The 576,716-nt window shown below is 31.1% G+C and overlaps 10 protein-coding genes and 3 long non-coding RNA genes across 14 annotated transcripts; 7 read left to right on the plus strand and 6 right to left on the minus strand.

Annotated features, from left to right (window-relative positions):
- The first annotated feature begins 4,740 nt into the window (after positions 1-4,740).
- Positions 4,741-5,632, plus strand: LOC123271910. The gene is made up of 4 exons (XM_044738458.1): positions 4,741-4,871; positions 4,944-5,113; positions 5,174-5,375; positions 5,491-5,632. Exons 1-4 carry the CDS (start codon positions 4,772-4,774, stop codon positions 5,592-5,594), a joined length of 576 nt encoding a protein of 191 aa, XP_044594393.1. The 5' UTR covers positions 4,741-4,771; the 3' UTR covers positions 5,595-5,632.
- Positions 5,633-20,721: 15,089 nt separating this feature from the next.
- On the minus strand, positions 20,722-21,677 carry LOC123272246. Its single transcript, XM_044738944.1, has 2 exons — positions 20,793-21,677; positions 20,722-20,730 (listed from the first exon to the last, which is right to left on the minus strand). Exons 1-2 carry the CDS (start codon positions 21,675-21,677, stop codon positions 20,722-20,724), a joined length of 894 nt encoding a protein of 297 aa, XP_044594879.1.
- A 98,827-nt stretch (positions 21,678-120,504) lies between these two features.
- On the plus strand, positions 120,505-455,138 carry LOC123271839 (alpha-2C adrenergic receptor-like). Its single transcript, XM_044738329.1, has 3 exons — positions 120,505-123,512; positions 452,387-452,764; positions 454,442-455,138. Exons 1-3 carry the CDS (start codon positions 122,442-122,444, stop codon positions 455,105-455,107), a joined length of 2,115 nt encoding a protein of 704 aa, XP_044594264.1. The 5' UTR covers positions 120,505-122,441; the 3' UTR covers positions 455,108-455,138.
- Positions 130,340-132,219, minus strand: LOC123271915. Its single transcript, XM_044738465.1, has 5 exons — positions 131,904-132,219; positions 131,188-131,469; positions 130,737-130,996; positions 130,515-130,692; positions 130,340-130,454 (listed from the first exon to the last, which is right to left on the minus strand). Exons 2-4 carry the CDS (start codon positions 131,360-131,362, stop codon positions 130,624-130,626), a joined length of 504 nt encoding a protein of 167 aa, XP_044594400.1. The 5' UTR covers positions 131,363-131,469; positions 131,904-132,219; the 3' UTR covers positions 130,340-130,454; positions 130,515-130,623.
- On the minus strand, positions 225,908-227,931 carry LOC123271906 (dorsal-ventral patterning protein tolloid-like). Its single transcript, XM_044738455.1, has 3 exons — positions 227,730-227,931; positions 226,326-226,544; positions 225,908-226,256 (listed from the first exon to the last, which is right to left on the minus strand). Exons 1-3 carry the CDS (start codon positions 227,881-227,883, stop codon positions 226,030-226,032), a joined length of 600 nt encoding a protein of 199 aa, XP_044594390.1. The 5' UTR covers positions 227,884-227,931; the 3' UTR covers positions 225,908-226,029.
- On the minus strand, positions 231,450-232,868 carry LOC123271890 (dorsal-ventral patterning protein tolloid-like). Of its 2 annotated transcripts, none has more exons than XM_044738432.1 (3): positions 232,646-232,868; positions 232,123-232,345; positions 231,450-232,050 (listed from the first exon to the last, which is right to left on the minus strand). In XM_044738432.1, exons 1-3 carry the CDS (start codon positions 232,797-232,799, stop codon positions 231,636-231,638), a joined length of 792 nt encoding a protein of 263 aa, XP_044594367.1. In that variant the 5' UTR covers positions 232,800-232,868; the 3' UTR covers positions 231,450-231,635. The 2 variants fall into 2 exon arrangements, with proteins under 2 accessions (XP_044594367.1, XP_044594366.1); XM_044738431.1 differs by having other exon boundaries at positions 231,450-232,047; positions 232,120-232,345.
- LOC123271950 lies at positions 250,669-261,539 on the minus strand. The gene is made up of 3 exons (XR_006510982.1): positions 261,529-261,539; positions 253,305-253,311; positions 250,669-250,843 (listed from the first exon to the last, which is right to left on the minus strand). It is a non-coding gene; the product is annotated as an uncharacterized LOC123271950 (long non-coding RNA).
- On the plus strand, positions 281,891-282,760 carry LOC123271934. Its single transcript, XR_006510966.1, has 2 exons — positions 281,891-282,174; positions 282,253-282,760. It is a non-coding gene; the product is annotated as an uncharacterized LOC123271934 (long non-coding RNA).
- Positions 455,139-501,070: 45,932 nt separating the features above from the next.
- On the plus strand, positions 501,071-501,387 carry LOC123272062. Its single transcript, XR_006511011.1, has 2 exons — positions 501,071-501,193; positions 501,255-501,387. It is a non-coding gene; the product is annotated as an uncharacterized LOC123272062 (long non-coding RNA).
- Positions 501,388-516,736: 15,349 nt separating this feature from the next.
- LOC123272248 lies at positions 516,737-518,085 on the plus strand. The gene is made up of 2 exons (XM_044738945.1): positions 516,737-516,782; positions 517,196-518,085. The coding sequence occupies exons 1-2, from the start codon at positions 516,737-516,739 to the stop codon at positions 518,083-518,085; spliced, it is 936 nt and encodes a 311-aa protein (XP_044594880.1).
- An 18,516-nt stretch (positions 518,086-536,601) lies between these two features.
- LOC123272249 lies at positions 536,602-537,261 on the plus strand. The gene is made up of 3 exons (XM_044738947.1): positions 536,602-536,782; positions 536,894-536,965; positions 537,050-537,261. Exons 1-3 carry the CDS (start codon positions 536,602-536,604, stop codon positions 537,259-537,261), a joined length of 465 nt encoding a protein of 154 aa, XP_044594882.1.
- Positions 537,262-538,009: 748 nt separating this feature from the next.
- On the plus strand, positions 538,010-539,965 carry LOC123272250. Its single transcript, XM_044738948.1, has one exon. The coding sequence runs from the start codon at positions 538,010-538,012 to the stop codon at positions 539,963-539,965; it is 1,956 nt and encodes a 651-aa protein (XP_044594883.1).
- A 33,119-nt stretch (positions 539,966-573,084) lies between these two features.
- On the minus strand, positions 573,085-574,422 carry LOC123272251 (putative ankyrin repeat protein RF_0381). Its single transcript, XM_044738949.1, has one exon. It carries the CDS (start codon positions 574,420-574,422, stop codon positions 573,085-573,087), a length of 1,338 nt encoding a protein of 445 aa, XP_044594884.1.
- Positions 574,423-576,716: the final 2,294 nt, after the last annotated feature.

The following is a 576,716-nucleotide window of genomic DNA, read 5'->3' on the forward strand; positions in this document are numbered from 1 at the left end:
GGATTGATCACTCATTGATCACTGACTGATCAATCATTGATCACGGATTGATCAACAACTCATCGTTAATTGATCAATAATTGATCAGTCAGTAATCAACCATAGATCAATGAGAGACCACTCAAAGATCAATAACTGATCACTCTGAGGAGAATAATCTGATAGTGATCAATCAGAGATCAGTTAGAGATCACCCAGTGATCAATCAGCGACAACCTATAGATCATTCGGAAATCGCATAAAAATCGTCCGATGTTTAAATGAAAATCACACAGTGGCCATTTAATTATCAATAAAGGATCGGACCTTTATGAAGTAATCATTACTGAATATATAACTATAAATATCATAAATAAATACAAGTAATAGCTGTAATAAAAAATATTATCAAGAATACTTTAAATAAATTTTATTTTCAGTATCAAGAAATTTTTATTTTTTTTGCTACAATTTAATAACGAGGTTTAAATTAAATTGAATCTTAGTTAAGGAACGTAGTATATACAGCGTTATAAAAACATTAATTTATTGCATGTCGTCACTTCCTTCTGGTACAGTTATGTACAAATTGTTTTGGTTTCGAAAATCTTCTACAACATAACAAGGACATTCAATATTGTTAATCGGAACTGCTATTATATTTTTTAGTTTTCTACATAGAAATATATTATCTAATACTATATTTGGAACCACAGAGTGAAATGGATTGTATGTAAATAAAGTTTTAAAACTGCAAAAAAATTGTGACCTGTTAAAACATTGGTCGCAGAATTTTTGACAGTCACATTCACATAATCCCACAAATATTTGTATTTGTCCTATTTTATAATTTCTTTCGTTGAGGCGATATTTTACAAAACTCGAGTTTGTTCTTGGATAATTCTTTATTACTTTTTCGGTCCTGATTTGATTTTGTTTTCGTTTTTGAGCCAAATAATCTTCCGAATCATACAATACTCCTGATTTGAAAAGTTTATTAAATATTATAAATTTCTTTGTGTTGGCCAATACATTGCCATTCTCAAATGCAGTGAAGTAACAAGCTGATATGTACAGTTTGATTTCGTAGGTTCCAGCAATATATTTTTTTTCAGCAATCAAGGTAAGTTTACGTCTATTTTTACTTGCTAATTCTAACTTATTACAAAATGCATTGATTTTTGTGCCAGGTCTCAACGTATTCAATTTAGTATCCGATAAATTAAAATATAACGTTACTGCTGAGCAAATCTGCAACTGCGCATATCTTGTTCCGTGAGCTAAATATTTCAAAATACCATTCAAATTTTCAAAGGGGTAACATGATGACATTGTGAGAGGTCCGAGTTTTTTGACTACGTCCACGAGATGAATCAATTGGTGTAAATTACAGCTCATATGGCGAGTACCATATAAATCTTCAAATTTTCCAATGAATTCGGTCAAAGCCCTCGAGCAAATTTCCAGAGATTCTGGAGATATACTTTTTGCATGCAAAGTTGCAATACTATAAACTAAAAGAACCATATGATTAAAATATATTGGATCCATAATGTCGTGCAGAACGGGTAAGCAATAACAAAGAAGAAAAATACGAAATTCAGAAGCTTTCCAGTATTTCAAATTGGACAAAGATTGAGGCAGTCTTGGAACTGTAGATGGTGGAAAAATCAAACGTATTCTCTTGTCTACTAGTTGAATTTGAGAGTGTAGAGAAGCTTTGTGAGTTGACCATTGTTGATCGAACATTATGGTTAATAATTTTTTTATAACACCTAAGTCAACACAGTGCATTGTATCAATCGCTGTCGTCTCAATAAAATTATAACAAATTTTCGAAAGAACTGTTGGACCTTTTACACCTTTTTCAGGAATTAAAGTTTTTACAGTTTTTTCAGCTAACTTGATTGTGTCGATTGTGGTCCGCAACTTTACTTGAAAATTTGAACGATAAACTTGAACTTTATTTTTTTTTTGACTTGCAATTTCACACTTTTGACAACCATATGTACCCATATGTGGTGACATGTTCAAAAATGTTGACTTTGCTGGCAAATCACATGTACCGCATAAAATTATTCCTCGAACAGTTATTGGTTCATTTCGTCCAGCTACATTGATGTTAACTCCTTTATGTAATAGTTCAAGTTCCTTACGGAAAGCACCCATAAACATATTACTATCAGGTTTATTTATTCCACTCCATAAACCACATAATATAATATTTTCTTTTTTTATCCTTTCGTTATAAGGTAGTTCATTTATCCTTAAAAAAAAAGGCCAGACGCTAAATTTAGAATTTTTATAAACTTGAACTCCATCTGTATTCCACATGAAAGATATATTTGCTTGTTGAGATAGAAGACCCTCATTTTCAAAAAGACTCTGATATATTTCTCCGTCGTAAATATCTTCATAATGATTAACACTTGATTTTTGCCGATTGAAACGATAATTTAATTGATCATAAAAACCAACTCGAGAAAACATCGTTTTCAGTTGATTTAAAATAGGAATTTGGATAAAATAATCATTTTCAGTTTGACTAGCACAAATTTCACAAGTAGATTTTTCTGAAATTAATGTAATGAAACAGTTCGAACAGTAGTAGTGACGGATAAATGGTGTTGCTATATTTTCGAAGTGTTCTTTAAATTTATATGCTGACGTAATGCAAATGTTAGGTTCTTTGCAATGCACACTTAACCACACGAGAAGATCACTTACAACGGCCATAGGTAACTTATGACGCATTCCTAATAACAAAGTTGACAATAAACTTTCGTTTAATGATATTGGAGCTTCTGGATAGAGAGGAAGATCACCCATATCGATATCATTATGAGAAAAATTGTTCTCCTCAACGTACGAAGGTTCTAAATGTGAATCACGGAAGGATATTTCGTGACTCTTATCATTATGCTGAACACCTTCACCATTACTTGAATTATTACAATGCTCATCATCAAAATAATTGGTGTTATTGTGATTTTCATCGTCACCGTAGCTATCATGATAATGAATATCTCCGGAATTATCATGATGGAATTGAAGGTCATCTTTACTATCATTTCTCTCGCCATCATCGCCATAACTGAGGTCGATACAAGAATTACAATCGTCTAAATTTCTATTAAATGAAAAATCATCACTGTGACAGGTGTTTTGATAATTAATATGTTTGATTTGACTGTTCAATGTAAAATGTTGATGACTACTATTCAAATTTCCAGTATTCTTAGTTAAAAAACTAGACTCATCAATTAACTTCGAACTATATTCGATGCAGCTATTATCTTCACCTAGAAATGAATCATATGATGGAATTAAATTTTTAATTTTTTGATTGACTTAACTTATTTCTTAAGACAAGTATGCGCAAGGAACATTTAAATTCTACACAATTTCTAAAAACGTAAAAAATAAATTAAGTCAACCTAACAAACTTCTTTAATGTGAATAAAATGAAATTTTTTTTTCAAGCAAAATACTCCATATTGAACAAAATTTTTCCGTTATTAAATAGTCATTGAAGAATAATAATTACGTGCAGTGATTAATGATTAAAAATAATTAATAGTAATTACCAATAATTATATTATTACTAAATGAAATTTGTAATTCATTGTTTACTGGTAGTTTCTTCGTTACTGAATTTTCTAGGATATTACTAAAGTCATGTTCAGAAGTTACATTATTGTTGCTGGCGTCAGATAAACAACTATTATCAAATGCGGCAGGAATTTGTGTCTGACATATTTTTCTGATTTTATATTGATAACTTTTTGAGTACTCATTAATATTTTTGACTCTTTTAGACATATTTTATTGTTTACTTTCTATTTGACTCAGATCAGCGCTTTCTTTTATTTATTATAACTTACAAGTTATTTTTATTGATAAACAAACACGCTACTATATTCACACTATTGAATTTTATTTCATTGACAGATTGTAAATCTATAAATGATTTAAATTTATTCAAATATAATCAAATAATAACGAGATATCCCAAGAATGTCAGCTGAAATGTTTGCATTAATTTGGTGGATACACTCAAAAAAATCCAGTGTGATTCCTTACAATAAAATTAAATTTTCTGCAAAAAAAGAAGCTTCGGTTCTACAGAGAAAGAAATTTCACTCCGTTAAAATTTTGAGGACAAGTGGTATGTTTTTACTCCAAAATTATTAACCAAAAAATTTTTCTTTCCAAAAACCAAAAAATTTCAATAGTTTTCACAAAACATATTTTAATCAAAAAGTCTTAACCTCAATTTAAATATTTTATTTATTTTTTTGATATTATTAATTAACTAATTGAACTATTACTAATTAACTAATTCAGTTATTTTGATTACTAATTAATTAATTTAATTATTGCTAATTAATTGATTTCTAATTATAGAAGACAACGCTTGGCTTGAGTCGTTAGAAGTAGATGGTGATGGAAACGTTTGTGTTGCGGAAGATAATAAACACAAGAAAAACCTGAGGGCTCGCAAACGAGAATCCAGTAAGGAAGGTAAAGAGCTATCCAGTGAAATAAAAAAGAGAAAACTCAAACGAGATTTGAAGCTAGCAAAGGAGCCATCTATTTTTGAGGAAATAGACAAACCTCCAGCAGGCAAAACAAGAGATGCGACTTCCTGCGAAGAAGAAAGTAAGATCACTGATTCATCATCAGAAGGTGAGACTTCTAACTCAGATGTCACTTCAGTCTCTGAAGATGACCAAAAAAAATGACAAAACCAAGGAAGTCTCACAAATTTGATTTTAATGATCCGCGTTTTATGGGAAATAATTCTCGTAAAAGTGAGTCATTTGAGAGTAATAGTTCACAGAGGAGTTCCCAATGTCTTAACTGTCCTTTGTGTAACTTAAAAAATGATGGTAAATATATAATATCTATTCATTAAAAATTTATTTGTTCTATTTAAATAATTATTATTATTTAAATTTTAGAATCTCAACATGACATTGAATTCTTGCAAGGCGTCGTCGGATTCCTCAAAGGTCACGGTTGTTCTTCATCTTCATCCTCTAAAACGTTTGTTGAAACGAACGATTCTCCGGCATCTTGTCCTTCAGCGAGTGGTTCTAAGATGCCATGGAACTTATCGGGGCCTCGAAAGGTAACAAATGATAGATTTTGGGTGACAAATAATCTAAAGGCATAATTTTTTAATAAATAGGTTGAATTGCATCCAATGAGTGATGTCTACATTGAATCATGCGAGTTAGAGTACCTCAAAACCAAATACACTTATGACTCGAAAGAAATGTCGAGACAGATTTTCAAGAAAGTTATTGGGACAGACAATCTACTAAAAATGAGCCGCACGGGTGGAAACGGGTGGACACGGTTGCCAAATGATGTATTAACTGCTGTTTACGGTAGAGTTAATTTGCGTTACAGATCAGTTTTCACAATAATTAAATGCTCTTTTCGAAAAACTATTTCCAGATAATAAAATAATACATGCAATAATTTAAATAATATATGTTTCAGGTTTTATTTCAAAGAATGCTCGGCCAAAACTGTCAGCAGCTGAATTTGAACGGTGTGTCACCCTCATGTTTACTTCCCTGAGACCTGGACAGCAAAAAAAGTAAAATCAAATAAGAAGAAAGTACTGATTAAGCGGCTGGCTGAATTTTTTTTTTATCTTTCTATTCCTCTTCTTTAGAAAAAAATATTAAAATTTTTCGTGTTTTACTGTGATCACTGTATGTACCTTATAATTTTGTTAATGGTTATGTTCTCAAAATAAAAGATTCATTTATATTAAGAATTTTTTTATCAAAGCAGTCGCTACGTGATTCCTGGATGACTACTAGATTATCACTGATTGACCACTAGATGATTGCTGATTGATCTCAGAGTGATCTCTGGATCATCTTTAAGGAATCATCAGGCAATTTTTATCCCATCACTGGACAATCTTTATGATATCGCCGAGTGATCTATAGATTGTCGCTGATTGATCACCGGGTGATCTCTAACTGATCTCTGATTGATCACTATCAGATTATTCTCCTCAGAGTGATCAGTTATTGATCTTTGAGTGATCTCTCATTGATATATGGTTGATTACTGACTGATCAATTAACGATGAGTTGTTGATCAATCCGTGATCGATGATTGATCAGTCAATGATCAATGAGTGATCAATCCATTTTTGTACGGGTTACACGAGACTATATACGCACGAAAGTTTTTAGCAAACTGGACTACAGTTTATGCACACAATAGTTTTTGCATACTGGACTATACTCGCGCACTTCACAACACTGAACTTCACTATATTTTATATATAACACTGAATACTTTTTAATCACGAGAAATGTTTCACTGGAGACGTGTACTTCGTTTTGTGAAGTACACTCTCGGCGAGCTGCTTATATAGGCAGAAAATACTGCGCAGTTACCCCCACTCCTCTACCTCAAAACCGGTTTGATGACGTCATCTACTACGCAGTTAGAAGATTCTAGAATGGTATGAGTCATCTGATTCGTGGAAATTTCCCCCACCCTTTTCACAAAATAGGTCTAAACCTGTTTGATGACGTCATCTACTACGCAGTTAGAAATATAACAAAGAAAACTGCGCAGTTACGTGACCTTGAACAGGCTCAGACCTGTCTGATGATGTCATCTACTACGCAGCTAGAAGTAATGCAAACTATTACCAGATGGTGCTGCGTAAAATCCTTCTCACAGGTAGCTGTCATAACTTCATTTTGAATATATAAAACATGGATATATCATACTACAAATGCATAATCCTGAACTATTGATCTGTTATGGCCGAGCCGAAGGCGGGTTAATAGTTGAGGATGCTTTTTTCTAACCTCAAAATAGCAGATTCAAATTCAAAATGGCAGAAAAATTGTGGATAGTAAGATTTAAAAAATGGCAGGAAAATGGCGGATAGTAAGATTCAAAATGGCGGATTCAAATTCAAAATATCGGCCATCAGATGGCGAATAGCAGCCACCAGATGGCGGATAGCAGCCACCAGATGGCCAATTTCAGATAGCAAATTCAGAATTCAAAATGGCGGATAGCAGCCACCAGATGGCAGATTCAAAATGGCGCTTAGTAAGATTCAAAAATGGCGGGAAAATGGCGGATAGTAAGATTCAAAAAATAGCAGGAAAATGGCGGATACTAAGATTCAAAATGGCGGCAGAATTCACCACCAGCACCACCTACAACCTCCACCATATCCACGTCGGTAAAACAGGGCACGCATATCTACGAATGGTAACTTAGCATGGACACGAACCCACAAATCTGTTTTACCGACTGGGCTTGCATCCCCCTGACACACTACTTACATACATATATAAACTTTTGAACCATATGCATTTTCTGAATCCGCTTGAAGAGCTGAGTCGAAATATAGCAGAATTTTTTAAAAGTTCCGTCATGAGGACCAATGCAACAGTTAGATTTTTATGAAATCTACTGAACATTCTTAACACAGACCGTACTTGCGCAAATACCCAATATTTTTTACTCTGAAAAAGTAAATCAGGGATGTGGACAATTAACAGGATCTTAAAAATATCATATCAGTGTGAAAAATACCTATTTTTTTCCTCTCTGTGTATAAGTCAGCAATATAATTTTTTCTGAAATTCAATAAGCGTTGCGAGGTATTTTTAACTTCCCGCTAAGAACATCGAAGATTTTCGAAAAATCGGGAAGTTATTGTTTTGACCCCGTTTTGCAAAAATCGAGATTTCAACAGATCTCGACGTTTTAAAGCCCTAAGAAGCTTCCCTGACTATTTTTACGATGATGTCCGTACGTGTGTGTGTGTGTGTGTGTGTGTGTGTGTGTGTGTGTGTGTGTGTGTGTGTGTGTGTGTGTGTGTGTGTGTAAGTGTGTGTGTAAACCTCTTATAACTTCTGAACGGACCAGTAGATTTCGAGAAATTGCAAAAAAAGTGAAAAAAAAAGTTGTTTTTTTTTCATTTTTTTTAAGTATCTCCGAATTGGCTGAACCGATCAACCTCAAAAACTAATCAGCTCTTAACCTTGAAAACCCGCATCGATCGCCACCAAAAGAGTCAGAATCGATTGATGCGTTCGTGAGATATCGTTGTCGAAAAAAATCGAAAAAAAAGTTTTTTTGTAGTAACTCCGAAATTTTTTATCAGATCAATTTTTTTATCTAGAATTATTTATAGAGCTCAAAAAACTACATCGATTACCGCTAACCGCGTGCAAATCGGTTAATTCATTCAAAAACTATAGCAGATTGAAAATTTAAAAAATCGTGTTTTATTGAACTTTGACAAGATTTTTGAGCTCGAAGAGCTCAAAAGCATAGGAAAGCTATCTCTTTGAGCTCGGAGAGCTTAAAATAACACATAAACTGTATTTTTGAGCTCGAAGAGCTCAAAAACATCATAAATGCAATTTTAAGCGCTTAGGTACGAAATGAGCGGGAAGTTGCAGGGATGGCCTTCAGGGTCAACCGTTTTCCTAATTTTTTTTTTGATTTTCTAAGGTTTTTGTAATTCGTTTGAAATCCGCAAAGCGCTTCACAAAATTCGTAAAATTTTGAATGGGAAACTTTTTTTCCTTACCCTTAAGTTATATTTCCTTGATTTTGTTCGTGCACTGAAAAAAAAGTTTTCTGCTCTGCATGATACAATAGTGCTACTGTCACGATCCACACGTTGTTATCTAGGGGATAATGAAGTTAGGAAAACCTTATACTAACGGTAGCAATGGTATCGTAAATGGCACCCGAATAGATCGTGACGGTCGCTATCGAAACTGCTACTCTTAACTGTACAGATTGTACTCGTAACGAAACATCCTTGTTATTTGTTACTACATACTATACAGTAGATGGTACCGAGCAGAAAATTTTTTTTCAGTGTGGATTTTTTGAATTGATTTGAACTAAATACCTCAAAGCAAGATTAAAATACTGAAGATAATATTTTGTTTCAACTAGGTATTTTTATCTTAGTGAAGTGTTAAAATTAAATTCAAACTGAAAATCTTTCATATAAAGTCATGTAAAACAACATCATACGTAATAAAGCAAGATTATGATATGATGAGGAAGACGTGCCGTTTGTCATACGAAAGTACAATGATGAGTATTCAAGAGCACCAACCTACAATACCATTGAAGCAGCAGTAGGTGACAGTAAATCAAGGACGTGCTGTAGAATAACACGATGCTTCTGCGGTTTCTCTATGGCGACATAACAAGTAAACGTGATACCCAACATCCAGTCGAGGTAGACAGAAGTACTGTACACACATTTCACCCACAATCCAGTCAGACACAGGCTGTCCAAGCTCTATGCACAAATATCGATAGAAACAAAGCCCTAGCTCTTGTTCTAGCGATATACGCTACAATTTTGGCTGTATGCAGTACACATGCATACGTGCAAATAGATGGACGAGATGAATGATGATGAAGGGGAGGGAGTGGCTTTAAGTCGACTCACCCTGTGATAACACTCTCACGTTCCCAGTCCAGAATCTCCGATACTAGATCCAGCTTCAGCTCGAGAGCAAGAGGACTAACTTGTGATTGATTTACAGCTAACTGCACAGGTGAGAATAGTTGTGGCTCCATGTATGCTGGACAAGATATCAGCGAGGGAATGGGACAGGAATGATTGTACAATGGATCCAGTTTCGTCCAATTATTGTTAATCTCGATCGCATAAACAAAAGTCCTAGAACATGAGGATGGAGAATTATTTATGCAGCAGAATTAGCAGCATCGGGACTGAACCATTCGCAAATTGGGGTTGAGAGCCCTTGTTTGGATTGTGCTGAGCTAGATCCAGGAGGATGCATGGGAGCACGTAAGACACGAGATTGTTCTGGGATGAAAGGATCAGATAAAGAGGCATGGATTGAGAACACCGGAGGAAATGCGAGTGTAAGTGTAAATATATATATATGGATGGGAATCCGGGGTTACTATTTCGGTTATGGCAACCCCTTTCTCTTTCGGGCGATCCTGCTTCGCTGGTTCTCTTCATCCATCGGCAAGTTAGTTTATACAATGTTAATTACAACGTGCCACTGGCTCAGGAATTATGTGGTTTGCTCAGGAATTCCACTGGATGCATAGTTCAACTGGCCAAAGTTCCTACCACCCACCGTTGATGCTGTGTTATGTATTTAATCTCCAAACTATGGGATGGAAATCTTCTAGGGGCCTGATATTTTTGAATTTTTTTTCGGAATTTATATTCGGTGTTTCACAAAATGAGAAATTTATTGTGATGCACAGAGAATTTTATGGTATACATTTTTGTTTTCTCTCAGTACAAAGTGATTGATTTAATTGGTAAAATTGTTGAGTAACATTGCTTTCTTTTTTATATTCTCAAATTTCATTTTATCATTTTTATTTTTGAATTTTTTTAATTAATTTCAAACGAAAATTTTTTTCAAGAAATTTTTTTGTGCAGTTTAATTTCCGTTTTTTTATGCGAAGTAATAAGATATAACTTTCATTAGAAACGTGAGTTGGAAGTGAGTTAAGTATAATAACGAAAAATAATTTAAGAAGTGTAGTTAAGCATTTCCGGGAACATAAAATCCATCAGGGTGTAATCTGCATATCAAAATATAAATACTTTAGAACTGATGAAGGAGAAATGCACCAGTATAAGATGAAGTATGAGTAGAGTTGAGTAAATATAGATAGACATATTGTCATATTAATGCGTCATGAAAATATATATGTATATACTCGCGAAATATTATTCTACATCTCTCAAGAAAAGCATTATGATCCTAAAGGGACATGACAATTCTCAACGGATGTGTATGTGTCGGTATACATTATGGGTTGTGTTCGTAAACGACAAGCTCATTTTATTCTCTCGTGGATTTCTCAATCTACGACTTGTCCTCCATCCTTTGTGGGCTATTTCACATTCGATTATTGTGTAGTGAACGAATAATAAAATATAAATTTATTTTCTTTAATGCTCTTGATTCTGCATTCAAAAAAAAAAACTATTTCTTGAAATTTAACTAAAAATTCTAATTGTAATACAATAATTAAAAAAGTTTGGTCAGAACAAGCTTCAAATATGTACTTAAAAATCTTACTAAAAACCTTTTTACTTCTTTTAACACTTCAATAATAATATGTCTAGCGTCAATAGTTAAAAAAATAATTATTTATTGTACACTACAAGAATAAATTAAAATATTTATTTTAATAATAAGTTAATTACAAATTAATGACAAGAAATTAATTTGACAATTCAATTCAAAAGTTCGTTCAAATTTTTCCGTGAATAGTATTTGTTATAATACAAGTTAAACGTCCTCTCGTGCTTTAAGTGATAGAATCATGAAAAGAACCAACTGTTAACTGTATTACTAGTAGTCAGCAGGTTACGCAACAATTGAGTATTGTACTAGTTTTCTTCAAGGTGTATTTAGAAAGAAAAAAATAATATACATGGCTGCTCATGGGACAAAAAATTCTCCAACTGAAAACTTAATTGAATTAATTACAACTAAATGAAACGTATTAAGACGTGATTTGCACAACCATTATACGGAAAAGACCAAAGAAGAGAATGAAAAAAAATTAAGAGAAAAAAAATTTTTTTTGAAAATTCTAATGTTTCTAATAGGCAAAGAATTTGACGAATCTTCACCATATAGGAAAGAGGTGGTGCAATTGTACCAAAAAATTTTATTTTCTCCATTAGTTTTGTTATTTTCATGATATTAAACTAAAAACCGGTGAGAAAGTTAGTTTATGTTATTTGTTATGTAACCGACTTAGTTGATGAATGAAAAATTAATATTAACTAATTAAAAAATCAATATATTCAACTAAAGTCAGGGCCCAAGATGGCGGCGCGCATGGGTTGCAATTATAACACAGTGCAGGGACAATTGTAACACGAAACGAAATAGATATTTTTCATCAAATTGCTTTTATTATACAGTCTTAATACATATTATTATACTTTATTAACTCTTAAAGTCAAGTATTTAAACTTACAGTATATCATATATTTGGATCTTTAATATAAATTATTAAACATTTATAGTTTACTAACAAACTACGCTATCCCAAAGTAGATTTGTGGCGCATCCAGTTTGCGCAGATCCCATACACGACTCTACAATTGCTACTCATTCAAGTGTCCCGGGAAAAAATGATCAGACCTGACCATGACCTGTTCATGTATGATCAGGCCTGAAATTAGATCTGATCATGCCTGTTCATGTATGATCAGGCCTGAAATTAGAGATGATGATGCCTGTCCATGCCTGTTCATGCCTGAAGCGTCAAATACGCTCAGGCCTGATCTGGCCTGTCCATTAGGGTGGGCCGGAAATCCGCTTTTTTATAATTTCGTTTAGTAATAGCAAAAATATTGTTTATTAAGTTATAAAAAAATTTTGTGTGAACGGAAAAAATTTTTGGTCACCATCTCAGGCTCGCCGATTGCAGTCAAAGATAAAAATGCTCAAAAAATTTTTTCATCAACTCATTTTGATTGGAAATTTTATTTTCTACAAAAAAGTTCCTTACACAAAATTACGTAGCACCCATAGATTCAGAGATAATCCCAATTTTAGTAGATTAATGTTCAATTGATTCAACCGATATTATTAAAGATAACATTTCATCATTATTACTTGTACTAACCTTGAATATAAATAGTTTGAATGGTCATATTGCTCAGTTTTTGAATTTAGTAAATAGCACAAAGCCACATATTATAGTTCTTGTAGAAACTTGGCTAAAACCATCGTTGGATAATAGTATTTTTTCACTTGAAGATTATATTGCAGTACGAAGAGATCGCATATTAAAGCATGCTGATACTGATCGCTATGTCCAAGGAGGTAGTGTTGCTTGTCTTGTTCTCAAATCTCTCAAAGTAAAAATATTGCACATTTCCTCTTCGGATCACATAAATCAGCCGGAATTTTCGATACGATGTTACTCTACCTATAGGTTCTTATTTACTATTATCTTATGTTTATAGACGTCCAAAAGGGCTTATTCTCAACGAATTTTTTGATACTTACTCCAAGTTTTCACCTAATTACAACAACAGTATTATTGCAGGAGATTTGAATTGTAATTTATTAGAAAATAGCTACACTGTGACCATTTAAAAGACTTTATAAATGAATCGTCATTGTTTTGTGTGCTTTATGGTGCTACATTTCATAAGAATAACAGCAATTCTTGGCTTGATGTGATTTTATTAGATAGTGAGAGTAAATTAGTTTCTTTTGCTAAATCTGACACACCGTTCATTGATGGTCATGACTATCTATTGTGCAATTATTTACTAAGTAGTCCTAAAAGGAACCCTAAGGTAATTACATATAGAGACTTGAGAAATTATGATCATGGAGCTTTGTCAACTACACTATTTGCCTCTTTAAATATTAGTCATGATGAAATACAAAGTAGAAATCCAAATGAATTGCTAGATATTTTTAAAAGAAATGTTTTAAATTCGTTAGATTTGTATGCACCGTTATTGACAAAAAAGGTTACACCGGCACACAAAAAAAAAAAAGTTGTCTGTACTTGGGACGCGCCACATATATTCCCATGTAATTTGACCCGCTGAACCCGAATTTGAGGTCCGTTTGGCCCCTACACCCTAGGATTTTGAGAAAACTGTAAAAAACCGAAAAAAAACGGGAAAATTGGGGGTTTTGGTGATTGAAAAATTTTTTTAGATTCTAACTATGCATGATTTTCATGTATTTCGATCTGCTTTTATACTTATCTGAAGTGTACTCAGACCAGCAGCCATTAAAAGTCTAAGTAAATCCCGAAAACCCATGAAAATTGCGAAAAACAAAAATTCCCAATATTGTGATAAAAAAATGTATTGAGCTAAATATATGATGATTTTCATGTAGGTTTATCGACGACATATAAATCTCCAACTTTTATAACTCAGACGTCTCGAAAACATCAAACAAATGTGCAAAACCCCGAAAATTGGAAAAAATCAAATGTAATATAATAAAAATCGAGTTATTATTCAAAATAAATAAAAAAATCATATCATTCGATCTGTGGTGCATAAAAAGTATTTCGTCTTAAGACTTAAAAAATTAATTTTTCGGAAAATATCATCAAAACCCTTTGGATTTGAATTTTAATTCGTTCTCCGCTTATATCTCACCCTTTTATCTTCAAACGTCCTGCATAAAGGGTTTCTCTTTCGTTTCCTCTCTTCTTCGGGTAAATCTCTCTTCAGAGTCCAACAATGATCTACCATCATATTGACATCCACTCATGTTTTGATGGAATGTTTCTTCTCTTTCTTCACTGAAATTACCAAGATTTTCAGGAAAGTGTGAAAGATGAGATTGTAAATAGTGCAATTTTGTATTCACATTCCCTAAAAAATTTCGAGATACTTCCTTAAAACTTCCCCAAGCTGCTCTCTCAATCTTGTGCATCTCATACTCAAGATTAGCATCCGGAATTGAGTCCGAATTTGGGGTACATAAAAATTCCTTCTTTCAATTTATTGTCACTTATAGCTGGAAATTTTTCGTCCAAGTACTTAACACAGTTGCCATTTTTATCGAGAGCTTTGACAAAATGCTTCATAAGGTCAAGCTTGATATAAAGTGGTGGCAGCAAGTACTTGTAAGGATTAATGAGAGATTCTCGCATAACGTTGTGAGAACCATGATTCAAATTCTTTCTTGTTGGCCGTTCTTTTCTACTGTAGGGAATTTTCCGATCGTGACTATCCTACAAACATACAAGAAGGGATATATTGTGAACCAGATTGTTGGCTTAACTAGTGTAGCAATTTTCAGATCACCACAAACTTTTCAATGATTTTTGGTCAAATGAGCTACTGGAGTCGGTGCTTTGAGACTTCGCTTAGACAAAGCAATGAAAAACTTTCACTCCTCGTCCTGAAAGTGTTCGGCTTTAACTCATCAATCAAACTTCTTACATCTGAACAGTCCACTAATGAATTTTCGCCGTTTTAAAAATGTTATCAGATTTTTTTTCCCTATCACGATAAAAATAAGCTGTTGTATTTTTAGTTAATAAATTTTTTTTTCTTTAAGCTGATGTTTCAGGGTTTTCACTTCTAGGAACTTTTTGGGCTCAGAATCGATTTCTTGCTTAAATGCTTGTGCCTGTAACCAGGGCACCTCCACGTGGTGACGGCGGGCAACAGGACCGTCTGGCATAGTCCCTGGGTTAACGGCTTGAATGCCGTCATGGCAGGCACAAGTAATAAGTGTTTTACAATGCAGGGACCCGGAATCCCAGTATCGGCGTCTGGTCAGAGTGAGAAAGCAGGCTCGCAGGCGTCGTCATCAAGTGACTGCAGCTCTTCATTAGTGGGTGACTTGGCTTCTGAAGCGTTTAATATGACAAGAAGTGTCTCTCACATATGTAACAAAAACTCCAATTGCTTCTGTTACATATGTGGAGAATTTGAAGTAACGAAAAGTCGTAGATCTTTTTCAAACAAATTGAAAAATGTCTACGAAACCTGCTTCGGTATCTAGATTACGAACTGGGAAGCAACTTGGGTACCACATTCACTTTGCAATCGGTGTCACACGATGCTTACTCGTTGGGAGCAGACGAAAAGTAAACAGTGCTTGAAATTTTCAAAACCTGTGATTTGGTCTGCACCAACGAGTGACAATAACTGCTATTTTTGCACGACGGAAGTTTCAGGTTTTTCTTCGACAACCAAACATAAAATTCAATATGCCAACGTAACATCAGTTGTGCCAGCAGAAAAAGTTTTGAATGTCGAAGAACCTGCAGCTCCTGAACCAGTGAATGAACATGAAGAGATGGAAGTTGAAGATAACTTTGAAGAAATCGATCCTGAACCCGAAGAGATCCATTCTGAGGATGAAGAATACATCCCGAGTGGTGTTCCTAGAAGTAAAGACCCTGAAGTCTTCGATCAACTTGAATTGAATGACCTTGTACGAGACTTAGGACTATCTAAGGTAAAAGCTGAACATTTAGCCTCAGCTTTAAGGAAAAATTTATTAGCTAAAAATACAACAGCTTATTTTTATCGTGATAGGGAAAAAGAGTTCCGGAAGTATTTTTACAAAAGACAGCGAAAATTCATTTGTGTACTGTTCAGATGTAAAAGGACTGATCGATGAGTTGAAGCCAAACACTTACAAAGACGAAGAATGGAGGCTTTTATTGACTCCTCTAGGCGAAGTCTTAAAGCTGTGCTTCTTCATAATGGAAACTTATTGGCACCGATTCCAGTAGCTCATTCGACTAAACTAAAGGAGACTTATGACAATTTACAGGTTGTATTAGATAAAATAAACTATTCAGAACATCAATGGAAGGTTTGTGGTGATCTGAAAATTGCAACAATATTGCTAGGCCAACAATCAGGGTTCACAAAGTACCCCTGCTTCTTATGTTTGTGGGATAGCCGAGACCGAAAGAATCATTACATTCAAAAAGAATGGCCAACAAGAACAAATTTGAATCCTGGTTCTCACAATGTTACGCGACAATCTCTAATTGATCCTTCCAAGTACTTGCTGCCCCCACTTCATATCAAGCTTGGCCTTATGAAGCAATTTGTCAAAGCTCTGGATAAAGATGGAAACTGTTTTAAGTACTTGGGCGAAAAATTTCCAGCTATAAGTGACGCTAAATTAAAAGAAGGAATTTTTGATGGACCCCAAATTCGGACTCTATTCCAGGATGCTAATCTTGAATATGAGATGAACGAGATTGAGAGAGCAGCTTGGGGAAGTTTTAAGGAAGTATCACAGCAATTTTAGGGAATACGAAAAGTGATAACTACGCAACTTTAGTTGACGAGTTGTTATACAACTATAATACTTTAGGTTGCTTAATGAATACAAAATTGCACTATTTACATTCTCATCTTTCACACTTTCCTGAAAATCTTGGTGATTTTAGTGAAGGGCAGTGGGAGAGATTCCATCAAGACATTAGTGTGATGGAAAAACGATATCAAGGAACGTGGGATGTAAATATGATGGCAGATCATTGTTGGACTCTGAAGAGAGATTTACCCGAAGAAGAGAGGAAACGAAAGAGAAACCCTTTATGCAGGACGTTTGAAGATAAAAGGGTGAGATATAAGCGGAGAACGAATTAAAATTCAAATCCAAAGGGTTTTGATGATATTTTCCGAAAAACTAATTTTTTTCAAGTCTAAAGACGAAATACTTTTTTTTTATACACCACAGATCGAATGATATGATTTCTTTTATTTATTTTGAATAATAACTCGATTTTTATCATATCACATTTGATTTTTTTTTTTCCAATTTTCGGGGTTTTGCACATTTGTTTGATGTTTTCGAGACGTCTGAGTTATAAAAGTTGGAGATTTATATGTCGTCGATAAACATACATGAAAAATCATCATATATTTAGCTCAATACATTTTTTTTATCACAATATTGGGAATTTTTTGTTTTTTTTTCGCAATTTTCATGGGTTTTTGTGGATATACTTAGACTTTTATTGGCTGCTGGTCTGAGTACACTTCAGATAAGTATAAAGCAGATCGAAATACATGAAAATCATGCATAGTTAGAATCTAAAAAAATTTTTCAATCACCAAAACCCCCAATTTTCCCGTTTTTTTTCGGTTTTTTACAGTTTTCTCAAAATCCTAGGGTGTAGGGGCCAAACGGACCTCAAATTCGGGTTCAGCGGGTCAAATTACATGGGAATATATGTGGCGCGTCCCAAGTACAGACAACTTTTTTTTTTTTGTGTGCCGGTGTTATCAGACAGAGTAGTCCTTGGTTCAGTCGAGATTTAAAACTGAAATGTAAAAAACGTGATAGACTTTATAAGCTTGCAAAGAGATATCATGATTATGATATGCTTATTCATTATCGATTGGTGAGGAAAGAAGTGAAAAATGAATTGAATCTTGCCCGTGAGTATTACCTAAAAAATGTCTTGTCAAATAAATCACTAGGATCATCTGTTTGGAGCAAATTGAAACATTTTGGATTAATAAAGTCACAACCGTCATCGCCATTAAATTTCTTTGATTCGCTTGAGCTTAATACTTATTATGCCAATATAGTCAGGAAGCATCCATCTTGCAGCAATGAGTTCTTAATTACTTTACCCTTGGAGTTTACCTCTGGAGTAAATTACTCATTTAACTGGTCCAAAATCGATATTGTTGATGTTACGAAAGCATTACAACTAACTCTAACGAAGTCCAAAGGAAAGAGTCTTGATGCATTGGATTTGAGGTGGTTGAGGGATCATATTCCGCAAATTTCACTTTTTCTAACTGCTTTGTTCAATAGATCTCTTGACACATCTACTTTTCCTGACATGTGGAAGTTAGTATCCATAATACCTTTAAATAAAGTCTCACTCCCAAGATCTCCGTCTGATACCCGACCAGTGGTAAATTTGTCACATCTTACTAAAGTATTTGAAAGGATTATAGCCAATCAAAGAACAGCATACTTGGAGGAAAATGAACTTCTGGATCATTTCCAATCTGGATTTCGTAAACATCATAGCACGCAATTAGCATTATTAAGACTTACTGATGAATCATCAGTGATGATATTAGGCAAGCAATGGATTCAAATAAATTGACTTTATTAGTCTTATTTGATTTGAGCAACGCATTCGACTATGTTGATCACAAGACCGTATTGGCTGCTCTTTTTGAACTTGGATTCTCAATGGAAACGATCACTTGGTTTTACTCATATTTATCTGGTCGATCTCAGTCTATACTAAATGAGTTTAGGATTCCAGTTCAAATTCTTACAACATCATCTGGAGTTCCTCAAGGATCTGTGCTGGGACCAATTCTTTTCTTGATTGTCATGAATTCAGTAGTGAAGTGACTAATGTATTGTAAGCATGGGTTGTTTGCCGATGATAAGTATATATATCGGCATTTTTTCATTTATCAGATGCATGAGGCCGTAAGGCAAGTGAATATTGATGCTCAATCAATTGCAAACTGGGCAAGAGCCCACGGATTGGAGATCAATTTGATGAAAACAAAGGCTATGATACTGGGGTCAAACAGCAAATTGAAACAATTGTTGGAAAATGATATTCCGCCAGTCATAATAGATGGTGTTGTTATACCTTATGTTGACTCTGCAAAAAGCTTAGGAGTTCAACTAAGTAGAAATCTGTCTTGGAATGCTCATGTCTCAGAAACTGTTCGTAAAATAAATTCAGCCTTACACTCTCTTAAAGTGCGAAAAAATATTCTTTCAACTGAGCTTAGAAAATTGCTAGTCTCGGCAACGATTCTACCGCTTGTTGACTATTGCTTTGTTGTTCTTGTTGATGCGTCAGCTGAAAATGATTTGAAATTGCAACGCACCATAAATAGCTCGTTGCGATTTATTTTCAATCTTAGACGACATAGAATATTTTTTTTTATTTTATTTTATTTCAATAAACAAACCCAACAGCCTAGGCCATTAACAGGGTTAATAATACAATTGTTAGTACATAAGAAAAATAAATTTTTGATGTATAACAAGATGACTTATAGCTAGCATAGTGATTTCATTCATTTCCACTCATAAAAATTGCTGAGTAATTATTGCTTATTACTTATTAATTATTACCTATTAAAAATTACTTATTAACTATTAATTCATAATTGCACATCTTTAACGCCACTTAGTTGCTAGTTTGCCAAGTAACGCAGTTACATAGCCATTAGGACAATTCAACATATCAAGTGCAGGTTCCCATTGATAAAAGCGATTCACTGTATTAGAGATGCGATATATTGGCGCTGCCTGTGATAAGTTAGATTTAGCAATAGGTATGTACATTGGAGTTTGATTTCTCATACCTAAGACTGGTATCTTAAATTTAAACAGTGTTAGCAATTGAGGACAATCCACCAAGTTGTTAAATAATTTAGTTGCAAAGGAGAATTCCGCACAGATGCGTCTTTCATCGAGAGTAAGATATTCGCATTCTTTGCATAGCGTGAGATCTGCAATTCCCTCGAGCCGGATAAAGTCCAGTTTTTTCCAAATTAAAAATTTTAAAACCTTCTTTGAACTCTTTCAATCTTAGTGGACTGTCCTGATTGAGTAGGAGACCATACTAGCGAAGCATACTCAAGTTTTGGTCTAACAAATGTATTATATAACAATTTAATGGCATTAAGATTATTAAAGTTTTTTGAAACTCGAGTAATGAACCCTAGCGTTTTCCAGGCTTCAGACATAATATTATTAATGTGCGTTGCAAAAGTAAGTTTACTGTCAAATGTTACCCCAAGTATTTTGACTGTAGTACTCTTATCTAAAATTTTTCCAGATATGTTGTAGTCAAAGTTGATAATATTTTTCCTCCGAGTGAGTGTTAATACGCAACATTTGTCAGCATTGAGTTGCAGCCCATTGTCCTTACACCATTGCACCATACATTCAATGTTACGTTGTAAAAATATGCAATCATTTAAATTATGTATTCTCATATACAGCTTAGAGTCATCAGCAAATAAATCAAAGAAACAGGAAGTATGCTGTGCTAGATTATTGATAAAGACAAGAAATAAGAGAGGACCAAGGTTGGATCCTTGAGGAACTCCCGAAGTAGAAATATAGGGTTTAGACCTATATCCCATATAATATACAATATTTTCCCCTGCTGACTAGGTATGAAGTTAATAAGCACATGAAGTGAGTAGTTAATCCTAGTTCACGCAGTCTATTAAGCAATATTCTGATGTCAACCTTATCAAATGCTTTAGCAAAATCTGCACAAAATACGTCAAGTTGTTCCCCAGCAGTAAGAGTTTCATTAGCAAGCTGAGTGAAATATACTAAATTAGTTACTGTTGAGCGTTTGGGCATAAAGCCATGCTGAAGTGGAGAGACAATGGGCTGAAACTCACTGAAGACTGTTTCATAGATATACATCTCCAGTACTTTGGAGAACGAGCAAAGTATTGCTATGGGTCTGGACAGAGTAACATCTGTCAAGTTTCCAGTCTTAGGTATGGGGCATACTTTGGACTGTTTCCAGATATCAGGAAAAGTTCCATGAATAATTGAAGATTGTATAATAATTGTTAGTGGAATACTGAATGCTTCAGCGCATTCGCGCACAATACAACAAGGAATACCATCTGTACCAGCAGACCATTTGTTTGGCAATTTTTTACAATACCTGATTATATCCAAACTGCCTGGAATTGCGAGATTACCAATAAGATCTGGTATACTATTATTAGAAAAAGTAATGTCAGACGAAACAAATACGCTACTGAAGAACTCAGCAAAGCCATCAGCTATCACTTGAGGGTCAGACTCGAGTTTATTGTTAACTTTAATTTCTCGCGATGGTTTTGTATTACTTGATAACGACTTAGTGTAATTCCAGAAGCAGTTAGGATCCGAGATTATATTGGTCTCAGCTTTTGCAATATAATTAGCTCGAGCTTGTTTGATACGCATTTTGAGCGACTTTCTAAGCTCTTTAAAGCGTTGCTCGTGATAAGCAGATTTATCACGCTTGGCCCGTTGACGATGATATTCCTTGTTTTTTAGATCAAAAATTATATCCGCTGTAAACCACTTAGGAAATGTCGCAGATTGAGGTATATGTGTTTTAGGTATTACCTCATTAAATATTTGATCAAGCTTATTGTACATTGCAGAACAGAGATAGTTGGGATCATAACTGTTAGAAAGATCAGACCAATCAGCTTGGCAGAGCGCATTTATTAGAATATAACACCGTATCGCAAAAAACTGGGCTGGTTATCTGTCAAATATAGAAGAATGTATTTTTTGAGCTGTCTGTTCTATAAGTTACTGGATGCTAATAAGCCAAGTTATCTGAGAGACGTATTTGTTGAACTAACAGACGTCAGGCGCTCAGATAGACTTGCAGCAGGGAAACACACCTCTTTTGAACTTCCTCGGTTTGTAACTATTTACATGGAGCGCTCATTCATAGTAACTGTGTTACGACTATGGGAAGAACTACCCAGTGATATTGTAAATTCCAGTAGTCTAGAGGTATTTAAAAACAAAGTGTTTGACTATCTACTAAATTTGGATCAGTGATAACGGTCTCTTGCATAGATATTTTTATAAACCTATTTAAGAATTGGAGTTTTATTTTTTGATAAAATAATTCACTGCAAAAGAATTCTGAAAATAATGTTAGAACTATAATAAAGTAAAATAGATTGGTTGAATCAAGATGTACATTTATCAATGTTTAAATTGATGTAAAATTTGTATATTATTGTTATACTTTATTGTTACTAATTATGTACTTACAATTTATGAAATTTATATAATTGTATTTAAAATTTATATAATTTGTATTTAAAGTTTGCCATTTGGCTTGTGCCTTGGCATTAAATAAAAATTTATCTAATCTAATCTAATCTCTCTCTCTCTCTAAACTCTGTTGCTCATCGGCTAATATACTGCAGACATGGTTTATTCGCTGATGATAAATACATATTCTTTCACTTCTTTTTATATCAGTTGAACGAAGCCGTCTGGCGAGTTAATATCGATGCACAATCAGTTGTGAGCTGGGCTAGAGAGCATGGGTTGGAGATAAACACATCTAAGACCAAAGCTATGATCCTGGGTTCAAACACCAAATTGAAACAACTTGAGGGCATGATTCTACCACCGGTAGTAGTAAATGGTATCACAATACCTTATGTCAACTCTATTAAGTGCTTGTGTATCCATTTAAGTAGAAACTTATCCTGGAATTATCATGTTAGTCAAATAGTTAGTAAAGTGAATTCAGCTCTACATTGTCTCAAAGTTCGGAAAAACATCTTCTCAACTCCAATTAGAAAATTATTAGTATCAGCAACCATCTTGCCGCTTATTGATTATTGTACTGTTGTATTGATAGACTCAACATCTGACAATAATTTAAAACTTCAACGTGCAATAAATTGCTCAATAAGATTTATCATCAATCTCAAGAAAGATGAACATATTACACCTTATCGACGAGAGCTGGGATGGCTATCTGAGAAGTATCGTCGAATGTACTATATGAGTTGTTATTTTTATGTTACTTCAAGTTGAAAAACCCAAGTACTTAAGAGAACTATTCACAGAAGACACTGATATTAGACGATCTAATAGGTTAGCAGCTAAAAAACATTCTTTTTTCAAATTACCTCAATTTTTTACTACCTATATGGAGCATTCGTTTCTGGTCACTGTGATTCGCCTGTGGGAGGAACTACCTGTTGAAATTGTGAACTCGAGCAGCAGTGAAATATTTAAGAATAAAATTTTCGATTATTCGTTAAATTTAGACAATTGATAAATTTAAATAAATTATTAAAGAACCTATAGGTTAAGTAAAAGTTATTATGTAGAGATGTTAGTTGAATCAGTCTCGAATTTTGTTTAAAATCTGCTTAGTTGCAATATTAATTTAGAATATAGAATTTAAATTTAATTATGTATTATGCACTTACATGTACAGATATTAGAACTTAAGTTGTAAATATTTTTTGTATCTAAAATTGCCATTTGGCCTGTGCCTTGGCATTAATAAATTATCAATCAATCAATCAATCAATCTCTCTCTCTCTACACGACTACTAAAATACGCTATAGATGAGTCAAATTACTTTTTAATCCGACAAACGTCCGCTAGGTCGAGTAAAAATCGGAAAAAAAAATCTTAGTGACAGTCGAATCTTGTAATCGACTTTAAAATATACGTACATTAAATAAACAGTAGTTAAACATTTTTGACTGTTTTTCTTTTAAATCCAACTTCCGCTGTTGATATGACAAAAAATTTTGTTCAATACTCGTTTCGCTCGGCCGGATAACTAACTCTGTCTTGATAGTAATGCGCCCATAGCCTCAAACTCGTGACGTCACTTCAAGCCGTCAGAATCTCTACCTTTACGCTTATGTATCAAAAATAACTATTTCAGTGTACCTACACTTTTTGTATAGTGTACCTATACTAAGTGACTAGGTTTATGATCCAAACACTAATCACAATCGCTCAATCACTCTTAAAGCCCGCCGTACTTAGTAGTTTTATGACAACAAACAATTTGCTACCTAGTTATCTGGTATCAATCTCAAATGAAGCAGCATGAGAATGAGAAAGACAAAGAGGATAGTTAAAGTATCGTAGACTGTTGAATGCAGAATGCGGAGATCTTTCAGCAGGAGGGTATCGAAAGTACGGAGATAAAACATTAAATGTTCCTATCTTGCTTTCTCTTTTCATCGCTCTCACTCTCGCTTGCAGCCTGCCAGAATCAGATGGCGCTTGCGGATGTGTGTGACTAAGTGTATCGAATATGGCACTCTCTGGTAACGACATAATTTACAACCTACCTTGTAACGATCTTCCATCATAATGGAATAGCTAACAATATTATAGATTATATATACTCAACATTTTCTGGGTACCATAGTTTTACATCCAACCAATCAATTAATCTATTTCTAGTTTTAGTCTCGATTTATTCAACTTCATCATCATTTTGCTCAGTTTCAATTTTTATTTTAAGGAATAAAATTCACGCAGAGTATCAATATTATTAATAAATCATTACTATACTGAGTAAAAGAAAAATTATTGTTGAGCAAAGGATTTCTTGGCTAAAGAATTTGTTGAAAGAATCCATTTATATTTATTAATTTTTTGACAGAAGAATATCAATATCTGCCGTTTTTATCATAGCTTAACTCAAATTGTTGAATTAAGAAAAAATTACTTCCACCAATAGTAGAATTTCAAGAAAAATTTTTACTTCGGCCAACACAACTTCAGTCTTTGTCCAGGCACCCGAAAATTTTCTTGAACCAAGAATTTTGTTCTCCAGTCAAGAAATTTTTCTTTCTGTGTGAGTTTTTAGATTAAAATACATTTTGATGTTGCTGAAACAAGATTCATACTTCGAATTTTTTCTTCTCAGTATAATAAAAAATTTTAATTGAAAATAATTTTTATTATTAGTATGTAAGAATTCAATTTTTGAAAAATATCCAACTTTTGAGGATTCACATTTGCAAAAGAATTTATATTATAAAAACAATTAAACTTTTTCATAATTAAATTTTTATCCATACAATAAAATTTTAAAAAATAACTTGCATTTCAAAAAAATTTTTATTTAAAAAAAAATATTTTTTGTGTTAGTATAAGGGGGATTCCAAATTAAATCGGACAGTTTTAAGGAATTTGTTTTTGATTTTTTAAATTTTTTAACATTTTTCAGTCAAGTTTTATTTTTTTATTTTTAAATTTTTTATTTAATTTATAAAAAAATTGTATTTTCACGTCAGTAAAGTGGATGAATAAAAAAAAAAAAAACAATTTCTTTAAGCTTGAGCATAAGATGAATGATGTATCAGTCAACCGGTAAAGATCATCTATACGAGATAGGATATTTCCTCACCAGCACTCCTGCTTGGACCAGCGGTAACGTGAACGACTGAGGACCCAAAGGACGCAAGTTCGAGCCCAACTCACGACAAGGATCTTTTCAATCAATAATTTCGTTTCAATTCAAATTAAATATACTAATGAGTTCTAATATAATATGAGTATCTGATCCCAAATTATTTTTAATCTTTTCGAAAATCATAATATTTTTTCTTTCAAAATTTGGATTGGGTTTTGATGGGGATTTCCCCATTGGGACCGAAGAGGGATTGCCCAATGAGGCCCGCATAGGACTTCGCGTGACATCCCTATGTGGAGTCCCTATTAGGCAGCCCAATGAGGACCCAATAGGTCTTACATTAAAATTTCTAGTCGGGTATATGCTTTAGATTGTTCAGATTCTCGCTCTTTTTATGACGCACGGTAAAAGATTTTGTGTAATATTATCAATAATCTTATGTAAAAATAACCATGGATGACTTCAATAGATAAACTTCTGCCATAAACGAATCACTAGCTACTGTATAATGAATAAACAAATATTATCTTTAGCTTAAAATTTGAATCTTTTTTATAATCATTACAAAAACTCATCATATAAAATTAACTATCTCAAGAAAAGCATATAAAAGCTTGAAAAGGCACAAATTCAGATCAATGATACTAAATTTAACTTGAAAACCCGTTCCTATCATATAAATATACCGAGAACAAAATTTTCTTTATTCTCTTAATTACATCGATATAGATTATTATTATTGTGACACGAACCGAGCCCTCGTAATTAACATACCAAGGGAGGGCTAGCGCGTAAATAGAGGTCAAATCAATGCCGATAATACCAATAGTGACGTCAAGGAACTATCTGTTCACTACGTAATTATTTGAAGATGAAAAAATCCGAGACAATAAACAATGAGACCAGGGTAATAAAAACCATAAATACCTCAGTTAACATAAAGAAATCCTCTTTCTGTTTATATTACAACGAGAAAGATAAAAAAAGAAAAAAAAACTGTTCACGAAGATTCACTTGGTTGTTTTGTAATTTTAGCAGTCTAAGAGGGAAAGAAGTGTCGGTTTTTTTCCGAGATAAAAGCTCCTTACCAAAGGGTTTTATCGATTTTCATATGCTGGAAGGTGTAGTACATAAAATAAAGTATTTTTTCAGATATTGAAGATTTTTGTGTACTTTATTTTAGAAAGGGATTTATAGCGGTTGCTTTAGGGTCAACATTATTATGATTTTTATTATTATTGTTACGGCTGTTATCATTATTATATTTCATGACGGGATTTATATGTATTTTTCCTGGAATAAATAAATCGTATTTCTTTAAATTTATTCATTGAAAATTTTTTATTTATTGTTAGTCTCATTATTTTCAGGCTTTTTGGAAATTTTTTATTTCTGTCGTTGAAACAATAACACAGTAAAAAAATTTTGTAATGAAAATGTTTGTGATGAATATTTAACACTTTTTTGTATTAATTTTCATCAATCAACATAAGAAAGTGTTAAATATTTAGTACAAATTTTTTTGACGCAATGACACAAAATTTTTTACTGGGAAAATTGAAAAACTTTTTTATTAATTTCAGAAGAAATTTTTAATTAATATTGATGAAAGTAATGCAAGAAATACTGTAGCAGTCAGCAGGATGGTGAAGTGTGAAAAAATTACTTGGTTTTATTCAATTATCGATTTTTATTTATTTCCGTAAGCTGTTTAGTGACTTGAAAATTACATTTTTGCTAGTAAGCGCATTACATTGAATTAAATGTATGCCATGTTTTTACATTCAGCATGTTTTTGAAGACTTAATGGATTTTTTATTCTTACCAGCGTTGGGTAAATTTGTGCCAAATGTACAATCATAGCGACATACCTATTTTTGGAGGTGCTCTGTTCAACCGTTTTTTATTCATAAAAAAATATTTAAAAAATAAATTAAGATATTTTTTGTGTTATTCAAGAGTGCATTTTTTAAGCTGAATAAATTTTATATTAATATTTATAATAGTTTTTTTGTAAAAAAATCATTAATATGGACTTCTTTTGAACACTGAAACTAGAATGACTCCTCAATGTATTTTTAAATACATTAATAGTTAAAAAAAATTTTAATAAGAAATTCTTCAGAAAATTAATAATGGATAAAATTTAATTAATTCATGTTTCGATAAACTGATAGTTGATAGAATTCAATTAGTGTATTTTTCAAAAAATTAATAATTAAAAAAATGTAATATTATATTTTAATAAAAATCAATAATCGAATAAATGTGATTAATGAATTATAGATAGAATAAATAATAAAATTAAAAATAGAAGGTCAATAAAAATTTTTTTTTTTTTGCAACTTTGCTTTTAAAAAAGTAAATTTATAAAAAGAGTACTAGAAATCTATTTTTTCTAGTTTTCATCCCCTGCAAGAATACGGATTTTCTTTTCAAATTAAATTATGATTTTGTCAATATAAAAATTTAGCATTTTATTTTGATGTCATCTATTCTGCCGACATTTTAAATAAAAAAAAATGAATTTTAAAGTGCATAAATAATTTTGACGCTGAGTAGTGCCATCGGATCTTGATTGAAACTTTTTTACATATTTATAGATTTATTAGAACGAAGGACAAAGCGACCCTTATAAAAATGTCAATAAAGTGATATATTCGTTGACGGTATATCTGAATAAATGAAACTATTTTGAATATTTAAATCGTCTTACGGTATCGGTGATGGCGAACTATTTTTTAATATTCTCAATAAATAAAAAATAAATAAAAAATAAATAAAAACTTACACTTTCCAAGTTTTCTATTAAAGTAAATTTTTTCTTTCCTTATAGTGTGTAAATATTTAAGATCCAAAGTTTTAAATTTTGCACTCTAAGCTGGGAGTTTATTATGAATATAAGACATAGGAAATATATATTGAGATTAAAATAATGCAGCTAAGAAAGTTTTAGTCTTCATTTTCAAGTTTGAATATTGTCTTAAGACGATGCCATGATAATAGTGAACCAAGTTCTGATATATTAATGCAAGCTAGAAAATCCTTGTAAATACGACACACTCGTGCGCTGCGGCCACATTATATCTCAACTTTCAGATGAATTATACGTTGTATGTTATACATTTTACATTCTATATAAAAACAGAACATGCAGAACAATGTACCAGATAGAATTATGCTTTTTTACAACGCACGTGCGTTAAAACCAACCTGAAAAATTATCTGCACTGAAAAAAAAGTTTTTTTCCATCTAGATTTTTAAAAAACTCGGTTTCTTCCTCAGCAAAATACTAAAATAAAAATATGGCCGACTTAACCTCATTTGACACAGATGCATATATGATATGTTTATGATACGGTGGACCTTTTTCATTATAATTAATAAATTAATAATTATTAATTTATCAATTATAATTCAATTAAAAAAATTAAAGTAATTGCAATTAAATTGAAAAAAATTAAATTAATGATAATAATTAAATTAAAAAAAATTTAATTAATTATAATAATTCAATTTAAGAAAATTAAATTAATTATTAGTTAAATTATTGCAAAATTGAATTTTTAATTATTTTTAACGGCTTGATTTCAATTTTTATTTAAACGTAATGATAAACATCATTTTGCACTTTTTGTGATTACCAAAAAAAATTTTTTTTTTGCTAAGAAAAAATTTTGATAACATCTGACTATGCAAGTCTGATCAGATCTAATGATATATAGACCTATATATTGTTAGATCTGATCATATATAGACTTATATATGATTAGTGATTACATATGAGTTATAACAGCCAGATATGATCATATCTAATTATTTTTTTTTTTTTTTTTTTCAGGTCTAAGTATAAATTTTAATAACCAAAATCAGGATATAGTAGACCAATTTAATTTATGTTTTTCTTTTTATTTTTATTTCAAATTACAACGTTTCGTCAGCATAATTCTGACTTCATCAGGTAACCTATGTGTCAAAAATAATAGAAATTAATGAAAACAGTTAAACTGAATTATTAAGACATTATCAAATATAAATCAAAATAATACCTTGAAATATTTTATAAAAACACATAGTCACATGGTACCAAATATTACGTTCAACATTTAAAGAATACAAACACAAGTCATTGTCAACAAACATTTTAAAATTGTCAGAGGATTTTTTAATGACTTACGTGTGACATATGGAGTACAAACATGGAGTTTGGTTAAGAGGTTGGCTGGTCTATCAAGGAAATTGGCGGCGGCGAAAAATAGGAAAATCTTCCTTTTGGAATGCAAGAATAAGAACGTGTACCCAAAACATATTTCATGTAATTTGACATCGGTGTATGAGTTATTGTTGCTAGACGGCCATCCGTTTAAGTATTTGGTTGAAAGAATTGTCAACAATTTTAAAAATTCTGTTCTGGATGTTGAGATAAAAGTTTCTCATTGGAAACTAACTAGGTTGTTGCAAGATAAGAAAGGGATTGAAGAAGAGTTAAAATCGTTGCTGGCTACACAAGTTTATTGTTGGTGCTTACAAGTTAATAAAATTAGATATGAAAAAATTTTTAAGAAAATAAAACTAAAGAATTTAAAGAAAATTGCAGACCTTATCAAAAAAAGCACAGTGATAGTTCAAGATCAAGAGGAACAGATAGGAGAAAGTAAATTTGTGTATAATTTTTTAAACGAGGAAATTCCTGAGTATGTTGAAGATATTTTGAGGCTATCTCCAAAAGTTGGGATTGAGGTAGAGGTTAAAAAGATCCCTATACCTACTCTAATAAAAGATTTAGAGTTTGGTATTTCCAGAATTAAAGATCAATCGCTGGAGGTGAGAGAATTGGAGAGCTTTAAAAATAATATCAGACTGAGTGCTATTAATTCGATCACGAATTTTTATAATTCGTGTAGACGGTCAAACAGCAGAGAAGATAAAATCATGAAGATGAAGTTGAGATGTACAAAGGAATTTCTGGATAATAGGAATGATATTGTAGTTATGCGTGCTGATAAAGGTGGTGCTACGGTCTTGATGAAACGGGATGAGTATGACTTGGCGATGCAAGAATTGTTGAATGATCTATTGGTTTATTTACGAACTAATAAGGACCCAACGAAGAAATATCAAGATAAAGTTAATGAAATAATAAGAGTCCTTTTGGAGGAGTCGGTGATTGGTGACCTGGAGGCTAAATATTTGAAAGCACACAACACGTTGCCTCCTAGGTTATATGGTCTCAGAAAGATTCACAAACCGGGATGCAAACTTCGTCCTGTAGTGAGCTGTATTAAGTCACCATGTTACAAATTAGCTAAATTTCTCCATGGATTGTTAACACCGCTTATTGATACGTTTGAGTTTAACATTAAAAACTCTACAGATATGGTGAATTTTATTAATAATACTCGGTTGCCACGGGGCTATATCTTGGTTTCACTTGATGTGGTCTCCTTATTCACCAATATTCCGAAGGCACTGGTCTTAGACATTATTAATGAGGAATGGGAGACTATAAAAGAATTAGTAAAAGTCTCAAAAAGCACGTTATGTTCATTGATAGGTGTTTGCTTTGAGACGAGTTATTTTACTTTCAATAAGGTTATCTATCTTCAGTTGGATGGTTCAAGCATGGGGAATCCTACAAGTCCTGTCTTGGCCAATCTTGTCATGGATTATATACTGAGGAAAATTGTTGATAGTCTTCCGTTTCATGTTCCTTTTCTAAGACTTTATGTAGATGACACATTGCTTGCTGTGCCAGTGGATGAAGTGGATAGTTTATTGGATCGTTTCAACAGTTTTCATGAGAAGATCCAGTTCACGATGGAGAGAGAAAAGGATGGGGAGCTGGCGTTCCTGGACACAATTGTTGTTAGAATGGCTGATGGAGAGTTAAGGACTAAGTGGTTCCAAAAACCGACTAGTTCGGGGAGGTTGCTGAACTTTAATTCTCACCATCCACTTGCTCATAAAACAAGTGTTGCACTAGGTTTGATATATCGTGCTACAACGTTGAGTCACGTTGTGTATCGCCAAGAAAATCTTAGTAAAGTGCGAGTTATTCTGAAGAAAAATAATTATCCCAATGGGTTCATAAATTGTTGTATTAATAAGTTTAATAATAAGCATATGAACGACAGAAGGGATAATTTGGTAGCTGAAAAAGAGGAGAATCGTTTTAGGTTCCCTTATATCAAGGGCTTGTCACAAAATATCACGAGATGCTTCAGAGTAACTGATTGGAAACCAGCGTTTTATAACATAAAGAAGATTGGAGACTTATATACAAGATTAAAGGATAAAGTAATAACCGAGGACAGGTCTGAGGTTATTTACAAGATTAATTGCAGCTGTGGTTTGTGTTACATCGGTCAGACTAAGCAATATCTGAAGAAAAGGGTTTACCAACATCGGTATAGCTGTGAGGACAAGAACAGGGATAAAGATAATAAAACAGCATTAGCGGCTCATCATTTTCATTTAAATCATAATTTTGATTTTGAGAATGTTAAAATTATTGATTCGGAGCCAAATTGGTTGAAGAGGAATATCAGCGAAATGGTTCAAATTTGCTTACATGACTCGGTGAATTGCAAGACGGACACAGATAATTTAAACTGCTTGTATTTCGGTCTTATTGAAAAATTCAAATGTAACCGGGAACAATCGCGCCACCCAGTGGAGTAAAGTCATACTACTGGCGTTTCGGGCTGGTATAGTTTGTATATAGTATGTTAGTAGTAGTAAGCAACTGACATTAGCAGCATACATGGTTTGGAGGTTATTATTAGTAACTTTGTACTTATTAAGAAATAATGTTTAAAATATTTATGCTGTAAACGGAGAAAGAAATTATTATTATTATTGACAATTTTAAAATGTTTGTTGACAATGACTTGTGTTTGTATTCTTTAAATGTTGAACGTAATATTTGGTACCATGTGACTATGTGTTTTTATAAAATATTTCAAGGTATTATTTTGATTTATATTTGATAATGTCTTAATAATTCAGTTTAACTGTTTTCATTAATTTCTATTATTTTTGACACATAGGTTACCTGATGAAGTCAGAATTATGCTGACGAAACGTTGTAATTTGAAATAAAAATAAAAAGAAAAACATATCTAATTATATATAGGGGAAGGGGGGGGGGCAAAGTGGGCCCCTTAAGGAAAAAATGGTCATATCCGTACTTTTTTTTACTCTTTGCACTACTTTTTAGCCCCTTGTTTGTAATTCAACATTGATAAGCTGTGTCCATTAAAATAAAAAAATCTAAAATGTGGGGCAAAGTGGGCCCCCTCCAAAAATCTTGTTATAAACATTTTTTTTCGCACATTTTGAAAGCTTCGAGTTGGGATTTTTTTTAGACGAACAAAACTTTCGCGCATGAGCAATGAGGTACCTTTTTCGACTAATTTTTTCTTGATCCTATCACGAAACTTTGTTCGCAATATCCTACAAAAAATTCTCTGAAAATTTGAGCCCTCCAATATCACTATGAAGAGCTTGATCAAGATGTGAAAAGATTTCTCATTAAATATACTCGTAAAACTCGAGCTGTTTCTTTAAATTTTCACAGCTCAGCAGCATTTCATAGCATTATTACAATCAAAGATGGATTATTTTACTTAGGATTGAATACTCTACAAAACTGCCCATCGTGACATAATCGTAACTCACACTGGCGGACTACCAAATCCAATTTTTTCATAAAATTTACGTTTTTCTGTCCTTTTCTCGTCACTGAGAAAAGCTACAAAAAACATTTGAGTGATTAACTTGTAGTAAATTTGATTTTCTACAAAAAAGATCCCGAGCACTAAATTGCTAACATCAATATTTCAGAAGATATTAACGGCTTAAATTTTTATCTACGATCACTTCCAAAAAAAACTGTTGTTCTTTCATTATATATCATTACATCTTTAACAAATTACTTCTTTTAAAAAATTAGGAGAATTACAGAAAATATGGGATATTTAATTTGTCAAATAAATCACTTTTGAACTCGACCCTTTATGATTTGGCTGAAAAATTTTTGTCCTTTTCTACACTACCAAAAAATGTTTTTAGGATTTTTAAAAATTTTTTTATCTAACTCAAGAAAGAATGAATTTAAAAATAATCGGCTTTTTTATTCTCAAATAGCCATAACTTTTTTAAAAATTGATCTTCCTATTGACTTATTTCTTTTCTTTTAGTCTTTGTTCCTCATTACCTCTTACGAAAAAGCAAGTGGTAAAATTTGACGAACTGTTTTTTTCATTTCTTTTTCTTACTTTTTAGAATCAATGACAATTTTTTTCAACAAAAACCACTTTTAATTATAATCAAAAGTATAAATGATTTATTATTCACCTTTTTTATAAAAAATTTTAGGGGGCCCACTTTGCCCCCAAAATTTTGAGTTCTTCTAAATTTTAGGGGGGCCCACTTTGCCCCTCCTTCCTCTACTCATAAATAATCAGATCTGATCATCTATAGACTTATATATTATTATATATAATTATATATGCGGTTATAACAGCCAGGTATGATCAGATCTAATTATGTATAGGCTTATATATAATTATATATAATCCCATGTATAATTATCTATAATTTCACATAGATCATATATAATCATATAAAATTAGACAAAAACTTTTTTATCGGATTGACAGTAAAAAACAAACCGGCATTTTCGACCAGGAATCGAATCTAGAACTCTTAATTGGTAGCTAGAGACTCTCGTTTCGCTATCCAAGGTAAACTAGGGGAGAAAGGGGTCAATTGAACCATGGGGCGATTGAACCACTCGACTTAAAAAATCTAAAAAATTGAAAAAGCGCTTCATGCTCTTAGAATTAGATTCTAATATGTTATCTAATCCATTGTTAAACTCGGATATGATCAAAATTTGAAATCATTGCGATTAATAAATTTTGAAAAATTGAGATTTTTTTATTTTTAGGCATGTAAACTTTTTTTTCGGCTGGTGACAAATTGTTTAATAATATATCAATTTTTTAATTAATTGATAAAGTTTGAATTGTAGTAGTTGTATATACTTATACTTTATAGTCCTCAACTTTGTTTATAGTGATATAATAGTTTATTTGTTTATTATTTACTATTAATTGTTTTAAAATTATATGAGGTCAATTGAACAAGGAGTCCCGGGGACGATTGGACCATACGGAGAAGCATGAGACATGCACACGCACCTTGACTGTACGTGAAAAATACTTAAGGAAATAACCTAACAATTTGATGAACTAAATTTATAATGAAAATTATTTTTAAATTGATTTTTAATTTATTTAATATAACATCTGTGCATTAAAATTGTTCAAAGACATTCCGCCTCTTAAACGAACCATCGTGAATGGAAAAAAATTAAAATTTAAGAAACCACCCCATAGGCACCGAGATTCAGCCCCATAAAGCCGCAAGTCCGATATTTTTCAGAAATATAAATTGAATTTCTCTTTGTCCGCTCAAAGAAAACTATAGAAACATATTCTACACGGAGAAAAAAATTTTGCCATAGGAACTCTATAGTAGTTAGTTAGTTGTAAAAAGTTCCAGTAGGTTAACGTTTTCTTATGGTAACAATACCGTTTGGCTCCTGCAACTCTACATCGTTGAGCTCTGAGAGCTAAACGTTATTTACCTCTCACAACTCTACAGGATCGTTCTGAGACTATAACAAATTTTTGGCAGTCTGATTAATGATTTTTTTTACGATTCAGCATTGATAATTTAATAAATAAATGCGACAGAACGAATTTATATTGCCAACAATAATTGTATATGACAAATAAGAATAGTATTATAATAGAAATAAAATAATAGAACTTATATTAAAAATAAAAATTATTTGTAAAATAAAAATATGGTCGTCACAAAATTATCTTATTTTCTTGATTATATTTATAAATATTGGACATAAAATCACTACCGTATATGCACAAGAAAAGATAAATAAACGGAAACAAATTTTATTTTGTGTTAAATGGGGTCTTTTGAATGTATTCCGATAACTTATTACTTATCACAATATATTCAACTAATAAATTTAATTAACAGTCACTGCAAATGATCCTTGAAAAACCACAAATACAAAACTGTTCTAACGAAATTCAATTTGACAAAAAAAAAAAACTATTTCCTTAAATAAATAAACTGGAAATTTAATTGTCCTCATATATTTTTAATAATATGGATGAGTAACAAAATAATTCTGTTTGTTATTTTAGAAGGTTATGAAATATGTCAGCGCACTCCACTACTGCGCAACGTAGGGCACTCCCAACTATACCGTTTGGCTCTGAGAACAATCCCGTAGAGCTCTGAGAGCTCAACAACACTGAGTTATCAGAACTAAATAACATTATATTACTGTAACTCTACAGTTAGGTTACCAGAACGAAATTTTTTTTTCCGTGTATCGTAAAATTTGTTACTTCTATTGGAAAGATACAGAGGCAGTACTGGAAATTTTAAAAATGATTACAGTAATATTTTTACATCTTATTTTTTATTCCCTTACTATTTACGAAAGTAATATTATCTTTTTTTTCTAATCGAATTTAATACTATAATTTTGTGATAAAATTACGATATTAAATTGTACGAAATCTTTTCTAAATAGTAAATTTTCGTATAAAATATTTGAAAGTAGCTAGTAATAAAATTATAGTCCAGAATTACAATAGTTGTATTGTAAATTTTCTTATAATTTTTTTACTGTGCACGAACTTACAGCAAAACTAAGCTTTAATTTTTTTTCATGGACAAAATACATTAAATTTTATTATTTTTTCTGTGACTGATGACAAAATAAATGCAGCCACATGATGGCTCTTATTATGGAGAATACGTCATCTTATAATCAGCGCCATCTCAGCAAGTCTTTAGGAACTTTTTAGTCACAACTTAATTTTGACATTAATGTTTTATCTCATTTTTAATTTTTGAGTCATATATATTAATATTGATGGTTGATTGAAGTTAGCTTAGTATTGAAATAACTCGAAAACATGGACCCTGATTCCTTATTGGTTGAGAATTAGAGCGCGCGTATGCACGGAATTTGAATTCCTAGTGTTATTGAAATTAAGGCAGTGACTCGTAGGAAATTTAAGAAAAATTTTGAGTTTAACCAGTAAGCCTGCTCCGCTACCCCGTGTCGAAGAACAAGAGCTCGTAAACATTACTCAAAAGCACTTTAAAGCGAGTTTCTTCAGTGTATGTTAAATAGCTTCCCACGACTATAAAAAAAAGTTGTGTCGTAAAAACGAGCGCAATATATTGAGCAAAATAATAAATTACAAAGAATAAAACGAATTATCTAAATGTTGGTTATTTCCAGTTTCAATTAAACCAATTTTGAGTTTACAAATGAAAAGACATTAACGTCAACAAGCATAAATAAATGAAGGGAAATGTACAAAGGAAATGAACTTTTGGAGAAGGATACGTAAAAACTAAGAAAGGATAATGGCTGTAATTAATATCAACTTGACAAAGTTTACAGTTTACTTTTAAAGGGACCCATATTTGTAGAGTATATATGTATAGACTGTGTCAAAAAAATCGACTACTTCAAAGTAAAAAAGTTCGGAAAACGGTTGACCCTAAAGGCCACTCTTGCAACTTCCCGCTAATTCCATACCTAAGCGCTCACGCTCAACATTTCAACTATTTTGTTTTTGAATTTTCAAACCGCAATAATTTTTGAATGAATCAACCGATTTTATCACGACTTGCATTATTCAACGCAGTTTTTTTAGAACTGGTCAGACTAAAAATTTCATAGAAATTCTGAAAAAAATATTTTTTTCAATTTTTGTCGACAATGATATCTCACGAACGAATCAACCGATTGTATGGAGATTCACAGCATTCTACGTAGCCTTTTGAGCACAAAAAGATTATTCATTACTTACCAAACAATCTGACGTGAAATTTTAAAATTATATTGAAGAAACACTTTTTTTTAATTTTTAAAAGTTAAATATCTCTTGAACCATTCAACCGATTTCGACGTTCTTGACGGTGATCGACGTGATTTTTTAAGCTCTAAAAATTATTTTCTAAAATCAAAAACAATCCAGGGAGAAATGTCGAAGCTATGTAAGAAAAACACTTTTTCCCAAATTTTTCGTTCACGATATCTCACGAACAAATCAACCGATTCTGATCGCGTTAACGGCGATCGATGCAATTTTTTAAGCTCAGGAACTGATTAGTTTTTGGAATCGATTAATATAGCAGATTAACAGTTATTTCTAGAAAACATTTTTTGAAAATTTTACTTTCGAGATTACTCAAAATCTACTAGTCTGAATTGCCTCAAATAGTATAAAATATCTAGGGGAAAAGAAACTATTTCGATTGCTGCCAATCCCGTTCAAATCGGTCAAGCCGTTCAAAAGTTATGAGAGGTTTACATGCATACATACGCACCCACCCACACACATACAAACATACAAACACCATCGTAAAAATAGCCAGGGAAGCTTTCTATGACCTCAAAACGTGGAGATCTGATGAGCTCGATTTTCGAAAACTGGGGTGAAACCAATAACTCCCCGATTTATTGAAAATCATTGATTTTCATAGCGGAAAGTTAAAAAAATTTTTTTTTTAACTTTTTAAAAATATTTTTGGTGAAGACGAATGAAAAATAATATGAAAGTTAGTGTTCTTACTATGAACGTTAAGTGGTACCGTACTACGAATTTTAATTTCCTGGCTGATGTAATCGGGAAAATTTTTTTTCTCACTTTGGAATTTTGTAACTCATTAACGGCTTGTTATACTGGTTACAAAAGTATATTTTATCAGGAAATTAAAAGTTCTACAAGAAAAGTATTTAATAATGTTTTGATAAATTTACACCTTTAAAACTCATTTCAGGTCAGAGTTTCACTTAAGAATTTTGTAATTTATTAAATTTTTTGGTGAATGTATCAGACTTATTACAAAATTTTGCTGTAAAGTGTTTTAATAAGTTTCTATTAAACATTATTTATTCGAAAACAATTTCAATCATTTTATTGATTTTTCATCTATTCATAATCTAAAAATATAGTTATTTTCATATAACTGATTTTTAACTTCCCGCTAAGAAAATCGGGAAGTTATTGGTTTTACCCCGTTTTTCGAAAATTGAGTTTTCATCAGATTTCGACGTTTTGAGGTCCTAGGAAGCTTCCCTAAATGTTTTCGCGATGATTTCCGTGTCCGTGTCCGTGTCCGTGTGTGTGTGTGTGTGTGTGTGTGTGTGTGTGTGTGTGTGTGTGTGTGTGTGTGTGTGTGTGTATGTAACCCTTTTATAACTTTTGAACGGCTTGACCGATTTCATCGCGGTTGTTGCCATTCGGAAGGGTTTGACCAAACTTAGATTTTGAATACACTTTTGAATTACACATTTTGAATACGCTTAAGTACAAAATGAGCGGGAAGTTGCAAGAATGGCCTTTAGGGTCAACCATCGTCCTAATTTTTTTTTTTTTTAATTCATTTACTTAATATCGCACAAATCACTTGGTCTTCGGTGATAGGAAAAATTACAGTTTACAATATCATATTATTACCCATTACATAATTAGATAGTTAATTTCAGAGATAGAATGATATCAGCGAATCTTTTTAAATTAAGTATTTTTTTCCGTTGAGAAGCTGCCTCATATCCTTGGGGTTACGATGCGTTTCTTTGTAGAATTAACCCTGAGCAGATTGTGAGGTGTTTGACTGTGACAATGTCATTGCATCCTGGACAAATAGCAGGGTTAGATTTGTTCATTAGATGACTGTGGAAGACTTGAATGAACCCAATTCTTAGTCTTGTGCATATACATTGTTCGCATCTTTGAGCGAACTGCGGGGAGGTTTCACATAGGTTACTTCTAAGTTTATGAAGGTGAGTTCGTTTTTCTGAGATCCATAGGCGGTTCCATTGAGCATTGATGTGTCTTTTAATTTTTTTTTTTTGTAATCTGTCATAGATATAGATAGATTGGTTGTCAATTCGATCTATCATTGCTAGTCTCACTTGTTCATCAGCCTGTCCATTTCTTGAGATTCCGACGTGGGCTGGGACGTATGCTATTACGATCTTACCTTGTTTCTATAACTTTGATAGTTTCCGTTGGCAGTCCTGTACCTTCTTCACGTCACTGTAGGGATTCATCAAGACTTGGATCGAGGACAACGAGTCAGTGTAAATTATTGCTTCTTCAAATTTGTTGATCGTGATAGCGTCTAAACTTTTCGAAATTGCTGTTATTTCGCATGATAACGCCGAAAATTCTGGTGGAAATTTGTACTTTAGAATTATTTCATAAGGAAAAACAGAACATTCACCGAAATTATTGCAAGCAGCTCCGTTAGTGAAGATCTTAGTGTGTAATGGATATTTACTAATCATTTCGGAGAATAGTAGCCTATAATCCGAACAAAAACAGTTTCACTGTAAAAAAATCGCGCCAAGTCCACGTTCATAAGACTATTAAGAAAAAAAAAATTTTTTTTTCTTTACAAAAAGATACAAAATTAAAAAATTAAAAAATCTAAGTAACCGATATGATTGTTTATGATTTTTGAAAATTAAAAAAAATCTTATTGTAAATTTAAAAATTAAATAAAAATTTTAGAACGTATTTAGTGTGCGTGGTTGCAAAATATTTTACTTTTAATGAAATTCGTAAAATCTATTTATTAGGACTTTAAAAAAATTGAAATGCACAATGACGCACACCAAGTACGTTCTAAATTTTTTTTTTTAATTTTTAAATTTACAATAAGATTATTTTTAATTTCCGAAAATCATAAACAATCATATCGGTTACTTAGATTTTTTAATTTTTTTATTTTGTATCTTTTTGTAAAGAAAAAAAAATTTTTTTTTTTCTAATAGTCTTATGAACGTGGACTTGACGCGATTTTTTTACAGTGAAACTGTTTTTGTTCGGATTTTAGTATTTTTTGTAATTATAATGAAAATTCACAATTGGTACCAACTTAAATCTCGCGTTGGCAGCATTTTTTACTGCAAACTATCCCCTTGAAGCTACAGCTTATGTAGATATAATTCCAGTGCACCCTGACGGCCGTAAATGTAAGCTGTGAATTACTTTTTTTAACTGTAGTTGCGTATCTATAGGAGGATTACTACACATTTTTATTTTATCTAGTCTGTGGCGCTGACCTTTCTCCATCAAAAAAAAGTCTGGATCGAAATTTCTGAGCGAGCTATAGTATGTGATGATAAAATTTAATAATTTCAAGTAAATAAATTGTTATAAGTGAATATAATTAATTAATACGGTGAAATAAATTATGAATCACTGTTATGATAAACGAATTGGGTAAAAAAAGTACCGTAGAATTAAATAAAATTTCGCAACCTCAAAAAACCGTTTTGCTTACAGTAAACATAGTCGGTAGTCTGGCGCTCCGTTTACAACGGATTTGAACGGAACTTGGCGCCAGATTCTACTGAATCTGTGGATTTGTAGCAGGAGTGGAGCTTTTGTCACTGTTTTCTGTCTTAATCGATAAATCAAATTTATTTCTTCTTGAAGTCCATGGGGTGCGAGCACGGAATAAAATAATCTGTGGAAATGACAGATATGGGAATGTTAAATTGACATGGCCAGATTTTGTTAGATTTGCAAAGAAAAACTGTCAAATTTACATAAATAATATGTGAAAATAACATAACCATAAGATGTCAGATTTACAGATAAAAACTGTCAAATTTACAGTAATAATATGTAAAAAGTTAATTAGGGGAGCCTGGGGCACGACGGTCCCCTTAACGGTTTTTGAAGGTTCAAGACGGTTTTTGCGGCTTTTAACTATCAAATTCGTTTATTTTCCGTCTGTTTCGAATAAATCAGTCGAAATTTTGCAAAAAATCAAACAAAAATTTTTTTTTGTGGGGTACGACGGTCTTCTCCCCAAAAAATCATATGAAAACAAATTTTATTTTTTTTTAAGCCAATGTCATCAAAATCTAGATATTCTCCTCCCAGAAAACATCGTCGAGGGAAAACCACGATTCTTAAGTATCGCCCGAAGTCTTGAGTATCGCCCGAAGTCTTGAGTATCGCTGAGAACAAAGAAAAAAATCAAAATGAAGCAAAAAAAAGACCTCAGTTAAAAAAAAAAAAATTAGATTAAAACAAAAAAATTTGAAAAAATGCTTACATCTTTAAAAATGTCAATAGTTCACAAGATTCAAAGTTATTTCTTAATTATTGATATTTTTAAAGATGCACTGAGAAAAAAAAAATTTTTGTCCAGAAAAAAATTTCTTGGCTCAAAAATCGTTTAAGGTAGTACCTCCACGAAAAGCATATATCAAGAAATTTATGGAATTTTTTTTATCGAAAGATAAATATATTAATAATTCACCACCAAAATTTCAGATCAATTCACCGTACCGTTTTTAATTTACAAAATTGCATCTTTTATACGTAGAGGTATAGAGAGATGGTAAAGTTAGTATGAAATCTTCCGTACCACTCAAGTGATGCAAATAGATTTCATACTAACTTTACCATCTCTCTATACCCCTACGTGTCAAAGATGCAATTTTGAAAATTAATTATTCAAAAACGGTGCAGTGAATTGATCTGAAATTTTGGTGTTGAATTATTAATATATTTATCTTTCGATAAAAAAAATTCCATAAGTTTCTTGAAATATGCTTTTCGTGGAAGTACTACCTTGAGATGAATTTTAGTTTTTTGACAAAAAAATATCAATATTTATCATAATAAAATTTTTGCATTAATTTCGATAGATTTACAAACAAATAGGTTCACTTGAATTAAACAATAAATACTTCGATTAATTCGATCAATACTTGAGACAAGAAAATATATTCTTGAAAATTATCAAGAATATATATTCCTGTGACAAGAAAATTTTCTCAAGAGTAGTACTTTTTTTGTCAGTGTGTAAGCTCGTCCCGATGTTACGCTCATTAAGAGCTTCCACTTGAGTACCCACATGCATTTTTGATATATTTTTCATATATACATATATATAATATATATAAATATACAAAATATATGAAAAATTGATGTGGGTACTCAAATGAAACGTCTTGATGAGTGTAACATCGGTATAAGTTTATATCTTTAAAACTGTCAATAGTTCATAAGATACAAGGTAATTTCTTAATTATGTATCTAGGGATAGAGCATTTTTGAATGCAGCCTACACAGAATAAAAAAAGTTCTTGAATCAAGTATATATTTTTGAAGAGCTCAATATTCTTGGCTTGAGTAGAAAAATTCTTGATTTAAGAAAATTTTTCTTGATTTAAGGAAACTTTACTTAATTCAAGAATTTTTCGTCTTGATTCAAGACAATTACCCTCTTCAAAATTATATTCTTGGTTCAAGAATTTTTCTCTTGAATCAAGTTAATTTTTTTTTCTGTGTAAGTACTTATCATCATAAATTGACTATTGGTGAGAATGATATTAAATCATGAAAAGGCCCAACTCCAGGTCAAGACTTTTCCAACCATACCAAATTTAATCATAAAAACCCATTTTATCATATAAATACACTGGCCACAGAATTTTGCTTATTCTCTTAACAGTATAGATAAATCTAATATTCATTATTATAGTTATATGTATCTTAATGCTTTTTACTTTCTATGGTTTGCAGATCTGAACAATTATTTTATGTGACCTAATTTTTTCAGTTAAAACTTTAATTTTTAAAATATTTTTTTGTTTATTGTTTACATTTCACGAAATGTGAAAATCTTACTCATAAATAACAAGTTCAATTTTTGTTTTAACATAAATTTAACTTTTTTTTGTGAAAAGTGAATTTCACATTTTTTTAATGACATTATTACATTGAAAAACTGTAAAATTAACAGTTTTAGATTGACAGTTTTCACAATGTGAAAATAACATTTTTAACTTTGTAAAATTGACATTTTTGGGTTGACAGCGGTAAATCTGTAAATTTGACAGTTTTTTCTGTAATTTTGACAGAGTCTTTTTTTCCGTGAGGATTCAGGAAAAAAGCTTGGCAGATGATAGAATCAAGTTTTGAGTTTCTCATATAGTCGTTGACCAGCGTGATGTGTGACTTATTATTTTCTTGGTTAGAGGAGTTTGGAAGAACGTTGATGTTGGATGGTTTGAAGTTAAGACTTAGTTGTATTCTTCGTAGACTTAGGGGTGTTTCGTTAGCTTCAGCAAGAATAGCGGATTTTGGACTTGAACGAAAAGCTCCGATGGCCAATTGAAGGGTGAAGGATTGAATTGGATTGCGTTTCTTATTTTGGCTACTGGAAGCAGAGTTGTATGGTGTAGCACCATAGTCAATTGTTGATCTAATAAAAGCTTTTTAGATATTATAACTGAATTTATTCTATTTTATAAACGATTATTATGCTGCACAACTCATGATGCGAAGCACTCACAGAGTGCTTTTCGATCAAAAAATTTTTTCGCTTTATTTCGGTAACTATTTTAATTATTATACCCTTGATAGTTCACGGAATCAAAATATTTTGCATACTCTTGTCAAGATAATTTAATATTTTTTAAAAATTGATTTAGTGCAATAGAAACGGAACAAAACATCAAAATAGTTAAAAAAATTTTCCCATCTGTCAAGTATAAAACCCGTAAGCACTGTAACTTACGGAAAAATAGATTAATTGAGTAAAATTTTTGTTTTTTAATCCTTTGAAGGAATTGTAGGTCCCCTATCGCAAATAGCTATATAACTCAGTGTTGTTTAATTGCAATTAATAACATAAAAAAACCAAAATACTGTAAATCTATTTATATTCTGTACATTTATTCCGCTAGGGGCGCCTGTGCATAATCGTCCTATTTCATTTTTTATTTTATTGTTATTTCATAATTAAATGAGCATTACGAGTCGTGAACTTTTGAATTTTCCAAACTTTTTTGCTTTTTTTAATAATTTATGCCTGCCCGTCCTCCCTCGCTTCGCTCATGCCGTAAATGTTGGATCAGGTATCAATTTTTTTCAATGCAATTTTTTCTGTACTCTTAACCGGATATAAATAATCATATACCCTCTGTGCTTCGTCTCGAGCATCATATGACGCGAAGGGCAGGAATTTCAAACTTTATGCCCTTATAGTGTAACATACTATCATTACTCTCCGTATTTTTCAGCTATGATTTTTCTTTCTATTTTTCCCCTTCTGATTTAAAAAATTTTTCCTTTTATTTTCAAGAGTGTCTTTTATTGACAGAAAAAAAAAGTGAAGATTTTTCCACAGTATCTTAATTTGTCACAGGCTTTTGATTTACGATCATCGGAATTAAATTCTCTCGGTCGGTTTCACTCTCTCTCTCTTTCTCTCTCTATCTGAGTATCAAAGAAAGAACAGGGCGTTTTTTATTGTTAGGTAAATTAGTACATAAAAAGGTTTTATTTATCACGACGGTTGATGTCAGTGGTGCTCTAGTACTCTGCTGCTGCTGTTGTAGTTGTTGTTATTGTTGTTGTTAGTGTTGTTGTTAGTGTTATTGTTGAGCATCCACCAAAAAACAAAGAGGAAGAAAAATGAGTGGTATTATTTGTGTGCAAAGCAATAAATAAAGTACCACAAGTTTGAAATAGAATTGTATGAAGCATCACTAAATAGTTAAGTCTCTTGTTGATTGAGGTAGAATTGACACAACTGAGAGATGCATACAATAAATAATAATAATAACGATAATAATGATCATAACAATGGACACAGGACTCTACTGTAAAGTAGAGACGACGCGGAATATAACTGCAGACACTAGACGATCAACGAGAATGATAGAATGACAAATGAAACAATCACGAGTAACAATAGTAACGACAAGTGCCAGTAGTTATTTATTACATCACACTGAAGTTACCAAGTGCGATTGCGTGCGATAATAAATTTAATAGACAAATTGAATAATAATACTTCGCTAATTTTTTTATGTTATTGAAATTCTTGGCCTTTTTTTAATTATACGTTGCTTAATCATGATCACTGATCAGATTCCCCTTTGACACATATTTTTATTTAAATATATACATGTATCTTATATTGCGAAAAAAGTATGTTAAGAATATATGAATAATACTTAAAACTAAACGGAAAGAAATTTTTTAAGGGGCCATTCTGATCCTGGCTTTTGTGAATTTTTAAACAACTATAACTTTTGAATGCGTCATTCAATTTCCATTTTCAAAAATGCACTCGACGCAGTTTTTTAATTACAAAAAACGTATATATGGTTTTATTATGATTTTTTCGCATGCTCTAAAGTTATTTTAAAAAAACATAAAAATTCAAATTTTTTTTTGTTTTTTTTTTTTAAATTTCCTCGGAATCCCGAGTCGAAATTTTGATCGTATTTTGAACCTCCTAAGGTACGATCAACTTCGGATCATGGAGTTCAAAGTACGATAAATTTCCATGTTAAATTTGATCGTATTTTGAACTCCACAGTGGTACAAATTTCCGTTTTTACCACTCTGGAGTCCAAAGTACGATCAGACAGAAATAAAAATTCGGTCCGATTTTGAACGCCTTGATCGTATTTTATAATGATAATAATAATAATAATACCAGGACTGGGCCATAGTTAATTTTTAAGTCTGGCTCATGCCATTTGATTAAAAATTTATAAAAAAAAGAATTTTTCAATGCCATTTTTTTAGTTTGATTTTGATGTAGAGGTAACGCAATGTTATACCATTTGACTCCTAATTTAGACCTAACTATTGCTAATTATAGAAATGAAGTGAAAATCGCATTTCGTTCTAACCGAGATTCGAACCCAAGCCGCGCGATTGCCAGACCGATAACTAACCCCTACGCCGTACGACCGATGAGGTGATGCACATCTCATCATTCTCATGAACTAAATCTGTAAGGTGACGGTTTATCATTTATATAATTTATGTTACTTGATATTGTGTTTAGATGAAAATTAACCATTTTTTACAAATGTTTATTAGTTAAAAAAATGCAAGAACTAAGTTCTTATCTTATATTACCTTAGACTTTGTACATTGTTCTGTATATTTTTAATAACTTATTTTAGATTTTAATGTTTAAAATTAGAGTATTAAGAATTCAACTGTAACTTATTACATTTTAATTGTTTTAAGACCAAATCAATTTTAACGATATGCAATTGTTTTGGTTAAATAATAAATTAAATATACACTCATTAATCCATTTACCTGACAGTGAAAAATTTAGGACTTTTGTGGGTTCATACGTGCTATGAATTCGAAGATCTGAATAATTGTAAGATCAAACGAGCCGGCCGAAGGCCGGCGAAGTTTGATCAAAATTATATGTAATGTCTCGTTCGAAGATGATAATATTGTAGTCATGCTTGTCATGCTTAAAGTCACAACGTTTAACGCATAAGAATTTTAAAAGTGGCGCTCTCCCGCCATACTGGCCGCTCGCCAGGCCCTCTACCCTCATATTGTTTTGTGATGTGTCAGGAATTATCACTGCACCAAGATGATAGCGGGCTTATTCTAATTATTTGGGTTAGAAAGTGGTGGGAATCTATCATCTTCGAACGAGACATTACATATAATTTTGATCAAACTTCGCCGGCCTTCGGCCGGCTCGTTTGATCTTACAATTATATTATATGTCTCGTTCTCGATGATAATATTGTAGATCTTTAGAGCTCTGTGAAAATTCCTGTTCCGGATAATCAACTGCTCTTTTTTTTTTTTTTTTTTTTTTTTTAAACAAACATTTATTAAATGAAATTATAAATGAAGTAAGTAAAATATAAGTAAGAAAATTATTAATAAAACAAAAGCTTGCTTAGATTTTTTCCAAAATTGCCCGTGCAAATTGACTATTAGGAGCCTGAATGGGCTTATTATAAAATTTAAAAAAGGTCTGAGAATTTGGTGTCCAACCAGCGCATCGTCGTATTGTCGAAATGTCCACACCCCATTTGTGGGCAGTTGAGACCGCTGCATACCGCGTGCTATATGCACTAAATTGATTTGTATCTACTCCTGCCTTTCCCAGGAGTGACTTTATCCAGTGGCCGATGGTTTGTGATGAGGCTTCTTAATTCTTAATTCTTACTTCTTAATTCTTTAGTAATATCAATATAATCTAAAACTGCTGATGCCACACAAAGCCCTGGTCTATCTCTGTAGAATGGCAATACAAGTTCCGGATATACAGATCCAGGTTTTGTCGTTGTTGTTAGCTCCGTAATTTTTATTTTTATCTCAGTTTTTGTTCTTTCTATATTCTCTATTCTCACCAATGCTAGAGTTTGAAGTCTTTGAGCTGTAGTTAATGCCAACAAGGTAGCTACCTTTTCAGCAGCTTCTTTCAATTTAAATTGACTAAGAGGATTCATTTTTTCTATATATTTCAGCACCGGGACCACGTCCCATGTTGAATTATATTTTGGTTTGGATGGTCTTTGTTTAAATACACTTTTTAAGAAACGTGATATCAGGCCATCATTGTTAATATCGTAAGCTGATATTAAAGATATCGTAGATCTAGCAGTGTTGAGAGTAGTATAGCTTGCTCCTTCCTTAAACAGGTTGTTCAGGAATTGAATGATATCAGTAGTTTTTGAATTATATAAGTCGATATTATTAAGACACACAAACGACCACCATCGTTTTAGATTAGACTCGTATTGCTTCAAGGTGGACTTTGTGATTGAATTTATCATCATATCTGCAGCTTCATCCGAAAGTCCTTTCTTTGTGTATGCCTCCCTGACAACTTCCCTGCCGCCAGGGAAAGGTAGGATGACAGTGGATGGCTGATGTTTCTGAAAGGAGAAAATAGTAGGTTGGATCGTGGTTTAAATAGAATAGGTGGTTCTATGAGGAGAGATGTAAACAGAGGGTACCATGGCTGTGTCGGCCAAACTGGTACTACTAAGACACCAACTGCTTGGTCATTAATTATTTTTCTAAGGACACGTAAAATAATCAGGAACGGAGGAAAGGCATAGAAGTATTGACTTGTCCAAGATGTAGTAAAGGCATCAACTAGCTTCGCTTCTGGGTCAGGAAATCTCGAGAAAAAAATTTTACATTTTTTGTTTAATCTAGAAGCAAATAGATCGACTGAGAACGGGCCGAACCTCTCGTCAATTTGTTCGAACGCAGTTCGAGCGAGCTCCCATTCGGAGTCAACATTGTCATAACGCGAAGCTCTATCTGCTTCAACATTTTTTGCTGATGGTATGTATGATGCTTTCAACCATAGGTGTCTTTTTTCACACCACTCCCAGATTTTTCTGGGAGTTCACTAAGATGCGGATATTGAACACCTCCTGCTCTATTTATGTACGCTATAGCCGTCGTGTTGTCTAAGCGTAACAAAAATTCCTGATTTGACAGTTTTGAGGCGAAACATTTTATTGCAAAGAAAGCCGCCAATAACTCAAGATAATTTATGTGATTTTTTCTTTCTTCTTTGTTCCAAAACCCGAAAGCCTCTTTGCCATCACAGTAACAACCCCATCCGGATAAGGATGAGTCCGAAAAAATTTCAAGTGTATACTTATGAGTCCTGATTGGGCACGAACCAATAATAGCATTAATTCTCCACCAAGCCAGGTCTTCCATCATCGAATCAGTTATTAGTATTTTTCTCTCATAATTAGCGCCGTTAAATTTTAAAGCTAGAAATTTTTGTCTTTCCAGGCGTTTACAATGAATAAAACCGTAAGCTACGGCGGGACAAGCAGATGTCAGCACCCCCAATAGTTCAGCAAATTTTCGTATTTTGTACATCTTACCTAATTTAAACTCTTCTAACAATTTAACTATCTGAGATTTCTTTTTATTTGGTAACTTTAAGGAGAAGTTAATTGTGTCAATAATGAAGCCTAAATACTTGCATTGCTGCTTTGCAATTAATGAACTTTTTTCATAATTAATAACTAAACCAAAGTATTCTAAAATTATAACTGCTTCTCTCATATTATTTTCACAGCTCTTTTTATATTTTTCAATAAAAAGAAAATCGTCTAAGTATAATACAAGTATCATTCCTTTTAATCTTAAAATATTTATTATAGGCTTCATAACCTTTGTAAACGTATACGGGCTAGTGCAAAGCCCAAATGGTAGGCATAAAAACTGAAAAGTTTTTCCTTTGAATTTAAACCTTAAATATTTTTGATGCTCTACGAAAATAGATATAAGAAAATAAGCATCCTTAAGATCTATTGATCCTAAGAAATCATTGGGAGATAGTAAGCCTAGTGCAGACCTGATGTCCTCTAATTTAAAGTGTGGAGCCTCGATAAATTTATTTAATTCTTTTAAATTAAGAATAAATCTATTTGAGCCATCTGGCTTTGGTACCAGAAAGTACGATGAGATGAACTGCCCTTCACAGTCCTCACATTCTTCGATAGCACCCTTTCTTAGCAACTTTTCAATCTCAAAATCTAATAACCTTTCCTCCTCTAGTGCCCAAATTTTTTCTTCTGGAATAAACATCTGAGTTGGTGTCTCAATAAATGGTATTTGATAACCACTTATGTAACTTAATATGTGTCTATCATTGGAAATCTCTTTCCATCTCTCCACATAGAAAGATAAGCGACCAGCTGTTTTATTTACCTGTACTATTTCCTCGACGATGAGTGGCTCGTCGACCGCGTTGCTGTCTTCGATGACGTACGCTGCGTCTTGTTCGACTTCGGCTTGAATTTCATGAAGCGTCTCTGTTGTTGACCCACCGGACGGTAAGCCGCCGGTGGGTACTTGGAGTTTCCCGAACTCTGAAATTTTTGAGACGGTTTCAGAGGAGTTTTCTCCTTAATATCGGCGCAGGCTTTCTCAATTTCCTTGGCATCCTTGACGCTTTCTTTTAACTTGTCTCCATAGAGCCATTCATTGGAGATCATAGAATCCACCACTGGCTTGATATTTTTATTCAGCTGAGGAGTAATAAAAGATTTTCGGGCTTCTGTCTGTTGAAAAAATACATCAGTTAAAATCTGGCCTGCATGACTGATGTACGTGGTAAATAGATCCTCATCCAGGCCTTCTTTTGGAGGATCTAGTAGCAAAGACACTGCTGCCCCCAACGCCGAAATTGCCGTACCAACACAATTCTGTGTTTCTAAAAAATGTTGATCCCTCTTCTTAGCAATTTCTGATAAGAGAGGTACAATCTCAAGATTTATCTTGGGAGCTTCTGTATAAAATTCCCCTTTTCTATTGTACGATTGGAGAATTTCTTTTTTATTTTTTTCAGGCAGCCCTTTCTTTTTCCACTCCAGCCAGGTTTCTTTTAGTTCTGGGTGATGCTTTACATCTTTAAATGTGGAATCTTTTGCATCAAAACCCAAAATTTTTAAAATATCATCCCTTGATGATTCTGCCTCGGTGGTAGGATCTATTTCTCCGTTAGCCTCGTCTGACAGCGTCACTGTTTCCACTGGACTGTCTGTCTTGTCTATCTTCTCCTGATTATCAAGATCTAAAATAGGAGAAATTTTTTACTGAACACATTTATAATAATGTAGCAGCACTTATTGTGCAACTTGTATTAGCGTTCTTATTGAACTTATTACAAGTTACTACAGATAGACATATGTGTCGGGTGTCGTATGGACTGGTCAATGTCATATGGACATTGCCTCTCACCTTTCGTGTGGAAAGATGGGAATTGATAGAGTAGTAATTAATACAAACGAAAAAATTTCTTATGGAACTTACCATTATCTTTAGCTAAAGAATTCTCTTGTTGAGAATTTTTCGAAGCTATTTGTTCTTTCTGAATGTTGACGAGGTCCGTGACTACCTTTGTTAGGTTAATCACGCGGTTTTCCAACTCATCTATTTTTTCATCTCTATGACGCTTGCGTCGTTCTCGGGATCTGGATCGGGATTTTGAGCGTTTTTTCCCTTTGCGATCTGACATTTTTTATGTCTTAATTATTTTTTATTTAATTATTTAATTGAGCGAAATGCGAAAAACGTTTTAACTCGTAAACACAACGAAACAATATGAGGGTAGAGGGCCTGGCGAGCGGCCAGTATGGCGGGAGAGCGCCACTTTTAAAATTCTTATGCGTTAAACGTTGTGACTTTAAGCATGACAAGCATGACTACAATATTATCATCGAGAACGAGACATATAATATAATCAAATATTAACACTGTTGCATGGTACCTGACATATTGATAGGCAGCTAGCAAGATCTCAAAGCCAATTCATAATAATGACAAAATTTATTCAACTATCAGCAAATGAAAATGTACGTAATTTTTGTCAGGACAAAAAAGTACACACAAAAATTTTGAATCAAACTTCTGATAATTGTTACAGTGTTGCCAATTACAAGTGTCTTGAAAATTTTGATATTCCATTAATAATTATGCTTGAAATTCAATGAAGTGAGTTATTAATTGATAGTATTACTATAAGACTATACTTGAGGCTTATGAAAAAGAATAAGCTATATGTCTCTGAAATGTATAAAGATAACTTGCAAACACAATCTTCAGTGTTGCAATATCTAAAAAATAACCATCTCCAATTTGGACTGATTTATTGTTTTATGCAATGATCATGCTGTATTTATTTACAAAACATTCGTAATTGTAAAATTAATCATCACTTTACTATTATTCGTGGAGTAGTTGCAAATAACGTATTTGTTGCTAATGGTGATAATTTTTTAAATGATAGAAGATCATTCTTATGTAAGTGCGATAAAATTGAAAACATTGAAGGTGTCGCGGTAGAATCATTAGCAGCACCTTGCTTCTATATAATAAGTAATATAGTTTAATAAGTAATTAAATTTAATTTAATAAGTAATAAGTTTAAAATAAACTAAAAACATGCTTTTTATAGAAAACCAAACTAAAAAAGAGAAAATGAATTTGGATAAATGTAAATTAACAATAGTGTAAATAAGAAAAATATGTACTTTATTGTAAAAAAAAGCGTAGGGTGCATGGTGTCAATAGTTATAAATGTTTTATTGACAGATATAAGTAGAAGGATTATTATTTCGACACTGATAGAAGGATTTATTTGTATTAAAAAATATTTGTTAATAGTTAACAAATCATTTATTAGAGACCATTTTTTAGTATTAAACAAATATTTCTTAGTATTTAAAATCATTCGTTTGTATTTAATAAATCTGATATTCATTTATTAAATATTAATAAATCTTTTTAAATACTAAAAAATATTTGTTAAGGACTAAAAAGTGGTCTCTAATAAATGATTTGTTAAATATTAACAAATATTTTTAACTATAAACAAATCCTTCTATCAGTGGACAATAGCTTAAAAAGCACCCCACGCTTTTTTTAAAATAAAATACATTTTTTTCTTATTTACACTATTATTAATTTATATTTATTAAAATTTTTTACATTATTCTTAATTCAAATTTATTTTCTATTTTTTAGTTTGGTTTTCTATAAAAAGCGTTTTTTTTTAGTTTTTTAAACTATTATTTAGTTTCTACTTTTTAGTTTGGTTTATTTATTTTAAACTACTATTAATTCCGTGATTACTATTAGTAACTATAATTATGACTATTGCCTTGACTATTGTGCCAAGCCGAGTGCTCGAATCAAAATGGTACGCATACGCAAGACCACGCGCTTGCCCTATCTCTCTTGCTCTCACGCGAAGGATGCGTGAAAAAATCATTCAATCTTGACGATCTTAATTAGGATAATGGAATAATCTCATCAAATTAATGTATTGTCATCGGTCCTCGATAAGTCTACGAAGTTTAAATGAAATCTGACCGTTTGAAGTGGGTCAAAATCAAGTTCACAGGAGTCGGTTACAAACAAACATACAAATGAAGCTTATAAAAAGCGTGTAAAAATTCAGACACAAATCTATGAAGCAGTACCGATAAATAACACGGAACGAGAATAATAGAAGTATCCATGAAGTTTTATCACGATTTTTGCCAAAAATCTAATTACATTTTATGTATTAAATATTACATCAGAAATATATTTAAAACTTATTTTTTTTTAATTAAAAATATGTATGAATTTATTATAATTACATCTTTATTTGAAGAATATATATTGTGAAAAAATTGTTTATAAGGAATAAATAATTATTTTTAATAGTATTTTCTAGTACACTGATAGAAGGATTTGTTTATAGTTAAAAATATTTGTTAATATTTAACAAATCATTTATTAGAGACCACTTTTTAGTCCTTAACAAATATTTTTTAGTATTTAAAAAGATTTATTAATATTTAATAAATGAATATCAGATTTATTAAATACAAACGAATGATTTTAAATACTAAGAAATATTTGTTTAATACTAAAAAATGGTCTCTAATAAATGATTTGTTAACTATTAACAAATATTTTTTAATACAAATAAATCCTTCTATCAGTGTAGGTTTTTTACATTTTTTAAAACTGATGTATTTTATAATGTAAATATATTTTTGATGTATGTGTTTAAAATTTCTTAATTTCAACACATATTATAATATTATCTTTATATATTTATAGGATTTTGAAAAAAAAAAAAAATAAATTGAACTATTTCTCGAAAAATTTAATTTAACACAAATTATATTGCGCTTGAGGAATTATAAAAACATAATAAATGTATAAATAAATAGAATAAATCCATGAAAGTTACAGGTTAATATGGACAAAAATTATTTTTGTGATTAGTTTAATTTGTTCAATAATTATTTATAATTAATAAAATTTTATTTATTACTTTTATCGGACTTGAAGGTTTAAAGTCGGATCTCTCGATGAACGGTCGGACCGAGGAGTTCAAAATCCGATTTCTCGGTAAACAGTACCTCCAAGACGTTCAAAATCGGAACTAGTCGGACCATGGAGCTCAAAGTAAGATCAATTTCGGATCAGGAAGTTCAATATACGAACTAGTCGGACCATGGAGCTCAAAGTACGATCAATTTCGGATCAGGAGGTTCAATATCCGATCGAAATTTCGACTCGGGATGGCTCGATGGATTAAATTAATTCTCAAATCTAATCAGATCTAAGCTTTGATAGAAAGGGTATCTTTTTGAGCTTGGAGAGCTCAAAACAACACATAGATTGTATTTTTGAGCTCGAAGAGCTCAAAAACTTCGTAGGTGCAATTTTAAGCGCCCAGGTATTAACGGAATTAGCGGGAAGTTGCAGGAATGGCCTTTAGGGTCAACCGTTTTCCTAATTTTTTTTTCTTGGAAATTATATTGAAAATTGTGATTCCTTTGGACCATAAAGAATTTAATGACAGCATAAAAATTAATCCCTTTAGTTCGCTGATAAGATATCAAAAAACGACAGAAGAATTTTATTTATGCTAGCGTAAAAAGTGAATCCTTATCTCAAATGCAAATACTCATATGATAATCTATTTTTTTTTTTCTACAAAATGTAGATACATTTTTTATTTCAAGTGTTACATTCGTTGACTTAAATGACCGAAGATATAAACAACATCGGAGATTGAATTTCCGAAATCTAGATGAGAGAAACTTCATTTTACTAAAAACTACAATCTTTACGATATAAATTATAAGAAATCCATAGAAAAGAGGCAGCCGACCAGAAATAGGGCACTATAAAAATGCACTTCTGATCTTGATGGAGCTAAATCCACAATTCTCTTTCTTGGTGAAAAATGGGACTTTTTAAATTTTAGAACTTTTCATATTTTGCGAAAATGTGATGGTTTGTCCAAATCGAAATACTTTTTCTCTTATAAATTTGAAATACATGTGACCCACATGTAAATTTGCGTTCAATTTTGTCAGAAACAGAAAAAAATTACAAATCTATACTTATAGAAAACCTATCGCATTGTTTGACCCTTAATAGTGAAAACAAAACATTAACTATAATATAAAATTGATCATCTAAAATTATTATTTGTTGTTACTTGAGTAAGTTAATTAATTTATCAATTGATTGAAAATTAAAAATCTGAATTACGGTACAAATACTCCGGCTCTGCTCAGCAAAAAATTGTATGAAAATTATTCCAATACAATTATCGTAATGTTAGAGTATACTTGTATTACTGGATAACTTTCAAGTTTTTTTTACGACAATTTACTGTTTAGAAAAGATTTTTTACAATTTACTATCGTAATTTTATCAAAGCAATGTTGTATTAAAATACGACATTACTATCGTAAATGGTAAGAAAATAAAAACTAAGATGTAAAAATGTTAATATTCTTGGTAAAGTTCACTAACAACACGATGACCGTCTCTTTTTTCTCATGCAAAAAATTCTCAGCAATAATTTCTTGTAAAATATTTTCTTAAAGGCTTTATTTCTCATTGTCAAAATTTATTCGGTATTATTTTCTTATACAAAAATTTATTTAAATATTTATAGTTTATGTGTTGGCCTATTTTTAGATAAACACACACAAAAACCATGATAAAAGGGCCATGTTAAGATTGAAGATATATAAGATTTTTCGTAAACGATGATTAATTTTCGTCAAATTAATTTATGTTGTGATAACTTTTGTTTTGAGAAATAATTGTACTTTAGAAATTGTTATATAAGAAATTTTTGCTGAGAAATTTTGACGTGGGTAATTTTTGCAGATTAATAAAGGCGGAGAGCCGATTGAACGTGACTGATAGTTTACTCAATTTGAAAATTTCTTTTATCTTTTTAAATGTAGATTAAAAAAAGTTTGGAAAATCCAAATGAGCATGCCTTAAGCGCTCATGTCATACACAAATTATTTAGATTGAATGTTTAGATTACGATTTGTTAATTTTTTCATAAAGACTTCTATACTTTTTTTATTTTTTTTTTTTTAATTTTCCCGCGAGTGGTGTTATCTCCTCTGTAGGTCGAGCTAAAAAAAATCTTAACAGATGATAAAACAGTTAGCAATTATACCATCATGTATGCATAGTTTCTGCTTGTTTATAGTTATTTCAATCCTATTTTATGAAAAATGATATATATGGCTGCCAAAATCGTAGAAAAAATCACCGAACTGACAATCGAAAAAAATTAACTGTATTGAAACGGAATTATTTCGACACGCAATTTTCACAAGGGTTTTGGCAAACTTCCTAAGGAATAAAACAAAAAAAAATTAAATCGTGAAAATGATTTTTGACAAAGTTGTGGTGTTATCAAGCCCAGTGCTCTTGTGAATACCACGCTCTTATTCACTCAATTCGTCAGAAAAACGAGTTTTTCCGAAGAAATCTTATTTAATCGATAAGAAAATTTTTTTTACGTGTTCTGTAGTTATTATTATTTATCTCAATATGCTTTTTATACATAATTTTTTTCGTTTAATTTATGAAAATCACGTTTGAATCGAAATCACGATTTTTAGGCGAGAGTAGAGCATACCTGCGCGCTTCGCGCTTAAGGCATACAATAATTTCAGAGAAGCTACATACAATAGTTAAAAAATTGAAGCTAAATAATTATTTTAAGTATATAAGAAAATAAAAATTTCTGTCTAATTTTGAATCCGAGTGATAAATAACAACTAAATTGGATATATCTCAAACTCTCGCAAGTTTTAATTCGTACAGACAGGATACGCAATCATGAAGAAAAAAAATGTATTAAACGCTACAATAAATAACTATTGAAAGATGAATCATCCGAAATTGAATTAAACGGAAAAGTAAGAGTGGATGCAGTGAATAAAGAATATAATGAAAAGATTTACGAGGGAACAGTATAGATGAGAGTAATCGTTCGAATCTATGACGAAGGTTCACGCTAATGGATATTTTGAAACTCACTTCATGTTAGTGCACAACTACTACTACTCCCATCCAAGTTGATGGTAATTACTCGTTTGTTACTCGAATAATTACACCTACATACGTATTTGTAGAATATTATTAATTTGACTGTGATAAATTACTGATTTCTCTTTCATTTCTAATAAAGTAATACGTTTAATCCATGAAAATAGTAGAATACTAATCACTTACTTACCGCTAATAGTTTAATGTTTTCATAATGAATTTGTAATTGCAATACTATATTTACATGTAGAGTGTGGCTAAATTTTCAGTTCTGTGAAAAAATTTTTTGATATGACCATATCATACCATATCATACCATATGTGGGAATTAGGGTGTGCCAAAAAAATCGACTAATTTTTTTTTCAAAAAGTTCTTGAAATTTCGTTAGAAGATACCACAATAAAAATTCAGTTAAAATTTGAGCCCTTAATATCAATATTTAGAGTTCGCGAACTGAATTTTTCATCTAATTGACACGAAAAAAAAGTTCTAGAAAGTTTAGATTTTTATTTCTCTTGATTGAACCAACTTCATCGAACAAACAATCAATATTCTTACAGGAAATTGAACGCTGAATAAAAAAGATCTCTTATCATTTTTTGATAAATTCAATCCTCCGAAAGTTATTCAAGGTTAAAGGTAAGCTTATTGCAAATTTGTGGATTATTTCACTTTTAAGGTAAATATATTACACCAGCACCCAAAAAATAAAAATGTTATTTGTACTTTTGACCAGACCCACCTACCGACATGTTTTTTGACCCGCTGAATCCAAATTTGGAGTCCGTTTGGCCTAGTCACCGTCTAGATTCGAGTAAAATCTAAATATAAATGTTAATTATCCCGTCTTATTACGAATGGGAATTACTTCTTGTAATAGTATACTCTTCAGTAGGAGGTGCCCTGGTTGCAGGCACGAGCGATCGTAAGGAATTTTTAATGGACCCAAGATTCGAACTCTATTTCAGGATGCAAATTTTATAGGAAAAATGAACGAGACAGAGAGAATAGCTTGGGTTAGTTCCAAAAATGTGTCTCAAAATTTTTTAGGAAATAAAAAATGCGAAAACTACAGGATGTTAGTAGAAGAATTGGTGACAAATTACAAAAATTTAAATCGCTTAATGAACCTCAAACTACACTTTATGGATTCTCACGTCGACCACTGACAAATTTTCGCTGGATGCTAATAAGAGAAGTACCAGAAGAATACAAAAAACGTAAAAGGAACACACTGCGTAGGTCATTTGAAGATAAAATTTTTCGATACAAATGAACGACTGTCTGAAATTCGAAAATATGGTTTTGTGCTTTTTCCTTACATGCTATTTTCTAGAGATTTTAAAACTTTGTCAATTTTTCAATTCTAAGATTAATAAATCCACAGATTCGGTAGAATCTGGCGCCAAGTTCCGTTCAAATCCGTTGTAAACGGAGCGCCAGACTACCGACTATGTTTACTGTAAGCAGAACGGTTTTTTGAGGCTGCGAAATTTTATTTAATTCTACGGTACTTTTTTTTACCCAATTTGTTTATCATAACAGTAATTCATAATTGATTTCACCGTATTAATTAATTATATTCACTTATAACAATTGATTTACTTTAAATTATTAAATTTTATCATCACATACTATAGCTCGCTCACAAATTTCGATCCTGACTTTTTTTTGATGGAGAAAGGTCAGCGCCACAGACTAGATAAAATAAAAATGTGTAGTAATCCTCCTATAGATACGCAACTACAGTTAAAAAAAGTAATTCACAGCTTACATTTACGGCCGCCAGGGTGCACTGGAATTACATCTATATAAACTGTAGCTTCAAGGGGATAGTTTGCAGTAAAAAATGCAGCCAACGCGAGATTTAAGTTGATACCGATTGTAAATTTTCATTATAATTACAAAAAATACTAAAATCCGAACAAAAACAGTTTCACTGTAAAAAAATCGCGCCAAGTCCACGTTCATAAGACTATTAGGAAAAAAAAATTTTTTTTTTTCTTTACAAAAAGATACAAAATAAAAAAATTAAAAAATCCAAGTAACCGATATGATTGTTTATGATTTTCGGAAATTAAAAAAAATTTTATTGTAAATTTAAAAATTAAAAAAAAAATTTTAGAACGTACTTGGTGTGCGTCATTGTGTATTTCAATTTTTTTAAAGTCCTAGTAAATATATTTTACGAATTTCATTAAAAGTAAAATATTTTGCAACCACGCACACTAAATGATTTAACAAAATGATTTAACAGAATTTTCTTATTTTAGAAAAAATTTCGACTCCAGTTATCTAATTTCTCTCAACCACCAGAAAATTACATATAAAAATACAAATAATTCAAACTTTATGATTATTGAATAATAAGCATAAACATAGAAAAACTTTTATTGATTATATCAATGTTATTGTGATTAATGATCATAAATGAATATTCGCATGGATAACAGAAAATGGTAAACCAATCTGGTAAGATACAACAAATATAAAATATTAAATTCAAGAGAGTAAAAAATGATTTAAGTTTTAAGAATTAACGCTTCAAATTTATCTCTCTTGTATATAGAGAGGATTCAAAGATCATGCGCTTCCTGTCAGAGTTTTTCAACACTGAATTATCACAAAAATACATATGGACATATATGGTTAAATATGGCTAAACATGAGCATATTAGAGCATATCAGAACACATCAAGCTACATCAAGTCTGACATGACTTGATATGCGCATGTATAAAGTCATGTATATGGCTAATTTTCAGATAAAACTATCCATCGAACTATAAGAACACATAAAAAATTATATATTTGCACATATGACCGTATTAGGTCTGATATGAGCATATTGAGTCACAACAGAACATATCGAGTCATATCAAATGAAATACATCTATATTGATAAAAAAAAAATATTGAACCAAAAATAAAATTATGAAGAAAAAGATTCTCTTGAGTCAAGAGAAAAAATTGTTGATTCAAGAATTTATTTTCTTGACTCAAAAAAATCATTTTTTTTTTAAATGGTATTCTTAGCTCAAGGTTCTCTTGATTCAAGTTAACTTTATTATCAGTATATATATGGCCTGACATGCTCATATATGACTTGTTATGGCCAATTTTCGTAACAGGCCATGTATGAACATAATAGGGCCTATCAAAAATTTAAATAAATACATCCTACTACATCTGACGATATAGACATACTAGGTTAATTAGAAAATTTTTTATCAAATACATGAAAAAGTTTATACTCGAATAATAATTTAAAAATAGTTTGGAAAGCACTTCATTGAAAAAGTTAAAAGTTCTATCGACTCAATATTATTCTATATCGCTTTTTTTCCTCCTCCCTACTTACTTTGACGTCTCGGTCACCCCCTCAATGCCCTCACACTTATGAATACATACATGTAGATTGTACACAAATATTCATAGGGAAGTAAAAATAACAGTGACAACACATTGTAACTTTAACTAGTACTCTGCTATGATAACCGTGTCGGGAATGACAACGTTGTTACTACTTTTAAATGCTATTACCAGCGGTACTGGTTATGCCGTCGGTACATAACAACCAAATGTACAACTTTAACAATGCGACGATATGAGTTTTCCTACTACACTGACTAGTCACTTCCCACTAAATACATACTGGATAAAGTTTTGCGAAAACAAGACGTATATTAATGTCTGAAGAGATACTTTTCACCAACTATGTGTCCTACTTGTGGATGTACTATTCATACGCGCCGGCAATTGCTTCTGATTAGCAGGGTGGATAAGTTTATGATTTGTTTATGAATAACTTTCGTTTTATTTCTTTATTGTGTCAATTAGCTTCAAATATTCTGCAAAAATCACTTCTGAATTGATCATTCGAGATTTTTGGATCCCAGTGGAATCTGGCTGGTTAATTTGCTAGCTTTTAGAGTGTATAACATTCTTTTTTTAATTTTAGATCAACACGAGCGGTCGATTATGTTCAATCAATTGAAATTAAAACAAAAAAGTGAACTTGATTTTTATATCACTTGCTAACTTTTTTATTGTCGGTTTAGAAATCGGATTTTTGATTAATCTCTTCAAAAGGCTATCTTATCCTACACTGAAAAAAAAGTATTTTTCTACTCAGAATATTATTTTGATAATCAAAAAACTTGGTATTGTGTTACTTAGAAAATGTGATATTTTGATGATCACAATAAGTTTACTGACTATCACAAAACCTAGATATACTGATTATCACTAAACTTTAATTTACTATAGTCATAACCTATATAACCTCACTTTACTGGCATAAATCAATTTACTTATAAAACTAACAAAACAAAAATTAAAATTAAAAGTGTAACAATAAATTTTTTTCAATCTAACATCAAGAATAATAGCTGAATTTTATTTACATCAATGCGTAAATCAAATGAACTGACTAACAGAGTTAAAACGTCAACGGTAGTGACAACGCATATACTATAGTATTACTGCGCGGAGTATAGGTCTTGAATTGACTTATATTTTGATAATCACGATACGTAGTATTTTCATTATCAAAATAACTGATATTTTGTTAATCACAATACTTTTTTTTCAGTGCATATTTACGAAAAAAAAAAAAAAAAAATATGTTATGCATTCTCACACTGAGAAAACAGTTTGTTCTATTTAAATTCGTTTCATTTAAAATAACTTAAATATACGTATTTAATATTAACAAATTCGTTTTATTTAAATAGGGATTACTTTAAACCAAATACTATTTTTTTTTGTTTTATTTGATTGAGTTCGCTGAATTATTCTATTCAAATAAGATTTGTTAATAGTTAACGAATTTCGTTTGAAATATATTATACGACGTTTGAGTTGCTACTGTCGCTATTTGAGTTATTGTAATTTTAATACCTTTGTATGTGGCTGTTATAATAGAGTAATTTTATATACATGCATACATTATTGATGAATTTCATCATGGAAAAAAATTAACAAAATCCAATTAGCACCCAATAATTTTAGTTTATTAAAAATTATCCTATCAAAGATTATATAAAACTTATATATAAACTGAGATTATATAAACTTATCCTCATTACTTTTATAACCTTAAGAATATGTCAAGTATTATTTAGTATACTCACATTAAAAAGCATGATTTCTTTACTGATATTGAAGTAGAATATTTGTTTATAGTTAACAAATCTGATTTGACTGAAATATATGAATTTAAAGTATAAAAAAAAGATTTGTTAACTATAAACAAATCATTATTTCATTCAAATAAATGCACTGAATAAACTATTTCTTTGCCTTAAAAAAATTCATCTATTTGTGTCAAATAAAGATTAGTTGGTGCACCTTCTACATTTTCATCCGAAAAAAAGAAATTTATGAAAAACATGATAATTTTAGCACGCCAAAAAATTTTTAATTTATATGCTTTTTTTATCATCGACCTGTCTAAAATGATGAAAATTTAAAGTTACTACCATCAAAAATGTTGACTTATTCACAATATCTTTTTATACAAACCTTCTCTGGACGTTTAAAGACTCTTGATCGAAATTTTGAAAAATCCTGATTTTTTTTATACGCCCTTTTGGCTTTAGACCGACAATTGTCTAAAGCCAAAAGAGCGTATATCTTAAGATACGCCCTTTTGGGGTTAGTACGTCAAAAATTTTTTTTCTGCAGATCATTACATTTCGAGCGATTCTAGAAAGAATGGCAAAAAAAATTTGTTTTTACGACCTTTTGGCAAGGAACCCTATCTAACTGCTGAAATACGCCCTTTTGGCATTTAGCACGCGAAATATTTTGTAGAGTGAATTTGTTTCGCCTGCAATTTGCAATGTCATGTGATATAAAGATTGCTTATAAATAAAAATCATCTTTATAAATTACTTGCATTAATTATATTCTATCACAGCTTATAATTATCTTTTATACACGTATAAAAATGATTTTGTTGAAATAACAAAAGACGGGATAACTGAAAAATATGTTCTAGTAACAAATGAGTTTAATTATAGTAACAAATCCATTAATCGCATTAATAAAATGTTTCAAGTTGTACTGACAAACCAATCTGTTAAATGACCAAATCAATTTGTTAACAATATTGTCCTAACGAAATAATTTTATTGCAATAACAAAACTAATTTGTTGCTAAAATATTTTCCAAATCAGATATCACTGATTATAGCATATTTTTAAATTATGAATTCTTATAAAATTTAATGTAACATTTAATGTAAATTTATTTGTTATTTTAATAGAATAATTTTGCTGTTTCAACAAAAAAGTTTGTTATACCAACTAAATTATTTTGGCGAATCTACTTAAAGATTTTGCTATAGTAACCAAATTGTTTTGTTGTTATAACAAATCAATAACTTGCTATAACCTAAATTTTGTTATTTTAACATATAATTTGTTATCCCTATGTTAACAAATGCATTTGTTACTAGAACATATCTTAGGTTATTTTAACAAAATTTTTTTCTGCGTGTATTTTTAAATATTAAGAACGTTAATTTATTTAATGAATTTAATTATTATCATGTATTCCAGCTATAGTGTAATAAAAAGTGTCAAAAGAAAATTGCTATTTTTGCTTTTTATTTTAAATAAATATTTGTTAACAGTTAACAAATATTCATTAACAATTAATAAATATTTATTAACTGTTAATAAATATTTATTAAATCCTATGATGTTCAAAAATCATTTATTAACAGTTAATAAAGCTTATTAAATATAAACAAATCCTTTTATCAGTGTATTTGATGAAAAATATTTAAAAATTTTGTAATAAACTAGTTTAATGTAACAATTAATTTCAAAGTAGTTAAACATTATTTAATAAAAGGAGAAAAATGAACAACTTGACGTAATCAATTAAAATAAACATTGTTTTTAACTTATTTTTATTTCTAATTATTATACAGCACAGATATATTACAAAACAAATAGCCTAGAAAAAATATCACATAAATTTAGGTTAGTTTACTTATTTTCATGATTTTTTTATTATATTTATTATTCGATGTATTTGATTTAATGATAGTACTTACAATTTCAATAAAATCAAAACAAAATATTATATTTTGTACGTTTATTTATTGCCTTATATTTATGCTTGTTATATTTATACTCGATACACTGGTAAACACACGTTTATTTTCTTTTTACTAATTTATGAATTTTTATGTCGGTATAGTAGTTGTACCCATAAAATATTGGCCGTAATTCGATAGAGTTATTGATTGTCGCGCCAAGTAATATCGCAGGAAAAACTAGTAGCATTGCGACATCTGCGATGCACTATGGGGCTGGCGGCAATGCTGTCACGTCAAGCTTACTATGCGCCTATGTAATAGACGCAAAGATTTTAGTACCATACTGTATAGTAGATAATCCTATACTCATAGGACTTATAGCAATGCTGTACAATGACATAGGGATATCCGCAATGTATTTCTTTTCGTGCATTTTAAGCTCATCGAGCTATTTGATAGTTATTTCTCGACAGGAGTAAAACTTTATTTATTGAACAAATTCTTGTTGTGATTTAAACAGGACTTTTTTTCCGTGAGATGTGGCCGTATATGAAAATTTTGTGTAGTGGAATTTTTTTTTCCGGTAAAAAAATTAGTTCTAAGACGAGAGATTTTTATATGAAGACAATTGGTTCTCTGGACAATAATTTTCTTTGATCATCAATATTCCTATCGGATGAAAGTATTTCTTTTTGCTTGCGGTGCATTTTTGATGTCTTTTTTATCATTTTCTTACTTTTTTAAACTCACTTATATTTATTTATTTTTTTTTTTTTCAACTGAACATTAAACTCCACTTACTTTCATGGTTTCTGTATAAACTTCCTCTTTGTATATACTTATGAATTTTCTTTATTAAAATTCTTAATTCAAGTATCAAGAGACTAAGAATTGTAAATATCGTTATTATTAGAAGATAAATTTTTCCTTCACTGTGAGAAAAGTTGTGAAAAAATGAGACAAAAATTAAAGTAAATATTTTTATAAAAAAGAAAAAAAATAATAAATCTTTAGACAAATTTACGTAACATAATTAAGAATAACCAACTATACCATGATACGTGGATACTTCTTTATCGCGTGACTGAAACTAAGGCAAAAATAAAGCCGATAATTTATTGAAAATAATTTCCCAATGAAAACAAAGTTTAATAGGTTACACACTATCGTCATTCAATTACCACTAAACAAACTTTATGACAAAGTTCGCCCATCAATATTCGAATATTTCAAAACCGTTGAACAGTATGCGAGCAGCGTCCCGACGTACAACCCATTCCGCTGAAAAAAATAACATAAAAAAAATATGACGGAGGTCGTCGAAGAAGGATCGAAGGGATAGTGTTGTGGGATGAGAAAATTTCCATACAACTGTCAATTGGGGTGTTGCCAGACAAGTATAACGCACATTGAAATTGATATGAAGCTCACGAGAAAACTTGTTGGGAGATGAAAAAAAATCTAACGTTTTATTCAACGTACTTTCGTTGTAGTTACACATATACATCTATCACTATTATATTCTCATATCAACACACAGACATCGAACTTTTCATTGATAGCTGAGTAATTAAAAAAAGTTTTTAAATTCCAACCAAATGATCATGGCCCAAGCTAAAGGTTTAGTAATAGCCGCTCCATATAGATTGTTGATATTAATTTAAGAAATAAAATGACGTAAAATGAATTGGTTGAGTTTTTTAATATTTGTTCCATTATTGAGACGTAATTGTTGTACTGTTTTCTTTTTATAATTTATAAAATTTATTTTGCAAAGTAAATGTTATTTGTATTACCACAATATCGTAAAATTAAAATTAGTACAGAAATAGTAATTTACGTCATTGGGCTGCAAGGGGCGATTTTCCCGACAATATCGATGTTGCGACATGAGTCTAAGGTTTGTGGTGCAAATTTACGAAAACAGGTGTAAATTTGACGGATGGTAAGTTACACTCGTTTTCGTAAATTTCTGTTACAAACTTTAAAATGAACATCCTAAAATCGATATTGTCGGAATCGCCACACTGATAGAAGGATTTCTTAGTATTTAAAAAGATTTCTTTGTATTTAAGAAATCATTTCTTAAACATCATTTCTTAGTATTTAAAAAATATTTCTTAAATACAAAGAAATATTTCTTATATATTAAGAAATATAACTACTAAGAAATATTTCTTAAATACAAAGAAATATTTCTTAAATACAAAGAAATATTTCTTAAATACTAAGAAATATTTTTTAAATGCTAAGAAATGATGTTTAAGAAATGATTTCTTAAATACAAAGAAATCTTCTTAAATGCTAAGAAATCCTTCTATCAGTGCACTGAGTGACGAAATGACGTACAATAGTTTCTGTCATTATTGTTCAGAAAGTTCAATTTGATATGTATACAAACCTTTTTAATTATATGTTTACATTTCAATCAAGTTTCCGTACGTTATTATTATATGTAAACTGCAAATTGGTGTTGATATTCGACTAAAATTCGGTCTCCTTCGCAACGAACTGCAGGTAGTAAGAAAATTAGCGCTTAATAATAATTAAAATTGATAAATTACTTAAAATATTATATAACTTTTAATAAACGGCTTTACCGATCAATTCAAAAAACTATTCAGCTCTTAGCATCAAAAAACTACGTCGATCGCCGCCAGCCTGGTCGAAATCAGTTGATTCATTCGTGAGTTATCGTTGTCGAAAAAAAAACCGAAAAAAATGTTTTTTTAGAATTACATCGAAATTCCTACTTTGATCGATTAAAACTTGAAAATTCTTTATGAGGCCTGAAAAACTCCGTCGAATGCCACCAACCGCGTGAAAATCGGTTTATTTATCCAAAAGTTATTGCGGTTTAAAAATTTAAGAAATAGTGTTTTATTAAACTTTCACCCGATTTTTGAGTTCGGAGAGCTCAAAATGACACGAAAATTATATTTTTGGGCTCGAAGAGCTCAAAAACGTAGTAAGTGCAATTTTGAGCGCTTAAGAAGGGTTTACTTTTTTTCTCTCTCTCGCCCTCTATTGGACAAACTAAAGTATCTCTTTTATACTTATACAACTTATGGAATCTTAAAACGCATTTTATTCATAAATAAATGAAAATTTTCTAAAAAAGCGTTTCGCTCTTCGATAGATAATTTGATTATCTATCGAAGAGCGAAGCATTTTTTTCAAAATTTTATCTTTTTCATGAGCAAAACTTCAATGATTAAATTTAAAAATAAAATAATCAATTCACGAAGGACTTCTATTTACGTACTCCTGCAAAGTTTCATGATTTTTCATTCGGTCAAAAAGCGTCCCAGCATCAAGTTCAAAATTTAAATATTCAACTGTCCCACCTATCCTACATGTTCTTAAATAAAAAAATTAAATTCAGTATACATCCGGAAGTACTAGCTTGCTCTTGATTCAGATTCCGTAATGAAATTCAAATTCAATTTTAAAAAATCACTGCTCATAGGAAAAAATATCCAAATTAAAATGAGAGAAATTATTCATAATTCACAGTTAATACTTCACCAAAAGACATGTGTTAATTATATTAGAAACAGTCTAGTTTGATAAATTTTGAAATAAATACATACAGTTACCAAAAAAGTTTTCGAAAAGTTGCTTTGAAACTAACTTCGTTCAAATTTTCTTTTATGCGAGTATTTAAAGCTCAATAACTTTTTATTCGTTAATATTACGAAGAAACTACCTTCGTACTTTTTTGTAGAGAATTAAATTTCCTTCAAGAATAATTGATAAAAAATTCAAAAAAAAATTTTTTTCGTAGTTTTACCGGATAAAAACGTAAAATAAATTTTTTTACGTGTTATTTAAATAGAAAAATAGAAATTCATTGAGCTTTGTGGGGGATTGAGATATCAAGCTGCGCTTTGAAGGGAATTTTTTTTATACCTTAGAGAAGCTTTTAAGATGATAGGCAAAAATTTTTTTTTTTTGGACCACTCTAATATATATATAGTTTCTGCTTGTTTATATTTATTTCAATTCTGTTTTATGAAAAATAATATATATGGCTGCCGAAATCGCAGAAAAAGTCACCGAACTGACAGTCGAAAAAAATTAACTGTATCGAAACGGAATTATTTTGACACGCAATTTTCACAAGGATTTTGACAAACTTCCTAAGGAATAAAACAAAAAAAAATTAAATCGTGAAAGTGATTTTTGACAAAATTGTGGTGTTATCAAGCCCAGTGCTCCCATGAATACCACGCTCTTATTCATTTGATTCATCAAAAAAACGAGTTTTTTCTGAGAAATCTTATTTAATCGATAAGAAATTTTTTTTAACGTGTTCTGTAGTTATTATTATTTATTTCAATATGCTTTTTATCCATAATTTTTTTCGTTTAAATTATGAAAACTACGTTTTAATCGAAATCATGAATTTAAGGCAAGAGTAGAACATATCTGCGTGCTTCGCGCTTAAGGCATGCAATAGGTAAATTTTTCTTCGTAACCTTTATTTGTATTTCCTTGATTCTGTTCGCGAATTGTAGGTAGTAATTTTAACTGAATATTTCGAAATAAGAATCAAATTTTAAAGAGGATATTTTTCTCTAATCAATAATTTATTTGTTTTTTTCAGTGTCAAAAAATTCTATTTGAATTCATGTATCGGAGTATGACTAGAGTCTAGTCCGAAGATTGTGAAAATTTGGAGGCATTATGTACACCGTGGTATAGTTCTAGATGATGAAATTCAGTACAATGACGTCTTATTCGTCGGACTATTAATTCGCACTGTTCGTCGAACACGATTATTTATAGTCCGTAGAGACGAAAGTAGATTGTACCATCAAGTATACATGTATATGTATATAGAAAGAAAAGTTTTGAAGAAGATGGCAACTAGAATCCAGCAGCAAGACGTGAATGAGAGAAAAAGAGACAGAAATCGCGCAGAAATGGAGTAACGGACTAAAGCTCAGATGATAGGATAGCTTGAGGAGGGAAAAGTGCATCGGCGAAATCCTCGAGACTTGAGCTTTCCGATTTAGCGGTACACACCGCCGATCGATTGATAGAATATAGCGTTTTCTATTCTAAGCTCAAATCAGCGGCTGCGAGCCGGAGAGCTTGAAAGCGATTTGGATGCCACCGTGCCAGGCGTGAGGGTAAGCAAAGGAGTTTACCCTTATCGTACTAATATATATATATATATATATATATATATATATATATATATATATATATATATATATATATATATATATATATATATATATATATATATATTGCAATAGGACTGAATGAATCGGGTGTGCAGTAACTGACGGGTTGAATCCTCCCGAGATGACTATCGGCAATCTCGATTAACTGCAACTGCGATAAACGAAATCTCGCTTTGCTTCCTCACTCCCTTTCACTTCTATTCGTTTGCCGTTTGCTTACGTTGGTATTTCATTTTAAGTCCTCTGTCACTTTTACATTTATTCATACCCGCAAAAAAATTTTCTGTTATGGTCATCCTGCATGGAAATATATATATATATATATATATATATATATATATATATATATATATGTGAAGAATATATGCGGCATCTATGTGGCATATGCAGTATGTACGTTTGCAAAAAATATGCGGCATATATAACTTATAAGGGGGGGATAGAACTTGCCATATATTTGTGCAAAAAAATATATGTCAACATATGTGTTCGGATAGGAATAAAAAAATTAATTTTTATTTTATAGAAATACATATGACAATTAACATGACGTATTAAACAATAATTGACTTAGTAGATAATAAAATTGAATATTAATATGTCACGATGAAAAACAAATTATTTTTCGTTCCAAAATACTCTCTAAAACTAAATTAGTGAAAAATCATTAATTAATTAATAGTTAGTTTCAAAATTTTTAAAACATACTACTAGTAATCTTTATTATTTATACAAAATTGGAGGTTTGTGTCCCTATATTTCACTTCGCAGCTAAAACTACGCATCGCAGACGAATAGTGTTTATAAGTGGCAATAGGTACAAGGTTCCCATCGTGCACTATGGTGGTTGCAAGTCGATAATTATAAGGGTGTAAAAGATACAGGGGTTCAAAGATGTTAACTTTTAAAATGTGAGACTATCATTGGTCTGAAATAGTCTGGATTGTTCTAGAAATTTCTGGAATGATCTAGAAAGCTTTAATATGTATATAAATGTTCTGATTGATCAAAATTGTTCTAGAAAATTCTAGAATGATCCAGAAATTTCTAGAAAGATCTGGAAAGTTCTAAAATACACGTTCAGATTCTGATCAAATGAGAATGTTCTAGAAGATTCTAAAATGATCTAGGAAGTTCTAAAATCTAGGTTTAGATTCTGATCGCATGAGAAAGTTCTAGAAATTTCTAGAATAACCTGAGAAGTTTTAAAATGATATAGGAAGTTCTAAAATCTACGTTTAGATTCTGATCAAATGAGAATGTTCTAGAAGTTTCTAAAATAATTTAGGAAGTTATAAAATCTAAGTTCAGATATTGATTGCATAAGAAAGTTCTAGAAAATTCTAGAATTATCTAAGAAGGTCTAAAATGATTTGGGAAGTTCTAAAATCTACGTTTAGATTCTGATCAAATGAGAATGTTCTAGAAAATTATAGAATTATCTAAGAAGGTCTAAAATGATTTGGGAAGTTCTAAAATCTACGTTTAGATTCTGATCAAATGAGAATGTTCTAGAAAATTATAAATTGATCTGGGAAGTTCTAAAATTTACGTTTAGATTCTGATTTAATGAGAGTGATTTAGAAAATTCTAGAATGATCTAAAATAACTCCGAGTAAAGTAGAAAGCTTCAAAGTGTATTCTTATCGGTCGAAAATATGCTGGATTGTTTTCGTAACTTTTAAAACATCCCGAAAAATTTTCTAATATCAACAAATAACTGCACTATTAAAAATGACCCAGCGAAGCGGGTGCTCTTGGCTAGTTAGTTATAAACTTTTTGAGTAAGTGAAAATAATAATGTTTGAAAGAGTAGTTTTCTTACTAATTAAGAAGTGAAATTTAAAAAATTATAATTTGATTTTTTCACTAATTTTGAGGCAAACTTAGATCTCTTGACTTCTTAAATTAGTAAAAAATAACTATTTTAAAAGTAAATCCCACACTAGAAGAGAAATTAACTTTATTCAAGAGAAAAAATTATTGAATCAAGGAAATTTACTAAATACAAGAAAAATTTCTCCGTCCGAGAATTTTTTTACTTAAATCAAGATGATGAAGATCTTCGAAATGATTTTTTTGGTTCGAGAATTTTTTTCTTGAATCATGTTAACTTTTTTTTTGCATATTGCAATATCGACGAAGTCAAAATAGTGCCCCTTTGTAGCCTCAACGGAAAAAAAGGCGCTGCAACATGATTTTTATGGTGCAGCAACAGAACATCCTGTTTAAGGACATCCTGTGGGAGCAACATAATAAAAAAATTGATTTTTTTTTAAGTTAAAATTTTAACTAAACCCTCTTGCAAAGAGATCATGCTCCATCTGTCAGAGATTTTCAGCACTAAATTTGGTTGAAAATTAATGTATTGACATTTTTTACCCCATCAGGCTATATCACTACATTTCAAAAATTATATATGGATATATCAGGCCGTCTCAGAAAAAATTTTTAACAGGTACATAACTTACACTAAGAGAAAAAATTATTTTTGATTTAAGTTATTTTTTCTCTCAGCAATTTTCTAGTTAAAAAAAAAGTTTTCTAAATTTGAGAAAAAACAGTTTTGGATGAAAATTTGCAAGTTGTCTATTTTAAAGTGTTTTTGTTTCCAATCAAAAAAATTTTTTTTTCATCTAGAAAGTTAGTGTGAGAAAAACTTTGATTTTTTCAGCTAGACTTAAAATTGGTGAGCACAAAAGGTGAGCATCAAGCACAAAACAAGAATTAAAATTATCGATAATTTTCTACACATTAATTTTCTATTACAGCAATGCTAATTTTTTTTAATAGAAATTTTTTTTCCTCAGTATATATTTATAAATTAATGTGAACGTGTATTGATTATGATGTAAAGTATGTCACTATATTCTCATGAACGAGGTGAAAATTGATCTTAGATGCTCAATGTTCTGAATAAAGTGCGACTTGACTTGTAAAGAGATCAACATTCCGGTTCGTTACTTGGATTTTTCGTATCGTAATGGATGAAGTGTATAAATTAAAGAGGAACAACCAAACGTGCAGCTCAGTTAGGTTGTGCATGAGTACTTTTCTATCGCGTGCTTCATCAGAGACGTCCGTGCTTATTTCCTCTCCCGTTCATTCAATCTCTATTTTTAAAAGGAAAAGAAAAAAAATACGACAATAACGGAATTAGAGTCAGTCAATGTGCTACTAATTTCTTTCGCCCGCAAAATTTATCTAATTTAACAGATTCAAAGATCAAATAAATGATCTGATACAACTAGTCGCTACTCATACACTGTCGGGTGCAATTTAATCCCAACAACCTCAGTACGTTCGATGCGACAACTAATGGAAAGTTTCAGCCACTATGACTATAATAATTGAATCGCAACTCTCGAAATTTCCTCTCTCCTTCGTCTTTAACCGATTGCTTCGTCAATCTCAAGTTTAATCGACCGGATGTCAGCATAAACTATCCTTAAGCCCTCTACTGTAATTAACATATAATTATAATAATTATTGTAGGTTTACAATATTAGATTGATCGTTGCTTCGATGTAACTAAGTGAACTGGGATTGGATAAGAAAAATTATTTGAGCAGTCTAATGATACAATTTTAGTTTCGATTTACATTTTTTATGACAACTGAAGTAATGAAAAAATAATTACAGTCTTAGTTTAGATTGAATTTTATCGAAAAGTTTTTGTTTTATAAATAATTTCAATTAACGTATATAATTCCTGAAAAAATAGAAAGTTATACTACTCTGAGAAAAAAAAATCTTTCGAAAAAAATGGGGATTATTGTGACGAGAAATTAATTTGTTAAAAATTTCCAACAATGATATGTCTTAGCTAAAAAAATCAATTTTTTCTCGCATATTCTATAAACTCACATTAAGATGATCCTCTCCACATTCCTTTCTCAATCCTTTCCTACCAATATCCTGTTACGTGAATGTGGAACGCTTCACGTAATAATTACCGTAACTCCTATTCTTTCCCGCTACACAGCATTATTTATATTTGTAAAAATGTGGAACGCTTCACGATTTTGCATGTCATCCTTTTAGTATAGACAATTACTAAACGGTAATTATTACCGTAGAGAATGGATACTAAACTAAAAGTTAAGTTCTTGTTAAAAAATGGTTTTTGTTTTTTTGATTTCGAAAAAAAAAATTTTAAACAATGTTTAGTTAATGTTTTTTACTCAAAACATTTTTCACTTAGGCCATTTCTAATATTATTTTACCATTTTATTCTTATATAAGTAAAAATAATAAAAATTACTTTGTATTGTAGACGCATTTAATTAATACTTCCGCGAGAGTCGATAAGTAGCGAGGTCGTTCGATGTTATGACGCAGATTTTACTTTTTGTATTTGAGTATTTTAGTTAATTATTTGAAAATTAATAGAAACAATTGTTGTTATTAGTGCAGCGATTATTATTTAATTTTTGTAATTTTATATTATTATTACCGAAGGTATGATTAAATTGTAAAAGAAATTAAAAGACTGGCAAAATTATTCTAAGTCCCGAGGACAATTTAGTATGGAAAATCAACGAATGGATATATAATGAAAGAAATTGCGATTAAAATAATAAAGAATTGTGAATTTGACGAAACGAATAGATAGAGAATGAAGGAAATTACGATTAAAATAATAAAGAATTAAGTTTCGAAAATAAAAACTTAGAATTTGGCGAGACGAATGGATAGAGAATGAAGGAAATTACGATTAAAATAATAAATATTTATTTTTGAATGCTAGTTCGCGGACACCGGACAGGTGTCTAAAACGACCCTTCCGGTTCGTTACAAAAGAGTTGGGGGAAAAATGATAAACGCCAAAATTTGGCTCGATAAAGCAAGCAATTCTTTCTCGGGAGAATTACTCGGTCGAATACTCTTCACCAAGTAATTCCAGAGGATGATACTCTACCTGGAGTCTGACCAAGGCCCAGGTAAGTATCGTGAACCGACCGGATGAAAGTGCTGACTTGACCAAGTGGGGGAAATTTGGCCACCGCGTAGCCGGAAAGGGTTGCTTTCCAAGCACCCAAACGGGATTAGGGGTAAGTAGGGCCGGAAAGGGTTGCTTTCCAAGCACCCGAACGGGATTAGGGGTAAGTAGGGCCGCGACTGAGGGTGTATCCATCGGTAGGATTACCACTTTGTAAAGATAGTAGACAGAGTTTAGCCACCAGGTGGCACAGAAAACGGGAAAAGAAACGATGTGTGCGGGTTATGTGTAAATGTTTATACAAAGTTTGTACATATTATCACTTAAGCTTTTGATATTTGTTGTTCTAATGTATTGTTTATATTGTTTAATTTGCTTATATTGTTTATATCGTTTATTAATCTGATCAGGCCAATAAAGAGGTTTCCTTTTTTGATTTATTTAAAAATGAAGGGTTTTGTATATATTTTGTTATTGATAATGTAATCCCCGTTTATGACCCTGGACTCCGGCGAGCAAATTTCGAGTCGGGGACAAATTAGATATTTATACTTTTTGAAAACGTGGACGTTACAATGTTTTCACCTGCAAAGCAGCCCGCATGAAAAAGCTATATATCCTTCATCATATACAAACAATTATATTTTACATATATAAAAATATATGTGATTATATAAGGACCCATATGCAAAATTTTGCCGTTTCATATATACAATAATGATATATGTAGTATTATGTATTGATGTTATACTCATAACATATATTTCAATTATATTTTCAGCTATATATGATTGAATATATCGTACATATTATAATCAACACTATATTATAAATAGTATAAGAACAATGTATTTTTCAGTATAATTTAAAATATTCTTTAAATTATATGTTCAATATAATTTTAATATTGGCATTAGTACCAAAATTACAATAGAATGCTGAGGCCAAATAATTCTCTGAAAAAAAGTTATAAAAAAAAAGAAAATATTTCGTGATGTGTTACTAATTTACTGAAATTCAGATTTGCTTCGACCGTAAACTCGATTGATCAAGTTGCTCTTGAAACTTAAGATATACGACAAACTATTAATTTTTTTTTTTTTTTTTTATTAATCTTTCCGTTTTGACCTATTTCGACATATCATAAATATCTGGGATTATGTATGGTATTTTATAATGAAATAATATATATTGCCATATAATTGAAATTTTATAAATGAAAGTATACAGTAATAATCTATCTCAACATATATTTTACGAAAAATATATTTATCTATTATATAGTTTTCTATATAAGTAATTTTTTTATAATAATAGTATATTCTTTAACATACACGGGAAAAAATTTCTGGGAAAATTTACGATACAACTATTGTAAAGCTGGACTATACTTTTATTACTATTAATTGTCAAATATTTTAGAAGAAAAAATACTATTTATTCATGAAAAATTACGATATTACTATTGTAAAAAGTAAGAGATGAAAATTTCCAGTGCTGCCTCTGTATCTTTCCAATAGAACTATAGCAAATTTTACAATAGTTGAATTGGAATGTCTCTCAATTAGTGTGAGTGATGGCCGTGACAGCGCTAGACTCCGAGTTTATGTAAATGTTAAATGGTACGGGTCTTAGTTTACCTCGGATAGCGTAGAGGGAGAGTCTCTGGCTGCCACCACAGTGTTCTGGGTTCGATTCCCAGATAACACGAAAATGTCGGTTTCTTTTTTCGATTACTGTACAGGTACCAATTAGTCCAACCTTCTATCTCTCTCCCTCCCTAATATTTCTTTTAAAAAAACCAACTGTGAATTTTTACAATAGTTAAATTGTAAAGTTCACAAACACATATTGTATAATTTGCTCTATAGTATCCGACCTTTTAAGACTCTTGCTAGTCTTATTTGTTGGATAAAATTTACAATAGTAGATCGTAAAAATTACTAAATGAGAAGTATAGTCCACCGTTACTATTTTATTTAGTAAAAATTACAATAGTAAAATAGTAAAAACTCCTTCAATTTTCTTTCCGTGTATAATAAGTAATATACGGCACTAATATATTTGAACTTATATTGAATCAAATATATCTTCATTATATTAACAAAACATTTATTATTTCATATATATAATTTTGCCGCTATATATGATCACATATTCCCCATATAACTTTCCATGTATGTTCAGCCATATATAGTTTTTTCATGCGAGAGTATATCAAGTTAGTAAGTACCGTGCTAAATTCTAATTCACAGCTTATTTTCTTTTGATATATTTTAAATATTTCATAATATAGTAGCTATTTATAAGTAATGCATAAAAATTTTTGATATCAAATCAAGTTATTTCTTAATTTATTTTCTTTTTTCGTACGTGTCAGTAATTGGCTGTGGAAGTTTCTGTTTTAAATTCATGTTAGATGAAAAAATGTTCTTAAATGTTCTACGGTTCAATTTTCATTCTTATGGTAGTTTCATTGTTTACACTCAGATATATTTCAGCAGAATGTAAAATTTGTTGTTTAATTTTTTGTTTAAAAATGTATTATATGTATTATATACCTTTAACCATTTGAATGTTTGATGATTGCGGTAAAATTTTTAGAATAAAAGTACTTTCTGATGCTTAGGATTATTTTATCATCATCATCGAGATAAAGGAGGATTTTTTTAATGAAGTCATAAAAAGAAATCCTACAAAAAACAGTTTCACTGTAAACCGTCGCGCCGAGTACACGTTCAACTATTGTTACAAACTATAATGATTTGATTTTTACAAAAAACTATTAAATCAAAAAAAAAAAAAAACCAAGTACAATAGTATATTACACACCTAGGGAAGTAAAGTAAGAAATGTCTCAGATCACATGTAATTGTTGGCCGAGGCGAAGCCGAGGTCAACAAACATGTGATCTGAGGCTTTCTTATTTACTTCCCGAGGAGTGTATACTATTTTTTTGTCCGACGAAGGCGGAAAGCGGCAACTTAGTTTAGCGCAGCGGGACGAAAGTTGCCACTTTCCGCCCGGAGGGCAAAAAAAAATTTTTTAGATTAAAAAAGCGCCAAAGACAGTAAATATTAAGGAAAAAAATTTAATGTACTTGGTGTGCATTATAATTCACACTACTAATATCAATTTGAAAAACTGTGGGTAATTAAAGTATTCGAATGATGCACACCAAGTACATTAAATTTTTTTCCTTAATATTTACTGTCTTTGGCGCTTTTTTAATCTAAAAAATTTTTTGTACTTGGTTTTTTTTTTTGCTTTAATAGTTTTTTGTAAAAATAAAATCATTATAGTTTGTAACAATAGCTGAACGTGTACTCGGCGCGACGGTTTACAGTAAAACTGTTTTTTGTAGGATATCTCTCTTTTTTGTCAAGAATATATTAAGTGACATAATCACATATTTTATCAAAATTTTTAAATTCCAAATATGTACCCCTTAAATAATTCAGATAATTTTTTATTCATGAATTTTTGTAATAATTTAGTAACAAACGAAATTATTACAATACTTTTACTTTGAATGACTAGCGTGACTGACCAATGTGATATCTTTGTATTGTTTTTGAATTTTTTAATAGCTTCTATTGATAATATAATTTGTATCGTAAGGTAAAGTACCCAGTACTTGAACACTCATAAAAATAGGACTAGTACTTGAACAGACTTTTAGAATTGTTGAAATACAAAATCCGTATATTTATCATAAATAATATGCGCATGTTATAATTATTCAATGATGCAATAATTCATTTCTGTAAGTTTTTTCAATTATATATCAGAACAATTATATTTTAGTTAGCCGATAGATGCTATTTTTTTTCATGAAAAAGGTATACCTTAACCGTATACTAAACCGTAAACCGAACAATCAGTAAAAAAAACCGGTATATCATCATTTTAAGTAAAAAACATTGTACCACCTAATGAATAGTCTTTTCTAAAAAATACGTATTTTTTGCAAAGACATAAGCTATGATTTTTATATTAAATTTTAGCGTCTAACTATACCTCCAGATTTTCAAAGTGGTACCCAAAACTTGAACAAGCTGGGGCCGTATAATTTTAACAGCACTCTCATCTCTAATAGGTTTATAAACGAGTGATCAGCATTATGGTTTTTATTAATTACTGCAAATTTAATGAGTTTTATAGCTAAAAATTTGTGTAGTTGAAAATTATTGAACGTCTTGAATTGAGTTTTTTTTATTTATAATTGAAAATTTGCTTTGTCATTCATAAAAATGTAATTAAAAAATTAAATACAAATATTTCTCATTTTTAAATGAACATATTATATATTGATAGTATTATTTTGAATATTAAACAAAACAAAATATGTTACAATTCTTTTGATATTTCCATATATATTTTATTAGCTAAACTACTGGGTCCTTTACCTTACATATAAACTATCACTACAGTTAAGATTTTTAAAATACAGTGGTAATGGTTTTGCGGCTCTACCTACTGTCGTATGTCGAAATTCTAAACTAAATACCAACTACCTATGAGCGCTAAGTTTAGTATATTTAGTATACTAACTACTGATGGTAGAATAACAGGTTAATAAGTAGTGCCAACTTCGAAATAACAATATTCGCCCTAAATTTGTAAAATCTCTCGTAGAATCGAAAACAGGCGCAAGCAAAAATTTTCAAACTTGAGATATATTAAATAATTGTTAAAACCCAATAATTTTTTGTAATATATGCATAATTCGTTAAAAGAAACTTATTAACAATGGTCTAAAGTGTTATTCTCTTAGCAATAATAGAAAAATATAGAGCTAAATATATGAGGAGGTTATGTTGACATATGATTAGAGAATAGAGACACAGTGTCTCTCGCCATATGTTGGACAAGTACTCGGCGCGAGACACTGTCGTGTCTCCGGATCAAAATATTCGAAGTTCGAAATAAAATGATATTTCGAGATAAAACTCATCATACATATTAATAATAAAATTTTTACGAATCTAAGATTTTTAAATTTTAATTTATATGGTAATCTTTCGAAAAATACTTTAATTGAATAGTCAATCGACAATAATAAGAATTGACTCATTGGACCATTTTTGAAACTTAACTGTTGAGTAAACTCTAAATCTTTTAATTAAAGTTAATTAACATCAGATATAATTAACGAAAATCAATTATAATTAGTTCAACATTCAACAGTTGAATATTCGGTCAATTGTTGCGCACCAAAATAAATCTGACTATACTACAAAAAAAAAAATAAAAAAACAATAAACCTCACTATAAATTCATCTCGAGTACTTATGACGTCACACATTGCCCTCTCAAGTTTATCCTACATTTAGTTTGTTACATATATATCTCCCAGTGCAATTTTATCCTCTCTTCCTACCTCTGCCTTTCCACCGATCGTTCGTCGATCTCTCCTGCTCTTATTCAGAAAAAGAATCCTCCGTCTTATAGTGTAGGTCGATATAACCACCCCACGTCACCACGAGGGTGCGCAAGCGTTTCTCCCAGCCTCCGTCTCTCTCTGTTTTTTGTATAAATATACACCCTATACTTCTTCACTTAACCCTAACTTTTTTTCTGAATTCTTATTTTTTTATGTCTTTTATGCAAAATACTGTCGAAATTTAATCATTTGCAAGCTACGGTGCATTCTTATAATATTTTTTTTTAAATCTAGTTCTATTTTATTACTATTGAATATTAATGAATATTCATGAAACGTGTGTCCTATGACTAGTGACAATGACAAAGATTGTGTGACTGATGACAGTAATTTATAAAGCTGTAATATTAATATTAATTAAAACATTACTTAGGATTGGTAGACTGGGACGACGAAAGAACATAACCTCTCGAAATGAAGCACATCACAATATATAAACGATTGTACTGAGCACATGCATTTTCACACATTACGCGTGCGTCCACAGACTCTGTAACTAAAATTCTCCCTCTATCACTGTGGACGAGAGGGATGTATGACGTCACAAGGGCGGGGTTCTTGTTAGTATTACCCTGTTCTATGGCCTATATATTTTATTATATATATATATATATATATATATATATATATATATATATATATATATATATATATATATATATATATATATATATATATATGTATATTTTACAGACGTGTGTGTAGTTTGAATTCACACATATTGAAATAATTTATGTGTATATACTGAATAAGTTATATATACTCGTAGTTGGCTTTACCGTCCCATGTTCTATAGCGCGACGAGCAACACGTGGAAGTCGACGTTTCACCAGATTTTTTTTTAGTACTCGTGAAAAATTGTATATTTTTTAATTGAATATTTAAGTTTTTTTTCCTTGCGTTATTATTACCTTCCCGCTATTATTATTAACTTCTCGCTAAGAAAATCGGTAAGTTATTGTTTTTACTCCGTTTTTCGAAATCCGAGTTTTCATCAGATCTCGACGTTTTGAGGTCCTAGGAAGCTTCCCTGACTATTCCCGCGATGGTGTCTGTATGTGTGTGTGTGTGTGTGTGTGTGTGTGTGTGTGTGTGTGTGTGTGTGTGTGTGTGTGTGTGTGTGTGTGTGTGTGTGTGTGTGTGTGTGTGTGTGTGTGTGTGTGTGTGTGTGTGTCGAGTAAAAACAGAATTCCGCCGCAACACCGCTACACGGTTTTTTCAGCGCCGCTCCACTGCTGCACTACAGCCGTGACAATTTTGATTATTTTATAAGTGCCGCATCACCGCGGCACCACCGCCATGACAAGTAAAGAATTTATCTATTCGCCGCACTACCGCTGCACCAGCGCTGTGACAAGTAAAGAAATTTCTATTCGCCGCACCACCGCCACACCACAGCTGTGACACGCCCGAGTAAAAATAAAATTATTATTTTTTACGAAAAAATACTAAATTTCGTTCGACCGCCGCACCACCGCTGCATCACCGCCGCACCATACCGCTGTTTGGTGGTATATACATTGAAATAAAATATTTGTTGATCATTCAAATAGCTAAACTAAATTTTTTTAGTTAACTATAGTTTGCAGCACAGTTGGCAATGTTCGAGACTTCCATGCAGACGATCCAGGTTCGAATCCCATCACAGTTCAATTTTTAAAATTCTTCCAGAGTATATATGAGAGAATATTTAGGATTAATTTTATGAATAAAATATTTTTAAGTCTTCATTAAAATTTTGAAACAGGATCGAAAGTTTTACAGACGTGCTAATTTCTATTTAAAAATCAATTTCAAATTTGGATTGATCTCAAAACTAATTCATATTTGTGTCAAAATATGAATTTCAATCTTAAATTCATTTTGAATCAGAATTTTTTTTGCACGGGTATGGCGGCGCCCATAGCTCGCATCAGCTGAACGTGTAGCATTTATATTCTAATGCAATATAAGACGTTGTTTACTCCCAAAAATAAAAAACAAAAGTATCAAAAATGATCCTTCATGTACTGAACTTTCATCATTTCAAGAGGTAGTATTTGAAAAAATTTGAAGTATTGAAAGTTCAATGGCTTAAATACTTTTTAATCCTTCTGTTCAATCAAAGCTTATTTTCGTTACTACGAAATACTACACGGAAAAAAGAAAACAGGAATAATTGCAGTATAAAATATAAAATCGGTCCCGTCGTAATCAAAACTAGAAAAATTACAGTTTGAAATAACATTTTTTTAAATTCAATTTTTGAATTTAATTTTCAGAGCTTTCAATGTAAATATTACACTACAATGTAATTCTTATAAAATCTGTAATAATTACAATCTGAAACGGTAATTTTTCCAGTTTTCATCACGAAGCGCTAAGTTGCATTATGTACTGTAATTATTCGAGTTTTCTTTTTTCCTTGGAGTTATATTTATATACTGCGAGACTCATGTCGAAAATAAAGTTATTAATAGAATAATTGAATTGAAGGTGGATGTCGATATAATTAATAGTTCAAAAAATTATATCAAACAATAATTTCTTAAATTATTAGTGAAAAATCACAATTAATTTTTAATCAAACCACCGTTAGTTCTATTACTTGGACTAATATAACCCGCCTACCAAAAACTGGCAGGAATTAAAAGTTCTTATTCTTAATAAAATTATCATTCGGTAAATGTTTTATAGATCAAATTAAAGATGCAATTTTATCAGCCTTAAGATAAATTTTCAAGAAATAAGCTATCTTATTTCAATTAAATGTTCTTTAGAATTCTAAATTTTATTTAAATAAAAAGACAGAAAATGCAATTTTCACTATCTTCAAAAAAATTCAAATGGCTAACTTAGCTTATCTTTGAACTTATTTGGAGTAATCGTCTGAGAAACATGCATACAAAATTTCAGTAAGATCCGTTAATAACTATAAGCACAATCGCGGCAACATGCTCTGGACTGTCCCTTCATTTACCAATTATCAAGTTATGATTAAAAACGCGATTTTAATACTCTAAATTGATTAATTTTCCGAAAATTTTTTGTTGAATGTAAACAATCCAAAAAAAGTTTCACTTGCATCCTGGTTGCATAAAACCACACAATATTTTTACTATTGTTATTATTATTATTATTCGATTTTAAAAGTTTTTCATTTTAATGTTATGCAAGACGTCATTATTGTTGTGGCAAATACAAATGTCATGTACATTGGATGAAGTTTTCATCAAATTATGGAAAATGTTATCGTTTTCATTACAGAAAAAGGGCCGTGCTTTCAAGATCTGGGAGCTTGAATATAAATGAGAACGTAATTGTGATATTTATACATAACTGTACCGTACTATACTGTACTGTACTATACTAAACTATACTGAATTTATATTTTTAGTATCTGGTATTTGAATAATGAATTCTTAACAAGGGGATTTGATTTTAAAAAGTTTATTTTCTTGTCAACTTACGACAGGGAGAACAGATCATCTTGTTATGAAAATTGTAACCAGGGAAAAATGTATTTATTCTTTTTTATTCCAACTGATAAACATTCATAACTATTATAGTATGCAAAACGAAATCACTTTTTTAGTAGGAAAACCGCTAGCAGCAGAGATGATTACGAAAAACTACTTTTATTATTTATTATGAATTGTAAAAATTTTATACAACAAAAATGGAACAGACGGAAAAGTTTTTAAAAATTTATGAAAAGTTACTGGGGAATCTGCAGCCTTTGAGAGTTATTGCAAGTTGACATATTTTATAACAATGAAAAAATTTTATAACATCGGACTACGGAAGTTCCATATTCCTCGCTACCGGCAAAAATATACTAAAAGGTGAAAAAACCTTTATTAACGGGAAATGAAAAATTATCTTCGATAAATAATAAGAAAAAATAAATAAATAGTAGTAAAAAACTTAAAATTGTGTCGTTTTAAGAACTTGAGTTCTAATAATTTAAAAAATAAACTCAGAATAAAAATACTTCCATTATGAATTTATATTCTTGACACAAGAACGTACACGGAGAGAAATTTATAGGAATCTTTCCAAAAATTATGAGAATGGTTCCTGTAATAAAATGATCATTATAGGCATCAATCCTATACTCATTATGGGAACCATACCCATAGTTTATTGGAAACGTTCCTATACAATAACGAAATAGCTTTAAGATATTGTGGGAATAGTTCCTATACTATTTAAGGAATGGTTCCTATAATATTATAGGAATGGTTCCTATAATATTATGGGAATGACGCACATAATAATAGAAAAAACTTTATTTTCTTAATAATAAAGCAATCACTTCAAAAATATAAAGTAATTATTATATATTTTTTTGCTAATAAATTTTTTTTGTAAATAAAAATTGATTTTTCACTAGAATGAAAAAATTTCTTTTTCATAATTTTTATTCACGTGTGTACTTAATCTTAAATTGTTTATTCCAGCTCAGTTATTATTGTGTTAAATAATATTGAAAAATATTGTAGCAATTCTAAAGTTTCTCTAATAAAATGGATATTTTCTCACTATACAATTAGAGGAGCAAAATAGATATGGTAATTCATTGTTTATTTTTACAATTTCATTTTATTTTTAAAGCAAATTATTTATTTACAATACATACGTTGAGCCGCGAAAATATGTGAAAATTTGGAGTTTCAAAATTATTGGAAATTTTATTTTGTTTAAGAAATTTTTTTTTTCTAGCAGAAATTTTTTTTTTAATTAATTTTATTTTAATTTACAAGCATGTATACCATTAAAGATTAAAAAAATATCAACTGCTACAACTGATTAATTTAATAATAATAATAATAATAATAATAATAATAATAATAACAATAAATATTATTACTGATAACTTTTTTATCAATTTATATATTATAAAAAAAGAATCATTTAATCAAAAAAAAAAATAAATTCAGTTAAAAATAATTAATTAAATACCACAGTTGTGTGAAAAAAAATTACTCCAATATTATTATTGCATCATTCCTATAATATTATGGGAACCATTCCTATATATTGTGGGAATCATGCCGATATTACAGTTATAATTATAAGTATCGTTCCTATAATTATTGGAACCATTCCCATAATTATAGTAACATTTCCCAAAAATTATGGATACAATTCCCATAATTTAAGTAATCGCTCCTAAAATGGTATAGGAAAATATTTCATTAAAATTATAGGACTGATTTTCACATTTTTGTCTCCGTGTATTTTTTTGAAAATTTTTCAGATTATACTGTTTTGTAAAGAATTCTTATTCAACTGAAGAATTGGTCGAATTAACTAAAATAATTATTATTTAATTAAAGTTAACCTATTCGTTTGGTTACTTATAATAACAGCTAGAGATATTCTTCTGTCAAATAATTAATATATTAATTTGTTTATTTTAACAAATTCTTGAGTCAAGAAAATTTTGTCTGGACAGAATCATCTACTTTGCAAATTTTTTACAGTATACAAGTGCAATATAAATCCAATTTATTTCTACAATTTGAAATTTTAAAAATTGACCCTGAAAAGTGTACCTCTCACGATACGCATAAAAATAACTTGAATTTCATAAAAGTCAATTAATACTAAACTTTCGTTTACGGCGCGTAACAGTCTGTATACGTATCAAGAAAAGGGAGAGAGAAGGATAATCCATGAGAGATTTAACGGTTGGACTGTGCATAATTGAAGATATAATTGCAAGTTGAAAGGAAAATTTGCGTGTTAAGTCGAGGGATGTTTGTGCCCGTATGAAAAAACAATATATCGGAAAAATATATCGAAAATTATATTTCTCTGTTATTATTTTATAACATTCTGTATATGATATTTTATAACGAAACATATACATATTTTCGCCGATTTAATATACTTTTATATATTTTTTGCCAGATATTATTTCCATATATTCTTTTGTATTACTGTATATTCAATAGTATACTTCACAAGATAGAAGTAAATAAATTGATATCATATAATCCTTCGATGTATTATGTCAAATAAATTGAGATATATCATTTCTGAATATATATAAATATATAGTAAGAATATATGGTAATTTATATTGCAATAATATATCGCAATAATATATTGCAAAAAATATAATAAAAAAAATAATTCAAAATTACATATAATATATCGCGTGTCTAATGCTAAAACGATTCGCATATAAATTTTTGTCTCTGCTGACGAAAAAAGACATATTTATATGCCTTTTTGGTATTACACGGAGAGAAAAATATGGGAATATTTCCCATAATTTGATGAAATTTTATCCCATATTATAATAGGCAGATTTTCAATAATTATGGGAATATTACCCATGACTTCTGGGAAAAGTTCCCATAATTATGGGAAGCGTTCCTATAATTATGGGAATGGTACCCATATTTATGGTCACTACAGTATTGGAATGATTCCCATAATTATAGGAACAGTTCCCATAATTATAGGAATAGTTCCCATAATATTATGGGACACATTCCCACAGTAATGTAGGAAACATTCCTATAATTATGGGAACTATTTCTATAATATATGGGATCTATTCCCATAATCATATGGGAATTATTCCAATAATCATATAGAAGCAGTTCCTATAATCATATGGGAACAGTTTCTATAATTATGGGAATGATTCCCATAATCATATGGGAACAGTTTCTATAATTATGGGAATGATTCCCATAATTATAGAAACTATTGCCATGATGTATGGGAACTATTACCATAATGTATTAGGAACTATTACAATATCGTATGGGAATCGTTCCGATAATGAATATGGTAATAGTTACTATAATTGAGATTTTCATCATATCACTTCCTATACATTATGGGAACCATTCCCATTATGTATTGGAAATTTTCTTATAAATTTCTCTCCGTATAGAGATGGAATATGAAAGTATGATTGTTAATAGCTGTATAAAAAATGGAGTACATTTCTTAAAAAATATCAGAAACGAAAAAATTCCTCGGGAATGAAATAATAATTTATTGATTAATTTTTTTTTTAACAACATTGAATTCGAGAAGTAAAGTTCTCCTAATAAAAATATTTTTGTTAATTTTTATTTTAAGTTCTTTTTATTTTTTTAAATTTTTGTTTTTTTTTTTATTTTTAATGAACGCGCTAAAAAAAAAAATAAACGCCAAAACACGTTTTTCCCCTCAGTCAGTTGGCTTCTTGTTGATCCTGAAACAGAAAAATAATTTTTTATTAGAATTCGTACTTTAATTAAAGGAATTATGAGATAAAAGAAAAAAGAAATCTTATTTAGAAAAAAATCTGGACAGTGGTTCATCCTGCAGGCAATCCTTGAAACTTTCCACTACTTCCGAGTATTTTGAGCGCAAAGCTCTAGAAATCATATGGAGAAAAATATTTTCAAGTGTGTTCATACCAATACACACACACACACACACACACACACACACACACACACACACACACACACACACACACACACACACACACACACACACACACACACACACACACACACACCTATGAAATTGTAGGGACGGCAACAGAAATATGCTCTGGTAGTTTCAAAGCTCGCAAGGCGTGTATTCTTCTCACAAATTGGGAAGATCTCTTGGATGCCTTGGAGCACAGGTTTGAAGCAGAGCTGAAAAATTTGGCAATAGTTTGATGACTGCCTTGAAAGAACGCTGATTGCAGAAACCACGGAAAGCCCACAAGAACATGACATAACAGCTGGCGTGTCACAGGGCTTAACCATGGGCCCTGATTTATGAACCGCGAATTTCGACGAGTTGCTGGAAATTCCGCTGTCAAAACAAGTAGAGCTCAAGGACTTTGCTGATGATGTCACGGCCACAATAGAAGTGAACAGTAGAGAAGATGCAGAACTACTGATTCGAGAAACCATTGACATCGTGGAGACTCGGCTGGAAAAGCATCATCTGAGACTGGCCAAACACAAAACCAAAATGGTTGTCCTGACGCGTCAGAAATGGTTTCCACAACTCCTCACCGTGGACATTGATGGAATAACACCTAAATAACACCTAAAGAACACCTAAATACAGCATGCACTATAGTCAGCAAAACAGTGTCCAGCTTATTAAGGATCATGATTCCTGATTCATGACCAACACCGTAAGCCCACGAACGAAGAAAAGAAGAGTTATTTTGTAAGTAGTTAACTCCATTCTGCTCTAGATGGCCGCTATTCTACAACAAATAACCTATCGGCTTTTTTTTAACGAGTTACGTAACGTGGTAAGCATCACACCACTGGATTATTTGAATGAAAGGGTAGGAAACCCACATAGGAAATGATAATTCGCACAATGGAATTTTATCAGCAAAATTCAATTCAGGAGTAGTCAAGAACTTTGAGGTTGACCTTCAAGATCTTAAGGACGTTTAGTGAAAAATCACTTTTGTTACAATATCTTTTAATTTTTGAATACACATACTTTTAAGTCTGTCTAATCTCACCGTAGTTAGAGTAAGCATTTTATTGAATAACAAGCGTACTTTTCTTAAGATTGTTTTAAAAAACTGAGAATATTTAAATAACGACATCACTAGTATTTTTTAAAAAAAAAAAAAAACATAAACGAGCTGTATTAATTTTTCTATTAATAGTGTTTAAAGTTAGTGACTTTTGATGATTCACGTGAGTGGAAGTAATTGAGCAATAGTCGGCAAAGAACGGCAGCACTAGTGAGTGAGAAAGAAATCAATAGCCATTGACTATTGGTGTCCTTTTCTCGTCATCAAACGTCCTTAAATATCAACATAATATTTTACCTCAATCTCAACAGCAATCTGGGCTTTCCTCCGCATCTCGGTCATCATGTTGTTGATGGACATCCCAAACAAAGTTTGTTTAAAGTCTGCGGGGAACTTCTGTTTTACAGCCTCTATAAAATGTATGATTAAAAATTACGATTATGAATCATTTACCAATACGTCAAGCTCAAAGGATACAGATTCTGATTAAGCAAAACGATAAGAAAATAATTTTAGATGTTAAACACTCAAACGGGATAGTATTTCAATAGATTTCAATATAATTGAAAATGACTTAAGATGATTTAAAATCTAATATTTTAATATTTTTTTTTAATATTTTCTAATCATTTTGCTTCATCAGATGTCATAATCGGTAATTGCTGACACAAATGAGCAAGAACTGTGCTGATTGCACGACTCATAGAGCAAAGCATTAGACCTCTCTACGATTGAAAAATTTTACTTGCTTCTTACGCAGTATTTTTTCATCTCAATTTAAAGTCGCCCGAAACATCAAAAATTAAATTAAAAACGAAATTTGTTCAACTATTCATATAAACCGAATGCTTAAAATAGGTTTGTTTCTTTTCACTGATATCAATTATCGAATTTCCTAACTGCTAATTACCGCTAAACGCCAAAGCTCCGACTATAATCTTTTGAAAATTGCACGACTCATAATGCGTAGCATTAGAAAACCCTGTTTAAAAATATTGATTGAAAAGAATTGAAAATGATGAAATTCGAATTCTTTTCAATAATTTCAATTCTTTTCATTGTATATATAGATATACAGTTTGCATGGAGTGACCGCTTCTCAATTATTTTCAATCACTATTTTTAACCAGGGAATGTTCAAGGATGTATAATGTTATAAAAGTTATAAATGAACGTCATGAGGCGTGCACTTTTGGATTTTTTAATTTTTTTTCCCAACCTTTAATTGCAGCCATGATATTTCGGTTCAAACCCAGGCGTTGAGGCGCATTTTTATTTATTTTGCTGGCCCCTCCTTGGAAGTTACTTCGCAGCAAAACTTCTTCAGGAAACAATGACTTTACCAGCGATTTACCCATACTATGGAACGTGTCCCTACTATTCGCCGTATCCCACTGGTTGCGAGAAACAAACACATTTGATCCAGCATGGCCGATTTCAACCTGAAAAAATAGTCAGGATAGCTTCATAGGACCTCACTATGTAGAGATTTAGTGTAAACTCGATTTTCGGAAATCAGGATAGAATTAATGATTTCTCAATTTTAGAAAATTTTCAATTTTCTTAGAGGGAATTTAAAAAAAAAGTTCGAAAAGCGGTTGACCCTGCAAGTTATCCCCACAACTTCCCGCTTATCTACTCTTGAAACGCGCTAAAGTAAGCTTAGAAGTATATTATAGAGCTTTGCGAGCTCAAAAAATCGACATCGATGATTTTTGAGCTCGAAGAGCTCAAAAATTATTTTAGACTTTTCACAACAGCGATATTTGACGAAAAAAATTGACCGATTTTAATTTCTACAACGTTATTTGACGTAGTTTTTTGAGTACTCAAAATAGTGTCCGAGGTAATAAATTGATTGGTCATAAAACTTCAAAGTTATGTTAAAAAAACCTTTTTTTGGCAAATTTTTAAAAAGCCATAACTTTTTAGCGCGTCGTTTCATGACGATATTCAAGGCGGCAATCGGCGCAGTTTTTTGAGTTCTAAAAATAATATTCTGAGTGTAAAATCGATTAATCAAAAAGTCTCTAAGTTATTCTAAAAAAACACTTTTATCCAAATTTTTTGACAACGATATTTCACGAACAAATTGACCGATTTTGTATTTCGAAACGGCAATTAGCAGAGCTAATTAGTTTTTGGAATCAATCGGTACAACCGTTCAAAAGTTATTCCAAAAATCGATTTTTCAAAATTTTTATTTTTGAGATTTCACAAAATCTATCGGTTCAAATCCTATGGAAAATCTAAGCCTAGTGACGACCTTTCGAATGCCGCAAGTCCCGTTTCGATCGGTCAAGCCATTCAAATGCTATGAGAGGTCTTCGTAAGACCTTAAAACGTGGAGATCTGGTGATAACTCGATTTTCGAGAATCGGGGTGAAACCAACATCTTTATGAGTTTTTTTTTAATTTTCAATATTTAGAGGTAAATTATAAATTTTTTTTTAACTCCCCGCTATAAAAATTGAAAATGTTCAATGCTTTGAATTTTTATTTTCAGTCCGATTTTTTTTTTTTTTTGAAATTGCATCAGTCTTCCCGTTTTAAAGTATCAGAAGTTATTTCTGTGGATAACACTCACTTGCGCATTGGGATCCTGCGGAGGATTTTGAATCCCAACTTGGCGTTGAAGGATTTCAGTTTGAGATGCTTTAATGTTTCGTACTTCAGCAACCAAGAGATCTAACGTTCGCTTAATAGCTTGATTATCTGAAATAAATTTAATAAAAATTACTCAATCAAATTCAAGAATACATAAAGTAATTTGAAGTTTTCAGTGTAGCTTAGAAATTGAATGGTTATCTTGAGACTTTTTGGAAAATTAATGTAAGATATTTTCAAATTTTCTTCAGGAGAAGTAACTTTAGGGTCCGGTAAAAATTAAAAATTTGAATTTTGACAAAGATCTGACACGTAATGTTAATTTCAAGTGAAAATTTTGAAAAAACTAGTGAAATTATTTTTTAATTGTCCGAAAGAGTAATTAATTTGAAGTCCAACTTTGCTAGAAAATATTTTTTGGTGCTTCCCTCATCACGTGATCAGTGTCGTTAATAGTTTTCCGCTCACAGCGTTGTCATTTTTAAGAATAAACCTCTTCTGTCACATATGTATGATCTAAGAACACTGTATCATCAAAAAGCATTGCAGCTATGTAATAATAAACAGTTTTAGAGCCAATTTAAGTAAAAATTTTTAGATCTTAAGCCTAAAGCACTCAAAAATAGCAAAAAGTCTCAAAGGCAACCCGCATAATCAACTGATTTCCAGATTTTTGGAGGTTAAACATGAAATAATTATTTATATTCTAAAAGAAGACATACCACGATGTATCTGCTGATTTAAAATTTGATCCTGATTGACACCTACAATTTCTTCCTCAACCACTGCAACTTCCAAGTCTGGATTCTCTTCCTCAATTCTTGGAACTTCCAAGTCTGGATTTTCTTCCTCAACCCTTGGAACTTCCAAGCCTGCATTCCCAGCGCCGTTTTCATTTTCTTCGATGACAGTATCTTTCGTCTTCTCATTCTTCTTCTTCTTCTTCTTCTTCTTTCCAGATGAATCCTACAAATTTAACCAATTATTTTTTCAATTCTTTAAAAATGGAGGTTAAATATTATAATATAGGAAACTATAAGAAACAACAAAATAATTTCAAAGCAAAACTAAATTTATCTATTAGAGCAATCGACTAATTTTTTGGGTCAATTAAGGTATTACCCTCGCCAGAGGCGTTTTCTTAGGAATTTTTTAAAAATTTGACATAATAATATTCATATAATTCTGCATCGATTGGCGCAAATTGAAATTTTTTGACTATCTAGTTTCAGAGATATTTAATTCAAAGTTTGAATTTTTGGAGGAGGTTATGCACTATGATATACCGGATACCGAAAATTTTACTCGTATATTACATTATTACTAAGAAACTTTTCCTAAGATTTTCATAAAAAACTAAACTACTATTAAAAAACAACTATTATTTGTTTTTTTTAAACTTCCATTGATGGTTACTATCTAGATTTTGAAATATTATTAAAAAATAAGGACATTATTCAAAAATTACCATGAGTAAAAGTGAGTAAGGAATAGCAAGTGAGAAAGACAACAGTAGCCTAAACTATACCAAAATTTACTCTTACTATAGGTCACGAGGATAATACCTTAAAGGACTAATAAACAAATAAATCATTGAAAGTTACTGGAATCTCGGACTGCACACCATCGGAATCAATAAGGGCATCGCCCAAAGTCCTCTTCACCGGATTTTTCAAATTGTTCCGAATCGTTTCGAGGGTACGTTCGGGTCGTAACGGTGAGATAATACCTTCCAAGATCGCCAACTCTCTTTCCAAAGAATTTAGGCTCCCTGTCAAACGTTAAAAACATTATTATCGTATTTTAAAAAATCTCGTGCACTGAATGGAAGAAACTTACCCAACAGTGATAATAAACGCGTTAATTGTGTATAAAATATGAAAATTTACTTACGAGAAACCATGACTACACGAGCGTCGAAACACTTCCAGCCTTTCTTCGGCTTCTTATTTTTCGAACTCTCACGCCATTCGATCACATATGACACGTCCTCATCCACCGATTCAAACGTAGATGGGTCGAAATCAAAGATCCAATCGACTGGGACACCTGCCGTGTACGTGAGATCATACTCACCTCCTATCCATTGTACTAGCGCAAGCAATGGTATTTTGGGTGCAGACATACCAATTAGGATGAAAAAATTATTTTGTAAAGGATAAATTTAGAGGATGGAGTGTAAATATAAAATATTTCTAAGCAGATCAATGACAGCTTGAAAATTTAAATATTTATTGACATCGAGCGTCACTTTATTTTTAACAAACTGACGTTAGCTCTAGATTCTAAAAATTAAATTAATCAAACATTCTCAACACAAGAAAACAATGACTCGATCAATTCAATAAAAAAATGAAAAAAATAAAAAGAAAACATCCCCGAGGACCGTACAAGCAGTACAATTTATTCAACAGCACCAGAAAGATCCCTACAAGAACGAAGTATGACTGGCGAAGAAGGCATCTAGCAAAGCAGTAGGTTTAAATAATTAAGAATATGTGTCAACCGTTAGGGCGGACTGAATTTTTCTTTTAATGAATCAATCGGAACATAAATTTACTATTTTAAAATATACTTCTTTACAGCCTCAAACAAATCTCTCAAGGAGAATCGAGCTCTACAGCATGCGAAAAGGATGTTACCATAAGTGATTTAATGACCTGCGATGACGTCATGAGTTCCATTCCTGATTGCGAATTACCAGCAGAGAATACAGCTGTCAAAGTGAGGATTCAAAAACTAATAATTTAAAACATCCATTCCGTGATACTGGTAAAATTAGCAAAAGATCCCAGCGAGATCAATCGAAGATCTCTAAAAAATCATTGGATAATCCCAGTCAAATCAACCTATCATCTTCCAGGTTTCAATAGCTAAACTTCCTGGGATCAATAGCTAATCTTGCTGGAATCAACACCTAATTTTACTGAGACCAATGGTTGATCACCATGAAATGATTGGATGATCATTTCTGGATGGTTAGCTGATCTTCCTGTGATCACTGGGTAATAGTTTAACAATCATCCCTTGCGGATTAATGGGTGGTCTTCTTACCCAGATGATTTTTATTTAATCTGTGTTATTTTTTGTTTTAATTTACTAAGTTTAATAGAGTTTCCGCCGACTATTCATATTATAGCCTGTGTTTTTTTCAATTTAAGGATTCTGAGCAATCGGATTGCAGTATCTTCGACATCAATCAGATTGAGATCGTCCTTCCTAACCCTGACGTCTCAAATATCACTGTTCCACTTACTCAGCGTTCTACGTCCACGAGTGGAAAAGAGATCCCACGAAGTCAACTCATTAAAAATTTGTTAGTTATGGCTATAAAATGGCGACGCAACACTACTTATACTGTTGCTCAAGATATTTTGAACTTGCTTAATATTTCATGTGTTTCTGGTTCACCGCGATCATCCAAATATTATTGGAAACTCCTCATCGATCAGTACTCACAAAATATCTCGACACACTTCATTTGTGAACAATGTCACGAGTATCTTGGCACGGATAATAACATTCTCGTCAGGTGTCGCTACTGTCATTCAAAAATCGACCGCAAGTCCAACAACGGTTCATTTCTTTATCTGTCCTTGACTGACCAACTTCGAGAAGTTTTTGAAATGACTGATGCCCATCACTTGTACTCCAAAAGTCGTCAAAAACGATCCCCATACGCTGTTGAAGACCTGTTTGATGGCAAAGCTTACAAGAAAGTTATGGTTAGTGATGACCTTATTTCCATCAACTTTAACGTCGACGGTGCGCCAATTTTCGAAAGCTCCAATACTTCCGCATACCCTGTGTTGTCCACGATTAACGAGCTGAGTCCATGCGAACGACGGAATCATGTTTTAATGTGTAGTGTTTGGTTTGGCACCGGAAAACCTAAGAACATGAACTCTTACCTAACTCCATTCGTGCATGAAGCAAAGAAGCTGTACGAAGAGGGATTCACATACACTTACAACGGTCAAATTCACAAAAAACGAGTAGTTACATTGATGGGCATATGTGATTCAGTCGCCAGGCCACTCGTGCAATGTACTACTCAGTTTAATGGTAAATATGGCTGTGGATTGTGCTTGCATCCTGGAGAATCCATTGAGAAGGGTCGAGGATTCGCTAGAGTTTACCCTGCTATTGACGGCGATTTTTTTGGTGATGGCTTGCGAACGCATCAGGAAACACTTGTTCACGCTCAGGCGACAAAAAAGAAAGAAAGAAAAGGGATCAAGAAGGAATCTATCTTGTGTGACATACCAATGTATGATATAATTACAAATATAGACGTTGACTGGATGCACTGCGTTGCACTGGGCGTGTGTCGCCAGTTTGCAAATCTTTGGTTTGATTCTACGAATTCGGGCGAGGCATTCTATTTCGGAAACGTACTTGACGAAGTAGATTCCTGGATTCTCTCCCTTTCTCCAACAAGCGACTTTTCCAGAATTCCTAAAGGTTTAAAAGAACGGGGACACATGAAAGCTCATGAGTGGGTGATCTTCCTGCTTGCTTACAGCCTTCCGGTTCTAAATATCTTCTTTCCTGCTAAATATGTGAAGCATTGGGCTTTATTGGTCGACGGGATCGCAATTCTGACTAAGAAGTCGATCATGAAGTCCGAAATCGTGTATGCTGACAAATGCTTGAAAGAATTCCTGGTGGGGGTTGAGTCGTTGTATGGCAAAAAGTATGTGAGCTTCAATGTTCATCTTCTGGCACATTTAGGAAGGAGTGTAGAGAATTGGGGACCGCTGTTCACGCACAGTGCGTTCATTTACGAGGATTTCAATCAAAGTATTGAAAATTCTGTTAAAAGTCCGAATGGAGTGTCCATTCAAATCTGCGACTCGTTTAGACTCAAATGTGTCATAGACAGATTGAAGATTCTATTCCGAAATGAGTTAACCAATGACCAGAGCCAGTTCCTTGAAAAACTGATAAACAAGAAAACAAAACCGACTTCCAATTTGGAGCTAGGGAATTGCAAAGTGTTGGGGAAAGCTACAATTTTGAACAAACTGGGTGAAAACGACAGTCTTGTGCTTAGAAAGTTGGGCGTTTACACTGATGACAGCACAACAATTTACAGCTGGAAACGATGCATCATGAACAATGAAATTATAACCAGCGAAAAGTACAATCAGGAAAAAAAACGAAAAAACTACACAGTTATTTTAAAAAACGGTCAGATTATTGAAATAACAAAATTCATCGGAATAAAACACCATGACAAGACGAACGCTTACTTACTTGGACGACATTATGCACTGAAGAAACAACCAATCATGAAAGACCGAAGACTAGACCACCTGATTGTATTGAATGACAGGGTGAACCAACTGACTGCGGTACACACTGAAATGGTAGCGCAAAGGGTTATGATCATGGGCGTTATGGAAGGGCAATACGTTGCATACATACATTTTTGCAGTTCAGAAATGTTACAATAATGGCAACTGGATATGTGTCGGTGTAAATAATTGTATATAGTTAAGAAATAAACGTTAATGAAATGTCACAAAACAATAATAGACCATGAAATTTGAAATTCTAACCTAACATTCTTCCAACAGCTGCTGATCAGATCCAGTGTTCTCTTCCCGGTCTCTCGTCTACCAGCTAACCCTCGAAATCCCTTTAAATTTAAGATCCTAACCTAACATTCGTCCAACAACTGCTGATCAGATCCAGTGTTCGCTTCCCGGTCTCTCGTCTACCAGCTAACCCTTGAAATTCCTTTAAATTTAAGATCCTAACCTAACATACGTCCAACAACTGCTGATCAGATCCAGTGTTCTCTTTCCGGTCTCTCGTCTACCAGCTAACCCTTGAAATCCCTCTAAATTTAAGATCCTAACCTAACATACGTCCAACAACTGCTGATCAGATCCAGTGTTCCCTCTCCGGTCTCTCGTCTACCAGCTAACCCTTGAAATTCCTTTAAATTTAAGATCCTAACCTAACATACGTCCAACAACTGCTGATCAGATCCAGTGTTCCCTTTCCGGTCTCTCGTCTACCAGCTAACCCTTGAAATTCCTTTTAAATTTAAGATCCTAACCTAACATACGTCCAACAACTGCTGATCAGATCCAGTGTTCCCTTTCTGGTCTATCGTCTACCAGCTAACCGTTGAAATCCCTCTAAATTTAAGATTCTAAATAACAGTAACATGGGGAAACCACAGAAAACCCATGTTAGTACAGTCAGAGCTGGGTTAAGCCTACAGTGATCGATAGGAATCTCTTCTTTATCGACCACTGGAGCATTAGCTCCCTCTCCTAGTGTGCAGAGATCCCTTGCACTAGCCAACATCGACTAAGCGGTCAGCCATCCAAGTACTGAGCACGCTTAATGCTGCTTAACATGTATAATCGCCCGAGTCAGACGTGTGCTGCACGGCTATCTCTGCCACTTTATATATGTTACATATATTTTCGCATATATTTTTCACATATGTATTGTTCCATGCGGGAAACCCAGGGATATTCTAGGGAAATTCTTGTTCAATAGACTCGAGTAAGTCTTGTTGAATGATTTCTTCGGAAAACTTTCCGATTTCTGCTGCAGTTTTGGATACTGAATCTTAATTACTTGTCCTGTTCAAGAATTGCCTGCTTCTTTGCAAAGAGCTGGTTCAAGTATTTTCCGCAAGTGTCTGCTACAATATCAATATTACTAGGGTAATATAGATGTGGTCAGTCGACATAGAACTCCGACATCCAATTGTACAAAAAAAACCTCTTTGATAACAAAGACAGCTTTAATTCAAATTCTAGTTTCGAGTAGTCGATTTTTGGTTCTGTTTCCGCCATCGAGAAATTTTTAAAATTCATTTACCAATGACTTGCGCGACAAATTCTCGTGTATGCTTGTCTATTTATTACTCTTTAAAAGTCACGTGACTTTTGTAAACACACAAAACTGAAATATATTTTTTTATACACAAAAAATATAATGTATCATATATTGTTGACAATATATATTCTATTATACATGGCGATATTATAAAAAAATATATTGCTAAAAATGTATGCTTTAATGTAGATTAATTATTATATTAACGTATAATTGCGTAATATACGTTTACTGTATATGTTGTATATGCATTGTAATCATATACTTACCTATATTCTTCACGTATATTATTTTATATCTTTTATCATATAATTTAATTTGTATAAAGATGATATACTTTAATTATATCGAAAAAATACATCAAATCATATAGTTAATTTCGCCGAATATATTACACCTTATTTACAATATATTTTGCGATATATTTTTAACATATATTTTATTTTCATACGGGTGTACCATAAATTATACATAGTTCGTCGTTTATGTACATCGACACGTGTATATAGTGCATATATGACGCTCCATACATGTATCTAGGGATAATGAATGTATAGTTGGTAACTACACCCCCTGAGGCTGATATGGGTCGTATCGAGTATGAGGCATATGCATCAAGAGAGAACGTGGCAAAAATGTAATACTGTGTTATGTAAATATAAGTTGATGAATATGTTGGCAAAAAGTACCCTGAGTGCTGAGAGATATAACAGCCTTTTTTCATATTTACTTTTACTCCCACTAACATATTTATTGTTGTCTACATGCGTATGAATACTAAAATATTTAATGCATCGAGAAGAATACTTTATATACCACGCACATAGTTACACATATTTCATATTCTGCATTCTGTATTTTGTTTTATTTTCATTTAATATTTACTTCTGTTTATCTTTTTTCCATATGGGATGAGATCCGAGTGACGTACACAGATGAAAGTTTTATTACATTTTCCGACTGTTGTTTAGTTATTTTATCTTTGGATGACGACAGTCTGTTGTTTATTTAATATATCTGTGAGAAAAAATTATTGTTCCGTGTTTATCGATATGCGGGTGAGATATATTCCCATTTTTATTTTATTTTACACTGCACTTAGTATTTTTATTTTCAAATAATTTTATTTTATTTACATAATATATAATACAAATTTCAAAAAGACGAGGCTGGGGTGCGTTAATTTATAACTCGAGGCTCTATTACCGGACGATGAATAATTTTGTGTGATAAATATTTATTTATGCTAATAAAGTGCACTAAGTATAAAAGAATAAATTTAAGTGAGAGAAATGAATAAATTGTGATAAATAACGCATTTTTCATTTTTTACTTACGGTTGATACGATGCACGACAGGAGATATTGGGTTGTAATTAACATAAGTCACACCTACTTTTTGAAATTTTTTAATTACTTCTTTATGACACTTGCTTGGTGTTCTAAAATTTTATTGAATTTAACTCTTCACACTTTTACTATGGAAATTTATCTCATGGAAAAATTCGTAATGAAATTTCAATTTAAATAATTTTCCTCCATTCTCAGAATCTATTAATTGCATGCCTTAAGCGCGAAGCGCGCAGGTATGCTCTACTCTCGCCTAAAAATCGTGATTTCGATTAAAACGTAATTTTTATAATTTAAACGAAAAAAATTATGGATAAAAAGCATATTGAAATAAATAATAGTAACTACAGAACACGTTAAAAAAATTTTCTTATCGATTAAATAAGATTTCTCAGAAAAAACTCGTTTTTCTGATGAATTAAATGAATAAGAGCGTGGTATTCATGGGAGCACTGGACTTGATGATACCACAACTTTGTCAAAAATCACTTTCACGATTTAATTTTTTTTTGTTTTATTCCTGAGGAAGTTTGTCAAAACCCTTGTGAAAATTGCGTGTTAAAATAATTCCGTTTCGATACAGTTAATTTTTTTCGATTGTCAGTTTGGTGACTTTATCTGCGATTTCGGCAGCCATATATATTATTTTTCATAAACAGGATTAAAATAACTATAAACAAGCAGAAACTATACATACATGATGGTATAATTACTAACTGTTTTATCATCTGTTAAAATTTTTCTTTAGCTCGACCTACAGAGGGGATAATACTACTCGCGGGAAAATTCAAATTAAAAACGAATAATTTTTATGATCTAAATAATTTATGTATGACATGAGCGCTTAAGGCATGCTCATTTGGATTTTCTAAACTTTTTTATCTATTTCACAAATCACAAATATCATATATTTATACTGTTAACTGATAAATTGCAAATTATGTAGGAAATTGTTGATAAGTTATGACTAATATTTGATCGTACATTTCTTTAAACTGAAAAAAATGTAATGTTTTTATGTTAAAAAGTTGACATAAAATAATAGACTGAGGCATATTTTCATCCGTCATCGTTTTGAGCCCCAGTGATCTAAATATTTCACCCTGGCAATTTCAGCATCATTCTCCCCTTCATGAGAAGATAAAAAGCTCCAAATCTATATGAGCGTTTTTTATCATGTGCAATAATATACAAAAATCAGGAATGGCCAAATAACGTTTAAAAGGTTCTCCACCTTTTAAACGTTATATATATATATATATATATATATATATATATATATATATATATATATATATATATATATATATATATATATACAGTGTCCCAGAAGTAACGGACGCCATTGTAGCATCTGATAAACAAAATAATTCTGAGACGAGAAGTCCTTAGTCATTTTTTAATTAGACGCATAGATAATTAATTATTAATTAAAATAACGTCCTTCTATGCGTTACCCGAGTCGAAATTTTAAAACCCCAGTTCAACCTAGTAGAGCCTGATTCCTCTGATGTAGACATATGCCGCTCTAATTTAAGAACCTTTTTCAACCTAACTCGTCTTATATCAGGGTGAGGAATAGTGAGTTGGGGTTTAGTTTAAATTTTAAGATTCTGTTTCAACCTAACTCGTCTTGCATCAGGGTGAGGAGTATTGAGTTGGGGTTTAGTTCAAATTTTAAAACTCTGTTTAAACCTTATTCGTCTAAATTCAGGTCGTAGAAGAGTGAGCTAGGGTTTAATGATAATTTTATCGCGTAGGCTTCCTAGGGTGAAACAGAGATTAAAACTTTATACATTTTTCAAAATAAATAAGAGTAATAAAAATTATTATCATTATTTTGAAAACTTATTACAGTAAAACGTGCGAAAAAATCACAACAAAACCATTTATAAATTTTTCATGCTTAATAAACTACGTTGAATGCTTTTTTAAAAATTAAAATCGAACGACGCGTTCAAAAATTATATTTGTTTAAAAATTCACAAAATTTTTTTTCTCAGTATTTTTTCGACACAACATTTAAATTTCTTAACCAAACGATGTTTGCCCGGACATCCACTTTTTTCACTTTAAAAACTGTGTTGAAAACCATTTGAAAAATTAAAATCGATCGTCGCGTCCAAAAGTTACAGCTGGTTGAAAATTTACAAAAATTTTTTTTTGATATTTTTCGAAAATAATTACCGGGCTTCTTTAACCTTTCAACATAAACCCGTATATACAGATTGTTTTTTCATTACTACTCTAAAAACTACTTTGAATACCGTTTTAAAAATCAAAATCGAACGATATGTTACAAAATTATACCTTATAAAAATTTCAAAAATAATTTCTTCCAGAATTTTTTCGAAATAATTTTCAGATATTTTAACTATTTAACTATTCATGTGTATATAATTTTCATGCTTTAAATAAAAAAGTATGGTTTTTGCAAGAATAATTTAATAATATACGAAATATCAAGTTTTTCTACTTAAAAATTTGACCTAATTGCTAAAAAGAATAGTTTGCCAAATTAAAAATTTAAAGAATGAACAAATAGCACAGTTTTTCACATTTTGAACTCGAAGAGCTCAAAAATATAATTTTTGTGTCGCAGCTTTTGAAGCCCCATAAAGGATCTTTAAGTTTAAATTGATTAAACGAAAAATTTCGAAGTAATTCCGAAAAAACATTTTTTTCGGTTTTCTTTCGACAACGATAACTCACGAACGAATTAACCGATTTTGACCGGGTTGGCGGCGATCGACGTGGTTTTTTAATGTTAAGAGCTGAATAGTTTTTAAAATCGATCGGTGAAGCCGTTTCAAAGTTATTAAGAAATAAAACACATTTGAAAAAATTTTTTTTGTAGTTTTTTTTTAAATTTCTCAAGATCTACCGGTTCGAATCGGTCCCAATTATATTCAAAATCTAAGTTTGGTCAAGCCCTTTTGAATGACGCCAATCGCGATACATACATCCACACACATACATACTTACATGCATACTTACATACATACATTATAAGAAAGTCCTTCTTTACAAGCATGGAATGTGTGTTTTCCATACATGCTTGTAAATTTACGATTCTAGTAAAAAAAAATTTTCTGTTATTTATAATTATAAAAATAATAATTATAATTATAATTATAATAAAAATTATTATTACAATAATAATAATAATAATAATAATAATAGTAATAAGAAGAAGAATGATAAGAAGAAACTAATAAACAAAAAAGACCATTCGGCAGCCGAAATGGAAGTAGATTTCATCATGAATAGAAAAAAATATAACGAAGATTGTATACAGAACTAGGGCTTTTAACTTATATGCAATCGACAAAAATATATATCGACGGACAAATACTAAAACCAGTGCAATAGCAAATTTCATAATTGGCATAGGGGAATGGGGCATAATTTTGAGACTACGCATATGACATGGTACTCACATTAAAGCTTATTTAAAGAGCTTTCTGATGCAATTTACAGAATTGCAATAAATTATCCCATTCAAAAGTTATTCGAGTTCGAAAGTGAAGAAATATGAATTTTTATGATTTTCAAAATTTTGAAATCCTGGTATTTCTAAATTACTTGACCGATTAAGCTCATCTTCGAACTTGACTTTGGTATTTATCTGTAGAATAAGTATGTTGAGTTTGGTAGAGATCCGTTGTAAATTGGCGACGCTATCGTCCTGAAAAGCCGCGTTATATCCCATATATATATAAATATATATATATATATATATATATATATATATATATATATATATATATATATATATATATATATATATATATAAATACATACATATATAAACTTTTGAACCATATGCATTTTCTGAATTCGCTTGACGAGCTGAGTCGAAATATAGCAAAATTTTTCAAAAGTTCCGTCATGAGGACCAATGCAATAGTTAGATTTCTATGAAATCTACTAAAAACTGAGAGAATGGATAAAAATAGATAATTAGTTAAAAATCGTGTTATAAATTTAAGTGTTGCAACAATATTACTTATAAAACTTATATAAATAACTAGCTTGCTAGGTTAATTTTCTTTTAGCTTGCACTGTATTAAGTATTACTATATTACTATCTTATATATTAAGAGATTGTTGATAATAAAATATATTTTTGTTAATATGTACTCGTTCTATGCACAGCTGCTATACGCACCTCTATAGAATTTTTTTGTAACGGGATTAATAAATAAAATAAATAAATAAAAATTTTTAATTAATAATTAATTATCTATGCGGTTAATTGAAAAATGGCTAAGGACTTTTCGTCTCAGAATTATTTTTTTCATCAGATGCTACAATGGCGTCCGTGACTTTTGGGACATCCTGTATATATATATACATATATGTAAAAGAAAAATTTGGGTGCACATATTGAAGATTTTCGATGAAAGGTAAATATGTGTTAAAATCAATGATACACGGCAGCTTTTGAATACTATATACACGGAAAGAAAAATAAAGGAACTATTCCCATAATTTTATGGGAACTGTTCCCATAATTATAGGAAATTTTCCCAGAATGATGGGAAAATTTCCCATAATGATGGGAAAATTTCCCATAATGATGGGAATGGTTCCCATAATGGTATAGGAATGGTTTCTATAATTATAGGAATAATTCCTATACAATTATAGGAACCATTCCCATAATATTATGGGAAATATTTCCATGATGATATAGTAATGGTTCCTTATCATTATGGGAACTATTCCCATAATGGTATAGAAAGGATTCCTAGAATATTATAGGAATAATTCCTATACTATTATGGGAATCATTCTCAAAATAAAATAAAAATAAAATCTTCGTGCGGAGTGAGTTCGAAATAATTCCTATAATATATATACACGGAAAAAGAAAAATTGGGGCAACCACATGATTTTCATGTTGTAGGCAATAATAGTTTAAACAATAATAATAATAATAATAATAATAATAATAATAATCATAATAATAACAATCTATATTATTAAGAAAATAAGGAAAATTTTGTGGCCAGTGTATTTATGTGATAAAATGGGTTTTTGCTTGGAGTTGTGCCTTTTCAAGGTTTCATATCATTCTCAACAATAGTCAATTTATTATAATAAGAATTTAGGCTGTATTCGAAAATACTCTGTGCCTAGATACATAATGAAGAAATGACCTTGTATCTGGTAAACTATTGACATTTTTGAGGATATAAGCTCATCCCGATGTTACACTCAAGAGCTTCCATTTGAGTACCCACATGCATTTTTGATATATTTTTCGTATATACATATATAAATATATAAAATATGTGAAAAATTGATGTGGGTACTCGAATGAAAGGTCTCAATGAGTGTAACATCAATATGAGCTTATATTTTTAAAAATGTCAATAGTTCACAAGATACAAGGTCATTTCTCGATTATATGTTTAGAGATAGAGCATTTTCGAATGCAACCTAAATATCTATTATAAATTGACTATCATCATAAATTGACTATCGACGAGAATGATATGAAACCTTGAGAAGGCATAAATTCATGTCAAGTCCTTTGCAATGACACTAAATTTCACTAAACAATCGATTTCATCATGTGACTATCCAGGAGACAAAATTGTTCTTATTCTCTTAATAATATAAATTGTTATGATGATTATTATTTAATCATTATTGTTGTTTTAACTATTATTGCCTGCCTCATGAAAATCATGTTGCTGTCATATGAAAGTCATGTATCTTCCACAGGAATATATCATGCGGCAGCCCCAATTTTTTTTTCCATGTAGGATTTAAACCTATATGTTGTGGGAACCATTCCTATACTATTATGGGAATGGTTCCCATAAATTATGGAAACCATTCCTATAATAGTATAGGAATGATTCCTATAGCATTATGGGAACTATTCCCATAATATTATAGGAATAGTTCCCATAATGATATAGAAATAGTTTCTATAATAGTATAGGAATTATTCCTATAGCATAATGGGAACCATTCCCATAATGGTATAGGAACAGTTCCCATAATTTTCTTTCCGTGTACTGTTCTAGCTTTCAGTGACGCGATATTACATTTTATTTCTGGTTACGGATTTAAAAAAGATGGATTTAGAAGATCCACAGATTCGGTAGAATCTGGCGCCAAGTTCCGTTCAAATCCGTTGTAAACGGAGTGCCAGACTACCGACTGTGTTTACTGTAAGCAGAACGGTATTTTGAGGTTGCAAAATTTTATTTAATTCTACGGTACTTCTTGTTCCTTAATTTTATATTATAACAGTAATTCATGCTTTATTTTAATGATATTAATTAATTATATTCAATTATAACAATTAATCTACTTGAAATTATTAAATTTTATCAGCATAAACTATAGCAAGCTCAAAAATTTCAATCCTGACTTTTTTTCGATGTAAAAAGTGACATGCCATAGACTAAATAATTCGAGAATACATGGTAATCTTCCAATAGATGGGAAACTACAGTTAAAAAAATACATTTCACAGCTTGCATCTACATCCGCCAGGGTGCGCTGGAATTGTTTTTACATAAACTGTAGCTTCAAGGGGATAGTTTGCTATAAAAAATGCAGCCAACGCGAGATTTAAGTTGGTACCAATTGTAAATTTTTATTATAATTACAAAAAATTCTAAAATCCGAACAAAAACAGTTTCACTGTAAAAAACTCACGCCAAGTCCACGTTCATAGGACTATTAAGAAAAAAAAAAATTCTTTTTTCTTTACAAAAAGATATAAAATTAAAAAATTAAAAAATCCAAGTAACCGATATGATTGTATTTGATTTTCGGAAATTAAAAAAAATTTATTGTAAATTTGAAAATAAAAAAAAAAATTTTGGAACGTACTTGGTGTGCGTCATTGTGTATTTCAACTTTTTGAAAGTCCTGGTAAATAGATTTTACGAATTTCATTAAAAATAAAATATTTTGCAACCACGCACACGAAATACGTACCAAATTTTTTTTTTTTAATTTTCATATTTACAATAAAATTTTTTTTAATTTCCGAAAATCAAATACAATCATATCGGTTACTTGGATTTTTTAATTTTTTAATTTTATATCTTTTTGTAAAGAAAAAAGAAATTTTTTTTTTCTTAATAGTCCTATGAACGTGGACTTGGCGTGATTTTTTTACAGTGAAACTGTTTTTGTTCAGATTATTGTAACTATGAATTAAAAAGTAACAAAAAAATGATTGTATGTTTTTGTGTATTATAGAGCAAAGTATAAATTGGCGGGTAAGCTATCGATTTAGAGCAACCACTGAGATGCAAAGAGACGTTTAGAGTTTTAAATGGCTATAAATAGTGATGCGATCAGTTTTCGTAAGTTAGTGGTTAAGAGTGTAGATACAGTGCCGGAAATTGGTAAACCATTTTGACACTTTAAGTTTAATGTCTACGGCATCTGTTTAATGGCTGCTGAAACCGTTTTAACCGAGTGATATATCGGATATGTACACGGTTAATTAATTTACTGTTTTGATTTTAGTTTTGGTGTTTCGATAGAATTATTTATAACTTGATAATTGGATTCGGTTGTTTATAACTCAATACGAGTGTTCATGTTTGCAATCATCTGGGGTGCTTAGTTTTTGGAGCGGAGTTTGCTGACAGATTTGTTTTCTGGGGTATAATTAGTTTTGTTAATTAGATTTTTTTTATATCAACTTTCTGTTGAAAGTTACAGGATAGGTGTTTCGAAATTATTGTCAGGTTCGTTTGTAAGTGACTTGATCATATTATAATAAACGAGATTTGATGTACATTTTCAATAATTTAATAATTTTTTTTTTTTGTCAGAAAGAAGAAAATTTGCTCTTCATCGAAAATGTTAATGAAAAGACAAGTGATTTCAATGATTCTGCTGACATCTACTGAATTTTTCTTGTACGAACGTCCCGTATGCATTGCGGCAAAATTTAGACCTTGCTTGTACATGGAATCCGAACAAAAACAGTTTCACTGTAAAAAAATCGCGCCAAGTCCACGTTCATAAAACTATTAAGAAAAAAAATTTTTATTTCTTTACAAAAAGATATAAAATAAAAAATTAAAAAATCCAAGTAACCGATATGGTTGTATATGATTTTCGGACATTAATAGTATATTGTGCCACAAGGGACGAAAGTACTACATTCTGTACCGCGTGTGTGATTGCCACCCGAGCCGAAGGCGAGGGTGGCAAACACGCGGGTGAGGATGTAGTACTTTCGTCCCGTGTCACACATACTATTTTTTCTCCTGCCAAGCCGAAAGTTCGCGAATCTTTTAATGCAATAGCATCGTAGGTAATCATGGAAGGGGTCCAGGGGCGAAGCCCTGGCGGTTAGGGGCGGAGCCCCCAGTCAAGAAAAATACAATTTAAAATTATTATTTAAGTAAAGATATTAAATAAAATAATTAGTGTTATGAAAATAACAGAATAATTTTTATTATAACTTTAAATAATCATTTTGATAAATATTAATAGTAATTATAAGCATTCATTTAATAATAATTATGGATAATCTTAATGATAATATTAGATGATAATTTTAATATAAGAATAATTTTAGTGACTTAATTTAAAATTATCATAACTAATAATTTAAAATTATTATTTAAGTAAAGATATTAAAAAAATTAGATTTAGATTTAGATTTATTGGTTTATGCCAAGGCAAATTGCCAAATGACAAAGTTAAATTACAAGTTTAATTGATACAGTAATTTATTTAATCTAACTTAAGTTAAGTGTTTGGTATAAAAATTTATAGAGTAATTATTTATTGAATAATTTTGAGTTTGAGTTAACTGAATGTACAATAGGTAAGTGTGATAGAGTAAACACATATGAATAGATTATGATATCGATCAACAATGAGTGATTTACAATAATGGTTAGTTCAGATTTAAAAATTTACAGTAGCTTACAATTTCACAGATTAATACCAAGTAATCCTAATATTATAAATATTATAAACACTTTGTACAGAATATATTCAGAGACATGAAACTAAGATTTAAGAAATACATCAATGAATTCAAAGGTAAAGCTCATACATCTATATTAAATAAGTAGTCGTACAGTTTATTTTTAAAAATTTCAATACTGCTTGCATATACAATTTCCGATGGTAACTCTTCCCATAGTCGAATTGATGAAACTACAAATGAATATTCAAAACAGGATGTTAAAAATTTCGGCATTGTGAATTTCACATTATTTTTCTTTGCTGCTAAACGATCGGCACGCCTTACTCCAGTAATATCAGTAAACAATTCTCGTAAGTAACAGGGTTTATTTGTATCTAGCAATTTATAGAAGAAACAAGAGAGATAGTAGATTCGACGACTTTTAATTGATAGCCAACCTAGGTTTCGTCTATATGGTGAAATATGTTCGTCGCGTTTTAAATTATAAATAAAACGAATTGCAGAATTCATAGCAGTTTGCAACTTACGATTATTATCATACGTAGCATCAGTTAATACTATAGAGCAATAGTCTATTAAAGGTAAAATAGTTGCAGAAACTAACAACCTCTTTATATCAGTACTATAAATATTTTTGCGTAACTTTAAGCTATACAAATTAATTTTGTGTTATAACTTCAAATATTCATATTGATAAATATTAATAGTAATTATAAGTATTAATTTCATAATAATTATGGATAATCTTAATAATAATATTAGATGATAATTTTAATATAAGAATAATTCTAGTGACTTGGTGATTTAACATATTTTATGTAAATCAACCTTATTTTGGTACAATATGATAATTTTTGAAATTTTCAAACTATAACATTATCACTAAATTATCACTAAACATTATCATAAATCACATTATCACTAAATTACATTATTTTTATTATAATTATAGTATATTGCACTAATGACGCAACATGAAGTGCTGACGGAAAAAGTATGTGTTAAAGAGAAGAACGTACAATGCGTGAGAGCCGATGTAGGCACTATTGCGCGTGCGCGTTCATTTATTCCGAGGATAGAAACTGCTGCTTTATTCCGGCTGCAAGCGGAAGGTATTTGAACTTTCGGCTTAGGCAGGAGAAAAAAAAAATTTTGTTGTAAATTTAAAAATTAAAAGAAACAATTTTGGAACGTATTTAGTGTGCGTGGTTACGAAATATTTCACTTTTTATGAAATTCCTAAAATCTATCTACTAGGACTTTTAAAAAAAATTGAAGTACACAATGACGCACACCAAGTACGTTCCAAAATTGTTTCTTTTAATTTTTAAATTTACAACAAAATTTAATGTCCAAAAATCATATACAACCATATCGGTTACTTGGATTTTTTAATTTTTTATTTTATATCTTTTTGTAAAGAAATAAAAATTTTTTTTCTTAATAGTTTTATGAACGTGGACTTGGCGCGATTTTTTTACAGTGAAACTGTTTTTGTTCGGTTTTCAGTATTTTTTGTAATTATAATAAAAATTTGCAATTGGTACCAACTTAAATCTCAAGTTGGCTGCATTTCTTATAGCAAACTATCCCCTTGAAGCTACAGTTTATGTACAAATAATTGCAGCGCACTCTGGCGGGTGTAGATGCAAGCTGTGAAATTTATTTTTTTAACTGTAGTTTCCCATCTATTGGACTATTACCATGCATTCTCGAATTACTTAGTCTGTGGCATGTCACTTTTTACATCGAAAAAAAGTCAGGATTGAAATTTTTGAGCTTGCTATAGTTTGTGCTGATAAAATTTAATAATTTCAAGTAAATTAATTGTTATAATTGAATATAATTAATTGATATCAGTAAAATAAAGTATGAATTACTGTTATAATATAAAATTTAGGAACAAGATGTACCGTAGAATTAAATAAAATTTTGCAACCTCGAAATACCGTTCTGCTTACAGTAAACACACTTGGTAGTCTGGCGCTCCGTTTACAACGTATTTGAACGGAACTTGGCGCCAGATTCTACCGAATCTGTGGATTTTTTAAAATCTTATCCCTAATTTTTGAAAAAGAAATTCCTGCGAGGTAAATAAAGCCTTAAGGAACTGAAACAAAATTTATTTTAAATGATTAATTCATAATTTTGATAATTAATTAAATATATATTAGAGCACTTATTTTTCAAATTCTACTTAATTGAACGTAACTGAAAGTTCTAAAATTTATTAAATTATTCTTTTATTTGAATGCACTAAAAATAATGAATTGTTCCTATCAGTATACAAAATATTATCGAGTGTGATCTGAGACTTTTCTTACTTTACTGCTCTAAGTATGTAATATACTATTTTTCAGTGTGGAAAAATATTTTTGTGAAAAATATATTTTGACATATATTGATTTTTATGCTAAATATATGTTATCTATATGCTTTTCATATGTATTTTTCCATACGGGGTTAGTAAATATTAGTCTAATTTCAAACATTTTGATAAATATAAAAATTAATCAGATATGAATAGTTTTGATAAAGTTCGAACTTAATTTACAACTTTAATAAAAATTAAAATAAGTCTCAAGATACATTTTAGAGAATTTAGTTGTATCACTTTTTGAAATTATTTAAGCATTCAAAAAATTTTGATTCCCAAATATTCTAAATCTTTCTTCTCAAACGTACAAATTTTTTCATCAAGAAACGTATAACCGAACCACAACAAAGCTGAAATGAAGCACTCAATCTTCTCTATTATCTCAACTGATCGATCGTCAGTTCAAATATTTGCTTTAGAAAGTTTAATAAAAATCATACTTCTCAGTGAACTTGATGATTGAAAAGCAAATTGTTTTTTTTTCTTCGTTCATCTGTACTGAAAAATTTAATTTACCACTGCCCTTTACAAGCTTTAGCAAAAATAAAAATATGCGTTAAACTTTCTATGAAGAATAAAGAGAGAACTCAATCTAGTTTTTAAATAATTTAACTTCGAACGAATTTCGATGTAGCAAAAAAAAAGTAAAACACTTTTTTTTTTGTTTTGCACTGAATTCACTTTAGCATAGACTTTGAAATTGGAACAATTTTCTATACTCGTTTCCTCTGGCTACATAGTTTATACATGTACATGTACAATGTACCCATATGAGTAGAAATGTATAACTGGAGTGGAAATACGTGTGAACGATTCTGATTCTGGATAGTAAGTTGAGACATTACGATGAGTTTTCACAATGGGCTAGCCTGCTATCTCGACAGACGTGAGACAGCTCAAAGTTAAGAATTTTCTTAACTAGTTCCTACAACCACTGGACTTGTTCTTGTTACGCTTGCGCTTTTCTCAAGTAAAACATATGTACACTTGCATTCACATAGTAGGTACATGCATCCGTTCTTACATATATATCTTGAATGACTAGACCCGGTGTTTGCATTAACTTCATTTGTGTCACATACCAAGTTTAACTATTTCTATGTACTCACCTGTATATTTACATATTGTCATACCTTCAAAATTGAATTAAATGGTCATTGTTTTCCGTAATAAGTTTTTGAAATTTTGACAGTTGTTCAAGTCTATAAATTTGGTAGAATTTCACTTAGAGCTCCTTCGTGAAATAATTTTCAACATTGTCATCTAAGACTAGAATTTCATCATTCTCACTTGTCAACTTTGTTCATATTTAAGTTCATATTTTTCACAATTTTGTCATTAATAATTATTATTGTTGTTTTATAGTTGATGTTTATAAAATTACATGTACTTATTCTATGGGCGAATGCTTTCATTAATTTTGAAGACAATTAAGTAAAATCGTTAAGTTAGTTAGCGAGTAGCAGTATTTGAAAATTTTGTTGATTTAAAAAAAAAATTAAAAGATAATTATATCGAAAATATTTTTTAGCCATAAAAGATTGCTTAAATTTAATAAATTTGTTTTTAAATTTCACATATTGCAAAAAATCTGGACTACTTTGTAAATCTGGAGTTTTTTTCAGTGAAGTGATTTTGGAGTCAGTTTGGATTTTCATCTAAAAAAACATTCGAGAACAGAATTTTCATAGTAGAATAAATTTTTATTCAGCTGAAATAAGTTTTATGTGAGAAGTTACTAACAAACACTTCAAAGAATTGTATCTCAAGTTTAAATTCGTAAATATTATCTATATTTTTTCGAAAATTTGACTTTTTTAGGACATTGAACCAAATTCTTATAAAATTTTTTTTTTCTTTGCTAATGAATCCTATGTAGAAAATAAAAATAGTAAAAAATAGTTAAAAAATTAACATTATTACGTTTAATTAAACAAATTTAACTACCCTAATTTTATTAATCGATTACTTGTAGAAATAAAGAAAAAACATTAATAGAATTTTCTTTTTAAATTGTAATATATGTATTTTATCAAACTAAGAAAAAAGGTTATAGTATTTTTTTTTGAGGTCTTCGAGCTCAGAAATATAATTTTTGTGTTATTTTGAGTGCTCCGACCCTAGTAGAAATGAAATCGAGTTTTTAGCTAGTAACTGGCCAGTTCGACTAGACTTGCCAGTTACTAGTTAGAATCGAATGAAAACTTGATTATTTCTACTAGGGGAGCTCAAAGCGATAGCTGTTCTATGCTTTCGAGCTCAAAAGTCTGATAGAAGTTTCATAGAATACTAGTTTTTTGAATTTTTAAATTGAAATAACTTTTGGATGAATGAACCGATTCTCTCGCGGTTTACGGAATGCAACGCAATTTTTTGAGATCTGAAGAATCTTAAAGCGCGAACTGGTTAGACTACAAATTTCATAGAAATTCTGAAAAAATCATTTTTTTCGACAGCGATATCTCACGAACGAATCAATCTGACCAAACTGGCTACGATTGACGTAGTTTTTTATGTTAAGGGCTAATTAGTTTTAGGAATCGGTCGGCAGAGCAATTTAACAGTTATTCTAAAAAAATCACATTCAAAAAAAATTTTTAACTTCCCGCTAAGAAAATTGAAAATTTTCAAAAATCGGGAAGTTATTGGTTTCACCTCGTTTTTCGAAAATCAAGTTTTCAACGGATGTTGACGTTTTGAGGTCCTAGGAAGCCTCCCCGAATGTTTCCGCGGTGTGTGTGTGTGTGTGTGTGTGTGTACGGCCGTATGTAAACCTCTCATAACTTTTGAACGGCTTGACCGATTTCATTGCGGTTGGCACCATTTGAAAGGGCTTGACTAAACTTAGATTTTGACCATAATTTGGACCAATTCAAACCAGTAGATTTTGAGAAATCTCAAAAAAACAGCAAAAAAAATTTTTTTCAAATGTGGTTTCTTTATAATAACTTTTAAATGGCTTAAACGATCGATTTCAAAAACTAATCAGCTCCTAACATAAAAAAAAACACGTCGATTGCCGCCAGCCCGGTCGAAATCGTTTAATTCAGTCGTGAGTTATCGTTAACGAAAAAAATCGTTTTTTTGGTATTACTTTAAAATTCCTTGTTCGATCAATTTAAACTTAAAAATCCTTTATGAGGCTTTAAAAACTCCGTTAAATGCCACCAACCACGTAAAAATCGGTTCATTCATTCAAAAGTTATTGCAGTTTAAAAAATCGAAAAATAGTGTTTTATTCAACTTCTAGCAGATTTTTGAGCTCGGAGAGCTCAAAAACGTAATAAATGCAGTTTTGTGCGCTCAAATATGAAATGAGCGGGAAGTTGCAGGGATGGCCTTTAGGGTCAACCGTTTTCCTATTTTTTTTTTAGTTTTTTTTAGATTTCTCGGAATCTACTGTTCCACATCCGTTCAAAATCACCAGAAATGTAAGTTTGATGGAACTATTTAAAACGCCACTAGTTTGGTTCCAATCGGTCAACCCCCTAAAAAGTTATAAGCAATTTACATGCAGCCACTTACACACACACACACACACACACATACACACACACACACACGGGGAGGGGGGGAAGCTTCCTAAGACCTCAAAATGTTAACATCTGTTGGAAACTCGATTTTCGAAAAACGGGGTAAAATCAATAACTTCTATTAACAGTATAAACTTACTGAAACTTTGATTACTTCATTAATTAATTAATTAATTAATCGTAACAGCCATGAATATTGTAATTATCAATGTAATTTAAAATATACTTAACCGGGCAAGAGACTCGAGTTGAGATGAAAAAGCGTTAAAAAGAGGTCTACCCTCGAATGTTCTAAAGAGCCAATGATGAGAATAAAAAACACAAGAGCAAGGATAGGAGGGGCACGAAGTAAGTGAGGTTTGCCGAGCTGACAATGTTCGATCAAGAGAAATTACTTGAGAATATAAGCTTCAACACAACTAAGCCGTTCACTTAAACAGAGTACTGAGGGTGACTACTGAGGGTATATACAGCTAACATCTATAAAACAAAAAAAAAAATGGAGAAAGAAACAATCTTTGTATAGATAAAACGATCTTATACTGTAACAGTGGCAAACTTCCAAGAGTCATCCAAAATCTACCCTTATTCCTTTCCAAGGATCAGACGCCGAAGAACGCTGTATTTATACACAGTGGATCCACTTCCGCAACACCCGGAGGCCACAATAATGTCGCATAAACTCGTAAGACCATCATTTGCTATAATCTTACGATCCTCTCCATGAATTTTTAATAACTCACCTTATATTCGTCTTTACTTCCTTTTTATTGTTATTATTATTACAATCAGTCAAGGATAAATATTAATATAGAGTATATTCATGTTAATTCTCATCCGTAGACAAAAAAAAAGTTTGTATATGAGAATATATAAAAATGATATAATGTTATTTTATTTTAAGTTTTAAAGGCGGATGGATATTTTCGCAACGATTAATAGATGGCAAAAGGAAGCGCGTTTTTCTTAAAGACTAAATGATCGAACGAGTGATTATACCCGAAAAATTATTCACAGTGGTCAAATTTAAATTAGAGGAGGAAGGGGTCAATTGAACCAAAAAAAGTTTAGCAATTTTTTATTATTCGAATTAAAACTAAATGATAATTTTTTTTTCTTGAAATGGTAGTTTTTTAAGTCTACTATCATTATCAATACACAAATTAGTCAATAAATAACCTGAATTTTTTAAAATTATTAATTTATCCAAACGCGTCGAATGGTTCAATTGACCCCCGTTCAGGGGCAATTGAACCACTGCTTGGAATCAATTGAACCAATAATATTTAAAACTTAAACGCTAACTTTTAATAAATAATATATTAATTGCTACTTGCTAATATTAATATTGCATATTTTTAATGCACAGATATTATATTAAATAAATTATAAATCAATTTAAAAATAATTTTCAGTATAAATTGAGTTCATCAAATTGTTAGATCAAAATTTTGATCATATCCGAGTTTAACATATTATAATCTAATACTAAGAGCATGAAGCATTTTTTCAATTTTTTCGATTTTTTAAGTCGAGTGGTTCAATTGACCCCCTTCGCCCCTGATAACTCTTATTTACAATCAACTTCGAGTTGATTAAAATAGTATGAATTTTGTTTGATAAAATCATGCTTTGTTTGAAATTTTAACACTAATTGGAAACATATAAGTTATATCACGTCAAATTGACCAATAGTTAGAATGAAGTCCTTTTAATTCAGACCGAATCTGTTAAAATTTTTTTTTCTCATTCAATAAATAAAAGATTTCTTAAAGAAAAAACAAATTTTAAATATATTTTCAAAAGTTATATTTAAAATTTTACTATTTTTCAACTTTATTTTTAAATATCTCGAAAGCTAGAATAAGTATATAAATAAACTTTTATTAATTTTAAAAAGGATACGTGGGACTATACGAAAAAAATTATTTGAATTTTTGATCAACTGTGAATGTTTTTGAAACATATTGGTGGAAAATTGAATTAAAATTTAATAATTGTTATTATTATATTATTTATAAGAACTTAAGAATTGAACATAATGTAATCTTCTTTATAATTCAAATTGTTTATAACAATTTTTTTTCAACCAATGTTTTCTTGTTTTAAAATCCTTTTGTATATTGTAACAAAAAAAAACTTTAATTATCTGAAATTGTAACAGCAATCCTTTTTTTATTTAAACTTTCTATTCTACTTCAATACATAACTAGATGTAACATGCGCGTGCAAGCGCGCGTCTGAATGTTAACATGAATATATAATATATATTTTCATGCTTATGATAAATTTGACCAATCACATTACGAATAAATTGACCACATATATTTCATCTCAATGTTACGTTAGGATTAAAATTTTTTAATATTTTAATCCCATAATATAAAATATAAGCTAAAGAAATTCTCACGATTTTTTATAATAACAAATCTACTTGAAATTAAGTTTTTAATAAATGAACATAATCTATATTATAATATATTAAGAGAATGAGCGAAATTTTGTGGCCAGTTTATTTATATGATAAAATGGGTTTTTATGGTTAAATTTGGCATCGTTGGAAAGGTCTTGACCTGAAATTGTGCCTTGTCAATGTTCTACATGCTTTTCTAAAATAGTTTATTTTTTATGATATAAGTTTTCGAAGTAGTTATGAATAGATTCAAATTTAGCGATAAACAAAATTTGTTTATTTATTTATTTTGTTTTGTATACGTGAATGTGGTTATATGCCAAAAATTAATTTATATAATTAAGAGACTAAGAAAAATTTAGTAACAGGTATATCTTTATCGTTAATTGGGTTTGATATTTTTTAACGATAGTTATTTATGATTTAAATAATTGAGAGAGAACGGAAAATTTTATGACGAGCATATTATTTTTAAAGAAATTTTTATAGTTTAATTTGGTATCATCAGAAAGGTCGAGACAAAAATTAGTGCCTTTTCACGGTTTTACATATTTTTCGTTGATAGTAAATTTGTTATGTTAAATTTTTGGAGGAGTTTTTAATAGTTTTTAAGTTCTATATTTATAAATTTGTTCAAATTTATAAATTTGTTCGGTCACATTTTTCCATTGAATTATTCGTAATTGATCCTGTGATAGCACTATTATTTTTAAAATTTATTTAAAAAGTACCCAAACAATGTTCAGTATGATAATAAATATAGAAAAGTCACTAAGCAAAAGTTTTCTTATTTATAATTCGGAAATCTCGACAGTCGCACGGTGACTGCAGGTTGTCAGTTCTAGTTATTAATATATATTCATTTTTTTATGTTGTGCGATTTTAAAAATTGAAATCCTTTTTGTTTTACAAACGAAAATTTTTTCAATTCTAATTATACTAAGAATAAACATTTCTTGATATTTTCTTTGGAAAATTTTCGTTAGAACAATTGATTTGAAAACAAGTTATTTAACTATCTAAGTTGTAAAATATTTGGCACGCTCAGACTATTTAAAATATTTAAACTCGAATTATTTCTAATATCGCGACGAGAGACAAAAGATGAGCGTCCTCGTAACTACATATTAGTGTGTGTATGTGCAAGTATTGTATAGAAGCTGACGACATCACTGTATCGGCATGACCTAGAGTAAAGCACAGTCTAGAGCCTAAAGGTAATGCCTCGATACTTGAACAACCCTTTAGTCTATTCTCTCTGCTCTAGTCGATGTACTCGGTGCTTCGTACTTGGTACTCGGTACTGACTATCTACTTCCATACTTACTCTCTACTCTCTACTCTTTTGACTCTCTACTCCTGACGCTAGCTGGAGTCCATTCTCCATCCGACACTACATAGCCGTAGACCACTCGAGGTATGCAATGGGACACCAATATTTCAGATCTACGTTTTATAGAAGCATCACGTTCGCAGTTCTGATTACTACGGTGTTCAGGATTTTTATTATTATTTTTTCTGTGATTCAGTGCTTTGGAAATTGAATTCAAATTACGTGAATTCGAAACCTTTGTTTTTTTGATTTCAAAATGTAATAAGAGATAAATTGGAAAATTAAATATTTAGATAAACTATAAAAAGTGTACCATTTAAGTTATTATTTTTATTTAATTCAACGTAGTAATGTTTATAATTCAATATTTTTTACTTTTTACCTTAAAATTTGTCAACATAACTTGAAAAAAATAATATCTATGAAAATTTGATTTAGTAGTCTATGAAAGTCGAATTAAAAAAAAAAAATACAATTAATATTTACAGATCTGAACTTGATATAAATTGTATGAAGCATTTGTTAATAATTCAGGCTATGTTTAGCGAAATAAAAATTATTTTAGTCTAAAATTCTGTACTTGGATTATTTTTAGATTAGAATCCATATTTACTCAGTAAGGTAAAAGCCCCAATAGATGATCACGTACCAGTATATGATCACTCCATGTATTTGTATATCTATATTCACAAATATAGGTATACAAATACATGGAGTGATCATATACTGGTACATGATCATCTATTGGGGCTTTTACCTTAGTTATGTAGCTGAAAAAAACTTCAGTTTTACTCTGTATTTTAATGTATAAATAAAAACGAAATAAAAAATTAGAAAAAAAAAATAACAATAACAATTAAAGAGAAATTTTGAAACTGAAACACGTAAATTTTATGATTTTTCGTCTAAAACACTACATGGAGAGAAAAATATGGAAATCATTCCTATAATTTTAATGAAATCTTTTCCCATACCATTTTAGGAACGATTACTTACACAGTAAAAAAATTTTCGTCATTGTGTAGAGTGTTAAAATTTGTATGTTGAATATTACACTCTAGTGTATAGCATTTAACACTCTCATGTGTTGATTTAATGATTCAACACACTAGAATGTTAAATTCTATACACTAGAGTGTGATATTCGGCACACAAATTTTTAACACTCTTCACAATGACGAAAAATTTTTTACTGTGTAAATTATGGGAATTGTATCTATAATTTTTGGGAAATGTTACTATAATTATGGGAATGGTTCCTATAATTATAGGAACGATACCTATAATTATAACTGTAATATCGGCATCATTTCCATAATATTATAGGAACCATTCCTATAATATTATAGTGATGATATCTAATAATATTGAGATATTTATCATCACAACTCAAGTTATTTGTGACTTCGATGACCACCTTGAAGCATTTGAAATTATTAGCAAGTTCGATAATTTTACTTGCTTCTCAATAACATCATTTGAAATATGTAAAATAAGTAATATTGTTCATATAAATAATAAAAGTTACATACCCAAAAGGTAGATTTAATAAATATTCAACGTATGTATTGTAAATAAATAATTTTTTTTTTAAATAAAATGAAATTGTAAAAATAATCAATGAATTTCTATATCTACTTTGTTCCTTTAATTGTATAGTGAGAAAATATCCCTTTTATTAGAGAAACTTTAGAATTGCTACAATATTTTTCAATATTATCTAACACAATAATAACTGAGTTGGAATAAACAATTTAAGATTGAGTATGCACGTGAATAAAAATTATGAAAAAGAAATTTTTTCTTTCTAGTGAAAGATCAATTTTTATTTACAAAAAAAAATTTTATTAGCAAAAAAATATATATTAATTACTTTATGAACATAAACATTTTTCTATTATTATGTACGTCATTCCCATAATATTATAAGAATTATTCCTATAATATTATAGGAACCATTCCTATAATATTATAGGAACTATTCCTTTAATAATATAGGGACCATTCCTATAATATTATAGAAACCATTCCCATAATATATTGAAGCTATTCCATTATTGTATAGGAATGTTTCCAATAAACTATGGGTATGTTTCCCATAATGAGCATAGGATTGATATCTATAATGATCATTTTATTATAGGAACCATTTCCATAATTTTTGGAAAGGTTCCTATAAATTTCTCTCCGTGTAGATGACCATGAAACTAATAAGTAACTAAAGATTTTTTTAGTTTAAAAATATTCATATCTCTATCCTCAAAACTGCGTCATTTATCAACTATCAATCATTACTCTACGGAAATTCTATTTTAAATTAACTCCACCCTTTTTTCCAACCATTTTCATATATAATTACCATTCCCTAGTAAAAAATCCCCTTTGTAAAATTTCCCGAAAGCCATCAGCAACAAATCCCCAACACGACTAACAAAACCGAAAAAACTCTCACTCATCAGAGCAATTATTTTCTCATTACCATAATACCCTGGTACCCCAGTTAAAACTCGTTAAATCAAACCTTTTGCAGAGGTGCCCGAAAGTCGACTGTCCTCAGCACACACGCACTTTTCTCCCTTTTTGTCCAGCATCTCCATCCCTTTGCACTATATTCCATCCCCATTCTGAATTTTCCTCATCCCCATTCCTGTCTACGTTGAGCTTGCGCGATGAAAACTCTAGTTGGTTGTCGGCGCTCCTGCCTCGGTTGTTGGTCGCTCGCACGCCGAGGACTCGCGCGAACCTCGACGCCTCTAGTCAGCCAAAGCTCTTCAGTAAGACTTGTGCTTTTATTACTTCCGATCCTCGATTTATCAGTTAAGTCTTTAGGCGGTTCTCTTTGAATATTTTCAGTCAACAAGACCAAGCTCTGTTGATTAACTAAAAAACAGTGTAAAATTTATTTTTTTCGTTTTCTTTTTCGGACGCTGATCACTCAGTTAAGTGCGAGAATTTAAAAAATAATTAGCTGATTTAAATTAAAAGTCCCCAAATGTTAACATTAACCCAATATTGAACAGCAGACAGTGAATTAGAAGTGAATTTAATTTTGATAAACTCTAAGTGAGACGATGCGAGTTGAGTGCACCCTTGACACGCGACTGAACGCACGCAAGTGATCAAAATTAACCCTTCTATAACCATCAATCGATTCCCAATAAGCAAAGTGCATCGATAACACCCGACAAAGTTGTCGTTGACAATTATAAAAAATAAAGAGGACAGTACGTTCTCTCGTCGTCGTCGTGCGATGCTCGAAACTGAAGTACTGACTCGTATCAGACGTGAGTCCCGCCGTTTCAAGAGGTAGCACCACGAAAAATCACTAGCTCATCAGCTGCTTCTATTGTCGCTACTTCGAGACTTACGACCCCGTCGACGGCGACGACGACGAACCACTAAAATTACAGGAACATATGTATATCTATATCTAGTCACTTATATTCGGCCATCGATAGTCAAAAAGTTTGTCCAGTGATCGACAATCGTTCGTCAACTAACAGTCGTGTAAATACAGTGTACAGTTTAGATCATTCACAGTAATTTAATCTAATTGTATTAGTTGTCCAAAAGTGACCCATCCCTTGATATTTTTTAAGGTGTTTTCGTAGTTAGGAGTAGTTATAGGGTTCACGAGAGCAGGCTTAGGAGTTCCTCCTTCGTGGAGTCTGATTTTAATGTTACATATTGATAGTTAATCTTTAGGGTAATTTGTTAATGTAATCTTAAGATAGGGTTAAACCTAAAACAGGTCGGAGCAGTACGGGTGAAATAGCCTTCTTAAGCCATTGATAATAACGTTATCATCGGTAATTAGCACGGCACTCAATTAATAATAAAATTTATTTATAATTAAAAAAAAAAAATTACCGAAAAAAAAATAAAAAATTGATTACGTAAAAGTTAAAAGGAAGATATTATAAGTGTACGCTGATTAAATTGAGGGATTAAGACATTTTTATTGTCAATATATTGAATAAAGTCTCAGTCCTCTTTGCAAATCCTCAAAGCCCGTCTTTATTTCGATCGAGGTAAGACCACGCTTGGGGACCAAATTAATCGCACGCTATTTATTATATTTTGGCTTAATAGCTCAAGCTAACTAAATTGTAATCCATAAGATTAAATTAACATTAATTAACGTAATCATTACCATTAAGTGTAAATACTGAAGTAATAATCAATTATATCAGAGTATATAAATATATCTGGCCGTGAGACGCACAAGAATAAGATGAGCAATAAATGATAGCTTAAGAAGCGAGACCGTCCAACGTGAACACTTTTATTTTGTGCTAATAAATAATAACAGGATAATAAATTTGGGCGATGAGGCTTTCTTGAATCGGGCATGTTGGCCCTGGCCTCCCTGAGATGCTACCAGAGGTACCAACCAACACAACCACCAAAACCAGTCATAATAAATCAGAGGAATTCCGGAAGAACAGAGCTGGGTTGGATCATCACACTGATGTTTCTGCTACTGCCAACAGCTTGTCCAGCGCCTCAGCAATCTTCCAGTTCGGCTCCTCCTTATTCGCCAAAGGGGGGCTCAGCTTCCGAGGAAGGAACAACAAGTGGGTCTCTGATAAGGTGGACGCGATAGCAAAAGCTTGGGTCGAAGGTGCAAGTCATGCCGGGCTACGAGGGCGCGGTGATTAACGTCATCAGCGGAGTTAGTCTGGCGTCGACGAGCATCTTCGAGAACATGAATTACAATAACAATTCGTATGGTTACAACATAGAGTCGACAACCTCCAGCAACGGCAGTTCATCAACAATTGACTACTCGAGCAGTTCGACAGCTAGCTTGACCAGCGACAGGGTCACACTTCCAGTTGGAGACAATGATCAGGTTCGAGGGCAAATTGGTGGTCCAATCAAGCAGACTGATTTGAGCAGTTGTGAAAAGTGCTCATCGAAATTGAAAGATACGAGACTTAAAGAGGAGGAAGAGGACGAGGGCTACGCTTCTGGAGACGAGTCGGTGGACGAGTCGGTTGATCGTGATGCTGATGAAGAGAGGATAACTGATTTTGAAGGGGAGTTTCGGGACACTGGTTTGCTGTTCAGCTCCGAGGAAGATTTCATAACGATGGACGAGCTTAATGGTAGTTACTTCAATAACAGTTACGGGAAATTCGACGGGATTTTGTTGGGTAGTTATAACAATACCGGTAATGCCAGTGATAACAACGAAACTTATGTTGAAGGTCTGTACCCCTCGGGCTACAGCCTGATACAAATAATATTTGCATCGATTGCTGCGACGATACTCATGATTATTGTCGTCGTCGGCAACATGCTCGTGATAATAGCGATAGCTACCGAAAAGGCGCTTAAGAACATCCAGAATTGGTTCATCGCCAGTCTGGCGGTAGCTGACTTTTTTCTCGGGCTTCTGATCATGCCCTTTTCCCTCGCCAACGAAATCATGGGCTACTGGATTTTCGGGTACTGGTGGTGTGATATTTACTCCGCGATGGACGTACTGCTTTGCACCGCGAGTATCATGAACTTGTGTTTGATAAGCTTAGATAGATATTGGAGCATTACGCAGGCTGTGGAGTACCTCAAGAAGCGGACACCTGCTCGAGCCGCTCTCATGATCACACTTGTTTGGCTCATGTCCGCGCTTATTTGCATCCCGCCGCTTTTGGGGTGGAAAAGACCCACACCCGAGGAGGAGTATCCCAAGTGCAAGGTCAGTTTTTTTGAGATTTTATTATTATTATTATTATTATTATTATTATTATTATTATTATTATTTATCGATAATGGTTGAGGTTCATCTCGAAATTTTCTTACATACTTCTTAAAATAAAATTTTTTGGAGAGATTAATTTTATTCAGAAATTTTTCGTGGTTACTTTTTCAAAGTTAGAAAGAGAGCCGATTAGTTGAAAAGGATTGAAATAAATTGTTGTCAAAAAATTAACATATGAGACACGCATTTATTGATCGTATCTATTGGATACATTTTTAAGTGTTCAAAATGTTTACAGAAAAAATTCTAGCAGAATAAATTCGGTTTGTAGTAAAAATTTTATTTGTTAAGCGCTTTGAGTGAAAAATTGAAACAATTACGATTCAAAAATAAAATTTTTCAAACTCTATATAATTTATTTTTAAATTCGAAAATCTATGTTAAATATTGTATTTCATGGAAATTATAATTCGAATTATAATGTTATAGTTAAAAAATTTTCTTGAAGTGTGTGGAAATTCTATTGTTAAACTGTAATTTTTTCAATTTCAATCTCAGGATACTTTAGTACTAAAATTTCTATTATAAATTGAAAAAATTTAACTTTTTAACTTCCCGCTAAGAAAATCGAAGATTTTCAAAAATCGGGAAGTTATTGTTTTCACCCCATTTTGCAAAAATCGAGTTTTCATCAGATCTCGACGTTTTAAGGTCATAGGAAGCTTCCCTGACTACCCCCGCGATGTTATCACTATGTCTGTGTGTGTGTGTGTGTGTGTGTGTGTGTGTGTGTGTGTGTGTGTGTGTGTGTGTGTGTGTGTGTGTGTGTGTGTGTGACTCGCTTATAACTTTTGAACGACCAAACCAATCGGAATCGACTAAACGGCGTTCTACAGTGTTCCCTCAAACTTAGATTTCCTGAGAATTTGAACCGATTTGGACCGATAGATTTTAAGAAATTTTGAAAAATCTCAAAAAAAATAAGAAAAAAATTTTTTTTGAAAGTGGTTTTTTTGGAATAACTTTCAAACGGCTTTATCGAGCAACTTTAAAAACTAATCCGCCCTTAAGCTTGAAAAACTACGTCGATCGCCACCAAGCTGGTCGAAATCGGTTGATTCGTTCGAGAGATATCGTGAACGAAAGAAAACCGAAAAAAGTGTTTTTTCGGGATTACCCCGAAATTTTTGGTTCGATCAATTAAAACCTGAAAATAACTTATGAGGATGATAAAACTGCGTCGAATGCCGCCAACCGCGTGAAAATTGGTTGATTCATTCAAAAAATATTGCGGTTTGAAAATTCCAAAAATAGTGTTCCATGAAACTTCTATCAGACTTTTGAGCTGGGAGAGCTCAATTGCATAGAAATATTATTTCTTTGAACTCAGCGAGCTCAAAATATCACATAAATTATATTTTGAGCTCGAAAATCTCAAAAATGTCATAAGTACAATTTTAAGCGCCCATCAGGAATGGAATTAGCGGGAAGTTGCAGGGATGGCCTTTAGGGTGAACCGTTTTTCTAATTTTTTTTTTCCTGTATTGGATAAAACTGAAAAAAACTCTAAATTATCCTTGAAATATCTTTTCGAGAAAAATGATTCATTTCAAGAAATTTAAATTTCATAATAGTCACATTCACGATCTTTTACTGAATATTCGATGTCTAAGTATCAATTTTTAATTATTAAATGATAAATATCATGATTTAATGATTATTCATGACATTGTGACGCATTTGATTAGGAAAGAAAAAAAAATCATCAAATTCCATAAAAATTGTTTACTTACAAAAATGAAGAGATGAAAATATGTGAGATGACCGTCATTTTTTTCTCCTATCAACTCTCAAGAATCTGGCATTGGCTATCTCCGGAATTTTCCATTTGGTTTAAGAAAAAAATAAATTTTGATGTACATCGAGCATAAAATGTTTACATTTATCGCAAATGTAGCATAAACAGAATTATTCGACTCAGCGAACAATAAATTAATTTGAAAATTTCTTTTCAATAACGAAACAACTCTTCCTTTTCTCTCAAGTAGGGTAACTCGATCAATAGTTGGGCACTCTAGATGTGATGGACAAATATTATACTAACAGTAAAGTTCCGAACGATGGAGTCGAAATTTTAATGTGTAAAAATATTTTAACTAAAAAAAAAATTCTGTTCGGTTATTGAAGAAATAATTAATTTTTTATGTTCTTCTTCTGTCGTTTATTTTACTAAGAGATTGAGGGAAATGATAATCAAAAGACGGAAACTTTGAATACCACACAAAAGTAAATAACAAGAATACAATTTCTTGATTAAAAGAAAACCCAATTTAATCTTAATAATAAGTCGTTTAATTTATTCATTAACTCTTGCACTGAAAGCTTAAGATTTTTAAAAATCTCATCCGTATTTCGAAATCTATTTAAATATCTCAACAATGTCTTGTTTACATTTTTATTTAGATCTGAATACTTTTGTCGATTTGCAGCGGAGAATAATTATTTTTCTTGCTATCGGTAACTGATATGATACGGAAAAAATAATATAATTTGTTCGCTTATTCTCAGGTGCTCGCTTTCTATCAATTTGTTAAAAAGAGAGTACTCATTGAGAATTGAAAAAAAAAAAAAGGAACTTTCAAGGTTTTTTTCGCGAGTAACTTTTTAATTGAAAAGGCCAAACGTATTTCCATGCAGAGGCCGTTAAAGCTAATGAAATAAGTTTAATTTCTTGTTTTATCATTTCATGAGAATTTTTATTCTGATTTTATGAGGGTTATAAGTGACTTAAGTGATTTTCGAGGTATGTCGTCAGAATACCATTTATGGTTTTAACGAATCGGATACTAAGTTTCAGTGCTAAATGTCTAAAAATTGTATTTCTAAGTGCGTTAAAAATTCTATTTAACCCAATATATCATTAATAATAATAATTATTATTATGATTCATTGTAAATAAATATCAATAATGCTTTTTAGACGTTCACACGTGATCGTAGATATAAAATAGTTTGTTTATAAATATAGTAGGTAGATAGTTCCGCGACAGCTGATAGATGGCGAAAAGTAGCCCAAAGTTTTCGCTCGCCAAGTATTAAATCTAGCAATTATAGCCCAGAAAACAGTTGTAGTGATCAACGTTAATGAATCTTCAGTTAACTGAAGTATTTCAATATTTGTAAATTAAAATTATTGTCCTAGTTCAAAAATTTCATTTCTTTTGGGAAAAATAGAAAAGTACATTTATGAGCATCTTTCCTTATTAAACATATTATTAACATGTGTACATTGATGCAATTATACTTTTTCAAATTATTTCGGGTTTGCGTATCGATTTATTATTTATGATATGTATATGTTCGATACATATTTTCGTTTCCGTTAAATTTTTTGATAAACTCTTAGTGATTGTAAATTTGGTACAAGTGAATTAATTAGTATTTCACTTCTTATTCTAAGCTTTCATTTTCTAACCACGTTGTCCACTCGTTCTGCAATTTTATCTTCTAACACCAAATTTTTAACTTCCCGCTAAAAATCTCAGATTTTCAAAAATCGGGAAGTTATTGTTTTCACCCCGTTTTGCAAAAATCGAGTTTTCATCAGATCTCGACGTTTGAAGGTCACAGGAAGCTTCCCTGACTATCCCCGCGAGGTTGTCACTATGTCTGTATGTGTGTGTGTGTGTGTGTGTGTGTGTGTGTGTGTGTGTGTGTGTGTGTGTGTGTGTGTGTGTGTGTGTGTGTGTGTAAGTATGTGAATCACTTATAACTTTTGAACGGTTGAACCGATTTCATCGCGGTTGGTGCCATTCGAAAGGGCTTCGCCAAACTTAGATTTCCTGAGAATTTGAACCGATTCGGACCGATAGATTTTGAGAAATTTTGAAAAATCTCAAAAAAAATTAGAAAAAAATCATTTTCGAAAGTGGTTTTTTTGGAATATCTTTTAAACGGCTCGATCGATCAATTTCAAAAACTAATCAGCTCTTAACGTCAAAAAATCACGCCGATCGGCGCTAATCCGGTCAAAATCGGTTGATTCGTTCGAGAGATAGCGTGAACGAATTAAAACCGAAAAAAACCGAAAAAACTGTTTTTTTCACATAACTTCGTCATTTCTTCTCGGATCGTTTTTGATGATATATAATAATTTCAGAGGTTAAAAAACCGCGTCGATTGCCGCCGAAAACGTGGAAATCGGTTGATTAGTTCGAGAGATATCCTCGACGAAATATTTGGAAATAAGGATTTTTTCAACATAACTTCGACATTTTTTGGAATAACTTTCAAACAGCTCTACCGATCGATTCTAAAAACTAATCAGCTCTTAACATCATAAAACCACGTCGATTGCCACCAAGCTGGTCAAAATCGGTTGATTCGTTCGAGAGATATCGTGAACGAAAGAAAACCGAAAAAAGTGTTTTTTCAGAGTTACTCCGAAATTTCTAGTTTGACCAATTGAAACTTAGAAATTATTAATAAGGCTTAAAAAACTACGTAGAATGCCGCCAACCGCGTAAAAATCGGTTCATTCATTCAAAAGTTATTGCGGTATGAACATTCAAAAAATAGTGTTCCATGAAACTTCTATCAGACTTTTGAGCTCAAAGAGCTCAAAAGCATAGAAAAGGTATCTTTTTGAGCTCGGAGAGCTTAAAACAACACACAGATTGTACTTTTGAGCTCGAAGAGCTCAAAAAAGCGGCCAGGTATTAACGGAATTAGCGGGAAGTTGCAGGGATGGCCTTTAGGGTCAACCGTTTTCCTAATTTTTTTCAATACAAAATATAATTTGAATTAGAATCTTTATCTGATGAATCTTACTGTCCAATTGTGAGTCGTTTTGTGCAGAATTTTGTCTTCTGGATGATTGATTGAAATATCAAAAGTATTTTTGAGAGAAAATACTTTTCTGATTTGATTCATCTCTGATATTTATACTTTCGTTAATTTTTATGATGCTTCCCATACAGGAAAATACGACGGGGCCAGATATGGGCCACGCTTAGCGCAATGCTGTCGATCTCTGGCCCATGCTTGTAAGCCCGCCTTGGCCCAGCTTTGGTAAAAGTCTGGGATGATAACAGGGTGCCAGGTTTGGTTGTTACCATTGGCCCAGGCATCATTGCCAAGGCTGGCCCATGCGTGGTGGCCAGATCTGAGCCACGCTTGCTAACCAAGACTGTCCCAAGCTTGTAAGCCCATCTTTGCCCAGGCTAGGTAATCAAAACTGGGCCATGTTTGGTTGTCACTATTGGCCCACGCATTACTGCCACGACTGGCCCAAGCTTAAATTCTAATTCTGGCCCATATTTGACTACCGAGGATTAACCCATGTAATAATAATAATAATAATAATAATAATAATTATTATTATTATTATTATTATTATTATTATTATATTTAATATATTGAATAAACAGTCATACGGGTATAAATTTGTTTATTTTTTATAATCCATATAATTAATGAACATCATATTTATTTTACTTAACATTTATATTCTTATATTATAATTCTAAGGTAATATTATCAAATATTAGAATTTTTTTTAATTATTACAACTTTCATCTGTGCTTAATGATAAACAACACAATTTATATATATTCAACTTATTTGCACAAATATATAAGTAATTATTTTTAATTATTTGAATTATTTAAGTTTCAGTGCAATACGTGTCACAAGCTCTTTTGAGATCAATCTTATAAAACTAAAATATTTTTTATATATTTATTATCATAATTTAGGAATTATTAATATTAAATTTTACTTAACATTTATATTCTTATATTATAATTCTAAGGTAATATTATCAAAAAGTTTGGAAAATCCAAAAGTGCACGACTCATAATGCTCATTTAACTATGAAATATAAAAAAAAAAAAAAAAAAAAAAAAAACTTAAGTCGTTCAAAATCACTTGCCGAAAAAACAGCTATAGTAGGAAGGTACTGCTCAAGCGCCCCTGGTGGAATAAAATGTACATAATATCTATAGATATAGATATATCACCATCCATGTTATTTTTACATGGATATATAGATATACAGTCTTGTAGTTTTCGTTTTCTATTAATTGTAATTAAACGACACTGAATTAATTAACCATTCGCATTCAGTGACCTACAATCGTCGATTAGAATTTAAAAAAAAAAAAATTAACTCAAATAATTGATTTTTTCACAAGTTACAGTGTTTCCGGGGTTTCATACATGACGGACAGGAAAATTTTTTGACCTATTTTGATGTTTTTTTCCGTTTCTATTGCAGTAAATCAATTTTTAGAAAGTATGGAATTAATCTCCATTAAATTATCTCGACAATAGTATGCAAAATATCTTGATTCCGTGAACTAACAAGGCTATAATACTAAAAATAGTTGCTAAAATGAGGCGAAAAAAATTTTTCGATCGTAAAGCACTCTCTGATGCTTCGCATCATGAGTCGTGCAATATTAGAATTTTTTTTTAATTATTACAACTTTCATCTGCGCTTAATGATAAACAATACAATTTATATATATTCAACTTATTTGCACAAATATATAAATAATTATTTGAATTATTTAAGTTTCAGTGCAATACGTGTCACAAGAATATTTGTTATCATTATTTAGGAATCGTTTATATTAAACTTTACTTAACATTGGTATTCTTATATTATAATTCTACGGTAATATTATTCATTAATAGAAGTTTTTCTAACTATTAAAACTTTCATCTGCGCTTAATAATAAGCAAAAAAATAATATTTTATATTTTTTGAATATATATATATATATTAGAAATCATAATTACTCTGTCACTTGATTATTTTTGTTTTCACGGTGAGCTTGGCCGCCTTCTCTGTCTTTGGCACCTGATAAAAACCGACTCACCCAACTGATTATCTCCAGTTTTCCTTGGTAAGCATGGTATTTAGCCCGGAGAAATTCTGGAACAATAAACAAAGTTATAAAATCAAGATTTAATATTAAATCAATCATCAACTCACCTTCCATGATTTTGAAAGACTCTGTGTCTTTAAAACTTTTTTTGCCAACACCCTTGATTCTTTTACCGCACCCGCTGTACAGTAGCAGAACATTTTTTTTTATCAGCTTTCACATTATTTGATTGACATCGTTCTCACAATCAGTGGACCCAGCCGTTATCATTTGAAAGACATAAATCTGGAAATAATTAAACAAACAATATTTAAAATGTTTTTAACTACCAGAGAATTTTTCTTCTGCTTATCCTTTGTTAAAGATTCTTCGAAAGCTAAGAATTTTTCGAGAGAATCAAATGGCAAAGTGTTGCCCAGGTCTTGCCAGGCTTTTTGTTTCGCAGGTGGTTCAGCCGAGTATTGAATGGTTTTCAATAGTTGTTTGAATTTATCTGTCATAGATAGCTCAAGACTTTGTCTCATTTTTTTAAATTCTTTCTGAACCACACCTTCCAGAAAATTCGCTACACCATTGAAATCCACAATGTCTGTAAATTGTACAAAAAGGTTGCCATGATAAAAATATTTCAAGTTTTAAAAATTATAACGATAAGTGTAATAATAATGATAGTAATAATATGATAAGAATAATTATTATTTTATGTAATATAAATGCATAATAATAATAATTTTATTAAAATATCTACCGATAGCTAATCAATAAAACAATTTCAAATACCTTGTCGATTCGTTGGCAGCGATTCTGATATTGTCTTGTCTTTTCGAGAAAATGACTCAGTATTATTAGTGGTAGCATCCTCCGCGAATGATTCTTCTATAATATCCTCAATGGATCGATCACGCATCAGTGGCATTGGATTAGCTAAAGCCTTAGCGACCCTTGAAGATTTCATGATCACTATCTGATCATCTCAACTTGCTTGTGACTCACTTTCAGAACTATCAACATTTCTTTTTTTGAAAGACTTTTTTAATCTTCGGTTGCCTTGATCGTAATCTTCTGAAATAACATTAAAAACAATATAACGCATATTGCAAATAATTAAATATAAAAATAACTAAAAAAATGTATAATACCAAAGTTAGCTGACAATTTCAATTTTTTGATTTTTTTTTAAATAATTAAATTAGAAAAAAAATATTTTTAAAAAATTGCACTTACAGTTTTTAAAGTTTCTTACAAGTGAAAATTTTTTGTTTATTTTTTTGTGATAATTTCTTCAATAAAAAAAAATTCTAAAAATTTTTAAATGTTGGCTAACTTAATTTTCATGAAAAATGTCATGGATTAAAAAAAAATGAAATTATAACAATGTCATAAATAACAAAAATAATTAAAACTTTAAAAATGTTTTTGATAAGTATGAAAAAATTAATTAGAAAGCAATGAACAAGATCATTCAAAGAAAGTAATTGATGCATCGTTTTACTTACTTTCTTTAGTGATAATCTCGATTGGATATGTATTCCATGTGTCATCAGGATCAGCTTGAATCTCAACTAATTCCCTCAACTTGTATTCTAGGTTTTTAAGCGGCCAAAAACATAACGTTTCGTCAGAGGTTAACCAAGAAATCGGAACTAATTCTACCACTTTTTTACCGTCAAGTATTTCGTCGAATTCGACTACTGCGTAGAGTTTTGGCGTATCGGACATTTTTATTAATTCACAAAAATTAGTGCTTTATAATCCACACACATTAATTGTAAAAAGGCTGAAATGCACTGTCTGCTCCCGAACTCAAGAGGAGACTGACTACAGTCGACGCTCTCTGTATTGGACCTCTCTGTATTTGACCGCTCTCTATATTTGACCACATTCTTCCTCTGTATTTGACGATTTTACACAGCTCTTACTTATGGACAAGGACGAGTCAAATACAGAGAATGGTCCTGTACGGGCGAGTCAAATACAAAGAGCGTTGACTGTAACTATAACTGTCTAAACATAAGAAAGTCCAACAAGTCACCGATCGATATTGGATTCCACTGTAAAGTGACACCCCTTTCCCGCGTACATGAATGTTGCATGAAACGGACCAATAACTAACAACTCTTTTCATTGTTTTCTCACGTACGCACTTATACATACATATTTATATCAACGTATGTATATCTAAATATCTATACTTATGTTTCTCAGATTTATAGTTCAGTGGAAAAGACACAAGTATAAAAATAAAGTTTAAAGAAATTTAAAGAAAACAAAATTATTGTTTATATTCAATAAATTATTAATCACAAATAAAGTTATGATATCAGAATTTCAAATCCGAACAAAAACAGTTTTACTGTAAAAAAGTCGCGCCAAGTCCACGTTCATAAGACTATTAGGAAAAAAAAATTTTTTTTTTCTTTACAAAAAGATACAAAATAAAAAAATAAAAAAATCCGAGTAACCGATATGATTGTTTATGATTTTCGGAAATTAAAAAAAATTTTATTGTAAATTTAAAAATTAAAAAAAAAATTTTAGAACGTATTTAGTGTGCGCGGTTACAAAATATTTTACTTTTAATGAAATTCGTAAAATCTATTTACTAGGACTTTAAAAAAATTGAAATACACAATGACGCACACCAAGTACGTTCTAAAATTTTTTTTTTAATTTTTAAATTTACAATAAAATTTTTTTTAATTTCCGAAAATCATAAACAATCATATCGGTTACTCGGATTTTTTTATTTTTTTATTTTGTATCTTTTTGTAGTGAACAAGAATCTTTTTTTTCCTAATAGTCTTATGAACGTGGACTTGGCGCGACTTTTTTACAGTGAAACTGTTTTTGTTCGGATTTTAGTATTTTTTGTAATTATAATGAAAATTTACAATTGATAACAACTTAAATCTCGTGTTGACTGCATTTTTTACTGCAAACTATCCGCTTGAAGCTACAGTTTATGTAGATGTAATTCTAGTGCACCCTGGCGGCCATAGATGCAAGCTGTGAATCACTTTTTTTTACTGTAGTTGCGTGTCTATAGGAAGGATTACTACACATTTTTATTTTATCTAGTCTGTGGCGCTGATATTCCCCATCGAAAAAAAGTCAGGATCGAAATTTCTGGGCTTACTATAGTTTGTGCTGATAAAATTTAATAATTTTAAGTGAATTAAGTGGTATAATTGATTATAATTAATTAATATCAGTAAAATAAAGTATAAATTAATTTTATAATATATCATTTTGGAAAAAGGAGAACCATATAATTAAATAAAATTTTGCAACCTCGAAATACCGTTCTGCTTACAGTAAACACAGTCGGTAGTCTGGCGCTCCGTTTACAACGGATTTGAACGGAACTTGGCGCCAGATTCTACCGAATCTGTGGATAATTTACAGCACTTTAGTTTAAAATTTAGAATTTAAATAAAATGTTAGAACACTTAAGAAAGTTTATTTTTTCTAACATAATTTTTTTCAAAATTTTTGAATATAAAGTTTATTTCTGTACACACATTTAAACATGTAGTAGAGTCACTGCAATTTTTGACTGATTAACATTAAAAAGAACACATTTACACTTCACATGAGCAAGTTTTACGACAACTTTTTGTTTTTTCCATGAAACAATTTCCATCATGCCTACGTCAATAGACGAAGTAGGAAAATCGAACACTTCTTTCTTACTATTTTCTACCGTACCATAGATATATAAACAGTCTATATTTTCTTCAGCCTGCGGATTACTTTGTACATTTAACAAACTGTCAATCACAAATATTTTATTGTTGCGCAATTGAACAACATTATTCGGATGATCACAATGTAGAGTAAAACCACGTAAATTAACTGTTTTAACTTTGAAGTATTGTTTTTTATTATAAGTAACTGATTCAATAAAACTTTCGTAGGTGCACTTACACAACGCACTTTTTTTTTTAATTTTCATGTCATCAGAATTCTCCAATTCCTCCAACCGATTCGCTATTTGGGTGAGAGGTTTGTACGGCGACTTTACTAAATGTTTGAATAAAGCAATATAGTTTTCGCCCCAAAATGCTGATATTTCGCTCAATGGAACTTCAAAGTAACGAACATCATCTGGAATATGTATTAAATTATGCATGTTAAGAACTTGAGAATCTTCTCCATATTCCGACGGTAGTAATTCAAAAAAAGTTCTGAGCTGATATTGAGCATAGTCAACAAATTTAACTGCGTTTAATTCGTCGTTTAAAATTCTACATGCGACAAATAATAATAAAAAATGACGATATTTATTTTCCGAGAGTACATCTTTCAAAGCTAAAGGTCCAATGTATAATAAAAAAAATCGAAACTGAGTGGCTTTCCACTTTGAAACTTGGTCCGTATCATACAATTTTCTATCAAACTCCTGGGGAATATCTGTTGATATAGAATTCATTATTTTTTTCAAAATTTTAGTCTTAGATTTTTTCAACCGAGCACTATGTTTTTTCACCACTAGTAATTTTTCCAAAATCATTTTTCTACGCCAAGATACAATAAATGCATCGAATCTAATACCACATCACGCACTAGATCAAACTTTTTCAATTTTAATAATCTAGACTTTTCATCGTTTACATGATGATCTGGCTGTTTTCTATTCTTAAACGACTTCCTTGTTCGTAACTCACAATTCATACCCGGATACACACGCTTGTGATTTTTAGTGATACCTTTTACCGTAAATCTTTCAAAAGCGTAAAATCCCCCTGGAGTTTTTACACTTTTTATGAAAGCCCTCGTGGGTGAATCAGCAACGATACAAAAAATTTCAAATGAATATTTAACTTCATTAAGAACGAGTCCATTTAAAATATAATCATTAGCTTTGTCAACAAGGTCACGCAAGTACTCGTTTGCTGAATGAGGTTTAGAGTCACCACAGTATACAGTCAACGCTCTCTGTATTTGACTCGCCCGTACAGGACCATTCTCTGTATTTGACTCGTCCTTGTCCATAAGAGCTGTGTAAAATCGTCAAATACAGAGGAAGAATGTGGTCAAATACAGAGAGCGGTCAAATACAGAGAGGTCCAATACAGAGAGCGTTGACTGTAACGCAATTGTTGCTGGCTTGCTGTCGTAATCACGATGATCAACTTTTAAGACAATAGGCCATACTTGAATTGATGAATTATTAAAGAGCGACACTCCATCAATATGTATCTGAACTGATATATGTTTTTCTGTATAAATATCAGGAGATATAGTTTTCTGGAGGGCTTTTTTTATCCCAATATATATGTATGTTCCAAATGTTTCCCGATTGCTCGTTAATGTTTTCATGGGCCGACAATGCTTGGTTCCGAGTAGTTGATGAGCAGTTTTGGGTAAATCATCATGACCTTCTTCTCGCAATACAGTTAACAGTTGAGTAATTACATTTAATTTTAAACTATTTACATTATCTAAAGTCCAAAAACGAAGTTTTTCACCGAGTGTCTTTTGAGTTGCAGATTCTTCAATATTTTGCTGTAGTAAATTAGATATGTTGTCATCTAAAACTTGCTCATCTTCAAAAGTATCCTCAATACAAACATTGCTGATCCTATTATCACTGATTCCATCCAAATCTTGTTCAATAACACAATTAAATTCACTATTTACTTCTAAACGTAATTGTTCTGGAGCACTAGTGTTTTAACTTTCACACGTGTAAACAGTTAGGTTAGGTTTACATGATTCACTAGGCTCACTTTTATCAAATGAAACTTTTTCATTTTTGTGTAACGCACGCCACTTTTTTACACGGGAATAGGAACTAGACATTTTTAGACTCGCCGTTTAAAAAAATAATAAAAAAAAAACTTTAAATTTTTCCATAAATTTTATTGCAATGGTTGAGTAGGAGTCTTCTCCAGTGCAGCCACGTCGTAAGTAAAAAAGTTCCCCTCGCCTAGGCGAAATCGGTAAAATAGCATGGCTCTCTCCGCTTCTTTGTAAATTCTCGGAAGAAAAAAAAAAGAATTTTATATAATTATGTTTAATTTTATTTATATATTTTTTTCATTTATTTAAGGTAGTTGAATAATAAATGAATTTTTAGCGACCACAATTTTATATTATACAATAATATTAATGAATATAAAACTTTAAATTTTAAAATATGAAAAAAAAAAATATTCAAATTATGTAGCAACGATTATCTATCACAACATTTATTATTGCTTGTTCTTAATTGGGTTTTTAAATAAAAATCGCAGTTACTAAATATTAAATTACTCGTTTCATTTTTTTACTCAACAATTAACATAAAAAAAATTTTTTTGAAATTGTGAATTGGTAGAAAATGAAAAAAATGACTAGTAAATTTTTTTTTTTTCATTAATACTATTAATAAATTATGTTTATATAAGGAGTAAACTTTTTTTTATAAAAAATTTAAATGTTTCATTTTTGAATATTTGAATTTCATTGAAATCTTTCACACGGCATCTAAGAGCTTGGGCGAGCGGGTAGTGAGTGGACTGGCCCTCACGAGGTCCGCGATTCGAGTACTAGACGAACGTGAGTTTTTTTTTTCAGCCGATGTGCATAATAATTTACATATAATTTTATTTTTTATTTAATTATATAAAATTTTTTTTTCCTGGCAAATCTAATCAACACAAATTACCTGGATGTAAGAAAATATTATAAAATGACTTTTCATAAAAAATGAGTTATTCAGTCTAAGCCCGTGTTAGGTTTACCACTCAACGGCCAAGGCTAGGTCATTCAGTCTTGGTCCATGTTAGGGTTACCATTCAATGACCATGGTTAGGTTACGTAAACTTGGCCCAAGTTAGGGTGACTCTAGGCTTGGCCAAGGCTAGGTTATCCAGTCTTGGCCCAAGTTAGGGTGACTCTAGGCTTGGCCAAGGCTAGGTTATCCAGTCTTGGTCCATGTTAGGGTTACCATCCAACGGCCGAGGTTAGGTCACGCAAACTTGGCCCAAGTTAGGGTGACTCTAGGCTTGGCCAAAGCTAGGTTATTCAGTCTTGGCCCAAGCCTGGGTAATCATTGGAATGGCCAAGACTAATTACCCAGTCATGGCCCGGGCATAGGACAGTATAGGTTTGCCAAGATGGGCTTCCCAATAATGTCCCAGGCATGGCCTCGTCGTTCAACTCTGGGGCTTCCTGTATGGGTTATTTTGATTTGCGTTGACATTATATTAACGACTTGCTTGATTTGAGTTTAAAGAAAATATATTAAGTATTGATGTATTTTTATCCAGTTCACTTATTACTAGAGATATACGCTGATCACCTGACGAGTAATTTTACAGACTTTTTACCGTCACAGATAGAGATGTGCATTTACCGGTATTTTGATTTTATGTGATTAGACCGTCATAAATACCGTTTTGTGACGGTAAGTGACGTCACAAATTTTTTTTCAACACCTTTGTCGTGCAAATGACGGTCACAAGCCCGGTCACAATTGTTACCGTCAAATACAACTACGTAGGCGTCCCGTGACGGTTTTTTTTACAAGAATTACTTAATTATTTGGGAAGTATTTCACTGAAAGATAAGAAGTTTGATAAAAAATATAATGTCAAGTTAGAATGAGTATAATTTGTTGAAGGATAAATAACGAAATTTAAATAATTTTATTAATAATTGTTTTATTGTTTATAACTTTGCTTGAAATTAACAAAGAATAATATTTTTTTCTATGGATATTTTTATTATCATATCATCTTAGTTGTCAGGTTTAATAAAAAAATAATTTTAATTATTCGTTTACTTATAATATTTAAATAAATATTCATTTAATTTCATAAAACTCTAATCTCTATAGTTGAATTCACATAGCCGCGTGCATAAATTTTGAGTTGACAAGGACAAAATAAACTCTACATAACCGCTAAAATACATTATTATTTACAATTGAAGCTATTCCACTAGATGGCGATAGTTTGTGACCGTCTCGACATAACACTATCTGTCACAAAACCGTTCTGTGACTCACAAGTTTACATGCCTAAAAATAAAAAAATCTCAATTTTTCAAAATTTATTAACCGCAATGATTTCAAATTTTGATTATATCCGAGTTTAACATATTAGAATCTAATTCTAAGAGCATTAAGCATTTTTTCAATTTTTTCGATTTTTTAAGTCGAGTGGTTTAATTGACCTCCTCCCCTACTTATTGTAAGAAATGTTAAATAATTATTCTGTAGTTTTTGTGCAAATTTGGCATGTTATTGAAAGAATATATGAGTTAAATAGTGAATAGAATTTTGTTTGAAATAGATTACTGATTAATGTTGCGAATTTATTTTTTGTTACAGTGATTAAAAAAATAGGATGTATTTGCTCCTTAATCAATTATTAATTGACTTTTAAAACTTTTTTATATCCTTCAGTCATTCCTCTCTAGATTAGAATATGAAATATTTTTTTTTTCAAGTTTGTCGAACTTCTGTTTATTTGGTTTGAAGAATCCATTCAATACATTTACTTGTGTAAGGCATAATTTAGTTTTATTGATAATACCCTTTCAATGCTGTGCTCAACACATTTTCTTTTTTTTTTTCTAATCGATTTGGTTTAAATTTAATCAAATTTCGGTAAAAAGCAACATTAATTATGTTCATCTTATTTCTCATTGAAGTTTGTATTTTGTTAGATAGTATGTCAAACACCATAAACTTTCCTTCTTGCTAGAGTCCGTGACTTCAATTGAAAAAGCTTTCATTATAATCGAAACTTGTAGCAATTTTTTTAGTTATAAAGCTCATAGATAACTGTTCTTGAAAAATTCTACGATCGAAAAAATCAAAATCTTGTCTTATAAAGTTTGATGTCTATTCAATGAAAATTTTAACTTAAGTTTGAATAGATAGAATTATATTCATTTTATTGTTTCCTAAATTAAATTAGTACTTAGTTTAGAATAAATTCCAAAACAATAAAGCAAGGAAAGATTATTTTCTTTTCATGAATTTGTTCATAGGATACAAGAAGCTAAGAATATAAGACAAAGGGAAAATTACGTGCTAACAGTACAGAGGTTCAGCAAATACTAAAATACTATACAAAAGTACAAATTAGTCATTAAGCATTAGCCCAGTGACGCATGCTCAAAGAGACAGCGTGAAAGGTTGCTTGACTATAAGTCCCAATAGATTCGACTGAGAATGAAATTTTTTATTTATCAATGATACCTTTTTTTTCCAAATCAATCACTAAATTAAAACTTAAAAATCGTCCAAATAAAAACTTTATTCGAATGCTTTACATGCCAATAAAAAATATCTTTTATTCATAAAAATTCTTTTTACGTTCCTTGAATGGATAATTATTTCCATTATTTAATAATAAATCACTACGGGTACTTATTAAATATTAATTTTCATTCTACTGAGAAAATAAAACCACTGTCAATAATTAATTAAAAACAAGAAAGTTTTTTCTTTTTGAATAATATTTCGTTTTATCTCGGACACTCACTAACATTTATATATTTTGCCTTAGAATTACATATATATCTATATAAATATATATACTATATAGATATGTACACGGAAAGAAAATTGAAGTTTTTACTATTTTACTATTGTAATTTTTACTAAATAAAATAGTAACGGTGGACTGTACTTCTCATTTAGTAATTTTTACGATCTACTATTGTAAATTTTATCCAACAAATAAGACTAGCAAGAGTCTTAAAAAGTCGAATACTATAGAGCAAATTATACAATATGTGTTTGTGAACTTTACAATTCAACTATTGTAAAAATTCACAGTTGGTTTTTTTAAAATAAATATTAGGGAGGGAGAGAGATAGAAAGTTGGACTAATTAGTACCTGTACAATAATCGAAAAAATAAACCGACCTTTTCGTGCTATTTGGGAATCGAACCCAGAACTTTGTGTTGGCAGCCAGAGACTCTCCCTCTACACTATCCGAAGTAAACTAAGATCCATATCCTTTAACATTTACATAAACTCGGAGTCTAGCGCTGTGCACGGCCATCACTCACACTAATTGAGAAACATTCCAATTCAACTATTGTAAAATTTGCTATAGTTTTATTGGAAAGATACAGAGGCAGCACTGGAAATTTTCATCTCCTACTTTTTACAATAGTAATATCGTATTTTTTCATGAATAAATAGTATTTTTTCTTCTAAAATATTTGACAATTAATAGTAATAAAAGTATAGTCCAGCTTTACAATAGTTGTATCGTAAATTTTCCCATAAATTTTTTCCCGTGTATGAAAGCAGAGAAGAGAAAAATAGAAACCAAGCTGTCGGTAGCAGCAAGGTATATAATTTTTTACTTTATTGGATTCTCTTGCACTAGTACGTTAAAAAACGTCTATAAACACATTTATGCAAACACATTTATATATTTACATGTATATAACAAATATACATACATAGTTGACCCATTTTAAAAAAGCATACGCCGAGTGAACCAAATACGTATCACCTTGCGTGATAAATTTAACTTCTCTTTTAGCTTTTCTTTTAATTTTTCCTTTTAATTTATTTTTCATATTCTATCTCTCTACGCTCATACATATCCACATGTATATGTATGTGTATATAAATGGTATTGATAAAAAATAACATTTCGGTCATCGCAGTGATATGAAGTAGCAGGTGGAAACGGGAACGAAAAATAATAATTCTGCTATAGATCAAAGTCTTCGGGGCTGTCAACGCTGCTCATTTCAGTTGTCAACGGTGCCAATCCGTTCGAAAAAAATATCCACGTCCAAGTTTATGAGTACCCGAATCGCGACTGTCATACGCTATGTGGGTTCGTTAAAAACCACCCAGCGTGCACAAAAAAGACATTTCTGAGTTTTCAATATAAAAACATTGCATAGTATTTTTTAATCTGAATAAAAATTTTCGTAAAAATTGTTCGTAGTATTGACGTTTTGTAAATATTAATTTAATTAGATTTATAATTTAATAACTTCAGAAAAATTTTATTAATCCAATTGACGTCACAGCATACTTTCTGTTTAATGTTTATACGTGTTTTTTTTTCTTTCTTTTTTTTATTTTTTTTTTTTTATAAATACAATCAAGTAATAAAAAATCTACTAAAATTAAATAGAAGCACTTTTAGTACAAAAGAACAACAAAAAAAATAAAATTTTTATCGATAAAAATTTTTAACTTCCCGCTAAGAAAATCGAAGATTTTCAAAATTCAGGAAGTTATTGGTTTCATCTCGTTTTGCGAAAATTGAGTTTTCATCAGATCTCGACGTTTTAAGGTCACAGGAAGCTTCCCTGACTATTCCCGCGATGGTGTCCGTGCGGCTGTATGTGTGTGTGTGTGTGTGTTTGTGTGTGTGTGTTTGTGTGTGTGTGTGTGTGTGTGTGTGTGTGTGTGTGTGTGTGTGTGTGTGTGTGTATGTGTGTATGTAGGTAAACTTCTTATAACTTTTGAACAGCTTGACCGATCGGATCGAAATAGGCAGCGATCCGAAGAGTATCATTGCCATTAAATTTCGTGAAAATTTGAATCAATTCGGTTGGCTAGATTTTGAGAAATCTCAAAAATAAAATTTTTAAAAAATCGTATTTTTGGAATAACTTCTAAACGGTTGCACCGATCAATTGTAAAAACTATTCCGCTCTTAAATTTGAAAAACCACGTCGATTGCCACCAGTCTCATCAAAATCGGTTGATTCGTTCGAGAGTTATCGAAAACGAAAAATTTCAAAAAAAGTTTTTTTTTTTAGTTACTTTGAAATTCCTTGTTCGATCGATTTAAACTTAATAATACGTTATGAGGTTTCAAAAACTGCGTCGAATGCCACCGACCGCGTGAAAATCGCTTCATTCATTCAAAAGTTATTGCGGTTTGAAAATTCAAAAAATAGTGTTTTATCAAACTTCTATCAGACTTTTAAGCTCGAAGAGCTCAAAAGCATAAAGAAGCTATCTCTTTGAGCTTGGAGAACTCAAAATAACGCAGAAATTGTACTATTGAACTCGAAGAGCTCAAAAACAAAATAAGTGAAATGTTAAGCGTTTAGGTATGGAGTTAGCGGGAAGTTGCAGGGATGGCCTTTAGGGTCAACCGTTTTCCTAATTTTTTTACTTTTGAATCTACGATTTCAGAATTTTAATGATTTTGTGTTAGCTGTACACTGAAAAAAAAAAAAAGAAAAAAAAAACATTGTTCGGCCACAACCGAGACGGAAGGTAGATTTTTCAAAAATAGATTATCTTCATTTATTTCTTAATTACTTTTAAAGTAAAAGAATACTGAGCTAAAATTTTCAAAATAATTCTGCGTATCAACCGTATGAAGGGATTGAAAACTACACTTAGTTGATTCGTTGAATTTTTCGAGAATTATTATGTTGTGCCCGTCACCTTTCAGAAAAATTAATGTTATGACTCATTAAAACATTTTTTTTTTTTTTTTCATAAAGAAACATCAATAATAAAAAATTTTATTTTATTTTCTATAAAAAAGTAGATTTTTTTTTTATTAACAAGGTGTCCAGCTGTTGAATATGAAAACTTAAATTTAAAAGAGGTCATAACTAGGATTAGCGTTATCATAATATTCTAGCCGCGCACCCATCGTATTTTATTATTATAATTATAATAATATCTCATCACACGTTGATTAGATAATTATTTTGAGTGACGCCATTAATACTAACAGTGACACTAATATCGTTAATATCATATAATGTGCACTAAATTGAAATAGACGTTTGGTTGTGACTTATGGCTCAAAGGTATCACTTTTCAATGTAATACCCAACATTTATATTTTCTGAACCATAAGAAGTAACTTTATTGCATTAAACTTTTTTATTTAAAATAATTTCAGTTAAAATTCCATCACTATTCGTACCTTTTTCGATACTATCAAGGTACTATCGTGCAGTTCCAGCTTAACTGTGGAAATTCTCGGGAATTGGAACGAATTACTTGCCACTTTTTTCGCTTTTATATATTTACCCCTCGCACAATTTCTTTCTTTCTCTTTTTCTCTCTCTCTCTCTCTCTTTCTCTCTTTTGCTCTTTCTCTTTCGTTTCTCATTCTGTACCTCTCTTCCGTTCGCTGGTAACGCAAGTATATTGCAAGCGATAGCAGACTTCACATTCAACCGTTCTCTGCATCTTTCTGTCTCATCCACTCTGATGTCTTCCATTTCATTGGCAATATTTTTTATTTTTTTCCAAGTTGCTCGAGTGCGCTTTTTAGCTCTACTAAAATCCCACCTCATGTTCAAGATTATTGATTTCACGCGGTTCACCCACGAATTTATTTGGATTCCTGTGCAACTAGTAAATGTCTTTCGGTTATTTGTCGACAAACGTTGAAAATACTGACTGAAAATGTAATATAAAATCGATTAAAAATTTAAAATACACGAAGAAAACTAAACTATAATAAATAATAATGAATTTATAATAAATACTATTCACTAAATAATAAATAACATTTCAAGTAGTAAAAAAAGCTATGCGAATTTCTAAAACGTTAAAGTATACTTATATATAATAATTAATATTTTAACTTCAATGTTTATCATTTTGCACGTTTAAGATTATAGTATGATATGTAACAATTATCATCAAGAAAGATTACTAAATTTATATAGTAAGAGTTTGAAATTTAATGTTGCCAAAGTTAATATTCGCTAAGTGAAATATAAGATTTTAACCGCAAAGATAACAACCAAACTATGATTGCTGACTTAGTACTTTTTATTGTTTGAAGCTATAATTCTCAACAAGTGACAGTTTAATTCGTATAATATAAAATTGATGATTGAACTGAAGTTAGTTTAGTATCAAAAATCTCGAAAGAATGGTTACTGATTCCTTATTGGTTAGGATTAAAGCGCGCGCGTATGCGCGCAATTTGAATTCCTAGTATTTACTATGGTAAATATACTTTTTAACACTATGTTTTGTAGTATTTAATGTTATGTTGAGTAAATTTTACAATTTAAAAACTTTTGTTTAGAAAAAAAAATATAGATTTACTCTACAATAAGAACTTTGATGAAAAAACAAGCATCTGTATTGATTCTTTTTTTTAAATTAAATTGAACAAACTTCCTATCTATATGACTAATCCATGATCATAAATACAACCAATAGCTGCCAAGTGCAAAGTTACGATTAAATTTAAATAATACACAATAATGCTAACTTCGTTAATAGACCGATAATTACTTTTTAATTAAACTCTTATCTACTTCTCAATTGATACAATAAATCAAGTTTAACATAAGAATAATGAATGCAAATAAATCATAATATAATCATTAATATGGCTTTAGAAATTTTTCAAAGCTGCCTTTAGAATGCTAGACAAAAACAGTTGATTCAAGTGAAATTATAGATGTAATAGTGTAAATTGTAGCTTGCTTTACAAACTAAGACGTGAATTTTATGGAATCGGGATACGACGTTAGCTGGAGCTTATTTAAAGATAAACTTGTAAAAGTAACTTTTTTTTCTTTATTTTTGAAAATTTTGAAAGCTGTATAATAATTTGGAAAATTATTAGATGTAAATTACAATAATAAAAGGATTTTTTAATTTTGATAATAAAAAGCTTTAATAATGAGAGGCTTTATTATTTTCAATGAGTGTTTTTAAACATTAAATAATTTAATAAATAATTATTGTAATACTTTTAAATATTAATAAATATGTATTCAGATCCATGAATAAAAATTGATTCTTAAAGTTCTAATTTGATAATTTTTATTACCCTTCAACTTCAATAGATTATCATAGTTTTCCACAAAAAAATAGAAAAAATAAAATGAACAAAATATCAATGGTTGACAAAAATAGAAAATTACAAATTTTTTTTAGCGGTGAAAGTCACAAGTGTCGTACAGTAGCACTCAAAAATATTTTGACAAATATACTTAATGGATTAATTAAAACTAAATATGAAACACAATAATCATTTATTTATTAACTTCCCGCTAAAAAAATCTAAGATTTTCAAAAATCGGGAAGTTATTGGTTTTAACCCGTTTTGCAAAAATCGAGTTTTCATTAGATCTTGACGTTTGAAGGTCACAGGAAGCTTTCCTGACTATTTTTACGATGATGTCCGTACGTCTGTGTGTGTGTGTGTGTGTGTGTGTGTGTGTGTGTGTGTGTGTGTGTGTTTGGCCAAGGGCTTGGCCAAAATTAGATTTCCTGTGAATTTGAACTTATTCGGACCGATAGATTTTGAAAAATTTTGAGAAATCTCAAAAAAACTGAGAAAAAAATCTTTTTTTAATTTGGTTTTTTTGCGATAACTTTTAAACGGGTTTATCGATCAACTCCAAAAAATAATTAGCTCTTAACCTCGAAAAACCACGTCGATCGCCATCGGTCCGGTTAAAATCGGTGAATTTGTTCGAGAGATATCGTGAACGAAAGAAAACTGAAAAAGTGTTTTTTCGGAATCACTTCAAAATTCCTTGTTCAATAAATTTAAACTTTAAGATTCTTTGTAAAACTTAAAAAACTGCATCGAATGCCGCCAACCGCGTGAAAATCGGTTCATTCATTCAAAAGTTATTGCGGTTTGAAATATCAAAAAATAGTGTTTTATGAAACTTCTGTCAGACTTGTGAACTCGAAGAGTTCAAAAGCATAGAAAAGCTATCTCTTTGAGCTCTTTGAGCTCAAAACAATACAAATCGTATTTTTGAGCTCGAAGAGCTCAAAAACGGTATAAGTGCAATTCTAAGCGTCAACCGTTTTTCTAATTTTTTTTTTAACAGCTTTTGAATAATCTACAGAATAGTGTCAAAGTGGTCCTTGTTCGTAACAAAAGAAAGTTTAATTTTTAAAATATTAGGAAAATGGTGGCACCAAATTATTTTGACATTGTTGAAAAAAAACTAACGCATAATGTTGTCAAAATACTTTTGAGCGCTACTGTATCTTTTTTTAGAAAAAAAAAAAAAAATTTCGAAATTTTGATATCACTAGTTTTTCCGAAATAGCTCAATAAATATTATTATTACAAAAAACTTTATGAATTCAAAATTGTAGATCACAAAATTTTTGACAAATAGTTTCCTAAAAAATTTTTCTCCCGTCTAATTGTTTAAATGATAATGTGCGTTAAGTTCGCATTGTAAAATTTTTATCAACACTGAAAAGTCTAGGGTTATTTTTTGAAATATACAATTCATTAAAAATCATTTTCATCGCAAAAATAAACGCATTTACTCAAAAAATAATTAATTTACTGTCCACTTATGTATATAACAATTATGTTTAACCTACGAATAATTATTTTCAAATAAATTAATTTACTCTAATAGTAAATAAATTTTTTCACTGAAGTTATTTAAGAATTTAATAAATTTTCACTTTTATCAGTGAAAAAAATAATCTCAATATATCTGTCCTATAGAGATGATTTCCATCTGTACATAGGACTGGTATAGTAATTTATATCCGTGAAGACAAGATTATTAGCATAAAAATTTGAACAATTGAAACTTAAAAACTAATTAACTCAATTTATTCTGTATTTTGTTTTAACCATTTAGTTATTTGCAACTTAATAGATTTATTAGAACCGTCTACCCCCATGGAAATAATATATATTTTGGATATATTAAAAATATATGTCATTTTATATTTTGAATACAAATAAAATATATTTATTATATACGTGAAATATATAAAAATATATTTCACGTATATTTCAAATATATTCTAAATACAGTACTTTTGGCCGTTTTTTGTATATAAAAAATATATTTCTGATATAAGAAAAATATACGCAAAATATATATTTTTTTTTATGATAAATATAAATGTCGAATATATAAAAAATATACTCAGAATGTATTTTAAATATGAGCAGCTTTATATAATGAAAATATTTTCCAGACTATATTTTTTATATATTTTAAATATACGTGAAATATACTTAAAGTCTATAGAACAAAATTGACAGCCGGAGATTTTGGATTTTGTTAACTTGAAAACATTTGCAAGTGCATGGTTACAATGTTTGTTCCGGAAAACTTTAAACTAGGCCAGTTTCTTGTACAGTTCAAAATCTCGGACTGTCAATTTTGTCCTATAGACTTCAAGTATATTTTACGTATATTTCAATTATATTTAAAATATATAAAAAATATAGTCTGGAAAATATTTTCACTATATAAAGCTGCTCATATTTAAAATACATTCTGAGTATATTTTTTATATATTCGACATTTATATTTATCATACAAAAAAAATATATTTTGCGTATATTTTTCTTATATCAGAAATATATTTTTTATATACAAAAAACGGCCAAAAGTACTGTATTTAGAATATATTTGAAATATACGTGAAATATATTTTTATATATTTCACGTATATAATAAATATATTTTATTTGTATTCAAAATATAAAATGACATATATTTTTAATATATCAAAAATATATATTATTTCCATGGGGGTAACATCTTTAAATTGTTTGGTAACCTATTGTAAAATTTCACAGCAACATAGCTAGCACTCTTGCACGAAATAGTTTTGTTCCTCTTTGGCATTGTAATAGACTTGTTCCTTGTATTTACAACTATATCTTTATATCTAAGTTTACATTCATTATAGTATGTCATAATCGAATTTATAATAAAAGATTGCCTTATATTTAATACATCCTCACTGTTTATTTTTTTATCTAGTTTATTTTGAATTGTAATTAGTGAGTTTAACGTATTACTATACGCTCCACCCCAGGCAGTAATTCTATAATTAATTACACTTTCAATCAAGGCCTGGTAAATGATTTTCAGAGTTCTTTTATTCATTATTAAACTAAGCTTATAGAAAACAAAAATAAAGTATTTAGTTTTCTTTATCAACTCTTTAATATGACAATCCCACTTTATACAGTTGTCTATAACTATTCCTAAGTATTTACAATTTGTTACCCTTTTTAGTTTTTTATTTTCTATGTAAATTTCTGTCTCATTTGGTACACTATCTTTGTAGCATCCAAAAGTTATGTATATGGTTTTTTCAATATTTAGAGAAAGCTGATTAACACATAGCCATTTGTTCAGTATTTTCAACCACTTTATAGTTTTAGTTTGAACCTCATTCCAATTTTTACCTGAGCACAAAACTGCAGTATCATCAGCATAGGAAACAATAGAGTTGTCCGGGAGTAGACCAAAGACATCATTTATGTACACTATAAAAAGTAAAGGACCCAAAATCGTCACTTGTGGTACCCCCCACTGTCACTTTCATATTTTTACTCTTCTCATTATTAACTTTGACACACTGTGCTCTATTTTTTAGATAATTCTTTAATAACTCCAGGACCACTCCTCTTATTCCATATCTGGTAATATAACTGGATGTTATTATTATTAATTATGACGAAGCTTTAACCAACACAGCATGAAGCAAGCAAAAGGCTTTCAAAAATAAATACCAATTGATATGAGAATATCAATAAATACGAGGATAAAAATAGATTTAGGTGGTTGGTATTTTTTTAACAAGCTTTTATATTTTTCTTTCACCGTCGTAAAATTTTACTTTTTTACTATGACAATAAAAGTGACGTAAAAAACAAAATTCGATATTTGAGTGTAAAGTTAAATTAAATTTATAAATCGCGATTTTGAGTGTTATATTCGATTCGGCTTATTTGTTGTCAAGCAAACTTGATACAGTACAAAGTACTTCGTACAGTATATAAGATACAATATCAAATTTTTTTCCTGCTCTGATATAATGGTGTGATATTAGCATTTTAAGAAGAAGACGTTGGAGAAGCATGAACATGAGGATGAAAAATAAAAGAAGATGATGTCGTTCCAAAGTAAAATAAGATGATGGAAAAGAAAAATAGATAGGTTGAAAAATTTTCCATTCCAACGATGTCTCGTATCTCCTGACAGAACGCAACCTCATTCACATAGTTGACACTTCGTAGACGTGTCCTCGAACGATTTCCAATTCACTGAGCATCATTTATTGACGCTCACCGTTGATATTCCCTGATAAGCTATCAACTATTTTTATTTATCCATATTTATATTTTGTTATTACATAGTAAAAAATTTTTCGTCATTGCGTCAAAAAATTCTGTGTTAAATATTTAACACTTTTCACAAATTTTTTACTATGTAATTTTAATAATATAAACTTTCAATATTTTTAATATAAGTAATATAAAATTGTTCTGATCGATTATTATCATTAATGTAAATAAGTAGATTAATTATTCGTGTTTGGATTAAGTTTATTTATAATAGCAGTACAATTAATATTAAGTAAGTAACCGACAATTTGACGTGCACGTGGCAATAGCAAGTAAGGCCCTTGATGGACTGTACTATATATACTAGACGACGGGTAGAGTGTAAGCATGCGCACAATTCACACTTACGACAGCGTAGGCATTGCTAAATATCCAACACCCCCTCTCAATGTCTACGTGAAGTGTATCAGCCCCAATGTCTCGCAATTACGAGAATGTTTGATGGCCTTCAGTGACTTCGTGAAGACGTCGGCCAACATCTTGTCGCTAGGTACATGCTCCAATCGCAGGGTACCGTCTAATATCTTTTCCCTGATGAAGTGATGGCGAATGTCTACAGTCAACGCTCTCTGTATTGGACCTCTCTGTATTTGACCGCTCTCTGTATTTGACCACATTCTTCCTCCGTATTTGACGATTTTACACAGCTCTTATGGACAAGGACGAATCAAATACAGAGAATGGTCCTGTACGGGCGAGTCAAATACAGAGAGCGTTGACTGTATATGTTTCGTCCTTGAGTGATGAGTTGGGTTCTCTGCTATCGCTATAGCGCTCTTACTATCACTGAAAATTGTGCCATTCGTCGCTCCGTGGGCTCCCAGTTCCTCCAGGAATCTGTTTAGAAATATGGACTCCTTGGCTGCTTCAGTCAGCGCCATGTATTCCGCTTCAGCCGTCGACAAAGCGACAGTTTTTTGCTTTCTGGCCTGCCAGCTAATTGCAGCTTTGCCCAATAAAAATACATATCCTGTGTAGGATCGTCGATCTGTGGTGCTACCAGCCCAGTTGGAATCTGCGTAGCCTTCCAATTTATCTATTGGTCGTCGAAAGTGTAAGGAATATTCTGGAGTTCCTTTTAGGTATCTCAATACCTTCTTCGCCGCTCCCCAATGATGATCGCTTGGCTTATCATTGAACTGAGCCAACACACACACAGTGTGCGCGATGTCCGGTCTTGTGCCGACCGCTAGGTACATCAATGACCCAACCAGTTCTCGATAAGGATATTTCTTGGTCAATTTTCCTGGGGTTGTGTTTCCTTCTAGTTTCGCTTCTGGGCTTGCTGGTGTGTCTGTAGCGTTACAGCTGTCCATCTGAAATTTGCATAATATTTCGTGGATATATCTTTTCTGACACAGCTTTATACCATCCTTTTGGTCTATCTCGATGCCTAGACAATGTCTGGCTTCGCCGAGATCAGTTAGTTTTAACTCTTTATTTAATTTATTCTTCACGACGTTTAATAAGTCGTCGTTGTTAGTTATTGCTAGCATGTCATCGACGTAAACGGCGATTATGACTATGCTTCCTTGATGAATCATCTTGAAAACGCATGGGTCCGACGTTAGTGGTTGGAATCCCATTTTATTCAATATACCTTGCAGCTAGTTATACCACCTATGGAAATAATATATATTTTGGATATATTAAAAATATATGTCATTTTATATTTTGAATACAAATAAAATATATTTATTATATACGTGAAATATATAAAAATATATTTCACGTATATTTCAAACATATTCTAATTACAGTACTTTTGGCCGTTTTTTGTATATGAAAAATATATTTCTGATATAAGAAAAATATACGCAAAATATATTTTTTTTGTATGATAAATATAAATGTCGAATATATAAAAAATATACTCAGAATGTATTTTAAGTATAAGCAGCTTTATATAATAAAAATATTTTCCAGACTATATTTTTTATATATTTTAAATATAATTAAAATATACTTAGTAATACACTTTTTAACTTAACACAAAATTAATCTCACAGCTTCCAGAACGTTCTGGGCCCATAACCTATTGTAAATAAGTAGATTAATTATTCGTGTTTGGATTAAGTCTATTTATAATAGCAGTACAATTAATATTAAGTAATTAACTGACAATTCGACATGCACGTGGCAATAGCAAGTAAGGCCCTTGATGGATTGTACTACATATACTATATGTACTATATATACTAGACGACGGGTAGAGTGCAAGCATGCGCACAATGCACACTTACGACAGCGTAGGCATTGCTAAATATCCAACAATCATGCTAAAAAAAAAAAATTAACTATTTAATTTGTACAGACTATTCTTGCTCCAAGAGAATTATTTTACAGAAAAATCGTGAAAAAAAAATTCAATACTCTCTTAAAATGAATCAGTGGAATTTCACTGTTTCACAGCTATAAGTATACCAAGTGGTATACTTATAACTGTGAAATAGTAAATATACCACTAATTTCCAGTGATTTTCACTGTTTCAGATTTAGAGAGTATGTTCTAATATACTCATGTTTAAAAAAAATTTTGTTAATCCAATTATGCATGCCTAAAGCGCTCATATTAAACATGATTTGATTGAAGTAAAGCTTAAAAACATGCAACAATTCTTTACTAACATTCTTAACACTACCTTTGACTCTTCAATAATTTTATATTAAATTTATATAGACGAAAAATAATTATCGATTGTGCATTATTAGAATTAGTGCCTCATTGTGTACTTAAAATTTTTTTAATTCCTAGTAAATAGATTTTACAAATTTCATAAAAATTAAAATATTTTGCAAATTTAAATCTTTTTTACATGGATTTTTGAATTTTTTTATTTGATATCTTTTTGTAAAAAAAAAAATTAGGAAAACGGTTGACCTTGAAGGCCATCCCTGCAACTTTTCGCTAATTCCATACCTGGACAGTTAAAAATGCACTTATGACGTTTTTGAGCTCTTTGAGCTCAAAATACAATTTATGTGTTATTTTGAGCTCGCTGAGCTCAAAGGGATAGCTTTACTACGCATTTGAGCTCTTCGAGCTCAAAAGTCTGATGAAAGTTTCATAGAACACTATTTTTGGAATTTTCAAACCACAATAACTTTTGAATGAATCAACCGATTTTCACGCGGTTTGCAACATTTGACGCAGTTTTATTAGCCCTATGAAGAATTCTCAAGTTCGAATTGATCAAACAAGAAAGTTTGGAGTAATTCTGAAAAAACACTTTTCGGTTTTTTTTCGTTCACGATATCTCTCGAATGAATCAACCGATTTTGACCGGCTTGGTGGCGATCGACGTGGTTTTTTGTTGTTCAAAGCTAATCAGTTGTTGGAATCAATAAGTGGAGCCATTTAAAAGTTATCCAAAAAAAACCACATTTGAAAAAATTTTTTTTCTTAGTTTTTTTAGGATTCCTCAAAATCTACTTGTCTGAATCGGTTCAAATTATATCCAAAATTTAAGTTTGGCCAAGCCCTTTCAAATGACGCCAACAGCGATAAAGTCGGATAAGCCGTTCAAAAGTTATCCGTTCATAAGCGGTTCACACACACACACACACACACACACACACACACACACACACACACACACACACACACACACACATACATACATACAGACAGACATAGTGATGACCTCGCGGGAGTAGTCAGGGAAGCTTTCTGTAACCTTCAAATGTCGAGATCTGAAAACTTGATTTTTGCAAAATGGAGTAAAACCAATAATTTTCCGATTTTTGAAAATCTTCGATTTTTTTAGCGGGAAGTTAAAAAAATTTTTGAATTCTTAATAGTTATGTGAACTTGAACTTAACGCGATTGTTTACAGTGAAACTGTTTTTGTTTGGATTTTTCAACCCAAAAGACCCCAAGTATCACTCCCAACAGTTAAAGCCGGCGACCACAGCAGTTAAAACCGACTCTGAATAAAAATAAATTAATAAAATAGAAAATCAGAAAATTATAAGTTAGTTTTTTATTCATATATATCCACCATGGTCAAATATGGAAATTGGTAATTTTTTATTTCTATTAGTATAAGAACTTGTATCTCGACACAAGTATAGAATTGTGAAGTCGATATTTTCCTTGCCCTAAATAGTTTTTTTAAGTACAAGGCACTGTATCACTTTTTACGCTCGAATAATATTTAACTACTTTCAGAACAGAAGTTAAAAAAAAAGTAGTTTGAGTAAACGCTTAATCCAACGTTTAACTTGTAATTAATAAAACTAACTTTAAAACGTTTTCTTTACTTAAAAAAGTGACCAAATATTTTTCTTAGATTTTATTTAATTAGCAACACCGCTCAGTTTGTTAAATGATAAATAGTTATTAAACTAATATAATACATAACTATACCAACTTATAAAGTCACTTACAAAGGTTCGAATAAGTTCGATAATCTTTTTACTCTGTAAAAAATCCACAGCAGTTTATTTAGTAAATTAAATAACAAATCAACTTTCATCGATAAAATTCTAAACTTTCCAGCACAATAAAATACCATCGTTGCTCTTTAATTTCGTTTCACTTCTTACTCAACTGTTCCAATTCTACTGCTTTGCACAGAATGCTTACTTCAAAGTACTCTGAATATTTACTTGATTAAATTAAACTTTTCGGGTAGTTACTTCTACAGACTATTATACTAAACACCAATCGATAAAAAATTGCTCGATTCAATTTAAAAAAGCACAAATAAACTTCTTAGATGAATATGAAAGCGAATGATTCGTAATAATTTCAATTCATGAAAGCTATTTAAAGATAAAATCCGATAATTCATTTGTTTCATTTTTTCAAACATTCCAAGCCACCTAATAAATTAAATAAATCATTAGAAGTAAACAAGTAATAGTTTGAATTAAGGGTGTAATCTAGTAGGTCAGTATCGAAAATTCAATTTTTTTTTTTTTTTACATTTTTTGAATGTATATGTATCCGAAAATTTCCGAAAATGTATTAACTGTTTCAAACGAAGACTTGCAAATTAAATTTTGGTAAGATTTTTTATTTAAAGAAATTTACAAAGCCTTTTTGTAAAAACTACGTTTTTACGGATGGCCAACACGATTTTTTCGTAATCTGTTGGCCAATCCTTTTGAAATCTTAATCACATATTCTACCCATAAATACTCACAAAATTGACTACAATTATGTTGAAATATTGATATTTACTATTTTTAACTTCCCGCTAAGAAAATTGAAAATTTTCAAAAATCGGGAAGTCATTGGTTTCACCCCGTTTTTCTAAAATCGAGTTTTCAACGGATGTTGACGTTTTAAGGTCCTAGGAAGCCTCTCCGAATTTTTCCGCGATAATGTCCGTACGTCTGTATGTATGTATGTATGTATGTATGTGTGTGTGTGTGTGTGTGTGTGTGTGTGTGTGTGTGTGTGTGTGTGTGTGTGTGTGTGTGTGTGTGTGTATTGTGCGGAAGGCGCTAGTTACTCGAAGGGCACTCAGTCGATATACTGGTCCAGCCTTTCTCCATGATTCTTGCGTCTTTAGTGCGTCGGCCCAAATGGATATTCCGTAAGTGAGCACCGATGTGACTACTGATGACAATAATAACCTCCTGCTCTGCTTTGGGCCTCTGACGTTCGGCATCAGTCGTGCGAGACTAGCCCTCACTACTGACGCTTTGGCACTGACATGTTCCACTTGCTGCTTGAAGTTGAGTCGGGCATCAAGCATCACTCTCGAATATCGGATATAAGGTTGTGATATGATTTCTTGTTCGCCGACTTTCAGCTTAATGGTCTCTACCACTTTTCTGCTGGTAATAAGCACTGCCTCAGTCTTGTGTTGCGCCAGTTGCAGGTTCACTGCGTCCATCCACCGGTTAACGCGCTCAAAAGTAAGATCGAACATATGGTTTATCTCGTCCAGGTGTTTGGCAACGATCACTACGGCTACGTCATCTGCATATGCTACGAGTTTGACGTTTCTTGGCAGAGTTAGTCTTAATAGACCGACATACATAATATTCCACAGGAGCGGGCCTAGAACTGAACTTTGTGGTACACCTCCAGTAATATCATACTCCCTCGGACCGTTCTTCGTGTCATACTTCAGGACCCTGTTTTCAAAGTAGCTTGCTACGATCTTAAGAAGATATTCTGGTACATTCTTCTCTTGGAGGGCCTGCATGATGCATTCCCAATTGGCGGAGTTGAAGGCGTTTCTGATGTCTAGAGTCGCCACCAGGCAATACTTCTTCATTCTACCCTTCCATCTGGTTCCTGCGATTGCTTCCTTGGCCGTATCAACAACCAGTTTGATTGCGTCCAGGGTTGATCGTCCTTTCCGAAATCCATACTGATTGTCTGCCAGGAGTGGGTCGACTACTGCTTCAATTCTCTGATGAATTATGCGTTCAAATATCTTACCCGCTGTATCTAGCATGCAAAGTGGGCGGTAAGATGACGGTTCATCCGGTGGCTTTTTCCCTTTAGGAAGCAGCACTAACCGTTGCTGTTGTGTGTGTGTGTGTGTGTGTGTGTGTACGGCCGTATGTAAACCTCTCATAACTTTTGAACGGCTTGACCGATTTCATTGCAGTTGGCACCATTTGAAAGGGCTTGACTAAACTTAGATTTTGACCATAATTTGGATCGATTCGAACTAGTAGATTTTGTGAAATCTCAAAAAAACTGCAAAAAAAAATTTTTTCAAATGTGGTTTTTTTGGAATAACTTTTAAACAGCTGGACCGATCAATTCCAAAAACTAATCAGCTCTTAACATAAAAAAAACACGTCGATTGCCACCAGCCCGGTCGAAATCGGTTAATTCGTTCGTGAGTTATTGTTAACGAAAAAAATCGAAAAAATCGTTTTTTTGGAATTACTTTGAAATTCCTTGTTCGATCAATTTAAACTTTAAAGTTCTTTATGGAGCTTTAAAAACTGCGTTACATTCCACCAACCACGTAAAAATCGGTTCATTCATTCAAAAGTTATTGCGGTTTAAAAATTCGAAAAACAATGTTTTATTCAACGTCTAGAAGATTTTTGAGCTCGGAGAGCTCAAAATGATACGAAAATTATATTTTTGAGCTCGAAGAGCTTAAAAACGTAATAAATGTAGGTTTGTGCGCTTAAGTATGAAATGAGCGGGAAGTTGCAGGGATGGTCTTTAGAGTCAACCGTTTTCCTAATTTTTTTTTTTTTTTCGAATGACAAAGAAAAAATTAGAAAAACGGTTGACCCTGAAGGCCATCCGTGCTACTTCGCGCCAACTCTATACCTAAACGCTTGAAATTGCACTTATGACGTTTTTGAGCTCTTCGAGCTCGTCAATACTGTGTGTGTTATTTTGAGCTCTCTGAGCTCAAAAAATAGCTTTTGTATGTTTTTGAGCTCTTCGAGCTCAAAAATTTGATAGAAGTTTGATAAAACACTATTTTTTGAATTTTCAAATCGCAATAACTTTTGAATGAATGAACCGATTTTCACGCGGTTGGCGGCATTCGATGCAGTTTTTTAAGTTTCACAAAGAATTTTAAAGTTTAAATTTATTGAACAAGGAATTTTGAAGTGATTCCGAAAAAACACTTTTTCGGTTTTCTTTCGTTCACGATATCTCTCGAACAAATTCACCGATTTTGACCGGACCGGTGGCGATCGACGTGGTTTTTCGAGGTTAAGAGCTAATTATTTTTTGGAGTTGATCGATAAACCCGTTTAAAAGTTATCGCAAAAAAACCAAATTAAAAAAAGATTTTTTTCTCAGTTTTTTTGAGATTTCTCAAAATTTTTCAAAATCTATCGGTCCGAAGCTCACAAGAAATTCCCAAAAATTCTCTTTTTTTAACCGAAGAACTAGACTACAGCCTTAAAGATGATGATACGAACTTTGAAATAAATTGTTAGATTTAAGCTATCTTTTACAACTGACAAATTTTTTCGATAAGATTTAAATTAAACTCTTTTAGATATCAAAAAAAAATTTCAAGCGCTCACTATTCGCAAGTCATCTTAAAAGTTGATCAGAGAATATCAAGTGTATTAGTCTTTAATCGGAAAAAGAACTTTTTGCTCGAATGGAATTTCACAAAAAACCAGCAAACTTTCTTTACAATTCGACAAAAAGAAAAAAAGTGTCAAGCTCGGTGAAAAAAGTTTTTAAAAATGAAAATTCCGGAGGTGGATTACTTGGCTTCCCGTTTCTCATGTCCGGTTAATTCATGGCCTTCCTCGTCTCATACTTTCTTTCTCGAGTTTATTTTTCTCCTCTTTCTCTCATACTTTTTATATTCCAGTTACAGTTCCAGTTTCAAGGCACCGTTTACTTCTTTTTCGCCCTTTAGCTACAGTGAACTTTAAACGGCGTGTGGCTGTGAGCCCACTACCCTTTTCTGACCGGTCATTTATACATCAAAAGGCACATAGACGCTAAGCTTCGGAAATAAACCACCTTATTTAGTTTACCGAAGTAACTAACAAAGCTAATTACTTTTATGTAGTCTTTTACGTGCATGTACGGTTACCTTGAACTAAATGCTCAGCCATAGTTATTTAATATTCAGTGAATTTCACAAGCTTATGATTTTATGTTTTACCTATACCTGATTATAATTCAGGTACAGATATTTTATAGATGATCGTGAACGAAAAATAATTTACTGTTAAATTCATAACAAAAATTACTAGACTGTGTTATATAATCTAGGGTGTTGCCTTATCAATTGTTAGTAACGGTGATACTTTTTGGAGGTTATGTGAGTAAAATTTGCTGGAGTGTTCTGTAAGACACAAAATAAAATTTAAATGTAGCTTACCGCATACATAGAATGTAATTATTACTGGGCATATTATGAACAATGAAATATTATTATAATTACTAATTTTATAGGCTTTTATGATTAAGAAAAAAAAATTTAATTTAATAAGATTCAATGTTTAATTTATTTTTTAAGGTTATTTTACTTAACAATATTTATAGCTAATTGTGACAAAAAATTACGAATATCATTACGAAACATTTTTTCAAATAGTATTCAACTATAGTTGCATAAGATTTTCTAGACTCATAATTATATAAATTTTTGATAGAATCAATTGTAATTCAGCAATAACTGATCACGAAAATATGCAACGCCGTCTTAAAGACATTGGATAATATCATTGATTTGATTCACAGATTCGGTAGAATCTGGCGCCAAGTTCCGTTCAAATCCGTTGTAAACGGAGCGCCAGACTACCGACTATGTTTACTGTAAGCAGAACGGTTTTTTGAGGCTGCGAAATTTTATTTAATTCTACGGTACTTTTTTTACCCAATTTGTTTATCATAACAGTAATTCATAATTTATTTCACCGTATTAATTAATTATATTCACTTATAACAATTTATTTACTTGAAATTATTAAATTTTATCAGCACATACTATAGCTCGCTCACAAATTTCGATCCTGACTTTTTTTTTATGGAGGAAGGTCAGCGCCACAGACTAGATAAAATAAAAATGTGTAGTAATCCTCCTATAGATAAGCAACTACAGTTAAGAAAAGTAATTCACAGCTTACATTTACAGCCGCCAGGGTGCACTGGAATCACATCTACATAAACTGTAGCTTCAAGGGGATAGTTTGCAGTAAAAAATGCAGTCAGCACGAGATTTAAGTTGGTACCAATTGTAAATTTTCATTATAATTACAAAAAATACTAAAATCCGAACAAAAACAGTTTCACTGTAAAAAAAAGTCGCACCAAGTCCACGTTCATAAGACTATTAGGAAAAAAAAATTTTTTTTTTCTTTACAAAAAGATACAAAATAAAAAAATTAAACAATCCAAGTTACCGATATGATTGTTTATGATTTTCGGAAATTAAAAAAAATTTTATTGTAAATTTAAAAATTTAAAAAAAATTTTAGAACGTACTTGGTGTGCGTCATTGTGTATTTCAATTTTTTTAAAGTACTAGTAAATAGATTTTACGAATTTCATTAAAAGTAAAATATTTTGCAACCACGCACACTAAATACGTTCTAAATTTTTATTTTTAATTTTTAAATTTACAATAAAATTTTTTTTAATTTCCGAAAATCATAAACAATCATACCGGTTACTTGGATTTTTTAATTTTTTTATTTTGTATCTTTTTGTAAAGAAAAAAAAAAATTTTTTTTTCCTAATAATCTTATGAACGTGGACTTGGCGCGACTTTTTTACAGTGAAACTGTTTTTGTTCGGATTAGTTTTTACTGGAGTTTCCGGTAAGTTTTGTCGTAATTTTAGGGAAAACGTTTGATTTTACTGTAATTTTTAATGGGAAAATAATAAAATATAATTATTCATTTAATTAATTTTTTACTTTTTTCTAATGATATAAAACACTAAAAATTAATTGTTATTTTTTATTTATTTTTTTACATTTTATTTGTGAATAATTATTAACAGATAATTAGATGGTGATATGTTCCACGATTACTAAAATTTTCACGGTAATTATTAAAGAAAATTTCTTTCCTTGTGAACGGATAACAATATTATTAAAACTTCCGAGAAATTTATCGCAAATAGTCTTCACTTCAGATAACAATTATGTCCCTTAGTATTGAAGGAAGAGCAAATTGTAAATGTAGCAGATTTAGTGACAATGACAACGATAGCTTGATTATAAATTAAATTCTGCTGGTGAAGATTGGGATCGTTAAGATCCTGGATGAACCTTGTCTTTTTCCTTCGTGCTCGGAATATGTTACGCTGAAACAACGGGAAAGTTTGTGCTGCAAAGTCTTCCCAAACGACATTTGGATACAAAACGTATCGAGTTTACGGTTTTCGACACAAAGTCCTTCGAATTAACCGTTTTAACGACTTTGTTGTGAAAATAGCACCATTGGGTTTTATTATAACCGTTTGTGTTTTAATTTCACACGATTTTTGCGTGATAATCCTCTAGCCTGGAAATTAAAGTTCAAGTTGCGCACTAGATATGAGATACTTTAAAGTCAGTTCATCCCTGATTAGAAAAACAAATTCAAAGGAATTTACAATCTTCATTTTTCATAGAAGAAGGAATTGAAAAGTATTTAAAAAATTCATAAATATTAAAAAGAATTTGAATTTCGTTGTTTTCAATACTTTTTGATTCATTTTTTTAATCACGGATATTTTAACGATTTTCTATTTTTCTATGATTAATTTTTAAAGTGACTTTAATTGATGAATATATTAATAAAAAAAAATAAATAAAGGTGGACGAATATGTCGAATCCACAAGGGTAATTTGCAATCTTTCGTATTAATGTGTAATTTATAGAGTTTTTAATCTTTGTTGTTAATTAACTACGTTTTAATCATAATATCTAGAGATAAAACACTTATCAATAAATTAAAAAAAAATTTTAATCAAAGTGACTTTCTGAAATTATTATTGGCTGTCAATAAAACTAGTCAATTGATTCATCAAAAAAATAAATCAAAAATATGTATTATTATACAAACATTCAAGCTCAGTCTGTATCTACAATTTTAAAAAATTTTGTTAATAATTTCTAAAAAATGAAATTCTCACAGGTAAATAAAGTTTTGAGAAATTGAATTAAAAATTAAAACTCAATCAAAGATTTAAGTGAAAAATAAGAAATAGTAATTTTTTAAATTCTAGTAAATTGAACGTAGCTAGTTAAAAATTTGAAAAATTTTTCTTATATTTTGAAAAAAATCAGTACTTATTTATTATTGTCTGTTAGTATATGTATAAATTGTAGAAAATGACTGTAGAATAAAATAAGCATTGAATGAATTGAAAAAACACGTGTATAACTATGAACAAGTTGAATTACGTAAATAATTAAAATTACATGAGAATTTTAGTGTAATAGAATTAATTAAAAACGGATATAAATGGACTTTTAATTTGGAGATAAATTAAATAGATGTCTGATAATCAACGATTTTGTAATTAATAACGTTCGAGTTTGATAAATCGAGCTACATTATATAGATTGTAAAATTATTAGCAGTTAATTATTTATTGAATGAAAGAACTTTGCTTGATTAAAAAAATAATTGAATGTATTTTATTATAAATTCTGTTATTTTTTAAAAATAAAAGTAATTATTAAAAATATCTAATCAATATTTATTTAATCTATAAATAATATTAGATTAATTAATTAATGATAAAAGGTAAAAATTATTAAGATCCATCATAAAATTAAAAGTTTCCGTAATCGCGTAATATTCCATTAAAATAACTTCGTAAGAATTAAAACAAGCAAATGTTGATCTGAATAAAACTATAATTTTTCTTGTCCGCGAACATTCACAGAAGTCACTTTAAAGGAGTTTCTGCTCTAGAAACTTTTCTCTTAACTATTCCAACTTCTTAGCTCTAGCTTCTGATTCCATTTCGGTGTCTTTGTTACACTCATTTTCATTACTTATTACATTAACTTATTCAGGATCTTTCAGCTCAATGCTTTTCCTTTTTTTTTTTTTTTTATATTTACTCTCTTTACTCGCAAAATTAAGAGGATGATTCACTGTGCTGATACTGAGGTGGAAAAAGAAAAATTTATTGAGACACTGGTACAAGTACAAAGCGCTAAATCCAGGCATGGTGGCAAATACGTTTGACCTAATATCTTTTCAAGTCGGATGTTGCCTTTGACCTTTTCTAAATTTATCAAAGAATAATATTGTTCTTCAAGAACTTACCTACACTTTGCTCCACTCTGCACAGCTGGATTAAGCGGATCAATATAGTTACATTTTATAAATTATTATTTTGCTCTACACAGAAAAAAAAATATTTTTATTAAGAAAATTTTCTTGATACAAGAATTCATGTTCTTGAAAATTTTCAAGAATATATATTCTTAGCTCAAGAACTTGTTAAATTGATTAAAATAGTTTTCACGTAATTTAAATAAAGCTATTCTCTTGTTTATCTATTATTCAAAGATGAATATCGATGTTCTTCTCTTCAGAAATTAATAATTAATAATACTAGAATATTTGATCGTCATCGAATTTCTTGAACCAAGAAATTGTAAATTGAGTAAAAGTATTTTTTTTTTTTTTTTTTCAGTGTACGTAATATATACTTTTAAGATCTTAATATATTTAATTCTTCTGCCATGTGTATGCTAGTGAACCCGGGTCAAAAAATTTAAACTGATTTCGAGCAAAATGATCTAAATTGAACTTATTGATCTGTAATTCAACTTTTAAAAACATTTTCTTCCGTATTTGACCTACCAGTCAAATTATTTTTGATCTGTTTTAAGTCTTAACAATCTGACTCTGCATTTGAAAGGTTTTGTTTGTGTTGATGATCAATCATCGGGATGCAAAGTTTATTCAATTGAAATAAAATAGCCTGTTATTCCATTAACATTTTCTGTATAGAGTAAAATAATATACTTTAACAAAAAAAGTATTTTAAAAATAAAATATATTCCAGCCATTAAAAATTTATAAATCCTTGAATACTTTTGTCCGAATGATTTAAATTTAAATTGCTATTGTTATGATTATCATAAAACTTTAATGTGTTTAGTTTATCTTGTTTTTTGCTGTCCTTAAAAAAACTTTTCCATCGTCTTTTCTCGACTAGTGTCCCGGTAGCTGAACTGCCATTAATAATATTGAAAACATTTCTCGTTTTGTAGCGACGACCCTGGAGGCGTCGGAAAATCCCGAGTGAACGCTAGCACGAATATGCTATATAACATTCATTCTATTCTTGTTTACGAGCTGAGTGTGTAGAGAGTAAGAGTTTACTTTCACATTGTGAATTTATGTATCTAAATTTCCATATACCTAGATATGGATATATAAATACATACACATATATATGTAACATTATATTCTGCGCTTGCTGTACATAATAATGGGCTAGAAGACGAAGAAAAACGCAGCATGAGTCTCTTCTCTCTACGGTACAGAAAGATTTTCTATTCGTACGTATTTGCTGCCTACAAGCACAGGTAAAAGGTCGCTTATAAATTTTATTACGCACAGTTGAGCATGTTCATGTGTTTTGTATGTGATTAAAACTGGGTAGAATACATATTTATTTTATATACTCTTCAATAAAAGCATTTATACATTATACCTGCTGCTGCAATCCGTGCATTGTCTTTAATCGCAGTTGGGAATAAAAAAATTTTATCAATGTGACTAATAAATAAAGTGACTAAAATACACAGTAAAAATTTTTGCGTCATAGCGTCAAAAAACTTAGTGTTAAATATTTAACATAAACATTTTTAACACAAAATTCTTTGACGCAATGACGGAAAATTTTTTACTGTGTAGACTATTCCCGGGAAAAAATGTTTAGATCTGCTCTGATCAAATTTGATCTGAGCAGATCAGATTTGATCTAAATTTAGATCTAAGTAGATATGGACAGATCTAATTTGATCTGCTTAGATAAAACCAAATCAAGTTTGATCAAAATGAAATTGAAAATAAGATATGAATAGATCTGTTCTGATCAAACTAGATCCACTCTGATCAAATTAGATCAATCCAGATCAAGTTTGATCGAAATGAAATTAAAATGTATATATTAATAGATCTGTTCTGATCAAATTAGATCCGGTCAGATCAAATTAGACCAATCCAGATCAAGTTTGATCAAAATTAAATTAAAAATTAGATATAAATAGATCTGACTTGATCTATGCAGATCTAATTTAATCTGATTATTACGCGGGAAAAAACGTATAGATATGATCAAATCAAGTTAGATTAAATCAGACCTAGCTTGATGAATATATATAATCATAAAGGTGATATGGATAGATCTAATTAGATCTGCTCTGATCAGAGCAGATCTACTTAGGTACGACTTCTTATACTTTATGTTCTAATAAACAGCTCTTACAAATTCATTAACTTTGATCACGTTTTTTTTTATTTAATACAAATTATAACCGAATGTTATTGTTTCAATAGAAACTTTGAGTATTCTTCTTTACAATCACGTGCATGAAACCTGGCGTTAAGTAATTTATTTATTTGTAATTAATCATCAAAATTGTTGAAGATCAAGAATTTTCAATTTTCAAAAATTTATAACTCAGCAACTATCAACTTACGACAAATTTTATAAGAGTAATTTTCATCTTAAAATTGCCTAAAATATTGAAAAAAAAATATCCGATCTCAAAAAAAAATTATTTCTCAAATAATTGTTTAAACAAATGGCTATGAACGCCAGATGGCCCGGGATTTCGCAAAAATGACTGCGATATTCGGTTTCAGCAGGTCAAAATACATAAAGTAATCATATTTTGTACACCGACCTCAAAATTTTACGAAAAGATAATACAGCGCCTACAATATTATCTGAAGAGTAACTCAGTCAGGTACTTCTAGTAGCTGAATGGTATGCTCTGGGACTGACATGCATGAGGACCCAGGTTCGAATCCCCAACATCGCAAATTGTTTTTCAACGATAATTCGACTTTAAATCACGGAAAATTGATATAAAATACATAATTTCTAAATTGCAAGTAGAAATAAAATAAATTTTACTATTATTTTTATTTTATAAACTTTATTATAAATTGATTCTGTTTCAGTCGAACCAGATATGAACAGATCAGATTTGATCTAATCAGATCAAATTTGATCTGGACAGATCTGGTAAAAATGCAGATCTGCTCAGATCTGATGAATTTGATCTAATTTGATCAGAGCAGATCTAAACTTTTTTTCCCGGGTTGTCATGAGGTACTTGAGTAGGTCATTTTTAGTCTAGAAGAATGAAATTACATGGAAATTACCAAAAGTTCGATAAGTTATCTCATTGAAAAGTTATCCGTAAAAGAAACTGCCAATATATAAATTTTTACGATTTTTAAACTTTTGAAACCCTGTCATTTCTGAACTACTTAAACGATTAAGCTCATCCATGAAGTTGACTTATCTGTAGAATAAGTATGTTCGGTTTGGAAAAGATCTATTATGAATTGAAGACGCTATTATCATCTGAGAAGTCGCATTCTATCATGTATGTATATTCATATTTATATAAACTTTTGAATCATACATATTTTCTGAACCAGCTTGATAAGCTAAATCCGAAAAAAGCAAAATTTTTCAAAATTTCTGTCATGAAAACAAATGCAATAGTTAGATTTCTATGAAACCTATTAAAAATTGTCTTGATTAAAAAATCTTTCATCAAAAGTATGAAATCATTATGAGATACAATCAAATTCATTATCGAAAAACACAATTCTTTAAAACTTAAAAAAATTTCGGTGTTTTTTAAGAATTATATGTTCATAATCTAATAAGCATTTTCATTTAAAATACCGAAAAAAAATTAAATCAAGTCCTCATATTATATCAAAATTATTCAAATTAACGCTAATATATACAACTCCTTAAACTGCACAAACTTTAAACTTTAAAATGCATAAACTTCATCCATTAAAATTTTATTTTCGTTTTGACATGCATTCTTTCACTATTAAACCGTATATAATTAATTAAAAATTTTACAGATAGAAAATTATTAGAATCTGAGGATTGATTCACCGAGTTTTATTATTTTTATTCTTGAGTAAATTTATTGAATAGATTCGAAGTTAAAACTTCAAAGCAGAAGTAACATTTTTAAGAGAATATTTTTCTCGAATCAAGTAGTTCCTTTCCAATGCATAACATCAAATTCTTTGATACATTTGTCAATTCTATTCCAATGAATAAAATCTGAAAACCACCGAATTTGAGCGTAAGAATGACAAACTGCAATAAGATCTGAACAACTTCGATAACTCTGAAATTATCGGGATCACATCTACAGAAAACATAGCACCACATGAGTTTCACACTTTTTCTGCGAGAAATAGTGTAGTCAGGATTCAAAGTTAGCGAACGAAAAAGTTTGAAACTTCACTGTGCTTGATAAATATCAGTGGGCGTGTTTGGCCAAGTACCTAAATCCTCAGTCTCTTTAGTGCTAAAGTTTAGCATTGACATCGGTAATAAGAAGTGCTACAATAGTAGATGGATTTACAAAAAAATTGAGGTTATTTATCATCAAAGTGGTTGAAAACAATACCCAAGATATGTCTCATTATTACACGGTAAGAAAATTAAAAGAATTTTGCACGCCTCATAAGCGAAGTGGATGAGGTAGTGCTCTACTCTTTGACGATTCAACTATCGTAAAAATGAATAGTTGATTTTTTTAAAAGAAATTTCAGGGAATAGAAGGAGAAAAATAGGAGGTTAAACACAATGGCAACTTCGTAGTAACTGAAAAACCAAATCGGCATTTTCGACCAGGAATCGAACCCAGAACTTTTAGTTGGTAATCAGAGACTCTTCCGCTACGCTATCCGAAGTAAACTATTACAGGTGTTCTTCAGCATTTACAAAAGCTCGGAGTGTAGTACTGTGCACGGCCAACACTCACTTTAATGGAAAAATATTCCAATTATACTATCGTAAAATTTCTTACTATTATTGCGAAGATACAGACGCAGCACTGGAGATTTAAAAAATGAATACAAGAATAATAATATTTTTACATCTTATTTTTTATTCTCTTACTATTTACAGTAGTAATATAGTATTTTTTCTAATCGAATTTAATTCAATAGTCTTTTGATAAAATTAAGATTGTTATTTATGGTAATATTTGAAAGTTATCAGTTATAAAAGTATAGTCCAGCATTGGATTTTTTTTTACTGTGTAGGAAAATTTATTATTAGAAAAGTGAACATTCAACTTTAACTCTAATTATCCAGATGAAAGCAAACCTCTTGATTAAAAACCCAATATTGTTCTACGTTAGTCGATTAACACTACTCCATACAAGAATTTTGTTAATTAAAAAAAAAAAAAAAAAAAAAAAAAAAAAAAAAATTTCACTATAAGCAATTTTATACCCGCTCACATGCGATAATATCACGGTTTATTTTAACTTGATACCTTCTACGGCATAATTCTGTGTGAATTTAACATCAAAAGTATTTTAAAGTATCACGGAATCGCATTAGTTGGGTGTGTGTTTTGAGTGCGTTCTACTCATCCATTCTCAAAGTCTTCTCGATCATGATATGCGCGTCAGCTTATGAAAAGCCGAAATAAACACACAGCTCTATTTATATGCATTAAAATGATGTTGACTCACGTGGAGAATATCTTGTTTAATTTACACCAAACTCTGTTGAAATAACAGAGGATTGAGAAAGCTGCTCTTTTGACACCAGTCTCGGAGTTGATTCTGCGAAAAATCCATTTAATTATCCCTATTGTTTTGTGTTTACTATTACATGGATATTTAATCTTCTCGTTTTCACTTCACGTCTTCTCAACAGTAAATCTAATGCTAGATAAATACCAAACAGAGATTAGTTACTATAAAAACATTTCCAGTTTGTCACTAGAAAAAGAAATATATTAAAAAAGTTTAGAAAATCCAAACGTGCACGCCTCATAACGCTCATTTATTCTTTAAGAAAAAAATAAATTGTACACGGAAAAAAAAATTTCGTTCTGGTAACCTAACTGTAGAGTTACCACAACTATACACAGTTTACTATTCGTTGTAGAGTTACAGTAACATAATGTTATTTAGTTCTGATAACTCAATGTTGTTGAGCTCTCAGAGCTCTACAGGATTGTTCTCAGAGCCAAACGGTATAGTTGGGAGCACCCTACGTTGCGCAGTAGTGGAGTGCGCTGACATATTTCATAACCTTCTAAAATGACAAACAGAATTATTTTGTTACTCATCCATATTATTAAAAATATATGAGGACAATTAAGTTTCCAGTTTATTTATTTAAGGAAATAGGTTTTTTTTTTGTGAAATTAAATTTCGTTAGAACAGTTTTGTATTAATGGCTTTTCAAGGTTCATTTGCAGTGACTGTTAATTTAATTTATTAGTTGAATATATTGTGATAAGTAATAAGTTGTCGGAATATATTAAAAAGACCCCATTTAACACAAAATAAAATTTGTTTTCGTTTATTTATCTTTTCTTGTGCATATAGAGTAGTGATTTTATGTCCAATATTTATTGATAAAATTAAAAAAATAAGATAATTTTGTGACAACCATATTTTTATTTTACAAATAATTTTTATTTGTAATGTAAGTTCTATTATTATTTTATTTCTATTATAATACTATTCTTATTTGTCATATACAATTATTGTTGGCAATATAAATTCGTTCTGCCGCATTTATTTATTAAATTATCAATGCTAAATCGTAAAAAAAATTACTAAGCAGACTGCCAAAAATTTGTTATAGTCTCAGAACGATCCTGTAGAGTTGTGAGAGGTAAATAACGTTTAGCTCTCAGAGCTCAATGATGTAGAGTTGCAGGAGCCAAACGGTATTGTTACTATAAGAATACGTTAACCTACTGGAACTTTTTACAACTAACTAACTACTATAGAGTTCCTATAGCAAAATTTTTTTCTCCGTGTATAATTAATTACAAAAAAAAAATTAAGTAATTCCTTCTAGAGGATCTTCTCATTTCAAGTATTCCGAAAATCTTAAAAAAATACTTAAAAGTTATGAAATAATTACTAAAATGCACTATTTTGGAGTTTCCGATTATTTATATGATGTTCTAAAACTGTCCTTTAAAAATGGTGTTAAAGTAACACGGATCGAAAATTTACATCGAGAAAATTTCACACCATTATTTCTCACTAAAGTGTAAAGTGTAAAGTGCTCCGGGTCCATTTTTACATCGAAATTTTTTACAGTGTATTTATTTTAATTAAAAATTTTTATCTACTTAATATTTTATTATTTTAAACTTTCTAAATTAAATATTAACTTTTTTTGATTATTTATTTTTAATTATTAAACATAAAAAGTTTAATTATAAAAATTGTGTTAGTTAAAATATTATCAACACTGGAAAATTTATAACACCGATTTAACACCGAAAAAAATATTTACACCGCAAACAGTGTTACTGCTACACCGATTTCGGTATTGAATTTAACACCGGAATTTTTAACACCGTACACCGCATGGACTCACATCGGTTTTTTTTTACAGTGTACAAAATGAGTTCAGATATTTGAACGTCCAGGTAAAATTTTTTTCAAAACGTTTTTTTTTTTCAAAGTAGCAACATGAAATGATTTTTAGAAATGGATTGATTAGAGCTTTTTCTCGATGTACAGTGCCGACGGAAAATTTCCGGACAACCTTCTTGTTTACTTTTTAATTTAAATATAATACGTAAACAAATTAACTTGATCTATAAAGAAAATGCTATTTTATTTTACAAAGTGTGTACAATCGTGTCATTGACTTTCTTCTTGATTTATTTTACTTTTGATAATCGTTTTAATAAATTTTTATCTTGTCCGGAAACTTCCTGTCGGTAGTGTAAGTTCACTCGTATTATCGTACAAGAACAATATGGTTGCGATAGAGGCATTTGAATACAACAAAACTGCTTGACCTTGACGTATCAGGAGTAAAACATTACCTCAACCACTTCGCACTATGAGGCGTGCAATACTGAAAAATAATTATTTATACTTACTGTAATTTTCACAGTAATTTTTTTTCGTACTTAACATATGTAAAATGATAAGATGTAAGGTGTTTCTTAAATTAAAAATCTATTTTATTACCTAAGATATTAAAATCCGTAAGCTAAGGTCATAAAAAACGCATTTTCAAGTGTCTAAGTATTCTTTTTACGGCCAACTTCTGAAATATTAACTTATCGGTCAGTAATATTTGAGCGAAAATGTATCTTTACACTTTTTTGAGACTTCTAGTAAAGCCGTCATAAAAATTAAAAGTTGATGCCGTCAAAAAAAGAAGTCATAAAAGTCCATATTTTTATATTTTTATACTTCATACTTCAACTATACGTTTACATTGCATAAAAAAAAGTTAAAAAAAAAAAAGCGGAGGTATTATCCAGTGATTTATGTTTCAAGACCATGTGGTTTAACCTTCTAGACATTGGGTAACGCGAGACATCTTTGTAAGCCGCTGACATGTAGACATGTATAGGAGTCTAACGGTGCCAGTGAAGCTTGAGAAAAGCGATGACGCTATAATCCTCCGGAGTAAAAGCATAGACGCAAGTATTTCGGTTGAGTGGTTAAGGTGTATGTTGTGAAAATGGAGGTGTAAGTTAAAATGCACTGTAAGGTAGTCAATGTGTGCATGAATGTCTGTGTGAGAGAGAAAAGAAAGCAAGTCAAGTGTAAGTTGAGACGTCGTTCCTGTCACACGTCTTAGACTTCTTATTCACCCTCTATTACTTCAATTGTATTATATACACGGTTTAGAGTTACACGCTCAGATTTTCTTCGGTATCATAGAACAGAATAGAGGATGTAGGATGACTACATCGCAGTAACGGAGATCAATGTTCGTGACGTCGGAAATATAGTACATTATGGAGGATCTGGTGCTCATATTTCGCAATATTCCTTCAGGGCATTTATAATTGGATAATTTTATATAAACCCAAATGGATAAAAAAAAATTTTTTTTCATGAAAATATATGGTTGCTTGCTTGTGTAAAAAATGTTTGTATGTGTATAAAGTATGTGACACAGAAGAAAACACCCGGAGGACAGTCTTGTGAAAATATTATTCACAGAGGAATACAGTTATTATTTTTATGATTATTTTGTTTCCTTTTGAGACGGCGAAAAAATATTAAAATTCCGCATGAAATTAAATAATAGCACAAAGCGACTGCTTTTAATATAATTTTTTGTAATTGTGAATATTTGCTGAACTCTTGAAGGTAAAAAGATGCGCTTTGTTACTTTATTTTTTAATTCTATGAGAGTTGAAAATATTTTTGAAATAATTAGATGAATGGAGAACATTTTAGAAAGTGGTGTTTTTTTTTTTGGAGAAAGTAAGCAAGCTGGGGTTGATAAATTAGATTTTTTGTGGGATAAATTACGAGAGAGTGATTAAATATCCGTAAGAGTTTGCATGGTTGCAAGACTTGCAGGAAGATTTTTTGTGAGGTTTGTTTATGGTCTTGGGTAAGTTAATTACTTCGAGCAAGGGGTTTAATTTTTAATTTAATTGAAGAGTTTTTTGGTAGAATTCCTGAGAACTAAAGGCTATCTGGCTATTTCCAGGAGAATAAAACGTTTTTAGACAAATGGCAAGGAAATACTGATGTTGTTAGAAAACATTCATTTCGTTCATTTTAAAAAAGTGGTCAACCATTTGTTCTTCGACGTTATAATTACTCAATATTATTAGTTGTCTAAAATGTCAAGAAATTTTAACTGATTAATTATTTATTGTGTACGATTAAGAACGGATTACTCAAGAATCTTACACAGTAAAAAATTTTTCATCAAATTTAACACAAAAATTTGTGTTGATTACTTTTTTTACACATTCTGTGTTAAATCAACACTATTGTGTTGAATCAACATACTAAAATGTTAAATTCTACACAAACATTTTTACACTTTACACAATGACGAAAATTTTTTTACTGTGTATATGTATTTTTGATGATATAGGATTTGATGGCGAGGTTAGGAAAAACTATGAAATTAACCGCTGATTGATGAAACATTGGAAAAAAATTTTCTGAAAAATTTTGTTTAGAATATTCATCAGAGGGCGCATGATCACTGAATCCTGTCTCTAGATGAGAGTTAAGCTTGTGATATCAAGTGATGGAATGAAATTCATTTTTCTACTATTTTAAAGAACTGATTTGACATTGCCCGAGGAAAAAAAATTATATATAATTTTATATAATTATATATAAATCATTATATATAATTATGTATGAGTTTGGCCATATAAAATTATATAAAATTATATATAATTATATAAAATTATATATAATGATATAAAATTATATAAAAAAAATTTAATATTTTTTTTTAATTATATAAAATTTTTTTTTTAATTTTTAAATAAAAAATAAGTAGGAATTGGGCCTCATGAAATATTTGCGATCAAATATCTGATGAAAAATTCTGAGTGTCGCCGGGATTTGAACTCGAGTCCCTCTAGTTGCCAGTCCTACGCGCTACCACTGATCCGCATTACACGATACTGCTGCGGGATATTATTTATTTTATTTGAATTGAAACACAAGATAGGCTAGGTTTTTATTAAAATTCCATAAAATTCTTCAATATTTCATGGAGCTTCACAGAAGTAGTAGTTTTAATTTTTGATTGTTGATTTTATTTGTTATTTATAGTTAACCTTTATTTTTTATTGTAATTATCCACTGGTGAAAAAAATTATATATAATTTTATATGATTATATATAAATAATCCTATGTAAGGAGTGAGCTGTTAAAATTTCAAGGCGATCCGAAATATTTTCCCAAGAGTTAAATCATTTCTTTATAAAACTAGGCTGAAATTTGAATTATTTATAATTTTTGTGCTATTGGTCAGACGTGGATGCTTTAAAATAGATGAAAGTCTTTGACTTTTGCCGTTAGTCAAAACTTGCAAATAAATAGCTATAATTTCTGATTGGTCAAACGGGAAACTTTACTCACTTACTATTGTTCAAGCCTAAGAATGTCGACATATATCACTATATATCAAATCGATATGTATCACATAAGAAAATCAATAAACTATGTATTACATTAATGTATAAAGCTTAGATTAGGAAGCATGTGGATGGGCTCTGTTGAAAATTTCTAATTTAAAAAAAAAACATTACTGTTTTTTTTAAGCTCTGCAATTCATTTCTGCACCTCGAAAATCTAAAATCAATTAGCTCGGAAAAAGAATTTACTCAATTAGCATTTTTTCTACACAGTAAAAAAATTTTCGTAAAATTTAACATAAAATTTTGTGTAGATGATTTTTTTACACAAAATTTATGTTAATTCTACACATACTGTTTGTATTGATGAAATCAACATAATTCTGTGTTAAAAGTAACACAAAAATATGTTAAAACTTTCATTGGCTGATTCTCGGATTTCTACACACTTAAATGTTATCCATAACACAAATAAAGTGTTGATTGTAACTTTTTCTTTGTGTTACTCAGATCAGCTGTCAAATATGTGAGTTTTACTAATAATTTAAATATATATATATTTTGTGATTAAAAAATACATGAGCAATTGAAAATAATAAATTAAAGGAAAAATGCACATGTAGAAAATTAAAAAAACTGTAAGTTTATTTTCTAATAATTTATTAATTTCAATTATTTATTTTTTTGTCTAATTCAAAAAAATAAATGAAAATTAAGTTAGCCGACATCTGAAAAGTTTTACAATTTTTTTTAATGAAAAAATTATTACAAAAAAATTAAAAAAAAAAATTTCACTTGTAGAAAATTTGAAGAATTATTCGTGTAATTTTTTTTAAGTATTTTTTAACTTGTAAATAATTTGTCAAAAAAAAATCAACATGTCTGCTAGATTCATAATCATAAAATTTATAATTTTTCTTATTTTATTTATTTCCTCATAATTTAAAATTTATTCTGTCTTCTAGATTTACACTAGAAAGGACATTAACCTTGTAATGAATTTTAAGGTTACAATTCTATTATCGGATGTTTTAATATAAATTACCCTTTATTTACTTAGTTTTTAATTGCTATTCACTACAATTGTATATTTATTAGCTGCATTTAAGTATTTTACGTAATGACACAAATCGAAATCCACCAAATTAAAATGACGTTGAGGCTATCACATTTACATGTCTATCTTGTGTGGCATACGTGACTATATATGAAGAATTCTTTAACATAAATTTTGTGTTGGTTGGCCAGTAACATTAAAAAAGTGTAGTTTTACTTTGAATTAACACTTGAGTGTGATCCATAAAAAATGGATGGATTGATCAATACAAACCGTTTGTGTAGAATTAACATAAATTTTATGTAAAAAAAACATCTACACAAAATTTTATGTTAAATTTTACGAAAATTTTTTTACTGTGTATTGCCTATAATTAATTAATAAATAGTGATCGTCATTCAGTTTGTTCTGGAATTTTATAATATTTTGTTGAACTATCTAGAAACAACCTCCCGAGTCCAATTGAAGGTAATGCTATTTAATCAAGTAAACCCACGTAAAATTGACTATCTTTTTTGGGCTATTCGACTGATTTTTTACGTTAACTAGTATTCGGAAAATTTGACAAAGAAGGGTTGCTTTTTATTTTAGTATGTATATAACAGCAGGTCGAATTATTAGGAACTACTTTGTCTAATTTTATACTGTAATTATTCCTATTTACTTTTTTCTGTGTATAAATAATGTACTTTTATTGTAACTAAATTTATTCTATTCGATTGTCAATTGTTTAAGATACATTTTTTAATTCTATTGGTTATGTTTATCTATACTAGGCAGATTTCTTCATTTATGAGACCTGCAATTTCTTTAACTGAAACTTTTAACGCTCATTACAAATTTTTTTTTTTTCATATCAATAATTATTTATTTTTGTAAAAAAGACACGGGCATGTTATAATGATTGCACATTGAAAGTTACAATGAATATTAGCTAGAATAATTACATGGGTGAAAGGTACGTGCCAATTCGATAGAATTTTGAATCTGTGCAAGTCAAAACAATACTCTGATTAAATTTCAAGTCTAGATCTAAAAACGCAATTCCATAAAGCGCCCAGTAGAGCGGGCGAGTAACATCTAGTATTTTACAGGGGAACCTGGGGCACGAAGGCCCCCCTGGGGCACGGCCCCCTCAAAAATTAGGTAAAAATTTTTTTTTTCAACTTTCGTCAAGTTATGACCTCTATGATGTTTTTATGATATTTCGGGCCAATATGTGATATGTGGGGCATAATGAACCACTCGAAAAAAAAAAAATTGTAACGAAAAAATTATTTTTTTTTTCGAATTGTGATAAATTTAGAGAATTTATTATTTTAGGCCTTTTCAGGTCAATTATATTTATTTTGGGTAAAATAAATCAAAAAGAATTTAATAGACCTAAAAAGTTTAACAAAAAGTTGAATTATATAGCTTATAAAAAATTGAAAACACAGTTTTTTGAAATTAAAACAGTAATAATTATATTATTAATTATTGATCATGGTATTTTCTGCACCAGGCAGAAACCCAATCTCAAATTTTTTTTTGAATTCCTCCAAAGATGTCTTACCCTACGCAATTCATATTTCTAATTTTGACTTGATAAAAATAAAGAAAAAAAAGGTCTGGTTCAAGATATTACGTATTTCAAAAGCTCAATCTGAAAACTCAATATGTGATTTCAATCAATGTAAACTAATGTACAATTCATTGCTAAATAACATCTCTGTATTTTTTCTTGTACATTAGTTTAAAACCTCTAAGTGCAATAAGAGAAATTAATTATATTATTAATTATTATCTATTTAAAACTAATTAACAGCTTAACAATAAAATTTATAATTATTTTTTAAAACGTTAAAAAAAATTATATTTTGAATAAAACATGAAATATAAATGTTCGATAATTAGGAAATCACATCGAGATAATTTATCAGAATAAATTCATCAGAATAATTTCCGCCAGTACCTTCGCAAGAATCATGAGACCATTTATTACAATTTTTACCTGGATTCTGAGTAAAGTCCATTGCAACAAAGACAATGGCAATAATCATTTTTATATTTTAAGCATTTTTTTTTTTCAAATTTTTTGGTTTTGATTTTATTTATTTTTTTTTTATTTTATTTAACTGAGGTCTTTTTTTTTTCTTCATTTTGATTTTTTTTTCTTTGAGTTCTCAGCGATAACCAAGACTCGTGAGAATCGTGGTTTTCCCTCGACGAGGTTTTCTGAGCGGAGAATCTCTAGATTTTGATGGTAAAGGCTTCAGTGGAAAAAAAAATTTTTTTTATATGATTTTTTGGGGAGGGGGCCGTTGTGCCCCAGAAAAAAAATTTTTTTTTTTCGATTCTTTGCAAAATTTTGACTGATTCATTCGAAATAGACGGAAAATAAACGAATTTGATGGTTAAAAGCGACAAAAAGAAAAAATTGGCTTAAGGCGGCCGTCGTGCCCCAGGCTCCCCTATTACGAATTTTAGAACCAAAGTCGAATAATTCATTTTTTGCAATATTTTTCCGAGTTCTCAAATCCACATTGAAAAATAATATTTTTCCAATCAGTATACAAAATATTATCGAGCGATTTTTCTTATAGTCAAAATACGTATTGTGATTATCAAAATACCAGTAAAATTCTCAAAGTAATACTGAGTTCAATTTGAGATCTATACTTTGCGCATTAATACTATAGTAAATTCCGAGTTTTCTCACGTATGTTGTGGTGTTTATATTGATATTCAGTGTATTTATTTATAATATAGAGTCAGAAGATAAATTTAAACAATTATTCAAAGTATTTATAATTCTTGATATTACTTGGAAATTAACACTTATTATTACACTTATAATTTTAATTTTCATTTATTTTGATATTTATTAAAAAATTAAATTATGTTAGTAAAGTGAGGTTATAATCATTTCATTTAGCATTTAGTATTTTGACTATAGTGAATTGAAGTATTGGTGTAATCAGTATACCTATATTTTTGAATAGTATACGGATAGTGCTGAGCAAAATGCCTCGTATTGTTAGTAAAGCAATGCCAAGTTTTTTTCTCAGCATAAGAAATATTCTGAGTGAAAAAATACTTTTTTTCTGATGCACAAAATAAATTTAAAAATTCTTCAAAAATAGATCATTGATAGCTTGAATTGATGCTTATCTTGTAAACTTTAAGAGGAACCTATCAGGTTCAAGTAATTATTTACGGTTGATAAGTTATTTCGACATAATGGACTGACTTATGACTTTTCCAAAGGTCAAAAAAAATTTTAAACACCCACTACTTCCAACTGACCGATTCCGCTCTTCTTCTACTCGAAGAAAGCTTACGTCTCTCTCATAAGTACCTAAAATTTAATTAAAATCATGTAAGATAAGGAGACACAATTATTTTAAAATACAAAAAAGCTCAATCTAATTTTTTCCCTCGGTATCAACCGTATGCTAATTGAAAAAAATCCACTTTATTTCCGGAGAAATCCCTCGTGGTCCATATTTCATAGTACATAACTCATAGCTCATAGTAAATAAGGTATAAAAATAAATAACGGCAGCTAAAAATAAGGCAAGATAAATAGGAAGATAGATAAAATGCATGGGGGTTACTTTGTCGTTGTCATCCAGCATCCACCACCCACTACACTATCCAGCATTAGTGTAAACGTGACTGTACGTAGAGGGTAGTGAGTAGTCTTAAGTAGTAGTGACTAGTAACTAGTAGAAGCTCTAAAGGCTGGTAAAACCGCTCGAATTTGTATGCCAACTGGATCTCCAGTTGGCTCACGGGTATTCACACAACTACAGTCTACAGTCTATATTGCGAGACTACGGAGATGTTGTCGAGATCGATGGGATGGAATGAACTGACTAGGTAGCTGGATGACTAGAAGTACTTCTGGAATACTGCGCTGAATATGGGTGACATCCGACGACTACTGTGATGATGACTACATCCACCGGTTTACTTGTGTACCGAGAATAACTCATATCATCATTGCTTATGAGTGGATATGCTGGTTTTTACCAACAAAAAACTAGTGACCTATTATTTTTTTCAACGTGTCTACATTTATGTGCCCATGTGTTAGTATCACTTTTTATTATACTGCATTCATGTCACGATATTTATGTCCGTATTTTACATCCATGCATTTTTATACTCAGGCTTAATATGAACTGGTACGATTTTCTTGTTTTATTTTTTGGATTCCCTATTTATTTTGGACCATCAGCCTCAACCATTTAGTGCATCTGAGCAAAGCTGAATTGAAAGCCTTTTGTTTTCTAAATTTTAATAAAGCTCTAAAAACCGTGCCTTCGTCAGATTTTAAAATTTTTATATACCAACTATTATCTGAGATGGATTTACTGTTGAGTAAATAAACCGTATCTTTACCATAGATAAACTATTTATTTTACGCAATTAAATCGCTCAAATATATTATATATTTACCAGAAATAAATATTTATTTGGCCATATCCAAATATCTTATATCTTTTGGCACAAATAAATCTTATTTCAATCAAATATTTCTTTTTTAACTTCCTGCTAAAGATATCGAAGATTTTCGAAAATCGGGAAGTTATTGGTTTTACCCCGTTTTTTGAAAATCGAGTTTTCATCAGATCTTGACGTTTTGAGGTCCTAGGAAGCTTCCCTGAATGTTTTTGCAATGATGTGCATATGTGTGTGTGTGTGTGTGTGTGTGTGTGTGTGTGTGTGTGTGTGTGTGTGTGTGTGTGTGTGTGTGTGTGTGTGTGTGTGTGTGTGTGTGTGTGTGTGTGTGTGTGTGTGTGTGTGTGTGTGTGTGTGTGTGTGTGTGTGTGTGTGTGTGTGTGTGTGTGTGTGTGTGTGTGTGTGTGTGTGTGTGTGTATTAGGGTGGGCCAAAAAAAACTTTTAACTTTTTTTTCTTTAGCTACCGCGAAAATATCGTCCAAGATGACGGAAAAAAAATTCTGGTAGAGTTTGAGCTCTTAATATCAATATCTAGAGGTGTCACATGGTGATTTTTGATTTCCCATTTAAATAACACGGGTTTTTTTTTTTTTTTTTTTTTTTATTTTAATGTATCTCAACGAGTTATTGTGTGGTAAAAATGAATAAATATTTGTGTAGGAAATTGAACGGCCTACAAAAAAGGTCTGATATAATTTTTCGCTAACTCAACTTGATTAAAAGTTATTCGCAGTTAAAGTTCAACTTAAAATAATATACGATGACTTTCACAATTTTCTATACTTTTTAACAATAAAATGGCTTAAAATCATAAAACACTATATTTTTCGTGATTTTTCTCGTTTTTTACTTCCCAAATTTATTGAGAAAAACTTATGTTATATGATAACCTACTCCCAATACGGATTGCGGGGGTGGGTGTTAACAATGAAAATTTTAAATTTACTAGCTATAGTTCCTACAGACTTAATTTGGTAGTAGTCTTTTATGGTCATGTAGAGATCATCTCAATACGGATTTCAATAAATTCTGCTTCCTTTTCTGTGCACAGAAATTAAATTTGATAGAACCTCAAGAGAAACAGGAAATTCCAGAAATGGCCTCCAGGGTCGACCGATTTGAATATTTTTTTTTTTCTTAATAATTAGATATTAACTAAAAACAAATTTCGCGATAGTTGATTTCATATGCTGACTGTGTCAGAGAGATGTGTAGACTAGAAAAAATGTTGTTGTTTATAAACTAGGACTTTTTGAGACATGAAATTTAGGATAAGTCTATTGGGTTTCAATGAAATTTTCTTAAAATTTTCTTACAAAAATCGTCTCTCTGGCAGCTGGGGAAAAGTCATTGTAAGGTTTTTAAAACTTAGTATTAATGATAGTTATTCAGTTAACGGACTAAGAATTTTACATACATGCATGGAAATAACATGTTATTGTTGCTGATCACACCCGCATGAAAAAACTATATATGGCTGAACATGTATGGAAAGTTATATGGAAAATATGTGGTCATATACACAGTAAAAAATTTTGCGTCATTGCGTCAAAAAATTTTGTGTTAAAAATTTTTGTGTTAAATATTTAACACTTTTATGTGTAAATTTAACATTTATTGTGTTAAATTAACACAAAAAAGTGTTAAATATTTAACATAAAAATTTTTAACACAAAATTTTTTGACGCATTGACGCAAAATTTTTTACTGTGTATAGCGGCAAAATTATATATATGAAATAATAAATGTTTTGTTAATATAATGAAGATATATTTGATTCAATATAAGTTCAAATATATTAGTTCCATATATTACTTAGTATATGTTATAAAATATACTATTATTATATAAAAATTACTTATATAGAAAACTATATAATAGATAAATATATTTTTTGTAAAATATATGTTGAGATAGATTATTACTGTATACTTTCATTTATAAAATTTCAATTATATGGCAATATTTATTATTTTATTATAAAATACCATACATAATACCAGATATTTATGATATGTCGAAATAGGTCAAAACGGAAAGATTAAAAAAAAAAAAAAAATTAATAGTTTGTCGTATATCTTAAGTTTCAACAGAAAAATTCTTCGCATTTGAAGCTAGTTAGATTTCAACTTCACTTACGAGACTTGCAATGACTTCAACTAAAACTTTCAATGCTTCATTTGGAATCTGTGCAAATCAAAACAATACTCCAATTAAATTTCAAGTCTAGATCTAAAAATGCAATTCTACAAAGCGCTCAGCAAAGCAAGCGGGTAACAGCGAATTAATAAATAACAGTGTAACAGGGAAAATCGAACTTCCCGGGGTCATTATCGACCCTATAATTGATGCACGGTAGGTAAAGGCTTTCCCTTACCTTTCGATTTTTGACAAGAGTTTCGACTTGTCACCGGGCGTGCAAATCACAGGTCCCCACTACTGTCCCCGAGAATGGAAGCGGGGCGGAACAATAGGAAAGTTCGAGAGCCTGAGTTCGGGGTTATAAAAGAGCCGACAGGAGAGTCATCGAGGCTTTTCCCCTTCTGGAAGCCAGTGGCCTTTTGCCTTCCCATACAGGAAGCCCCAGAGTTGAACGACAGGGCCATGTCTGGGACATTATTGGGAAGCCCATCTTGGCAAACCTATATTGCCCCATGCCCGGGCCATTACTGGACAATCAGCCTTGGCCACTCCAATGATTACCCAGGCGTGGGCCAAGACTGAATAACCTAGCCTTGGCCAAGCCTAGAGTCACCCTAACTTGGGCCAAGTTTGTATAACCTAACTCCGGCCGTTGGATGGTAACCCTAACAAGGGCCAAGACTGGATAACCTAGCCTTGGCCAAGCCTAGAGTCACCCTAACTTGGGCCATGCTTGTGTAACCTAACCTCGGCTGTTGAATGGCAACCCTAACATGGGCCAAGACTGAATGACCAAACCTTGGCCGTTGAATGGTAACCCTAACTTGGGCCAAGATTGTATAACCTAACTTCGGCCGTTGGATAGTAACCCCAACATGGGCCAAGATTGTATAACCTAACCTCGGTCGTTGCATGGTAACCCTAACATGGGCCAAGGCTGAATAAGCTAACCTTGGCCAAGCCTAGAGTCACCCTAACTTGGGCCATGTTTGTGTAACCTAATCTTGGCTGTTGAATGGTAACTCTAACATGGGCCTAGACTGAATAACCCAGTTTTGGCCAAACCTAGAGTCACCTTAACTTGGGTTTTGAAGTCTCTATATTAATGTGATATCATGATATGGTAACCTAGACTTCGGCCAGGACTGGGAAATCTAGCCTTGGCCAACCCAATGATTACCCGAGCTTGGACTAGCAAATGCTAAAATTGAAAATTTATTGAGAAAAATTAAAATATAATAATTTACAGTTGAAATTTTAATATTGATAATTTTAAACATTAAAATTTACAATAGAATAGTAACACCGGCACACAAAAAAAAAAAAGTTGTCTGTACTTGGGACGCGCCACATATATTCCCATGTAATTTGACCCGCTGAACCCGAATTTGAGGTCCGTTTGGCCCCTACACCCTAGGATTTTGAGAAAACTGTAAAAAACCGAAAAAAAACGGGAAAATTGGGGGTTTTGGTGATTGAAAAATTTTTTTAGATTCTAACTATGCATGATTTTCATGTATTTCGATCTGCTTTATACTTATCTGAAGTGTACTCAGACCAGCAGCCATTAAAAGTCTAAGTAAATCCCGAAAAACCCATGAAAATTGCGAAAAAAAACAAAAAATTCCCAATATTGTGATAAAAAAAAATGTATTGAGCTAAATATATGATGATTTTCATGTAGGTTTATCGACGACATATAAATCTCCAACTTTTATAACTCAGACGTCTCGAAAACATCAAACAAATGTGCAAAAAACCCCGAAAATTGGAAAAAAATCAAATGTAATATAATAAAAATCGAGTTATTATTCAAAATAAATAAAAAAAAATCATATCATTCGATCTGTGGTGCATAAAAAAAAAGTATTTCGTCCTAAGACTTAAAAAAAATTAATTTTTTCGGAAAATATCATCAAAACCCTTTGGATTTGAATTTTAATTCGTTCTCCGCTTATATCTCACCCTTTTATCTTCAAACGTCCTGCATAAAGGGTTTCTCTTTCGTTTCCTCTCTTCTTCGGGTAAATCTCTCTTCAGAGTCCAACAATGATCTGCCATCATATTTACATCCCACGTTCCTTGATATCGTTTTTCCATCACACTAATGTCTTGATGGAATCTCTCACCTTGCTCTTCACTAAAATCACCAAGATTTTCAGGAAAGTGTGAAAGATGAGAATGTAAATAGTGCAATTTTGTATTCATTAAGCAACCTAAAGTATTATAGTTGTATAACAACTCGTCAACTAAAGTTGCGTAGTTATCACTTTTCGTATTCCCTAAAAATTGCTGTGATACTTCCTTAAAACTTCCCCAAGCTGCTCTCTCAATCTCGTTCATCTCATATTCAAGATTAGCATCCTGGAATAGAGTCCGAATTTGGGGTCCATCAAAAATTCCTTCTTTTAATTTAGCGTCACTTATAGCTGGAAATTTTTCGCCCAAGTACTTAAAACAGTTTCCATCTTTATCCAGAGCTTTGACAAATTGCTTCATAAGGCCAAGCTTGATATGAAGTGGGGGCAGCAAGTACTTGGAAGGATCAATTAGAGATTGTCGCGTAACATTGTGAGAACCAGGATTCAAATTTGTTCTTGTTGGCCATTCTTTTTGAATGTAATGATTCTTTCGGTCTCGGCTATCCCACAAACATAAGAAGCAGGGGTACTTTGTGAACCCTGATTGTTGGCCTAGCAATATTGTTGCAATTTTCAGATCACCACAAACCTTCCATTGATGTTCTGAATAGTTTATTTTATCTAATACAACCTGTAAATTGTCATAAGTCTCCTTTAGTTTAGTCGAATGAGCTACTGGAATCGGTGCCAATAAGTTTCCATTATGAAGAAGCACAGCTTTAAGACTTCGCCTAGAGGAGTCAATAAAAAGCCTCCATTCTTCGTCTTTGTAAGTGTTTGGCTTCAACTCATCGATCAGTCCTTTTACATCTGAACAGTACACAAATGAATTTTCGCTGTCTTTTGTAAAATACTTCCGGAACTCTTTTTCCCTATCACGATAAAAATAAGCTGTTGTATTTTTAGCTAATAAATTTTTTTCCTTAAAGCTGAGGCTAAATGTTCAGCTTTTACCTTAGATAGTCCTAAGTCTCGTACAAGGTCATTCAATTCAAGTTGATCGAAGACTTCAGGGTCTTTACTTCTAGGAACACCACTCGGGATGTATTCTTCATCCTCAGAATGGATCTCTTCGGGTTCAGGATCGATTTCTTCAAAGTTATCTTCAACTTCCATCTCTTCATGTTCATTCACTGGTTCAGGAGCTGCAGGTTCTTCGACATTCAAAACTTTTTCTGCTGGCACAACTGATGTTACGTTGGCATATTGAATTTTATGTTTGGTTGTCGAAGAAAAACCTGAAACTTCCGTCGTGCAAAAATAGCAGTTTTTGACTCGTTGGTGCAGACCAAATCACAGGTTTTGAAAATTTCAAGCACTGTTTACTTTTCGTCTGCTCCCAACGAGTAAGCATCGTGTGACACCGATTGCAAAGTGAATGTGGTACCCAAGTTGCTTCCCAGTTCGTAATCTGGATACCGAAGCAGGTTTCGTAGACATTTTTCAATTTGTTTGAAAAAGATCTACGACTTTTCGTTACTTCAAATTCTCCACATATGTAACAGAAGCAATTGGAGTTTTTGTTACATATGTGAGAGACACTTCTTGTCATATTAAACGCTTCAGAAGCCAAGTCACCCACTAATGAAGAGCTGCAGTCACTTGATGACGACGCCTGCGAGCCTGCTTTCTCACTCTGACCAGACGCCGATACTGGGATTCCGGGTCCCTGCATCGTAAAACACTTATTACTTGTGCCTGCCATGACGGCATTCAAGCCGTTAACCCAGGGACTATGCCAGACGGTCCTGTTGCCCGCCGTCACCACGTGGAGGTGCCCTGGTTACAGGCACAAGCATTTAAGCAAGAAATCGATTCTGAGACCCAAAAGTTCCTAGAAGCGAAAACCCTGAAACATCAGCTTAAAGAAAAAAAAATTTATTAACTAAAAATACAACAGCTTATTTTTATCGTGATAGGGAAAAAAAAAATCTGATAACATTTTTAAAACGGCGAAAATTCATTAGTGGACTGTTCAGATGTAAGAAGTTTGATTGATGAGTTAAAGCCGAACACTTTCAGGACGAGGAGTGAAAGTTTTTCATTGCTTTGTCTAAGCGAAGTCTCAAAGCACCGACTCCAGTAGCTCATTTGACCAAAAATCATTGAAAAGTTTGTGGTGATCTGAAAATTGCTACACTAGTTAAGCCAACAATCTGGTTCACAATATATCCCTTCTTGTATGTTTGTAGGATAGTCACGATCGGAAAATTCCCTACAGTAGAAAAGAACGGCCAACAAGAAAGAATTTGAATCATGGTTCTCACAACGTTATGCGAGAATCTCTCATTAATCCTTACAAGTACTTGCTGCCACCACTTTATATCAAGCTTGACCTTATGAAGCATTTTGTCAAAGCTCTCGATAAAAATGGCAACTGTGTTAAGTACTTGGACGAAAAATTTCCAGCTATAAGTGACAATAAATTGAAAGAAGGAATTTTTATGTACCCCAAATTCGGACTCAATTCCAGGATGCTAATCTTGAGTATGAGATGCACAAGATTGAGAGAGCAGCTTGGGGAAGTTTTAAGGAAGTATCTCGAAATTTTTAGGGAATGTGAATACAAAATTGCACTATTTACAATCTCATCTTTCACACTTTCCTGAAAATCTTGGTAATTTCAGTGAAGAAAGAGAAGAAACATTCCATCAAAACATGAGTGGATGTCAATATGATGGTAGATCATTGTTGGACTCTGAAGAGAGATTTACCCGAAGAAGAGAGGAAACGAAAGAGAAACCCTTTATGCAGGACGTTTGAAGATAAAAGGGTGAGATATAAGCGGAGAACGAATTAAAATTCAAATCCAAAGGGTTTTGATGATATTTTCCGAAAAATTAATTTTTTAAGTCTTAAGACGAAATACTTTTTTTATGCACCACAGATCGAATGATATGATTTTTTTTATTTATTTTGAATAATAACTCGATTTTTATTATATTACATTTGATTTTTTTCCAATTTTCGGGGTTGTTTGCACATTTGTTTGATGTTTTCGAGACGTCTGAGTTATAAAAGTTGGAGATTTATATGTCGTCGATAAACCTACATGAAAATCATCATATATTTAGCTCAATACATTTTTTTTTATCACAATATTGGGAATTTTTTGTTTTTTTTCGCAATTTTCATGGGTTTTTCGGGATTTACTTAGACTTTTAATGGCTGCTGGTCTGAGTACACTTCAGATAAGTATAAAGCAGATCGAAATACATGAAAATCATGCATAGTTAGAATCTAAAAAAATTTTTCAATCACCAAAACCCCCAATTTTCCCGTTTTTTTTCGGTTTTTTACAGTTTTCTCAAAATCCTAGGGTGTAGGGGCCAAACGGACCTCAAATTCGGGTTCAGCGGGTCAAATTACATGGGAATATATGTGGCGCGTCCCAAGTACAGACAACTTTTTTTTTTTTGTGTGCCGGTGTAATAAATATGGACACTGTTATGCATTCATGTGTTAAGTGCTATGGAAATCCTATGTACTTAACACACTATTGCATAACAGAGTCCATATATAGAACGATGTACCAAGTCTAAAGTAATATAAGAACTTGACTTTTGCATTTTTTTTTAATTAATAAACATTTGTAAAGAATAGTTAATTTTCATCAAAACACAATTATTAAATAACATAAATAATGTAAATAATAAATCTTCACAATCTGTCACCATATAGATTAAGCTTATAAGAATGATGAGATGTTCGTTAACTTATCGGTCGTACGGCGTAGGGGTGGTTATCGGTCTAGTAAGCGCGCGGCTTAGGTTCGAATCTCGGTTAGGGCAAATGCGAATTTCACTTTATTTCTATAATTAGCGAAAGTTAGGTCTAAATTAAGAGTTAAATTGTCTAAACTTGCGTGAGCTCTATGTCAAAATTGAAATAAGTCAATGTAATTAAAAATTTCCTTTTTTATCATTTCAACTAACAACTACTCGATTTAGCCAAAATAATTTAACCGTTTCGTAGAATTTTACTATTTTATTCCAGATAATTCAATTTACTCAATATTGGGTTTTTAATACTAATTCGGTTTAACATTAAACAATTAAATTCTAAATATATTTCATAATCTAATTCTTTTAGTAAATTCTTTTAGTCAGGCGGAATTTCGGTAATTTTGGAGAATTCGAAGTTTGAGATTCAGTTTTATTGGTAATTAAGATGTATGAATAATTTGAGAATTTTGGGAAATTAAGTTAACGTCCGGTAGATGATTTTATATAGAATTTAGTAAGATTATATGGTATTCCGTCAGGTAGACGAGGTTGTTTTATGTGAAATTAGTTTGGTAGTGAAAATAAACTTTTGTTAATTATTGTCAAGTTGGCGTAGTTAATAATGAGTTCATTTAGTATAGATGCGTAATGGTCTATGATTAAAAAGAGTTAGATGATATTTAGTTTGTAAGATTTTGGCGAGTGCCTGCGTAGGTGAGAGGTTCTCACGTTAAGTTAGTTTTAAGAAAGATATGGTTAGTAAAATTTTTTAATTTTAATTGTTTATACTGAGTAAATAATTTAATTGTTATTGTTAATAATTGTTCTCAGCATTGATTTACAGCCTTCTCCCAGACTTCTCACGACCCGATCTTTCCCTTCTCATGCTACCCCGGTTTCTGGGACACCGTGTATAAAATCCCAGTGGCGCCCTTTTCAAAAGAGGAAAGGGGTGACCAATTGGACCGGGCTAACCACCCGCGTTACAATAGATATAATCGCATCAAAAATCTTTACAGTACTTCCGACTACATTGAAATCAGTTTTCAACGCTTTTATTCGAATTGTGTGCTATATGACATAAGTTTTTCTCAATAATTTTGGGAAGTAAAAATGAGAAAAATCACGAAAAATATGTTGTTTTATGATTCTAAGCCATTTTATTGTTAAAAAGTATAGAAAATTGTGAAAGTCATCGTATATTATTTTAAGTTGAACTTTAACTGCGAATAACTTTTAATCGAGTTGAGTTAGCGAAAAATTATATCAGACCTTTTTTGTAGGCCGTTCAATTTCCTACACAAATATTTATTCATTTTTACCACACAATAACTCGTTGAGATACATCAAAATTAAAAAAAAAAAAAAACCCGTGTTATTTAAATGGGAAATCAAAAATCACCATGTGACACCTCTAGATATTGATATTAAGAGCTCAAACTCTACCAGAATTTTTTTTCCGTCATCTTGGACGATATTTTCGCGGTAGACAAAGAAAAAAAAATTAAAAGTTTTTTTTCACCGGCCTAAATTTAATTTACCACAATTTCTTAAATTCAACTACTGTAATTCTAAAGCGTCTCAACAAGATTTACAACCATAGAACATTATAGAATGATCTTCACGAATTTAATTACGCATTTTCATTTCTTATTCAAATTTTGTCCTGAAAATTCTTAACTAAAATTAATTTATTATAGCCAGCAGGCCTATAATAAATTACTAATAAATTTTCTACCAATATATTAATAATTAATCAATTAAATGTAATTTTCAATATAAAAGTTCAACGACAAAACTAACTAATTGACCTTGACAATAAATAACTAAGGTACGAACTCGCTAATATAAAAATGGCCGGTCGAGAAATTAATTTTAATTATTTCAGCTTCTTAATTAAATTAATAATCTAATCTGGCCTAAAATAATCGAAAATACCTGGAGACTCAATTATTGTTTTATCCAACGACGACTGATACTCCAGTCCAACTTGGCGGGCTCAGCTGCTTGGCGTCTTGTTGTCTCGAACCAGGGTGCGATCAGGGTTGTCCAATTCCAAAAATGCCCCGATAACTTTCTCTACAGTTGCTCTTTATTCTCGACGTCCAAATTTGCACTCTATTGACTTAAACTGATCTCAACAATGTCACTGATTCACAAAGGCAAAAGGCCACTGGCTTCCAGAAAGGAAAAAAGCCTCGATGTTTTTCTTGCTGGCTCTTTTATAACCCTCGAACTCCCGGCTCTCGCACTTTCCTATTGTTACGCCCCGCTTCATTTTTCGGGGACAGTAGTGGGGACTTTTGATTCGTACGCTCGGTGACAAGTCGAAACTCTTGTCAAAAATCGAAAGGTAAGGGAAAGCCCTTACCTACCGTGCGTCAATTATGGGGTTGATAATGACCCCGGGAAGTTCGATTTTCCCTGTTACAAACAATCATTAGTATTATCAAAAATAATAATCTGATATAAGGTAAAAGCCCCAGTATATGATCATGTACCAGTATATGATCACTTCATGTATTTGTACATCTATATTCGCAAATATAAATTTGACATAAATTTTTTTGAATCTAGTTAAAAACATCAATTTTTAATTTTCAAATATTATTAACAGTTTTTGAAAATTTAATTTAAATAATTTGTTTAAATATAATCATGAACAATTAGTTATAGACCAGCGTTCTAACTGCTAGCTCTGACGTCACGCGAAAAGAGAGATATATGTGACACAAGCCTACGCTTGGGCCTCTCTATCGTTTGTTTGATCGTGCCTCTCTATCGTTTGTTGCGCACTCTCGCTTGCACGCACAGGCTCAGGCGGAACGTTACATTTTTTCGTGAGCGCTGTTGGTATTCATCAATTTATAAGACGTTATCACGTCAAAAAAAAGAATTATGTTATTTACTATTCGAATTTCCTTGACACGATAAGTAAGCAGTTCGACGACAGCCACTAGGTGGCGATGGGTAGCGCACAGTTTTTGCTTGCAAAGTGTATAGAAGTTGTGTTTTTACGCTCAAAACTTTGTAATATAATATTTTTTTAGTGTTTTAAACTCAAATATAACAGAAAGTTTCACGTTAAGAAAACATCAACTTGAATTAAAAAAAAAAAAAACTCTTAAATTAAGAAATTTTTGTTGATTTTAGTAAATTTTACTTAATTTAAAAATTTTTTCCTTGATTCAAGACAATGAAACTTTTCAAAATAATCTTACAAAGCTTTTTTTTGATACTTATGACAATAACTTAAAATTTTAGCTTATTGTAATTAAGTATTAAAATAAAAATTGTATCCTTAACATAAATGTAACGCCAATTTAAGAATATCTATTGTAGCGTAGAAAATTCGAACAAAAAAAAAACATATTTAAGTTTCAATTTAAATTTAAATTTCCAAAGATTGAGCCTTGTAGAAATAATTTTTCTCCTTTATTAAATAATTATAAACCTCTACTTATAGCCAGAGGTATTATATAAAACCCGAAATAATTTTCCTCGCACAATAATTAAATTAAATTCAATAATAACTTAGGAAGAAACTTTTAGTTGGTAAGGAGTTTAATTTATTACCCGGCGAAGTGAATTTTCTGTTTATATCCGTAACAGTCTTTAATTATCTAAACTTTGATATTACCAATTATATATATATATATATATATATATATATATATATATATATATATATATATATATATATATATATATATATATATATATATATATATATATATATATTATGATTTATGATTGATTATCATTAAATTTATAGCAGATTCAAATTAGTTCTGTCGCGTGATAATTTTCCTCCTGAAATTTTAGTATATATCAATAACAGTCGCTACTGTATAACACAACAGGCTCACGTTCAAAATAATGAAAGTGATATCATTCAAAGTAATTGTATTTAGGTATAATAAATATTGTTATCTACAAAATTGATATACTTTTGAATTTAAAAACGGATCTATGGAATTCAGCTCCAGCTATTGTCCATATATATACAAAATAAAAGATATCAATATGTGAATAAAATATTCAAAGTGAAAATATAAACTGACATTAATATTCAAAAATGCCGCGATAAATTACAACAGCAGATAACGTATCAATGGAATAAATAAATAAAAATAGGGTGCTTTTATTCGTGAAATCTCACCCAGGAACATTTTAAATCACATCAGTAGCAGTTAATATTTATCAGGTCTCGGAAACAAAATTAATATGGTTTTTTATGGGCGGGTTTTCCTTCGAAGAAATAGAACCTAACCCAACGAACTTTTCATAGAATATAAATTCCAGGCCATTTGTAACGTTCGATGCGAATAGCCTTGAACCGACGATGAAAAACGAAAGACGAAAACGAGTAATACAAGGATAGAAGGAAAAGTGGAGAAATAAGAAGCAGAAATAAGAAGAAAATGGGTGTGAGAGAGAAAAATAGGAGACGGTTACTCAGTAAAGCTTGAGAGTGCCACGCCATGCCATATAGTACCCATTCATTTTCTTTATTCGGTTGAATCATGAGAAATCTGGCGGCAAGTTGTCCCCGACAGCGCCTTCGTCGATAAACCGTTATCGCTGGAACGATAGGGAGGATCTTCTGTCCTTTTTTTCTTTCTATTTCTTGCTGGTTCATCCTGCTCGTTTTGTTTGCTAGCATCGACAAATACGCGACGTTCAGGGAATGACAACTAAAGCAAGACAAAGAAGAGATGACGAGTAGTTTTATTTTTATTTTTGCTAAAGAATGACGGAAAAAATGAATTGCGACGGAGAGCTAACGGAATTCGTGACGTTATAACCCAGAGAGTCTGTGACCTGGTATGTCGGGCAATCTTTCGGGTCTCGACCCGGCACTTCCGTTTCGCGCTTCTTCTTCCTTTTCCACTTACTACTTTCTAACATTCCTAAGGGTATATATTAACGCGCATATAGATGTGCGCTCAGGATTACCGTAGGGATCACTTACACAAAAGCTTGAATTATACTTGACTGTTTTATTTATAGCAGCCATTTTAATACCAATTGAATATTCGTGTATCACTGGAATACGTCCAATTTGACTTATTGGGGGAACAAACTCATAATATAAAAAAAAACATCCTTTCAGTATACAAAGTATTATCGAGCGAGTTTTTTTATAGTCAAAATACGTATTGTGATAATCAAAATACCAGTATACAGTAACGCTCAAAAGTATTTTGACAAATATATTTAATGGTTTAATCTTCTATACTAATAAATAGAGAGCCAGTTTTTAACTGCCCGCTAAGAAAATTGAAGATTTTCAAAAATCGGGAAGTTATTGTTTTCACCCCGTTTTGCAAAAATCGAGTTTTCATCAGATCTCGACGTTTGAAGGTCACAGGAAGCTTCCCTGACTATCCCCGTGAGGTTGTCACGGTGTCTGTATGTGTGTGTGTGTGTGTGTGTGTGTGTGTGTGTGTGTGTGTGTGAGTGTGTGTGTGAAAGTATGTGAACCGCTTATAACTTTTGAATGGCTTGACCGATTTCATCGCGGTTGGTGCCATTCGAAAGAGCTTGATTAAACTTAGATTTTGAATACCATTTGGACCGATTCAGATCAATAGATTTTCAGAAATCTTCAAAAAACTGAAAAAAACAATTTTTTCAAATGTGGTTTTTTTGGAATAACTTTTAAACGGCTTTATGGTTCAATTCCAAAAACTAATCAGCTCTTAACCTCAAAAAACCACGTCGATCGCCATCAGTCCGGTCAAAATCGGTTGATTCGTTCGAGAGATATCGTGAACGAAAGAAAACCGAAAAAAGTGTTTTTTCGAAATAACTCCAAAATTCCTAGCGCGATCAATTCAAAATTTGAGATTCTTTGTGAGGCTTGAAAAACTGCGTCGAATGCTGCCAACTGCGTGAAAATCAGTTTATTTATTCAAAAGTTATTGCGGTTTAAAAATTCAAAAAATAGTGTCTTATCAAATCTTTATCAGACTTTTGAGCTCGAAGAGCTCAAAAGCATAGGAAAGCAATCTCTTTCAGCTCGGAGAGCTCAAAACAACCCATAAATTGTATTTTTAAGCTCGAAGAGCTCAAAAACATCATTGGTGCAATTTTAAGCGCCTAAGTATGGAATTAGCGGGAAGTTGCAGGGATGGCCTTCAGGGTCAACCGTTTTCCTAATTTTTTTGTCCGGTTATACTGCAAAAACTACTGAACCGATCGAAATAATACTTATACCATAAAAGGCAACGTGTTTCAGAGAAGGTTTAAGTACATGATATGTTGGTGATTACTTATCCGAAACCTATATTTTTTTGACTTAGAAATAATGAATTTTTATTGTAACTTAATTTATTCTATTTGATTGTCATTTGTTTAAAATAAATTTTTAATTCTATTGGTTATGTTTTTGAACTAAGCACATTCCTTTATTTATGAGACCTGCAGTTTCTTTAACTGAAACTTTCAATGCTCATTACAAATTTTTTTTTTTTATATTAATTATAATTTATTTTTGTAAGAAAGACATGGAAATGTTATAATGACTGCACATTGAAAGTTACAATGAATAATTGGCTACCCGGGGAAAAAGGTTTAGATCTGACCAGATATAATTATATCTGGTCAGATCTATTTATATCTGATCAGATATGGGATTGGAGACATAATCAGATCTAGTCATATCTGATCAGATCTAAACAGATATAACTCCATGTGGGTTGAAAAATACATCAGACTTAGAAAGATTTTATTATATCTGGCCAGATATAACTATATGTGTTAACTATTAATAAACACTTAAAATATATTTTAATAAATATACTTTCCTCCCAAATAAATATTTATTAGATGTTAAAAAATATTTATTAGAATTTAATAAATTAAATAATTGTCTTCGAATAAATTAATTTGTTAATAGTTAATAAATCTTTTTATCAGCGTATATTAATAATTAATAATTTGCAAATTTGATAAAAAACTTTGTTCATTACGCATCGACCATGGACACGATTCACATTACTTGTAGTTATTATAAACTCTACTCTTCAAGTAAGCCTCGTAGGTAAACAGGTAAGGAATTAGTCTTTCAAGCGTCAGGTCCCCGTATATATATATATATATATATATATATATATTAGAGTGAGCCAAAAAAACTAGCATATCGAATTTATGGGTTAAAATGAACCTATATATCGAAAAAAAAATTTCCCTGCAAGGCTGCGGAAGCCTGGATGGCTCACCGTCAACTTACGAAAAAGTGGCGCTTCTTTCGCCCACAAGTAACTAGTGCACGAGTCCACTAGAATTAAATCGTTATTATACGAATTTGGCGACACCTTATGAATTATATTGGCGACTGCTAGAATAAATTGTTAACCGAACATTCGGTAATCAATTTTTTTTTACTTCTTCCCTCCCCGAGATCACGTAGATTTAATACTTTTGCTTTTCGCTGATTATTCGAATTTTTGAATCTCTTCGTCGCCGACCCGCCGCCCGACGACGATCAACAACGACTTCGAATCATGGAACGGTAAGTTCCTGGCGCCCAACTACCTTCGAAACCCAGGTAAGCCAATTTAGGTGGTGCTCTCCGGCCCTGTCGACACCAGTGCCGGCGAAATCCCATTATAATATATATATATATATATATATATATATATATATATATATATATATATATATATATATATATATATATATGTATAAAAGTTTTCGACCGATCTTGATGAAACTTGGTACACGTGTTCTTCAGGTAATTACCTTGAACGAGTTCGAAGATGAGCAAAATCGGTCAATTAGTTTAGAAATGGCGGCTATTTAAAATTTTCAAAATAGTGAAAATCACGTTTTCGGTTACTTTATTGATGTATAACTTTTGATTGAAAAGAGATAGCTAATTTTTGGAAAATTCATAGGATAGCTCATAAAATTGCCTTTAGTTTAACGTATATAACATTGACTTTTTCTCCATTATTAGTCATTTTATTAAAGTTAAGAGGTCTATTGAACCATTTTCAGGCAATGTGTAATACATCTAACTTATGAATGTTATTCTATCAAAAATTGCCAACAGATCCTAATGAAATTTGGTACACAATTTCCTTAGACAATTAGCTCGCATGAGTCCTAGGATAGACGAAATCAATAAATTAGGTTCGAAGTAGTAGCATTTCAAAATTGACAAAATAGTGAAAATCACGTTTTTTGCGGCTTCATTGATGAATAACTTTCGATTGAGATAAGATAGCTAATTTTCGAAAAATTCATGTGAAAGCTCATAACATTTTCGTTGATTTGATGTACATAACATATATCAAATGAAATCTACTTTCCATTTCGGGTGAGGCCGAATGGCACTTTTTTTTATGGAAATAATTCTATATAATTAATAATTATATAGGGCCATTTTTCGTATATAATTATGTATGAGTATATATAATTATATATAATCTTTTTTACCCGGGAAATTTTAAGGTCTGACCAGATCTGATTATATCTGGCCAGATCTCGTCAGATAGAGACAATTTAAAGATCTGGCCAGATCTTCCTTAGCAGATCTGGCCAGATCTGTTTATATATGGCCAGATCTAATCCGTTTTTCCCGAGTAGAATAATTACCATCCATGGATGGAATGTACATACCAATTCGATAGAATTTGGAATCTGTGCAATTCAAAACAATACTCTAATTAAATTTCAAGTCTAGATCTAAAAATGCAATTCTATAAAGCGCCCAGCAGAGCGGGCAAATAACAGCTAGTTAAAAATAAATATGAAACACAATAATCATTTATTTATTTTTTTTAACAGCTTTTGAATAATCTACAGAATAGTGTCAAAATGGTCCTTGTTCGTGACAAAAGAAAGTTTAATTTTTAAAATATTAGGAAAATGGTGGCTCCAAAGTATTTTGACATTGTTGAAAAAAACTAACGCATAATATTGTCAAAATACTTTTGAGCGCTACTATAGTTCTCGGAGCAATACCGAGTTTAGTTTGAGATGTATACTTTAAAAAGTAATACCATAGTAATTCCGTATTTGCCCGCGTATGTTGTATCGTTTATGTTAATTTTGTATTGTATTTATAACATTTAGTCAGAAAATAAATTTAACAAATTATTACAAGTAATTATAATTTCTGATGGAACTTGAAAATTCACATTTATTATTGCACTAATAATTTCAATTTTTATTCATTCAAATATTTATTAAAAATTAAAATTATGTCAGTAAAGTGAGGTTATAATCATTCCATTTTGTATTCGGTATTAGTAAACCCGGAGATACAGTAGTGTCTCGCGCCAAGTACACGTCCAACATATGTGGCGTGAGACAAGTGTCTCTATCCTCTTATCATAGGTCATTGAAGTATTGTGATAATCAGTATACGTATACTTCTGAGCAATACACGTATAGTGCTGAGCAAAATATCACGTATTGCTGATAGAGCAACACCAAGTTTTTTTTTCATCACGAGAAATATTGTGAGTGGAAAATAACTTTTGTTTTTTAGTGTAAGAAGTTACATTTTTTTTGGTGCTGAAAAAAAATTTTATATAATTTAATTTTATTGATAATTATGAAAAATTTTTACTAACTAATGAAATAAAAATATTAAATATAGGGTAAAAGACCCCATTAGTGGCGGATACCCCATTACTGACACTTTCTTTGATATTGGTACTTATTCAAATAATTAAATCATTAATTTCAATAATGAATATATTATTTCTAATTTTTAAGACCTTTAGATCAAAATAATTTTTAATTTTTATTCCAAGTAGAACATTTTTTCATTGAAAGAAAAAGTGCTACTAATGGGGTCTTTTACCTTATGTGATAAAGTTTCAAATAAAGATACCTAAAAATCCTTGTATCCAAAATTTATAAATATTGAAATTTAATTCATTCTCGTCTAATATCAGTGCTTCTGTTATTTTAAGTCTGACGTAAAAGTCAGTCTTTAAAATACATGTGTCTACTTTTTGTACAACATAAATGGATTTGCTTTTTCTTTTCGGTCAACATGACGAAAGTTGGCTGGTTATATTTTAAAATTAACTCAAACTTGGAGACTAAGTTTACATTGAATAAGAAACTTTGTACATCTGAATTTATAAATTATTATCTTGGGAGTTTACGGTAATTGTGAATTATTAAGTTATTGTTGAGTTCTGTTTTTCTTTTGGTACTTGTTATGGAAAATATCTTGAGTTGAATTTTTAAATTTTGCTGTTGTCTCACTTGTTGTGAACAAGATACATTACTTTTTACCCGTGAAAAAATTTTTTAAAGTCGCCATGTCGGAAATATTTATCACTACCTTTGATCTAAAAATTATATATGAGCATTAAGGTGTGCCAAAATGTAACTTCCTTGATGGACCTCTTAAAATTGGAATTTTGAGTTTCGCTTTTAACAGGAGTTGTGTTTGGGCATTTCCTGACATATTTTGAGCGTTAAGGATTTATTTGATTTTTATAGAATTTTTTAACAGGAGTATTGTTCGGCGAAGTTTTGAAATTTTGAAATTCTAGCAAAAATGGCCAAACAAAACTCCTGTTAAAAAATTCTATAAAATTCAAATAAATCCTTAACGCTCAAAATATGTCAGGAAATGCCCAAACACAACTCCTGTTAAAAGCGGAACTCAAAATTCCAATTCCACGAGGTCCATCAAGGAAGTTACATTTTGGCACACCCTAATGAGCATGTCTGTTAAAAATTTGGGAAATCCAATTTCGCAATAAGAGACCTACAATTCCTTCAAAAAATTAGAGAAAAAAAATTTTGACTCATTTAATAGATTTTTTCGCAAGGTACAGTGTTTATAGGTTCCATACTTGACAGACAGAGAAATTTTATAAACTATTTTGATGTTTTTTTCCATTTCTATAGAAATATTGAATCATTTTTTTTCATTCAATGTGTATAATTTTACGCTAAAATAATATAAAATGGGTATCAAATATTCAAGAGAAAAATTTTCTCAAGGTGAAAATAAATAAATAAATAAAGTATCTAAAAATCTTGATCAAATACAAAAATTTATTGTAACAAGTATTTACGATAATTTGAATTAAGAAAAAACTTCCACCAAGAATAAAATTTCAAGAAAAATTTTTACTTCGGCCAACACAACTTCGGTCTTCCTTCAGGCATCCGAAAATTTTTTTGAGCCAAGAATTTTGTTGTCCAGTCAAGAAATTTTTCTTTCTGTGTATTGCACTAAATCAATTTTTGAAAAGTATAGAATTGATTTCCAATAAATTATCTTTACAATAACATGCAAAATATCATGATTCCCTGAACTAACAAGTGTATGATAGTAAAAATAGTTACCGAAATCAAGTGGAAAAAATTTTTCAAACTTATAGTACACTCTCTGATGCTTCGCATCATTAGTCGTACAATTTTCACGGCTAAACGTTTCTAATCAGAAGTTATATTACCTCTCATAATAGTAATGGGGCGTAGAAGTCAAAATTAAGTAAAAAATGAGCATGTTTTCGAAAACTTTCCTGTTCCAATATTTCACCATCGGTCGATCAGAGTGGTCGGGATAAAATTGGATAGAAGGATTAACCAAGATTTAAGTCTGATTCAATTTAAAAACTCAGGAAAAAGAATTGTAATGGTTATTGTGCTGGACAGTAATAGTTATCAAGTACAGTTGGGTCAGTGGGAGGATCTTCAGGATATCTTCGGCTTCCGTTAGTGTTTAATATTACTTTAGTCATCCCTAAGGACGTTTCCTTACTTACTCAACTACAATAAACATTTCTTGTTAGGTTGAGAACTAGAAAAGAAATGAATTCAAGATATCACAACACTAATATTTTGTAAACTTTAATTTGAGTGCTTTCATTGATATTTCTTTAATTTGATTAATGACGTATATTGATTATTAAATAATAGTACGTCTTATTAATAATTGTCAGCTGAAATGAGTTATTGCAATTTCACAATTCATCGACATCAAAAGAAAAAAATTACCGGGACTAATAAAATAACTCTTCACAGTTAAGAATTAAATAAAAGCAAAATTCACAATAGCTCAGAATATCTATAGAATTAATACTTTATATTTTCTCTGGTAACAATGAATTAAAAAATATCACCCAAGAAAGTACGATGCATTGACAAGAAAAATATTATTTTTAATTGACATTTCATTATTCCAATTATACGGTGCACTTGAAATAATAAGAGAAGACTAAATAAAATAACAACTTCTCTATTTTACTCTCCAGTAAGCAACTCAATTTCCCGCACGGGAAAATACAATAAATGAACAGTTATTAAAATTAATATTTTCGTAGCAATCTGTCGACGAAAACGAAAACCGTAAGAAAATAAGTAATCATTAACACTCATTATTTGCTCACATTCGCAACGCAGTTATAATAACAAACCTTTGTTCGTCTTGTTACGTGTTACTTTTTTTTTTTTTAATTTTATTCTGGCCTGTTTCTTCTCTCTAGAGCTTACGATGTTGTTAGTAAAATACGCAAATTAATCATACATTTTTTCTAACAATCAGTACAACAACAGATGGGTACATACAATACCACTAGTTTAAGTGTAAAGGGAAATAGAAAATACGAGTGTTTGAACTATTTTTTTTATTTTATATTATCTATCGGGTTTCGTTATTTATTTGTTTTGATTTTATTTTATTTTTTCCGAATAAATAAAATGTACCAAAAAAAAAAAACATTTCTTTGACATGTCGATTGCTATTCTGTCCACGTATACAGAAGCCAATACAAGTCACACAACTCGAATCTCGATGTTTCCTCGTGTTTTCTTTTTATTTTAGGTTTTTCGTGACAGAAAATAAAAAAAGTTTGGAAAATCCAAAAGTGCACGCCTCATGACGCTCATTCATTTTTTAAGAAAAAAATTAATTGTGTAATTGATTAAAAAAAAAAAATTATAATTAAGTAGTTTTTTACAGAGTATTTTATATTTTTTTTTTAAATATCGGCGCCCTTTTTTCTTGTCATATGCGCACGCAGTCTAAAAAAATCTAGCTTGCTCAAGTGGCGCCATAGTTTCCACGTGACAAATTAGAAAAGTTCGTTTGGCTTTGTACGGTTGTATCGCGTAGTGATAGTGAATTTTAATAAAAATTCAATTTAAAAAAAAATACGTAAACTAGACCACTGATATGAAATACGGACCCAGTTAATCGAATTCTTAAACTAATAAAAAAGGTCCGGTCTTGAAATATCAATTTGTTCGGGAGTAATCGTTGGTAAATCCTAAATGGGGTGACATCCGGACGTCCACGTAAAATTTTTTTCAAAACGTTTTTTTTTCCAAAATAGCAACATGAAATGATTTTAGAAAGTAAAAGATGGTTTAATTTAAGTGTTTTTTCGGTGTACATCTACTTATATCATTGTATAAGTGTAATATGATTGGGATAGAGGCATTTAAAGATCACAAAATTGTTTGACCTTGACTAGTCGAGTATAAAGCACAACCTCACGCGCTTCGCGCTATGAGGCGTGCAAAATAGTTAAAAAAATTCTCCTTAAAATGCTCAAATTTTTTATTAGGGAATGTAGATTTTAATAGCAGGAATTGGCTCGACGAATTTATTATTATTATTATTAGTAATATCACAATCACTATTAATGAAATTGCTAATATTAATATCATGAGTGTCAATTCCATGATCATTATCATTATCAATATCAATGTCATTACCAATATCAACATTGTTACAAGTATTACATTCATGTATGTGAATATCTTTATCAATATCAGTATTATTATCATTTATCATAAATATTAATATCAATATTAGTTAAGATATTATTATCATCATTTTAAATGTTAGTATCATTATTACTGAATCATTATTATTATTTATACCAATATCACGAATAATCAATGTTATTATCAATATCGTGTGCGCTGTATAGTGCGGACGTGTTTTTGCATTGGTGCATTTGGTGTGTTATTTGTGAATGATATTGTGGTTTACTGATAAAGACAATTTATTTAAACTATATTTTCGAATACTGGCTTCTTTTTGAAATGATAATCGCTTGTATTTCTTACTGAATGGATTTTGTATTTAAAGAAAACAGTTGCAATTTCTGATTTAGGTTAGTTTTATTTTGGCTAACCTATTAGAAAATTTAAGTGTGCTGCCATCTTGCATTTGGTATATATATTGTGCTGCCATCTCACAATTCTTGTGACAATGTCTATGTCGTGTGGATTGTGCCTAAAGGTCATCAGTGACGCCGCATCAGCTGTCCAAACAACTGCTTATTGTAAACACTACTTTCATAACACATGTGTGAAGGTGCGATGTTGTTTACCATTTAAGGCACATGCGGCCGCTAAGGTTAAGGATTGCTGTCCGGCTTGTGTCACTGATGTGTCACCGATATTAAAGGAAATTTCTGAGAAATTAAACAAAATAGATGGAGTAGATAAGAACGTGGCTAAGTTCGGAAAAAAGTTGGACAAGTTTGATGAAACTATGAAGTCAGTCAATGACAAATATAAGCTCCGGCTCGAGGTCCGTAAAAAGTAACCGACAATTCATCCTAAAAACATTTGGATTTCGAATACTTTAGTAAATGTCAGGTATGCAGACGATGAACCACCTGTTAAGTTGAGACCTACAGTGGGAATAGGCCCACTGCAGGATTTAATTCAATAACAAATCACTGCTCTCTCACCATCTTCAATGTCCATCGTCTCATCGCAGAGTCCTTCAACTCGATTAGTAATTTAAAAGTTTGTCATGTAAACGCACAATCGCTCAGAAATGAGTGTCATTTTGAAATTTTTAAAGAATATTTTAGAGATAATAATTATGACATAATTGCTGTTTCGGAAACGTGGTTGAATCGGTTAATACCTGATAACATGGTGTCTCTCCCACATTACACTATTTATCGCCATGATCGCCATCTTCGTAGTGGAGGTGGGGTAGCTTTTTATGAACGAAATAATATTAAAGCTAAATATGTTGCATCTTCAGCAAACCCAGAAGACAAACATCCGGAGTACTTATTCGTTGAAATATTAAGTTCATCAAAGCAAAAGATACTAGTTGGTGTGGTCTATAAACCACCCAACATAGGACATTTAGATGATTTAGAGGAGGAGATGGAAAACATAATGGTGCCATTTAATAACATTATTATTGTTGGAGATTTAAATTCAGACTTAAGTAAAAAGAATTTTTATGGTGATCAACTGCGGAAGTTTAGTGATTGTTTAGACTTGCATATTGTTGAGTATGCTCCTACTCATCACTTACAAAACTCGGATTCTTGGATTGATGTTTGCATTGTGGATGATCTGTCCAAGATGTTGGCGTCAGAACAATCTTCAGAGCCATTTATTTCTGATCATGACTTAATTTCTGTAACTTATAATTATAAAGTTGAATTATAACAGCTGAACAGCTTTACATTCAGAAATTGGAATGCTATTGATGATGATAAGCTGCGAGAATTGTGTGAAGATATTGATTATGAAGCTCTGAAGGAGCTGGGCTCAGTTGATGAAATGAACACTTGTGTACATGCACACCTTGAACGTATTACAAATGCTATTGCGCCTGAAAAATTGGTTGTTCCGCGTCGACCACCGGCTCCATGGTTCACTGATGATATTAGAAGTCTCCAATGTCGGAGAAATAAGCTTTATCGCATCTACAGAAGGACGGATTATGCTTATAAAGAGTACTCTAACGTCAGACAATTGGTTAAAAAACGTATTACTGAAGCAAAGAAAAAATACTTTGACAATCAATTAATTAATGCAAAAAACTCGAGGGAACTTTGGAATGATCTAAGAAGATTAGGCAGCGATGAATTCACTTTCACAGAATTCAACACAGTAACAGTTAGAAAATCAATCATAAGATTGACGTCAAATTCATGTGGCTCGGATGGCTTTTCTATCAAGTCATATAAATGTATGCTGCCTTTTTTTCAGCAAGCAATTACAGACCTCTTCAACGTGTCATAAACTACAGGACTCTTTCCGGAGAATTGGAAGCTATCACATGTGATTCCTATTCCAAAAAAGGCTTATCCAGTAAATTGTGAAGATTATAGGCCTATATCGCTGTTGCCAAACTTGTCAAAAGCCTTGGAACGGTGTGCTCATGACCAAATTGTTAAATATATCAATGACAATAATTACTTCGATGAATATCAGACAGCATTTCGTGGAGGTTTGGGTACGCAGACTGCCATTGTAAAGTTCTGTGACGATATAAGACAAGCGGTGAATGAGTCAAAGGTTTTAATTGCGATCTCGTTTGACCTTAGCAAGGCCTTTGATTCTGTTAATCACAAAAGATTATTATGTAAATTGTGATCTATGAACATGTTGAATTCAGCCGTTGATTGGATTGGATCTTATTTAGCAAACAGAAAGCAGTCCGTACGCTCTAGCGAAGGTAACTCGTCGTGGGAAGAAATTGTAAGTGGTGTACCTCAGGGAAGTGTGCTTGGTCCGTTATTATTCTCACTATACATCACAGATTTAGCTAAACGTTTAGATTGCCAATACTTATTCTATGCTGATGACTTACTGATATACCTTTCTTGCCATCTTTCTCAAATCAGTGTTTGTGTGAATAAGCTTAACGGTGAAATAATAAAAATCACAGATTGGTGCAGAACTAATCATCTAAAAATGAATCTTTTGAAGACGAAAGCAATTATTTGTGGAAGTAGAGCAAAAATTAGTAGTGATGAGTGCAGACTAGCCGACGCAATCTTTGTGGAGGGGTGTGCTATTCCTTATAGTAGCACTGTAAAATACCTTGGGGTGACTATAGATAGTACTCTCACATGGGAGAATCAAGTAACAAATTTGTGCAATTCCTCTCTTTGATTATTGTTGTGCAGCTTATACGAATATGTCAAACAAATTATTATTAAAGATGCAGCGTAAATTGAATTCATGTGTTAGATTTATTTATAAAGTACCAAAATATGAACATGCTACTCCATATTTCAAAAAGTTAGGTTGGCTAAAGCTTGCAACGAGAAGAGACTATTTCATTGCTTGTCTGTTTTATAAGGAAATTTGACTAAATTATCGGCAGCTATTCGGCTCAAAACTAGACTTTTTGCCTGTAGCACTGCGTAGAGGTGATGTCCGACAAGACTATCTTCGTATACCGCAGGCTAATTGTGCCATGTATGATAATTCATTCTTAATTAACAATTAACAATTGCAATCTTTATTTTGGATCTTATTTAAATATTTTTTTTTGTAGAATTATTATGACTTTAAATTAAGTTATTTATTTGTATTAAATAATCTATTTAGATTTTATGACATTTGAAATCAAATCTAATTGTAAACCTTTAATTAGTTAAGTAATCTTGTAACCTATGTAAACCAATGTAATTTAAATATTGATGGCTTTGAGGGAGCTTAGGTTCCAGAGCCAAATAAATTTTTTATCTATCTATCTATCTATCGCTACTAAGTATTAATCGTATGAATTTCAACATTATCATCGATATCAATATGAATATGAATATCATCATCAATATCAATACACTACTAAAACAATTAACTTGATTCAAAAGAAATAATCTTAGACTAAAAAAATTAATTTTAAGATTTTAATTATGTTGAATTGAGCGGAAAAATTCTCCAATCGAGTCAAATTCATTTAAGCCACAAAAATTTATTAGTTTGTCCAAAATCAGAGTTATTTTTAACTTTCCACATTTGAATCAATTCGGCTCGGTAGATTTTGAGAAATCTCAAAAATGAAATTAAAAAAAAAATTAGGAAAACGGTTGACCCTCAAGGCCATCCCTGCAACTTCCCGCTAACTCCATACCTAAACGCTCAACATTTCACTTATTTTTTTTTGAGCTCTTCGAGCTCAATAGTACGATTTCTGCGTTATTTTAAGTTCTCCGAGCTCAAAGAGATAGCTTCTTTATGCTTTTGAGCTCTTCGAGCTCAAAAGTCTGATAGAAGTTTGATGAAACACTATTTTTTGAATTTTCAAACCGCAATAACTTGTGAATGAATGAAGCGATTTTCACGCGGTTTTTGATGAAACACTTTTTTTTTTATATTTCGTTTTTGATAACTTTCGAACGAATCAACTGATTTTGACGGGACTGGTGGCAATCGACGTGATTTTTCAAACTTAAGAGCAGAATAGTTTTTGGAATTGATCGGTGCAATCGTTTAGAAGTTATTCCAAAAAAACGATTTTTTGAAAATTTTATTTTTGAGATTTCTCAAAATCTAGCAAACCGAATTGATTAAAATTTTAACGAAATTTAATGGCAATGATACTTTTTTGATCGCCGCCTATTTTGACCCGATCGGTCAAGCCGTTAAAAAGTTATAAGAAATTTACACACACACACACACACATACAGCCGCACGGACACCATCGCGGGAATAGTCAGGGAAGCTTCGAGATCTGATGAAAACTTAATTTTAGCGGGAAGTTAAAAATGTTTTTTTGAGATAACTTTTAAACTAATGTATCGATCAATTGCAAAATCGGTTCATTCGCTCAAAAAAAAATCGTTTTCGGAAAATTTGGAAAAAGGGTTTTTTTTATAGCTTCAAAATTTTGTGTTAAATCGTTTGGTAAGTCACAAATAATTTCTTTGTGCTTGAAAAACTGCATCGAATGCTGCAAGTTCCATCAAAAATGATTTATTCGAATGGAAGATATCGCAATATAAAAGTTTCAAAAACGTGTGCATTTACAACCACTATATTTTCGAGCTCGAAAATGTATACAAGTTGGATTTTTGAGCTCGAAGAGCTCAAAACTTTAAAATAAACAAATTAGCGTTTTGAACTCGTCAATAGCGGGAAGTTGTAGGGATGGCCTTTAGGGTTAACCGTTTTCCAGACTTTTTTTTCATCAGTCCATCAATATCAATATCATGAACGTCAATATTATTACCAATATCATCATCATTGTTATTATTTCATAAAGGTATGAAGATGATATGAGAGTTATTCATCTATATTTATTAATGAAAAAGTATTGATTTTTTATAAGGGTGACAGCAAAATACGAGGTAATGACGAGAACCAACCGGTGGCCTTGACGGTATGAGGAATGATATTACTTTGAAGCTATATATATATGTACATATAGCATGAACACATACATGACGCTATACTTGTAGAGCGGTAAGAAAATATGTTCTGCGTTGAAATTGTATCCATATAGTGCAAGGAAATATGGAAGTTCCGATTGAACGGTAAGGAAAATTGAAACGAACCTGCGGAACGGAAAATGTTACTGGCCACTCGGATGTGGCCAGCTAAGCGAAATCCGATAATCGCGTTTGAGAACGTAGATTGGATGATCTCGTGCCGCGCTCGGAAGAACGAGATTTACTCGTTCGTGTCCCCTCCGTTGAGTTTTTCATCCGTTTTAATACCACCCTCTCTCCTTCACTCTTTTGTTTCTTTTAGTTTTAATTTTGTGGATTGTTTTTTCACTTTCTGCATACGCTTACGTGACATTTAAACTTACGCAACTAAATAATATTCACGGCTTTTCCTATTTTAGAAGTTTATTGACCGTACATGAATAAAAGAGATCAAGAGCTGACGATTTATTTTTCTACAAAAATTATTGAGTTAGCACTGAAATTTTGACATAATATATCAATTATTATAAATCAAAGTTAAAATGATTTATTTGAAGTTTGAAGGGTTTGAAAGGTTACCTTTAAAAAACGACAAATCCTTTTCAAGTGACATATTAACTTGATTGGCTTAAGCCCCAAAAAAAAATTGCTCAACGAAATTTTAACACAAGTTCATATTTTTAACTTCCCGCTAAGAAAATCGAAGATTTTCAAAAATCGGGAAGTTATTGTTTTCACCTCGTTTTACGAAAATCGAGTTTTCATCGAATCTTGACGTTTCGAGGTCCTAGGAAGCTTCCCTGGCTATTCCTGCGATGGTGTCTGTATGTGTGTGTGTGTGTGTGTCTGTATGTGTGTGTGTGTCTGTATGTGTGTGTGTGTGTGTGTGTGTGTGTGTGTGTGTGTGTGTGTGTGTGTGTGTCTGTGTTTGTGTGTGTATGTGTGTGTGTTTTTTTTTTTTTTTTTTTTTTTTTTAACTTAGGGGGGGGAATCCCTTTTACGGATTCCAGGCATAGCTGTTCAGCCTGGATATGTGGCGACTCGACGCAGCGTTATACTACAACTCGACGCTAACGCCCCTACCCACTATACCCTAAACCCCTTTTCTTCTTTCCTCTAATCCCTCATGGAAACCGCCGTCAGGCATTACTTCGTGAGGGGAGGATCTAGCTACTGCTATTTCTTCTGGTGGCTAAGGTGTTATTTTTCCTTCCTTCTAGTTTCTGTCATTAGCCCTTTTTCTTTCAATGGAACGCAGCTCCTTAAGCACTTCCGTGGTAAACGTGCTTGTGGCGTTCCAGGCAGCTTCGGATGACAGCATTTCTTTTACTATTGACTCTGGTGTGATTTTCTTGTTCAGGATCTTCTCTAACTCATCACGCTGTGGGTTAAAACGAAGGCACTCAAAGAAAACGTGCTCCGCATTTTCAGCAACTCTTGGGCAAGACCGACACTCTGGGGAATTATCGTGCTTAAAGCGATGAAGGTACTCCCGGAAACAGCCGTGTCCTGACAACATCTAGGTCAGATAGTAGTTGGCCTCACCGTGATTCCGGTTAAGCCAAACGTCAATCCTTGGTATAAGCCGATGAGTCCATTTTCCCTTCTCCGCAGCATCCCATAGTTGTTGCCATCTTGCTATACTATGTTGTCGCTCTTCAGTTCTCAGTTCTTCAGCGCTCAGTGTAGATGACCTCTTTCGGTGGTATAGGTTCCGTCTTTCCTCAGCTAGAACTCTAAGAGCCAGAGTTCCAGAAATGACGCACACTGCCTCCTCGGATATTATGCAGAAGGCGCTTGCAACTCTCAGTGCACTTAATCGGTAGACTGGTCCGGCTTTCCTCCATGATTCTTGGGTCTCCAGCACGTCTGCCCAAACGGATATTCCATATGTGAGCACTGGTGTGACTACTGACGACAGCAATAGTCTCCTGCTCTGCTTCGGGCCTCCAACATTCGGCATCAGTCTTGATAGACTAGTTACCACCGCTGATGCTTTAGCACTTACGTGTTCGACCTGTTGCTTAAAGTCCAGTCGGGCATCCAGCGTCACCCCCAGATATCGGATGAATGGTTGCGATGCGATCTCCTGCTCGCCGACATTCAGCTTGATGTTTTCTACGATCTTTCTGCTGTTGATGAGCACAGCTTCAGTTTTGTGCTTGGCTAACTCCAACTTCATCATCTCCATCCATAGGTTAATCCGGCTAAATGTGATATCGAAAGCCAGATTGATCTCTTCCAAGTGTTTCGCGACAATCACTACCGCTACATCATCGGCATATGCAACAAGTTTTACCTCTGATGGTAATGCAACTCTCAGGAGACCATCATACATGATGTTCCACAGCAAAGGACCCAAAACCGAGCCCTGTGGCACTTCTCCGGTTATTTCGTACTCCTTTGGACCGTTTTTCGTATCATATTTGAGGACTCTGTCTGTGAAGTAGTTTGCTATCATTCTGCGCAGGTATCCTGGCACTTCTTTATCTTCGAGAGCTCGCATGATGCAGTCCCAGTTAGCGGAATTGAAGGCATTTTTGATGTCCAAGACAGCCACTAAACAATACTTCTTTCTGCCACGTTCCCATCTCTTTCCAGCGATTGCCTCCTTAGCTGTATCGACCACCAAGTTGATCGCATCCAGCGTTGATCGTCCTTTCCGGAAACCATACTGGCCTTCTGCTAGGAGTGGATCTACGGCTGCTTCTATTTGTTGGTGCATTATACGCTCTAATATCTTACCCGCTGTATCCAGCATGCAGAGTGGTCGGTAGGATGATGGCTCGTCCGGTGGCTTCTTCCCTTTAGGGAGAAGTGCAAGTCTTTGCTGTTTCCATCTTCTAGGAAAAATCCGTTCTTTGAGGCACGAATCGTAGGTATCTATGAATAGATTTGGCGCTGCTTTAATAGCTGTTTTTAATGCAATATTCGGGATTCCATCCAATCCCGGCGCCTTATTATTCCCTACTCGGTTACACGCCTCCATCATTTCCTCTTCTGTGACAGGTGGAATGTCTTCTCGATTTACTGGCAATGAAGAATAGCCGAACTTACTTTGTCGAGGAAACAGCGTAGAAACTATTTTTTCCAGGAGCTGTGGACACATAGGTGATGGCATTGGCTGGCGCTTCAGGTGGGTCATGACCACCCTATACGGTCTGCCCCATGGGTCCTTTTCTACCTCATCGACGAGTTCCTTCCAACAGCGTCTTTTGCTATCTTTGATGGCCTTGTTCAGTTCTCGACGGGCCTTTTTGTATTCTGCGACCAGTTCCGCAGAGTTAGGTCGTCGGTGGCCACGCTGTGATAATCTTCTCTTTTTGTGACAAGCTGTGCGAAGGGCGTTAATCTGATCATTCCACCAGTGCACCGATGGTCTTTTATTGATGCCACGCTTACAGGGCATGCAGGTGTCGCACGCCTAGGCAATTCTCGTCATTAAGTCCTTCGTCTCTCTACGGCATTTCCTGTGATGATGGTCGAGTCACTGTCTAAGGCTACTAACAAAGCTTCCGAGTCAAAGTCTTTCACTTTCCATCCAGCTGCATTAATTTGTCTAGTTGCTCTTTGAGGGTTCCGGCCAGCCGATATTTCCCAAAGTATTGCACTGTGGTCGCTGGCGGTGTAGGTGTTTAAGACTCCCCAAGAATATTTTCCTTTCAATAAGCTGCTGCTGACGAATGTGAGGTCTATTATCGAACTAGCCTCTGCTTTGGTATATGTTGGTGTCTCACCGATGTTGAGAAGGACCACGTCCAGTGAGGCCATTGCTTCACGTAGTGCCTTGCCTCGCGCATTAGTCTGCTTGCTGCCCTAGTCTACCGCCCAGGAATTGAAGTCCCCTGCTATAGCTACTGGGTAGTATTGCTTTGCGTCTTCGGTCAGTCGATCCAGGAAGTCAGTAAAGTCGGCAATGGAAAGGCTAGGTGGTGCATAGCAACTATAAAAACGGATGTCGTTAATCGACGCTGCTACAAAGCCGATGCTATCCATCTATTCCATCTGGGGAGTTTCGGTCCTTCCTCTTGTTAGACTTGTTGGAAGTATGACCTTCGTCTTTAGCATCAGATTCACCGTCACCATCGCCTCCGGTGTCCATTGATTCTTCGATCTCCACAGTAAGTTGACTGCTCTTCTCCGGCGTAAGACGAGGAGTGAGTCGTCGAGGTGACTGCCATTCTTCGTCCAGTTTTTTAAACCTTCGAAGGGCGTTAACTACCCCGGTTGCCTTGGCCTTTACCTCTGTATGGATATTGACCTTTGATTGGACAAACTCATGCAGTTCGCTGGTCAGCTTTTCGAGGCGTTCCAGCGCTTGCGTCCGCTTCATCTCAGCGCTTGCTGTAATCGCTGCTTCTTGGGCGTGAGGCCCACTAATACTTCTGTCCTTTTCTTGTTTTTTCGTCTCTTCCATGATTTTGAGTGATACTCCAAAGCAAAAGGTCGTCTCCGAACGCGATGCCTCCGGAAGTGGAGGGGTGGTCACTCTTACAGCTACCTCCATTGCTATAAGAGCTTTCGGTCATTGAAGCGGGAAATCTCAACCGTTTCGATCCTGCACCTGCTTTCTTTATCGGCTTCCTCTTGTTCCCGTGGGTGCGGCACGTATATGCCGGGAGTTACCACGTACACCGCGCAATAAGGATCATTTCGCACATCTCTTCCGAGCAGCGTCACGGTATCCGCTTGCGTACGTGACCCTAGGTCAGATGATGTGACCAACCCTTCCTGCCGAAAGGGGAGTTTTCGTTTTTTACCGCGAGAGCTATTTTATTTCGCTCTTACCCTCTGCCCCGAAGAACAGCGAGCTTTCTCCGACCCACAAGGATACACGGACGGTGGCTGTTACTCTTCAGCTCCGATGCCTGATTTGGTCTGCGAGGGCTATTTTATTTCGCCCCAATCTGCCGATCTTACGACCGGTTAGGAACCCCCCATCCGCCACCTGGGGACGCGCCCGGTGGGAGTTTGGCTTCTTCCGACGGGTGTGTGTGTGTGTGTGTGTGTGTGTGTGTGTGTGTGTGTGTGTGTGTGTGTGTGTGTGTGTGGATGTGTGTAAACCTGTCATAACTTTTGAACGGCTTGACCGATTTGATCGCGGTTAGTGCCATTCGAAAGAGTTTCACTAAACTTAGATTTTGAATATACTTTAGAACGATTCAGACCGGTAGATTTCGAGAAATCCCAAAAAAAACTACAAAAAAAAATTTTTTCAAATGTGGTTTTTTTGGAATAATTTTTAAACGGCTCTACTGATTAATTCCAAAATAAGTGTTTCTTCGGAATTACTCTAAAATTTTACGTTGTATCAATTTAAACTTGAAGATTCTTCATGATGCTTAAAAAACTGCGTCAAATAACATCAACCGCGTGAAAATCCTAATTTTTCCCTAGTTTTCCTAATTTTTTTTTCATTAGCTTGAAAAATTTCTGTGGAAAAATTTCTTGATCTGGTTACATATGGTTAAGTCTGACTACACATGCACGCAAAAAAAGTACTTTAAAAATTGCTATTATCTTGAGACATTAACGAATTTCTTATCTTATTATAATTCTTTTAATAATTATTCTCATACATCACAAGATGAAAAAAAAATTAGAAAAATGGTTGACCCTGAATGCCATCACTGCAACTTCCCGCCAATTCTATACCTAAACACTTGAAATTGCATTTATGACGTTTTTGAGCTCTTCGAGCTCATAAATACAATTTGTGTGTTATTTTGAGCTCTCTGAGCTCAAAAAAATAGCTTTCGTATGATTTGAGTTCTTCGAGCTCAAAAGTTTGATAGAAGTTTGATAAAACACTATTTTTTGAATTTTCAAATCGCAATGACTTTTGAATGAACGAACCGATTTTCACGCGGTTGGTGGCATTCGACGCAGTTTTTAAGCTTCATAAAGAATCTCTAAGTTTAAATTGATAAAACGAAAAATTTTGGAGTAATTCCGAAAAAATACTTTTTTCAGTTTTCTTTCGTCAACGATAACTCACGAACGAATCAACTGATTTTGACCGGACTGGCAGCGATCGACGTGGTTTTTTGATGTTAAGAGCTGATTAGTTTTTGAAATTGATCGGTGAAGCCGTTTAAAAGTTATTTCAAAAAAACCATATTTGAAAAATTTTTTTTTTGTAGTTTTTTTGCGATTTCTTAAAATCTACCGGTCCGAATCGTTCCAAAGTATATTAAAAATCTAAGTTCAGTCAAGCCCTTTTGAATGGCACCAACCGCAATTAAATCGGTGAAGCCGTTCAAAGGTTATGAGAGGTTTACATCCACACACACACACACACACACACACACACACACGCACACCCATACATACAGACATACAGACACCATCTCGGGAATAGTCAGGGAAGCTTTCTAGGACCTCGAAACGTCGAGATTCGATGAAACCTAGATTTTCGTAAAACGGGGTGAAAACAATAACTTCCCGATTTTTGAAAATCTTCGATTTTCTTAGCGGGAAGTTAAAAGTATAGAAAAATATTAACTTAAAAAAACTCACACGAAAAAGTGTTTAATTTACACATAAAAGTGTTAAATATTCAACACAAAATTGTTTGACGCAATGACGCAAAATCTTTCACTTTGTAGTACAGTAAACTAGTAAAAAATAATAGATGTGAAAAATTGACAAAATTAATAAATATTTTTACTTTTTTAACTCTAACAAAGGTTAATACAATTATAACTCCAATTAAATCTTGTGCATTTAGTTAAATATTATAATTTATTTTATTTATTGGGTAATTACTTTTCAAGCATCGTTGACAGCAATATTATTTGTATTACAAAGAGTTATACATGAAATAAGCATTAATAGTCATCAGTTATAAACTTAGTGCTTTGGTATGTATATAGCAATAATATCATTAAAAAAAAAAAAAAAAAAAAAAAGTATATACATTTACATTTAAAACCGATAATAACTATTATTATTATTATTAAAAATGTACTTTATTGACATTTTTAATTTCTTTTTACAATTAGTTATTATTTTATACATAGATTTTAAAGTGAAATAGCCTTAAAAAATAAATTAAATTGAAAGAAAATTAATTTAAAATTGAATCTTATTAAAGTAAAATTTAGTTTTTCCAAAAATTAAAACCTATAAAATTTATAATAATAATATTCTATTGATAATATGTTCAATATTAATTCTATTCCATGAGTGCGATAGACTGGATTAATTTTCATTTTTTTATTTTACAAGAGAGTCTAGTATATTTGACTCACATAAGCATTAAAAAGTATCGCCGTTACTTATAATTGGTAAAAGTTAATGCTTTCAATGATAATACACTTCGGTACTTCTCATAAATTCAACAGTAAACTTTAAAAAAATTTTTCTTTCTTTTAACATAAACATATTAGATCTGATCAGAAAATGTTTTTTCAAGGATGATTAGCAATAAAATAATGCTCTGTGCAAAAACGTTCTTATCCAACTAAGCAAACAAAAATATACGTTTTTCTAAGAGAGAAAAACAGAAGAAAGCAAACAAATACGTGTTATGACAAGGAAAATTAATACGTGTTATTGAAATAAATGTAGCATGGAGTAAAAAGTGGTCATTACGATGTTATCACGTGTGATGAATGGCGTAATGATTAGATTGAATGAATGGAAAAAATAAATAACAAAAAAGACACGCAATATAGTACAGTGACACATGAATAAATGAAGTTTTAGTATCCGTACAGATATGCTGTTAGAAACGAACGACGTATGGCATAGATTGATGTATCTTATACTTATACTCGTACTTGTGCTCGAATTTCACTATTTATATGTGTACAGTAGTGGTACACACTGCGTTTTCGAGTTTCTAACTTCCGCTTGTACAAGTATATAGCACTACATCGCCGCCGCTATTTTCCACGAGCTACGGCTTACGAGTAGAGGATGTCTGTCATTCTATCGCTACTTTCAGTGATGTATTATACTACCCGAGAAAGTCGTTTACCAAACAACTGCTCCTTTCCATGTATAATATAAAATATAATACTACTAATATCTTACTATTTTTCATGCGTTTAATATACTATATTACTGCTGCTGCTATTATTATTATTACTATTTATAACGCTAGCAATTTGTCGTTTAATTATTACGTTTTACATTTTTCATCTAATAGTATTTGCTTTATAAATAACTTTCTCGTCCATAATTCTACTCTTATTAATTTTAATCTATCAGAAGTTTTCGATCTCGTTGCGTTAAATCGTGTCTAAAATTTAAAGTTCTCATATAAATTATGTAAAAAAATTTTGTTGCGAAAAAAATTATTATTGAATAAGTTTCAGAATTTCCAGGAAAACATTATCTGATTTAACCATATGAGACCTGATCTGGTGATTTGTGACCATATAAGGCTACATTTATTACTAAACACATTATTTTTTCTTTTTGTATATTTATTGATATTAAAAAAAAAAAAAAATTATTCTATAATAGTTAATAAAACTAAAAATGAATGTCAAACAAACTCCCGAGGAAATTAAATACAATGATTTTCATTTTAAAATCTATCTCCTTAACCCTAATGGTCACACTTCTTAAAAATAACGTAGTGGTCATACTGGGTCTAGTTGACCTCATGCACGGAAAAAATTGTTGCTACTTGTGTTCTTTTCAATATTTTCACTCGAGCCGTACATGAGAGTAATTCTTAACACTTCCGTTGAATAACTCAATCGTTTTTTAATTTTTTTTTAATTGTTTAATTATAAAACAAAATGTGAGAAAGTCAAATTTCGAAAAATTTGACTTTTTTTACTAAAAACTTCTTTTTTTAAGATAAATGAAAATGACCTCCGGGCTTCTACTCCGGATATCGCATACTTTGAAAAAAAAAAAAGTGGTGTCATGTCGAGCTTTTCAAAAAGTATATTGATGTGTATATTGAAGTGTATTGATTTGTGCAATTGAAATCGTGAATCTCCATGAATCTCAAAAAATCTTCAAATAATAATAGATGGTACCACAGATACCATTTTGAATGATATCTTCGAAGCAAGAGCAACTCAAAAATTGCCTGGGGTCATCTAGACACATAATGACCACTACGGGTTAAATTTAATTCTCTTGTAAGAAGACAACTCAGAGATATACCCTTTGTTGAAGATTTTCAATACTAATTTTCGTTAAAAATTTATGTATGGACATATTAACCATAAAAGACGTAATATGAATCTTTCGAGTTATATCAGAACATATCAAGCCATGTCAGGCTAAATGTGTCCATGGATGTATAATTTGAACGCTTATTTTAATATCGTCGGTGGAATGTTTGTAAAATGAATACTATTCGCGGAATAATTTAAAATAAACTTCCAGACTTGAATATAGTTAAGTAACCCTAGTAGAAATAATCGAGTTTTCACTCGATATAAACCAGTAACTGGCCAGTGATATCGAGTAAAAACTCGAAATCGCGCCACCTACAACTAAGTCATAAACATTGGTCACACCGACACTGTATCTTTAGTAGTGTGTGTGTCTGTTTATTTTTTTCTGTTAACCTGTACGCGCCGTTGATTTAAAAAATATTGAAAAACAGTGTGAATTACAAGCTGTCGGAGTAATTTTGAGTAACTCAAAAGACTGGGAAGGCAGTAGAAAACCTAAATAAATATTTGTTTAATTTTCTCCAATTAAAAACAATTACTTTATTGTTAGATTTATTGTGATTATTCTATTAGTCTAATGATGTTATTTATTTTATAATATAAATAAATATAAATGAAACGTTTATATCATATCGTTTATTTAACATTATTTTTATTTTATTTGACAATTTTTTATAACCCTTGATAACCTCAATATTCAAAATTGACAGTTTCACTGAAGTTTCCATGTTTTGCTCGATCTCTAGTAAAACTGGCCAGTTACTGGTTTAAGTCTAGTCAAACTGGCTAGTTACTGGCTAAAAACTCGATATCATTTCTACTAGGGAACTTATATGGAGAGTACTTTTTTATTATAAGTTATATGACTACTTCAATTCTAGACACTGAATTTCAATTTTTTATTAATTATACTTTTACAATTTTTTTTGTATTGCATTGTAATGTAACATCTAATTATTATTTTTTTTTTAATAACTGAATTATCTGGAGTAAATTAGAAAAATAATGATAATATTAAGCTGGTTTCTCCGCGAAAGTCCAGACAAAAAGTTTTGGCTGACTATATCTATGTTATACGTATTGACGAAGCTAAGGTTGTAGGTCAAGTTTTTTTAACGTTATTGCACTCTTCGACTACTGTAATATTCTCTATAAATATACGCACACTACGGTTTCATTGACTTGCGGTTGTTTCTTGTGCCCCCTCCTGTAAAAATAATCCTTTAAGTATGAAATTTATTTTAATTAATCATTGAAACTACGTAGAAATTAATACAAATTTTTCATTTAATTGTTAAAAATATCTTATTCTTCAATATACTAGTTTTTTATCAAAACGGAAAAACTTCTTCGATGAAAAATAATTGAAAAAATTATCATTTTCCTACGCTTTTCCTATCCCTGGTTAAAAACATTGATTGAAAAGAATTGAAAAGCGGTCACTCCATGCAAACTGTATATCTATATATACAAACAAAAGAATTGAAATGATTGAAAAGCATTCAAATTTCATCATTTTCAATTCTTTTCAATCAATATTTTTAAACAGGGATGCTACATGCACAAAAAATGTCATTTTCAATTACAATTATTTTATGATAGGTGAAGTAAATAATCTTTAAATTTTAACAGCATATGTATTATGCATTCGATAACTTATATTCCAAGTTTCGAAAATTTCTTAAAATATTGCTTTCATAACCGTACTACCGTAACAGTTATAACGGGGTTTTGCCTGACCCGGGGATTTACCAAGCCAGGCTCACCGTTTATATTGGAAGTTTTTGGCTTACTAAAAAAAAGAATTATTATTAAAAAAAGGGCGCCAGGAGAATGATCTCCAATTAATTACTACTGCGACTTCGGCTAGCTCTCACCTCTTCTTCAGGGTGGCGAGCCATGCTGAAATACTCGTCGTTAAAAAATAGGACAGTAAACTAAACGAAAATTCTTAAAATTACTCGAAATAAATTCAGAAGAATTTAACAGAAATAAATAACAATTTATTTAACAAAATATACGTTGGAGGTCGATATTAACTTTCAACAAAATTATTAAAACGTCGTAACTTAACGTTTCTCTTAATTTTAAACCAAATTTAAAACGTCGTCACCTCAATTTTATTTCTCACACTCGCATTCATACATCGGCAATCACACTATGTAGTAACAGCATTACAAAAAAAATAATCGTAAAGCGTTGAATCCTCGCGTATTATTTTGTTAATCAAAATATTTTACAAAATTACAACGTGGACTCAAAACGCTGGATTCAACACTGAACAAGAACGTCGGCTTACCAAGCAATTGAGCGTCGTCCTCATCGTAGCAGCTCGGAAAAGCTTCATGCGGTCGACTCGATAAATAAATTATTTAAAAAAAAATAAATACTTCAATACAATTTATCAATTAATTTCAAGTGAACAAAATCGCGAAAATACTTCGAAATTAACTTTAGGTTGCGGAGCGCGCAAAAGCGCGCCCGAATCCGTCAACAGTCTAGCCTCGAATCCTCTTCCTCATAGAGAAGTACCCGCTTCTTCCTTCGTTGAAGTTGGTGGCGCTAGTCTTCATTTCCATTGGAATTGATCCCCGTCGATAGTTGATCTAGGTCCGTATAACAGTCAACGGACCTCCACGACAGTCTTTAGTCACCTCTGCTCCTGCAGTACTGACTAAGCAACTGTCATCGATGGTGATCGTCGTATTGGAACGTGCGGCAATGCAGCGTCGATTGTCCTCAGACCTCTCGGGTGCTTACGCCGCTCGGTACCTCGCTCGCTTCGGTACTCGCTTATTATCATCGTAGCTCTATCCTTGTCGCTCCAATGCATAGCCTCGTACTCGCTCTGACTCCCTCTGTCTTCGTTACTCGCCCAGCGTTACGTATTTATACAAAATAATTCATAAAAATTAGTAAAATTTTCATTCATTCACACATAACATTCACGACGTTGGATTCGAGCCTGGAAGGCTATAATACCCCAAGTATTGGGCGTCGAATAAAAATTCATTTGAATAATGAGCAAACTTATTGAAAATTCACTGGTCGTCAACCGTGAAGCTCCGTCATAGATACCGAAAATAATAAAACCCATAAAACATAAAGGGCTAAAAATAATCCTCACTGATCGGCTTTTCTCCAGTTTAACTTCAGCAAGTTAAAGTGAAGTACATTAAGCACTGAGAAGGGATATCTACTATCTACAATCCAGCTTGTGTGCAAGTAAGGATTTAGCAAGAACTTTAAAGGTCGGAGACTTTTTGGTTGTTATTATTAGTATATATAGAGCATAGTAGTAAAGAAACACGAAAGCGAGTGAGGCTAAAGATCGTTCGTGCGTGCAAACACCTCGACCATGTTGGCCTGCCAGATACAGCGGCTAAAGGATGAAAGTCATAGAAGCAGACAAGGAGCTGAAAGAGAGTATAATGAGTAAGGGAATAAGAAAGAGGGGAATAGCAAGGAAGTACTAATACCAGAAGTACCCGGAGAAGTTTTTGTAGTAGTGGTAGTTGTTTTTGTGTAAGTAGTTGCGGTGTAGCTCAGGGCAGACATGAAAGTAAAGGTGGTTGCTGATGTTGACGGCGTCTACTCTTTGGCCCAGATTCGCCGTGTCTCTCATTTTATACGCCAGCACCCCTTAATGTCTAAGGTCTAAGGTCTCCACGAGCTTATTCGGTTAACTAATATCTAAAATATGTACGTGTGGTAGAGGAGGAGTATATTTGTGTTGCGCACATAGATGTAGGTATATGCATGCATGTGAAAGGAAAGTCGCGTGATTCCTCTATTTTCCTCGCTGACTAAACAACCAACCGACCAGACAAAAGTGAACTATGAACCACTTGTCTTGGTTTAATACTCGTATAAATGATATAAGCATTGTTCGCATTTGGTTTGTTTTAGTTACTTAGAATGATGTCTTATTTTTGGAAGATTTCATAATCTAACTGAGGAATTTATCTTCAGGACGTAACGCTTGGATAGTTTTGATATTTTTGACTCAATCTATTGAGTTAGGTCAGGAATTATGTTAAATTCAAAGATTATTCATGTACTCATTATAAAATTTTTGGATATGGACTGACATGGTTTGATGTGTCCATTAAAATGTACTAAAAAATCGACGTTGTCACAAAATAACCACAGACAAAACAACCTCGACAAAATAACCGAACGACAAAATGACCGCGGGCTAAATAACCAGATTACAAAATAACCTCAATTTTATCAAAAACACTTTTGAATACAATCATTATTATTCTGAATTAAATAGTTTTTAATGTTGAAAAAATTAATTAAAAACGAACCTATTTTTGAGAAATGTATTAAGATAAAAAAAATTTTGGCGTTAAAATGATCCCTAGTGTACTCCGAGGGTTAAAATTGTCAACTAGTGATGCTGATGATGATAATAATGATGATGATGATAATGATTATGTCTGGATATTCTTTCAATCGAATATTTTGTAGGAGATTTTTATTTGCAGGATTTTTTGTATAAGGATTAGAACACGCGGAATTTTTTGATATTCAAAAGAAAAACGCATCTTGTTAAAATTTACTCAAGAACATTTAGTTGAATTATAACGTATACGTATTATTATATATATATATATATATATATATATATATATATATATATATATATATATATATATACTATGAAAACTTGAGCAAGTTAATTTCACTTGTTTCTCAATAATTCAAAGGTGGCTGTTTGTGCCAGTACAACAACAACGTATAACTACAAGTCCAAAAACGCTGAAGTTTTGTATGGAAATAAAATAATAGTTGTATATAGATATAGATATATATATATATATATATATATATATATATATATATATATATATATATATATATATGTAACTTTAATGCGAGTTGTAAAGTTTTAATGAAGTTTCTATTCACCTAAAAATTATAATTAATAATATACAAAAGTAGAAAATGACTCATTGTCTTTAAATTTTGTCACTTGATTTGTTTTAGTGCTTCCATTTCAGCCATTATCATTAATTTGTTCTATTATTCGAAATTCAATTTTCAAAATTGTAACAAAATTTAAGTGATTACCATTACTTACGAATGAATACAAACGAGAAATTGTTCATTCAAAAAAAGTAATAGAGTGTTCGAAACAATTTTATCCAAAAGACAATGCCTAAGTTTCGTTGTACAGTTAAATTTTAATTTCTTTTTTCTCTTAAGTACAGTTTTGATCATTATTGGAAGTCGAATATTTGTTGCGCTAGAAAAGGAACAATTTAAAGAAAAAAAAACTCGATTCTTGCTTGACTTCAGATGATTGAGTTTTCAAAGAGCTTGGAGACTGAAAAGTTTAAGGCTAGTCCTCAGGGTCGACCATTTTACCAACTTCTTTTCGATAAATGTAAATCTATCTAAATGAATTTTTTTTTTAACTCAAATTAGTCTATGAAAAGTTGACTTTTTTTCATTGAAGATGTTGAATGTTAAATCTCTTGAAAGTTTGGCGGAAAGAAAGCCATACTATCGTTACTAATTAGAAAAGAAAATTTGCATTTCTATGGTGACTTTAGTGATAATAATATTAGTGATCATAATAACTGACTATACGCCCGGGTCGAAAAATTTAAACTAATTTTGAGCAAAATGATCTGCATTTGAACTTATTTATCTGTATTTGAACTTTTAAAATCATTTTTGAAATTATTTATTCGAATTTATTCAAATTATTTTTGATCCATTTTAAGTCTAAATAACATATAAGTAAAATGATTGAGTATCTATGAATATTTTATGCTGTTTCTATCTAATTAGATTAAGAAGTTTGATCTGTTTTTAGTCTAGTTAATCTGTACTTACTGTTACTGTATCTGTGCTTACTCGAACTGACTAAGATGGTGACTTAAAATTTTTTCGACTCTTAAATATCTTATTGAAAATTATTATAAGTCGCATTTATGTGGTATCCCCTGTGGATGGATAAATAGGGACAAGGTTCTTATTTCTAGAAGTGATAACTAGTCGAATCTAAAATGATTGTAAGTTTATTTAAAACAATGTCTTACAAGAAAAATGGCACGTCTTTGTCAAATGCTCGTATAGAACTAATTTTCAGACTCAGGTCAACTGACCCTCAGCACTCATCCTCTTTTCCCACTCCTCGTACTTACTCTGACATCTCTCAAAAATCATACCTACGTACCTTCGTACATACTCTCGTTCTCACTCTTTCTCTCTTGCACTCATACACTCCAGACATCGTATCTTACAGCTAGACTTAAATACTACCTGATGGCCTACGCTTTTGGTGCATACTCTTTTTATTTTCGATATTACATTTATTTGAAAAAATAAATTAATTCATAATATATTTATGCGCTCTCTTCTTTTATAAATTGATCGCTGACCATAACCTGATATCTATCATATTTATTTGTCATGGCTCAGCATTCATGAATAATAAAAGTTTTGTATCTGCGAATATTAGTTGCAGTGATAATTAATAAATTTGCATTAACATTTATATGTTAATAAGAGACTAAGAAAAATTTGATAATGAGTATATCTTTATCGTAAGCTGGGTTTGCTATTCCTTCAGCGATAGTTATTTATGATTTGAATAATTGAGAGAATAAGGAAAATTTTGTGACGAATATATTTTGAAAGAAATTTCTATAGTTAAATTTTATATCATCAAAAAATTATCGACAAGAATATGTTTTTTTACGAGTTTATATATTTTTCAGTGATAGACAATTTCTTATGTTAAGTATTTGGAGCAATTTTGAATTTTTTTTAGTTCTATAAATTTGTTTCGTCACATTTTCCATTTAATTATTTATAATTTATCCTGTCATACCATTATTATTTATAAAATTTATTTCAAAAGTACCCAAACTATCTATAGTGTGATCAGAAATATAAAAAAAATGTAGTGTACAGTAAATAATTATCTTTTTCTATTGACGTTTGACAAGAAATTATTGAAAAATTGAAATTATTATTAATATTATAACTGAAAACTTGTTGAATATATTTAAACAACTTGTATATATTTCGATCGATTTCTGTATAACATGAATGTTTGAGGCATGCAAATTTATATCTACCAATTTTTTTTTGTTTTAAACTGCTGAAGAACAATGAATGATCGAACGTGCCCGCCTAAGGCAGACGAAGTTCGATCGGAATTATATGACGGAGTTTTAAAAGAATCCTTATATATTTATACATGAATGTATTTATAAGAAAAGATGAGAAAATGTCAACAATAGTATGAAAAATTGTTTCGTTATTCTTGAATTTGTTTGCCTCATTTTTTTATTCATTTCACTCCACCCTTTCATGCCTTAACCTATCATTATACTTTACCGTCTTTTAATACTTGTTTTATTTTATACTGTTCTCGTTATATCATTCTTTATTTAAGTTTCTGCTACAACTTTTACCGTCAGTATTAGTGTTGCTTTTACTATTTATGTGTAGAAATTCTTAGGAAAGCAGTCTACATAAAAATAAAATACGAAGTAGGCCAGATTTAGATTCTATTGTATTTTTCAAGACACTACTGTGCTAAGATATATATAGAGAAGGATAAAATAAAAAAATAAAAATTGAAGTGAAGAAATAGAAAAATAAGACAGTAGTAAAAAAAAGCGATGAGTTGATTTGACTGAAAAATAAAACAAATATATCTACAATGGAGCATGTAGATAAAAATGATAAGAATATAGTAGTTTTCACCACGTCTAATAGACTCTCGCCTTCTATTCCGGGATGTTGTGCATTTGACGTAAAGTTGAGTCGAGTGGTTTGTTATATATACATGTATAAAAGGAGATAGTGAAGTGTTCGATAAAGTTAGTCTTTTATCACTTAAATTTTTTTTTTCACGTAAATGTTGAGTAACTTTTCGTTTATATTTAATGACAAAAGTGACATGATATCAATGAGTATTAAATATAATTATAACTTTTCATACATAACATATAAAGCTAAAAATGCAGCTTGACTTTTCAAGGAGTAATTTTTTTTTTTTTTGTAAAGAACAATTCAATTTATTTTTAGAAATTTTATTTTATCTTTTGTGGAAAGATATGTGTGCTCCTGTACTGTCGGAATTGATCAGCCGATTTCAATGCTCGACGTCTTTTCTTCGAAATGCGAAGATACAAAGTTGCTTTCAGGGGTGGAATCTGTATTATTGAATTCACACAAGATTAAATGTTACAACACGAAGCTCATATGGATTCCAAGTGTGCGTCTAGTAACTATCACACGAAGCAATAAAGCAAAAGAGTGGGGTGCCAAGAATTCTGATCAGTAAGTAGTCTGTATTTTCGGAAAAAAATGGTTGCTTCGTTGATTAATCATTAATATTGTCAATGGTTGATTTACTGTATTTTATAGTGGTGAGATGCTTTATTATTTTGACAATATGTTTCGCAGACAAAATTATTTTCGTATGGCGAAAAATAACTTTGTAGCTGGGCGGGAAGGAAAGGAATATCGTTATTTTGGAGCAAGTTGCTTTAATTTATTGCCGAAGGTATGATAAACAATATTAATAAAACGAAGAAACTTTATAAGAAATTTTTCTTTATTAAATAATTTAGTACTTACTTAGTTCATTTAGAAGAAAAGTACTGAAATGTACATAGTAAACTTCGATTGACATAAATAATAATAAAATAAAGCGAATGTGAAAAAAATATCAAACAGCTGAAATAGGACGATAATGCGCACTCATCCCCTGTGGGATAAATGTACACAATATATATACATATATAGTCTAATGATTTTTTTTTTAATTTTATTAATTGAAAATAAACGACTCAGAATCGAAATTCTTGGCACCCCACTCTCCTGCTTTATTGCTTCGTGTGATAGTTACCAGACGCACACTTGGAATCCACATGAGCTTCGTGTTGTAACATTTAATCTTGTGTGAATTCAATAGTACAGATTTCCCCTCTGAAAGCAACTTTGTTTCTTCGCATTTCGAAGAAAGAACATCGGACATTGAAATTTGCTGATCAATTCCGACAGCACAGGAGTACACGTATCTTCCCACAAAAGATAAAATAAAATTTCTAAAAATGAGTTACCTAGCCATTTGAATCCAGTGACCTACAATTCTTCCAAAGGATTAAAAAATTTCGAGAAAACTGCTTTTTTTGAAATGTCGAGAGTAGAACACAACCTCAACGCTTCGGTTATGAGGCGTGCAAAAAAATTTGACTCAATCAATGTATTTTTTTTTCTGCCCTCCAGGCGGAAAGTGGCAACTTTCGGCCCGCTGCGCTAAACGAAATTGCCGCTTTCCGCCTCTGTCGGACAGAAAAATAGTATACAAACCTATGGCAGGAAAATAATAAATATCTCAGATCACATATATGTCGACCTCGGCTTCGCCTCGGGCAACATATATGTGTTCTGAGACATTTCTCATTTTTTTGCCACAGGTGTGTAATATACTATTAACAAGCTACAGTGTTTTCAAGATTTCATATACGACGGATAGGAAAATTTTTTAACTATAATTCTTCTAATCAGTTCTTGCCTTTCAGTAATTTTCATACTAGTATAAATCTAATTTAAATGGATGGAAATATTTCATCTTCGCTAACACTTTGGGACAAATCGTCCTCGGACGATTTATTTTTTAACTATTTTGATGTTTTCTTCCGTTTCTATTTCGCTTTCTAATTTTTTGAAAAGTATGGAATTAATCTTCATTTAATTATTTTTCTTTATACCTCGGTCAAAAGTACGCATCTTTTGCACCTATTTCGAGGCAGAAAGTTAAAGATTCATGCATTGATTAAGCTACACATTCGCCTTCTATAACAGCGGGAGCAAATGCTTTCGCTACCGCGGCTGACATTAGTCATTTGTTACTAACTATGTTTTGTTTACGCTGATCATTTACGATTGATGGTACAATACAACTTGGTTATATTTCTTTCTTTCTTCTACTTACATGAAATATTTCATATATAGATAGAGATATTAATAAAAATATAACTGTCGTAAGAGTGAGTAGATCATCCGATGTAACTTATAACCAGGTTGTACTGTACTAAGATTCAGTTTGACAGTGACGTGTGTAAAATGGATCAACTTTATTTAATTAATGAATTATTTAGAAAAATGTACGCAGTAACAACAATTTAATTTGATTTTTATTAATTATTGTTAATTTTCAGATAATATGCTCGTTTTTTCTATTTTTAACCGAGAATAATCTTCATTATGTTTGTTGAATTCAAGAAATTTCAGTTTTATTTAATCTAACAATTAAAAAAAAAAATGTTTTTTAATTATTTTTCATTTAATTTTACATTAATTTTTTTTTATTTGATGCCTGCCCCCCCCCCCCTCTCCCCGACCAGCAGCACTCGCTTCGCTCGTGCCGCAAATGTCGGGCCGGGGCAGGCATCAATTTTTTTTCGATACAGTACATGAAATATTTTACGTACTTTCGACCGGCTATAAAGAAAAATAGTATACACTACACGGGCAGAAGTTTGAGAGCTCTGAACTGCGTGCCGTGATGCCCTCGGCTACGCCTCGGGCATCATGGCGCGCAGTACAGAAATCTGAAACTTTCTGCCCTAATAGTGTAATATACTATTGAAAATAGTATGCAAAATATCTTATTTTCGTGAACTAGTAATGCTATAATAATAAAAATAGTTGCCGAAGTGAGGCAAACTAAATTTTTCAATCGTAAAGCACTCTCTGATGCTTCACATGATTATGTCGTACAAAATTTATTTTACATTTTTGTATTTTATGTTTCAGGTGAGTGTCGAAATCACTGGATTTACTCATACGCAAACAAAAATGAACAAATCCGCTATTTGTGAGTCAAAACAAGAGATTTTATTTAATTTATGCTAATTGATTTAATAGTTTAATAAACTGAAATTTATCATAAGTTTTTGAATGAAAAATTTTAAGAAACAATTTGGAGAACCGAAATTTCAATAATATGGTTTGCGTAAGGTCGCAATAGCAGAGAACCCATTATCTTGAATTTGCTTATTGCTTTGAAATTCAACATATAAGACATGTGATTTAGATCAAATCTCTCCTGGCCCGGTATTATTGCAATATCTCCCAATGAGCGGTGAATAATAACTGTCACCATTTCGCAACTCGACGTAATCATTCTCACAGTTTTCAGATGCTTCAAGTTGAAAATAATCAAATTTTAAAGTAATTCGTTTGTAAAAAGGCGCAACTAGATATCAAAGGCACCGTTTGTTAGCTGTATACTGATTTGAAAGCCTGGAGATTCTAAATAATACTCTTTTCCATCTTGCATTTCTATGTCACCTCCACAATGTTTCCTGAAGCATCCGTTGAAGCCAAAGTGTTTACTGTTGAAAGTATTTGTGTGGTACGTAATGAGCAATTGGTTTGTTCGAGAACCTACTTCCTCCCAACCGCCTTGTCCACAGAGATTCGCTGCAAAGATAAATTTTGTATATAAATAAACAAAAAAACTTTGAGAGCATAATTTCAAAAATTTCTAACCATATAAAGAATCCATTTTAGATTCATCGTTAACTCGCAAATAATTAGTCCGACAGCCTTCGCTTTCAGGAATGCTCAAATTTAAAATATAGAAAACAACTTCATCACTAGTTGCCTTCACAATTCTCCATTCACAATGTTTTGTTGAACTGGATGAAGTATTTACATCATTGGTTACATTGAATGTTCCATGATCACCCTCAAGTAATTTTCTACAATCTTAAATAACATGCAAATTAAAATTATGTAGTTATTAAACAGTACTCATCTAATTTAAATTATTTTTTGTATTAATTATAACCATACGACAACGAATAGGATAGTTATTTTCAATAGGCTTCGCCACAATGACAAAACGGTTGTATCTCAAAAAAATTAGTAAAGCGATTGGTCCTACGAGCCAAATTTGCAACTTCCCGCCAATTTTAAATACAAAGCGCTCCAAATTTAACAGTTACGACGTTTTGAGCTCTTCGAGTCTATTTTATATTTAATAAAAAACTTTTTTCAAAATATTTAAGCTACAACAATTTTCGAACTAATCATTCGCTTTGAGAACGCTTGACAGGATTTCGCGTGGTTGACAGAGCTTCACCAAAACATCCAGAAAAAAATCCGTTCTAATAATTAATTGAAAAGCCGTGTTGTGTTGATTTTTAAAGTTGGATGTCTCTCGAAAAAATGAATCGATTTTGATGCGGCTTGCAGCAACCTACGTAGTTTTTTGAGTTTAACGGAAACAATTATCAGAAAAAAATTGACGACAAAAATTTTTTCAGTTATTTAAAAAAAAAAACACTTTTTTCGGATTGCTTTCGACAACGATCTCTCGAACGAATCAACCGATTCTGATACGGTTTACGGCAGTCAACGTCATTTCTTAAGTAACAAAGATAATTAGATCATAGGATTGATCAAAACAGAAGTTTTGAAGTAATTCCAAAAAATTCATTTTTTGAAAATTAAAAAAACTTGAATTTTTGAGTTTTTCTTAGAATCTACCGTGCCAATTCGGATATCATGACCAGTCGAAAAATTTTTTTTAGCGGGAAGTTACAAATTAAATTCATTTCGATTTTTTTCTTCAAATTACTGATGTTTCTAAAGTTTCAAACCACACAGTTGATAGTAAATATCTTGTGTAAGCTATTTCGATTTTTTTTTTTTTTCGTTTTTATTGCATTGATTAATTTTTTTTTGATAAAAAGTTTGATGTAAATTTTGATCAACCTTTTGTATAATCAGAAACCATTGAATTTCCATTTCAATGAAGCAATTAGTTAAGATAAAGAGTTAAAGTTTTACTAAAAATAAACGTATGCAATTTTATAAGTCCTTTTTATTCTAACCATTTTTTACCTTCGAGTAAAACTAAGTATTTAAATAATATAGATTTGAACTTACCAGAACAATTGTAGAGCCGATTCACACCACTAATATCAATTTCACTTAATTGTTCTCTTCTGCCAATTTCTTCGATTTCAATATCTTCAGTTTTTAAAGGAGTTATGGTTTGTTTATATCGGTCACATGCAAATTCATTCGTGCGATAATGCATTATCGAATTGAAAGCATATGTCTGATTAAGCGTAATCGCATCTTCAGGTGATAACCCGAGTCGAAATTTAGAGCCTATATAGAACCCTTTAGTCCGAAATAGATCCGACTGAGAGCCCTGTAGTCCCATAGCTCCGATTTTGAACCCACAGGTCCAAACATTCACCGAGAGGTCCGATTTTGAACCCTCAAGTCCGTCAATATTAGCCTCTTCATAAATTTTTATTAACTACAATTAAATTATTCATGATATAAAAAATTAAAAATTAAAAATTAAAAATTAAAAATTAAAAACTAAAAATAACAAATTAAAAATAAAAAATTTCTTGACTGGAGAACAAAATTCTTGGCTCAAGAAAATTTTCGGGTGCCTGAAGGAAGGCCGAAGTTGTATTGGCCAAAGTAAAAATTATTCTTGAAATTCTATTTTTGGTGGAAGTCATTTTTTCTTAATTCAAATTATCATAAATACTTGTTACAATAAATTTTTGTATTTGATCAAGATTTTTAGATACTTTAGGAAAGCAGCGCCACTTATTTCAGCTGAGAGATACCCATTTTATATTATTTTAGCGTGCAATTATACATATTGAATGAAAAAAAATGATTCAATATTATTTGATCTTCCCATTTGACATATTAATCAATAAAAATGTTAATGAAAATTTACTTCTATCGAGATATTTAATTTTTTGGAGTAAGAGTCTCGGCCGTTCCTTTGGTGAATCAGACTTGAACCAAGACTCATCATGGCTCATCTAGCTCTGGATATTTAATGGTGTGCTAGGCTTGGGTCAAGACTGGATAACTTAGCCTTGGCCATTCAATGGAAAATCTAAAGTTAATTAATCATTAAGTAAGAGAAGGGGAGGGGCAAATGGATCTATTAAGACAAAAATGTTGAAATCCTTAATGTTTTTCTCTGGTTTTACGTTTTTTAGTCCTTTGCCAAGTATTTGACATTAATTTGTTCTGTTTATTGAAAATAAAAAATTAAAAATGTGGGGCAAAATGGGCCACCTTCAGAAAATGTTTATCATATAAATTTTTCAACTTGTCTTACTTTTTTTGGCCTTTTACTGAGTTTATGGTATTAATTTTGTTGTGTCTATCGAAATTAAAAATTGAGAAAAGTGAGAAATGTCAAAAAAAAATTACAACAAAAATTTTTTCAAATGCGGTTCGTTTGGAATAACTTTTAAACGGATTTACCGATCGATTCTAAACACTAATCAGCTCTTAACATCAAAAAACCATGTTGATCGCAGCCAGCCCGCTCAAAGTCAGTTGATTCGTTAGTTAGTTATCGTTGTCAAAAGAAAACCAAAAAAAGTATTTTTTCGGAATTACTTCGAAATTCCTATTTCGATCAATTTAAACTGAAAGATTCTTTGTGATTCTTCAGAAACTGCGTCGAATGCCGCCAACCGTGTAGAAATCGGTTCATTAATTCAAAAGTTATTACAGTTTAAAAATTCAAAAAATAGTGTTTTATCAAACTTCTATCAGATTTTTGAGCTCGGAGAATTCAAAATGACACGAAAATTATATTTATTAAAAATTGATTTTTCTATTAATTATTTAATTAAAATTTCCACCAATAATTAAAAACTTAAATTTATTAACTGAAAAAATTTTTCTTCTTGATCTGAAGAGAAAAATTCTTAAACTAAGAAATTTATATTGGTTTAAGTGAATTTTATTTGATTCAAGAATTTTTCGTCTTGATTCAATACAATGAATTTCTTTAAAGTTGTAAAAATTTATTGTTTAACGAATATTTGTTAGCAAATGCTAAAATTAAAAATTTATTATTCAACCAAAACAATTACATATCGTCAAAATTGATATGGTCTTTAAAAAAATTAAAATTAATTAATTTACAGTTAAATTTTTAATATTGATAATTTTAAATATTAAAATTTATAATAAAATATTGAAAATCCATAGAATAATGTACAAAGTCTAAGGTAATATAAGGACTTGACTTTTGCATTTTTTTTAATTAATAACCATGTGTAAAAAATAGTTAATTTTCATCAAAACACGATATTAAATAACATAAATTATATAAATAATAAACCGTCACACTTCATCATTATATAGATTTAGCTTATGAGAATGATGAGATGTATAGTAGCTCATCGGTCGTATAGTGTAAGGGTTAGGTATCGGTCTAGCAAGCGCGCGGCTCAGGTTCGAATCTCGGATAGGACGGATGTGATTTTCACTTTATTTCTATGATTAGCGAAAGTTAGGTTTAAATAAGAGTCAAACAGTCTGAAATTGCATTAGCTCTACATCTAAAATTAAATTAAAAAAAATGACGCTTAAAAAATTAATTTTTTTATTATTTCTTATCAAAAAGCATGAGGCAGACTTGAAAATTGACTAGGGCACGGTCCTGGTAACCAGGCATGGGCCAGTCGTGGCAACTAAGGGAATTAAAATTAATTAATAAAAAAATAACAATAAAAGAGGACTCAGGGGTTCAAAATCAGATTTAATTTTTATTTTCATCAGGTCCGATTTTGAACCCTAAAGCGCCGAAAACGGAAATTTGTAGCGCTTGTGGGACCAAAACCGGACCTACTTAAACATGGAAACAGGCTCTAGTTTGAGCCCCCAAGTCCGAAATAGATCCGACTTTAGAAGGTTTTAAATGGGCTCTAAATTTCGACTCGGGAATTTTTTGAAAGTAAGTCTAGTATCTATGAAAAATTAACATTACCAATTTTTTATGGTCAAAAGTTTGAAAGAATAAAAACCATACTGTTTTCCTTCTATACATTGTCCATATTGACTCTAACATACTCATCGCGATCTGGACGTTGGTGTTCATGATGCAATTCAATTATGTGTCCCAATTCGTGCAGAATAGTTCTTTTAGTTAAACAGTTTTCGCCCAAGTACACATGATTTCTACCAGCATGTCTTCTGTCGGTGCCACGGGTGTAACACCTTTCGTTATCAAACCAACAAAATAATAGCAATCATTAAAAGTATAAATTATTGTAATTAACTAAAACATTCTACTTACTCAGCATCTGATTTCAAGAAGTATACATAGTCTGGATGAATCCTAAAATTTTGTCTGTCCATGAACCTAACACAAGTCGATCTTTCCCATTCTCGCATCGCCTGTTTTATAAGTCTACGTTCAGAACCGTCGAATGAACCAGTATCTATGATATAAGGAATACGACCCTCAGGCCACAAATAGTACCATTCTTTAACGCCGAGAGATCTTTTTGAACGACTTATGCTTAATGCATTAAAAAAATATTGAATTGATATTTAATCGTAGTTAATAGCATAAAGTTGTTTTTTTTTCAGATAAAGGTGTCTAATGAAGACATTTAAACAAAAAACGTTTGACCTTTAAATCTAGGCTTGATTTTTTATCGGTATTTTTTAAATTATCTAGAACATTTTTTCTCAGGCCTTCAAGCCCCAAATTGTATTAATATTTAATTTTAAACGAACCCATGAAAAATTATATTGAATATTTTCTCCAAATGTATAGTCAATATAATTTTTTCATTATAAAAATTGAATACCATGCCTAGATGTTATTTTTAACTTATACTGATTGATTTGGAAGTTTAATGGACTAAAATTGATAAAACGTTTGTGAATGAAGGTTTTGAAGGGATCGTTTGGAGAGCTTAAATTTCAATCATATAATTTGCGTAAAGTTGCAATTGCAGAGAATCCATTATCTTGAGTTTGGTTATTGCTACGAAATTTGACTTATAAAGTATTTCTTCTATACCAAATCTCTTCTAGGCTGGTATTAATGCAATATTTCCCAATAAGCGGTGAATAATAATAATTGCCTTTTCGAATCTCGATGTAATCATTCTTACAGTTTTCAGATGCCTCAAGTTGAAAATAATCAAATTTTAAAATAATTTTTCTATTAGGTGATGCGTTCGGATACCAAACGCAATATTTGTTAGCTGTATACTGATACGGAAAGCCTGGAAATTCTAAATAATATTCCTTTTCCTCATCTACGATATCTATATCACCTCTGCAAACTTTTCTAAAGTTTCCAGTGAAACCAAAGTATTTACTGTTCAAAGTGTTCGTGTGGTACGTAATGAGCAATTGGCTAGCTTCAGAAGCTACCTCTTCCAAACCGCCTTCTCCACATACATCCACTGCAAAGATAAATTTTGTATATAATTAAAAAAGAAAAAAAATTCATAGCATAATTTACAAAAATTTCTAGTCTATTATATTCCACCCAGGTGTTATAAAGTCATCTTTGACTCGCAAATAATTAGTCCGACAGCCCACAGTATCAGGAACACTCCAAGATGAAATATGGAAAATAACTCGTTCACCAGGCGCCCCCACCATTCTCCATTCACAGTGTTTTGTTATACTTGTAGAAGAATTTAGATCCTTGACTACATTAAATACTCCACTATCACTCTCAATCAACTGTCTACATTCTGAAATCATAGAACAATCAAAATTATTTTATTTCTTAACATGACCCATATAATTTCAATAATTTACAGTCGATTTTATTTATTAAATGTAATTAAATGACGATAAATTATAAAAAAATTGGCAACAAGCATCGTCTTAAAGACAAAAACAATTCTTTATGCTAAAAACAGACTGGCTTAATTGATGAATATTTTTATCAAGTTTTTATGTTTTTAAAGCTTTAGGTCATACAATTAATGGTAAACATTTCTTCTTCAACTCTTCCGGCAGTATTTTTAATATCTTTTATCGACACTTACCAGAACAATTGTAGAGCCGATTTGCACCATTGATGTCGATAGCACTCAATTGTTCGTATCTGCCAATTTTGGTGATTTCAATATCTTCGGTTTTCAAAGGAGTTATGGTGTTCTTAGATCGGTCACGTGCAAACTTATTCGTCGAATAAAGCATTATTGAATTAAAATCATATTTTTCACTGAGTAATGGAATTTTCACACATCATTTTCTTGAAAGTATCTTTAGTCTCTATAAAAAATCCACATTACCAATTTTTTAATTAAAAATGATGAAAAAATGAAAACCTCATCTTTGCCAGTCTTGATGTTTTCCGTATTGATCTTTACATACTCATCGCGATCTGGACGTTGGTGTTCATGATATAAACCGATTATGTGACCAATTTGTGCAGAATAATTCTTTTAGTCAGGCCATTTTCACTTAAGCATATATAGTTCCTCCCAACTTGTCTCCTATCGACACTATTAGTGTAACATCTTTGAACAAATCAACAAAATAATAGCAGTTATTCAAAGTAAAAATTGTTGTTAGTAAGTCGGAAATGCTACTAACTCAGCATATAATTTCTTGATGAATATATAGTCTCGATGAACCCTAAAATTTTCTCTGTCCATGAATTTAATGCAAGTTGATTTTTTTCCATACTCGCATCGCCTGTTTTATAAGTCTACCTACGTTCAGGATTTTCAAATGAACTACTATCTATGATGTAAGGAATACGACCCTCGGACCACAAATAATGCCATTCTTGAACGCCTAGAGATCTTTTTGGACAACTTATGTTTAATCCAGATACAGATTCATCATGTAAATTCAGAATAATTGATATCGAAAATGTTGTATTAAAAAAAAAAAAAAAACTATTGTTCACTTATAAGAAAATTTTATTGCTACCAGTAAAGCTATTTTTCTATGTTATTGTAATCCGATTTGCTATTAACATAATACAGTATCATTTAGATAAAAGAAGCGTTAGAGTTTCGTAAGAATGTGAGTCCATTAAAAAAAATATTAAATTGACAATCAGTAGTAGTTAATAGCTTACAATTATTTTTTTTTAAAGCCTTCACTTTTTGCACATTTAATCCAGTACAAAGCGGCAATACAATTTTTTTCTCTTGTGTACTTTTTCTACAGTTTCATTTTACTGCTATTTTTCTAGAACTCACTCACATACTTGAATCCATTTATTAAGTCTTTTACATTTCGTGTCTGCATTCAACGCAATTAACTTGAATGACAAAATAACCATGACCACCATTATTTGTTAATGTAAAAGTTGTCTTATAATGTTTATTCACGTGTTCTAACTAAATAAATTAGATGCATAATTATTATTGTTATTAAATGACGGCGAGTAAATTTTATAAAACGCAGAATATTCAATAAAAGTTTTTATTTGTCATAATGATATTTGTGATGTTGATTAAATTTAAATAATTAAATATCTCGGGTAACGTTGAACTTTTAAAACTGAAAACTGTTGAACTTATCCTCGTCCTCGGTACTCTCGGAAACCAATTTTCTCGCTTTCCTTTCATCATGTATTTTTTCTCGCTCAGTCCCTTTCAGTCATTACGCGGTTAAAGCTCCATTTGATCTTTCTCGAAGTAATTGTTTCAATTCATTTTATTATGCAATTTAAAATATGTGCTTTGATATAATTGTATTATTTATTAAGAAATTATTGATTATAGCTGCTATCGAAAATTGAAATAAAGATTCGATCGTTATTGACTATAATCTTATCATGATAACTATTATTATCAATATCGTAACCGCCATGATTATTAATATCGCAATCATCATAATAATCATAATTGTGGTCATAGCCATAATCATGATTGTGCACAATCATCAATACTATCATTATCATAATTCCTATGATAATTAATATCATGATGTCTATGATAACTGAGATCATCAATATCATCGTGAAAATGGTCATAATCGTCAATTTCGTGCTCATCTCTATGATAATTATCGTAGTCGTGATCACAAATATTAACAATCATCACTATAATTATTACCATAATTAAAATAAACATGTTCCTGATAAAGATTATTACTTTTATCATGATTACTATCATCAATATTATTGTGATTGTGGTCATGATCATTGATATCATCATTACCATAATCACCACAATCACTGATTATAATGACTATTGTTATAATCATCAATATCGTAACTATTTTTATGATGATTATCGAGGTCGATGATTGTTAATACTACTGTAATTATGGTTATGCTTAAAAATATCGCCATAATCATAATCACCATGATCATCAATATCATCATTACTTTAGTCATAATCATCATCATGATCATGATCACTTATGTGATAATTGAGGTGGTCACGATCAACAATATCATTATCACCATCAATCATCACTAAAATCATCAATATCATCTTAATTATAACTAGCAACCTGTAGTCACCATGCGACTGCTGAAGTTTGCGGATTATGAATAAAAAAATTTTGGCTGAATGACTTTTTGATATTTCTAATCACACATATTTTACGGAACAAATTTGTAGAACCAACAAAATATTAAAAACTACTTCAACAACTTAGCGTAAAAAATTGATTATTGTCACTGAAAAATACATAAATTCGTGAAAGGACACTAATTCTCGTCAAGACTTTTCTGATGATACCATATTTAACTAGTATAGTTCACCTATACAAAATTCCTTTTAAAATAATATTATGCTCGTCACAAAATTTTCCTTACTCTCTCAATTATTTAAATCATAAATAACTATCGCTGAAGAAACATCAAACCCATTTTATGATAAAGATATCGCGTTACAGATGCCATAAGGGCGTATAAAAATTATACGCCCTTATGGCACCCGAGAACCATGAGGGCGTATAATGAAAATTCTATTATTTTTTCAAAGTCCAAACAAAATTTTTAGTTTAAAAATAGTATATTACACACCTGTGGCAAGAAAATGAGAAATGTCTCAGAACACATATATGTTGCCCGAGGCGAAGCCGAGGTCGACATATATGTGATTTGAGATATTTATTATTTTCCTGCCATAGGTTTGTATACTATTTTTCTGTCCGACAGAGGCGGAAAGCGGCAATTTCGTTTAGCGCAGCGGGCCGAAAGTTGCCACTTTCCGCCTGGAGGGCAGAAAAAATTTTTTTTTTGCATTTCTACACGTCTTATTAAAAAATACGTCGGTTCCCGAAAAAATAGTATATTACACACCTGTGGCAAGAAAATGAGAAATGTCTCAGAACACATATATGTTGCCCGAGGCGAAGCCGAGGTCGACATATATGTGATCTGAGATATTTATTATTTTCCTGCCATAGGTTTGTATGCTATTTTTCTGTCCGACAGAGGCGGAAAGCGGTAATTTCGTTTAGCGCAGCGGGCCGAAAGTTGCCACTTTCCGCCTGGAGGGCAGAAATAGTATATTACACTACAAGGGCAGAAAGTTGAGATTCCTGCACTGCGCGACATGATGCCCGAGGCGAAGCCGAGGGCATCATGTCACGCAGTGCAGGGCTCTCAAATTGCTGCCCATGTAGTGTATACTATTTTTCTTGCTACCCGGTCGAAAGTACGAAAAAAATTACATTGAAAAAAAATGATGCCTGCCCCCGACATTTGCGGCACGAGCGAAGCGAGTGCTGCTGGTCGGGGGGGCAGGCATCAAATCCATCTATAAATAAAGGACAATATATTTTTACCATAATTACAAAACTCATTTTGTAACACTCTAAGTTATTAATTTTATTATAGTTGATTTTGTAAAAGTCTTTTTTTTTTTTAATAATAATTAATTTTAAATACACACATGTATTATAATTAAAATGAAACTTATATAATAGAAACTTATATAATTATAAATTTTTCTCAGTAGTTTTACTATCAGAAACATAAAAATTATTAATTATATTGCCGTGAAATACACAGTTTTCATATTTCACATTTGGATTTTTGCTAGTAATTGAGCTTGTAGATGTAGATCCCGATACCAGGTCATTTGTATTAATATTTGAAGATATAATTTTTGATGTCAGATTATTTGTCTCACTATTAGTAGACGTTGATTTTTTTTTATGTGTAGTACTATTAGCAGATGTCGATGCTGTTGCTTGCTTTTTTGATACACGACTTGTTTCTTGGCCTGTTAATTTTTTAAGTGGCGGTTCACTTTCGTTTTCACAAGAAAAAACCGAGATAGGCGGTTTTTTCAAAAAATGAACAGGTTGTGCTGTTTCAGGGTTAATAGTTATAATTATTTCTTTGTTGTTTCCTGTTGTAAACAAAGGCAGGGGTGATTTTGGTTCGTCTAATACAAATGACCTTTCAATTGCTGTTATAGTGTCGTCGTCCAAGTCAAAGTCGTCAGAAAAATTATCACAATTGACATTAACTTGCGTAGATTCTTTACTTTGATCGGTGTTTATTGGTGTAGTTGCCCCAGTTCCACTTGTCGACGGTAGAGGATTCGATTCATCACCAGCTTTAGCCGCAAGAGTAATATTGTCAAATATTTTTTGCCGGTTAGTCAATGAGTTTTCAATATACGCTGTAAATATACATTAAATTTAAATTAGGAAATATATTGATTATTTTTTTTAATAAATAAAAAAATTACCTTCTGCTATACCAGCCGACTTCCAACCTCCCAATTGCTTAAGCATTGTAGTATTTGCTCCAGAGTTCGATAATAACGTAGCCGAAGTTCGGCGTAAACAGTGTCCAGTGTAACGGTGTGAATTAGTCAATTCCAAGTATTCAGCAATAGTTTTAGGGATTTGGCCAATTTTATTTCGGCCTACGACTTGTCGGTAACATTTGCCCTTATGATATTGAATAAAAAATCTTTCTGTTTTAAAATCAGAAGGCTTTGATGCGATATATTTTTTTACTCTTTCATAAAAAAGATTTCCAATAACAAATTTACGAGGCAGACCGTTTTTGGAATCATTTATAGAAACCAAGTATTTCCCGCCAAGGTCTTCGACGTCCGCAACTTGAAGTTCTTTAAGTTCATCACACCTGGTAGCCCCACAAATACCGAAAATTAACACAACCTAAAAATATTAAAATAAAAATGTAAATAAATTAATTAATTAAATAGTTTAAATATTAATTAAATAGTAAAAAAATTACAAACACATACCTTATGAACTAAATAATCGTAATCCGGTGAATTATTCAAAAATTTCATAACCTCATCCCATGTTAGGACGGCAGATTTTTTGGGCTTATAACCTTTGGCATTATTTTTAATTAAACCTATTAATTTATGAAATTTTTGAATATCAATGTTGTCTTTAGCTCTTAAGGTTGATTTTAGCATAGAAAAGACACTCCACAGAGTAGATGGACTTAATTTTTCACTTAATCTCTTGAAATATACAATAAGATTACTCTCCTCAGAATTTGATAAAGAATTGATATTGTCTTGTTTCCAGTTTTGGTAAGTATTGTAAACAAGCAAATATCTTTCAGCGGACTTTTTAGGTAAGGTGTCAGTTTCTACTATTAATTGTGCCTCATTTTCAAAGTTTTTACTGACTTCTTCTTCATCTGTCGATTCATCAGATGAAGACATTTTTTTATTTGTGTCACTCTTCAGTCTCTAAATAATATTCACTGATCAACATTAGCATTAAGTAAATCGTAAAAAAATTTTAAGGTTATATGAGCCCGAGTTAAAAGAAGGTTTACTGAAGTAAGCGTCAGTACACCACACTGGTAAGCGTGTGTCTGGCCGCACTGGTAAGCGTGTGTTGCGCAGGTTGTATAGGCGATGTCTCACGTATTGAGTATCAGTGCATATGACTAAGTTTTTACTCCCGCTTGCCTAGAGGGCGCTGGTATAGATTTACCAATGCATGAATGTGACACTTTCTGCCGTGCAATCGGATCAGGATCACGTACTTTCGACCGAGGGAGTAAGAAAAAATTTTTTTATACGCCCTTATGGCATCCGAGGTGGCTCCCAGGAACCATAAGGGCGTATAAATTTTTTTTTTTTGCATTTCTGCACATTTCGGATAAATATATCTATATTCGGATGATAATAGAAACTACGTTGATTCTCGAAAAAAAATTTTTTATACGCCCTTATGGCTTTTCACCGGGGTCTTTTGCTGGTATACGTCCTTATGGCATCTGGAACGCGATATATTCGTTACGAAGTTTTTCTTAGCCTCTAAATTATATGAATTAATTTTTTACCTATAACTACATTGACATGTGAAAAACAAAATAAATAAACGAATTACGTTTATCGTGAAATTTGAATCTATTTAGAATTACTTCGAAATTTTATCATAATAAAATTACTTACGCTGAAAAGCATATGAAACATTTAAAAGGCACTAATTCGGGTCAAGACCTTCTCAATGATACTAAATTTAATTGAAAAACTCATTTCATCATATGCATACGCCGCAGACAAAATTTTTTTTATTCCCTTAATAATATAGATTATTGGCAAAGTTATTTTTGACTGAGTTTTCCTCACGAAATTTATCTCCCTACGATTTATAATGGACAGATTTCTTCGATTATAAATGTCCTCTAGTTTCGATTAAGATGTCAACAAATCATCAGCATTGTATAATATAATTAAAAAACTAGTTCAAGAAGTCATAAGGTCAATGGTACCTACAACTTGTTTGACTTTAATCCATCTGACTAAAAAATTTACTAATTTAACAAAATTGTACGTGCATAGTGTACATCGCAAATTATACTGGAAGCTCTCAGATCATTAAACTCTAATCTTTAGTTCTTCATATATGTTTTTCCTCCGAGGATTTTCTCGGAAATATAGGCCATTGTTACACTGAGTGTAGGTTATTGATTTACTTTTTTACTGAAGACCGCACCGCCTAGAGGCCAATAACAGAGTCGGTAAAACAACGAAACGATATGACCCCAGTAATCCTCATTAATTATAAATCAGGAAAAAACATAGCATAAAAGAAATGACACTAATGACCAGTCAGATTAAGATAAGAAGAAATTTGTAGAGGTCACGTTATTGAAATTTATTGCCGCAGAATATGACAATTATATTAGACAAACTTTTTTTTTTCTCGTTTTAGTTTTATTGTCTTGTCTAGCAGGTAAGTTTCTTAAATTAAATTAATTCTAAATGCCTCGAAGCACGAGTAAAATTGAAAATAGAATATTTTTAACTTATCGCAATGAAAATCCATGATTTAAAAAAAAAATCGGGAAGTTATTGGTTTTACCCCGGTTTTCGAAAATGTATGTAAATTCCCTGTAACTTTTGAATGGTTTAGTCGATCGAAACGTGGTTGGTGGCGTTCGAAAGAACAACGTTGGTACTAGATTGTTTGTGAGTATAAATCAATTCAGTTCGGTTGATGGCGAGAAATCTCAAAAATATAATTTTCAAAAAAAAAAAAGGTTTTTTGGGAATAACTTCGAAATTTCTGTCTGGATCTTTCATGACATAAAAGAATAATCTCTTTGTGTTCAGAAAATTACGTCGATTACAATCCGAATTAAAACCGGTCAAATCGTTCGAAAGATATTTAATTTTAACTAATTCGAAACAAGTGTTTTTTTGACATTAAAAATTTTAAGTTAAACTGTTTGGTTAGGAATAAATAATTTTTTGTGCTTGAAAAACTGTGTGTGTGTGGGGGGGGGAGGTGTGTATGTAAACCTCTCATAACTTTTGAACGGTTTAACCGATTTGATCGCGGTTGGCACCATTCAAAGGGGTTCGACTAAACTTAGATTTTAAATACAAGTTGGACTGATTCAGACTGATAGATTTTGAGAAATCTTAAAAAAACTGCGAAAAAAAATTTTTTCAAATGTGGTTTTTTTTTTTAATAACTTTCAAACGGCTTGACCAATCAATTCCAAAAACTTATCAGCTCTTAACATCGAAAAACCACATCGATCGCCACCAAGCCGGTCAAAATCAGTTGATTCGTTCGTGAGTTATCGTTGACGAAAGAAATCGAAAAAAAGTGTTTTTTTCACATAACTCCAAAATTTCTAGTTTGATCAATTTGTGTTTAAAAATGTATCATAGAATTTGAAAAACTGCGTCGAATGATGCTAACCACGTGAAAATCGGTTCATTCATTCAAAAGTTATTGTGGTTTGAAAATTCAAAAAATAGTGTTTTATTAAACTTTCATCAGACTTTTGAGCTCGGAGAGCTCAAAACTACACGAAAATTATATTTTTGAGCTTGAAGAGCTCAAAAACGTAATGAGTGCAATTTTGAGCACTTAATTTTTTTTTTATATTACGTAAATTCTCTTTCAGTGCATCAATTAAAAATTTTTTTTACAACTACATAATCGAAGCCTAAAATTCAGTCCATTCGCAAAGTCTATTAATTTTTAATACTAATTGCAATAACATTAAAAATAGCAATTGGAATGACAGTAAAGGTTATTGAGTCCTTACTAATTTTATTTCTGGATAAATTTAATACAATTTTTTTTACGCAAAATCAAGTAAGACCGCATTTATATTAGACTTATAGTGTTTGTGACTTGATGGAAATAACGTCGTAATATTTTAAAATAAACGACAAGATTGAACACGGAAACGAACAAGAAAAAAATATAACTTAACTTTTTACAAAGAATTATGGTTATACAATCCCCTTGGGGTTTTTAGATAGATGATCAAAAAACGACTTTTTCGGTGTTATTCACTCGAGACATAAAAACTGTCGCTTTTAGTTATTTTTACACTGTTTTCACTTCTATTTAATGACTTTACATTATTTTTATTCCCTTTTTATTTTATCACTTTTATTACTCTATGTCTCATTTAAAACTTACTTTTATTTTCACATCGCTGAATAAATACTCAACAATTTTATATATTTTCATAATTGATGCAGATGTAATTTACCTCGAGACTTGTTACTTTCATATTTTAAGTTACATAGTTGAAAATTGCTTGTGAGCTAAATGTACTTATTTCTTATCAAATACTTTTTAAGCCCGCACGGTAGAACACAAAATTAAAGAAATAATTTATTATAAAGTATCAAATCTTTTGAGACATCAAGCACATTTTTTTTTTCGATCCTCGTAAGAAAGTTTTTTAATATGTCCAGTACAAAAATAGATTGATCAATTATTTATCAATAATTGATCATTAAGTGATCAATAATTGATCATGAAGTGATCAATGATTGATCTCGAGCTGATCAATCATTAATAACTAACTGATCAATTATGAGTCTACCATAGATCAACGAGAGATCATTCAGAGATCGCTAATTGATCACTCTATGGAGACAATACGGAAAAATGTTAGAAAATTATTTTTGCGACCTCTATTGATAAATTTTCGGTCGTAACATATTGATGGCTTGATGATTGGTCATCAAGCTCTCTAGCTAATCACAAATTAAATTCTACTATGATTAATCATTAAAACACCATCTAGAAATAGAATTAAAATTAAAATTACAAAATTGCCTGACTTTGACGTGCAAGAAATAAAGCACTATCTCAACCGCTTTGGGTTGGAAGACAAGCAACAAAATTAGCACGTGATCGGTTAGAAATGATCTAATGATTTTGTGATTTTGTAAGAAATTATCCAATGATCATTTAGAGATTAATTTTTTATCGCTGAAAGATCATACGGTGATTAATCATTGACCATTACGCGATAAATTAATAATCATTAAGTGAATAATTAGCAATCACTCAATGATCAATTAATGATGTCTGAGTGATCAGTTAATGACCATTGAGTGATCAATTTTTTATCACGATCTGATCGATCATTGATCACTGACAGGTATCCTATTAATCACAGAAATCAACGATTGATCACTTCGAGATCACTCAACGATCAATTTATGAACACTGAATGATCAATTGATGAATACTGAATGATCAATGAATCATCACTGAGCGATCAGTTAAAGATCACTGATCAAATTAATCACGAAGTGAACTCTAACTAATTAATGTCTGATCTCTTTGATTAATAGGTAACTTGTCGGTGATATTCAATGTTCAATCAACTTACGATCAATAATAGATCCCTCAGTAATAAAGAATAGACCATTCGGTAATCTTCAATTGATAACTCAGTGATCATTCATTGATCATTTAAGATTCATCAATTGATCATTCAGTGTTAATAAATTGATTGTTGAGTGATCTCGAAGTGATCAATCGTTGATTTCTGTGATTAATAGCATACCTGTCAGTGATCAATAATCGATCAGCTCGTGATAAAAAATTGATCACTCAATGATCATTAACTGATCACTCAGACATCATTAATTGATCATTGAGTGATTGCTAATTGTTCACTTAATGATTATTAATTTATCGCGTAATGGTCAATGATTATTCTCCGTATGATCTCTCAGCGATAAAAAATTAATCCCTAAATGATCATTGGATAATTTCTTACAAAATCACAAAATCATTGGATCATTTCTACACAGTAAAAAATTTTGTGTAAAATCAACACAATCCTAGTGTTAAAATCCGTCAACACAATTTTAGTGTTAATTTTCAACACAAAAAATAGTATTTATTAGTGTATTTTCAACAAAAAAAACTTATTATTTGAGTTTGAATATAAAGATTAGGGAATTATTTAAAAATAAATAAATTTTTCATGGTTATTAAGAAAATTAGTTTATTTCATTTATTTAAATTTGAGTCAAGTACCAATAGTCTTCAACTCAAATATATGATTTACTCATCTTAAACTTACTTAATGCTTAATTTATTTTTTATAAATTAATAACAATAATTAGTAATCATCACAAAATTTTCGGCATCCAATTCGTGTAATTCCCAGCTTTTAATGTATGGTGAATCTGAAACATTGATGACAAATGTCTGACATGTTTGTTCAGTAGCGTAACCAAAACATAAACATAATATTTCCTTGTGAACTATCAGTCATCTTTATAAAAAATAAAACTAGTGTCAGAAAATATAAAATAAAAATACAAAAGAAAAACATAAAATCAATAAATTTTTTGATATTTTTTTTTATGAATTTGTTAAATTAACAGAGAAATTGTTCAAAGTCTGTCATTTTTAATAACTATTATAAATTTTATCGTTAAATAATATTTTATTTAGTAAATTTATTATAGGAAAGTGAGGTTAGTTGAGCATTTTATATGATTATAAATACAGTAAACTTTTACTTACTTTAATGAATATCAAATTTACTTTTTTTTATTGAAAACAACCTGGTACTTTTATCAAATATATTTAAATAAACTATTTTTCACAATATTTAACACTTTAATTTATACGCACGCGTGGTTAAATAGCTGTCCGGTAATACAATGCGTTTGGTGCGTAAACTGAAGAAAGAACGCGCTAACAACACAAACTTAGTGTTAATATTTCCCGCTTAGCACTAATTTTGTGTCATTTTATCTAGTAACACACAAAAAGTGTTGATATCATGAAAAAAACACTATTTTAATGTTAAAATTCAGGTAACACAAAAAAAGTGTCAAATTAACACACAAAAATCAACACAAAATTTTTCAACACAGACCGTTTTTGACGCAAATACACAATATTTTTTACTGTGTAACCGATCACGTGCTAATTTTGTTGCTTGTCTTCCAACCCAAAGCGGTTGAGATAGTGCTTTATTTCTTGCACGTCAAAGTCAGGCAATTTTGTAATTTTAATTTTTATTCTATTTCTAGATGGTGATTTAATGATTAATCATAGTAGAATTTAATTTGTGATAAGCTAGAGAGCTTGATGGCCAATCATCAAGCCATCAATATGCTACGACCGAAAATTTATCAATAGAGGTCGCATAAATAATTTTCTAACATTTTTCCGTATTGTCTCCATTAGGGTGTCCGTTATTTACCAAGTTGGCTATTTCCACTTAGGTATCGTCAAAATTATTTCTGTTTGACCTAAAATCAATTCTAGAAACAAAAAAAAATTTTTACGATGCCGCTTAACTTTGCCTAAATAACGATACTTTTCCCATTTAATTAACATGGGATTTTTGCACTTTTTAGCAACTAATTTTTATTTCACTCATTATACTTTTTAACTTACCAACAATGCTCGATTCTGCTTCTGTTATGATCTCTTTAGATGGAGAAATTTCCATATCGGCCCAAAAAATTCATCACAAAACCTTTTGTAAGGTCAAAATTTATTTTTATCGATTTTTCTCGTTATTTTGCTTAAACTACTTACTAATTAATTTTTATTTTGTATTTCATTTAAAGTTTCTTATTTTTTTCTTCCAAAAAAATAATTTTAATTAATAAATTATCTGAAGTCACACAGTGATTCTATGAAGGAATTAAGTACGGATTACACCGTGATTCTGTGAAGGAATTAAGTACGGTAATACGGTTATTACCAACACAAATTTAATAAAACAACTAGATATATTGTCGTATACGGTCGTTAAAGTAAATAAAAACGATAAATTAATTTTTAACTCACTGTCTATTCTCGTTGTTGTGGTTCTTTTAACGACAATATTTCATTTTTGGATAGTAAACGGAACAATCCTTAATTTATGTTATAATATTAAATTTTTAATTGTAAGGTTGAAGTGATTAGTGCAATGAATTGAAAGTGGAAAAATTGATCGGTATCCAACTAAAAATATCTTTCTAACCGCGAGAGCTCCAATCTATTGAAAATCAAGAACTTTCATCATGAGTTTAGAAAAAAATTTACGAAAACCGATGTTTTTATTGGAAAACCTTACGGATGATATAAATAGTAATAAATTAGCTACTGATGAACAAGCTTTAAGGTTACTATTTTATTATACTAAAAACGTGAAAATAACAGTGTGCGATGGATGTAAAATAACTATTGAAAAAGTTAAAAATTTTTGGATATTTGCTCGTATTTTTATTTTAGATGACAAACGATGTATTTAAAAATTGTAAAAATTGCACGATGAATACAGAAATCTGCATAAAAATGCAGGTGTGTCCTCAAACCAACAAAAAGAGCAAGAGTTTTCAATTAAATTATAAAGTTTATTTGACATAGCTCACGGCAGAGTTTTTGAAATGGTCAGCAATGATATAAAAACTTTTTAATCGATCAACGATCAGAAAGATAATTCCATCTGAATTTTTCGGACAATCAACGAGGAAATGTAATTGATTTATCTGGTAATATCAATAAAATATTAGTCAATTAATAAATGAAACGTTCATAAAATACTTGAAAATATTTTTTCATGTGACTTAAAATTCAATATATATTGTATTTCAAAGAAACAAGATCATGATCGCCCTACTGAAGTATCAACTTCTGATAATCCACTTGTTGTAAATGATAATCGGTCCATCGAAGTGTTAACCTCTAAAACATTAAAGCAGCATCTTGTTATATAGAACACCAGTTGAACGATTCTGAATTATCAAGAGAAAATTCAGGTATTAGACTTGAACTCAATCATTACGTTGAATTATCTATTAAGTGCATTTATTTAACAATAAAACATAATTGATTTTCTTTCAGAAAACTATTTGCCATTGCGTTTGACAAGCGCGGGTGGATCAATGTCTAGTGGCGAAGCATTAACTTTTCTTGATGATGATTATATAAAAGGATAAGAGATTGCTATCAAGATTAAAGTTGTTAATGATGTAGCGGAGAGAGAGAGAGCTGTACAATTGGCTCAAGAATGTATAAATATGGTAGCTAAAGATGAGAATCAAAAACAATATCTTCTCCAGGTGATAAAAAAGTATAAGAATGAATTTTCAAATGCTACTAAGGAATGCCTGACAACAAAAATAAAAGTTCAATAATTAACATATGTATTAAAATAAAATCAATAATGATTTGAATGTTAAAATTTATATTTATAACCTGTATGATTATTGACAGTTTCAAATAAAAGATCTTACACAAAATTCAAAATAAAAATTAATTAGTAAGTAGTTTAAGTAAAATAACCAGAAAAGTCTATAAAAATAAATTTTGGCCTTTTCAAAGGTTATGATATAAATTTTTGGCGCCAATTTAAAAATTTCTCCATCTAAAGGGATCATAATAGAAACAGAATCGAGTATTGTTGGTAAGTTAGGGAGTATAATGAGCGAAATAAAAATTATTTGCTGAAAAGTGCAATAATCCCATGTTAATTAAATGGAAAAAGTATCGTTATTTAGGCAGGATTAAACGGCATCGTAAAAATTTTTTTTTGTTTCTAAAATTTTTTTTAGGTCAAGCAGAAATAATTTTGACGGTACCCAAGTGGAAATAGCCAACTTGGTAAATAACGGACACCCTAGTCTCCATAGAGTGATTAATTAGCGATCTCTGAATGATCTCTCGTTGATCTATGGTAGACTCATAATTGATCAGTTAGTGATCAATTGTTGATCACTTAGTGATCAATTGTTGATCACTTAGTGATCAATTATTGATCAATAATTGATCAATCCATTTTTGTACGGAATATCAGGTTATATATTAGAATAAAGAATTATTCATCATTATTTTCCAATTTTCAATTTTTCTATAAATTTGTACGTCAATAAATATATTAAATTAAACGAAAAATTGACTGACTAGTTAATTACATTAGAAATCAAAGTCAGATAAGCTCCTCAGGAAAGTAAAAAAATTATTTTTATTGTATAACTTAAAATTCCAAACTAAACTCTTTTCTAATAAGAAAATTCAACAATCATGTGCCACCTGTCGGACTTTTTCAACACTAACTTTGGTCCTAAAATTATATGTAGACACATCGAACCATATTAGAAAATTTTTTCACGAGTCTTGAAATAACTTCAAAGCAAGAATATCTTTTACAGAACGATATTTCTTAGATTTCTTTCAAATCCACCTTAAAATTTTCTATTAAAGCTGTGATGAATCGACTTTATCCTCACTATTCCGTATCAAACAGCTCCCGTAACTAAAATCTAGACAGTAAATATTTAGACGTTTATTTATCATTATTTTATGTATAACAATCTAAATTTCAAGTAAAAATATTGAAGAATTTTGGAGCTTCAGATAAGAGTCAAATCAATGTATAGTGTAAGACCTACTTAAAAAATGATAACAACAATCATTATAATAATAATAATAGTAATAAACCAAAAATGTAGTAAGAAACCGATGAAATAGGAATAGTCGAGTTTTACTTGGTAGATTCCAGACTGACACGTTATTGGGAAACGGACAGAAAAATCGATGCCCGCACGCCGTTAGACTCAGCCACACCCGTGAAATGAAAATAAAAGAAAAAAAAAGGTATGACGAAGGAGAAACCGAAGAAACGAAACGCCGATTTTTCAGTAGTCTTTTTCATCTTGTCTAAAAATTCCGTTTTCCTTTGTTTGTTTTTTCCTTTCACACTTCTTCCTCATACTCACCTTCTTCCACCCACTCTATCACTTTCTCGGCTTCTTTACCTGAATTTAAACCGTTGAAAAAAATTCCCATCCCCGTAAAGTCACTTGGATGTGAAAATTCCACCAGACTAAACTTGACTTTATATTCTCTATCACATCAACAGTGATTACTGCATTGGAACAAATTTTATCCATCACCATTTCACCTAACTTCAATATAAATTTATCGCTTTTTTTGTTTTCTTTACCTCCGTACGCGCCAAAAAAAATAAAGATCAAATAATTGACTTAAAAAAAGACGATAAAAAAAAAAAAAACTGTGATAAATTATTATTCGTGATTATATTGAACTGAAAAGTTTTTTATCAAAGCGCTTCATGTCATATCAGGAATTTCCGCACTTTTGACTTTTACACACACTCTCACATATAGCAACTTTTTTGTCTGAAAGCTTAGATGAAAGAGCATATAAATACATATCCCGATTATGTACATAGTGCCAAATAGAGTTGTGGTGTTATAAAGTCGTGTAATGATATACAGCCGACGTATGACTGTAATGCTGCTTTTAGAGTGTTTCATCTTTTGTTCAAATGTTATATTCACCGTATGTACGCGCATACAACCAAAATTGTACGAAATTCACGATTACGATTTTTCTAAAAGCTTCCAAGTTATTCACCTAAAACTTAGGAGTGCATTCATACTTTTTGTATGCTTTCAAAAATTTAGCTATTCAAAAAAAAACCGCTCGTTTGGCATCGAGTGTTTCACGTTCTCTCCCTCTCTCTCTCTTTTTTTTTCTTTGCAGGGTGATAAATGTAAAAAGTTTGATAAATTCAAATATGGATGTGTTGAGCACTTATTTTATGATTGGAATAGGTAAATAGATAAAAATATATGATTAAATTTTTTTACTGCAAAGCTTATATCATTTTAAATTTCTAAGTTTCTCTGTAAATTATTACAAAAAAAAATTAACTTTATTTATATAAAATATTCGAGTGTGTTTAATTAAAGACTGTCATTAAAAATTAAATCTAGACTGGCTGCATAAATCTGCTCACGCAAAGAATTTCCCTCTAAAAATTGCCGGTAAATTCACTGTAATCATGGTATATAATACGGCCTTTAATTTATTACTATTATTGCAATAAAAATTCCGAAAAAATTCATTTATTTTACGGCAAACTAGATAAAATTTATGGAAAATCTCAAAAAATTTACGGTAAGATTATGATAAAATTTATTTAAAAAAAAAAAAAAAAAAAAAAAAATTATCTCACTTACAGACAAACGATGAGTTCGTGCCATTCATCCTACGAAAAACATGAATTTGACGGTAATTTTTAAAGAAAATTTATTATCGTGTAGGCTCTGTCTATATATTTAATTTTTTTGTGAAATTTTGTGATACCTTAATATTTATTTCATGACTCACTAATCAATTCTGCTAGATTTTCAATTATTGTTGGTCTATCTGTCTGTATGTCTTTCTACAACTCAAGAACAGCTAATCGATCCCAATGGAAATGACTATGTACAAAGAACATGTAATTGCGCGAATCATAGGCTATATATGATATTGGTAAATCTCATAGCAATCATAGAAATAATTTTTAAATGATCATTTTTGTCATAAGTTGGCAAACAAAGAAAAATAAATCGCTCTTGTAGCAATTCTGTATAGCTATAGTAGCTACCTCTACTTAAGTTAACCATCTATCAGACTGTTACTGTAGTAATCTAGGAAGAAAAATCCGGTATTGCTCTAAGGGCTATCTTCTAAAATTTTAGTAAATGTTTGCTTTATTTATCATCAATTCACTGATATCTACTGGAAAAAATTTTATCCAAATTAAAAATTATTTCATAGGTGCATTATTACATAGCATTCGGTGAAAAAATAGTTAATGAAAATTCGTTTAGAAAAATGATTATATTAAAGTGTAATTCTATCGAAACTAAAAATGAATGATTTAAAAAAATTTTTTTTCTAAAGACGAATTGATTTTTTAATTAATGCAGATTTATTCAATTATCATGCAGTTATGAATTAATTTTTTAAAAATAAATTAGTATTAAATCAGGAGACAGCTGATTTGTGAAAGTTGTTTAACGAATTAAAACTTGGTTAAAAAAAAAAAAATTGTTATGGGAAATTTTTTTTTAAGTTTCAAACGTGTTTCTTTTAAGTCTTATTGTTGTAATAATTAAGTTATTTATTACTTTTAAATAAATTAGGCTGGCAATGGCCTGGTCGGCTCGGTGCTCGCTTTTCGAAAGAGTGGGACCCGGGTTCGATCCCAGCACGTACCAATATTTTTCAGAGATTATAATTCAAAATATGTGCGTTACGTTACGTTACCAGCCTCTGGAAGTGGCAGAGATAGCCGGGCGGCACACATCTGACTTGGGCGATCACACATTTAAGCAACAACTTGAATGGGTGACCACTTTAGTCAGCGTTGGCTAGCGCGAGGGATCTCTGCACACTAGAAGAGGGGCCTAATGCTCCAATGGTCGATAAAGAAGAGTTTCTTATCAATCACTGTAGACTTAGCCCAGCTCCGACTGTACTATCATGGGTTTTCTCTGTGGTTTTCCCATAATTCTGTTCCAACAGCCTGAGAAGGTGAGGTTCAGGGTGAATATGGTACAGAAAGCACAAGTTGGTCCACAGCCGCAAAAAGTAGAAATGAAGTGTCGGGTGGGACTTGCTGAGGTCCAATATGAGAAATAGAAAAAGCGTAGAGCTAGGAGAAAAAGAGGAATCAGTCTTGTAAAAACCGAGAGGTGTACAAGTAAAGCATAATAATAATAATACTTTTAAATAAATTTTCGGACTTCTGCTACAATTATACTTATTGATAGTAACTAAAATAAATTAACATAATTATTTCAATTCTAATTGATAATTATCACTATTTATTATTAAACTTTTGTTATATTTATTAATTGAACTTATTTGTTCATTTAGTAATGAAAACCTAATTAATTCGAAATTATTCAATTAATAAATCAAATTTTTTATAGGTATGTCATCAATAACTCTTAAATCAATGTCTTAATTTATTATGATTTAATTATTCAATATTTATTGCTATTATTCTTGATTTATTTAATGTATATGTAAATTTGGTATTTTATTTTTTTTTTTTTTGGTTTCTGTGAACAGGTGTAATTCTATGGAATGTATATCCAGAAGTGAGAAAATAAAATTAATTAATCAACGATCCATGAATAGTGTGATATATGTATATTCTGTGTGGTGAGAGATCGTTGTGAGAAGATCATTGTAAAATGTTATTAAATAGTAATTATAACTAGCTAACATATTCCTACCAGAGTCATGTTGTATTATACATATTATAAATAATAAGATAGCAATCTACGAGTAGCTATCTAATATATGGCTCCAGTAGCAATACTTTTTTTCCGTGCAGTATCAAAAGAAACGGAAATGCAGTATGAAAAATGTTTAAACTTCAGCGTGTACGTACACTTTTAATATGGAATATTAAAACCGGAAAAGCCAAGTTTGATTAGGTATCTTGCGAGTGACGTCCTTTTTCAGTGAAATATTTAAAGTCACTCAGACTTATTTTTTTTTTTTTTGGCAGGGGGTATAAATTTGATGCCACTGGTACCGAATGTTAATTTAAAACTTTATCCGTAATATTAATAATCATAATTATAATTTTCTATTAACATCCACGGACTAAGCTATATACTTACTCCGATAATTATGATTATAATTATTAACTTCTAGTATTCAACAGTACTATTAATAGATTACGAATCAACATATCATTTCAATAGTCTTCGAAGTACTTTCCTCTTTAATTCCATTTCGTAATTGATTACACCACAAGTATCCTCTATAAGTTATCGATTAACCACCGGTATGTGATTGTACGAACATATTATACATACATATAATACTGTGCAGTTGAAGTAATGAGTTTCTCTTTTAAACCATAGGCGATTGCAATTACAAACATACACATTTGATGTTTAATGTTATATTAATAACACAACATATATATGAACTAATAAAATAATTAACTTATTGGTATCTGGATTAACGTTTGTTACATTAATTCGATTTCAATATATTTGTTTGCTCTCACTACAATTATCATTACTCATTGAGGATTACTGATTACTCATTACTCATTTCTCTGTACTGTAGTATTTGGAATGAATTCATGGCTAATCGAGAGTTATTAGATTTCGCTGCACAGCGGTTACTCTAGAGCAATGATCGATTTGTATAAATGATACTTGTCATTTGTCACATTCCTATTTCAAATCAAGATAATAATCGTTTTTAATCGACTTGTTTTCGTATTTGGCCATATCAGGTTATATGTGATGATAAAAAAATTATTTTCCAATTTTTATCTAAAATCATGTACGTCAACAAACTTCGTATTGGATCGAAATTGGATTACTGGATTATTGAACTAAATACAAACGTCAAATGAGCTCCTTAGAAGAGTCAAAAAATGCTTTTTATTTAATAACGTTTCAAAATTAACTCTCTTCTAAAGAGAAAATTCAATTATCATGCGCCATCTATCGGAAAATTTCGAAACAACCTTAGTTAAAAAATTATATTTAGACATGTATGATCATATTAGACTCGATATGGACATATTAAGTTATGTTCAGACAAATATATCCTGATATGGCCAATTTTTGTTAATCGGAAAACATGGTTCTGTAACAGTACAACCGCGGATATTTCAACCGCGACATTTCAACCGACGACTTTTCAACCGAAGAACAATTCAACCGCAAGACAATTCTACCGATGACAGTTTAACTGCAGTTTTCCTGATGAATTAATCTCAAAACCCATGATAAAAGGGCACAATAATCATTTTTTTATTTTTAAAATAATGCGAAAAAAACTTTATAATTGTGATTATTAGTATTATTATCAGGGCCTGGAAGTTGGGGCAAAACAATTAAAAATAAAAAAAGAGCGAAATTCACACGACAATGCCTAGCAATAAAACAATAGCGAACAAATTCACACGCATAATTCATGTCATAGCCTAGAAATTAAATGTCAAAATAAAATAAGTTTGGCAGCAAAAACACGTGTGTTTATGTTGAAGAACTCTGAAATTAGCTGTAAAATGAAATATAAATAAATTTATTACTTGGTGCGTTTGCAGACAAAAAGTAAGACAAAAAATAATACAAAAAATAAGACATGAAATAAGACAAAAAGTAAGACAACAAGTAAGACAAAGAATAAAACAGAAAATAAGACAAAAAATCTGGAAATCGGTTGACCGCGCAGGCCAACCCTAGAATTTCCCGCTAAGTTTGGATTTCAAGCGCCTTAGAATGAGTTTTTTGGTTAATATTTGAGCTTTTTAAGCTTAAAGCACCGTTTTTCATATATTGAGCTCTTTGAGCTATAAATATTATAATATATATTTATACTATAAATATTTTGTTTTATACATACATTTTTTGTGCTTGAAAAACTGCTTCGAATGCATTTTCGAAAATTAAAATAGAACAACGCATTCAAAAGTTTTAGTTGTTTAAAAATTCACAAAATTATTTTTCGGTATTTTTAAAAAATATCTGAGATTCCTCAGCCAATCAATATAAACCTATAGATTTTCTTTTTGTGCTTTAAAAACTGCGTCGAATACTTTTTAAAAAATGAAAATCGAACGACGCATTCAAAAGTTATAGTTTAATAAATATATTTTGAGCTCAAAGAGCTCAATATATGAAAAACGGTTAAGCTTAAAAAGCTCAAATATTAACCAAAAAACTCATTCTAAGGCGCTTGAAATCCAAACTTAGCGGGAGATTTTAGGGTTGGCCTGCGCGGTCAACTGATTTCCAGATTTTTTGTCTTATTTTCTGTTTTATTCTTTGTCTTACTTGTTGTCTTACTTTTTGTCTTATTTCATGTCTTATTTTTTGTATTATTTTTTGTCTTACTTTTTGTCTGCAAACGCACCAAGTAATAAATTTATTTATATTTCATTTTACAGCTAATTTCAGAGTTCTTCAACATAAACACACGTGTTTTTGCTGCCAAACTTATTTTGTTTTGACATTTAATTTCTAGGCTATGACATGAATTATGCGTGTGAATTTGCTCGCTATTGTTTTATTGCTAGGCATTGTCGTGTGAATTTCGCTCTTTTTTTATTTTTAATTGTTTTGCCCCAACTTCCAGGCCCTGATTATTATTATTACATATCTTGAAATACAACAAAAACTACATTTCTGACCGTTTTTTATATATTGAAAAACGAAATAACGAATATACAGTAATGTTAGATGACGATTAATTTAAATAATATCATGATAAATTATAACGACAAAACAGACGCAATATCATGAAGATACTTCAACTTATTTGTAGATTTATAGTCAGAAACGATATTATGAAGCCGATATTCAATATCAGCGTAGACCTTTTTACCTTTGGCTGCAATACTTAATCCAGTGTTCAATTGTATTAACAGAGTTTCTGTAATTGTTTGTTTATTTTTAATGATAGTGATGTATTTTGACATTGATGCATGATTAACTCGGACTTTGCTGTTGAACGAATTATGCTAGCCTTCCAGTGCATTATTTGTCCTCATTAAGCCACCAAGCACAGCTTCATAACAATTCCATAAATTAATTGAAAAAAATGGCTTTGAACGACGCTTTCCACTTCGTGAAGGCACGCCAATCCAAGTCCTTTCAAAATAACTCACCAATGGTTCCAGAACAACTTCGTTTTCCTCATAATATGGACTTCAAACTAAATCTTCAAAAGCTCCGAAAACATCTTGTGTAGGCACAAATGCAGTAGCCATTAGCATCTTCACATTCAATGCGAACCTCACATCTTTATTATAAGATTTTTGTAGTCCTAAAGACTGCAGTTGTCTCCAAACACATTGAGAAAAGTGGAAAAGATATCCAGCTATTTCTACATCATGAAAGCATAATCGGAAAGCATTTAAAAAAACTGGTTCAAAATCTACCATCATACGATTCAAATTATTAACCGGCAAATGATTTTTTAACACATGTAGAACATTTGAATATGTGTTCTCATTCTTATTGGGCATCAATACATATACCAACGGAAGTAATTTGCCTTTCACAAGACCATGTATCGTATACAATTGCTTAACCCTTCGTCACTCGCGCCATGAGCAGATCGCCGCCTAACAACTACTCAACCTATAGAGACTCACTATAGTGCGAGCGAGAAACTAAAAAAGACGCGAGTGACGAAGGGTTAAATATAGATGGAACAGATGAAAATGTTCCATCTCCAGCCCATTCCTGACATTCACCCAGTGTAGTTAGGTTTTTCGCAGTTACAATAATTATAAATCGAGATCGGTTGCCTCCACTATCATGCAACAATATTTGATCACCTTTAGCAGTCATAGTTAGTTCATCAGGAATAATCAAATCTTTGCGTGATTGTAATGTAGGAATCGTAACCTCGTTAACTTTACGTGCTCGCTGAACATCTCGTGTAAGTGAAGACATTTGTGGTAACCGCGCAACAATAGGTGATGACACTGATGCAAGAGTAGACCCAACGACTGCACTAGGATTTTCATCACATTTGACAGCACGTTTTTTAATTTTACTTATAACAATTTTAGCACCAACATTTGAAGCATCAGCTGCATGATTGTGAGTTGTTAGAATACCGATGACATTTCCTAAAATTTGAAAATAACATCACGTTAATAAAATAAAATAACAATAGAAATATAAATAAATATCAAAATTTAACATTACCTGTAGTTTTCTGACTGTCTGTATGGATTATTCCAGGACAGTGTAAATTGGAATGATATGAAACACAACGCCATGTGAAACTATCTTTATTTATACTTTTCATGTTATATAAATAACCATCTTCATACAATTCTTTTTTATTTTTTGTCAATTTAATAAACTTCAACGGCATCATAAATTCACTGAATCGAAAATTATACTCTAACAATATATTATTATTTATTTTTAATAAATTCACTCTTCAAAATATAAATATTTAAGGTTAGGACAGTATGCTCTAGCTAATGCGAAAATACCAAAATCTCACTTATATAAATATTTGGCTTCTCCAAAAAGTTTACCACTTTATCGACCTCAAGCAGCTCGATATCAATAAAGACGAATACGCGGGATTTTCAAACATTTTCTTGTCCATCGTTCATAATAACAACAATGTTATCATGTTATTTAGACCAACACAAACGCGGGTAATTGTGTTGCGTCCTTTTATCATGGTTTTTGTGTGTGTTTATTCGACATTAGACCAACACAAACGCGGATAATCATGTTGCGCCCTTTTAAAATGGTTTTTGTGTGTGTTTACTCAGTAATAGGCCATTACAAACGCGCATAATCGTGTTGCGCCCTTTTAACATGGTTTTTTGTGTGTGTTTATTCAAAATTAGACCAACACAAATGCGGGTAATCGTGTCGCGCCCTTTTAACATGGTTTTTGTGTGTGTGTTTATTCGACATTAGACCAACACAAATGCGGGTAATCGTATTGCGCCCTTTTAACATGGTTTTTTGTGTGTGTTTATTCGACATTAGACCAACACAAATGCGGATAATCATGTTGCGCCCTTTTAACATGGTTTTTGTGTGTGTTTACTCAGTAATAGGCTATTACAAACGCGGGTAATCGTGTTGCGCCTTTTTAACATGGTTTTTGTGTGTGTTTATTCGACATTAGACCAACACAGAAGCTTGTTACCATGTTAGGCCCTTTTATCATGGATTTTGTGATTAATTTATCAGAAAAACTGCAGTTAAACTGTCATCGGTTGAATTGTCTTGCGGTTGAATTGTCCTTCGGTTGAATTGTCTTGCGGTTGAATTGACCTTCGGTTGAAAAGTCTTCGGTTGAAATGTCGCGGTTGAACTGTCGCGGTTGAAATGTCGTCGGTTGACTAGTCGCGGCACCGGAAAAAAATAGCCCTAGAAAAAATTGAGCGGAAAAATAGACTTGGAAAAAATAGTTCCGGTAAAAAATGTTAATAAACAGCACGGTAAAAAGCTTATGTGTTGGATTATTTTTGAATAAAAACACACAAAATCCATGGTAAAAGGGTGCATCACGCAACCAGTTTATGTGTTGGTCTATTTCTAGATAAACACTCATAACATGTATGATAAAAGGGCACTGCACGGTGAGACTATTTTTTTCTGGTTTATTTCTTCTGGGTCTATTTTTTCTGGTCTTTTTTTCTGGGATTCATTTTTTTTGAGGATTTACAACAGAATTTTCTAAAATGTATTTTAAAGTTTCATCTAAGCTTTTATTAACGTTATAATCTAATCTAATCATTTTTCCACAGCTTTTAAAATTTTTATCTTTGAATAACGACCGGATAATACATTGTAGCTCAATTCCATAAAATTTTTGTCACAGCTTATGAAACAAGCTACTGTTAACACTATTATACATCAATAATTTCATTTTAGGGTCTATAATTTTCATCCAGCACTCTAAAGGCAGCTTCAAAAATTTCCCAAGATCTAATAAATTTTTATATTATCATTTATTTCTATCCGTTATCTTTATGTAAAACTTCATTCAATATTACAGTTTAATAGTAGATAAAAATCAAATTCAAAAACAATTACCAGTTGATTAACGATGTAAGTTTTATCGTGTATTACTTATTAATTATACAAACTTATTACTCTGCACTCGAAAATTTCTGGTTGTATTTATGATCAGTCACATGATCATCTTTTCTATAAAAAAGTTTTTAAAATTGAACGGATTTTTTATTTATAAGAAGAAATTTTACCGTAAAAAAAAATTAACCACTTTGTTAATTCTAATTTAATTCATAAATACCATAAGAATGTGCTGTATGCAGTCAGCGCTAATGCATGAACGTTGAAAAAATTTCTGACACTTAATTTATGTCAACTGTAATATTTTCTTTTGTGTTCATCGAAAAGTGCATAAAATGAAAAAATAAGTTAAATTTAATTGCCTTTAAAAAAAAAAGTAAACACAATAGATATTTTCGATACATATGTGCGAAGTGGGGGTAAGCGTACTCAGTCTTATTGTAAACCTGTCGTTTCTTTTGGCGAGTGTCTCAATTATGCCCTGTGAATGCCTCAGTTGGGACATATGTATCGAACAATATTTTTTGTAACGACTGCTTTTAAGGTTCAACAGAGAGAAATTATTATTTACAAAGAAATATTGTAATTAGCTGAACAATATCAGTTATCAAAAAATTATAAATAATAAACGCAGTTATGGTTAGTAGTTGCACAGAGTTGAACATATCCGAACAAAAACAGTTTCACTGTAAAAAAGTCGCGCCAAGTCCACGTTCATAAGACTATTAGGAAAAAAAAATTTTTTTTTTCTTTACAAAAAGATGCAAAATAAAACAATTAAAAAATCCGAGTAACCGATATGATTGTTTATGATTTTCGGAAATTAAAAAAAATTTTATTGTAAATTTAAAAATTAAAAAAAAAATTTTAGAACGTATTTAGTGTGCGCGGTTACAAAATATTTTACTTTTAATGAAATTCGTAAAATCTATTTACTAGGACTTTAAAAAAATTGAAATACACAATGACGCACACCAAGTACGTTCTAAAATTTTTTTTTTAATTTTTAAATTTACAATAAAATTTTTTTTAATTTCCGAAAATCATAAACAATCATATCGGTTACTCGGATTTTTTAATTTTTTTATTTTGTATCTTTTTGTAAAGAAAAAAAAAATTTTTTTTCCTAATAGTCTTATGAACGTGGACTTGGCGCGACTTTTTTACAGTGAAACTGTTTTTGTTCGGATTTTAGTATTTTTTGTAATTATAATGAAAATTTACAATTGATAACAACTTAAATCTCGTGTTGACTGCATTTTTTACTGCAAACTATCCCCTTGAAGCTACAGTTTATGTAGATGTAATTCTAGTGCACCCTGGCGGCCATAGATGCAAGCTATGAATCACTTTTTACTGTAGTTGCGTGTCTATAGGAAGGATTACTACACATTTTTATTTTATCTAGTCTGTGGCGCTGATATTCCCCATCGAAAAAAAGTCAGGATCGAAATTTCTGGGCTTACTATAGTTTGTGCTGATAAAATTTAATAATTTTAAGTGAATTAAGTGGTATAATTGATTATAATTAATTAATATCAGTAAAATAAAGTATAAATTAATTTTATAATATATCATTTTGGAAAAAGGAGAACCATATAATTAAATAAAATTTTGCAACCTCGAAATACCGTTCTGCTTACAGTAAACACAGTCGGTAGTCTGGCGCTCCGTTTACAACGGATTTGAACGGAACTTGGCGCCAGATTCTACCGAATCTGTGGATGATCGACAAGCTGCTATTCATATGTGGTTATTTGGTATGCGCAGGCGCTAGAATTAGTCTCAGTATGCTTGATAGTTTGATTTGTAGTGGTAGTGGCGGACATATACATTCTATGAATCTTATACATTTATTGTAGGTAATTTTCATTCCCGCACGGTCTAGCAGTTGGAAAGTTTGACTCCGCCTACTTTCCCGCACACTACTATAGTGTATGTAACCATCACGAGAATACGCAACCTTGCGTTGGCTGAGCAAGGCTCGAATGTTGAACTTTGGAAGCAGGAGTTACAAAAAAAATTTTACATAAAGAATTTCATTAACTTTGGATTTATGTGAATATATTAAAATTATCTGTACAGAAATTTTGAAGCAAGTTCTACTGAAGATATTTTTAAAGTTAAACTTTTTTTCAACTTTGGCACTAAAAAAAGCAATAAAAAAAGTAGTTGAAACATTAATCCTCTCGTAGTATCGAAAAAATTTACAAGAAACGAATGTACTTGAAACTCACTTTACATGACTTACTTTTTATGTTATTTTATTCATTATCTTTTTATATTTTTTTTTTTCGCAGCCGCTAAATATTTTATAGCATGGTGACGGAAGTGCACCATGGAGATGCTTGGAGAGATTATTTTCTTACTCTTCAAGACTTTATTACGAGTTATATATAATAAGTTCCTTACGATCTCCAAGTGCCGAGTCATAACTCTAAGTTTTTCCTTTGTCTCATAAAAATAATAATAAACTATATATCAGAGCGAAGTTTTTAAAAGACCGGATTAAAATATAAAATAACTAAGAATAAATAATAAATAAGGAAAAAAATTAAGAGTAAGTAACAATACCCTTAAGAATAAATTTAATATTCGCAGCAGAAATTTTCATGAAAGTACCTTTAACTATTCTGAAGTATTATTATTTTTTCTTTCTTTTTTTCTTCTGATTCAAAGCTAAGATGGTGCTTTTCTCCGTCACTACTTGGAAAATCTCGGACTTTTCAACAACCGCAAGACATTTCCATGAAAATCTGACACGTACCGGGATTTAAGACAAAATAAATATTTGCTTGTCTGGTTATTTTCAAATTGAAATTTTCTTTACTATTTTCCTTCGCAACTTTGTTTGCTTCTTAAGTAATCCTCTATAATTACGGGCATTTATTTTTTCATGTTCATTTTATTTTTATTAGCCATTAAGTGGTGAATTGCGGAAGTAGAGTGATAAATTATCGTAAAAAAATTAAAAAACGTATTTTTTATCCACTTAAAATCTTGAGTTGCTAAATATGAGAATAAAAAAAATTCGAATTGTTTAAAAAGTGATAAAACATCTTAGATGAGTTCAACAAGTGACCGCTAGTTTGCACACGATCACGCTTTTAGTTCCCCGTCGGACCGATAATTATCGTTTTCCTATACTCATATGATCTATTCACGAGTGAAATATTCAAAAGTTTTTGCTTACAAAGAATTATTTTGTAATTATCAACTTCATAAATACGTGAATAAAAATGAATAGAATAGAAAATCTATATTTGAAAAATATAATAGTAGACTATCATTGCTGTTAAATTTACAGTTTTACTTCTGCTCAGGCATGATTGTCAAATTTACATTTCTGGATATGGAATACTTACATTCTGAAAACTGTCAACATGATGATGTCAATTTTGTATTAGGAAAAAAGAAAATTTTACTATGCACAAAAATTGAATTTAGCATGTGTAAAAATGTTAAATTTACATGGAAAAATAGTTATTTTCGATACGTATATGCAAAGATAGGTATTGTGGTAAGCTTCAAGTGACGTCACGGGGCTGAGATTATAGGCATATTCTCAACAGAACCGAGTCCGTTGTTATCGTTCGAGCGAAGCGAGACCAGATATTACGTACGAGGTTTTGTTGAGAATGTATCCATAACCTCAGACGAGTGTCATCACTTCAAGTTTATTACCAAAAAACTTACCTTTGCGGATTTGTATCGAACAAAATTTTTTGTAATATCAACGGCGAAACTCAGATTTGAGAGAACGCAAACAAAATTTATTAAAGTTTAAAGCAGTTTTTTTAAGCGGATATAAAAATCTTGTTTACAAGAATCGACTTGCTGACAATATTTTTAACTTCCCGCTAAGAAAATCGAAAATTTTCGAAAATCGGGAAGTTATTGGTTTTACCCTGTTTTTCGAAAATCGAGTTTTCATCAGATCTCGATGTTTTGAGGTCCTAGGAAGCTTCAGACCTAATTCATCAAAAAATATTGATTTTGTAAAGTTTAATGTGGCTCAAAGTACATTAATCTTAATATTATGGTTTCTAAAGCACTATTTTAATTTCGGTACAAGAATCTTTTTTTTTTTTTTTCTAATTAAATACTCTAATATTACTGTTATTACTTATCGACAGATTAAAGAATATTTCATTCTTATTGATTTTACATTTCACAATACTCTTGAATTTCCTCATATCTGTTGATTTCCTTCAACAATGAACTTCTATTCTAAACTTGTTATTCATGATCTTCAATATTCACGGTCTGAAAATAAATGAGCTACAATTGATGCTAAATCAAAACACTTAATATCAATTATCTCGCTCTTTTCTTCACTAAAAACAAACATTGAGTTTCTAATTAATTATTCAACTCCAGTAAAATAAAAAAAAAGTAAACCCTAAAGCAACAACAAATTTCCTAACTATAAATAGATGGAGCGTCACTTTTAGACCATTACCCTATGTTAACGCCGGGAAAGTTTCCATGTTGACATAGGAACAGTTGTTATAGACAGAGGTAACTTGATTTAATGCATCCGCCGATCAAAATAGAGACGCTCAAAGAATAATGATTTTATGGACACACGTTAAATCCCTGGCCTCATTTGCAATCAAACCAAAACTAAATACAAAGGAAAAGAACTGTTGAACTCTCTCCGGTGAATATTCTCCGGGAGCCAACATAACTAAGTAAAGTATTAAATTCCGAAATTACGGTCTAATACGCAAATGACGTAAGCAGAGCCCACAAACCCGTGCAATATACCGAACAAAGACGCAACAATCTCAGCAGAATGATCCTTTATCCTTTATAGCCTGTGGCGTTACCCAAGAAAGTGTTTACAAGAGCCGTGCATCTGAGATATCTTCGAAACATTGCACCCTTCAGGTACACAGTACCATGAATCCTCGTCCACACCTCCGTAGCTGTAGCTGGTTACCCACACCCAAACCCATTACTATCACAATCACCATCACTACCAACCGCTCACCATTATCTATTCACTGTTCCTTACCTCTAATACGAGTTATACCCCTTACACATTCTATGCACTGTGACAGAACATGGTCACCAAGCAGGATCGGGTTTCGATACGGACCACAAAACTCTCAACTGCAAATGGGATATTAATGTCCAAACGATCTTTGTGCCAGGACTGAGCGAGAACCATCGCCAAGGAACACAACCTTGCTCACCAGGGTGTGTCAAATGCCTGGTATTTACGATCTTACCTTACATTTTACTACCACCCACTGATACTCTCTCTTCTGAGACCACCATTCTATGGAGCATCTACCTATGTTCGATGTATATTATATACATGTAATACATAGTAGGTATACATTGCAGAGTATTCAATAAGCCTTTCATCCATTCCCATTGAAAAAATTAGGAAAACAGTTGACCCTAAAAGCCATCCCTGCAACTTCCCGCTCATTTCATACTTAAGCACACAAAACTGCATTTATTACGTTTTTGAGCTCTTTGAGCTCAAAAATATAATTTTCGTATCATTTTGAGCTCTCCGAGTTCAAAAATCTGCTAGAAGTTGAATAAAACACTATTTTTCGAATTTTTAAACCGCAATAACTTTTAAATGAATGAACCGATTTTACGTGGTTGGTGGCATTCAACGCAGTTTTTGAAGCCTCATAATAAAGTTTTAATTTTAAATTGATCGAACAAGGAATTTCAAAGTAATTCCTGAAAAGCGATTTTTTTGATTTTTAACTTACCGCTAAGAAAATTTAAAATTTTGAAAAGTTGGGAAGTTATTGGTTTTACCCCGTTTTTCGAAAATCGAGTTCTCAGCAGATCTCGACGTTTTGAGGTCCTAGGAAGCTTCCTGAATGTTTTCGCAATGATATCAGTATGTCTGTGTGTGTGTGTGTGTGTGTGTGTGTGTGTGTGTGTGTGTGTGTGTGTGTGTGTGTGTGTGTGTGTGTGTGGCCGTATGTAAACCTCTCATAGCTTTTGAACGGCTTGACCGATTTCATCGCGGTTGGTGCCATTCAAAAGGGCTTGACCAAACTTAGATTTTGGATATACTTGGAACCGATTCGAATTAGTAGATTTTGAGAAATCTCAAAAAAACTACAAAAAAAAATTTCAAATGTGGTTTTTTTGGAATAAGTTTCAAATGGTTTTACCGACCAATTTTAAAAACTAATCAGCTCTTAACATAAAAAAATCACGTCCATCGCCGCCAGCCCGGTCAAAATCGGTTAATTCGTTCGTGAGTTATCGTTGTCGAAAGAAAACCCAAAAAAGTGTTTTTTTGGAATTACTTCGAAATTCTTCGTTTGATCGATTTAGACTTAAAGATCCGTTATGAGGTTTCAAAAACTGCGTCGAATGCCACGAACGGCGTAAAAATCGGTTCATTTATTCAAAAGTTATTGCGGTTTGAAAATTCAAAAAATAGTGTTTTATCAAACTTCTATCAGACTTTTGAGCTCGAAGAGCTCAAAATCATAAATAAGCTATCTCTTTGAGCTTGGAGAGCTCAAAATAACAGAGAAATTGTACTTTTGAGCTCGAAGAGCTCAAAAACAAAATAAGTGAAATGTTGAGCATTTAGATATGAATTTAGTGGGAAGTTGTACGGATGGCCTTTAGGGTCAATCGTTTTCCTAATTTTTAACTTCCCGCTAAGAAAATCGAAGATTTTCAAAAATCGGGAAGTTATTGTTTTCACCCCGTTTTGCAAAAATCGAGTTTTCATCAGATCTCGACGTTTTAAGGTCATAGGAAGCTTCCCTGACTACCCCCGCGATGATGTCACTATGTCTGTATGTGTGTGTATGTGTGCGTGTGTTTTTTTTTTTTTTTTTTTTTTTTTTTTTTTCAGAGGGGGGAATCCTTTTTGCGGATTCCAGGCTGTTTCGCCTGGATATGTGAAGACTCGACGCAGCGTCATACTAAAACTCGAAGCTAACGCCCCTACTCACTAAACCCTAAACCCCTTTTCTTCTTTCCTCTAATCCCTCATGGGAACCGCCGTCAGGCATTACTTCGTGAGGGGAAAAACTAGCTACTGCTCTTCCTTCTAGTGTCTAAGGTGTCAACTACCTTCCTTCTATCTTCTGATATTTGCTCTTCTTCTTTCGGTGGAACGCAAGTCTTTGAGGACTTCTATTGCAAACGTGTTGGTAGCGTTCCAGGCAGCGTCTGATGACAACATTGCTTCCACTAGTGAATCTGGTTGCATTCTCTGGTTCAGGATCCTCTCCAACTCTTTACGCTGTGGATCGAAACGAGGATATACAAAGAAGACGTGCTCCGCATCTTCAGCAACTCCTGGGCAGGACGGGCACTCCGAAGAGTCATCGTGCTTAAAGCGGTGTAGATACTCTCGAAAACACCCGTGTCCCGACAACATCTGCGTAAGATAGTAATTGACGTCGCCGTGATTCCGGTTAAGCCAAATGTCGATTCGAGGTATGAGGCGGTGCGTCCACCTACCCTTCTCTGCAGCATCCCATTGTAGTTGCCATCGGCCTATGCTGTTCTGCCGTTCTTCAATTCTAAGTTCTTCAGGGCTCAGTGCAGTTGATCTTTTTCGTTGGTAAAGGGCTCGTCTTTCCTCTGCTAGAACTCTAAGAGGTAGGGTTCTGGCAATGACGCACACTGCTTCTTCTGATATAGTGCGGAAGGCACTAGCTACTCGTAGGGCACTCAGTCAATATACTGGTCCAGCTTTTCTCCATGATTTCTGGGTTTCCAGTGCATCAGCCCAAATGGATAGTACGTAAGTGAGCACTGATGTGACTACTGATGACAATAGTAGCCTCCTGCTCTGCATTGGGCCTCCGATGTTAGGCATCAGCCGTGCGAGACTAGCCCTCACTACTGACGCTTTGGCACTGACGTGTTCCACCTGCTGCTTGAAGTTGAGTCGGGCATCCAGCATCCCTCCCAGATAACGGATAAATGGTTGTGATGTGATTTCTTGTTCTCCGACTCTCAACTTGATAGTTTCTACCGTTTTTCTACTGGTGATGAGCACTGCCTCGGTTTTATGCTTGGCTAGTTGCAAGTTCACCATGTCCATCCACAAATTGACTCGTCTGAATGTAATATCAAATGCCATTTCTATCTCTTCGAGGTACTTTCCGACGATCACGACAGCTACGTCATCCGCATATGCTACAAGTTTGATTCCCGTAGGCAATGCTATTCTCAGGAGGCCATCATACATGATGTTCCATAGCAGAGGACCTAAAACTGATCCCTGTGGCACTCCTCTGGTGATTTCGTACTCTTCCGTACCGTTCTTCGTGTCATATTTTAGAACCCTATTCGTGAAATAGCTCGCTACCATTCTGCGAAGGTATCCTGGTACGTTTTTTTCTTCTAGAGCCCGCATAACGCAGTCCCAGTTAGCGGAGTTGAAGGCATTCTTGATGTCCAAAGCAGCCACCAAGCAGTATTTCTTCTTTCCACCCTTCCATCTCGTTCCGGCGATTGCATCCTTGGCTGTATCAACAACCAATTTGATCGCATCCAGAGTTGACCGTCCTTTTCAGAAACCAAACTGGTTCTCTGCCAGGAGTGGATCGACTACAGCCTCTATTCTCTGATGAATTATGCGCTCGAATATTTTGCCGGCCGTGTCTAACATGCAGAGTGGTCGGTAGGATGACGGTTCTTCCGGCGGCTTTTTCCTCTTCGGAAGTAGCACTAGCCGTTGCTGTTTCCACTTCTGGGGAAAAGTCCCTTCCTTCAGGCATGTATCGTAAACGTCCAGGAATAATGCCGTCGCTGCCCTAAGGATTGATTTCAGGGCAATATTAGGGATTCCGTCCAATCCCGGCGCCTTATTATTCCCTACTCGATTGCCTGCCTCTATCAACTCGTCCAACGTGATAGTTGGGATGTCTTCAAGGTTGAGCTGCTCCAACTTATAGGTGAATACCGGCTGTTGGGGAAACAGCGCAGTAACAGTCTTCTCTAGGAGCTGTGGACACGTAGGTGATGGCATTGGCTGGCATTTCAGGTGGGTCATAACCACCTTATACGGTCTGCCCCATGGATCTTTCTCTACTTCTGCGACCAGTTCCTTCCAGCAGCGTCTTTTGCTTTCTTTAATGGCTCTGTTTAGTTCTCGACGGGCCTTTTTATACTCTGCCAACAGCTCTGCGGAGTTAGGTCGTCTGTAGCCACGCTGAGACTTTCTTCTTTTTTTAAGACACTCTGAACGTAGAATGCTAATGTGATCGTTCCACCAGTGCACCGAAGGTCTTGAATTCATGCCACGTTTCCGAGGCATACTGGCGTCGCAAGCCTGGGTGACTCTTTTCATTAGGTCCTTGGTCTTATTTTCAGCAGTTTCTACGATGATCGGATCGCACTCTAGGGCTACTACTAAAGTAGTGAGGTCAAGAGATTTAACTGTCCACCCAACCGCGCTGGCGTTCCTGGTGACTCTTGTTAGATTCTGGCCAATTGATATTTCCCATAGTATCGCACTATGGTCACTGGCTGTGTAGATGTTCAATACTTTCCAAGAAAAACCCCTTCGAGCTAAGTAACTGCTGACAAATGTAAGGTCGACAATTGAGTTTGCCTCTCCCTTAGTATACGTTGGCGTGTCACCGGTGTTAAGAAGGATCACGTCCAGTGTGGCCTTTGCCTCGAGAAGTGCTTTTCCACGTGTATTAGTGAACTTGCTGCCCCCGTCTGCTGCCCAGGAATTGAAGTCACCAGCTATTGCCACGGGAAAGTGTTTTCTTGCGTCCTCAGTTAGTCGATCAAGGAAGTCTTCAAACTGTTCATCAGAGAGACTAGGTGGTGCATAGCAACTGTAGAAGCGGAGGCCATCTACCCATGCTGTTACGAAGCCGGCTTCTTTATTGTTGACTGTTCTCTGAAAAGGACATTTACTGCAGGACCAGATAACGGCTTTGTTAGTGCTGTCGGATTCCCAGGGTTGGTTCTCAGGTGTCTATAAGGCTCACTTATAAGTGCTACTTCTGCCTTTAATTCGCACACAGTTTGCATGAACAGGTCATGCGCAGCCTCACAATGATTGAGGTTGACCTGCAATATCTTCATGTTCTTGGCTTCGTTATCTTCTGGAGCGCTTCTTGGAAGACGGGCATCTGTTCGTGCCTGCATGGTGAGCCGCCTTTTCTACGACGTGCTGTTCAACACAGTGCACATTTAGCTTGATTTTTACAATCAGCAATTTTGTGTCCTTCTTTTTCGCACCTTATGCAGTGCTTAGACCGGTTGACTTCGCTTTTGCACTGAGATCCGAAGTGCCCAAAGTGCCAGCATTTGAAGCATTGTATGGGTCTCTTCGTTGCTCTCATTCGGCAATTGACCCAGCCGATCCTTATTTTGCAGTTTCCCTCCAAAAACTTTTGTGCTGCAGCTGCTGGTATATGTGTGTGTGTGTGTGTGTGTGTGTGTGTGTGTGTGTGTGTGTGTGTGTGTGTGTGTGACTATGTGACTCGCTTATAACTTTTAAACGACTAAACCGATCGGAATCTACTAAACGGCGTTCTAAAGAGTTCCCTCAAACTTAGCTTTCCTGTAAATTTGAACCGATTTGGACCGATAAATTTTGAGAAATTTTTAAAAATCTCAAAAAAAATAAGAATAAATTTTTTTTTAAGTGGTTTTTTTGGAATAACTTTTAAACGGCTCTATCGATTAACTTTGAAAACTGATCCGCCCTTAAGCTTGAAGAACCACTTCGATCGCCACCAAGCTGGTTGAAATCGGTTGATTCGTTCGAGAGATATCGTGAACGAAAGAAAACCGCAAAAAGTGTTTTTTCGGGATTACTTCGAAATTTTTAGTTCGATCAATTAAATCCTGAAAATTACTTATAAAAATGACAAAACTGCGTCGATTGCTGCCAACTGCGTGAAAATTGGTTGATCCATTCACAAGTTATTGCGGTTTGAAAATTCCAAAAATAGTGCGCTATGAAACTTCTATCAGACTTTGGAGCTGGGAGAGCTCGAATGCATAGAAATATTATTTCTTTGAACTCAGCGAGCTCAAAATATCACATTAATTATATTTTGAGCTCAAAAATCTCAAAAATGTCATAAGTACAATTTTAAGCGCCCAGGAATGGAATTAGCGGGAAGTTTCAGGGATGACCTTTAGGGTGAACCGTTTTTCTAATTTTTTTCGTTAACGATAACTCATGAACCGATTTCGACCGAGCTGGCGGCAATCGACGTGTTTTTTTTTATGTTGAGAGCTGGTTAGTTTTTGGAATCGATCGGTTTAGCCATTTGAAAGTTATTCTTAAAAAACTACATTTAAAAATATTTTTTTTTGCAGTTTGTTTGAGCTTTCTCAAAATCTACTGGTTCGAACCAATCCAAATTATGGTCAAAATCTAAGTTTAGTCAAGTTCTTTCGAATGGTGCCAACCGCGATGAAATCGGTCAAGCCGTTTAAAAGTTATGAGAGGTTGATATACGGCCGTACACACACACACACACACACACACACACACACACACACACACACACACACACACACACACACACACACACACACACACACACACAATAGCTTCCCGATTTTTGAAAATTTTCAATTTTCTTAGGGCCATCCCTGCAACTTCCCGCTCATTTTGTACTTAAGCGCTCAAAGTTACACATTACGTTTTTGAGCTCTTCGAGCTCAATAATATGATTTTCGTGTCATTTTGAGCTCTTCTAGCTCAAAACTCTAACAGCAGTTTAATAAAACACAATTTTTTGAATTTTCAAACGGAAATAACTTTTGAATGAATGAACCGATTTCCACGCAATTGGCGGCATTCGATGTAGTTTTTGAAGCCCCATAAAGAATTTTCAAGTTTAAATTGATCGAGCCAGGAATTTCGAAGTAATTTCGAAAAAACACTTTTTTCGGTTTTTTTCGACAACGATAACTCGAAAACGAATCAACCGATTTTGCCGGGTCTTGCAGTGATCGACGTGGTTTTTTGATCTTAAGAGCTGATTAGATTTTGGAATCCAGATCGGTAAAGCCATTTAAAAGGAATTCCAAAAAAATCACATTTCAAAAAAATTTTTTTTGTAGTTTCTTTTAGATTTCTAAAAATCTACTCGTTCAAATCGGTCCGAATGGTATTTAAAATGTAAGTTTATTGAAGCCCTTTCGAATGGCACCAACCGCGATAAAATCGGTCGAGCCGTTCAAAAGTTATGAGAGGTTTACATATGGCCACACACACACACACACACACACACACACACACACACACACACACACATACGGACATCATCGCTAAAACATTCAGGGAAGCTTCCTAGGATGTCAAAACGTCAAGATCTGATGAGAACTCGATTTTCGAAAAACGGGGTAAAACCAATAACTTCCCGATTTTCGAAAATTTTTAATTTTCTTAGTGGGAAGTTAAAAATTTTATAATTTGGCATGATGTGTTCATATATATGATCTGATATAGTCTGTAATGTCCATTGATTTATTCAGATATACCCAAATCATGATGTACATGACTTGATATGTTTTAAGGGGTTACATGGGTTTCATGGTTTCAAAAAATTGATTATTTTTGTCTTATTAAATTCTATAACATCTCTAGAATGTTGTCCTGAAGTTTCAAATCGATCGGAATAATAGTTTCGGAGATACAGTTTTAAAAATTTGCGCGCTTAAGACGCTGTTGCATTGTCACTCAAAACTTTAAACGGATTTTTCTCAAATTTGTAATTTTTTCGTAAAAACCTCTGCCAAAAATTTAATTTTCATTTTTTTTTCTTTTGTTCAAGACCTAGTTTAAAGTTTTAACTGAAGCACATATTTTTTTTTTCACTTCTGATGATCCTGCTAGGAGTTCTGCTGATCACGCGAACGCATCTTTTTTCCGAGCAAGGATTAGCAGAGTTTTTAATATTTTTTTTTTCAATTTCAGTAATCCCTCATTGAACATGTATCTTTAAGACAGTAAAAAATTTGAATAAAATATTTTATTTTTTCTATTAAAAAAAAATTGCCGAAAATAGGCCATTTTTTCCCGGAGGAAACCCATGTAACCCCTCAATACGACTTGATATGGCCAAATATGGTCTAACATGGTCATATGTACTCATATATAATTCTTCTACCAACTTTAGTGTTTAAAATTTCCGGCAGAGGACACACGATCAAAAAATATTGTCACTATAACAGAGTTAATTTTGAGGAGTTATAAGTTATAAAATCAAAATAATTTTTTGACACCCCTAAGGAGTCTCTAAAGTTGGTTTTTAGTTTGATCAAATACTAAACTAATTTTCGTTTAATAAAACATCTTAATTTACGTACACATTCTTAGAAAAAATCAAAAAAAGTTTGGAAAACCCAAAAGTGCACGCCTCACACGTTCTATAGAAAAATACAGAAAAATATAATTTTTCTATTTTTTATCCACAAATTCGGTAGAATCTGGCGCCAAGTTCCGTTCAAATCTGCTGTAAACGGAGCGCCAGACTACCGACTGTGTTTACTGTAAGCAGAACGGTATTTTGAGGTTGCAAAATTTTATTTAATTCTACGGTACTTTTTTTCCTAAATTGTATATTATAACAGTAATTCATACTTTATTTGGCTGTTATTAATTAATTATATTCACTTATAACAATTAATCTACTTGAAATTATTAAATTTAATCAGCACAAACTATAGCAACGCAATAATGTCGATCCTGACTTTTTTTTCGATGGGCAAAGTGATCTGCCACAGACTAAATAATTCGAGAATGCATAGTAATCCTTCATTAGATGGGAAACTACAGTTAAAAATAGATATTTCACAGCTTGCATCTACACCCGCCAGGGTGCGCTGGAATTATTTTTACATAAACTGTAGTTTCAAGGGGATAGTTTGCTACTATGGAGGGTAAAGGTACCTCTCTCTACCCTCCATATTTGCTATAAAAAATGCAACCAACGCGAGATTTGATTAAGTTGGTACCAATTGTAAATTTTTATTATAATTACAAAAAATACTAAAATCCGAACAAAAACAGTTTCACTGTAAAAAAAATCGCGCCAAGTCCACGTTCATAAGACTAGTAAGAAAAAAAAATTTGTTTTTTTCTTTACAAAAATATATAAAATAAAAAAATTAAAAAATCCAAGTAACCGATATGATTGTTTATGATTTTCGGAAATTAAAAAAAATTTTGTTATAAATTTAAAAATTAAGAAAAAAATTTTGGAACGTACTTGGTGTGCGTCATTGTGTATTTCAAGGTTTTTAAATTTTGCAACCGCGCACACTAAATACGTTCCAAACTTTTTTTTTAATTTTTAAATTTGTAACAAAATTTTTTTTAATTTCCGAAAATCATAAACAATCATATCGGTTACTTGGATTTTTTAATTTTATTATTTTATATATTTTTGTAAAGAAAAAAACAAATTTTTTTTTCTTACTAGTCTTATGAACGTGGACTTGGCGCGATTTTTTTTACAGTGAAACTGTTTTTGTTCGGATTCTACTTTCTACAGTTATATTGACGGTCAATATCGAATATGATTCTCTACGTAATTACTATTGCTACCGTGGTGCTGCTTAAAAAATTATCAAGATAGAAAAAAAAATAATATGAAACTTCATAAACTTTCATCAATATCATTTAAACGATAGCGAGTTTGATAACGTCTTGCAATAGGGATCGTCATAAGGGTTGATGGAAACTTATGAAGAAAGATTTATTTCATTTCATGGCGTATATTTTTCTAAAACGTGACGACAAGAAACGCGAGGACTAACTGACAGCCGTACTAATAATTTCTCAACTACAGTATTTGTTAATATACTAAACAAAAATAAATAAAAAAAAATACGCTGACGTTATAATTGAATATTTCTAGTTTTCAAGACATAATTTTTTTTTATTGATTTAGTGACTAAATTGGGACATATCAACGATTTTATGTTGCAAAATCGTCCCATAACGGCATGTCGAGAGTACAGCACTTCCACACGCTCACGCGTGAGGCGTACAACAGAGCAATGAATAAAAAATAATTTTCTCATTTTTCCATATAGCCTGATATGGCCATACATCGTGACTTTATTGAAACAAAGGTGTTTTTTCAAAAATATGACATTTAAAAGAATAAAAGAACATGCAGTATATTAATTCAATATTTTTTTCAAACTTATGATGGTAAAATTTGATAAACTTAACATGCAAAGGTATTTATATTGATTCATCAACAAATAAAAATAGAAATTTAGATGAAAAAAAAATTTTTTTTTGTTAGTGTACATGCATTTATCGAAATTTGATGATTGTATGAGAGTCAAATTTTGTGTTGTTTGTGATATTAAAATCGAACTTTTTTTCAAGTACCAACAAAGTTGAAAATTGGGAACAAAATTTTTTACATTTACATTTTTATTTTTCAATAAATTATTCTGTCAACAACGTAACACAATATTATCATTGTATCATTTAATTTTATGGTTACCAAAATTTTGAGTGGTATATAATTAAATCCCTACAATATATAAGTATCAAAAAAGAAAATGAAAAGAAATGATAAATTTATTGGGTGATTTTGTTGCGGGATCTCTTTTCATTGGGTAATGATCATCGATTGAGTGTAGCTCGATTTACCAATTTCCAAGTAGATAATATATCATGTTTAACAAGAAGAACAGGAGAGAGAATTCCAAACGTTAACATGTCCCATGGGTGCTTATATACATTTTCTCTCGCGACTAACTTACTCCCCTTATACTTTATGCATACTACGAATGAGTATATCCGAACAAAAACAGTTTCACTGTAAGAAAATCGCGCCAAGTCCACGTTCGTAAGACTATTAGGAAAAAAAAAATTTTTTTTTCTTTACAAAAAAATACAAAATTAAAAAATTAAAAAATCCAAGTAACCGATATGATTGTTTATGATTTTCGGAAATTAAAAAAAATCTTATTGTAAATTTAAAAATTAAAAAAAAAATTTTAGAACGTATTTAGTGTGCGTGGTTGCAAAATATTCGGCTTCGCCTCGGCCGACAATTACATGTGATCTGAGACATTTCTTACTTTACTTCCCTAGGTGTGTAATATATTATTACTTTTAATGAAATTCGTAAAATCTATTTACTAGGACTTTAAAAAAATTGAAATACACAATGACGCACACCAAGTACGTTCTAAATTTTTTTTTTTAATTTTTAAATTTACAATAAGATTTTTTTTAATTTCCGAAAATCATAAACAATCATATCGGTTACTTGGATTTTTTAATTTTTTAATTTTGTATTTTTTTGTAAAGAAAAAAAAATTTTTTTTTTCCTAATAGTCTTACGAACGTGGACTTGGCGCGATTTTCTTACAGTGAAACTGTTTTTGTTCGGATTTTAGTATTTTTTGTAATTATAATGAAAATTTACAATTGGTACCAACTTAAATCTCGCGTTGGCAGAATTTTTTACTGCAAACTATCCCCTTGAAGCTACAGTTTATGTAGATATAATTCCAGTGCACCCTGGCGGCCGTAAATGTAAGCTGTGAATTACTTTTTTTAACTGTAGTTGCTTATCTATAGGAGGATTACTACACATTTTTATTTTATCTAGTCTGTGGCGCTGACCTTTCTCCATCAAAAAAAAGTCAGGATCGAAATTTGTGAGCGAGCTATAGTATGTGCTGATAAAATTTAATAATTTCAAGTAAATAAATTGTTATAAGTGAATATAATTAATTAATACGGTGAAATAAATTATGAATTACTGTTATGATAAACAAATTGGGTAAAAAAAGTACCGTAGAATTAAATAAAATTTCGCAACCTCAAAAAACCGTTCTGCTTACAGTAAACACAGTCGGTGGTCTGGCGCTCCGTTTACAACGGATTTGAACGGAACTTGGCGCCAGATTCTACCGAATCTGTGGATAAGTGTATGTGTAGAACGAGCGAGAGAGTAGAATACATACCCATATAAATCCACATCCATTGTGTTCTCTTGTATAACTGTATATTCCATAGTCTTCATTTATTACACCTATTTTGGAGGACTAGACTATGGACAAAAAAATTTTTTGGACCCGGTATAATGTAAATGAGTTGGTGTAAAAATTATCCGAACAAAAACAGTTTCACTGTAAAAAAGTCGCGCCAAGTCCACGTTCATAAGACTATTAGGAAAAAAAAAATTTTTTTTTCTTTACGAAAACATACAAAATAAAAAAATTAAAAAATCCAAGTAACCGATATAATTGTTTATGATTTTCGGAAATTAAAAAAAATTTTATTGTAAGGTAAAAGCCCCAATAGATGATCATGTACCAGTATATGATCACTCCATGTATTTGTATACCTATATTTGTGAATATAGATATACAAATACATGGAGTGATCATATACTGGTACGTGATCATCTATTGGGGCTTTTACCTTAAATTTAAAAATAAAAAAAACAATTTTAGAACGTATTTAGTGTGCGTGGTTGCAAAATATTTTACTTTTGATGAAATTCGTAAAATCTATTTACTCGGACTTTAAAAAAATTGAAATACACAATGACGCACACCAAGTACGTTCTAAAATTTTTTTTTTTTATTTTTAAATTTACAATAAAATTTTTTTTAATTTCCGAAAATCATAAACAATCATATCGGTTACTTGGATTTTTTAATTTTTTTATTTTGTATGTTTTTGTAAAGAAAAAAAAAAAATTTTTTTTCCTAATAGTCTTATGAACGTGGACTTGGCGCGACTTTTTTACAGTGAAACTGTTTTTGTTCGGATTTTAGTATTTTTTGTAATTATAATGAAAATTTACAATTGATAACAACTTAAATCTCGTGTTGACTGCATTTTTTACTGCAAACTATCCCCTTGAAGCTACAGTTTATGTAGATGTAATTCCAGTGCACCCTGGCGGCCGTAAATGTAAGCTGTGAATTACTTTTTTTAAGTGTAGTTGCTTATCTATAGGAGGATTACTACACATTTTTATTTTATCTAGTCTGTGGCGCTGACCTTTCTCCATCAAAAAAAAGTCAGGATCAAAATTTGTGAGCGAGCTAAAGTATGTGCTGATAAAATTTAATAATTTCAAGTAAATAAATTGTTATAAGTGAATATAATTAATTAATACGGTGAAATAAATTATGAATTACTGTTATGATAAACAAATTGGGTAAAAAAAGTACCGTAGAATTAAATAAAATTTCGCCGCCTCAAAAAACCGTTCTGCTTACAGTAAACATAGTCGGTAGTCTGGCGCTCCGTTTACAACGGATTTGAACGGAACTTGGCGCCAGATTCTACCGAATCTGTGAATTGTGTGAAAATTACACCAAATACTGTGTTAAATTTAGGATATGTGAATTTAATATTTCTATAGTATACCGTCAACCGTGTACATGTTTGTATAATTTACGATACTCTTGCGTTCAGAAATTAAATATTGACCCTACACATTGAAAAATTTATCGTTATCTCCAACTGTCAAATCGTGTGGCTACTACCATTTGTATATGTTATCATGTACTTTACTCTTCTGAGATTTCTAAGAAGAAATAATCAAAACACGCGAAATTATTAAAAAAAAAATATATATATATATGGGTTATTCTATGTCAAATTGACAAATAGTTGGAATCGACCCCTTTCGATTTGGACAAATTTTGGTCAGAAGTTTTCTTTTATCATGTAACGAAGTTCTGCCAAAGGAAAAAAAATAAAAAAATTTTTTTCAAAATATATACAAATTCAAAATTTCGCAATTTTTCCAGTTTTCCAATTTTGTTTTTGTAGTATCTCGAACACTATTATATATACAAGAATAACCTTTTATTTATTTGAAAGGGGAAATATGGGCTATTAGAAAAAAAATATTTTGGAAAAAAATTTTGAAAAATGCCAAATTTTGAAAATCGTTAAAAATGAAGTTCGCAGTTAAAATTTTGGCTCAATTTTTTTTATTAAATACCTTGTACTGATCTTAAAAGATTCTGAAATTTTTAGAAGGGTGTTTTTCTTTTTTTCAAAAATATGAATTTTTGAATTTCCAAAAAAAATTTTTTTTCGTTTTTTGCTACTTTTAATGAAGGTAAAGTTATGCAGATACATATAATTGTAATTTTGATCATTAAAAAATTAAATGCGTGATGTGGAAATATTAAATAATAAATTAATTTCAACTTTTTTATTACTTTTGAACATTATCTTAAAGTCGTGAGCTGAGTCGAAATATAGCAAAATTTTTCAAAAGTTCCGTCACGAGGACCAATGCAATAGTTAAATTTCTATGAAATCTACTAAAAATGAATGATGATAATCGTTACCATAAACTTTTCAGCGTGTATAATATTGAATTACTTACAGTAATAAATATTATATATGTTTAGATATAATCGAGATTAATAATCATAAAAATATTAAAATATTCAACAAACTATTTAATATACAAATAATAATAATATAGTAATTATGAACTCAGGATAAAAATGAAGTAATTCAATATATTCAATGATCAATTGTAGCTCATTAAACAAAAATATATCGAATAACACGCAATGATGTAAAAAAAAAAGTAGATTACACCTCGTTAAAATTACAAGGATGAAAAATTTACACACTGAGAACATTTTACACCGTTATTTCACACTACACGGCCGTGTAAAGTGCTCCGAGTCTACTTTTACAACGAAATTTTTTACAGTAAGGAGGTAGTCATACAATTTGCTTTTTTCTTTTATTGGCTCTGTAATGGCTGATAAGGCTGGATAAACTCTCGATTAAATTCAATGAAAGTGCAGAATGAAGGGCAAAAATGAATATTTTTTTTTTTTTTCAGTCCAAGGGAATTATTGGAGCTTTAATTGTTTGTAGACTGAATTTTTTAAAATTTATGTCGGCCTTGAGTGCACTGATTAAAATGAATTCATTAGCTTAAAACGAAGACTGAAGTGAAGAAACAGTGATCTAAATAAATAAACATTGGAAATGAAAATTTTTTATCAGTTATTTGATTGAACTATGTATAAATTATAATAATAACAATAATAATGGAAGTAAAGATAAAAAGAAAAGCGGAAACGAAAATTGACGTCTCTATATATTCATCCCCAGATAAATTTAGCCTGTTAATGAGACTACGTTATGCGCGCCAATCGAAACTCGGTCAAACGTTTCTCATTTAGTATCTCATTAATCGATTCAATGTTTCGCAGACTCAGTTTATTGACTTTTCCCGTTAATTTCGCAAATTGAAATTTGTATCCAGTTTACAGAGCAACACGCCAGTGCTTTACTTGCGTTTAAAGTAACTGTTTCACTATTCGCGGGATAAATTACTGATTACTAATGATAATGGTAAAGATGCGGGCGCATAGAATGAAATAGAATAAAAGGAAAATATTCTCTATTACTGATAAGAAAAAAAGAACAAAAAATTAAAAAAAAAAAAACATTCTGTCTTAACAACTCTTATTCGAATGATTAAACAAATATAGTAGCGTAATTTATTGAATTTCAAATTTTTCGCGCCTTTAATGCTCAGATTATAAAAACGAAGCGCATGCACTAACACTATTAATCATCTAATTACTAATAATCTGTGAACAATTTTTTGATATGATTATAAAAGGCCTGATCTGATCTTGTCACATATCGCTGTATCAGGCTATACATGAAAATTATAATATAACTTTAGAGTACTTCATTTGAAGTTACTTTTTTTTTCTCGCCGATGCTGTGGAATATAGTTCTGAATATAATAAAAATTTTTTTCAAAGTTTGAGCCCTTAATTTTTATTTTAAGTGCTTCCTCTTTTACATTAAATTTTTTTATTTAAGACATGTATTTCAAGCTACGGTATTATTTCTTCAAGTCATGTTTTCGACTTATTTCGTAGATTTTTAGATATTGAGAAAATGACTCGTTTTACAAATAAACTGCAAATAGAAAATTTGTAGCGAATTTAATTTTTTATACCATTGAATGTATTAGCGGCGATTGACGTGGTTTTTTAAGGTTAAGTGCTGATTAGTTTTTGGAGTTGATCGATAGAGCCGTTTAAAAATTATTTAAAATAAACCACTTTGAAAAAAAATTTTTCACAGTTTTTTTGAGATTTCTCGAAAACTATCTCTTTCGAATTATACCAATCGCGATGAAATCGGTCAAACCGTTCAAAAGCTATAGGAGGTTTACATACTTACATACATACATACATACATACATACATACATACATACATACATACATACATACATACATACATACATACATACATACATACATACATACATACATACATACATACATACATACATACATACATACATACATACATACATACATACATACATACATACATACATACATACAAACATACATACATACATACATACATAGTGACACGCTCGCGGGGATAGTCAGGGAATCTTCCCTTGACCTTCAAACGTCGAGATCTGATGAAAACTCGATTTTTGCAAAACGGGGTGAAACCAATAACTTCCCGATTTTTGAAAATCTTCGATTTTCTTAGCGGGAAGTTAAAAATGATTCCAATTTTCTTTTGTATTGATATTTTGAGGTCTATCAAGCTAGCATGGACTCATCCATCATGCATTGACTAATTCAAGCAACAAAACTAATTTGTAGTACTAAATTCGTTGCTAATTAGTTACTATTTCAAGAATTTAGTTACTTATTTAGATTCTTATTTAGTTGCTTATGTAGTTGCTCATTTAGATTCTGAGCAATTGTTATTTTTCATGAGCCATCGTCGGACAATTTATTTGTATTAACATTTTATAATGTTTTATAAAAAAAAATTGACTTGAAATATATGATTTTTGAATGGAAAAAATTTCGTGTAAAAGAGAAAGTACTTACAATTAATATTATGAACCCTAATTTTGAGGAAAAAATTTTTTCATGTCTAAAACAATATTTGACAGCATCAGTGAGAAAAAAAATTAGGAAAACGGTTGACCCTGAAGGCCATCCCTGCAACTTCCCGCTACTTTCGTAATTAAGCGTTCAAAATTGCACTTATAACGTTTTTAAGCTCTTCGAGCTCAAAAATATAATCTTCATGTAGTTCTGAGCTCTCCGAGCTCAAAAATCTAATAGAAGTTTAATAAAACACTTTTTTTGAATTTTCAAACCGCAATAACTTTTGAATGAATGAACAGATTTTCACGCCGTTGGCGGAATTCAACGCAGTTTTTCAAATCCTATGATATATTTTCAAACACGAATTGATTAGACCGGAAATTTCGGTGTAATTCGAAAAAAACTCGGTTTTTCGATTTCTTTCGTTAACAATCTCACGAACGAATCAACCGATTTTGACCGGCTTGGTGGCGATCAACGTGGTTTTTCGATGTTAAGAGCTGATTAGTTTTTAGAATTGATCGGTCGAGCCGTTTGAAAGTTATTAAAAAAAAACCACATTTAAAAAAAAAAATTTTTCACAGTTTTTTTGAGATTTCTCAAAATCTATCGGTCCGAATCGGTCCAACTTTTATTCAAAATTTAAGTTTAATCAAACATTTTCGAATGGTGCACACACACACACACACACACACACACACACACACACACACACACACACACACACACACACACACACACACACACATACAGATGCACGGACATCATCGCGAAAACATTCAGGGAAGCTTCCTATGACCTTAAAACGTCGAGATCTGATGAAAACTCGATTTTCGAAAAATGGGGTAAAAGCAATAACTTCCCGATTTTTGAAAATTTTCAATTTTCTTAGCGGGAAGTTAAAAAACATTTATTTCAAATGATGCACCTGAACAGGCATATTAAAAAATTTTTTAATGATCTTTTATATGAAAATTTTGTTCACGAACTAAACATTCAGTGAAATTCTGAATCCTTTTGACGGTTGTGTTCTCGACAAACGCTTAAATTGTCAAACTCTGAAACTTGTTTTCACATCTACTAAAGAATCAGGTACCATTGAATCGTCAACTTAAATGGACCATGAGTATGGTAATTAAAAATAGCAGCTCCGAAGAGTTAATAAAACAAGTAACTGAGAGGATTACTGCTTGAAAGATGTGACATTGACGATCCAAACATGGCATTTAGTAATTATCCGATAGTTTAAGCCCGAGAGTTGACTAGCAGTGTTGGTACGGCAGACACTAGTTAATAACGGTTGAATTAAGATAGTGGGCGAGTAGTTTGTCAAGTACTTGTGAGTGATAATACTCGTGGAAGTGTACTAAGAATAGCAACTATAGACTGTAGGAATAGTACGCCCATACATAATAAGTGGGATAAGACCGCGTCAAGAGAGATAAGTTTCTCACATATATAACACTAATGGAAATACATATAATCGTGGTATAAAGTGTCGTCAAGTGAGAATGAGAGATATCATGACGTTTTTTCGGTGGTACCGTCAAGGTGTCGGGTTGTCTGCTTTTCCTGGCATATATTATATATTATACACAATGTACATTGTACAATATACTAAAATGTTGATGCGACGAGGTAATAGTGATAGTACCAGTAATAATGGGCTGATGCGAAGCTTGTACTGCTGGTGATGGTGACGGGGTAGAAATAGGGTGATACTGGTTCTAATAGAGATAGAGGTAGAAGTAGGAGTGCCAGTGGTAGCACTCGGTGGATTATCGGTCGTTCCAAGAATGCCAGATATTAAAATACCGCAGACTTGAAGCCTTATGTACTTACCAACCACGTACGACAATCAACCCATTTTTCTTTCATGTATACCATCGTTTTATCATCATTTTTTTAAATTTAATATCCATTTTTTATTCACCTAAATGAATTCAATCAATCAGTTGATTACAAAAGTGTGTCAATATTATCCTTATTTTTCTGGAAAAAATTAAAATTTTGACGGTGATATTTTTCTCTTTTTTTTTTTTTTTTTTTTTTTATTTAGAGTCGGTTTTAACTGCTGTGGTCATATCACCGTGTATGTGGTTATGTTAGACGGCGCCGTTGAAAAATGTAGTTAGCGATTTTAGCTAACTAAAGTATTCCTACCAGAGCCATATGGTATTGCTACTGTAGGAAGACGTTTTGCTGTCGTAGCGCTCTACGAGTAGCTCTCTAGTAGATGGCCCCAGTAGCAATATTTTTTTTCCGTGCAGAAATGTCCCGATACCGTCAATTTGAATACAGACATATCAGAACATATAAAAATGATACATAGACATATCACGCGCTTACATTTTTTTTACGGTACATTGTTGATTTAATGTTTGAATTCTTTTATAATTTTAGTATGTGGTCAATTATTAGAAAATGACACCGGAACATTGGAAACAACTATTTATGTGAATACTTCAACAACTACTACAAAACATTGTGAATGGAGCATTGTAGCATCGCGTGGTGAACAAATTGTCCTTGAGATAACAACATTGAATATCCTTGAAAGTAAGGACTGTACGATTGATTATTTAGATATCAGAGACGAATATAAAACTGGATACAATTCCTTAGGTTTGGAATCATTGAAAACCTACTATAAAGAGTAATAATATTTATTCCGTCATTAATAATTAAAATTCATTCTCGCAGGTCGTTTTTGTGGAAAAAAAAGCATTACGTAAACAGTGGGTTCTAGTGATAGTCGAATCCTTGTCACCTATCACGCTAATAATGCTAATGAAGAATATTTTGGTTTTAAAGCAAAATACCATACACATTTTGAAGGTGATATTGAAATAAACAATAAGGACCAAGAATATTTCTTAGAATCACCAGGTTTTCCAAACGAGTATCCACCTAACAAATATAGAGTATGGTATCTAGTTGCCCCTCTTAACAGCAGAATAATTTTAAAATTTACTTATTTTGATCTTGAAACATCTGAGAATTGTAATAATGATTACGTTGAAATTCGAAATGGTGATGCTTATTATTCGCCATTAATTGGAAAATATTGCAATAATACTAGCCCAGAAGTGATTTGGTCTAAAGGATATGCCTTATATGTTAAATTTGTTAGCAATGACAAAGTTCAAGGAGGTGGATTTTCGGGAATCATAACTTTGCGTTAAAACAAAACTCTTCAGTAAAACTTCCAGTCCATTTAATCTTTTTGCTTACTGTACTTTTATAATTTCAGCATTGAAGCTCTTTACAAGTAAAAACTCCAATATTATAACAAGTTTATTAATAGTACGGTGCTGCGACGACTCAATCGAAGACATTTGAACCGAATCTATGTAAAAAATAGAAAAAAAAATCTGGAAAACGGTTGACCCTGAAGGCCATCCCTGCAACTTCCCGCCAATTCTATACCTAAACGCTTGAAATTGCACTTATGACGTTTTTGAGCTCTTCGAGCTCATAAATACAATTTGTGTATTACTTTGAGCTCTCCAAGCTCAAAAAATAGCTTTTGTATGCTTTTGAGCTCGTCGAGCTCAAAAGCTTGATAGAAGTTTGATAAAACACTATTTTTTAAATTTTCAAATCGCAATAACTTTTGAATGAATGAACCGATTTTCACGCGGTCGGTGGCATCCCGTATGAAAATAAAATATATTTTTAAAATATATTTAGACATATATTTTAATGTCATATCTTATAAGAGGCCAAAATCAGTATAATTTTTTTTATATGTTATGTCATATAATTAAGTATATGATTTTAATTGTAACTAAAAATATATTATGTCTTATATAGTAAAATATACGTAAATTATGCAATAATATATGTTAATTATACGTTGTTTGATATATAAGATGATTATAAGTTTTTTCTTTCTAACTGAAAATATATAATAAGAAATATTTATTTTAATCCATAGAATTCTTTATATTTTAATTATAAAATAAGAAATATACTTTTAGATATACTGTAGTTATACATTGAAAAATATATTTTCGACCATGTATTTGAAAATATATTTTTTTATAGACAATAAATTTTTTCTGTGTTAAAAAAAAGAAGCACGTATTTAACTGTTATTTACCAGTATAATTAGTCAGAAAATTTATTTGGCTGATGAATGTTAAATGGATTTTGGACAATAACTGGTAAACCAAGCCTTGGTCTGTGAATATTCTATAGGTCTCGATTCACAGCTATCAAATTGAAATGTGCTTAGTAATATTGCGTGAATCATAAATTAAGACTAATAATCTGAGACAGTATTGGATGGATTCTGATCCAGGCTCTCAAGTTCCTTTCTTCCGACCAATGTAGATTACACGTATAAACATTTTTTTATGATCAACCATAACAATTATCCTATAAATAATATGAATAACAATAATTGCTTTAGTTTTTATTTTTTAGAACATTTTATAAACAATATTTATTTGATTAAGAACATTTATACAGAAGATATACAAAAAATAGATCCACAATTCTTTTTAACATTATCATGTCAACAATTCTGAGTCACAACTATGTAAATAAGCAACGGAACAATTAAATTTAGGCATTTCCAGAATAATAACTTTTTTTTCTACCAATTCAGTATTCACAGCCATAAGTGTGCTATGTTTTTCATCTAATACGATTAAGTGGTCTAGTTGTCTATTACTTATCAGTGGTTTATGATTCGACGAGTAGTAATAACCTATCAGGTAAGTACTTTGATAATTATTTATTTCTAATCCAATGAAACTTTGAAGTTCAAAAATAAGACCATTCTTTAACATTACCACATAATTGACCCTTTTAATTTCACGAGCATAATTTAGACTCGTTACTACTTCTTTGTTTATAATACACCTCTCAAATGAAACAATTTTTGTGGCTTGATCGACACTAACTCGCGAGCGCAGCAACGCAGAGCGTTGATGAGCAGGTATTTTTTTCAGAATTATCAGTTGACTCAGGATCCCACAATTAGATACTTTAGATTTAGCTTTTGGTTTCGTTTTTTTATTTAACATAGTATCCAAGTATTCTTTTTTTTTGTAGTTTAAATCATCTTGGCATAAAATTGATAATCTGTCAATCACGCACTTCAATCTAAACGAATCACATATTTGAATTTCAACGCCATTAGGACTATTGACTGAAGCTTGTATTGTTTGGTTGAAATCTTCGTAAATGAAGGCACTATGCGTATATAGAGGACCCCAGTTTTCAACGCTAATGGATAGATGAGCTAGAAGATGGACATTGAAGCTAACGTATTTTTTACCATACAATGATTCAACACCAATGATAAACTGACGTAAGCACTGATCCGCATATTTTAATCCCGATTTCATGATCGAAGGTTTCACTAAAATACTGATGCCGTCAACTAATAAGGCCCAGTGATCAACATATTGGTTAGGGAAACACATCTTCATGACTGGTAAGCTGTAAGCCAGAATAAATACTATCCACTCATGCGCTTTCATATGAACTCGATCAGATAATGGCCGAGGAGTTCTTGAAATTTCTGACGTAGAAGTAAATAATGTCATATACTGATCGAACAGTTTTAGTTTATCACCAAAATAAAATTTTTCTTCGGAATTTATTGAATCGAACCATAAACCAGCAAATTGGCGACCAACTCCCAGACCAACACAGTGCATCCAGTCGTCATCGATGTTCTTAATGACGTTATAGTCTGATATTTCGCATAAGACAGACGTACCTTTGATTCCTTTCTTATCTTCTTTAGTTACAGCCTCTGCATGCAGCAATGTTTGCTCAATCGTCCTTACACCATCTCCGAAAGGATTGTTGTTGACTATTGGGTAGACCCTTACATATCCTCTGCCTTTTTGCACTGACTCCCCAGGATGTAAACATGAGCCGCATCCAAATTGACCGTTGAATTGCGTCGTACATCGCACCAATGGACGAGCTACAGAATCACAAATACCCATTAGAGTAACCACAGTTTTTCTATATGATTGACCTTTATATGTGTAGATAAACCCATCCTTCAACAAGTCCTTAGCTTCGTTTACAAATGGCTTTAAATAACTATTCATGTTCTTCGGCTTTCCTACTCCAAACCAAACACTGGACAGTAAAATGTATTTACGCCTATCGTACGGATTTAATTCATAAACTGTGCAAAGCACAGGATAAACAGATGCACTGATAGAAGGATTTATTTGTATTAAAAAAATATTTGTTAATAGTTAACAAATCATTTATTAGAGACCATTTTTTAGTATCAAACAAATATTTCTTAGTATTTAAAATGATTTGTTTGTATTTAATAAATCAGATATTCATTTATTAAATATTAATAAATCTTTTTAAATACTAAGAAATATTTGTTAAGGACTAAAAAGTGGTCTCTAATAAATGATTTGTTAAATATTAACAAATATTTTTAACTATAAACAAATCCTTCTATCAGTGTGTATTTGAACTTTCATAGATTGGGGCTCCATCAACACTAAAATTTATCGAGATCATAGTACCATTAAGTTTGTATCTCTTATACATTTTTCCATCATAAATATCTTCAATTGCATACTAGTTTATTTTTTCACGATGTACTGAGTAGAGGTTATGAACATCGGTAGTTTCAAATAATTCTCGGAGTTGATCGGTCAGAGGTAAATGAAGAAAAGAACCCTTATTTTTCTTGCGATCAATTTTTGTTTGACAATGGCTACAGCAGTCAGGACAATCACTCTCAGAACCCAGATAATTATCACAACAATCACAAATGTAATGAGTTGATACATTTTGCGAATATCGGTCTAATATATTTTCCAATAGTATTTTGAGCTGCTTGAATTATTAGTATCAGATGAAATATTAACCAACTTCAAAATATCTTGACTTACAATTAGAGTCGTTTTACGGCGCCACTTAATTGCCATTACTAACAAATTATTAATGAGATGCTTCTTAGGTATCTCTTTAGTATTATCAGGTTTTTTCTGATTAGTGATTGTATCTGCAGGTTGGTTATCTTCATTAACAGGATTATCTACCATAATATTAATGTCAGACATATCACATTCTAGTTCTCGATCATTCTTAAATAGAATAGAAACAATTTATTTTAACAAATCAAGATTTATTAGATAAAATTTCATTTCTTACTTCGATATTCTGGCTTTCATTTTCCTTACCTAAAGCTGAATGTTCTTGAATATTTGTATCGACGGGCGTTCTGAAGTTTTTAATCACGTTATCATTGTCAGTAGCTAAGCATCTGTTTGTTTTTTCTGAACAAATTCGCTTACTAATCCTGTAATTTTTGTTATATTAATTAAGTATGAAATTTGTATAGAAAAATTAAAATTTAAACAACTTAATAACTTTATTAAATAGTCATCAAATACTGATCAGTTCTCGATTATCAACAAAATATCTACGGGTCACTTAATCATTCTGATAACAGAATCATTCATAAAAAAAACTTGAAATCATTTTCTTTGACTCCAAAACATTTGAAACATTTTTCAGTGCTTTAATACTTTCTTACCCTTATATTCTACTTAATTTAATTGAGTATAAATAGGAAGAAAAATTCTTCGTTAGGAATAAAATTTTTATCTGCGTCCATGAGAGCATCAAATAACTTATCAAATGCATAAATTACTTTCAGACGACCGATCATTGAAACAGATATTGCTAAACTTGTCCGAAGACATAAAATTGGTTAAAAGAGTCCAACTTAACATGTTGAAAGCTCAAGAAGCCAATCCAGCTAGACAAACCAATCAACAAGTAAGAAAAATAGAGTATCTGCTCCAAGTATCACAATAAGAAATTAAATTTTCAACTTCCCTAAAATTCAACATTTTTAAAAATTTAAAATATTTGCAAGCTTTTTGATATTCAGTTCTTTTTCTCTTAAAAGGTTGAAATTGGTCACCAAGGGTCAAACGTGTTTGTCACTCAGCAGCAATGGGATACAGCAAACTCTAGAGATAGTTACTGGTCGATGAGTGTTTCACTAATTCATGCACTATTTGACACAGAAGTTTTGCTGGAAAGTAACCTAAGAGGTGGTCTCAGCAAAATAGATAAAAATACTCCTAAAAGACCTGCGTTGAACCCCCACATCGTAACGGCTATTACTGGTAAACCGTGATTGAGTTTGTGCCCGGAAAGCTCAAAATTTCTCTGATAAGTTTATTTTTGAGCTTGAAAGTAAAAAAAGGATTAAGGACTAGCTTCCAAGTTCAATGGGTAGTCCAATTTTTTTTATTTAATATCTAATTGCAGAAGCTGTACGAGCGAAATTTTCTGATCAGGAAATGGTTTATATTATTACTATTGTTTTCATTTATATTTCTCTTTGTATTTAAATTTTATGTTTACAAAATAAAATAATACAGATTAATTATAATTATCAATTTCACAGGATTCAGCTGGAAATGAGTAAACGAGGAAACGTACAATTATTGCTCTGCTGTCAAAAAGTTTTGGTCTAATTTGCATATTGTTGATGATTATATAGTACATTAAGATACGAGTGGCTGAAATGAGCGATTATGACACGCCGTGAATGATCGCTCATTTAAGCCACGAGTATTTTACACTATTTTGTAGCACCAGTGTCCTAAATTCGTCTTCAGTTTTATTCAAATTTAAATATAAAAATTAATTAAGGAAAAGCAAAAATAGTATATCATGCATAGCAGGACCGCAAGCATTCCAAATAAATAAAATTTAGAATGCTAAAATAAATAATTGCTTAAAAATAGTCTAATAGTATAATTTAATTGTAGTAATCGACAACGTCGCACGAGTTGCACATACTATTTTTTATTACAAATGCGAATATTTATCTTTCTTCTGATTGAACTTCAATGGTGAAATGGCAGTTTTGGAATACCATACATTGAGACTCTTCAAATTTTTTCACGCACAAACCTAAGTCTTGATCATAAAATACTGTAGAACAGATAAATGAATGAGGAGTTTCAAAATCGTCGAATTGAAAAGTTGAATTTTTCTTTCTTGCAACAGTATTTTCTTGCAAAGTAGATTTAAATTTTTTTGATGGCGTAATGTATCAACTTTAACTTCATTTGATGCTGATGAACAAGGTTGGTCAAAGTTTGATGAAACATTATCTTTGGGTTTGGACATTGAGACTGCTGTTTTAATTAATTTTTCATTTAATACTGATAAAACATTTGAAATTTTTGTAAATTTTTTTTTCGTCGAAACATCTGAATCGGTTGATTTATTCAAAACGGTAATGTTTGTAATTACAGAAGATGGTTTAGTAGATGGAGGAGTGGATCCAACAGTATTTGTTTTTTTATTCAAAACAATTCCATTTGTGATCATAGAATGAGTACGTTTTTTGTTGTTAACGGAATTGGCAATATAACCTTCAACTACTGTTGATGACTTCCAACCACCATATCTCTTCATCACTGTCATATCACCTCCAGCATCAGCTAACAATGTGGCAGATGTTCGACGGAAACTATGTCCTGTGTATTTCTTTGCATTTTCTAATTTTAAAAATTCAGCAATAGTTCTAGGCATTGAACCAAACTTGTTAATTCCTATGGGCTGATAAATACAGCGACCATTTTGGTAATTAAAAAAAAATCTGTTTTACAGGTTTGGGGCCTAGCATCCATATATTCTTTTGCGTAGTCGTAATATATACCATTAATGGTAAATGATCTTGGCTGATTATTTTTTGTTATCAGAACTTTAATAAATAGAGTGTTCTCATCAATTTTTTTGACATCTTCCAGTTTCATGTTCATGAATTCACTTCTTCTTAAAGCACCAGAAATTCCAAATATTAAACAAATCTGCAACAGTAAGAATAAAATAAACAAATGTTTAGACTATACAGACATTTTCATACTAAACATATCAATAAATATTTAATTACCTTTGTAGTAAGATATTTATTATCAAGGGCTTCATTTAGAAATTTTTCGATATTTTCTTTTATAAGAACTTCAGATTTTTTAGCAACGTATTTACACATTTGTTTCTTCAAAAAAAACGTTACTTTTTTGTAATTACCAATATCAACATCATCAAATGCTTTGATAGTAGTTTTCAACATCTAATGAAAAGCCCATAAACTGGGAAGGGCATATTTTTCAGAAAGATTATCGAAGTAGACTACAATTACTTTAGCAAAAGAATTTGATTTAACATTTTCTTTACGCCATGCTTTAAAAGCATTATAAGTTACCACATACATTCGTCTAGATTTTGTTGGCATTGATTGTAAAGATATATTCTTCGCCTTTTCTTTTATCTCGTCAGGAACAAAATCATTATAATCATCGTCTAAATCATTGTAATCACTGTCCATATTTATTACGGAATAAGATTGTTGTTAAATTAAATAATGTTCAGAAAATATTTCACACCAGAATAATGTTTACGACTGAGCGAAATCGTTAATAAAAAACATTTGAGAATCATTAATAGAGGTTTTAGCATACTTCAGACTCAATCATAACCGACAAAAAGATGTAATTTTAATCATTAATTATTTATTATTTTGTATTTTTTTATTTATTATTTTGTATTTTCGTTTTTTTTTTTTGCGGTGAAAGTCAAATTTTTAGAGCAGAAATGTATGAATTGATCGTAAATATGAGCCCGTAGCCTAAAAAATTCCTCTCTACTCGTTTCATAATTGTTTATTTAAGTCAACAGTTGAGCGAGTCCTAAATACGAATTTGGGACACGCAGTGCTATAAAATAATATAATAACACTGATAATGTATAACTTAATTCATGAATTAAAAACGAAATTCAATAATAAATTTAACTATTTAGAACAAATTTTGGAAAAAAAATTATCTTGTGAAGAAAAAATTTCTCAAATATTTGCCAAAGAATTGCACAGATTATAAGATTTGATTTATAAATGTCCAAATTTTAAGTAACTGCTTAGGAACAACAGTTTCCAAGTTAATTAGAATTTTGCAACCGGATGAAATTTTAGTTGAAGAAAACAATGGTCAGAATTAATTTGTGACATATTTACTGACAACCTACCCGAAAACATTACACGAAAGACTGATCAATATCGTAATTGCACGACTCATGATGCGAAGCATCAGAGAGTGCTTTACGATCGAAAAATTTCTTTCGCCTCATTTTAGCAACTACTTTTAGTATTATAGCCTTGTTGGTTCAGGGAATCAAGATATTTTGCATACTATTGTCGAGATAATTTAATGGAGATTAATTCCATACTTTCTAAAAATTAATTTACTGCAATAGAAACGGAAAAAAACATCAAAATAGGTCAAAAAATTTTCCTGTCCGTCATGTATGAAACCCCGGAAACACTGTGACTTGTGAAAAAATCAATTATTTGAATAAAATTTTTTTTTTTTTAATTCTAATCGACGATTGTAGGTCACTGAATGCGAATGGTTAATTAATTCAGTGTCGTTTAATTACAATTAATAAAAAACGAAAACTACAAGACTGTATATCTATATATATCCATGTAAAATTAACATGGATGGTGATATATCTATATCTATAGATATTATGTACATTTTATTCCACCAGGGGCGCTTGTGCAGTACCTTCCTACTACAGCTGTTTTTTCGGCAATTAATTTTTCTGCCCTCCGGCCGGAAAGTGGCAACTTTCTGGCCGCTGCGCTAAACAAAGTTGCCACATTCCGGCTACGTCGAGCAGAAAAATAGTATACACACCTTGGCCAGTAAATAAGAAAGCCTCAGATCACATGTTTGTCAACCTCGGCTTCGCCTCGGCCAACAATTACATGTGATCTGAGACTTTTCTTATTTTACTGGCCTAGGTATGTAATATACTATTGAACGACTTAAGTTTTTTTTTTTTTTTTTTATATTTCCTAATTAAATGAGCATTATGAGTCGTGCACTTTTGGATTTTCTAAACTTTTATTAAATTTACATCATAATTAAGCTATGATGTAGACAATAATTCTAAAACGACTGCAACAGTAAAACTGTTTCATTTAACAAACTCTAAAAGGAGTAATATTGAGGCTACTACCACTTCTGAGTAGTGAAAATTGAAGATTATTAAAAGAGCTTTACGATGCATTTTACTGAATTTCAATATCTTGTCTAGTTCGGTAATTATACCACGTTGAAGTAGTAAAAACATCAATTTTTACGATTTTCAAAATTTCAAAATCCTGTAATTTCTAAATTACTCGCCCGATTAAGCTCATCTTCGAACTTAACCTTAGTATTTATCGATAGATAAAGCATGCTGAGTTTGAGAAGAATCGGTCATAAATTGAAAATGCTATCGTGCTGACAAGCCGCGTTATATCGTATAAATACATACATATATAAACTTTTGAACTATATATATTTTCTGATTCAGCTCGACAAACTAAGTCAGAAAATGGCTAAATTTTTTAAAAGTTGCGCCATGAGGACGGCTGCAATAGTTAGATTTTTATAAAATCTACTAAAAGGATATTATTTAATAGCAATAAATTGGTTACATTAGTTTACATTGAATAAATAAAATTACATGTTGAGTTTTCAGATTGAGCTTTTAAAATACGTAATATCTTGAACCGGACCTTTTTTTTTCTATATTTTTATCAAGTCAAAATTAGAAATATGAATTGCGTAGAGTAAGACATCCTTGGAGGAATTCAAATAAAACTTCGAGATCGGGTTTCTGCCTGGTGCAGAAGATATCGCGATCAATAATTAATAATGTAGTTATTACTGTTTTAATTTCAAAAAACTGTGTTTTCAATTTTTTATAAGCAATATAATTCAACTTTTTATTAAATTTTTTCAGTTCAATTAAATTTTTTCTTATTCATTTTGTCCAAGATAAATACCATTGACCTGAAAAAGCCTAAAAAAATAAATTCTTCAAATTTATCACAATTCGAAAAAAAAAAAAATAATTTTTTCGTTACAATTTTTTTTTCGAATGATCCATTATGCCCCACATATCGCATATTGGCCAAAAATATCATAAAAACATTATAAAGGTCATAACTTGACAAAAATTGAAAAAAAAAATTTTACCAAATTTTCGAGGGGGGCCGTTGTGCTCCAGAGGAGCCTTCGTGCCCCAGGTTCCCCTATAACTTCAATTAAATATTCTCAGTTTTTCAAAAAAATCCTAAGAAAAGTATGGTTGTTATTCAATAAAATGTTCACTCTAACTACGGTCAGGATAGGGAATACATGTTAAATGTATGATTTTTAATTGCTAATATTTCGAAAATTAGCACCGCAAAGACTATTAAAAAAATTTTATTCGTATAGAGGACTCTTAAAAGTACGCGTATTCAAAAATTGAAAAATATTGTAAGAGATGTGGTTTTGGGCAATACCTCTTTAATGTATTATTTATTAAAAGCTCGGGTTTGAGTTTTAAATAATATTGGTTCAATTGATCCCGAACAGTGGTTTTATTAATTAATCATTTTATTAATTAATCATTTCTAAAAATTCACATTGTTTAATGACTAATTTATGCATTGATAATGATAGTAGACATAATAAACTACCATTCCAAGAAAATAGTATATCACATACCTAGGCCAGTAAAATAAGAAGTCTTAGATCACATGTAATTGTTAGCCGAGGTTGACAAACATGTGGTCTAAGGCTTTACTTTTTACTGGCCAAGGTATGTGTACTATTTTTCTGCTCGACGTAGCCGGAATGTGGCAACTTCGCTTAGCGCAGTGGCCAGAAAGTTGCCACTTTCCGGCCGGAGGGCAGAAAAAAAATTATTATTTAGTTTTAATTCAAATAATAAAAAATTGCTAAACTTTTTTTAATTCAATTGACCCCCTCCTTCCCTAATTAAGAAATTGTGAAATTTGTATGAATTGAAGTTTAATTTTTTTCACTATTTTTTTTTTTGTGATCATAAGACTGCATTGATTCTATTTTAAGGAATGCTTTGTGAGTTTATTGTATTTTTACAAAAAAATAGCAATCTGTTGATAAAAATTGGATCGAAAGTGTACTGCATTGTTCTGTCAAAAATGATAGAATAGAAGTAATAGGAAAGAAAGATGTAGAAGTGGAAAAGATTATGTGAGAATAAGGTATAAGTATAACAATCTAGAATAAAATAGTGTCTCGTCGATCTTGTCGCAGTCGTAGAATTGAGCCAGATAAAAGTATAAGGTGAGATCGATGGGTGATCTAGATGTAGCGGTGAAAGAAGAGTTGAGTGTGAAGTAAAAAGAAAAAGAAATAAAATAATGTCGAAAGGGAAACGAGAAAACGGTAAAAATCAGCGCCGGGTATCAAATAAAAAAAGAAAAAATCGTTCGCGGAACATTATAGCGTTTGATCAACGAGTTGGTGAGCTTGTTGAATTTTTTATCAGTAAAGTTATAAAAATAGATGGGGCTGTAATTTAATTTTACTGACCGTGAAAATAACGTTTCGATTTACTGATTGAAGTTTCAGAATAATTATTTTCTGATGTGGAAGTTAATTTTTTATTGCATCTTGGTTTATTTATTTATTTGATTATTTTTTATGGATTTTATTTGGTCTTTTGTAAAAAGATGTTTATTTTCCTGTACTGTTGGCATTGATTAACGGATTTGAAGGTCTTTTCTTCGAAATGCGAAAGAACAAAGTATTTTTAAGGAGGGAATCTGTATTATTGGATTTACACAAGATTAAATGTAACATCACGAAGCTCATGTAGACTCCAAGTGTGCGTCTAGTAACTATCACACGAAACAATAACGCAGGAGAGTGGAGTACCAAGAATTTCCATCACTAGATAGTCAGTGTTTTCGGGAAAAAAGTAGTTACTTCTTTGATTGATAATTAAAATTAATTATTGATTTATTGCACGATTCATGATGCGAAGCATCAGAGAGTGCTTTACGATCGGAAAATTTTTTTCGCCTCATTTCGGCAACTATTTTTATTATTATACACTTGTTAGTTCACAGAATCAAAACATTTTTCATACTATTGTCAAGATAATTTAATGAAGATTAATGCCATACTTTTCAAAAATTAATTTAGTGTAATAGAAACGGGAAAAACATCAAAATAGTTTACAAAATTTTCCTGTCCGTCATGTATGAAACCCTGAAAGCATTATAACTTGCGAAAAAATTCATTGGTTGAGTTAAAATTTTTTTTTTTAATTCTTGGAAAGAATTGTAGGTCACCGAATATAAATGGCTTGGTAACTTATATTCGTTTATTTGCAATTTCTAAAATTAAAAAAAAGCCAAAGTACTGTTTATCTATATATATTGAGTAAATTTATCTCACTAGAGACGCGTGCGCATTATCATCCTATTTCAGTTGATTGATATTTTTTCATATTTGCTTTATTTTATTATTATTTCATAATTAAATAAGCATTATGAGTCGATCGTGTACTTTTAGATTTTCTAAATTTTTGTAATTTATAGTGGCGAGATTTTTTTAAACTTTGTAGTTGGGTGGGGAGGGAAAAGGGTCATTACTTTGAAACAAGTTTCTTTAATATATTCTCGAAGGAAATGTATGATGAAGAATATTAATAAAACGAAGGAACTTCATCAGAAATTCTTTTTTACTAAATAATGTAGGGCTTACTTGGTTTGTTTGGAAGAAAAGTACTGGAATATATAAATTAATTTTTAATGGACATTAAAGTAACAAAATGAATTTTATTTTTTTGTGTTTTATGTTTCAGGTGAGTGTCACAAACACTGGATTTACTCATATGGAAACAGAAAGTAACAAATCAACTATTTGCGAGTCGAATTTAAAGAGTATTTTTAAATTACAGTAATTAAGTAAAACAACAAAATCATCTGAATTAGAATGACTAAATTTAAATGATTTCGTAAATACACTCTCCAAATATACTAAATTTCCTCGAGTTACAGTAGTGCTTAAAAGTATTTTGACAAATATATTTAATAGTTTAATTAAAAATAAATATGAAACACAATAATCATTTATTTATTTTTTAAAAGCTTTTGAATAATCTACAGAATAGTGTCAAAATGGTCCTTGTTCGTGACAAAAAAAAGTTTAATTTTTAAAATATTAGGAAAATGGTGGCTCGAAACGCATAATGTTGTCAAACTACTTTTGAGCGCTACTGTACTTACAGAGAACAGTTAGCCCTCAATTTATTCTATAATACTACATGCAAACAGCCTGAATTTACAATGACCAAAGAATAACAGTGCCAATTCTGCAGGAAGTTGGCTGTAAATAGTAAAATTTATTAACTTCAATTGAAAACGAGCCATATGTACGACAATTGTATGAGTGCATAACGAGAAAGTTTGTGTTAGTACAGCTTATTCCTGTTATGGAGTTCTTATATATAATCCGGATCGCTTTAAGAGATAGAATTTTGGTTAATAATAAAGAAGGTAGAGAGATCAAAAGGATAAAAGGATTCACAGAAAGACTTCTAAATATTTTATTTTTCAATTATCTTGAGTAAGATCATTAAGATTTCTCTATTAATTAATATTTAATAAAAAGCTATTATAATCTTAATTGATTTTTTTAACATTGCTGGAATTATCTCGATATTAATTATCGATATTGTACCTATTTTAATATTTAATTGTAATGAATTATAAATTTTAGTATTGAGTTTTTAAAATACATTTATAAAGTACTAATGGTATCATAAAATTTATTAATTAGAAGAGGAAGGATCAAAACGGAATTTTTGCAGATTTTTTTTTTAAATTGTTCAGAATATCTTTTTCTTCAATAAACTACTTTTTTGTTAGAATTGTGAAATTCTCTCAATAAAAAAAATTGTCATATTCTCACGCTTCTCCTATGTTACATTTACAAGAAATGTCACTGTCAATTGCAATTATCTCATGCTATGTGAGGTAAATCGTTTTCAAATTTAAAATCACATGTATTATGCGTTTAATGTCTTAAATTAAAAGTTTCGAGGATTTCATACTCAAATTTTTCACTTTTATGATAATAATTATTGCACGCAACATTTTTCCGGAAAATGAAAATACTATTTTCTAATAATTACATTTATGAGATAATAATGAATCCGAACAAAAATAGTTTCACTGTAAAAAAATTGCGCCAAGTCCACGTTCATAAGACTATTAAGAAAAAAAATTTTTATTTCTTTACAAAAAGATATAAAATAAAAAATTAAAAAATCCAAGTAACCGATATGGTTGTATATGATTTTTGGACATTAAAAAAAATTTTGTTGTAAATTTAAAAATTAAAAGAAACAATTTTGGAACTTATTTAGTGTGCGTGGTTACGAAATATTTCACTTTTTATGAAATTCCTAAAATCTATCTACTAGGACTTTTAAAAAAAATTGAAGTACACAATATGACGCACACCAAGTACGTTCCAAAATTGTTTCTTTTAATTTTTAAATTTACAACAAAATTTTTTTTAATGTCCAAAAATCATATACAACCATATCGGTTACTTGGATTTTTTAATTTTTTATTTTATATCTTTTTGTAAAGAAATAAAAATTTTTTTTCTTAATAGTCTTATGAACGTGGACTTGGCGCGATTTTTTTACAGTGAAACTGTTTTTGTTCGGATTTCAGTATTTTTTGTAATTATAACAAAAATTGACAATTTTAATTTAATACATTTCCGGTGGCAAACTATCCCCTTTAAGCTATAGTTCATGTAAAAGTTATTCTTGCGCCGCCTGGTGTGTGTAATTGCAAGCTGTCAAATATCTTTTTTTCACTGTAGTTTCCCATCTATTATAAGATTAGCATGCATAAGAAAAAAGTTCAAATCTAAAAATCTGGGTCGCTATAGTTTGTGCTGATTATTTTAAATAATTTTAAATAGAAATTATAAAGATAATTGATAATAATCAAGTAATACGCGTAATAAAAAGCATGAACTACTATTATAAAATATCATATAAAAAAAAAAAATCAAAATAAATTTGAAAAAAAATTTGTAACCTCAAAAAAACGTTCTGCTTACGGTATATACACACTCAGTAGTCTGTCTTGAGAACGGAACTTGGCGCCAGACTCTATCGAGTCTGTTGATTAGATCACATAAAATTACAATTTAAAGGCTTTCAAAAATAATACTCGATTTGTATAATTTATTATTTACACGTTCATTAATGACCTCATGAATTACTAATAAACTTGTCTGAAGCATATCGCGTGTTAGTTAAGTGATAAATCGTTAAAAATAATGAGAATAAAATTTCTTAAATGATAATTATGTTTTTACCATTCATCACTACAAAAATGTATCTGAATTAATCTTGTCATTTCATTATTTTATTTACTTCCATATATACTTTCCATAGAGGTACATCATTATATTACCTGTTCATAAAAACCAGAAAAAAGAAAAAATCTAAGTTTCATATACATTGATCAAATCAAGAATTTATAATTAGTAATGTAACGCACATAATTACAAGTAGCATAATAAAAATTATCATACAGAAATCTTAAAAACATAGAAAAGACCAAAAGGTATCTAACATTCTATATTTCTAATCCAATTACCGATTTTTTTTGAAACCTTCTTTGAAACATTCAGTGTTTTTAATTCATTAGGTAGTTTATTTATAATGTTTAATTTCCTCATAGTAACCATTTTTTATATTACTAGTTTTTCTCATTTTAGGTAAAATTAACTGCCTATAATAAGTAATAAGAGCTTTTCAGAATACAACACACCGAAAAAAATTTCTGAAAAAATTTACGATACAACTATTGTAAAGCTGGACTATACTTTCATTACTATTAATTGTCAAATATTTTAGAAAAAAATTTACTATTTATTCACGAAATTTTGTAACGTTGCGGAAGACTGGAAGGCCTCACCCCGAATGTTTTCCGAAGTTTCCTCCGGTGGAGTAGCTCGTCGGACCCAGAGTTCGATTGGAGGATCACAGAACTACAGATAACTTCAACTTAATTACACTAAAGTCATGTTTACTAATATTATAGGAGTCAAATTTACTCATTAAATCAATAATAAGAATATACAAAACGAAGCTTATTTTATTAATAACTAATGAATCATTGTTAAATAAAAAAAAAGGTTATCAACTTTTAATCTTGTTACTTAGATACAACCTTACAATTTTCCGATTAAAAATATTACAACAATAATAGTAAAATAACAATGAATATATAAATACAAGCTTTATACACGTGTTTATTTGAGAGACGAGCCGCGACCTCTATACTACTTGGGACTTCGCGACGTCCCCTGTATCTACAGAGTGAGACTCTGTAGCCAAAAGAGTGACGGGATGCGTGTGACACACCTACAATCTCTTCGCACCCACCTGAGTACCCCGATTAGACAAACTAATCCAGGAAGTACCCCGCCTAGGTTCTAAGTAAAATACGCGACTATCGAGATATGGTCAGAGGATACTTGGACCACCATCTGTTGCTACAACACGTCAACTCGTGAGAGTTACCTCAAGGAGCGTAATCCCGCTCTTCTGGGTAACCTCGTCTACTAGGGTGTGTATTCGATCGTAGAGAATACCCACGATTAAAAATATACACGGGCCGTGCGACAGACAAAAGGAACGAGAGAAATTTGGAGTACAATACCTGTATCCTCGAGCATCTGCACTCTAAACTATTCTGCGAGACACACTTCACTTCACAGCTAAGGTAAGAATGACCAAAACGAAAGAAAAAATCGCAGTTAAGTACTTAAAATGCCATTCTACTATGGGGCAGTGCGAGCTAAATTGCGACACATAGCGGCGGTCGGCGAACTAGACCCCTACTCTCTCGGGCGGCAGTGCGCGCATATCGGTATCCCCACTTTTCTCGTCTCCGTTTTCTCTCCTTCGTTCATCGCGCTCGTCTCTCGGGTCGCTCGCGCTGGCTCGTTTCTATTATTTTTTTCTCTCTTATTTTTATTTTATTTAAACAAATATTTTTATAATAATAAACTAATTGCGTGCTTGCCGCAATTTTACAACTTGCTATCGTAATTTCACCAAATAATCATTGTATTAAATTCGATTAGAAAACATACGATATTACTTTTGTAAAAAGTAAGAGATTAAAATTTCCAGTGCTGCCTCTGTATCTTTCCAATAGAAGTATAACAAATTTTACAATAGTTAAATTGGAATATTTTTCAATTAGTGTGAGTGATCGCCGTGCACAACGCTAGACTCCGAGTTTATGTAAATGCTTAAGGAAATCAATAGAAGTTTACCTCGGATAACGTAGAAGGAGAGTCTCTGGCTACCAACTAAAAGTTCTGGGTTTGATTCTTGGATAGGACGAAAATTCCAAATTCTTTTTTCGATTACTACAAAGGTACCAATTAGTCCAACCTTCTATCTCTCTCCCTTCCTATAATTTCGTTTAAAAAAACCGACTGTCAGTTTTTACAATAGTTGAATTGTGAAATTCACTAACACATCTTGTATAATTTGCTCTATATTAGAGGAAGGGGGGGGGAGGCAAAGTGGGCCCCCCTAAAATTTAAAAAGCCCCAAAATTTTGGGGGCAAAGTGGGCCCCCTGAAATTTTTTATAAAAAAGGTGAATAATAAATCATTTATACTTTTGATTATGATTAAAAGTGGTTTTTGTCAAAAAAATTGTCATTGATTCTAAAAAGTAGGAAAAAGAAATAAAAAGAACGGTTCATCAAATTTTGCCATATTGCTTTTTCGTAAAGGGTAATGAGAAACAAAGACTAAAAGAAAAGAAATAAGTTAATAGGTTCATTCGCAGTGAAGCTACACGCTTCTTCATATTAAAAAATAACAGATTATTGATGGAACGATTTTATTAAATTTTTTTTAAGTCTATAGTTTCGCTGAAAGTTGAAAATTTTGAAAGTTGAAAACCTTTAAAAATTTTTTAGTATTTTTTTTTTTGGAAAATACATTTGAAAACGAAAATTTTCTATATGATACGTTTCCGGATAATCAATTTTTAAAAAAGTGATGGCTATTTGAGAATAAAAAAGCCGATTATTTTTAAATTCATTCTTTCTTGGGTTGAGTAAAAAAATTTTTAAAAATCCTAAAAACATCTTTTGGTAAATAAAATACCCCGTTTTTTCTGTAATTCTCCTAATTATTTAAAAGAAGTAATTTGTTAAAAACGTAATGATATATAATGAAAGAATAACAGTTTTTTTTTTAAATGATCGTCGATAAAAATTTAAAACTACGAAAATTTAAGACGTAAATATCTCCTGAAATATTGATGTTAGCAATTTAGTGCTCGGGATCTTTTTTGTAGAAAATCAAATTTACTATAAGTTAGTCATGCAAATGTTTTTCGTAACTCTTCTCAGTGACGTGAAAAGGACAGAAAAACATAAATTTTATGAAAAAATTGGATTTGTTGGTCCATACTCCCTTGCCAGTGTGAGTTACTATTACGCCACGATGGGTAGTTTTGTGGAGCATTCAATTCTAAGTAAAATAACCCATCTTTGATTGAAATAATGCTATGAAATGTTGCTGAGCTGTGAAAATTTAAGGAAACAACTTGAGTTTTACTCGTATATTTAATGGGAAATATTTTCAAACCTTGATCAAGCTCTTCATTGTAATATCGGAAGGCTCAAATTTTCAGAGAATTATTTTAGGATGTTTCGAACAAATTTTTGAGATAGATCAAGAAAAAATTAGTCGAAAAGGGCATCTTATTGCTCATGCGCGAAAGTTTTATTCGTCTGAAAAAAATCATAACTCAAATCTTTCAAAATGTGCGAAAAAAATGTTTATGACAAGATTTTTGGAGGGGGCCCACTTTGCCCCACATTCTAGATTTTTTTATTTTAATGGAGACAGCTTATCAATGTTGAATTACAAACAAGAGGCTAAAAAGTAGTACAAAGAGTAAAAAAAAAGTACGGATATGACCATTTTTTTCTTAAGGGGCCGACTTTGCCCCCCCCCCCTTCCTCTATTTGACTTTTTAAGTCTCTTGCTAGTCTTGTTTGTTGGATAAAATTTAAGATAGTAGATCGTAAAAACTAGTAAATAAGAAGTATAGTCCACCGTTTACCATTTTATTTAACAAAAATTATGATAGTAAAATAGTGAAAATTTCTTTAATTTTATTTCCTTGTAGTTTACAATCATTGTAATAATGTAAAAGAGCATTTACCGTGAAAATTTCTTTCATTTTTAAAGGTATCAATGACTCATTGCTTATTTTAGTTTTACTGGTTTATTGATTTTAAAAGATATCCAAACTATGTATATTGTGATTAAAACTATCGAAAAACTAACAAGCGAAAGTTCTCTTATTAATAATTCGCCATTCTTGGTAGTCACATAGTGACTACAGATTGCTTATTAACGGTATCAATTTCGATCTAAAAAATTTATTTTTAGAACATTCAGCAAAAGTAATGAATCCCAATCATTTTTCAAGACTTTGCTGCAAGGCCATTGACTTTAGTATTAGATTTCTTCGAGTTGGAATTGTTAAAAAGTAATCTTCATACAAAAATCAAGAACCTCACAAAAATTTGTCTTTATATTAAAACCTTTTGCAAATGACCTAGTAAAATTTACAAAGAGAATATTTGTCGGTAGAACTGTAATCATAATTTTAAAAATAATTCTAATGTAATTAAAGCTCAGAAAGGGTATTATGAAGAATAAAACGGGTTGTGAACGTTGATGCGAAGTATGCCAGTTGAAATAGAGGAGAAAACTTCAAAAATAAACGATGAATTTAGATAGAAATGTAGGAAAGTGGGGAGATATTTCCATTGGTTCATGCATACCTAAGCTGGCACTTTCGTACTCCGTTAGTAATCCAGTGAAACGTTGGTAGGTTTTCGCATTCATACAATGGAATTTCGTTTCTATCCGAAACGGCATTTGAATTTTGTGAAACCTTATGCAAGAACACTAGTTAAATTCAATCCATCGGCTCGGTCTCTGTATTCGTCAAACAATATAGTTTGTAGTAATTCCCAAGTAGTAATTGGAAAGCGAAATGACGTGAGATAATCGACATAATCCACACAAACTATTGCTCGTGCGTAAGCTCATAACATGTTTCGAATGCCATTAGTCGTATTCTCTTTGCCCATCGAATGCATCCGCGTTCGCCGGTCCAAATAATTCATTCCCATGTGCGTTCGATTTATATCTCTGTTCCCCACTGACAAAAATAAAGTATATTTATTTACATAATTTAGATTTATGGAATTAAATTTCTGTTTGCTTAGCATCTTCATATTTTTATCGGACATTTAAATATGTTCACATATAAAAAACACAGTTTCATGGTGGTAAAAAATAATAAATTTTATTTTCTGTACATGGTTAAAGGAGATAAAAAGCTCTTTAATAAACTGCAGAAGTTACGATGTTGGATATAAAGTTTTAAATTTTCAGAGAATGCGGATTTATAGTCGCACGATGTTGTACTTGGTAATTTGTTTCGAAAAGTCATTAATTAGGTCAATCAGGTTATGTAAGTTAACAATTGTAATAATCCATAGCTATAATTTAAATGAAAGTTTGCTCAAAAGTTTAGCGATGAAAAACATCTCAACATCCTAAACAACAACTTAGAAGAATCAAAAATTGAACAGAAAGTTAGCATATTAAATTTTAATAAATTAACATTTAATGTTTTTAGTTCAAATGATGAAATAACTTATAAAAAAAAGTTAGGAAAACGGTTGACCCTAAAGGCCATCCCTGCAACTTCCCGCTAATTCCGTTAATACCTGGCCACTTTTTTGAGCTCTTCGAGCTCAATAATACAATCTGTGTGTTGTTTTGAGCTCTCCGAGCTTGAAAAGATATCTTTTCTATGCTTTTGAGCTCTTTGAGCTCAAAAGTCTGATAGAAGTTTTATAGAACACTATTTTTTGAATATTTAAACCGCAATAACTTTTGAATGAATGAACCGATTTTTACGCGGTTGGCGGCATTCTACGCAGTTTTTTAAGCCTCATAAAGAAGTTCTAAGTTTCAATTGGTTAAATTAGAAATTTCGAAGTAACTCCAAAAAAACACTTTTTTCGGTTTTCTTTCGTTCACGATATCTTTCGAACGAATCAACCGATTTTGACCGGATTGGCGGCGATCGACGTGGTTTTTCAAGGTTGAGAGCTGATTAGTTTTTGGAATCGATCAGTAGAGCTGTTTAAAAGTTATCCCAAAAAACCACTTCTGAAAAAATATTTTTTTCTATTTTTTTTGTGATTTTTCCAAATTTCTCAAAATCTATCGGTCTGAATCGGTTCAAATCAACAGGAAATCTAAGTTTGGCGAATCCCTTTTGAATGGCACCAACCGCGATGAAATCGGTTCAACTGTTCAAAAGTTATAAGAGGTTTACATACTTACACATACACACACACACACACACACACACACACACACACACACACACAGGAGGCTTGTAACCGTGTAGGGAATAATAAAGCGCCGGGATTGGACGGAATCCCTAATTTAGCCTTGAAAACCATCATAAAGGCAGCTCCAACATTATTCCTAGACGCTTATAATGCATGCCTCAAGGAGGGGACTTTTCCTCGTAAGTGGAAACAGCAACGATTGGTACTGTTACCTAAAGGGAAGAAACCACCAGAAGAACCGTCATCTTACCGACCACTTTGCATGCTAGATACGGCGGGTAAGATACTTGAGCGCATAATTCATCAACAAATAGATGCAGTAGTCGACCCACTCCTGGCAGTCAACCAGTATGGATTCCGGAAAGGCCGATCAACCCTGGACGCGATCAATCTGGTTGTTAGCACGGCTAAAGAAGCGATCGCAGGAACCAGATGGAAGGGTGGCACAAAGAAGTATTGCCTAGTGGCGGCATTAGACATTAAAAACGCCTTCAATTCCGCCAACTGGAACTGCATCATGCAAGCTCTTCGAGAAAAAAACGTTCCAGAATACCTGTGTAGAATAGTGGCCAGCTATTTCACCGATAGAGTTCTTAAATACGACACGAAGAATGGTCTAAAAGAGTACGATATTACCGGAGGTGTACCCCAGGGCTCTGTACTTGGTCCACTGCTGTGGAATATCATGTACGATGGCCTATTGAGATTGAAATTGCCAAGAAGTGTAAAACTCGTAGCATATGCAGACGACGTAGCCGTAGTAATCGTCGCTAAACACCTTGACGAAATTAACAACATGTTCGACATCACCTTCGAGCAAGTCCATCGGTGGATGAATACGGTAAACCTGCATCTGGCTACACACAAAACTGGCTACACACAAAACTGAGGCAGTGCTTATATCCAGCAGAAAAGTGTTAGAGACCATCAAGCTGAAAGTCGGCGAACAAGAAATCACATCACAACCTTACATCCGATATTTGGGAGTGATACTTGATGCCCGTCTCAACTTTAAACAGCAAGTGGAACACGTCAGTGCCAAAGCGTCAGTAGTGAGGGCTAGTCTCGCACGACTGATGCCGAACATCGGAGGGCCAAAGCAGAGCAGGAGACTACTACTATCATCAGTTGTCACATCGGTGCTCACATATGGAATATCCATTTGGGCAGACGCGCTGAAGTTGCAAAAATCATGAAGAAAAGCTGGACCAGTATATCGACTGAGCGCTGTAAGACTAGCCAGTGCATTCCGCACGATATCAGAAGTAGCAGTGTGTGTCATTTCCGGAACTCTGCCGCTTAGAGTTCTAGCTGAGGAAAGACGGAACCTTTACCAACGAAAGAGGTCAACCACACTAAGTGCCGAGGAACTCAGAGCTGAAGAACGGCAGAACAGCATCGCACGATGGCAATCGCAGTGGGACGCCGCGACAATAGGAAGATGGACACACCGTCTCATACCAAAAATTGACGTTTGGATAAACCGGAGTCATGGCGAGGTCAATTACTATCTGACGCAGATGTTGTCAGGACATGGATGTTTTCGGACGTATCTTCACCGCTTCAAGCATGATGATTCACCGGAGTGCCCGTCCTGCCCAGGAATCAATGAAGATGCGGAGCACGTTTTCTTTGAGTGCCCACGATTTTACCCACAGCGCGATGAGCTGGAGATGATCCTGAAGAAGAAAATCCAACCAGAGACAATAGTAGAAGCAATGCTGTCATCAGAGGCTGCCTGGAACGCCGCTAACACGTTTGCAATAGAAGTCCTGATAGACTTGCGTTCCATCGAAAGAAAAAGAGCAAATGACAACAACTAGAAGAAAGGTAAAATAATACCTAGTTACCAGAAGGAAGAGCAGTCGCTATATCCTCCCCCCACGAAGTAATGCCTAACGGCGGTTTCCATGAGGGATTAGAGGAAAGAGGAAAGGGGTTTAGGGTTTAGTGGGTAGGGGCGTTAGCGTCGAGTTATAGTATGACGCTGCGTCGAGTCACCACATATCCAGGCCAAACAGCTACGCCTAGAATCCGTAAAAAGGATTCCCCCCCCCCCTAAGGGAAAAAAAAACACACACACACACACACACACACACACACACACACACACACACACACACACACACACATAGTGACACCCTCGCGGGAATAGTCAGGAAAGCTTCTTAGGACCTCAAAACATCGAGACCCTAGTAGAAATAATCGAGTTTTCACTGGACATAAACCAGTAACTGGCCAGTGATATCGAGTAAAAACTTGAAATCGCGCCACCTACAACTAAGTCATAAACATTAGTTACACCGACAGTGTATCTTTACTAGTGTGTGTATGTTTGTTTATTTTTTTTGTTAACCTGTACGCATCATTATTGTAATTATTATTATTAAAAAACAGTATAAATCAATCAAAATTAGTGTTTATTAACGTGTAAATAATTTCCAGTATATATTTCAAAATGGATGCAGTGAAAAAAAATGACACAATATATAAATTGCGACTGTGGGCATTAAAAACAAATCTCCAATTCAAAATAATTATTTTCTTATTCTATTGTTAGATTTATTATAGTCTATCAGTCTAATGATGTTATCTATTTTATAATGTACACATAAATGAAACTTTTTTATATCATATCGTTTATTAAACATTATTTTGAATTTATTTGACAATTTTAATAACGCCTAATAACCTCAGAATTCGAAACTGACAGTTTCACTAAAGCCGCCATAATGTTTTGTTAGATCTCTAGTAAAACTGGCCAGTTACTAGACAGAAACTGGATATTACACTGGCCAGTTACTGGTTTAAGTCTAGTAAAACTGGCCAGTTACTGGCTAAAAACTTGATTTCATTTCTACTAGGGGATCTGATAAGAACTCGATTTTCGAAAAACGGGGTAAAACCAATAACTTCTCGATTTTTGAAAATTTTCAATTTTCTTAGCGGGAAGTTAAAAAATTATTTTCATAAAAATTACTGATCAGAGTGAAACGGGGTACCACCGCTCTCTTGGTCGCCCCTAAAATTAATTTAGGGTGCCACTGGATTTTTCGCACAGTATCGAGAAACTGGACCAGAACATGGAGTGAAGACTCAGGGTCGTGAGAGATCATTAGGAAGGATACAGAAATTATTAAAAGAAATTCATTTTTACAATTTATTTTATTTAACCAACCCTGATTACAAAAGAAAAACCCCCTACAAAATATCCAATAAACTTAATCCCGACGATACCCTCTTATGGAGCGTCTATATCGCGGTTTCTATCATAGTTTCTATTCCCGACAGTACCTTCATATGGAGCGTCTATACTGCGGTTTCTAGCTTACTACCGTTGTACCCCAAATCCGGCGTCTATACAACGGCTTCTAAGTGCGCCCAGGAAGCAAAGGAGGATACCATGAATCCCTAGGCTACACTGCAATAATATTTTTCCACACACACCCACAATATTTAATTTTCCAACTTACGCTTATTGCACCCCCACCTGGGCGTCTATGAAAAGGACTCTAAGTGTGCCCAGGAAACAGAGGAGGATACCATGAATCCCTAGGCAACACTACAATATTTAATACTACCCACCCACACTATTATTTAAATTTCCAAACACACTAAATATTTCCCCGGATTTTACAGATTTAAATTTATAAATGTATTTCCCAATTTTACAAAAATTAATTTCCCAAAATTAAATATCCCTAATCCGAATTCCAAATTAAAATCATTAACTAATTTATTGCCGTGGTCTTAATAATACAACAATAAATATTTAATTACAAGAGGTCTTCGTATCTTGAAGTATAATATTAAAATCTATTGACAGAGGTCTTAATAATCTGCCAACAACGTATTGTTACTTCCGAGATTTTACAAAATTATTTTGTTAAATTAATTTACTTTATTCTATCTAATTTATTTTCTCAGAATTTATTAAGTATTTACTAAATTAATTCAATTTATTTAATTTATTTTATCAGAATTTATTAAGTATTTTATTAGATCGTTTATAATTTTAGTCCGAATTATTTTCCCAGAATTTATGAATTATTTATTTAATTAAGAACTTAATTTTTATTAACTAAGAATTCGTCAATTGATTTTGTTCGATTTATTTTGACTAAACTATTTTACTTGTCCTTGAATGACCGAGTTTTATTTTACCTAAATTATTTCATTTTACTTTCTATTGTATTTGGTTGAAAAACTTAGCATTTATTTTATTTTAACAGAGGATTATATTCTGCCTAGCAACACAGTAAGATTTTAGTCTCGACCTTGAGTGTCCTCTACTCAGCGTTTTAGCGCGGGACAAGATGGTTGACGCTCTCGCTCGGCCTTGCGTCTCTGTCGCAAGTTTTTGGTGTAATTTTTTTTTCTCTGACGAATTTTTACAAGTTTCATTTTCTACTTTCAATTAAATAATTTACATTAACAATTTTAGTGATTTTGACTGATTCTAATTTTATTACAAACAATTTTATTTTAAACAATTAAATTTTTATTATAAATAATTTTGCTGACTTTAAATTAATTTTACTTCAAATGATTTTACTAAAACTTCTCTAAAACGTTTTACTGATTTTACTTTATGCAATTAATTAGATAAATTCACTTAAACTCAATTACCAAAGACAATTTGTTTTACATGGCACCGAGGTCATGAATTGACCAACCGAAAATATTCCTAGTAAAGTCAATCCAAACTCTGCCTACGTAGTAAATTAATGAACCGAAATAATTCCTGGTTTCATTAATTAAATATTTAGTAGTTTATTTCTAACTCGTTCTTGAATTCCATTCTTAATTTTATTCTGATCTTTTCTCGATTGTTCTTAAATTTATTCCGAATATTATTTTAAATAAATTCCTACGATACAGCTATTACTACGATACAGTATAGTGATGATCACGATCCCCGCATAACTATACTTTAGATGTGCATATGCCCAGTCTAGTGGATCGTGATTATCACGATCCACATGTAATCGGATATCGAGTATCTATATTGCTACACAGAAAGAAAGATTTCTTGACTGGAGAGCAAAATTCTTGGCTTAAGTAAATTTTCGGTCGCCCAAAGGAAGACCGAAGTTGTCTTGGCCGAAGTAAAAATTTTTCTTGAAATTCTTTTATTTGATCAAGATTTTTAGATATTTTAGGGAAGCAGCGCCACCTACTTCAGCTGAGAAAAAAATTTTCTCATCTTGAGAAAATTTTTCTCTTGAATATTTGATACCCACTTTAGATTATTTTAGCGCACAATTATATATATTAAATGAAAATAAAATGATTCAATATTATTTGATCTTCCCATTTGACATGTTAGTCAATAGAAATATTAATGAAAATTTACTATCAAGATATTTAATTTTTTAGAGCAAGAGAAAAATTTTCTCAAGACAAGAAAATTTACTTCTGTCAAGAACTTAATTTTTTGGAGCAAGAGAGAAATTTTCTCAAAAAAAGAAAATTTTCTTGACTTAAATAAATTGTCTTGGATCAAGAAACGTACTTCTTGAAGCAAGGGAATTGATTTGTTGGAATAAGTGAAATTTCTTGTGTCAAAAAAAAAATTTTTTTTCGCCCAAGTAAATAATTATGAAGAAAAATATTTTTTTGGCTCAAGTGAACCTTTCTTTCTGTGTATGGTTTATAGATGATTAGTTGTCTTTAATTAAATATTAATTATATTTTATTGCAGATTATTAGATAGATAGATAGATTTATTTTTACTTGTATCACATAAAGATAAAAATGTTTTACAAGACATTTTTACATATATATTCCTCCTCACTCTACTATACATATAAAGGTATTAGTTACATTTTTCGTTTATAACTTACGTAGAATTTCTTTCTAATTCTCTATTTTTACTCATACCTTCTCTATTTATACTCATACCTTCAATCCATAGCCTTTTTTTTTTTTAATTTTTATTTATTTTCCATTCGTACATACTCATTCATTCTTTCTATTTCTTCCTTGGCTTTATATTGTATTCCTATGGCCATAATTTATAGCCATACTCAAGCCATAATTTATAGCTAAATTTGTCATTAAAGACAAATTTGGGAACTGGGGAAATAAAGGATAAAGGGGGGAGGAGGGACCTTACTCAGTAGGAATTTTTCGGTAACCGAAAAAATAATTCAGACAGCCCAGACCGGGACTCGAACCCAGATCATTTGGTTACGCGCCAAAGGCTCTACCAGTTAAGCTATCCGAGACATTGTCCGTAACTACAATACATTAACTACAATAGGCATTATATTCCTATTCTACCCTTTTCCCTCATTTTTAATTTTTTCCTTTTTCCCTATCGCTTTTTCTCTTTCACTTTTCTTTAAGATACTTTCTATTTCTCTTAACACCTTGTATGTTCTTGCTTTTATTCTTCCCTTCATTATTCTCACTATTTCCTTCCGTATCTTATCTTCATCCTCAGTACCCTCCCACCACTTCTTTATTCCCTCTTTACTTTCCCTAGTGAGTTTATCCTTTATTTTTTCACAATTAAAAACATGCGTCAGCGTCTCTTCCTTTGCCTTGCATTCTCTACATCTCCAATCATTTTCCCTTTTTAACTTCCCGCTAAAAATCTCAGATTTTCAAAAATCGGGAAGTTATTGTTTTTACCCCGTTTGGCAAAAATCGAGTTTTCATCAGATCTCGACGTTTGAAGGTCACAGGAAGCTTCCCTGACTACCCCCGCGATGTTGTCACTATGTCTGTATGTATGTATGTGTGTGTGTGTGTGTGTGTGTGTGTGACTATGTGACTCGCTTATAACTTTTGAACGGTTGAACCGATTTCATCGCGGTTGGTGCCATTCGAAAGGGCTACGCTGAACTTAGATTTCCTGAGAATTTGAACCGATTCGGACCGATAGATTTTAAGAAATCTTGAAAAATCTTAAAAAAAATAAGAAAAAAATCATTTTTGAAAGTAGTTTTTTTGGAATATCTTTTAAACGGCTCTATCGATCAACTTCAAAAACTAATCCGCCCTTAAGCTTGAAAAACCACGCCGATCGGCGTCAACCCGATCAAAATCGGTTGATTCGTTCGAGAGATAGCGTGAACGAAAGAAAACCGAAAAACCGAAAAAGTGTTTTTTCACATAACTTCGTTATTTCTTCTCGGATCACGTTGGATGACATAGCAGAATTTATAGGGTTTAAAAAACCGCGGCGATTGCCGCCAAAAACGTAGAAATCGGTTAATTAGTTCAAAAGATATCGTCAATAAAAGATTTGAAAACAAGTGTTTTTTTAAAATCACTGCGACATTTTTAACTTCCCACTAACAAAATCGAAGATTTTCAAAAATTAGGAAGTTATTGTTTTCACCCTGTTTTTTTTTTTCTTTACTCACGTCTTAACGATAATAATTTTTTGAATGAGCTTGGATAGCTCAAAATGACACGAAAATTATATTTATGAGCTCGAAAAGCGCAAAAAGTAATAAGTGCAATTTTAAGCGCTTAAGTATGGAATTAGCGGGAAGTTGCCGGGATGGCCGTTAGGGTCAATCGTTTTCCAAATTTTTTTTTCCAACTTTTACTAAGTTTCCGCACCTTACTCTTGCCCATACTTCTTTATCTGCACTTCTAACTTTCTTGTTCTTCCAATATATTTCTTCATCACTTTCTTCCATTAGTTCCGCATAAATTTCACTAAACTTCAATGCTCTTATCCTTGTCTCTTCTCTCTCTGTCTTCTGCTTCTTTAAATATTCTATTCCTGTCCTTATTTATCTCTCTATCTCTTCTATATCTTCTCTATTATATATTTTTTCTATTACTTTTTCACATTTCATCATCTTTGCGCTTTCTTCTATTTTCTTTCCCCATTTTGTCGGTTTTTTATTCATTATTCCTCTCATCTCTTCCCTTAGACAGATTTTTGGCCATCTTGTGCCCTCCATTCCCGCTATTTCTATTATATATCTCCATAGCCTTTCTCTTAATATTACTTCTATTATTCCGCTTCCCGTTTCTCTTCTCACTATGCATCCTGGCGTGTTTTTTGCCACTCCTAATGCCATTCTATTTATTTTGTTTTGTAGTAGTTTGCAGATTATTATTTTTTTGGTATATTATTGTTATTAACATAAATACAAATTTGTTTTGTAGCTTGATCAGTTAAAAATTTTTGTGTAGATTATGACAGTCAAGAATTGGGTTAGGTTTAAAAATGTTTAAATAATGACTTACAGCAGTATTGTTGGAATTTATCTTATATGACTTTTTTTTTATTTTTACAAATATTATTATTATTATTAGCCTAGAAATTTGTAATATCGAAATATTCATTTAAAAGAGGCAAATATTTTTATCATAAGAAAAAAATTTTTTAATGGAATTTCTACTCCTTTATTACTGTACGTATTTCATACAATAACATATTTTTGTATAAAACAGTATAGGATCAAATCATTTATGCTAAAAAAGACTTTTATGAAAACAAAAATTTTATTTATTTAATACAATATATAATGTACATTATTTTTCCTTATCAACGCAGTAGAATTATATACAATAACCACGCATACAGCATTAACACAGTTAACATAGGAAGATTTATTTCTTTACTAGCCTTCAAAAATCGACACAAGTTTTTCAAGATTTCACTCGACTAATTTATCAACAACCCAATCATCTATATCGCTATTATTATCAATTCACTAATTTATGTAATGATCACTATTTCATCACCAAAATTGTAAACAAATCCACTCGTAAGTTTCAGACTTAGTTATGCGTGGTGGCGCTGAAGGAGTCGTGGATCGTGATAATCACGATCCGTTTCGCCGTAGTAAGGAAACGTTTCTTTATAATCACAATACATTTTGACATATTCACATACCACGGCAAGGGAATATAAGAATCCGAAGTATTGAGTATATCAGGCTATAATATTGTGAAAATGACAATACTATTATGAGCTAATCACAAAACTACACTGTAAAAAATTTGCGGAGTGAACGCGGAGTGAATGAAGAGTGAATGATTTTTAATTGATTCACTCCCAGCGGGAGTGATATTTACTCCGAGAAGGAGTTAATTTTTATTAATAATAAAATTCACTCCGCATTCAGTCCCAAAATAAATAAATTTAGAAATAAATAAATTTTTGTAAAGAAAATATTTTTATAAACTCTTTTTATATTCAATTATTAAAAATTTAATTTATTATTTTTAATAATATTTCATTTTAATTATTATTATAATGTTTTTATTTATTTTTTTTTTATAAAGTAATTATAATTAAAAATTGTCAAAAAAAATATGTAGATATATGTAGATATATATATATACTTGCGGACCCGACAGTAGTTGCCATGTACATACGTCTTAAATTTAGAAATTTTAGGAATGAGCTTGTATAGTTAAAAACATCATTAGTTAACAATATGCAATGGGCATTCTTCAATAATTAACATTTTAGTAAATATAAGCCCATTCTGATTTTATACTCATCAAGAGCTTTCATTTGAGTACCCACATGCATTTTTGATATATTTTATATATTTATATATTTCACAAATACCATATATATAAAATATATAAAAAATGTTATGTGGGTACTCAAATGAAAGAACTCGATGAGTGTAACATCGGGAAGAGCTTATATCTTTAAAAACTTCAATAATTAAGAAATGACATTGTATCTTGTCAACTAATGATATTTTTAAAGATATAAGCTCATCCCGATGTTATACTCATCAAGACCTTTCATTTAAGTACCCACATCAATTTTTCATATATTTTATATATTTATATATATTAAGATATATGTATATATGAAAAATATATCAAAAATGCATGTGGGTACTCAAATAAAAGCTCTTGATGAGTGTAACATCGGAATGAGCTTATATCGTTAAAAACATCATTAGTTAACAAAATACATTATCATTAGTTAATTATTAATATTTTCATAAATATAAGTCCATTATGATTTTATACTCATCGAGACCTTTCATTTGAGTACCCACATGAATTTTTTCATATATCTTATGTATATGATATTTATAAAATATATGAAAAGTGCATGTGGGTAGTCAAGGTGAACAACAATTTATAAATAAAAAATCTATTAAATAAACATTTTCCCGTGGACTGAATTGTGAATCTAAACCATTTTAGAATCCACTGGAAGACACACAAAAAATTCCATTATAATCGATCCAGCCGTTTAGGAGGAGTTCAGTGACAAACACACGCACAGAAGAAACATATATATAAAGATTAATTTTGAGATTTTTTTTGTAGAACGAAAATTCTTCCTTATTTTATTTATTTTAAAAACTCCGAACACGGATGTTTTTCGGAGTGAAATTCGAAATCACTCCGAAATCACTCCGCAAATAAAAACTCCGGATTCACTCCCTACGCGGAGTAATTAATTACTTCACTCCGGAACTCCGAGTGATGGGAGTGAAATTCACTCCGGATTTTTTACAGTGTACGTTCACGATCCACTGGATCGCTAGAACAGCAATACTTTTTCTCCGTGTAGATCTGTAAAGATAAGCTGTAATTTGAAGGATGAGGCTAGAGGTTGTAAATTATGCTGTAAACATATGTGGTTGGATAAGCTATTGTAAGGAGTAAGCAGTAAAATTTGAGAATGCATGAAAATGGTTACATTGGTTGTTGCGAAGTATAGTTGTACCAACTGTCATTTTTCTTAAAATTCATTTTAAATAATTATGAACAACGATTGTCTAAAAAAAAAAAAAAAAAAAGAAAAGAGTGTCGAGTATTTCCGATACTACATTCATCAATTATTAACTTGTTTGTATGACAGAAGTTTCATCATACTATGAATAAACTTGTTAATACATTGGAGTTTTTGCTTTTAAGTGCTTTAATGTTCAACTTCTGAAAGTATAGTAAACAAAAACATTAAATAAACTGTAAGTCTTACTGAAGAGTTATATTTTAAAACAAAGATATGATTGCAAAAAATCCAACCTTTAAGTTTGGCCATTGCTAAAAAATTTAACATATAACGCGTATTAGAAACAACTATTGTATAAAAAAATTCATATGTCAATCCGAAAAGTGAAAAAAATAATATTAAAGTATTTTTTAGTCTTCATGTCATAATATGTGTTTAGTGATGGCCAAAAAACTAATTTTTCCTGAGTATTGTGGAGCCAGAAGGAAAAACATATTTATATTTACTCAAGAGTCGATAAGATATTGGAACTTCATACAGCAAACATAGAAGTAAATAGAGTTCTGGGAATCGTCTGATTAGAATTCAAATTCACATTGGAAGCGGCTATGTCCGATTGAAATGCCTAGCTAGTCGTCTCGATAATCCGTATATATTGGAAGGTGGCATAGCCCTGGAAACTAACCGCACCTACTACCGATAACCAGAAAGCACTGAGTACAGATAAAGCTGGAGCCTAGAATTACTCATAGTTTGAATGAAAAATGAGTGAACTGAATGTTGCATACAGACGCAGGCGCATACACACTCACACAGACAGTGCCCGTAAGGGACGACTTGACAATTCAAAGGTATGCATGGCAACTTTGTGGACTATGTGTATTAAACCCGTCACATTTGGCTCATCTGTATGTCTGTTGGTGTAGCTCAGTATGCCGCGTCATAGTACCGCCAAAGTTAACACACTGAAGAGTCAAATGTAGAGGCTGTACACAGTGAACAGTGAACAGTGTGCAGCTCAACTCATACACAAGGGTAGCTTGAGCTGTTGTTGGATTACAATGGAGAAAGAGGGGGTTTTGAAATACGGCACACACCCCATCCCGTTCCCGATCCCGATTCGACTCGACTTGATTGCACGAACAAAGAGCAACTACGTCGAATTCCCTAATCGATAATCCTGGTATTTGATGCCCGATAACAATCGACTTGGATGAGGAAATTAACCAAGATTCGCTAATTAAATTTCTCGTCTGATCATATCTATAATCCATATTGAAAATCCGGTTTTAAATTATACCAATAGTCGTTTTCATCCACTGTACATTATCTGTTATCATGCAAATTCACTCATATCATTATTTTTATTATAATTATTATTGTTATTATTCATATTATTAGGACAATTCATTTAATTCCATTCCAATCAGATCCAAATATTAGAAATCATTAATGTGCTTAGAATGGGTATAATTGGAAAAATTAAGACTTTATACAGAAAATGTTACAGTAGCTTCAATGATGCTTGTATTTTACTTTCAATATATTTTTATATGATAGTGATTTTTACAATTGAATAAGGTTTTCCATATAGATGCAACATTTTGCTATCGACGGTATGAACCAACTTGCAGTCACAATGTGATTGCTGAAAATTATGGATAGTGAATAGAAGAACTTAATAACTTTTCGATATTTTTAATTATACAATACAAAACAATTCATGTTCGATACTTTTACATTTTAAAATTTATGACCTTACATTATAAAAATGCCTATAAAAGTAGTAAATTAAAAAATTTAAAATATAAACTGTACTGAAAGTCTGGTCCTGAATTACGATGCTTTTATTATAATTTTTTCTATACAATTTTATATTGTAATTAAAAATATCGAAAATCATGAAGTTCTTTTACTCATTATTTATAAATGACTATATTCAAAGTCCATTAGGCCTGAATTATTATGTTAAAGTTGTAATTCTTTCTACAGTTTTTTTTCCGTATTATTTTTGTACTTTTGAAATAAATTTTAAAAATACTATTGCTATAATAGGATCAATTATCAATTATTGAATGGGCAAATATGACGGACACAAACTTACAGAATCAACAAGCTATTTAAAACTCCTTCAAAAATTTGACTTATAAAATTGATAATCACCAAAATATGTATGAAATCGTAAAAAACCACGAATTAACATCAAGACTGTCGCTTAGAGATTTTTTAACGACAATTTGTTAGGGGGTTATTTGTTTGTTTTAATGTTTTCTTTAGTTTATTTTATTTTAAAGATTAACGAATATATTAATTTAATTTTCTTTATTTTTAAAAAAAAAAAAACAAATGAAGATCAACTAATACAAATTAATACATAAAATAGTAAAATTGAATTTAAAGTTTGGGAGTAAGACGTTCGCGGAGACGTTATGTTTGTATGTATTATCTGTTTTACGTTTATCGGTAGACTGTTGTAATTTTGTCAAAGTTTAAGTTTGTTTCTTACTGTCTAAGTTACTGCATTTAGAAGGGATGTTTTTACGTTTCTTGATTGGTCAGGAAAAGTTGTAGGCGTTTTAAAGGGTGTTGTCAATATGACGATAGTAGAGGTGACAAATTTAGATAGAGAAACATATTTTGACAGTGTGTGAGATAGCGTTAGTGGCCCAAAAGGTTCAGCTAGCGTGGGACTTATTTTTATTTCATGCTCTTTACTGAGGTCATAAATAATTTTATGAGGGCTCCAAATATGAAGTAATAAAAATCTACTTAGATAAAGAAAGTAAAAGTAAAGGATTAACGTAAAATCTTTTCTCAAATTTTGTAAAGAGTAAAATGAATAAAATAAAATATTTTTGGAAACAAGAGAATGTTTGTAAAATCATAAATTTAAGAGCGTGAGAGAATTTTCTTGTACAGTTGTTTTGCAGATGTTTTGAAAGTTATAAAAATTTTGTATTTAACAAACTTTTTATTTTACCGGATGTCTGTTAGTTATTTGTCTCGGTCTCGAACAAAGACGTTTCTAATTACATGAAATTTAAGTATACAAACTCGTTTTTTAACAGAATTGAGCCAAAAAAGTGTTGAATTCACACATAAAAGTGTTAAGTATTCAACAAAAAATTTTTCAACTTAAATTTTATTGTCGCAATGATGCAAAATTGCTTACTGAAAATAATTACCTAAAACAGAATTAATCTCTCGGAAAAATCTTTCACAAAAAATTCCAATAGTCTCTTGAGCCGTATCCTCAATAAAATACACGATCTTCGATCTGTTAGAACTATGAGTTTCAACGTCATATGTTTTAGCAAAATACCGATGCTTCACTATTTAAAATGTCTGTGTTTACATTCATGCATAGGCGCGGTGTTCTATACTGATTCAACTAAAAACTTTTGACTGCTTTATTAGCGTCGACAAAAGTATTTTTATTGACACATTTATGCCCTAGGTAGAACACGGGAATTTTGAAATCTCGGTATGACTCAAATGTTTACAAGTTAATTTTTAAATAATTGTTTTAATATCTCATTATTTAATTTTCACCATTTTACCGTTATATTGGATGTCAATTCATCGAAAACATAATTGAAAATTATTTGTTAAAATCACATTGAAATTTTTAATTACAATTTTTGAACGATAGTCAATTTTTTTATTTTATTATTTACAAAGTTTTTAGGAAAAAACTTATTCTACTTTCCGATGGAGGTTTTCCAGAAATAGGTTAACTTTATCAAATGAAATCAGGGCCAATCGACAATTCCGAGTTAATCAATTGAAACTCTACCCTTGATTAATGACGTGACAATGGAATTTCTGCACAATTGAATCGTGGAAAGAGTAATAAAATCTAAAAGCCCTTGATCCAATAGATTGAAATGAATTGATCAAGTAGTCATACATAAATACACAAGATTGTCATGAAACCGCAATCAAAAATAGAATTGTTCATTATAGATCACATCAAACTTTTCTACATACGCGTTTTCTACAAATTTTGTCACATTTATGCATGAATTTTATCGATAAAAATAGAGAAATTTTTGGTAAATCCAAATATGCATGCCTTAAGCAGTCGTTTTATACGTAAATAACGTAAATAAAGGTCTCGAAAAGTGTAACATCATGATGAGCTTATATTTCGTTAAAAATATCATCAAAAGCGTAATACACGAAAAGAAAAATATGGGAACTATTCCCATAATTTTATGGGAACAGTTCCCAGGCAATTATAGGAACTGTTCCCATGAATTATGGGAACTGTTCCCATAATTATAGGAAATTTTTCCAGAATTATGGGAAAATTTCTCATAATGATGGAAATGGTTCCCATAATAGTATAGGAATGGTTTCTATAATTATAGGAATGATTCCTATACAATTATAGGAACCATTCCCATAACATTATAGGAAATATTCCCATAATGATATCGTAATGGTTCCTATATCATTGTGGGAACTATTCCCATAATGGTATAGAAAGGATTCCTACAATATTATAGGAATCATTCCTATACCATTATGGGAATCATTCTCAAAATAAAATAAAGATAAAATCTTCGTGCGGAGTGAGTTCGAAATGATTCCTATAATATATACACGGAAAAAAAATTGGGGCAACCACATGATTTTCATGTTGTAGGCAATAATAGTTAAAACAACAATAATAATTAAATAATAATAATAATAATAATAATAATAATCAATATTATTAAGAGAATAAGGAAAATTTTGTGGCCAGTGTATTTATGTGATAAAATGGGTTTTTGCTTGGAGTTTTGCCTTTTCAAGGTTTCATATCAATCTCACCAATAGTCAATTTATTTTAATAAGAATTTAGGCTGCATTCGAAAATGCTTTGTGTCTAGATACATAATGAAGAAATGACCTTGTATCTGGTAATCTATTGACATTTTTGAAGATATAAGCTTATCCCGATGTTACACTCATCAAGAGCTTTCATTGGAGTACCCACATGCATTTTTTATATATATTTCATGTATCGATGTATATAATATATATAAATATATAAAATATATGAAAAATTGATGGGGGTACTCAAATGAAAGGTCTTGATGAGTGTAACATCAATACGAACTTATATCTTTAAAAATGTCAATAGTTCACAAGATACAAGGTCATTTCTCAATTATATGTTTAGAGATAGAGCATTTTCAAATGCAACCTAAATATCTATTATAAATTGACTATCATCATAAATTGACTATCGACGAGAATGATATGAAACCTTGAAAAGGCACAAATTCATGTCAAGTCCTTTGGAATGACACTAAATTTCACTAAAAAATCGATTTCATCATGTGACTATCCAGGAAACAAAATTGTTCTTATTTTCTTAATAATATAAATTATTATTATGATTATTATTTAATCATTATTGTTGTTTTAACTATTATTGCCTGCCACATGAAAATCATGTATCTTCCACAGGAATGTATCATGCGGCAGCCCCAATTTTTTTTTTTTTTCCATGCAGGATTTAAACATATATGTTGTGGGAACCATTCCTATATTATTATGGGAATGGTTCCCATAAATTATGGAAACCATTCCTACAATAGTATAGGAATGATTCCTATAGCATTATGGGAACCATTCCCATAATATTATAGGAATAGTTCCCATAATATTATGGGATTAGTTCCCATAATGATATAGGAGTAGTTTCTATAATAGTATAGGAATTATTCCTATAGCATTATGGGAACCATTCCCATAATGGTATAGGAATAGTTCCCATAATTTTCTTTCTGTGTACAACTTCACTTCTTAATTATTGACATTTTTTAAAATGTAAGCTTATCTTGATGTTACGCTCATCGAGACTTTTTATTCGAGTACGCACATGATTTCATCATATATTTTATATATATAATATTTCTCATATTTGTGAAATATATAAAATATGTAAAAAATTCGCAGATGAATTTTTTCATACACTAGAAAATCGAGCGCGCTTTGCGCGCCTCTGTCAAACTGTTTATTATCGACAATTTAATTAATCAATATTAATTAAAATTATCCTTTGACTAGGCTATAATGCTCAGATGCCCCTAGTGAGATAAATGTAGACAAAATAAATAGACATAGTTTTTGGGTTTTTTCATTTTATTGATTGCAAATGAACGATACTAAGTTACAAAGTCATTTGCGATGGAGAACCTACAATTCTTTCAAAGAATTAACTAAAAAATTTTGACTCATTTAATAGATTTTGTCGCAAGTTACAGTGTTAAAAGGTTTCATACTTGACGGATAAGAAAATTTTTTAAACTAATTTGATATTTTTTCCATTTTTATTGCATTAAATCATTTTTTGAGATGTATAGAATTAATCTCCATTGAATTGTCTCTACAACAGTATGCAAAATCTCTTGATTCCGTGAACTAACAAGACTATAATAATAAAAATAGTTGCCGAAATGAGGCAAAAAAAATTTTTTCGATTGTAAAACACTCTGATCTTCCGCATCATGAGTCGTGCAATTATAGTTTGTACTACTGGCTGTCAGCCTGCGAAACAATTGAGTATAGTATAAGCTGTCTTTAGAAATAAATTTTCATGTATGGCTGCTCGAAGAATAGAACATTTTTCTATCTACCTGCTGAAAAAAGTTAATTATAACTAAACAAAATAACAATATAAGCTGCAATCTTCATTTCACAACTTCTCAAAAATGAGGAGATTAAAACATAAATTGAGTTGAAAACTTGATTTTTTCAAAAGTTTTCACATTTACCCCTTCATAAAAACTGAAAAAATTTATACTACAAGCAGTTAAAGTACTTTTCATGTAAAAATAACAATTAATCGATTTAATGAAATTTTTATATCATTCGTGCATGTGACAGAACGTCAGAATCTTGATTTTTAGGTGATAAATAAACATACCTTCGTGCTCGCGCTTAAAGCATGCAAAATTAAAATCCATCCTGATATCGAACATTAGTTGGAATTCAACTCTTATACGTAGAAAAAGGAATTACACATTTTTTAACTCAACAATTTACGGCAAAAAAGTTTTATATCAACCTTAGCGTCACACTTTCTTAAAAATTAATAACAGCATTAACTATAATTACAGTGAATTTTGTGCGGAATGGTTTCCTGCGGAATAATTGAGAGTTTTCTATGACTTTATCATCGAATCGATTGATACTGATCCCTAAAAAGCCATTACTCCGGTTTTTTTTTAATAAATACACGGTGAGAAATTTCTGTAGAAATTTACTATGCATACATAATAAGACTGAACCTTAATGACTCAATTCAAAATATTACCATAAAAATTTAAGAATATCATATTGTACCAATCAATATTTACTAGGGACCATAGTAAATTTGACCATGCAACTGTTACATAAACATATATAAAAAATTTTCGTAAACTGACAGAACAAAAACTGTTAGTGTGCTTAAAACTTTTCATTATAGTTCCATAGTAAAATTTCTGTTGCTCAGTCGACAATAAAAATTTATAAAAAAGTTTCACATTTAGTCACGTGTACTCGGTTTAAATTTAAAATTGTGACTATGAAATTTTCAAATGTCCCATAGTAAACGTATGCGCGTCAGTCGCGACGCGCGCTCTTACATTTTTTCGTGCTGCTTTGTTTTGTCAACATAAGTCTACAGACGCTATCAGTAGTGGTTAACGGTGTTATGAAAATTGCAATAAACATTAAGTTTTAAATAAATATTAGCTTATAAATCCATCAACACATGAATAGTTAATGAAAATTTGTAAGACTCATAAATAATAAAATATTTAATAATTTACCGTGAAAAATTAAAATGAAAACAAACATTTGATGGTTAATCTGCAACCGACACTTCTAATAATAATAAAAAATAATTTAAAAGTTATATATTGTGTTTATAATTATTCATAATAAAATTAACTGCCAAAATAAATCCTACGTTCATTGTTAAAAATGAAAAAAAAAAAAATAAAAAAAACTATATTTTAAAAAAATATTTTTAAAAATTATTGCAAACAAAAAAAATCTTGTTTGGTTTGATATTTTTTTTGATTGATAAAAACATTTTTTAATTTTAAGAAATGTACTGTTACTTTAATATTTTGTGAAATAAGTTTTAACGAAATTGTTTTATTGCGGTAGGCTTAGGCCTAGGTAGGCACATGTTTGTTAACGTAGTCGGGATCCTAGGGCGATAGGGGTACCATAAAATTAATAAGGAAAAAAGAAATATGCAGCAGGCAGACTATTTGAGAATAGTTTTGGAAAAGATAGTCTTGCTTTGGAATTGAGATTGAATGGACGTCCTGGTGATCGCGAATTCGTTATTTCCTAAGTCTCGGTCTATCGTAAGATAATTTTAATATTGTTTGCGTTCTAAATTGAATGAACCTTATACAAGTTTATCTAATCGTTCTTAATAATTTATCTTGTTGTGATTGTGAATATTAATTGATTGTAATAATGAAAATGAGTGAATCACAAAATGCTGAATCCCTAACAAAAGTTTCTGCCTCTCCGATATATATATATATATATATATATTAATGAAACACCAGGCTACAGACCTTAGAACGATACAAACATAAAAAACTTTTATCAGTTTGCAGGTTAAACTTTTTAAATTGATCTAAAAAGATTTCTGAGCTCTTAGTCTTTAATTGGTTTTGTTATTTTTTTTAGTAAGCATGAAAATGTTTCAGTTAGACTGTCGATACCTTTCTAGTCGAACGTTATTTAGAAAAAAAAAAATGCAAACTGTACAAAATTATCTGGCGGAATGGTTAACTAGTTTTTTCGTTCGTTTAATGCTTCTACCTCTGGGAATTTCTTGTTTATGGTGTTCATTAGGTCGCGTCTAAAAAGACTCGATTTTTCTCATGAACACGCAATAAATCGATTTCGTTTGTCAAAAGGTGAGTTTTGTTGAAATATGACCCGTTAGCTGTTCACAGCTGACTGATCTCACTTTTGAAGTAATTTTTTTGTTATTTACGGTTGAATAATTTTTTTTTTAATTTAATTTTCTGTTGCCAGCAAAATACGATACTGATGTAAGTAATTATAAGTATTTTTTTGTCAGGTTGTACTAACGTTAATGATAGTTTTAATTGCTACCATGGGACATTTTTCACTGCAAGAAAAATTAGTTATTGTTTCATTTGATGAACAAACATTAGCCTCACAATAAAACCGTTTATTATCCGTTAAAAAACTTTTCCGATATGATCCTACATGCACGGAAAAATTATACGGAAAATTATGATTACACTTAAAAATAAATTAACTTGATTCAAGAGAAGAATTTTTAAACCAAGAAAATGATTTCAAGAATTTAATTGTCTTGAATTAAGACGAAAAATTCTTTAATCAAGTAAAATTTCTCAGTTCAAATATTTTTGTACTTAAATCAAGATAAAAAAATTAGCAAAACAGTTGACCCTGAAGGCCATCCCTGCAACTTCCCGCTAATTTCATACTTAGGCGCTTAAAATTGCACCAATGACGTTTTTGAGCTCGAAGAGCTCAAAAATACAATTTATGGGTTGTTTTGAGCTCTCCGAGCTCAAAGAGATTGCTTTCCTATCCTTTAAAGCTCTTCGAGCTCGAAAGTCTGATAGAGATTTGATAAGACACTATTTTTTGAATTTTTAAACCACAATAACTTTTGAATGAATAAACCGATTTTTACGCGGTTAGAAGCATTCGACGCAGTTTTTTAAGCCTCACAAAGAATCTCAAATTTTGAATTGATCGCGCTAGGAATTTTGGAGTTATTCCGAAAAAACACTTTTTTCGGTTTTCTTTCGTTCACGATATCTCTCGAATGAATCAACCGATTTTGACCGGACTGGTGGCGATCGACGTGGTTTTTTAAAGTTAAAAGCTGATTAGTTTTTGGAATTGAACTATTAAGCCGTTTAAAAGTTATTCCAAAAAAACCACATTTGAAAAAAATTTTTTTTTCAGTTTTTTGAAGATTTCTTAAAATCTATTGATCTGAATCGGTCCAAATAGTTTTCAAAATCTAAGTTTGGTCAAGCCCTTTCGAATGGCACCAACCGCGATGAAATCGGTCAAGCCGTTCAAAAGTTATAAGCGGTTCACATACTTTCACACACACACACATACATACAGACGCCGTGACAACCTCGCGGGGATAGTCAGGGAAGCTTCCTGTGACCTTCAAACGTCGAGATCTGATGAAAACTCGATTTTTGCAAAACGGGGTGAAAACAATAACTTCCCGATTTTTGAAAATCTTCGATTTTCGTAGCGGGAAGTTAAAAATTCTTTAATATAGGCGACGAACACGTAATTTGTTTAATCTTGTTAAAATATTTACTATTTTAAATAGAATAAAAATAAGAAAAGAAATGTACAGAGACGACCCAGCGCGAGCAAAAAAGAGAAAGCAGAGACGAGAAGAGTGGGATTGAGAATAATGGGGACACTAGCGTGCGCGCGCTGTCACTCGAGAGAGAAGGGAGTCTAGTTCACCGGCCACCGCTAGGCGTCGCGATTTAGTTCACGCTGTCACGAAGTAGAATGGTATTCAGAGTACTTAACTGCAATTTTGTTCGTCCGCTTTGGTCATTCTTACTTGAGCTGTGAACTGAAGTGTGTCTCGCAGAACAGTAATAGAGCGTAGAGATTTTAAAGGATACAAGTATTGTACTCCAGATCTCTCGTTTTTTCTGACCGTCGGACGGCCCGTGTGTTTTCGATTGTGGGTGTTCCCTGCGATCGAACATACACCCCAGTAGACGAGTTTACCCGGGTGAGCGGGATTACGCTCCCCGAGGTAATACTCGTAAGAAGACGTGTTGTAGCTAGACATTATGGTCCAGGTATCCCCTGGACATATCTCCACAGTGGCGTATTTTGCCCAGAACCTAGGCGGAGTACTTCCTGGATTGGTTTATCTGATCGGAGTACTCAGGTGGGTGCGGAGAAATCGTGGGTCTGTCACACATCTCCTGTCACTCTTTTGGCTACAGAACTTAACTCTGTAGATAGAGGGGAAGGGTACAAGTCCGTTTAGTAGCGAGTAAGGGTTAGCTTTTCGTAGAACGCGTCGCGACTCCCAGGTATAGAGATCGCGGCTCGTCTCTCAAAGTAACACGTGTATAAAGTTTGTATATATGTATTTATTAGTATTTTAATATTATAGTTGTGATATTTTCAATTGGCAAATTGTAAGGTGTGTCTAAGTAGCGAGATTACAAGTTTAGAACCCTTTATCTTATCATTTATTTATTAGTTATTAATGAAATAAACTATTATTTTATTCTTATTATTTGTTTAATGAGTAAACCTGACTCCTTTAGTATTAGTAAGCATGGCTTTAGTATAAGTAAAGTAAAGTCATCTGTAGTTATGTGATCTTCCAAATGAACTCTGGGTCCAGCGAGCTACTCCACCGAAGGAAACTTCGAAAAGCATTCGAGGTGAGGTCTTCCAGCCTTCCGCAACGTTACATATGACCACCTTCTTATAGAGTATTGTAATTTATAGTATTGAACGTTGCAGTGATGGACTAGAGTGAAAAATTTCAAAATAAATTTTATTTATTCAATTTTTCCACTTTTCTTTTTTCCGTGCAACATAACCGTTGTAATTTTTTTCAATATGATTTAATACTTTCATATATTATTATTTATATATCCTGATATGGTTCGATATAAAAATTAGTTATATCAAGCGATGTAAAAAAATTTTCTCATAAATATCCAACCTGTAAAAAATAGCCGATTAAATAGGTTTAATATCTTGATTAAACCAAAAAACCGAAACCGTGAAAACGATATCCGTTAAACGGCCCTAAAAAAGATTAAGTACCTTAAACAGCAGTATAAAGTTTAATTTATTATTTTTATGCTTGGATATTTTTTGCCGATCCTTTGTGGCATGTGGTTATAAGGTATGAGACTTGAGGCGCAAGATATATAGCAATAGGGTAATTTTGCTTGTGGAATGTCTGTCGCGGTTTCAAAGTTACGTACCAAGTTTCTCCGATACGCCATCGAAGCGACAAGTGAAAAAAAACTTAAACTTGGTACAAGAAAAATCTTGACGTAGAGTGGAGAGGAATGAGAAAGGGGAGGCAACCGCTCCAAGTTTATGTGGCGAGATAAATAGATCCTGAGATCATACACAGCAACATAAATACGATAAAGTTAACGTTATCTGCTATATCTTGTTTTATTCTTTTTATAAAAATATACACATATATTTATTTATGCACGATGTGATGAAATGAGATGTAGGCGTATATGAACTATAAAATAATAAGAATAACAAGTGAGGGAATTGAAAAAAAAAATAAATAAGCTGTATTGTATATAAATATCCGAACAAAAACAGTTTCACTGTAAAAAAGTCGCGCCAAGTCCACGTTCATAAGACTATTAGGAAAAAAAATTTTTTTTTTTCTTTACAAAAAGATACAAAATAAAAAAATTAAAAAATCCGAGTAACCGATATGATTGTTTATGATTTTCGGAAATTAAAAAAAATTTTATTGTAAATTTAAAAATTAAAAAAAAAATTTTAGAACGTATTTAGTGTGCGCGGTTACAAAATATTTTACTTTTAATGAAATTCGTAAAATCTATTTACTAGGACTTTAAAAAAATTGAAATACACAATGACGCACACCAAGTACGTTCTAAAATTTTTTTTTTAATTTTTAAATTTACAATAAAATTTTTTTTAATTTCCGAAAATCATAAACAATCATATCGGTTACTCGGATTTTTTAATTTTTTTATTTTGTATCTTTTTGTAAAGAAAAAAAAAAATTTTTTTTTCCTAATAGTCTTATGAACGTGGACTTGGCGCGACTTTTTTACAGTGAAACTGTTTTTGTTCGGATTTTAGTATTTTTTGTAATTATAATGAAAATTTACAATTGATAACAACTTAAATCTCGTGTTGACTGCATTTTTTACTGCAAACTATCCCCTTGAAGCTACAGTTTATGTAGATGTAATTCTAGTGCACCCTGGCGGCCATAGATGCAAGCTATGAATCACTTTTTTTTACTGTAGTTGCGTGTCTATAGGAAGGATTGCTACACATTTTTATTTTATCTAGTCTGTGGCGCTGATATTCCCCATCGAAAAAAAGTCAGGATCGAAATTTCTGGGCTTACTATAGTTTGTGCTGATAAAATTTAATAATTTTAAGTGAATTAAGTGGTATAATTGATTATAATTAATTAATATCAGTAAAATAAAGTATAAATTAATTTTATAATATATCATTTTGGAAAAAGGAGAACCATATAATTAAATAAAATTTTGCAACCTCGAAATACCGTTCTGCTTACAGTAAACACAGTCGGTAGTCTGGCGCTCCGTTTACAACGGATTTGAACGGAACTTGGCGCCAGATTCTACCGAATCTGAGGATATATATGAATTTTCCCTAAAATTCCACCCCAGTTTTATTTTGTATCTTAACTATTATTAGTTTCCTTCGAAGGATAAAGTTGTATACGTATATCCGTTCACGCACTAAACAAATATACATCACACAGTAGGTCATTTTTAGGAACAAAATCTTAACGTCATTCGGTGAGTAAACATAGGCATTCCCATTTATGAAATTACATCCAATTGTAATATATACATTATAATTTATGAATTTCGGTAGCTTAAACATGTCAATGATAAAATTCGAAATGTAGCCACTCATGATATTTGTATTACATAACAAAGTGATATCACAATTTTACGGTGTTAAATTTTGATGATTCATTGAGAATAATAGTGTGTAGGTCTAATGGATTAGAAGCATTACCGTTTATTTTTTCAAGAAAATTGGGGCAAAGTGAGATATCAAGGTTATTTCAAAAAATTTATTGAATAATGACCAGTTTACTTTATTATTTTAAATTCAGGGATTATTTTAGCCAATCAAAGATCTTTCGAAGCAAAACTTGCTTTTCATACAAGTACAATGAGAGAAAAAATCTATTTTAAAAAAAAGATCATTGTTGTAATAATAAATTAATTTGTTCGAAATTTTCAACAATTTAATTCCTAACTGACGAGATCAAAATTTTTCCAAAGTAATTTTCTTCTTGAAGAAAATATATACACATAATAAAGTATAAAATTAGATAAAAAATTTTCATTTATCCTAAAACAGATCAATTTTTTGACTCGGGTGTTAATAACTATACTTTTCTTTCATAAAAATATTAATTAAAAGTTAAGAAACCATTGCTTCTATTTTATTAAGAAATTTTTTCAAAATAAATAAATTAATTGACAGTAAATTGATTCTTCTATCAATATATGATTTCACTTTTTAATGAAAATCTGTTAATTTTTTCTTGAATTGAAATTTATAAAAAATGAATCAAGTTGCCGATAATTAAATTAAATTTCCAAAACTAAAACATAAAACTTTTTAGCATTAAGTTTATCGACTTACTGCTAATTGACCATGAATAACCAAACTTTCATAAACGTTAATTGTGATTAAAAAACACGCAAAATTTTGCATAAAATACAAGTACTTGATAAATAATCACGATGGTTATAACAATAATAATAAAATTTAGCGTTAAAAAAATACAGTAATTTCCACTCTCATGACACGTTATGTACGGTATCTTTAACAAGCTCTTTGTAACCTCTTCTACTCTTATTACGCTGTCTATAAATACGTGTAACCTCTAGTTAACTAGATACTCTAGGTGTTTGCTAGAACACTAATACTGTTTTTGCACAATTAATAATCAGTGAGTTAAAATGAAGTTCACATACTTGGTGAATAATTAAAAAATAAACAACTTTACGATATTAAATTGATCATACATGTAGTATATTGTGTGCACATGTACATCGTATTATATGTTCAACAAATTTTCCACTCAATCGAAGGTGTTGCTGTGTGTCAAGGCCCAATGATGTTACTCAGCCATTAAATTGCTTGTTTAGATAGTCAGGAGCGTAATTATCATCCACTTTTTGTATGACTGTGGTTATCCTCAAAGCACTAGCTTGCACTGGAAAAATTAAAAATAATTCTAGTTAACTTTATAACTTTTTTTTTGCATAAATAGTTCACTTTTTTAAGGTAAAACATTTTGAGATCACATAGAAAATTTCTTAATTCAAATAACTAAAAATACTGATTGAACAAAAAAAAAATTAAATTTTTTTCGTTACATTGAATTTTTCTCTATTTCTTAAACTTGTATGTTTCTTTTCAAGTTCTTTTGGCTTGCACGGCTTCTGTTGGTAAGTTTGTTGGTAAAATTGATGGATAAAAGCTCGGTTGGGCGTGATCGTAAAGAAAATTTTCTACTTGGTCAGCGTGAGTTTGCGAGAATTTTATTTTAATCAAAAAATAAAACAAAAAAAAATAAAGTAACCCATTTATTATTTTTATCGTAGTTATAATATCAGTATTTATGAAAATAAAATTAAAATTAAGGATTACAAAATTAAACACTGCACATTACATGAATACATCAATAAATGTATAAATTAATTTGCTAAGGAAGGTAATTAAAAATTTTAATTTATAACTTTTATTTGAAATCTATCGTTAATTGAAAAAGTTCAAAGTAAGTTAATTAAATGCTTAAAATTTTTTCTTTCACAAAAAAGTGGGTATAAGGGTAAAAAAAAAGAAAAAAATTTCGCTAACTCTTTTCTCTGTTACCCGGTGACTTTATTTATCTCTTTCTCTCATTTTTAAACCCTCTCATCCTTTCAGCATACTGCTAGCTAAAGTGGTTCGCAAATGTAATTAACGACCTATGACCTTCCACCCGTTAATATTTTATTAAACTTTACTAGAGGATAATCACAAAACTAGTAATTTCACAAAATAATGATCTGCCTTACGGCAAGCTAAATACGTTTATACTTTATCGATAATAATGTATAAATAATCCGTTAAACATACTTATAAAATGTAAGAAGTTATTTTCACAGTAATCGATTCTTTACGGAAGTATTAAGCGATTTTATTCCAATAAGAATCAGCTTAACCGGCACAGAATTGAAAACTCATTTTATTTCAATTTGTACAATCCAATTGCTTACATCTGAATCGAGATATTTAATATCTTTAGTCTCATTAGTTTCTTTTGATTAATTGATTCGCAGTTAGTCAAAATAACTTAACTTTGATATTACCTTTTTCTTATTTAAGTTTTATTCATTTCTTCAAGAATGAAATCATGAAAATTATAGATTAATCATATTGATGATTATTATACCGAAGTAAATGACTTATCATCATCATCGTCGTCGTCGTCGTCATCATCATCATCATATATACACTGAGAGAAAAATATGGTTCTCTGAATTAGGAAAATCTATTTAAATAGCATCACTACTATTTAATTGAAGTTCTTATAAGGTAAAAGTCCTAATAAAAGTCCGATATTTGTGAATATAGATATACAAATCCATGGAGTGATCATATACTGGTACATGATCATCTATTTGGGCTTTCACCTTACTTAAAATTATTTTTTATATTAAACTTCAATTCATAGTTACTTAAACTATTTTTAGTTAAATATGGGCTTAATAGTCATCTTAATTTCCTTTAACTCAGAAAAAAGACAAAACAATCGACAGCCCGGATCAGGAATCGAACCCGGATTTTTTGGTTACGCTCTATGGGCTCTTCCACTTGAGCTATCTGAGACATCGTCCGGAACGACTTTTCAGTCACCTACTAATTTTTTATTTAACATGATAACAGAAAAATATTTATTAAAATATAGTCCGTATAGCTATTTATCAATAGTTACTTCAACTAATGCATAATTCGAGTGACTGCACAGACAAAAAGTTCAAAAAACTACATTTTTATACTTGTGATGTTATAATTCAGCCAATTATGCATTTTTTACTCAATGTATTAATACGATAAATTCGGAATGTTTGTATACCTTTTAAGAAGAAACCAAAAACCTATTGTTCATAAGTTTAATATCATTCTAAAGATAATTACTTTCACTCTCAGTTAATCTTATTAACTAATTTCACATTAATGTTACTTTTGCAGAGAAATTAATTTAAAGAATTTTATGTAAATATTACTGATATACACACCATGATCATTTTTACGGAAATAGAATTCATTGTTATAGTCACCCTGATTACCATTGCGGATATCAATATCATCACTTTGGTCATTGTGGTCATAAAAATCATCATTACAGTCATTATGAAAATCATTTGAATTTCTAAAAACTATAATTAAAGACTTAACTCAAGAAGTTATGGAGTCAAAAGCACCCATTATTTTGTAGAACTTCGATCCATCCAATAGAAAATTACCCGAAAGTGGGCCAATGTTACGATGATTGACTCACTGTCACAAATTTAGATAGTTATTAAATGTCAGCTGAAACAATTCAATTACTGAGCTTAATTTCTTTACTCAGGGACAGGATAAATGACAAAAGCACAAAAGTGGTAAAATGATTGATTTTACAGGGAGACATTAACGTCCTCAGTTCCTCTATTTGTGCTCGGTAAATGAAAGAAAGGCTTATTCTTGTCCGAGTGCATCTAGGCAGCAAGCCAACGAGGTATTAAAAGCGGAAACAACAAACGGAAACAAACGCGGAAGCACAAAGTCCGCCGGAAGTTAACCGTTTGCCATACCACGATCGTACAAAATGCTCGACCTGGTACTGGAGAAACCTCGCGACCGTACTTACGTTGGAATTTAACCCGGTTTCACTTACCCCTTCGCCTCACCCTTTGTCATTGTCGTTTTCCTCATCTTTCTCGGTGTCATAGGTCATAGCAGCCTCGCAGATCTTCCCGGAAAAAATATAAATGAAGGAATATTTAATCATTAATTTTCTCCATCAAGATGAGTATTTTAATTATTCTTGTTATTTAATAAAAAAATGTCCGCGCTCTACTTTCTATCATTTTAATCACTCGTACCATCCATTTATTTACACACTCTAGTGATTCACGTAATTGCACTCAACATGTATGATATCATCATCAATAATTACAATGCAAAATAGTATGTGTATATATGTAACTAATCAATTCAATTAGTTGCTAAATTAATTAAAATTGTAATACGGTTCAATAAGTTTCAATTTCAGCTCACGTCCAACAATTATATTATTGTTATAATTTCATAATTACTTTTGCTATTATTTATTCCAACAGTAGATCTGTGAATGCATTTAATTATCCATTTATAATATGCGAGTCAATGGTCTTCAGTTTATTAATTGGATGAAAAAGGATCGACTTTACGTTTTCCTTGTTCTTACATACAAGTTTATAATTTGCAGTTATCAAGAGAGAAATAAGTAGTAATGAATGCATATTATTTATTGTATATGCCATACCTGGAATACATAGAGTTTAAAGTTTAATAAGCAAACCGTTTTGAAAATTCCATTTGCTCATGGTACAAACAATCCGAATAAAAACAGTTTCACTGTAAAAAAAATCGCGCCAAGTTCACGTTCATAAGACTATTAGGAAAAAAAAATTTTTTTTTCTTTACAAAAAGATACAAAATAAAAAAATTAAAAAATCCAAGTAACCGATATGATTGTTTATGATTTTCGGAAATTAAAAAAAATCTTATTGTAAATTTAAAAATTAAAAAAAAAAATTTTAGAACGTATTTAGTGTGTGTGGTTGCAAAATATTTTACTTTTAATGAAATTCGTAAAATCTATTTACTAGGACTTGAAAAAATTGAAATACACAATGACGCACACCAAGTACGTTCTAAAATTTTTTTTTTTAATTTTTAAATTTACAATAAGTTTTTTTTAAATTTCCGAAAATCATAAACAATCATATCGGTTACTTGGATTTTTTAATTTTGTATGTTTTTGTAAAGAAAAAAAAATTTTTTTTTCCTAATAGTCTTATGAACGTGGACTTGGCGCGATTTTTTTTTACAGTGAAACTGTTTTTATTCGGATTTTAGTATTTTTTGTAATTATAATGAAAATTTACAATTGGTACCAACTTAAATCTCGCGTTGACTGCATTTTTTACTGCAAACTATCCCCTTGAAGCTACAGTTTATGTAGATATAATTCCAGTGCACCCTAGTGGCCGTAAATGTAAGCTGTGAATTATTTTTAACTGTAGTTGCGTATCTATAGGAGGATTACTACACATTTTTATTTTATCTAGTCTGTGGCTCAAAAAAGTCAGGATCAAAATTTGTAAGCGAGCTATAGTATGTGCTGATAAAATTTAATAATTTCAAGTAAATAAATTGTTATAAGTGAATATAATTAATTAATACGGTGAAATAAATTATGAATTACTGTTATAATAAACAAATTAGGGAAAAAAAGTACCGTAGAATTAAATAAAATTTCGCAACCTCAAAAAACCGTTTTGCTTACAGTAAACACAGTCGGTAGTCTGGCGCTCCGTTTACAACGGATTTGAACGGAACTTGGCGCCAGATTCTACCGAATCTGTGGATTTGGCGAGAACAATTAAGATAAATATTATTCAATTACCTTTTATAATTGTAATGATAATAATAATAATAATAATAATAATAATAATAATAATAATAATAATGATGATGATGATAACAATAATTTTAATAATGATGAACATTTTATCATCATGAATCATGACTTTAATAACAGTCATCAAGATCATAATTTTTATCATTATCGTCATCATTGGTATAAAGTTTATACTTATTGTCTTCATGATCATTATTTTCGTCATCATAATAATCATTCTTATTATCATGATCACGATTATGATAATTATTATCACCATATTGAACATCATTATTGACCATTGGTATGATGATTATAATTTGTTATTAAGTTCATAATGGTTATTATTTTTGTCATCATGATCATCATTAGCATGATTATAATAATTTATCGTTAAGTTCGACATGAAGATGACGATTCGTCTTTAAATTTCTTATAATCATCGTTATTGTCATCATAATCATTATTTTTGACGTAATGATAATTTTTGTCATCATGGTCGTTAGTCTTTTGTTTTTTTAACTCAAAATAATATTTTTTACGACAAAAGTAGATACTATTTTAATACTGCACTCGAATTTCGATAAAATTTGAATAAAAAACATTTTCACTCATTCGTAAAAAAACAAAAAAAAAAAAACAAAAAATATCATAGGGTTAACGTAAAAATAAAAATAAAAAATATCTGATGAACATTTTCGATGTAGATTTTTACATTTTATTTGTTTTTTTTTTTTTTTTTAGATTCTAAGAATTTTAAGGTCATTCAGTTCTCAAACGAAGAACATGAAATTCACTATAAAAAATACATTTAAATTGTTATTACAACTGAGCATAGAATAACGTTAATTTATTTCTTGAATGGCGATCAATCAATCACAAACATTTTATTTTCAACAGCTGAAATGAAATTTATTGTTTAATAAATATACACAGCAAATTACTTTCATTATTTAATTTTACCAGCTCTGGTTGTTTTATTTGTGTTAGTGTCGAGTCAATTTATCTGACTATTTTATTTATTTATTCACAGGTTTAGTTGTTTATTTTTTGATGATATTGCTGTTGTGTGGTTAAAGTAATAAAAATGTGTAAACAGGCGCTGGTAATGGACAGAGAGTGAGGGGGTGAAAAAAAAACCCATCGAGCAAATCGAGAAAAACGGCCAGAGACTATGGTCACAACGTAAATGAGGTCGTTGTAGGACAAAATTAAAATGAAGTACCCCAAGTGGTGAATACTATAATACAAAACAAAAAAGGTCATAAAAGTAAAGTAACGACAAACAGAGCAAGAGCAAATAATGAAATTTTATATGAATTAACCTATTTTTTTTTAGGTTTTTTCAACATAAATTCATTTTTAATTTAACATTAAACAAATATTTTTTCTTTTTCATACAACCGTTCCACGTTGTAATAAATGAAGGCTTCAGATTTAATTATTCTTCTACCATTCTTTTTCCGTTTTGTAATTATAAATTATAAGTTAATTTTATTTGAAGTTTTTTGTTTGAGAACTAAAGCTACGAATAAAAATTGTCATCAGACAATGAAAAAATGTTCCAATATACTGATATATTGCCTAGCATAACGAATTTCCGTATCAGTTAGATGTATTTTCAATTCCATAGTATTTTACATCTGTTTATAATCATCTAGAATAACCGTTAGTGTTAATTTAACATCCATACTGTCATATTAAAATATTTTAGAACTAATTTAATTAAGTTTAACTATTAGCAAATGGCGAGATCTACCATGTGTAGCCAGCCATTTATAACTACTTCAAATGCTTTAATATATTAAGTTTTTTTCGTTTAGCTTTTAAGCTGAACAATCAAACTATTTGTGTTTTCTTGGGTTAAAATGAAAACTTTTTTTTCAAAATAAAAAAAAAAAATTAGAAAAACGGTTCACCCTAAAGGCCATCCCTGCAACTTCCCGCTAATTTCATTCCTGGGCGCTTAAAATTGTACTTATGACATTTTTGAGATTTTTGAGCTCAAAATATAATTTTTGTGTTATTTTGAGCTCGCTGAGTTCAAAGAAATAATATTTCTATACATTTGAGCTCTCCCAGCTCAAAAGTCTGATAGAAGTTTCATAGAACACTATTTTTGGAATTTTCAAACCGCAATAACTTTTGAATGGATCAACCAATTTTCACGCGGTTGGCGGCATTGAACGCAATTTTATCATCCTCATAAGTTATTTTCAGGTTTTAATTGATCGAACCAAAAATTTTGAAGTAATCCCGATAAAACACTTTTTTCGGTTTTCTTTCGTTCACGATAACTCTCGAACGAATCAACCGATTTCGACCAGCTTGGTGGCGATCGACGTGGTTTTTCAAGCTTAAGGGCGGAGTAGTTTTTGAAATTGATCGATAAAGCCGTTTAAAAGTTATTCCAAAAAAACTACTTTCAAAAAAAATTTTTTTCTTATTTTTTTTGAGATTTTTCAAAATTTCCCAAAATCTATCGGTCCGAATCGATTCAAATTCACAGGAAATCTAAGTTTGAGGGAACTCTTTAGAACGCCGTTTAGTAGATTCCGATCGGTTTAGTCGTTCGAAAGTTATAAGCAAGTCACACAGACACACACTCACACACACACACACACACACACACACACACACACACACACACACACACACACACACACACACACACACGCGCGCGCGCGCGTATACATACATACATACATACAGACATAGTGACAACATCGCGGGGGTAGTCAGGGAAGCTTCCTATGACCTTAAAACGTCGAGATCTGATGAAAACTCGATTTTTGCAAAACGGGGTGAAAACAATAACTTCCCAATTTTTGAAAATCTTCGATTTTCTTAGCGGGAAGTTAAAAAAAAAAAAAAAAAAAAAAAAAACAATCAGGCTCTGTTTATGCGCATATCAGAAAATACCAAATAAAACCCGTAAAAATTTGCGGCGTGTATTTGGACTGGATTTTTAACTTCCCGCTAAAAATCTCAGATTTTCAAAAATCGGGAAGTTATTGTTTTTACCCCGTTTGGCAAAAATCGAGTTTTCATCAGATCTCGACGTTTGAAGGTCACAGGAAGCTTCCCTGACTACCCCCGCGATGTTGTCACTATGTCTGTATGTATGTATGTGTGTGTGTGTGTGTGTGTGTGTGTGTGACTATGTGACTCGCTTATAACTTTTGAACGGTTGAACCGATTTCATCGCGGTTGGTGCCATTCGAAAGGGCTACGCTGAACTTAGATTTCCTGAGAATTTGAACCGATTCGGACCGATAGATTTTAAGAAATCTTGAAAAATCTTAAAAAAAATAAGAAAAAAATCATTTTTGAAAGTAGTTTTTTTGGAATATCTTTTAAACGGCTCTATCGATCAACTTCAAAAACTAATCCGCCCTTAAGCTTGAAAAACCACGCCGATCGGCGTCAACCCGATCAAAATCGGTTGATTCGTTCGAGAGATAGCGTGAACGAAAGAAAACCGAAAAACCAAACAAGTGTTTTTTTCACATAACTTCGTCATTTCTTCTCGGATCGTTTTTGATGATATAGAATAATTTCAGAAGTTAAAAAACCGCGTCGATTGCCGCCGAAAACGTGGAAATCGGTTGATTAGTTCGAGAGATATCCTCGACGAAATATTTGGAAATAAGGATTTTTCAACATAACTTCGACATTTTTGGAATAACTTTCAAACAGCTCTACCGATCGATTCCAAAAACTAATCAGCTCTTAACATCATAAAACCACGTCGATTGCCACCAAGCTGGTCAAAATCGGTTGATTCGTTCGAGAGATATCGTGAACGAAAGAAAACCGAAAAAAGTGTTTTTTCAGAGTTACTCCGAAATTTCTAGTTTGACCAATTGAAACTTAGAAATTATTTATAAGGCTTAAAAAACTACGTAGAATGCCGCCAACCGCGTAAAAATCGGTTCATTCATTCAAAAGTTATTGCGGTATGAACATTCAAAAAATAGTGTTCCATGAAACTTCTATCAGACTTTTGAGCTCAAAGAGCTCAAAAGCATAGAAAAGGTATCTTTTTGAGCTCGGAGAGCTTAAAACAACACACAGATTGTACTTTTGAGCTCGAAGAGCTCAAAAAAGCGGCCAGGTATTAACGGAATTAGCGGGAAGTTGCAGGGATGGCCTTTAGGGTCAACCGTTTTCCTAATTTTTTTTTATTGATTTGATCCCGCCGAATTCACTGAAGTGAATTCTTTATTTTTTCTATTGAATTGAGATAAATAAGTAATGGCTATTCGTTTTAAAATTACAAAATGCGTATTTAGAGATCTTAAAAATTAATTTACCTTTTTTTTTCTTTTTTTTCTAATACAAATAAGAAATTTTAACATTTAAAAAAAAATTCATCAATATTTTTTTTTTAATTTTTATAGGTAGTATTTTCTCAACAATCATTTATTTTGTAAGAAATTCTAAAAATTGCTATATGTCAATTAATTTCAGTAACATCATAGTAATTAATTTTATTGAATTAAACGTAATAATGTTAATAATTCATTATTTTTCACTTTTTTTGTTACGATTTATTGACAAGGAAAAAAAAACCTTTTTTAAAATTATATTCAATGGTTCAAAGTTAAATTTTCTTTAAAAAAATAATTAATATTTATAAACTAAAATTTCAGATAAATTTTTTTAATTATTTGTTAGTAATTCAACATATTAAATTTATTTCAGTTAAATGAAAATTAAATTTAGTCTAAAAGTTACATACTCGGAAGTGATTCGGATTGAAATTTATATTCACTCCGAATTTCTTCCCGATTTTTTACAGTATATATGGACATATCAGGCCATATAAAAAAGTTTTTTAACGGCAAGACATCAACACACCGTGATAGCGTGAGTATGTGAGGGCCATAAGGTCGGTAGTTTAATTTCACTTGAGAATCTCTTCTATGAAGTTTCTTGTCAACTTGACTTCAGCGTGACATGGAAAATGAATTTGATTAATAAACTCACCAAGTTCCTCTCGAAATAAATTGATTTAATCGATACCACATGAATAATTGATGGAATATGGAGCCGTCGATTTATTTGCTGAAATTTATTAATGGAAGTTGAGTGTCTTGCAACCAAATATAATAACCAAGAAGTGTTTTATCAACGAAAATAAAACGAAGAAGGGTATGTATTTTTAAATGATGCTAGTCACTGAAACCGGAACAAGTGTTAAGATATCACGCCCTATGCTTTGGACTTCTGTCGTTTATTTTAGGTTTACGGACCTGTGTGGGGGTTCAATAAATCTATCGATTTGAATAGATTAAATTTTTGACAGAATTTATCCCGATTAAAATCCATAACGTCGATTGTTTTCTTCAATTAATCTTCTATCGGATTTTATTGTTCACAATTTGAGTTTTCATCAGTGCTTTGCTATGTCAATTTCTTTTTTTTTAATTTCCAAAGATGCATCTGGTAGCTGTTGAAAATTAAAACTGGTTTTTGTTCATTTTTTGCGTATAATAATAGTATTGTACTGAAAGATACTGCGCAGGGAAAGACAGTTTAATAGTCTAGATGCTGGAGCGATTTGTAATGCAAGTGATTGTGGCACTGTGCATGTCAGACCACAAGAGATTGCATAAACCAAGAAGATAGGTGAATGTATTGTCAAGAAGAAAAATGCCAGAATAAGGTGGAATGGAATAGCAATTTGCTAGTGAATAAATTATGAGACTCTAAGTATAGTAGCATAGTATGAATTTATAAATTGAAATAATCGATTATCTAATAAATAACTAGGGTATTGTGATGTATTACACTTGAGGGTTTTCTCTTGAATTATTGTTCAATGTTAATTTATCATGGATTTTATACACAAAACTAATTAACGACATGTCATTGTTTTTGTGGCTATTATTCTCCTCTATAATTCATTGATGTTTTCTGTGGCTTTATTGTTTGGATTTCAATAATTCTGTCAATTGTTATCGGTGTAATACTAATCAATAACTAAATGTTGTTAATTTATTTTCTATGTTGTAGAAAATTGATTGTTTAACATCGTAATGACAGTAAACTCAAAAGAAAATCGACAAACATTCATAATTATTGACTTCATCCATGAGTCACAAATGATCATATGTTTAGATATAATTATTTATGTATCACATATGATTATGTATGATTTCACATGCATCACATATGGTCATATATAATAACGTATGCATTACATGTGATCGTATGTGATTATACATGTGAAATGTTCATTTTTAGGTTTAAGTTTTTCTATTTTATTGTTTTATTGCACCTTTGTACTTAACAGTACTCGTGAAAAAATTTTCTGATCAGACTATATCAGGCCTGATATAAACCGTCCATATCAGGCCTGATATGGAAATTGGCCATATCAGACTATATATGCCTTGATATACGTATATCAGACTATGTACCCTCCCCGGTAAAAAAAAATTATACAGCGTGTCCCAAAAGTCACGGACGCCATTGTAGCATCTGATGAAAAAAATAATTCTGAGACGAAAAGTCCTTAGCCATTTTTCAATTAACCGCATAGATAATTAATTATTAATTCAAAATAACGTCTCTTTATTTGTTAGAGAGAGAGCGCGAGTGTCCAGTAAAGTATGTCCCAAACAAAGACACAACTAACTGTATGACTAACTAGTTTCTATAGCTAACGTAGTCACACATATTTACTTACACTTTCACACGTGCAAGCGTCTTCGTTGGAACGCACTTGACTTGACACTAGTGCTCTCTCTCTAACGCATAAAAGGACGTTATTTTAATTAATAATTAATGATCTATGCGTCTGATTAAAAAATGGCTAAGGACTTTTCGTCTCAGAATTATTTTGTTTATCAGATGCTACAATGGCGTCCGTTACTTCTGGGACACCCTATATATCATTATATTACATAATTATAAATGAAAAATGGCCCTATATAATTATATATAATTATTTCCATAAGAAATAAAAAAATCGGCGCGAGTGGGAATCGTACCGTGGACCTACCGCTTGAAAGACTAATTCACTACCCGTTTACCTAAGAGACTTACTTGGAGAACAGAGTTTATTATAACTACAAGTAATGCAAATCGTATACATGATCGATTCGTAGTGAACAAAATTTTTTATTTAATTTATTAATTATTAATTGTCAATATTTATATATAATAATGGTATCTATATGTAGATTTATAAAATTATCTATGTATACATGAAATCGTAAAAATGATTCTACGATATATTGTTAAGGTACTTCGTTGCTTTAGAATTTATAATTTCTTTGAAATTAAAGAAATAATCGAGGTAAAATCAGAATTGAAAGCTTAAATTTTGATGGAATTATTTGTTTAGTATATGGAACTATATATTGCTGGAGGGCCTGGCTAACAATTTTTGAACTTGACAAAACTAATAATTTTTGTGAAATCAAATTTTTTTTAAATTCCGATTATTTCACCCGAAAAATACTATATATTAAAAGATTGTTAATCATTAGAGTAACAGACTCTTAGATAGAAAAAGAGAATGTTTTATGGTAATCACAAAATACCCACTGGAGTAAAAAAAATTATATAGAATTCTATATGATTCATATATAATTTTATATGACTTATATATACATCTATATAATTATAAATGAATTAAATATGCTTCTATATAATTAAATACGAATCATATATAATGATATATAGTTTTTTTTACTCGGGTATGCCTTTATATGAGTACATAAGACTACTTATGTGCTGGTGAGGGTATGAGTATATCAGACTATATGAATCCATATCAAGTTATATCAACCCTGATCAGGGATTTTTTTTTTCAAGTTTATCAAAGTATATATAACTTTATAAGGTTATATCAGGGCATATCAGGACCTATTAAAAAATAATGTAAAATTAGATATGAGCATATCAAGCTATATCAAGTCTGATGTAGACATATCAAATTGATCAGGCTTGATCAGGCCTGATATGGCCAATTTTCATATCAGGCCATATCAGGACATATCAAAAATTAAATATGGACATATCAGCTCATATCAAGCCTGATCAGAATATTTTTTCACGGGTAAGTATTTTTTTGAAAAGGTTGTAAATAAAGGGATTAATAAAAATTCCCAAATAACAGATGTTTAGTTGAGAGATATTAGAAAAAATATTTGTATACGTTGGAACGTAAGTATGGATTTGTCTTATGGAAAAAATGTATATTACAAGTACCGAGAGTGTAAGAACGAAGTATGACCGATGCGGTGGTGAGAAACCCAAGTAGAAAAAAAAAGATCTAATTGTATGGGACTCGAGCAGGCAGTTCCAAACTAACTTTGATGTAAGACAGACCTCTGTCCTTTTATCTCTGCAATTTCACTTTGAATAAATACTCGCTTAAATTTTAATCACCCCGTGATTCCTTAATAATAACATCTTAATTAATATTAGTATCCTATCTTAAAATCCAATACTACATACATGTGTCACATATGACTACGCCTGATCATATAAGATTAAATATGTATCACACATAATCATGTGTGGTCATACATGATTTCACGGGCATCACTTATGGTCATATCTTACTCATGTATTAGATATGATCAAATATGGTCACTAGACTGTGTCAAAATAACTTTTTATTTTTTTTTTCGAATAAGCGTATCTTAAAAGTGTCTTCAATATAAAAGAAAAATTCTCCTAAAGTTTGAGCTCAATATCTCAAAAATTGAGCTGGCGCAAGGGGGCGTCCCCTTTCCCATTTAAATACCATTGTAAAATTTCTTTTTTTTTTATTTTTAAAATAACTATACAAATAAATTTTTTTTCAATTTTGCTCTCAACTATCTTATAGGAAATTCAATTTTCTACAAAATTATTAATGTCCATTTTTTTCCTAAACTGAACAGAAACGAAGTTACAGAGGGCCGAATAGGAGGAAAAAAATAATTAATGAATTAATAACAGAAAAAAATTTATTATTTTAACTTATCAATAATTTAACTCAATATATTTTATTATTCATCAAAAATTTTTGAATTTAACATTATTAACATTATATTTCAAAATAATAAGAAAAAAAAGTTTAGAATAAAACAGAAATTAATTACAATTAATATATTTATACATTTTTTTGTTCACTGTTGACTAGTTAGATTTATATAATATTATTTATTGCATGAAGCATATAATTTGCAATGATACTGTACAATTTTCCACAAATACTGATTTTGTTATTCATCTTTAGTACTAAACTGAAAGAATTCTTCAACTAAAGTAACTGCTCTTTCTGCAATATCGTTCACTACCTTTACATTTTTTAATAACGACGATAAGCACGTTATATAATTTTGATCACTCGGTCACTGTAAAGGAGGTAAATTAAAGAAATCACTTAAAAGCTCAAACTGTTCGAATAATGTCATAGACTTCTTCGTTAAAGAATCACCAATATTTTTGATAGACGATGAATCTAAATTGTTAGATCAACGTCAATACGTTTGTTGTCAGTTTGACTTTCCTTCATTTTTATGGCTTCAACTATTTTTATTTTACTTCCAATGACAAAGGATCATCAAAAGAAGTCAGTGAGGCAATTTCTTCCGATAAATACTACAAATCGAGTGATGAATAATAAAGTATATTGAGTTAAGTTAAATCATTGATAAGTTAAAATAATAAATTTTTTTCTGTTATTAATTCATTAATTATTTTTTTCCTCCTATTCGGTCCTCTGTAACTTCACTTCTGTTGAGTTTAGGAAAAAATAGACATAAATAATTTTGTAGAGAATTAAATTTCCTATAAGATAGTTGAGAGCAAAATTGAAAAAAAAATTTTATTCGTATAATTATTTTAAAAATAAAAAAAAAAGAAATTTTACAATGTTATTTAAATGGGAAAGGGGACCCCCCCTTGCGCCAGCCCAATTTTTGAGATATTGAGCTCAAACTTTAGGAGAATTTTTCTTTTATATTGAAGAAACTTTTAAGATACGCTTATTCGAAAAAAAAAAAATAAAAAGTTATTTTGACACAGTCTAATGGTCACATATGATTATATATATCACATATGATAGGTCTGATGCTAGATCTGATCAATTGTGATCATATATGATTATGTATGTATTACATATGATCTCGTATGGTCATATATGATTATACATCACATACGATGATATGTGATCGTAAATGATTACATATATCGACGGTCAAATTAGCAATTTGTCTAACTCCTTATTTTTTAGAGGGTGATTTTTTAAAATTTTGATGTAGCAATAGTCCAATTTAAAATTATTTGAATGATTCAAACCAAAATATTATACCTTTATGAGATAATGATATTAAATGGTTTTTTAAAGTGATAATAAATTTTGAACTAATTGTTTTTTTCATACAAATGGAAAATTCTCTAAAATGGAATTAGACAATTTGCTAATTAGAACGTCGATATGTCACATATGATCATAAATACTTTCATTGTACATGATCAGATATAGACTTTAGATCTGAGATCTTATCAATTCTAGCATGTCAGCTAATGATTATTACTTCCAGGAAGTTCACATTTTTTCATTTGCTCAAATTTAAGATTTTAAACATATGAACAGTCTTTAGAATGTCAAAGAAAGTCCTGATTGAAATGATTACCCAATCAACAATATATGACCTCTTCGAGATTTGTTACCATATTAAATTGATTTTGAAAACGTCATAAGACATCATATTGTTGACTAAGTATACTTTCAATCAAGAAAAAAAAACAAATTTTTCTACTTTCAATGATTCCGAAGCTTTTGATTGTGTTATTTTTCTTCGTTTATGTAACATTGAAATTCGAAGCACTACTTTTCACTAAAACCTAACTACTTCCACAATACAATGAAACATTCGAATGCATTTCGTTAAATTTTTTCTTCTTTTGTGCCTGTATTACAATTTATTCAGAACACAATGTGTGACACTATTATCACTAAAACCTTTTTTCAATTTAAAAATACACGCAGTGCATACAATTGCACAATAACTATTTCTACAAAGGGTAAAAAACTCCAAATGTACTTTTCTTAGATACATTTAATACTATCACTGTAAATGTACTTATAAGCAGGTAAAAGTACCCACTCGCTAGAAGTTTTTACAACTTTTCCAACAAAATCGCCACTGCATACTAACATACATACATACCAATTTTTTTTATCAACCGCAAAGTCTATGTAACGAGAGTTCGCACAATAATCTTATGCACTTGCCACTATCATCGAGTATGGACGGAATTAAAAAAAAAGTCCTATTCGCCTCTTTTTAGACTATTTCTTTCAGCCTTTATTTTTCCTTCTATTATTATTTTTTCCCACATATATGTTTCGTTCCATCGTCATTCTGTTCTTCATTCGGTACTTTTTCTCTTGATCCCACACAGTGTATACACTGTACATTGTCCTTTTTTACTTTTATTTTTTATTTTTGAGTTAACTTTTTTTCCTTCTCTGTACTCACGACTTACGTGACCATTTTGGATAGCGTATAGCTGAGAGATGCCGTATCAACGGGAAAATAGAAAAAAGTTAAGCGCATGAGCTACTTTTGCTGGTCACATATATATATATATATATATATACCACACATATACCGGTAATATTATATAGAAAGATAGAAAAATTGCAGACGCGTCTCCAACAAAATAATTCGCAGTGCATTTTATTTTTCTTTATTTGTTTTTCTTGCTCTACTTTTACTTGCCACATTTTTTGCTCTCTTATTCCAACCCATAAGGGAGCTGTAAGAACTCCGAAAGAAAAAAAATATTAATAAAAAAATACCTCTCACACGTGCGATGATACTTTCTGAACAAAATAAATTGACAATTCACACGAGGTTACTTTATTACTATCACCTGTTTGTTAAATGATTCATTTCTTCTTTTAGATATTAATTTTTTTCTTCAGTATTGGCTTTAACTTTTTTCTTTCCACAATAAATCGGGAATAGGGTGATAAATTTTTTGAAATACGTGAATGTACCGGCACGTAACCTTAAAATTTTATTGATTTTAGTGGTGTTATAAGATTTCATTAGATAGGCTGTTAATATAATTGAACCTCTAAAAAATAATTGGTGCTTTCATTTAAAAAAGCCTTTTACATTTAATAATTAAAAATGAAAAAAGTATAATCTTATGAGTAACTAGTTGAAGGATAATATCAAAATGTGAAATGTTTAAATATATAGATATTAAATATTAAGCTAATAAAATATAAAGTATTTTAGAGCACATAAAAAATATAAAGTACTAAAATAACGCGTTGAAAATTTTCCAAGCGTAAATCAACAGTACGGGAGATCGCCGTGAAACTACAAAAATTATATAAAAAAAATTCAAGAGAAAACTAAAAGGAGAGATAATAATAATAAAAAAAAGAAAAAAAAAAAAAAAGGAAATATAGTACTTTCTTGTTCGTTTGAAACTTTTAAGGTTAGAAACTGGATACTGTAGCGGGAAGCCAAGTAATTAGGCGTTGACGAAGACTCCCTTGGGCAGTTTTTTGATTTGAATTATAAAAGGTGAGCAGGTTGAAAGAACGCGAATCAGGAACATCAAATTTATTATGAAAAAAAAATGAAAATAGATAAAACTATGCAAATAATCTTTTTTCCATAACTGAGAAATTTTCTTAGCATTATCGATGGTATTTAAATTACTGAATAAGAATTTTATTTGCATGAAAGTAATTTCTTATTCGGGTCCTTGAGTATACAATCAATCCGGGTTAATAATTATGCTAGACACTTATTTACTTGTTTTATCTTTCTGAGAAATTGATAGCTTGGATTATTTGTTGGATATTTTATAACTAATTATTATTTTATTTTATTTATTTATTTATGATTTAATGCCAAGGCAATGGCCAAATGGCAAAGTATACATTTCAATTTTATTAAAGTACACGTAATGAGCAATAAAGAAAAATGAAAACTTTAGTATGTAATATACTCAACAAATCTTTACAAGAATAATTTATGTAGATAGACGAAATAATTTAATTTGTATATTTATTTATTTATTTATTTATTTCCTTGAATAAGTCCCAACAGCTGAAGCCAATTACAGGGACACTAAATACATTTCAAAATACAAGATGACAGATTAGTCTAATAATTAGTACATAAATTATTCGTGATAATATAGAATGCTAAACGCTTAGTGAACATGGCATTAACTCTTAACTAATGACTTTTCTAAAATAAAAATAAAAACAAAAAAGAAAACTTTTTTACACTAGAAATATAAAATAGTACAAAAACAAAAAAAAAAAAAACCCAATAATTAATGATAAGTTTCATTACGTAGCGACACCAGTATGGATGCAAGTGTGTTAGCAGACAGAGGTTGATTGTATCCCAATAAATCTAATACACATTCAGAGTCTGACAACAGAAAGTTACAGACATCAGTGAGTCTGTACAAAGGCGAAGTCTGCGACCAATTCGTTTTAGCAAATGGAACTTTAAAAAGACGAGCTGATCTAGAATTCCGTGTAGGGACATAAAAGGGCAACAGTGCAAGAAATCGCGAGCAGTCAGTGTAGTTTCTGCAAACACTTTTCATAAACATGACCGAAGAACATATTCTTCTCTCCTCCAAAGTAAGCATGTCAACCCTCTTACATAACTCAAAGTAATCAGTACCAATTGCAGGATACTGACCCTCAGTTTTATAGTGAAGGTACTTCAAAAATCTACGTTGAATTTTTTCAAGACTAAGAATGTACTTTTTATAAACCGGAGACCATATCACTGAGGCATATTCAAGCTTCGGGCGAACAAGAGCATCATACAATATTCTGGTTGTATTGACATTTTTCATATTTTTTGTGACCCTTATTACAAAACCAAGTGTTCTGAAGGCAGACAGCGTAATAGCTGTGTAATGATTTGTGAACGTCAAGCGCTCATCAAAAGTTACACCCAAATCCTTACAGTTATCAACACGCTCAAGCAATACATTGTTAATAGAATAAGGATAATGAATTACATTCTTAGTCCTACTGAAAGTAATTATTTTTGCACTTAGTTTCATTCAAATACAACTTGTTCGCCTTACACCATTCAGCTAGAGCCTCTAAGTTTCTCTGCAAATACTGACAGTCAGACCAGGAACGAATTCTCAAGTAATACTTAGCATCATCTGCAAAAAGTTCGAAGAAGCATGATATAAAACTTGCTAACGGGTTGATAAATATAATAAATAATAGAGGCCCAAGATTGGAGCCCTGTGGCACACCGGACGTAGACACATACGGCTTAGACAAATACCCATTGAACATTACCTGATTCAGTCTATTAATAAGATACGAAATTAAAAGGTTAAGAAGCCTAGTTGGAATTCCAATATCTTTTAGTCTATTAATTAATAAGACAGTGTCAACTTTATCAAACGCCTTCGCAAAATCTGTATGAATAACATCAACCTGGTCACCCGCCGCTACACTATCATACAAGTATTGCGTATACGAAACTAAGTTGGTGACGGTTGAGCGACGAGCAAAAAAACCATGTTGCGACTCACTTATTATTGGTTTGAAATATAATATAATTTGGTCATAAATATACATTTCAAACACCTTAGCAAAGACTGATATTATTGATATCGGACGGTAATTTGAGACCAAAGAGGGCTCACCTGATTTTAGGATCGGGCATACCTTCGCATTTTTCCAGATAGACGGAAAAGATCCTCTTACGATACTCCTACTGATAATAACGGACAGAGGCTTACTGAAGCATCTAGCACAATCTTTAACAATTGCACAGGGAACGCCATCCAGCCCAGTAGACATCTTATTGGGCAATTTATTTATATATTCGAGTATTATAGATTCATCCGGCAGAGCTAAGTCTCCTAGATGACTAACGCCAGCAGTATATATGATTAATTTGTTGTTTAAGACTGATAGCAGGTAGATTTCTTGATAGCAAACACAAAAGAAAATAGTTTTTTAGTAAGTAAGTTGATCCAAAAATTAAACTGAGTTAGGTAATTTGTGAGACGTTCATGGTTGGCCTTCTCGTTCCTTGTGAAGAAAAAATTCATAGGAACTGGTCTTGAAAGTATCAAGACTCAGTAAGTTAGTTATTTCAATTGGTAATTCCCTCCAAAGTCGGATAGCGGATACCACAAAAGAGTGTTCATAGACTAAGCTGGTGAAGTTTGGGATTTTGAAATTATTGTTATATTGAACTTTCTGAAAATTTTCAACCAGTTTTTTGATTTATTTTGTAGCTTTACAAATTTGAAAAATGTTTCAAAAATGAATTTTAGTACTTCGGTTTGAAATATTTTCAAATTCTCACAATATTTTTTGATTTCTTCATAATATCCCGTGAGAATATTTTTTGATTTGTCATATATAATTTTTAAAAGGTTTATAAGTCAAATTGTCAAGATTAATATTTCTCAAGAATTAGAGCGTTGACTTTTCCGTAACATGAAAAGTTTGACTCAATAATTCTCAAAAATTTCATCTTATAAAAAAGTCAATTTTAGCGATTGGATATTAGGACCTTTTTTGTAGGAAATTAAATTTTTTTCGAGTGTTGTTTTTTTTTCTGTAAATTTAACAATTTATGATATAACGTCGAAAAACTAAGAATTTGATGTTAAAATTAAGTTTAGTCACCCTTAAAATCTCACAGGTGCAAATTGCAGTTATGTCGCAATGGTCACATTTGTAGAGCATTTAATTCTGAGTGAATCACGCTTTGGCATACTGTGACCTCATGAAATACCGCTTAGTTATAAATACTTATAAAAAAAAAAATATTTTTTTTTTTTTGACATTTCGAACAAAATTTTTTGTCATACTCTCTCAGTAAGTTCACTTTTCGATCACTGATTTAAATACAACCGGACGGAATTGACAGGGACTGTAAAGAAAAAAGTCACATTCCAGCTTCCTGACTGATAATTTTGAGTAGTTTATCAATTTTAGTTACTATTAAGTGTTGTGAATTTCTATTGTAATTATGAACAGAACTGAAAAAAATTATATTTTTTTTATGGATTATTAAATGATATTTATTGCACAAATCAAACAATCAATTTCAATAAACAAACAATTTATTTTAGATGTTCACTATACATATTTCTACTCACTGATTGAAAAATTTATCAACTATTATTAAGTTCATCTATTTGAAAACAATTTATTTATTCATTAAATGTAACTAATTGCTTGTTAACTTTGAATAAATATTTTTGTAGACGAAAGTTACATTCATTAACTTTTAACAGATATTTATCAACATATAATAAATGTTTTGAAGTGAATGTAACTGGTAAGTGTGCGACGTGAAGATCGTTTATTAACAGATAATGCCATACTTTCATGATAAAAATACAATGTGATATATTCATAATTTTGACCGCAAAGAAAAAATTTTGTCATTTCTTGAAAGAATTTTCACATAAAAAAACTATTAATTTATTTGATCTAATGAAAATCTATCGTCTATTGAAGTAATAGGGTTTTAAGGAGTGTCAAAGTAAAATTTTTTTTACAGTATCTTTTTAATGAAGGCTTAAACGAATATTAATTAACACTTAATAAATATTTATTAATTGTTAATAAATTATGTTCAATAAAAGATTTAATAAATATTTGTTAACCGTTGATAAATATATATTATCAGTTAAGAAAGCTTATTGAATATTAATAAATCCTTCTATCAGTGTACTTTATCAGCGTTTTTATTTTTACTATCTCAATTCGTTTGAAAAGGTCAGTAATAAATGCACATCTGAAATTGAAAAGTTAGCAAGATGATGATGATTGAATCAAATCTTCAGTAATAAAATCACCTCCAGAAATTATCTTTTAAAGAAGATCTGAAATATGATAAATTAATGAACTGTTAATAAACGAATAATTAAACCGATTAAATAAAGCCTAAGTGTAGATAATAAATAAGTCATCATAATGGATAATGGGGTAATAACTAAAGTTTCGAAATAAAGTTGAGTTTGAGAGGAACGTATATTTATTATTTGATTATTTTTGAAGCTGTGACGTCATGTTTTGTATATCCTGTAGAATTAAACTTGACTGAGAATTAATTTGCCTTTATCTTTGTTTCCCATTTAGTCCAATACCCCGGAGTAAAGCGCGATGTACTATGTTCGTAAAATCCCTCTCATCTGTACAAATAAACTCAACGAGAGAAGAAAAGTTAATGTCCACGATACAATAAATTGCTTTGTATTGGAGGGTAAATTTACTTTCGTAAACATAATTTCATTTTGTTTATAATTACACAACCGTATACGAAGATAATATACTCATGAGCATCAAAGTTACAAAAAAAGGATTCAATTTTTTATCACAAGTTCTTTCATCTTCTGCTTGTATTTTCACAACAAACATCAGTGTGTTTTATTTATCTTCTATGCTAAATCAATCTTTTTTTTTTTTATTTTAAGGTAGAGTACGAGTATAGTAAAGACTAAGTTAAGAGATGATTAAAATTAATATAAATTTATTCTTCAATTTCGATTTTATTTAGTATTTAAGAACATTTTCTATAAAATGTAGATAAAAAATGGTAATTTGTATTATCATGATAATAATCACAACAATTAGTTTAATATTTTTTTTAATTTAAAAAATCCATAATTACACTTTTGTTCAGTTGAAATTTCAGATAGGTAAAGAGAAATAAACTTCTAAAAATCAATTACAAGTGCGGGATAAATTTTATTTTGACATGAAAACGTATAGAAAAGTTCATCTACAAGAGTATATATAAATGAAATATTAAAAAATATATATGTATGTTAAGCATTGCTGGTGGTACGAAACGGGATGAAAGCACAGTGGTCCAAGTCTAAAATTCAATTATGGATATACTAGAAGGGTGGGTGTACGATCCTGACGGAAATATGGTTGTAAAGCAAGCTAAAACCTATATTTTCATTTGGTAAAAGATTAAACTTGTCGTCATACCAGCGAAAAGGATTTTGTCAAATTTTGCTTAGGATATCCGCTCACTCTTTTTTCCCCCTTAACTATTTTATTTTTTATTTTCTTCTTTACGCTCTTTCTACGTGAATTCACGTAGTTAAAGTAGTAAACTAATGCTAAAAAAATTCAGAGCACCAGTACTTTGCTAACTTCTTCTCCTTTAAAATTTACACATTTCTCTTAACGTTTTTCCAAAACTGACAGGTTATAGGAATATTACTATGTAGAGTTAAATGGACGTCAATGACAAGAAAGTTTCTGCTCTTAAAAAAATTACTTAACTCAAAAGAAGTATTTTTGATCCAAGAACATTATTTCTTGTCATACTCGTTCAATACGTTCAATTTGCGAGTACTGGGTGGTCTCCGCAAAGATACTAATTTCTACATAGAAAAAAAAAAATTCACTCGAATCAAATAAATCATTTTAAAGAATTTCATCTTCTTGATTTGAGTAGAAAAATTCTTAAGCTAAGAAATTTTTCTTGGCTTAAGTAAATTTTACTTGGTTTAATAATTTTTCGTCATAATTCAAGACAATTCTCGATTTAAGAATTTTTCTCTTGATTCAAGTTAATTTTTTTTTTTTACTGTTGACATCATATTTCATCGCCTAATTTTTCCGACGAATTAGGTTTAAGCCGCAAAATGTACCTCCCATTTTTTCCTCCGTACTTTTCTTATACCTGGACAGAAACAAGAGAGACTGTTAAGAAAAAAATCTCAATCTAGCTGACCGACCGATTTATTAAATAATTTATATTTTTTTGCAATTACTAATTACTACTTCGATAAAACTAAGTTCATTTTTTTATAAAATTTTTTACAAGCAATTTAATAACTACTTACAGAAATTCGATTGGGATCTAAAAATATATGATAGTATTTTTAATAATAAAAAAAAAGAAACATCCCTTGCAGAATTGATTCTCTATTTACAATAACCAAAAAACATAAAAAAATTACAAATTTTTGGAGTTTCCCTTGTTTTTATGAAATAACTGAAAATATATTAAGGTCACAGAAAATTGAACAAATTAAAAATTATGAGTATAAAAATTTCAACAAATTTTTTGTTGAATAATTATTTATCCGTCTATTTGTTTAAAAGATATAGTACGTCAAAAATTCTTTAAGAAATGACTGTCAACGCTGTAAAGTAAAGGGTCATTTATTAAATTTACAATGCACAAACATCCTTTTTATGAAAAAATTCGTGAAGCATTTACTATAATTGATTATAAGATTTTTGGGCAAAATAGTATATTACACATCTAGGGCAGTAAAATAAGAAATGTCTCAGATCACATGTAATTGTTGTCCGAGGCGAAGCCGAGGTCAATAAACATGTGATCTGAGGCTTTCTTATTTACTGCCCGTGGTGTGTATACTATTTTTCTCCTCGACGGAGGCGGAAAGCGGCATTTTCGTTTAGCGCAGCGGGACGAAAGTTGACGCTTTCCGCCCGGAGGTGAGAAAAATTTTTTTCTTTATTTCACTCTGAAATAAGCTACACTTCAAATAATGCTCTTTTCATACCACTGACTATCCATGAAAATCAATACAATTCATGGCTTAATAAAACCACAACCGTAAACAAGTAGTTATACATATTCTAATTTCCTTAGTAGCGTCTTCTTATCACGCATTGCGATCCTTGTACCACAATCACTATTTTAAATCTCTTATCCACTGTAATAACTTGGATCTTCTGTGTTTTTGGTCTGCGAGACTAATCCTCTAGCTTTATTAAACTTTATTTATCTCTTATTGTTAATCTTGTACATTTCTTAAGCGCAAAAGCCATCCGCTTCCTTTGTTCACCAGCAGCCTTAAGTATCCACCATGAGCTTTGCTGTATAGCTGATTTGCGAAATTTCTTTCTGCAGCAAGTATATTGTCACTGGGATTACCTTGGATTTGGTGTAATCTAGCCCGGGTCTGTAGTCTGTATAAATCCAGCTCTTGGAAGTAATGACTGTATGTATTTACTCGTACGTCTGTACATTAATTCTTTGAGTCTAGACTCTGGAACAACAGAAATAACAATAGTAACAGCAGTTGGAGCAGCAGTTGCTATATATATATATGTACCTATCTAATTGACGATACAACTGGTTCATGACATTAATGCAGTTGACAATCCGCGGCATTTTGGTCTTTCTCTGGTATTTGTACAATATCTCTTATTTGAGCTTTTCTTCGCTCTTAGCTATTTTCTTTTCCATTTCTATTTACTACAGCACGCTGCACTCGAAACTCTACAGGACATACCTATAACTATAACAATATAGCTATATCTATGTATTTATGTGTTCATGTTCTATGCTTTCAGGCATGTGCAACGTCTACCGCAAATGTCGAATACCCTGCCCTGCCCTGGCTTGTGCTATACAGAGAGTAATGTTATTACAAGTTAACTTTTGATGTAGACCCTTTGACTTTACTTATTTACTCAACGTTTATTTACGCTGCTAGAAAATGCGTCTTGTTTTTATATCAACAATCATTATTAAACTTTTTCAAGAAACTAATCCCAAGAAACAAACGGCAACAAAAGTTTATTTTAATAACTAGTTTGTTTGGTTTCAGAAGAGAATGCAGTAGTAAAGCTCATGTTTATAATGTATTTTGTTGTTATAATGAAAGTTAAAGATCATTAAATTTTTGGTTATACTTTTGTTTAATTTATTTTTATGGATTTTATTTGGCTTTTTGTAACAAGATGTTCGTTCTTCTGTAATGTCGGCATTGATCAACGGATTTAAATGCCCGAGGTTTTTTCTTCGAAGTGCGAAAGAACAAAATAACTTTCAAGGGAGAATCTGTATTATTGGATTCACACAAGATTAAATGTTACAACACGAAGCTCATGTGGATTCCAATTGTGTGTCTAGTAACTATTACACGATACAATAACGCAAGAGAGTGGGGTGCCAAGAATTCCAATCACTTAATAGTCTATGTTTTCGGGGAAAAAATAGTTGCTTCGTTAATTGATCATTAATGTCAATTGTTGATTTATTGTACTTTATAGTGGTGAGATGCTTTTTTAATTTGACAATATGTTTTACGGACAATATTATTTTTGTATGGCGAAACGTAACTTTGTAGCTGGATGGGGAGGGGAGTGGGGTCGTTACTTTGAAGCAAGTTGCTTTAATTTATTGCCGGAGGAAATGTATGATGAACAATTTTAATAAAACGCAGAAACTTTAACAGAAATTCGTCTTTATTAAATAATGTAGGGCTTACTTGTTTTGTTTGGAAGAAAAGTACTGGAATGCAAATAGTAATCTTCAATTCAATTAAAGTAACAAAATTAATTTTACATTTTTGTGATTTATGTTTCAGGTGAGTGTCACAATCACTGGATTTACTCATACGTAAACAGAAAGAAACAAATCAACTATTTGTGAGTCGAGTTTAAAGATTTTTTTAAGTTATAGTAATTAAGTTAACCAACAAAAATATCTGTTTTAATTACCGAATTTCAATAACTTCGTAAATACACTCTCCAAATATACCAAATTTCCTCGAGCTACTTATGAACAGTTAGCCATTAACTTATTCTGAAATACTATATGCAAATAGACTGAATTTTCAATGACCAATGAACAATTCTGCAGGAAATTCGTTCTTAATAGTGAGAAATTCTCTAAATACTGAAAATATTTTTAAATTATAGCAATTACTTTCAAAGTTGAGTAAAAAAAAATAAATATTTGATCGAAATACGATTTATTTGTGCCGAAGATATAAGATAGTTGGATATGGCCAAATAAATATTTATTTCTGATAAATATATAATATATTTGAGCGATTTAATAGCGTAAAATAAATAGTTTGTTCATGGTAAAGATATGGTTTGTTTGTGTTAAATAAATCATAGTTGACGAAAATAATGAACTTTTAAAATTCATTTTATCAATTTTAAGAAATTATAATGGCTTTAAAATTAAAAAAAAATTATTTTTTATTCTTTCAGTTGAATAATGAAATATTTTCCGTGTCTTCTATTGAATGAAAGTGTTAATTATAGGTTAAGAATAATTTAGATTTGTTTTCTTAAAATATAATATTTTAAACAACTTACCATACAAGTTAGGTATGACTTTTTCTAATCCCCAATTAATTAATAGTTCATCCATTGATGAATAGATTTAGTGATCACTATTATGTGTGCAAATAAACTATTTTTTGAAATGTCGCTGTAGCTTTAAGTTGTAATCAAAGCAATTAGCACTTGGTAATAATGGCGGTCACTTTTGGCGTGGTTCAATTGACGTCATGAGAGCAGAAGTTGAGAGTTTTAATACCGAAGATATTGTTATTTTCGACAAATTTAGCATCTTTACCACAAATAAATGATATATTTGTGACGAATAACAAAACAATTCAAGTCAACTGTTATATTTACTTGTACCAAACCTATATAATTGTCAAAAGGAAATATTAAAAAAAAAAGACTCAAATAAATTGATTTATTTGTGACAAATATTTATTTTTTTCTCTGTATACTGAAACTTATTGTAAGTTTGTAAGTTAGAATTCCGGAGAATAAGTTTAGTAAAATGAAACTATTATAATTTTTATCTTTTTTTGCTTTGTATTTATAAATTTACAACTCGGTCGTCAATATTCATGGAAAATTTTATAGATAAATCACGTAAAACACTCCGTCATTCTGGAATATTATAAAATGTATCGAATCGATACAACATTTCACTCAACCACTTTCAGCGTCTATAAATATTTTCTTATGTATTCGTAAAACACATCGATCATCATTAAAAAGTAAATGGGTCAGAACATAAAAGAGAATTTATCTGAGCAAAGTGGTTGTTTAAATAAAGTAATGTCCAAAATTTAGTGTACGGTTAAGACCATATGTCTTGCATCCGTAAGTTATATTACTGAATTTCAGGGATACGATTTTGCGGTCTCACCCTTTTCCTTCAAAGCTATTCCATTTCACAATGTCTCTTACATTAGCAGCTGCTACTACTTCCGGTCGAATGGTAAAGGTGAAAGTCGATGTAAAGAGAAGTGGTGTAAGTCAATGTGTGAGTAGACGGTAGACAGTAGAGTAGTATAGCGTATCGGCATTGAGCCAAAGCCGAAGCTAGAGCTGCTATAGCATGACAACACAAGTCAAGGTTTTTTGATCACCCACCAGAGGAAAGACCATGCTCATCTTCTAAAGCTGATGTTTCACAAATGGATGAAAAATGATAAATAGTCTTGGGTCAAATCTTGGAAAATACATGCTTTACGTCATGTTTTCGTAGAAATATTTCTCGAATTTGTTACTCACAAGTTTGAGCCTTTAACATCAAACATCACTTTAAAAAACCTTGAAAATATTTTTTGATATGGCCTAGAATAGCCTAATCAGATTGTATATGTCTACATTGCTGTAGAATTTCTTGCCGTGAGAAATTTTTCAAGTCGATCGATTTTTACATAAGAAATTTTTGTCGGATTAAAAAAAACTAGAAACCCATCAATACAAGCTATGCATTAAAGTAAAAAAATAATTTATCAGAATTATTTATTTTTTCTAGAAAATACGCAAGTTAAATTGAAATCCGAACAAAAACAGTTTCACTGTAAAAAAATCACGCCAAGTCCACGTTCATAGGACTATTAAGAAAAAAAAAATTTCTTTTTTCTTTACAAAAAGATATAAAATTAAAAAATTAAAAAATCCAAGTAACTGATATGATTGTATTTGATTTTCAGAAATTAAAAAAAATTTTATTGAAAATTTGAAAATTAAAAAAAAAAATTTGGTACGTATTTAGTGTGCGTGGTTGCAAAATATTTTACTTTTAATGAAATTCGTAAAATCTATTTACCAGGACTTTAAAAAAATTGAAATACACAATGACGCACACCAAGTACGTTCCAAAATTTTTTTTTTAATTTTCAAATTTACAATAAATTTTTTTTTAATTTCCGAAAATCAAATACAATCATATCAGTTACTTGGATTTTTTAATTTTTTAATTTTATATCTTTTTATAAAGAAAAAAGAAATTTTTTTTTTTTCTTAATAGTCCTATGAACGTGGACTTGGCGCAATTTTTTTACAGTGAAACTGTTTTTGTTCGGATTTTTTATAGCAAACTATCCCCTTGAAGCTACAGTTTATGTAAAAACAATTCCAGCGCACCCTGACGGATGTAGATGCAAGCTGTGAAATGTATTTTTTTAACTGTAGTTTCCCATCTATTGGAAGATTACCATGTATTCTCGAATTATTTAGTCTGTGGTATGTCACTTTTTACATAGAAAAAAAGTCAGGATCGAAATTTTTGAGCTTGCTATAGTTTGTGCTGATAAAATTTAATAATTTCAAGTAGATTAATTGTTAAAATTGAACATAATTAATTAATATCATTAAAATAAAGCATGAATTACTGTTATAATATAAAATTTAGGAACAAGAAGTACCGTAGAATTAAATAAAATTTTGCAACCTCAAAATACCGTTCTGCTTACAGTAAACACAGTCGGTAGTCTGGCGCTCCGTTTACAACGGATTTGAACGGAACTTGGCGCCAGATTCTACCGAATCTGTGGATATTTTATAAAACAAAAATTGGTTTCACTCTTCAAAGAGTAAATAAATTACTTTTTATTTCATATTCTATACCTGACCTCTCTGATAAAGAGTAGATTCAGCGATCATGCGCCACCTGTCGACGATTTTTAGCACTGCATTTGGTCGAAAAATTAGAAACGGGTATACCAAGTTATTTCGCGATAAATGGACACGTCAGAACATATCAAAATTTTCATATGGACAATCAGATTATATAATAACCTATAAAATTTTCTGATATAACTATACATGAACATATCAGATACTTTTTTTAGGAGAATTAAAAAAAAATTTTTGATATGAATTTTTCTATTCATGTATTTCGGGTTAATTTATTATTGCAATTAAATTTCTTCATCATATTTTTAACTATTTCGTAGGCGGTTTATTTATCACTTCTCCCATTTATTATTTAGTCTATATTTAAACCGTTACGAAGCAATAATATTTATGCGGAGATTTAGAACAAGTACGTCAGTAAATTGCCGAGTAAGATGGACTCTCCATGTAAATCACGATGCTATGTTTTTATCGCTCCAACTATCGTATTTTTCCTTCCACTCTTTTCCGAGTATATCTCCTCGGTCTTCCAGTGCCCGAGTGTTCTTCAACATCCGACAACTTATTTTTTATTAATACCCATTATTTTTATTTTCTTCCGTTTATAAATACCTTTTCATTCCGTTCTTTCAAAGTTTCATTCGTTATTCTTATTACCAAAAACTGTAATATTGTTGTCGTCTCTATAAAACCATTACATACCTTCTTTCATGATTTAATTCAGTCTTGTAATCAATACCCAAACCATTGTAAAACAAAATCAAAGTTCTTTAAAAATTTTTATCAATTTACTGAACGATTATTAATTTGATTTCGAGTAATACACTGAGAGAACAATTTATTTGAATCAAATGAGACTCGATTATTATAAAGAAATCTCTCGTTTAAATACCACCAACTAATACTTATTTGACACAATAAAATGAATTTATTTAAGACAAAGATATCGTTTATTCAGTGTATTTGTTTGAATGAAATAGTTATTTGTTTATAGTTAACAAATAGTGACAGTACACGGAGAGAAATTTATAGGAACCTTTTCAAAAATCATGGAAATGGTCTTATAATAAAATGATCATTATAGGTATCAATCTTATGCTCATTGTGGGAACCATACTCGTGTAAAAATGATATGATATCATTATGAAGCTCATAATATTTTATTCCAACTCAGTTATTATTGTGTTAGATAATATTGAAAAATATTGTAGCAATTCTAAAGTTTCTCTAATAAAAAGGATATTTTCTCACTATACAATCAGAGTAGCAAAATAGAGGAGCAAATTATTTATTTACAATACATACGTTGAATATTTATTACATTCGCCTTTTGGGTATGTAACTTTTATTGTTTATATAAACAATATTACTTATTATACATATTTCAAATAATGTTATTGGGAAACAAGTAAAATTATCGAAATTACTAATAATTTCAAATGCTTCAAAGTGGTTATCGAAGTCACAAATAACTTGAGTTGTAATGATAAATATCTCAATATTATTAGGCATCAACACTATAATATTATGGGAATAGTTCCCATAATATTATAGAAATGGTTCCTATAATATTATAGAAACTATTCCTATATATTATGGGAATCATGCTGATATTACAGTTATAATTATAGGTATCGTTCCTATAATTATAGGAACCATTTCCATAATTATAGTAACATTTCCCAAAAATTATGGGTATAATTTCCATAATTTAAGTAATCGCTCCTAAAATAGTATAGGAAAACATTTCATTAAAATTATAGAAATGATTTCCACATTTTTCTCTCCGTGTAGCGACATCAACATCGCATGATTTATTTCAAACGAAATTATTTAACTATTAATAAATCTTATTTGAATGAAATAAATGGGTAAATTCAATCAAATAAAACAGAAAAATAGCATTTTGTTCAAAGTAACTCACTTCAAATTTATTTGATACAAATTTGTTCGTATTAAATACAAATTTTTAAGTTATTTTGAATAAATCTACAAATTTAAATCAAACAAACTGTTTTGTCAGCGTAGACATAAAAACTTAATTATCATCAAGTCTGTGTTTAAAATCGAGCAATTGGAATTTTCTTGTTTTCTTTAATTTAGATCAATCTTCAATCTAAAATTAAGGTAAAAGTAAATTTCATATACTCGAATTTACTTTTATAGACTGTTAAAATTCTCTCATTGAAAACTGGTTTTAAAGCACCACATTAGTTCATTCAATCTGATGGTTAAATAAACCTAAAGCGTTTAGCTCGTACATCACTACTTTTCTTCCCACTAAATACAAAAAAGTTATTTTTATATCGAGTAATTTATATAAACAGTACAACGTATCGATTTCTCATAAAGTCAGAAAAGCTTTCAATGGCTTATTGTAAAAAAATAGCTGCTTTAATAATACCATCAAATAGCGGTGATACAATAAAACATTTTATGCTACACTATAAAAAAAAATCGGTGTAAGTCTAGGCAGTGGAGGTGTTAAAATTTTTGGTGTTAAGCTAACATCGTTACCGGTGTTTTGATTTATTTTCGGTGTTAAAATACTTTTCTATGCTTAGAGGTTTTTTTTATACTGTTACTTATTGAACTACAGAAATTTTAGTAAATTTATTAACGATTAATAATAGAAACTTACACACCGTAAGAAATTTTCGGAGTGATTTTTGAAAGCAAATGCGAAGAAGATGGTTTTCAATTGATTTACTCTATCTGAAATGAATACTTTATTGTTTTTTTTATCGAATAAAAATAAAAAAATAGTTATTACTAATTTAAAAATTATAAAATGCATATGCAGAGATTTTTTTAATTAAAACAAATATAACCTTTTTGAATTTGTATAAAAATTTTAATCCTTTCAAAATAGAATTCTTTTCAAGAATTTCTTACCTTGACAATAAATTTTTTTTCACAAATTTAAATATTTGTATACTGTGGACAGACAAATTTTAAACTTAAAACTTGTTTTAGCTAAATAAAGATTTATTTTAATCTAAAAACTCTATACTTGGATGTTACTTAAAAATTAAAATCCACATTCGTTCCGGAATCGCTGCACACAAAAAAATATTCCAGATTTACTCCATCCCATACAAAGTTGCCGATGCTCAACAATTTCCGTTCATTGGCCAAGGCACGGCTACTAATGCTCGGCCAAGTATCGGCGTTTTGTATCGGCCTAGCCTCGGTAAACCATCGGCTTTAATGTTCGGCCAAGCATTGGCGATTTGTACTGGCCTAGTCTAGGTTAGCCATCGGCTACCGCACGATATTTATTATAATATAATGGTATGTGATTTGATTATCAGCCATTGCTTGGCCGATGCTCTGGCTAATTCTTTATTACACTTGAAAACAATTAATACGTATTAGTCATTACTATGTTGTATTATTGTTTTCAATTTTTTTGAATTTAACGTTTGACCAAATTATAAACTAATATGTATTAAAAATTAGTAAATCAATTTTTAAAAAATATCTTAAGAGATTTTTTTAGGAGAAAACACCAATTTAAATTATTAACAATGTTTTTTTTTTTTATAAATATTATATTGATCATTTTTTAGTTTTTGATATTTTTATTATTCAACAAGCTCGATTAGGATTAAATCAACATTTGTTTTCACTAAAACAAATTTAATAAATTAATGAATATTTTTTTGGAAGACTTTTTCGATAAATTTGTACATTACCTAATCAGTTAAAACTATTTCTTTTAGTATTAAAAAAAAAATATTTCAGCAAGAAGCTAATGATTTTTAATAAATGATTTATTTACTTATAAATAGATTTATGAATATAAATAAAAATATAAAAATATAAATATATAGATTTATTTACTAATAAATCAATTATTTTTAATTAATTTTGAACTTCTTGCTTAAAAAATGAAGTTTTAAAAAACTGGGAAGTTATTTTTTATTATTAAAATTCAGAAATTGTGCAATTATGAAATAAATAGAAAAATTCGTAACAACAATCAAGTTAACTCAATTATACTGAGAAAAATTGATCGTTGAACATTGAAATGATTAAACTAAGAACACTACACTCAGATCAGTTAGCAGCGCCCGTGACACCGCTGGAGACTTCCACGCAGACGGATCAGGTTTAAACCCCTCCACACCCGAATTTTTTCAGAATTAATTTCTATCAACCAGTAGTCCATCACCTCAGAATAATAATAATTCAAAAATAAACAACGAAAAAAAAATTTTTTTTTATTATTTTACCTAAAATTTGATTTTTTGCCTATGCTTGGCCGATGCTCGGCCAATGCTTGATTACTATGTTCGGCCGACGCTCAGTCGCCTATATCGGCTGGGTGTTACCATCCGATACTCGCCCAGTCTTGGCCCAACGATATTTCACGATACTCGGCCGATACTTAAAGATCGGTTACCAGTCTTGGCCCAGTATCGGGCCGATCTTCATTTTTTGTATGGGTATACGCGAAGTCTTTTATTTCTTCACTTCCACTCCAAATGATGCTAAATGATTTTCAACAGCGCTTTTTTTACAGTCTCCAAAAAATTTTTCGAGAAAAATTACGATATTTGACTTCAAAATTTAAAATCTTTCCGCTTGAACTGAAGATATATTTTTATTAATTGAAATTGCTCCCCCGAGTAACTTACACTCCGACTTAACGGAGCAATTTCTCAGCGTTAAATCACTTTGAAATGATTAATCGTGGATACTTTTTTCGAGTAGAAGCAAAGCGGTGTATTAATTCTTAGCGTGGGGATATAAATGTTGAATAAAAGATCACTTGGAGCCTTAAAGGGCACACAAGAGAGGCCGAACAAAGCGGGACGACCGAAAATTTGTCAGTTTCTAAGATAAAATGCGGAGCTATTTCTGGATGAATTGAACTTTGTTTCGAATAAACTTCATCATTTATCAAATAATTTCGCAGAGTAGAGGTTCTGTTAATGTTACGGCTTTAGAATTAATTAGAAGAAAAATTTTTCGGTGAAATCTTATCGGCTCAAAAGAAATTTCCGCTTAAAAAGTTATTAAGAATCGTGACTAGTGGACTAACTTATGTATTGCAAGAATCTCCAGTTATGACCAGAGATCTAACAATAGTGACGAAGATTTCATATTGTTACTCTTTTTAATGCTACTATTAATACTACTATTATTATAGTACATTGTATATTACTGCTGCTATCACTTTTAGCTGTAGAGGTAAGCAGTGATAGCGGTAGTGAGCTAATAGTTACTGTAATAGTTGTAGTACCAGTAGATAGACTTAAGTAATATGGTTACACAGAGCGACACAGAGTTAACGGAGCGCGAGAGGTAAAGCTGCTTGACGAGGGCTAGACACATTGTGTGCTCTATAAAACTATCATCGAGCAAGCTTGCTATGGAGATTCTCTATGCATGTATAATGTATGTTTGTGCATGCTTTATTTTAAGTGCAAGCGATTTCTTCAGGGTCTAGATAACAATTTTGTTTTGTTTTCTGAGTATAGAATTATTTTGTATTTTCTTTTTATGACTTAGCAAGATCTCTTTTAATTTGTTATCGAATTTATATTTATATATCATTTTAAAGTTTATTTTTCCTGCTTTTTACGAAAAATATATGAAAAATTTTTGTAAATGTTTTTGTTAAAAAAAATTAGGAAAACAGTTGACCCTACACGGAGCGAAAAGAATAGAACTTATTCCTATGTTAGAATGGTAACCATTACCATGCTACATAGTAACGGAAATTTTCGTGAGAACCTTGTGTAAATTTGCTAATAAAAATCTTAGAAATTGTGATAAAAATATAAACAATCACTCATTCGATGCGGAATTAAATTCTGAAAATCATGTTATTGTTAATTTATTTTTTTTGATGAAAATTTCAATTTGTTATTAACAAAAAACATAACTAAAATAAAAAATCTCAGTTTTTCGTAAATAACTCAATAACTATTGGTGATATTAAAAATCAGAAAAAAGATCCTTAAAGAGGAAAAAATTCCTGAAAAATTAAATCTGTAACTGAGTGGGTATGGTTTTCAGTTACGAGTGTTTTGGCACAATGAACGAACCCGAGTCGAAAATTCAGACCCGTTTAAGCTGTACTTTTTTCCAACAATTCTTAGAAAATTGAGTGGTCAGGAAAGACTGCTCAGTTAAATACTATATAAACTCGACGCCTGGTTTGACTGTAAATAGTGGAGTTTTGTCCCATTTTGACAGGATTACAGTCTAACCAGGCGTTGAATAATAATAACAATTTAAATAATAATAATAATAATTACTTTTGTTGTACCGTGCCTGGGGACGCAGGTTCGAACCCAACTACCCATACAAAAAATGAAGATCGGCCCGATACTGGGCCAAGACTGGTAACCGATCTTTAAGTATCGGCCGAGTATCGTGAAATATCGTTGGGCCAAGACTGGGGGAGCATCGGATGGTAACACCCAGCCGATATAGGCGACTGAGCATCGGCCAAACATAGTAACCAAGCATTGGCCGAGCATCGGCCAAGCATAGGCGAAAAAATCAAATTTTAGGTAAAATAATTAAAAAAATTTTTTTTTCGTTGTTTATTTCCGAATTATTATTATTATGAGGTGATGGACTACTGGTTGATAGAAATTAATTCTGAAAAAATTTGGATGTGAAGGGATTTGAAGCTGGTCCGTCTGCGTGGAAGTCTCGAGCGGTGTCGAAGGCGCTGCTAACTGATGTGAGTGTAGTGTTCTTAGTTTAATCATTTCAATGTTCAACAATCAATTTTTCTCAGTATAATTGAATTAACTTGATTGTTACGAATTTTTCTATTTATTTCATAATTGAACAATTTCTGAATTTTAATAATAAAAAATAACTTCCTAATTTTTTAAAACTTCATTTTTTAAGCAAGAAGTTCAAAATTAATTAAAAATAAATGATTTATTAGTAAATAAATATATATATTTATATTTGTATATTTTTATGTATATTCATAAATCTATTTGTAAGTAAATAAATCATTTATTAAAAATCATTAGTTTCTTGCTAAAATGTTTTTTTTTTTAATACTAAAAGAAATAGGTTTAACTGATTGAGTAATGTAAAAATTTATCGAAAAAGTCCTCCGAAAAAATATTCATTACTTATTAAATCTGTTTTAGTGAAAACAAATGTTGATTTAATCTCAATAGAGCTTGTTAAATAATAAAAATGTTTATTAAAAACTAAAAACGCCGATACTTGGCCGAGCATTAGTAGCCGTGCCTTGGCCAATGAACGGAAATTGTTGAGCATCGGCAACTTCGTATGGGTAGAGACCGAATTTTTTTTTGTTTTTTTAATAATAATAATATAATAATAATAATAATAATAATAATAATAATTTTGTTATTAGTAAAATGATAAAAAAAGAAATTTATCGAGTTTTTTTTTTTTATATCCACAGATTCGGTAGAATCTGGCGCCAAGTTCCGTTCAAATCCGTTGTAAACGGAGCGCCAGACTACCGACTGTGTTTACTGTAAGCAGGACGATATTTTGAGGTTGCAAATTTTATTTAATTCTACGGTACTTTTTTTTTATAAATTGTATATTATAACAGTAATTCATACTTTATTTTACTGACATTAATTAATAATAGTCGATCATAACAATTAATCTGCTTGAAATTATTAAATTTAATCAGCACAAACTATAGCAACGCAAAAATTTAGATCCTGACTTTTTCGATGTAAAAGTGACATGCCACAGACTAAATAATTCGAGAATACATGGTAATCCTCCAATAGATGGGAAACTACAGTTGAAAAAGATATTTCAAGGCTTGCATCTACATCCGCCAGGGTGCGCTTGAATTATTTTTACATAAACTGTAGCTTCAAAGGGATAGTTTGCTATAAAAAATGCAGCCAACGCGATACTTAAGTTGGTACCAATTGTAAATTTTTATTATAATTACAAAAAATACTAAAATCCGAACAAAAACAGTTTCACTGTAAAAAAATCGCGCCAAGTCCACGTTCATAAGACTATTAAGAGAAAAAAAAATTTTTTTTTTCTTCACAAAAAGATATAAAATAAAAAAATTGAAAAATCCAAGTAACCGATATGATTGTATACGATTTTCGAAAATTAAAAAAAATTTTGTTGTAAATTTAAAAATTAAAAAAAAAAAAAATTTGGAACGTACTTGGTGTGCGTGGTTGCAAAATATTTTACTTTTAATGAAATTCGTAAAATTTATTTACTAGGACTTTCAAAAAAATTGAAATACACAATGACGCACACCAAGTACGTTCAAAAATTTTTTTTTTAATTTTTAAATTTACAACAAAATTTTTTTTAATTTTCGAAAATCGTATACAATCATATCGGTTACTTGGATTTTTCAATTTTTTTATTTTATATCTTTTTGTGAAGAAAAAAAAAATTTTTTTTTCTCTTAATAGTCTTATGAACGTGGACTTGGCGCGATTTTTTTACAGTGAAACTGTTTTTGTTCGGATTAGTTTTAATGTAGAGCTAACACATGTTTAGACCGCTTGACTCTTTATTTGTACATCGTTCTGTACATTTTTAATATTTTATTATAAATTTTAATGTTTAAAATTCTGAATATTAAAAATTCAACTGTAAATTATTATATTGTAATTTTTTTAAGACCATATCAATTTTGAAGGTATGCAATTTTTCGGTTAAAAAATAAATTTTCATTTTTAGCATTCACTAACAAATCGCGTTACAGATGCCATAAGGGCGTAGAATAAAAATTTAATTTTTTTTTTCTAAGTCCAAAAAAAATTTTCACTTTGGTGAAATATTTTTTTTGCATTTCTGCACTTTTCACGAAAAAATACGTCGGTTCCCAAAAAAAAATTTTTTTCATACGCCCTTATGGCATCCAAGGTAGGTCCCGGGAGCCATAAAGGCGTATAAAAATAATTTTTTCTTTCGGGAATCAGGTATCTTTACCTGAAACTTCAAAAAATACAAAAAAAAATCTTTCTCAAAATAAAAATTTTTTTTTGAAAATTAAATTTCTCAACGTTTCAGGTAAAAATAAGTTGATTCCCGAAAAATAAATTTGTATTATACGCCCTTATGGCATCCGAGGTGGGTCCCGGGAGCCATAAGGGCGTATAAAATTTTTTTTCTATACATTTCTGCACATTTCAGACGAAAATTCGTCGATTCCCGAAAAAAAAAATATTTTATACGCACCGATAGCTTTTCACCGGGGCCTTTTGCCGGAATACACCTTTATGGTATCTGGAACGCGACATATAAACTTTTGAATGAAAGATATTTTCTGACTCAGTTTGTCAAGCTGATTCAGAAAATGGGTGAATTTTTTAAAAGTTGCGCTACAAGGACGACTGCAATAGTTAGATTATTATGAAATCTACTAATAATGATATTAGTATTATTATTATTAATATTTATTATGCTTTGGATAAAATTTACATTGAAAACGGAACTCAGTGGAGCTGTTTTCACTATGCCCTTAGTTCACCCCGACTTTTACAGCTAAAACGGGTCTGATGTTTCGACTCTGCATTATTATTATTATTCTTTGGATAAAATTTACATTGAAAACGGAACTCAGTGAACCAGTTTTCACTGCATCCATAGTTCACTCCGACTTTTACTGCCAAAACAGGCGTCTTCTAAGGTGGCGAATTGAACTACAAAGGATTTGAAAACTTTTACAGCTTAAACGGGTCTGATATTTCGATTCGGGAAACTACTGCGCCAAAAGCCTCATTCACTAAGTTAGTAAATGATAATAAATAAAGTTTTATGTTTTATAACAAAATTAAATTTTCTAAAAATTAACTAATAGTAATAAACGTGAAGCAATTACGGATTCTAATAGAGCATTTAAAGAGCAATTAATTAGCATATGATTTAATTTAAAAAAAAATATTTTGTGCTAACTTCCTGTATTTTTATCAAAAATGTATTACTGTTTCGGGGGTTTGGAGTTGTCAGCTCCAGGTTACAATAATTGATAAAGTTAGTAGACCAAATTACCGTTCTACTATTAATTTATTTTGTATGATTTTATACAAGAATATAGTTTAAAAATTACTTATAAAAATATAAGGTTGTAATAAAGGTAATATTTCGAAGAATATTGTGGTGAAAAAATTAATGGTGATAATGTAGTTAGAAGAGAATAAGCAAAATCGATCAACAGAAAAACAATATTTTAAACGCCTCATAACACGAAGCGGTTGAGGTAGTTTTTTACTACCGACTAGTCAAGCAATTTTGTAATTTTCAAATGCCTCTCAAATACAATAATAAGAGTAGATCTACAACGAGAAAACAGTTAAATTAGACCACCTTATACTTTTTAAAAATCATCTTATACTCCTACTTTTTCTTTGTATTAGCATTTTTGTTAAAAAATTTTTAGTATAGCCAGATATATTTATATATTGCCTGATATAGTCTAATCCGTCCATATATAATTTTTGATACGTCCTGATATGATTTGATATGCACATATCAGACCAGCATGATCAGAAAATTTTTTACGAGTTTTTAAATTACCGCTTGAGGTTGTTCCTTCATCCAACCACTTTTCGACATATTTTGTTGATTTTTTCTTCATGGTTTAAGAATAACATTTACTAATAAATCTCTAAGTTTCAAAATTTTCGACCGTTTAGAAAGAGTCATATCTAATAACAAAGTTCGTGATTTTCAGGTTTACTTCTTATTTAAAACATGTAAAACTCTTTGACTACCCTAATATTCCCCATTATATTAAAAAAACTCTTCGGCAAAAATAGAAAAAAAGAACTAGTAAAATGAAAAAAAAAATTAGGAGAATGGTTGACCCTGAAGGCCATTTCTGCAACTTCCCGCTAATTCCATATCTAGACGCTTAAAATTGAACTTATGACCTTTTTGAGCTTTTCGAGCTCAAAAATACAGTTTATGTGTTATTTTGAGCCCTCCGAGCTCAAAAAGAGCTTTCCTATGCATTTGAGCTCTTCGAGCCTAAAAATCTTATCACAGTTCGATAAAACACGATTTTTAAAATTTTCAAACTGCTATAACTTTTGAATGAATCAACCGATTTGCACGTGGTTAGCGGAAATCGATATAGTTTTTTAAGCTCTATAAATAATTCTGAACAAAAAAATTAGAATAATGGTTCACTCTAAAGGCCATCCCTGCAACTTCCCGCTAATTCCATTCCTGGGCGCTTAAAATTGTACTTATGACATTTTTGAGATTTTTAAGCTCAAAATATAATTTATGTGATATTTTGAGCTCGCTGAGTTCAAAGAAATAGTATTTCTATGCATTTGAGCTCTCCCAGCTCAAAAGTCTGATAGAAGTTTCATAGAACACTATTTTTGGAATTTTCAAACCGCAATAACTTTTAAATGGATCAACCAATTTTCACGCGGTTGGCGGCATTGAACGCAATTTTATCATCCTCATGAGTTATTTTCAGGTTTTAATTGATCGAACCAAAAATTTCGAAGTAATCCCGAAAAAACACTTTTTTCGGTTTTCTTTCGTTCACGATAACTCTCGAACGAATCAACCGATTTCGACCAGCTTGGTGGCGATCGACGTGGTTTTTCAAGCTTAAGAGCGGAGTAGTTTTTGAAATTGATCGATAAAGCCGTTTAAAAGTTATTCCAAAAAAACTACTTTCAAAAAAAACTTTTTTCATATTTTTTTTGAGATTTTTCAAAATTTCTCAAAATCTATCGGTCCGAATCGGTTCAAATTCACAGGAAATCTAAGTTTGAGGGAACTCTTTAGAACGCCGTTTAGTAGATTCCGATCGGTTTAGTCGTTCAAAAGTTATAAGAGGGTCACATACATACACACACACACACACACACACACACACACACACACACACACACACACACACACACACACACACACACACACACACACACACACACACACACACACACACACACACACACACACACACACACACACACACACACACACACACATACACATACACACACACACACACACACACACACACATACAGACATAGTGACAACATCGCGGGGGTAGTCAGGGAAGCTTCCTATGACTTTATAACGTCGAGATCTGATGAAAACTCGATTTTTGCAAAACGGGGTGAAAACAATAACTTCCCGATTATTGAAAATCTTCGATTTTCTTAGCAGGAAGTTAAAAATTGATCTGATAAATAATTTCGGAGTTATTACAAAAAAACACTTTTTTCGATTTTTTTCGACAACGATATCTCACGAACGCATCAACCGATTCTGACGCTTTTGGTGGCAATCGATGCGGGTTTTTAAGGTTAAGAGCTGATTAGTTTTTGAAGTCGATCGGTTCAGCCAATTCGGAGATATTTAAAAAAAATGAAAAAAAAACATCTTTTTTTTTTTCACTTTTTTTGCAATTTCTCGAAATCTACTGGTCCGAATTGGTTCCAACTTACAGAAAATCTAAGTTTGGCGAAGACCTTTCGAATGACACCAACTGCGATCAAATCGGTCAAGCGGTTCAAAAGTTATAAGAGGTTTACACACACACACACACACACACACACACACACACACACACACACACACACACACACACACACACACACACACACACACACACACATACAGACGTACGGACATCATCGTAAAAATTGTCGGGAAAGCTTCTTAGGGCTTCAAAACATCGAGATCTGTTGAATCCTCGATTTTTGCAAAACGGGATGAAAACAATAACTTCCCGATTTTTGAAAATCTTCGATTTTCTTAAGGGAAAGTTAAAAATTTTTTTTGATTACTTGATGAAAAAAAAGTAGCACTTTATCGTTTTAGTGTCGAGATATAATAATTTTAACCTTTTTTTTTGGTCATTATAATGTAGTATTTCTATGGTAGTTAATAATTTGATGTAGTATCAGCCTTCCAACAATAGTAAATGTTTTCTAACCACACTGTACCACGTAGGGATTACCTTAAAGAGAATCTATGTACCTTAAAAATGACGAAAGTTGTCTTAACCATTATAATTGAAAAAAGAAGAATGGCTGACTTAAAACGACAATCTGATGTATATTTATTAAAAAGGGGATCTAGGTTGTCTGCGTGGTTGGGATCAAATGAAATATTTTCGCGGCAGATAAATGGTCTTAAAAGTTTGCATAATACATATGCAATTAGGGGTGTAAAAGGCAAGCGCCTATACATTATACGTACACATGTTTATATGAATATGTTTTGCGTCTGGTGGGTGATACGAGAAATAACCTTGTGTAGTGAGGGGATAAACTACTGGTATGTATGTGTATATTATACTGTACATCGTTGGAAGGAAATCCAGGGACGTGGAAAACGCTCGGAAAACACGATCCATTACAGATTTTAATGGCCTTTGCATTTTTTATCGCCGCTCTCTACGCCCATACATCTGTAATAAGCGTACGCATATGTCCAGAGGGGATCATAGGGCAAGCGATCGTTAGTTTAGCAGTGGTCATTTTCTGAAAATAATTCAATCAAGCATTGATACACTTGCAAATTGAAATTTTTTAAACATATTTTTATCGGTTTCAATTATTCAATTTTTAATTTAAAAGACTTCAGTTGCTTACAATTAATTTTAAATAGCAAACTTATTTGCTTAATTTCCACGGCATTTAATTGAGTTTCAATTAATTGTAAAGAAAATTTCGTTTAACTGATTGAATTTTTAAAAAAGACTTGGAAAATTAAAAAGCGCACGACTTATAATGCTCAATTAGTTATGAAATAATAATAAAATAAAAAACGTAAAAAAGAAAATATACCACAGAAGTTATAAGGCAACAATGCTCAAGTGCCACTAGTGGGATAAATGTACATAATATAGATATACAGCCTTTGGTTTTTTCTTTTATTTTATTAATTGCAATTAAAGGACACTGAGTTACATAGCCATTCGTGATAGGAGACCAATAATTCTTTTAAAAATTAAAAAAAAATTTTGACCCAATTAATAGATTTTTTTGCAAGTTAAAGTGTTTACGGATTTCACACTTGACGGACGGGAAATGTTTTTAAACTATTTTGGTGTTTTTTTTTCGGTTTTTGTTGCACTAAATTAGTTTTTTAAAAGTATGGAATTAATCTTTATCAAATTATCTTGATAATAATATGAAAAATATCTTGATTCCGTGAACTAATAAGGGCACAATAATAAAAATAGATTCCGAAATAAGGCAAAAAAAATTTTTCGACCTTAAAGCACTCTTTAATGCTTCGCATCATGAGTCATGCAGTTTCAGCAAGTTATTCGTTCCTTAATTTTGGTATTCTTGATTTATAAATTTTACTCATTCGATAATTGTAAATTAAGTTTACACTTAACTTTTAAAGTAAGTGATAGTAAGTCGATCAAATCTAATTCTTTATAAAGAAATGTTGAAAATCGTGAAATTTATTGCTTTTATTCACGATCAAAAATTGGTGAGAAAATAAAGTAACAAACAAAAATTTTGAAAATGACTACCAGCAGGACATCAATATAATAATCTAATGTATCTATGCAATTAGCCACTTCATTCCGATTGACTGGTAAATTTATCTCTCTTACTCAATTCACTCGCTCGTTCTCAACTGTCTTTGACGGGAGCCAAGTCACCAAGGGGCCTAATTAGATTAACGAATCAGCCGATATTGAATCAACAAATTCATCAGACCGTAATTTGGTTGTAAACTTGCTCTCCTGATTCTCAGCTTGACATTTACCTAGCTTGATGAGAAGTCATCTAATTCATCCACTACCGAGTGTTTATTTGCGCAAATATGCTTTTTAGATCGTTATAAATTTTAAATCTTAAATTTTAAACTATAATTTAAATTTTAAATTTTAAACAAATTAGTTTTCTATGATGGTTGGAATGTTATAGTTTAATATTAATCAAGAAAAAATAGACAAAATTTTCTGGAAAATTAATTAATTTAGACAAAGCTCAGAATTTTTTTCTTAATAAAATTTTTTATAAAATTCTTAATAAAATGCAATTACTCTAGAAAAGCAGCATAATTAGATAAGCTGAAAAAATTATAGTTTCTTAATTGAAAAAAAAAACCTCATTAAAAGATAAATTTGCATTCCAGCTCAAATAAAAAAAAATCACAATTTTTTGGATTTTTAACTTCCCGCTAAGAAAATTGAAAATTTTCAAAAATCGGGAAATTATTGGTTTTACCCCGTTTTTCGAAAATCGAGTTCTTCTCAGATCTTGACGTTTTAAGGTCCTACGAAGCTTCCCTGATTGTTTTCGCGATGATGTCCGTATGTCTGTATGTGTGTGTGTGTGTGTGTGTGTGTGTGTGTGTGTGTGTGTGTGTGTGTGTGTGTGTGTGTGTGTGTGTGTGTGTGTGTGTGTGTGTGTGTGTGTGTGTGTGTGTGTGTGTGTGTGTGTGTGTATGTATGTGACCCTCTTATAACTTTTGAACGGTTTGACCGATTTAGTCGCGGTTGGTGCCATTTGAAAGAGCTTGACCAAACTTAGATTTTGAATACTATTTGGACCGATTCGAACCATTAGATTTTGAGAAATCTCAAAAAAACTACAAAAAAAAATTTTTTGAAATGAGGTTTTTTTGGAATTACTTTTAATCGGCTTTATCGATCAATTCCAAAAACTAATCAGCTCTTAACATTAAAAAACCATGTCGATCACCGCAAGCCCGGTAAAAATCAGTTGATTCGTTCGTGAGTTATCGTTGTCAAAAGAAAACAAAAAAGTGTTTTTTCAGAATTACTTCAAAATTCCTGGCTCGATCGATTAAAACTTGAAAATTTTTTATGGAGCTTCAAAAACTGCGTCGAATGCCGCCAACCGCATGAAAATCGGTTCATTCATTCAAAAGTTATTACCGTTTGAAAATTCAAAAAATTGTGTTTTATTAAACTTCTATTAGAGTTTTGAGCTCGAAGAGCTCAAAATGACTTAAAAATAATATTTTTGAGCTCGAAGAGCTCAAAAACGTAATGTATAGTTTTGAGCGCTTAAGAACAAAATGAGCGGGAAGTTGCAGGGATGGCCTTTAGGGTCAACCGTCATCCTAATTTTTATTATTTTGTAAAATTCAATTTTTTATTATCAGTTAGAAGAAAATACGTAATAAATATGAAAAAAAAATAAAAAATTTACTCCACATTTTTCATCATTGATTTATTCAATACAGTGATAAAACAGTTTGTTTGATTTAAATTCATTAATTTATTTAAAATAACTTAAAAATACGTATTTAATAACAAATTTGTTTAATTTAAAGATGGATTGCTTTGAACACAAAATATTTTGTTTCGGTTTATTTGATTGAATTCGTCTATTAAATTAATCATGCGAGGTTCGAGTCGTTATTGTCGCTATTTAAGTTATCGTGATTTTAATACCTTTATCTTTGCCTGTTTTAATTAGGTAGTTTAATACACAGTAGCACTCAAAAGTATTTTGACAACATTATGCGTTAGTTTTTTTCAACAATGTCAAAATACTTTGGAGTCACCATTTTCCTAATATTTTAAAAATTAAACTTTCTTTTGTTACGAACAAAGACCACTTTGACACTATTCTGTAGATTATTCAAAAGCTGTTAAAAAATAAATAAATGATTATTGTGTTTCATATTTATTTTTAATTAAACCATTAAATATGTTTGTCAAATACTCTTGAGCGCTATTGTTATTATTACATATATTGTTAGTGCTATGAGCCATAATTCATAGCTAAATTTGTCATTAAAGACAAATTTGGGAACAGGGGGAAATAAAGGATAAAGGGAGAGTAACCGAAAAAATAATTCGGACAGCCCAGACCGGGACTCGAACCCGGATCGTTTGGTTACGCGCCAAAAGCTCTACCTGTTAAGCTATCCGAGACATTGTCCGTAACTACCATTCAGTCACGTAATAATTACTAATAATACATAGCTATTGTACATATATAAATTTTAATGAATTTAATAATAAGAGAAAACTATCAAAATCCAACTTGCACCTTATAATTGTAGTTAATTAGAAATTACTTTAATAGAAATTATATAAATGATTATTAAATTATTTTATATGAAATTATATAAATAAAAATTAGAAAAACGGTAAACCCTGAAGGCCATCCGTGCAACTTTCCGCTAATTTCATACCTAGGTAATATAATCATATATAGACTAATATATTGTATGTATATTTTATATAAGTCTGTATATGATCAGATCTGAGTTATCTAGGTCTATATATGATTATATATTATCTATATATAATTAGATCTGATTAGACCTGAGTTACCTAAGGATATATATGATTATATATAAATCTATATATAATTAGATGTGATTAGACTTGAGTTATCTAGGGCTATATATGATTATATATAAGTCTATATATGATTATATCTGATCAGATCTAATTGATAATCCAGCTGTCGGATTATAAAAAATGGCAAAAGAAAATTGCTATTTTTGCTTTTGATTTTGAATAAATATTTATTTACTGTTAACAAATATTTATTAACATTTAATAAATCGTATTTAATAAATAATTTATTAACTGGTAATAAATATATATTAAATCCCATGATGTTAAAAAATCACTTATTAACAGTTAATAAAGCTCATTAAATATGAACAAATCCTTCTATCAATATCAGTGTAACTATACGGAAATCATAAATAATTAAATATGAATCATATATAACTATATATGAATCATATATAATTATATATGAATTATATATGAATCATATATAATTATATATGAATCATATCTAATTATATATGAATCATTTCTAATTATATACGAATCATATATAATTATAAATGCATTTTGTGATAACTATAAAACATTCTCTGTTTTCATCTCAGAGTCTGCTACTCCAATGATTAATAATCTTTTAAACTATAGATTTTTATGGATGAAATAATGGAACTGTATTAATTAATTTAACTTATAAAAATCGATTATGTATTCGATTTGCATAAGTTGTAGGTATTTCAAGCTTTAATCTTCCAGTAAGTCTCGTAGGTAAACAGGTAGCGTGTAAGTCTTTAAACCGTCAGGTCCCCAGTTCGATCACCGCTCACGGTGAATATTATTTATAGAAATAATTATATATAATTATTTCTAATTATATATGATTAGATCTGGCCAATTTTCAGGTCTAATTATATATAAGTGTGTAACAGGGTAAATTACCCTTAATCGATAAGTCGCCAGAGATCGATAACTTTTCGACTAGCATTTGAGCGCATCGATCTTCGGGCCTAGAGAGAGAGCAGGAGGGGGTATTTTTGGGGTCGTTATATAGACGAGCCATGCGTGGTGTCCGGGGAAGTAGTAAAGTGTTGGAACGAGTAACATCAAGAAGTCCAATGAAGGAAGCGAGTATCAACCATAGAGTTTCTTCAAACCAAATTTACACCAGGTATTGGACTTTGGTAATGATGAGCCTTGGGGTCATATACCCGGCTCATCAATTATACTACTTCTCAATTTATTAATTCAAGTTTGGATAATTCAATTGTTTAATAATTTTGCTTAATAATAATTAATTATTTTAATCAATTTAATTTGTTAGCTTGTGAACAATCCCTCCTGGGGATTTTACACCCGAGGAATGTTCTAGACCTCCTGGGTTTAGGTCGTGAGTATCTAAATTGTTAATTCAGCTGGTTAATGATTATTAACATCTCAAGATTGGCTAAATTAAATTCATCTTTTGATTAATCAAATTTAATTAATTTCTGAACATCGAGAATTATTCCAATCAGCAACTCACGACTGGTCAAGCTTCGGTACCCGAGGTCGAGCTTAGTACGCTGTAACGAACAACGGAGTCCATTTTGAGCGCGCAAATTCCTTGAGAATTTTGTGACGCAGTAAATTTACAATATTAACAACTGGACTATTATTATAAATTATAACAATTGAATTATCATTTATTAATATTATTTGTTACAAAAAAGTATTATTTATTTAATATAATTTATTGAGAATTGCCTACTGAACTTCGATGCAATTGAGATCGAATTAACCGTGGATAATTTTTCGTGAATTTATTTTATATTGAGACAAATTGTTTTATTAATTATTTATAAATCGAAAAATTCCACGTGGTCATTAATACATTGAACTATCGAAGACTAAAATTATTATTTTATTGGAATTATTTATAAAAACTATTTGTCAGTGTGGATTACGTCCGAGTAAAAATTTAGTTAATTTTATAAAGAATGTTCTTCGAAAGAATTTAAGTTAATGCGCAGAGTTAAGCTCGTGTTAAATTTGGAATAAAAGAAGCGTCGGTTTTAAGCCGGAAATTTTAAGAAGTAAATTTATTAATCGTGAGGATAATTCATGAGTTTTATTGTAAGCTAATGACTGAACAATTTTAGTGAAAATTAACGTTGTAAATTTTGGAGTTAATTTTGTAAAATTTTAATTAGTCAAAAGTAAAGTAGAGTCAGTGTGTGTGGAGAAGAGTGGGTTGTGAGTGGGTGAGTGCTACCAGCGTTCCTTCGCATACGATTAGTCTCTTTGCGAGGTGTTTCGCTGGCGTAGAAGCCGTTGTATAGACGCCAAGTGGGGTACAGCGGTAGTAAGGTAGAAACCACAGTATAGTCGCTCCATAAGAGGGTACTGTGGGATTAAGTAAATTTTTTTGTAAGCTCGCGGGAGGACATCGGTCTACGTTTAGTCACTGGGTCGACTACTTTCGTGAGCCGAATTAGAAGCCGTTGTATAGACGCCAAGTGGGGTACAGCGGTAGTAAGGTAGCAACCACGGTATAGTCGCTCCATAAGAGGGTACTGTGGGATTAAGCAATTTTTTGTAAGCTCACGGGAGGACATCGGTCTACGTTTAGTCACTGGGTCGACTACTTTCGTGAGCCGAGTTAACGAGCCTTTGCATACGATTAGTCTCTTTGCGGGGTGACAAAGCGGTAGCGTGGAGTTGAGGAGAGTAGTAATAAGTTGTAGCATTTAGTGAGTTAGTTGTAAGTGAGTGTGTGTACGTGCAAGCGCACGAGTTGTTAAATTCTTTTGTTAATAAATTTTGGTACCGTTGTTAAATAAAAATTTATTCATTTTCAGAACCACCTTCCCCCAACTCTCTCTTCCCTGTAGATTAATAGAATCAGCACTGGTATCCGGTTCCAGGAACCGAGAAAATAATCCTGGTGGCGCCCTGGTAAATCTTAGAGTCAATTGTTGAATATATTGTTGTTGTTAAATTTTACTAAGGGCCAAATGAGCGGGAATTAAAACACCCGTTACAAGTGATTATATATAACTATATATGATTAGGCAAATTCATTTTTTCCCGGGTTATTTGTTTTAAATAAGTATTAGTTAGTGGTATTTAAATAACACATTTAATTATAATAAACGAGTATTATTTGATTTAAATTAATTGTCACATTATGAATTTAAATGGTTTTACCATGAATGGTATTAAATTGATGTCAAATCGAAAAATAATAATCATGACATTTCTTAATCTAAAAAAAAAGGAGGTTTAGATGGTACATAATATTGTATGCACAATAAATATCAACGGATGCGGACGCTCGATACAAGATTGAAAAAGAAAAAAACCTATTACTGTTGTATATAATGATTAATTTTTTCGTGTTTTTCTGAAGATACGTCACTCTATTCCATCCGAATCTTGGAAGCGAGAAAAAGAAGAAGCTGCATAAATAATAAATCTTGTGCAAATTTTTTCAATATCACGGAATGAAAATTTATAACGCAAATATGTCAGTGACATGGAAGGGAATATATAAGAGTTTTGTAGTATAATTTAATGGTATAGACATTGAGAGTAGACTTATAAATGATTTATTGAATGGGGAGGAAGGGAAAAATGCCGATGATAAAAATAAATATTGAAGAGTTTTTTTAATTGTAATAGGGGAAGGATGACATGACGTAGGAGCAGCTGCTGCAAATTTATAGGTTATCTTTTATCATATATATTTATTCTAATGTAGGTGGAAAAAAGTAAGGGCATGTTTTCATGCGAGAAGAAAAAAAATTTTCTCTTCATGCAATACACGGTAAGAAAATTAAAAAAATTTTTACCGTTTTATCATTGTTATTTTTATTAAATAGAATAGTAACGGTGAACTATCCCAACTAGAAATTTCAGTGAGGCAGTGATTTGGCGCAAGTAAGGCATGTCGAATTCCAAACTTGCAGTAAGTGAGGCATCCAAACCAGGCCGAAGTTTGGGATGTAACGCAGTTGCGAGGCTCAGCCTAACTTGGCTTCCTGATTAGGTTGCAGTTTGGAAACCAAATTCGCAACGAAGAATCCAAATCTAATTCTTTCTTGATTTTTAGCTTTTTTATTATCAAGCGAAAATTAATAATAACAAATGCTCATTCTTTTATCTTCTTTTACTATTTTAAGTATAAATATTAAATTTAGGACTAAATTTTTTAAATATTTCATGAATAAAAAAAAAAAATTCTTTGTTGCTTTTATTTAATATTATTTTTATTATTTAATTTTATTTTTTCTGTATCATTTTTTTTTTGTTTTTTGGAGCGTTTTTTAATGTGAAGAGGTTTTTTTGATTGGTAGATTTGATAAGTCAAGGGGGAAGGAGATGATGGAGGAGTTAGATACACTAATCACACATAACACTTAACTTTACTTCACACTCGCCTTAATAGTGATTATAATTAGTAATTATTAATTATTAAAAATCGTACATGTCGAACGCGAGACTCGAACACGGTACCTGACGCACGAGGGCCCTATACCATACCGCGACGCTACGCCGATGATGAGCGACCTCTTACTTCAAGATACTTATAAGCACAACCAATGTTCGGCTTGCCTAATTTAAAACAAATAAGATTCGAATTGGGCTAGCCTAAGTTCGGAAAGCCAAGTTCGCTCCAAACTAGCAAAACTCAGGTTATCGTTACTTGAAACCAGTTCGGCGTTCCCATGATATATCAGACTTAAGGAATCCATAAAACTTTCCTAGTTACGTTCAAATATGTCAAGCCAAACATTTCGTTCTGCCTACCTTGGTTTTCATGAGGTACAACCTAGGCAAGCCAAACTTGCCCCGAATTGGTTCTTCGGCATATGCCTCACTGAAATTTCTAGTCGGGATACTTCTCATTTAATAATTTTTACCATCTACTATCGTAAATTTTATTAAAAAAAAAAAATACTACCAAGAGACTTAAAAAGACCAATACTACAGAGCTAATTTTACAAGATGTGTTAGTGAACTTTACAATTTAACTATCATCAAAATAGACAGTCGGTTTTTTTATAAAAAATTACAGTAAATTTTTTAATTCTATTAGAAAGATACACTGATAAAAGGATTTATTTGTATAAAAAAATATTTGTTAATAGTTAACAAATCATTAATTAGAGACCACTTTTTAGTATTAAACAAATATTTTTTAGTATTTAAAGTGATTTGTTTGTATTTAATAAATCTGATATCCATTTATTAAATATTAATAAATCTTTTTAAATACTAATAAATATTTGTTAAGGACTAAAAAGTGGTCTCTAATAAATGATTTTTTAAATATTATTAAATATTTTTAACTGTAAGCAAATTTTTTTATCAGTCTACAGAAGCAGCCCAGGAAATTTAAAAAATGAATACAAGAATAATAATATTTTTACATCTTTTTTTTTATACCCTCACTGTTTTCGATAATTACATCGTATTTTTCTAATCAAATTCAATACAATAACCTTTTGATAAAATTATGATATGAAATTGTAAAAAAAAGTGCCATTCGGCAGCCAAAATGGAAGTACATTTCCTACTTAAATAACTATAATAGAATCTCTTTTTTTCTAACTTACGAAAAACGAATGCAATAGTAAAATTTCATTTCACAAATGCAATAGTTAGATTTCGATGAAATCGACTAAAACATTTTTTCTTAACAGTAAATTTTTTTTTTAAATATTTGAAAGTTTCCGGTACTGAAAGTATAGTTCAGCATTATGATAGTTTTATTATAAATTTTCTTAGATTTTTTTTTTACTATGAATACCTGTAATTTGCACTTATTCTTTTTTTTGTTTAAGTACAAGCAGTTCGTCGCAGAAAATATCCGACTTAATATTTAACTTTTGCGTGAACTTTTATGAAAGGATAGTGAACCTACTGAGATGTTATAGTTCTAGATAAATGTATGGAAAGTGTACCGAGAAAAATGCTTACCGAGAATGCAAATTACCTTTATATCTTTTCTTTGCTCTTTGCACTTCGAGTTTTTTCTTGCACTTTTGCATGTCAGCAAACGTCGTATATTTTAAAGAGTACGATGACCGGCCAGTTTTTAACTACAATAATCTAACAATCTTTAAAAAGAAATAACAATAGCAGTATATAATATCACTATTATTTTACGAGTTGATATTAAATTTTTATTATTTTTGGTAATTAAAGCTTGCTGAGAAATAATTACATAAATAAAATATTTTATACCCTTGGATTGTAATTTATAATTGGAATGGATATGTAAATTAATTTTATTTGTTCCTGTGAAATAATATATGTATTGTGGAATGCGGAGATTGGAGTGTTCGCATGAAATTTTTAATTAAAAATTTTTGATGCTTGGAAAATCTGCGAAATTACATTCATTTATTTCCAGTTGTTTTTTTTTGTTATCATGTAATAATCACCTGCGTTCTTCAGCTCTGGAGTTAATTAGTTTTTGCGTATGAATAACGTGGGCTGCATATTTAAGTTGACATATTTGCGATCAGAGCCATTAGTGCCATCAATATCAATAATAATTACCGTCTACACTAGGTATGACGGATAGGGGAGATTAATGTAGCACTGGATATACTAATGCCGAATTTAATGCTCATTACAATTATCTCGAAGCATTAGTCATTCAAAGTATCAATCATCAATGTTTTACCGCAAAGCATGTCAATGGAGAATTCGTGACTAACATATGATTATTTGAAACCGATAGAAAATTGAATTTTCAAAAGTTATTTTCGTAATATGAAATTATTGATTATGTTATAATAAATTTTAAAATGAATTCGACAATTCTGGAATCGATCGGTTAAAATATTTTCTAAGTACAGCTGTTTTAGAGAATTATTCCACCAATTTTTCCAACAGGTTATGGGCCCAACATGTAAATAGTATAATGTCATCAATCAGTTAATATATTATAACTTTTACAACCATTTTCTGCCCTTCGATCAGCTACATTATTTTTTTTTTTTTGAATATACATTTTTCATGTAAAGGTAAATACGATAACTTTTGAAAAATGAAGTTTTTTTTAATTTCTTCATCCGACTTGTGAACAGTTATGGAATAAACATTACTGCCTATTGATTTAATAAATTATACTTATTTTTAACTTACCGCTAAGAAAATTGAAAATTTTCAAAAATCGGGAAGTTATTGGTTTTACCTCGTTTTGCGAAAATCGAGTTTTCATCAGATCTCGACGTTTTAAGATCACAGGAAGCTTCCCTGACTATTTCCGCGATGGTGTCCGTGCGGCTGTATGTATGTGTGTGTGTGTGTGTGTGTGTGTGTGTGTGTGTGTGTGTGTGTGTGTGTGTGTGTGTGTGTGTGTGTGTGTGTGTGTGTGTGTGTATGTGAACCTCTTATAACTTTTGAACGGCTGGGCCGATCGGATCGAAACAGGTGGTGATCCAAAGAGTATCATTGCCATTAAATTTCGTAAATATTTGAATCGATTCGGTTCGCTAGATTTTGAGAAATCTCAAAAATAAAATTTTCAAAAAATCATTTTTTTGAAATAACTTCTAAACAGCTTAAGCAATCAATTCCAAAAACTAATCAGCTCTTAAGCTTAAAAAACCACGTCGATTGCCACCAGTCCCATCAAAATCGGTTGATTCGTTCGAGAGTTATCGAAAACGAAAAATTTCGAAAAAAGTGTTTTTTTTACATAACTTCGAAATTTCTTTTTGGATTATTTTTGACGAAATAAAATAATTATTAGAGCCCAAAAAATCACGTCGATCGCCACCAAGAACGTGAAAATTGGTTGATTGGTTCGTGAGTTATCGTTGTCGACAAAATTCGGAAAAAATGAATTTTTCAAATTTCTCTAAGATTTTCGGTTCGATCAGTTTGTGTTCAAAAGTTTATCATAGATTCTGAAAAAGTTCGTGGAATACTGCCAACCGCGTGAAAACCGATTCATTCATTTAGAAATTATTGCAGTTTGAAAATTCAAAAAATACTGTTTTATTAAACTTCTATCAGCTTTTTGAGCTCGAAGAGCTCAAAAGTATACAAAAGCTATTTCTTCGAGCTCGGAGAGCTCAAAATAACACAAAAATTGTATTTTTGAGCTCGAAGAGCTGAGAAACGTCATAAGTGCAATTTCAAGCGTTTAGGTATGGAATTGGCGGGAAGTTGCAGGGATGGCCTTTAGGATCAACCGTTTTCCAGATTTTTTTGCTCGTTTTTCGAAAATCGAGTTTTCATCAGATCTTGACGTATTGAGGTCCTATGAAGCTTCCTTAATGCATGTACTGAATTCAGTTACAGAATATAAAATCCGCATTGATCGCCGCTTGGCCGGTCAAAATCGGTTGATTTGTTCGTGAGATATCGTTGACAAAAAAAAAATCGAAAAGAGTAATTTTTTCGAAAGACTCCAAAATTTTCGGTCTGATCAATTTGTGTTTAAAAGAAAATCATAGAATTCGAAAAACTGCGTTGAATGCTGCCAACAGCCTAAAAATCTATGTATTCATTCAAAAGTAATTACAGTTTAAAAATTTAAAGAATAGTGTTTAATTAAATTCCCATCAGATTTTTGAGCTTGAAGAGCTCAAAAACAAAGAACAGCTAACTTTTTGAGCTTGGAAAAGTGAAAATAACACATAAATTAAATTTTTGAACTCAAAGATGTCATAAGTGCAATTTTAAGCGCTTATAGGTGTGGAATTAGCGGGAATTTGTAGGGATGGCCTTTAGGATCAACCGTTTTCCTATTTTTTTTTTATTTATCAGTTTGATCTAAAATTATTCAAAAATTCAGAGTCGTATCAAAGTTATAAGTAAAAAATTATTGTACTTATTTAATCTTTACCTCGATCAATTTATATAAGCAGTAAAAAATGTTGTGTCTAATATTTAACAGATGACACGAGCGGTTAAAGCATGCACATTTAAATTTACGAAACTTTTTTTTTTTATTCAAACAATTTCGTAGTCTTAGCTGTGCGATAAAAAACTGTTGATTTAGTAAAACATGAATCTCCTGAGTATTACTCAGTAACTGGTTCCTCGAGGGTCGAAGTAACTTAAGAATCGGAGGTAATAAAAGAACTGTGAAGTTCGAAAGACTTTATACAGATCGTTAGCCTCGATGATAATAACGGCAAAGTTGATGGCAACAGTGATAAAGACACCATCAAAACGTTCAAACTAATCCTTATAGCACAACGATAACCGTCAATAAACGACCCGATAAGGCAATGTAGTGCTTTTTGAACTTTATTTGATCCATTATTAGTCCGCTTAACCATAAAATTTTTCCGTGAGCACTCATAAAACCAATTTGCTTATCCGCAATTCCTCTAAAAGCCACTCTTAACGCACTTAAAATTAAACGCCCAAATTTGGCAATTGCAATAGCAGAATCGTCTCTTCTGTCAATAAATGTGGATCCAAGAATGTTTACCACGAGGCTAAATGTCATATCACCAAAGACCACAAGTTTTGCATATTGTATGCTGGTAGGTAGTTGTCGCAGTGGCTCAACTCAATGAGCTCCGCGCACATAATACACTCGACCTGAATACGTGCGTTGAAGCGATCTGAATCCACCGGAACGTGTACACGGGGTTGAAAAGAGTAAGGCCTGGAGTCTACGGCCTACACTCTGGATGTAGTGATGCATGCAGTGCAGCCCGGATAGGACCAGGGCATGTAATTGTGCACATAGAGATGCCAAAGCAAGTGAAGGATGGAGGGCGAAGAGTGAAGAGTAAAAGGCCGTGTGTTTCTGTGTTAATATGTGTGTTCCCGTAGCAATGCGACCACAGTAGTGGAATGAATCGAGGGTACACGCACCGTCGCTCATCCCCTTTCGCCATATTTCATTAGCGTGCGTGTACCCGTTTGTCTCGTATACATCTATGGATCTGTATACGATCACCTGAAACCTGATTATATCACCTGCCTACAGTGTGATATAGTGATCCTGGTTTACTTCTCTCCCGCCCTTCGATGACTTCCCTTAACCCCGATGACTCTGCACTGGCGTAGTTCACTCGGTACTTTCACATCACATCGAGCATTTAGCATTCTGTGGATTAATGCATGAGTCTCTTGTTTTGGTAGTATGTGGTCCTTCTACACTCAACTTCAGTATCCATTCCACCCGTTTCTATCCGCTTAATTGTTCCACGCTTCAATATACATTCAGCTAGCTTCGGATAATTCGCTTAGTTTCACGTATTATCCGGCTCTCTATTAATACATCCGTTCCTATAAGTCTGATATTATTTTTCCTGTAATATCAATCACTAGATATCTATTGTGCTGTTTACGTTACAGATTTGAGTTTATTTAGATATTAAGCTTCCTTTAATTGCTGAGGTAAAGTTAGTTTTTTGTGAATTTTAATTTTTGTTTTTTCAACAGGTTATGGGCATGATGATATTGTTACGTCCGGTATTTTATTTTTTTATTCATTCTTTTATTTTAAAATATTTCTGTTATATCATATTTTTTTATCTTGAGTTTTTCCCTTTTTCTCAAGCCAGACAGTCATAAAAATAATCTCAAAGCAAACTTCGGGTCACTTAAACTTAATGGTTTAAGTGCCCTTCAAATATTACATGGAAAACATTCAATGACTTAACTAGGCACAAAATAAATAATTTTAATGATACCGTATGCCGCGTCCTTCCGATAGCGGGCCATGTGCAAAACAAAGATAAAAGAAATGAAATAACAAAATAGTTGTAAAACTTATCTTAAAAATAAGTTTAGGTTAAAGTTTAATTTAAACAAATCAATCGATCAACATTTTAAAATAAATTAAATATTAAATAATTGATATTTAATAAATAGTAAAAATAACAACAAAACCTATTTTAGAAAACGAGTTTAGGGTAAAGTTTAAATAAACAAATCAATCAGCATTTAAGAAATAACACGTAAAATTATTATTTTCATCTTTGCACATCTGGCCAAGTATATTTTAATTTACCACGCGCATGTAAAAGTAGAGGGGACTCAAACGACACGTTTAGGAAAACCCTAAAGAGAGGGTAGAGGTCCAAGAAAATAAGCAGGGGCATTCCATAGCGACTGGTGGGACATTTGACTCTGAAATTACATTAATTATAAGCTATAATTATGTGACTAAAACTTATACTATAGTAAAATTTATCTCATAATATAGAAGAATAACTAATTAACAACACCCCTTTGTCCAAAACCTCGATTACTTTTTAAGTTTCTAGTAATTATCATTTGACTGAGTGTGACTGGTGGGACATCGAAAAATCCTTCTCTCTTACCAAAGGTATACTCCAAGTCCAATTTCAGTTCGGCCACTAATCTTTGCAAAAATACTTCTCTCTCAATACAAAATTTATCTTACAAACATTCAATATTATGAAGAATTAGACTGATTACCTACGTAGAAACAATTAAAAAAATTAGTTTTTATTGTGACTGGTGGGACAAGCATTTGTGACTGTTGGGACAAGTACAAAATGTCTACACGGAGAAAAATTAATTATAGTATTAACTATACGAAAATATTAACTCCTACTATCTGAAATGGTAATAAAATTAATTAGTCACAAAATAATAGGTGTTATCATTGACAATTGTACTAGTTACTATTAATAATGGTAACGATTACAATCGAAAATGATAATTGTAATTATTAAAAATTATAACTGCTATAATCGGAGATGGTAACTGTAACCATTGCAGATTGTAAAAATTCTGAAAGAAAAAATAATATAAATTAATTTAATTTAATTCTTTATTTGCATCCATATTTTAGTTATGAACATTTTTTCCTTTAAAATTTTAAAACAAGTAATAACACAATCGTCTAAATCCATATATGATTATAATTTCCAAATATTAGAGCTGTTATTGATTATTTTAATGATTGACTATGATTTTCAAAATAGCAATTATCCAAGATTTGGGTTACTAAAAAAGTCTTATTATTATCAATTCTTAATATTTTTTCACACGATAAAATAATGAAACATCATTTGAAGGTTCCACTATAATTGAATTAATTATAATCCTATCATCTATATTATTAAGAGAAAATACTCTATCTCTAGATTCATAATTAATAAATGACCTTATATCTTGTGAATTATTGACATTTTTAAAATTATAAGCTCACTCCGACATTATACTCATCGAGACCTTTTATTTGAGTACCCACATCAATTTTTCATATATATATATATATATATATATATATATATATATATATATATATATATATATATATATATATATATATATATTTATATATATATATGAATTTTGATTTTTTTGGAAATTTCAAATTTTTTTTGAAAAATCTGGCATTGAAACTTGTTTTAGACAAATGAAAATTTAAATATAAATTCAATCCGAATTTAATCCCGATTTTTTGTGCACTACACTGCGCTACAACTGCTTTTAGTTAATTCAGAAATGCATTCACGCTAACGCAGATTCTTAATTTCTTAAATATTTTTTACTAGCTTAGATAGTAGCTATTATTATTACTGATGGTAACTGCAACCATCAGGTTATATTAGGAATTACGATTTTGATAATAGTAGTAACTAGTTAAAATAATAATAGCTATTATTACTGATTATCATAATAATGTAGTAGTTACCATCAGGATGGTAACTACTACAATTCAGATGGTTTACATAATTATTTAAATAATATTTACTACTATCGAATTCAGTTAATAGATTTTACCATTACTAGATAATAAACTATACTATAAAATTTTCTCCGTGTACATCAAGTTGTTTATTAAAAAGATTTTTATATTATTTAAACCTTAAAAACATTATTGTTTATATAATTAACTATAAATTATTTAGGATAATTAAAAAAAAATAATTAAAAAACACAAATAAAGGATTTAGCTTGCTGACAACACGTTCTTGATAAACTTAGGTGTTAATTAATAACGAACATAAAAAAATTTGTTCTTAAAACTATAATAATGAATATGTTAGTTAATAAAAATCATAAAATGAATTTGTTCCTAAAACTATTAAAACAACATTTGACCCGGATACAAGTTAGTACGGCTGAAAAGTTACTAGGAGAGAAATAGTATATTACACTACAAGGGCCGAAAGTTGAATTTTCGGCCTTGCGCGTCATTATGCCCGAGGCGAAGCGCAGGAACGAGATTTCAACTTTTGGGCTGTGTAGTGTATACGATTTTTCTTCATAGCCGGTCGAACGTACGTTATTAATTTTATTTTTTTTAACTTTAAATGTTGATAAGTATGTTTTGATGCCTGCCCCGACATTTGCGGCACGAGCGAAGCGAGTGCTACTGGTCATGGGGGCAGGCATCGAATACATTCGAAGAGTTAAGTCTGGTCATATTTTTTAATACACTGAGAAAAAAAAATAGTTTTATTAAGAAAATTTTCTTGATACAAGAATTCATATTCTTGAAAATTTTCAAGAATATATATTTTAGCTCAAGAACTAGTTAAATTGATTGAAATAATTTTCACTTAATTTTAATAAAGCTATTATCTTGTTTATCTATTATTCAAACATAAATATTGATGCTCTTCTCTTCAGAAATTAATGATTAATAATAATAGAATATTTGATCGTCATCGAATTTCTTGTACCAAGAAATTGTTAATTGAGTAAAAGTATTTTTTTTTCTCAGTGTAATAAATTAATTTCATTTTATCAAAGATGTATTCATTTTCATTAGTTTAACAAATTATATTAGTTATTATAAAATTTATAAAACAAAACATATTATAAGCTAAAAATTCTTATTGCGTTTTTTTTATCGTTTTCATTTTAAATTGAATGATCACAATTATTGATAATACTTCCATAAAAAACACAGTTTTCAAACTTGATATTAGAGCAATTAAAAATCGTATCTCCACTAAATATACAGTTTTGATAATTCATAATTTGATTATTCAAATTTAAATTTGTAGATAAGCATTCTGACGATGGTTTATTGGAAGAAGTATTGAATTAATTTTAATAGTACTTTTATATTAAATTAACAGACGACAAAACATTTTTTCCTCCCGCTATTATAGAGAGCGCGCGTGTACTTCTCACAGGGAGTAAATGTTAAACTTTCATTCCTGCCATTAGGGAGGAAAATACGTACTTTCGACCGAGATATGAAGAAAAATAGATTTTTTTATTGATTAAAAAAAATTTTCTTTACAAATTAGAAAAATATAAACTTTTACTAATAAATTAGGACTAAATTAGAATGAATTAGAGAAATTTTAAAATTTTAGTCATTTTCCCATTTCGCATGGAATGCCCCAGCATCTAATTGGGCACTGTTTTCCCCCAAATAGTAAAAATTGGAAACTCTCGGAATTCAATATCTTAACGACTATTCACAAAACAATGCTTCTTCTTCAAGACCTCTAAGTGTATACATCGTAGAAAGATGTACATAATAAAGTATATTTGGTGGAGAGCCGTAAAATTCAAATTAGTGCATAACATTTTGATTTCAAATAAAATACAGTGTAACAAATAATAAATTTAAATTAAACAAAAAGTAAATTTATTATGCAAATTAAATTTTCAACTAAATAAAAATTAATCATAATTGACAAAAATCATCGATAAAATTTTAAAATTTCATAATAGTTATTTTAAAAATAGATAAAATAAAATATTTAATTTAAACCGTATTTTGTATTCTTACCTAGGCGAGTTTATAAAATATCATATGCTATTCATTTATCATCATAACCAATTATAATTTGTAAGGATGAAAAATTTTTTTAACATCTTTTAACATGAGCCTCGCATGTATCTAAGTGTGTAACGAGATTCTTAAACTCGGTTAAGGTAAAAACGTTTCAACTTTTAAGCAATTGAATTAATAATGTAAGCTCTTTTCATAAAAGTTATCAAATCATAGGATAATACAGATAGAATGATCAACTTGAGAATTATTTTATAAAAATAGCAAAACTTTTTTTAAACGATAACGCTTTCGTTTAGATTTGACCGAAATTAATAAAAATTGAAATGGAACAAAATCAGAAATAGTATACATATTTTCAAACAATCACAAAATCTAAAATAAATTTATATGGATCATAAGTTTTTATATCGGTAGGTACAAAAAACGTTAATAAATAAAAACAAAATTGAATAAAAACGACATAGATTTTTTTTTATTATTAAATTTTATTTTTATTTTGTTATTCGTTTTAAAATCTATCAACGTGCCTAGGGGTAGGTAGATATTATATGTATACATATAATGTGCAGGGTGAAATATGAGTGAAGTTGTAAAACGTCAGAGTTAGGTCAAAGGCCAGATAACGGGCAAGACAAAGCCTCTTTGTGTATTCAACACTCGACGTGTACGTAGAAATATTTGATGGTTAAAAAATAAAATAAAGAAAAAGCCATTTAAAACCCGGCACGTGTGTTAAGCGATAAAAATGCAAAAAAAATGTATATAGATATTGTATGCCTCTTGGATTTTATTGACACACACTAAACGACTCTAGTAAACAAACGAAAAAAAAAAAAAAGAAAAAAAAAAACAGAGAAAAAATCTTGATAACAAAAAATTTATTTTCTCTTTTTTTCCTATAATGGGTGACTTTACAGTTGAAAGACTAACGGAGTAGTTAAACCCGTAACTGCGTGACAAGCTATACAGATACATATGTGAAAGTCAAGCTTTTGTATACACGCATCAATACTTTACATATGCATCGTTTTAATTATACTAAATTTCATCTCTCAACTATGCATACTATTATTTCGTAACTTTTTTTACTTCTTTTTGCTACATTGTTCGCTTTGTGACCTATATAAGAGTCGGGTTGAATGAATGAATTTTTTAAATTATTTATTAGTATAAAAACAATTTAATGGAAATTTCAGCACTCAGCTCTGTCTGATGGAATTTAAAAAAAAAAAGCAAGTCGATATTTTATAATTTGTGAATAAGGCAGTATTTTTAGTAGAGCCTTAATGTGTGAAAAAATATTTTTTTCTTTAATAAATTGAGAAATGTTTGTGATGGAAAACTTCATTCAAAAAAATGAAAAAATTTTTCTTTACTCCCTTTTAACTTTATAAAAAAATCTTCATACTAAAGGAGCTTGAAAAAATTTTTTTCACTTATATCATGAATTTTCATTCTTCGAGCATGCATAATTTTATAAAAAAAAATTTCTTTTTTTGCCCTTTTAGCTTTAGCAAAATGAAGAAGTAGAATAGAAAAGAAAAATGTAAAATAAAAATTGCATGCTTCAAAATGCAGCTCGCTTTTAATTTGAAAAGTTGAAGCGATATTTTGATTGCTTCGAAATAATATCGTATTAGATTTTAGATTTAGATTTTGTTTATTTTACGCCAAGGCACATAGATTATTGGGTCATAGAAGTAGATTATTGCTTTCAAAGATAAAGTAAATATTTAAAAGGCAATAAAGTAATATAAGATAGCGTAAAAAACAAAAAATATTAACGAAGGAATACAGAGTGACAGAGCTGACTTGATTCGATTTGATTAGATTCATTCTGATTTAACTAATAATTTTAAGAAAGTAATAGAGGCTCAACCTTGAGCAGAATGAAGTTCAGACTAATTATCTAGGTTTAAGAAATAATCAAACACTTTACTTTTGAAGACTTCTAACCTACTAGAATTCACAATATCACTCGGTAATTCTTCCCAAAGCTTGATCACTGTTACGATGTAGAATTTCTTGAAGTAGGATGTAGTAAAATTTTGTATTTTGAAAGATGTGTGTCTTTTAGCAACAAGCCTGTCAGACCATCGAACATCTGATTCTTCTAGAAACAGGTCACGCAGATACTCAGACTTTTTATATTCCAGAAGTTTATAGAAATAACAGACTGCATAATAAATGAAACTATGAGTTGAAAAAAAAAAAAAAAAAAAAAAAAAAAAGTTTGGAAAATCCAAAAGTGCACGTCTCATAACGCTCAATCATTTTTTAAGAAAAAAATTAATTGTATAATTAATTAAAAAAAAAAAATTATAATTAAGTAATTTCTTACAGAGTATTTATTATTTTTTTTTTTTTAAATATCGGCGCCCTTTTTTCTTGTCATATGCGCACGCAGTCTAAAAAAATCTAGCTTGATCAAGTGGCGCCAAAGTTTTCACGTGACAAATAAGAAAAGTTCGTTTGGCTTTGTACGGTTGTACCCGTGAATTTTAATAAAAATTCAATTTAAAAAAAAAATACATAAGCTAGGCCACTGATATGAAATACGGACCCAGTTCATCGAATTCTTAAACTAATAAAAAAGGTCCGGTCTTGAAATATCAATTTGTTCGGGAGTAATCGTTGGTACATCCAAAATGGGGTGACATCCGGACGTCCACGTAAAATTTTTTTCAAAACGTTTTTTTCCAAAATAGCAACATGAAATGATTTTAGAAAGTAAAAGATGGTTTAATTTAAGTGTTTTTCGGTGTACATCTACTTATATTATTGAATAAGTGTAATATGGTTGTGATAGAGGCATTTAAAGATCACAAAATTGCTTGATCTTGACGAGTCGAGTATAAAGCACAACCTCACGCGCTTCGCGCTATGAGGCGTGCAAAAAGAAATTCGTCAGTACTGATGATTCCCACAATATCTTAATCAAATGACGAATGGTCATATTATAATTGGAAAAGAAAACTGATATTTATTTCTATACTACTAAAAATAAAATATCTTTCATCAATAATTATTTATATTTACTTGTTTTCACAATACAGCATCATCATTTATTTTTTTATCATGATGTTATGCAAAGTATTATGTGAACATACACAGTAAAAAATCGTGTATTTGTGTTGAATTTCAACACAAATTTTGTGTCGACCGTATTTAACACAAAAATTGTGTTGATTCTACACAAATTTTCTTATTGTATGCTGAAGCATGAACATAGCCAAAGGCTTCATCCGTTCAGTTACGTAATACTATAGCTGGATTATGAATGACAATTTATGTCACATTTATAAAAAAAATGTCGATTTTATTTAGTTGAATTGCATAATAGATAAAGATATCGGATAAAGCATAGACAATCCAAAAGCTATCATATTAGTTCGATAGGCTGTTAATAATGACGCTTTCTATTGTCTTTCAGCATAATATAATGTGATGTTAATAGACAGCATTGCATTTTTAATTTTCTTGATTAAAAAAATTACCAAAACTTTTATAAATGGAAAAATTATTTTGTTGAAGTTGACTATTGGTTTAAATCACGGCCGTGTACATTTTGTACTTAGTAAAAAAATGAATGAAAAAAATTTTTCCATATTTTTTGTCAACAGCGGCACACATTGAGACACTACAAAATGTCCCGATTTTATCAGCCTGGCGAACTACCACCCGAAATTTTCGTTACCGACACTAGCTAAATTAATGTGTAGCCCCCGTGATGTCACAGGACGACTCAAGGAGGGGAAAATCAGCTACGAACCTCCAAACTTGAGCGGTGATCGACACTTCGATCTATCCCCCGGTGTTAACCACCACGCTAGATTTTTCTTAGTCACTTCATACATACTTCTATTAGGTGATTACTTACCAAAACCTACCAAAATTCCATTAAAAGTTTAATATTAATTATCATGTTATGTAAGAATTATTAATTTAGGGAAATTAATTGATTTTACATTTAAATTATTTATTGTGTTTAAGTATTCGGTCCTAGCGTGTTAGGCTAATAGACCGGGAACTTCCGAGTTTCTATTTATTGAGAATGATAGGTTTGTTGAATAAATTAGACGTTGAATAATTTTAATACATATATTGTTTAAATCAAAAATTAATATCATTAGTTAAATTACAATAATTACAATTATTACACAGTGATTCAAAGTAAACTTTTTCTTTCATATAACGATTTTACGATATTATTAAATTCACAAATATTAGTTATTTAAAATGTACCTGATAAAAATGATGAACTTTGTTGATTTGGCTTACTCTTTAGATTTGATTCACTTCATAATTATACTTTTAATTTTACAATCTTTTATTCGTTATTCGGTAAATTTAACACGTGGTCTATTCAGACTTATTAAAACTTTAAGTGATGTTAACACTAGGACGTCAGGACAACGAGAGAGATTTTCTTGTGAAAATTGTAAGGTGTCGAATTTTAGGGCGTTACTAATTTCCACTCATTGGGGGAACCAAATGTTCAATTATTTGTTTATTTTCTTGGGCCCTTACCCTCTCTCTTAAGTTGTTCAAAAATATCGCATGAGTCCCCTCTACTTGGGTCAGAGTGCAATATAGTTTTCTTACTTACTCTTATGTTCTATTAAACATCTATGTGTTTGTGTATACGTAAGCGCATTTACGTATAGACAAAGACAAAGGCAAAGATAAAGTACATTTGTACTGTTTAATAATAATTTATTTATTTAAATCGAATAAATAGATATGTACTTGATTCTAGCATCTCTTACGTTTTTTGAATTTAATTATTTATTTGTAGAAATACTTCTGTTTTATCATTTTATAAATTTGTTGCATTATTTTAGAATTTCATTATTTAATATTTGTTTATTTTAAATTGTTTAACTTTCAAGTTCTATTTTTTTTATCTGTTTCATATTCGTAAAGTTCATTTCTCATTTAATATTTAATTTTGATTATCTAAAAATTATTTAAAACTTGCAATATTAAAATTCATTTAGACATTTGTCTCAACACTCAAAATTCTGTACTTAAGTTACTCTAAAATCTTTTGGTTTAAAATAAATCTTTTTATCTAATATTCTTTGTCATTACTTAAGTATTTTTTTATTTGAAGTATAACTGAGTTTGCTTACGTATAACAAAACTCCCATTTATCTATTTAATCTCTTAAATGTACCTGGGCCCAAACTAATTACGGGAAATTCCCTGGGCCTCTTACAGGAGTCGAACGAGACACTTAATGATCACACTCAAATTATATTTTACAATCGTTAAAAAATGCAATAAAATCATACTCAAATTTTTTATAATTAATAAATATGTAAAGAAAAATTCTTTATATAACAATCAGAAATATTTAATATTACTTCTATTAATTTTATTATTTTGCATTAGGTGATTATTCACCATGTTTATGATTAATATTCAATTATTTATAACATTAAGTATAATTATTCTATCCCTACAAGTATTTCGTTAAGTTGCGTTACCGAAATACCACAAGTTTATATTTAAAGTATTAATTTGGTGTAATAAAGTTAAGTTTGTTATAATCTTTGTCGCCAATTATGATTCATTACTGAAAATACCAATATCTATTTACTACAACTATCTACAACCAGCCAAAGGGTCAATCAAGGACGAAGGGTCATCGTTGCAGTTAAAAATTTGTAAGTAATTAAGACAAGTTAACTGACACGCGTGAGAACTTCTGTCTAAATCAATAAAATAATTCAAAGACAAAGACATTCATTGGTTCACGGAAGCGGAATATTCCGGAGCAGCGAATCCCACTTTTAGAAGCTTAGATGATTATATCCTTATCCGTGAGGTTTAGTGATCTAAGAAATTAAATTTTTAAAGAAAGTAAAAATTTAGTGTTTCAACATAAGTCTAATAAATACGCCAAAAAAATGTCTTTGAGGATTAATATGTATATTATTGAAGTATATTATAATTAGGCAACCTTAGAAGATTCATAACTGTCATCAATGTTGTTACATTATTGATGAGCGGTAGAAGTAATACTCAAGTTGAGTAGTTATGCGTAGCTTTGGTCAGCCACAATGTTATAGCAATTCTCATTTATTCAACATTCGTACACGTATTCCCTTTGTTCTGATGGAATAGTAACATGCACTCAAATTAGGTTATTCTAGCTATTGAGTTGCTGATTAGTCTTCAGTCTAATATCATTGCTTATTGCTTCTGTTGAAGAGCAAATTGGGTGCGTTCTATTTACAATTTCAAGAAATTCATTCGTTCTAAGTCTTAAATCATTTTCAATGATGTACTTTGTACTGAACTTATTAACCCAAAAATACGTCGAACATTTTTTTCTGAATCAATAAATTACTAAATTACACATTTAAAAATTAGGAGTGAATTTTTCAATGTAACTAGTTTTGTACAGTAAATTGCTAACAAATACTTTAAAGAAATTATCTCAAGCTTGAGTCTTTAAATATTCATTTTCAAGATTTCTAAAAGAATAAAAGGTTTAGAAAATATGGAAATGCACGACTCATGATGCTCATTTAACTATGAAATAATACTTAAGGAAGTCCTTTCGCTCCAATTGAGTCACAACAACTGTAGTAGTTAATATTCGATAAATTAAAATAAAAAACCCATAAAAATTCCTAAAATTAATAAATAAATAGCATATGAGGCATTAATCGTTGAAATTTTGAAAATTAAAAAAAAAATAGTTAAATACAAAAATTAATTTGACTCTTGTAAATCAGCTGTTAGTAACCTGTCCGTGATTTGGCAACGCTTTATTTCGGTTGTTTACATTTTTATTTTTACAATATAACCTTAACCATGTTTAACATTTTGCAGTCAGTGTAAATAAATAACGTAATTAAAAATTTTTAGTCACAAAACTATAACATTCTAATGTCTCATGGCAGGAATGCTAGTATGTTTTAATTATTGTTTTATTTTTCAATTATGAAATATGAAAATGTGTTAACAATAAATTAACTAATACACTGTAAAAAAAAACCGGTGTGAGTCCATGCGGTGTACGGTGTTAAAAATTCCGGTGTTAAATTCAACACTGAAATCGGTGTAGCAGTAACACCGTTCGCGGTGTAAATATTTTTTTTCGGTGTTAAATCGGTGTTATAAATTTTCCAGTGTTGATAATATTTGAACTAACACAATTTTTATAATTAAACTTTTTATGTTTAATAATTGAAAATAAATAATCAAAAAAAGTTAGTATTTAATTTAGAAAGTTCAAAATAATAAAATATTAAGTAGATAAAAATTTTTGATTAAAATAAATACACTGTAAAAAATTTCGATGTAAAAATGGACCCGGAGCACTTTACACGGCTGTGTAGCGTGAAATAATGGTGTGAAATTCTCTCGGTGTAAATTTTCGATCCGTGTTACTTTAACACCATTATTAAAGGACAATTTTGGGAGATCATATAAATAATCGGAAACTTCAAAATAGTGCATTTTAGTAATTATTTCATAACTTTCAAGTATTTCTCTTAAGATTTTCGGAATAGTTCTAAGATAATTTTAGAATCAATGCAATTTATTTGAAGCAATTTAGTTGAAATTTTGTCCTTAAATTTTATGTGGAACCTTTTTTGAATATTCTTAAAACATTTTTTTAACTATTTGAGAACAAATTTTGAACACTTTTGAGACATTTTTCGGAAATTTTTGAGACAATTTTGGAACATTTCTTAGACAGTTTTAGAGTGTTTTTACAACAAATTTGAAATATCTTTAGAACAATTTTACGACAATTTTAAGCGTTTTTTAAATGATTTTCATAGAGATAATATATTTTTTCACAGCTGTAGATTTTTCATGTTTAAAGCTTCCATTATATTGTGAGAAACATCATGGTTACGATAAAAATAATTATTATATTGCTCCTAAACATATAATATTGTTAATATTATTTAACTTGTTGTATAACATTCATTAAATCGATTTCTGCGTAATTTAATAAATTGAAAATTCTTAAATAAATGTTACTTATCTCATTTTGATAAATATTGAATATTAATTTTGTTTTATGGATCATGTTATATTCATACTCCGATATGGTGTAAATTTATTCTACTGTTACACTAGTATTACACCGGATTTTTAACATCGCAAAAGAGCACCGCTACACCGGTGTTAATTCACAGGTGTTACATAGTCATGAGTCCATTTTAACACCGCTTTTTTTACAGTGTAAGTATGTATGAAAAACATAAGCGCGTTAAAGTTTAGTTTGAATTTATTGAATGGTCTCAAGCTCGCACGCTACACAACGTTGCCAAATGTTCTGACGCCATTTAAATGTAGGTTACTTAAAAATTTTCTGTGATTTTATAATTATAATTTCTCCATAAATTCCACGGCAACCCATATATTTTATTGCAAAACATGAAACCTGAATATTTCGAAAACCTTATTTTGAGTTTTTCTTTACCCCATCTAATCGGTGGTTAATGCCATAATTCGAGAAAGTTGTTAAGGTCTGAGTTTCTCGTAAGACTCGGAAAAAATACTAACATTTTTAAAAATTTTTTTTTCAAAAATTTGCACGGTGAAGAATAAATTAAACTTCACTAGGAGATACATAAGGACTTTAACTGTTAGATAAAAATTAATTTTATGCATAATCTAATATTTTTTATTTATCATTGATGGCGAAAGGACCTCCTTAAGTAAAAAAGAGTGGCAGAGATAGCCGGGCGGCACACGTCTGACTTGGGCAATCACCCAGCTAAACAGCATTGAACGTGGTTACTACTTGGATGGGTGACCACTCTAGTCGACGTTGGCTAGCGCGAGGGATCTCTGCACACTCGGAGAGGGGCCTAATGCTCCAGTGGTCGATAAAGAAGAGTTTCTTATCGATCACTGTAGACTTAGCCCAGCTCCGACTGTACTAGCGTGGGTTTTCTCTGTGGTTTTCCCATGTTACTGTTCCAACAGCCTAGAAGGTGAGGTTCAGGGCAAATGCGGTACAGAAAGAACAAGTCGGTACACAGCCGCAGATATAGAATAGAGAAAAGTGTCGGATGGGACTTGCTGAGGTCTAATATGAAGAAGAGCAAGTAAAGCGTAAAAGCTAGGAGAAAGAAGGAGATCAATCTTGTAAAAACCGAGAATTTGTACAAATAAAAATCAATAAAAAATACTCAAGTAAAAAATGTGACAAAAAATAAAAAAAATATAAAAATACGACGATAATGGATGAATCTCCTTAGTGAGATAAATGTACTTAATATGTTTAGATATACAGTCTTTTGATTTTTTTTATTGCACGCTTCATAGCGCGAAGCGCGTGAGGTTTTGCTTTATACTCGACTCGTCAATGTCAAGCAATTTTGTGATCTTTAAATGCCTTTATTATAACCATATTACACTTATACAATAATATAAGTAGATGTACACCGAGAAAACACTTAAATTAAACTATCTTTACTTTCTAAAATCATTTCATGTTGCTATTTTGAAAAAAAAAAAAACGTTTCGAAAAAAATTTTAGGTCAACGTCCTGATGTCACCCCATTTTATAAGTACCAACGATTACTCCCGAATAAATTGATATTTCAAGACCGAGATTTTTTGATTAGTTTAAGAATTTGATGAACTGGTGCCGTATTTCATGCCAGTAGCCTAGTTTACGTATTTTATTTTAATTGAATTTTTATTAAAATTCACCTCGATACACACGTACAAAAACAAACGAACTTTTCTTATTTCTCTCACGTGAAAACTATGACGCCACTTAATCAAGCTAGATTTTTTTAGACTGCGTGCGTATATGACAAGAAAAACGGGTGCTAGTATTAAAAGAAAAAATAAAAAATACTCTGTAAGAAATTACTTAGTAATTATTTTTTTTTTTTTTAATCAATTCCACAATTTATTTTTTTCTTCAAAAATGAATAAGCGTTATGAGGCATGCACTTTTGGATTTTCCAAACTTTTTCATTAATTGCAATTAAACGACAATGAGTTACACAGCCATTTGCAATACGAAACTTAAAATTCCTGCAAAGCATGGAAAATATAAAATAAACATTTGACTCAATTAATGGGTTTTTTTTTGTAAAGTACAGTGTTGACGGGTTTTCTACTTGTCGAACGGGAAAATTTTTCAAACTATTTTTATATTTTTTTTCCATTTCTATTGCACTAAATCAATTTTTGAAAAGTATAAAATTAATCTTCATTGAATTATCTTCACAATAGTATACAAAATATCTTGTTTCTGTTAATAAACAATGTTATAGTAATAAAAATAACTGCCAAAATGAAGCAAAAAAATTTTTCAATCGTAAAGCTCTCTCTGATGTTTCGCATCATGATTTATGCAATTATTATAGAGAGAATATTGTAAGAAAAACGCTACTTGTAGAAACTAAAACGAAATACTGATGAAGTTTTTTTAAAATATTAAAAAATGCGTAAAACGATGCGATTACCATTCCAAGTGAAGTTGTTTATGAATAAAGTTTGGAAACAAACGAAAAAGAAAGAAAAAAGCGAGAGAGAAAACAAAGCCGTAGGCGTTGCATAACGAGACACCTGAAATAACGAACTTGCTTACCCGCAGGCCCAAGTCGGTACACTTCTCTAGATTCTTACAATATTACAGCATTTCTTGGGATATATATATATATATATATATATATATATATATATATATATATATATATATAGTAAACCAGCACGTGGTCCGTGCACTATTATTTTATATATTTCCAACACACTGCACTGCAAGTTTTAGTTCATCTACTCTTCTATATTATTATTATTATCATCATCAAAATCCATTCTTTCCTCTTGAATTCTGGGCATACGTGCTCGGCTTCATTTCACTTTCTCCAAATTTTCTTCTTATTTTACTATTCCCTTTGCTAGGTTACATAAATTGATTCTTTGAAATCACTTTTAGGTTGTTCTTTATGTAATAATATTACTTTCCATATTTTATGACATTTACAGTAATAGAGTTTGCCAGTTTTATAAATTCATTTGTCAGAACCTCAAAGGAAAATTTGATAGATTGCAAAGAAAAAAAAAGTTAGGTAAAACCAAATGTGCATGCCTTAAGCGCTCATGTCATACGTGTGTTATTTAAATTTTTTTAATTTCTCGCGCATTATTTATGACGCGAATAAAACGCCCTCACGTATTCCGTTATATCAACTACTTACAAGTCGATACGCATACATACGTTGGCTCGATCGCAGAGTCACTGTGAGAACTCTGTTTACTAAAAAAATGAACATATGGCCGACCAAAATGGGAAAATTTGGTGTAAATGCCAATAGAAATGTTTTAATTACAACTAAACGAAGCAATGTCAAGCTTGGATATTGCATAGAATTTTTCATTAAAGTTTAATGATAGGGCTATAAAAAAAAAATTAGGAAAACGGTTAACCCTAAAGGCCATCCGTGCAACTTCCCGCTAACTCCATACCTAAACGCTCAACATTTCACTTATTATGTTTTTGAGCTCTTCGAGCTGATCATTATGAAATCTACTTCCATTTCGGCTGCCGAATGGCCTTTTTATTTATTAAACTGTCGTCAGCAATAATACTACGTTTATCACAATTAACTGTATTACTAATAGATTCAGTGCTCATAAAGCTAGCATTTAGAATATCGTCAGAGCTTAGTAAATCATCAAGAAACTCTAAATCTGTATAATCAGACTCTAAACTTTCGTCCATGTACTCAACATGCTGTGAAATTAACTTGTTTTAAACTTTTGTTATTATCGGTATCAACATTAGAAGGCCTTAAATTTTCTTTGTCTATAATATCTTTGTTCGTTTTAGTAATTTGATACTTAGAAAGTATATTATTTGCAATGGTTTTTAAACTTTGTGGCTCCCATCCTAGATCACATGCACGGAAAATAATGTGCAGTATCATTTACTACAAGATTGCAGTAAATGTTTCTGTAGTTACAAATATCATATAAGTGATAACACTTACTCAATATCCGAACAAAAACAGTTTCACTGTAAAAAATTGCGCCAAGTTCACGTTCATAAGACTATTAAGAAAAAAAAATTTGTTTTTTTCTTTACAAAAAGATATAAAATAAAAAAATTAAAAAATCCAAGTAACCGATATGATTGTTTATGATTTTCGGAAATTAAAAAAAATTTTGTTGTAAATTTAAAAATTAAAAAAAAAAAATTTGTAACGTATTTAGTGTGCGCGGTTGTAAAATATTTTAATACTTTTAATGAAATTCGTAAAATCTATTTACTAGACTTTAAAAAAATTGAAATACACAATGACGCACACCAAGTACGTTCCAAAAATTTTTTTTAAATTTACAACAAAACTTTTTTTAATTTCCGAAAATCATAAACAATCATATCGGTTACTTGGATTTTTTAATTTTTTTATTTTATATCTTTTTGTAAAGAAAAAAACAAATTTTTTTTTCTTAATAGTCTTACGAACGTGAACTTGGCGCGATTTTTCACAGTGAAACTGTTTTTGTTCGGATTTTAGTATTTTGTGTAATTATAATAAAAATTTACAATTGGTACCAACTTAAATCTCGCGTTGGTTGCATTTTTTATAGCAAACTATCCCCTTGAAACTACAGTTTATGTAAAAATAATTCCACACGGTGAGAAATTTCTGTAGAAATTTACTATGCATACATAATAAGACTGAACCTTAATGACTCAATTCAAAATATTACCATAAAAATTGAAGAATATCATATTGTACCAATCAATATTTACTACGGACCATAGTAAATTTGACCATGCAACTGTTACATAAACATATATAAAAAATTTTCGTAAACTGACAGAACAAAAACTGTTAGTGTGCTTAAAACTTTTCATTATAGTTCCATAGTAAAATTTCTATTGCTCAGTCGACAATAAAAATTTATAAAAAAGTTTCCCATTTAGTCACGTGTACTCGGTTTAAATTTAAAATTGTGACTATGAAATTTTCAAATGTCCCATAGTAAACGTATGCGCGTCAGTCGCGACGCGCACTCTTTCATTTTTTCGTGCTGCTTTGTTTTGTCAACATAAGTGTACAGACGCTATCAGTAGTGGTTAACGGTGTTATGAAAATTGCAATAAACATTAAGTTTTTAATAAATATTAGTTTATAAATCCATCAACACATGAATAGTTAATGAAAATTTGTAAGATTCATAAATAATAAAATATTTAATAATTTACCGTGAAAAATTAAAATGAAAACAAACATTTGATGGTTAACCTGCAACCGACACTTCTAATAATAATAAAAAATAATTTAAAAGTTATATATTGTGTTTATAATTATTCATAATAAAATTAACTGCCAAAATAAATCCTACGTTCATTGTTAAAATGAAAAAAAAATAAAAAAAACTATTTAAAAAAAATATTTTTAAAAATTATTGCAAACAAAAAAAATCTTGTTTGGTTTGATATTTTTTTTGATTGCTAAAAACATTTTTTACTCTAAAATTTTTTATTTTTTACAAACGTTTTCTTATTTTTTTTGCTATAGTACATTCGGAAATTTAAATTATTGCATATTTCATTTTACTATGGTACATTTCAATTTCTACCATTTACTATGTCTGATTTCATTTGTTTCGGAAATTACTATGGGCCATTGTAAAATTTTATTCTGAGTCAATAAGGTTCACTAGTAATATGCACCATTGTAATATCTAAAATCCATGCAGAATAAAAAATAATGGAAATTTCTCACCGTGCAGCGCACCCTGGCGGGTGTAGATGCAAGCTGTGAAATATCTTTTTTTAACTGTAGTTTCCCATCTAATGAAGGATTGCTATGCATTCTCGAATTATTTAGTCTGTGGCAGATCACTTTGCCCATCGAAAAAAATTCAGGATCGAAATTTTTGCGTTGCTATAGTTTGTGCTGATTAAATTTAGTAATTTCAAGTAGATTAATTGTTATAAGTGAATATAATTAATTAATAACAGTAAAATAAAATATGAATTACTGTTATAATTTACAATTTAGGAAAAAAAAGTATCGTAGAATGAAATAAAATTTTGCAACCTCAAAATACCGTTCTGCTTACAGTAAACATAGTCGGTAGTCTGGCGCTCAGTTGACAACGGATTTGAACGGAACTTGGCGCCAGATTCTACCGAATCTGTGGATGCGTCAAATTTTACTAAGTCAATAAGTTGAATTTACTCCAATCTTGCGGTAAATTCTACTGCACACTGCAATAACAAATACTCCACGTGGGAGTTGAAAGTACTACAGAAGGAACCGTTCCCGCTATTTCGCCAATTTAGGGTTAGTCTTTTGTTAGTATACTCGTTTATTATAGCGTCTCATAAATAATCATCTGTAAATAAAATACTAAACGTCACACTGATAGAAGGATTTGTTTATAGTTAAGAATATTTGTTAAAATTTAACAAATCATTTATTAGAGACCACTTTTTAGTCTTTAACAAATATTTATTAGTATTTAAAAAGATTTATTAATATTTAATAAATTAATATTAGATTTATTAAATACAAACAAATTATTTTAAATACTAAGAAATATTTGTTTAATACTAGAAACTGGTCTCTACTAAATGATTTCTTAATTATTAAAAAATATTTTTTAATACAAATAAATCCTTCTATTTTTATAAAAATAAAAAATTAAAAAAAAAATACAGACATTTTTTTTAAATTCATACTTTTTTAAAACCCAAATATATTTAGGGTAATTATGTACAAGTAGGGTCCACCCTATTTTTGGCCATATCTAGGTGAAGCATTAACATTATTTAATTTTTTTTTTATTCTATTTGTTTTTACGACGTATATATGATAAAAAATGCCGTGAGAGAAAAAAATTAAGATTTCGACAGCTTTTTTGCCATCAAAAGTTGGAAAAAAATAGGCTCTCATTTTTTTCGATAAAGTTTCTATTTTATCTTTTTTGATGTTTTTAAATTAATATATATTTTTTTTTTTTTTTTTTGAAAAATACATGAAAAAACGACCAATTAAAAAAAAATGATCAATTTGATCAAAAAAAAAAAAAAATATTATGGCCCAGCATGGATGAACCCCACTTGTAAATAATTACCATATTTATTATATATAAATAACTCAGTAAGTAATTTTTAATTATAAATTATAAAAATTTTAGGTTATACCGTTTATTTTTATGCAATTGGTTAACCGCATATTAAGTAAATTGAACTACAATTGGAGTTACAAATACCGCATGCTGTAGCATATCTTACTTTTTACTACAGTTAACGCTTAACTACAATATTGGAGTAAATCTATCCACAGTTTGGATTTGTCTCAGGTCATACTACAGCCTGCGGTAAATGGAATTACAGTTGTTGTTGCCACTACCACAATTTATTGTCCGTGTGACTCTTCATATAACATATCTTGAATATTTTGAGATGTACAATTCTCATATTCTAAAAATGATAAATTACTATTATTAAAAATGACATAATTTTTTATTTACTATGAATTTTCAAACCTGGAATTTTTTCAATCACTTTTTTTATCTCATCGATGTCCTCAGGTGATATTTTTGACATACAACAATCTGCGTCAGGTCCAAAATCTTTAGTTGATAAATTATAATTTTGAGGTGTATCAGTAGATGATTTTAACTTTGACCATGCTGAGGCTAAATTTTCTTGTGTTAATTCTTGCCAAGCTGAGGCAATAAAATGGCAACCATTAATTAAATTAAAGTTTTTTATAAATATTTCTGGATCATTAACTTCTTCAGTAACAGCAGTTATTTGTATTAATAATTTTTTCCGATATAGTTTTTTAGTTTTTTCAACTACTCCTTGATCCATAGGTTGGATTAAGGATGTAACATTTGGTGGTAAATATAAAATTTGAAACTGTGGATCTATAGCATTTAGAACGTCAGCAGGAGGATGAGCAGGACAATTATCCAAAAGAAGTAAAACTTTAGCTGGAGTTTTTTGGTGAGCCTTAACAAATGTCATAAAATTATTTTCATACCAATCAAGAATAGTATATTACACTATTAGGACAGAAGGTTTGAGATTTCTGCACTGCGCGCCATGATGCCCGAGGCATCGCGGCGCGCAGTTCAGAGCTCTCAAACTTCTGCCCGTGTAGTGTATACTATTTTTCTTTATAGCCGGTCCAAAGTACGTAAAATATTTAATGCACTGCATCGAAAAAAATTGATGCCTGCTCCCGACATTTGCGGCACGAGCGAAGCGAGTGCTGCTGGACGGGGGGGGGGGGAGCATCAAATAAAAAAAAAATGAATGTAAAATCAAATAAAAAAAAATTAGGAAAATGGTTGACCCTGAAGGCCATCCCTGCAACTTCCCGCTAATTCCATACTTAGGCGCTTAAAATTGCACCAATGACGTTTTTGAGCTCAAAGAGATTGTTTTTTTATGCTTTGGAGCTCTTCGAGCTCAAAAGTCTGATAGGGATTTGATGACACTATTTTTTGAATTTTTAAACCGCTATAACTTTTGAATGAATGAACCGATTTTCACACGGTTGGTAGCGTTCGACGCAGTTTTTCAAGCCTCACAGAGAATCTCAAATTTTGAATTGATCGCGCTAGAAATTTTGGAGTTATTCCGAAAAAACACTTTTTTCGGTTTTCTTTCGTTCACGATATTTCTCGAACGAATCAACCGATTTTTACCGGACTGGTGGCGATCGACGTGGTTTTTTAAGGTTAAGAGCTGATTAGTTATTGGAATTGAACCATTAAGCCGTTTAAAAGTTATTCCAAAAAAACCACATTTGAAAAAAATTTTTTTTTCAGTTTTTTTAAGATTTATCAAAATCTATTGATCTGAATCGGTCCAAATAGTATTCAAAATCTAAGTTTGGTCAAGCCCTTTCGAATGGCACCAACCGCGATGAAATCGGTCAAGCCGTTCAAAAGTTATAAGCGGTTCACATACTTTCACACACACACACACACACACACACACACACACACACACACACACACACATACATACAGACACCGTGACAACCACGCAGCGATAGTCAGGGAAGCTTTCTGTGACCTTCAAACGTCGAGATCTGATGAAAACTTGGTTTTTGCAAAACGGGGTGAAAACAATAACTTCCCGATTTTTGAAAATCTTTGATTTTTGTAGCAGGAAGTTTAAAATTAGAAAAACGGTAGACCCTGAAGGCCATCGGTGCAACTTCCCGCTAATTCCATACCTAGGTGCATAAAACTGCACTAATGATGGTTTTGAGCTTTTCGAGCTCAAAATTACAATTTATGTGTTATTTTGAGCTCTTCGAGCTTAAAAGTCTAATAGAAGTTTCATAGAATAATATTTTTAAAATTTTCAAACCGCACTAACTTTTGAATGAATCAACCGATTTTCACGCGGTTGGCAGTATTTGACGCAATTTTTTTAGTTTCATGAAGAATCTTCAAGTTTGAATTGATAAAACTAGGAAATTTGGAGTAATTCCAAAAAAAACACTTTTTTTGGTTTTCTTTTTTTATTTTATTTTACAATTTAAGTTATTCTAAAGTCATGTATCTTATGAAATATTTAAATACTTAAAGTAAACTATCGAGATTTGAGCCGTATGAGGATTCTTCCTCCTTATTACCGGTGGTGGTCATGATTTTTTAATCATTTTATTGACTGTTTCGATTCATTTTATAGAGGATATGACATTTTCGTCGGAGCGCTGAGCGAAATCGTTCGGTGTATCCGCTCTCTCTCTAAAGTGACTAGACCTCTGGAAATTTTAGAAATTTTGATCTAAAATCTTATACCCATATTTTTGAATGTATAAACTTTAATTTAAAGCAAAAATAAAATATTTGTGATTTGTCACAGTGGCTATACCCCTTAAGTGATTTACAGATTGTTTGAAATTTTATAAATGTTTGTAATATTTTTAGAGAGCTTAAAAAAAAGTCGATATTTGAAACTCGAAAATCAACTAGCAAGTTAACAGCTTGAAATTTTGTTGATTATTCAAATTGTTTATTGTGATAATAACTTAATAACCGTATCATTAATTATTGATCGTGTATTTGAAAACAAATATTATATTTTCGGGTCAAAGATTGCATTATCAAACAACGTAACTAAACAACAAAGTTTATAATTTACCTTGCAATGAAACAAAAGATAATTAGTAATGCATAACATGAAACAAATACTTTTAGACAATTAGTTATGTGTACTTGGTGTAAATAGTAATTTAATTAGAGGCTTTACATAATTACATGATTTCATCATAATTAAAATTTACGGAAACTAATGCTGAATACGACAGTTATTACACATTATATTAATAATTGAGGTCATAGAATTAATTATGGATTATGCTTCCATGGTTATAATTCCAACAAATAGAAGTAAAAACACCAACTATTGACAGGGTCAAATTATTGATGCGTTATTTTAATAACAATCGTATATTGTACTACAAATGCCATAAACGGGTAAGAAAATTTTTTTTTATATAAACATTTTTTTTGTTAATTCTTAAAATTAAATAAAAATACATAAGAATTTGAAGTAAGTCGATAGTCTAACTAAAAAAAATACGGGACAGTATTCATCAGTGGTTAAATCTAAGGTACGCGCTATTCAAATTTTAAGTATGAAAAAAAATCAATTTTTGAAAAGAAAAATCCATCTTTATTAAACTCGCTCCAACAGTTCAACTTTTGAAACAGTTTAACAGTTAAAATTACGCCCGTTTCGAACTTTTCCGTCACAAACCTTCAGCTCATATCGAAATATCGTCGCTATCAGAAAACTGTCACTTCAGGTCCTTATAACATAGATATCTATTTCGTCAGTGTGATAATATATATCTCGTATAGTTACGTCAAATTAAAAAAAAATTTTTTCGAACGACTTATGATGCGACGCATCAGAGAGTGCTTCAAGATCGAACAATGCTGTTTGTCACTTATTTGCTACTGTTTTCATTGTTACACTCTTGTTAATCCACAGAACGTAACTAAGTTGCACATCATCAGATAGAGAATTTAATAAGGATCAATTTTATTATTTATGAAGACCAAGTTGATGTATTAAATAACTAAAAAAAGGTCAAAATATAAGAAAAATTTTTTCTTTCAAACAGTATAAAAGTGACCGTACCCGTAAAGACAAAACCTCAAGAAAAAGCTATTATTTGGATCACTTTTTTTATAGACTATTTTAGGGCCGAAGAATACATAGAACCATAAGTGGCTATCAGCCATTCATAAGAAAACAAAAAAGTTTTCTTTATATAACAATAAAATAATGAAATTCTGTTTTCAATTTTCGTAAAATCAAATGAGCATTATGAGTCGTACAGTTTTGGATTTTCCAGAATTTTTATAAGCCTTTAGTGTCTTCTTAAAGGTATCTTTTGCCGGTCTACGCCTTTATGGTGTAAAGTTTGTTGTTAATAAATTTGTTTCGAAGTGCGACTGCTAATCAATTTATTTATTTCCGAACAATTCAAGAAACGAATGCATAAATAATAAATTGCATAATTTTCATCCTGGCAGTTGATAGACTAAGTAAAGATAGTGCATCACTTGCGACGATAATCCGACTGGTTTACGAAGAGTTTCTGGTGCTTTTTTTGACCGTTTTATTTTATTTTTTATACTTTTTAAATTATACTTCCATACAGATTCTCAGGAGTACTTTGAAATCGCAAAAAGCGTAGTTGAAATATAGCGCAAGACTAGAAGCTTTTACTCCACAGCAGTAAACTTTGATACGTATCATAAATTACTGAAAAGGTTTTTAAAATACGGAAAAACATCGATAAATTTCTATCCCTGCTTTTTTAGCATACATTTGAATATCGTTTATTCACTTACACACTCTTTACTTCAATCACAAGATTATTACAATATTATGTTGATATAAAAAAATTTTCGATTAAATATCGAAAAATATCTGTTAGTTTTTTTATTTTGTTGATTAAAAAAAAAAAAGTTTGATTAAAACATAATAATTCAAAGGTTTATTTTTACTCTTAATCATACTCTTAGTCCAGAAGTATATTCAGGCTCGGGAAGAATATGCCGAGAAAAGGAAGGATGCAATAAAACAGAAAACATAAAAAAGATATAAGAAAACAAAGCTAAAGGCTTTTTGGTTGGTCGACTGGAAGATCGACAACCGGACAACCGGTACGAATCTCACCAACAATCGTTTTGCTCTCCACCGTCTCATTACTTTTAGTTTTGTTTTTGTTTTACGCTTTTCTTTGCTCTTCTTACTTTTTCGCAGACTTCCTGCTCGAAGTTTTTTTTACAGATGAGTTATTTATTGTTTATTAAAGTTCGCAATTTTAAGTAAAGTCTCAAACTCTTGATAACAACGAGTAAAAAAATTAGGAAAACGGTTGACCCTAAAGGCCATCACTGCAACTTCCTGCTAATTTCATACTTAAGCGCTCAAAGTTACACATTATGTTTTTGAGCTCTTTGAGCTTAAAAATAAAATTTTTGTGTCATTTTGAGCTCTCCGAGCTCAAAAGTCTGATAGAAGTTTAATAAAACACCATTTTTTGAATTTTCAAACTGCAATAACTTTTGAATGAATGACGCGATTTTTACGCGATTGGCGGCATTCGACGCTCTTTTTGAAGCCCCAAAAAGAATTTTTAAGTTTTAATCGATCGAGCCAGAAATTATTACGAAGTGATTCCGAAAAAACACTTTTTTCGGTTTTCTTTCAACAACTCTCGAACGAATCAAAAGATTTGGACCGGGCTTTCAGTGATCGACGTGGTTTTTTGATCTTAAGAGCTTATTAGATTTTGGAATTGATCGGTAAAGCCATTTAAAAATAATTCCAAAAAAATCACATTTCAAAAAATTTTTTTTGGTATTATTTTTAAGATTTCTCAAAATCTACTGGTTCGAATCGGTCTAAATGGCATTCAAAATCTAAGTTTAAAGGGGCTTGTCCTTTCGAATGACATCAACCGCGATGAAATCGGTCAAGCCCTTCAAAAGTTATAAAAGGATCACATACACACACACACACACACACACACACACACACACACACACACACACACACACACACACACACACACACACACACACACACACACACACACACACACACACACACACACATAAACATACATACAGAAATACATACAGACATACGGACATCATCGCGAAAACATTCAGGGGAGCTTCCTAGGACCTCAAAACGTCAAGATCTGATAAGAACTCGATTTTCAAAACACGGGGTAAAAACAATAACTTCCCGACTTTTAAAAATTTTCAATTTTCTTAGCGGGAAGTTAAAAATTTTCTAATATAGCCACATAAAAATTAAAAAATAATTTATTTCAATTTTTCAATATTTTATTCTTTCTAGTAATGTGTACGTCATTCTGCTTGCGGTGGTCGAAAAAAAGCCAATATTAATGATTTTTTTTGCACAGAAATTATTATTGATATTAATATTAATATAAAAATAAACCGGTGACGTTATCCGAGTCGTCTAAGGCGCATGGCCTATAGAGAACTCGGACTAACTTACCGGCCAGGCGTGGGTTCGAATACCAAGCTGGTCTTAGAAAACAACTTGGTTGATATTCGGCCCTTGCCGCGTAGGTTAAGATTTACACAACCCAAAAAGACCCAACGTACCACTCCCAACAGTTAAAAGTCGGCGATATGACCACAGCAGTTAAAACCGACTCTAAATAATAATAAAAAAAAAAAAAAAAAAAAAAAAATTAACTCAGCTCAACACATACATTCTTGAATAACACAAAAACTATCTATAGTATATTACACTACAAGGGCAGAAAGTTGAGATTCCTGCACTGCGCGACATGATGCCCGAGGCGAAGCCGAGGGCATCATGTCACGCAGTGCAGGGCTCTCAAATTGCTGCCCATGTAGTGTATACTATTTTTCTTGCTACCCGGTCGAAAGTACGAAAAAAATTACATTGAAAAAAAATGATGCCTGCCCCCGACATTTGCGGCACGAGCGAAGCGAGTGCTGCTGGTCGGGGGGGCAGGCATCAAATCCATCTATAAATAAAGGACAATATATTTTTACCATAATTACAAAACTCATTTTGTAACACTCTAAGTTATTAATTTTATTATAGTTGATTTTGTAATAGTATATTACACACCTAGGGAAGTAAAGTAAGAAATGTCTCAGATCACATGTAATTGTTGGCCGAGGCGAAGCCGAGGTCAACAAACATGTGATCTGAGGCTTTCTTATTTACTTCCCGAGGAGTGTATACTATTTTTTTGTCCGACGAAGGCGGAAAGCGGCAACTTAGTTTAGCGCAGCGGGACGAAAGTTGCCACTTTCCGCCCGGAGGGCAAAAAAAGTCTTTTTTTTTTTTAATAATAATTAATTTTAAATACACACATGTATTATAATTAAAATGAAACTTATATAATAGAAACTTATATAATTATAAATTTTTCTCAGTAGTTTTACTATCAGAAACATAAAAATTATTAATTATATTGCCGTGAAATACACAGTTTTCATATTTCACATTTGGATTTTTGCTAGTAATTGAGCTTGTAGATGTAGATCCCGATACCAGGTCATTTGTATTAATATTTGAAGATATAATTTTTGATGTCAGATTATTTGTCTCACTATTAGTAGACGTTGATTTTTTTTTATGTGTTGTAATATTAGTAGATGTAGATGCTGATTCTTGATTTTTTGATACAGGACTTGTTTCTTGGACCTTAAATTTTTTAAGTGGCGGTTCATTTTCTTTTTCACAAGAAAAAACCGAGATAGGCGGTTTTTTCAAAAAATGAACAGGTTGTGCTGTTTCAGGGTTAATAGTTATAATTATTTCTTTGTTGTTTCCTGTTGTAAACAAAGGCAGGGGTGATTTTGGTTCGTCTAATACAAATGACCTTTCAATTGCTGTTATAGTGTCGTCGTCCAAGTCAAAGTCGTCAGAAAAATTATCACAATTGACATTAACTTGCGTAGATTCTTTACTTTGATCGGTGTTTATTGGTGTAGTTGCCCCAGTTCCACTTGTCGACGGTAGAGGATTCGATTCATCACCAGCTTTAGCCGCAAGAGTAATATTGTCAAATATTTTTTGCCGGTTAGTCAATGAGTTTTCAATATACGCTGTAAATATACATTAAATTTAAATTAGGAAATATATTGATTATTTTTTTTAATAAATAAAAAAATTACCTTCTGCTATACCAGCCGACTTCCAACCTCCCAATTGCTTAAGCATTGTAGTATTTGCTCCAGAGTTCGATAATAACGTAGCCGAAGTTCGGCGTAAACAGTGTCCAGTGTAACGGTGTGAATTAGTCAATTCCAAGTATTCAGCAATAGTTTTAGGGATTTGGCCAATTTTATTTCGGCCTACGACTTGTCGGTAACATTTGCCCTTATGATATTGAATAAAAAATCTTTCTGTTTTAAAATCAGAAGGCTTTGATGCGATATATTTTTTTACTCTTTCATAAAAAAGATTTCCAATAACAAATTTACGAGGCAGACCGTTTTTGGAATCATTTATAGAAACCAAGTATTTCCCGCCAAGGTCTTCGACGTCCGCAACTTGAAGTTCTTTAAGTTCATCACACCTGGTAGCCCCACAAATACCGAAAATTAACACAACCTAAAAATATTAAAATAAAAATGTAAATAAATTAATTAATTAAATAGTTTAAATATTAATTAAATAGTAAAAAAATTACAAACACATACCTTATGAACTAAATAATCGTAATCCGGTGAATTATTCAAAAATTTCATAACCTCATCCCATGTTAGGACGGCAGATTTTTTGGGCTTATAACCTTTGGCATTATTTTTAATTAAACCTATTAATTTATGAAATTTTTGAATATCAATGTTGTCTTTAGCTCTTAAGGTTGATTTTAGCATAGAAAAGACACTCCACAGAGTAGATGGACTTAATTTTCACTTAATCTCTTGAAATATACAATAAGATTACTCTCCTCAGAATTTGATAAAGAATTGATATTGTCTTGTTTCCAGTTTTGGTAAGTATTGTAAACAAGCAAATATCTTTCAGCGGACTTTTTAGGTAAGGTGTCAGTTTCTACTATTAATTGTGCCTCATTTTCAAAGTTTTTACTGACTTCTTCTTCATCTGTCGATTCATCAGATGAAGACATTTTTTTATTTGTGTCACTCTTCAGTCTCTAAATAATATTCACTGATCAACATTAGCATTAAGTAAATCGTAAAAAAATTTTAAGGTTATATGAGCCCGAGTTAAAAGAAGGTTTACTGAAGTAAGCGTCAGTACACCACACTGGTAAGCGTGTGTCTGGCCGCACTGGTAAGCGTGTGTTGCGCAGGTTGTATAGGCGATGTCTCACGTATTGAGTATCAGTGCATATGACTAAGTTTTTACTCCCGCTTGCCTAGAGGGCGCTGGTATAGATTTACCAATGCATGAATGTGACACTTTCTGCCGTGCAATCGGATCAGGATCACGTACTTTCGACCGAGGGAGTAAGAAAAATTTATTGAAGTGAAACTTCTTTAGAATCGTTGTGATTTCAAACTCGATGAAACGAAAAAATAAGTTCATAGAGACACAAACACATAAATGTATAGGATTCAGCCGGCGAGAGAATGAGAGAGAACATATTAGACGTTCTCGGTCTCCTCTTTGTGCGACTCTTCGTAGCATCCCCACTATCGTCTACTAAGCATTATCTATATGTATGCTCCTGTGTAATGGGATAGTCAGTATATATATATATATATATATATATATATATATATATATATATATCTACATCTTGCTCCAGGTCCGAGCGTTCTACGTGTTTATGTTAGGCTGTGTTTAATACATGTTTTTGAGCCTGCGTATGAATAAGCTTTAATATGAAGCAAGCGTGTTGATTGTTGATTCATTTTTATTTGTGTGAATATTTTCATCACGTTAATTTTACAATTATGCCAAAAACTACCAGATCAAAAACAGTAATTGACGCTGTTTTCTAAAGATGCTTATTATTTACAAGTGGGATCAACCCAAGCTAAGCAATGTTAATTTTTTTTTTCATCAAATTGAACAATTTTTTTTTTCAAATTGTTCGTTTTTTTGTGTACTTTTTAAAAAAATATATCTAAAACATCAAAAAAATATAAAATAGAAATTTTATCCAAAAAAAGTGAAAGCCCAAATTTTCTCCTTTTGAAGGCAAAAAAGCTATCGAAGTCATTATTTTTTTCTTTCACAACATTTTTATCTTAAATGCACCGTAAAAACAAGCAGAAGAAAAAAAATTTTAATTTTTCACTTAGTTACGGCCCAAAATGGGGTTGATTCTACACTGAGAAAACAGTTTGTTTGGCTCAAATGCGCAAATTTATTTGAAATAAATTAAAAATATAAATTTAATGTTAACAAATTTATTTTATTCAAATGTATATTACTTTGAATCAAATACTACCTCGTTTTGGTTTATTTAACTGAATCGACTCATTTATTTTATTTAAATAAAGATTTGTTAACTATTAACAAATCTCACTTTAAGTAAATTACGCTTGGTGTCGCTACGGTCGCCACTGTTATTTCTCGACGTGATTTGTAAAAAATAAATAATGAAAATTAACTCAGTTCACAAATGTATTTTGTTTAATTTTTGTAGAAATAAATAAAATAAAAAAAAATATATATATATGCTTAGACAAATATTTATTGAAATAGTTAACTATAATAGACATTAATAATTATGATGCTAAAGTTAGCAGACAGCTGTCAATTTTTAAAATTTTTATTACAGATCAACGATAAAAAACATATTTTAATGCACTTTTAATTTTTTTTTAATTTTTAGACGTGGAACTTTTTAATTAAAATTTTTTCGTGATAATTTTATTATTATAAAAGTCCTAAAAATTGACAGATGTTTGTTAATTTATGAAAATTAAGTTAGCCGTCATCTAAAAATTTTTAGAATTTTTTTTATTGAAAAAATTGTTACAAAAGAAATTTTTTTAAAAAACTTCATTCGTAAAAAACTTGAAAAATTATAAGTGCAATTTTAAAAAAATATTTTCTAGATCTAACTTAATAAATAAAAAAAAAAAATTAAAAATTAAAAACGTCGACTAACTTTATAGTATTATTGTTAATTTCAGTATAATTAATAATTCCAAAAGAATTGCCCATTTAACCCCAAACATTCGATATGTCTACTTTTACTACTTTCTTAACCTAAAACTAAAAATCATTGCTTTGAGTATATTCAAACATACCATTTATTTATAGTTAACAAATCTGATTTGGTTGAAATATATCATTGTTAGCACCAAAGAAATATTTGTTAACAATAAAAAAATCTGGATTTCATTCAAATATACTGTAACTTTGTCTCAAATAAATATTTCTTGTGATATTTAAATAAGAGATTTATTTATAGTTAACGAGCCTCATTTCATTTAAATGAACTGTTTTCTCAGTGTACACGGAAAAAAGAAAACTCATAAAATTACGTTATAAATAGTAATAAAATAAGTATCCCGCTGTATTAAGAAATAGAAAAATTACAGTTCGAAATAACATTTTTCTAAATTTAAACTTTGAATTTTTACAACGTTTTACAAAAATCGAGTTTTCATCAGATCTCGACGTTTGAGGGTCACTGGAAGCTTCCCTGACTATACCCATGAGGATATCACTATGTCTGTATGGATGTGTGTGTGTGTGTGTGTGTGTGTGTGTGTGTGTGTGTGTGTGTATGTGTGTGTGTGTGTGTGTGTGTGTGTGTGTATGTAAGTATGTAAATCTCTCATAACTTTTGAATGGCTCGACCGATTCGGACGCGGTTGGCGCCATTCGAAAGGGCTTTTCTAAACTTAGATTTTGGATACAATTTGGATCGATTCGGACCGATAGATTTCGAAAAATCTAAAAAAAAACTGTAAAAAAAAATTTTTTCAAAAATGGTTTTTTTGGAATAACTTTCGAACGACTTTATCGATCAACTCCAAAAACTAATCAGCTCTTAACCTTGAAAAACCACGTCGATCGCCGCTCATCTGGTCAAAATCGGTTAATTCGTTCGAGAGATATCGTGCAGGAAAGAAAACCCAAAAAAGTGTTTTTTCAGAATTACTCCGAGATTTCTAGTTTGATCAATTCAAACTTAGAGATTTTTCATAAGGATTAAAAAACTGCGTCGAATGCCGCCAACCGCGTAAAAATCCGTTCATTCATTCAAAAGTTATTGCGATTTGAAAACTCAAAAAATAGTGTTTTATCAACTTTCTATCAAACTTTTGAGCTTGAAGAGCTCAAAAGCATAGAAAAGTTATCTTTTTGAGCACGGAGAGCTTAAAACAACCTATAAATTGTATTTTTAAGCTCAAAGAGCTCAAAAACGTCGTAAATGCAATTTTAAGCGCCCAGGTATGGAATTAGCGGGAAGTTGCAGGGATGGCCTTCAGGGTCAACCGTTTTCCTAATTTTTTTTTACATGAACAAACAACCAGTGAACGGAGCTCCTCCAAAAGTTAGTATCTCGCTGACGTACATGATAACTTGATAGTGGCTGGTCTAAAACCCAAAAACAAAAGTTATTTACCTTTAATATATAAGTAGTTATTACATCAGCTACGAAGATTAATATTTATATAAATAATAAAATGGCGGACATAAAAAAGAACTGAAAAATCAAACTTTTTCCACAGTCTTAGTCCTAAAAAAGTGGTAAAAATTAAAATTTTGATTTGGTTCTGGCTGATACAATAGCTACTACTGTGTAGAATATGTGGTTTGAATTTCATCAAGATCGGGTCAGTGGTCCGGAGATATCATGCACATCAACCAAAAAAACATACTTCTGAGATAAACGCGCTTAAGGCTTTAAAATAATATTTTTTTTTAATGCTCGGCTATTAAGGTAAAAGCCCCAATAGATGATCATGTACCAGTATATGATCACTCCATGTATTTGTATACCTATATTTGTGAATATAGATATACAAATACATGAGTGATCATATATTGGTACCTGATCATCTATTGGGGCTTTTACCTTACTGTCATTATTATTTAAAAAAATATATACATACAAATCTAAAAATAAATTTCACGAGGTCAGATCGTATATCAATACATCATTGATACTGTCAATATTGTTAACACTTTTTTCATCTTAGACTCACTCTCCACTTGTTTTATTTATTTTTCCTTCCTTCGTACTCCAATTATCCTTGACCTTTCCAGTTACTCTACGTTTTCCTTCAACCCATCAATTTTATTCACCTTCATTGTTATTATGCCTATATTTGACGGGACAGTCTAAATCTATATAAAATTGAAACAAAAAATAATAATTTACAAACGCAGAAAAAAGGTTACGAAAAGTTCATTGTTAATATTCGAATGTCACACAGGGACTACGGGATAAAAAAAAATAGATATACAAGTAATGGACTCATTCTGTTCTAACTATCATCGATCTCTTTGTGAGGGCGTTTGTTTTTTTTTCCATTCTAGTTCCCATCAACTTCAAAGTGTTAATTGAAATTCTAGTGAAATAATCTTTTATTTTCTTTTTTTTTTTTTTTTTTTTTTTTTTTTTTTTTTTTTTAGTAATTTTTCAATCCATCAATTGAGTTAACGAGTATATAGGCGGTGAGTTTAATGAATTGTAGAAAAGATATCAATTATTTATGTATCAAATGATTTTTTATAAAACTAGCTTCAGAGATTCAACCGCTGTTTTCTTCAATTCCGTAACGGTATTTTTACATTTATTTTAATCATAACCATGAAAAATAATTAAATTTATAATAATTGACTACCTCAGCGGCCAAGGCTAGGTAATTCAGTATTGGCCCATGTTAGGGTTACTATCCAACGGCCGAGGTTAGGTTACACAAACTTGGCCCAAGTTAGGATGACTCTAGGATTGGCCAAGGCTAGGTTATTCAGTCTTGGCCCAAGCCTAGGTAATCATTGGAATGACCAAGGCTGATTGCCCAGTCATGGCCCGGGCATGGGGCAATACAGGTTTGCCAAGATGGGCTTCCCAATAATGTCCCAGGCATGGCCCCGTCATTCAACTCTGGGGCTTCCTGTATGGGTACACTTGAGAGAGTCGTTATGAACTAACTTATTCTCTAACGAAAACTATTTTACAAAGAGGTCTAAACAGATGACTTATGGTCATCTGCAAAACCCACTCACCTTCACGAGATAAGAGATAACATCTGGGAAATCCCCCTCGAATTTAACTCAAGATAAGAACAATGTATATGTACACGTCTTAGAATAGGCCACACACAATTTTCCCACGGACACCTAATGAACAGTTCCAACCCTGCCAATTGCCCTGGATGCAACGAAGTCATATCAGTAAAACACCTCATCACCTGCCCAAGCTTGAACCAACAGAGAAGAGCACTACAACTTCCTAACGAGATGGACCAAATCTTCAACGACAAAAGTCAAATGAAACGATTTGTTGACATAATTAACAAAATAAAATTAAAAATATAAATTTGTATATAAAGTATCTATGGACTTACAGTCCTTATAATGATCTATTCATTTTATCGAAATTATGTTCTGTAATTGTACTCTGAAATTATATTCTGAAATTGTATTCTTATCCGTCGCCGAGGACCAAATGGTTAAAAAGACGTTAAATAAATAATTTAAAAAAAAAAGAGGTCTAAACCTCTTTTCTAATACTTAAAATTACAGATGTTTTTTGCGGTGTGAGGCGTTTTGGGGGCAAGACAATTCATCCCCACGACAATTCGTCCTCTGACAATTCATCCCCGCGACAATTCATCCTCTGACAACTGATACCCGACAATTCATCCTCGATAATTCATCCCTGTGACAACTTTTCCACAAAATATCCCTGAAAAAATAATTTCTTGTATAATGTTTTTTTAAAGGATGTGCCGCGTATTCGTCCCAAGACAATTCATCCCCGCGACAATTCATCCCCGATAATTCATCCCTGTGAAAATTTGGTTTTCAAACATTTTTCCGTTTACATTATATATATTCTAGAAAATTTTTAAATAATTTTAAACATATAAACAATATTTTTAAGTTTAATAATGTCGGATATCCACACACAAAAATCATGATAAAAGGGCACAACACGGTTATAAGCTTATGTGTTAGTCTAATGTCGAATAAATACACACATTCAAACCATGTTAAAAGGGCACAACACGATTACCCGCGTTCGGTTGGTCTAATTTTGAATAAACATACACAACAACCATGTTAAAAGGGCGCTACACGTATACCCGCGTTTGTGTTGGTCTAATTTCGAATAAACACTCATAAAAACCATGTTAAAAGGGCGCAACACGAATACCCGCGTTTGTGATGGTCTAATTTCGAATAAACACACACAAAAACCATGTTAAAAGGGCGCATCATGATTATCCGCGTTTGTGTTGGTTTATTTACGAGTAAACACATACTTTTTTTTTTTTAATCTATAAAATTAAAAAAAAATTTTTTTTAATTTTTGATTTTAAATTTTTAATCGAAAAAAAAAAATAAATTTTTAATTTTTTTGAACTTTGGTGTGTTTATCTCGAAATTGTATTTATTTTAATTTAATTTGATTAAAATCTTTTGTATTATTATTTGACAATGGATTTTTAAATTTCACGCTGATCAAATATTATCGCGTGGTGCCACTTGTTGTCTTTCTAGAACATCATTTTCACTCTTTATTATCACAGGAGTATTTTAAAGCGTTACCTCAATATTATATAGTTTATTATTGACTAGTCAAGTTTTTATCATCGAGTTTACTTGAAATTTTTGATATTGTTGCTCATATTGATTGAGGTTATAGTGATTCCCGGGTAAAAAGATTATATATAATTATAAGAATTATATATAATTCATAATTATATATGAAAAATGGCCCTATATAATTATATAGAATTAGATATAATTATTTCTATAAAAATAGAAAAAAAATCGGCGTGCCCGGGGATCGACCCGGGGACCTGACGCTTGAAAGGCTGACGCGCTACCTGTTTACCTACGAGACTTACTTGTAGAGCAGAGTTTGAAATAATTACAAATAATGCAAATCGTATACATAATCAATTTTTATAAGTTAACTTAATTAATACAGTTCCTATTATTTCATCCACAAAAAATACTATAGATTAATAAATTATTAATCAATAGAGGAGCAGACTCTGAGATAAAAAAATTATATACAATTGTATATGATTCATGTATAATTATATATGATTTCCGTATAGTTGCACTGATAGAAAGATTTGTTTATATTTAATAAGCTTTATTAAATGTTAATAAATGATTTATGAGCTGTAATAGAATTCGGTATATTACAATAAACGTTATTATAATGTAATATAATTAATGCAAATAATTTATAAAGATGATATTTGTTTATAAGCAATCTTCATATCATATGACATTGCAAGTGAAACAAATTCATTCATCAAAATATTTATTAACTTTTAATAAATATTTGTTAACTATTAATAAATACTTTATTTATCAGTTTATATACGAAATATATATAATTTTATATAATCATATATAATTTCATGTAATTGTATATAAGAATATTTGTAACTTTTGTACAATTCTATAGAATTATATGTGATTATATCTAATTATATATAATTATATGAAATTATATATGATTATATATAATTATTGAAAAAATGTTACATCTCATTATATATTATTATATATAATCATATATAATTATATGCAATTATATGTAATTGTATATGATTATATATAATTATTAAAAAATACTGCACCCAATTATATATTATTATATATAATTATATATAATTACATATAATCATATATAATTATATATGAGTAATATATAATAACATATAAGTATATATAATTATATATAAATTTTTTTACCCGGGTTGGTTTACTTTTTTTTATATTATATTTAATACTGTTTGTTGAAAATGCCTTTGAAGTTTGTTGCGTCTAAAAGAGTACTCTAATTATTCGAATTATTACTAAGCAGTTATTAAGTTCGATAATAAAATTTAAATTATCTAATAAGAATTAGGATTGAAATAATTTGTGCTGAGATGTTTTGTTGGGGACAAATAGTTGGAGGTCTAATTGTCGGGTATCAATTGTCGTGGGGACAAATTGTCAGGGGATGAATTATCTGGGGATCAATTGTCGCGGGAATGAATTGTCGAGGATGAATCGTCGGGAATGAATTGTCTTGGGCCCAAAACGTAGTCGACCGTTTTTTGCTAAACAAAAATTAAATAACTATACAAGGATATATAATAAAAGGGCTCATGGAACTATAGTCATCCTCATATTTCAATTTTTACTATTATTAAAAATTCGAAAAGGTCAGAAAAAGTGGTAAAAAAAAATATTTTTTTTTTTTTTCAGGCAGTCGTCATTTTGTAAAAAAATTTTTTTTCAACTTTTCCGTAGTTCCGACCATAGCGACATTACTCTAAATTCATAATCTTTTTTTTTTGTTTCCGATTGCTACACTGAGAAAAAAAAAAATTTTGTTCAGAAAAAAATTTCTTGGCTTAAGAATCGTTTAAAATAAATTTTGGTTTTTTGACAAAAGAATATCAATATCTATCATGATAATAAAACATTAGCATTAATTTTGATAGATTAACAAGCGAATAGGTTCACTTGAATTAAACAAAAAATAATTCGATTAATTCGATCAATTCGACAAAAAAATTTTTTCAAAAGTAGTACTTTTTTTTCTCAATGTCGGAAGATTGGAATCGTGGGTATCGTCATGTGCCAATTTTTTGAGACCCTCCCACTTCATCAGCTGCTAATTTTTTGAATTTTCAACTTTTTTTATTTTTTATTTTTTTCTGTTTTCTTATAATGTTAATAAATAACTTATAAAAAAATGTATAGTAAAAATATTGATTGTCTTTTTTTTACGGCACTTTAAAAATTATCTAAAATTTCATGCCTCTAGACCAGAATACCCCCTTAAACCAAATGTTAAATATATTATTATAAAAACTACAAAATAAAATAATAAAAAAGAAAATATTCTAAACTAAGATTCATTTTTGTACTTAAAATTTAGCATTCTTAAAACAATCTATTGATTATATTCAATATTATTGAACCATTCTCAAAAGCGGGCCAAAATCTATACTTTCCTTCATTTAAGAATTTATTATTAATTTTCATAGCTAGAAGTTGAAAATTCATATTTGTTGATCATGCAAAAAGTCTTTTAGTTTTCAGGTTATTGAGCTGTAACAAATTACGTAAATAATTATTAATAGTTATTAAAAACTTAATAGTCATTGTTTGAATACTTTGATAAGCCACAATTATGATTTTCGCATGATACAACCTACATTATTTCGATTACCCATTAATAGTTGTTATCAGTATAGTAGCATCGGATACATAGGGAACTTGGATAGGCTTTTGTCAAGGCTCAGCTCTCGAATTAAGTTATACATTCTCCATGATATTGTATACATCTGACTATTTATATATGGATATACTCCGATATAGGAAGCTAATGCATTCAATCCTAATTCGGTTGGTGGACGTTGTTGTAATATGGTAAACCACACAGTGGGTTGCTCACCACCACCATCAGCCTTTAGTTGTATTGTCACAGCCGATCAAACTACATTCGATCATTAAAAACTTATATACACACTCATTGTTTTGTTTCATCAGTTTAATCGGTTGCATGTGTCATCGTCATCATTTTCGTTTCGCTAGAATTAATTAATCCTATTTAATTGAAATGATTCGAATTTCATTCAATTCGATTGTCGATTAATTTTATTCAATCAATTATCGTTGGTCGTCATTCGTATATTATCGAGATAAATCAGTAATAGATTTTAGGTATTGCACTATTGTCGAATTCGTTTGATCCAAATGTTTGTGCGACACTTTTTTTAAGTTTATTGAATAAATTTATATCAGGCCTACATTGAATATGATTAAAAAATAAATTGTATGATTTTCATTAAATTTTTTCACATCTTTTGTAGACTAATGCATTTTTTCGAATTGATCAGTCAACATTATCACACAAAATTTTTTATTTTTTCGCTATTGCATGACTTTGATGTTAAATTTTTCCAACTTTTTTGAGATGTTAACACGATAACTTTCAAAGTATTCTACTATTCAGACAGTGGAAAATTTTCGATCACTGCCTCAAAAAAATTTTCGTACAGAACTTTGTGTATAGTATTTAGTATATGCGTTTACGTAAGACTAAACAAAAAAATGCAGTCATAATTTTTCACACTTTAAGTGTTATACTTAATTTACGTACAAAATGATGTAAAATTATTTTCTGTGATAATTCATTTGAAAATTTTGTTCGTCCGATTATTACGAAAAATCATTTAAAAATAATGATTAAATCTTTTTTTATTTTGTTATAATTTATTTCATTAGATTAAGGTTGCAAAATATTCAATTAATAGTATATTTCTCGCCTAGGGCAGAAAAATAAGAAATGTCTCAGATTACATGTAATTGTTGACCGAAGCGAAGCCGAGGTCGACAAACATGTGATCTGAGGCTTTCTTATTTCCTGCCCGTGGTGAGAATACTATTTTTCATTTGATATAAAATTAATGCTTAAAATTCAATTAATTATCTTTTATTTTTTAATGAAAAGTTTAATTGATTATCATTATTAGTTTTCAAAATAATGAGTTTATCAAATTTTTTTGAAAATGAAATAATAAAACTTTTTAAATGCTCAATTATTCAAAAAATTCATAGCTTGACAAATTTGATTACATTTTTTAAAAAATTAATATCAAATAAATTTAATAAATGCATAAAATTAATAATCCAATTGAATATAAAATACAAAAAAAAGAAAATGAAATTTTTTTGCAACTCTGTTTTAAGCTAGCATTCTTTCCATAATTTTCACTTTTTTGCAGCCATGTGTATATTTTATAAATGTATAATCTTGTTAATTCAGCGTTACTTCAGACATTATTATGAATTTATGAAAATTTCCGAGAGATGGTGGCCTCGTGTGTGACGTCACTAAAACAAAGCATATTTTTGTATAATGTTAATAATGTTTATTAAATACTCTACACTAATCTAGACTCAGTTCAATTAAATGTTTGCTGGGCTTGCTAACGAGCAAATTGCATTTTATCTACTGAGTAATTTTATAATTTGTATGTTGATTTGCTGTACGGTATTATTTTCATGCAACTTTAATTCATTTATTTGTATGTAAAAGCGGTATTGGTTACACCAAAGTCTAAATAAATAAACAAAAAAAAAAAAAGGCGAAATTATTGAAATTGAACTTTTGGAAGAAAAAAAAATATACTGTTTATTTATTCGATATTTATACAAACAGTTCAAATACTTGAATTAAAAAGGCTTTATCATTAAACTCGATTTTTTCGGAGTTATAGTTTCCCCTTGATTCCGATCTCCGATATGATCAGCTGCATAGAAAAAAAAAATGACAAAAAACAAACATAATTATAGAAACTGACTGTAAAATAAAAATGCAAATTTGTTTAATATGAGAAACGCGGAAATTGTAAAATAAATCACGTAACGCAAAGAGTAAATAAAAAAAAAAAGGATTAAACGATGATTGGATGGGTGTGAGTGCAAACAGATTAGATTTGTGATTTGTTCATCACATGAACCGTGAAATGTGATGAACCGGATGCATTTTCCACACTTGAACTCTATCATTCCTCTTTTCGCTCACTCCTTTTATTTTCATCATCTGACTCATCTTCTTTACACCACTCCGATTCTCACATCTCTTTACCTCTCGGATCTTTTTGCACTTATTCATTCCGTGATGTTTTTCTTCCTTTTCTACAAATCCCATGAGTCGTTTACGTGGTGGTACAACTCAGACTTGGCTGAGTCGCCGGAAACTTACCAGCAGGGTAGACTAGCCACTAGTAACATCCTCACTGGCATTACCAACTTCCATTTGCAGAATCACGTACCGTCGATCCGGTTACGTACAAAGACTGAAGACCTATTTGCTTTTTCTTTTACTGCACAAAATTTCAATTTTTTGCTCATATAATGCTTATTAGACTGTTTCAAAAAAATCGACAATTTTTTTTTTCTTATTAATATTGAAAATATTGTTCGAAATGACGAAAGAAAAAATCCTGTAAAAATTAGAGCTCTTAATATTAATATTAAGAGGTGCCGAGTCGAAAATTTCAATTTCCCATTTGATTAACGTGGGAAAATTTTTTTTTCTTACTTTGGAATTTTGTAACTCTTTAACAACAAGTCATCGGACAAGTTAAGTCAGAACCTATTTTTGTAGAAAATTGAACGATCTACAAAAAAGCTTTCTTATAATTTTTCGATAAACCGATGCGTTTCGAAGATATTCAACTTTAAAATATAATTTATGATATTTTCTCATTTTTTTCCAATTTTTTGACGAAACTATCAAGTTTATCAAAAAATTTTGTCAAATTTCTAATACTATCGTATCTAAATTTGTCAATAAATTCAAATTATTTTTTTTTCTTTCAGCTAATAATTATTTTTATTCAATTTTTTAACTTCCCGCTAAGAAAACTGAAAATTTTCAAAAATCGGGAAGTTATTGGCTACACCCCGTTTTTCAAAAATCGAGTTTTCAACGGATGTTGACGGTTAGGGGTCCTAGGAAGCTTCCCCGAATGTGTGTGTGTGTGTTTGTTTGTGTGTGTGTGTGTGTGTGTGTGTGTGTGTGTGTGTGTGTGTGTGTGTGTGTGTGTGTGTGTGTGTGTGTGTGTGTGTGTGTGTGTGTGTGTGTGTGTGTGTGTGTGTGTGTGTGTGTGTGTGCGTAAACCTCTCATAACTTTTGAACGGCTCGACCGATTTCATCGCGGTTGGTGCCATTTGAAAGGGCTTGACCAAACATAGATTTGGAATACACTCTGGACCGATTCGGACCTTTAGATTTTGATAAATCTTAAAAAAACTACAAAAAAAATTTTTTTTAAATGTGGTTTTTTTGGAATAACTTTTAAACGGCTGTGCCGATCAATTTCAAAAACTAATCAGCTCTTCACATCAAAAAACCACGTCAGCTCAAAATGACACGAAAATTTTATTTTTGAGCTCGAAGAGCAATTTTAAGCGCTTTTTAAGTATGAAATTAGCGGGAAATTGCAGGAATGGTCCTTCGGGTCATCCGTTTTTCTAATTTTATTTTCTTAACTTTGTGACATTAGAGTAGTTTTAATACAATTCTGAAATATTTTCCTGGACTTTTAAACGAAAAATTTTCTTTTCGTACAACTCTTAAAAAAACTGATGACAGCTCCAAAAATTCTCTGCAGTCACTCCTTGGATGATACTTCTGCAAAGAAGTTAAAATTCAAAATATTGATTAATAAACTGTTATTTTAAACTCGTAGAAAAGAAAAGAAATGATGAATGAAATTGAACCAAAATACAAATAAATTTTGAACCGATAAAGAGAAAAGTAAAAAATCTCCATATTTTATAATTCTTTTTCTATCATTTTAAAGTCAATAAATTATTCAATCAGCAACTAACATAAAATATTTGTGAAAAACTTGAATTAATACATATTTTCTTCATCTACCTCCAACAGTTCTTCATATGTTAGAGGTTTTTGTGGAAAATTATCAATAAATCCCACGTGTCTAGGCCTGAAGGCTGACGCGTAAGATTCCAAAAAAAAAAAAAAAAAAAAAAAATAATAAAATTATATTAGCACATTTTTATTAAAATAATAAAATTAATTGCATAAATTTGAAATATAACATTATGAACTTATAGAATCCAATAAATAATGGATAATAATAATTTTAGTTGAAAAAAAAAAAAAATTTGAATTTATTGGCAAATCAAGGTACGATAGTATTAGAAATTTTACAGTTGAATAAAAGGATCTGTGAAACCAAATAAAATTTAGAAAACAAAAAATTTGAAAAATTTGACAAAATTTTTTGATAAACTTGATAGTTTCGTCAAAAAATTGGAAAAAAATGAGAAAATATTATAAATTATATTTTAAAGTTGAATATCTTCGAAACGCATCGGTTTATCGAAAAATTATAAGAAAGCTTTTTTGTAGATCGTTCAATTCTCTACAAAAATATGCTCTAACTCAACTTGTCCGATGACTTGCTGTTAAAGAGTTACAAAATTCCAAAGTAAGAAAAAAAAATTTTCCCACGTTAATCAAAGGGGAAATTGAAATTTTCGACTCGGCACCTCTTAATATTAATATTAAGAGCTCTAATTTTTACAGGATTTTTTCTTTCGTCATTTCGAACAATATTTTCAATATTAATAAGAAAAAAAAAATTGTCGATTTTTTTTAAACAGTCTAATATATATAAAATATATAAAAAATGTTATGTGGGTACTCAAATGAAAGAACTCGATGAGTGTAACATCGGGATGAGCTTATATCTTTCAAAACTTCAATAATTAAGAAATGACTTTGTATCTTGTCAACTAATGATATTTTTAAAGATATAAGCTCATCCCGATGTTACACTCATCAAGACCTTTCATTTGAGAACCCACATCAATTTTTCATATATTTTATATATTTATATATATTAAGATATATGTATATATGAAAAATATATCAAAAATGCATGTGGGTACTCAAATGAAAGCTCTTGATGAGTGTAACATCGGAATGAGCTTATATCGTTAAAAACATCATTAGTTAACAAAATACATTATCATTCGTTAATTATTAACATTTGCATAAATATAAGTCCATTATGATTTTATACTCATCGAGACCTTTCATTTGAGTACCCACATGAATGTTTTCATATATCTTATATATATGATATTTATAAAATATATGAAAAGTGCATGTGGGTAGTCAAGGTCAACAACAATTTATAAATAAAAAATCTATTAAATAAACATTTTCTCGTGGACTGAATTGTGAATCTAATCCATTCTGGAATCCACCGGAAGATACACAAAAAATTTCATTAAAATCGGTCCAGCCGTTTAGGAGGAGTTCAGTGACAAACACACGCACAAAAGAAATATATATATATATATATATATATATATATATATATATAGGAGGAGGAGGAGGATGGTTTTACTTGTATCACTGTAGAGTGTTTTTACAAGGGAGGGTGGGGAATTATTGTCTCTCCACTTTTTTCTCCGCAATATAATCTCTCGACCCCGTCATTATAACTCTCAACCACTTTTTTCGTCCCCACCCCCCTGCATGTCGGGATTTTTTCTTTCATGCCCGACACACATGTGCTGCGACTGTGGCCGACTTACGCGTTATAATCAGTACCTGCATTTGCATTACGGTCTTAAATAGTATGGAGGTACTTCTATAATGACATTTTACCTCCATAACTATACGGGAAAACCACAGAAAACCCGACCGGTACAGAGGCTGGCAATGAAACGCACATATTCTTAGTTTATAATCATTGAAAAAAATTGGTGCGCGCCGGAATCGAACCCTGGTCCCACTCTTTCGAAATGCAGGTACCGAGCCGATAAGGCTATTGCCAACCTTCTACATATATATATATATATAAAGATTAATTTTGAGATTTTTTTTGTAGAACGAAAATTCATCCTTATTTTAATTATTTTAAATACTCCGAACGCGGATGTTTTTCGGAGTGAAATTCGAAATCACTCTGAAATCACTCCGCAAATAAAAACTCCGGATTCACTCTCTACGCGGAGTGATTAATTACTTCACTCCGGAACTCCGAGTGATGGGAGTGAAATGGGAGTGAAATTCACTCCGGATTTTTTACAGTGTACGGAATAAGAATCCACTTTAATAGTACTCCTGCTTGGACCAGCGGTAACGTGAACGACTGAGGACCTAAAAGACGCAAGTTCGAGCCCAACTCACGCCAAGGATTTTTTCAATCAATAATTCCATTTCAATCCGAGATTAAATTCACTAATGAGTTCATAATATGATATGAGTATCTAATCCTGAATTATTTTTAATTTTTTCGAAAATTTTAATATTTTTTCTTTCAAAATTTAGATGGGATTCTGATGGGGATTTTCCTATTGGGACCCAAGAGGGATTGCCCAATGAGGGTCACATAGGGCTTTGCGTTACATCCCTATGTGTGGTCCCTATTGGGCAACCCAATGAGGACCCAATAGGTCTTACATTAAAATTTATAGTCGGGTTACGGTCGAAAAATGTTTTTTCTCCTCATTTTAGAAACTATTTTTTTATTATTGTACCTTTATTAGTCAACGGAATCTAGATATTTGCATGCCATTGTCAAGATAATTCAATGAAGATTAATTCCATACTTTACAACAATTGCTTTAGTGCAATAGAAACGGAAAAACAAATTAAAAATGGTTCATAAATTTTTCTTCTCCGTCAAATATAAAACCCGTAAGCACTGTAACTTGCGGAAAAATCTATTAATTGATTCGAAGTTTTTTTCTTTAATTCTTTGAAGCAATCATAGGTTCCCTATCACAAATGACTAGGTAACTCAGTGTTGTTTACTTGCAATTGATAAAATAAAAAAACTTCTTCGCACAGCAAAATTAGTTGCCTGAATTAAGTCAAATAAAACATTTCTATTATTTTTTTTTTATTTTGAGTTGATTAAAAATTTTGTGAACTGATGAAATCACAAACTTGATCAAATATTAGAAAAACTATCAAATCCATTTATTTCTCTTGAGAAATATCGCAGATGGAGTCTAAAATAATTATTGCCTTTAATTGAATTCTGATGTTTTGGATCTGTTCTATTTATTCTAAAAAAATTATTCGGAAAACCCAAAAGAAAAAATAAATTAAAAAATACCTGTAGAGCAGGATTCAAAGATGGAAAACGAGTGTGCAAAAATTACAGAAGTTAATGCATAAAAACAAAAAAAAAAAAAAACCATAGAGCATGCTATGTCCAATTTATCGGAAAAACGTGAAGTCTCTTCAGAATTATATTGTCACCGTTACATTGCTAAATAATCATTAATAAAAGTTTGGTATGTCAAGCTTTTCTGCAATTTTTTCCTAACTTTTGTGTTTTTGTAACTATCTAGATAAAATTCGCCTAGCATACAGACTGTAACCAAACTTTGTAACATTTAATAATTTTTTTACGATTCAATGAAAATAATAATAGTAATGAAAATAATAATAATTATCATAATTTCAATGAGCGTTTGATGTTATTAAACAAAAATGAAGTATGTGAATTTGTAATGTTATGCGCACTCGGGTGCATGAGTCACGGTAGCACACAGGATAACTTGCATTATAACCCACTACCTACCCTCGACATCAGTTCAGTGTTCAGCGTGCTCTCAAAGTGAAATTTAATTTATGTAAATTTATAATAATGCACAAGCACTTTGCGGCTTACTTATGCATAAAAAAAAGTTTAGATTAATTGCGTGTCTGTTTTTTTTTTTTTTTTTTTCTATTCTGCATTTGTCACCGCCATCAGTAGTTTATCTCTAGAGATGTTAAGAGTGAAATAGATTTACTCAAATATTTTAATGATAATTTAACTTAAAAGTTTTTCTTCATTACATTTTTGTAATTATAGGCTTAAAAGAGAAAAAAAAATTTGTTCTTATTCAAGATACAATTCGATGCTTGACATATCTTGTAATAAATATTTCTATGGACTACACTAAAAAAAAAAACTAGTTATTTCAAGAAAAATATTGTCTTCAAAATGTCACTCTTATTGCTAAATATTCAGGCCATTTATTGCCAGAAATAGCCAGATATGAAAATTGATCATTTATAATCATATCAGATAATTTTTTACGTCTATATTCTTTAATTAATCTTGACATTTGAAATCTCTCTTCATTACAAAAGAGTTTCAAGATAAGACATTTATTAACTGAGATAATCAGTTGTTTTTTTTTTCGAAAATAATTCACATAGAAAGAACAAGATTACACTGGATAATATTCAAGATTATACTCAGTGACATCTGTAGTAAAAAAAATTTCAGATAGTAGCTAGTATGATCCATATATCACTCAGTATAATTTGGATTATAGAATCCCGGAAAAAATAGACCCGGAAAAAATAAACTTAGAAAAAATTTTAAAGTCATGAAAAATTCATATGATTTCATATTATTTCAGATTAATTAAATTATTATTATTATTATTATTATAATTTTTATTTTATAATAATTTTAATGAAATAATATGAATTTTTTATAATTTAAAAATTTTTTTCGGGTCTATTTTTTCCGGTCTATTTTTTCCGATTACCGGATTATACTAGCTACTATCTGAAATTTCTTTCCACTACAGATGTTACGGAGTATAATCTTGAATAATATCCAGTGTAATCTTATTTTTTCCGTGTACTTGAATCAAAAATATTTCTTCTGAATAAAATGATTTTTTTTTTTTTCATTTCACAATATAATTCTACTTTTAGGATCAATGTCAAAATAATTTTAATTAATTAACACAAATTTTTATATAATTGGAGAATAAAAAAATCTCATTTAACCCTTCGTTACTCGCGCTATACGGCAATTCCCCGCACAACACTACTCAACCTAATAGAGTTGGCGTGAATACGAGTGAGATACTAGACAAAGCGCGAGTAACAGAAGGTTAATTTTGCTTAGATGTTTTGAATATTTTTTACTTATTAATTTTTTCAAAAATCAACTGATTTTAATTTCTAATCATACTATAATCGAGAAAACCGGCTGTTATCAAAATAATATCCTGGATCAACAATATTATTATCAAATGATTTTTTTAACTTCCCGCTAATAAAATCTCAGATTTTCAAAAATCGGGAAGTTATTGGTTTTACCCCGTTTTACAAAAATCGAGTTTTCATCAGATCTCAACGTTTGAAGGTCACAGGAAGCTTCCCTGACTATCCCCGTGAGGGTGTCACTATGTCTGTTTTTTTTTTTTTTTTTTTTTTTTTTTGTAAAGAGGTACGAAAAAAGATCTTCAAAAGACACCGGTATCGTTAACTCTGCCGCCCATCTTCCGGCAGATATCGATAGTCGGTAGTGTGGAGATTTTTACCCACTAAAAAAAACATTCCTCTTCCCCTCTCCCCTAGATGGTACGGGGAGGACTGGATTGGAACCGCGTTAGCATTACTTCAATCCAGTCGTGCTGCGTCTCACGACGCCTACTCCTGGCTACTGGTCCCTTTCTGCGATTTTGTCTTTCAGGAGGTGCTGTGCATAAACTGCAACAGCTGACCAGTTTTCCTCTTGTTTGATCATATAGGTCACCAGGCTTGAGGGGGAGAGCCTGGTGCCTATGATCTCTTCGGTGCTTCTTCTGTAGTCCTTCCATCGAGCACACTCGAAGAATGTGTGTTCGGCGTCGTCGATTTTATCCGGGCAGTATTTGCACGTTGGTGTGCTGTGCAAACCCATCTTGAAAAGATAGGCATTGAACTGCCCATGTCCCGTCAATAGCTGGGTCAGGAAGAAGTCCGTATCCCCGTGCTTCCGAGAGAGCCAGACGTTGATGTTTGGGATCAGGCGCGCCGTCCATCTGCCCGTCTCTCCCGATGTCCATCGGTCCTGCCACTCTTGCTGCGTTTCCGCCTTTATCCTCGTTCTTGCGTCCTTCATGTTATCATCACTGTCTTTAGCGTCATAGAGTTTTGCTCTTTCGAACGCTAATAGGTCGATGGGCGCGGCTCCTGCAATGACCAATACAGCCGCTTCGGAAACTGTGCGGTAGGCGCAGGCAACCCTGAGAGCGCCTCGCCGCTGTACTGCTGCGATCTTTCGCCGGTAGGTCTTCTGCTTTAATATGTCTGCCCATATCTCCGCTCCATAAAGCAGTACCGAGTGGACTGCTTCTAGAAGAACTCTTCTCTTTTTTGTTCTTGGTCCCATGGTGTTGGTCATAATTCGTGCTAGGCTAGACACAGTCTTGCTGGCTTTCTTGCATGCACTGTCGAGGTGTTCACGGAAAGATAGTTTCTCGTCTATCATTACCCCTAGATACCGCAGGGCCCTTGTTGACGTCAGCGTTGTTCCTCCCATGTCCATAGCGAATGGTTTTGGAAACCATTTTTGATGGGTCAAAACGACCATCTCGGTTTTCTGTTTGGCGAGTTTCAGATGATGCTTATCGAGCCAAGTCTCGACGGTGTCAATGGTTTCCCGAACTAGCAGTTCGGCCTCTTCCACGCTGTCCGCCACTATAGTGGCTGCAACGTCGTCTGCAAAGCCTGTTAGCTCTACTTGCTCTGGCAACGGGATTTCAAGAAGCTCGTCGTAGTCTGCGTTCCATAGATCAGGCCCCATTATTGAGCCTTGCGGCACGCCAGCCGTTATGGCGTATTCTTGTGGGCCTTCAGTAGTTTCCACTATTAGCTTTCTATCGTCAAGGTAGTTGTCGACTAGTGCCAGATTTTCTGGCTCCGCGTCAAACTTGTGCTCCAGAGCGTCTAAAATGTCTCCCCAATTTGCGCTGTTAAATGCGTTTTTGACATCTAGCGTGAGGAGAAGACATACTTTACGAGCTTTGAGGCTACCAGACCATGCTTGTGTTGCTGTCTTTATGACTTTCTTGATCGCTCCGACTGTCGAATGACCTTTCCGGAAGCCATGCTGGTTGGTGGCAAAACCTCCAGCACGGTCGATGTCGTCGCGAAGTCTCCCTTGTATGAGCTTCTCGAGCAGTTTTCCAGCAATATCTAGCATACAGAGTGGTCTAAACGACGAAGGTGTTATGGGGGTTCCCTTACCTTTGTCTAAGAGAACCAATCTCTGCCGTTTCCAGACCGCGGAAAAGGTGCCAGTTGCCAAGCATGCGTTGTAGGTGTTCAGGAGTAAGTCTGGGTATTCCAGGGCTATAATCTTGATCACCGATGCCGGGATGCCGTCAGATCCAGGTGCCTTTCCTGTTTTGAGTGACTTGGCCGCGTCTTGTAGTTCCTTAGTTGTGAAGGGCGTTACTTCGTTGTTTTTAGTGTAGTGTTTCTTCTCCCGCGGCGGGTGTTTGGGGAAAAGCTCCGCTACGATGCTATCCATTAAGTCTGGAGACTTCGGCGCCTCTGGTGAAGCCTTTCCAAGTCGTTTGGCGACAATTTGGTAGGCTTTACCCCAAATGTCATTGTCGAGATCGTTGCAGATCTCTTTCCACAACTTTGCTTTACTTGCTTTGATGGCTCGATTTAGCATCTTTTTGGCCTGCTTGTACTCTTTTGAATACAAGTCCTGGCTTGGGGAGCGTTTGGCGGCTCTCGTTGCGCGGCGACGTAGTTGATGGCACATTTTGCGAAGTTCCGCTATGTCTGTTGACCACCAGTACGCCGGCCTGCGAAAACTCCGGTTTTTCAACCGCGGCATAGGCGTCACATGCGGCGGAAATCTCCTTCATCGTATTTAGTACTGTCCTTTCTGTCTCGCTGCAAGTATCCGGAGTCGGGTTGTTCTGAAGGGTAGACCAGCTCCGTGCAAGTGAAGCTCGCAGTGCCTCTGGATCAAGCTTCCTGACATTCCACTTTCGCTTAGAAAGGTCGTGTTGTGGTACCGGAGCAGATGCCAATCCAACGTTAAATGTCACGAACTGGTGATCACTGCCACTGTATTTTTCGGATACTGTCCAGGTCACTATGTCTGTATGTACGTATGTGTGTGTGTGTGTGTGTGTGTGTGTGTGTGTGTGTGTGTGTGTGGGTAACTATGTAAACCTCTCATAACTTTTGAATGGCTTGACCGATCCTATCGCGGTTGGCACTATTCGAAAGGGCTTATCCAAACTTAGATTTTGGATACAATTTGGATCGATTCGGACCGATAGATTTCGAAAAATCTGAAAAAAACTGTAAAAAAAATTTTTTCCAAGTGGTTTTTTTAGAATAACTTTTGAACGGCTTTATCGATCAACTCCAAAAACTAATCAGCTCTTGACCTTAAAAAACCACGTCGATCGCCGCTAATCCGGTCAAAATCGGTTGATTCGTTCGAGAGATATCGTGCAGGAAAGAAAACCCAAAAAAGTGTTTTTTCGGAATTACCTCGAAGTTTCTAGTTTGATCAATTCAAACTTAAAGATTTTTCATAAGGCTTAAAAAACTCGAAGAGCTCAAAAACGTCGAAAATGCAATTTTAAACACCCAGGTATGGAATTAGCGGGAAGTTGCAGGGATGGCCTTCAGGCTCAACCATTTTCCTAATTTTTTTTAACTCAATGTATGTTAAGTATAAAAATGCTGAGATCTAAGATAGATTAATACACTACAATAATGTAATAATAAAAAATTATGCTATCATATAATAATTCAAAAATAATTACTGTAGCTAGTAATCAAAAGTGATTAATAACCTAACAAATTTACTGTTATGCTTATCAAATAGTTATCACGCAAACTGAAACGGTTTCGGTTAATTAAATTAAATTATGCATAATTAACTGATTAGTTATTAGATTATGAATATATAATTTTATCGCGGGCCGTGGTGTCGGTAAAATAAGTAGAAGTAAAAGAAAAAGAAACAAAATAAATGATAGAGAGGTTAAGAAAGCGCTTTGAAGGCAATTAAACGAGATTTTGTTGAGAAAGTAAAATAAAAAAAAATATACCAATCAATAATAGTGTGCCGTCAGTGTTAATTAAAAGAGTTGTGGAGCTTCAAAGAGCACCATGCAGGCATCATTTAACATCATCCCGCGTGGTAAAATTGTGTAAGTATTGACCGTACTTACAAGAAAAAAAAAAATAATTAAAGTTTCTCAGAAAGAAAGTGCTTCAGCAAAAAAGTTTATCAAAAGACGATAGGAATGAACGTAAAGAACTGACTGATTTGATAAAATACTCATGGTCTTATGACTCATGACTCTCAAAAGTTATAAATTTTATTCTGTAAGACAAGCAAATTACAGTAGTATCAAAAAACTCTTCTAAAAATAATTTGACTTCGTTTATAATAAATAGGGTAGAAGGACCGTTTGTGGCCACTACCGTTTATGGCCATTAATTGTTCAAATAAACGACAGAAATGAATTTATATTAATAAACCATTACAAACTCAATTTGTTTTAATATTAATTTTTTAAAACTCAACAAAAATATGGTTACAATATTATAATTTTTTATAAATTAATTCAAATGTTAACTGGCCAAAAACGGTGCTAAGGTGGCCAAAAACGGTACTTCTACCCTATATTTGATGGAAAAAAATGTTTCTTGGACGTCAATTGGTCTCTATATGGAATGGATGTATGTAAACCTGATAGCTCATTCAATATGCTTCTGAATACTAGTTTGTTTATAATAGTAATATTTGTTAAAATAAAACACGATACAGATCTACAAAATATATCAATAGTACTCGATTTCGCAAGCTAGCTAGAGTATAGTGATTTCACTAACTCGTAAAATGGTTAACCATGGTATTGTAATACCACTAATTGCTTCCAGGTGTCACTGTACATGGATTCTTTTTAGAACACTTTTTTAATTTGTCACAAGTGCTTGATACCTGAACAAAAACAGTTTCACTGTAAAAAAATCGCGCCAAGTCCACGTTCATAAGACTATTAGGAAAAAAAATTTTTTTTTGTTCTTTACAAAAAGATATAAAATAAAATTAAAAAATCCAAGTAACCGATATAATTGTTTATGATTTTCGGAAATTTAAAAAAATTTTGTTGTAAATTTAAAAATTAAAAAAAATTTTTGTAACGTATTTAGTGTGCGCGGTTGCAAAATATTTTACTTTTAATGAAATTCGTAAAATTTATTTACTAGACTTTAAAAAAATTGAAATACACAATGACGCACACCAAGTACGTTCCAAAAATTTTTTTTTAATTTTTAAATTTACAACAAAATTTTTTTTAATTTCTGAAAATCATAAACAATTATATCAGTTACTTGGATTTTTTAATTTTTTTATTTTATATCTTTTTGTAAAGAAAAAAACAAATTTTTTTTTCCTAATAGTCTTATGAACGTGGACTTGGCGCGATTTTTTTACTGTGAAACTGTTTTTGTTCAGATTTTAGTATTTTTGTAATTATAATAAAAATTTACAATTGGTACCAACTTAAATTTCGCGTTGGCTGCATTTTTTATAGCAAACTATCCTCTTGAAGCTACAGTTTATGTAAAAATAATTCTCAGCGCACCCTGGCGGGTGTAGATGCAAGCTGTGAAATATCTTTTTTTAACTGTAGTTTCCCATCTAATGAAGGATTACTATGCATTCTCGAATTATTTAGTCTGTGGCAGATCACTTTGCCCATCGAAAAAAAGTCAGGATCGAAATTTCTGCGTTGCTATAGTTTGTGCTGATTAAATTTAGTAATTTCAAGTAGATTAATTGTTATAAGTGAATATAATTAATTAATAACAGTAAAATAAAGTATGAATTACTGTTATAATATACAATTTAAGAAAAAAAGTACCGTAGAATTAAATAAAATTTTGCAACCTCAAAATACCGTTCTGCTTACAGTAAACATAGTCGGTAGTCTGGCGCTCCGTTGACAACGGATTTGAACGGAACTTGGCGCCAGATTCTACCGAATCTGTGGATCCCAACGAAAAAAATATACATGCCCGGATATATAATTTTATGTGTGCGACATATGGTTAAAAATTTGCCCACTTATATATTATGCCTGGATGTATACCTGAGATTATATAGTCAGATGTATGCTCAGGTATATTAATATTAATTTAGAAAAATATATAAAGACTGTAATCATCAAAAATTGCCAAAGAAGTGAACAATTCTTTATGATTACTATTTTGATATTTTGCAAGTTTTTATATCCGTCCATATATCCGGGCATAAATGTAAGTGGGCAAATTTTTAATGCTACATATATAAAATTATGTATGCAAATATGTATCTGGACATTTTTTTTTTTTTTTTTTTTTTTTTTTTCGTGGGGGTAGTTTTGTACTTGTGCATTTATTTTATTTTAACGTTAAAGATTTTAAACTTCTAAAATACTTATCTTCAATTCCATTTTTAGCTTCCTGCTAAGAAAATCGGGAAGTTATTGGTTTTACCCCGTTTTGCAAAAATCGAGTTTCAATCAGATCTCGACGTTTGAAGGTCACAGGAAGCTTCCCTGACTATGTGGGTGGGTGTGTGTGTGCGTAACCCTCTTATAACTTTTGCAGGGTTTGACCGCTTTCATCGCGGTTAGCGCTATTCGCAAGGGCTTGGCCAAACTTAGATTTTGAATATAATTTGGACTGATTCGGCCTAGGTATGGAATTAGCGGGAAGATGCAAGCATGGCCTTCAGGGCCAACTGTTTTCCTAACTTTTTTTATATAGACAGCTAAATTCATTGCAAAAATTATATTGTAATTTTTCAATTTTTCTTTCTATATATGTGAAAGTCAATAAACAAGACAAAACAAAATGATTTCTATTTTATAAGAACACTTCAAACTTAACTCTCTGATAAAGAGACGATTTGACGACCATGCACCCTCTATCGGAGATTTTTTACACTACTTTTAGTCGAAAAGTTATATGAGCATATAAGACGATATCAAAAATTATATATGAACACTCAAGCTTCATTGAAAAATTTTTTTACTATAATTGTTCAAAAACTAACATCCCGTTTTAGGACAGGTATACTAATAGTACCTCATGGTGAAAGAAGCTGCCAGAAAACTTACTTCTTCTTTTACCATCAGCATTAGCTTATCTATTTAAATTTCCACTGGCCTTTTACTGAACATGACTACTATTTATATATAATATACTATATATGTATAGTAATGTTTCATGTATGTACGGAAGGTACTGTAGCGTAAGACGTGGAATGTGAAATCTAATTGGGTCACCATCATTCCCTACTCACACTTACAGTCTTCTCGTGCGGATCACCGCAAGCTCTTCACTTTTACACTTCTTGATGGTTACGAAGTGCACGTATGGCTGAAGTCGTTGAATTTAATTGGAATACGTCTCGGTGTACGTACCTACAACAACCACTTGGTTGAATTACATAACGTTAGAAATACCTTTCTTTTTTTTTAGTTTGAATTAATACAAGGTCTTCAAATAACGGGCTTTAAATTTCTGGATCTCTTGAATGCTTTATTTGCCAGAGAATAAATTTCATGATTTCATTTATTTGTCATAAATTCATTTTTTTCTGGACGTTTGTTGCATATCTTTTGAATAAAATTTTTTAATTTTTTTTCGTCTGGCAGAAGTTCGTTATATGATAAAAAAAAAAAAAGGTGTGTGTGCGATTCACACACGATAGAAGTGAAACTTCAGTGAATCGACAAAAGAATGAGATGAATATTTATAACAAGGGTAGGATAATTACAAAGTTTAATTGTTCAAAAATAAAAGTATTTTGATTAATTTTAAAAGATATTTTATATTTTATTTAACATATGTTACATAATCTATTACTCAAGTTCCATATTTTCAGTTTCAACAAATGATACAAGAGGCTTATGATAACTAAAATACGATACAAATATTTTAGTTTCAATTTGGTTGATATATCTTTGGAACACTGCATCTATTACCGTTTTTGATCTTGTAGTTGATTGAGTGCGATTGTTACACATTTTTAAATAAAATGTTGTATCGAGAAACTCAATCAAAGGAAGCGCTGTATCTGATGCAAAATTTATGTTAAAATCCCCACTTAAAATCATCGGAATTTTATCATAATTCTTTTTGAGAATTCGCGATACCTTTGGGGTATATTTGATCAAATTTTCATGTATAAATTCAATAACTGATTTTATTGATTGGTTGGGAAAGATGTAAATTGCTACGATCAAAATTAAATCTCCTTGGTCATTTCTGCTCTCACAGGCACATATTTCTCCAACTTTCGAAAGCTGAACAGACAATGATTCTAGCTGTTGTGCATTGAGATCCACTTGTGGCGTAACAACACGGGCTCCATCATTTACGTTGTGATAAATTGCTACTCCGCCTGCACTCGTACGTGGTCTTTTGTAATTAACAACAATATTAAAATTTGGAATGTCTACAATATCTTCATTATTCATCCATGTCTCCGAAAGAATTAAAAAATTTGACGATGACACTATATTGTCATGTTGCAGATCTTGTACATGAGCTCGTAAGCTTTGACAGTTAAAGGTAAACAGTGACATCCCTTTTCTTTTATTTAAGAAATCATATAAAACATTTGTAATTGTCTCAAGTCGATTCAAGTTCAGCCTTCGAAATTCATGTTGTAGATCAATTGTAGATACTGACGCTCTTCGGTCTGAAAAACATTGATATATTAGTTTATACTTAAAACAGGATTAAAAAATATTTACACTTACCATTTATTACATCAGTCACATTGACACTTATATCTGAACATCTATTTTGATTGTTCAATAATTGTTTTTTACGTGCACGAAACTCGCGACTACGTTCTGTTGAACTTTTTGCTGAATTTTTTCATTTTAATTTCATTTTTTGCGTCGATATTGACGACAACATTTCGGCATTAGTTTTCGGCATTTTATAAAATTTATTATTTAGTACAAGATATAAAAATACTCACAAACAGTTAAATAATAACACACCACGCTATCTTACTAAAACGCTGTAATACGCAGCCGCATACAGTGTACAGTAAGCTCACGTAGTTTTCACATGCACTACACACGTTAAATGCTCAAATACAAGCACGTATTAAACAGTGTGCAATATACATACACACTGACATCTGCTCTCTCGCTCTGGCTCACAAATTACAGGCGACTATGCTTAGAAGACGGGAGTGGGGACGCTACGAAGTATGGCACAAAGAGGAGAGACCGATAATATACAAATTGTATGTATATTTCTGTCTCATTCTTTCCCCTGGCTTCATCCTACACATTTTTGTATTTGTGTCTCTTACCTGTCGTTTTTTCGTTGCATCCGGTTTGAAATCACAACGATTCTAAAGAAGTTTCACTTCAAAAAATTTCTGATCAAAATATATCCAAATCAAAAGGGGTCAATTCCAACTGTAGGTCAATTTGACATGGAATGACCCAACTATATTTTACTATTAAGTCGCAATAACAGTAGTAATCCTGTTGCAGCGACAGTTAATTTTTTTCCGTGTATAATCATATATTTCAGTCAGATCAGATTTGTTAACTATAAACAAATGTTATACTAGAACTTCGGTAAAGAAATCATGCTTTACAATGTGTATATGGTAAATAACATCTGACATATTTTTAGAGTTATGAAAGCAATGAGGATAAGTTTATTTATATAATTTCTATTAGGGTAATTTTGTAAAAAAAACTAAAATTATTAGGTGCAAGTTGGATTTTGATAGTTTTTTTCCATTATTAAATTTATCAAAAATTTATACATGTATATAAAACTACCCAATTAAAATAGGCAAAGATAAAGGTATTAAAATCACGATAACTCATAGAGCGACAGTAGCGGCTCAAACGCCGCATAGTTCATTTCAAACGATATTTGTTAACTATTAATTAATCTTATTTGAATGAAATAAATAGACAAATTCAATCAAATAAACTGAAACAAAATAGTATGTATGGTTAAAAGTAATCCATATTTGAATAAAACGAATTAGGTAATATTTAATACGTATTTTTAAGTTATTTTAAATAAATTTACGAATTTAAATCAAACAAACTGTTTTCTCAGTGTAAAAAGTGAAAAATATTTCAAAACATTTTTTCGTCAATTTTTAAACTGAAATTAATAACTTTTTATTTTTGCAAATCATTTTTAAATTGGACAGTTAAAATTTTTTTTTAATTTTAGAATAAAAATATCCAAGCTAATGACTAACGCGCGAAAATAAAAGCGCAAAGAGAGAAAATTGTGAAAATTGCATTAACGCTGAGTGATTTTTAATTGGATTACGGTATTATGCAAAATTAAATGAAATTAAGGATTTAAAATTAAAGAGCATTAAAAAACAAAAAAAGACTGAATTTGCAAACTAAAAGGTTAATATTTAATATAAAAATGAATAAAAATATTAAACTAATTACAAAAGTTCTTTTTAAGCTGAACAATTATGAACAAATTAATTTAAAATATTTAACAAAAACAAAGCAAACGGAATAATGATAATAATAATAATAAATTAAAATAACCGGAGAAAAGTTTAAAGTTTGCTCAACAACTTTTTAATAGCTCAAAAATTCGTTTTTAATTATTTTATTTTGTCATGAATATAAATATTAAAACCAATTAAAACTCTATAAAAAAAAAAGTAAACAAACTAAAAAGTTTTATAAAAAGTTAAATCCCGGAGAATGTGAGGAGTTGACGCTAATTGTTTTGAACTTAAGCCATCAGATTACTCTAAATCGTAAATAAATTGAGGGGATTAACAGTAAAAATTGAAAGTAATATCATGAGAAAAATAAATGAAATATATACATAATTACAAAATAAGCATACGTTTAAAGCATCTTCGTTTTAGCCCTCCATCTTAGCTTGACTATTTCAAGGGTAAAATGAAGGTCGAGAGTATCAAAGAAAGCTTCATATCTCTCTGTTCTTCTCTTACCCTATTTTCCGAGAAAATTCTCGGTCTCTTTTTTCACTATCAACAACATTCTCAGAGCCAATCCCCTTCCTCTCTTAGCTCGAGTTTTCTCACCACTTGCCCTCGTACCATCTCTGGATCTGTGTATTTGTTTTTTTTTTATTTAACCATTTTTTATCCAGAGTCTCGAGAGTTTTTACGACAATGCGACAGCGTGCATTATATTCCCTTTATCATTGCCATTGTCATTGTGAAATGAAAATAAATGACATGAGCAGGCTGCTTTTCAAAATAATTATTTTTATTATTGACAACTTTATTTTTTTTTTTTTTTTATTTTATTTATTCATTTAATTGGTGATTTTATTGTACAGAAAATAAGAAAATTTTTTTTATTACACGCCCCATAAGCGAAGTGCTCTACTCTCGACACGTCAAAAAAAGCAGTTTTCTCGAAACTAAAATTGATTTTTTTTCAATTTTTTGATCAATTCAAATAATCTGTCAGGCACATAAAATATATTTCGATAACAATTATTTTGTTTAACATAGTAAATAATAACATTAAAAATAATTAACAATTATTTTTTTCATTTACCTATTATGTATACAGTGTCCCAAAAATCACGGACGCCATTGTAGCATCTGATGAAAAAAATAATTCTGAGACGAAAAGTCCTTAGCCATTTTTCAATTAACCGCATAGATAATTAATTATTAATTAAAAATAACGTCTCTTTATTTGTTAGAGAGAGAGAGCGCCAGTGTCCAGTCAAGTATGTGCCAAACAAAGACACAACTAACTGTATGACTAACTAGTTTCTATAGCTAACGTAGTCACATATCCACAGATTTGGTAGAATCTGGCGCCAAGTTCCGTTCAAATCCGTTGTAAACGGAGCGCCAGACTACCGATTGTGTTTACTGTAAGCAGAACGGTTTTTTGAGGTTGCGAAATTTTATTTAATTCTACGGTACATTTTTTACCCAATTTTTTTATCATAACAGTAATTCATAATTTATTTCACCGTATTAATTAATTATATTCACTTATAACAATTTATTTACTTGAAATTATTAAATTTTATCAGCACATACTATAGCTCGCTCTCAAATTTCGATCCTGACTTTTTTTTTATGAAGAAAGGTCAGCGCCACAGACTAGATAAAATAAAAATGTGTAATAATCCTCCTATAGATACGCAACTACAGTTAAAAAAAAAAGTAATAATTTGCAGTAAAAAATGCTGCCAACACGAGATTTAAGTTGGTACCTATTGTAAATTTTCATTATAATTACAAAAAATACTAAAATCCGAACAAAAACAGTTTCACTGTAAAAAAATCACGCCAAGTCCACGTTCATAAGACTATTAGGAAAAAAAATTTTTTTTTTCTTTACAAAAAGATACAAAATTAAAAAATAAAAAAATCCAAGTAACCGATATGATTGTTTATGATTTTCGGAAATTAAAAAAAATCTTATTGTAAATTTAAAAATTAAGAAAAAAAATTTTAGAACGTACTTGGTGTGCGTCATTGTGTATTTCAATTTTTTTAAAGTCCTAATAAATAGATTTTACGAATTTCATTAAACGTAAAATATTTTGCAACCACGCACACTAAATACGTTCTAAAATTTTTTTTTTAATTTTTAAATTTACAATAAGATTTTTTTTAATTTCCGAAAATCATAAACAATCATATCGGTTACTTGGATTTTTTAATTTTTTTATTTTGTATCTTTTTGTAAAGAAAAAAAAAATTTTTTTTTCCTAATAGTCTTATGAACGTGGACTTGGCGTGATTTTTTACAGTGAAACTGTTTTTGTTCGGATATTTACTTACACATTCACACGTGCAACCGTCTTCGTTGGACGCACTTGACTTGACACTAGTGCTCTCTCTCTAACGCATGAAAGGACGTTATTTTAATTAATAATTAATTATCTATGCGTTTGATTAAAAATTGGCTAAGGACTTTTCGTCTCAGAATTATTTTGTTTATCAGATGCTACAATGGCGTCCGTTACTTCTGGGACACTCTGTATATAAATTAAAGTTTTTTTCATGCCTACTGGTCAAGTGACTAGTAAACCTTATTCAAGCCTTATTTTTTCAAAGTTTATCTTTGCTCTCATGTAGTTTCTTTCGTTTTTCTTTCATTTGTTTAACATCTTTACAACTCGAACAGATACCACAAAACTTCCAGCTTTACTAGTATTCAAGTTCGATGAACCCCATAGAACTAATGCAAAGAGAGAATGTCTCTCGACCAACAGTGCAGATGGAATGTCCATCGCTTGGCTTGAATAAGGTTCACTAGTCACTTGACCAGTAGGCATGAAAAAAACTTTAATTAAAAATAATCTTTCCTAGAGTCTATACGTCTGTATTTATGGAACAGTGTATGTGGCAGGAAAATTGGCCGAAAAAATTATCGTATCGGAATAATTTTTTTTTATCATCTGAAGTAATACGCTGCGGATTTTCTCAATTAATATGAGCGTTCAATTCACTGTCGCTTAATTATTATTTATAAAAAACTAAGATACGAATGTGTATTTATACGTATTTAAATACATTTTATTATAGAATTTTTAACTTCCCGCTAAGAAAATTGAAAATTTTCAAAAATCGGGAAGTTATTGGTTTCACCCCGTTTTTCGAAAATCGAGTTTTCAACGGATGTTGACGTTTTGAGGTCCTAAGAAGCCTCCCCGAATGTTTCCGCGATGATGTCCGTACGTCTGTATGTATGTATGTATGTATGTGTGTGTATGTGTGTGTGTGTGTGTGTGTGTGTGTGTGTGTGTGTGTGTGTGTGTGTGTGTGTGTGTGTGTGTGTGTGTGTGTGTGTGTGTGTGTGTGTGTGTGTGTAAACCTCTCATAACTTTTGAACGGCTTGACCGATTTTATCGCGGTTGGCACCATTCGAAAGGGTTTGACTAAACTTAGATTTTGACCATAATTTGGATCGATTCGAACCAGTAGATTTTGAGAAATCTGAAAAAAACTTCAAAAAAAAATTTTTTCAAATGTGGTTTTTTTGGAATCACTTTTAAACGGCTTGACCGATCAATTCCAAAAACTAATCAGCTCTTAACATAAAAAACACGTCGAATGACGCTAGCCCGGTCGAAATCGGTTAATTCGTTCGTGAGTTATCGTTAACGAAAAAAATCGAAAAAATCGTTTTTTAGGAATTACTTCGAAATTCCTTGTTCGATCAATTTAAACTTAAAAGTTCTTTATAAGGCTTTGAAAACTGCGTTAAATGCCACCAACCACGTAAAAATCGGTTCATTAATTCAAAAGTTATTGGGGTTTAAAAATTGAAAAATAGTGTTTTATTCAACTTCTAGCAGATTTTTGAGCTCGAAGAGCTCAAAATGATACGAAAATTATTTTTTTGAGCTCGAAGAGCTCAAAAACGTAATAAATGTAGGTTTGTGCGCTTAAGTACGAAATGAGCGGAAAGTTGTAGGGATGGCCTTTAGGGTCAACCGTTTTCCTAATTTTTTTTCTCACGATCGTTAAATTTATAAATTATCATCGATCGTTAAATTTATAAATTCTACTCGTCTGAGTGCATTAGCTATTCCAAAAATTAAAACTCCCTGAAATACATATTAATAAATAAACAATTCAAATTAATGTGTAAGTTGTTAATTTAAAAGTCAAGCCTTACTTACCTTATAGCCTAAATAAACTTCATCGTACTCAATACTTATTACATGACAAATTCAAAAAAAAAATATCACCTTAGCTAAAGACAGTTAGTTGTCTTTTGTTTAATCATTAACAGAAAAAAAAAAAAGAGAGAGATCGTTGCAGCTTCACTTGCTCTGATCTGACACTATTTTTGTCTTTATAATTATTAAAGTTTTGACTAATCTAAAATTGTTGATTTAGGCCGATTATTGAACTTTGTGAACTTAATGCACTCGCTTTGCTCGAGCAATAACTTCATACAGTCCCTTATATCGTAATGCACTATTGAATTAAGAAAATAATTTTGAAAAACTACATCGTCTTAATTTGTATAGAAAAATTCTTAAACTAAGTGATTTTTCTTGGTTTAAATAAATCTTACTTGATTCAAGACAGTGAAACTGTTCAAAATTATTTTCTTCATTCAAGAATATTTTTTTGATTCAAGTTAACTTTTTTTTAGTGTAGAATTTTATCTGTATACATTGTAATTCTAAATTTATAAAAATTGACATGAATTTAATTCTGAATATTCTTTATACGTTATAAAAAATTTTATCTCGATTGAAAGCGTATTTAATTCATTGTAACTAAACAGATTAAAAACTCTACATATTTATACATCCCGAAATAAAACTTCTGAAGTAGAGATTACAAAAATTTTTTCCGTTTTCCAAACACTATAATAAATATTAATATATAAAATGGATAATAAATATACCGGATAAAATTTTGTACACATGTTTTATCTAGTGTAAATTTTAACTCGCAACACACGAACAAGCTTGGAGTTTCTCACGCGAGACAATCCTATATGTACCCACACGCACACATACATACATCCATACATCCATCGCGCTACATCCATACATACATCCATACATACATATATCCATTCGTCTACCCGGCCTACATCCAGCTCGTTCCAATTTTAACCCCCCATTGACCACTTAACATTATTATTCATAGTTTCATGAATTTTAATTTTACGCTCGCCGAATTGGTTGTTATATTTTGCATATTTTCTATCCTCCAGCTACGTCAAAAAGGGTTACGAAAATAAAAAAATCCATTTTATTTTGTTTCGCACACTATTTTTCAGGTTGTTTTATTTTTTCTTTTAACCATTATCTTATACACACGGCATGAGGGTATGCGAACCCACTTGATCCATACAATCCGAGTGTACTTTCACCGATTACACTCCAAGTTGCGGAAAGGATTTAAAAAGCTTACTATGCCACAAAAAGTTACCGTCATCTATAAAAGCTGGCGTATGCGCCCACATACGTGCTCCACTTGTGTATGTTGAACAGAACACCGGACAGTGATTAATTTAACGCTCCATTGATATCTACAAATATAAATAAACCAAGTGAATGAACATAAAAACAAAATGTTAAATGCTCAAGTGATTTTTTACCCACAATTCTATGATTGATTTATTTATACGGTAAATCTTTTTGAGACTGAGAAGTACTATCTACTTTAAGTTCTTGGATGCTAGTCAATTATCATTTTAAAGCCTTGTGATCTTAAGGGTCGATATCTTGAGTAGAGTAATAGCTTTTAGAGTTATAATTATCGAGTCCCTTTCTATTCGATAATTACTTTTTTCAAAATTTATTGAACTCTCGAATAATTTTGAAGAATGGTAAATACATTATTTAAGAGGTACCTCAAAATTCATTAAAGCTTTTGTTAAGTTGTAATTTACGTTTGATCATTTTCCAAATTATTCTACAGCTTTCAAAATTTAAGAAACTATAGACAAATGGTTACTTTGGTTATTTTAGCTATCATTTCTGTCCAGCACTCTAGAGATAGATTCGAAAATTTTCAGTTCTATAAAGCAGACATCTATGAAGACATTGACTCGTCCAGCATTGATCATCAGTATTTCGATCATTATTCAAGCAACAAAATTTATTTGTAATGATAATTAGTCGCTCTAATTAGAATTTTGTTGCTCACTGAAAAAAAAAAGTTTTTATTTCATTATTACCCTAGTAGAAATGTAATCGAGTATCTGGCCAGTAACTGGCTAGTTTAACTAGACTTAAGCTGGGAACTGGCTAGTATAATATCTAGTAACTGTCTAGTTACTGGCCAGTTTTACTAGACATCAAATAACACGGAATAATTATAAAATTTATTTATGAATTTAACATTCAACTGGGATAAAAGTTTCATTTATGAAAGTGTTAAGAACTATGAAATAATTTATTAACACTAACAGATCCAAAGTGCGGTAGAGTACGGTAATGTACGGCAAATTTACGGTAGGGTACGGTAGAGTACGGTACGTGCAGTGATTTACCGTAATACAGTATGACACCGTAAATTACGGAGATTGTACGACAAAGTACCGTGATTGTACAGTAATTTACCGTTATTGTAAGGTAAGATACCATGATTGTCAGGTGAAATACCGTAATTTTTAGTAAAATACTATGATTATCCGGTAAAGAAAGTACTGTTTTTGTACGCTAAAGTACCATAATTGTACAGTAATGTACCGTAATTGTATGGTAACTTATCGCTAAAATAAGGTATATTTGACGGTAGGTTACCATTGGAATACGGTAGTGCGGAAAGTTCAGAAGTATATATTCTACCGTATTTTCACCGTACGCTACTGTAATTGTACCGTAATTTTACCGTTATATACCGTATTTTCACCGTTCTTTACTGTACGTTACGGTGTTTTACGGTTTCTACCATGCAAGTAGAATGCTACAGTAATATTACAGAATCTGCAGTGGCCATACGGCATATCGACCGTATTTTTACCGTATAATACCGTAATACAGTATTCCAGATCCGCCAAGGAATTTATTATATTATATTCTTAAATATAAAACTAAAAACATTAATAAAATAAAAAAATAAAAATAACGGTTATTTTTAAAAGTGTTTTTATACGTATTGGCAAATCTGGAAGAACTCCTCGTAAAATTTTTAACAATTCATTTAGATGACAGTCTAGAGTATTTGTTTTGATTGCCCATGGGCACTACCGCAATTCGGTTATTATCTCAATTTTTTTAAATATATTACAGATTATTTAATAATTCAATTTAATAATTAAAAAACCTGAATTATTGAAATTGTTAAAATTTGATATAATAATGTACTTATTACTTTGTACTCAAATAATTTATTATTATATTTAATATGTTGTAATTATGTTTAAATATGTATTCCTTCTGGTTCTATGTACAAGTGTGTACCACCTCTATAGAATCACTACCAGAAGTAAAATGATAAATAAATAAATAAATATTTTTATATTTAAATACTCAATTTTTTAAAATTATTTACACTGTTCCTTAAAATTATTATTATTATACAATATATTTTCTGTAGACTGGTTAATACTATAAATGTGAATTATTTTATTGGCTGTCCAGTCTATTGCACGAATTTATTTTAACTAATTATTTGTCTAATAATTTATAATACCGTTCGCCTGTATTCCCTACAGGCATAAACGATTTTAAAATTCGTATATAAATTTGTCATTAAAGGTAAATTTGACTAAAAAAATAATTCGGACGGCCCAGACCAGGAATCGAACCTGGATCTTTTGGTATCGCGCCAACTGCTCTACCCTTAAGCTATCCGAGACACTGTCCAGAATTACCATTCAGTCACCTCTTAATAACGAACTACGAACTTTAATTACTTTTACTTGACTACTGTCAGTACATCTTTAACGCCATTGATATTTTTATACAATATATTTTCTGTAGACTGGATAGCTTAAGGGAAGAGCAGTTGGCGCGATACCAAAAGATCCAGGTTCGATTCCTGGTCTGGGCCGTCCGAATTATTTTTTCAGTCAAATTTACCTTTAATGAGAAATTTATATACGAATTTTAAAATCGTTTATGCCTGTAGGGAATACAGATGAACGATATTATAAATTATTAGATAAATAATTAGTTAAAATAAATTCGTGCAATAGACTGGACAGCCAATAAAAAAATTCAGATTTATTATTATTTTGAGTTGTAACAAACTTATCCATATTTAATTTTAAATAACCTCTAAATCTATGTGTCATCATGTTTTATTTGATGTCTAGTAAAACTGGCCAGTAACTAGACAGTTATTGGATATTATACTAGCCAGTTACTAAGTATGATCGCTAGCCAGATACTAGATTTAATCGAGTAAAAACTTGATCATTTCTACTAGGGTATTTCGTAATTAAATGAGCATTATGAGTCGTGCACTTTTGGATTTTTCAAACTTTTTAAATATTTTTAATATAATTTCACTTAAATTCGATAAAAAAAACTCCAATAAAGATAACCAATTTTTACTGTGACTATACTCGACCTACATAACAATTTAGTAGCACGCATTGAGATTGTTAGTAACACTAGATTTTCTTATGTCCGTTTCAGCTGTCGGAGGACATTGGATATGTGCTCTATTCAGCACTTGGAAGCTTCTACATCCCTTCATGCATAATGGTGTTCGTATACATACGCATATATTTTGCGGCAAAAGCGAGGGCGAGAAGAGGAATACGGAAGAAACCAAGACCGCAGCCAGCGGCACCACCTGAGTCACCGGATATCCGGCAGACAAGCTTCACTCAGTCTACTTCGGCAACGGAGCCTAGGCTGGCTCACGGCATCAATACTCTAGAAAATGTAGCGACCATCGAGAATCAACCAGTACAAATTCCCATCGTCACTTGTGACTTCGCAAGTGATGTAAGTACTTCCGAAGCCGATCCTGGGGGTGGATCTACTACCGATGAAAAAGATACGCTCAAGGTAATTAATTAACCGCATGAGTTGCATAAATTTATATTTCCCCGTTTGTAATAAATAGCGCTCTATAAATAACTTATTTATTACCTTAATGATATCACAATGACTCTGCTATATTGCGCTGCGTCTCAGCACAAAAAAATTTTCACTATAACAGACTTCCGGATACAGGACAATTTGACACGCTTTCAAGAAAATGTTTTTTTTTTCTTTTTATAATTTATTTTAACGCGAAAATCAAGCATTTTAAGAAATCACGAAACCACATTTTATTTTTTTACAAATATTTCACAGTTGAACTGATTTTTTGAAAATTTGCTTCAGAATTTTTTTCAAAGAAAAATAATTAGTTAAATAGTCACCTCGAGTAAGTGTGCTCAACCCTTTTATTTATGAATGGGTGGGAGAAGTTCGTGATATGCACAGACAAATTAAAGGTTTATTAGTCGAAAATTAGCTTATGCGAGAAAAATCCGTCGTTAACTTAAAAAAGAAAATATTAAGAATCTGGTGTCGTAAAGGTAAAATTTGCTGTCATGACAAAAATTGTCACACTGTACTGCGGATAGTAACTAAAGTAAATTAATTTTTTTTCTGGTAATATTGTACACAGTAAAAAATTTTTCGTCATTATCTAAAGTGTAAAAATTTGTGTGTAGAATATTACACTCTAGTGTGTAGAATTTCACATTCTAGTGTGTTAAATCATCACATGAGAATGTTAAATTCTACACACTAGAGTGTAATATTCTACACACAAATTTTTACACTTTACACAATGACGAAAATTTTTTACTGTGTATTTGAGCTTTTTATTTAGCATAACATTTGAAGTTGTGTTATGACTCAACAAAGTCATGTAATTATTATTAAAATCAGTCTGCTTAGGGTATTAAAAATCTACGAACTTCCCTTAGTTTCGTAAATTTACCCCACACGAGTGCGCGCACACTTACCCTCAATACGGCGTAAGTGTGCGCATTTTAAATCATTCGGACTAACCTATCTTTTTCTGAAATGTTAAGGTTTTACACTTTATTTTTTAATTTAATTATTACCTAAATAAATACTTTATCACAGACATATTTTTATTTTCCTTTAATGCTTATTATCTTTCAATTTTGACACTTGTTTGAATGCTTAAGTGTGTACACTTGCCCCATATGACTCTATCTTACGATGTAACATCATAAATTAAAAAATGTAAAATTTTGATAGTAAGATATTGAAAGTCTGATCCTAGACTACAATGTGACAATTGTAATTTTTCCTAAAATTTTTTTTTCTTCCGTGTAGTTCAGTAATTTTTCTCATGAATCTGAGAGTAAATCTTAAAGAAAATTCCTTTTTGTGTAATAATTTTAGGTTTCACTTGACTAAATATTCACTTTCAAACTCTACACAAAAAAAAAATTATTTAATTCAAGTAAATAATTTTAAAGAATTTCATCTTCTTGATTTGAGTAGAAAAGTTCTGAAACTAAGAAATTTTTCTTGGTTTAAGTAAATTTTACTTAATTCAAAAATTTTTCATCTTGTTACAAGACACTGAAACTCTTTAAAATTATTTTCTTGGTTCAAAAATTTTTCTCTTGATTCAAGTTAATTTTTTTTCAGTGTAAAATTTACTAAAATAAGTTATTTATTTATAAAAATATTTTCTTTTTTCTGTCGCTACAGGTCTCAGTGGCACTGCCACTGCAGAAGACAAATCTAAAGGCAACGTTGTCGGTGAACGGAAATGAGGGTCACTCAGGTCTAACAACGCCATCGATGACTATCAGTGTTCCACAGACATTACGTTGCCGTGCCCCGAGTGTCGGCATTGACGTTGATATGGTGTCAGAATTCGATCCATCGTCGTCAGACAGCGGTGTCGTGTCCCGCTGTGCAGTTGTAAAACCACTTAAATTACGTTTGTGCCGACCAATATTTGGTCGCAAAGCCATGGGTAAAGTAAAGCGTGATAATAACAGTGATGCATCCTCATCGCGTAACAATAATCTGTCGGGCAATAACAATAGTCGGGATTGTGGGACACCAGTCGGAGTTTTGAAGCCAGTTAAGCCGCGGGATCCAGAAAGGGAGAAACGTCGTATCGCACGAAAAAAGGAGAAACGTGCAACATTGATTCTTGGTTTGATAATGGGCAGTTTTATTGCTTGTTGGTTACCATTTTTCTTTTTATATATTGTTAAACCATTGTTCCCATTTTTATCTATTCCTGGACAAACATTTGTAATTGCGTTCTGGCTCGGTTACATGAATTCCGCCCTTAATCCAGTCATTTATACAGTATTCAATAAAGACTTTCGTCGTGCGTTTCGTAGGATACTTTATAAATAAATTAATTTTATTGTTGGATTATTTAACGTGTTCTGATAGAAAAATTTACTTTTTATTGATAAAATTCATTTATTATTAATTAATTAATTTTTTTATAAAAAAAATATGATATCTTACCCAAAGAATTTTTTTTTAAAACCGAAATTTTCTCAAATCTAGAAAAAAATTTCTTGAATTTCGTTATCTTGGTATCAAGGTTCTAAGAAAAAAAAAAAAAAAAATTGAGTAAAATTATTTCAGAATCATTTTTTATTTTACAGCATTTTAAAAATTACAGAAAAGGTGAAAATTATTTTTGCTTCCTTGATTTTTTTTATTCTTTTGAAAATAGGTTTAAGAATTTTCTGATTTTTCGTCTTAGAATTCTTAAATTAATCAGTGCAAGTTTTTTTTTTTTTTTCAATTGAAAAATAGAACATTTTTGAACCAAGTATTCCAAATTAAAGATAAAAATTTACTTAGTTCAAAAATCTGTTTTTTCTGTGTAAAAAAATGTTAACAGAATTCATGTAAATGTGAATATATGACCTCATGTTTGCGATTCGGAAACCTCCAAGATTAAAATAAATTAATAAAATTCGTCTTAATTTACATACTAGATAAATATTTTCCAAAGCCAAAGGGGTGTTCCAGGGCAAAATGCCAAAACGATGTAAAAATTTTTTTCTACTTACAGTAATTCTAAATGGAGACTCTTTTGCATAACTCTTAAAGGCAAAAGAGGGTATTCCAAAAAGTAACTTACGGTTTCTGAAAAATGAGCTTACAGAAAAAATTGGTCAAATTTAGAAGAGTAAATTCTAAATTTGAGCCACTAAAATTTTGTCTATAAAAAGCAAACAAATCTTTCTATCAGACGCTATAAATTCGACTGACTTTATTTTTACACTGTTGTCACTGTAATTGTATAATTATTATTATTATAAATTATAACGACTTTAAAAGTAGTTCAAACTATTGTATAAGCGTGAAGGTTCTAAGGAGTTTATAAATGGAAAAGATAATATATTATTTTAAATGTAAATTAAAATTGGAACATAATCTTGATCTTGATCTTGCTGTTGTTTTGGTCTTTGTCTTGGTCTCGAGTTTTAGTTTAAGTTTGAATACTCTAGTGTAATTATTCGGTGAGTCTTAAGGACTTGAGCGATGAAAACTTGAGGACATGGGTCTTGTTAATGTTAAATAACTTCAGAATGATGTAAATTTCTCAAGGGCCCTTGCGCTAATCAACATTATAATTCATAGCGTTAACTCGTACTGGAATTGAACATAAGCTTATCAGCTGGATAATATGATTATATCAGCCCTGATTACTACCATTATTTTTATCTTCATCATCATTGACGATAAATTTTTTTTCAAATTTATAATTTCATAAAATTCGAAGAGAAAATAGTGAACCTGGAGCTCTAAAATAAAGAAGGATAAATTAAATTTAGAGGTGGTATATACAAACTAGAAAATATGTATTGAAAGGTCAGGAATTAAAATAGAGGAATAAAGCACTTTAATATGTCGGAAGGTACTGTAGTTTATAGTTAGGATGAATAAAACAAAAAAAAATATGATTTTTAGTTTAAGCTCTAGCTTCAGTTTTAGTTTATAAATTTATTTATGTATTTACATATATGGAAGCATGTACATCCATAAATGCATGTTCGTACAGAATAAGCATGATATTGTGCACTCGGAATTTCATGTTGAGAACACGCGGTCGCACGTACGGAATTTTAAAAAACGTTTTCATTGGTCGTAGAATAAAAACAACATATTTTTAATATACTTGCTATTCTCAACACGGATATACTTTTTATTTGTTTAAATAAGGATGAGTATATAAAATGCTTCAGATATAAATCGTACTTGCCTGCAGCAAGCAGATATGAGGCGATATAAGATCTCGGAAAATTTTCTTAAGTGTTTTTTTATTTCAATATGGATATTTTTACGCATTATTGATTTTTATATTATTCACGAGGTAATTTTATAATATAAAGAAACCTTAGGAAACTTTTAAAAATTTTATTTTGTTTTTGGATTTTTCAAACTTTATGTGATTTTACATGCTCATATGTGATTGTGTATGGTCAATGTGATCATATACGACACCATGTTATCATTTGTGGCCATATGTTTGACAATGAATCCAGATATATGATCATATGTGACCATATATTTCGGGAAACCATCAAAAACGTCCATTAGAAGAGCTAAAAAATGTTTTTAACGACTAATCTCAATTTCGAAAAAAATTGTAGTTACGTGGTTCACGTAGAAAGGGGACGATATGTAATCATAGGTGTGATTATATTTATTGTGTGACTATTTCATTCTAAATTCGTGAAAATTTACTGTGTAATAGACTAATAATTAATTATTAATTATTAATCAATGTGATTAAAGTTCTTGTCATTATTTAAATATATTTTAATCAAACCAATTTTATAAGTACGATCATATGTTCGTACTATAGTAATCTACTGTCTTCGTAATATAATTAAGTAATGTAGAAATAACTCATAAATTTAGTTTTCCGATTTGTTTAACTAAAATCCAAAGTTATATATAAAATAATTTACGCTCCACATTAACTCAACATTTCTGACTAAAATGCAAGCAAGAAATCAAATTAAATGGTTAATTAAACATTAACAGGTATATTTTACCTCTGTAATCTAAAGTAGTAAGCAGAGTTACATGAAACTCGAACTAGCGCTTCCGAGACGTGTAATGTGATGCTTGTAAACATTTAAGCATCCTGTTGCATGAAAACCTCCTATACTACAGATCATAAAAATTTTTTATGCATTAATGTATGTTTTTATAGCCAAAACCGAATTACGAACGTTTCTGAGAGATAAGTTAAATAAATTTTAAACGAGTTGTAAACTTGTCGTGCAACACAAACCACTTTTACATTACGCATTTATTGAGAGTCGTAAAATTTTAATTATTTTTTGCATGCTATAAAATTCATTCAATTTTCTAAACAATTGATTGGTTTAATAGATGCTATGTTAAATACAGCTTATTTGATAATCTTTATTTTACAAACATCATCAAAAAATAATTTGCTTATCTTGAATTGTTAAACAATGTTATTGAGGATATCAAACAATGAGTTAATTAGCATAATGTTTATACGGTCACATTAACTCTAAGTAAACACAAACATTCATAAGCAAATACTAGCTTCACTAATACATTACTAATTAATTAAATCATAGTTATAGTAATAGTTATCTAGTTACCATTATATACATATATATATATATATATATATATATATATATATATATATATATATATATATATATATAGCTATATATATATATATATATATATATATATATATATATATATATATATATATATATATATATATTATATAGACATATTCATGCGAATTATATAATGTACTTGATCATTCCAGGTCAAATATACAGAATTGACTAGATAATAGGTTGAATTTACCGATAAGACTATGCCACTTTCCGACAGATTATTAGCGTCACCCAGATCAATAACACTCGGACGTGACCTCAAGTTCCTACGATCTTTTTTCAACTATTCTGTGAGAGAAAATTACTTACGCTAAGTATTGGCAAAATGAGAGCTCCAGATTCTTTAAAGAATTTTAGTGTCATTATATTGCGTTAAAAACGCAAAAAAATTTTTTTAGAAAAAAAAAGTCGCAAAAATTTTTTTTTTTTTTTTTTTTTTTTAATTTGTTTAAAGTCGCATAAACTACTAAGGTCATGAGCGACTACGGTAGTGGGTAAGCTTTTGAGATTGGAACTCGTTTTTATTTTTCGGGCTGAGCGGAATAATACACTTAAATATTGAAAATATTTATTGGTGTACGCCGGATTCGAACCTGGTCCAATGCTTTGGTAAGCAAGGGCCGGATCCGATAGGGCTACTGCGCGCCTCACAAAAATTATTTTCACTTTTTTTAGTAAAAATTTATCGAGAAAAATTTTTTTTTCTGTTAAAAATCCAAAATTAGTAGTGAAATCTCCCTCACCAATGACAACTAAACGGTAACATGAGCTTCGATAATCGTACCACAGATGGCACCACCATTGCACGTTACGTCATTGGTTTTAACATAAATGCAATCGTGTGGATCAAACAAAAATTAGGCGTATATACTCTAGGGTAATTGTTTATATGATTTTATAGTTAATTAATAATAAAACAAAAAATGGGTTAATTCATTATATTATTTGAGATATTTCAAGAGAAATATAATTTCATAATGTTTTTGTAACGCAATATATGAAGTAATTTGATCGTCAACGAGAGATTTTTACAAAATGAAGCAATAAATAAATTATTTGATTTATTTCAAAATAATTGAGATAAGATACTTTTAAAATAATGGAATGTATAATAAATAATAATATTAAAAATGAGACTTTCTCGTCTTTTTTAAAATAATTAAAATTTTAGAGAATAAATATTGCGAGAGAATCTTATAGGTGCTACAAACTTTTTTTTAATGTGCAAAATATAATTAATAATAATGATAATAATGAATAATCATTAATACTATAAGATAATAAATGTAATTATTTATAATTTAAGAGTATGAAATTAATGTATAAAATAAATGTTAATTAACAATAAGAATTTGTTTTAAAAAAGTTAAAAATAATATTATAAATATTGCGAATTTCAACTATGAATATCCGAATGTGTACTCTAACTGTTATAATTTCTAATAATATTAATTATAAATATATATATATATATATATATATATATATATATATATATATATATATATATATATATATATATATATATATATATATATATATAATAAAATAATCTTATCAAATAATATGATATCAATCAGTGAAGGACTTACGACTTATTTTAATTATAAGATCATCAATCTCCCATACTAAATATTATAAAAACTATAATAGTAAATAAAAATAATAATAAACAATTTAAAAATTTAATGCTTGTCTATTTATTATTAAAGATATCGATAAATGGATTTTTATTATATTTATATAACAATTATTTGTAAAATAATATAAAACATCCATCAACGCCATAGAAAATTAAACAATACGGTAACTTTTTTTAACTATCATTTAACAATCGCACTGACGGGATGTCAGCTTTCAGTACCGGAAAATGAATTGTTTTTTTTTCTTGTATTTATAAAATCACTGCGTCAGAGAACATTCACAGGTTTGAGTGATCAATTAATCCTCATTTTAATTGAACGAATATCAAACGCTGATATTTTAAACGAAAATGTAAGCATATAAATGCACCAGGGGCTTTTATCTTTTAAAAATTTTTAATTTAGACGAGTCTTGGGATGAGTTTAAGCAAAAAGTTGAGTGATTGTTACTGAAAATTATCCAATTTGTGCAAAATTTTTTACGGTTGTCAGTCATTATCGTTAGGGATGCGAGAATATTCAAGATTGGACGTCATGTATGAAAAGATTTAGTTACTAATTGCTAAAAAAATTGAGTGTCTAAAATTGATCTCAAGTTTTAACAATTAATTTTTTGGCGTCACTAAAAAATCGTAATTTTTCAAACTTTTAACCCTTGAAAATATCATCGTTCAGAAAATTTTTTTTCCAACTCAGACAATAATAAAAATTTTCAATCATTCAAGAAATTTTTCTAACTCTTTAAAATATCGACTTACCGCTTCAGATAGTTCCTCCGTGCTATAGTGTGGTCAGAGTGCATTTATCAATGTCGAAAGATTGATACTATTGTCAAATAATTATTTATCATAGAAATACTATATCAAAATTACCAAAAATAAATGTTTAAATTATTATATCTCGACAAAAAAAAAGGATGAAGTGCTACTTTTTTTTTATTAGTATGTATATCAAAAAAATATTGTTTTTATTATGTTATTTTTTTTTTTAAATTCCGTCGATGAATGTTTAATACAACAGAGAATATTTGAGTAGTCAGAGACTTTTACATACTTTAAATGAGAAGTAAGCCTTGAATCGTGAATTTCGTTGAAATAAATATTAACAAAATCTGTTGAAAAGTAGATTCACAGAGGAACTACCTTAAAATTTCTTTTTTTGAAATTGAAATTCTACAAAATAAACACAATAAAAAATGACTATCGAAAATTTTTTTTAATCTATTCACTTTTATTCACAGTCACAATGAAAAGAACCAGTTTTTCTATTCAAATAGAAGGCTTCCAAATCAATTACCGAAGCTATCCAAATAATTATTGCTTTGGAAGCGCTCTATTCGAATTGACAAATCCGGTGCAATGAATTTTAGTTGTAAATAAATAAACCCCACGATAATAAAAAAAAAAAAAAAAAAAAACGCATGAATGAGAGCTGGCACATTGAGCGATTTTCATTAAAAAAACGTTATTAAACAAACAAAAAAAAATACTAAATATTCTATCGATAATATTGGAGCAATGAAATCACTGTGATATCACTAAAACGCTTTCAAGATATATATGTGTTTAGGGTTGACAAACAGCTTTTTCATGCCGTCCCGACGGTAAATATGCAGTAAACATATGATGTTTTATTTAATTCAAAAATCCACAAATAAATGATACAATAAAATATAAGCAACTAAAACGAATAACTAACGTCGGGAATAGTTGTAAATCGTCTAATTACTATTACTAATTAATTATAAATGAAAAATATTTAGACGTCTTTAGCACATAAACTCATCTGTTATTTAAACATACATGTAAATATTTATAAATAATAATTCTAAATATACTAATGAATAAAAATAATCTATAAACGAAAATTATTATTAATTGTTAATAATAATAATCTTATGAAATTATATAAGTCTGTAATGAATGTGTAATGTGTATACATATAAAATGTGTATAGATTTTAAATTAATGTGTATACGATACATACATGTACTTATTAGCCGACAATTATACACCAAACAATAAATGATTGTCATAAATGTTTGGCTCATTACTACTAAAGTCCTTTGTCTAATAGCGTTGTTTGTTATAGAATAAAATTAAAACAAAAAAAAATTTTAAATATTAATAATAGTCATTAATCATGCAACAAAATGTATTGAGTAGGAATTGTGTGTAAATAAAATGCGAAAAACAACACTTGTTTTTTTTTTTTTTTTTCTCTCAATCAAACTTTTAGTTCATTTCAATTTGATTTTTTTTTTGGCGGACTACAATTATAGTGAAGCAGAATATGGATTAACTTCCGTTACTAATGTGCAATCAAAATTAATCGTGGTCATGAGTTAACGATCAATTAATTACCTATTGAGCCATTTATGATGGATGGATGCATATGTACCCATAAACATGGATTTTTACAGTGGAAAGTTAGATAGTAGAGCCTATACTATTCTATAGTAGTCATGTGGGGCAAGTGTGCGAACTTAGGGATACAAACTAGTGTGAAAATAAAACGATAAGCATTAAAAGAAAATAAAAATATGTCACTGAAAGAGTATTTATTTAGGTAATAAATAAATTTAAAAATAAAGTCTAAAACCTTAACACTACATGGAAAGAACTAGATGACACTGAACATCACCCCAGATTATACTGAATGAAAAAAAATTTCATATGGTAGCTAGTATAATCCAGATTACAATGAGTATAATCCAGATTACAATGAATACAATCCAGATATCACGCAGTATAATCTGGATTTTTCTAGCGACTATCTGAAAATTTTTTTCACCATAGATATCACTGAGTATAATCTGGGATAATATACAGTGTCATCTTGTTCTTTCCGTGTACGGAAAAAAAAAGAAAACGGATTAATCCGAATGATTCAAAATTTGCATACTTATCCCGTATTATGGGTAAGTGTGCGCACTCGTTTAGGATAAATTTGCACAACTAAGGGAAGTTCGTGGATTTTTATTGCCTCAAGCAGACTGATTTTAATAATTCTTAAATAAGTTTATTGAGACATAACATAACTTCAAATTCTATGCTAAATAAAAAACTGATATACATTATTAACAGAAAAAAAATTAATTTACTATCCACAGTACAGTGTAACAATGTTTCTCATGACAGCAAATTTTACCTTTACGACACCAGATTCTTAATATTTTCTTTTTTAAGTTAACGATGGGTTTTTCTTGCATAAGTTAATTTTCGACCAACAAATCTTCAATTTGCCTACACACATCACAAACTTCCCCCTCTCCATTTACAAATAAAGGGGTTGTGCATACTTACTCGCTGCACACAGTTTCCCAACGTGACTCTAATTAAAAAAAAAAATTTTTTTTTGTTTGGATTTATCGATCTTTTTGTTTACTCGAGGATATTATGAAAAAGTGTTTTGCTATGCTAAAGTTCATAATAATTTACTATATGCTCGAACAATCAGGAGGAGAATGGATTCGTATAATGTGAATAGAAGTATAATTGTAATAATAATAATAATGATAATGTACTAAGAAAATTTATCGTCAGTATCAGTGTAGCTTTTATCTAAAATTTAATGGAGAAAATTTAGCGATAAAGAATAAAAATAATGAGATATTCGTTGGCACGTGATCGCACGTCGGTAACAATAAATAGTCTTTTTACATGCCATTTATTTATGTGCATTATTAATGACACTGTAAATTCAATTTTAGAGTGTTTCAATTTACGAAATGGGTGTGCAAATTATTTGTTTGTGTTTTTGTGGAAAAATACTTAGAAACGCTGATTTTTAAATAGTTTCTCTATTTGTAACTAACCATTAGTGATTAGTCTGTTTCATTCCAGGATTTGAACCTAGACCTCCGCGATTTCATGTCAGGTGCTCTACTATTTAAGCTACCGAGTTCCTCGACCTCAAATTTAATTATAGACCCTCATAAGCTTTCCGATGATAAACTTACATTAACTACTGTATGGTATTGTCGATAATGTATACACTAAAAAAAAAAAAAAGTATTTTTCCATTTACAATAGTTCTTATGTTGAGAGAAAAACTTGGTATTGTTCTACTAACAGTACATTGTATTTTGCTCAGCACTGTACGCATACTGATTATCAAAATACTTAAATTAGGCATATCAAGCTAGCAGTGGCAGAGCCCATCTTGGACGGTCATTATTATTGTTTTTTTGGAATCTAAACAAGCAACAATATTCTAAATAGAGCAACTAATTAGCATCAAAAAAGCAAAAAATTTAGCACCACAAATAAATTTTGTTGCTTGAATAATAAGTCAATGCCTGATGGACGAGTCTATGCTAGCTTGATAGACCTACTTAAATTTACTATAGTCAGAACATCGAAGCGAAAATGGTATGGTTACAATTTCATTTTACTGACATAATTTTATTTTTTTAAAGTATTGAAATGAAATAAAATTGAAATTATAAGTGTACTAATAAATGTTAATTTTCAAGTTGTATCAACAATTTTATTATCGATTATAATAATTGTATAATAGTATATTACAACCCAAGGCTACGCCTCAGCCATCATATCCCGTACGCCAGGAAATCCAATTTTTTGGCCTTGGATTATATACTATTTTTCTTGCTCTCTAGCCGAAAGTACGAAAAGAGGTTTAGCATAACCGAGGCGAAGCGGAGGTTTTGCCGGGCGTGAGGGGGGCGCCACCCGACTTTTGCAAAGCCGATGCTTTGCCAGTCGGGGCGGGTATAAAAAAAAAAAAATAAAAGTTAATAAATTGAAAAAAAACATATATTATTTTAAACTTTACTAAAAAATATGCTCTGCTTGAGAGTGATAACATGCACAGAATTTGTCACAAATATTTAAACTCGTTCTAATAACAGAATTTATTAGTTTAAGTTGATTAAAAATTAATTTTTAATTATCCGGGAAAAAATGATCAGACCTGATCAGACATGAACAGGAATGAGTCTTCAGGCCTGATCAGACATGAAAAATGACCATGCTTGATCAGGCATGAATTGACCTGATCAGGTCTGATCTGAAAGCCCATTGTTACTTTTAATTCATTATTTTGCTTAATTTTATGGATATAATATTTGATAGAGTCATACGCAATTCTCTATAATAAATAAAAATAAAAAAAAAAATGATTACATATAATTGTACGGCTGTATCACCAGCAGTCACCCATCAAACTACTGACCACGCTCAATGCTGTTTAACTTTGGTGATATCCGTACGCCTTGAAGTTTTCGCCTGCTGTGCTGCTATCTTATGTGACAACAATTCTATGAAGTACATAACGTATCGAATAAGTTTATCATAAATATAATATAAAAATTGATTTTATAATATATTTTGATAGTCCTAATTTATTTATTTAACCGAATCTCATTATAACATCACATTTATTTAAATAATAAAATAAGTAATGATTTTAACATTAGGCAGAAGCAGAGCAGAGCAAAACATCCCATAGGAAATGTAACAAATTTTTTATTTCAAAATTATTTAAACGTAATGATAAAAATAATTTTGCACTTTTTGTGATAACCAAAAAAATTTTTTTGTCAAAGAAAAAATTTTTATCACATCTCTGACTATGCAAGTCTGATCAAATCTACCCGGAAAAAAATGATCAGACCTGACCATGCCTGTTCATGTATGATCAGGCTTGAAATGAGACCTGCTCATGTCTGTTCATGTATGATCAAGCCTGAAATTAGACATGGTCATGCCTGCCCATGCCTGTTCATGTCTAAAGTGTTAAATACGCTCAGGCCTGATCATACCTGTCCATGCCTGTTCATGTCTGAAGCCTTAAATACGCTCAGGCCTGATCATACCTGTTCATGCCTGTCCATGTCTGTTCGTATCTCAAGCGTTAAATACGCTCAGGCCCGATCATACCTGTCCATGCCTATTTATGCTAAGGACCAAATATGCTGAGAAAAAATTTTTGAATATGTTCCGTGTATGTACATTAATTTCGATTAATAAATTTGTAAATTATCAATAAACGGTATATTTTATTATTCAATAAATAAAAGTATTTTGATTATCATTAAAAACCTACCATAGGGTAAATTTAATTAACTTTTATAGGCATGGACAGGCCTGATCAGACCTTAGCGTATTTAACGCTTCAGACATAAACAGGTCTGATCAGACATGAACAGGCCTGATCAGACCTGAGCGTATTTAATCCTTCAGGCATGAACAGATCTGATCAGACATGAAAAGGCATGAACAGGCCTGATCAAACCTGAGCGTATTTAACCCGTCAGGCATGAACAGGTCTGATCAGACATGAACAGGCCTGAGCGTATTTGACGCTTCAGACATGAGCAGGCATGGACAGGCATGATCATGTCTAATTTCAGGCCTGATCATACATGAACAGGCATGGTCAGGTCTGATCATTTTTTCCCGGGTAGTAATCGACGGCTAAGAAAGATTGAAATTAAATTATTAGAAATTTGTTGAGTACATGGATTGTTTTATAAACATTGCTTTACTAACTGTCAAAATATAAAAGAATGCAAATGAAATTCACAAAACTATTATATTTTATTTTTTAAACTTTTTAAGTAAATTATTTGTGCAGTATTATTATTAAATAGTTTATTAACAATGATCTAGTTAAAAATTATTTTTATTTTTTTGATATTTTTTGGTTAGTTTATCTGCTGACATGTTACATACAGACGATGTTTTGATTGCTATATATATATATTTGAAATTCGCTGTATAGGCCGGTCGTACCACGAAAATACGAAAGAAAGCGAGGTCTGTTCGGTTAGGAGAGCAAGAAAATTTATTTTCTGACTATATATTGTAAATACACTGGACATCAATATAAACAACTCAACATAAAACTCAGAATTTACTGTAATATTACAGCGCAGAGTATAGATATCAAACTAAATTTGGTATTGCAATATCAAGCATGCTTTGAGAACTACACTGGTATTTTGATAATCACAATACGTATTTTGACCATAAGAAAGCTTGCTCGATAATACTTTGTACACCAATAGGAACAATTTTTTTTTTTCAGTATATGAAATAAATCATTTTTGACGGGAAACGGCAAAAAATAATTTTTAAAAGTTCATTTTGTGATATTACCTCTATGACCTATCTAAGTTTTGACAGCGTGTTTATCATACATCAAATGATGTATATTCAAAATTTGAAAATCTTCTTGAAAATAGGCATTTGTGTAAATACTACCTTAACTAAACAACAATTCAATAACTAAGCTTTGAGATTCTTGGACATAAAAAAAAAGTATATTCGAATTGTTATAAAAAATATAATTTTTTGGAAGCAATTTTTAATATTATAATAACTCTCTTAATAATAGATATTTAAACTTATTCATAGTTTACTAAGCTGCAAAAGTAGTTGCCGATAAAAGATACTAAATACTCCAATTTTGTTTTGTTTGTATAATAGAATTATACTGAAATACACAAAAGTAGATTTTTTTTTTGTTATTAGATAGATAGCTTTGTATTATCGCACGGATTTAGTTTTGAACAATAACTATCTGCATTATCAATCCAAATAGCATTATAGAGATCCATTTGTCATCATTTGCTATAAATGGCTATAACTGTGCCGTGCTCTCAATCTACCGAAGCATTTATAGACCAGCGTATCAAAATAATCGGAAACACGATCGTCATCGCATTATACATGTAGGTATTGAGATTAAAATTTGTTCATGCTTTTGAGAATCTAATGTCAATTTGATAACAATCCACAAACCGTGTTTTATAGTATTTTTCCACTCAATTTACATGAAAAATTTTTTATAATAAATCGAAATGTATAACATAAATATATTGAAATTTTAATAATAGACTTTAATTAAACGGAACTCGTAAAAAAAATATTGACCATCGAATAAAAAATTTCGTTTATAATTTTAATCTACAAAGTCTTCCATCTTTTTCTTGATAAATTTCATCACTAATTAATTATTTTAGCATCACACAAAAAAAAAACAGTCATTTCATTTTTCGCAATGGTGTTAATAAAATTGTTTAATTACAAAAAATCAGTTTGGTAATAAAAACAATGAGATCATTAGCAACCAAGCACAGACAGAAAATTAATATAATTTAACTTTGAAAAATTGTAATAGCGTTAATTTTTTACAGCGAAAAACGACAGTTAACATGAACATAGAATAAATCTTCTTGTACTCTATATATTATAAAAAATATGAATGTATTAATAAGAGTGTAAATTGTAGCGCCATAATAATTAAGTAGATTAATTGGATAGCGAGAAGTGACACAAGTTCCGGCCGAAGCGCGTAGAACAAAAAAAAATTATAATGATAATAATCAGATATTTAATAACGAACAATTATATCTGTGTATAATCATAATCATAATTACCTGTCATAATAAAAATCTGTATAAATATTAATTAAACATAATAAATTTTATATGATTTATGACATTATTATTCGTTTATTTGCTCTGAGCTTTAATTATGTTGCACGTTTTAATTAATGCCCGGGTGCTTCTATTAAAATTATTGGAGTGTTTTATTATTAATATAGAGAATATGAAATGTTATATTTATTGGATTATTAAAAAATATACTCATCATTAATTAATAATAAATAAAATTGTGTATTATAAAGTCTGAATAATAACGAGTCTGTTTTTTAAAAAGTAACGATTGAATTTGTTAGATAACGATGTAATTTAGGGTTAAGTTGGTGAAATTATTGTGATGGTATTGTAATAAAATGGAACACACATAGAAGTAAGAGGTCAAGTGTTGCCAAGGGATTGAGGTAAGCATTAAAGCAATTGTCTGATAACGGATAAATAATCCTGGGATATAATCCGATTATTGTAATATGATATGATATATGCACATACAGAAAAAAAATAATTTAATGATTTATTAAATTTAGTATGAATTATTAAGTTATAGGTGCAAATAAAACGAATAAGTAATAATAATTGAACTAATAATGTATCATATTAATCATTATATAAGAATACGATATTAAATAAATAACTGAAAAAAATCACAATAGTTTTTTCATTTTTCTTTACAAAATTTTTTTCATATAATTTTAATAAATTTGAACTAATAGTTTTTTAAATTTATACAAATGTATGTTTAAATTATGAAATGATTTCTCGAGCCAGCAGCCAAAAACGTATTTTTCAACCGAATGTAAGATCTACCTCCGAACAAAAAATATCCCTCGTGGCCTAGCCGGCGTTTTTAATCAATCATAATCTAAAACTAATATGCAACTTGAAACGATCATAAAAAATAAAAGTACAAAAAACTTAAATAAATAATTACAACTAGATTAACTATTTAATATTACCTAAAATTATAAAGTAACTCTCCTTTGAATTCCGGGAAACTTGTGACGTTACGGAAGGTTTTAAAGCCTCGCCGTGCTGAACACGACTTCCCCGTGCTCTAGCTCGCAGTAGTCCAGGGTCTGGATGGGGATCACGCAACACAGATAAACTTACAACTTACTAATATTAACCAAATAATAACACAAATTACCCGTGTAAAAATGATATGATATCATTATGACGCTCATAATGAATATCATAATGAATCTCATATTTTGACACTAATATGAGATTCATATAAAAGCCATATCAATACATTTGAAACCTGTAATAAGTAAAATACTTATGGAAACGAATTTTTTTTTAACTAGATTATAAAATTTTTATTTTTCTTGTTGGAGAAAGAAAATTTCTAGTAATTTGATTATGTTTCATTATAAAATTTGATCTACACGGATCGGTCACATGGGGATTCGTGACCAATCCATAGTGACAAACGCATAATTTCATACTGAAGTCATAATAGTATCTGCGTAAACTCATGATGGAATCAGGCTGAAATTTTTCAAATTCATTATGATATTGTAATGATATGGTTGCCTTTTATTCATAATTCAAGAAAAAAATTTTTTATTACTGTTGGAAATTCGTTAGGATAGTATCTCCATGATGATATTAAGATAATGATAAACTATAGTCAAATAAAAATAAATACACTACAAAAACTACAAAATCGAGCTGCACGTATTATATTAAGAGTAAATAGATATACATCAATTAAAAATATGTTAGAAACATTAGGGTGGCAATCAGTAAGACAGAGGATGATTTATAATACCTGTATATTATTAGTATATAAAATGGCAAATGGGTTTGCACCTGATTATTTATGCGAACGTGTCATAAAAAAGAGTGAAGGCAGTCACTATGATACTAGAAATAGTTGCTTAATTAATGTAAAAGGTACTAGAACAAAAAGTGCCGAAAAAACGATTTCATATTTAGGTTTTAATGTTTAATGATTTACCAAAAGAAATAAAAGGTCAAACAAATAGTTCGGGTTCAAGAGACTGTTAGCTGAATATGTTAAGATGAAGATCGATGTTTAATTTATTGATGTTAAAGAACCCGTGAAAAAATATTCTGATCAGGCTTGATATGAGCTGATAAGGCCATATAAAAATTTTTGATATGTTCATATCTGGCCTGATATGATCTGATATGTCCATATTTAATTTTTTATATGTAACCACGTCAATCCACCTAGAAATTTAGACACATGGCCCACGTTACCACCACCAAGACAACAACCTAATTTTGGGAACCCCCGTGCCAGCAACACAATCCAAGAAAATAGTGATCAATTCAGTAACACACCTCATTGGACAGAAAAGATGATACTAGGGATGCAAAAAATCTCCAACCAACTAGCTGGACAAGATAGTAAAATAGATGAGCTTTACAACAGAGTCAATTTTCTTTACACAACTTTAGGTATCGAAAATGGCGACTACTGAATCAAAAGCAGAAAATAACAATCAAGGCAACATCACAGCCAGTTCAACAATAATTTAATTAAACTTATTGCAATTAATGTAAACTTTATCCAGCATAATTACAGAAGACTGGAGCTATTAAAACTTCTCGAAGCCAAAAAACCTGATATCGCACTCCTATCTGAGACCAAATTAAATCACAGGCACGTCATAACATACAAGGACTTTGACATTATCCGAATAGATAGGCAAAATTCCAAGCAAGGAGGTGGTACTGCTGTGATCATACGTAAAGGTATAAGATATGAAGTTATTAACTTCCCATCGTCCTCAAGTAATGAAATCATTGAATACACAATTTTAAAAATTAATACAAATGACAATAGCAACACAAACATATTTATAATTAGTTTATATGCCACTAACTCTAACAAAATAATATTTTTAAAAGAGCTAAATAATATTTTTAACAAGCTAAAATTAAATCAGGTCAATAATAGATTTATAATAGCAGGAGATTTTAATGCCAGGGCATTAGGGCCCTTCGTAGATGGGAATACACAATAGCAAAACAGTACAACGCAAAAATCTACCCAATACATATACCTTCACGAACTGATAGCAGCACATACTTAGACATATGTATCACAGATCTTCAAATAACCGACTTGATCAACAACAAATTAAGCACCTGTGTGTACGACAGCGATCACCTAGCATTTACCTTCACGGTGAAGTTGCCAAATAGGATGGAGTACATAGATAGACAACAAACCCTGCATAGATTTAATTTTAAAGCAACAAAATGGGATAAGTTCCAACACAAACTACAATCTAATTATAATACAATCATCCCAGATGACAAAAACCTGACCATCAAAGAAATTGATGAGTACATTGAAGATATAAATAAGTCAATCCTAACCGCTATCGAGGAAGCGGTTCCAAAATTCAAGCCTCACAATAACTTATACAAATATTTCAACTCCAGAATCAAGAAGCTCCAAAAAAATAAATCAAACCAAATAACCGAACTCCATAAGCTACAGACAAACAATCCATCAAAACACAGGAAGGAACTCACCAGACTCAAAGAACTCATCAAACTCACCAAAGCCGAACTGAGGAAAGAATTTGCGAAATCATCAACAACTTACTACGCAAACTTGCTAAAGGAAATTAGTCACCGAGATGCTTCATCATTTTTTCCTAAAATTAACCGTTACCTGAGAAGAAAAAATCCTATTAGTATTGGAGATCAAATTCTCAACCAGAATGATCCAATGTTAATAGGCATACCAGCAGAAAAAATCAATAGGTCAGAAAATAATTTAGTAATTATCTCTGACCCAACTAGCAAACTAGAAGTCATCGAAACGTTTCTCCAATCCATCAACTCCCCTAGGTACCTCAATAATGGGATTAGAATAAAAGAAATAGATAAAGAAGCTAACAAGATTAAAACAAAATTAAATGATATTCACAACAACAACATAATACATACTAAATTCTCCGCTGACAATAGAGCAACTTTACCAAAACACGATGACGGAAAAGATTACTTCTTCTGCAATAGCTACTCACTCAATCTAATGCTACGCAAGCTCCCAAATAAAACATCTAGAGGAGTTGATGGAATCACAACAATAATTCTGAAGCATCTACCGGTAAATATAATCCAATCACTAGTCATCATATTCAATAATGCACTCAATGCATATTATTTTCCAAAAGCATGGAAAAAAGCAAAAGTCCTGCCAATCCTCAAAAAGGGCAAAGATCCAGCTAAGGCAACAAGTTACAGGCCAATAAGCCTCACACCAACTCTCAGTAAAGTGTACGAAACCGTCATCAATATTCAAATAAATAAATTTTGCAAAGACAACAACACAATTCCTGATCAAAAATTCGGCTTCAAGCATCACCATTCCACGATTTGCGCTATCAACAAGTTAATTTCCGATGTTCAACGCAGTCTCCACTGTAATCAACTAGTCGGGGCCCTCCTAATCGATCTAGAGAAGGCCTTCGACTCTGTGTGGCTTTTTGGCCTGATATATAAATTAATCAAGCTGGGATTCCCTGAGTGGATGATTTTATTGATTTTTGACATGATCCACAATAAAACGGACGGAAACCACTCCTCATCCACAATTTTCAAAATACGTGAAGGGCTACAACAGGGAACAGTCAACTCCCCCACCCTCTTCCTAATTTACTTTAGCACCTTGCTAAGCTTATTTGACTTAAATTAAGGAGATCTTAAAGCCATCGTCTTTGCAGATGACTTGGTGGTATACCTACTTGGAAAATCTCTAATAAAAATTCAAGACGGGCTGCAAAAACTCCTGGACAAAATCGACAAATTCCTGCAAACCTGGAACCTAAGAATAAACTTCACCAAATGTGAGGCAATAGTTTTCCGTCGACCTACACGCTTGGTATCCGGAAGCAGCAGACCAGGACTCAACACCTTCACACTCAAAGGTACCAACCCTGGTACTGATACAGTAGTTAACATCCCTCACAAGTCAATTGTTAAATACCTAGGAGTACATCTCGATGACAAACTACGACTGAATAAATATATCAATATTCCGCTGAACAAAGCTACCGCAGCCTTTAAAGCCAACCGAAGTTTATTCCACTGTAAACACCTAAATACTAGGGCTAAAATCATATGCCACCAACTGTTGATCCGGCCAATCATCACCTACGCCAGCCCGATTTGGTGAAACACCAGCGCAGCGTACATGGAAAAGATCAGAGTTCTGGACCGCAAGTATATCAGGACGTGCTTGAAGACATATCGCTCTCGAGAGTCACAATATAAGAAGTTAATCAGCAATGAGACCCTTTATAACATCGCCAACATCTCTAGGATTGACAATTTTATAATAAAACTAAATAGAGACTACTTTGCCAAACTGCCTGCAATCGATAATAAGGAGTTAGAAAAAATCTTGAAAACACCTGATCAAGAAATTTTTATCACGAATAATAATACAGCTTGCCTACCACCTCAAGCCTTTATCTATTTTGATAAACAAGGAGTCATCCAAGACAGCAACAACATTCCTGTAATCTATCATTGGGGCAGAAATATTGCAAACAAAAGAATCAACTTAATTTCTGAGATGGTTATCAACAAAAAATTCGATCCAGTTTATTCCATGGCCTTACCTGAACGTGACAAGATGGACTTCCACAGTCTCGATGACAGATACTGGTGGCTGGAGGACTCCAGTCACCGTGTAAAATTAAAAAAACGTAAGCTGAACGGCTGGTTGGCGATTTTGTGAAGTGTAAATATGTATGTATTGTAAATACTGTAAATACTTAAGCTAAAATTTCTTATTTTTATTTTTCTATTTTTCTCTTCATTAACTTCATTAACTTTTCAATAAGTCAAACGGGGGTTTTTTTATTAATTTTCCACCGCAATCTAATAAACATAAAATATAAATTATATGGTAATTTAAAATATAAATACTTAAACAATGAGATAATAAGGCCCTGAATCCCAGGCCCACATACTAGATTGGTTTGAGTAGCTCCACACACGGAGACTAATTCTAAACTTATATAAACATATCATAATGGCTAGTTTTTAAGTTAATTTGCAGCCGAACTTTGTAAAACGTATGTAATTTACCAACAAAAGCAAATGAACTTTTATAAAAAAAAAAAAATCAGTGAATTAGTCTTTCAAGCGGTAGGTCCACGGTTCGATTCCCACTCGCGCCGATTTTTTTTTTTCCTATGGAAATAATTATATATAATTATACCTAATTATACATAATTATATAGGGCCATTTTTCATTTATAATTATGTATTAAAATGTATATAATTATAATAATATATCAAGGCATATATAGTCTGATATGGCCAATTTCCATATCAGGCCTGATATGGACGGGTTATATCAGGCCTGCTATAGTCTGATCAGAAAATTTTTTCACGGGAATTTATGACCTGAGACATATTATATGATATTATATTATTTTTATTTTATATTATTAATAGCTTAAAGTTGAAATTAAATTAAAAGACGATGTGCAAATGAATCATTGTAATAAGAGTGAATTATATTGTAATTTTGATATATATATATATATATATATATATATATATATATTTGGGTGTGCCAAAATGTAACTCCCGTGGAGAACCTTTTAAAATTGGAATTTTTAGTTCCGCTTTTAACAGGGGCTGCGTTTGGGCATTTCCTGATATATTTTGGTGTGAGACAATGTATTTGATTTTCATAAAATTTTTTAACAGAAGCTTAGTTTGGGTATTTCCGGTGAAAATTCAAAATTTGACCGGAAATGCCCAATTAAATCTCCTGTTAAAAATCCTATAAATAATCAAATGAATTCTTTCAACCCGAAATATCTCAGGAAATGCCCAAACACAGCTGCTGTTAAAAGTGGAACTCAAAATTCCAATTTTAAAAGGTTCTCCACGGAAGTTACATTTTGGCACACCCTAATATGTTATATATATATATTAAGGTGTGTCTAATATATTATATATATATATGTATATATATATATATATATATATATATATATATATATGTATGTATATATATGATATATTATATTTATATATATATATTAGGGTGTGTCAATTTTAGGCGACTTTTTTTTTTCAACGAAAAAACAGGCTGAAAACTTGCATGAAGGTGAGAACAGAAGCCTGTTCAAAGCGGAGCTCTTAATATTAATATTTAGAGGTGTCTGTCCCTAATTTTTCATTTCCCATTTAAATAACATAGGAAAAAAATTCTTTTTTTTGTTTATTTTTCTAGCTCGGCATACGCACCTCATATATATAAGTCAATAGCATATTATTGTAGAAAATTCAACGCTCTACAAAAAAGGTCTCTTACACTTTTATCATAAAGACAGCCGTTCTAAAGTTATTCAGACGTAAACTTCTAAATGTATAAAATTTTGATTATTCAAGTATCAAACTGATACAAATTAATTTATTACTGTCTTAAAAGTTATTTTTATATGTAGAATTGGTTCTGATGCGCTAACATTTTCATAAAGCTTAAAAAAAAATTACTCATGTATCAAATTTTTTTCTTCTTTATTTCATTTACTGTAAGAAAATTATTATAATGATTATTCGTTAATTTATTCAAGAATTATTGCACTTCGAAAGTTCAAAAAATAGTGTTCTATGAAACTTTTATCAGACTTTTGACTTGAAGAGCTCAAAAACCTCATAAGTGCAATTTTAAGCGCTTAGATATGGAATTAGCGGAAGTTGCAGGGATGGCCTTTAGGGTCAACCGTTTTCCAGATTTTTTAGTGATAAATGAGCGTTATCAGACGTGTACTTTTCTGATTTTCCAAACTTATCTTTTCTCTCCGTGTAGAGTAATAAATTGTTAATTCCGTGAAACTTTTCAAAAATTTAATTCATTCAACTCGGATCATGATTTACTTACAGTAAATGAAATAAAGAAGAAAAAAATTTGATACATGAGTAATTTTTTTTTAGCTTTATGAAAATATTAGCGCATCAGAACCAATTATCCATATAAAAATAATTTTTAAGACAGTAATAAATTAATTTGTATCAGTTTAATACTTGAATAATCAAAATTTTATACATTTAGAAGTTTACGTCTGAATAACTTTAGAACGGCTGTCTTTATGATAAAAGTGTAAGAGACCTTTTTTGTAGAGAGTTGAATTCTCTACAATATTATGCTATTGACTTAAATATATGAGGTGCGTATGCCGAGCTAGAAAAATAAACAAAAAAAAGAATTTTTTTTTCCTATGTTATTTAAATGGGAAATGAAAAATTCGAGACAGACACCTCTAAATATTAATATTAAGAGCTCCACTTTGAACAGGCTTCTGTTCTTACCTTCATGCAAGTTTTCAGCCTGTTTTTTCGTTGAAAAAAAAAGTCGCCTAAAATTGACACACCCTAATATATAGCCAAGGGTAAATAAATAAACCATTATTATAATTTCAATATAAAATCAAAATGATATTATTGAATTAAATTCAAAATTTAATGATGGTCATATCTGCATAAAATCATAATGATATTGTTAGCCTTTTTAAATCGTGATATTAAGTTATTGAGTCATAGCTATATACAGGAAATAATGCAAAATAATTAAATTAAAGAAATTTTTAGGACGACATAAATTGTTTTCAAAATAAAAAATAATTATCTTAAGACGAAAAAATTTTTTCAGTTAAAAATTTTTTTTAAACCAAGATAGTCAATGTTTTTCTAAATATTCTTCCAAGTTAAGAAAGTCAAGGAGGAAAGTTAAGTATTTCAATAGTATAGTGCATGATAAAAATACTGTTTTTCTCAATTGTTAAACATTTCCTCTGATTAACAGAAAAAATGAAAATTTTACTAATCTACTTAAAAAAGATTCGTTCTCATAGGTATTTTACTTATTACGGGTTTCCGAAGTATTGATATGGCTCTTATATGAATCTCATATTAGTGCCAAAATATGAGATTCATTATGATGTTCATTATGAGCTTCATAATGATATCATATAATTTTGACACGGGTTCCAAATATAAGGTTAATTTATTCATCAAATCTCATATAAAATAATAAACCAATCAAATTTGTTATTGCAATCCAAGATATAACTATACAATAAACAATAATCAATATACTACAAACCATAAACACACGTATTATCTTAACTTTTACCCCAAAATCTAATATACACATACACGAATACTTCTGACAAGCCGTAACCTATTTGCAGCCTGCTGGGGACTTCGCGTCACTTCCGCGGGTCTATCTAACTCTCTCCAGTTCCTTCTATCAACCAAGAGAGGCTCGGTTGTCCAAATATAGAGATACCGGGCTCGTCAAGTACCTTGACGCCCAGTCGTACCTCCCCCCAGGTGTTCCGACAAGGAGTACCTCCTCGTCCAAGTGTCGCCAACCTCCTAGCTACTATCCCAGATATTCGTTCAAAAACGACAGACTATGTACCACAGCCTCATCTCTTACCGTGCAATAGAGGCTGTTCGGCGACCTAAGTACCTCAGGTCAACCTGGCGACAAAAAAGAGATCCACTGTGAGAACAGATTTAATATAGAAGTGAAGTATATCCTTCTATTCTGCACAACACAGCACTTGTAACTTCTCTGCAGAGTGTACCACTCGTTCGGAAGCCCAAGCTGATCTTGCAAAAACTGCTCAAAAAATTGGTTTTAACAACTTGGAAACAATAGTCTGCGGGCGTACAGTCTGAGCGACACCGTGCTATCTCACGGCACGCGCGGGAACTACGCTACGGGATTTCCCTGGCTGCTTCCCCTACTACTCTCGCTTGTCTCTCGGCGGTCTTTCGCCGTCTCTTTTCCCCTCTTTTTCTTCTCCGGGTAGGCTGCGCGCGGCTGTCTTCTCTCTCTCGCACTCATGTAAATAAAATATACTAAAGAATTTAATTTTATTTCGGTCTTAATAAATACTAAATAATTATTAAATAAAATAATTATTACTAAATTTATATAAAATGAAGAGGCGCATCACAAACTACCGTCAGTTAAAATGCCTCGAGAAGTATCCTCAACCTTTCAATAGGTCCATCAACCCGATACCTTTTAAACTAAAAAAATAATCAGTTGAAATTTTACCAAACAATTTGTTAAATTCTTTCGGATTTTCCGTGAATATTGCAGCATTTCAAACTTGAAAAATGTCACGGATTACTGTAGCTAATACATCTAGATGTTTCGGAGTAAGTTCGCACTACAAAATAGCATTCAACAAGCACAAAAAGCGTTCTCCAGGCCATAAGGATGATAATTATTTTTGCCGTGTCTCAATTTGTTGATTAAAGCTGCGTAAAGCTTAATAATCCCTGACATCCTGTGGAGGTAATGACCCTTTTTCTCAATGATTTCATCTATGATCTTGTATCCTACACGCAAAGAAATTTTCTTTAAAAATTACCGTTAAATTCACTGTTATCGTGAGACATAATGCAGCCCTTTCAAAAAAATTACAAAAAAATACATTTATTTGATGGTAAACTTCATAAAATTCACGGTACATTACGATTAAAGTATCCAATTGAAATTTTTCGTTCTCTTTGATTAACCTTGTTAAAATTGCAATTGCTGTAGAAGCGAAAAAATATTGGTTTTCACAATATTTCCATTTTACTTTTTCGTTTTTAAGTAGTTTAAAAACTTAAGAATGAGTGGTCATAAATCAAAGGATAAATTAAAGGTCAGTATTACTCGACATGCTGTCACCAAATCTCAAAATATAGCTACTCTTTAAGTTTTATTAAAAATATGGTAACCTATGAGTGAGAACGCGAGTGAAGGTAAGAGTGTATAGAGTACACTGAAATTAGTTATTTTCGATACGTATGCGCAAAGGCAGGGATTTTGACGGCTTGAAGTGACGTCACGAGTTTGAGGCGATGGCACATTCTTATCAAGACCAAGTTATTTATCCGGAGGAGTGTAGCGAGTATGTGACACGTCTCCTGTCACTCTTTTGGCTACAGAGCTTAACTCTGTAGGTAAAGAGGAAGAGTACAAGTCCGCTTAGTGGCGAGTAAGCGTTAGTTTTCGTGGAACGAGCCACGAGTCCCAAGTAGTAGAGGTCGCGGCTCGTCTCTTAAATTAACACGTGTATAAAGATTGTATATATGTTTATGGTTTGTAGTATAGTTGTAATATATTCAATTGACAAATTGTAAGGTGTGTTTAAGAGGCGAGATTGAAGTTTATAATCTTTTCGTAATAATTTATTAATTATTCATTAGCTTTTAATAAAATAAACTATTATTTTATTCTTATTATTTAGATAGATAGATTTACATTTTACAGCAGTAAGAACTACCTTTTACAATTTTTTCATCACAATTGTACTGCCTCTCTCTATTTCACTGCGTTCAAAGTTTCTGCCTTTCAAATTTCGCACATAGATATCGCAACCTGCTCTTTCAACTTTTTATAATTTCTGCGTATCTCTTGCGGCTGTGGACCGACTTGTGCTTCCTGTACTGTATTTACCCTATTCCTCACCTCTTTCGAATGGCTGTTGGAATAGTGGCGATGGGGATACCACAGAGAAAACCCATGCCAGTACAAGTCGGCTACCGGAGCGACCCCCGACGGTTGGTTTGGAACTATCCGAATAACCGTCGGGGCTCGAACCCTCGCCTCACGGCATGATGTACGAACGAATTAACGATATAATAACTTAATCCGCTCGGCCATCCTGCCACTTATTCTTATTATTTATTTAATGAGTAAACTTGACTCCTATAGTATTAGAAGCATGGCTTTAGTATAAGTAAAGTAAAGTTATCTGTAGTTGTGAGATCCTCCAAATAAACTCTGGGTCCGGCGAGATACTCCACCGGCGGAAACCTTCGAAAAGCATTCGGGGTGAGGCCTTCCAGCCTCCCGCAACGTTACACGTTTTCCTAATTTTTTTTTCTTAGTGTCAACTCTATGTCTCATCTCAAATTTGTATAAGTTAAATTTTGTATCAAAAAAATGAAGTTACTAATGTTTGATGTACATATAAGCTTTCAAATAATAAAAATCACTATATTTTTATCTAAGTAATGAAATAATTAATTCAACGCACTACAATATTAATTATTTAAGTTCAAATAATATAAAGGCTAAGTTTAGTTTTTTTTTCTTTCAGGGAATGAATTAAATTTTTATCCGGAAAAAAAATTAATTTTAATTTTATAATAATCATATATTTAAATATTTTATGGACTCACGCAAATGTGTTTGATACAGGATATAAAAATTTAGATGAAAAGTCAAAATACGACCGACCGATATTTGACGACATTTTAAAAATTCAGTCATAAATATAAAAAAAGTAAAAAATATCAGGTTTTAGAGACGAGCAATAAATTTTAGTGGTTTCTTTTTATCTTCATCTCGGAACACAAAGATAAATTTCATGACAGTAACTTGAAGAATTTGATAATAAAAACAAGAAAAAAGAAGCTGATGTATGTGCTTCTTGTATTATTACTATTGTTATCGTCGAATTTTTCGAAGAGTTTTTATCTAATTTTTTTTCAGTTTAGCGCAAGTATGTGATGGTTTATGTGCGGTTATAAAAGCTCAGTTGAATAGTTCTAAGCGAGGTGAGAGTTGCCGAGATAGTTGAGAGCCAGATAGACAAAAAATATAAAATATAAAATGATTTCAAGTGCTAAAGAAACAGAATAATGGAATTGCATGAATATATATACTTTGTTTCGTACGTGATAAATTGTTATGAATGTATATATAGATATATATACCCGTAGATACATAAAAATTTCCTCGAGGTCACAGCTCAACTGCTGTTTTCCGTCCAAGAGGTCATACTAGATTCACTCCATAAATTTAACTCGTTTTCATTTCGATGGTCCTTCATAATGCTCTACCCTTTCCTACATATCACATTTTATACCACTTATCCTTGTCTTATTCTTAATATATTCCTCTGGCCATCATTCTTTCTCAATTTTACTGCTCCCGATGTCACTGCAATTTTACATCCCGCTTCACAGAAAGACTTATGGAAGATATTGACAATAATAAAAAGAATTTTCTTTCAAATATCTTGATTTACGCAGCTAACATAAAAAATTTTTATTAAACTTACTCTATTTAAGTGATATTTATTTTCATAATTCAAATGCATTATTGCAGGAAAAATATTACTATCTTCTATCAAAAATTCTCTATTACTTTTCATAGAACTCTCTAAAGAAGTACTGACAAGACCTGATAGATGGCGGACAGTGGTAAAATGTTTTCACCTTAAGAATAGTGCGTCAGAAATTAAATACTCGATAACGTACCAAATTTTTAAGGTGATTTCATATCCTTAATTTGCAAATTTTCTTTCTATTTTCCAGGTCTTTTGAGAGTTATGGGCCTTGAATATAATCTCACTCTATGAAATTTATTTGAAATTAGTTCAATTTTGTTAAGGAAACTGGTATAATCCCAACAGAAATACCAAGTTTAATCCTAGAACAGATACCCCATGCTATCATAGCATAGCAACAATAATATTGGCGCTTTCACTTTTGTCATTTTTATTTCGTGTTGGTAATTGTTATGTAAAGAGTAGCTGTTTGGTTACAAATTGTTAATCGCTAAAAAAATTTTTCTTGACACAGTTATCAAAGTGATAGTAAATATTTATCAATTAATATCTGTAATTCTTGATAGTTCATTATTAAAAAAAGAAAATAGACTGCCACTGTAAGAACAGATATCTGTGTCAATTAAGTGAGGTTAAGTTTATTTACATTATTTTAATTTTAGCATTTTGCTGACAGTGAAACCAAGTTTTTCGACAGTCAAAATACGTATTGCTGTGGGGGATTAAACTTTGGTATAATCCCTACAGGAATACCAGTTTCTTTACTGGAGGAAAAAATTTTCCGGGTAAAACTAAACTTTTTTTTCAATGCACTTCTGAAATTATGATTAATTATTGCTTTTATCATGAATATGATTTAAATCCAAAAAACTTTGAATGTATGCATTCATATATGCTAGTATATACCCCGCGCACATATGCTGACATACATATTTTTCCCGTGGGGATCATGGACATAAATATATATGGATATAAATATATAATCTATACTAATAAATGGAGAGCCGGTTTTTTTGTTCGGTTATACTGTGAAAATTTTTTATATATTTATTATTATTTTTCATTTGTACATTATTTACATATTTGAATATTTTATAAATGCATATAATTTATTGGTGTATCGTAGAGTAGGTTTAGAATCATTCGCAGGCATTTATTTTGCAAGATTTTTAGTTTCTTATAATTATGTGGGCTAGTATTTGACCAGATTGCACATGCGTATAGCAGTATAGGTCTTATACACATCTTATAAATTAACAGTTTATTTTTTAACGAGACGAAGCTAGTGTGACATACTAAAGGATATAATATTGATATAGCGACATTTGCTTTAGTTATGATATTTTTAATGTGTTGATTGTACGATAATTTAGGATCTAGTGTGAGACCCAGATATTTAGCTTGATTAGAGAAATTTATTTTATGCTGATTTAATTGTATCTGCATCTTAGCCTCATCTCTTCGGTGCGAGAAGATTACGATTTCAGTTTTATCTTCATTTATTTTTTTTTTTCCATTTGTGGAAAAATTGTTCTAGCTTTATTAGGTGTTTTTGTAAATATATATATATATATTAGGGTGTGCCAAAAAAAGACGATATTTTTTTTTTTCACTCTTAGCCCAAAATATGATAGGATATGTCTAAAAAAAAATTCTGTCAAAAGGCCAGCTCTTAATTTCAATTTTAAGAGCTCCTTCATCGAACTTTAAGTTTTCCCATATAAATAACATGGAAAGTACGGTTTTAAACAGTATTTTACCCTGCAAGCTGTGAAGAAAATTTTTTTTGATAAAATGAATGATTGGACCTTTTTAAGCATTAAATTTCTGAGAAAAAATTTCATTGAGTCATAAATCAATCGTCATTATTTAAGTTTTTACGGATCTTTGAAATTTGAATTTTTTGAAAATTTTACGTTTTTTGCATTTAACAGCCAAACTATTGGAGATAGAAAAAAAATTAAATAGCAATTTTGTAGTTCGTTTGATGCTCTATAACAAAGTTTTTAACAATTTTTTTGTATAATCAATAACAAAAAAGCTACAGACCTACAAAGTTTTGTTTTTATTATTTTTCACTTTTTTCAATTGAACTATCGATGATATAGAACAAAAAATTTAGTATAAATTTTTTAGTATATCAAATCTGGTACAAAATTGTATAGGTGAGATTTTTCGTATTATTAATGGTTAAAAGTTACAGGCTCAACAAATTCTATTTTTATGATTTTTCATCTATATCATGTAGTATATCAATAATATATATAAAAAATTAATAATAAATATAAAGTACATTCAATTTTTTACAAATTTATGCTTGGTAAACTTTATATACTGTCTGCAGTTCCTAGATCAAAAATTGTTTACTAAAATCCAGTAAGAATCAGAAGAACTACTATAAGAATTTGTGAAATAGAACCCTCCTTCAAGTTGTTTACTATGACTAGATTATTATAATTATGGTTTATGATGAAATATACACGATTAGATTAAATAATGATGATAATAAATTTATAATTACTTTGCAAATAAAACAGATAAAAAGTTTTTATAGTTTTGATTATATATTTAGACTCTAAAGAAATATGTTTCCTTTTCAATATCAATTAATCGCAATTTAACCTCTCCGTTTAAAAACTCAACATTTCAAAATACTATTTTTTGTCTCTCGTTCAAGCAGTTATTGATGAAAGTACCGCCTTTCAAATATCACTAAAAAATTAAAAAAATTCATTTGCTCCTTTAGACTTTTGACTAGTAGTCGAATTTAACTAATACTGAAAACTGACATGAGATTTAATACTAGATCATAGTGGTTTTTCAGATAACAAATGACTATTCGTTGTAATGTATAATTTGATCGTAATTTTTGAAATAATTTTCTAAAACTTAATGAACATTTTTATATTCCAGAAAAAGCATGACAGAGATGATTATAAAGAGCTTTTGGAATTAGTGTTAATATTCTTAGGTGGTACTCCGAAAAACGGGATCAAATTTAGAGCTCCAGGACCAAATCATCATGCAAGATGGATGGCTAAGGCTCTATATGCTCTAAATCTTCATTTTTAAAAAACAGTTTAAAGTCAATGCAACTGAAGTAAATGGACTGAGATATGTCTGCTTATTTCTAGTTAATTTCTACACGGTTTCATGGTTTAATGCACCTTCTGCGATAAAGTCATCCTATCAAGATTTAAATCTGATCAAAAATCTTTATGAATTCCGTTCTGTCCATAAAAAAATGTCTGAAGCAGCAACGGTGACATTTTCAAGACACTTATGGTACTTGTCAGAAGAGTTGGTCGGGTTAGCTTTGTTTGATGACAGAGTTTCCTTACATGCTAAGAGACAAACCGTAACTGCAATAAAAACGCGAGAAAGTAATGCTTCGAATTCAAAAAAATTTATCGTCAAAGACGTAAGCTTATTATTATCGAAAAACATCGAAGATTTTGCTAGCAAGCAATCTCTATTTTTGTTTGAGCAGTATCAATTACCGTATCAATTTATGGACAAGGATCCAGAGCTCTGGGCATTTGATCAAGATTATCTACATTGCAAATCTGTGTTTTCAGACTTAAAAGTTGTCAACGATCTCGCTGAAAGAGGTGTTGCATTAATCCAGGACTACAACAACTGCTTAACGAGAAATGAAGAACAAAAACAATATTTATTGCAAGTTGTCGAAGAACACAGAAAAAATTTCCTTACGTTACCAAAAATAAAATTGTAGCTACTTATTCAAAGAAATAAAAAAAAATTTAACTACACGATTGAAACTATGATAATCGTTTTTGTCTGTTATTTTTATTAAGTAATTATAAATTTATTATCATCATTATTTAATCTAATCGTGTAAATTTTATCATGAACCAAAATTATAATAATCTAGTCATAGTAATCAACTTGAAGGAGGGTTCTATTTCACAAATTCTTATTGTAGTTTTTCTGATTCTTACTGGAATTTAGTAAACAATTTTTGATCTAGGAATCTCAATCTTGCTGATTAAAAAAATTAACCATTTGTCTCGATAATCACTCAATTTGTATTCATTGTATATTTCTTTAACGCAAAACATTACTGAAGTAACAATAATATTGTAACGATATTGAACTGCAGACAGTATATAAAGTTTACCAAGCATAAATTTGTAAAAAATTGAATGTACTTTATATTTATTATTAATTTTTATATATATTATTGATATACTACATGATATAGATGAAAAATCATAAAAATAGAATTTGTTGAGCCTGTAACTTTTAACCATCAATAATACGAAAAATCTCACCTATACAATTTTGTTGCAAATTTGATATACTAAAAAATTTATACTAAATTTTTTGTTCTATATCATCGATAGTTCAATTGAAAAAAGTGAAAAATAATAAAAACAAAACTTTGTAGGTCTGTAACTTTTGTTATTGATTATACAAAAAATTGTTAAAAACTTTGTTATAGAGCATCAAACGAACTACAAAATTGCTATTTAATTTTTTTTTTCTATCTCCAATAGTTTGGCTGTTAAATGCAAAAACGTAAAATTTTCAAAAATTCAAATTTCAAAGATCCGTAAAAACTTAAATAATGACGATTGATTCATGACTCAATGAAATTTTTTCTCAGAAATTTAATGCTTAAAAAGGTCCAATCATTCATTTTATCAAAAAAATTTTCTTCACAGCTTGCAGGGTAAAATACTGTTTAAGACCGTACTTTCCATGTTATTTATATGGGAAAACTTAAAGTTCGATGAAGGAGCTCTTAAAATTGAAATTAAGAGATGGCCTTTTGACAGAATTTTTGTTTAGACATATCCTATCATATTTTAGGCTAAGAGTGAAAAAAAATATCGTCTTTTTGGCACACCCTAATATATATATATATATATATATATATATATATATATATATATATATATATATATATATATATACTGTGAAAACTACTGAACCGATCGGAATAATACTTACACCATAAGATGCAGCGTGTTTCGGAGAAGATTTTAGTATATGATTTGTTGGTAATTACTTATCCAGAACCTATATTATTTTGACTTAGAAATAATGAATTTTTATTGTAACTAAATTTATTCTATTCGATTGTCATTTGTTTAAAATAAATTTTTTAATTCTATTGGTTATATATATATATATACTAGCTGTTACCCACCCGCTTCGCTGGGCGCTTTATAGAATTGCATTTTTAGATCTAGACGAAATTTAATTAGAGTATTGTTTTGATTTGCATAGATTCCAAATGAGTATTGAAAGTTTAGTTAAAGTCATTGCAAGTCTCATAAGTAAAGTTGAAATCTGTCTAGCTTCAATTGCGAAGAATTTTTTTGTTATTTAAAATTTTCTCAGTGACATCAATATTTTATAGAAAATAAATTTAACATGTTTTTTACGAATTCTATTTAAATAAGTAGCCAAATTTATTTTTCACATACCCAGTGTTTGGAAAATGCATTCATTTTAATCAGATACATTCCCGCGATCCTGCAATAAGAACAATTTATAAGTTATGTAATCACCAAAAATAACATGTATATAAAATTCTTAATCTGTTGACCGAATTACTACATGTAATGTTAAGTTTTGGAAACCTAGCAATTACTTTTTTCCCGCTGCTAAAGAGACGTTTGCTGTAAGGAAATTTTTAGTAAATGTTATTAAATCTCGATATGGTTGAAATTTCATGTTTCAAAAAGTTCTAGTTTATAAACAACAACATTTTCAGTAGATTTCATAGATATCTAACTATTTTATTTCATGAAACTAATTAATTTTCAGATAATGATCATAACCAAACATACGATCAGCATATAAACATAAATTTTCGACACTTAGTTCACCAAAAATAATTAGCTTCTTTTTCTTAAACTTTTTTTAAATGACGTCAAATCAATCAAATATCAAGGTTATGTAATAAAAACAAAAAAAAATCGTATTAAAAACAAATGAATAAAAAATGAAAGTCTTTTGTTTTTCTTAGCAGGAAAAAATGTATGTAAAAGTAAATCGTAAAAAAAATGAGAAATGGTTGATAAAATCCAAAAAATAAGTAGCCCATAATCATCTACGGAAAATTCTGCGTCGAATGGTAGCAGTCCCATCCCGATAGCTTCAGTAGTTTCGACTTCAACTTTAGTCATAGAAACCCTATTTCGCTTAAATATATTACACCCACGCATCCGCCCACGCATCCGCCCACGCATCTGCCCACGCATTCACCCACGCGTTGGTAGATGGAACTAAATTCTCAAAAAAAAAAAAAAAACGTAATACCCTTCATGCCTAAATGAAATAATTAGTGAAATGTTCCACCCACGCATCCGCCCTTGCATCTGCCTACGCATCCACCCACGCGATGGTAGATGGAACTAAATTCTCAAAAAAAAAAAACGTAATACCCTTCATGCCTAAATGAAATAATTAGTGAAATTTTCCACCCACGCATCCGCCCTTGCATCTGCCTACGCATCCACCCACGCGATGGTAGATGGAACTAAATTCTCAAAAACGTAATACCCTTCATGCCGATAAAAAAACAAATGAATTGAAGAAAAATGCTCGTCTTTTGTTTTTGTCGGCGGGAAAAAATGTTTATCAAAGTTAAATAGAAATAAAATGGTGAAGGATTGATGGAATTCAAAAAATAAGTAGCCTATAACCATCTACAATTCATTCCGCGTCGAATGGTCCTAGTCCCATGTCATATGTTCAGTAGTTTTTGCGTGATTGACGGTCTACGAAACCCACTTTCCCTATATATATATATATATATATATATATATATATATATATATATATATTAGGCAGATTTCTTCACTTATGATACCTGCAATTTCTTTAACTGAAACTTTCAATGCTCATTACAAATTTTTAACTTCCCGCTAAAAAAATTGCAAATTTTCAAAAATCGGGAAGTTATTGTTTCTACCCCGTTTTTCGAAAATCGAGTTTTCATCAGATCTCGACGTTTTGAGGTCCTAGGAAGCTTCCCCGACTATTCCCCCGGTGATGTAACCGTGTGTGTGTGTGTGTGTGTGTGTGGTTGTGTGTGTGTGTGTGTGTGTGTGTGTGTGTGTGTGTGTGTGTGTGTGTGTGTGTGTGTGTGTGTGTGTAAATCTCTCATAACTTTTGAACGCATCATCCGATTCGATCTAAATAAGCGGCGTTCCAAAGAATTTATTTGTCCTTAGAATTCTGATACTAGTTTACAGAAATTGAGTCGGTGAATTTTGAGAAATCTCAAAAATAAAATTTCCAAAAATTCTTTTTTTTGAAATATCTTTTAAACGGCTAAATCGATCGATTCCAAAAACTAATCAGCTCTTAACCTCAAAAAACTACGTCAATTACCACCAGCCCTGTTTCATTCAAAAGTTATTGCGGTTTTAAAATTCAAAAAATAGTGTTCTATGATACTTCCATCAGCCTTTTGAGCTCTTCGAGCTCAAAATTACACAAAAATTATATTTTTGAGCTCGAAGTGTTCAAAAAATAAGTGAATTGTTGAGCGCTTAGGTATGAAGGTAGCGGGAAGTTGCAGAGATGACCTTTAGGGCCAACCGTTTTCCTAATTTTTTTTTTTTCACATTAATTATTATTCATTTTCGTAAAAAAGACACGGGAATGTTATAATGATTGCACATTGAAAGTTACAATGAATATTATCTAGAATAATGACATGGATAAAAGGTACATGCCGATTCGATAGAATTTGGAATCTGTGCAAGTCAAAACAATACTCTAATTAAATGTCAAGTCTAGATCTCAAAATGCAATTCTGTAAACCGCCCAGCGAAGCGATCGAGTAACAGCTAGTTTATTAATAAATGGTTGATCTAAATAGATCTATATCACTTCATTTAATCAGGCAAATAATTTTACGATGATACATAGTTGTAGAAGATTCCGCATTTCAAATTTAACAACTAAGTTTGCTCATAAGTAACCTAAATTTTTCATTTTATGTCACTTGAACATCAAACCAGTGTCGACAGCTGAAGCTGCTGCATAAATTCACTGAATTCCATTTGTCACAAAGAAAGCACTATCTTCAACGCTTCCTGTCAAAATTTCTACAAACTCCAACAGCCTAGAAGTTTTATAATCTACCGAATTCTTACAAAAACTTCCAAACTTTCCGAGAATCTAATAAGTTAAACTTCAATAAAAATGAATAAATTTACGAAATATTGCAAAACTTTATTTATTAACTCCAGCCCTTGGTACCTTTGAAGCAAAAAACTAGTGACAGCAATAACAATGACAGTATCAATAATAATCACACCAATCTAACAAAGGAGGATGACAGATCTATAGAAGTAACTCTTGTATGTATGAAGAATTTTATTGACCTAGTGATACATGATCAGTAGTAACTCCCGACCCTTTTGACCATTTTGACTTGCGTATCGTCTCCACAGTGGTTCATAATGACGTCCACTGTTCGACGACACGACAGGCCGTATTTTTTAACAACTAACCGGTTAATCGAAAACAATAAAAAAACAAACGAGGGTCTCGGTTTTGGTTTTGCTACCAGCAGAATAAGTTAGACACTCTTCTACTCGGGGTCGAGGGTTCTGGAATTTAAGAGCGTCTACTATCTGTTAAAAGAATCCAATCAATTGTTATCTTCGTAACCGTTGACAAAAACCTATGGTTCCTTAGCTTTGTAGGATGCGCCCTTAATAATAGCGAACACGAATGTTGTACCATAAATATTTAACAAACGGTCGTTTCGTTACGTTATACTGTTTGTTATCTAAAAATGTTAAATGTAAAAACTTTATGGTTTACAGCTTAATTTTATCTCGACTATAAACGTCCTATAAAGATAAATCCAATAAACATTTTTTTTTTTTTCGTTCACTGTAACAAGTCGAGTTAGCATGGAAGCCAAATTTTTCGAAAGTTTATTTTTACTGGCATGTAAGCCGCTTCGATGGGAAGTCAAGTGAATAGAGCACTAACAATAATATATTTCTTCAAATTGTCTGTTTTGTTACCACCCAAGTGGAAGTAATTCAATTCTTGATCAATATGTACAATTTTTACTTTTTGTTTTATAGACTACTCTTAATTTTACGAGATTTTTTTTCTATGAAAAAATGAAAAGAAATAAAAAAAATACTGAACAATTTTTTATCAATTGTGTAACACTAAAAAAAAAAAAAAAAAAAAACAATACTTGATTCAAGAGAAATATTACACTGAATGAAAATGTCACTCTATTAGTTTAGAGATTTTTAATTATTTTTATTTTTAAAAAATTGTGTTTTTAACACGCTTTTATTAGCTTCACCTGTATGTTTGTATGTATGTTTGTTTGTAACCGACCCTTTTGGGCTCGATTTTGCCCTACTTTGAACGATCAGATTTGATTCAAACTTTGCACACCTGTCAAAGGTCGATGACAATGCAATAATCCGATCAAAATATCCGATTATCCTAATTAGATTCGCCAGGATTAATTAATTTCTTTCCGCATCCTTTGCATGCGAGTAAGAGAGATAGAGCGCGAACTACGCATGCGTGCAGTTCCAGACTTACTCTTTCGGGCACTCAGTTCAGCACAACCTTATAGAGACTAATATGGTAGTTGCGTCTTGTTCCTTCTACTTACATATATGTTCCGACAAATCTAATACGCATTCTATTATCATTTTATAATATCCATAATATGTTTATAACCGTGATTTACCAAAAAACACTTCGTATTCACAACAAAACAAAATATTCAGGACAGAAATATCAATTTATTTATGTTGCGGAATAAAATTTGGTAACCAGCATGACCTTGGATCTGCAGTCGATAAGGTCACCAACTGTTAATAAGATGAAATTTTCGGAGAGGGAGCCTGAGAAACGGCTACCGCATCCAAGGAAGGCAGCAGGCACCCAATTTCCCCATTTGTCTGATTAGTTACTGTCTTAGAATAAACATCAGTGATTTTCTGATTTTTTTGAAAATCATTGATTTTTATGGCACGATACTGAAATTATTGAGTACTATAGTTCTTCAACACGCTTTATTAAATATATAATCTAAAAGCAGCCAACATTTACTCAATCTCACTTTAGTAGTAAATTGATGTAATGATAAAAAATGAAAAATAAATAATAGTTTAAAAAAAACTAAAAAAACACGCTTTTATAGAAAATCAAACTAAAAAACAGAAAATAAAATTTAATAAATTTGGATTAAGAATAGTGTAAATAAGAAATAAATGTACATTATTGTAAAAAAGCGTGGGGTGCATAGTGTCAATAGTTATAAACATTTTATTGACAAATGTGTAGAAGAATCATCACTTTGATAATATCATAAAACGCACTTTAAATGCACCTCATGCTTTTTTACAATAATGTACATTTATTTCTTATTTACACTATTCTTAATCCAAATGTATTAAATTTTATTTTCGGTTTTTTAGTTTGATTTTGTATAAAAGCGTGTTTATTTAGTTTTTTTAAACTATTATTTTTATGTTAATGTTAATTGTATTTTACGAAATTATTATATTCAATCAAAAATTTTAAATTTCTGTTAACTAAAAAAAAAATCGAGTTTCAAGAAAAAAAGTTCTTAAATTAAGAAAAACAATTTTCATCAGAATAATTTTCTTGGATCAATAATATTTTTCTCGAATCAAGTAATTTGTTTTTTTTTTTTTTTTTTTTTTTCAGATTATAGTACAAAATATTACTTTTAATATCAGTGCAACAAAAAATTTTTTAATCAAAACTTTTTTTTCTTCAATAAGTAATTGTTTGTTTTTCTTGATTGATGAAAAAATTCATTTTAATCATTCCAAAATTATTTGTATTTTTTAATTTAATTTTTTAAAAGTTCAATTGCCTCCAATTAATTAGAGGCATTTTGTTTTAACTGACCCAATCACCACAAACACTGTAACAATTTGCGGTTTCCGGTGTGATGTAATTGGTTTAGTGTAAAAGTGTTTCGCACTTTCGGCGTAAAATTGTATTGATTACGTAAGCAGTGTGCAGAAAAATTTAAACTATTTTTTTTTTGTAATTTGAACCAAATTCTTTTAATATCTACCTGGTTTCATTTAATAAAATTTGTTGGGTATTACTGACATAGTAGTTAGATATTTTCTCTATGAATTTTTGAGGTAAATGTTCGCTGGAAGTAATATCATCTATTTTGACTGACGAAATTTGATTCTAAAGAGCGACTAATAATCCAATTATTACTGAGCCGAGTTTAACGCTGACAAAATAAAAATATCCATGAGTCTTGCGGTATCCAACAACATTACAGAGGCATAGGGGGATATGTTGACTCTAAAAACTGATATCGACTCTAAAGATTCTAAAGACTTGATTAAAATATATTTCAGTAACTAATAAAAAGTTATTGAACTAATCTGATTCGTCAAGAATCATTTGAAATTTTTTATAACTATAGATTTTCTCAGTGACTCATTAGTCAAAACAATTAGTACTATGTACATTAGACTGATTCAAAAAAATCGACTATTTTTTTTTTTCTTAAATATGTTTCCTCAAGAAACAAAAATTAACTACATATATATTATTTTTTCTTTTAATTTTTTTATCTCTTTTTTTTTGATATAACAGTAGTACTATTTTTTTTTTCAATTTTTAATTTGCCAGAAAAATTAATTACATTTATTTTTTATATTAATTTATCAGATAAAATAGTAATATTATTTTCTGATTATTAGTTTTTCAAAGAAATAAAAATTATTTTTTTCTAATTATTAATTTTTCTAAAAAACTAAATAATATAACATTTTTCTGCCTAATACTACCTCAAATTATCTGATCTTTAATACAACTGACAATAATTCACAATGTCACTCCCAAGTGAGAGTTGAGATCACGAAGAAAAAGCAGGTGTGACTTGTCACCCCAGATGATAAAAAATGAGAAATTTAAAATGATTGAAGTAGAATGAAATCTAAAATGAAAGTCGGGACGAAGAATAAAAATGACCAATGTTGATGAGGTTATGAGTTTGCATTTGAAGTTATAAAAAAGAAGAGAATGTAATAAAGAAAGATAAATGAAAAAAAAAAAAAAAAATAGCTGAATTTTATGTGATGAAACTACCAGCGCGAGTAGTCTATAAGCGTTCGTTTCGAATGTGACGGCAGAATATGAAAAGTTTGTAGAGTAAATTTGGTCAGGCACTGCAGACAAGGAATAACTCGATTTCGAGTTTTAATTTAATTTATTGTATTTTTAATCCCGAGTGCTTCTTTTTTTCAATTTTATTTTTATTATTACATTATATTACTTTAAAACTTTTTTTTTAATATTATTTCATTCCTTTAATTTTTCTTTTTATTCTGTGATTGTTCAAATTGACATTTCATTATTTCTCTTCCTTGTTATATTCTTTGACAAATATTTGATTCTGCAACTTCATCGATTTATTTATCTTCTTTAACTTCAATCTTCTTTTTATATGTTATCTTACCTTTTACTTCATATACGTCTACAGGTACAAACAATTGTAGTATTTTATTACACATAAATTACTTTGAAAATTACATTGGTGAGAGCAAAGTTGAGAGTCGTCGAGATTTTCATTTATTTTATCAAGTTTGGGTCAACAAAACGTTTAAATTTAATCGGAAGTACAGTTTTGTTCTAAGTTTTTAGTCAATATGTTTTTTACTCAATTTCATAGAAAAATAAATTCTATATCTTTTCAATTAACAGCAGTTGAAAATTGTGACAAATATTTGGAAAATTATATCGTATATTATCTAACAAAAAATAATAAAGTACGCAACAATTCAAACAGGTGACGCATAGTTGTAAAATTGTCTCGTTTTCAGAAAAGTAAACCTAATATTACAAATTCGACGATACGGTGCTAGGAATTAATCTTTTTTTGCTAAGTTTTTCTTTTTTACATTTGATGAATCAATCAAATCATTGTCTCAATTTAAACTAAAAATACAATTGACGAAACAGCGTAAGTACAAAAAAAAATTATGTTTCGATCATTCATTCTCAATTACGTAATGAACCATTTATTAGTTGTACACCAAAAAAACAAATGTCAAAAAAATTACAATTGTCACATTGTAATGTTAATGAAGAACTATGCTTTCAATATCTTCACTTTCATAATTTTAAAATGTAAAATCGAGATCTTTTTTTTGAGTACCCACGTAAATTTTTTTTATATATTTCAAATACATAATATTAGTGAAATATATAAAAATTCATGTAGAAACTCAAATGAAAGGTTTTGATGAGTGGAACATTAGTATGAGCTTATATCTCTAAAAATATCATCAGTGGGCGAAATACAATTTTCATCCTTAATTACTGACATTCTTAAAAATATAAGCTCAATAATTAAGAAATGGTATTGTATCTTGTCAACTAATGATATTATTAAAAAGTTTGGAAAATCCAAAAGTGCGCGCCTCATAATCTTATTTTCCACAATAAAATTGATTAAAATAAAATACAAAAAACAAAATAAAAAACAGAAAACTCTGCAATGGTTTGGTGACGCCATAATTCTAACGTGAGAAAAAAATATACTATAATAAAATGTTTAGATAGATATACAAATACACAGTCATATCTTAGTTTTTTATAAATAATAATTAAACGACAGTGAGTTGAACACGGAGAAAAAAATATCGTCAGAATAAGGGTACGTATCGTTATTCTGACTATACGCCGTATACTCATTTTTCTTAGAGATATTTTGTATAGCCAATTCAGCTATACAGCGGATAGTCAAAATGACGATCCGTATCATTATTTTAGGCATAACATTTAGTTGACTCAACTATACAGATCCTTACATTAACGAAACAGTTGCCTGTTTTAACGAAACTGCATATATTTAAAAGAGCTATTCTCTGTAATGCTTACGAGAAACAAATGAATCCTTAAATCAAAAATCTGGATTGTTATTTTAAGGAAACCTCATTTAAGGATATGTTGGATAGTCATTTTAACAATATTTTTATCTCCATGAACACTCATATTAATTGAGAAAGTCCGCAGTGTATTGCTTTAAATGATAGAAAAAAAAATAATTTCGGTATGATAATTTTTTCGATCAATTTCCTTGCCACATACACAGTTCCATAAGCACAGACACACGGATGTCCAAAAAAGATTATTTTTAATGTTACTATTTACTATGTTAAACAAAATAATCATTATTGAAATATGTTTTATGTGTCTGACAGATTATTTGGCTTGATATAAGTGCACTAATATTATCCTGCAAGTGCGATATAAGTAAAAAAAAAATCAATTTCAATTTCTAGAAAACTGTTTTTTTTATATGTCGAGAGCAGAACACTACCTCACGCTTCGCTTATGAGGCGTGCAATATATAAGTTCATCTCGATATTACACTCATTGAGACCTTTCATTTTCCACATGGATTTTTTTTATAATATTTCAGGAATATTGTACACATATGAAATATATGAAAAGTTCTTGAGCCGAACAATTACTTCCGAACAAAGAAACTATTCTTGAGCCCAGAATTCATTCTCTTGACTCAAGAAAATCATTTTATTCATAATGGTACACGGAGAAAATTTTATAGTATAGTTTACTATCTAGTTATGGTAAAATCTATTAACTGAATTTGATAGTAGTAAATATTATTTAAATTATTATGTAAACCATCTGAATTGTAGTAGTTACCATCCTGATGGTAACTACTACTATTATGATGGTAATCAGTAATAATAGCTATTATTATTTTAACTAGTTACTACTATTATCAAAATCGTAATTCCTAATATAACCTGATGGTTACAGTTACCATCAGTAATAATAATAGCTACTATCTAAACTAGTAAAAAATATTAAAAAAATTAAAAATTTGCGTTAGCGTGGATGCTTTTCTGAATGATCTAAAAGCAATTGTAGCGCAGTGTAGTGAAAAAAATTTTAATCTTACAAAAAATTTTTAAAAAACATAATTTTCAAAAAATCTAAGATTAAAAAAAAAAATTTTGAATACAATGAAGCTTTAAACTAATTATTAATCATAATTATCTAATTATTTAAAATGAAATAAACTCATCGACCTGTTCAAGTTATGCATTTTGTTGAAGAAATTCAATGCATAAATTATCAAAACTAGCAACCTGTTGTCCCTATTTGACTGCCAAGAATTGCGAACTATAATAGATAAAATTTTGCTTAGTTGTATAATGATTTTCGTTAAAGGGTACTTTACTTTTGTGACGAGCACGTAATCTATGTAAATTATTAACGATATTTATTATTTTAAAAAGGTAATAAAAATGTATTTATTTTATTGAAATGAAGGTGAAAAGAATTAAAATAAATAAGAAAAAAAAGAGAAAAGAAATAGAAAGAGACGAGCCAGCGCGAGCGACCCGAGAGACGAACGCGCTGAACGAAGATGAGAAAGCAGAAACAAGAAGAGTGGGATTGGGAGTTAGTGTGCGCGCGCCGCTGTTGGAGAGAGAGAGAGAGAAAGTTAGTTCACCGGCCGCCGCTAGGCGTCGCAATTTAGCTCGCGCCGTCCCAAGGCAGAGCGGCTCGCCGAGTACTTAAATGCGATTTCTCCGGCAGTTTTAGTCAATCTTATCTGAACTGTGCAGTGTGGTGTGTCTCGCTGAGCAGGACTAGAGTGTCGAGAATCGGAAACAGGTATTGTGCTCCAGTGTTCCTTCACTCTTTTTGACCGCCGAACGGCCCGTGTATACTTTAATTGAGGGTATTCCCCACGATTAAATATACACCCTAGTAGGAGAAGTTGCCTGGAGGGTGGTATTACGCTCTTCGAGGTAATTCTCATTTATCGTGTGATAGCTGGAGATTACGATCCAGGTGTCTCTGGAACGTATCTTCATTGACGCGTCTTTGCCCAGAACCTAGGCGGGGTACTTCCTGGATTGGTTTGTCTAATCGGGGTACTCAGGTGGGTACGGAGAGGTTGTGGGTGTTTCCGACGTCTCCCGTGACTCTTTTGGCTACAGAGCTTCACTCTGTAGGTAGAGGGGAAGGGTACAAGTCCGTTAGAATCGAGTAAGGGTTAGCTTTTCGTGGAACGCGTCGCGAATCCCGGTATAGAGGTCGCGGCTCGTCTCTCATAACACGTGTATAAAGATTGTGTATGTTACTTGTATATATATTTATTTAGTCGTTCCCATGTAGAAAAATATTATATTGCAATATAATCTGAATATAATAATTTGCGCATATAATGGAATATAATCAGATTATATTGTAATATAATTAGATTATATTGCAATATAATGCATTATAATGTAAACTGAAAAGCTTTAAATTCTGGAGTTTAGATAATTTTGCTGTAAATAATCTAAATTTTATTAAGAATAATTATTAATACACTTAATTACTGCATAACATTTTTATTCGATTTAACTTACAGGTCAATAAATATTTACAATACGTTTTTGTCAAAATTAGCTTTGTAAACTTAAATTTTTTAGCAAACAAACATAATTTTTTACTTTTAAAATTTTTCCTCCGATGTCATCAAGTTGAACCGCTACTAAACGAAACGTCTCTCGAATTTCTGTGATGTAATCTAATTGAGTTTTCTTTTCGTCAGTTATGGTCACTATAATAGAGTCTATAGAGCAGGGAATCAATTCTCGTACAATTGCAAATGAAAAATTTCTAAAAGATATAAAAAATTGAATTATACCAAAACATTGATTGTTATTCCATGAAATACAAGAGTTGCACCTTTTTTTTTCTCTGAGATAATTTTCCGAACTATAAATTTTGGAATCAATTGTTGCTCTGGCATGAATTGTAAATACTTCCCGCTCTAGAATGTCAACGTCTATCAAAGTTTCGTTATGTATCGCTAACAGTACTGGTCTCGTAACTAATTTATTACTTAATGAGTTCGTCATAATAATTTTACCTTTGTCTATATTTTTTTCACGGTTAAATTTTGATTTCAAGTTATTCTTTGCATTAAATAATTCCATTGTATTCGCAATTTCTAGATTTATTTTATTGGGACCGTGTATGCACTTCAAAATTTCTCTATTCCCATCTTCAAATGAAAACGCTGACCAGCCTGGTATTGGACCCCATAATCTGACGAAACGTGATAAATGAATAAGTTGGTGAACAATAAAAGTGCATTTATTCAGTCCATATAGTCTTTCAAATCCTGTGCAAAACTTCTGAATAAGTTCTTCAGCTACATCAATTTCTTCTGTCTTGATCTGTTTTTGTAAAAAAATTGCCGTTGCCTTAACGAGAAGAAGAAAGTTTTCGTAGTATTTTTCAATTAATTTTCCTCGTAGTAAAATAGGGAAATAAAGTAAACAAAGATTCAAAATTTCAGAGCTCTTGTAAAAGACTTATACTTCAGGTTTCTTGGTACTCTGTGGATGTTATCAGGAACACGGATGTCATTTATTTCCCGGTTTAATATTTTTAAACATCCCTTTTCAAAAAACGTCGGTGACCAGATTTGAATCAGTGATTTAAATACGCCAATGAGCCCGTGCATATACTCAGGAACGAAACCAATAGAGAGATCAAAATATGGTATTAACCCAGCGATGGAAACTCCTTTGATACCTCTCATATGCGCACGATTTTCATTAAAAGCAGTTTCAGCACATCGGATAATGCTAGCATCTGTACGAGGAGGGTATTCTTTTAAAAAAGTAAATGAGTGATTGTGACCAGATCCAATAGCACAAGTTTGTCCTGGATGTTCACAGTATGGGCAGCTGAAAGCGCCGTTATAAAGCATTATTTCCATCACAGCAGCTCGAGCAGGAGCATCTAAACATGCTATTGGAGCTATAGCGATGCTGTGGTGATTCCCTTCTTGAGGATGGTTCCATGAAAAACCCTTGTCAAATAAATTTTGAAGAGTAGATACAAATGGTGTCAAAAACGAAGTCGTTTTTGGCTTTTGGTGATAGCTGTAGTATAAACCAGCTGTTATTTGAAAGGACCGGCGGAGTTTTACGTTAATATTTAATATTTGAAGTTGAACAGGCCACAATTGACCATTAGAACTATTTGATACTGGAGCACCGTCGAGATTCCACATTAAAAAAAGATCGTATTTTTTCATATTGGCCAGTCTAGTAATTTTTTTTATCTGTTCTCCATCCATGATATCTGTTAATAAGTCATCTTGGTCTCTTCTCATTTCTTCATTTTTATCTATTAACGAATACAAATTTCTTCGCTCAAAACAATCTTTTAAGGTTGGAATTATATCATATTCGACGAAAACATCTACTCTTGAAGTTCGTTGACAATCTTCACACATAGAATCATCTTGATGAGTATGAAACTCACCTCTATAATGCCCACATCCTTCACAGATTACATGTTTGTGAATCGCAGTGTCAAAGGAAGGTATCTCAGACTTCAAAAATTTTTTAAATTGATATTTATTTCTAGGGACATTATTTGGTTGAGGTAAAATATTGTGGAGCAATTGTAAAATTTCTTCTGTTGCTTTTTTAGTCAGTGAGTTCGTCAGTGAGCATTCTAGAATTTTAAAAATGAAATTACCACAATTGATTGGTGAATTGTTGTACAGGGGCTTTTCTGACCACGCCGTATCATCTTCATCTTCACTTTCATTCTTAGAAGAATCATCATCATCATCATCATGAGAAGCAGTATTGTTTGAGGAATATGAATGCAAACCAATATTTTCTTCACAATTATTATTATTCGAATCATTTAAATTATTTTCTTCAATAATCTCACTCAAAAATTTGTAACTTGTGTCTGAAATATTTTGTTTAATGTCAGTTATTTCTTCTTTCCTCTTTTGTACTCGATTTTTTGTTCTTCGAGGAATTTTATGCTATGTAAATAAATAAAAATAAATTATTGCATTCAAATCACCAAGTACAGTAAATATTTCTTACATTATCTGGATCAGTGAGATATTTATAGTATCGTTTACTCATTTTTACTATTTATTATTATTATTATGGATTATAGTCTAAGTTATTAAAGGATAAATTTATAACACATAAATATATAATACTATCGTCGATTAAAAACAAACGATAGTTAATAAAAACAATAGTCATTTATTATAGTAATCTGCGAGTATACAAAACTAAACAACTAACCAACCTATACTCTGAATTTACATTTACATAATTGAAAATGCAATATTTAATATCAGAAGATGATGTCCGTTTTTACATACGAGAATTGAAATCAATCGTCCAAGAGAGTGAAGCGATCATAACGGTAGGATCTAAAGTGTTATTCTATCATCCTGAAAATGTGAGTCAAAGAAAACAAAAATTATTAAACGGAATAGTTATAAAAATGTCTCGTGAGTACTCTTACATATTAATAAATTATTTTTTTTTTATTTTTTTTATTTTACTGTTAATAAACTAGATTTAATGACATTTTGTCTTATATTCAAGATAGTTGTTAAGTTATTTAAATAATAAATTAATATTCTAGGATCAGAAAAATTACTTCAAAATGAATTGGATAAAATTGTGTTACAAAGAGAAAAAGTTCAAGGAAAATCTGACAAAAGTACTCCTGATAAATTAAGTCAAAAAAAATTTGTACAACCAGCAGAAAAAGGGAAAAAAATTAATCAGAAAGTAAGTATTATTTGACCTTAATTTACATGATTATTTTTCAACTCTTGCTTATTTTACGTAGGATCCGCAAAAAGAAGCCCAACGTGTCAACAGCTATCGAACTATGGACTATCTTCAAAAAAATAAACCGCACTGGAGATTTAATCTACCATTCACTCAAGAATATAATGAAGAATCTCAAAAAGCAAATAACGTAATATTTTATTTTATTTTTATTTGTAATTATCTTAAAGAGAATTAACTTTCAGGAACAAAAGGCGTTTAACAAACAAAAATTAGAATTGCACAAATTTTTGGTTAACGATTTAAAGCCAATGTTAACTGACGCAATATTTAAAACAAATAATATAATAGATTTCCTCGGTTTTTCTCCTGTTACCTCTTCAAACACAAATAATGCGATTAACTCACAAGAGCTTTCAATTGAACATCCTACTGATCTACAGCAACATCATCCATTCCAGTTTCCGAATCCTTTTTCTAACTCTTTGGAATGTCTCACTTCTGATGATAATAATAATTCATTAGAGAATTGTCAATGACAAATTTCATCAGCTTCAGCAGTACACCAGAGTAGAGTTTTAGCTCTACGTGGTAATTTGTATTTAATTTTATCATAATGTTTTTTATTAAATAAAAAAATTTTCAGACACACGTCAACAGAATTCCGAATATCATCGAAATCCACCATCGACCTCATTTTATCATAATGATTCATCCATGTTAAGCCGCCCTAAACCGAAAATTATTAACACTCAAAACTTATCTAACCAATTGCAAAACCTCTATCCTGTACAGAAAGTAAAAACTAATTATAATAATAATCAAAATCCACCGACTAAAAATGTTCAACAATTACCAATCCCTTCACTGTGCCAGAGTCAGATTCGTACTTTTCCAAGTATTTTTTTTATCAATAGTTTATACATTTGACATACTTAACCTAATTAATTTCCAGCAATGTACTCTGATGATTTACCACCTGGATCAATGAGTAAATCTACAGAACAATCTCCAACATATCAACATAACTTGTCTTCAGCTTATTTTTCTCATCGTCAACCTTACAAACCAAATCAAGAATATTATAACCAACCAATGTCGCACAAAAATGGATCATCATCAGTGAATGATCGTTATGATTTACCCCAATATCGTCAACAATCAACAGTACGTGAATACGCAGCTATCGCCGACCCTGAATTTGATGAGATCCCATCAGAATTACTCCGAAATGATCGCTCCGCATACGAAAAGTACCAATTATCACCATCGCTTATTGATCACTCTTACTCAACAAACATACGTTCAAAGAGAGATGTTGATTCTGAAAATTTATGTTTTGATGAGTCTCATGTACAAAATCGTTCATCACGGGCTATGTCTACTGTGAGTCGTTCACCGATTTCGCCACTTCAAGATAAACGTCGCAAACGTAAGAACAATATTTATTTTCAAATATATAATAAACAACTAATAAATTGATTAAATTCAATTCAATGAAAGGCTTACGTATAACGAGCTCAATGTCGTCTGATGATGGAGAACGAAAAATTGAGAAAATTTCACAGGAATCGGCAAGGAATGGTTCTCGCAAACCTACTTCTAAGAAAATGACGCCATCGGACACTCAATTGACATTGCGCTATCCTGACGACGAATCAGCTGGCACTTCGGAATTAATACCTCAGAGGGGTATCTATGTTAACACTCAAGGTTTAAAAAATTTAAAAGGCTCGACCAGCGATTTGAGAAGCTTTGCCAGAGGACTGTTAACATTAATTTTCACTGACGAGGCAATGAAAACTTGCACCCTGTCTAACTCTATTAGAGGGAAAAAAAAAGAAAAGGGTCAAAGTGGCGAAACCCATTCTTATTTAGATCAGAATGGATTGAAAGTTTTGCTGGGTAAAACAATAATAGTTTCAAAAATAATAATTTTTACTCTACAGCACAGTTTGAAGAAAAAAATTTTATTGTATAGTATTTCATTTAATCAATCAATTTCTTTTATTTTCAGAATACTTAGATATTTATAGAAAGGAGCAGGGATGGAAGAAGTTGGATGAACAAACCATCAAACAAAGCCTTCGCAACAAACTAGTTGCTAGCAGAGAATAGGAGATTTGAGTCTAAAATTTGTATGAGGAAAGTTATTTTTTTCGTTGATTTCAATTCATATTAACAATACTTATTCATTCAATTTTCATTTATATTTACTGTTAAAAATGTCATAATTATTATAATAAAATAATTTTTTAAAAACCTTAAATCTTAATCATTAAATATTAATAGCATTACTTCTTCTAGCTACTTTTAACCACTTATTTAAAGTTTAAAATTTTAAATTGGACTGAGTTTGCACCACATCAGGTACAATTAAGTTTGTTTAATCGTTTAATTATACTTCCAGCCTCGTTATCATGTACAAACTGTAAATATTCAGAGACTGACAACAAATTTTTTATTTTTCTTTTATTCAAGAAGTGAAAAATAAATTTTTACTTATTGTTTTTCATAGAAGATTGTTTGTCACAGAACGTAGTAAAACTTGAAATTTTTCTAACCATCTCATCATTTTCCGTGTGAGATCCAAGCTCACTCCTGCGTCTGCTATTTTAAATGTCGATGAATTCTGCGCACTGTGGGCAGTGAAACTCTCATCAACACACCACACTCTAAAAGAAAATTTTGTATCCACAGGTTAAGCGTTTCCGCCGAGACAGCATTTTCATTTTAAATATTTTTAATAAAAAATACTACAAAAAGTAGTATATAATGTTAACTTTATAAACTCAAAAAACTATTTTCGGTCTACATTATAATGAATTATATTGCAATATAATCTGATTATATTCCATTATATGCGCAAATTATTATATTCAGATTATATTCCAATATAATATTTTTCTACATGGGTTATTATAATTATTAGAATATTTCAATCAACAAGTTGTAAGGTGTGGCTAAGTCGCGAGATTAAAATGTTTATAACCTTTTCTTATTATTTTATCATTTAATTATTAATTATTATTTAATAAAAGTACACTATTATTTTATTCTCATTATTTATTTAATTAATAAACCTGACACCTTAGGATTAGAAGCATGGCTTTAGTGTAAAATTAGTAAAGTTATCTGTAGTTGTGTGATCCTCCAAATGAACTCTGGGTCCGGCGAGCTATCCCACCGGAGGAAACCTTCGATATACTTTCGGGGTGAGGCCTTCCAGCCTTCCGCAACGTTACAGGTTAACTTTTGGCGCTCGAACAGGGACTTAGTATGTAGATATTTGCTTAAAGTAGTCTTAGTAATGAATTAATATTTCTTACGGATTTTGTTATTATTAAATTAATTGCTCTCTTTTTGAAAAAACTAAAATCACGCACTGAAAAGTCGAGTCAAGTTCCTTATTCAAAAGAGATTGCATCGGACTCTTATTAAAATTCAAAACGACCACACGGTCACTTGAAAATTCAGTAGAGTACGACTCATGTAGATTCTATATCACCTCAGATGACCGAATCTTTTAATTTAAATACAAAGTCCAGATATTATCCCAATTAATTACTGAGACAAACTTATTCTTAATTTAATTTATTTTTAATTTAATTTATCAGTTAGCATTTCTGTAAAAATGTCGGTCAGACATAGTCCCCCGTGTAAAACGTCTTTCCTTTGGAATTTGAAAAAAGCGGATATTATTGAGGAGTTAAATAAGTATCAAATAGAATTTGATCCAGCAGCGACGCTGGCGGAATTAAAATTACAATTACGCGATTTCCTAAAATCTAGTAGCAGATTAGGTAGTAAAAATAGTTTAGCTGACAAAGACGACACTTTAAAAGAGACCGACAGAATACATTCAGACGATAAAAGCGACTTTCCGATTAACGCAGATGTACGCGTTTCGCGCAAGACAAACTCCTCACAGTCGACACCGTAGGTCCTACGTAGGTCAGAACGTCTTGAAAACGCAGCACAAGTCTCAGCGTCGGCTGAGAATTTAACAGAATTTCAATTCTCGGAAGAGTCAGAGGATGATGACGAAGTAACTCTTCACGAGTTAGAAAAAGAAGTAGAGGCTCAAGCTAGAAAAGAGCTGGAGAGAGAAAGATTAGTTCGTCAAGAAGCCGAGAGAAGACTGAGAGCAGATTTTGAAAGAAGAGAAGCGGAGGAACGCGAGAGACAAAAGAAAGCTGACAGAAAACGTAAAAAGACCGAGTTGAGAGAAAGACTGTTAGGGTTATTAGGGAGACGTTCAAACACAGAAAAGCAAGTTACGCGGACGGAAAGTCCAGAGGAAATGCGAGCTAGGATAGAAAAAGAGGTTAGAGCCGAGTTAGAAAAAGAGTATAACTCTAACCGTAATCAGCAGGTAGTTAATCAATCTACAACGAGTTATGTACCGATTAGACGCAATGATTTAGATATTCGCGATCAAGTTCGAAAATGGGGGGTAACATTCGACGGTGGTAAAGGCATCTTAGATTTCATCGAGAGAATAGAAGAGATGAGTCTAAGCTACGGAATTGACAGCGATCAATTAGTCAAATGTATTCCAATTTTATTAAAAGAGAAGGCTTTATTATGGTACAGAAATAATAAACAAGACTGGAAAACATGGGAAGAGTTCGTAAAAGACCTTAAAATGTTCTACATTCCAGCCGGTGTAGACATACAGTTAGAAGAAGAAATTCGCAATAGGACGCAAGGGTTAAAAGAACCAGCGAAAGAGTATATTACGAAGCTCCAAACTTTAATGCGTAGACACGGTAGCATGAGTGAGAGTGCGAAAATCGAACGTCTATACCAGAATCTGCGTCCAGAATACAAACGGTACATAAAACGTACAGAATTCACGAATGTAAATGGTTTAATGTTGCTATGTGATTCTTACGAGCAACTATTAGTACAAGAAGCTGCATATAAACCTCCGAAGAATCAGTCGGTGATGCCAGAGACTAGTTACAACAACAACCAATCGAAAAAACGCAAAGAGAATGATCCGATAGTAATTAACGAGTACGATCATCGTTCAGATTGTTGGAGATGCGGGGAAAAAGGACACAGACAACCGGCATGCCCAAATCCCAAAATTCTAATGTGCGTTTTCTGTGGAACAAAAGGAGTCAGTACGAGTAATTGTACTTGTAAGCCATCGGGAAACGGACAGAGGGCCGACACGCAAAAGGGGGGTCGGCCCCAGAGTCAAGAAGAGAACGAGAACGAGACAACAGGTCAGGCAAACCAAAGCAACCTGAAAACAAGCCAGTCATTCGCGAGACCACGAGGAAAGAAGTGGATTCCTCGAAATCAGTACCAGTCGTTCCGACAAACACAAAACCCGCATATACAGAACCAACAATCCCAGAGCCAGCAGTCCCATCAACATCAACAGGACCAACCGTCAGCGCCTTCCACCGATTCAACGCTGAATTAAAACCGGTAGATCCCCGGCCATATATCGTTGCACAAATGGGAGACAAAACATTATGGTGTCTCGTTGATACTGGGGCTACAAAATCAGTAATTAGTCAAGAGCTGTGGAATCTTATCAGAGCTAAGAATTGGTACACTCATTATGTACCAATTAATCAAACAGCTACGGTCATTGACGGTCACGAAGTGCAATGTATAGGATTAGCACAAGTAAAAATAAAGGTAAAAAATGAGGATCGCGTGTTACCATTTCTCGTTATGCCCAAATTTAGTAGAGACATTCTGTTCGGGGTAGACAACCTGAGAGAAATTAAATATAGTATCAGTTGGGACCATCACGTTAGTAATTCGCAACCTGAAGTGAGTATGTACACATTCGTTGACCCCATGACCAAAGCTAGAAACGAGATTCAAGCTGAATTATGTAAAAATTCAGAGGTCAAAGGACCAACAACCTTAGCAGAGCACAAAATCAAAGTCAAACCAGGTGTTGAACCGATTAAGTTCAGGTATTCACCTAGAAACCCGGCTATGCAGAAAGTAATTGACGATGAGGTAGAGTCAATGTTACAAAAAGGAGTGATAGAGCCGTCGAGTAGTCCATGGAGCTCACCAGTAGTCCTGGTGAAGAAAAAAAACAAAAAGTATAGATTTTGTATTGATTTTCGCAAAATAAACGAGGTTTCAGAAAGGGACGCCTATCCACTCCCACAAGTCAACGCTACCCTCGACAAATTACGCGATGTTAAGTATATTTCGACTATCGATCTAGAGAATGGATACTGGCAAGTACCTTTATCCGAAGAAAGTAAACCGATAACCGCTTTCACCGTACCTGGTAGAGGGTTATTCCAGTTTAAAGTAATGCCGTTCGGGTTACACTCTGCATCCGCGACGTTTCAACGGTTGTTAAACAGTATCATAGGGCCAGAGTTAGAGCCATATGTGTTTGTATATCTCGATGATATCGTAGTAATTGGCAATACGTTGGAACATCATATGAGAGTGTTAAAAGAAGTCTTTAGACGCCTGGAAGAGGCCAACTTGAAAGTAAATAAAGAAAAAAGTAAATTTTTGGAGACAAAATTAGTTTATCTAGGTCACGTAATTGACGGTAACGGGATTAGAACAGATTAGGAGAAAGTTAGGGCAATAAATGAATTGAAGACACCCACTTGTGTCAAGGAAATACGACAGTTCATCGGAATGGTGTCCTGGTATCGTAGATTTATCCCTAACTGTGCCGACCTGACGAAACCGCTAACCGCTCTATTGCAAAAACGTAAGAAATGGCAGTGGGGAGAGAAAGAACAAGCAGCGTTCGATGAATTAAAAAATCGATTAAGATCCGCCCCTGTTCTGATACCACCGGATTTTGATAAGCCATTTAAATTGCAGACCGACGCAAGCAAAGATGGGTTAGGCGCCGTACTAACTCAAGAAATCGAAGGAAACGAACACGTAATAGCATACGCGAGTCGTTCGTTAAATAAAAGCGAGTTGAACTACACAGTAACCGAGAAGGAATGCTTAGCTGTAGTTTGGGGCATTCAAAAGATGCGCCCATATTTAGAAGGTTATACCTTCACCGTGGTCACTGACCACCAGAGTTTAAAATGGCTAACGACACTAGAGAGTCCAGCAGGTCGGGTAGCCAGATGGAGTTTGTACTTGCAACAATTCGACTTTGTTGTTGAGTATCGGAAGGGTAAACTAAATAAAGTAGCGGACGCGTTATCCCGAAGCAACGAAAGGCAAGCCGAAGAAGATAATGAGAACCTACAAGAGACCATAGTGATGGCTTTCTCAGAGGTTAAAGACAAGTGGTACGCCCGGGTCGTTGAAGGAGTAACGAAAAATCCAGAGAAATACCCTTTATTTTGTTTAAAGAACGGTAACTTGTACAGACACGTACACCACAGCCTAAATTACGCGGAGCGTTGGGATGTGTGGAAATTATGCGTTCCGGAGCAATTGAGAGATAAAGTCATGTATGAGAACCATGACTTACCTACAGCAGGGCACCTTGGAGTAACGAAAACAATTAATAGGATCGCGAGAACGTATTATTGGCCGAGAATGTATCAAGACATAGGGAAATACGTACGTAGTTGTAAGAAATGTCAGGAGTACAAACCTGCACAAACACTGAGTCCAGGTAAAATGGGCACAGTGAACGCTACGCGCCCTTGGGAAGTGGTCTCGGTAGATATAATAGGTCCAAAGCCCAGATCCTCAAACGGAATGTGTTATGTTCTAGTTCTCCAAAATAAATTTACAAAGTGGGTAGAAATGCAGCCGATGAGGCAAGCTAAAGCAGAAATCGTAGTCAAGATCTTGAAAGAGAGAGTCTTGCTACGATTTGGTCAAGTCCGAGTTGTCATGTCCGATAATGGCAGTCAATTCATTAGTAAAGAGTTTACGTCATTATTAAAAGAGTATGGTATCGAGCACCTACGGACACCGCCCTATTCACCACAGTGTAACCCTGTGGAGAGGATGAATAGAGTCGTAGGTACAATGATATCCCAATTCATTAAGAAAAATCAAAGGTCATGGGACAAATTATTGCCAGAACTAGCGTTCGCAATAAATACGTCAAAACACGAGTCGACACAATTTACGCCTGCATACTTAAACTACGGACGTGAATTGTCACCACCAAATACGTTACGCGACAGATTAGAGAAAGGGCAACCAATATCAGAGTATAATCATACAGATAGTCTCAGTAAATTATCAGAAGCAATGGAATTAGTTCGTCTAAATTTAGCCAAAGCATTTTCTAAACAGAGTTATCATTATGATCAAAGACATAGCTGTTGGGAACCGAAAGTAGGTGATTTAGTCGCGAAAAGAGAGCATTATTTGTCATCAGCTGTTGACAAATTCTCAGCAAAACTTGCAAATAAGTATACTGGCGGTTTTACGGTTAAAAAGGTCGTCAGTCCGAATGTATTCGAAGTAACCCGAGGTGAGGAATCACACATAGTACATATTAAGGATCTCAAACCGTTCATTGAACGAGAGACTCCGTTAGTTATTATAGATTCATTTGAGAACGATTTTTAAGCGCTTAGACACAACCATTTTGTTATTTCTCATGTTAAACATTGTTATTTTTGTTTATTTTGCTTGTGTTATTTTTTGTGTTTTGCTTTTTGCTTTAAAATACCAAACAGCATAATGGGTGGAGATAATTCATCGTCGGTGATTCAAGAGGGGTTGTTAGAGGAGGAACTGAGAGCATTAGAGGCAGTAGTAGTCGCCGGGGTAAATTCTGAAGTAACAGTTGGTGAAAAAAAGGAATCTAAAGGCAAGAAGAATCTAAAACAAGTGCTTTTCAACCACCGGTGGGAGCAGCAGAAGCAAATCCTTAAACGTCAAATGAATAAACGCCTCGAGGAACACAAATTGAAGAGGGTCGCTAAGTCCGCGAATTTGTCTCAAACTATCGCGCGATTACATAAATTGGCCAATGATCGAAACGTCCCAGAAGAATCTGGCTGTAGTAAAGCCAACCCTACGACGAAGAAGGACTTCACTCGGCACGCCACCATCGCCTTAACAGACCGAAGGCGCGACAAGTGGGCCCTTGAGTCCTTGTCCGCAGCACCAGTTCAAAGGCGATCGGTAGGCAAACCAATCAATCAAGCGGCATCGGGTAAGAAGGCGATCTTAATCGACAACCCGCCCTTACCCGCGAGAACTAAAAAGTCTATCAAGCTACGAAAGGAAGTTAATCCAGGGCGTGTAGATCCCGTCCAGGCATCCGGTCCAGTTGTTGAGGCCGCAGAATCCAAGGTGGAATCGGAAGTAATGGAGGTGGATCCTCCTAGTCAGTTAAACATGAAGGAAGTAGCCATCTTCCCACCTAACCAACCAGTAGTAAATCTTTTACCCCGATCGGGGTTAGTAATAGGTGCTATCCCTCATCAAAGAGTCCGAGAAGTCAGAGCATATGAACCCATTCCAATCACGGGACCAGCTCAAGTAGTTTTACCAGCAATCGCTTCACCAGCTGTTAACATTTCAGACCCCATGCCCTCGACGTTCTGCAGTCAGAAGCGGAAACGCAAGCCTCGCTCGAACCGTCAGCAGCGACACGTCCGGGTGAATGAGGACGGCATGCTGATACAGTCATATCGGAAGAAAGATGGTACTCTGGTAGAGTATGTAAAGGGTCCCGATACTCGCCAGCCAAAGGGAGCAACGCAACCCAAGAAGTCATAGTCCCAGAGACTTTAAAAAAGTTTTTTATTATTATTATCATTTTATTTTTTTGGTTTTTTTATGTAATTTGAAAGTTTTATCATGTATTTATTGGTTAATGATTAGTTTTATTTCTTTTTTTTTAAAAAAAGAGTTTTGATCTCAGTAACATGTATTTAAAGGTTAAGAATTGCGCTCTAGTTTTAGAATAAAAGTATTACTTGTTTGTAAGAAAGAAAAAAAAATATATATAAAGATATCGAGATTAACCTAAAAGACATGTGATACTAGAAGTAAGTCATAATAAAGAGTGTTAAAGAAAAGAATAGAAATTAATTTTTCCCAGACATTTTTAAATATAGAAAAGAAAAAGACCGCAGAAGAGTTCACAGCCTTTTTCTTTTTTAAGAAAGGGTGGTGTGACGAGCACGTAATCTATGTAAATTATTAACGATATTTATTATTTTAAAAAGGTAATAAAAATGTATTTATTTTATTAAAATGAAGGTGAAAAGAATTAAAATAAATAAGAAAAAAAAGAGAAAAGAAATAGAAAGAGACGAGCCAGCGCAAGCGACCCGAGAGACGAGCGCGCTGAACGAAGATGAGAAAGCAGAAACAAGAAGAGTGGGATTGGGAGTTAGTGTGCGCGCGCCGCTGTTGGAGAGAGAGAGAAAGTTAGTTCACCGGCCGCCGCTAGGCGTCGCAATTTAGCTCGCGCCGTCCCAAGGCAGAGCGGCTCGCCGAGTACTTAACTGCGATTTCTCCGGCAGTTTTAGTCAATCTTATCTGAACTGTGCAGTGTGGTGTGTCTCGCTGAGCAGGACTAGAGTGTCGAGAATCGGAAACAGGTATTGTGCTCCAGTGTTCCTTCACTCTTTTTGACCGCCGAACGGCCCGTGTATACTTTAATTGAGGGTATTCCCCACGATTAAATATACACCCTAGTAGGAGAAGTTGCCTGGAGGGTGGTATTACGCTCTTCGAGGTAATTCTCATTTATCGTGTGATAGCTGGAGATTACGATCCAGGTGTCTCTGGAACGTATCTTCATTGACGCGTCTTTGCCCAAAACCTAGGCGGGGTACTTCCTGGATTGGTTTGTCTAATCGGGGTACTCAGGTGGGTTCGGAGAGGTTGTGGGTGTTTCCTACGTCTCCCGTGACTCTTTTGGCTACAGAGCTTCACTCTGTAGGTAGAGGGGAAGGGTACAAGTCCGTTAGAATCGAGTAAGGGTTAGCTTTTCGTGGAACGCGTCGCGAATCCCGGTATAGAGGTCGCGGCTCGTCTCTCATAACACGTGTATAAAGATTGTGTATGTTACTTGTATATATATTTATTTAGTCGTTATTATAATTATTAGAATATTTCAATCAACAAGTTGTAAGGTGTGGCTAAGTCGCGAGATTAAAATGTTTATAACCTTTTCTTATTATTTTATCATTTAATTATTAATTATTATTTAATAAAAGTACACTATTATTTTATTCTCATTATTTATTTAATTAATAAAACTGACACCTTAGGATTAGAAGCATGGCTTTAGTGTAAAATTAGTAAAGTTATCTGTAGTTGTGTGATCCTCCAAATGAACTCTGGGTCCGGCGAGCTATCCCACCGGAGGAAACCTTCGATATACTTTCGGGGTGAGGCCTTCCAGCCTTCCGCAACGTTACACTTTCTTAACTATTGACATTTATAAAGATATAAGCTCATCCCGATATTACGATCATAACGAGCTTCTATTTGAGTACCCACTTGCATTTTTGATATATTTTTCATATATAAATATCTATATATATAAATAAATATATGAAAAATTGATGTGGGTTCTCAAATGAAAGGTCTTGATGAGTATAATGTCGGAGTGAGCTTATATCTGTAAAAATGTCAATAATTCATAAGATACGTTCATTTATTAATTATGAATCTAGAGATAGAGTATTTTATCTTAATGATATTCTCTTATTAATATAGATGATAGGATTATAATTAATTCAATTATAATGGAACCATTAAATGATGTTTCATTATTTTATCTTATGAAAAAATATTAATAATTGATAATAATAAGACTTTTTTAGTAACCCAAATCTTGGATGATTGCTATTTTGATAATCATAGTCAACCATTCAAAATAATCAATAACAGCTCTAATATTTGGAAATTTTTATCATATATGGATTTAAACGATTGTGTTATTACTTGTTTTAATATTTTAAAGGAAAAAATGTTCATAACTAAAATATGGATGCAAATAAAGAATTAAATTTATATTATTTTTTCTTTCAGAATTTTTACAATCTGAGATGGTTACAGTTACCATCTTCGGTTATAGCAGTTATAATTTTTAATAATCACAATTATCATTTTCGATAGTAATCGTTACCATTATTAATAGTAACTAGTACAATTGTCAATAATAACACCTATTATTTTGTGACTAATTAATTTTATTACCATTTCAGATAGTAGAGGAGTTAATATTTTCGTATAGTAAATACTATAATTAATTTTTCTCCGTGCAGTCTTTGTTCACGATTTTTGCTCTTGAATCAAGTTAAATTTTTTTCAGTGAATGGAAAAACTGAAGAAATACTTATTTTTTTCTCTCCAGGTTCGGAGATTTGGTAGTTCTATCAAAACACTAAAGACATTTGAATTTTGAAAAGTTATTTGCTTTCTTTTGCGAGATTGAAATAGAATTTATTAATCAAAGTTACTTTTTAATCTAAAAAAAATAACTATATTTAGTGTATAAGATGCGCTAAAAGCAATATCGAATACTTTTATTTTTATTTTTAATAATACTTCGTGCAAATACAAGTCATACGGAAAAAAAACATATTGTTTTTTTTTTGAGCTCTATTGAACTAACAGGAAATTACGGTTATAAAAAACTGTTGTTTTTCAATTGCTTTCTGGTGTTGATTTTTGCTAGAAAAAATCTGTTGTATTTTTACATATGAAAAAAAAAAGTTTATTTTACAATATATGTATTTTATTCATAGCAGGTGGTTGTACAAACTGATAAAAGCTAAAGTTATTGATTTTTAATTACTCAATTTTTTATTAGAGTCAATTTATGCTATTCAATCGATAAAAGAATTAAATTATGTAAAAGAAAAGTTGTAATTACAATATTTTTAAAAACTTTATGCAAGTACATTTTTCTTTGGAGGACATAATCTAAGATTTTAAAATTTGCTCAAGCATGGTCGAGAAAAAATATGTCTTATAATATAAGAGAAAATGTCATCTCATAATATTTTTTTTTTTTAATCATTTTTTTTTCAACTCTACTTAGTTTTCGCGAAAAATCTGTCCCACGAGCGCCATCTCAAGTTCCTATCTCGAGTAGCAGGAGCCGTACAACAGTACAGCCACGTGCTACAAAATTCGTTAGTCCTGCGGCGTTTTGCCAGACTACACACAGTGAGAAATCTTATATAGTCTGCAAAAGTATCCTATCTCTTTATTTTGTTCTTTTTTTTATATTTTATTCTTGCTTTTTTGTTGCTTGCCTTATTTCCTTTCACTCAAAGCTTTTGTCGAACGTATCTTGGCAAAAAAGACCCGTGGCAATTTGGTGGACTTATCAAGTGGGATCGTTTTCGTTTTCTACAATAAATCAGTAGTCAGGAAGAAAGTGAATGGAACTATTGATTGGGTAGAAAGCAGCAAAAGAAACACAGCAATCAATTAAAAAAGAAAAAAAAAGTGATAAGAATTAATTGTCTAATAATTTGTATTCATATCAAAAGAAATAAATTATAGTGGTAATTCAATGAATTGACAGATCGAAGAAAAACTAAGTAAATAAATAAATAACAAAATTAATGAATTTTTTTATTTTACTCATTCTTTCAGTTATTTCTAGATACAAATATAAGCTAAATAAATAAATTTCTTATCCCTTCATCGGATCATCGAGGGTCGGATTATAGTTATTTGTTCTACCTCCCTTTTTTCTACACCGACGCATTTGATAAAATCACTATTATATCCATGATTTTTTTATCTGTAACAAAGAATTGCAAAAAAGGTTATAGGAAGAACATAAGTTGTAAAAAATGATGTTTCATTAACCTGAAAGCCCTGTTTGTGCAATGAAGAGTCAATAAAAAATGGGAAATAAAATTGATTTCAACTAGTGATCATTATCATGCAATTCAATTTATGATGAAGGTTATAAATTTCTTTTTTATTAATAGAATATAAAACATCGTTTGTAATAAAAAAAATAGATTAACAAGCAACCTGCGGTCACTCTGTAGTTGCTGAGAATTACGAGTTATGAATAAAAAAAAAAAAAAAAAAAAAACTTTTACACAATAATTTAATCACAATAGCCTAGTTCAAGTACTTTTGAAATCAATTAAAAAAATGTCGCTTTTATTGCTATGATAGGAACGATTATCAATAATTTGATGAAAAATTTATACATTTATGCGTTTTACCTTAATGCGTTCTATAATTTTCATAATTATTTTCAGTTGCCTGATGAAGTATTAATAAAAATACGAAACTTTGCAACTACTGTGCAAAAAATAAATATGAAAACATATGCAATTAACGTATACTTCGATGTAATCAAAGCTCTATCCAAAATGTCAGAAAACTTGATCACTCTAAAACATCAGTACCTGTCGCCATTCTGAAACTTGTACCGCATTTCAAAACTCATCTCTTCTAATAGCAAGACTATCTGGAATAAGTCAATCCATTACTGATTAAGTAAAAGAAGCAGTTGCCAATGAAGATAATACATTTTGGTTAATTTAAATGTTGTAGGTACTGTGATAACCAAAGTTCAATTTGAAACCAAAGTTAGGCTCATCGCATACTGCTGTTAAATTAATGACGGTTGGACGACAGTTTGCTGCCATTCTACTGACGCTGGTAGACAGTAGTCTGATATCTGATCGATATCCAAAGGTGCAAGGTTAAAATTTGATAATCGTATTGTATTTGATCATGAAATTAATTACCTTTAATCTTATTAAATTTATGAGACTAAGCTGATGAATATCGTTATTTATAAGGGTAATTAAGTTATATTGATGAAGGAGTAGATATAATAATGAAAATGAAGATGAGGTCACGTGCGATGTATAAAGGAGATTGAAGAAAACATAGACATAAGATCAAAGAAGTTAAGCGTGTAAACTTGCAACGAGGTTAGTTGATACAAAGTTATGTTCTACAAAAAGTAAGACTGATGGATCCGGTGTATATACGTATAAACTGATATAAAATGCAAAACTTGTTGAAGAAAATATGTATTCACTCGTGTGTGATAAGCAGCTGATGAAAAAAGCAAGTGTATCAAGATTAAAAAATGAAAAAATATTGTGGTTAAAGGTGAAAGATGAGCGTGACAAAATATTTGCCTTCAGAATTTACGACGCTTATTCATTTTTTGTTATCAACCTGGATCGAGAAACTTTTTATCCGGCAGATCCTTGTGAGACTTGATTAATTTCATTTTTTTTGCTATGAATTAAATTAAGCTTGAATTAATTAAACAGTTAATGAAATTTTTGCCTTTTGATTTCAATTGTAATCGTATATAAGACTATATATGTGCGTTTCTAATCTTAATTGATAGAAAGATTATATTCTTTAGTATAGTTTTTCTATTACTTTTTACACACACAGTAAAAAATTTTGCGTTATTGCGTCAAAAAATTTTATGTTAAATATTTAACTCTTTTTTGTGTTAATTTAACAGAATAAGGGGTAAATTTACACACAAAAGTGTTAAATATTTAACATAAAAATTTTTAACACTAAGTTTTTTGACGCAATGACGCAAAATTTTTTACTGTGCAATTTTTTGAGAAAATGTAAAGTCACGCGGGGTAACTGTGCGCAACTCCTTTATTTATGAATGAGGTGGAGGAAGTTCATGATATTCACAGGCAAATTAAAGGTTTGTTTGTCGAAAATTAGCTTATGCAAGAAAAACCCATCGTTAACTTAAAAAAAAAAATATTAAGAATCTGGTGTCGTAAAGGTAAAATTTGCTGTCACGGTAAAAATTATCACACCGTTCTGCGGAACGTAACTAAAGTAAATTAATTTTTTCCTGTCAATAATGTAATTGAGCTTTTTATTTAGAATAGAATATGAAGTTATGTTATGTCTCAATGAATTTATGTAAGTATTTTAAATAATAAGTTTTTTTAATAATAATAATAATAATAATAAGTATTTTAGGTCATTAAAAATTCACGAACTTCCCTTAGTTGCGCAAATTTACCTTACACAAGTGGGCAAATTTACCCACAGTACGGGATAAGTGTGCGCAATTTGAATCATTCAGATTAATCGTTTATGTTACAGATTTGGGTGTATTACTTGAGCGCTGTAAGCACTTGTTTTATGCTGATGATTTGGTTGTCTACTTAATATGTAAACCTTGTGATATAGAAAGCTCTGTTAGAATTCTGAATGAGGAAATTGCTATAATTCTGAAGTGGTGTATTATAAACGGTCTTAAACTAAAGCCTAACAAAACAAAGACAGTGATTTTTGGATCAGCACAAAAATTGGCTGATGTTCAATGTGAAGTGATTCCAAATATAGTTGTAAATGATACTATAGTTGACTATTGTAAATCAGTAAAGTATCTAGGAGTCATACTTCAAGACACTCTAACTTGGTCCTTACAAATTACTGAGGTTTGCAAAAGTAGCATGAGAGTACTTGCACAGTTAAAGATGAATGGAGATGTTTTTTCATTGCCTGTTCGGAAAAGATTGGTCACTACTCTAATTTATCCTATTTTTGATTATTGCGCGGCTATTTATACTGATATTACAGGTCAACAACAGACTAGACTTCAGAGAAAATTAAATGCTTGTGTACGATACATTTTTAAAATATCAAAGTATGAACATGTTACCCAATATTATACTGAGCTTCGTTGGCTGACACTTAGTTCTAGGCGAAAATTTTTCTTATCGTGTCTTATTTATAAAGCATTGTATCTTAATCAAAAGCCTCTAATTAGGCGAGACTTAGAAATTCTTGAGCCTCGCCTACGTGGAGGAGATATTCGTCAAGACTATCTTGAGTTACCGGTTTATCATTCAGCGAAGTATGAAAAATCATTCTTGATATCTGCGGTTAAAATCTGGAATCAATTACCAGCTGATTGTACGACGTTACCAACATTTATGGAGTTTCGAACTGCTTGTTATGAATATTTTTTACAATCTGATAGATCATAATATGTATTCATTGTATTAGAATTTAGTGATGATTGAGTGATTGAGTGACTGAGTGTTTAACACACTATATTATATATACTACTTTATATATATACTTTATATATATACTTTATATATATACTTTATATATACTACTTAACACACTACTTTATATATTATATTAAGATTTTTTGTATCAATTTTGGATGGCCGCAAGGAGTTTCGACTTCATGGCCAATTAAATAAATAAATAATAATAATAATAATAATAATAATAATAATAATAATAATCGGTTTTTTCCGGGGTTAAGATTTTAGACTTTATTTCTCAATTTAATTATTGCCTACACTGTAAAAAAAGCGGTGTTAAAATGGACTCATTTTAACACCGCTATGTAACACCTGTGTATTAACATCGGTGTAGCGGTGCTCTTTTGCGGTGTTAAACCGGTGTGATACCGGTGTAACAGTAGAATAAATTTACACCGTATTGGAGTATGAATATTACATGATCCATAAAACAGAATTAATATTCAATATTTATCAAAATGAAACAAGTAACATTTATTTAAGAATTTTCAATTTATAAACTACGCAGAAATCGATTTAATGAATGTTATACAACAAGTTAAATAATATTTACAATATTAAATGTTTAGGAACAATATAATAATTATTTCTATCGTAACCATGATGTTTCTCATAATATAATGAATGTTTCAAACATGATAAATTAATAATTTGATAACTTTGCTTTTTTTTCAGATATTTTATTCAAGTGAATTTTCACTAATTCATGTTTAGAGAGCATAGTATCCCATAGCTTACACAACAGCATTATATTATCATTATAAAAGAAAATTCTTTGAATTTCACCGTAAATGGGTAATTCGTAAATTCTTAAATTTTCTCAAAAACGTCCTAAAACTGTCCAAAAAATTTTTCATCCATTCATTTCGGTACATACAAATCTACAGCTGTGCAAAAATAAATTATCTCTATGAAAATCATTTAAAAAACGTTCAAAATTGTCGTAAAATTGTTCCATAAATGTTTCAAATTTGTTGTAAAAACACTCTAAAACTGTCCAAGAAATGTTCCAAAATTGTCTCAAAAATATCCGAAAAATGTCTCAAAAGTATTCAAAATTTGTTCTCAAATAGCTAAAAAAATGTTTCAAAATAATTCAAAAAAGGTTCCACATAAGATTTAAGGACAAAATTTCAACTAAATTGCTTCAAATAAATTGTATTGATTCTAAAATTACACGGAGAAAAAAGTATTGCTATTGTAGCGATCCAGTGGATCGTGAACGTAGTAATGTGATTAGCTCAAAATAGTATTGTCATTTTCACAATATTATAACCTGATATACTCAATACTTCGAATTCTTATATTCACTTGCCGTGGTATGTGAATATGTCAAAACGTATGGTGATCATAAAGAAACGTTTCCTTACTACGGCGAAACGGATCGTGATTATCACGATCCACGACGCCTTCAGCGCCACCACCCGGGAAAAAAAGTTTAGATCTGCTCTGATCAAATCAGATCAAATTCATCAGATCTGAGCAGATCTGCATTTTGGCCAGATCTGTCCAGATCAAATTTGATCTGATTAGATCAACTGTGATCTGTTCAGATCTGGTTTGATTGAAACAGAATCAATTTATAAAAAAGTTTATAAAATAAAAATAATAGTGAAATTTATTTTATTTCTACCTGAAAATTAGAAATTATGTATTTTACATCAATTTTCCGTGATTTAAAGTCGAATTATCGTTGAAAAATAATTTGTGATGTTGGGGATCCGAACCTGGGTCCTCCTGCATGTCAGTCCCAAAGCGTACCATTCAGCTACTAGAAGTACCTGACTGAGTTACTCTTCAGATAATAGTGTAGACACTGTATTATCTTTTCGTAAAATTTTGAGGTCGGTGTACAAAATATGATTAATTAATGTATTTTGACTCGCTGAAACCGAATATTGCAGTCATTTTTGCGAAATCCCGGGCCATTTATTGTTTATAGCCATTTGTTTAAACAATTATTTGAGAAATAATTTTTTTTGAGATCCGATATTTTTTTTACAATATTTTAGGCAATTGTAAGATAAAAATTACTCTTATAAAATTTTCCGTAAGTTGATAGTTTCTGAGTTATAAATTTTTGAAAATTGAAAATTCTTGATCTTCAACAATTTTGATGATTAATTACAAATAAATAAATTACTTAACACCAGGTTTCATGCACGTGATTGTAAAGAAGAATACTCAATGTTTCTATTGAAAAAATAACATCCGGTTATAATTTTTATTAAATAAAAAAAACGTGATTTAAGTTAGTGCATTTGGAAGAGCTATTCTACATATATTCATCAAGCTTGATCTGATTTGATCTGACTTGATCTGATCATATCTAAACTTTTTTTCCCGCATAATAATCAGATTAAATTAGATCTGCATAGATCAAGTCAGATTTATTTATATCTAATTTTTAATTTAATTTTGATCAAACTTGATCTAGATTGGTCTAATTTGATCTGACCGGATCTAGTTTGATCAGAACAGATCTATTCATCTTTTTTCTCCGTGTATCTTAAAAGTATTCCGAAAATATTAAAAAAAAATATTTAAAAATTATGAAATAATTACTAAAATGCATTATTTTGGAGTTTCCGATTATTTATATGATGTCCTAAAATTGTCCTTTAATAAAGGTGTTAAAGTAACACGGATCGAAAATTTACATCGGGAGAATTTCACACCATTATTTCACATTACACGGCCTTGTAAAGTGCTCCGGGTCCATTTTTACATCGAAATTTTTTACAGTGTATTTATTTTAATTAAAAATTTTTATCTACTTAATATTTTATTATTTTAAACTTTCTAAACTAAATATTAACTTTTTTTGATTATTTATTTTTAATTATTAAACATAAAAAGTTTAATTATAAAAATTGTGTTAGTTACAATATTATCAACACCGGGAAATTTATAACACCGATTTAACACCGAAAAAAAATATTTACACCGCGAACGGTGTTACTGCTACACCGATTTCCGTGTTGAATTTAACACCGGAATTTTTAACACCGTACACCGCATGGACACACCGGTTTTTTTACAGTGTAAATAAATACTCTATCAGCGACATATTTTTGTTTTCCTTTCTTGTTTATCGTTTATTTGTGACACTAGTTTGTATACTTAAGTGTGCACGCTTACCCCACATGACTCTACCTTTAAATAAGTAAATTTTTCTTGTATTTATTTTTATACGACCAAAAATAGTGAGATTATTGCGGGGTAGTAAAAGAGTCATTACTTAAGTATTTTACTCTCAAGACATCGCAACTTTTTGTGACAATCTTGTCGGAAAAAAAAAAAATTTGTGATATCATTATGCAACCCCTGTTAGCAAAAAAGTGATTTAGCATTCAAACAAAATTACTTTTCACCCATTTTTATGAAATAAAAAATAACCTTTTAATTTTATACCATATGTGTGAATTATTCGATTAATTATACTTTTCATTATGATTTTCAATACTAAAAGAATTATTCATAATTAATAATCTGTATTTGCATCAAATATAGAAGATAAATCTAACTTTATAGTTCCCCATCCAAATACATACATATATTATGCATGTACATTGTAAATGTATATTCTCTGACGCACGCCTACTGGTATGGAAGAGAATACACGGTCAATCGCTATTACCTTTAGCAAACTCGCATACTTAGTGAATGTACATAGCTTTATATACATGCAATGACCTGTACTAATACATAAACGTAACAGTACATAAGCAATCTCAACTTGAACTCGTACGAACTACTAAATGTTTAATAAATATATGTCTCTTCTTACACACATGTACACTGTACACATGAGTGTGTGCATATAAACTTTAACAACGTTAGAGCTTTACTATTAGCATAAGTTTACTAAGTAAAACTAAACTCTCTTTTCATTGCTTCTCATTTCGAAGGAACATTGATAATGAAATTACAAGTGCATTTTTTTAAATGAATTGATGAACATCATCATATAAAATCTTTCATTCTTTTCATTTTTCTTATGCATTTTTTGTTAAATTTTATCCAACTCACCAGAGGCGTACACACAATAACTTTGAAAATGTCCAACTGTGTAATCTAATTTTTTTTTATTGTTTTTATTAGATTATTAGCATGGAGCGTTTAAAAATTATAACCCAATCTGTCTTTAATTTGATCTACTTTTTTTTTTTTTTTTTTTTGAACTAACATGCACACTACGATTTCTTCCTCTCGGCAGCGATGTGTAATTTTTTTACAAGTACTAGAAAATCGAGTGCGCTTTACGCACTTCTGTCAAAATGTTTATTATCAATAATTTAATTAATCAATATTTTTACAAATTTTATTCATTAATATTTAACCGTTGCCATAGTAACTGTTGCTATAGTACATTAATTTTTTAACAAACGATACATTCTTGTTACGAGTCGATGTAGATAGCAATGTGAGTTTTTTAAAAATTCCGAGAGATGGCAGCACTAGATGGAATGCCACAATAACGAAGCGTTTGGCTATATTGGTTTACGCCAACGCCTTGTACACATTTTTCTTTAATAAAAAAAAAAAAAAAAAAAAAGTGTGTGCGTGTAACCTTTACGCGCGATTGAAGTAAAACTTCTTTGGCGTTGACGGTATATATCACTGAAATGATTAAATTTTAACTTGAATAATAAATATCACATTATAATTTAATTATATTTGGCTCCCCGCCTTTATTAATCCCGCCAAAATTTCTCAGCAAAAATTTCTCACAATTATTTACAATTAAGTACAATTATTTAAAAAAAAACATTAACATGACCCTTTTATTATGGTTTTTGTGTGAAAAAATATTGTACAAGAAATTATTGCTGACAATTTTTATCGCGAGAAATTTTTGCATGAGAAAGAAGAGACGGTCACCGATATTTTGTATACTATTGTCAAAATAATTTAATGGAGATTAATTTGACACTTTTCAAAAATTGATTTAGTTTACTAGAAACTGAAAAAAATCTCAAAATAGATCAAAAAATTTTCCTGTCTGTCATGTATGAAACTCTGAAAACACTATAACTTGCGAAAAAATGCATGAATTAAGTAAAATTTTTTTTTTTTTAATTCTTTACGATAATTGTAGGCCACCGAATGCGAATGGTTAGGTAATTCAGTGTCATTCATGTACAATTAACAAAATAAAAAAGCCAGAAGACTGTATATCTATATATATATATCCATGTAAAATTTACATAGATGGTGATATATCTATACAAATTATGTACATTTATTCCACCAGGGGCGCCTGTGCATTACCTTCCTAGTACAGCTGTTTTTTCGGCAACTAACTTTGAACGTCTTATGTTTTTTTTTAATATTTCATAATTAAATGAGCATTATGAGTCGTGAACTTTTGGATTTTCCAAATTCAATTTTATAGAATGTCGCAATCGTCAGAAAATTTATTAATAATTTATTTATTACAAAAGTAATAAATAAACAAGTATACCTAGAGATTTTCAAAAAACTTTGCAATTTAAAATAAATTTTTTAAAACTGTTGAATTTTTATTCACTTTGCTATTCACAATTGATCCGTTTTAAAATATTGGAAATAAATAATCCTAGTTGATTGTAATATTTGCCACTAGCTGGCGTATAAGTCAAGAAGCGTGGAGTATATAATATTTACTTACGACCAATCCAAATTATTATTTTTGAATAGCGGAAACTACACAGACTATAGTAAGCGTTACTTCCGTCAGAAAAAAAATCTGAGTTACTCCCTAGTCGCGCCTAAAGAAATTTTTCTTACTACGCCGGTCGAAAGTACGGGGTTCCCGCTGCGATTTCACGGCAGAAAGCCCCGCTTTGATGCCGTGGTTGAGTCAGGGGCAGGCATCAATTTTTTTTCAAAGCAATTTTTTGCGTACTTTCGACCGGATATCAAGAAAACTAGTATACACTACACGGGCAGAAATTTGAGAGCCCTGAACTGCGCGCCATGATGCCCGAGGCGAAGCCTCGGGCATCATGGCGCGCAGTGCAGGAATCTCAACTTTCTGACCTTATAGTGTAATATACTATTACTTCAAACAAAAATAACGAAGCGTTGGCTATATTGGTTTAAATAAACGCCTCATACCCTTTATTACTTTTAATGAAAAAAAAAAAATAAATAAATAAAATAAAAACGAAGCGGGCTTTTTTGAATTAGAACATTTGGAAAAATAAAAAGCATAAAGTATTGTTTTCACGGCAAATTATGTGGAATATCAGAGTGTGCTCTATGATCAAGAAATTTTTTTTCATCTCTCTGCAATTATTTTTGATGTGATGCTCTTGTTAGTACTCAATGAGTACTGAAAATACTGAGAAACATTTTAAATATAAATACGTGAATAATTGACAATGACTATATTTTTTGTGTCTCTATGCATGTATATATGCATATTTGTGAATAAAATTTTGTCGTACGATGTCTTGAGAACGAATCACCTGATCAAAATAAACGACACGGCGATCAAAAGTGTTCATTAAGACTTCGAGTTGATTGGATTTTGAAGTCAATCGGTCCATTTTAAAGATATTCAAAAAATACAAACTAAAAAAAAAGTATTCATTTTTTTTTAATTAACTGTTCTTCAGATTTTTTATTAAAATTTTAATGAGTATTAATAGTATTATAAGTCATCTACTTTTAGATTTTCCAAACTTTTCTTTTTTGAATACTTACACAAACTATTCTTGTATTTAAATTAAGTAAAAAAAAAACTCACGTCCTTAAATTACATAATAAGACAATGTAATAAAAAGTTACAACACTGTAGAGTAATGAAACAATTTAAGACCGTATTTCAAGCAATAGTACCTCCTACTCAGTAGTAATAGTAATTTTTAATATCAGAATATAGAATGTAATTTTCTTGTTAAAATATCCATTTATCCAGTAAAAATAAAACAAAATTTGACGACTAAAAGTTATATTAATAAAAAAAGAAGATGATTATAGTTAGATGAAACACGTGAATACAAAGTACGTTGAATAACTTGGTGGGAAAAGTTTACCTGGGCGTTTTACTGTACTCTAAACTCATGTATACTGCTTTCACTTTGCATCTATATGTCCTTGCTCACTCTCAGTCCAACTAGTGCGTAAGTTTCTTGCTTAGCATCCGTCTTATCTTGTACCGCCTGTTCAAACCGCGTTTGTTTTGTTAAAACTTATCTCTTACTACTGTAAACTATAACTTAACCCCAGTACGAATCTCGTCTATTCATACAAGCTACTCTCACATTTCTGCATTTAAGCTTTTCCTGTCTCCCTTTTCGCCTTATCAATATTCCGTTTCAATAAAAATTTTTTTTCATTTAAAATTTATCAAACTTTTCTTATAAATTTTTCCAGCCAAGATGCACATTTGTCACTCGGAATACGATAAATAATTTAAAAAGTTTTATAAATCTTAGATAACATACAAGAACCGTAAAAAATATATATTTAAAGTGTATGAAAAAGATTTTGCTATAATTTAAGTTGAAAAAATTAACTTTTGTTTGAAGAAATTTAAGGTAAGAAATTAAATAATTGAATCCAATTTAAAAAAATTTTTATTTAATTTCAGAATAATAACTATTGATAGCTACAGATTATTTTCTAAAAACGAAAAACAATAATGATAAAAAGTTTGGAAAATCCAAAAGTGCACGCTTCATAACGCTCATTCATTTTTTAAGAAAAAAATTGTGTAATTTATTAAAAAAAAAAAAAAAAAATTTAATTAAGTAATTTCTTACAGAGTATTTTTTATTTTTTTTTTTAATATCGGCGCCCTTTTTTCTTGTTATATGCACACGCAGTCTAAAAAAATCTAGCTTGATCAAGTGGCGACATAGTTTTCACGTGACAAATAAGAAAAGTTCGTTTGGCTTTGTACGGTTGTATCATAGTGAATTTTTATAAAAATTCAATTAAAAAAAAAAAATACGTAAAGTAAGCCACTGATATGAAATACGGACCCAATTCATCGAATTCTTAAACTAATAAAAAAGGTCCGGTCTTGAAATATCAATTTTTTCGGGAGTAATCGTTGGTACATCCAAAATGGGGTGACATCCGGACGTCCACGTAAAATTTTTTTCAAAACGTTTTTTTTTTTTTCAAAATAGCAACATGAAATGATTTTAGAAAGTAAAAGATGGTTTAATTTAAGTGTTTTTTCGGTGTACATCTACTTATATCATTGTATAAGTGTGATATGGTTGTGATAGAAGTATTTAAAGATCACAAAATTGCTTGACCTAGACGAGTCAAGTATAAAGCACAACCTCACGCGCTTCGCGCTATGAGGCGTGCAATATTCATTCTCATGCAAATTGTAGTATCTATTACATCATTAATGAAGCACTATTAAATGCAGAAGAGATAATATACTGAGTATGATAATGTCTTAGTGATCGAAGAAAAGACTAGTTAATTGTAAAATATTTTATTGAATTTATCAAGTTTAATCATAACATTTTTTTACCATAATTGTTCACTATTACATTGAGAAAAAAAATTTCTTTTGAAAAAAATGCGCAATGTTGTGACAAGAAATTAATTTGTTCAAATTTCCAATAATTTAATTTCTTAACTAAAAAATAAAATTGTTGAAAATTTTCAACAAATTAATTTCTTATTGCAACATTGCTCACTCTTTTCAATTTGAAAAATGTAGGATGATTAAAATATTATTTTTGTGAATATTTTATATCAGGTAAAAGTAACTATATGATACTCTAAGCTCATATTCTACACAATGTATGAAACGGTTAAATCAACGATTTTCATCATTAGTCATAATCGATTTGATGATGAAGACCCGTACAAAAATGGATTGATTACTTATCGATCACTGACTGATCAATCATCGATCACGGATTGATCAACAACTCATCGTTAATTGATCAATAATTGATCAGTCAGTAATCAACCACAGATCAATAAGAGATCACTTAAAGATCAATAACTGATCACTCTGAGGAGAATAATCTGATAGTGATCAATCAAAGATCAGTTAGAGATCACCCAGTAATCAATCAGCGACAATCTACAGATCACTCGGAGATATTATAAAAATTGTCCAGTGATGGGATAAAAATTGCTTGATACTGAAAATAAAATTTATTTAAAGTATTCTTGATAATATTTTTTTTTTATTTCAGCTATTACTTTTGTATTTATTTAGTATATTTATAGTTATATATTCAGTAATGATTACTTTATAAAGGGCCAATCTTTTCTTGATAATTAAATGGCCACTGTGTGATTTTCATTTAAACACTGGACGATTTTTATGCGATTTCCGAATGATCTATAGGTTGTCGCTGATTGATCACTGGGTGATCTCTAACTGATCTCTGATTGATCACTATCAGATTATTCTCCTCAGAGTGATCAGGTATTGATCTTTAAGTGATCTCTCATTGATCTATGGTTGATTACTGACTGATCAATTATTGATCAATTAACGATGAGTTGTTGATCAATCCGTAATCAATAATTGGTCAGTCAGTGATCAATGAGTGATCAATCCATTTTTGTACGGGGATTAATAAATTTTAGCACTTGTTTATTCTTAATAGAAGGATCAAAAAGTGACTTGTTGCAAGTTAATGAATAATTTACTTCGATGCAATGAAAGCTCTATCCAAAATGTCAGAAAACTTGATCACTCTGAAACATCAGTACCTGTCGCCATTCTGAAACTTGTACCGCATTTCAAATCTCATCCCTTCAATCGCAAGACTATGTGGAACAAGTCTATCCATTACTAACTAAGTAAAAGAAGCAGTTGCCAACAAAGATCATACATTTTGGTTAATTCGAATGTTGTATGTACTTTGATAACCAAAGTTCGATTTGAAACCAAAGTTCGGCTCATCGCATGCTGCTGTCAGATTAATGACTTTAGGAAGACAGCTTGCTGGCATTCTACTGACGCTAGTAGACGGTAGTCTGATAACTGATCGATAACAAAAGTTGCAAGTTCAACATTTGATGATCTTATCATTTTTGATAACGAAATTAATTACTTTTAAGCTTGTTACACTCATGAGAATAAGCTGATCAATATCGTTACTTATAAACTAAATAACATTTTATTCTTTCGATTCTTACTACAATTTTTCCTTTGTACTTTGTTTACTTGATAAAAGATAGTGAGATAATTGCAGAGTGATAGAAGAGTCTTTATTTTGAGTATCTTCCTATCAGGTAGAATGTGAAAATAATTTATTATAAGCTACAGTTCAACATTGCAAAAAAAAATGCACAAGTGAAAAAATATTGATATTAAGAATATTGCATGCCTTCTTGAGCGCGAACGCACTAAGGCATAGCTCTACTGGGGCCTAAAAATCAAGTTTCCTATCTCGTCAAAAGAAATTGTATTTTTAATCCATAATCCTCGAACAAATGTTTAAAAAAAATACACTGGTGGTAATAAGAATGTTTACTGAACTAATTAAAAACCCTGCTTAGTAAATTAAATATCAATTTCGGTGAAAAAACCCGTCTTTTTAATACTTTAGTGGGAATAACTGACAAAATATGGTGGTGGGGTCAAGAAAACTAAAAGTATATACAATTTTAGGGCTCATTTTTTTTACAGCCCTGTCATTAAACTTTAATAAAGAACCCTATAAAATATCAAAGCTTGACATTGCTTCGTTTAGTTGTAATTAAAACATTTTGATTGGCATTCACACCGAATTTTCCCATTTTTGTCAGCGATATGTTCATTTTTTTAGTAAACAGAGTTCTCACAGTGACTCTGCGACCAAGCCGACCGATATTTATGCATATCGACTTGTAAGTAGTTGATATAACGGAACACATAAGGGCGTTTTATTCGCATACTGTACGCGAGAAATTAAAAATAAATGAACAAATATTTAATTTTATATAAAGCATGAGCGCTTATGGCATGCACATTTGGATTTTCCAAACTTTCTTTTCATTCAATAATATAATAGTAAAATTTCAAATTCTGCAAAAATATGCAGTATTTGAAAAATAATTGTTTGGAAATACGTGGATTTTGAATTTTTTGAAATTATACTTCTTTTGGCGTATTAAGCAAAAATGATGAGGGTAAATTTATACGATGCGCGCGCACACCGTTACGAAAAACCTACACCCTGAAGTTGGCTACTCAACAATTTAGTTTTTTAAAAAAAGTTACCAACAAAGTCGGAAAAAAAGTTTAGATCTGCTCTGATCTGAGCAGATCAGATTTGATCTAAATTTAGATCTAAGTAGATATGAACAGATCTAATTTGATCTGCTTAGATCAAACCAGATCAAGTTTGATCAAAATTAAATTAAAAAGTAGATATGAATAGATCTGTTCTGATTAAACTAGATCAGTTCAGATCAAATTAGACCAATCTAGATCAAGTTTGATCAAAATTAAATTAAAAATTAGATATAAATAAATCTGACTTGATCTATGCAGATCTAATTTAATCTGATTATTATGCGGGAAAAAAAGTTTAGATATGATCAGATCAAGTCAGATCAAATCAGATCAAGCTTGATGAATATATGTATCATAAGGGTGATATGGATAGATCTAATTAAATCTGCTCTGAGCAGAGCAGATCTACTTAGGTACGACTTTTTATACTTTATGTTCTAAATAAATAGCTCTTACAAATGCACTAACTTTGATTACGTTTTTTTTATTTAATACAAATTATAACCGGATGTTATTGTTTCAATAGAAACTTTGAGTATTCTTCTTTACAATCACGTGCATGAAACCTGGTGTTAAGTAATTTATTTATTTGTAATTAATCATCAAAATTGTGGAAGATCAAGAATTTTCAATTTTCAAAAATTTATAACTCAGAAACTATCAACTTACGGAAAATTTTATAAGAGTAATTTTCATCTTAAAATTGCCTAAAATTTTGAAAAAAAAATATTCGATCTCAAAAAAAATTATTTCTCAAATAATTATTTAAACAAATGGCTATAAACAATAGATGGCCCAGGATTTCGCAAAAATGACTGCGATATTCGGTCTCAGCGGGTCAAAATACCTAAAGTAATCATATTTTGTACACCGACCTCAAAATTTTACGAAAAGATAATACAGCGCTTACACTATTATCTGAAGAGTAACTCAGTCAGGTACTTCTAGTAGCTGAATGGTATGCTCTGGGACTGACATGCAGGAGGACCCAGGTTCGAATCCCCAACGTCGCAAATTGTTTTTCAACGATAATTCGACTTTAAATCACGGAAAATTGATATAAAATACATAATTTCTAATTTTCAGGGAGAAATAAAATAAATTTTACTATTATTTTTATTTTATAAACTTTTTTATAAATTGATTCTGTTTCAATCAAACCAGATCTGAACAGATCACAGTTGATCTAATCAGATCAAATTTGATCTGGACAGATCTGGCCAAAATGCAGATTTGCTCAGATCTGATGAATTTGATCTGATTTGATCAGAGCAGATCTAAACTTTTTTTCCCGGGAAAATAAAAATAAGTACATCTACGTATGTTTGCGTGAGAACTGGCAACTGTATTCACGATATTTCATACAAATATATATTTTTAACTTCCCGCTAAGAAAATTGAAAACTTTTAATAATGGGAAATTATTGATTTCGGTCCGATTTTCAAAAGTCGAGTTTTCATCAGATGTCTACGTTTTAATGTTCCAGGAAGCCATTCTGATTATTCCCGCTGAGGTGTCCGGCAGTGTGTGTCAATAAATTTTTATCGTACGGTTTCTCAAAAACAAATCAACCGATTGAGTTCTACGACACGTCATTCGAAAGGGTCTATCAAAACGTAGATTTGATGAGATTTAAGAGAATTCATTAAGCCATTCCGAAGAAATTAAAAAAAAAATTTGAATTTTTATATTTTTTAAAAATAACTCCAAAGTGTGCGAAAAAATCATAACAAAACTATGTATACATTTTTTGTTCTTAAAAAACTGCGTCGAATGCTTCTTTGAAAATAAAAATCGAACGACGCATTCAAAAGTTATAGTTCTTTAAAACTTCGTAAAATTTTGTTTTTTGGTATTTTTTTATGATATCTTCAAGATTTCTCAACCAATTAATAAAAAACTGTACATTTTCTTATTGTGCTTTAAAAACTGCGTCGAATGCTTTCTTAAAAAAGAAAATCGAACGACACATTCAAAAGTTATCGATGATTAATAAATACATTTTGAGCTCGAAGAGCTCAAAATGTGAAAAACTGCTTTGAGCTTGAAAGCTTAAATATTAATCAAAAAACACATTTTAAGGTGCTTGAAATGCAAACTTAGCAGGAAGTTCTAGGGTTGGCCTGCACGGTCAACCGATTTCCAGATTTTTTTAATTATGTAGAAATAATTTTTTTATGATATTTAAATAAACTTTATTTAACTAGGTAATGTGTTATAATAAAACTTACAATGTATTAAATACCTTTTTTTCTATTATTAGTGTCGTTTTTTCTACAAATGTAGGGTAACGCAATAGATAAAATATTTAGAAAAATTTTTATCTAGTTACGCCAAAGAAGTATAACTTCTAACGTGCGTACATAAGTACACACACACTTTTTTTATATCTATTGATACAAAATTTTAACATTTCTATAAATATCAGTGACCAGAATATAATTCCATAAATATTAATAGCGTAAATAAAATGTCGATTTCTATCTGAACTACATTAGACATGATTGGTCACTATCAACAATCGTTGCCAGCGGCAATTTCCGGTTTTGTCGCCTATCTGCCTACGAGAATCACTCAACACAGTCTTCCCCTGGAGGGCTGCAGCGGGTTTGATGCTCACTACAGCTATATAGGTCCTGGGTCCTCTGGCGTTGATGCTTGAATTTGTATACCATGCAAACGCCTAGGGCAGCTGGTGTGTGCCTCGTTAACCTTACTGCGTCAAACCAAGAGCGTCACTTCAAACTACCCTGCATTTGTATTTGTATTTACTTGTGCGTACGTGACATACATCAACATTCATTGTCAAAATACCGATATAGATATACAAAATATATACAAATATTATATATATGTAAAGCTTTTATTATAGGCTTTCATTTTTTATCTAGTTTCAATTCTTCCATTTTTTATTTTCTCGTTTTTTAATAATGGCCTCTCGACTTACCCGAGTGTAAATAAAAATTATATCGATGAAATCCGTCAAGTGACTTTTTATTTTGTGATTTTTGTTCGATGAAAAACACTGCTGTCAATATCACTATCTCAATGTCCAGATATTAATCAAATAAATTTTTCATTTAGTTACTATCTTTTATTGCCAATCCATGATGAATCATTCAGAGTTGAGTATGTTTTACGGTCGCTGAATATTATTCACTAATTTCATGACACTTACATGGAAATAAAACTGTGAAATTTTTTGAAAAGTCTGTTAAATTTATAACTTTATCTGTATGTTGATTTTTAAAATTTGCAAAATAATTCCTAAATTATGAACTTTTTTACCTACAAGTTTTATATTCTTGACTCACAAGTGAATTTCTTGGATTAATTCGAGAATTTTTTCTTGAATCAATTTTTTTTTTTTTTTCAGGTTGAAAAATTTATTTTTTACTTATAAACTAAGAAATTTTCAACGTGAAAATTAAAAAAAAAAATAACAAAAAATATATTTTTTTGGTACGCAAAAAAAAAATGAATTTTTGATTCAAGAAAATACAGTAGCGCTCAATAGTATATTACAACCCAAGGCCAGAAAGTTGGATTTCCTGGCGTAGCCGAGGCCATCATATCACATACGTCAGGGTATCCAACATTCTGGTCATGGGTTGTATACTATTTTTCTTGCTCTCCAGCCAAAAGTACGTAACCCCGCGGAAGGGGTTTTGCAAAACCGAGGCGAAGCCGAGGTTTTGCCGGGCGTGAGGGGGGCGCCGCCCGACTTTTGCAAAGCCGAGACTTTGCTGGTCGGGGCGGGTATAAAAAAAAAAAATAAAAGTTAATAAATTGATAAAAAATGTTATTTTAAACTTTACTAACAAATGCTCTGATTAAGAGTGATATCATGCACAGAATTCGTCACAAATATTTAAATATTTGTGACGCACTTTACTCCAGGAAGAGCAACTTTTATGGCCTGCTCTAACGCATGCGCGCTACGCATATTTTCTGGCCGGCAGCATAGAACCTCGCTTTCTTTCGTATTTTCGTGGCGCGACCGGCCTATACAGCGAGTTTCAACTGTATATAACAGTCACAACATCGTCTGTATGTAACGTTTCAGCGCAGAAACTAACCAAAAAATTTTAAATAAATAAAAATAATTTCTAACTAGATTATTGTTAATGAACTATTTAATAATAATACAGCATAAATAATTTATATAAAAATTTTAGAAAATAATAAAAAAGTTTTGTAAATTTTATTTGCTTTCTTTTATATTTTGACAGCTAGTAAAGCAATGTTTATAAAACAATCCATTCACTCTACAAGCTTCTAATAATTTAATTTCAATCTTTCTTAGCTGTCTAGTTAAAAACTAATTTTTAATCAACTTAAAAAAATTAATTTTGTTATTAAATCGAGTTTAAATATTTGTGACGATTTCTGTGCATGTTATCTCTCTTAATCAGAACATTTGTTAGTAAACTTTAAAATAACTTACTTTTTTTTTTATTTATTAATTTTTACTTTTTTATTATGCCCGCCCCAACCAGCAAAACCTCGGCTTCGCCTTGGTTCTGCAAAACCCCTTCCCCGGGGTTGCGTACTTTTGGCTGGAGAGCAAGAAAAATAGTATACAACCCACGACCAGAATGTTGGATGCCCTGACGTATGTGATATGATGGCCGAGGCGTAGCCGAGGCCATCATATCCCATACGTCCGGAAATCCAACTTTCTGGCCTTGGTTCGTAATATACTATTGACAACATTATGCGTTAGTTTTTTTCAACAATGTCAAAATACTTTGGTGCCACCATTTTCCTAATATTTTAAAAATTAAACTTTCTTTTGTTACGAACAAAGACTACTTTGACACTATTTTGTAGATTATTTAAAAGCTGTTAAAAAAATAAATAACTGATTATTGTATTTCATATTTATTTTTAATTAAACCATTAAATATATTTGTCAAAATACTTTTGAGAGCTACTATATTAATGGTCAATAATTATGTTAGGTGAAATAAAGGCTGTTCTGATATTTCTTATTAATTTTCTTGGCTCAAGTGAGTATTATTTTGTTGTACGCATATTTTTAGCTAAAAAAAAAATTTTTTTTTACTTTCATTTTATAATGAATTTTCACATTATAAAATTATCTGAGTCAATTGGTGAAAAAATTTATAGAATACTCACAATAATTCATCAACCTTTTGAATTTAAAATCGATAGGAAAAATGTTTACCAAAAATTTTTAATATTCAGAGTATATCGAAGTTTGACTTGCGAAATTTATTCATTTATTCACGTCAAAAAATAATGAATGAAAAAGAGCTTTTTCAGTAATCCACATAACAAATATGTTGAAGGCTATTTATATTTGATGAATAAAACTTTTTTATGATTGATTGCGGAAATGTCTTTTTTAAGGCGTAATAGAATGATTAATTCAAGTAAAATGATTGAGGATCTAAGTAAGGCATTAAATAATTTAAAAACTATCAATTTCTACTAATCAAACACAAAAAAATCACAACACTAATATAATTTCACCAATTAAATTCGATGAAATTATTTCGAAGGAAAATGAATTAATTTGCGATCTAATTCCCAGTGTATGCTGAAGCGAATAACTATTCAGAAGTTATAAAACCTACTTAAATTTAAGATTAGGAACAACAAACGACGGTAGAAATAAAAAAAATATCTCCGAGAAAGAAACGAATGATTCTTCGTTGGAGAAAAGAAGATAAAGATCTCGAGCAATCCTAGATGATCCCCACCGGGAAGATTCAACATTTTCTATTTTAAGCTTTTTTATTTTTTTACCCTCTCTGGATCTTGCTCTTTGGTACCACAAAATAATCCACGACCACCAGGAGCTAGAGTTTGTATTACTTTTTTTTTTATTCTCTCTTCCTTACTATTTTCCTTCTATCCAAAAGCGAGCTTAAAAAAAATCTAAGCCGTATAATAAAGAAGAGTTACTTACCCGAACCCACATCCCACACAAAAATCTCAGTTTTCTTTTTTTATTTATAATCTCTGCTAGCAAGATTTAATAAAAGTTTTTCTGAAATTATTTAGTCAGCAAGTTAAATAATTCATTTCATCGTGTCATTCAAACCCAACTTTACAGCTTATACAAAAAACACATAATTGGATGCATCACTCAAAATTTATATCCATTACAAACTCGGCAGTTATAGATTGATATATCTGTCAGTTAGGATCTCGGTATAAGGATTTTAATCATCAGGAACAACCGGATATACGTCCAATTATGTGGCTGAAGCAAGCCGCAATGTGACCCCAGATTAGTTATCTCACAAACTGTATACACATATATTTATATGTAAATGTATGTGTATACATGAATCTCTGTGTGCGCGTTGTATATCCACAGCTGAACATGTATTTGTAAATGTTCTATACATTGAACTATAAATTGAGGTAAGTACAAAACGCAAGTACATTGGATGCAATTCGAGTAAAACTCTAGAGGAGAATATAGAAGAGATTATACCCTCAGGATTATTTGTAATCCTAGCTTCTACTACCAATCGGACTTGATTCTCCTGACGAACAGATAGATAACGAAATGTCTTGAATATCTATACATTCTGCTACAAATTCTGTACGAAGTTAGTTGCATTTCGTATTATATGGATACTACACAGAAAAAAAAATTTCGTTCTGGTAACCTAACTGTAGAGTTACCACAACTATACACAGTTTACTATTCGTTGTAGAGTTACAGTAACATAATGTTATTTAGTTCTGATAACTCAATGTTGTTGAGCTCTCAGAGCTCTACGGGATTGTTCTCAGAGCCAAACGGTATAGTTGGGAGCGCCCTAATACGTTGCGCAGTAGTGGAGTGCGCTGACATATTTCATAACCTTCTAAAATGACAAACAGAATTATTTTGTTACTCATCCATATTATTAAAAATATATGAGGACAATTAAGTTTCCAGTTTATTTATTTAAGCTAGTTGTATCGGTACAGTATTGTCAAAATATTTTAGATCATGCGCGCCGTAAAAGTGTACGAGCTTGTAGCTAAGTGATCCATAATTTTTATGCAAGACTGTACCCGTGGAGACGTTACTCATACAATATTCATGTGTATGTATACACGAATACTATCACAGATTTTTATTAATTTTGATCCGGCAACGCCGCTTATGCGCCACCAGTAGATGTATTAAAGAGTGTATCGATGTACAGAGTAGAAAGATTTACCAATACACAGTGTTCAGTGTTTACTTTTTTAATAGTCTCCCGTAAGTGCAAAAATGTCTGATAAATTAAGGTATAAAGGAAAATTTATCAAGAAGAAGGTTTTAAAAAAACGTTTACAACTTATCAGTTCAATCAAGAAAGGTCGTGTACAAAAAATGTCAGTGAATGACGATTGTAACCTTAAAGTTGGAAAACGTATAGTCGATATTGATGTATTGGCTGATAATTTAATATGTAAAGTTTGTAAAACAAACTTATTATTAAAAGACATCAAAAAAGAATTCCGTGCGGGCCTGCATTCAACTTTTAATATTAAATGTAATAAGTGTGGTTTATTGGGTATAGTTGATACTGGTAAATTTCATGCTTCCAATGATAAAAACAAGCGTGCAGATATAAACACAAAAGTTGTATTGGGTATGTTTTTTTTACATTTTAATTATTTCTGTAACCAATTATTGTAAAATTAGAATTATGATATTAATAATGTTTTTTTTGTAGGTGCCATACATGCTGGAATTGGATGTAAAGCTTTAAATAAAGTTTTAGCCTGTGCCAATTTACCAAACATTTCAAGTGCTTTATATAAACGCTACGAACGAGAAGTAGGGCCAGCTATAGAGGCTGTGGCCAAAGAAAGCTGTAAATCCGCGGCTGAAGAAGAACGAGGATTAGTTATTAAGAAAATCGACGAGTTGTGTAAAAAGCTGTAAAGGTTTTTGGATTTTGAAACAATTAATATGCGTATGCTTCATAAATTCGTAGTCTATTCCTTTGAATAATTAATAGATACATTTGGCATGAATTTGGTTAACTAAAATTTAAAAAGAATTGAATTATGTGCAAAAAATGCTTTGAAATTGTATATAATTTTTTAGTTGTACTTATATTTGAATTTTGTAGGTCTTTTATTTTGCATAAATTTTATTTACTTTGATACTCTATATACGCTACAAATTTGACGAAGGACTTTATGAAGTATATATATATATATATATATATATATATATATATATATATATATATATATATATATATATATATATATATCAATTGTAATATATTTTTTTTAATGGCATATTTTTGAAATTTTTTTAGATAACTTTAGTATAGATAACGAAATAAAATATAGGTGTTTTTCATTTCAAATCTTCAAAGATCAATTTAACAGATAAAAAATATTTTTATGTAATGGATTTTTTACAAAATACGAATAAAAATATAAATTACAATTAATATAATTTTTTATGTTCAACATTCCCTGCTTACTTATTTTCCTCTTTGATTTTCTGTAGGCCTGACGATGTTGTTGCGGAGATTTATCCATTACATCAAAATCTCCGTTCCTACGTGAATTCAACAGAAGACTCGGGAGATAATGAAGTTAATATTTCGGCGGAAATTATTACTAATTTTGACAAAGATCTTGGTGAAATTATAAATATTATTGTATCGTACGATATGGGTTGGAGTAAACGAGGTAATGGGCGCAGTTATGACAGTTTAAATGGATATGGCTGTATCATCGGATTTTTAAGTGGGAAAGTTTTAGATTATGGAACTTGCAACCGTAAATGTTTGTTATGTGACTTAGGACATCCAAAGGAAGATCATGACTGCCGTTTAAATTTTCAAGGTAGTGCTAAGGCTATGGAGCCAACCGTTGGAGCTTTGTTTGCTAACAATAGCTCAATTTTAAAGGAGTCAGGCTTAAAAGTTCGCGTCTTGATAGGTGACGAAGATAGCTCAACAATATCGGCGGTGCGTAAAGGAACAACAGAGACAATGTTTAAATTTTCAGATAGTAATCATCTTCACAGATTATTCAGCAATGATGTGTATGGATTACGCTTACATCACAACGAGATGAGAACGAAGCAAGTTCCTGAACACATTCTTAAATGCCTCAGCTACGCCATCGCTCAGAACAAAGGCAAAAGTCGTGAGCTTGCTGCTGCAATGCTTTCAATACCTGATCATCTATTTAATCACCATGAAAATTGTGGCTCGTGGTGTCATCGTGCTGAACCGAACTCAAAACAGCAAACAATTTTGCTCAAAAATATAAATTTATATAACGCACTAAAGGAAATTTTTACCAAATATGCACGAAGTGCAGAAAAGTTTTGCATTGCTGCTTCCAGTCAGGCAAATGAAAGTGTTAATAACATAATGGCGCACAAAGCACCAAAAAATTGTTGCTACAGCCGCAGTGAATCCGCTGACTATCGATATGCTAGTGCAATTTGCACGAAAAATGAAGGGGACTCGCACGTCATGGCTGTCAATGAAAAATTATCTTTATCACCCGGCAAACACACAGCATTTTACACAAGTCGACTTGACAGGACTAGACTTAAAAGATCTAACAAATCTCAGCTACCTTCTACAAAGCGTAGGAGACTAGTACTTAGTAAAAAACGAAACGATTTGAAAAAGAAAAATGAAAGGTCGGAAGGAATTCAATACCAAAGCAATTGTGGTTTTCAAAATTTACCAACATATACTGTTGAAGAACTCATTGATCAAGCTTCCTACGTAGATTTTCCCAACTTAATATCATCAGACTTATCTAAGCTCGTATATTTTGACTTAGAGACGTCAGGCTTTAATAAAACTGATGAAATTTTGCAAATAGCAGCGCAATGTGATGAGTACAAATTCAATGTTTATATTACGCCAACAAAGGAAATAAATTTTGAAGCTTCTGAACATACTGGATTGAAAAACATTAATGGACAACTTTACTTCTGGCGTGATCAAGTATTAACAGTGTGTTTAGAAGATGCTTTGCGTGCATTTAAACAATTTTTGTCAAAGCTGAAAGAACCTTGTCTACTCGTTGCGCATAATGCTTCATTCGACATTTCTCATTTGGTACGAGCTTTTTTTAAATGTGATATGATAAATGACTTTAGGATGATTTGTGGTTTTAGCGATAGTCTACCGTTGTTTAAGAAACATTTCAATGAAAGAAGCGGTGAAGGGGCATTTAAATTAGAAACACTGGCTAAAGAGTTTTTACAAGAAGAGTCTTCTGGAGCTTTTCATGAAGCATCTTACGACGTGTATGTTTTGAAATCACTTGTATGTTTTTATATTGCTAATGAGGATATTTTTAAAAATGCTAAGACTTATGCTGACTCTGTTAACCATGTTATTGAACCACGAAAGATTAATAATAAATTACCTTCACTGAAACCACTAAAAGGTACTTTAAAAGATGGTATGCTACGGAAATTGGCGAAAGAGAGTCTAACAATTGAAGTGTTACAAAAAAAATTCGATGAAGAAGGAGAGGAAGGTCTGCTCAGCACTTTGACTTTGCTCAAAAATGGCAAGCCGCGAATAACCAAAAATAAACGTATACTTGCACAAATTTTAGCTTTCTTTAAATCCAAAAATAAATGTGATTAAGTGCAATGTTTGAAGGTGACGTAATATTAATTTCGTTCGTTATTATTTGTTATGTCGTTTTTATTCTACACCTCTATGGCGGAGTTTTAATATATTTGTGTTGATAATTTATTTTATTTAATTTATATTTAATATAAAAATTTTATTAATTTTATGTATTTCATTACCAAGAGTTATTTATTCTATAACCAAAAATAGAATTTATTCTATCTGCAATGACTGTATATTGATTTTGACTTATAATTTTGTTACATATTTAATTTTGTTAGTTTGTAACAAGTCATTAAACTTAAGCATATATTAGTTGCGCGTATGTGTATTTCTTAAAATAGAAACATTAATGTGATGAAGAGAAATATAAATTAGTCTCGTAATATCCACATTATTTATTGTTCAAATTTTAAACTTAAATTTCTGATAATTATGTCGAATTTGATGTTATGTTCTCTTTATAGTTAATAAAGGAAATTTAATAACAAAATTTTACTGACATTATTTTCTAGATTAACCAAAATTTGAAATTTTTTATCCAAATTACTTCATATGTTCGACGGAATCTGTTGATAAACATTTATCTTCATCGATCTGTTTGAATTTACCGCGCAAATTATATGTATACTCGCGTACAGCGTTGTCAAGTTGTTTCTGTCCAACTCGCTAGTATGTATATTTTTTTATGAATTGTTGAACTTAAAACCATTTTTTCTAAATAGTTTCTTTTTTTTTTATTAATTAAAAACTGATACAAAACTATACAGAGCGTATACAATACATGTTAAATATCGAATTTTTAATTTAATTTATCTCGGATTCTAGACGGTCAATCAACTTTAAATTTTAAGGGTAATTGTATGATCATGTCTTTAATAACTACACAAAAATTTAGAATTTTCTGACGCTACTCCCATATCGGTACAACTACGTTAAGCAAATAGGTTTTTTTTTTTTGTCAAATTGAATTTCGTTAGAACAGTTTTGTATTTGTGGTTTTTCATTTGCAGCGACTGTTAATTAAATTTATTAGTTGAATATATTGTGATAAGTAATAAGTTATCGGAATACATTCAAAAAACCCCATTTAACACAAAATAAAATTTGTTTTCGTTTATTTATCTTTTCTTGTGCATATACGGTAGTGATTTTATGTCCAATATTTATTAATATAATCAAGAAAATAAGATAATTTTGTGACAACCATATTTTTATTTTACAAATAATTTTTATTTGTAATATAAGTTCTATTATTATTTTATTTCTATTATAATACTATTCTTATTTGTCATAAACAATTATTGTTGGCAATATAAATTCGTTCTGTTGCATTTATTTATTAAATTATCAATGCTAAATCGTAAGAAAAATTATTAATCAGACTGCCAAAAATTTGTTATAGTCTTAGAACGATCCTGTAGAGTTGTGAGAGGTAAATAACGTTTAGCTATCAATATTTAACGTTTAGCTAACAATATTTTTTTAATTTTCAAACCGCACTCTTTTGAATAAATCAACCGATTTTCACGCGGTTGGCAGCATTTGACGCAATTTTTCCAGTTTCATGAAGAATCTTCAAGTTTGAATCCACAGATTCGGTAGAATCTGGCGCCAAGTTCCGTTCAAATCTGCTGTAAACGGAGCGCCAGACTACCGACTGTGTTTACTGTAAGCAGAACGGTATTTTGAGGTTGCAAAATTTTATTTAATTTTACGGTACTTTTTTTTCCTAAATTGTATATTATAACAGTAATTCATACTTTATTTGACTGTTATTAATTAATTATATTCACTTATAACAATTAATCTACTTGAAATTATTAAATTTAATCAGCACAAACTATAGCAACGCAAAAATTTCGATCCTGACTTTTTTTCGATGGGCAAAGTGATCTGCCACAGACTAAATAATTCGAGAATGCATAGTAATCCTTCATTAGATGGGAAACTACAGTTAAAAATAGATATTTCACAGCTTGCATCTACGCCCGCCAGGGTGCGCTGGAATTATTTTTACATAAACTGTAGTTTCAAGGGGATAGTTTGCTATAAAAAATGCAACCAACGCGAGATTTAATTAAGTTGGTACCAATTGTAAATTTTTATTATAATTACAAAAAATACTAAAATCCGAACAAAAACAGTTTCACTGTAAAAAAAATCGCGCCAAGTCCACGTTCATAAGACTATTAAGAAAAAAAAAATTTGTTTTTTTCTTTACAAAAATATATAAAATAAAAAAATTAAAAAATCCAAGTAACCGATATGATTGTTTATGATTTTCGGAAATTAAAAAAAATTTTGTTATAAATTTAAAAATTAAGAAAAAAATTTGGAACGTACTTGGTGTGCGTCATTGTGTATTTCAATTTTTTTAAATTTTGCAACCGCGCACACTAAATACGTTCCAAACTTTTTTTTTAATTTTTAAATTTATAACAAAATTTTTTTTAATTTCCGAAAATCATAAACAATCATATCGGTTACTTGGATTTTTTAATTTTTTTATTTTATATATTTTTGTAAAGAAAAAAACAAATTTTTTTTTTCTTAATAGTCTTATGAACATGGACTTGGCGCGATTTTTTTACAGTGAAACTGTTTTTGTTCGGATTGATAAAACTAGAAAATTTGAAGTAATTCCAAAAAAACACTTTTTTCGGTTTTCGTTCGTTCATGATATCTCTTAAACGAATTGACCAATTTTGACCGGCTTGACGGCGATCGACGTAATTTTTTCGTGCTAATAACTGATTAGTTTTTGAAATTGATCAGTGCAGCCGTTTGAAAGTTATTCCAAAAAAGGTCGGAGTTATGTTAAAAAAACACTTGTTTCCAAATATTTTATCGAGAATATCTCTCGAACCAATCAACCGATTTCTACGTTCTTGGCGGCGATCGGCGAGGTTTTTTGAGCTCTACAAATTATTTTATTTCATCAAAAACTATCCGAGAAGAAATGACGGAGTTATGTCAAAATAACACTTTTTTCGGTTTTCTTTCGTTCACGATATCTCTCGAACGAAGAATATATGGTGAGACTTTCGCCTACCTCCGAAGAGAGCGATTCCTGGGCTCAAAAGAGCTATACTGATATCTCTCGAACGAATCAACCGATTTTGACCGGATTAGCGACGATCGACATGATTATTTAAGCTTAAGGGCGGATTAGTTTTTTAAGTTGATCGATAAAGCCGTTTAAAAGTTATTAAAAAAAAACCACTTTCAAAAAAAATTTTTTTTCTTATTTTTTTTGAGATTTTTCAAAATTTCTCAAAATCTATCGGTCCGAATCGGTTCAAATTCACAGGAAATCTAAGTTTGAGGGAACTCTTTAGAACGCCGTTTAGTAGATTCCGATCGGTTTAGTCGTTCAAAAGTTATAAGCGAGTCACATACTTACACACACACACACACACACACACACACACACACACACACACACACACACACACACACACACACACACACACACACTCGGGGCAGAAGAGATACTGCTACCGGGCGCGTCTCCCCGAGCGGATGGGAGAACGCTCGCTGTCCTTGGATGACACTTAATCTCTTAGTTGATGAGGTACAGCGGGTAGGAGCCAAGCAAAATAACCAAACAAAATAAGCTCCCGTGGACAAAACTCCCCTTTAAATGGGTTGGTCACACTAACTGACCTAACAAGACGATCGTTCTCTGCTGTGACCCACTGGGAGTGACCGGAACCTGTATCGTAGTTTCCGACGATGCAGGCCACGGCTGATGTGAGCTTGCTCTGCCGAGGTGTAAGTTGCAGCAGTGGATCAGGAGCCAGCCACTTCGGGCCTTGATCAGGAAGTACGCAGTGAGTGTTAGAGATCGGAATCTTCACCGCTCCGAGCGAGTCTAGTCCGTACGTGTATTCCGGGACTGGCTAAGTGTCGGCTAGGCCTCAGGGAACTGGGGTAGGAGTACTATCTCCGAGGGTACACCCGTTCTTAGTTATGACAACCCGCTCCACTCCGTACGATGCGCTGGTAAATCAAAAAAGTATGAGTAACCTACAGGAAACAAACAAGAGTGGAAACGGGCTACATGCCCAACAAGCAGCGATTGACGCAAGCGCTGAAATGAAGCGCTCGCAAGCGCTCAAACGCCTTGAAAAGCTGATTAGTGAGCTGAATGATTTCGTCCAACCAAAGGTCAACATTCACAAAGAGATAAAATCCAAGATGACCGGTGTAACTAACGCCCTTCAAAGGTTTGAGAAGCTAGACGAGGAGTGGCGCTCATCATTGCAGCGCATATCCCATGCTACACCGGAGAAGGCCTGTCAGGCTGTCGCCGTGACTGACGAAGCAACGGACACCGGAGCTGAAGGTGACGGTGAATCAGTCGCGGAAGACAAAAGTGAAGCCAGCAGCAAGTCAGGTAAGAGAAAAGACCGACCTTCTCCTGACCCAACAATCAATCGAGTCGTGAAGAAAAAGGATTTGAAGAAAAGCCCTCCACAAGGAGAGGCAGTGCAGACCAGAGAACAACCGAAGGCGCTTGATTGGAAAAAAGTACAGTCTAGGAGCGAAAAGAAGAAAGAAAGGAAGAAAGAGCAACTCCTGAAGCAGTTGTCTGAGAAGTCACCACCTGAGCCTAAGCGGAAAAAACCGCTAAAATTCACCAGAGCGGACGCATTAATAATTCGGCCTGTTGAAAAGGCGAACTATGCTGAGATACTGCGCCGAATAAAGAAGGAAGTCCCTAATGAGCAAGTCTGCGATACGGTTGATAAGATCCGCAAGACCAGAGACGGAGACATGCTCATCGAGCTCTCTAGAAAGAGCACTGACAAAGGACAAGCTCTGCAAAAGACGATCCAGAGTATCCTGAAAGAGGAGGCCAAAGTCATCAGTAAGGGCCCACAGGAGCAATTAGAAATCCGGGACATCGATGACACAACAACTAAAGATGACATCCAGGCGGCGTTACAGGAAGTAGCTGGAGATAGCTTTGAGATACCGGAAGGAGCTATCAAAATCAGACCAGCCTACAGAGGTACCCAAACTGCGCTAGTAACACTACCAATAACAACAGCGCAGACAGTACTGGGAGAAAGGGGCAAGATCAAGATCGGCTGGTCGAACTGCCGGGTTAGAGTTGTGAAAAGACCACAAGCATGCTTCAAATGCTGGCACTATGGACACGTTGCTGCCCAGTGTAGAAGCGGAATAGATCGATCAAAGCTCTGTCTTAAGTGCGGACAAACTGACCATCTAGTAGCTAAATGCCCTAATGAAGCAAAGTGTATGTTATGTGATGAAAAACCCGGCTCAACAGATACTGCCCACCGGGCTGGTTCTAGTAAATGCCCAGTTTTCCAAGAAGCTCTCCAGAAGACAACAAATAAACGAGCATGAAAATATTACAGCTAAACATTAATCATTGTGAGGCTGCACATGACTTGCTTCTGCAGACAGTGCGTGAACTAGGGCCTGACCTTGTACTAATAGCTGAGCCATATAAATGCCTTAAAGGCAAATTATGGGAAACGGACACGACCACTAGGGCCGTCATTTGGTCCTGTGGCAAGCTCCCATTCCAGAGCGTAGTTAATAATTGCAATGCCGGCTTTGTAGCAGTATCAGTAGATGGCGTTCGCTTCTATAGCTGCTACGCACCACCTAGCCTCTCTATTGTTGACTTCACTAACTTTCTGGATCGACTGACAGAGGACGCGAAGCAGCATCATCCAGTCGCGATAGCCGGCGACTTTAACTCCTGGGCAGTAGACTGGGGTAGCAAGCTAACTAACGCACGAGGTAAAGCGTTACTTGAGGCTTTTACTGCATTAGACGTAGTCTTACTCAACAGTGGTGACACACCAACCTACACCAAAGGAGACGCAAGTTCCATCGTAGACCTCACGTTCGTCAGTAGCAGCCTCGCGAGAGGTAACCTCAACTGGAAGGTGCTGGATATCTACACTGCCAGTGACCACCACGCGATTCTCTGGGAGATGTCAAATGACCAGGATACTAGAGGAACTAGTAGGTTACCTAACCACATTCGGTGGAGAGTACAATCTTTCGACGTGGGTACGCTGACGACTGCTTTGGATAATGGCCCGATCACCGCTGGATGCGCAGAAGATCAGACTAAAGAACTTATGAAAAGAGTGACCGAAGCTTGTGACGCCAGTATGCCACGAAAACGAGGCATAAATAGAAGACCCGCGGTGCACTGGTGGAACGATCACATCAGCGCTCTTCGTAAAGAATGCCTCAGGAAAAGAAGAATATCACAGCGTGGCTTCCGTCGACCTAACCTTGCAGAACTGGTGGCAGAGTATAAAAAGGCCCGTCGGGAACTAAACAAAGCCATCAAGGATAATAAAAGACGCTGTTGGAAAGAACTCGTCGAAGAAGTGGAGAAGGACCCATGGGGCAAACCGTACAAGGTGGTCACGGCCCACCTGAAATACCAGCCAATGCCGTCGCCTACGTGTCCGCGGCTCCTAGAGAGGATTGTTACTGTGCTGTTTCCTCAACAACCGGTATTCACCGGCCAGTTAAGGCAGCTAAACCCTGAAGACATTCCATCTGTCACGGAAGAAGAACTAATGGAGGCTTGTAACCGCGTAGGGAATAACAAAGCGCCGGGACTAGACGGAATCCCTAATATTGCCTTGAAAACAGCCATAAAGGCAGCACCAACGTTATTCTTGAAAGTTTACAATACGTGCCTCAAGGAAGGGACATTTCCTCGGAAATGGAAACAACAACGACTGGTTCTACTCCCTAAAGGAAAAAAGCCACCAGAAGAGCCGTCATCTTACCGTCCACTTTGTATGCTGGATACAGCCGGTAAGATATTCGAACGCATAATTCACCAAAGAATAGAAGCAGTTGCAGATCCACTCCTGGCAAACAACCAGTATGGATTCCGAAAAGGACGATCAACCCTGGACGCGATCAATCTGGTTGTTACTACGGCCCAGGAGGCAATTGCAGGAACCAGATGGAAGGGTGGTACGAAGAAGTACTGCCTGGTGGCGACGTTAGACATCAAAAACGCCTTCAACTCTGCTAACTGGGACTGCATTATGCAAGCTCTTCAAGAGAAGAACGTGCCAGGATACCTAAGTAAAATAGTAGCTAGCTACTTCACGGATAGAGTCCTCAGATATGACACAAAGGACGGTCCGAAAGAGTACGAAATCACCGGAGGTGTTCCGCAGGGCTCTGTTCTTGGCCCACTGCTGTGGAATATCATGTATGACGGGCTTCTAAGGCTAAAGATCCCAAGAAATATTAAACTTGTAGCGTATGCGGACGACGTGGCCGTAGTGATTGTCACTAAACACCTGGACGAGATTCACCACATGTTTGATCTAGCATTCCAGCAAGTAAACCAGTGGATGGACACAATGAATCTTCAACTGGCGAAACATAAGACTGAGGCAGTGCTTATTACCAGCAGGAAAGTGTTAGAGACCATCAATCTTAGAGTCGGCGAACAAGAAATCACATCACAACCTTATATCCGATATTTGGGAGTGATGCTTGATGCCCGTCTCAACTTTAAACAGCAAGTGGAACACGTCAGTGCCAAAAGCGTCAGTAGTAAGGGCAAGCCTCGCACGATTGATGCCTAACGTCGGAGGCCCAAAGCAGAGCAGGAGACTATTGTTGGCAACTGTAGTCACATCAGTGCTTACGTACGGAATATCCATTTGGGCCGATGCGCTAGAATTACAAGAAGCATGGAGAAAGGCTGGACCAGTATATCGCCTGAGTGCCCTAAGAGTAGCTTGCGCCTTCCGCACAATATCTGAGGAAGCAGTGTGCGTAATTTCTGGAACTCTACCTCTCAGAGTCCTAGCTGAAGAAAGAAGGAACCTTTACCAACGAAAGAGGTCAACAACACTGAGCGCAGAAGAACTCAGAACGGAACAAAGACAGCACAGCATCGCACGATGGCAATCTCAGTGGGATGCCGCAGAGAAGGGTAGATGGACGCATCGTCTCATACCAAAGATCGACATTTGGCTGAACCGGAAACACGGAGAGGTCAACTACTACCTAACGCAGATGTTGTCAGGACATGGCTGTTTTCGGGCTTATCTTCACCGCTTTAGGCATGACGATTCTCCGGAGTGCCCGTCCTGCCCTGGAGTCACTGAAGATGCGGAGCACGTTTTTTTCGAGTGCTCGCGTTTTAATCCACAACGTGAGGAGCTGGAGAGGATCTTGAAGAGGAGAAGTCAACCAGAGTCAGTCGTAGAAGCAATGCTGTCTTCAGAAGCTGCCTGGAATGCAACGAACACTTTTGCCACAGAAGTGCTTACAGAGCTGCGTTCCATCGAGAGAAAAAGAGCGAAAGACAAAATCTAGAAGGAAGAAATAACATCTTAGCCACCAGAAGGAAGAGCGGCAGCTAATTCCTCCCCCCGCGAAGAAATGCCTTACGGCGGTACCATGGGGGATCAGAGGATAGAAGAGAAAGGGGTTTAGGGTTTAGTGGGTAGGGGCGTTAGCGTCGAGTTTTTAGTATGACGCTGCGTCGAGTCGCCACATATCCAGGCCAAACAACTATGCCTAGAATCCGTAAAAAGGATTCCCCCTAAAGGGAAAACACACACACACACACACACACACACACACACACACACACACACTTCAAAGTATATATATTTTATTTTTAATCTCTGATCAAATAAATTTGTCATTATCAAATAGCCTGAACACATTATTTTCTAATAGAAGTGAGAAAGATCAACAAAATCAACTAAAATATAAAGTCTTTTCAAAACATCAGCTAGCAATCCACTTCATTAAACTTAATTCGGAGCTACATAATTAGTTGATTGGCATCAATAATTGAAAATGAAAAAATTTGGTAAAAAAAATTTGTACGATGAGTAATCAGAAAAATATATTTAATGTTCAAACATATTTTACAAATATATATGACAGTAACAATATTTTCTAAGCGTCGCCAAGCTAGCAGTAGCAAAACCCATTTTTGACGGATATTAATATTGATTTCTCGGAATCTAAGCAAGCAACAAAATTCTAAATGGAGCAACTAATTAGCACCATAAATAAATTTTGTTGCTTTAATAATGAGTATAAAAATTTATGTATAAACATTTTTAGAATTATTTTCAAGCATATTTAAAGATTTTTTCACTTTATTATATATTATATATTATATAAATATACATTTGTAATTATTAATATAACAATAATATCTTCTAAGAATATAAAATATTTTCTAGTTGTTTTTATAAAATTTTAAAAAATATATAACTTATATTTAAATTGTTTATTTCTTCTGTTTCATTATTTATAATTATTAAGAGTAATGTAGAAAATAATCTTATTGTTTGTCTTACTTTTAACTATCGCCTTACTAAACCAATACTTCAAAATTTTGTCAATAAACTTATAAATTATGGATGCAAGTTAAAAAATTATAAAGCTGATATGTATGCAAGAACAGTTGAAGCACATCGACTATCCAGCAGCTCACCAGAGCAGTAATATCATAAGCTACATTTTACATTTCAATACTTTATCTTCAACATCTATCATCTGTTATTTAAAACATTTAAAATTTTTTTCGCCTCATTTCGGCAACTATTTCTATTATTATAGTCTTGTTAGTTCACGGAATCAAGATATTATGCATAATATTGTCAAGATAATTTAATGGAGATTAATTTGACACTTTTCAAAAATTGATTTAGTGCAATAGAAACGTAAAAAAACATCAAAATAGGTTAAAAATTGTTTCTGTTCGTCATGTATGAAACTCTGAAAACATTGTAACTTGCGAAAAAATGCATTAATTGAGTTAAATTTTTTTTTTTAATTCTTTGGAAGAACTGTAGGTCACAGAATGCGAATGGCTAGGTAATTCAGTGTCATTTATGTACAGTTAATAAAATAAAACAAAAACCAGAAGACTATATATAAGTATATCTATACATATATATTGTATACATTTATTCCACTAGAGGCGCGTACGTATTCTCGTGCTATTTTAGCTGTTTTACATATTTTTTTCACATATTTTATTTTATTAATATTTCCTAATTAAATGAGCATTATGAGTCGTGCACTTTTGGATTTTCCAAGCTTCTTTACACTAAGTAAATTTAATACTATTTAAACCGTTATCTATTTAAACTATTACACGAGAAAAAATTTTTTTAAAAAAAAAATGGGCACTGTTGTGACAAGAAATTAATTTGTTCAAAAATTTCATTTCTTAACTAAAGAAATAAAATTTTTTCTAACATTAACTTTATTGTTGAAAAAATTTTTTTTTGATTTTGCAAAAAACAATTTTAGATAGACAACTCGCGAATTTTCGTCCAAAATTATTTTTTCTCAAATCTAGTAACTTTTTTTTTCAACAAGAAAGTGACTGTGAGAAAAATTATAATTTCTTCAACTAAAAAATAAAATTGTTGAAAATTTTTAACAAATTAATTTCTTGTTCAACAATGCACATTTTATCCAAAAGGAATTTTTCTTCTCAGTGTACAAAATCACCACATGTTTTTTCTATGTAAAGATTTAACAAACACAAATTAGCTTACAACCCTCGGATGACTAGATGATTAATAACAAGCAAAGCAGAGAAAATAAATTTCAATTAATCATTGGTAGATGATTTATTTGAAGAGGTTAATCGTGATCCAATAGCTCAGAACCGATAACGAAGACAATACGTGCTCGAGTTACAAGACATTAATAACAATGGACAATAGACAAAATGGCCCCCAACACTCAAAGTGTTACTCTCACTCTATCAAGTGGCTTAATCGTAAGTTAGCGTCCTCAACCCTCCACCCGATGACAGATCAATCGAAGCTCCTATCTGCCCCTAGCTTGATACAACCTCTCCAGACGACACTCGACCCAGCCAAGACGATGTATCAGTTTATAGTTCATTCAACAGTTCAACCATATCCGTAACCCCCTCTCACGTCATTCCCACTCATGACTGCTGCAGCCAATCACTTTAATCTGGGCTTCGAAGTAGCTATTGTAACTTCTGATCCTGTGCAAACTTTTACACCTTCAGCGTTCTCTCAGTCAATAATTACTCTAATACGGTAAAGTTAACAATTGATTGGCAATTCTGGTGGTTATTGATCAATTGCAGAGCATAGCTACAGACAGTCATACGGGTTTACTACCGCTACCAGTAAATTGTCAACAGAACTTTAGTCCAACTGTTATAGACGTAAACTTCAATACTCCCTTGATAAATTTGTCCTCGCTTTCTAGAAAACTACAACAGTTCTTCGCTGCTGTTTCGTCGACAGTCTTTAAATTCAACTAAAACTGCAATTATTTAGTTCTGCTGATGTTGATGTTGACGAAAGTCAGTAGACTGCTGTAAACCACTCTTATCCGTCCGTCATCCGGCATTACGAATATCATTTAAAATTTATTACAACATGGTGAAAGTTTTCCTCGGATCATCTTTTCGCTGTTTCTGTCAGCGTCTAAAGGGATTTCCTGTAAGTTTGTTGGCTAAAACAAATTTATGTGTAGCGAACTGAATACAACTTGTATCTTTGGATGTGAATATATAATTTACGCTTATATGCTACACAGCAAACATGATATGAAAATGAGCGGCAACATCTATGGTAATCAACTAAAATCCCCTCCGGGTATTAATAAACGACCACGTGTCTTACTTTTGTTTATGAATTTACGTGTATATCAATAGAAGAGCTGTAAGAAAGTTCAATAAAGTTGTTCAATGTACCTTAACAGATTTTGCCGCAAGACTTGTACCAAGATTATGTGGGTATATTGTATGTATATCTTATCGTACTCGATCAAACTAAGTTTATATCCTGTATCCTACAGATAATACTTCTAGTAGTACATGTAGATATTGAGGTTTATAAATTGAATTAATTGCTATTCATTACCAAATTTTGTGTGAAATTATGAAATTAATATTGTGTCCAAAAATATGGAGTCGTCTATATAATAACAGTAACAGAATAAGAAAAATTTTGTGACGGGTATGTCGTTTAAATAATTTTCAAAACTATAAAATATTTTTCAAACTATACGGTAAGAAAATTAAAATAGTTTTTACGACTTTACTATCGTAATTTTTATTAAAAAGAATAGTAACGGTGGACTATACTTCTCATTTAATAGTTATTTACAACCCATACGAAGTTGCCGTCGATGGAAAAAATTCCGTAGATCGGCCAATGTCCAACTGCCAGCGATCGGCCAAGCATTGGCTATTAATAATGGCCCAATCCTGGTTGATTGCTGGCGTTTATAATCAATAAAATATTTAAAAAAAAAAAAAATTTTTTTTTAATTAATATTTTTTTTTAACTATTATTTTGTATTATTCGAATGTAAAAAAAAATTTTACTCATATTAATTCAGTTAATTTACGTATGAACAACTAATTATTAAATACAATATATTTTCTGTAGACTGGTTAATACTATAAATCTGAATTTTTTTATTGGCTGTCCAGTCTATTGCACGAATTTATTTTAACTAATTATTTATCTAATAATTTATAATATCGTTCGCCTGTATTCCCTACAGGCATAAGCGATTTTAAAATTCGTAAATAAATTTGTCATTAAAGGTAAATTTGACTGAAAAAATAATTCGGACGGCCCAGACCAGGAATCGAACCTGGATCTTTTGGTATCGCGCCAACTGCTCTTCCCTTAAGCTATCCGAGACACTGTCCAGAATTACCATTCAGTCACCTCTTAATGACGAACTACGAACTTTAATTCTTTTTACTTGACTCCTGTCAATACATTTTTAACGCCATAGATATTTTTATACAATATATTTTCTGTAGACTGGTTAATACTATAAATCTGAATTTTTTTTATTGGCTGTCCAGTCTATTGCACGAATTTATTTTAACTAATTATTTATCTAATAATTTATAATTATTTTTTCAGTCAAATTTAACTTTAATGACAAATTTATATACGAATTTTAAAATCGTTTTTGCCTGTAGGGAATACAGGCGAACGATATTATAAATTATTAGATAAATAATTATTTAAAATAAATTCGTGCAATAGACTGGACAGCCAATAAAAAAATTCAGATTTATTATTATTAAATGTTTTTAAAAAAATTGTAATTAAAGTTTTTAACGCGGTCTTCTGATATAAAATTTGTGGTTACATAAAATCTGCTTTAAATATTTTTTTCATTATATTCTTTCAAGTCTTTAATTGTCACTACAAATATTTAATGCAGAAAGCATTTCTTTGGAATGATTGACGGGTGATCAACGGCTGTGCTCCAGCCGATACTGCAATCCATAATTCGTTGCGCAAGCGCAGTACATTTTAAATCACCTGTTTTTCACTCATTTTCTAACTTTTCTTATTGTGGTTTGCAGCCAATATTACTTTAATTTTTAATTAAATATAGTATTTAATTTAAATTCTATCTCTATGTCAAGCGCATATCAACTAGTTAAAAAATATCGAGTACTAAAATCATTAAAAAAAGACAATTGCCAACAACAAAATCAAAACATTCATAGTGCAATTGTAGAAAAGGAAGATGTTATTTATGTTTATAACGATACCGGTGACTCTAGTATAAGCTCTCAAATCGACGATAATATTTATGAGAGTCCTATCAATGATGATATTAGTTTAAATAGTGATAAAATTAGTGAGTGTAAGTAATAAAATTAATTTGATTTATTTGATTAATTAAATTAATTTTAACGCAGGTTAATTAATTTAAGCATAAATGACTATTATAAAATAATACTACAATTCCCTAAAAAAATTATTAGTGTTCATAAACTTCGAAGAATGTTTTTTTTTTTTCATTTCCAAGAATTGAAGAAAAGTCGGCTCGTGACAAACAAAAGAGTTACGCAGCGCCAAGTGTAAAAAATGTGTGTGTCCAGTGTCTTGCCTCAGTTCTGTTATGTCGTGTATTGCTTCTGGTTTGCTGACTTTCTAACCTAAAATTTATGAAGTGAGTGTATAATTAATCCGAACAAAAACAGTTTCACTGTAAAAAAATCGCGCCAAGTCCACGTTCATAAGACTATTAAGAGAAAAAAAATTTTTTTTTTTCTTCACAAAAAGATATAAAATAAAAAAATTGAAAAATCCAAGTAACCGATATGATTGTATACGATTTTCGAAAATTAAAAAAAATTTTGTTGTAAATTTAAAAATTAAAAAAAAAATTTTTGAACGTACTTGGTGTGCGTCATTGTGTATTTCAATTTTTTTGAAAGTCCTAGTAAATAAATTTTACGAATTTCATTAAAAGTAAAATATTTTGCAACCACGCACACCAAGTACGTTCCAAATTTTTTTTAATTTTTAAATTTACAACAAAATTTTTTAATTTTCGAAAATCGTATACAATCATATCGGTTACTTGGATTTTTCAATTTTTTATTTTATATCTTTTGTGAAGAAAAAAAATTTTTTTCTCTTAATAGTCTTATGAACGTGGACTTGGCGCGATTTTTTTACAGTGAAACTGTTTTTGTTCGGATTTTAGTATTTTTGTAATTATAATAAAAATTTACAATTGGTACCAACTTAAGTATCGCGTTGGCTGCATTTTTTATAGCAAACTATCCCTTTGAAGCTACAGTTTATGTAAAAATAATTCAAGCGCACCCTGGCGGATGTAGATGCAAGCCTTGAAATATCTTTTTTCAACTGTAGTTTCCCATCTATTGGAGGATTACCATGTATTCTCGAATTATTTAGTCTGTGGCATGTCACTTTTTACATCGAAAAAAAGTCAGGATCTAAATTTTTGCGTTGCTATAGTTTGTGCTGATTAAATTTAATAATTTCAAGCAGATTAATTGTTATGATCGACTATTATTAATTAATGTCAGTAAAATAAAGTATGAATTACTGTTATAATATACAATTTAGAAAAAAAAAGTACCGTAGAATTAAATAAAATTTGCAACCTCAAAATATCGTCTTGCTTACAGTAAACACAGTCGGTAGTCTGGCGCTCCGTTTACAACGGATTTGAACGGAACTTGGCGCCAGATTCTACCGAATCTGTGGATTAAGTAAATCAATTATTAATTGATTTTTTGAGTTTTTACATATTATTTATCGTCTAATCCATTTTCTGTCAATTTATCTAATTAAAATAAATAAAAATTAGGTTAACCGATATCTAAAGATTTTCAAAATGTTTTTTTAATTTTAAAAAACTTCATATTTAAAAAATTTTTAAAATTATAAGTGCAACTAAAAAAATTAATTGTGTTAGCTATTATTTAATTAATTAAAAAAAAAGTATTAAATTGTTACATATTTGCTAATTTCTTATCATCTTAAATAGTGATTGACTTAATAAATAAGCGATATTGATAATTGGTAAGGTTAAAGTCATTTAAATAATATTAACGATTTGATTTAATATATTTACAGAAGAAAGTGATGAATTTTTTTGCCAATATCCGCCATCTAATAATTATGATAAGCTGGAAAATAAATTATTGATTTTACACAAATTCATATATATTTTTTTTTCTGATGGTACTTCTTCGTGTTTTAATTTATGGACATACTACTGCTAAAGGATCTATATGTAAAATGGCATCTGTTTTATTGACTAAAAGAGTTGAAACACATTATTTTGGCACTGGAAAAATTATAAAAGGAACTGGAAAACTCAACTTCAGTAGTACAGAAAGTTTTAAATGCATGAGAGGTAATATAAAATAATCAATGCTTATCAAAAGTGTTTTCAAGTAAAGTATGTAGAATTAAATTTAGAATTTTTTTTTCATGTTACAGATGTAGCTACCGAAAAATTCGGTGATTCGAAAGAATGCAAAAATTTTATTGAAAAAGTTGGGAAATGGCTTTCTGGTTGTAATGACTGAGAGCATGGACGAAAAGAAAAATCTCTCTCGACATAAATTATTTTTTATTTTTATATTTTTGATTTTTTTAATTTAAAACTTGACAAAACTTAAGAACCAAGTTATTTTCAACTTGTAAAAATAAAGTCTCTACTCATAATGTTTCACTTAAATAAGAATTATCTAGAATAATAAAAATTTAAATATAGACAGGCAGTTAAATTTTTATAAATCATCAAACAGCTATTCTAATTAAGTTATTAAATTATTACTTAAAAAATTATTAATAATGTAGCTTATAAATAAATATAATAGTATCATAATAAATAATAAATAATAATAATAATTAATAATAATAATAAAAATAATAATTATTGATAACAATAATAATATAAAAATATTCGAAAAAATATTATTATTATTATTATTATTAATGATTTGCCGTTCATTTTCCAGTAATGGACCAATATTTATTGGAATAATCGGCGGATAATTAAAAACTATTAATGGGTCGATAATTTAAATAGTACGTGGCCCATTGCTGGGGCCGTTAATCGGCTGATGATCAACTGCCATTAATGGACCGGGGTTATCATTTGTATATTCAGCCGACGATGGGCCATTAAAAGATGCCAATGTCCGGCCGTTAATTATCATCCTTCGCCCGGCGATGGGCCATCCGAGGGCCGGTTTTCAAACTTTGTATAGGAATCTACTATCGAAAATTTTATTCAAAAAATAACTCTAACAAGAGACTTAAGAAAATACTGTGCAAAATCACTTTTCTCACAATATTCTTCAATTTTTGAATACCCGTACTTCTAAATGTCCTTTATACAAATGAATTTTTAACTTCCCGCTAAGAAAATTGAAAATTTTCAAAATTCGGGAAGTTATTGGTTTTACCCCGTTTTTCGAAAATCGAGTTTTCATCGGATCTCGACGTTTCGAGGTCCTAGGAAGCTTTCTTGACTATTTTCACGATGATGTCCGTACGTCTGTATGTATGGGTGTGTGTGTGTGTGTGTGTGTATGTAAACCTCTCGTAACTTTTGAACGGCTTGACCGATTTCATCACGGTTGGTGTCTTTCGAAAGGGCTTTGCCAAACTTATATTTCCTGTAAGTTGGAACCGATTCGGACCAGTAGATTTCGAGAAAACGCAAAAAAAATTGACAAAAAAAGTTGTTTTTTTTTTTCACTTTTTTTAAATATCTCCGAATTGACTGAACTGATCAACTTAAAAAACTAATCAGCTCTTAACCTTGAAATCCTGCATTGATCGCCACGTAGAGCGTCAGAATCGGTTGATGCGTTCGTGAGATATCGTTGTCGAAAAAAATCGAAAAAAGTGTTTTTTTGTAATAACTCCGAAATTTTTCATCAGATCAATTTTTTTGTCCAGAATCATTTATAGAGCTCAAAAAACCACATCGATCGCCGCCTACCGCGTGAAAATCGGTTGATTTATTAAAAAGTTACAGCAGTTTGAAAATTAGAAAAATCGTGTTTCATCGAATTTTGATAAGACTTTTGAGCTCGAAGAGCTTAGGTGTAGATTTTTTTTGTGATTCAAAATATTACATAATCATTGCAGATTGCTAGTTCTGATAAAAATTTTTAAGAATGAAAAAATAATATAGCTCCTTTTATCGAAATAAATAATAAAACTAGGGAAGTAAATTCGTTTTAAAATGTAAATCGCAGACTTTTTATTTGAAAAAAAAAATATGAAAATTTGTTCAAGATATCAGAAAAATTGAATTTTGCTCAAAGAAGCAATGGAACACAAAAAAAATGTAAATTAAAAGAAAAAACCGAAAAATTTTCTGACGGAACAATGGAACGAATACTATAAAGAAAAAAAACCGTCATTTTGTTTGAAGGAACAATCGAATATGTTCAATAGGGATCAATTGACGTGAATTGACCCTTGGTTAGAATTGCACAATCTCTCTTATTGATAGGTCAATGGTAGTTTTGGATTGTTTCCGGAGAACGCATCATTGATTTTTGCCGTGGTTCTCAATAATGGCTCAAAAAAATAGAAAAAAAATTTTTATCATTTATACGACCTTAATTTAACCTCTTCCATTATTCTTCTTTGTTTTAAATTGAAAAAAAAAAATTAAAATTCGCTGAACAGTGGCGTTAAGAGCTTAAAGTTTATTTTTCTTTTATTTCACAGCATACTAAAAGTACGTGGTGAAAAGTATCTCATCTAATTCATTAAAACTTTCCCAACTATACTTTGAAACAAGAATCTGCATACACCATTAAGGCGCATCATTGATTTTTTTTTTTTTTATAATAAATTAGACATCAAAGTCTCACTAAGATGCTAAAATTAAGAAAAAAAAAATAGGGAAACGGTTGACCCTGAAGGCCATTCTTGCAACTTCCCGCTAATTCCATACCTAGGCGTTTAAAATTGCACTTATGACGTTTTTGAGCTCTTCGAGCTCAAAAATACAATTGATGAGTTATTTTGAGCTCTCCGAGCTCAAAGACATAGCTGTCCGATGCTTTTGAGCTCTTCGAGCTCAAAAGTCTTATCGAAGTTCGATGAAACACGATCTTTAAAATTTTCAAACTGCTATAACGTTTGAATGAATCAACCGATTTTCATGCGGTTGGCGGTGATCGATGCAGTTTTTTGAGCTCTATGAAAAATTTGAAACAAAAAAATTGATCTGATCAAACATTTTGGAGTTATTACAAAAAAACACTTTTTTCGATTTTTTTTCGACAACGATATCTCACGAACACATCAACCGATTCTGACGGCGATCGATGCGGGTTTTCAAGGTTAAAAGCTGATTAGTTTTTGAGGTCGATCGGTTCAGCCAATTCGGAGGTATTTTGAAAAAATGAAAAAAAAAAAAAAACAACTTTTTTTTCACTTTTTTTGCAATTTCTTGAAATCTATTTACACACTGATAAAAATTTTAACTTGACTCAAGAGCAAAAATCTTGAACCAAAAACACCAATCGGAAGAAAATGAATTTTTTAAGCCAAGAGGAAAAATTCTTGAGTCAAGATAGATTCTCTTGAATTAAGAAAATATATCTTGACTCAAGAATTTTTCCTCTTGGCTCAAGAAATTCATTTTATTCCAATTGGTGTTCTTGGTTCAAGATTTTTGCTCTTGAGTCAAGGTAAAATTTTTATCAGTGCTGGAAATCTAAGTTTGCTGAAGCCCTTTCCAATAGCTCCAACCGCGATGAAATCGGTCAAGCCGTTTAAAAGTTACGAGAGGATTATACACACGCACACACATACAGACGTACGTACGTAAGGAAAGCTTCTTAGAACTTCAAACGTCGAGATCTGTTGAAACCTCGATTTTGGCAAAACGGGGTAAAACCAATAACTTCCCGATTTTCCGAAAACCATTGATTTTCTTAGCGGGAAGTTAAAAATATATGTTTTTATAGTTATTTCATGAATTTAATAAAACAATAATACTTCCGTTTTTTTTTTTCGTTTTTTGATGAAAGATTTACTAGTCAACAAGTTAATTTAAAATTTTAACGCATTATGTAAATTCAGCGGTTTTACCGTGCAGCCGCACAACGACTGTGAGCCGCAAGTTTATTATTGTCATTATTTATTATCATTAAATATAATGAGAAAAATGAAAAATTCTGACATGTACAAAAGTTGGTACACTGTACAAACTTTTTTATGGAAAATAATTTTTTTAAACCCATTGAGAGTGCACTTTCGTTTTAGTTATTTTTTTAACAAAAGATTTTAATAAAAATGTCTCTTTTGTGAAAATTTCGCCTTTATCCCCCTATTATTCTTTTGTTTACTATTGTTATGATATTATGAATACTATACATGTTTTTGTAATAAAGTATATAAGATGCAACGACAAGTTTTCAGACTAGTACAAATTGAATTTTGCCATCGGCTCCTCATTATTTTATCAAGCAATACGTGCTCCTAGTGAGACACACGCTTCATGATAGTCTCTTTCACTTGGAATATAATGGGTAACGAGCAACCGTGTGCTTCCCTGCATTAAGAAGTGCTACCTCGGCTTCTTATCTTTTCTTCATCACCTTTTTTTTCATTTTTCTTGGCATTATTATCACCATCATTACTCATCGTTTCATTTTTATTTTATTTGCACGGATAGCTTTGTTAGATCATTTATAAATATTTATTTTTACGCAGCCATAATATCGACTTCAATGAATTAAAGATAAATTGATAAAAAAAAAAAAACCATATTCAAACTAATATATAAGTTATGACTTATCCAAATAAAAATTTGTTGTTAATTTCACTTGTAATATTTCTTTAACTATTATTCTATTATTAATGTTAATAATTTAACTTAATCTATTATTTAATGTGAGAGGTACATCATCACAGGAATCCACAGAAAAGTTAATGTATAATATACAATACGTACACTTTTGTTCAACAACTATTTCCATAAACTAACTCACTTTTAATTTTACAAGCGTAAAAGTACACTTACTTCCGTAATCGGACTCTTTGAGCACAAAGTAAGATTATTCAAACAATGAAATAAACTATTTTTGACCTTCACTTGAACCTTTGTTAGTCCTTTGTTTTTACAACTTATTGCATGCCTTAAGCGCGAAGCACGTCGGTTCGTTTTACTATTGCCTTTTAATGAAAACTCGTTTCTTTTGCAACACCGAATTCCATTTTAAATTAATTACATTTGGTTAAACAATAAAAGAATGCATGCCAGTATATCAAAAAAATCAATGAACAAATTAAAAAAATTTTCAAGGTTATTGATAAAAAATTCATGGGGTAGTAAAGGGGGTTCTATGACAGATTACTAGAAGACTAAATTACCGATATTGATCTGTTTACCCGACAGATCATGAAACTATGACCTCGGTTGTATGTGGTCGAAGATAGTGTAATTTCTTCTACTGATGGTTGAAAATTCTGAGAAGTATCGTCATCGTTTAATATATTAGGAGGTGCATTTCCTATTAACTTGTAAAATGGAAAGAACAAATTTTCAGAAAAAATCAAATCATCTTTCCATGGTAGGGCAATCCATGACAAATAATAAAATTTACTTTACTGAGCTTTGGTCAAATTGTGCATTGTACTAAGATACTATGAAAAACAGCGTCGTTTTTTAAAAAACAGCTCTAAAATAATAAAAGGAAGCTGTCAATTTTCGATTAAGACTGCAGAGTTTATCTACTCTTCCAATATTTGCAAAAGTGTTGCATGTTTATCAATGAACAAGTACCATAAAAGAAAGACACGGGAAAGAGAAAGTACAGAAAAGAAATCTTAGATGAATTGTATAGTGGACTTGTCGAATAAATTATAACTCAATTGGTATGGCAACTGTCCCGAGTTTTCTCTGCAGCGTATCTGCATTCACTAGCTATAAATTTTTGAACCCATTATTCCTATAGTTATTTCACTTTTCTCTTATTTTATTTTATTTCATTTTATTTTATCCTGTTCACGACAAAAATTTCCGTTCTGTTTTTATACGGACATGTATACTGACAAACGTAAGTATTTTATTTAGTTTTTTTTCAAAGAGCACACGCCCTACTATCCTTTGTTTCAGAATAAATTTGTTTTATGAAAATTTGTGACTATCACTAACATTATGTTCAAAAAACTCGAAAAAAATGATCTCTTTCTATTGAGCTACACAGAAGAGAAAAACGCAAAAAGGTTCGTTTGAATTATTTTTTATCGATAAAAAATAGACAAACTTTATATCGATAGAATATCACCATTGAAGTTGAGCAGAATTTATTAAAGTGCAATATTGTAAAAGCGTAAATTTTTTTCTTTGTTGTCTATCCTAGATAAAAGAAATTTCAATAAGTCCAAAAATACATTAAATACCCCATAGATTGTTAAAATAATAAATAAAGTGAACACAAATTTAAGATAAATACTCATTTTTAGGTTTATTTTATTTGATTATAAATGAAATAATATCTTAAATAATTTTTAAACTTTTTCCGTAAAACAGGCGATTTTATGAACTATTTAATATCTAAATATGCGCAATAGTTTATAGGAGTTATTTTTTAGGTAAATTTAAAGACGCCAGAGCTCAAGATCAATACATTTTGTTTATAACAATCGGAAAAATGTATTTTTTTATAGGCTCTAATCAAAAATGCAAAAAAAAGGCTTTGAAGAAGGAAAAAATTAACTCAAGTGTGGATGAAAAATTGATGAATGCAGAGGTGAAAAAAAATTTTAATTTAATAATGGCGTTGGCATTCCTCAAAGTTGATGACATTTTTCCAACTTTTATAATTCCGAGAAAAATTCAACAGAATAATTCTCTTTTTTTACGAATGGGACAATTTTTTACTTATTCCATTAAGGAATGGCTTAAAAAACGTCCGCAAGTAGAATGGTCACAATACGGTGCCGTAAGACGCACAAATAATAATTCCGAGTCATCAAACAGGACTATAAATTCATACATGAAAGAACATCCAAGCCCGTGGGATTTTATTTGTAAGTATTTCTGTTGAAATTTTCGCATTTCAGCCGAAAGTGCACAAAGCTCCTGTTAAAAATTCTATAAAAATCAAATAAATCGTCTCCACCCAAAATATCTCGGGAAATGCCCAAACACAGCTCCTGTTAAAAGCAGAACTCAAAATTCCAATTTTAAGAGGTTCCCCGCGGAAATTGAATTCTGCACAAGTTACATATGTTATATAGTTAAATATGTTATATTGACTAGACTGTAAAATAATTACTTTTCTTGGAATAAACGTTTCTTAGATAGAATATATTTATTACAATTGAGAAGATAATAGAATTTAAGTACCTAGTGATAAATTAGTAAGATAAAAATAATACAATATTTAGAATGGCTCAAAAGGCTCTGTTATACATTTAAGTATAATTCTTAAGTCAGTCGAGTACAACAGCTTTTTGTATGTAAGCATTTTTTCGAATGTATTAAATAAAATTACCAAGTATAAAAATATATGATTTGTCTCATCATTTATCAAAAAACACACCGTGATTTCAATTAGAATAATTCTTAATAACATCAATGTTCTGTAGCAATACTAATTATGTTAATAATGCTATTTTCATTTTTATACATGTACTCATATTGTCATACTCAATATGAATATAATAGAGGTATCTATAGTTCATAAAATTGAGAGTAAAACACTACCTCAACAATTTCATATTATGACGCTAGTAATTGAAAAATTACAGCAAATTATTTCTTTATTCTTATTTATAGACATATAGTCATACGATAAAATTCCTTGACAGATTTTAATAAACCATAGTAAAACTTGTGATAAATAACGAAGATAGTGGCCATACATTTAAAAATTTTTAAATAAGATAAATCTTATAGCAGTAAATTAATAAAATAAAGAGAAATTCACGGCACGTATGCGTTATAATTAAAATAAATAAATCTATTAAGTTATTGCGATACATAATATTACGCGTGGTTATTATCAAAGTCACGTATTCCTCGATATGAGAAACTCTGTGGAGTATACTTTGTCGTTACACTCAAAAATAACCAGGCAAAATTGAGTTTGTACGTATAAATGCATACGTAGACACTAGAGTATAATCAAGAACCGAGAGTGGTCTCAAAATGTACGTGTACGATGGGTAAGTACATCAGGTACGAGTTCGTGTACAGGCTAATCTCCGCGAGCCACCCCCGCGTGCTAATCGAGAACCAAGCAATTAATTTAAGCACACACCAAACCACCCAGCATTACCACCAAATGTACATAGGTAGAGTCGGATCTATAGGTATCCCTTCCTCAGGGGATGCCCATCCGTACTAACCACCAACAGATGATTTATCATCCTTCTTCTCCGACTTCACATTTACATTAACTTAACTCTTACTCACATTTCTTACTCTCACATCGGTGATTCTCAAGAATTCGTTGAATTTAATATATATATTCGATAATTCAGAAGACAAAAGAAAATTACATGTCAACTTTATCAAAAGTCAAATTAATAAATAAATAAATAAATAAATACGAACATTTAAAGTAAAAAAATTTTATTCCGATCAAACTGTCTTTTCGCTATTGAAAATGAATCGATAGCAAAGTTATTCCGATAAACTTCGAGCTATATTTGTTAAGTTATTCTTAACTTGTCTTACAGCAAGTCAAAGTAAATTTTGAAGACTCTTCAAAGTACCTACATAAAGTATATAACTACATTATTTGGTTCTGAAAGTCGATCAGCAAATAGAAATGTTTTCAAAGTCACAACAACTTCACGCTGTCTATTATTGATATAAATTCATACCTTGTGATAGAAAAATAGTATATTACACACCTAGTGTATTACACACATAGAAATGTCTCAGATCACATGAAATTGTCGGCCGAGGCGAAGCCGAGGTTGACAAACATGTGATCTGAGGCTTTCTTATTTACTTCCCGTGGAGTGTATACTATTTTTTTGTCCGACGAAGGCGGAAAGCGGCAACTTAGTTTAGCGCAGCGGGACGAAAGTTGTCACTTTCCGCCCGGAGGGCAAAAAAAAATATTTCACACTTGTTACTTACACTAAGTGGATCTAACAACTCAATAGTCAGCCTTTATTCCTCAATATTGTCAAGCGTCAGAAACCGACATATGGAGAAAAAATCCGTCGATAAATTTTACTGCAAATGTTTTATAATTTATTGTCTTCAGATTTTAAAATCGAAATCGCTGAAATGTAACACATTGCTAGGTTGCGATAGGTTGCTCAAATACTTCACTTACAGAGAAATAAATCGAGTGATTTAAGTATTTAAAGTACCATTTGAAAACTTATTTTGATATATTTCTAATCACCTTGGATAGAATTGATCTGCTTGCATGTTTCTTTATAAGTTATAGACATCAGATTAATTTTTTAATTTATCTAATCGATGTAAATAATCTTATAATTGGATTTTATATGAATTTAATTATGATTATCTTGGAATAATTTAATAAAATTTAGTATAATAGGAAAATATGAAAACATATTATTGACATTAAATTTTTGAAGAGCTACGGGGAACCAGTCGAAATATATTGAATTTTAAAAATTTTTGCATTTAACATTGAGTCTTATGAGAAATCATACACGGAGAGAAAAATATGGAAATCATTCCGATAATTTTAATGAAATGTTTTCCTATACTATTTTAGGAGCGATTATTTAAGTTATGGAAATTATACCCATAATTTTTGGGAAATGTTACTATAATTATGGGAATGGTTCCTATAATTATAGGAACGATACCTATAATTATAACTGTAATATCAGCATGATTCCCATAATATATAGGAATAGTTTCTATAATATTATAGGAAGTATTCCTATAATATTGAGATATTTATCATTACAATTCAAGTTATTTGTGACTTCGATGACCACTTTGAAGCATTTGAAATTATTAGTAATTTCGATAATTTTACTTACTTCCGAATAACATAATTTGAAATATGTAAAATAAGTAATATTGTTCATATAAACAATAAAAGTTACATACCCAAAAGGTGGATTTAATAAATATTCAACGTATGTATTGTAAATAAATAATTTGCTTTAAAAATAAAATAAAATTGTAAAAATGAACAATGAATTTCTATATCTACTTTGCTCCTCTAATTGTATAGTGAGAAAATATCCCTTTTATTAGAGAAAATTTAGAATTGCTACAATATTTTTCAATATTATCTAACACAATAATAACTCAGTTGAAATAAACAATTTAAGATTAAGTACACACGTGAATATAAATTATGAAAAAGAAATTTTTTCACTCTAGTGAAAGATCAATTTTTATTTACAAAAAAAAAAAATTTATTAGCAAAAAAATATATAATAATTATTTTATATTTTTGATGTGATTGCTTCATTATTATGAAAATAAACATTTTTCTATTATTATGTGCGTCATTCCCACAATATTATAGGAACCATTCTTTTAATAGTATAGGAACCATTCCTATAATATATTGGAGCTATTCCATTATTGTATAAGAACGTTTCCAATAAACTATAGGTATGGTTCCCATAATGAGCATATGATTGATACCTATAATGATCATTTTATTATGGGAACCATTCCCATAATTTTTGGAAAGATTCCTATAAATTTTTCTTCGTGCAGTTTTTGTTATATTTCACAAAAAGTAATATTCAGATATTAATTGAAATATAGTTAATAAAAGGAAATAACATATTGAATATTTCGCATAATTGAAAATACAAATTCAAAGTATGTGAGTAGTAATCAATAAAACTTATCAAATAAATAAAAGATTAAATCTACTGCGTACGCCAAAAGAGATTTCATTTTCAAATTTGGTTTTTGCAGTGTCGACAGTATCACTTTAATTCAATAGAAAATTTACTTTCATGAAATTAATTATTTATGTATTTATTTTCCATCAATTATTAAAGATTTAGTATTTTGTCTACTATTGAAAATATAAACGTGCACTTTCATTAGTTAAATTTCGAGTATATATATAATGGAAAATAAATGAATGCAAATTTATAAATGTCAGTCTGTAGTTACACAGAACCCAGAACTTAATTTGAATTTATTTTAACTCTGTTATAACAAATAAATGAACTACAATTGGAAGTACTGGGTAGTAAAGTATTGTACGTTAGGATAAACATAAAAATAAACATGTATGTACGTTTAGAAAAATACATTGTGTATTCAAGAACTCGAGTGAAGATGGTCGATAGTAAAAACACAATGTCACGAAAGTGATCGTGAGGACAGGATGAAAATAGCGAAAGTGGTTCAACTGTCGGCAAATAAACGACAAAGGAAAACAAAATAGATGTGGATGAGTGAGTGAGACAGGAAAAAAGAGAGTTGGGGTACAATATATATCTATAGCCGTATATGCTTTTGCTAAAAGAGACAATGTAATATGAGATAAGAAAACAAGAGGGCAAAGGATAAAGATAGTAAGGAAGAAGAAAGTGTATCGTCTATGACAATCCAGAGCCCGAGTCCCAAGTCCCTTCATTTCATTCCCATCCAAGTAAGGAGACTAGGGCTGGTGCTGGTGCCGGTGCTTCTAGTTCTAGTAGTTGGTTAGAAACTCCGGAGAGATATAGATCGTTGCCGCAAGCCAACCTCAAGTTCATCTCTCACCAAGACTTACTCTTTACTGCCTTATTTCACGTGTGTATGAGTGTGTTTTCTCTTCTCAACCACGATTGTCAAACACTGTTGTCAGAATTGACCTACACTGTGATACTCCAAAAGCGATACTGTGTATCGTAAACATGCTTTACTGGGTTTATCTGATCTTTATCCTACGCTCTAAATTATTTTATCAGATTTATTATCAAATATTTAACATTTATAAAATTACTACCCTCGATTAATCCACGAATTAATTTTCTGTTTCATAGAAAATTTTAATTAACTTTGTAATTGGATTTTCGAATTTTTTAAATTCTTTTACCGAAGTGTTATCATAGTTTATTCGATTATTCACTCGTATCAAAATCAATACAAAAAAAACAATCATGTTCTTGTTACTATCTTGGCGCTCCCCTTCAATGAATCATTGAGGATTAGATGCCCTCGTCATTGATAAGCGGGTTGTACTTTTACAATTTAAAGCTTATCTTTACAGGTCAATTGTTTCTTGTGATCATTTGCTTGGTTTGTTATTGAATATTCTTTATCGAACGGTGAAATGTCAGTAGATCAATCACCAAAGATCTAGGGTAAGATAAACAGAGATTGTTATGATGGAACTACAGGTCGAAAGTAACTATTGTGTCAATAATGCTCCAGAGGATGAACAATAATACAAATTTAGAATTTACAGCTATTTGATTTTAAGGATTCATGAGCATGAAGGATTTTCTAAGTGAAAATCTTTGAAAGTAATCTGAGTCAATCGTCAAAATAAATTGTTTCCCTTTTTTCGTTAGGATGGATATGTAAATATTTAAGTATTGTTCAACTGTAAAATAATGATAAGAATAACAACAAATAAATATTTGAAAAGAATTTGAAAAATTTAGCGAATACATCGAGCATTCTATTTGTAGCTAACAGTGTAAGCGGTAGCAGTGGAATAACGTTTACTGGCAAATATAAACGGGATTTGTATTTCTACTTGAATCAAACTATTTTGCTATCTTCCTCATCGTATTTCTCTTCTTCGTTTTTCCATTGTGGAAACATGAGATCAGTAGTGGATTTTCGAGGAACCTCAACAGATTCCGTAGATAATGGAATACCACACATATGAGTCAAAACGTATTATATGTCTGATTTCGAGGATGAAATAGACCAAATAGATTTATTCTAAAGTGATAACAAATTTGAATGATTTACCAGCATCAATACTCGGACGATCGTACTGAATATTAGACATATTTGCATACATTTCAGGCCAAGAATATATTGCTTAGTTGGCGAGGTAGTACATCTATAATGCATGTGCTTTTCGAATAGAAGTTTCGTGAAAATAGAACTTAATTGTTTGAATGATGAGGTCCAAGATAAAATGAATGCATCATTAAAGCCGAATGTAACTGTACAGTATTAGTGATAAATAAAAAATAGAGATAGTAATCTAATCGATACTTGAAAAAACAACTTTCAATATTGAAAACAAAATTTTCGTGTGACATGTGTATAGCATAATATGGGACATTCCGTGCAAAATCGGACAGTTTGAAATTTTTTTTTATTTTCGTATTTTTTGGATATTTTTTAGTACCCATCAAAAAACTACCCCAGGTAAATTAACATACAATCGAATATTTCTCGCTACCATAATTAATCTGTGCCAAAATTGATCGTTGTATAATTTCTTTGTGAATAATTACTCATCGGTAATTTACAATTGCTCATTTTAAGTCATCATTCCCTTTCTACGATTTTATTGCATTATGGCTGAATCTTCCTGAAAAAAGGCATCATCTAATGATGATAACGATGATGATGATGAAGATGATGGTGATGATGATGATGATGATGATGATGATGATGATAATGGTCGTGGTAGTGGTGATTGTGATGATAATGGTGATAACCATTACCACATTAAATATACTCTTTGTAACGGGGTGGTTAGCCCTGTCCAATTGGTCACCCCTTTCCTCTTTGAAAAGGGCGCCACTGGGATTTTATACTCGGTGTCCCAGAAACCGGGGAGCATGAGAAGGAAAGATCGGGTCGTGAGAAGTTGAGAAAGGCTGTAAAAGTAATGCTGAGAAACACTTATTAACAATTAACAATTCAATTATTTATTTAATATAAACAATTTAATTCTAACAAAATTTCTTAAAATATTGCGCTTAAAATTAACCTATCAATCACTAAATTTGAGAACCTCTCACCTACGCAGGCACTTGCCAAAACTTACAACTAAATATCATTAAATTCTTTTAAACATAGATCATTACGCATCTATCTTCTTAATTTCCTAATTCACTTTTAGACCATTACGCATCTATCTTCAATTTCTTAACTCAACATAGACCATTACGCATCTATCTTCAATTTCTTAACTCAACATAGACCATTACGCATCTATCTTCAATTTCTAATTCAATCATAGACCATTACGCATCTAGATTCTTAATTTCTTAAACCCTCGTCCAACTGACGGAATAACAAACAACATATTTTACCCAATAAAAACTTCTTAATTAATCAATTATCTGAACTAATTTCACATAAACAACCTCGTCTATCTGACGGAATACCATATAATACCATAATTACCTAACTTCCATATAAAATCGTCCACCGACGCTAACTTCATTCTATAGAGTTCTCTACTTTATTCATACATCTTAATTACCAACAAAACTGAATCTCAAAACTTCGCATTTTCCAAAATTACCAAAATTACGCCTAACAATTACTTAACACAAAATTCCGACCTTCGATTTTAATTCTTAATCCTCCTTAAATAAATTCTAAGCGATATTTCTTAATTAAATTCTGTCTCGAAAATTCCTAACTAAAATTAATTTATTATAGCCAACAGGCCTATAATAAATTACTAATAAATTCTTTACCAATAAATTAATAATTTATCCATTAAATATAAAAGTTCAGCGACAAAACTAACTACTTGACCTTGACAATAAAAACTAAAGTACGAATTCGTTAATATAAAAATGACCGCTTGAGAAATTAAATTTAATTATTTCAGCTTCTTAATTAAATCAATAATCAAATCTGGTCTACAATAATCGAAAATACCTGGAGACTCAATTATTGTTTTATTCAACGACGACTGATACTCCGATCCAACTTGGCGGGCTTAGCTGCTTGGCGTCTTGTCGTCTTGAACCAGGGTGCGGCAGGGTTGTCCAATTCCAAAAATGCCCCGATAACTTCCTCTGCAGTTGCTTTTTATTCTCGACGTCCAAATTTGCACTCTATTGACTTAAACTGATCTCAACAAGGTCACTGATTCACAAGGGCAAAAGGCCACTGGCTTCCAGAAGGGAAAAAGCCTCGATGTCCCTCCTGTCGGCTCTTTTATAACCCTCCAACTCCGGCTCTCGAACTTTCCTATTGTTATGCCCCGCTTTATTTTACGGGGACTGTAGTGGGGACTTTCGATTAGCACGCCCGGTGACAAGCCGAAACTACTTGTCAAAAATCGAAAGGTAAGGGAAAGCCCTGACCTACCGTGCGTTAATTAAGTGGTCGATAATGACCCCGGGAAGTTCGATTTTCCCTGTTACATCTTGAATCAAGTGAGAATGGTTTTTGAGCCAAAATAAAGAAGTGAATAACATGAAATTTTTGACGCGTGACAACCGGTTATCTTCAAAATAAGTTTTTTGGAATAAGAAAGTATGTCTATCATGTGAAGTCTAAAAACTGAAGGAACTTCAAAAAGTCAAGAAGACAATGATATTGCTACGGTCAAACACTTCATCAGTTGTTCAAGGAATTACAGGGCTGAGCGAATAGAGAAACGTACTGCAAATTTCTTGTGATATAGATCATCTCCTTAAGTATAAAAATTACTCCTTAACGACAAAAAATCCCCGACGAATTATCTTCAGAATAAAATATCCTACAAGTAAAATTTTTTTAAATATTATATACATATCATGATATAAATTAGTTTATCAACCAATGACGGTGATGATGATGATGATGACTAAAATAGTAATATGAAGATAATGATAGCGATTACAATAATAGTAATGTGAAAATGATAATGACGATTGAACGAAACAAAATAATTATTTTTTTTTATATATATTTTCGATATCATTAAAAATTTTTCCTCCAAAATGAACTCTTTTTTTTAATTTTAATTTATTTTGTTACTGGCGATTATTTGTAACCGTCTCATTATAACTTTGTCCATCACAAACAAAAAATAAAAAAACTTTATTCTTTATAAAAAGGTATGGAATAAAAAAAATATTATGTAAATAATGTAATTCTTAAAAAAAAAAAAAAAAAAAAAAAACTGTTAAAAGTAAAAGTTAAAAAAAAATTTGAACTTACTTGGTTGTAGATAGAACTTTGAGGATTTCCGTTACCATGACTGTTAGAGAAATTTTTTTATATTTTAAATGATAAAAAAACAACTTTTTTTGTGTTCTTTTATTTATCTTACAATTTAATAGATTTTTGTAAGGATATAAAGTGTTACGTCGTGGTTAAATTAACGTTTTTTATTTGTCTTAAAATAATACGAATTTTTATAAATTTTAAAATATATTTTTTAAGAAAGTAAAATTTACAGCAGACACTAATAATGAGAAAACGCATTAAGTGTCTCGTCTGGTCTATCTAAAAAATTTCCCGTCATTAGACAGATCCAAGTTCTTTAAGAGATTAAAAATCCTAAATATATAAGTAAATGGGAGTTTTATTGCCCTCTACATTGACTAGTAGCAGTACCGACAAGGACTTTGGAAATTTTTAACGTTTGAATAAAATAAAACTTTTAAAATAAAATATTTTTAAGAGCTGAAAATAATTGTAAATGTTAAAAATAAATTATTAAATAATGTTAAAATAACTAGGAAAATTATTTGAGTAATTATTGAAAGAAAATAATAATTGAAACAATAGGAAATATTTAAATAATTATTAAATAACAATAATTAAAGAATAAAAATAATTACTTAAACAACAATATCGTAAGAATAGTAAATAGTTATTGAAAATGGATATTATTAACGATAAATAATTAAATAAATAAATTAGTAATAACTATAGTAAAATAATAGATTTAGTTAAATAAGGAAACTATGTATTCGTGTGCATGTAAATGTACTTGCGAGTACACCAATACATAGATACACATATAATCTATAAGTAAGAGAGAGAAGCACATCGTGTCCTCTGGGCCCAAAGAAGGGAGTTCAAGCGAATATTTTCAGAAAACTCGGAAGAGAGGGTAGAATCTAAGGGAAACAGACAGCTAATTGGATACTGTTTTCCCCCAAATAGTAATTTGGAAACGCCCGAAAATTCAAGACCCAGAAGATCTTCGTATGAACTCGCTCTCTCGTCATCTTGACCCCGAAGTGTGCGGATCGCCCAATTAGCTAGTGACCGGGTTTTTCTCACGCGGCTAAATAGTTTTTTCAATATTGAGTCCTCGGTCTGAGCCTCTCGTTAGAACGCACCTTCGTGCGGGAGTCTCGACAGAGACTCCCGTCGAGGAATCGTTAGTAAAAGATCTCCAGGTTCGCGGATCATTTAAAATCTTAGTTAGTGGCCGGTATTTCTCCCACGTGAACTAAAAAGTGTAATTTTAACATTAAAAGTAAAAGTTAACCAACTAAATGTCGAATAAAATCAAATAATATTATACTGTGTGCGTATGTGTGTTGACGACCAGGTATGATTATACTAAATTTGTAAACCTAAACTTGTAAACTTAATTTTTGTCAATATAAGTATTTAAATTCAAAATCTGAAAATATTAATTACATAAAAAAATTAACAAAAGACAACCGCACCGTTTTCCTACATCCTTCTGGGTTCCCAGTCTAGTGGTTGAAAAATACCAGGACTAAAATAAATTTTTAATAATTTATGTCCAAAAATTTGGACGTAACAAAAGGTTCTTTGAGATGGATATTGTTCAAATAAAATTTAAACACATTGAACTTATTAAAAATAAATGTATTAAAATAATTTACAATATATACAATAAATAAAGTATCAGTCTGCCTTGATCGAAATCGATAAATGATAATAACAAAGTTCGGTCAGTTTTTTCACGAAGATAATTTTTTCAATTCGTAATTTCTGAAGTAGGACCACAAATCTCTTACAAAATTATATGGCAGTAGCAGCGGTGCAGAGCATAGCATGTTCTCGACGGATCTTTCTATCTGCCTTAAATATTTGATTCTGCGATTGACCTTGGATAATTTATAAAAAAGCATTCCTCCGTAGTATAAATACTCACTAAGTATTTTTTCTTTGTCAACCACTCCATTCAAACTTACGTTCTTCAAACGGACTGACAAATCATGCACATTCATCAATAATAAGACATTGAAAAATGATACTTGACTAGCACCAACTTTGCTCATTTTCATTTTTTTGACCTCTTCACAACAATTGGTGTGAAAACTTTCGAACCCTTTTACCACAGTCAGTCGATTTCTTGGGGAAACGTCAAATCCAGCTGATATTAACTTTACAATATGCTTCTCGATGACCGAAAAACCAACAGTACGGTTTTTTTCGAAATCAATGGCGAGTTGACCCGTTGAATTTACAGCATCAACATCATCTCCAGCATCGAGAAGCAATTTGGAAATTTCACAGTTTCCATAACCATATTCCAAGCTGAACATCAGAAATGATTCTCCTGAGTTGGTGCGGATATTGATATCAGTGAAAGACTCGTCCAAGCTTAGAAGATATTCCAACACTGATGTATGTTTTAGATAACACAGCAGATCATGAATTATCGTTTGGTTCGGACAAACGCTAATGCAATGAGCTCCTCGTGCAATTAAGAACTTGGTCATCGCAATATCGTTGTTCAAGCCAGCTTTCATGAGAGCAGACTCTCTTGTTGATGTCTTGGCGTTGATGTCGGCGTTTTCGTCCAAGAGCAATTTGACCATATCTTCTGATCTAGAGACTACAGCAAGATGCAGTGGACGCAAACTAGAATATATTGATGATCCTAAAATTGGAGCATTTATATTAGCTCCATGTGCTAGCAAGCACTTCACAATATCGTGTCGGTTTTTTTGCACAGCAATGTGAAGTGACATTTCACCTTTCTGATTATAAATATTGACATCAGCCCGCAGCTCGAGTAATTTTCTAATAATTTTTATGTTACCGATTTTAACGGCTAAAATTACAGCTGCTTCACACTTGGGAGTGTGCAAATTAATATCAGCGTTTTTAGATACCAAATAGTTTATCAGCTCGTAATCTTCTTTCATTACTGCGACGCTCAGTAGAGATGTAAAGCGATTAGGTACGTTTCGTATGGGGAAGATTGTATTGACGTAGACGTTTGGCTTTTGTAATAAGACCTTGACGGTTGTGATGTTGATATTTTCTATTTTAATTTGTGGGATCTCCATTTTGTTTTTTCAGAATTTGTTGTAATCTGAAAAATTATTTATTTATTTATTTATTTTAAGTACAAACGCCAATCAGTAGTATACAACAACTTGACATATAAAATTATGAGTTTCTATATATATTTATATAGTAATATGAATGAAAAGGAAAGAAGACGTTTAAAAGTCGATAAGAGTGATAGAAAGATTAAATTCCATACATTCATATTATGTGGGGCATTCCATGCCAAATCGATCAATTTTAAACCCGATTCTTATTGATTAGGCTGAAATTTTTTTTTCCTATTTTAAATTATTAAAAGAATTGTCGTTTTTCGAATTAGTTAAAATATTACAATTCAGCAATTTTAGGTTTTAATAAAACTAAAAAATTGGAAAATAAATTATAGTTTAAGAAGCACGATTTAATTTCAAATAAAACTACAATGAGAAAACAATTCTGAACGATTTCCAATAAGACTAAAATAAAAATAGAGTGATGAACAAAAAAATCCATTCTATCGTAAATAAAGTATTGGGTACTTTTAAAATTTTTTTTTGTTATGATTCCCTGGTCGAAAAATTTAAACTGATTTTAAGCTAAATGATCTGCATTTGAACTTATTGATCTGTATTTGAACTTTTAAAAACATTTTCATCTATATTTGATCTACTATTCAAATTATTTTTGATCTGTTTTAAGTCTAAATAACTTTTTAGTAAAATAATTGAGCAGCTATGAATATTTTATGCTGTTTCTAATCTAATGAGACTAAAAAGTTTTAAAAGTTTGATCGATTTTTAGTCTAGTTAATTTGTAGATGGACTTTATGTATTGTTTTCAAATTCAATATGAAATCTTATACTGTTTTTGATCTACAATTTTCACACTAAATGTTCGAAGGCCAAAAGTCGACTTAGATAGTGACTTATAATTTTTTGGACTCACAAGTATCTCATTAAAAATTATAAGTCGCATTTATTTGAAAAAATAAATTAATTTATAATATATTCATGCGCTCTCTTATTTTATGAACTGAACGTCGATTATAACCTTACATCTGTCATATTTATTTGTCATAGCTTAACATTTCATGGATTATAAAAGTTTTGTAACTGCGAATATTAGTTGCAGTGATAATTAATAAATTTGTATTAACATACGTATATAAAATAGTTCTCATCGTTTGATTATGGATCTAAATCTAGAGTTTGAAACGGAATGTTGTGTTTCCCTTGGTCGCCCCTTTTTACTCTTAAGGGCGCCACTGGATTTTTGGACTCAGTATCCAGAAACTGGACCAGAACATGGAGTATTAGGTCAGGGTCGTGAGAGATTGCTGAAAGGAAACTAAAATTTAGACATAGAAATTCGTTTAACAAAATTCTTTATTTTCCACTCCCTTTTTTTTAGTTGAAATAATGGCCAAGATAACAACATATAAAATTTCATGGATAACAATCGCACTCACTCTCACTCTCATACGGTATATTTCACGCTGTCCAGCTAGACCCTCACGTGGTTGCAGTACCCGATGCCTACTGGACTCTCACGGTACTCTATTTACTTCGCGTCGTCCCCTGGACCTCTAACGCTACTCTAACTTAGTTCGCGCGGTCTCACGGACTCTCACGCCACTGAGCTGGACCCGGACGTGACTGCACACGTTGTCCACACAGCGCACGCTGTCCCCCAAACTTCACGCTACTCTAAGAGAACTACCCCGAAGCAGGATAGCCCCTTTACTCACACACAAACACACTCTATTCCAATTCCAATAATAATAATAATAACGCTTGAATTCCAATTTATAACTAATTTCCAAATTATTATTTTCCTAATTAATATTTCTAAAATTCTTATTCATCATTTTCCGAATTATAAATTACAAATTCCTATTATCTAAATTACTGCCGTATCTTCAACTTCTACAACAATAATTATCCAAATTAAAATTCCAATTCATCGAGGATTAAATCTATTCATTATGTCCGAGAAATTACTAAATAAATTTTAATCTTTATTTTAACAAAATTAAATAAATTCCTATAATCGAGTAAACTTAAATCTTTTATATTATTTAATTTAATCCAAATTATTTTATTCCGAGCTATTTTATTTAATCCAGTAATCAGCAGTAAATTTTACTAAATTTATTTTCCAACGCAAAAGTGAAATTTGGCAAAAGATTATTCTATTGTATTTTATTATGTGTTGCTTAAAACTTAATATTTCATTTTACTTGAGTTTATTTTATTTCAAACGAACGGAGACAATTTTGTTTCGACCTTGAATGTCCTCTACTCAGCGTTCT

The sequence above is a fragment of the Cotesia glomerata genome, linkage group LG9 (assembly GCF_020080835.1).
Source record: "Cotesia glomerata isolate CgM1 linkage group LG9, MPM_Cglom_v2.3, whole genome shotgun sequence".
Lineage (NCBI taxonomy): Eukaryota > Metazoa > Arthropoda > Insecta > Hymenoptera > Braconidae > Cotesia > Cotesia glomerata.

Coding starts and splice junctions, on each gene's coding strand:
- LOC123271906 (XM_044738455.1), bottom strand. CDS start 227,883: ATGCATTATCGCACGAATGAATTTGCATGTGACCGATATAAACAAACC. Junction 226,545..227,729: donor TCGGCTCTACAATTGTTCTG/GTAAGTTCAAAT, acceptor ATGTTATTTAAG/ATTGTAGAAAATTACTTGAG. Junction 226,257..226,325: donor TAAAATGGATTCTTTATATG/GTTAGAAATTTT, acceptor TTATCTTTGCAG/CGAATCTCTGTGGACAAGGC.
- LOC123272251 (XM_044738949.1), bottom strand. CDS start 574,422: ATGGAGATCCCACAAATTAAAATAGAAAATATCAACATCACAACCGTC.
- LOC123272250 (XM_044738948.1), top strand. CDS start 538,010: ATGGGTTGGAGTAAACGAGGTAATGGGCGCAGTTATGACAGTTTAAAT.
- LOC123271910 (XM_044738458.1), top strand. CDS start 4,772: ATGGGAAATAATTCTCGTAAAAGTGAGTCATTTGAGAGTAATAGTTCA. Junction 4,872..4,943: donor GTGTAACTTAAAAAATGATG/GTAAATATATAA, acceptor TTTAAATTTTAG/AATCTCAACATGACATTGAA. Junction 5,376..5,490: donor TGTATTAACTGCTGTTTACG/GTAGAGTTAATT, acceptor TATATGTTTCAG/GTTTTATTTCAAAGAATGCT.
- LOC123272248 (XM_044738945.1), top strand. CDS start 516,737: ATGAATGAGGTGGAGGAAGTTCATGATATTCACAGGCAAATTAAAG. Junction 516,783..517,195: donor TATTCACAGGCAAATTAAAG/GTTTGTTTGTCG, acceptor TTTATGTTACAG/ATTTGGGTGTATTACTTGAG.
- LOC123272246 (XM_044738944.1), bottom strand. CDS start 21,677: ATGTACAATAAGCTTGATCAAATATTTAATGAGGTAATACCTAAAACA.
- LOC123272249 (XM_044738947.1), top strand. CDS start 536,602: ATGTCTGATAAATTAAGGTATAAAGGAAAATTTATCAAGAAGAAGGTT. Junction 536,783..536,893: donor ATTGGCTGATAATTTAATAT/GTAAAGTTTGTA, acceptor TATTGGGTATAG/TTGATACTGGTAAATTTCAT. Junction 536,966..537,049: donor AAACACAAAAGTTGTATTGG/GTATGTTTTTTT, acceptor TTTTTTTTGTAG/GTGCCATACATGCTGGAATT.
- LOC123271839 (XM_044738329.1), top strand. CDS start 122,442: ATGCCGGGCTACGAGGGCGCGGTGATTAACGTCATCAGCGGAGTTAGT. Junction 123,513..452,386: donor AGGAGTATCCCAAGTGCAAG/GTCAGTTTTTTT, acceptor TGTCCGTTTCAG/CTGTCGGAGGACATTGGATA. Junction 452,765..454,441: donor ATGAAAAAGATACGCTCAAG/GTAATTAATTAA, acceptor CTGTCGCTACAG/GTCTCAGTGGCACTGCCACT.
- LOC123271915 (XM_044738465.1), bottom strand. CDS start 131,362: ATGAAATCTTCAAGGGTCGCTAAGGCTTTAGCTAATCCAATGCCACTG. Junction 130,997..131,187: donor GCTGCCAACGAATCGACAAG/GTATTTGAAATT, acceptor TACAATTTACAG/ACATTGTGGATTTCAATGGT. Junction 130,693..130,736: donor AGCAGAAGAAAAATTCTCTG/GTAGTTAAAAAC, acceptor AATTATTTCCAG/ATTTATGTCTTTCAAATGAT.
- LOC123271890 (XM_044738432.1), bottom strand. CDS start 232,799: ATGCTTTATTCGACGAATAAGTTTGCACGTGACCGATCTAAGAACACC. Junction 232,346..232,645: donor TCGGCTCTACAATTGTTCTG/GTAAGTGTCGAT, acceptor CTATGATTTCAG/AATGTAGACAGTTGATTGAG. Junction 232,051..232,122: donor ACACCTGGGTGGAATATAAT/AGACTAGAAATT, acceptor ATTTATCTTTGC/AGTGGATGTATGTGGAGAAG.